Raw genomic sequence first — 532,500 nt, forward strand, 5'->3', positions numbered from 1 at the left:
TTTTCAGGAGAACCTTAAACAGCGACGTTTTTGAGCGACGCACGTCAGCTGGAAGTAGACTTTTTGCACACTTGGGCCTTTATTTTGAAAAAAATTTTGGGCAACTCGTCTCTTTAAAAGTAAAAACACTTAGCAGTACAAATTTGGTGGTGCCAAGGCATATTAAAAAGAAAAAGGCTTACTTCTGGTTGACGAGCGTCGCTCAAAAATTTCCCTGCTTAAACTCCCTATTGACTTCGAATGTGAGGCCTGTGAATGGAACTCCGATTATGGTAATCACCGGAATGAGATTATAATTGTTTTTGATTGGTATGAAAGACACAGGGGTGTGCGCTTGAATAAAAATTAAGGGAAATATTTTTGACGTTCATCCCTAACAAGGTTTGACAACCTAGGAGCGTAGCTAGGACTTTCAAAGGGGGGGAGGAGTCACACTGTGTCACACCCAGGATATTTACCAGATTGGCATGTCGACACCCAGGTAATGGTGTTTTAATAAAAGTGTCATTTTTTTCGGATGAGCATCGCGCGTGTTGGGGGGGACAACCCTACAAGATAGCTGCATAGATTAAATAATCTCCCCTGGTCTGAATTACTCTGTTTTAGTTACAAACAAAAACATAGTTCACTGCAGATGGTCGGTCCTGCAAATGGGGTAAGTAACTACCTAGCACTGGGAAAGATTTATTGCGCATTGATTCTTCAGATTCGCGCGTTTCGGCCACCTGAATTACGGGGACATAAAACAATTATCTCACAAAGGTGAGGGGGGGGGGGGTGGGTCACGGGCACCCCAGGACCAACCCACAGCTACGCCTCAGCAACCTGGTGTAAAAAAGAGTACAAAACGACATATTGAGTTAGGAGAATTCCCCCTGCCGTGGTTTCATGAAGACAAGATTTTTAAAAAAAGCCCATTTTCTCTAAAATAATGTGTTTGCGCATACTCGTTTTCCTTATCGTTATTTTTTGGAAAATATTGAAGGACTTAACTCTTCTGAAAAAAAAAAACAAAATGGATGTTCAAAAAAGCGAAATTAAGATCGACTTAAAAATGTTTTCTCAGGAGGCTACGCTAGTCATAACTCTTGACTTTTCGCGAGACCTCCCCAGTGGTGGAGGCGGGTGAGGGGGCTGCTTATTCGCAGGCTATACTCATTTGAACAAGTACAGACCTTTAGACGAGTCCGACTACGAGTACGAGATTTTCTCAGTACTAAGTGCGCGCGCGAGAACCAGCGTTATTTTTGCGGGAAAACGTGGAAGCCGTCGTCATTCCACTACGACTTTTAGCTAGAATGTCGAAGTAGCGGAAATAAGTTATCAAATGTTAAAAGTTTTATCATTTTTCGATCGGGAGAGGGTGTAAACCTCCTTCATTAAAAAACGGTGCTAACTTTTCTAGTACAAAATGGAAAAATGAAGCTTTCCCGGGAGTCTATAATTTAAGAATACGCGGAAAAACTTTAAGTCAAATCTCGTACCCGTAGTCGTTCTCTTCCTTGAATCTAGAAGTCTCTACTTTTTTTTTTCGGTCAACACAACACTAACTGCCAGATTGCCAAAACGTTTATTAATTCTGTACCAGCAAAAAGTACAGTTACCTTCCTCGCCTATGAATTTGCTCCAGCTGGGATTACATGTAGAAAATTCGGTTATAGTTTTATTGTTTCTTGCCAACAAATTCACTGTAAGTAAACTTAAGAAAGAATAGGGATATTGATATCATAAACGATAATCTACATCTACGATTTTTCTGACAAACTATTGGATCTAGTTGCAAGATTTCAAAATAGGGACAAATGCCCGCCTCAAACGTCGTTTTCCTTTCTTGATATTCAAGTTCATGCGAAAAATATTTAACTTATCTAACTAGTCAGTAAAGGAGTGCAGCTGAACTGGTGCACTATGGATAACGTCGCGCTTAAAAAAAAGGACGCTGCAAAATCTAACTCGAACGCTGATTGGTCCGTTCTGGCCGTTAGAAAAATTGACGCTAATTGGCTTGTAAAGGAAGAGACTCCTTTACTATTTTAAATCTCTATTAAATGCTGGATTTTGTTTTAGATTATTTCTGAATTTGTTTGAAAAGTTGCATCAAAGTTATCCAACGTTATAGTACTGGCAGTACATAAAGTAAGCAAAATAGCAAATGAATAATGAATACGAACTTCACGCTATACCCGAAGCAGACAAATCCCTCGGCTTTCAGGCCACTGTTTATAATAAAGCCAGCATTCAACTCTCTGAGGCTATGTGTAGTAAGGGTTAGATTTCACTTGATAGCATATTGGTACTCAGCCCTGCCCCTAAATAATTCGGCACTTAAACGTTTCTTATAACTGTTGCATGCACTTGTTCTAATGATCAATAAGGTAAATGTCTATGCTAGTAAAGGGTAAGCAAATTGTTCTTTCTTGTAGCTGCTTTAGGGATCTAGCTTTGCTGGCATTCAGCACGGTTACGTTCCTTTCCACGGTCTGTTGAACGTCGCTCTCGGTCCCGATAACTGGGCCTCTCGGATTCTCTGTCATTGGAGCTTTCATTTGCTCTGTCTTTGTCTCGAGTACTGTAGCGGTCCCGATCAGATCCATAGCGGTCAGACTCTCTCCTTCCACGCCTTGTCCCTTGTTCCTCTTCCACTGGAGTGCTGCTTCGGAACACAGAGTCATAATCACGCTCGGACTCCACAGGCCTACTCTCTACGACATCTATTTTTTCACCAACGTGATCTTTATGTTCACTGCTCCTCTTTCCTCGGCCACGCGAGATCTCTCTTCCTAGTTTTTCTCCCAGCTCAGAGTGCTCAAGGTCACTTGATCCCGATACATCACCGTTTGGTAGGCTGCTTTCGCTTGAAGAGCGGTTTGATCCAGGTCTGTTCATTAGTCCGTCTTGGTAACTCAACATCATTTTGTATTCCCGCGGTCTTGAACCCTTCCGATCCAGAATTAGGGTGGTGGAGGCCTGGTCACTAGGTACTGAGGTCGCCAGCTGGTCCCGCAGTTGCTGCATCTGTTTTTCATTCTTTTTAATGAGGTCATCTTTGTCTTTAATCTTGTTCTTCAGAATTTCTATCTCGGCCTCTAGCTCAGCTGTTTTTACCTTGTTGTAGTTCATCTCTTCTAGCAACTTATTATCCAGCCTGTTCTTATCGTCTCGTAATGATTTGATCTCCTTCTGTAGTTCGTCATTCTTCTTCTGAAAGTCAGCAAGGGTGGATTTGGCGGCATCATATTCTTCTTTCAAACGTTCTAGCTGCATTTGAGCGTCCATCTTATCCTTTTGAAGGTCTTCAATTTTCGCATCTTTTTCCTCGATTTCTTTTTTGTATAATTCGCTGTGACCTCCATAAAGTGCCGTAATCTGCACGGCTAACTGCTTGTTATTATCTTCAAACCTATTATTGTACTCATCCAGTTGCTCCTTCAAGTCAAGAATCTCTTTCTTGGCGTCGTCCAGGTTTTTCTGAAGTTTCTTGTTCCTCTCACTCAAGGCATTGTTCTCTCTAATTAGTTGTTTCTCTTTCTCTGGATCCATTCCTCCCTTTCCGCTTCCCACCATATCTTCCAGTTCTTGAATCTCTTTTTCAAGGTCCTCAATTTTTTTGTTTTCAATCTTGACTTCATTTTCCAGTTGTGTTACCCTGGCGTGTAAATCTTTGTTTTCATTGCGCAGATCTCTGTTCTTTTCCAGCAAGTCGTCATTTTCGTCTTTCAGTGATGATAGCTGGCTCTCTTCTCTTTGAATTTTTCTTTCTTGCTCAGCGACCTTTTCTGCCAATTCTCTTATCTTCCTTTCTCTCTCATTTTGAAAGTCTCGAGATGGTCTTCTCTTCGTAATACCAACATCACTGGCTCTCTTCAGTTCTCTTTCCAGATCTGCTTTCTCCTTGTTAAGTTTCTGCAACCTTTGCTCTAGATCCTTGTTTTCGTCTTTAAGTTCGTCGTTCTCTGTCTGAAGTTTGTCCTTTTGGTCCTGGAGGTTGTCCATCTCGTCACGTAGGTGATCATTGTTTTGGTTTGCGATCTGAATTTCATGATGAAGGTGGTCCCGCTCTGCGTCCAGCTTCTCAATTTCTGCCTCTTCTTCTTTGAGTCTTTGTCTAGCCTTTGACAAGTCATCTTGAAGCCTGCTATTAGTGTTCTGGAAGTCTTCAAGCTCCTTATTCAACATTCCGACCTGTTCCTTCGCGGCATCTATCTCTATTTTCAGCGAATCGTTGTCTCTCTTTACTCCATCCACGTCATCATCGAAACTCATCGGGAGAGCACTCTCTACCTCAGATACTGTCTGCACAGGAATGATGTCAATCTGTCTACTGAGGCTGTCTTTTAGATCAGTATTCTCGTTTTGAGCATTTAACAACTCGTTACGGATCTTCTCGTAATCGTCTGTGGCTAGCTTGTGTCCAATCTCTAGTTCATGCAGTTTGACCTCTAGCTGTTGCAGTTCGAGCTTGAGTTCCTTGTTCTCCGTCGTTAATTTTCGATTTTCAGCCTTCACGTTGTGCAACTCATCCCTTAGCTCTTCAATGTCCTTCTCAAACTCATCCTTGTCTTCTTTCAAAGTGTTAACCTGGTGGACGAGATCCTTAATCTCTTCTAGGAGCTTGCCCTGAGATCCTTGTTGATCATGGTTTCCTTTTTTGAGCTGTCGCAACTCCTCCTTGAGTTTATCGTTCATGTTGGTCACTTCGCTCACCATCGTCCTTTCCTGCTCCTCTCTTGTTCTGAGAATATCCATATCGTGTTCGAGGGTCAAAACTTTGCTTTTTAACCTTTGGAGTTCTTTCAGAGCTTCAGCTTTTTCGTCGAGGGCATCCTGGAGTGCCTTCGAGTCTCCCCCAATGTCAATGTTGACTGAGTGCAGAGGAGCAGCATCAGTGTAATCCTCTTCCTCTAGCTCGGAAATTCTCTTATTAAGATCAGCAATTTCATCCTTTAAGTCGTCTATTTCGTTTGCCTGTGCTGTCTTGGTTTTCTCGAGCCTTTTGATCTCACTGTTGGCCCTCTGAAGTTCCTTATTCAGTTGGGCGTAATTTTCCTTACGCCACTCAAGCCATTTGTCTTTGTCTTCCTTGTGTCTATCTCGAGAAGCTTGGAGCTTGTTTTTCAGCTCAGATTCGCTGTTTTTCAACCGATTAACCTCGTCATTCAGGACATCTTTTTCTCTCTTCTGCTCGTTTAACTCGGTTTCTAGTCTTGCCAACTTGGTGCGATAAGCTGACATGTCGCTCTTTGCTTTCTCCTTCTCGCGAAGCGCGTCCTGGCAACTTGCCTCCAGTTCTTGATATTTCTTCCTGCTCACTACATCCTGGAGTTGTTTAGGAACGTCCACCGAGTTTAGCTGATTTTGCAGAGCCTCGAATTTCTTTTTCATTAGCGACAGGTCGTTTTCCGCTTTATTCTTTTCATATTTCAGTTTCTCGTGCTCGACCTTTAATTCAGAGATCTTCTTCTCCAAGTTGACGTAGTCTTTCTTTAATTTTTCTTTCTCGTCTTCCAATTTTCGGATTTTATCTTCTAAACGCTGAATCTCGTTATCTTTAGAGACTAGAACTCTCCGAAGGTCTTCAGCATCTCTTTGAGCTTTCTGGCTTTTCTTCTTAATGTCTTTGATTGTGGCCTGCAGATTGATAACCTCGTCTTTCAGACGATCTCGCTCTTCTCGCAATGAATCGGACGGTCCAGCTACTTGTGAAATTTTCACATCTTTATCCCGAAGTTCGAGCTCTAGTTTCATCTTTTCGTTACAGACGGTCTGATATTTTTGTCGATATTCCGAGAGTTTATTTCTTAGATCATTTAGATGATCCTCACTGACCCCAGATCCTGTGTTAACCAAAGTGTTTTTGGCTTTTGATTCCTTTCTCAGTTGCTCACATATTCTTTCAAGTTCGGCATTATTGAATTCGAGAATCTTCTTTTCGTCATTGGCAGCCTTAAGACTCTCTTTAGCCTCCTTGAGTTTCTTGTTAATAGCTTCTTTTTCATCCTTTGCAGACTTTAGCATTCCACCTAGATTTCTTTGAAGGTCTTCCAGCTCTTGATCACGCATTACAATGTCGCCGTGCATTCTCTCCAGTTCCATTTTGTACTCCTCTAGGTCGTCTTCTGTAGATTCCAGCTTGATTTTCATTTCTTCGAGATTTTCTTGCAGTTTAGTAACATTCGTTTGAGTGGAACGAAGATCCTCTTGCAACTTGTTGTTCTCTCTGTCCTTAGTGTTAACATCTTCTCTCAGCTCCTCAATGACTTGCTTTAGGCTATCAGAATCGTTATGGCCACCCTCTATAATGGCATAGAGTTCGTTGATTTTTCTTTGTTTTTCAATAATGTCGTCGTTTTTATCAAGCAATTCACGTTGCTTTTCATCAAGGTCTCGCTTTAACGACTTCACTTTGGCCAATGCAGCAGCTTGCTGTGCCTCTGCAGTACCTAAATCGTCTTGGGCAGCTTGCAAATCATTCTTCAGATGCTTTAGCTCATTTTCTAAGGACTGACACTTATCGTTCACCTGATTTAGTTCCTCTATTGTTTCAGGCAACGACTTTTCTAACTCTTTATTGCGGTCCTCTGTCTCTCTAAGTTTTGTTTCAAGACGATCGTTCTTACCCTCCGCATCTCCCAGCTTGTTTCTGTAGTCGTTAAGCTGGTCGCTCAAAACTGCCTTTTTCATTTTCTTTCTCTTCAGCTTCTCTTTGAGGCCAAGGTTCTCATCTTCAAGGTTGCTGAGTGCGTCTGGATCGGCGCCAAAATCGAACCCTGGTGCTGCTGCATACTGCGTGTCAACGGTTGCCACATTCATAGGTGAAATCTCAATAACGTCGTGCTTCTCTGCGAGTTTCACCTTAAGGTCTGCAATTTCGTCCTCATACTTGTTCTTTGTTTCTTTCAATTCATCTATGTCCTTTTCATCGCGCTGGAGTTCGAGGTTTAATACTTCGATTTTATCCTCTAGATCCTCAATCTTTTTCCTCCTGCTTTCGTTTTCGTTCTTCAGCTGTCTTATCTCGTCTTCTAACTCATCGTTTTCCTTTTCTATATCTTTTCTCCTCGCCTGTGATTCAGCTAACTGAGCCTCGATGTCTTCCAGATTTCTGTTCGCTGAATTGAGCTCTTCTAAAGCTCGATCTCGCTCTCCCTGCATCCGAGTGAGATTTCGTTTTAAGTCAACAAGAGTTGTACGTTTGAGCTCGCTTAACTCTTCTTGCAACCTTGCCTTTTCTTCCTTCAACGTGTCGCAGTTTTCTTGAGTTGATTTCAAATCTGACATTAGGAAATCACACCTCTTCTCCAGATCGGTCTTCTTGTCTTGCAGTCTTTGAAAAGTAGCGTTACGAGCGTCCCTTTCTTTGTCATAAGAATCACATGTCACTCTAAGTCGTACGTGGTCCTCGTCAAGAGTAAGCAACTGTTCTTGTTTGTCCTCCAGATATCGGTGGGCCTGCTCAAGCTGACTCTCTAATGACTTAATTTCATTATCGTCCTCAACGCACTTGCATTCTAAACGTGTTATCTGCGTTCGAGCTTGCCCTAACTCCATTTTTGCGTCCTCTTTCTCTCGATTGGATCTCTCCAGCATCTTTTTGAGTTCTTCTAGCTTTCTTTGTGCTGTATTGTAGCTGTGCTGAACATCTATTTCTCTCTCTTTAGCATCCTTGGCATTTTTCTCTGCTCGTGGAAGACGGTCTTCGTGCAGCCGCAGCTGTTCCCTAAGTTGCTCCTCGCGAGACTCGCTCTTCTTAAGGAGTGTTTCTAATTCATGGACTCTCTCGTCAGGATCGCTACGGAGTCTTTCCTCTCTGAAGCTAACAGGTGGTGCTGACTGCACCACGGACACATTCGCCACAGATTGCATGTTGTTTCCCATCTCCTTAAGTTGGGTTTCGAGCTCTTTGATGCGATTTCTGTTAATTTCGTTTGCACTCTTTAGCGCCTCAATATCTTTTCTGCAGGTAGTGATATTGTCTTTCTGACTGCTGATCGTACGCTTGTCCTCGCTTAGCTTTGCATCTTTCTCTTTCATATCCGACTCCAGACGACTGATAGTGCGATCTTTTTCTTTGAGCTTGTTACGGGTCTGCTCCAGCTCTGGTTTGAGCTTTCTCACCTTTGTCTCCAGTTCATCAACTTGGCTTTGCAAATCTTTTTTTTGCTTAGTAAGCGTCTTGTTATTAGTCTCAGCAACGTTCAACTTGTAAGACAAAGAATCCACATCTTGTTGAAGCAACTCCTTTGCTTCGATTTCTTCTCGCAGTTCCTTTTGAAGATCTTCCATCTTGCGTTTCAGAGCCTTAAAACGAGAGTCCAAGGCTTTGTTTTCAGCTTCTAATGTCTCGTTTTTGGCTACTGCAGCCCTCAGTTGCGGCCTTAAGTTTTCTAACTCCTCTTCCAATTCTTTACACTTTTGACCCAATGTTACCATAGTATCTTCGTGCCTCTTCACAGTCTTTCCAAGAGTTGAGTTCACTTTTATCTGCTCTGAGAGGTTCAGATTTTTGTCGGTGACGTGTTTTTTACTCTGCGTTAGTCTTTCACTGAAATCGCTCAGACTTTCCTTAAGCCTATCCCTCTCAAGTTTTAGGGCGTCAACCTCTTTCTGTAACTTCTCGACTTTGGGTCTTAGATCTTCTAGTTCATCTTTCAGTTCATTGTTAGCATCCGTAAGTTCATCCTCCTCCTTCTCAAGATCCTCCATTCTCTTCTTCATTTCACGCTCTTTTTTTTCCAAGCCAGCGCAAGTAGTTTTGTAGGAATCGAGTTCCCTTTGAAGGCGTGCGATATCATCTTCTCTATTTTTTAGATCGCTTAAGAGATGATCTTCAGCGACCTTTTGCCTTTTGTTTTCATTTTCGAGTTCATATATCCTCTGACGGAGCGGTGTTAGATGGCTTTCAAAGTCAATTGGGGGCAAGCTGATCGAAACTGAATTTTCGTCCTGCTTATTCTTATCATTGCCTCGTTTTGGTTCCATGTGTTTGAGCTTTTCAAGAACACCTGCTAGTTCCACCTCGGCATTGTCCCTTTCTTTAGTTACCTTCTCTAGCTGAGCGTCAAGTATGTTTACTTCTTTCTCTGTGTCCTCAAGCTTCTTCTTCAGGTGTTTTATATCGTCATCCTTGTAATCGCATTCTGCTCTTGCTGCCGACAGGTCTGACTGACTGTTGTCGTAGTTTGATTTCAGGTCTGCCAATTTATCGCAGAGCTCATCAATCCTACTGTTTTTCTCCGCCAGTTCTTTTTTGTATTCTTCTGCTTCCTCCTGGGCTTCTGCCAGCTTCTTTCTAAGATTTTCAACCATCTTTCGTTGTTTGCTCGTCTTATCCGACCAATCTTGAACTTGACTCTCGAACACTGTCTTATCCTTGACGGTCAAATCAAAGTCATCTTCTAGTCGTGTTAGCTTTTGCTTGAGGTCTTCATTTTCTTTAAGAAGATCGCCTTTCTCTTGGTCCGACTGCTCAAGCTTTCTCTCTAGCTCAGAAATCTTTCGACTCACGACGTCAAGATCCTTCTGCACACTTTCTTTCTCTTTTTCACTGACTTTATAATCGCTATCAAGATCACCATACTTCTTCTTGTATTCCATGGTGATCTCTTCCATAAGTTCCATGTTACTTCTCAGCTCCTCCAGCTTCGCCTCAAGTTTGTCAATAGTCTCCTCGTTTTGGTCTCTCTCATTCTGTAAGTGCTTGATTTTTTCCTTGAGTTCCTCTATCGTCCTGTCTCTCTTATCTATCTCCTTTTTACCCTGCTCCATCATCCTTTCGGCTTTGGCCAGATGGCTCTTGAGATCATTGTAGTCGTTCCAAAGCCGTCCATAATTTTCCTTCTCGTTATCAAGCACAGCTGAAATCTTAATCTTCTCCTGATTCTCGTCTTCATACTTTTTTTCCCACTTTTTTACTTCTTGAGAAGCTTTATCCAGTTTAACCTTAAGGTCGTGGATTTCTCCTGTGTAAAAACAACAATTTATTTCCATTCATTCATTCATTTGTTCAACAATAACACAATTTTTAGTTCATTCAATCTCGCTGGTGTGTTATTACTTAACCAATTCAGGTTCCTGACAAATTGACACCACTTTTATATTTACTATGCCTAAACCTATTATTTCTGATGATTTTTATGCCATTTCCTGAAGATCCAAGTGAAACAATAAAACTTATGAATCATATAATCAAGTTACTTTCACAGTTCCCGCAGCAATAAGTTTTCGGCTGAAATTGGAGCCCGAAATCGCCGAGACATTAGGTCTATGGGAAATGATCAATGCTCTATAATGTCGCCTTTGCAAATACCCAGTTAGAAGTTGCTTAACAATCGATTTACACGGTTGCCTTGCTGTCTTTAAAGAGAGGTGCCGTATTTGATCACTTGCTGATAGTTTTTTAGTCCATTTAATATATTTTTAGGTCGCGGGTCACTATTTGAGAAGTCTTAAATCAAAATCTTTCGCGCCAAATTTTGTAACACTCTAGTCATTTTGATTGTACATCTGCAAAGCTCTGGACACGTTTAGACATAATTTTTAGAAGAGCCATTTTAACTTGCTGGCGGTGTTATGCTCTCCAAATGTTTTATTGCCCCTTTCTCTACGAGGTTGAATTATTTCCCCCAGAAATAGAGCTTTTTTTGTGCAAAATTGTTGGTCACCCACTTTACCAGCAGCTCAAGGAATTTTGTACGCAACAATGTTTCTTTGTTTCACACCCGGGGAGGTACTGAACAAAGTTTTATACGGAAAGACTCCGCCCTGATGTACAGCCCCTTTCCCTCTAACAAAAAAAAGAACCCCTTTCGTATACCTTCTATTTCAGCAATAGAAAACGTTTTCTGTGTTTGCATAGCCCTGATATAAACACGAGAGGGGTTGGGAGAATTCGAGAAAGTTATGCGAGCCCGAGACGAAGTCGAGAGCTTGCATAACTGTCGAGAATTTTCACCATCCCTCGGGTATTATATCAGGCTATGCAAGTACGGGAAAAAAGTTTTCTATTGCTTTTATAAAATAACTTTCCCAAAAAAAAACGCAAACGGTACAGCAAACACGCCTCTCGGCCAATCAGAGCGCGCGTACTATTTTAGTTATTTTATGATTATGCAATAGAAAACATTTTCCTGTGTTTGCATAGCCTGATTTAAACACTCGAGGGGGTGGGAGAATTCGAGACAGTTATGCAAACCCTCGACTTCGTCTCGGGTTTGCCTAACTCTGGAGAATTCTCCCATGCCCTAAAGTGTTTATATCAGGCTATGCAAACACAGGAAAAGAGTTTTCTATTGTTTTTATAAAATAACTTTCCCGAGGAAAAAACGCAAAACTCTTTGTTATGACACTGATCAAAAGAAAATTCTTGCCAGTCGCAAAGTCTTCAGAGTCTTGTACACGAAGTCTTGCACGCTTAATTAGTCTTTTTCTCGTTAAAAATGTCAGCTTAAGCGAAAAAAGAGTAGACACATCTTGTTTGCAACAATTTTCCAAGTTTCAGCCGACGAGGAAATGGGTAAATAAAGTAAACTTGTCGATTTTTTATCTCAAAAAGTTTTTTAAATTCGTACACTCCTCTCGGCCAATCAGAACGCGCGTACTATCTTAGTTATTTTATAATGACGACTAGTTTAGAACTTTGCATCCCTTTCAACTGCTCTAAACGCACTGCCTTTTAAACATAAATCAAACACAAAACCAGAACGTTTTCCCGACTTTTTAAGGCCGTAAAATTCAGCTGTTAGCCCTTTTGGGCCTTTTTACGGACCAAGATGACAGATTTCGCGACCCTTTCATGTACTTCAACGCCTGAAAATGGTACCCCGTTCTGGCGGAGCCTCCCCGTATAGGTAATTATAGGGAGTACCCCCCCCCCTGGTTTTTCAGTCAGGTTGGAATTATGTTGCATTTGCAAAGTGAAAGCCTCCTGTACTTTCTCCTGTACTTTCTGCAAAAAGCTGCCGCAACTGAATTGTTGCGCAGCAAGCTGAGCGCGTACGGGTAAAATGAGCAACCAAAACCGTGACATTGCCCATATAAGTGCACTTTAATGAATAAGACCCTGTATGAAACAATCAGAGTTAACTTGTACGATAGGCGCTATGTGAACCGCCAATACTTACCGTTCAGTTCTTCCACTTTATTGTTCAGTTCTCCCACTTTAATCCTCAGCTTCTCGCTCTCATCATCTACAAAAAAATCAAACCCGCCGGGCGGACCAGATTCCACAACCGGGGCACTCTCCACAACATCGATGTTATACGTTTTTAGCTCTGGTTCAGCCAACCGTCTGTTCAACTCGTTCTCCAACTCTTTAATCCTGTCTTGCGCCGAAAGCAAATCAGAATCCAGCTTATTATTCTTGTCTCTCAGCGTTTTCTCTGAGTCTTTCAGAGAAGATATCTGATCTTCAGCCTTGTCTCGGGCAACTTCAGCAGCTCTGATGTCGCGTTCTGCCTTAGCTATGCCCTCCAGTAATTCTTTCTTTTCCTTTCGCAACTTCTCAATGCACACTTCGTCAACATGGTGTTGGTCTTCAGCTTTGTTGAGCTCAACTGAAAGCTCGCCGCTCTTTTGCTGTACCACCTCCAGATTTGCTTCGGTTTTGTTAAGCTTCTGTCTTAGATCTGGCACAACCTAAATAACGAAACAAAAGCGTAAAAATTATCATGAGATGAATTCAATGCTGACATGCTCGGAGCCATAAGAAAAGATGGCTCTTGGGGAGGGAGGGAGAAAGTGGGGCCAATTCAGGACAGGTGTGTGATACGATTCTTACACTGAGATTCAAGTTACCCGTCGAAGCTGTCTAATTCTCAGTAGGAAGTCCAAGGTGTATGAGACTTTCTAGAGAGAATTTCTAGCGACGGTTTACAAAATGTTTCCTAAGAAGCATCAATCTATAAATTTCTGTTCTTTCTGGCCGACAAAGTATCCCTCTAGAATTCTTCTGAGGCACCCACACTAGCAGCAAAACAAAAGTTTAAAAGTTTGTTCATGTGATTTTTAGGTGAGGAGTAGCGTTTCAAGAATTGCGTTGCATAACAAAGAGTTTGTTGTTCTCCTTTAGTGCGAGAAGGTGTGTTACTGAACATGCTGATTAAAAGTCTCGGAAATTAGCGACTCTGTGGATACGGCAGCTTGGCCGAGTGGTGAGCGCGTACGACAGTCATCGTCCGGGTTCGAGTCCCGCTCGAGCCACTTGCTGGCTTTGTTTTCGGTCGGCCTTTGCGTTTCGGGTCACGTGGTCCCAGCGAGTTTTCGTCTCGGATACGTCACCGAAATGCCGTGACCGAGAAGGCCTGGGAAGACGCCGTACAGGGACTAGGTAAGGTCGTCACCAAGTATGAATCCCAGATCACGCGTTGTAAATACAGTAGCTAACTAATTGCCACCTGCTAGTTTTGGGTTGTAGGTCGGTTATTTAAAGGACGTTGTGGATTATTTTAACAGGAGAAATGCTTTTCTAGTCTACGTTATATGCTTTCATGAAACAGTTCACGATAAATGTTGTTGACATGGAAGCGTTCAGCAAACTGAAAATGACTTAAAACATGGTTTTGTTAAACACTGCCTAAACTCCTTTTAAATAACTGGCCCACAGTATTTATTCACAACTGCACATTGTAAACCTCATTTCCAAGGTCCATGAAGACAATTACAATCTGCACTTTTCATAAATCTGTTTTTGTTGTAGGAATTACAGTAATACTTTTATTTGTAATTACAGTTTGGTATAGTTTTTTCTTGTGATATCAAAGACAATTGGGAATCTCGAACTAAACCTCCCTGGTTAAAATCTTTATCATAATGTACCTGAAACCCAGATTTGATTTTGCTTGGCTAACCAGATTCTTATATTTTTGGTTATTAACGTAAAGTGCCAAATTTCTGCTAGAAGGTTTCTGTTAGCGGATGTTTACTGTAGTCAAAGAAATTCCCTCCAAGTTTTAGGCGAAGTCAGTGCAATTTTGATCAAATCATTGTCACTAGGTATTCATATGAATTAAAATACCTATCTAGTTATTTAAACAGAGACGCAGTACTCAACAAAAGATCAATATAATGCCGAAAGAGTTCAAACTGGAATCTATCGGAGTTAATGGAGAATATATGTAATTTCTAAGTCGATTAGGTAATGATTCTTAACCTCAAGGACAAAGGTTCGAAAACGGCTTTGCTTTTTAAAGTTCAAGCTAACAGACTGAGTCACAAAGGTTGAATTGCCTTCCATTTAACGTTAGGCAAAGAAACCGAGTGAAACATGAAGTTCTAAACAAAAAAACTCACTTATCTGGGTGTCTGCTCTTACCTCTCTCTCTTCAGTGAGACGTTTATAAAAATTTAAGACGAAATATTGATGAAAATTGTAGAAAAACTCGGCAAGGCGAGGTTCGAACGAAAACGTGCTTATTCCATTGCAATTTGATTGCATTGCGACCAGTTTCAAGGGATGACTGATGATAAAACAATAAAGCTATGGTTGTTTTTTTGTTTTATGTTAACAATAAGCGCTTAAAACGCGGTGTCTGATGAATGCGTATATTACCGAGGAGGGTTATACCAAAGGAATTAGGTGTATTAAGAAAACATTTGCGTACGCCGAATATAAATGATAATATTTTTTAATGCAACCGGTTTCCTACAATGTTGAAAAAAGGTTTGAAATTTCTAGGACGCGTTTTATTAGGCAGGCGGAAACCCAGGCAGGCTAAACAAGTCCAGTTGTAAGCAGAAGCCATTGTTATTCACAATTGTGCAGCCAGATTAGTCTAACTAATTCGGCGGAGCACGAAGTTAAGGATTTGCTCAGCTCAGGAATGTTCCAAAGTTGTATACGGATGTCCCGAAGTTGCTTCGGAATTAGTTTGTTCTTTCAGGGAAAGAAATAATTATGAATAAGTATTACTTCTGGAAGAAATAAAAAATAAATAATAATTATTTCTGGCTTGCCCAGGATTTGAACCGTCTTGTGTGTGACCCGTCGTATCAGACTCTAAATTGAGGGATTAGTCGATTGTGCCACTGCGACGCAAGGTAATTTTTTTCGACGAATTTGCGAACACGAAGATAGAAACATATCTGTTTTCTCTTTTACCCACCCCAAGCCACTTGCGTTAGTTGTAAATGAATCCCCCTCGGTTTTTCATTTTCATTCGCGCGCTCAACGAGTTCTGTTAAGAGGAAATAGAGGGTTGGTCAAGGCTATTCCCTTCCTTCTTCACACTAAAACAACGCAAGCTTAAGGTGTGAAGATGCGTCCTTACCTTGTTCTGAAGATCATTGATGATGTTTTCCAGCTTCTCGCATTGCTTGGTCTTTGACTGAAGTTCCTCCTTCCGCGCGTCTGATTTCTTTTCCGTATCAACCAGCACCCTCTGCAAATCTCCGACCTAGAGATTGAAACAAGATTAATAACGGTAATTGAAATGAATGGGGTGCAATTTAATGTAAAATCGTATGCGTTATTTCAAATTTTAAATCACAAGTATGATTTCAGACCAAAATTGCACGACACGAAGTTCAATTACCACTTTATTTTAGCTATTTCGAAATCGCAGAATTTAGTCAGTACCAATATTTTATCGTTCAAGTAGCCAATTTGTTGAAAAGTCGAAACAAAAAGGCTTTTGCATCGCATTTTGTATTCGAAACTGAAACGATGCGATAGAGAGCAAAAATGGAACATGATTTACACGGTTTAGAACAGATATGATTTATAGGAAAAAAATAGTATGATTCGTGAATAAATCACACTGCTAAGAGCCAATCAGATTGCGAGGATCACCAATGATTTCAAAACGGATAAAATAAAGTATTTTAATCTGACTTATAAGGGCTGGTTTATGACTACGAAGCTCCCCTGCAAATACAGCTCGACTGAATAACCTTTATTTTAAGAGGGTGACACCAATTACTATGAAAAGTATTCTTCATAGTAGCCCTTTCATCGTGAAGACGTTACCCGAAGCTCCCACCTCCCACCCCACCCCACCCCACCCCCCCAAGGGCAGCGACTAGAAGCGATAAGAGAGTCATAAGAGGCGGCTGTACTTGACAGCTAGTACACACTTTCTCTTCCGCAGCGGCCTCTTTTAGTTGTTAGGGGGTTGGGGAGCGGGAACAAATAAGTCGCTCAGGGGAGGATAGTTAGGGGGAAGAATAGCCTCCCACGCAGACGTTCTTAGGGGTTCGTCACGCGCTCCTGCCCTGAACGCGTGACGAACCCCTAAGAACGTCTGCTTGGGAGGCTAGGGGAAGAGAAGAAGAGCCTCTTCTCTCTTTCGATCGAGAGTTCCCAACATTATATTAAACGTCAGTAAATTTTGAAGATCCAATTTCAGCACCACGGTAACAATTTAGTCCTGATGGCTAAACGTAGGATTAGATTGTGGAGCCACTTAGATGGCTAAAAAAGCCGTATAAATAACTTTTCTATCCTCACCCTGTGACCAGTAGCCTGCGAGCAAGCTCTCCATTTGGGGGAGTTGCGAGAACGCACGCGAGAGAAGCACGCGAAAGGAGACGAGAGTGCCAGGGGCTTCGCTCTCCATCAATGGAAAGCTTTCTAGCAAGCTATGTGACCAGCAGAGAATAATAGCCTTCTTTCTTGCAGTGACTTATTTCAGCTTGTGGGTTCATATCTCGTCTTAAAATTATTTGTATTGCTATTGTTGATAGTTAACAGTACAATGTATGCCCGGAGGTACTCAGCAAAGCTTTATACGGGGAGACTTCGCCCCGAGATCCACCCCTTTACCCTTTTATATACCATTTTGGGCCGAAAATGCAGTCCTTTCCCATACCTTTTTTTGACAAATAAGACCCCTTTCACATACCTAGTTTAGAACTTAGTATCCCTTTAAACTGCTGTAACTGCAATGTCTTTAAAAATGTCAATAAACCAAAAAACCAGAACATTGTTTCAACTTTTTCACAGCCGTGAATGCACCTATTAGCTCTTTTGGTTTTTTTTTTAAAGACTGAAATGACAGATTTTCTTAACCTTTCGTATACTTCAGCTGGTAAAATCCCTACCCTTTCATATACCCGAAGCCTGAAAAAAGTACCCTTTTCCGGTAAAGCCTCCCTCTATAGATCATTATAGGGACCTCGGGGTATGAAGTCTTACCGAAATAATTTCGCTTGCATTAAATGAGAATTTCTTCACAAATCTGAGGCGGGGTGGGGGGGGGGGGGGGGGGGAAGGTACCCTCTTCGGGCGGAGCCTCCCGTATAGGCCATTATGATGACCACCCTCCCGGGAATTTATGCATACCTTGCTGCTCTTTTCTCGAAGCTCTTTGCGTAGTTTTTCGTTTTGAGCATTAAGATCATCCTTCTGCTTCACCAGACCAGTCTTTTCTCTGTTAAACTTCTCCTCGTTTAACTCCATGTGCCTCTTAACTTTCACATTTTCTTTCTGCGTATCCTGGTACTTTCCTTCCACAATTTCGTAGTTAACTTTCATTTGTTGGTAATCATCAAGCAACCTTTGATATTCCTCCGAAAGTTCTTGGTTTTTCTCCGTAACCAGAGCGATGCTTCCTGGCTCATCCTGCATAACTGTTGAGGTGCGGGGATCGTCTTTTAGGGGGGGAGCCCTTTGAGAGCTTCTTCGCGGCCAAGACATGGCGATGGCCCTTCTTTACTTTCGAATTAAAGCACACCTATGTCGATTAAAACGAAATGAAACGTTATTGTTGAATACACTAAAGTAGAAATTGGCTTAAACAAGATCAAAGTAAAATTCGAGAATCAATCCTTTTCTGCCGTATTTACTTGGCTTCAAGTATAATTTTAAGATTTCAGATGAATTGTCTCTAGGCATGATGAAGCATTAAGCAGGTTTAGGAACATAGATTAAGGGCCTGTTTACATGGAGGTGGGGGACCCTAGGTAGGTGAGGTAACCCGCTTGGGTGGGGTAACCCGCATGTCCATATAATCTCTCATTTTAATTTGATCACGTTTACATGATAGATGGGGTGACCCGCCAAGGCGGGTAGCCCGGTCTACCAGACCGGGTTACGCTCTCAGCCGGGGTCAAATTTTGCCATGTAAACGTTTCAAGGTGGGGTAACCCGCCTGGCCGGGGTACATCAAATTCGCGCAAAATTCACTTTGGCGGTGGCTTTGCATCATTATGAAAGTTAACAATAGAAAGCCATTGCACTGACGGGTTGCAGCAAGAGCAACAAGTGAGTGAAGAAGTGCATTAATCGCCAAAACACGTGGTTTGCCAGCATTTTTCTTGTTTACGTGCCTAGCGACCATTCAATAATCTTGAGAAAGTGCACCCCGGGATGGCGGGGTTGTAAGATTGCATGTAAAGGAGGGTTATTTTTTTACCTCACCTAAGCAGGTTACCTCACCTACTTGGGGTCCCCCACCTCCATGTAAACAGGCCCTAAATTATCGTGATTTTCTAACATAACTATTCACAGTTCAATAAGGTGACGTGTTTTGAGCTATTCTTTTGTTCTTAACGCTCCGTGAATATTTTATCAGACAGATTCAGCAAAGGCTACGCACTGCCGCTCAAAGCAAGATACAATTGTCTTCGAATACATCTCCTTTTTATGCATAAGTCGACGAAAGGTTTCGCAGTATTCGTTTTCTTCAATCAAGAGAAATATCTTGCCTCTTTTTTCCAGGCAAAGATTAATCGAGAATTCATTCCATCAGCGTAATTCATAAGTTAACGTTTCAGTAATTAATGCAAAAATGCCCTGAATCTGCTATGCTAATCCTTTAAAGTTGACTTGTTTATAAAATAATAGACATTCGCCCACAGCCATCCAAGTTTTTTTTTGTGCTTAATTGCTCAGGCCATCGCCAAATGTTTCATAAAGTTTTGCAGACTCTGTGTAGAAAATTTTAAACATGGTGATCTCATAAAGTATGCCATGCTCGAAAGATTCTTGTTCTAGAAGAAATCATATTTCATGGTATTGTTAGCCAGAGTTCCAGAGAGTTTAAAACATTTGCGGAACTCTTTTTAATTTCCCCTTCGAATAATGAGGTGTTGCCATCTTGAGAAAGACACGGTGATCTTTTCGAAACGTCAAGAACAGTTTCACCTAGCTACAAGGTAAATTCATTTTTGCATTATGGATCCGGAGACTTATAACTTTCATGGACAAGATGAAAGCACAAGAGAGAATACATGTACTGATTATTCTAACTCGGTCGAGTAAATTAAATTCATTTTTTTCTTTTTGTATTTTAATGAATTTAACAAAACAAAAATTCATTAAATTCATTTTTGCTTTATGGATCAGCTGACATTCCTTTATGCACTAGATGAATGCACAAGAGAGAATACTGATTATTTTAACTTGGTCGAATATATTAAGAAAATAAAGCGAGCCGATTTTCATGTCGAAAACACTCCTGGTTGTTTGCCAAGTTTCGTGATCGTTTTCAGCGAAGCAAAACGGTCCCTTGATTTGGTCTAACCTTAATTGCGCTGAATTAATCTATGGGGGTTATCTATGTCCTTCTAGAGAAAAAAGTTTTGAGTTTTCTTTGTTTGTTCCTCGTTTTTGTTCTTTCCTAGTTCAAATGCCGCTTTGTATCCTCCTTGATTAGGAAAGTGGTCGCTCCTTTTTCGAGTTGTTCTTTTGCGCCACGTTAACATATGCAAATATGCTATTTAAAGTGGGCTTATTACGATAATTGGTTTTGCCATTAATTGTTTTTCACTTTAAGAAACATCTTCCAGGATTAAAAGCAAAAAACATCTGAATCTTGTCGTAATGCGAAATATTGCTTTGACATGTTTTTAATCTGTTACCGTTTTTATACAATTAATTTTCTCTTGTAGCGTGAAAGGTTTCCATACCGATAACAATAGACAATGACTCACACACCCTCTGCTTAACCAACGCTCGAATAAATTTGTATAGTTCAGGTAGTTCCAAGGTTCGCTTCAATTTCTATGGGCCAGTATGGTTTACGTGAGAATTTTTTTCCTTCCAAATTTCTGGTGATAGAATTCTTTTCCTTGATATACAAAGCCATTTTATCTCAGGTATTTCCTGCACGATATTTTTTTTCTGAAATCAACCTTACGCCCCCTTTCAAAAGTCAAATGTTTAGCCCCTAATTATGGTTGTCCCATACAAAATGATCAAAAAGCGACTAAACACCGCTTTACTAACTGACTTTATTAGCTTTGATTTACTGATAAAGTGGCAACAAAGCATACATTTTAAATTGTCTTTCCCACCGACTTCTTTAATAGCTTGAAACTTTGAAATTCATTATACATGTCATCAGAAGCGCATTCTTCAATAACTTTTGTACTATACTCGTGAACTTCAACCTAAATTTTTTCAAAACCAACATTTCGCTTCTCGAGAACATCCAGTGCAAAGCTTTGATAGGGTTCGAGTATTAATGGAGGTTTTCCGGAACGTTCACCCAAAATATTACAAATGTTACTACAAGGTATACAGGTATTCTTGCATATTCAAATGGATAAAAGTTTTTCGACTCTCTACGGGGTTGGGCAATAATAACTATTAGAACCACTCAACAATTCTGTTTACTCAGCGAATTCTTGACTTTTCGCGAGAGCTTTTGTAAATATTAGCCAAGCCTAGTAGTTTAGATGTGCTTTTCGCTGATATCGACCTTTATTTGTTCAAATAAACCAAATCAGCTCAAATGTAAACAAACTTAAAATACACTCAAAGTCAAATATCGCTAGATAAACACGTATCGTATCAGTCTTGACATGAAATCGATCGGTCGATATTATTGGCAACTTTTGCGGTTTGTACTTTCAGTTCAAATTATTTGCGGGAATTATGTGACAAAACGACATTCTGTTCAACTTGTCATGTTATCAGTTATCAGGAAAATTGGCTTTAGATTCCATTAACTCTTCAATGTCACTTCCAAAATTACAGACATTAGACATGGCATCAATTCCAAAACACAAAGTTTCGTTTTCTTCGGGAGCATTAGTAGAGCACTAGTATATCATTACCCACAAATTCCGAGCTAATAAATAAAATTTGGCGCAAGCTGTAAGATCATTAACCACCGCCCTCTTATATCGGTTTATTTGCTACAAAATTTTAAAAGGCTTCCAGAGAAACTGATGGAACATTTTAAAACACTTACCCAAAAGCGATAGTTTTCACCCAACGTGCAACCAATAGTCGTGCAATCTCGGGATTGAAATCTGTTCACTTGAAAATCGGGTAGAGTCGAGCTGCTGTCAAGCCTGTTAACGCACTCAACACAAGCTGCAAACTCGGAAACGGTCGAAAGAGTGTCGCAATGAATATGCCATCGCGTTTCGCAACAGAGATTTCGGACAAAGCAGTTCTAGGATCACAAAAGGGGTTCCAGAAAGATTTCGTTTAAAACCCAATCAAACTCATTGTGTCACACACAGCCTTTAGGGAGACCAAATATGTCGAGAATTTTCCTACCCTCAGAGTTTTTGTTAAGAGTGAGAAGAAGCTCAATTAATATTAAATGCCAGATCCTCAATAAACCAACTTAAATCTCTAGCGAAAAAAAAAAGTTGATTCTAGCCAAGACAAGAAGAAAGAAACACAGCAGCAGTTCGAAACTAAGTACAAGTTGATTAAACGCGAACAAACTTTTCAGTACTCGGCTATTTAATGTTTGTCCTGTTGTTATGCAAATCAAAACGAGATTACTCTGTTATCGGCAGTGATTGTTAAAAATTTCAACACCCCTCTCTGAAATAATAACGGGATAACAAAATCGTTTTAATTTTCAAGTCCACTGAAAATAGTCGAAACATACGTCCCTGGGAATATTCAATGCTGTGTGTACTATGCAGAAAACCTCAACTATCTTCCAATTGTTGCTCTAGTTGTACCGTATGTTGGCTATTTGCTTTTATTTGTAGCACACTGTCTCATCTACCTTCGAGACTCTTCTCGATTTTTGGTAACAAGAGCGTTTAGTATCTTCACCCATGTTTGGAGGACATCTGATCAACGAGTTTTCGTTTAAGAAAACAGTATCAAATAAGTTGCGTTCACTGAATCAATATTTTTCCTCTTTGGAAATCACTAGACCAATCATAAATACGCAAGTGTTTAAAAGCCTAAACCTATCCCTTGGGTCTTATATTGTTCGCTCTTTATTCTACTGCGTATCACAAAATAAATAATAACCCACTTTTTGAGCTCAATCGCTTTTTGTCTTATAAGCATCATTAGAAGGCATGCGAATCAAGCTTGTCCGGAATTTTATGGGCTCACTTAGTTCTTTGTCGATAATTCGGCGGATGTTCTAATTTTACTCACACTGGGAAAAAGACATAACAACGAAGTTTTCTGACATTCTCGTAACAGCGAGTACAATAAAGCGGTCTTCAAACATCCCTTGTCATCGGAAAAATAATTTTAAACATCCTGATGCTTAGAGGTTTGAAACAGCTCCCATGTGAGAATTATGATCATAAAAAAACGAAAGCGCATCCGTTAAGAAATTAGCTTGCCTTGCAGGCGGTAACCCTTTAAACCCTAAGATCAAAATTTGAATTCTCATTTGTTGCCTCTATTCATTTCCTACAGAAGTAGTGTGGAGAGGTTGATAAAATATCAAGCAAATTCATCTTGTGTGATCATGATCGTAATTCTTATGACCACTCTGTTTTACAAAGCATTGATATTATAAGGAGAAATTTGATGATGATCACTCTTAAGCCTTAAAGGGTTAACGAGAGGAGTGGCAAAAAACCGCAAAGAGCAAAAGGGGTCCCCCACTCCCTCTTCCCTTCGAGTTACCTTAAGCTCGTCACGACTTGTTCAGCGGAAGGGGAAACTGACTGCGATGAACGTCTCTGCATTTCTTCATCCTGTAGTCCAAATATATGAAATTCGTATATTAATCATTTCAAAACAATCTTTAATAAATCAGATGAAATTAAGGAAAACAGTTATTCAATGTAAAAATATTGGCTCCATCATACATCCCAACAAAAAGGGTGCTTTAAATTTAAAATTTAGAAATTCTCAGAGAAAAATCAAATTATACATAAATTTTCCGGAAATCCGTTTAGAAGAGTACCCATCCCTTCCGATTTAAAACAGTAAGTCGGAGAATTGTGTACAATTTGCTCATTTCCCGCGATTTTAGTCATCTACAGTAAGCGTAAACCCTCTTCCGGTTGTATAAACCCTCACATTATTCAGCGGTCATCCCAACCGGTTCTTTGGAACACATGGTAAACAGCCAATCACTCACGAGACTGAGGGATGGGGCGTTGGTCATCCAAGCCTTAGGACACGTAAAACCCAGAAAAACAATGTTGAGAAAGATTAAGGGAACTTGCTCTCCAAAATGATTGTTATGGTGCTGCCTATGGAGTTTCAAGACCCGTCACGTACTAAGAGTAACAGTCACATACATACTATCTTTTTTATCTCTGGAGTCAAAGTAAGACGTGTTACGTTCTTAATCGCCTCACTCAGATACACAAAAATGCTATATAATAGAAATCGTGACAAACAACTCATTGATTGTTGAATGCTTGGAGGTCCTGGGGTTGAATTCTTAGGCAATGCAACCGCAAGAAAACATTCACAAAATGTTTAACTGGAAAGAGAATTACGTCCTACCGCAAAAAAGCTGGTTGTATAAGCTGCTTTCCCTTTTCTCTTCTCAACTGCATTCTTTACTTTCCCTCTTGATCTTCCACAATGGAGGTAAGCTCCCTGCACCTGAAGTCATCTGGCGACGCGTTCTAATTGGCGGATTCATCGTGATATCATTGTTTACATTTTTGCTCATTAGCATATGAGTTTACTCATAGAGCACGTATCCGTAATGTATACAGATTAGGTAGAAAAATTGAAAAAGGTGGTTAGAGTGATTTTACTTGAACCGTAAACAGATACTAGCAAATAGCTGGTGCCAAATAGCAAGAGTTAAACAAAAGAATACAATGGATTTAGTGCATAATTGTGTAGTATTCTACTACCTATTTCACGGGTCAAGTAAAATCACAATATAATTTGAGCAGTTTGTGCAAGATTCAGCTCTTTGCAATCAATAAGCTTATGAAAGAAAATAGCAGCAATCAAAAAATGCGAACAAACTGGGTGGCAAAAACGGTAATGAGCTCATACATTCCTTGTAAAATTTGGGGTTTTTCAAAGAAGAATTTCTCCGAAAGTATTCGGTACATCGGGTTCAAATTTTCAGAGATAACTGAAATTGTTATGCTCTTTCAATATTAAGAGATTTTATTTTGTTAGCTTCATTAGATATGAAAAGCATATGCTAATTACGCAAGAATTTAAACAAGAATTCGCCCACATGTATATTTAATTCTTACAGACCCCCCCCCCCCCCCCCCCCCAATTTTCTTACATACGACTTACATATGAGTCAGAATATGGACTGCGTGAGCAGGAGAACGAAGAACGAAGGCAAGAGACATGACGTATTACACAGTAGGTCTTTCACTGCCTATAAAACATCCACACCAGCAGTTATAGTGGATGTTTTCTGGGGTCCTATGTAATACAGTTGAAACTTTCCTTGCGACCACTCTCGTAAGCGACCAGTTCTAGTTACGACCACTTTTTCGAATATCTGAGGTGGTCGCTTACGAGAGGTTCGACTGTATCTGTTGATCTCAATATTAACATAACATGAGGTATTTTGCCGGCACGGAACATATCATATCAATCAAACCACGGGCAAAGCAAAGCGTAATCACCCAAAGAATGTTAAATAACACTCCATTCCCTCTTGGAGTGTTCTATTGTAAACTTAGCTTTTATGTTCCCTACTGCTTAAATTCCCCCGCCCTATTACTACCCCTGCAAGTGCAGTTAAGTGGTAAGAAAAGGAAAACTGTCGATGCAAAGACTCAACAGAGAAATCTTTTTCATATTTTATTGGCAAACATTCTATTTTTCTTTCAAAATGTTTCCTCAAAATATCACTAGAAACCCTCCTTATTTAACATGTCATACGCTTTCAGAAAGGTCAAAATTAGAAACATTTCTCGGTGAGCTATTAGAGAAAATTAGGCAAGCCTTAACTTCCTACCGGCGAGCTTGTTCACAGTTCATACCACTTATGTGTTAGTACCCCACGTGATCGTAGATCATCTTGAAACGGGTGTCGTTGGAGTCAAGCTTAGTGCTCTTTCTACACAAATGCTGAGACGAAAATTGGTAAAAAAAAAAAGGCGCTTGAGATTCCGTTTACACTTCGACGGGTCCGGACAAAATGTTTTACCTGTGGAACACTTTTACAATAGACCTTTTCACCGATACGGTGGCCATATTGAATTTATTAGATTTAAGGAGTATTAAGAGATGCTCAGCGGGCATGAACACGATGCGATATACGCTCAGTATTTACGCGCCCTTTTCGGGCCAATTTTCCTTTAAGATTTCCTAGAAGAAGGATTGTAATAGGAAATGATCGCCTTTTTCCCGAGAAATATACAGTGAAGTTCTCTTTTTGCCCGAAAAGCGCGCGTAAATACTGAGTAAGTGCCCCCTGGGCATCCCATAATACTCCTTAACTCTAGTAAATTCAATATGGCCGCCGTATCGGTAAAAAGGTCTATTCTGTTTCAGATTGCAGTACTGTTCAAAGCATTGCACGGTTCCGAGGGTCCCGTGTGAACCAAAAAGCAGATCCAAGGAAGTTTTCGTCCGTTCAAATATTTGCCCGGACCCGTGTAAAGGGGGTCTGAAATGTTCAACTGGTCGAAAGCAGTTTAAAAACCTGTCAGTCTCGTGTCTACATCTACTACCTCTAAGGTTTTGGAGGTGTCTAAAGCGCATGCTCGCGAAAAAGGTTCCTCTTGGAGCGTAAACAAACTAACAAAGCGACCGCCGGCGACACGAACGTCTTTGTAAGTGCTGAACGCCATGCAAGAAGGAAACTGCTGCTCGCAGGGTATATGGTAACCACCTTAAAATAGAGCCATATAAACAACTTAATGTAGTTAGCACAACATAAAGGGCGAGAATAAATACCTAACAGAGGACAAAATAACATGACGTTTGAATAAAAATGGCTTATTCCTACCTTTTGGCCATTTATACACCTTCTTAAAAATATTAACTTAAGTCAAAAAAACCGAAATACATTATCCATTAATACTAGATTTACATTTGAAGAAATTTTTCTGGATTCGAAACGAATCCGCAACACTTCGGTTCTTAATTTATTATACGGTTTACACGCGGATTTGTGAATCAGGAACAAAATTTCCTAGTTTGGACGCGTGTCCAGAGATTTAAAATCCGGAATCTAAATAGAGAGCTTTAGATTTGAGGACGAGAAAGAGTAAAAGAGTACGGGTACGAGATTTAACTTCATTTTACTTTTTTTACCAAAAAAGTTAGTACGGTTATTTATACTGAAGGAGGTTAAACCCTCCCCGATGGCAAAATGATAAAACTTCTTACATTTGATAACTTGTTCCCGCCACTACATTTCGCTAAAACTCGTAGTAGAATGACGACGACTATCACGTTTTCCCGCCAAAATAACGTTGGTTCACGCGCGTGCAGTACTTCGTATTGAGAAAATCTCGTACTCGTAGTCGTCCTCGTCTCAAGATCTAAAGCCCCCAAATAACTACCTAACGTACGAGTGTAAACGCTCGCGAATCCGAACACCCTAAAGGCATCAAATTCAGCAACACTTACGAATTCGGAAAAATCTCCCCTCGTTTAAACGTAGTTTTAAACCAACTATTAACTTAAAAAAAATTGTATCTTCTGCACATTTCATCGTTCACTCTAGAACCAAGTGGCTTCTCTAAAACGCTTACGTCACATATTTACACATTTAAAGCCATAAATTTAAGTTAAAAACAATACCTTTTTGCACTACTATGACCACAGAATTTAACAGAACTAATTCCTAGACAATTGTTTTTGTATCATGTTGGAATTGACAGTCCTAAACTCTTCTTCTTTTTATTATCCCAATAAATGTAATTTAAATGTTTGACTACTTTTCAAAATCTGTCCCCCAAATAATTTAAAATTCTACCTAGCATCGTCGCGCGCACCCTATTCAAGTAAAAAAGAATTGACATTAAAACTTGTCTCGTTCACGAAAACGGTAATTGTCTACACCAGATCCTTATTTGATGTTATGGCAGCAGTATTTAGAAATTCCTTCTCTAGTTGTCAAAATATTTCCTATGATATCCTTTGATTATCCCCCTACAAATTTACCGTTTCATTTTTCTCAAAACGTACACAACTTAATCAAGACCCGGACAAACGATATAACTTTGTTCTCAACACAGCCTCGTTCCCTGTCTTCCTCGGCGATTTCGGATGTGACGTTATCCGTCCAGCTTGTCGGAAGAATTTGGTTAGCGCGAATTGGCCTGGGGACGAGGTTGCTCTTAACAGAGAGGCTTTCACTCAAGTACCGAAAAAGCGCAAAAACCAAGATATCATGCTGGTATGGTCAGTCGTAAAAGACTAGTAAATACAATACACCAACTAGAGAAATCAGTAAAAACTTCAAATTGGTACCCGCTTTTAAGATGACGGCATTCGCTAATCTATGCAAATTCTACTAAACTTTTATTGTGTTTTGAGTCAAGCTGCATAGCTTTTCCGGGCCATTGGTAGCTACAAAGTATAATTTAAGGGAAGCGGCCATACACAAGTGTACTCGAGCAGGGCCAGCTTTGATTCGGTGTTAGAAATAATAAATAGGGTAAACAAGGCACCTCAAATCTGATGAGCCCCAAAGACAAAGATTTTCATCGGAAAGATTGAGATGAGAGTGAAACATTATTGTTAGACACCCAACAGGGTGCCCTGTTTATACAGCCCTCTCTTCTAGCTTCACGCCGCTAGGGCGTTTCTGTCACACGAAACGTTTCTAGCGGCGACAAGCGAGGAGAAACAGCTGTGTTCCAAAGTTACCACCACAGGGACATTACAAACTTCTAATTAATTTCTGCTGGTAATGAGAAGGGCTACACAAAGGTGATAGCATCTCTTTATGATAGTGAGATATGGGTGTACAAAGAAACTTGGGAGTTTAAGTAGAGACGTTTTTGAGCGACGCACGTCGACCGAAAGTGGAATTTTTGTACTCTTTAGCCGTGATTTTTGGGCAAATCGTCACTATAAGGGTAAAGACTCTTAGCAATACAAATTTGGAAGCGTCAAGACAATTTAAAATAGAAAACGGCTCACTTCCGTTTGACGCGCGTCGCCCAAAAACGTCGCCGCTTAAATTCCATAGTAACCAGGGAGAGAAGGGTCCTGTGTTTTACAGTGGGACATTTACAATAGTTGGTATTGGTCAACACAATACCATCACATGACCATGTGATCAACTTTCTGTAAACACGAAAACTTCGTTCTTACGTCTTGTGGGCCTCAAGTTTTAGTTTGTTCATGACAGAAAATTCATTTGTAGCCCCTAATGCATAAGTGTAAAGATTTCAAAATTTGCAAGGATTTGTATGGAAAACCACATATACTTGCGTGGCAAGTGTTGCTCATGTGCATTTGCTACTTTTTAAATATATGGCTGAAAATGTCCTAATTTTAATATTTTCTTTCAGTTGCTGCTAAAAACATTTTTCCTTCACGAACTGTTTTCGTGTTTACAAAAAGTTGATCACGTGACCAACTAGTGCAAAAGTCCTATCGTTTTGACTACTTCCTAGATGCATTTCAAGTCAACCTCAACTTACAATCCCGTGATCAGTTTAGTTTTCTGGAAAACTGCCCACTTACCTCTCCCCGAACTCAACTTTAACATTTGCGTCTCACTTGGGGCAAAATGTTAGGCTAGGGGAGGGGTAGGTGAGCAGTTTCCTAGAAATCAAAATTGATCCCAGTCCCTCTTATAGTGTGAGTGTGATGCCTCCTTTACCTCAAGTTCCACACAATTGCAGTCAAATTATGTACGACAATGGTTGCCCAATTAACTACTCTTACAGCGTCGACGTTTTGCTGGAATCCTTCGAACGACTGCTGCCACTGCCTCCTCGTTTGAACTCAACACGCTGTTCTTTAATCTCTTGTACCTTTTTCGTGCGCGTGACAGTTTCATTTGTTCTCCCCTGAGAGGAACTATCGCCTCCCTCCCCGCTTGTAGTGTAGTGGGTCTTGAACGTCTGGAATCTTGAAGAAGTGGTCTGCAGTGGTTTCACTTCAGCAGTGACCTGCATCGGTTCAAATTCTAACTTCTCCTCCGCCTCCACTCTCACACGAATTGGACCAGAAGATCCTTCGACCTGCGAAATGACATTTTGACTTTTTTCTTCTAACTTCTCGGGGGATGCCTCGATTCCGTTTATAGGGGAAACGACTCGAAATTCTAAAGAACCCTGGGGGTTCTCCGAGCCGGAAGAGGGGGCGTACAAGGCACTGGTCTGCAATTGGGTGATTTTAGTCATGACAGTACTGCTGCTGAATGTTGACGTATGACTTCTAGTGTCTGTAACATTTAACGTTGTGGGCGTCATGGATTGGTATGCGGGGTCGAACGAGACGTTTAGCTTAGGACTGGAACTGGATTCCAAGTGTTTTATTTTAAAAGGGCTGCTGGGTGGAGTGTTATCAGTGGCCCCGTTATTACTTACGACTGTGATGGCTGGCTTGTCTGAATCTTCATCAACCTGGTAACGCTGGATTGGAGTCACGCCTGTCTGAATTCTGGTTATCTTTGTAGTGCTGGTGGTGGTGCTACCCGTGCTTGAACTGCTAGCCGTACTCGTCTGATTTGCACGCGTTTCGAAAGGACTTTTCACTTTAACCATTCTTTTCGGGTTCATTTGATAGCTAGACACCTCCAATGGTACCGCCTTCTCTTTAACGTCAACCATGAATTCGGTGTGACCGAACGTTGAAGATTGTGCGGACTCTGTGGTCGCCGACTGCTGGGGTACAACGACTTCCCTGGTAACTGTAACACCTTTTGGTGGCATAATGTAAGAAGTGGTATAATGCGCATCAACCTCTTGCTCTGGTCTCATCATTCCCTTCAGCCGGAAAATCTCCTGGTTCAACTCTTCGATTTCTTTGATGTAGCCATTACATTCCAATATTTTAGACTCCAGCTCACGTTTCAAATAAGTCACGTCAGTCTCAAATGACGATCTCACATTCTTTATTTGCACCTCCCTGTCCTTTCTTTCGTCTTCCAAGAATCCCTCAAGCTTCAGTACTCGGCTGTTTCTGTGGTTAAGCTCGATGTCTAATTCCGCTAGTTTCTGATTCAGTACCTGAATCTCGCTTATGTAGCCATCGCATTCCACTTGCTTGTTGCTGAGCTCTCGCTTGAGCCTTTCCAAATCCTGCTCATTAGAACTGTTTAGGATCCGCAGTCGTTCAATCAAAGTTTCTTTCTCGATGATCTCCGTTTTGTACACTTCTATTCTGCTCTCGATCTCTGTAATCTTCTCAAGCAGCACTGTTGTCTCACTCTCCGTCATACTCTTCTCTGTTCTTGCCTCGTTCATCTGCTTCGTCAACACTTCGAACTTGGTGCGAATCGTGGAGAGCTGGGATTCGAGATCATAATTCTCTTGATTAAGCTTCTCAATCTCCCGGATATAACCTTCACATTCCACCTCCTTTGTATCCAGCTCTCGCCTCAACTTATCGATTTCGCCATCGTTGTTTGAGATCTGCACACGAAGCTTTTCAATGACCGTTTCTTTCTCTATTATCTCTGTCTTGTACTCTTCGATGCGAGTTTGAATCTCGATAATTTGTTCGTGCATTAAGCTCGCCTCGCTTTCACCTTTACTTTTCAGTTCATCGGTTTGCGCTACCGCTATATCTTTGTCTGTCCTAAGTTCCGTTATTTGAATCTCTAGTCTGTTGATAGTATTGCGAAGCGTATTAATCTCCATTTCTTGGTCTGCCTTCTCGTGCTTAAGCCTTTCAATGTCCTGCTTATACCTCTCACATTCGTTTTTCTTGGAGGAAAAATCTCTCTTCAGACGGTCGACCTCTTGCTCAAAGGAAGTTGTTTGGAATCGCAACTTTTCTATTATAGTCTCTTTTTCAATAATTTCTTTCTTGTAGCTTTCGACTCTCGTCTGTATTTCTACAATCTGTTCACTCATGACCTGAGCATCAGTCTCCCCTTTCGCAGTGGATTCCACGAGTTGCCTCTCGAGGCCTTCTTTACCGACTCGTTCTTTCCGCACGTCGCCTTCAAGAAAAATAACTTTTTCCCGAAGCGACATTATTTCAACAGTCAATTCTGATTTGTCTTTGGTAATCTGCTCGATTTTTTCCAAAGACATCTTGAACTCTCCGTCCTTTGAAAGAAGATCTCTTCTTGTGACTTCAAGCTCATACTTCAAGTGCTCAATTTCGTCTTCCTTAACGCTGATATCTCTCTTAGCGTTTTCAAGCTTCGTTTGCAGTTCAGACACGAATTTCGCATAACCAGATGACTCTTCGTCTCCGCGGTTCCTAGTGTCCACCAGCTGTGCTTGAAGTTGAGCCTTTTCGGATTTCTCGGTATCGATCAGCACATTTAACTTGGTAACTTTGCTTCTTAGTGCTAGGAGTTCCACCTCCATGTCAGACTTTTCCTTTCTGGTGTCCTCTAAATCTTTGATGTAATCCTCACAGTCATTCTCTTTGCCTTCTAACTCCGTCTTAGTGATGTGGAGATCATGCTCCGCCTGAGAAACACGTTCTTTAAGCTCTCGAATGATGGTTTCTTTTTCAATGATCTCTCGTTTACAAACTTCGATCTGGTTAGTGGCGTCTTTTATCTGCTTCTTAAGGTCATTGCTTTGATTGGTACTTTTGCCAACAACTTCATTAATGTTCTGCCTTAGCTCTTCCTTGTCCTTCTCGTGCTCCTCGACAAGAATCTCAAAGTTTCGTAATTGTCCACGAAGCGTGTTGATCTCAATTTCCATGTCAGCCTTTTGTTGGTTGCTCTCCTCGAGGTCCTTTACGTAATCATCGCATTCTATCTGTTTACTCTGGAGATCTCGCCGTGCTCTATGTATGTCGTCTTCTAGATCAGCCTGTCTGTTCTGCATTTCTTTGATCACGCGTTCTTTTTCGATTATTTCTTTGCGGTACGTTTCTATCTCCACTCTTAATTCGTTAACACGGCCAGCAAAATCCCTCGATTGGCTGTCTCCCATGTTTTTATAATCTTCGAGCTGGGCTCTTAGGTTATCTTTTATCTTCTTTTCTTCCTCAATCTGTATCTGCAATTTCTTTACTTTAGTCTTGAGGGAAGTAATCTCGTTTTCTAAATCGGACCTGCCCTGGTTTGACAGCTTGCTCGAGTCCTTGACAGAATCAATTTGGCTTTCAAGTTCAGCCACATGTTGCTGAAGTACCATATTTCGTTCCTGAATATGTTCATATTCCAGCTCCAACTTGGAGATCCTCGTCTGATATTCAACAACTTCCCGTTTTAGGGTATCAACTTTATTTTCGAGCGTTTGGTTTGAACTTTCTAGCCCCAGGTTCTTTTCTTTTTCGGTCTCCAAGTCATGTTCGAGCGAAGAAACCTTTTTCAACGCGGCCAGAAGTTCCAACTGAAGCTCGCCTTCACGTTCCTGTAGCTTTTTATAATCAGCCTCCATAGTGGAAAATATCTGTTCAGATGAGACTTCGGCTTTTTCCTTCTGACTCTCGAGTACAAGGTCATGGAGCTTTCGTTGCATAGATTCAACTTCTTTAACCAACAAGTCTTTCTCTTGGCCCCAATCTGTAGCTTCTTCTTGAAGATCTTCAAGGCGCCGCCTAGCAGCTTGTAGCTCTAAAGTAACTTTCTTGTGCTCGGCCGTTAAGATCTGTAGTTCCTGTGTCTTCTCAGATAGGTTTTTCTGCAGCTCAAGCACCTTGTCCTGGAGTTTGCGTCTTTCTTGCTTGACTTCCTCTAGAGAATGTTCCAACCCGGTGGCTTTTTCTCGCAAAGCATTGTTTTCTCGCTTGAGGGTATCTCTTTCCACCTTGATGCTTTCAAACTCAGCACTCAGTTCTTCAGAGAACATGTCCGGAACCGCTGCCTCTACAGTGGAAACGCTCTGGACGGCGATAGTCTCTTCTCGGGAAATTTTTAGCTCATCATAGAGTCTCTGGACTGAAGCGAGTTCCATTTTAAGCCTCTCGTTTTCGTCGTTCAGCAACCGAACAGTACCCTCCAGCTCAGTGTACTGTATATGCAGCTTCTGAAGCTCAAACTTTGTGTCTCGTTGTTCCATCAGCACTTTGTCGAGTTCAGTTCGAACGCGGTCGAGTTCTTCCTTCATTTCGGTCTTCTCGCCTTCTAAAGAATCGTTCTCTTCCTGTAGCCTCTCAATTATTGCCTTCTTCTCAACAAGTTCTCGGATTTGTTCTTCATAGAACTTTTGCTGGTCTATTAGTTTCTTTTGCACAACAGTGATCTCCTGCCTCAAGTTATCATTCCTGGATCTAATCTGATCCAGCGATCCCTTGAGCTGTGCGTTAGCTTTCATCTGATTCTGCAATTCCTCTTCCAGGGAAACGACTTTGCTCTGAGAAGTCTGCAAGGTCCTTTGCAGCTCGATCTTGGCGTTGTTAGCAGACTTATAAGCTGACTCCCAGTCAGCCATCTTTTTTAGCGCCTCCATCAGTTCCTTCTGTTGCGCGCTCAGTTGATCTTGACTCGTCTGTAGCATTGTCTCCGTCTGAGCGGTCTTCTGTTGACTGGCGAGTAAATCCTCCTGTAGACCCTTAAGCTTGTCTTCATAGGACGTCTTGTAGGCTTCTAGCCGGAATACCTTGTTCTTGGTTGATTGAAGCTCTTGTTCTAGGCTAACAACCTTCTTTCGCAGAGTTTTGTAATCGCCCTCGTCAACTACATCTCGTCCGTGAAGCTCCGAGAGGCTGTTCTCTAGGTCAGATATCCTTTGGACCTTCAACATAACATCGTGTTCTAACGCCTGGATAATTCGGCTGGAATCTCCATGCTCCAACTCAAGTTTGGATATTCTCCTCTTCCCATCCAGGTATCTCCTCTCTGTGTCCTCCTTCTCGTTCAGAATCTTCTGGTACGATTCTTCCAAGTCTTTCAGTCTCTTGAGTGTACTTGCATCGGTTGGTTTCTTCTCTCGCTTATCCGCTTGCACTGTTTGTATATCGACGTACTTCTTGTTTATAACAGTTATGTCACTTTGCAGGCGATCTCGGTCAGCCTGGAGAGCATTGAGACGTGCTCTCAATTCAGTATTTTCCCGCTTGAGATCTGTTATCTCTTTCTTCAAACGGACCTTCTCCTCCTCTAGAGTTTCATTCCTCGCTTGAAAATAAGTAAGCTTGCGGTTAATTGAAAGGATCTCGTTCTGTAGCTTGTCTACCTCTCTCTTGGCATTCGCAAAGTTGGACTTATACTCGTTTAAGGACGTTAAGAGTGTAGCTTTCTCTTGTCTCAATTTGTTCTTCTCGTTCTCGGCGAGGTCAAGGCTGTGTTTAAGAGCGTCAATTTTGGACTCAAGTTCTTGCACCTTTAATGTTAGTGCTGCTAGATCGTGCTGGGCTTTATCGTAGTCTTCTCTGTATAAAGCTACCTTTCGCTTAAGACTCGTCACCTCTTCCTCAAGGGTTTTGTTGTTGGCATGATACCATTCTATCTGCTGGTTCTTTTCTTCAATGGTCTTGTCGACGTTTTCCACAATGGCCCGAAGCTCAGAGATCTGTCTGAGAACAATGGCGTTTTCATCTCGCTGCTTGTCCATAACGCCTCTTGCTTTCTCCAGCTCACCAAGGAGGGTGTTCTTTTCAACGTTAAGGCGATGAATATCGCCCTCTAACACACTTATTCTCTTCTGGTCTTTAATTAGCTCACGATTAAGGTCTTCGTTTTCGTGGTCAAGCGCCTTCACTTTCATCTCTAGCTCTGTAGACTGCTTTCGCAAAGAGAAGTTTTCCTTCTCCAAGTCATCCTTTCTTTTTTGAGCTTTATCCAGCGTGGCTTTCGTGGAAGACACCTCGTGTCTTAAAGCGTGCACTTCTTTTTGAAGAGAGTCTCTCTCTGCTTTGATGCTGTCCTTAGGTGTAGCATCTGCCTCATCACCACCACGGACCATCCACTCTTGAAGTTGGCGTTCTGCGTTGAGGAGCTGTGTCTCATTTTGTGACACAACGTTAACTTGTTCCTGTAGCTGCACTTCCATGGCTGCCTTCTCTTTGCTGGCAACATCAAGGTCTTTCTGAAGGCGGGTGATCTGAGTTGTTTTTTCTTCCATCACCTTGGTTACAGTGAGTAGCTCCCTAACTGCACGATCTCGGTCATCTAAGAGAGCCGTGATTTCGTCCTTCAACGCCGACACATCTTGTTCCAAGACCATGATCCTTTCATTCTGAATTTCATTCGTTGATTCCAGTTTGGACACCTGTGTGTGGTAGCTCTTGATTTTATCCAGAAGGTCCCTTTCCTTGTCTTGGTAGGCTCTGATCTCGGTCTCCGCGTCAGTAAGCTTTCCTTGCAGGACAGCTATTTGCTCTGTAAGTCTTCGTACGTCTCCCTTGCTTCCTTCATAAGTGTCTTCCATCAATGCTGTTTTTTCTGAAATCAACTTGTAACTCTTTTCAACATCTTCCTTGTCACGCAACATAACATCGTGATAATTCTTTAACTCACGAAGTTCTTTTTGTAGCTCGTCAATCTCATCTTCTAAGGTCTTCTTAATTTGTCTCAAGTCATCAATAACCTTGTTCTTACCATTCAAGTCATTTTCTAGGAAATCAGCCTTGCTTTGGAGATCAGTGATGGACTTTTTCTGAATCATGCTTTCTTCGCGACTCTGGTCAAGTGACGACCGAAGCTCAGCGATCTTGTTTCTGTTAGTTTCGTCGGTTCTAGTAAGCTGCACCAGTTGCTCTCCTATGGAAGACACCTTTTTTACTTGGTTATCAAGCTCGTTTTGGAGGCGATCTTTCTCCAACGCCACTTTTCTCATCTGACCCTGAAGTTCATTGAGCACTCTGTTAAGCTCGATATTTTCCCCCTGTAGGCTCCCGACCTCATCTTTCAGCCTCTCGACATCCTCCTCTGCGGTTTTGAGGGCATCCTTCAAAGAATCAACCTGATCTTCGAGGTAGGTTCTCGCTGATTCCAACTGACGTATAAGATTGTCTTTCTCGTTTAACCTGTCTTGAGTTGTCTCTGTGATTATCTTCAGTTCGACCAGCTGCTGTTCTTGCTTTAGGTAGTCGTCTCTACTCACACCTGAAGTCCGCTGTAGCGCTCCTCCAAGCTGCTTCTTCAGCGAATCGATCTCCTTATCATCGTATTCGGATTTCAGCTCCAACTCTGAGATTCTGGTGTTTGCGTTGACGAGTTCTTCCCTCAGATCGCTTTTTTCTTTATCGATTCTCACTCGCGTTTTCTGCAGCTCTTGCAATTTCCTCTGGAGCTGCGTGCCCTCAGATTCTAGTTCAAAGATTCGCTTTTGTGACTTCTTAAGATCCGTCTCCATCTGCACAATTTTCGTGGTGCGGACCTCAACCTCACTTCTTAAGTCGGCTTCGCGGCCCTGAGTAGACTTGTACAAATTTTCAATTTCAAAAATCTTGTCATCGTACTCCTTCCGGTCTTTTTCACTTAATTCACCTTGCCTGCCCAGCGTTGTCACAGTAATCTCGAGCTTGGATATGTTGATGTTTGCTTGCTGAAGTTGGCCTTGCAAATCTTTAACCCGCTCTTGGCTGGAAACACGAGTGCTCTCGAGGTCTTTCTTTAAACTTATCAACTCATCTTCGAGATTCTTCTTCGCGTTATTTAAAGTATCTGCCAATTTAATTTTGTCTCGAATCTCTTTAACCTGGTTGTTTATGGTGCGATCTTTCTCCACTAAACTGTTCTTAGTGTTCATAAGATCTTCTTTCACTTTGCGGCAGTCCTCGCGGAAAGCAAGACCTTCCGTTTTGTAGAGATCTCTTTCCTTGGCAACACTTGTAAGCTGAGTCTCAGCGATGGTAATTTTGTGATCTCTCGAACTTATATCACGCAGTAGCTCTTGACGATTCTGCTTCAGATTTCTTATTTCTTGATCCATGTCCTCAATTCTCACTTGTAAGACAGCAATTCTCTTCTGCAGGTCTTCCTTGTCGGCCGTAAGCACGTCGCAGGTCACATTGTTTTTGTTCAACTGCCGTTTTGTTTTGTCTAACTCATCTTGAAGCTGTCTAAGCTTGCTATTCAACTCGTCGATCGTTTTATCTTTTCTGCCTATGATGGTATTCAACGTCTCGCCAAACTTCTCGTGTTGAGCCGATTTGTTCTCTATTTGAATGAAGCGTTCCTTACTCTCTAGAAGCTTCTTGTTGGCAGCGTCGAGTTGATCCCGTAATTGGGTTACCTGTCTACGACAAGTCTCGAGCTGTGTTTCTTGCTTTGATGCCTTATTTTGAAGAGCATAAAGCTCTTTCTCAGCTTGGTCTTTGTCATCTCGGGCAGCATCAAGGTCTGTCTCGACTTCCCTTAACTTGCTTTCAGTCGCCAGTAGTTTCTGATACTCCTTAGATTTCTCCTCATTAATCTGTTCAATTTCAATATTTAGCGTGAGCATCTTTTCTTCGGCTACGTCCATGTCGTTTTCCAGCTTGTCAAGTTCTCTTTGTCTTCCATCTAGCTGGTTTTCTAACTCTTTCACTTTCTCGGTAAGCTCGCGTATCTTTTTTTCCAGGTCCACATTTCTCGCACGCTCCTCATCCAACAGAGCTCCAGCATCTTTTCCTTGCTCTTCGAAATCCACGTATGTTGACTCGAGATCGGACACCTTCATTTGAACAACTTCAAAATCGGTCTGCAGAAGTTCTTTGCTTTGTGTTGCAGTACTGTATAACGACGAGAGACGCGCGATCTCCTCATTACTTGCATCTAATACTTTCTTAAGCCTTTTATTTTCTTCTTCAAGGACGCCTATTTCCGTTTTTAAGCGGCTTATTTCAGCAAGACTGGTATCCTTGTCAGAAGTTAACGCGGCTAGTTCACGTCTAAGTCGCTCGATTAAGTCGTCCCTCTCAGCTATCTCTTTTTTGTAAGCTTCAGCCAGTTTGTTTAGATCAGTTAATCTGCCTTTAAGTGATTCAATATCTTCTGCATTCTTATCCTTAGTTGATCGAAGCTCTTGCACTTCTACGTCTAAAACAGAATTCTGCCTCGTCACTTTGCTTAGTTCGTCCTCAAGTTTTGCAATCTTGTTCTTCAACATTGAAAGCTGCTGTTCCAAGTCATTTCGCTGCTGCTCCACAATGTTGAAATTGGATTGTAAATTTGACATATCTTTATACACAGTCTGAAGATCTTCGTTTATCCTATCTTTCTCATCCACTGCGACCTTGTAGTTAGTCTCTGAGTCGCCCAATCTCCTCTGGAGCTCCATCTGTTCAGAACGAAGTTCTTCGGCTTCATTCTCCAGCATCTGGATCCTTCGCTCTAGTTTTTGTTCTTCCTCAAGGTAGCCATCGACCTTTGCCTCGAGAGATGACACTTTAGACTTAAATTCTATAATCATCTTGTCTTTTTTCTCTAGATCTCCGTTGAGTCGTTCTATTACCCTTCTGCTTTCAGACAGCTCTTGCTGTACCACCATTAATTCTTTCTTTAGCTGGGTGCACTTGTTCTTCTCCGAGTCAAGCTCCGATTTGTACCTGTCTCTCGCTTTGGTGACGCTTTCCAGTTGAACCTCTAATTTTGATACTTTATTACGCTCTATGGTGACGGCGCGTTCCAGTTCTCCCTTCTCCTCTTGTGCAACCCGCAGGGAATCAGAAGTGTTCAGAATCTTTGAATTGAGATTTTCGATAACCTTCCGAAGCTCGTCTCTTTCTCTTATTACAATGTTATATCGTCCTTGAAGATCTGTCACTGACATGGCCGACTCGTCAAGTCTGGACTGGAGATCTTCCATTCTACTCATTAACTGCCCATCAGCTTGGTCAGTGCTTCTTTCCTTTTGAACTTCCAGCTCTGTCTCCAACTCACTAACCCTCTTTTGGAGCTTCACCTCGACTGACTCCCACTCCTTCACGCGTTCTTGAAGTTTGCCTTGCGACGCCTGGAGGTTCGAGTACTTTCCCTTCACCAAGACTAGTTCCTTTTCAGTGGTCTCCTTCTCGTCATGAAGGGTCTTCACCGTGACTTCATACTCTTGAATGGTTTTCTCGTGCATTGTGATCATCTCTTTTAGCTTCAGCAATTCCCGGTATTGTACATCCACCGTTGTTTGAGACTTATTCAACTCAGATTTAGCAGTTTCTAAGCTCTCTTCCAGCGTGGAGTTTTGGGTTTGAAGATTTTCTATTCTGTGCGCCTTTAAGATGGACTCCTCCTTGTACTTGTTTGCATCATTCTGATTCTGCAAGACCTCGCGATGCAGTCGGGAAATGGTGTCTTTAGCCTTCTTGAGCTCCTCGCGGAGGTCGTCCAGCTGATGTTTGAAAGAATCTCTCTGCTTTACAGCATTCTGCACCTGCACCTCATACCTGCTTACGGTCAAGTTTCCTGTTTTCCCCGCCATCTCAGATTGCCTTCGGTACCTATCACAGTCGTCCTGAAGTCGAGCAAGCTTAGCTTGTAACGTGGCGAGTTCGCTTTGAAGCACATCTCGTTCATCCACCGCATTTTTGCATTCTATTTCCAGCTGAGAGACAGTCTCGTGTAGGAATGACGCTTCCATGTCGTCGGGTGAAGACTCTAGAACTTGCACCTGGGAAACCTGACTGGTCATCTGCTCCCGCAACACGATTAGCTCCTTCTCGAGGACCATCTTCTCAGTTCGTATCTTGTCCACGGAGTTAGTCTTGCTGTTGAGCTCTCGCCGAAGAGACTCCAGTTCCCATTCTCGTTCACGAAGTCGGCGCTGGGTGGACGACAGTTCCTCCTGCTGTTTGTTGAACTTGGATTTGAAATCAGAGAGCTGTTCCTGAAGTTGCTGATTTTGTCGAGTCAAATTATCCACCCTGGATTTCCACCTCTCTGTCTGATAACAACAAAATTAAAGGGTAAATCAGCATCAGGAAGAGGATAGCTTTACACTAAAAACAGCGCTGTGTAACAATGCTCATGGCCAAGACATAAAGGGTTCTATAATTTTGTCAAAACATCCTAGAAAAATAGCAACAGTGTTACTTGCTTGAAAGATTACTCCGCCTTACGTTTAGCACTTGCTGTCCATGGGGTCACTTTACCGATTTAAGAAGATTCTTTTCTTTCCCCTCTACGTTCTTTCATTATGTTATTAAACATAGTTGCCATAAATTGGTAGCAAAAACACTTATCAAAGGAAATAAACAACAGCAACAAACTAGCGAGGATCAGTTACTGTTTAGTGTGCCTTAGAACTGACCAACCCCACTGAAATATTAAAATGAACTTGTCAAGCTCAATATGAGTGTGAACGTGCCGTGTTTTGGGTTTAACATACATTATATTTTTTGAGAACGGTGAGAGTATTTACTGGCAGTGGCCAAGGACAGAGCGTTTGCCTTTGTTTTGGACAGTGGAATCTCATTTGAAAAGTGCGGCGGAAAATGGAGGCAGTGATATGAAGAAGGTTAGGAAAAGTTTGAGGTATCAAAATTATATCTTCGATTGAAACTTAGTGAATAAAACATGAAAAGCGACCACTCTTTAACAATATCAGCCATCGCGTTTGGATTCGCTTAAACCGCCATCTTAGAGGCTATTCGAGCTCGAAGGCTCACGAGAGTTGGCATGAATTCATATACTTGGTATTGCAATGCTTTGTGGGAAGGTAGCCGTCCCTCCTCTGAAGAAGTTCCAAGAAGAACAACATCACCCACAGCTCTCCCGCATAAGGTTAAAAGCGCATATTTTCGATTAAACGCCAGAGAAAACGCCGCAAATATAAAGTTTTGTTCAAACTTATATTTAATAACTTTATGATTTAATGAACTTTTGGAGTGATGTACGGCTATGAAAAACCGATGAAACCGTGCGCGGGTTTAACGGCTTTGAAATAAACGCCAGTTTCTATTTAGTTAACACATGAAACATAATTTTACTTCACTTATTAAGTTTCGCCATTAAAATCAATTAACTAGGAAAATATGTCAAAAAAGAGACATTAAATAATAGACAAGAAAGTAGCTACAACTAAATCCCGGTTGCAATTAGCCCCTCACAAGGTAAAGAAGTAACGGAGACGAAATCATCAAAAATATAAAAATAGAGATACTGGAGCTCACACAGAAGGCCGCGTACCACCCGACTGTGCTAATCCATGTTTCTCCAGCAAGGAAAGCACAGTCGGCCAATTTTAGTTGGACATTGTCCGATGTCCGACTATTTTTAGCAGAATTAAGAGCATTGCAAAGATGAAATGTGACGCCCCGGTGATTTTCAGCATAAAATATAGAGGAAGTGTTGATGGTGTATGAGTTTCACTGGTTCTTAACTTATTGCATATCAGGTTATGACTCAGCTGATAAGGACGCCGGAGAGTCCGCCACACAAGACGCAGAAAACAGCGAGTATGGGGTGTTTGAGTACGCTCCCATTTCCGCATTTTAACAAAGAGAGCTACTCTGTTCTAGTAACTTCAATGCACGTTCCAGAATGTAAATGATTTGATGGACGGAAAATGTTATTGTACGTTATGTGTTTGGATGTCCTTAAGTTTAAACGTTTAAGCCCCAAGAGTGACCATCATCAATTTTCCCCTAACAATATCAATACACAATCAGGAGAAAATGTTGTGAGAATTATTAAAATGATCACCTAAGGGAAAATGCTTTGATCTTTTATCAAATTCTCTCAACTTATTCTTTATGGAAATGCATGGAGACCAGTTTGTAGAATTTGTATGTGGATATCGGGGCTTAAAGGGTTAATGAGGCATAAGAGGACTTCAAGGTCTTTCAACAAACTGCGAATTTCGCCAGTTTCTTGGAAAAGGCAACGAAATGGAAGTCGTTCGTGTTACTTAACCATATCATCATCTAGTCATATGCGAATTAATTTCAGACACGATTGATTTCTGTGATCATTCATGCCTTTATGGTTAAAGCCCCTCCACGCCCCTCGTCACGAACTAAAATAAGATCTTATTGTTAAGGCAAAACAAAGATTGCTGTAATTGCCTATGTAGCCAGAAACGTCTTGTAATCAAATTCTACATGTACGTGAAAACATATTTGCCTAGTAGAATCTAAATTATTTAAATACTAATTACTGTTAATCCTTTAACCTGTGAAAACCCTCCCTTTAAACACAACGTAGTTGTTTATGGCAACGCTCTATTGGTTAGCTATCATGAGGCGTGAACAAGCCGAACGCTAAGGCTCAAATCTTCCCACGAGAACAAAGCAGCTCTGGTTAATAAATTGTGACCAGAAAATAGAAAAACTGGTGTAGTTTTTGTTGAGCACGAAGAACGTTGACCGTGCAACATTGTTCTGCACAGAACTACCCCATTACGCAACTTTCCTTAACTTTTGAAAGTTGTTTCAACTGGAATATACTGGGCGTTTGCGATAAGCGGAAATATTCTGCCCCCCTGCCGTCTGGATCGGAAGGCGTTTAAAACCAGAAACAGCTGGAATCGACGTCGCTTTAAATTGCAACCACGGGGCCAAAAGTTTGCGTCACGGTGTCTAAGTCGGGGAATTAAAGGAGCTGTGACACGAAATTTTTCAAAATTCAAACAGTCGGAATTGCCACCAAACTAAGTGAAACGCAAAACTAACTATGCTCAAACCGTTACAAAGAGGAATATATAAGATAGAAAATACACAAGGGGGGGAGGGATGGGTAAACTGGAAAAAGATTGAAACGGACTGCAACTGTGGTTTTTGAAAACTTGTTAGCCTAACAGTTTTTTAAAATTTGTCTTTGTTGCTTGTAGCGTTTGCTTTAATGCTATGGAGCCACATTTGTGTAACAGGTATTCACGAGTAATTTTTCAAGTTCCTTAACGAATGAAGACGCTTTATTGGCATTATATCAACAAAACGAATTAGCCAGCCGTGAAACAGTCCTTTAACTAGTAATAGATTATTTATGTAGAATTCGCGAAAGATGTATATACCGAGTCATTTTTTACCATGAAATACGTATTGGGACATCCATGCACAGAAACGTACTTCTGAAGCCATTTTGTACGATTACCCACGCTAAGGGACAATATGCGACCTCGTTTTTATATCCCCGTCGCAATTACCCGATGTTGTAAAAAGGTAGAGAAATGGACAGTTTTCACATTATGTCTTACTTCTCTGGGGCCGCTCTAAATGCGGAAATTCAAGTCATTTATACCTAAAAAAAACTTCTACTGTCCAGATTTGTTTTCCTCTTTATATATATTTTTGTGTAGCCATGGCGAGTAAAAAACACAAATAAAATAGGGAGATCACCGTTCTCGTTTCCTCGCAAAACGTCAACAAAAAAAGACAATTTCGGCTTCAAAGGATCATTTTGCGCGAGGTGACTGGAGCGAGTTTCAAGACAAACATCTTTTCAACGGGGTTGAATTATCAAAATCGCTATGAAAGCATTAGGACTACAAAAGGGGCCTTAATTACCTCGTTTTAGGCAACCGGTGAAAATCACCGCCACCTTTGAAGACGCAATAATATGCGCACTAGGTAATGTGTAGTTCAAAGAAAGGGAATTATCTAAAACATCTCTCTGAAATCTTCATGTCTAGGATATTTTAAGGACAAACTGATAAACAATTAGGCTCTCTGTTGGGGGAATATGATGCAAAAAATGGTCAGGATGCACGATTTGAGGTGGGGGGGGGGGGGGGGAAGAAAAGTAGAGTCCCTTTCCTCTCCATACCACCCTCCCAAGAAATCTTAAGAGAAGTTACGGTACACCATCTTTGCGTTTAAGCGGCACACAAAACGTTACATTTAATCAATAACCAAGAGTCGTCTTAATGCTGGTGTGTACAAGTGCGAAAAGTGAGACACGTCTTCCTTATCTTCATACAAGGGAGCTTTAGCAACAACGACGGCGACGGATACGAAAACGTCAGTAAAAATTTTGTTCGCGCTACTTCAACCTTAAGGTGGCTGAACACAGTTTTGCGGGCAGTCAGCGGTAGCACGTGTTTTAAATTAGACAAACAACCATGGCGGCGAAAAAAGCATTGGTACACAGACGACGATTTCTCAAAATCTACTCTATAAAATTTTGTGATATTTGGCAAAATTTTTACTTTTATCGTATTTTAAATGATGAGAACTTTAAAATGGAAGTTGAACAGATGAATTTTGTAACACATTTAATAATTATGGTAGAATTATATTATTGATTATCTAAAAACCCCTCTGTTAAAATTTGGTCAAATAAGTTTCAAATGGTAATGATTAATTATAGTAAGCTGTGTGCGAGTTTATGGGAAAATCTAATCAGAGAATTTTATGTAAACTGAGTAACGGTGAAATTTTAAGGTTGTATTTAATCGTTCACATTGCCATGGAAACTACGAAAACGTCAAATTTTTTCCTATCAGTCAAACTCTTTCATCAGTATATTTTTCACTTGCCAAGTTTTAGCTTGTGAGCTGCAACCTTTCTCCTGCCACAATCTCGCAAATGACCTACACTCAGAAACTGCCAAAACTGTGTTCAGCCACCTTAATCGCGCTTATTCCATCTCGTTCAATTCGTCAAGTGATGGCGAATTTTTCTGGAGTTGAATTGCAAAGGACTGTACATGTATCAAATTTCAGGAAAAGAAAAAAGAGGGTCGTTGTCGTGTGTTCACGTTCCCCACAATAGGTGAAATTAGGCAGTGTCTCGTCGTAGTCGTGCAACGACGGCAAAGAAATGTACAAAAAAGCGTGATGCACGTGCAAAGTTGTTGTTTTACCAATCTAAACCTTTTGCTTTTTTGCCGTTCTCGTTGCGTCACCGTAGCTCCCTATAAATGGCACTATTGCTTCTTTTAACCACAGGTACCCCAAGCTCACGACTGAGAATCGTTGAATCGCCGTTGCGTAACAGAAATATTATAAGAGTTTGTATGGAGATTTAAGCGATCGTTATTTAGGGGTCAAAATAGTAATAACAATTAATCAGAATTTCTTACCTTGTCTCCTTGTCTAAGTTTATGCTGTTTCAGTTAGCACTTTTGGCCGTTTCAGGGCGATTGTTTATACAACGAACAACGGTAGAACTAAAACTCGCTGGAATCGTCCTGAAACAGCCAAAAGTGCTAAGAAAACACCATAGATTTAGACAAAGAGACCAGGTAAGAAATTCTGATTAATTATTATTACTATTTTGACCCCTAAATAACGATCGCTTAAATCTCCATATAAACTCTTGTAAAGTTTCTGTTACGCAACAGCGATTCAACGATCCTCGCTTGTGAGCTTGGGGTACCTGTGTTTTAACATATGTTATGTAACCATGATACAATCACTTAGCTTGTGGGGTCGTTATATCAGTCCGGATATTTCATCTGAGATCTGATCTGACCTGATTATCCGTCGAGCATCCCCGTCGCATTCACATGGGAGTCGCCAAGCCCCGCAAGCCCACCCAAAGAAAAACCGCCTATTAACCTTGGATAATATTTCAACAAAGTTACAACACGATCGTATGACGCTTCGATTGGTCACGTTCACATTCTGCGGTAAACAAGGGCGATTCGTAGCATTCGTGCAACTAAATTTTCAAACTGGACTCAAGGTCAAACATAAATCCTCTGCGCTGTTTGCTAAAGTCTGCTGAGACTACGATTGATATTAAAGTAGTTGAAAATGTTAATGGAAAAACCTAACAATAGAAGGAAAACGCCCAACTTAGTACTTAGACACTACGTTTCCAATTGACACTGATATCGACTAATCAGCCAAAAATAACCGAGTAAGCGGCTAGGCAATCCTAGACAGTTAACCGACATGTTACTTGGCCACAGACAATAGGTATAACGGGAACCAAAAGTATGCCAAAATATCAAATTTAAATCAACCTTATTTACATCTGGGTAAATAGAATATACGTTTTAAAACTGGTCACGATGAGAAAAAAACTCGGTTGCAAATTTAAGTAACTGTCTTTCATGAATCTGGACAAAGTTCAAATATTCATCTTCCTTCCTCCACAGGTACCCCAAGCTCACGAGTGAGTTGCGTAACAAAAATCTTGTCTGCTTGTCTTGTTTGTGGTATGTTCTTAACATTTCTGGCCATTCCAGCGCGATTTTAGCGAGTTTTAGTCCTACCGTAACAGAACTCAACTCGCTAAAATCGCAGAACGCGGAACGGCCAGAAATGCTAAGAACATACCACAAACAAGACAAGCAGACAAGGTAGGAAGTTTTGATGCATTTTTATTTCTATTTTAACTCGCTAAATAACGATCGACAAATTTTCCATACAAACTCTTATAATATTTCTGTTACGTAACTCATTTGTGAGCTTGGGGTACCTGTGCTTCGTCTTTTTTACTCTTTGCTGTTCGAAAAAGACTTGGGGTTTCAGATTTGGTTATTTGAGAGTCTCATCTGGTCCATTTCCATTAATTTCGGCACGAGTAAAGTTCGCCGACGTTTATAACGGGCGTTAATTAATCCCCAGTAATCTACTTCTCGTGAAGAGATTTGATACTTTGTTTCTCATGACCCTTCCTGTTGTAACTTTGTTCTCTAAACTTGCCTAAACCAACCACGTTGTTACAAACTGCATCTGACTTCATTGTGTGTTTGAAAATCAGGCTTTTCTAGCGGGGAGGGGAAGGGAGACGAAAAGAGAGGTTGGTTACGTGAGATACTATATTTTTAAAGGCCTTCTCAGCGTTACCTCCAGTAATCTACTTTTACGTGTCGTTTTGATTTTTGTTATGCAAGGGCGTAATACAGTTGCTCGCCGCGTGCAAAAGTTAAGTATTTGAAACAACAGGTTGTCATTTTTCTTTGTCAGTTGACGTTGAAGTTATAAGCACTGAATACGCTGAAACACGTATTCGACAAAGGCTCACTAAAAAGACGCTCTTCGCAACTAGAGTATAGTAGAAGTGAAGGATGGCTTAGCCGAACCCAAATTTAACTGGGTAAAACGGCGCACTAGTGCTACACACGAACCAAACTTAATTAATTTGGCATATGTTAAATATGTTGAATACAGTTAGATCTGTATTACGTGGTCACCGTTGGGGAATTGCCAACTGACCGTTTAATACAGCTTGACCTTTTAATACAGCTTCGATAAGAAAAAACCTAAGAGTTTATCAAGAAAATAAAGAGGGTGACAGAGTGAAATATCCATCGCACGAAATATTGTTCTCAAAGTGTTTCTACCTCTTCTTGTGCCAAAAGAAAGGAAAAGACAAGTAACTAATACAGGTTCGAAATTCAGCCAAATCAGGTCATTGCAAAATGCCCGTTAAATTAAAAGAAACATAAAAATGACCGCGTAAAACATTAAAGGAAGGTTAAAATAACACAACAGATACAACAGATGCCACGGATGGGCAAAACTGAAGAAGATTGAAACGGATTGAAATTAGGGTTTTTGAAAACTGTTCAGCCTAACAGTTTTTCAAAGTTTTTCTCTGCTGTTTGCAGCTTCAAAGATAATGCTTAGGGGGCATATCTGTTTGTGTCTAATCTCTGATTCTGTCATTTACATGTAATTTCTTTGCCTACTTTAAGTTCCATTGTGATTGAGGGCGAGTAATTGGCAAAATAAAACAAAATGAACTGGACTGCAGTGACACAGCCCCTTTAACAAAGGTTTGACTGTACATCGATTGACCCGGGGCCAAACTATTTCAAACATCCTTACCCGTGTTTTCACCTACAGGGAAGTAAGATAACACGAATAACGGGCGGATCAAACAGGAAATCAAGGTCTTTTTCAAGGACCATTTTGTTTTTCAAGGTCTCTCCCTTCGACAACTATTTAAATCAAAAACACACTTTACAGGCAAAGTTTCCAACGAAAAGGGCTGCCAATAACATTAAACACAGCGCCATGAAATTTTATTACTATCCACGACAAAACATGTGCCATGCTCAAGGGTACAAAAGATATACCTGTACATACTTAAGGCCGCCGGTCACTTTTCTTGTCGAATGGCGCGCAAACTATTTCAATATGCTGCCTTTTTCCGACATGATGAAGAAAAACAGGAAACTCAAATTTGTGCCTTGGTCCGTCAACAACATTTTGGTACATCCAAAATTTCATCCGCCTGGAAACTGAAACGAGCCCGAGGGTATACAGTAGAAAGTTAAGAACAAACCGATTTCGAGGAACTTTTATGATTGAATTGGTCGATTACATTGATTTTTCGTGCTCGTCACCCACGGATAATAAAAAAATTGTCTTCAGCGTTTTCCCGTCATTGTGCTCGAAAGAATGTGGTGGAATAAGTGGGAGATGAAAAAAGTTTCAAGTGTCACAAATCATGGTTTGGTCTTCTGAGCCTAGCGTAAACCAAACACTAGACTTGAGATCTATAAAGCATTTCAGGATCGCTTGACAAAAAGGAAGAAAAAACAAACTCAAATTAAAAAAAAAAAAATACAAACTGCATTAAACTAACGCAATGAATAATCAGCGTTGAACGCAAAAACCTGTCATTTCCAAGAATCTTATTAAAATGGAAATATCTATGATACTAGAATTATTAATATTAAAGAGCGATTCGACGTGTTGACTGGTTTAACACAGAAGATTACAGACTGGAATACCTTTGCAGGAATGACGTTTAATTGGAAATGGATGATGATATTTTAATCACTGATCATTCCACTGAGTTGATGGTATTGTAATCATTACATTATATTACAGTCATACCTCCTTAAGAATGACACTAAAGGAAGATTCAAGTCTCTGTATTACAGACAAACTACCTTATAAATATGGGAAACCAAAGGGAAAGAGTGAAGTGTCTGCATTACAGTTATACTACCTTAATACGGTCACTAAAGGAACAAAGTCAAGAAGCAAGCAGTGTAATCGAAATTAAGGCCTGGTGAACTTCCATATTAGGAAGGTCAGATAGTCGTTCAAAGCCAAGTAACCGCATTACCATCACAGACGTTTCTGTATTATAGAGGTGGGAATTGTATGAAGTTGATATCCCAGGGTCAAGACAACTGTCCGTACGTAGAAAGCCCAGACTGGAAACACAAATAATCAAACTGACCAAACTGAAACTCGCAAGCTACGCATCTACAACATATCATCTTACAAGGAAAGATGGAATTTTTGAATTTCATTACAGTAAATATCATCTTTCAGAAAAATAACGGTTCCTACAGATGACTGAACGTCTAACAATAGACAAAATAGACACTGTCCGAGAACTTTGCTTAATCCTTCAAAATCACTCAAATTGATCTAATCTGAGCCGGCTTGAATGAACCACAGGTAGGATACCGTTTGTTTTGCATTGTTCTATAAACATTTTTCGCGATCACTGTTCTAAAGCTTATGATAAATCTCATATGTTAAAAAATTACATCACAAACGTTACAGAAACAGGTTGTGGGACTCCGTGACAGGGGAGTATTTTTTCAGGGGCACCCAACGGCAATTTTCGGGAAAATATCTGTTCGGAAGACGATTTGAGATCTAGAATTTTCGGAGCATTTGTTGTAAAATTTCTTGCTTACCTCCCTCTCCTAGGATTTTCGAACATCTACAAAATGGTATAATTACCCATTTTTAACGGATTTTGACCCTAAAAAAGGCCACCTAGAATTTTCGGGAGCCTTTTCCTGGCTGAAGTTTTCGAGAAGGTAAGTTTTTATCCCTATAATCTTCGGATCACTAGACTTTCAGCTAGGAAATCCGAACAGATGAAAAGTTTTTAGGGGATAAAAATATGCCTATATCTACCGTTTGAATACTAAAATACGTTCAACAATGCTATGTTAAGTGGTTTTGAACTATATCCTCGTTGGGTGCCCCTGTTTTTTACTTTGAAAATGTCACATTTTCGAATTTCGTGAACAGTGTCAAAAGATAGAGCCTGTTCGAAATAAATAGCACCACAGGAAAGTGCTCCTCAGTCTCGTTTTATTTGAACGTTCGGCGCGTTAGGATTCCATTCACTGCTCAAACGTTAGAGCCACACTTTACAGCATAATAAACAGTACCATTAGAAAATACTGCATCAGAAGCATTCATTTGACAGGTCAGGCGTAAGGCTGTGATCCATTAGATTTAAATGGTAGAACCACCTTGTACAGCAGACAGTAATATGCATGTCGAATTCAGCATTGTACAAAATACTGTTCAAGTCGTTTCAAAAGAAAAAAAGCACAACAGAGACGTATTGTTCTACACGGTCACGCTGCAGGACGCTAGACATAAAGCCTTCATCAACAAAGTTATCTGGATAAAAAACGAAACTCTAGTTATTTTGTTTTTCTCAGTAAGCCTTTTTGCCTTGTCGTGAGAGACCTCTGCTAGCAGGGACGTCCATAAAGAGCTTAGCTCTTATTCCTTTTATTTCAAAGATAAAATCTTTCTGTGTAACGGCAACGAACTAGATTGTTCTCTCATTACTGTATCAACAAACTATGAAATGTTTAACGATGAAAGTGGTCCAATGGAGTTGAATAAGTGACCCCTACATTCGAGTGATTTCCTAGCCTAAATTGCCAGGGCTTATTGCCAATGGAAAACTTGATCTATTTGGTCCGGAAACTGTCCCATCAAACGGGCGTTCGAAATAGTATACTTCAATTCAAAGGTCACCACGTATCTGCCACCACCAGACGACAGGAAAAAAATTATCTTTTCAATTTTTGTTTTGCAAATGAGGAAAGTAAACTCATCCAACAGCGCTCTCGAAGCTGCTTTTTTTTCAGTATAATTGTTGCTGATTTTGCTAGGAGCATGCCATGAAAATATGAAAGTATGATGTAAAGGCGTACTATTAATCCACGTTTTAATCCCTCTATTAAGCCTTAGCAAAGTATTGTACAGCCGACGAAGCAAAGTAACGCTCATTGGCTTAGCTTACACTTCATGATTTCATACACAGACTCAAAAGCTGTAATCACCTTGTGAAATATGACAAACAATACCACACGGCACAGAAAAAAAGTAATGCTTAGAAGATTTTTTCAGGAGAATGATGCGATGTTACTTCGAGGATTATATCCATAGGCTTAAAAGTTAGAAAACATATTATGAACAGCACCAAAGTAGAGCAGTGCTCAGTAACTTTCATTTGAGTGGTCACACCATTTGATTTCTTTCGTAGACTCCACTGTTCATACCACCCTTAACAGCCTAATTAACAGTATTTTAGGAAAGTACTGGACAGTGGCGTTCATTTGTCAATGAGTGGTTACACCATAGGATTTCACGCGCAAAATAGCAGTTTAAAATCAGATAAACTGAGGACCAGTAAAGTACAGCTCAGCAGCTTTCATGATTTGAATGGTGGTCACGCCGACTCAAAAGTTATACAAGTTACTACAAGAAGTACAAGTCAAACAATTGTAACGAGAGTAGTTACACGCTAGAGTTTTATCCAAAAATGAGACTTTTTCATTTACTTTCCAGAAGTCATTTTAATGTAACATGTACTTCTCTCAACCTTAATTGCGGAGAAAAAGGCGAAAAAGCACTGCTCAAACTGATATTAGCGTCCATTTGAATAGCTCTTTGATGAAAGAGATTGCTCCAAAGATCCTCTATAATGGTCTTTGTTGCAATCAAAGTATCTGTTCTTTCATGTTTGCTCGTAATAGAAAACGTCAGAGATTTTCACTCGGAGAGACCAATACTACATCTAAATAGGGCGCATTAGTTTATCTAATTCAATTAACATCTAATTGTGTTAAGACACTTCATATTGGCGTTATCACAAAACTTCTATGAGATAAGAACCACGCAAACGAGAAAGTAAAAGAAAATCTTGGAAAAAAGATGCATTAGACTTTTAAAATAATTCCGGCATACATCATGAAGCTTGTTCCTATGAGAATTATTATTCAAGAAACAATTAAAATCCCCTAAGACAATAATTAGAGGCTAGTTTTTAATATCTCAGTTAAAGGAGGCTATTAATATAGGGATAATGGCAACATTAATCCCCTCATCACGAACTTTCACACGAGAAAACGTAGACAATTGAATTGCAGAATGACACGTTGATAATTTGGTTTTTAGTTTTTGGCGTTATTTAGGTCAACTTAAGCAACAAGATTATGGAGACAAGGCTTAAAAACATACTACCCAGAAAAATTTAACGTTATCTTTTAAATGTCACCCACAAAAGTGGAATCCTGTTTTAATTGACCCCTGCTACAGTGAGTTAGGGAGTCTCGTAACATGGTTCGAACTTTTGAGTCTGTAAACAAAATCCTATGGTGTTACCATTCAAATGAACCTCTTTTGCAGTACTTTCACATGGTACTTTTTGTTTTTCATTATTTTGCAAAATGAATTTTAAAATTTTGTGTCTAATTTAGACTTTGGCCTCTTTTTCTGGAAGTAAAGGGGTTGAAAACGACCAGCGTTTGGCCATAAAATCCTGGTCGTAATGACCAAATGGTCTGTATACGGTATTCTGGTTGGTCGCGAGGAGGAGTTTCATTGTAAGTATCTAGATTGCAGGGCGCCCAGTGTTTTATCAAGAACATTAAAAGTTTCATTTTAAAATATACTTTGTGTTGTACGCAGCATTGGAAACTATTAAAATAACATGTTAAAACAACCCAGCACTGAGATAGCCGTGACCGTTCTGTTTAACTTGTGGTCGTGTAGAGAAGTTCAAATGCTGTAAGTTCACGATATTTCGACTAACATTCTTTATTTTCGACACCAGTAAAAAGTTAATTTCTTTAACTAATTGCTGGTTAATCATAGATTTAATTGCTACATGGGAACATGTGTTTCTCGAAGGAAATAAACAGAGCAACTTGGAGAAAAAACTAACTACTTCCGGATATTCATATTCTGGATTTGAGACAGATTAAAAAGTAACCATACTTCTCGGGTCCGAGGTAGGAAATTTGCTGCACCAGTAACGTAGTTGCCTTGCGTGATCGGGGTTATAAAATATTACCAAAGATTTAATGAAATCAATCATGTATTTGGGAAAAGTACAGTAAAATAGCGGAAGATCGAGAATTATCGTAACATGATAGTAAAGACTGAGGAATTTTTAAGAGGATGAAAATCACCGTTGCATCTAAATTTGTAAACAAGCACAATCTGCCCCTAAAGGGCATCTTCAAAATGTTTTGAGTAATCATATAAAAAAATTTACCTCGTATCGCCGCTCTTGTTTCGAAGCCTCCACTTGCAAAAGGAGTCTCTTGTAAGCTGCCTCGAGCGCGGTGAAGGTGTCCTTTGCTTCGTCATAATGTCTCAACGCAAGATCGTCGTTGTCGAAGAATCCTTTGGAGATTTTCGACACCCGAGTGTAAGAGTAGACATCATCTCCAAACCTTGTTGTACTTGTTGCTTCAGTTGTAGCGCTTTTATAAGTCTCTGTTCGCTCGTCAACGCCTGAAGCCGTTGAGGCACTCTCTCCTTTCTTCATGGAACTCATTGCTGACCAGTAGACAAGATGGAACAGGAAGTTACCTATGGACTCAGACTACGAAGGTGGCATCCCCTGACCAAGCCTGCAAATGAAATGGAACTAGTACTTTAACTTCACTCTCTCACTTAATTTATGTCAACAAGCACATTCCAAAACACGTAAAATTTATGCAAATATAATCGCTGTCGCTAGTCACTGACAACCGCTTGAGGGGATTCATATATTATTATGCAAATTTGCAAGGCTCTTGAATCGCTCCACTGCTTTTGCGAAAGGGTCGCAGTATCCGCAGTAGGAAGGTGATCTTAAGTATGGTCAAGTGTCGCAAACAAGTTAGCAGTGATAAGTTTCTGCTAAGTAAAAATATCACAACTCAACTCTATGCTGGTAAATAAATGGAGCAATGACCAAATTAATGAAAAAGATGATACTTTAGAGACCAAAAGGACGCCAGAAGAATCGATGAACGTTGTTTAGAGACGCAGATTTTTTCGAGGCCAATATCCTTTTGTTGTTAGAGATGTGACCTTACTAAGTCACGGAACAAGCTGTTACGTCGCCTGTCACCTTCGGTTTTGATTCTAAAAGATTCTCTTAGGAAACTAAAAGAACATTTCCCAGTCCTACAAAAATAGTACCCACCTATGATTTTTATTCATCTTGAAATAGCATGTTAGTTTCCAGAGCCAAGCTAGCACTGGTGTTGTCGCATCACAGAGGGAGTGAACGATAAATAATAGTGGTCTCATGAACCCAGAAATGCAAATTTCTCTTTGCAAAATCTTAAGAAATAAATTGTACTTTGAAAGTTAACAGCGCGGGACTTCGTCCACACATGCAGATTTTAGACTGACAAATAAAAAGGTTATCTAAGTTGGACCACATTAAAGTAGAGGAACTCATAGCCAAAGTTTACCTTTGTCTGAACAGATACGTCAATTCACATGACAGAATCATGTGAGTCCATTTGCGCGTTCACTAGCATGGTCACACTGGATGATTTCTCCACAGCTCCAAAAATAAAACGGGAGGTTGTATGCATGTACAGATGAAGACGGTCACTAATTTTCATTTTGTTGATTGTAATTTATGTTGAAAATTACTGCTGAATACAACTCAACTAGTAAAACCGATTTCAAGCAGCAAAACATAACGAGTATTTCGAGAAAAAAGAGAAAATGATTACAAATGCAGATAAGACGTTGATCACAGTACATCGAATTTGTTTTCCGTGACAGGCTTATCAGGAAGTAATCAGAAAAAGATCATTGTTCTACTTTAAGAATCTCTTTAATAGCTTGTTTGCCGACTACTTTTTCGGAGGTTTCTTTCACTCAAAAGGTTTCTGGTCAGAACAAAAACACAGGAATTTATCATCAATGTCCCTTTAAACCTTACGAAACGTCAAGATATGTTGACGACAGATACTGATCGTCGTAAAAATCAGCACTTTAACCGTCAAACAGAGCTCGTCGATTTACAACCGGGGTTCGTTGCAGCGAAGGACCGAATGCAAGAAGCCAACGGTAGATACTTCCAGTAAAGGTTTTTAATTAATACCCTTAATAAAAATATATTAATAATAATAGTAAAGCAACTCAAAAGAGCAGTCGTTCACTTATCATCAAAGCAAAACCTAAGACACACCCTATTTTCTTTGTCCATTAGAAACAGGAAACTTCACGCCCTATCTTTTTTTTTTTTTTTTTAAACAATACGTTTTAATGTTTAGCGCCCGTTTTGGGTGTTTTATCAACCTTCAAGGATCATTTAGCATTTAATAAGCGTTTGTAATTTAGTGTCTTGTTTAGTATTTTTAGACCAAAACTCAAACGTTGCCGGCGGCTTCTCGAGAATGGTTGGCGTCGTTAATTCTAATGAGGACAGGAAAAAATTAAAATAAACAAAGAACGAAAACAGACCCAAATTTCTCGAAGTTAGCTGTTTTTATTTCTCACTTTCTCCACTCTCCGCATCAGAACTCCACTTTCAAGAGAAACGAATTTATCAAATTCGATTTGCAAATTATACAGTGCCACGACGTTCCGATGCAGTAGGATTATATCACTAAAAAGAACAATTTAATTCATTGAAAAGGAATAATTGGAGGGGAGTGACATTGCCAATCATACGGCTAAATTTAAATTAAAAGTACGCGAGCAAAAATTGTTAAATTTCCGGCGGTCAATATTTGCAGAAGCGAACTTGATAAAAACACGGGAACACGAAAGAAAAGATGACGTAATGATTGTTACTAAAGCTTTCACGTTTAAAGATTTCATGACTCTAATATTGTTAAGGAATGTCTGTCACTCTTTGAGCCTAGAAGTGTGGCTCTAACTTCTGTAGCTGCAAAATTTGCAGAATTTGTAATCTCTAGCTCTGTGCAAATAACAACTGCCCTTTCTCGCTAAGAATCAGTAATGCTGGGGTAATTTTGTGGAAGCTCTAACTTGGAAGCATAACTATTACAGCTCTGTGTAAATAAAGACTGTATTTTCTCGTCAAAAATCAGTCGCGACTATTTTCATGAAACCTGTGCAGCCGTACTTTTCTTTGCTAATTTCGTTTTAGTATTTTAAAACAGGAAATTGGCAATTCTCTTTAATCCTTACTTTTAGCACTCTTTGTGTGTGGTAAAGGATGTTTAAAGGGTTGGTCGTTATATGATGTTGTATCTGTATAAAATCTAAATACCTGGGCAATTCAGTTTTAACAAAACGACCAAAAGGTATATTTTTGTCTGCCCTTTAGGTTCTAACACTGTATGTAGAAAAAACGATCCCATATCAATTTTTATGTTGCTAATCAATACTAACTCAAAAAAGGTCTGATTAACAAAAACAGAGAAATATACCCATAATGAAATTATATTGAATTAAAACGGCACTTGTTGTCCTCCGCACGGTCTTACTGAAGACTTGCTCAGATGACAAAATGTTCGTATCCTTTCCCCCCAAAATTGCGATAGTTAAAAGGAAAGTATGCGGTCGAGCACTTGAAACACTTGTTACCACCTTTAGTACAAAGTTCTCTAGATAACGGTTTCGTGACAACGATAGGGGGTCATCTCAAAGTGCGAAGTAAATATTATTCTTCGAACTTTTTCAATCAACGCTTATTTTAATCCAATATTTTTGGAAATAAATATTTCAAAAGAGGTTTTTGAAACCCAGGGGTGTAAACGAAGGCGGAAACAGAAATAGAGTAATATTACTCGGATTTCGGTGATTAAAATCAGATACCTACGGGTAGTTACTGTATACAAAAAATAAGGCACTATGGAGGTCGTCCAAAAGCTTTCTACTTTCGTGTCGGAATGGAACTTAAATAAGATTTGATGACGTCAATTTAGGGTGGCAACTAAAAACAGTACCACAGTACAAAAGCGAGCAATCGATACAGCAAAAAAGGGTTCTAATTGAAATAAATCTTTTGATAAGTCAATAGGATTAAAAGTATAGCACATTTAAAAGATAAAGAATGGAGAACATATCCACAGTGACGACATTAACGCTTATGTACGTAGTTAAAAAGGCACAAATCAATAAATTAATTCGTAACTTATGACAAGCTTACTCTTGTGAATCTTACGATCGTCCTTGATCATGCATAGATCTCATGATCATCTTATCTAACGCGTGTATTGATGAGTGACAACCGGAAAGCGTTGTTTTCATAACCCTAAGTTTAAGTTAGGGTCGAAAAAGTCTAGGAAATTTGGACGTGTGGTTGTTTTTGAAAGCTGAAGTATACGCCCTTTTCCAGAGGCCATAATTACCGGAAATAAGTCTGAAATATCGTTTACATCGCAACAAGGCGCTAAAGGGAGCTAAATGTATTCCACTCCGGATTGAAAGAATATAAACAGAGATTAGCAGAACGCTAACGAAAACAAAGGTACAGATCAATTTGCTACGAGAATTTTTTCTCAGGCATTTAAACCTGCATCGAGAACTTTCCCACGGCCATAGCTAGATCGGAGACGTATTTGCATTGCAATTCAACGTGGTAAACAATGCATCTTTAATACCTCCAGTGTTAAAGGGGTCAGTTGGATAACACACATTAATTTAATTCTTCCGTAGTACAATTGTTCCCAGTAGAATTTTCCCAGGCATACTGCATAAACTGAACATGGGAACTAATCTAGAGGAGCGAGATGCCCTGACAGTCGGTCGAACGCTTTAAAAAGAATTGCTTTGTTGTCCTGTTAGAAGACCATATAAGCTTATTGTTAGCAATTTTTACGCTTGAAAAGTTTTGAAACTTCAACGAAACCAGACAAACGAGGATCACACAAGCTGTCGGATACCACTTTTTGATCGTAAACGGCCGTTTATAGTTTGTTAAAAAGGGGCAACTGCTTGGGTTTGAACTTATTTTAAGTGAAAAACGAATTTATCCGTAGCACGTACCTTAAACCATGAGCTTTCCGCTTGATGTAACCAAAACAAGTCTGGTTTGCCCAATATTCGTGCTGAGCTCATTAATACGGAATTTTTTTTCTCATGTCATGACTCTTGATCCCCTTTGTGCTTATAAACAATTCCAATACAGTCTTACTAACCAGTAATATTCCATTAGCGTCGCTTAGGTACTAAATATAATAGGAAACTTCTGGGTCATTGACTTATTCGCGTGTCACAAGCTGGGCGGGGACAAGAAGTTTTTATGGTATGCAAATGAGCCTCTGGAGTACAAAACCCCAAACAAACGCTAACTCACTTGCAGTCGCGGAGAGCAAGACTAGTCAAGCGGTACCGTGGGAACCCTTGTAGAAAACATACGACAGCTCAGACACCTTCACGTCAATTAAGGACGCTGCGACACTAAAGGAACTGTTGAATCTATTACAGGGCACTAGCTGCAGTCATGTCGGAGATGGAGCAGACGCGCTTGGAAGTAAAAGCTGGTGGTGGAAGGTCACCCTCGCCTTCAGTTCGACGCACAGTCACCTACAAAGCGTCGGAACTTTCACTAGCTTCCAAAGCAGGCGACATCACGATTCAGCACATTTCCGAAGCCAAAGGTTACCTCAATGAATTTGAGCAGATGTATCGGAAACACAGAGCGGAGATAGATGGCCTCAAGAGAGACCATGCAAGCGAGGTAAGTGCAGTATGTTGTGCTAAGATAGCATTGTATGTGTTTATAAATACCGATAGTCAGCTGGGCTGGAGGCGCGTACAACTGCTTCTTTGCGCCGAGCAAAATCGTCCAGACCGACTTGAGTCCACCAACAAGTTTTGGTTACAGTTAAAATCTAGCGAGTAAAAAAGGATCAACTTACTGAGACAATAGATACACCTTGCTTCTTGATTCGGGTTATGAAGTAATGATGTTTAGGTGTGAATTTTAAATAACAGCCTGAATGCATATTAATTTTCGATGACACACCCTGAAATGTTCTTTAATAAACACAGCGCTTCTGAATCTAATTCGTGCTTTATAGTTAAGGAGGCTGCAATGAAAAACGGCTGAGAGAAAGTACTCCGGATTGCAAAGGATTCGTTGCTAAAACACGGACGGTAACTGTGAGCGACGCCTTGATTAAGAGAGAGTAACGACTTAAATAAATGCTTGATGATTAAGCGTAATTGTTCATTCTAACTGACTCAAGTCTTGTGGGGTCACGAAAGTTGTTGGATTAAGCTCTAAAAAGTTCTGATTTTGCATCCCTCATGTTTTTAGTTGATCATCTGTCAACAGGACAACTCCGTCATATCATATATGAAATTTAGGATTATTTTCTAGTCACGCTTAACTGAACTAACCAAAATTTGCTTTTTAAGCAAAAACAATTGAACTGAAAATTTCATGAAGGAAAACAACTGTCATTATCGAGAGTTTGAGTGTTCCTGCACTTTGCACACTAGGCGAGGTTTACAGTGTTATATTGTTATCCTGAGACGCCACGCGTTTGTTTTAGATTTGTTCACCATCTTCACTCAGTCCGGAAATGTCAGAATCTCCTTCATTAACTCCCAAGCGAATTTCAATACACAAAGATTATGTCAGTTGTATTTCTTTTACTAAAAGAACTAATTAACAGCTCCCTCGGTGATTAATAACCAGCTAATTACGCTTTAGAAATCTATCGGCTGGTGAAACAGAATATAGGTTTTTTTTGTAAGTGGCCCGGGATAAAACGGGTCCGAATAAGTAACGAATGTTTAACAAAATCCGGTTGATATTGAGGTTGACCTATTCTACTTGAAAAAAATAGCTGTAGACGGAGAGAACTGGATTGTATTTCTATCGATCGGAAGGTTAAGAAAATCACTAACTCAAAAGACAAAACAGACCCGCGCATTCTGTTAGCTATTAAAGGATATAATAAAAACACGTCTTCCACGCCTGTCCGAGTTACCCCGATATGGTCTGTTGATATTTTACATTGCTGACTTATCGATCAAAAAAAAAAAAAAACCAAGCTATCACGTCTCACCGAAGGTTTGAATAATATTAAGACTTCGGCAAGAAGAATAGAATATTCCCGAAGCGTATCACAATTTTATGCGCTGAAAAATTAAAACCGCTCCAGTCTTCATAAGATAGGAATTGGTGAGTTTAGGGTTTATAGTGCATTATTCTTTCTTTTACAACCTCCAGTAGAAAAAAACGAAAGTAAAATAATGCCAATGATAAACATTCGCGTTCAGTCAGACGAAACGAAGAAACGAAGTGCATCATGGGATACTATTCGATCGTCGTCTGGCGTTCAGTAATAAAAATTGATCAAGAGGTTTTTGGATTTGCGAAAAAAATGACAACCCTTATTTATTCTTTTATGAGCAAAGCGGTTCAAAATTTCCTCGTAGCCCGCTATATACCTTATTAGTAATTTCGCGATTTGGGCGACAGAGTATTTGGCGGGGTTTTTGCGAATTTAACACGCAAATATGATAAAAGGGCATTAAATTTTGCGATTTAAGCATTCTCAGCTTCATTTTATTTTGAAAGGAGTCTGAAAAGTTTCAAATTTCAAGTGCAACTGGAAAAGTAATGTGTGAAAGCTTTACAAATGAATGTTATTTTAATGTTGAATTAAGGGGGAAAAAAACCACTGCAAAAACCGTGTACGATCAATCTTGCTCAACGTCGGATCCAAAAAGATCGTGATCAGTCAAAATAGATCAAATGAAAACGTTACAATCAAGAAGACTTTTGCAGGGACTGATCAAACAACGTGAAATAGAGTTTGGTTGCGATTTTTCGACTGGCCAATACCAGTCTTCATCAGGTTTATTGAGATATCACGAATAAAATAATGACCGCAAATTACATAATATGACGTGGTAAAAAAAAAGATAAAAGACAAGATAACAAAAAAATAAAAGATATGCTATATATAGTTACAGTTCATCACGTTTATTGATGCCCAAAGGCTCAATTGTCTTAGCTTTATGGATAAGGTGGGCTTCACGTCCTGAAGATACAAAAACCGGAGCTTACCAGTATAACCAGTTAGCACGTTATATTTTCGATACATATCCTGTGTATGTTGTTGCTATTTTAAGTCAATTTTGTTTTTTCGGTGATTTGAATTTTCTATTTAAGTAGTTTCAAATATTTACTTAAATTTCGCAAGGATTTATTTCCGCAATTTTTTGGCTGCCGCGAAAAACGCGAAATTAAAGATTAATGAAATAGTCCATTTCCGATGCCAAGCTGGAAGAACGAGCGTCTGTTTTTCTTTGTATTTTTGTCTAAGGCGATTATCGATATACTACCATCAAGAATGTATCAAAAAAAAAAAAAATCTGATGGTGATTATAATGTCAAGAGGCTTACTAGAAGGCTCACAAGAATAAAGAGCGAGGATGCACGCAATATAATCAGAAATGTAGGAAGGATGGGAGATTTTAAAACAAGAGAGATTTTCGAGGATTGTTAAGGCAAGAAAAAGGCCATAAGGAATTGGCAACGAAGAACAAACACTGGGAACGGGAAATGAAATATGGCAACAAACTAGCTTTTGCTGAAGCAGTAGCCCTATTTCCCATTCTAATTTTTGCCCTGTTCCCCTTTTTTCGTTTTAGGAACATCCTTTTTGAATTTCCTTTTTTTTTTTTAAATTTACGCTCTGCAAATACGTGCTTGCTCGAGGACACAATCAAGAACGCTGTTCGGGCGTGAATAGAAGTACAAAGTTTAAGTACAAAAGAGTCCTAGACAAGAGCACTACGCATAAATGATAACGCAGCAAAGGAAATATACGTCAAAACCAGTATACCATTCTTTAGCAAGGCGAGATAGCAATATTCTCAATATACTCAATCCAGGGGCGGTTAGCCGCGACGGGATGTTTACGTAGGAGCGTAATTGTTGGAAAGTTTACAACAGCCTGAGAAAATACTGATGACGTGAAACTACCCAGGTCTCAGTATGATGCTTCTGATTGGTTGTAGCGCGAAAGAATTGCTTAAACCAATCAGATCACTATCTAGATCTGGGTAGCGAAGAGTCATCAGTAAGGAATTTCTGCGCGCGCTCCTCAGACGTCATTTTATTGTTTTGATCACTCTAAGTGGTGCCTTCTTTTAGAACAAAAAATCAAAAACCTCGTCAAGTCAGCGTAAATGTATTAATATATATCTAACCCAACCTAACGAAATTTGCAGTCATTAGAGTGAAAAGGCGTCAAAAGGCAGGTTTCTTAAGCCCGAGAAGCTCCAAAATCACAGTAACGAAGAAGAAAGAAAGGAGGAGAAGCGAAATAAGCGACGGTTACACTCTTAGTTTTTATAATAGCTACTTTGGAGACGCAAAAGGTCCATTTGGCGATAACGTTTTCAAAAATCCGGCTAGATATAGATCGTTTTCACTGTCACGCAACAAAAAATAAATTGGAAACCGTCCACTGGAAGAAGCCAAGAGAAGGACATGTTATAAAAGACTAATATATAAACAATTTGTCCAAGTCTCAGGTCTTTGTGACCGACAGTTTCTGAGTTATTTGCCGAAACGTTTCACGCACCTTTGTAGAGCTTTCTATGGAGACGTCATATTGGTGTACACCGTTTTGGTGCAGCAATATGGCCGCCGGCAACAAAAACATCTGGCATTCACTTTTTCTATAAAAGCTCTTTCTTTTCATTCAAGAACTAGCATACGTGCGCATAAACATATCTTCAAATACTTGAAATGGTTATACTGCTGAAAATCAAGAAGAGAGACTTTTTTTTCAACGAGACAGCATTCCTATTTTGGTGTCACATACTGTGAAAACTCGGAAGTTCAAGTTGCTGTATTTTCGAAATGAATGATGCTACGGGAATGGAAACTTGTACAAAGATTTACTTTTTGTTTATCTTCAACCTACTGTACATAAGAATTCGTAAAACCTCGCTATTTTGACTTATGATGACGTCACTGTAAAAATCATCTATGGTTAAGCAGTGTTTGCAAAACTGTGATCACGTGGTGCTATCTGCAATTCGCGCTTCCTTGAACACGATTCCCTATCGCTCTATTAACCTTTTAGGCCCTAAAAGTAAAAACGCTTACTTGAGCAGTTTTGTAAATCATTTTTACGAGGGTTTCCCTTCCGCCGCTCACGAACGGAAGGCCTGAGCATACAAAAAAAATAGAGGCGATCTGACAAAAGCCATGCTTATCACGCTCAACTGAACCCAAACAGTTTTTGCAAGACCACCCGGGCTTAGAAAAAACCTCGATCCCACTCCTTAGCCTATTATGTAAGTTAGTGGTAAACAAACCAATAGCTAATATGCGACACATTCAATAAGAAATGGGAATTATAACTCAAATTTCATTATCTTCTAAAAGTGGTAAATGAAATCAAAATGACCAAAGCAATTTGTAGTCGCGTTAAGTATATGCTCGTGCGTCAAGTGGGCATCAAACAACATAAATACTGGCTCCATGCACTTGTTAACGCACTATCAACCACCTGACTCGTTATTCTTCCGTTGCCTTAAAAGGTTCAACAACTCAGATTGGAAATCGAGAATTTGAAAAGACAGAGAAGGCAGACAGAGGAGCAGCTACAGGAGAGCAAGAGCGACAGAAACAGGCTCAATGAAGAACTAGTCTCCATCAGAAAAAAACTTCTCATACGCGAGACGGAGCTGGAAGCGCTTCAACGTGAGCTGTCCTCCAAGAACAACATGATTTTGTCTCTCAAGGCCGACAAAGTGGCGCTGCAGCGGGAGCTGGACACATTGAAGTCTGAGATGGTTGTCAGTCAGTCAATCACTGTTCAGGAGTCGGCTCCCATGGAAGAAGAATTCTTCAGCTCGCAAATCTCTGAGTACGAAGCCACGTTAAAAAGCTCCGCAGATGAAAAAGAAGGGCTCCAAGAGGAGATTCTTAACTTACAAACGAAGTTAGCCCGATTACAGGCTGATTATGATAGAGCGTTAAGGGACTTGGATGCCACGAAAAAAGAGTGCGATCTCAGGGTTAAAAAGTTTGAAGTGCAGCTACAGAATTCCCAGAAGCAACGCGAGGATCTTAAGAGGCAGCTAGAGAGGTTACGAGACGATCTGAAGAAAAGCAAGGAAGCGTTATCAAGCGCGCAAAACGAGGCGGTCAACAACAAGCGTGCAGCTGATAGACTCCGGGATGAGGCAGAGGGAAAGAACAGGCAGATCCGAAACTTAGAGCAGAAAAACGGCGCACTGGAAGATCAGCTTGAACAGCTAAAACAGGATCTCTCCCAGAGCGAGATGCGCGCAGAAGTGGAAGCGAAGCACGTAAAAGACCTGGAGAATGAGCTCCGTTCCTCGGAAAGGCGGACAGCTGAGCAGGAAGCAGTTATTGACAGCCTCAGATCCACTAATGAAGATCTCCAACGCGAGCTCGCAATTACCAACAGCAAGGTGGCCACTCTTGAAAGTCAGAATTCTAAGCAAACAAGTCGGGTAAGAGAGTTGGAGAATGAACTGGTGCGCTGCCGGGCGCATATACACGAGTTGGAAAGCGAGTTTGAGAGTGTCAATACCAAGTACGTGCAGCTTCAGTCCTCTCATGATTCTAACTTGAGTGAAGTTGACGGTCTACGCTCCAGAGTAGGGGGACACCAGGGTAAGATCAACGAGTTAGAATCCCGTCACTCTATCACTTCCAAAGAGAGAGATGACCTAAAGCTGCGTCTCGCGCCTATGGAGAAAAGGATTTCGGAACTGCGACTAGCTTTGGAAAAGAGCGAGAATTCACGTGACGAACTGGAGCGTGAGATAGACACCCTGAAAGCTAGAAACTCAAATTTGGAAGCGCAGCTTATTGCAGCCAACAAAGCAAAGGCTCAGTTAAGAGCAGATTTGGATGCTGAAAAGGACAAGACCTCTCAGCTAAGGAAAGAAATCGCTTCACTACAGACTCAGCTAGCGGAGGCACAGCGTAACCTTGACAAAGCCAAGAACGATAATGCAAGAAAACAAAAAGTTATCGATGACTTGAGGGATACGATCCGCCGCCTTGAAGGCAACATTCACGAGAAAGACCAGGACGTCCAACAACTCAACATTCAGAACAACATGCTTGAAGATGAAAAGAACGAACTCAACGACGAGGTGATGGACGCTAACAAGAAACTAGCGGAACTGGAGGAGGATATTAAACAGGCCCAAGAAGAGAAGGATAACGCTGAGAGAGATTTAATAGACGCACAGAAGAATAACTCTGAGCTTGAAACCGCACTTGAAGCTGCCGAGAAAGAAAAAGGAGACTTGGAAGAACAACTGAATAACCTGAAGCAGAGTCTGGCGCGGATCGAGGCAGAGCTTCGAAGCGAACTGAGTAAGAACTTAGTTCTGGCAGAAGATGCTAAAAAACACGAGGATGTTGTTCAAAAGCTTACCGATGACATTGACCAGCTCAAACGGCAACTCACTGAGGCACAACGACAAATTGATAACTATCGCAGAGAAGCAGACACCAAAGATGCGACAATCGCGGCACTCAAAACTCAGATTGGAGATCTTGAAAAAGAAAATGACGATATTAGAGCAGAGCTATCGAAGACAAAAGCGCAATTAGCCGCTGTCGAGGAAGAAAGAAGAAAACTACAGATGGATCTGAACACGAAAAATGAAGAAATTCATCGACTGACTGGAGAAATCGACATTACAGTCAAAAGGAACGAAGAGCTTCAGAGTGAATGCATAGTAGTTGCTGACAAAGTTAACACAGTGGAAAGCAGTTATCAGGATTTTATGAGTCTGGCCGGAGACAAAGATAGTCAACTGGAAGCGGAACAAGAAAAGAACGCGCAACTGGAGAAAGAAATTGCAAACCTCAAGATAAAGATCAAAATGCTGGAAGAAAGAGACCGAACCAAAGAAGTTGATAAACTGAAGGCCGAACTCGAAGCTGCCAACGAGGAGATTACCAATTTGCAGGATCGGATTCCAAAACTAGAAGGTGAAAAAGCTGACCTCGAACGCGAAATTGCCGTTGCACAAAGTGACCTCGCGCAAAAGGAGAACGACCTAGAAGCTGCACAAAAAGATAAGGAGAAGGCAGAAGATGACCTATACAATGTTCAAGGAAAGATTGACAGTCTAGAAAGCCAACTTGCCGCTGCTCGCAAACAGAGTGCTCAACTTAAAGAGAACTTGAAAGACGCGAACAATAAGAACGTGAAAGCAAAGGCTGAAATCAACGATCTTCAAGCGAAAGTCAACCAGCAGGAAAAGGTAAACGAGGGACTCAAAAACATCATAGCGAAGAAAGACAAAGCCAATGCCGAGCTTAATGAAAAAATTAAGAAGTTACAAAACGAGCTAGCTGATGCGAAGCGTGACATCATTTCTGCCAATGCAACAGCTGATGGTCTTAAATCGGACAAAAAAGGATTGGAGCGCAAACTGGAAGACCAAAAAAAAAGAGTTCAGCTGCTGGAAAACGAGATAAAAGATCTGAAGAAACAAAGAAATGCTTTGGAGTCTGATCTGAGCAACAAGGTGCACAAGCTGGCGATCATGGAGTCCGAGATGAACACTCTTAAGAAAGAAAGGGACAACCTGAGAGAGGAGGTCAAGAACCTGAATGACAGGTTAAAAAAAGTCAAGGAAGAAAATCTAACGCTGCAAACGGAGTTACGTCGGCTGGAAAAAGAGCTAGAGGCCCGTGTTAAAGAGGTTCGGGACAAAGATTCCATTATTGAGAGGCTAAGAACTGCGAAGGCTGCTGTCGATGAGGAACTTTTGAACTTGAAGAAAGAACTGATGACTGTAAGAAATTCACTTGAAGCATCCCAGAATAAGATCAAATCTTTAGAGAACAGCCTCAAGCAAACCAACCTCAACATGAGTAAACTCGAAGTAACCATTCAGAACTTGAACAAGGAGCGAGAGGAACGAGAAAGAGCAAGTTCAAGCCATGACACTCAGTACATTGAAATTGAAACCCTTTACAAAGCCAGCCAGGACCGAGAAAACAGATACAAGCAAGAATTACAAACTTTAAAGGCCCGCTTGGAAAAGATGGAGGCTGATTATCGCAAAGTTCAACAAGAAAACGTTGATCTTCGAGCCAAAATAAATGCCTTAAACAAGAAGGTTCGAGACCTACAGTCTGCTTACGATCGAAGTGACAAGGAAAAACAGGCGATTAGAAGCGATCTCGAAGCTGCAAACAATGAGTTGGCTGAGCTTGAAGTAGCATGCGACAATGAGACCAAAGAGAAGGACTCCTTCAAGAAGCAACTGGATGATGCTCTAGAGAAGTTAGAGAAGGCAAGGAAACAAAACATGGACCTTGAACAAGCCATTGTAGAAAACAAGATACAACTTGAAGAAGCCGAAAAAGAAGCAGCAGAGAAGGACAACGAGATTAAGAGCTTGAAAGCCGGCAAAGAATTTTTAGAGGGTCAAATCGATGCTGCAAAGTCCCGCTTAGAAAACGCACAACAGGAGAACGACAACCTTAAGGCCGAAGATGTCCGCAAGCAAAACGAGATCCTGGATCTACACAACAAGATAAACGAGCTGGAAGCGCGGATTGTTAAACTTACTGGCGAGAGAGACAGAGCACTTGACGAGACCAAAGTCAGTGCTGAGAAAATCGCTAAATTGGAGGCGCAAATCAGAGACTTGACAACGGAGAAGAACACACTCTTGGAGAGGATCGAAGAATTGAAAAAGGAAATCAATACCCTTCGGGAAGAAAGAATGAACGTTGACAAGCAGCTTACAGAACTTCAAGGCAAAATTACCTTCTTGAACAGGGAGATTGAAAACCGAGACAAGATCATTGCTGACTTAAAAGCCAAAGAAGAAGTTCAAGATAAGGAACTCGATAACTTGAGGAAAAACTTGAGACGCCTGGAGAATGATTACGAAACAGCCCTTCAAAAGATTAAGGAGCTGGAAAAGGCATATCAATCTTCCAACGAGAGAGTAAGTCTGATCGAAACGAAGAGTGACAGCAACCGTGACAGAGCTAAGCGTCTTGACGAAGAGAATATATCCCTAAAACGAAGAATCGCGGAACTTGACATCTCCCATAAGATGAGCGAAGAGAAGGGCCAAGAGCTACAAAGCCAACTCCAGCATGCACAAGAACAAATTCTTAACCTGGAGTCTGCACCACCCATGGAACCTTCTATTCAGGTAGAATTAGAGAGCTTTGTTGAATCTGCGGGAGATGGCATTGAAGCTGAACTTCTTAAAAGAGATTTGGAAGACCTGAAAGAAAAGAACGTTCAGCTTGAAAAACAGCTCCGACTGGCGAATGATGCAAAGGCTCAGCTACAAGCTCAAGTAGATGACCGCGACAAGAAACTGAAGGAGAACGATGAAAGCATCTTAGACTTACAGAGACGCATCCAAGAGCTCACCATTCGCCTTCAGAAAGCAGGAGACCAGACTGATGGCCAAGGAATTGTTGCTTCTTTACGTGCGCAGAAAGACGCCTTAGAACGTGATAACCAGATGCTGAGGAAGGAGTTGGAGGCTACCAAGAGCACTTTGGCTGAAGTGCAGAAACGTCGTGCAGAAGCTGAAAGCCAACTTTACCAGATCAAGAGAAAGCTGAACGACAGTGAGCTGAAGCTTAACATGGCAAACACACAGAACGAAAACCTTCACCAAGAGCTTCTCAGGGCACAAGAGAAGAACCATAATCTGGAGGCTGAGAGAGATCGTGCATTACATGAGCAGGCCAATCTGCGTGGGGAGTTGGCCGAGATTCAAGATCGTTTGCAGAGGACAAAAAGCGAACTAGAATCTTCCAAAATGCAAGTGCGCGACCTTCAAGGAGAGATTCAAACTTTGAAACGAGAATTGGACGACAGTCAGAGTAAGATAAATTGGCACGTAAACAACGAACGTCAGCTGAAAGAGGAGATCACCTCGCTGAAGAGAAAGTTGGAAAACATGAGAGATGCCAATGATAAACTCAGAGAGACAGTGGATAACTTAAGTGCGCAGATACAAGAAAAAGAGGCCAAAATTGCCGACCTAGAACACCATATGACTTTGCTCCGCGACGAGAATGAGAAGCTGCGAAAGGATTTGGCCACAGCCAATGCTAACGCGGCGGACTTCAAAAAGAAGTATCTGAATGCCTTGAGCGATATCGAAAGATTGCAGAACGAACTCAACATGAAGATTAAGAAGATACGCAGCCTGGAAAATCGTATCAAGACCTTGGAAGCAGACAAAAATCGCCTCAGACAGGACATCACCCTTCTCAAGAAGACCATCTCCGAGCAGAAAGTGCAACTCGAAGCCAGTCGTCAGGCTAAGGAAGTCCGTAGTGATATTATTGTGCAAAATGTTGGCCCTAGTCTTCAGTCTGCTCCCGATACGTTCCTGTTTAAAGATGATACAATTCCTTCGAAGAAATACAACGACCTTGAATCGTCGTACAAAAGGATTCTTAGAGAGAAGGAGGATGGAGATAAAGATGCCACAGCGTTGCGCAGCAAGGTAGCCAAGTTAGAAAGCGAACTCGCAGATTTGAACAGGGCCAAGAATGCTCTAGAAGGAGACTCCATGTGGAAAACAAAGAGAATTGAACAACTGGAGAAGGAAATTAACGATTTACAGTCCAGGGACATGGTTGATTCCGACGAAGCCCTTGGGTGGAAGAACAGAATCACCCAGATGCAGCAGGACTTGGACACCGCTAAGAGCAAGATATACCGTCTGGAGGCTAAGAACGAAACCTACGAAGTAAAGGTAAAGGACTACAGCGAAGATTTGATCAAGGCGAGGGAGAGAATGGCTCAGCTTGAAACAAAAAAAGATGAGGACCAAGAAAAGATTGAAGAACAGCGAAAGGAGCTTATGGAGGCTTATAAAAAGGCGACAGACTTCGAAGCAGCCACAAAGTCCTGTCACAATACAAAGAGTGAATTAAACGGCGTGATACAGACCTTACGTGACAAGATTGATGCCCTAGAAAATGAGCTCCAGAAGGAAGCTAAACAGCACGCTCATGTGCAAGGTACCCTTGACCAAGTCAAGATTAAGAACGAAGACCTGAAACTGGAAATCACCAAGCTACAGAAGAAACTGCGAGAATTGCAACAGCAGTACGACTCACAGGTACATGAGATTTTAACTAAATCTTTCATGTGAGAAGTAAATCCGAATGTTGCATATGGAGAAGGTTAAAATTGAAAGATATACTCTGTAACCCTTAAATCTTGGGTACAGTTTTTCTCTTCAGCTGTTAAAAGCTGTCAGGCTAAGTGTAATCACGTTTTTTCCTCCTATACCATTGAGTGAACAAAGCGGAAAATCCTCTGGTGCCCTTGTAGTAATTCTCGGTTTATATAAATTCTCACATGCAGACGTTACGGAATTGTAAGTCATGAACTGTTAAGTTGCTGAGATCTAGGCTAAACGGGAATAGAAATTTACCTATATAAAAACACGTGTTATACATGTCGAAAATCAGATGTTTCTTCGTGAAAAATAACTCTTCCAAAGTTTTTATTGAAAAGGGCACATAACCAAAACTTAACCGCTTGGTTGAAATTGCTGCACGAACTTTTGGGACAACCAGTAAAAGAGTGTGGCCCTATAGGCCACACTCTACTTTCGTGCCTTCATTTTTTTCTGGAATTTAACCTAGCTTCCAGGAATTTGAATACTGCTGATAACTATCTTAATATTCAGAAATTGCTTTCGATTCCAGGTGCACGAGTGGTCAGAGAGGAAATATACCATTGATGGTCTGGAACAAGAGAACGCTGACCTAGCAGCTCAGCTGGAAAAACTCAGACGCGAACTGGCAAACCTCAGAAACGACTTCGACAATATTGGAACAGAGAAGCGCGACTTGCAGACTGAGTTGAACCAGATGAGACCCAGAGCAGATGACCTCGAGAACCGACTTCAGAGGGCACTGGAAGACAAAACCAGGCTTCAAATGGAATTAGACGACGCCAAACGGGCTTTGGACGAGTCTCGACGTGACTCTGTAACAGTGATTCGTCAAGTCTCAGGTGGCGGTTTGGAGGCTGGTGTCGACATGTTCCCTGACATGAAAGACGACCTTGACGCTACTAAAAGTGAACGTGACCGACTTAATAGCGATATTGCCTCGTGGCAGAGCAAGTACAACACGTTACAGAACAACTACGGCAACCTGGACGCCGATAAGAAGCGTTTAGAAGACAAACTGGATAATATGCAGAAGACAATCAGCAACTTAGAACACAACAATCAGACCCTGACGTCAGACAAAAACAGGCTCAACGTAGAGCTCGAAGCAGCAAAACGAAAGATCAACGACCTCCTGTCCGAGCTGGATGCTGCCAAACGCGAAAAGGATTCCCTCAAACTGGAGTACGAGATACTGCAGAAGAAGATCACAAAGATCGAGGCCGAGTACGAAATCCACATCAGCACCAGGCACGAGTATGATGACTCTGGGGCGTACGCCAAATTGCAAGAAGCCTACAAACGCAGCCAGGAGCGAGAGAATGAGGTGCAAGCAGAGCTGCTGACATGTTACAAGGTTATCGGAGAGCTTAAACATCAACTGCATGGGTCGCATGAGACCATTGAAAGGTTGACCATCAACTACAACACTGAGACAATCAGAAGCGCAACACTACGCGAAGAAGTTGTCAGCTACCAGAGAAGAGTTTCTGAACTAGAGGAAAAGTATGAGATCAACAGGGGAGCAAACGAAGATTTAGAGAACGAGTTGACTGTCTTGCAAGAACGTATGACGGAGCTAAGTCAAGAGAACTCATCTATTGTGAAGTCCAAGGCTCTGATCGTCGTTGAAGTCACCAACCAGCGCAATAAGATCGTCCGTCTCGAGCAACAACTTGAAGATGCTGAGCGCGAGAAGGAAAGCTTGAGGTTTCAACTCTCTGCTCTGCACAGCAAGGGAGAATCTGAATCCCAAGAGATCAGCAAGCATATTTCTCAGCTTTCAGAACAAAGTGTCACCTTCCGCCGTGAAAAGGAAGACTTGGAGAGGAGACTGAGCAAGAAGGAAAGCGAGGCCGTGGAAAGTGCCAGTGAAATTACTCTTCTAAGATCGGAAATCGATGACTACCGAAGAGCCAGGAGTTTGGAAGATCAGCAACGCTCTGGTGAAATTCAGTCACTGAAGCTAAGCATGAGCGAGCTGCAGCGGGAAAATGAAGCTCTCAAGTCAGAAGGGTATTCGAAAGCTACGAAGAACGAAATTGAGTCATTCTTTACCCTTGGTGGAGGTGATGAAGACCTTGGACCCTCTGCAGAATCTACCCGATTTGACTTGGACGTAGACGATGACTTTGAGGGTGGCGGAACAACTGTGACGACCCGCACAGTTAAAGTTAAGAGCAGCAAGTCCAGGAAAGTCAAATCTTGAATGACTAGATAAGGACTTCTTTTAGAGTAGCACCCTTTTATATTCCAGAATTTTTTTACCAATTCAAAACGTTACCATAGCTTGTAGACAATTGGTGACCTTTCGGCAAGTTTTTTATTTAGCTTAGCTTTAAGCGTGAATGGGAAAACGTTATCACGTCTTTGATTTTGTAGAGTGAGAAAGAATCAGTCTTTGTAGTCTCTGAGATGTATTTGAGATTTGAGAGACACTTCGTCCTAACACAGACCTGCATCGTCGGTCAATAGAATGACTACAAGAATATAGTACTCTAAAGAACGGGCATTTAGGACTCACCTCAAAACATTTTGGAAATTTTGTTCTCAAAGGAAAAAACGTTTATCAAAGTAGTGGCTGGATTTCACTGTTAAGGTGTTCATGAGAGAATTTTGCTAAGCTTAAACTCTCGCAACACAATTAAATGTTTTTAGTAGTTGGAAGGTTAAAGCAAAAACAGGAACAGCTGTCATAACTTAATGTAATCCTGAGTACTGTTCTCATTTAAAAATATCAGGGAGCTTTAGCAACGACGAAGGCGAGGGCAACGAGAACAGCAAAAAGGCAATAGGTTTAGCTAAGCAAAACAACAACTCTGCACATACATCACGCTTTTTTGTACATTTCTTTGCCGTCCTTGCACGACTACGGCGTGAAACTTCCTAATTTCACTTTTCTGGAGCATGTGAACACAAGACAACATTTTACTTTTCTTTTTCTGAAGTCAGATACAGTCTTTAACAACCGAACTCCAAAAAATGCGCCAAAATTTGACCAACTAAAACGAAATGGACTAAGAACGTCTAAGGGTGCTTTCCATTTGTCAGAACTGTGCGGCCAAACTATTCCCGTCGTAGTGAGAATTTCACTTTAAATCATAACTATCCAGTCAGATCAATCAAGTATTAAATATTACGCACGGAGGAGATAGTTTTTCTGCAAAAACTTTTGGAAAAAGCCAATTTCATCGTCAAAATGACTGGTCCGGCAATGGTCCGGCCGGCCAGTTCTGACTTGAAAGCATCCTAAGTGTGCAAAAGCGCGTACTCACTTTGTATGTGACGTTTTTACAGCCGTCGCCGTCGTGGTTGCTTAAGGTCCTTAATATTAAGGACAGTAGAGAGCTTTAGATTCGAGGACGAGGACGACTACTGAGTATTGCTCATGCGTGAGCCAGCGTCATTTTGGCGGGAAAACGTGAAAGCCGTCGTCGTCATAAAACGGGTCATAGCGAGAATGTCGTAGTGGCGGGAACAAGTTATTAAATGTAAGAAGTTTTATCATTTTGCTATCGAGAGAGGACTGAACCTCCTTCAGTATAAATAACCATACTAACTTTTTCGGTGAAAAAAAAGTAAAATGAAGCTTTCCGGGGTGTATATTTTTGGAGAACACGCCAAAAAAAATTAAAGTTAAATCTCGTACTCTTTCTCGTCCTCAAATCTAAAGTTCTCTAATTTTGATGCCTGAACTGCATTACACTCAGTCAATTTGAACAACGGATTTAAAGAATTAAATCTGTGCTCACAGTTACTGGTTGTGAACCTTTACCTGTGTTAATTAGATGATTATTTTGAACAATTTCGTTCCCGTGTGCAGTTATGTATGTTTTAATTGCTCATAAATGTTTGCTTTATAAGGAAAGCAGTATGCATAATTTGCGTATAGTTCTTTTATTATGTATAACGCTTTTACTCCCGGGAGACGCTCAGGGGTAACGTGGGTAGAGGTGTACCGCCGAGGCCTCCGAAGCCTAGTGACCCTGTTATTGGGCTGCCCGTGAAGGCAACGCCCAATCAAGAATTACCTTCCATCTATATCGGAAAAAAGACAAAATGGCGGACGAAACTCCCACAAGGCTTTGCGTGTCCCAGTCTCCCTTCAATGGGGCCGAATTTTGCAGGGAGGGGACGAGTCATTTCAGGTCATCTGGAAGTCGATTTCAAAGAAAACAAAATTATTGCGCGGAGTTATTGGCCGTAGAGTATATCTACGCTAAATGATTATCTAAATACAGTGTTTGGAAGAAGTAGTTAGCCTGTGCGGGAGCTGCAAAAACAATGTCCTCCCACGGGCCCCACAGGAAAAGATTCAACTTGATGCAATCCTCTCCCTGCGTGTGAAAAGTCTTTCCTTGCACTACATGAAAGGAATATGCTACTTGTAGGTCGCCCCGTCAAATAAAAACATATTCACTATCCGACAGAAAAACTGAAAGTTAGGGAAAGTTCATTTAATATGACAAGGGGGGGGATGAAGATATTGAGGGGGGGCTCCGAAAATTTTTAGACACCCGAAGGGGGGGCTCTGAAAAAATTGTTGCGCTAGGAGGGGGGGCTCCGAAAATTTGTATACTTCAAAACCAACACATGACATCATCATACAGATCGGATGGTTTTCAACTCAACAATTTAATGACCTGTGCAACTCAGCTATATCACGTGGTTTACAGATATAACAAATGTAGTCTCAGTAATTATTACACTCTTGTTCATCCCAAAAATGCTTTAGAAAATTTCAAAAATTAGAAATGCTCAAACTTTTTATAATAAAACCACATTGATTCAACAAGATTTCAAAATCTGCTAACGGGAACTATAAAAACGATGACTCTGTAACAAGAAATGTTAAGAAATGAAGGAGGAGGGGGGGGGGGGGGGCTCTGAAATTTTTTCGACTACCAAGGAGGGGGCTCCTAAAAAATTGAACCGCTAGCGAGGTTGGCTCCTACAATTTCAAGCTTCGAGTTTCAATTTCTTCATCCCCCCCCCCCCCTTGTCATATTAAATGAACTTTCCCTTAAGAAAAAGGAAAATTACTGTTAAAAAAGGATTTACGACAACAAAATTGACCCTTTTTGACATTTTATAAGCGTGGAAATACGATAATTTTTGGAACTTCCCGTTAGAACAGGTTAGTCATGTTAGTACTGCCATGCCTTATTCTTCTTGGGAGGTAAATAAGGTGCATTATGGTCTATGCGAACGTGGTAAATACACAAAAAGGCCCTGTAGTTATGAAGGAGATGTAAAAAAAAAACGCATAGGGAGCACTAATCATAACAACTATTCCGATCATTTTACGTTTCTGGGAAACTGCCCACCTACCCCTCCCCTAAGCCAGCATTTGGCCCTAAGTGAGAAGTAAGTGTTAATGTTAGCTTAGGGGAGGGGTAGGTGGGCAGTTTCCCAGAAACGTAAAATGATCCAACTATTCTAGTGATTTTTGCAGGCATAGCATTAAAATATGAATAAGTTGACACATTTTTTTTCACGTTTCAATCCATGTTCATCCTTGCCATCCGTAGCAACATACCACAGAAAACGGTTTCATTGCCTAAATATAGTCTTCAATAACAAAACTGGACCATTCGTTTTGGAATTCAACTGATGAGAAGAAACGTTTTAGCATCGAAAGAAAGACAGCAAAAAGCTTGACATTTTAGCCACTTTACGGGCTCAACACCTCAAAAACTCCTGGAGGGGCCCGGGGGGCCCGCCCCCTTATTTTAGACCAAACTGAGGCCCGAAGGGCCAAAAAATATTTGGTGACTTGATGTAGGTAATCTTCACATTTGTAATTGTCTACCGTTTTGAATAACCGGTAGGTTCTCATTTTGTTGCTTTGGTTAGCATCTTTTCTGGTGTCGTTATTTATTTCACTTAGCCATCTTTGTAGTTCGATATCCTTAAGTCGTCGCCTGATCATGTTTACGATTCCTATGTCCCTATAGTGTGCTTTCATCCAGAGTTCTCCTAATCCTATCTGTTCCAATAAGCTTTTGATTTTTTTGCTCCAGAGAGCTTTATTTTCATTCCATTTAATGTCATTGTATGCTATTTAAGATAATTTGTTATCATTTTTGGTTAAGGTTAACCAGAACTTAAAGTTCCTACATTGTCGAGGCTTCAATTCTCATTGGGAACCTTCCTGTCTCAGCCCTGCATGCATTGTTATTGCAGTATTTATTATCTCCCAGCAACCACTTTAGGAATTTATTTTGAACCAGTTCTTCTGGATCCTTTTCTAATTGTCCACTGCAATCAATCCCTCACACTTCACTCGTATAAACGAGTATGGGAGATATCAGTGCATCAAACAACTTCATCGTTAATTTTACATTTTCTCTGAAGTGGTTTCCCATCTCTTTTCGTAATTTATAGAGTGCTTTAAGTGCAACTTTCTTCAGCTCTTGAGGGAGATTAAAGTTTCCAAAAGGAATCATTATGAGTCCAAGATATCTGTAGGATTTGACGTTTTCCAGTTCATCAGCGCCGTATCTGAACAAGTAGTTGTTTAAAGACTTACCACAGTTATTAAAAATCATAATTTTTGTCTTGTCTAAATTTACACTTAAAACGGTATTTTCAGAGAAAGATTCCAGCTTATTAAAGATTATTTGAAGGCTTTTTGCTGATCTAGAGAAGATCACTACATCGTCCGCATATAAGAGACAATTTACAGCGGAGCTCAACGCGCGGCGCTTCGAGCCCCATATCTAAGGAAATGTGGTAATCTACCCATCCGAGAAAATTTGGCAATCACGTGACCGTACACCGACCGACCGCCCGCACGACCATCCATCCGCACCACAGGCATACCAATGTAAAATAACTCAATCAACAGGTATGGCAACCCAAATGCAACTCAAGGTTTTATTTGGAAGGAAATCACATGGCCGCCCGGACTTTTAGAAAGAAAAAACAACAACAAAGTCGTGTCTTTTTCGACGTTATTTTTTACGTTTACACTAACGTGGATAACAGAGAAAGAGCTAGAGCGAGTTCTTGAAAACAAAGGATACGAATTTCGTAAGAAGAAAAACATGGAAAGTCAAAGCGACGGTGAGAAAATGAGAAATGCTAACGGCCAGCAAGGCGAAAATGAGCGGCAGTGAAAAATAAAGTCGAACATGAACACAGGAAACAAAATATTGGATAAGCATATACGAAAATTCCTCCATAAAAATAGTGTGTAACTAGGAAGTTTGACGTTTTAAGACCCTGTTTACATGGAGTGGGGGACCCCGGTCTAGTGGGGTAAGTTTCTTTTGTTTTGTGTCCCCCAGCGCGTGAAAACAAAAGAAACTTACCCCACTAGACCGGGGTCCCCCACCCCATGTAAACAGGCCCTTTAGTCGTACAAAACAGCGTTGTAGTCGTGCAAAACAGCGGCAAGGGAAAGACAAAAAAGCGTGCTGCACGTGCAAATTTATTTTTTGCTAATTAGAAGAAAAAGTTTGCTGCACGTGCAATTTGTTTTTTTGCTAATTAGATCTATTAGTCTTGATGCCATTTTCATTGTCGTCCCAGTTTAGCATTACACGATTTAATTTTTTTTGTTTACACGTATTATTAACCAGAGCTTCGCGAACGGGACTTATGACTCCTAAGAACGAGATGTCACGTCATTTCATCCATGATATAAAATAGAATAATTTTCGTTTTAAATGTTCCTTATGTATTAACATTTCTGTATCTTTACAGACAACGTTCTAAAACTGAAATTGGACAAAATACAAATAAGGGTCAACACTAAGCTACTCAGTAAGCAGCACTTTCCTAAGGTCTTGAAATTTAGCTTAACCCCATGGTACTATACCTTTGGACACATCGCTTGTCGATGATGATGCAATCCCTATGTGTGACTTGATTCAAATGAAAGCAAGCGAGCCGACCGATTGCACTACAATTATACAACACAATTGACTTTATTTAAAAGGCATTACACGTACAGCTTTGTTTTTAAATAATGCAGTCCCTATATATTCGACTTCCTTGATTGGAAAGAAAGCTAGTGAGCAGATGCCAAGTAATTTATGAGGAGACACCCCCACTTTTGGTGACATTTTTGAAGTCCGCGTGACTGATTATTTTATCGCAAGAGGAATATTTGAAAAATATTTTCGGCACCAGCAGTTGCTATGGAAGATGATGGAGTAGTTTTATCTGAAAAAAGTCAGGAATATGATTTTAGCCCTTTTTCTCTTGCCAACGATAAACCTGACGTTAAATAATCGTGCTCAACTCCTTTTTTACACCCTTTTTTTAAACTTATTGCATTGGATTTCATCTCCTTGGTGATATAGGGACGAAATTGAGGTACGAAAAAATTCTAAGGTATGAAAAAACGAAATATTACTCAGTGCGCCACTCATGACCCAAATTGATAACCTATGGCCAATAAAACAAGAGCTACGAGGGGGTACTTCCTACGCTTCTGTTAATGATGCTGCACAAAATGGTCTTCAATTCTGACTCCCTGTGTGACCATTCCAGGGGTTTCAATAAAAATTGAAGTAGCCAGCAGGTTTGAAAAAAGTAACCGACTGTATCGAAAGGAGGCTTACTCTCCATCTTCTAGAGGGGTCTGGGGGCGTGCGTCCCTTGAAAATTCCGAAATTTCAATGCCCTAAAATGCGATTTCCAGCGTTCTGGGCACTAAAGTGAGTACAAAAGATAATATATTTTTTATCAATTTGGACAAGTAATGCACTTTATGTCCCAAATTTTTCTTAAATATTTTAAATCTGAAGCAAAAATACTGTCTAGGTCCAGCAAATTGAATTTTAATACAAGTTTTGACAGAATCTTTTTTTAATTTGGTCCTTTCAGCTTCCAATTTAGGGGGCAAAAGTAGCCGACTTCTCTGATCCAAGTGGCCGAAATGTTTAGTCGGTCGTCGGTGCCTGTTGAAACCCCTGCCATTCAAATAAACGCTTCTGAGAAGTAAGTCCCTGTGATATTGTTTATGTGTTGGAAATAACTTTGGAGACTGTTGATGGAATCCCACAATGTGATCATCTGAGCAGTACTTTCCTGTGTCACGGATGACAGGTGTATGCAAATATGACATTCGGCAGCATAAAAACACCAAAACGTTGATAACTATCCGCAGTCGAGTCAAGATTAACCAATCGAGCAGTACCTTGGATCTCTTAGTGCAAATATACACCCGAGCCGAGACAAGAACACTTCAAAGAGGGAAACCTACGATACAGAACCGTTGAGTCTGTTGTGGGATACCAAACGCGACAATGACGGACACGAACGAGACGCTGCTGCAAGTGAATGGTGGCGGCGGCGGTGGCAGGAGGTCACCTTCACCTATGCGGATTGTTCGACGCTCAAGCTACAAAACGTCCGATCTTTCACAAGCTTCAAAGCCAGGCGACATCACGATCCAGCGTATTTCCGAGGCGAAGGGCTACCTCAATGATTTCGAGCAGTTGTATCGGAAACACAGAGCAGAGATTGATGGCCTCAAGAGGGAACATGCAAGCGAGGTGGGTCAAGCGAGCTGGCGCCCTTTTTGCGTGTTTTTTTCTCGATTCTTAGAGTAAATGGAGGCACGCAAAATAGTAAAGAATATATTAAGACTTAAAAAGGTTGTTTGAGTAAAAATAGCAATACAGCGGTGTCTTACGACTAAGTTCAGCTTCGAAGACTTAAAGAAGCGCTAGTACGCGAAACAGCGCGAATTTCTCGGTACATGACGCTAGCTTAGCAAAGACGCAATCGATGAAGTGCAGAAGAGTATTTAAACAAGATCAAGACAAATTTATTCTACAAGGTGTGAACTAATTAAAAATGGGTTTTTTGGGGGCGATTTTTCGTGAATATCACGGTCGGCCCTTGAAAGCATAAGAAATACATAGCCCTATACAAAAGCTCTGTCAAAGAGGTTTAACTTAAATGGTAACATCATAGGAATTCTTCAACAGCTTCAGTTTTAACAGGGCATGAAATCAACCCTTCTGTCCGAAAGCCTTACTTGGCGGATAATTCCAAAAGGTCAGTCACCTGATTTGTATTTAATAAGAAATGAAACTTATGCTGGCGGATGACATGCATTAAAAACATCTAGTCTACCTCAAAGTGAACTACTAAGAGGACACTAAACCCTTTAAGTCCCAAGGGTGATCAATATATATTTTCTCCTAACAATATTATTAAATAATAAAGAGAAAACGTTAGGAGAATTAATGAAATAATCACCTGAGAGAGAATGCTCTGATCTTTTATCAAATTCTCTCAATTATTCTCTAAGGAAGTGTATAAAGGTCTGTTTGGAGAATTGGTATGTGGATATAAGGGCTAAAAGGACATTAGATAGCAAAACAAAACGTATGGAAATCAAAGATGGCATCTGGTGACTTCTCTTTTTTTCTCGAGCATATCGAGCCAATTTTCGGACACAAGCTTGGCTTCAAGCAATTCACAAGGTCTTCAAGTGAGCTGGGTTGAAGAATTCTAGTCCCCAGTTTGGCGACTCACTCTCAAAGTCTGATTGACAACGCCAAAAATTTAGGCGCCCGGAAATTTCATGCGCTGATATTGCATTCTTTCCTTAACTTCCTTACTTAGGCAAAGACACTCTTTATTTTCGATGTCTTAGTAGAGTAACATTTAGCAAAGCCAAGCGATGAAGGAATTTCCATCGACACTAACACCTCGTCTGAATTGTCGCGTAACACTACTGTACATACATTCCTTTTTAATAAATATTCTCCATGTATAATCTAATGGCTTTACTGGAGTGCAATTGAAATGCGAAGACCATCTAATTATTCGAAGGTTCTCAGTTTAGTCCCTCAGTGCTGCTGGAGAGACACGAGGCGCGAGACATGCCCAGGGAAGACTCCCATAAGAAAGAGGCGGGTATGCTCGTCGGAAATTTATAATTTTTTAATATTTCTTCGTGTGCCACCCTAAAAGAGACCTTTACGGCTAAATATAATGGAACACCCTAAGTGAGACAAAGATCCGAAACTTACACCCTAAGCGGGACCACGAGCATCCCAAGGGAGTCGTCCCGGGGAGCTATGCTGCTGTATGTCCCTAACGCCATTATGCCCTCTTCAAACCACGAAAACCTATACATTTTAAGTCCAAATAAAAGAGGTTCAACAAACTATTCTTTGCCTTGTTTAAACGTTATTCGATCCTAAGGCCTCGTCCACACGTATCCGGACATTTTTGAAAACTGAGATTTTTTTCTCCGTTTTCAAAACAGTAAGTGTCCACATGTAGCGAATTCAAATGGTTTTTGCCCATCAACACGAAAACGCTAAATCGATACAAATACGATAGCGTAACTTACCGGGCGTGGGCTGTATGGTCTATGACATCATCGTAGTCGAAAACCTCTATTTTCGTCCGTGCACACAGAAACGATATTCCAACGTTTTCAACAATCTCCACGCCATGGACGGTTGTCAAAAAACTGCGTTTTTGACGCCCAAAAATTCCGTTTACGCGTGGACGGAAGGCTAATAACGCAGAAAAATCTCCGTTTTCAAAAATATCCGGAGCCTAAATCTGCCCTCACACACAATTTTCGTTAGCTAATTGGCTATTTGGGTTCGTCTATCAAAAAACGTAGCTGTTACCTCATGTTTATATTACTTCAACGCAATAATCTTTAGACGCTCCAATTACTCAGATACTGAAGGCTCTATGGCAAGCAAGGTCGAAATTTAGTTACAATTAAACCAGCCACTAAGTCCGAACACTTTGACAGGGTTGAACCTCACAGTGGTGCAACCTCAATCATATTACTTGCACGCAACACTGGAATCATTATGCAGAGGGAAAGCTTCAGTGTTTAGTTTTTAAAACGCTTAGGATCAGAAAGAAAAGGACCGACACACGCACTTAACCCGCCTTCTCGCGCGCGAGACGTTTCTTTGCATCATTTTTACGAGTGCTTTTCAACACTTTCTTTTCTGTATGTATAAGCGCAACATATGTAAATCATTTTCTTCGCATTTTATTTTTGATGATGAAGGAATAACATCCTGGAAACATCATGTTAAATTCTTATCGGTAATGTCTCTTTTAAATGCCTGGCTGTTAAAATGTCCAAACAATTGCCTTACATGACTTAAACTCCCACGCTCTCAATAGGAGCTCACGCTAGTGACCAAAAGGTCAAAGCATCGATTTTTGTTGACAGACTCTTTAATTCCAATCGCCTGCGTCACCTTAAATACAAATGTAAGGAAATTTTCACTTCGTTTTCAAGGGCCCAATATCTTTAATTCCCTTAGCTCTGAAATTCAGAATGCCTCTAGCACTGCTAAGCACACTTTTGCTCTCCTACTGCTTGTGTGTAGTTTTTCGCTTTTTTTTTTCTCGTTTATTCTCGCATTATTTTTTCTTTTTACACTTTTCTATTTTTATCCTATTTAATGATTATTTTCTATTTTCCCAACAAATTGTGCGTACTTTGATTTAAATTGCCGATGTTAGTATTGTAATTATTAATCAGATAACATAATTTCAAAAGGTGGTCATATACACAAGCCTTATTGGCTTCCTTGGGCTCCCTTGCCTCATCTTTTTTACAATTTTATATGCATATTTTGTGTGTATGGCAAAATGATAATAAAACAATAAAACAATACAGTATTTTCACACCCCACGGTAACCACAAGGAAAACGTCGATCTTCGAAGGAGTTTCTGTTAAAATAGAAAGATGGTTTTCAGCTCAGGTTTTCTATATTTTCCCACTTTGTTTTGTTTTTGTTTTGATTGTTTTTCACTCCCTAATGTCTCGTTTATCGATATTTATTTATCGACACTAAGACGCCCATTAAATCTCCATCCAATATTCTGTACAGAAATATTTGGCATTTCTGCCAGAAATAAAAACATATAATTAGAAAGTATACATTGCTTATCACTTCTAATAGTTACTTATAATTAAGACAGAGACACTGCGCGTAGGCAGAAGTTGATATCTAATTTCTCTGGATTATTCACTTTATTTTCATTTAAAAAGGCAACAACAAAGAGAATATACTGGTAAATACGCACTATAAACTTGGCACGTTAAGTGGCGAATAATTGAAACATTTACCCGCTAATATAGGCGTTCACATTCTACTCAGAGCCTTCATACACAACTGATCTGCGAGACACTGAAAAATCACGATATTTTGCGATAACGGAGTTCAATAATTGTTTTATCATTAGATCACCGAGTTTTTTTTTTTTAATGAATATCCTTGGGAAGCGAAGAGATCTGCCACTTTCACGCAAGAGCGATCGCAATAAGGAGAAAAACACGGTTTCCTTTACGCATGAGTAGAATATTATTTGCAGCCAAACACAGTTGGAAAGCATTGCGCATGAGCAGACCATTATTTGTAGGCAGTTATTTGCAGGTCACGTGGTGGGCTCTCGGCTAATGAAAAGAAGGAAAAGTTTGCTTCGAAGGATAATTATTATTATTATTATTACTTGGGGGGAGGGGGCCTTTAAAATAAACAGTGACCATTCAGCTGAAACAGGAGCCCATCCTAGTCTTAAAAATAAGTTTCACTTTCTATTTTTTCTCTCGTTCTAGTAAGAAGGCCATCCTATCATAATTTAGTGCAAATGACAGTAGCACTACAATATCAGGGTTTGTTCCCGAGTGCAGCATTGCTGGATTTACGCGTTTTGAAACTAATGTCGCACAAAATTCATGTAAATGCGGCAAATGAGGTGTGGAAATAATCTGAAACAAAGGATTCAATTCTGAATCACAATAATAAATAACAATTATTCACCGAAGTGGAGGTGGCTAGTCCTGGATATTTACCGAACTGCGAAGCAGTTCGGTAAATATCCACGACTAGCCACCGACACTGAGGTGAATAATTGTTTTAGTATATACTAAAACAGTGAGATAATTGAGCACAAAAATGACGATTTTTAACTCAAATACTGTTGCCAACGATTACAATTTTGGCGCGTAATGACCGGGCGGCCGCGGCTGTCGCTTTTTCTTGCCGAGAATTAAAACTTTTGAAGGCATTTGTTTAGCTCTTGCGGGGAAATTTCTTCAAAGGAGTTGTGAATTCTTTCTGTATTTAAAATCATTCTATAAAAAAAGATTTTGAAATTTAGTTTTAAGCTTATTTATGAACAACTCAACTAAATAAACTAAGCAAGACTTAAACTTAATTTGCATTTGTAAACAAAAAACTTTTTCACCGGTTTTATCGATAAATTCGTGTCAAAAAGACAAAGCTTTACCTGTTAAAATTTCCAATCCGAACTTCGTCACCTTCTTCGTGTATTTCGGAAACAGCTTGCTTGATTAGTTGTGAAATTTCTTTGTTTGTTTACGGCAGCAAACCGGGAAGGCATTTTACTCGCAACTTACACGAGTTTGGCGTCGCTCGCTCGGAGGAACTGGAGGTGAATCAGTGAATAGTGCAGGATATTTACTGATTGAGTAGCCAATCAGAGCGCGCGAAAAACACTATCCACTGTTTAAGTATATACTAAAGTCGATTACATAGGCGAGAAAGCAAGGTTACGGTGCGATCATGAACAGGAGGGAAATTTACCAGTTACTTGCGTTTAAAATTACGTATACACCAGAAGCAGTTAACCAAAGGATCAAAAACTACAAAAAGAGATAAACCATGCCTTATTTCAATGCGCTATAAATGACATTAATATAGACCATGAACCAATTACTATTTCACTTCACATGTCAGCCTCAACTTACAGGAACTTACAGAAAAGCCACAACAAAACGGTGGAAAAAAGAGAGTGTCCAAAGAAGAAAAAAAATTAAACATGATCAAATTTTTTGGGCCCTTTGTGTTGAAATACAGGCCCATTACAATATAGAGCTTTTGATTCTAAGACGAGTACGACTACGAGTATAAGATTTTCTCAATTACTAAGTAGTGCGCGCGCGTGAACCAGCGTTATTTTGGCGGGAAAACGTGATAGTCGTCTTCATTCTACTACGAGTTTTAGCGAGAATGTCGCGTTAGCGGACAAAAGTTTTAAAGTGCTACAGGTTTTATTATTTTGCGGCTGGGAGATGGCTTAAACCTCTTTCAATCAAGATAACAGTGCTAATTTTTTGAGTGAAAAAGATGTACAATGAAGCTTTCCGGGGTGTCTATTCTTTGAGAATACGCGTATTGGCCATTATAGGGAGTACCCCCCACCCCCGGGGTATTCGCCATTGTAGGGAGTATCTCCCCCAACCCCCGGGGTATTCGCAGGATCGTGATAACCCTGAAGGCGCAATAGTGTAGTTTTTGCAGCCTATTGACCAATTCCTTAGTAACACCGTCCCACACAGGGCCTTAGAATTCGAAATGTAACGCGATAATAGCTCGATGAAATCGGCCTCAGCCTCTTCAGTGCTATACCAGAGAAAATGGTCTTCGCAATTTCGCTTACAAGTTTGGACAGTGTTTTGAACCCTATACAAGTTACCCGCCCGGTGAATGGAGGTCTACGACAAGTCACCGATAATAAACACTACAGAACCGCAAGCATCCGTTGAGCATTATAGTCCGCTTGGTAAAAATTTGCAGTGACGGATAATCATCAAGTTTTTGTTGCATATAAAAGCATTTTAAGATGGATATTAGTGAATCGGATATACAAGGGACGAACTGAACGATTTACCGCTTATCCGTTTAATTATCCTTTAAGCCCCAATATCCACATACAAATTCTCCAGAATGATCTCCATACATTCTCTTAAAGAATTAGTTGGGAGAATTCGATAAGATCAGAGCATTTTCTCTGAGGTGATCATTTTATAAATTCTCATAACCTTTTCTCTTGATGAAGTGTGGATATTGTTCGGAGAAAATTGATGTCGGTCGCTTTTGAGACTTTAGGGAATAGAAACGACTTTCAACCGACTCATGTCTTCCGTATTCACTGTCTTATAGGTTCAAAAACTTAGTCTGGAAATCGAGACCTTGAAACGGCAGAAAAGGCAGACAGAGGAGCAACTACAGAAGAGCAAGAGCGATAGAAACGTTCTGAGTGAAGAGCTTGCCTCCATCCGAAAAACACTTTTCATGCGCGAGGCGGAACTGGAAGCGATTAAAAGTGAGTTGTCAACAAAAAACAACACCATCGTGTCACTTAAGGCTGACAAGGAAGCACTGCAGCGGGAGCTAGAGACAGTTAATACTGAAATGGTTGTCAGTGAGTCGATCACCGTTGAGGAGTCGGCTCCAGTGGAGGCAGAATTCTTCAGCACACAGGTCTCGGAGTACGAAGCCACCTTAAAAAGTTCAGTGGAAGAAAAAGAGGGACTGCAAGAAGAGGTTCTTGACTTACAGTCTAAGCTGGCCAAATTACAGGCTGATTACGATAGAGCGTTCAGGGACTTGGATGCCACGAAAAAAGAGTGCGATCTCAGGGTGAAGAAGTTTGAAATGCAGCTACAGAATTCCCAGAAGCAACGCGAGGATCTTAAGAGGCAGCTAGAGAGGCTACGAGACGATCTGAAGAAAAGCAAGGAAGCGTTATCAAGCGCGCAAAAGGAGGCTGTCAACAACAAGCGTGCAGCTGATAAGCTCCGGGATGAAACAGAGGGGAAGAACAGGCAGATCCGAAACTTAGAGCAGAAAAACCAGGTACTGGAAGAACAACTGGACCAACTGAAACAGCAACTGTCCCAGACTGAGGTGCGTTTAAAGGTAGAAGCCAAACACGTTAAAGATTTCGAAAACGAGCTTCGTTCCTCTGAAAGGCGAGTAGCTGAACAGGAAGCGACGATCGAGAACTTAAGATCCAGCAACGAAGATCTCCAACGTGAGCTTGCCATTGCCAACAGTAGGGTCGCAACCCTAGAGAATCAAAATGGTAAAATAACAACTCGAATAAGGGAGTTGGAGAACGAACTGGAGCGCTGCCAGGTGCGTATGAAAGAAGTGGAAAGCGAGTACAAGAGTGTCAACAGCAAATACGTACAGCTTCAATCGACACATGATTCTAACTTGAGTGAGGTAGACGGGCTACGCTCCAGAGTAGGGGGACACCAGACTAAGATAGAAGAGCTGGAATCTCACCATTCCATCACTACCAAAGAGAGAGATGACCTCAAGTTACGTGTAACTCCACTGGAGAAAAAGATCGCAGAGTTACAATTAGCTGTGGAAAAGAGCGACAGTTCGCGTGAAGAAGTGGAGCGAGAGAAGGACTCCCTCAAAGCTAAGAACTCAAGTTTGGAGGCGAAGCTTTCCACAGCTAACAAAGCAAAGGGGCAGCTAAGGGCAGACTTGGATGCTGAAAAGGACAAGACCTCGCAGATAAGGAAAGAGATCGTATCGCTACAGACTCAAATAACAGAGACACAGCGTACTCTTGACAAAGGCAAGAACGAGAACGCAAGAAAACAAAAAGTCATCGACGACTTGAAAGAGACGATCCGCCGCCTTGAAGGTACCATTCACGAAAAAGACCAGGAAGTGCAAGAACTCAACATTCAGAACAACATGCTTACAGATGAAAAGGAAGAACTAAACGATGAAGTAATGTATGTCAAGAGGAAACTAGCTGAACTGGAGGAGGATATAAGTCACCTACAAGAAGAGAAGGATAACAATGAACGAGATTTACTAGATACACAGAAGAAAAACTCTGAGCTTGAGAACACACTGGAAGGCGTTGAGAAAGAAAAGGGGGATCTCGAAGTTCAACTGTATAACTTGAAACAGAATCTTCTGCGCGTGGAGGCAGAACTTCGTGACGCCTTAAGTAACAAGGCAGTGCTAGACGAAGATGCTACGAAAAACGAGGATATTGTTAAAAGGCTTAACGAGGACATAAACCGATTAAAAGGGCAACTCACTGAGGCACAGCGACAAATTGATACCTACCGCAGAGAAGCAGACATCAAAGATGCGACAATCGCGGCACTCAAAGCTCAACTTGGAGACCTTGAACAAGAGAATGATAATCTCAGAGCAGAGCTTTCGAAGACAAAAGCACTATTAGCAGCTATAGAGGAAGAAAGCAGGAAACTTCAAATAGAGCTCAACACAAAGAATGAGGAGATCTATCGATTAACTGAAGAAATTGACATTACGCTAAAAAAGAACGAAGAGCTTCAGAATGAATGCATTGTGGTTGCTGACAGAGTGAGCACTGTCGAGACCAGTTATCAAGAATTTAAGAGTTTCTCGGTAGGCAATGATATTCAACAGGAAAACGAGCGACAAAGCACGGCGCAACTGCAAAGAGAGATCAGAAACCTCACAGCTAAGATAAAAAAACTAGAGGAAAAAGACCAAAGCAAAGAAGTCGATCATCTGAAGGCGCAACTCGAAGCTGCCAACGAAGAGATTGCCACCTTGCAGGATCGCCTTGCACAAATGGAAAGAGAGAAAACTGACCTCGAGCGAGATATCGCGGTTGTCAAAACTGATCTTGCGCAGAAGGAAAACGACTTGGAAGCTGCACTAAAAGATAAAGAAAAAGCGGAGGATGACATACACAGTATTCAAGCGAAGATTGACAATTTAGAAAGCAAACTAGTCGCTGCACGCTTTCAGATTGCTCAACTGAAAAACAACTTGAAGGAAGCTAACCATAAGAACGTGAGGGCAAAAGAGACAATCAACGATCATCAAGTGAAAGTAAGCCAGCAGGAAAAAGTGAGCGAGGGACTGAAAAACGCAAATGTGAAGAAAGACAAAGTAATCGCCGAACTAAATGAAAGGCTAAAGAAGTTACAAAACGAATTGGCCGATGTGAAGCGCGAAGTTATAGCTACCAATGCAATTGTTGAGAATCTTAGATCAGACAAAAAGAACTTGGAACGTAAATTGGGAGATGAAGAAAAACGAATTCGGCTACTGGAAAACGAGATAAAAGACTTGAAGACACAAAGAAATACTTTGGAGACCGAACTAAGCAACAAGACGCATAAGCTGGCGATCACGGAATCCCAGACAAACAGTCTTAAAAAGGAACGAGACAACTTGAGAGAGGAGGTGAAGAATCTGAACGACCGACTGAAGATAATCAAGGAAGAGAATCTAACTTTACAGACAGAATTTCATCGTTTGGAAAAAGAGCTCGAGCTCCGTGCGAAAGAGGTTTTGGAGAGGGATTCAACGATTAAAAGGCTGAAAGCCGCGAAGACCTCTGCTGACGATGAACTCCTAGGAGTAAAGAAGGAATTAATGACAACCAGAAATGCTCTTGATGTCTCGCAGGACAAGATCAAATCGTTGGAGACGAACATCAAGCAAACAAATATCAACATGAATAAACTGGAAGTGACCATTCAGAACGTGAACAGAGAGCGCGAGGAAAACGTTAGCAGCAGTTCCAGTCAAGACACTCAGTACATCGAGATTGAAACCCTTTACAAAGCCAGCCAGGACCGTGAGAACCGCTACAAGCAAGAGATACAAATCCTTAAAACGCGATCAGAGAAAATTGACGCTGATTATCGTAAAGCTCAACAAGACAATGTAGATCTTCGAGCCAAAATCAATGCCTTGAACAAGAAAGTCAGAGACCTACAGACAGCCTTAGATCGAAGTAACAAGGAAAAACAGGCGACAAAAAGCGATCTCGAAACTGCAAACAACGAGTTGGTCACTATTGAAGTGGCATACGACAATGAGACCAAAGAGAAGGACTCCTTTAAGAAGCAACTGGATGATGCTCTAGAGAAGTTAGAAAAGGCAAGGAAACAGATTATGGACCTTGAGCATGCCATTGTGGAAATCAAGATACAACTTGAAGAAGCGGAAAAGGAGGCAGCAGAGAAAGACAACGAGATTCGAAATTTGAAAGCCGGCAAAGACTTTTTAGAGAACCAACTTGATGCTGCGAAGTCCCGCTTGGAAGATGCACAACAAGAAAACGACAAACTTCAAGCTGAAGATGTCCGCAAACAGAATGAGATTCTAGAGTTACACAACAAGATAAATGAGTTGGAAGCTCGCATCGTTAAACTGACGGGTGAGAAAGAAAGAGCACTTGACGAGACCCAAGTCAAAGCTGAGAAAATCGCTACTTTGGAAGCGCAAATAAGAGATTTGACAAACGAGAAAAACACGCTCTTAGAGAAGATTGAGGAATTGAAAAAGGAGGTCAATGCTCTCCGAGAGGAAAGAATAAACGTTGACAGGCAGCTCGCAGAATTCCAGAGCAAGATTAGCTTCTTGAACAAAGAAATTGAAAACCGGGATAAAATCATCACTGACTTGAAAAGCAAAGAAGAAATCCAAGATACGGAAATCGACAATCTGAGGAACAACTTGAGAAGATGGGAGAATGACCATGAATCCGCCTTACAAAAGATCCAGGAGCTTGAAAAGGTGTACCGCTCGTCCAGTGAAAAGATAACTCTGATCGAGACCAATAGCGACAGCAACAGTGACAGAGCAAGGCGACTGGACGAAGAGAACATAGCCTTGAAACGAAGAATTGCGGAACTTGACATTTCCAATAAGGTTAGCGAGGAAAAAGGCAAAGAGCTCCAGGACCAACTTCTCCGCGCCCAAGAACAGATTCTCAACCTTGAGTCCTCGTCATCGATGGAATATTCTTTTCAGGTACAAACGGACACCGTCTTAGAATCCGCAGGAGACGAATTTGAGGTTGAAATCATGAAGAGGGATTTGGAGGATCTCAAAGATAAGAATACTACCCTCGAGAAGCAGCTTCGACAGCTGAACTCTACAAAGACACAGCTACAATCTCAAGTGGATGAACGAGACAAGAAACTGAAGGAAAACGACGACATAACCTTAGACTTACAAAGGCGCATTCAAGAACTCACCATCCGCCTTGAGAAAACAGGAGACCAGACCGACGCCCCAGGAACTATTGCTTCCCTACGCGCACAAAAGGACGCTTTGGAACGCGATAACCAGATACTGATGAAGGAGTTGGAAGCTACCAAGGCCACTTTATCCGACGTAAAGCAGCGTCGTAAGGACGCTGAAAGCCAACTTTATCAGATCAAGCGAAAGCTCAATGACAGTGAGCTGAAGCTCAACATGGCAAATACACAGAACGAGAACCTTCACCAAGAGCTGCTTAGGGCGCAAGAGAAGAACCACGCTTTGGAGACTGAGAAAGATCGTGCATTACAAGACCACGCCAACCTGCGCGGGGAGTTGGCGGAGACTCAAGATCGTTTGCAAAGGACAAAACACGAGCTAGAATCACTCAAAATGAAAGTGCGCGACCTTCAAGGAGAGATTCAAACTTTAAGGAGCGAACTGGACGACAGTCACAGCAAGATTGATTGGTATGTGAACAATGAACGCCAGCTTAAGGAAAACATCACCTCATTGAACAAGAAGATTGACAACATGAGAGATGCCAATGACAAGCTTTCAGAGACAATAGACAACTTAAACGCGAAGATACAGGAAAAAGAAGCCAAAATTGGCGATCTTGAACACCGCATGACCCTGCTCCGCGACGAGAATGAGAAGCTGAGAAGGGATTTGGCCACAGCTAATGCCAACGCCGCCGACTTTAAAAAGAAGTATCTGAATGCCTTGAGCGATACCGAGAAGTTGCAGACCGAGCTGAACATGAAGATACAGAGGATACGCAACCTGGAAATTCGTATCAAGACCTCGGACACAGACAAGAACCGCCTAAAGCAGGACATCAGTACACTAAAGAAAAACCTCTCAGAGCAGAAAATTCAACTTGAAGGCAGTCGCCAGGCGAAGGATCGTATCACTACTAGCATGATTGTGCAGAATGTCTCCACCAGCCTTCAGTCGGCCCCAGAAACGTTCCCGTTCCAGGTCAAGGATGAGACAGCCGTTTCGAAAAAATACAACGACCTTGAATTATCGTACAAGAAGATAATCAGAGAGAAAGAGGATGGCGATAAAGACGCCGTGGCACTACGAAACAAAGTGGGCAAGTTGGAAAGTGAACTCGCAGACTTGAACAGGACCAAGAATGCCCTTGAGGGAGACTCAATGTGGAAGAACAAAAGAATCGAGCAGCTGGAGAAGGAAGTTTACGACTTACAGTCCAGGGACATGGTTGATTCTGATGAAGCCCTTGGCTGGAAGAACACCATCACTCAGATGCAACAGGACTTGGACAGCGCTAAGAACAAAATGTTCCGTCTGGAAGCTAGGAACGAAACGTACGAACAAAAGATCAAGGACTACAGCGAAGATTTGATCAAGGCGAGAGAGAGGGTGGCCCAGCTTGAAGCTAGAGCAGATGAGGACCAGATTAAGATTGAAGACAAGCGAAGGGAGCTGATGGAGGCGTACAAAAAGGCGGCAGACTTCGAGGCGGCAATGAAATCCAGTAATAATACCAAAGGTGAGTTGAATGGGCTGATACAGACCTTGCGTGACAAGATCAAAACTTTAGAAGACAGACTTCAAAAGGAAGCCAAACAGAACGCTCAAGTGCGAGGCACACTTGATCAAGTGAAGTTAAAGAACGAAGATTTGAAACTGGAAATCGCCAAGCTGCAGAAGAAGCTAAGGGAATCTCAACAGCAGTACGAGTCACAGGTACCTTAGATATTCATTTAATCGTTAACCTCCGAGAATATTCGAGAATCGTCGTCTTTTCGCGGGAAATCAGAACTGGCAAATTATCTTTAAGTTGCTTCAAGCGACCGGGTCCTTAACTAAAAAGCGTGCATCTGATCACGTTTTAATTTACTATACGGGCGTAAGCAATGCGGAGGTGAGAGTACAGAAAAAGCCTGTTGCAACCCGTATAAGTCTGCATGCGTTTTCTCTCACAAAGTTTTTTTACGAGTTTTTGTTGTAGTTGTTTTCGTCCATTTTCTAATCTTACTGTTGTAAGCAAGTTCTTTCCTTAGAAAATAAATTTCCGGGCAAGAATTGCACAACGAACAAAGAACCTCATACAAACCGTCTAGACGAAAAATCTTCCGCTCATTTTTTTTTACTTTACTGGTATTTTCCGAAACACCCGATCAAATCTACGCATGCAAATTCTTCTTTCCAATGATGTTGCGTCATTCGCCACGATTTTTGCTACAGCCAAGCGAGGAATAAGCGCTAAACAGATTGTCAGAGGCAATCACATGTTGCGGCCATATTTTAGCCGCAAAACAACGGGCGTTGTGCGGGTTTCTTATCAGGCTCAATTTTACTGCATCCAGAGAACTCCTACAAGTCGGCCTGATCTTATCCTGTACATTTGGTTTATCGTTTGGTGCCAGAACGTTTTGGTATATGATAGTTTTTAGCTTGAGAATTCGACAGATAGTCACAGTGAGGATGGCATTGCTAGTTTCATGTCTTTTTTAATTATTTAAAACTTCTAATCATTCCAGGTGCGAGGGTGGTCAGAGGCAAAATACACTATCGAAGGTTTGGAAAAAGAGAACGACGATCTAATGGCTCAGCTAGAAAAACTCAGGCGCGAAATTGCAATCCTCAGAAATGACCAGGACAACGCGACAAGGGAGAGAACCGATTTGCAGAGCGAGTCGAAACAGCTGCAAACCAGAGTAGAAGACCTTGAGAATCAACTTCAGAAGGCTGTGGAAGAGAAGAGTAGGTTCCAAAAAGAATTAAACGAGACGAAGAACGAGGAGACGCTTCTATCATTCCGTCGCGAGTCCGAAACAGTTGTTAGTGAAGTCTCGGCTGGTAGCTTGGAGGCTGGAGTGGAAATGTTCCCTGAAATGCAAGAGGACCTTGACGTGGCCAAAAGGGAACGCGACCAACTCAACACCGATGTCCTCTCTTGGCAGAACAAATTTAACACGTTACAGAACAGTTATGATAACCTAGAAGCCGGCAAGAACCGCCTTGAGGACAAACTGGATAGCATGCAGAAGACGATCAGCAGCTTAGAGCAGAAATCACAAACACTAACATCCGACAAAAAGAAGCTGAATGCAGAGATTGATGGAGCCAAACGAAAGATTAATGACCTTCTGTCCGAGCTGGATGCTGCGAAACGAGAAAAGGATTCTCTCAGGCAAGAGTATGAGTTGTTGCAGAAGCAGATTTCAAAAATGGAGGCTGAGTACGAAATCCATATCACCACGAGCGATGAATTTGATGACTCCGCTGCATACACCAAATTGCAAGACGCCTACAAACGCAGCCAGGAACGACAGAGTGAAATGCAAGAGGAACTTCTGAGCTGTTACAAGGTGATGGGAGAGCTAAAGAATCAGGTTCAGAGATCACAAGAGACCATTGAAAGGTTAACAATCAACTACAACACTGAGACGGTCAGAAGCGCGAGTCTACGCGACGAAGTGGTCATGTACCAAAGAAGACTTTCTGAACTAGAGGAGAAGAACGAAGTTAGCAAGGGTGCAAATAAGGATTTAGAGAATGAAATGGAGGTGGTACAACAGAGAATTTCGGAGCTCAGTCGAGAGAATTCATCGATTCAGGAGTCAAAGGCTCTGATCTCCGTTGAAGTCGCCAACCAGCGCAAAAAGATCCTCCGCCTTGAGCAGCAACTTGACGATGCCGAACGAGAGAAGGAGAGCTTAAGGCTTCAACTTTCTGCGTTGAGTAGTAAGAGAGGATCGGGATCCCAAGACGTCAGCCGATCAAGTTCCGCTCAGTTTTCAGAACAAAGCCTCAGCCTCCTTCGTGACAAGCAAGTCGAGACTGGGGACAGCACCGAGGAAGGCCTTCAAAGAGAGGACGCTTATAAATCATTCACTCGACGCACTTTTCAAAGTGAGACACGGATACAATCTGACGAGCTTTCTACATCCACGAAGAAGGAAATCGAGTCGTTCTTTGACCTTGGCGGGAGTGACAAAGATCTTGGGCCCTCGGCAGAAGCAACCACACTTGACCTGGACTTGGACGGTGAAGTTGACGGAGGCGGAACAACCAAGACAACCCGCATAGTGACGGTGAAGAGCACCAAGTCCAAGAAGTCCATATTTTAACTGATTAGAACAGAACTTTGAAGAGGAATTTCCTCTTTGGTAGCACAAATTGAAAACTCGATACAGCAGCTCAAAAAAACTCTAATATATTTAAAAAGGCCTCACTCCCTTGTACATTTTGTTGCCCCAGTAACGATGCGACCATACCCACGAGATTTCCTGCTTTGTTTTGATGGAAAAAATAACGCAAGCGAGCATGATATTCCCACTGAATTTGGAACTAAGAGCATACTCCCTTGAGTATTGTAACGTAATACACACTGCGGCAACAAAGCATGCCACCGGATAAGGTCTTTTTCGTAGTGCTGAAAATTATACGTAAATGTAGAACTTTAATAATTTAGATGAGATGGTACAGCACCAAAAGACGATAATGAGACGGTGAGGGAAACTCCCAGTCTAGCCCTTGGGATATGATGATAAGACCAATTAAAAACTGAAGTTCATCGAAAGTTGGTTTCCGAAGAGATCCGCAAATGTTTTTTCAGCGTTGTCAAGAGAGAAAAACGGGACTTTATTCACTGTTGGTATGTAGCTATTACAATATTCTGCATTGTTTGCTATGACGCAGTCGCGCGTGGAGTTTATAACTTTTCACACAATCGATTAAAAGGTGCGGATGTCTCAGGAATTGGACTTGCATTTAATTACAGCCTCTAAGAATAACTTAAGTAAAATTCACATATCAAGATTTCCCCTCTGTCTCATTATTCTCATGAGTCGTTTAATTTACCTATTTGCTACATCCTATGTTTAGCTTTTATCCAAGTTCTTTAAGTCTGAGTCAAGGCATAAAGCAAGTTAGAACAAAGCAAATCAGCCCGCCTCGAAACAAAATGTAGCCATAACGTGAAATATTAGAGAACTTTAGATTCTAAGACGAGTACGACAACAAGTACGAGATTTTCTCAGTACTAAGTAGGGCTTGGGCGTGAACCAGCGTCATTTTGGCGGGAAAACGTGGTAGCCATCGTCACTCTGCCACGAATTTTAGCGAGAGTGTCGAAGTGGGGAAAACAAGTTATCAAATGTTAGAAGTTTTATCATTTTGCAATCGGGAGAGGGTGTCACTTCCTTCACTAAAGGTAACAGCGCTAACTTTTCTGGTGAAAAGGTCTCTATTTAACTACTGGAACAAAATTTCCGTAATCTGTTAGAACAAAAACTGGTGTAATGGTATAATGTACCCATGCATTACAGCTCTTATTTCATAAAGACCTTAGCTTTGCTTTGCTTTTGTTATGTAATTAGTATAGTGTGCCCTTTGTTTTTGATTCATTTATTACAATAGTATCTCGCTGTGCTATTTGGATCACTGTCGCCGCTACTGAATAAAATATTTCGCTGGTCAGAACGAGACATGGATTTACAATAATAATAATGGAAACAAGTTACATTGCGGCTTAGCAATAAAGTTGTAGTATTGTGCTTTAAATTGAAAGTGCTTTCTTGAAATAAATTTTGCTGATAAAATGTTACTTCAAGTCAAGGAATGTAAAGAACTTTACAAATAGAATTAATGGTGGAAAAAATCCCGGTTGGATCAACATTTTCGCAACCCTGTACAATCAACTACAATGCAAACTGTGTCCTGGCTTTTAAGCGTCTCCAGATATATTCCCTCCCACTTCCCGATAATACGCCCATCTCAGTACAAACCTAAAAGTATACTAAGCTTCAGCTACCCCCCTCCCTCCCTTTCCCCCCCCCCCCCCCCACCCTTCTCCCTCTCAACAGATATCACGAGCCTTCTTTTTCTTTCTTTTCGGAATACCGGAAATAACAAGTACGTTGTGGCAACCTCGTTCCCAGGGATCTCTCTTACCCCTTCCTATGGAGCGATAGAGACATCAGGCTTCCGGTTCCGGTTCCGGCCCTTTGCAGCTAGCCATTCAAGTGGTACAAAACCGCCATGCTGGAGAGAAAAAGTCGCACTGGGACAAGACAAACAAAGGAAATTACTATTTAGAATTATGTATGCCTTTGTTTGTCTTGTCCCAGTGCGACGTTTGCTCGCCAGCACGGCGGGCCTGTACCACGTGAATGGCTAGCTGCAAAGGGTACCAGCTCAGGCTTCACTTTCAAACTGCTTTTAAACCCATTCCGATATAAGCGCCACAATGCCTCAGTTTACAAACCCACCCAGCAAAACGCCCCCACGAAGGTGTAAAGGCCCAATCCTTATAATGGGAAAATTTGCGCCAGGTTTCACCTGAGTACAATTCCAGGCGGTCAGAGCTCATGGTAAAAAAAGTTTTGAAAAATATGTTGATATCATGGAATAGATACGACAAAAAGCTTATTCTTGGATTCTCTAATTCTCTACATTTTATCTTAGTTTGCCACAAAAGCTGGCAGTTTCCCAGAAAAAGAAATTGGTCTGACAAGTCTGTAAAATTTTTTATTAATAGTCGTTACTTTACTCGAACGAAGGCAACAGAAAGACTGCCGGAAATTATCCCTTTTTACTAATTTTTTAAGGAACATTTTTAATCAGTATTTTGCTCGAATTTTTCCCATAAAGAGTGCAATTTGTCAGACCATCTGTCACAGAAATATTGCTTACTATCAAGTTAGCTCCACGATGTATTTTACCGTAGATTGGAATAGTTATGAAACCTGTCAGAATCCTTTGCTACATGTTTTTTTGGACCTGAGGGTGCAGAGCGTTCAATAGCATTCCTAGCATTTTGATGTTATTGACCCATAAAAACGTTCCATTAATTCATTCCGTCGCAATTTGCCAACAGAAAAAAAAGGATTGTGCACCTTCGGGGAACTTCCAACATAAACTGCAGCACTGTGGTTTTTATATTTGATGTTTGTTGCCTTTCATAACCAGTCTGCTCTAATAACTATGATTTTACTAGTATTTAGACTTGCCTACAAGTCGAGCTCAAATTTTTTCACGAGCGCGAAGCGCGAGCGGTAGATTTTTTATGTTTTCTGCGGCAAAAGCGAGAGAGATCGAGAGCTTTACGGGAACCGGAAATGAGAAGCGAAGGACTTTGAGAAAGTCTAACTAGTACTAAGCTCTCTCTCTGTCCTGCTTTTTCTCGTTATCAGGCCCTAACACTTTTTCTCTTGGTGTTGCGAGCGGGTGTGAACAACAAATTATGTAATACCAACGCTTTTAAAGACACTCAATGACAGCCCACACCACATCACGAAAGCGAAGCAAAAATGGTTTCCGCAACATCAAAAAGTACACTCGAAAATAGCCCGCTTAAGCTAAATTAACAATCAAAAATTATCTCTTCGTAGCCTGACAGCCTAACAGTGTCTGAAAGACTAATAATGCAGACCTTCAGCTTCTACATACGGACTAAAGCACTAAATATTGACTTGTTTTGAACTGGAATATACAATACAGAACTACATTCAATAGCCAGCGAATTACAGTAACGAACACATTATAGCTTTGTTTTTCGGCTCCGCGCAAGCAGCAAGAAAAGCTTCATAAGCATTAATCACCGAAAGGAAATTTCACCACAACTGTACAAAAGACGCGATACATCTAATTACATCTTACTGAATAGCCTTAATGTCACAATTAACACTTCTCATTGAACTAAAAAAACTGAACGAACACAAAAAAACTGGAGACAACGGTTCTATCGTTTCCTTGCATGTGCTACAAGAAAAGTGTTTTACGTTTCTTACCGTCCAATGAAAGCAAGCAATATTACTTACCGAAAGCCTTCTAAAGGTAGTCAAAAGCCAACTTAATTCTCTGGGGAAACCGTGTTTGTCAGACAATCTTAAGTTGAATTTAGAGGGATAATTAACATGCCCAAAGCTCTTCCTTTACGTAATTAAAAGACAAAAACACACAGCTTTTATCGGCTAAGTTTAGTATGTGTTAATAAGTCAAATCTTCAAACAGCTAATAACTTTAAGCCGCTCGTTTCCTGCCTAGAAGTTGGCAAAATCTAGGCTATCAAACGTTAAAGACGCACAAGACTTGATACAGGTTTAGTTTAAAGTACAGCACTGAACGGACAGTTAGTTACAAAGACGAAAACCAAATTGTGTAAAAGCAGTTTATCGGATATTAAGCCGGCCAAACAAAAAATCGAGCGCCAAGAACCGATTGTTTCTTTCGAAAGGAAGACAGAAAGAGAACAATATAACTTGGTCAATTCACTTACAGAATGGAAAATAGGCCAAACAAAAAGTCGGCCACAGTGCGATTTGCAAACACGGTCCGTCAAATTGAAGAATCACTTCAAGAGCTAAAAGAAGATGAAACGAGGGATCAAGAGCAGGTGGAAGATGTGAGAGGAGACGAAGGAAACAGCGACGACGGCTGGGACACAGATTTAGAAATTTCAAGCAAAGCAGTAAGAAAAACTCGCAGAAGTGCAGATATCACCGGGAAATCGTCGTATCTGCGCACGTGTCGTGCTCTAGGAGTCTCACCAGCGACAGCCGTGCTCGAAGCAATCCACACTCCGGAAATTATGTTAGCCCACCACGGTCTAGGGCCACAAGGGGGACGGGCTCTTGCCAAGGCCCTCATAAAGAGCACGACAGTGGAAAAGCTTGACTTGCAAGAAAACAGCCTCGGAGAGGAAGGAGTGGAATGGTTCGCCAAGATGTTGCTTGAAAATTGTTATATCAAGTTCTTAAATCTCGCGGGTAATATGATGACTTCGGGCGGAGCGCGCGCCATGGGCAAAGTGATATCGGAAAATAGATACCTTCAGTGGTTAAATCTATCGTTCAATAACCTAGTGGACAAGGACGCAAAGCCGCTTTCCAAAGGCTTGGAAAACACAACGAGTCTAAAATATCTCAATATGAGTCAAAACTCCTTTTGCGAAAGCGGTGGTGAGTTTCTGGGTCCTGCACTGGCGGAAAACAATAGCATAACTGAGCTTAATCTGAGCTGGAACCATCTCCGATTGAAAGGCGCCATCGCTATCTGTAAAGGTATGAGACACAACAGCGCTATAGAGATCCTGGATCTTTCTTGGAATGGATTTGCGGACGAGGGGGCCGAAGCCATGGGAGAAGCACTTAAAAAGAACGACACACTTCTGGAGCTTGATCTAAGCTACAACAGAATCACGGAAAAAGGAGCTTTGGCCTTGGCGAAAGGTCTCCAGATAAATCAAACGTTACGCGCGCTAAAAATCGGCTCAAATCCTTTGGGAAACAGCGGCTGTTTTGCACTGATGAAAGCGATCAAAACAAACTCCAACTCTGCTTTAGGGGAGCTGCACTTGGATAATATCACCGTGAAGAAGAACTTTTTAGGTATGGCCTTTTTTCTGTTCATATTGCGTTCAGAGGCATCCAACGACTTTTATTCTGCTAAACTACTGGTCGAAGGAACAAATATTGCCTAGAAATGTCTAAAGCTCAAACAAGGCTACAGATGTCTGGATAACAGTTCCATCAGATTCTAAGATATCCGGAGGTTGTGTTTTTCACATTTTATTACCAAGAAACGGCGATTATTGTTTAAAAAAGGGCCTCGTAAAAATATCAGTGTAGAGAAAAAAGTCTCCTAGAATTTTCTAATGAAAGTACGGGTACTCCATTTCTTCGAAATTTCGACCGGACCCATCAAGGTAGCAAACAATTTTCCTTGGAGGGATTAAGGGTTCGGAGGGTAGGGGGTATTTCAATGACCAGGGGGGGAGGGACAAATCACACTTTATCCCCTTCCGGTTACTCCTACCACACAAGATAGGTTTAAACGTGCGAGAGAAATGCTTTATAGCAAATTTATTCCGAATAACCTTGCCTGTAATTTGAAAAACCCTGTTCACAGGTCTACTGGAGGACTACATGAAAGAAAAACTCGATTTTCAAATTAACTACGGTGCCAATCCACAAATAAACCGAAACAGAAGAGGAACCATGGCAAGTACGTTTGGCAACTTCGACAAAGATTCCGGCAGAAGGGTGAAGCACGAGCTACTGACGGCCCTGAAGAATTTCTTGCTGGAGAAAAGACTCAGGGCCGTAGATCTGTTCAATTGTTTGGATAAAGACAAAACACAGAGCGTAAGTCCAGATGAGATGTTTGTCGGATTGAAGAAGTTGAATGTACCACTCAGTGATCCGCAGCTTAAGAGGCTGATTCGAATTCTAGATAGAGATGGTGATGGAGAAATTGACTACGGAGAATTTGCCGCGGTCAACGAGATATAATAAGCCATGTTGCAACACTCAAGTTTGGGAAAACTCTGCACCCTCTCACGATATGTGCTATGGTGTTCTGTAAAGCTAAGGTAAAAATTGTAACGCGCAAGTTTGAGAAAACTTCGCGCCCTCTCGTAGGATAACACCCTCCTCGATCTCCACGATTGCTCGGATCATGATTCATACGAAAGACGAATCCAATAATTGTTAGTTAGCCACATACCCATCACCACATTTATATTACAGATACAACTGACTCATCGACATCCCAAATCCCACCGGTGGGAAAATGATGGTCACAGAGATATATACGTCCGAAATAAATATCGCATAAACACTTGCATTGCGAATACTGATGCGAGATCTTTTTTTTTTGCTCAAAAAGCCCAATTTGAGTCGTAATTTTTCTTTCTCAGCCGTGACCCTTTAAGCCTTAATATCCACTCACAAATTATCCAAACTGGTTTCTATACATTTCTATGAAGAATTCGTTGAGAGAACTACTTTGTCAATTCTCACAACCTTTTTATTTATTGTGCATTGTTATTGTTAGGAGAAAGATGATGTCGGTCACTCTTTCTTCAGCCCTTGTTTCAGAATTCCAGTTTAGCAAGATTAGAGTCTTTTGCATACGATTTTTTTTTTCGAACTACACCAAGCATGGCTTAGTCACAGTGTAATTTTAATGTAAACTAGCAGTGATGGAACTATTTCTCCTCCATCGGAACATATGCATGAGCCGCATCACCATCAAATATAACTATTAGTATTAAGCATACCTGGATCATGGCCCAGGAAGGCGTGGCCGTTTAAGAGAGCTTCTACGATCGCCAAGTTGCTTGATTGACGTTTAAGACAGGTATTACAATTTCTTATGACGAACTCACAGTTTTACGGTTACAGGAAGTTCATCCGATAATTTGTATTCATTATAAGAGCCGGTAATGTCCTTTCAGAATCGCATTCACTGTATGGACGGGATGAAGCTCTTAATTCTTCGGGCAATGAAAAGATATTTGTCGTTCAATAAAACAAACGGATTGTAACCCAGTCGTGACGTTTTTTTTCCTGATTTTCCCATACTGGAGAATATTCAGAAACGATATGGACAAGTATGAGGCGCAAAAACCGCTTTTACAAACTAAAGTAAGACGCGAAAGTCGTGAGTACAGGTCTGCTCCTGTCAAGTCCACATAAATAACACATTTTTTAAGTTAAATGTCAGTGTGTGTGACGATTTTAGTTTGGAACAACTAAAAACGCGCCACATTCGTTTCAACCTTGAACGAACATTATTTTGTATTAACAGAAGCATTTAAGAATTACTCACAATTTAAGAGGTCCAAACCGCCACGTGTGAACCCGAAGAAGCTAAAAGAAGAACGAAAAGAAAAAACGAGAATTAATGAACAGCTATGGTGAAAAGGACAGTCTTTTAGGTTAGAAACATTTGGGGAATCTCATCTCGAAACCAGCAGACCTTCTGGTGGGAAACTGTAATTGAAGATATTGGCCTGGTAGCAATAATTCGCCGTTTTTTTTTAAAGAACAAATACATGTGTAGGAAAGTAGCCAAGTTCCGGTAAGTCAAACATTTTATTTCCCAAGGGGGTATGTCACGCTTTTTCCTATCTTTTTAGAAAGCTGAAACGTGTCTTGAGCGTCAATTGAATTCAATAAAATAATAGTCCAGTATTGTTATCTAAGACTATATTTAGGATTGAAACTGTTGCTATAGCCTGTGTACAGAGCCCCTCTCCCCTCAATAAAAATCGGAGACGGGCCCTTCTACGGTTTTTACTGAGGGGAGGGGAGGTCTGTACACAGGCTACTGTCGCCACCGATGGCAAGGACGAACATGGTTTGAAACGTGAAAAAATTGAGCCAACGTTTTCAAGTTTTGATGTTATGCCTGCAAAAATCATCAAAAAAATATTATGATTGGAGCGCTCCCTGATAAAATTTGTTTCATACCTTCTTATTTTAACTCTAAAGAGGCATTTTGGGTAAAGTCGAACCAAGTAATGACTTCAGATTGATCTAAACCAGCAATCACCACGTGACTTGGCCCCTTTTAGTGAAACAACTTCCTTGTAGTTCAAGTACCAAGATATGACCCATCCGCTGTCAGAAATTTTTAACAAAATACTCTTTTTGTAAGATGCGGATCAATTTATTCTTTATTCAAAGCGAATAGTCACTGTTTCAAAATACTTGACCATGAAACTTGCCAATTTTATGACATTTCTTTAAACAGAGTTACTGACTTGTTAGCAGTGCTGGTGAAGCAGTGCCAATATAGTAAGCCGGAATCTATTAGCAATTCTAACTATCTGAGCACCATTATGTCGCGATTGAGCAAGCTTTCCTTCTGGTGTGGGCGGAATATTCTTATTTTTTCTTCCGATTTTAGACTGAAAATATTCTTGTGTTATTCTTAAATTATAGCTTATGACATTTCCGTTTTAGAATTATTGGAGTATCAATTACTGTTAGTGCTTGTTTCTTCAAACATAAATGACAAAACAGCCAAGACAAAAGCGACCTGAGGTTTCCCGATATTTCGGACGGACAAGAGCCGTCCTTCTTTAACGGTTTTCCGAAAATATCGGGAAACCTCAAGTCGCTTTGTCTTTGCTGTTTTGTTAGTAATGTTTATATTTTTGTCTTGAATAAAACACCTAGATATCGTCATTTTATGTAAAAATTTTCCAGGTTCTTTTGTTTCGTTGGTTAGTTTAGAGAAAGGAATAACTTTGTACGGTTAAGCTAAAGAACATATATTGTATTTACGGATTTTCAGCACAAAAAATCATATCATTTACAGCTTCGGGTTCATTCTTGAAATATTCTCTAAATTTCGCAAATTTCAGCCTCAATATCCTTACCTCATACTACTGACAGTGTAAACCACCCCCAAGTTAAAAAAAAAAACACGAAAAAGACAGGATGTTAAGCTTATTAGACTTGTTGTTTTATATCTTTATTTTCCTTCTGAATTTTCAAAATTCAAACGTGAATACATCATGAATGCACACTGTTAGTATCTTTTGCTCTTGTCATGCAACCTGGTTCCCAGGGTCTCTCTTCCAGGTGACAGGGAAAAGAGAGAGAAAGAGAGACACACTGGAAACCAGGTTGCTTTTTTGCCTAGTCCCTAGGCCTCATTATTGTGCGCGGCCGATGCGTTTCTGGTCACGTGGTCCGAGCACGTTTTTTTTCTTGACCGTTCGTCTCAGATACATCACCAAAATGCATTTACCGAGAAGGCCTGGGAAGATGCCATACAGGGACTAGGGCAAGTTGCTGTTAATGTCTTTGTTCTTTAACTTTTACATCCAATGCTGATCAACATCAATTTTCTCTTGAAAGTATCAATAAATTATCAAGGGAAACGGTTTGAAGAAAATGGTTCGATCTTTTCAAATTCTCTCAACTGATTAGGGTAATGTATGAGGCATGGAGATCAGTCTGGAGATTTTGTAGGATCGATATATTGGCTTAATGGGTAACACTGGCAGATCTAGGGAGACCCCCCTTATTTTTTGCCAAAGAATGAGTCCTGCAGGGCCAAGAGATCCTTTTTTAGAGGGGGGGAGAGGAGGGGACACCCCTCTTATCACAAGATCTGGTAGCACCCTTCCACTTTCTTCAAGATCTGAATTCGCTATTGTAAATACAGCTATTTCAATGTGCGTTGTAGGATTACAAACAGGCAATTTTTAAAAATGCCATGAACCAAAGTTCTCCTGTCATAAAACAGCAAAGGTAGTCATTTGTGACCCTTTTATACTATCCATGAAATGTTTGGCATGTTTCAAAGGATTCAAAGCTACTTGCATGACCTTGCAGTCTAGTCGCATAAGTTTGAGGCCTTAAAATCCAGGAAAGTTCCATAGCTGAATACTAAAAAGAAGCCAGATTAAGCTGTTGCTTGAGTCAGAAGGGTTAGGATCTCCATGCCTTACGTCTTCATTCAGATTTTATGATATATTTTTTGTTTACAACGTTATTCAAACTAGTTGCTTCTTCTTTCTAGAAAAAAGTAGCCGGCCTCTATGAGCAAAGTAGCCGACGCGTTCCGTCGGCTATCGGTACTTATTAAAACCCCTGGGAGAGGTGGCTGTTAGTGGAGGTTCAACGGTAATTTCTGATATTCTAAGTAAAAGGAAGCATCAAAAATTGGATTTACTGAGTGGTTTTGTAAACTTGCTAACTAAAATGCCAAATAACACTTGTTAGGCTTACATGTATGAATTAAAAACTATTAAATTATTGTAAAGTTCCCCTGAATGTATACAGCCGAACCTCCCATAAGTGACCACCCAAAATGCAAAGACTAAGTGGTCACGTACGGAGGTGGTCATTTACAAGAATCAAACCACAGGAAGCCTTTTCCGAGAAGAGGTCCAGACATGGAAGACAATTTAATGCATGCAATGCCTAAGTTACGACATGTGTAGTTCCATGTTGTCACTAAAGTTCTTTGCATATTCTAAGTAGCACAGTGCACATAGCGAACGTAGACATCAGAGAATGCATCAAGTGGCCGCTTAAAAGAGGTTAATAAACAATGGAAAATCATTAACTGTCAGGCCCAAAAGGTGGTTGCAGTCACTTACAGGAGGTGGTCATTTACTAGAAGTTCAAACTCTAAGGCTGTTACTGGGAAATCTTGGTGTTTTGGGTTAGCGGTCGTTTATGGGAGGTGGTCACTTACGAGGGGTGGTTGCACATGGAGGTTCGACTGTAAATCTAAATAAAGTTCGCAGGGACCATAATCCCTCTAAGGCCAAGTTTATACGTCATACATTTGCCAAACTCAATTATATTGGGTTTAACAGAAGTACAACAGAAGCACAACATCAATTCATACCTTGTGACTGAGTTGAACGTAATATTGTGAACGTATTATCAAGACAATGGCTCTGAAACTAGTTTTCAAAATGAATAAATTTAGATTAACATGGCATAAGCACAACGTTTGAATCACTACCACGCCAGAGTCAGGGGAACAAAAGCAGAAATTCAATACGGATAATATGTCACTACCCAGATCTGAGAACTGATTTTGATTGGATAAGGGAAATTTTCAACCAATGGTCACCACTCAGATCTGAGTATTGACCAATATCATTATGGAATTTCTCTGCTCATAATCCTCAGACATCATAGTTGTGACAGCTGTTTTCTATAATCACTGGCATAATCCAAAATCAGATCTTGGAGGTCACTTTAACGCAAATATATGCCCGCAATCTGGTAGAAAAGTTCAAACGGCTGTTCAAAATGAAAAATTTTACATTGAATATAGATCAGTCAATCTGGTAGAAAAGTTCGAATGGGTATTTGACATTGAATGTGATGGACAAAAAATCTATTGAAATAATAATATAATATTGTTGAAAGTCGGACAACAAGAACAACAAGAACTTCTTGACTAGCATTGTGGATAAAACACATACTATCAAAACCTGGACAGGAATGAAACAATAAAACACTTACTAGTGTCACAAATATCTGCTATGATCCTTGGTATCTTTTTTAGAAGCTAATTATGAAACAATGTATGTTAAGGTTTGCTTAGAATACAATAGCTTTTACCGGTTTGTTTGCGCAAAGGGATCAACTGTTTTATGTCAACTGGTCACGAATGCCAGGTAATTGGATAGGGCAAGGGAAACGATTTCTGTCGCCACTCGCGCCCCGTTTCATTCTCTGCCCCCATTACTGTAGTGAACGGGAGAGGAAAGAAGACTGCAAACCTTGAGTGACAAGCGTGACAATAGTTTTGTTTGAAAAAACGTTCCGCCAAACTTCAACTCCTTTCTTTCTTTCACAGATGTTTTTTTTAAACGACCAGAAAATATTAATGCTGGGGAAGATTACGACAAAACGCGCAAATAATGGCCCTGTCGCGTTTGTCACACTCAAACGTTTTGCTGTCCTCTTCTTTCTGCCGTCCTATTGCGAAAACTCACTCAAGCGCCTGCAGTGAAGGCTTCACAAGCCATTAAATTCGATTTCCCCCGTGAAATTCAAAGTTGAAACATTAAGCTTAAATCCGAGATCGAGAACGAAGTAAACTATGTATTCTTACCCTTTCCGACACTTGCGAAGCAAGCAAGTACGCTGTCGCCCTTCCCCCGATTTCAGCGCGGTGACATCTTGAAAGTTACTTCCACGGCAAGTATTTAAAAAAGGCTGATAAAATTTTCTTCATTACACTCCCCAATAGTTGTTATAGGTCATTTTTCCCTTCTTCATCTTGTTTCTGACGCCGTGAAACGAGTAATTTATATCTTCCGAAGGAAATTCAACACGATTTGAATTCCCGCCTGGCGGAGCGAAAGGCCTGGCAACTGTAAGCGGCCACCCCCCCCGCCCCACCTCCACCCACACTACCCCGGTCATTTCCCGTCATAAGACCTCCTAGGAGAACGAACACCCTCTAGTACTGCGTATATGTAAGTGCTACAGCTAGTTTTCTTGATTGTTACAAAAGTATGGTTTGACTCCAATACAGCCTCGTCCATAGCAAAGTCATTTTGAAAAAAAAAGAATAAAAAATATAAAGAAGGAACTTGCCTTTTTGACTCCCAAGGGATCATTTCCATAGCGACGAATGTTCCGCTGTAAAGTAAGGAACGACTGCGTTCCGAAAAGGCAGAAATATCAGAGTGGTCGATTTTCTTACTGATATTTGTGATTTAAGAGCAATTATTTAACTTTGGAGAAACTCGAGGTAAGCAAGGCTTGCTTTAATGCTACAGACAGTGAACAAGGTAACCAAGACCTAGTTCATTGTTCATTTCTTTATTACCCTTTCAATCAATTAATCATGGCAGGAACACACAACAAATAGTTTAGATGTTTAGTGTACATGAGCATCCTTTTTTCAAACCATGGATTAATTTTTAAGACCAGTACATGATGTATTCAGCTTTTGATCGTTAACGCTAAGGTAGTTAAATCCTTGCCTTTCAATTTATGGGATCAATTCTATCCTCCCGCGACACTGAGGGATTAATACATTTTTGTGTTTGACACAAAGGCCTTCGATCGCGAGCAAAAATCGTTGCACAAAGAAAACGCCTCACGTTGAGATAAACATTCTCAGCAGTCACGCAGAAGTGGAAAGAGAAAATACTGAAATGATCTAAGTTATTTCATATGTGTGTAGGAATCGATCGGATGTAGTATAAATGCGAAGTAGTCTAGCTAGTGAATTGGTTACTAAGGAACATCGAAATGCATTTTTAATATGAGCTTGAATACTTTTGTTAAATAAGAATTTTAGTGCATCTCTATAAATTTAGCCCTAGTCTAGTTAGCCGAGTGGATAACCTTTAAAAAGCCAGGATTATCGACGGAAGGCATAACACCTGGCACGCAGAATGATCTTGTCGCCCTCAAATTTGCCGCACGTGCCTGGAAGTACTGGAAAGAATTTAATAATTAACTCTTTTCAAATTTGGGTAAGAAATATAAAATGAAACTTAATGTTTTTTAATTATAGGCCAGTTTTTTCGATAATATTAAGATATATTATTTTTTGTAAATTATCATTTGGATAAAATTTATTGCATGGTTTGATAGACATTTTTTTGAAGAGAACAAATATGTCAGCCAAGCTTTGGCAGATGTCATAGCCTTTATTTCACTAAGCCAACAAATTTTGCAAGAAGATAAACATGGATCCCATAAATAAATTTGTCCAAGCTCCATTTGCACTCCCATTACATCAAAGCAATATATTTTTTTTATTACAGTATTACATGTATGTTAACATATGTTACATATGTTAACATTAGATCACCTTTTTTCGGGACAGGGCTTTGTAACAGTGTATAATGCACGCAAGAGCTACAGTGAAGAAAGTTGACAAGACTTTAAAGACCTTAAGTTCCGCAACACTCTCAGTCAATTCTCTGTCGGCCACCGAAATTAAATGTGAAGACAGTGACGATGAATCTGATGGATGGGAAACTGACTTGGAATGCGATGATCAGGTAGTAATGCCATTCTTAAGGCTTAAGATTTTAAAATTTTTAAGATAGTGTAGATTGAAAAGAAGTATTAATTTGCCATCATGTAACACCTTCTAAGATACAGCAGTACCCTTGGTGTTTTTGAAATTCCAGATAATTTGAGCCAAACTAACTTCTCTTCATCAGTCAAACACTGTAATTTTATGCTGATTTTTTAAACCTCCCTATAATTTGAACCAATTTGCTTTTCCCACTTTGTTTTTAAAAACTGGGATTTCACTGTAATGAAATACACTAGTGTATCAAAAGTACATGCAGAGGCATTGCCAGCATATAAACCTGTAGGCCCAGGCCTACAAATTTTTGGTTTGATCACTCTACTGCTTGTAATAAATTATGTGTTGTTGGGGTGAGGTAAAAAGCTTAAGAGGTCAAAATGTTGGTGAGGTCAGTGCAGGCCTACAACTAGTCAAAAAGCTGGGTATGCCCTAACCTGAGAACAGGCTCAATTTTCGTTTCACTTTGTAAATAACATTTCGGCGGATAGGGCAAAACGACAGCGGTAACCATTAGAGAGATTGTATGAGAACCGCTAAAATTGGGCCTGATCTCAGGTTAGCTATGCCCCTGAGTACATGTATCTTGGGGCTTTATTCCATGCACCACTAGACGTCTGTCTTCACATTTAGTTTATGTCTACTTCACCCTGGGGGTGTACTCCCTTACATGGCATATATGGGGAATGCAATGTGCCACTGGACAGGCTATGGTTTTTACCCTTTGTCCTTAACAAGGTACATTTATATCATTTGGCACAAGTCTTTCCTAAACAGGGTATATAATTTCATGCAAGTATGTCCCAATGTAAACAGGATATTGCCTGCATGATTGATTTGACTTGCTTGAGGAAATATGTATACAGATTAACCTTCTATAATTTAAAATATTGCTAACTATTAAAGAAAAGTAAACTAAATTAAAGCCTGTTTTACATGAATGCCGCGTCGAAATTAGTTAAGAATATGTGTATACTATAAGTATGAAAGCTATGACTACATGTATAATGTGAATTACTTAGCTCTATAGTAATTGCCAAGAAAATGGCATGCATTTTGTTCTTTGTACTAAACAGGGGTAAGAAAATTAAGGTTGTTCTCCTTAACAGGGTATCTATTTTAGAATTTTTTTGTCCTAAACATGGTCGGGGTTCAAACCCTCAGCGGCTCACCTATACCCAAATATCGGTCAAGTACCCTCATGGAGACTGCACCTTTCATAGAAGTGGGTCATCTCATCACATAGGTTTCTGTTGCACTCTTTGCGGCAGTTTGAACAGATTTTCATATCAGGCTGGAGTGTTATTCATGTAGACATGATAATCTATCCAGTCTATAGTGTGGAGCCTAAATCTCCAATTTTTTGCAGGACTTTTTACAGTTGAAGCCTCAGTATGACCCCACTGGTCGGGCACTTTACAGGCGAGCATGCCAGAAACTTGGAATTGTTCCTGCGTCTTACTTTGTGCGTCACATGACTGAGCCTACTGTTGCCATGTCTCATCATGGGCTTGGCCCACTCGGAATCAGGGCTATGGCTTTAGCTCTTTTATACAACACTAAAGTGACAAGCCTTGATGTAAGGGACAATGGTATTGGAGATGAGGGAGGAGAAATCATAGCAAAGCTCTTGAGAGAAAACTACTTCATTGTGGAATTAGACATATCTGAAAACCAGCTTGGAAGAAGTTCTATTGTGGAGATCGCAGAAACACTCAAGGAAAACAACACGCTGATAAAGCTTGGACTTGCTGGGAATTCTCTGGATGACAAAGATGCTGATATACTTTGTGGATCTCTGCTTGTAAATAATACACTGACTCAGTTAGATTTGAGCTGCAACAAATTCTCAAACAAAGGTTGCGAGTACTTTGCAAAATTACTTGACGAGAACATCAGTCTATCAGAGCTTGATTTAAGCTGGAATCACATTCAAGCTCAAGGAGGAAAAATGCTGGCTAAAGGACTTAGAGGAAATGTAAAGCTCAAGTCTTTAAATTTGGCATGGAATGGTTTAGCAACAGATGGAGCCAAAGCACTTGCTGGAGCTTTAATAGAGAATGGAACCCTACAAGAGTTGGATTTAAGTAGCAATAGAATTTCAGATGCAGCTGCTTTTAGTATTGCAAGAAGCCTGGAAAACAATTCTTCTCTTGAAGTTCTAAAGCTAGCAAAGAACCATCTTCAAAATAATGGTGCTTGTGCTATTTTAAACTCAATCACCAAAAATGGAGATAGTAGACTAAACAAAATCAACCTTTCAGGTGTCATTGTTAAAGACGAATTTCACTTAATCGCAGAAGAACTGCAAAATCTGAGGCAGATTAGTATAATAACAGAGGAGACAACTGAAACAAAAGCTAAGAAGGAGGAACCTGATCCCGGTACTCTTCTGCGTAACTACATAGCAAAAGAGCATGTTCTTGTCGTCGATTTGTTCCGCAAGTTAGATCGTGATGGAAGCATGCAAGTGAGTGTGAAAGAATTTGCAGAAGGATTACGCAAATCAGATGTTGGGCTGACTCAATATGAGGTAGACAGAATGATTGACGTGTTGGACGTTGATAAAGATGGTGAAATAGATTACAGTGAGTTTGTGTACATTCAGTCTGAGTGGAAAAGTGAAGAGAAAGGAAAGAGAAAATTATCCTCAATGTAGCTACTTGTACTTTATTGGGCACGCTATGTCTCCAACTGTAAGTGAGAATTAACATAATCCGAGTTTTACCATGCGCTTACGGTGTGTAAGCACTACGTTTGCAAAAATTGCTTTGTTGTATTTGTGACAGAGATCAGCTTCTATTTCTTAACACACTTAATTCCTTTTTTAACCCGGTAAAGTTTAATTTGAATTTTTTAACAGGTCACTTCCAGTTAACTTGCTAAATACAGTTGCAGCTACAGCCATTGTCGAAAATAAGTGTATGCCCGTATAGGCTTAAACTATTAAAAGCAACATTCTATTTACGCTTTGTTTATGAGGATTCACCAATGCTTATGATTAAATAAAGTTGAAGGGATATGGCTTTTTCTGTACAGCTAGCAATAACATTGATTAATTTTTATCTAGAATAATATATAGTGCTATCAAAACATAATTTATGACAGCTGACTTTAATTTTGAAATGAACATAATTGCTTTACAAATAAATACTATTCCTAACTCAGTAATGCCGTCTTGTTTCCAACTATTTTCAGTGTAAATACTAATGTTGAAGTAATTTGAATTGTCATGTACAAATCAGACTATCAAGTTAGCCTGAATGGCCAGTACCCTGAATTTCAGCCAATTGCTTCGAGTCGTTTTCTCTCAGCAACGTCGTTACTCAGGGAGTAATAACGACTCAAAGTAATCGGATGAAATTCGGGCTACTAGCTAGGAGAGGGAAAGGGAAAAGTCATGCACACTGGCATGCCAAAATTCCCTCCCTGCCTCAACTATTAACTTGGGAGTGATACTGACTGAGGTTTTTGATGAGAAAACGCCAAGGAAATGAGCCACACCATGTCCAAGGGCATTCTCTAAAAATCCAGCCTTTGCCCTGCCAACTCAGATTTGTTCACTCTTAAATGATCTTAACAAGTTAGACATGGCATTTCATTAACAGCAATGATGATCAGAAAATGTCACCGGAAAAAAGGAATTTATTGAACTTCTTCCCTGTTTCACAACATCGATTTTCTTTTTTATTTACAACAGTTTTGTCTTATTATTATCATTATTATTACTTTAGATACAAGTAAGAAAACAGATCCTTAGTTCAAGAAAACAAATAATTATCAGTAAAACAGAACCAGAAACTTGCGATGGGGCTGTTCAAACCTTGACAACTTTCTGATTCAACATCTACAGTAAAATCCTGGTAACTTGAACTCTGAAGGGAAACGAAAAACAGTTCGAAATAGCAGGGGATTCGAGTTATCAGGGTACTTTTCAGTGAAATTTTGACCAAGAGAAACAAAAGTTAGTTGCAGTTAGTGGAGAAATTGAGTATCCGAGTTCGAGTTATTGAGGTTCTACTGTATTATAAGTTCTAATAATCCATGTTGAAAGAAGGGGATATTTTTTCCAGCCTTCAAAAGGCTAGATGGCAGTATATTTAAGGAATCAGAGAAAACAATATTTTTTCCTGAAAAACTAGTGAATATCACTAAATTCTACATATGTTTGCCATCTAAAAACAGGCAACCATTAAAGTAGCCTCCTATGAAGATGTTCTTAGGGCTTTGTCGTGAAGAAATAGCCCTGAGTGACCCATAATTTGTCATCTCATGCCAAAATCCTTTTTTTTTCCACATGAAATCAATCACAGCACTGCGAGGGAAAAAATTTAACTGTCTAGCAGAAGTCACTTGGAGCAATCTTTTAAGTAAAATTCCTATGATAATTCCTGTTGTTATGACATGTAAGGATTCTTCTGCATTATCCAGTTGACAGTTTCTTCTAGTAGTGACAACTTGTAATGACTGAAACAAAAAGAAATAAGTTCATTCCAGAAGGACACAAGGAAGGAATCAAAACAACAATAGAGCAGCTTTTATGTGCCATTTTGCACATTTCCCCAGGGTGCAAAGAAAGTCAGTTTTACAGCTAACCATTCAGGCAAGCTGTAGCTAGCGTGTAATTACCCAAAAGTCATTTCACTGGACCAAAAAAATTTTTGGATCACCAGGTTTAAATACACTTCTTCTGTAATTTGAACTCCCCAAGAAACTTCACTTGCCCATCAGGCAAGTTAATAAGATATTTCACTAGCACAAAAGCAAAATCCAATAGCCCTGTGCCATTGGACACTACTTTCTTTGCACACTGATTTTTTCCTTCCCCTTCCCCCCCCCACCCCACCCCTCCCAACCACCACCACCACCACCACCACCAAAAAAATATATGAAAGGCATGACATTTGTTTTCAATTTTTCCTGGGTATTACAGAGTTAAAGACAATGCTTGTGTGAAATTTTAGTACGGCAAACAAGGTGTATTATGGGAAATGCAAAGATGGAAAATGTCGATCATGGAAAGAAGGCAGCAAATGATCCTTGAGGCCATCACTTGAATTTCTTTAAAATGATCAGTAAGCAATCTATTTATGGAAATAAATGAGTCGAGTTGAGACTTTTTATAATAGTCTTCACCTTATTTTGCTTTCTTTACAATTGACCTGGGATGAGATCACAACAAGTTTTAAATTAGGTTGCAAATACCTGGCCACATTTCTGAAGGTCTTCAGCTTTTCAGAAAAGTCATCAAGAGACAATGTGTATGTAAAGTTACCAGCACAACTACAGTATCTTGCCATGTTAGTTGCCTTTACCTGTATAAATAATCATTTAAAAAATGGGTCATTACCACTGATATTTATCATGTGTAAATGAAGTAAAATAATTATTTATTTAACACAGTTAACAACTAGGAGCACGGGCGTGGTCAGCAGTCGGTCGTTTGGCTGAGGTGCTGTCAACCTTGCTTGCGTCACCTCCATGTGCTCAGTGCAACGTTTTCCTGGCAGCCACTCTCTTCATTTAGCCTTTGGATCATCCTTTTACCCCCACCCCTTCCCCCTTTATTCTTCCACTGATAAATCAGGTGACAGGTGCCTGGTTCCATTGGCATGGGGTCTCATGGATGGAGGGCACTGGTTTCCCAGCCATTCGGGTGTAACTCTCTCTAGGGGCTGGCTTTGCCAAAAGTGGAAGCCCCTGGTCATCCCAGGCACCCACCTCTACTAAGTGACGCAGTTGTTAATGCACACTTTTTCAACTAAACTTTTTCCAATATTAAAGAAGGGATTGTATGTAAAGAATCCTTTCTTTCATGTGCAGTTAACAATCATATACTGTACTAGATCATGACCCCTTACAGCTCACATCATTTAAGCTTGACCAGAGCCCACTCTTAAGCTTTCTTGATTTGAGGTTTACCAACAGAGAAAGATAAATTATACCAAAAATGTAACATGTCAACACAAACATTTAAGGTCCAGAATTGTCAATATACCTGGCTAAAAGAAAGCTTTGTTACAGGTAATAAACAACCAGCCACTAAAGATGGTACAAACACATCAACATACCCCACGACATTTGGTACATTTTAGATCCTGGAGAACAAATGCCATTGACAGCTTTTGCACCATGTCAATCAACTGAATCTCTATGAAGTCCATGTCATATTCACTGCCACACTCTAAATTTGCACATCTACAACAAGCCCTGTAGAAACAAGAGACATTGTTATGCAAAGTATGATTTATTCCCATCACTACATGGCAAATCAATTGGAGAAGCTTCAATTTGCAACTACAATCAACTGTCTCCTAACCCTTTGCTCCAAAATCCAAACACAAATTATCCACTGATCTCCATACATTTCGTTAAAGAACTGGTTGAGAGAATTTTGTCTTCAGGGGTGAAGACAATCTTATTGAGTTCTTAGGGGGTAAGAAGATAATGACCTTGGTTGGAGAGGGCGAGTTGCCGAGTGGTGCAGATATTAAATACAATATACAGCCATACATTAAATACATATCATATTTCCATGTACATACGGTTTGTTTCCTTCTGCTGGTGTTATAAAAGGATCTCTACACAAGTCCAGGTCACGGCAAGAGTTACAAGAGAGGCAAATAACCTGTTGGGGGAAATTTCCAACAAATGATAAATATCATGAAAGGAAATAAACGGAAATGTAAAGAATCAACCATAAGAGGACACAGAAAAAAATCTGAGCCCCAGATGGGATTCTAACCCACGACCCTCCCTCTTTTTCAAAGAGCTGGAATTGAAGTGTATAAATTCTGTCGAGTGCATAATTTTTTACTGTACCAGTGTAGTGCATCCGCAAATTTAAAATATATGCACCGTGATTTATTCTCATAAACTTACTACAGTTTGACAAGCTGTTTTCACAAGGCTATAATATTATTATGGCCAGAGAAGCAGAAAGTTTGAAGGGTAGATGCACTCCAGTTGTAGGTTATCAAATTCAAGGAGCACTCAAGTAATAACAACTGAGTTTTCATGGAGGGTTCACAGCACGTTTTGCGAACGAGTTTTTCCAAAAATTTTAAATTTTAGAATTTCTGCCCAGTCTTTGAGCTACTTTGATGTAATACCATGTTATTCAAGGAGTTCAAGGAGTTTTCAATCAAGCAATCTTAGCTGAATTTCTTCTTTTCAAGAGTTTTTCAGGTGTCCCAGAAATCGAAAATTGAGTGTGAGCATTCAGATGTCAAACACTGAGGAATTCTTTCCTGCAATAATTTATGCAACGCAAGTGGCCTTAACTTACTAGTCTGTGGATAATATACTCACAAAGGGCGAAAACTCAAAAGAAAAAAGAAACAAACTTCATTTTAAACCATTATTGTTCTTAAAAATTTGAAAAACGACAGTTTGACAATGATGGCTTACCTCTGGTAGAATTAGTGAGGAGCAAGGATCTCTGAATGTGGCTTCTGCTGAAAATTCTCCAACACCTAGTAGTCGCAGCAAATCTCGCCTAATTATAAAGAGATGTGTAAAGACCCATACTAAGAAATAAATGACTTAAAAGGTAATAAGCACTTTTAAAACAGGCCAAAATTTTTATTGCCACCTTCAGTTTTTTGTCTGCATGTGGGTTTTCCTATGATTTTAATTCAGGCAAAATATTATTGATTTTTACCTTAACTTGGTGACTTGGTTCTGAGTGTTGGAATCTAAAGACAACACCTGTTCATAGGATTGATAAAATAAATAAATAACCTTATATCAAGTAATTACCTACATTATTTATTATTAATTAATCTCATTTCACTTAACATTGGACAATCTAATGACCATTGCTTTTAGAAACATTTTAAGTGAGAGTTGGCCCCTAATCTCAACATCATGCATAGCTGTTATGATAAAGACAGTCCAAAAACCCAATACACATGGCTGGTGGGAAGCAAAATGAGGTGTTTGCAAGCACGTCATGGTTGATTTTGACTTAGGTATTTTAGCCACCCATAGAAACAGACCAAAGAACCTTTGGTTAATTAAATATGAAGGGGCTGCATGGAATATTAAGCCCTAAGTGACTCTTGATATACTAACTAATTCTCCCTTTTATTCCCAAGGAATACATATGAAAAATGGAGGGGGATTTAGCAGTTTATTAGATATCACCTTGGGCTTTATTCCAAATGCACCTTTAAAAAAATTAAGTCACCTTTGACACTAACTGAAAACTTCTTTAATGACTCAACTTAACAGTTACAATTAATAAATTTGTACCTTACAAATGAACTTGACAAATTCCAAGGCAGGATTGTTTAGTGGCAGATGGGAACCTGGTAGGAGTGGGAATTCCGCACTTGGATCTGTATTTGAAGATCTGTCACCAGACAAAGTGTGCTGTATTTTCTGAGTTACACTACAAATGATAAATAGAGAAAAGAAATTTCTCAGTTGTGGGACAACAGCTTTGCATGTTACAATGCATCACTCACTACAGATGAAGTTTCTGAGTGACTCTCCTTGTATAAATATTACCTATTACTATTCAAAATATTTCGCCATTTCTGATTGGCTCAAATGACACGCATAATTCATCATAACCAGCTACTGTTGACCAAATTTCGAAGAATTTTGCCAGATTGAAATGATGACGTAAAAACTGCAGCAAAACTTCTACGATGGAGTTCAAAAAACACATTTGTTAGCCTAGTTGTTCATACTCACATTTTTAGGAAAAAATAACCTACAGCACTTTTCAATTTAAGAGGAAAATTCTCTCTGGTTTTTCATACAAATGACGCACTCATTGTGAACAGAAAACACTTACGAGAAAAGCGTCTGCGTGAGCTCTCCAGAGATTCTCTCTTGTGCAAAGGTAACAAGACTAGGTGTGGCTGATGTTTCTGCAACCCTCTGTTAGGTAGAGAAGATGCGGATAAAAACTTTTAAAACACCTTTACCAACTCTGTAAGTTCCATGCTAGTGCTAATTACTATGGGATGCGCTTAATGAAACATATAACTTAAGACAAAAATACGATTTATCACAAAATCAAATACGAAAAAGATTTGAAAAAGTGACGCAGAGTATGTAAGTCTTTTTGACGAACTATTGTGTTGAATACATGCAGTGTCAAAGGTAAAACTTTAACTTGTATATTTTATTTTTAATTACAGCAGTTAAAGGCCTCACTCAAACAATGCTTTACATTCAAACATGCTACCAAAGGACAATATGCACGGATTAACAGTGTCAAATGTTTGAGCTTTCTCCTCAAACAAAATAATGATTAATTTTAAAAGCAGCTAGAAATTAAGGATGCAATAATGAGGGTTCTTTATCTGATTTTTAAACACTTAGTAAATATTAATTTTCTTTGTATTTTCTCTAAGCACTTTTGATGAGTTTGAGAACAAAGATAAGTATGTCTAAAATACAGACTATAAGAATCTCTAATAATGGTTCTTATTCGAGAGTAGGTCATTTTCATTCAAACAGTTTGTAACAATCCCCAGAAACTGCTCCCTCTACATAAAAAAATGCCGTATGTTAACTGAATACAGGCACTTTAGATTCTTAGCAAACAAAATGACTGCTTGGAAAGCGGCTATACCTGGGACTGTGAGCTTGTTCTTTTTTTCACTGGAGTATTGCCAGGCTCGACACGTCTCCTCTCCTCCAAAGAATGGTTATATATAGCATGAATGTGACTCGCAATAATAATCTGCAAGAAATACACAAAAGATAAAATATCTGTTCTGGTTCGCAGGACAAAGGAAAAAAGGGACAAACACATACAAATGGCATATGAAAAAACACACGGGCTTGATGAAATACAGGCAGTTTATCTCTCTGCCTTCTACTCCTCAACCCCTCCCACCTGCTATGCAGGCTAAGAAAACACTGGTAAACAGAATAGACCACTGTTAGCTGGATGAGGAAAACTAATAATTGATACCAAAATATGAATGATAAATAAATTTTTCTGTATTTTTTCTGACTGGATTGTTGGACTCATTCATGACAAAATTAATAGACTTAAAAATCAGCTGCTTAGTGAAAATGCTGCATCATCAATACATAGCAAAGATAATGCTCATTTTATGATACAGGCTTCTGTACTAATGTTAATTACTGAGAGGAAGGTGCAAATTTGGAAACCCCCTCCCCCCCCCAAAAAAAAGTCAATGAATTATAATCCCAAAAAGTTGACTTTGACAGACCAAACAAACCTGTGAGCAAAGAAATTGTGTAAAATGTAGGATGACCTTTCAAAGGAAAAAAAACGTCAAAGCAACAGGTGTGTTTTAAGTTTAGCAATGGGGGGTGGGGGGGAAGGTGTATACCACAGAGAGCTTTTAAAATGAAAGAGGTACCTGGAAATAGCTTTGACAAGAAGCAGCAGTGGGAAGGTACTTCTTCATGTTCCAGTTCATTTCCACATTAGGCTGATAGGAAGAATAAACATACATTAGCCAGGAGGCACTATGAGAGAAGAATTATTCTCATCTAGGAGGCAGTGTGGCCGAGCAGTTAGGGTGCTGGAGGCCCCGAGTTCTAATGCCGCCCTGACCGCTAGCCGGATTTGTTCTCGGTAGTCCCGAGTTCAATTTCTTGGCCACCCTTGTAAATTGCCAAGTGGCTTCACCTCCTACCAGTTGGGATTCTTAACCTAATGTTATGTTCCATGTGAACTATTGGTTCATTATCCCTGAAAAAGCCTCCACAAGGGGAGAGGATAATTAAGTAATGATCCGGGTAAGAAGGGAAGCAATTTCTTTTGTTATGGCACAATACGCTTTCCTCATGTAGGATGCTTTCATTTTCACAAAGAGAATGCACAAACCTACAAAAAGGCAGTTTACAAAATAAAATGTATTTAAACTTCATTTTTAAAGGGCGTTTTTTGTGTTAAAAGATTTCGACCAATCATAAGAGTTGAAAACAACTGCAAAGAAAAGTTTACAATTTTACATCTTCCTCACATTGGATTTTTGTGTTACTTAGACCCAGACAAGATTTTTTTATGAGGAAGTTGGTTAGAAAACAAGGGATTAAACATGCTGCTTCGCAAAGATATTGTAAAAGGTTATATTTAAACCAATCAGAAGCGTAGTAGAGACAATAGTAAAGTTAGCACCTTTTTGCATTCCCACGAGTTGACTATGTTTGGTTCTTTCCTTCTTTTTTAGAACATTACTTAAGTATTTATCTTACCTCATCTTATGTAATATTCATACCCGTGAGAAGCAGGGTACCTTTTTTTATTCGATAAAATGCCACAGCCTTTATTCTTGATTTTTAGCATTTTCGATGCAGTGTTTATACAAGGGCAGCACTAATTTCTAAATCACATTTCTTAAATTTCTGACAAAAAATTTGTTGTCAACAAAATGATCTTTTAAGTTCCAGTGTCTTTAATTTTTTGCTGAGAGAGAATTGTGATTTTCTGGACGGTGTAGATTACAAAGTTGGATTGAGTTTTCTCTTATACTTCATCCTTTAAAAATGCTGCAGTAGTCTGGTTGGTTGTGGCGTTTTTTTTGGTAATTTTGCTTCCATCTGTGGCATTTATTCTAAGTAAGTATGGTAGATGTATACAGTGCTGTGTATTTTTTCTTCCTTCACCTCATCATCAGGTGTAGCCATTATTTCATCACTGTCATCTGCTGTTCCTTCCATCACCTCCTCATCTTCAGCCTCCTTGGGAAGTTTGCCTCGCACACCACCATGATTTGCCTGCATGGTAAAGCAAAATAATATTATTTCTAATTTTAAGACCTGTTTTTTGGTAGATAGAAAACAGAGAGGTTGATGAGAGAGCCTTGACTGTCTTTTACGAAAGATAGTATAACTCTGAATTTTCTTATGGCAAGTACCTGGTCCATCCACATAAGATACTCCCAGCATGACTCAGGTTTAAGCTCAATGCTATGGAACAAGTCCTTCCTGCGTATACTGTTGAGAATGAAATCCACATATGCCTTGGCATCTGAGACACTGAAATTAAGAAAAATTATCTCTATAAGAATGAGAATCATTTTGCAAGTGTGGGGCAAAGAGCAAATCTGTGTCTTGGCTGACACCCAATACTTTTCAGCATTTCTTTTGACAAAAGCATAAGTTACATCTTTAACTGCAAAGATCTTCTTTGCATTTATTTCTTCATTCCACAGTTCCAATATATGAAAGTAATACAGTCAACTCTCTCTAAGATGGACAACTTCGGGACCAGCCCTGATGGTCCATCTTAGAGAGGTGTCTGGCTTGTAGAGAGTCGAGGTAACCTGACACCAGTAATTTTAAAGCTGAACAATAAATACACGTCTGTTTATCTGGTACAAAACAGCTCAAACTGGAACACATTGTTACAGAAAAGTGGAATTATTTTGTCAATGTGCAATCAAACATTCATTACAAGGGAGGGGGGTAATGGAGTGAGGGACATGGCCCCACCCTAGGAGAAGCTAGTATCTTTGAAACACAATTCATTTTAAGACGTCACACAAATCGGCTGTTGTTATCTTTAGACAACAATTTAAAATGTTTGATCCCAATAATTTTACTCTGTCTTCAATGTTCTTTTTTCCAAACTGCAAGGCCCATAAAAAGAGAAGCTGTGTATCCTCTAGTACTTTAGACTCTAGCCACTTCCTGAGTTAAAAATAGGAAAATAAATTATAAGATAAAATTATTACCTTCTTTTCTTGGTGCAAATAATGATTTTGCTAAGGTTTGCAAACACAATGGTAGAACCAAGACGTTTGAATTCTGCCACAAGCTGGATAGTGAAAAAAAAATACTTTGGTTAGAAATGCCCTTGCCGTCCAACACAAGAATTCTAGAAGGAAGAATATGAAATTCCTGGGGTAAGTGCTGACAGATTTAAATTCTTAAAGTTACCAAAAAATAATATTGTGTTCTTGGCTAAGTAAAAAATAAAATAGCACTGGATTAATTCAATTAATTCAAAGTCTACCTGCATGAACAGTTTTTTCATCATTCTCTGCACCATTCTACAAAGAGCTGGATCGTATAACAGTGAAGTAGGAGAAGACAGCCACCTGAGCCAAAACAGACAATCTTGTTTGCTCAAACAAATATCAAAATAATTGACATGGCCTAGATGGCATTCTGCAAATTATCAACTTAAAATTTTCCTATATATGTGTCCGTAACACCTGAATTAACAAGGGTCCAGAATTTTCTACAGCGCTGCTTTAAACGCCAATACATATATTATCAAATTAACATACCAGTATATGATTTCTTAGAAGAGGCAGATCATGCACTATTCAAACATATCTCCAGCATGCCTGGCCACCCTTTGTGTTCTTCCCTCCCCAACACAAAAGAAAGTTCTGTGTGCCTCAGAGATCCAAGCAGCAATCTCAATTGGGTTAATACCCCATACTTTTAAAATAGTTTTATCAATACAAAGAAGCAATTTAATGTAAAAAGGGTTTTTAATGGTAAAATTAATATTTTATACGGAATTTAAAGCTTTTCTACTCGTTCAGCTTTTTAATTGCTTTTAACTGTAAGTTTTTAGCGTATGTATTTTTCCTTAAAACACAAAAAATACCTTAGAGATTTAAAAAAAGAATCCAGAAGGAAGAGATAAATGTATGGGCAACGAAAAAAGAAAAAAAGGCAAAGTAAAAGGAAATCAGTAGCTTTGATCTGCAGTCCAACGTTTAGTAAGGAACCGCCAGTTCCTTCAACATTGGCATAGATTACAACATAAAAAAAACCCGTTGAATGCCTAATGTAATTATATTCTATGGAGTCTTTAACAGACCCTCTAATGCATAACTCTAAGAGACAACTGATTAAGCTGCTACTAACATTATTACCTGTAAAAATGCATTAATTGTGCATCAGCATTCAGGTTCCCATAAGCTGATACTTCATGCAGCCAGCTATAAACCATACCCTTGAGGATTCTGTTGCAAAAGATAAAGATAAAACAGAAAGATATTATTAATTTTACACAGCACTAAAACTATATAATTTTTCAAAGATAATTTCTCCAAAACTATTCAGTATATCTGACTCAAATTTTCACAGATACCTGAATTAGCCTTCCTCAGGGCCAGTGCTACACTTTTTCAGTGTAGTTCTGGCCTTGAGAATGGCTAATTTTCTTAGCCGCAATATTGGCCTCAAATAAATCAGCCCTTTGCCGTATTGCCAGCCTTGTATTCAGGTTTGTTTTATTTCCCACTTCAAGTGACGTCTGGCATTAGCATCTCTACATTAAGAGATTTGGCAAGAAAGAACCAGTCGGTTTTATTTACGCTTTGAGTGAACCTCTGCATTCAAAGGTTTTTTTTTTCTGGGACTGCTACTGGGGAAAAGGCAAACAAGTTGGCCATTAGAGACCTTACGAAACTACGACAGCGACTGGCAACGGGCAACGAGCAACTAGAACCTCAAAAAAAACAATAGGTTTAATGAGCAAAACAACAACTTTGCATGTGCATCACGATTTTTTTCTCAATTTCTTTGCCATCCCTGCACAAGTATGACAACAAATGGCCAAATTTTAAGTTTACTTTTAAACGGGAGTGGCAAGGCGATAAATTCTACCATCTCTCTCTGAACTCGGGCACGGGTCCCCTCTCTTCACTTCCAACCTAAATTCCCTTCTCTTAAGTAACAGGGCGACTTGGGATGACTGCAAAATAGTTTCAAAGGATGTGACGTCTATTTTTCAGTGACATTTTCATGAACATCACCATTGTCAGATTGTAAGGTCTCTAATAGCGGAATGGTGTGTACTTTGCAACAGCTAACAACTTGACCCATTTTAAAGTGGAGAATTGCAAAACAGGCATTCAATAAAACGGCAAACATTTACCTAAAAGCACTGGAGCATAGAGCTGCTTCATCATATGTTGTCAGGTTGGAAGCCGCACTTGGTCCTCCTTGAACCAACTCTTCTAATGATGCCTGGAAAATAAATGAGTTACTGAAAAGGTTGTTCCGCTGCCCAGGCAAAGACATACGTCTAAAAAAGATCCTCTTCCAAACCTCACAGCAAAAAAACAAGTTTAAAACAAAACAAGTATTTCATTTAAATTGCTCAATCGCTTCATCAGAGAGCACAAATTTTGTTACATATCCCAGGATTATAAATGGCCAGGGTGCTTGAAAACGGCAGAAGTTTCAAGAGAATTGTGTTCTTTGAACCAGGTGAAAAGCGATCTGGCGGTCTCACAATAATTGTATTAATTACAATTATTGTAGTAGTTGTCAGGGTATTGTTCATATTGTATATAGTAAATGATGCCACAGTTAAAGAGCCTGTGAAAGATGTGAACAAGACGATAATAGGTCTTAGACTTACAACCTTATTTAGGGACTTGTCAGAAATTAGCAGGGGGGAGGGGGTGGAAACAGACGGAGGGTCACAACTTTTTGAGACTGCAGAAAAAGGAGGGGTCATGAAAAATGGGCCGTTGAAAGGGGGAGGGTCATGCAATATGTGTTCGTGATCATGTAGAGGTTCACCAACAGGAGAAAAAAGAAGTTCTTTATTTTGTAAAAAAACCTGGGAGAAATAGGAGAGTCGAGTGATCAGCTGTCAGAATCAGAGTGGGACTCTTAATGCTGTCATCTAAAATATATGTATATGGCATTACAAAGAACTGATTAGAAATACATTTTGAGCTTTCAAAATACTGACTCACCCAAGTGTATTGAAAGAACTAGATGTTATCATTTATACAAGAGGGGGAGGGTCATGATATTTTAGGCCAAGGTCAAGGAGAGGGTTAGCAAATTTCACTCCCATTGCAGGGATGGGCCACCACATTTCCGAACCCAAATTTAAAATTCCCACCCCCCCCCCCCCCTCCCCCCTGCTAATTTCTAACAAGTCTCTTATGACCTCCCAAGAATGTCATTCTGCGGCAAATTAAATATTTTTAAAGTAACTTGACACTATAATCTAAATGCTATTCTCACCTGCGGTAGACTATCAAAGCTGACACCAGTCACAGAACCTCCCTCAAAGTCATTGATGTGGGCAGACTGAAATGAAAAATAGGTTCCTTATTTTACAAAAACAATTAGCAGGAATATAGATGAATGGTTAAATGAAGTGCTTTAAACATGTATTAAAAGTGGCAAAGCTTAGATTTGTGCATATACCTGTAAGACAGTGTTAACGGCGAAGCAATCAATTGAGAGCTCCATACACACAGTAGGATAACAGCCTGGGTTGTTCACTTCAATGTTGCCACCATCTTCTGTTGCTATACTAAGCCTGTGGAGAGATATAATGTGAGGTCATACAACTTCTAACAGAGTAGTTTTCAAGTACAAGCTACCAGCTAATATTCATAAAGCAATGATTTTGAGTGGGGAGTCATTATTCTAAAAGAGCTTTATATTAAGTCAAGTGGGAATTTTGAAGGTGATGACTTAAAGGGAACAACACTTTGTAGGGAGAAAATTCAAAATGTTGCTACAAATTCTTTGAAGATCTCTCAAAAGGTAATACAGCCCTACAGAAACTTTAAAAATCATATAATAATATTCTACAGAGTACAGTAGTGAAACAGCCTCCTAATTTTGCAGCTTAAACCATCTGAAATGTAAGGATGATTGCTAAAGTATCCAAAATAACAAGATAATTTCTCCTTCTAAATTACCAAGTATTTTCAGTAAAACAAAGAAAGAATTTGACATAATTTGATGATTCGGCATTAGGCTTTTATTTTAGAATTTAGAAGGGTACATTTTTAAGAAAAAACCACAAAACTCTTTGACAAGCACTTTTTTGCATGTCATTAATAAATTAACTTACTGCCTCACTAAATTGAAGGTGGTTGTCTCGGGTATCCAGTGGCCTCCACTGTGGCCAGCCAGCATGGCCGCTATAATGTGCACCAACACAGCCGCTATAATGAAAACCACTAGAGAAACTACCATGTTCCATGTGAGCCTGCATTTGTGAGTTTGGCCGCTGATTGGCCGAGACTGCTGAGCTTGTGATGATTAACTTTGTTAAATTTTTCATTTAACTAAATAAAAATATCTTTCATGATATTTGGGTCCGGTTGGCATCACTAGCATTGTAGAGATAACACAGAGCTGTAACTAGCGGGGAAGGCAAGGGGGGCAGCTACGGCCCTGCAACAAACCTGTTATCATCATCTTCTTTGCCACCCAGATCAGGTCTATCAGTTGGTGACATCCACAGCAGGTGATTATGTTTCTGCAGGTGACGAGCATAGAAAAGGTCGCTGGCAAAAAGGGTGGGATCTGATGAAACATTTCCCACTGGAACATGAAAGTACTGGGCCATTTCAAGTTGTGTCTGCAAAAATAATTTTAAAAGAGAGAGTTAAAAGAATTTCCGGGAATATAATAGCCATATAAAAACAGTATGTGAGTATAACAAGAAACCTTTACACCTGACAGAATTTTTTTTGATTAAAATAAGAGCCAAATATGAATCATAGTAAGCCCTCCACCTAACCACTCTATAGATACTGTAAGTATGGCACTCTTTACACTAATCACACTATACACACTGTAAATATGAAACATTAGTTTGAAGTTGATAAACAATAATATTATTACTCCACAGTTTGTTTATACAGTCAATTCTCACCTTGCAGAGAGATTACTATTAGAGACAACCCTATGATATTGACAGCAACTTAAGTCTATTCCATTATAGGGACCGTCACTATTAAAGAGACTAAGGAGACTGCTCTTGAGGATGACGCAAAATCATACGAGTTGACTAATCATTTTATGGGTACCAACTAAAATGCACATTTCTTTAATATTTCACCTAGCAGAGCCTACTGGGAAAGAAAGCACTCAAATGCAGGACTGTCATCAAGAGGTGAGGGCTGAGGATTTTCCCCAGCTACTATGAAGGTGGCCCCTGGCTACTTTCATAGAAAAATAGAAAGAAAAAACAGAAAGAAAAGAACTCCCTAGCTGTTTGATTCCCCGCCTACTCGTTGTATTTCCCTGGCAACTTGAAATCTTAGTGACAACCCTGAAATGACTTTTTCAAGCATGCATGACTAACCTGGTAAAACAGATCCACCTCAAGATAATGAAGGATCATTCTTCTTGCCGCATGACGCTGCCAGTTAAGAACGTTATGCTGGGCAGTACTGCAATATAAATCACAAGCTAAATTAGTCTTGCCAGGTTCTGAATCCCACTTAAGCTAAGAATTTTTTCACTACTTTTTGTAGCCGCAATGAAACACACAACTGAAATGATCATTTCTTCATTTGTTTTGGGAATAATGTCTGATCTACAAACTGCTTGGTTTACATTAAAGTAAATAGGCAAATCTTGACTCAACCAATATTAGCAATGTCACCTTCAAGCTGAGGGATGCTACAATAACGGATACTATGAACATCCTTAGTGTTGTTCTCGATAAAACAGTGACCTATATAGACCATATTACAGAACATATTTGGAAGGCTTTAGTATTACCGTTTTATAGTTTTATTGTTTGTAAAAAGTAAAGATCAATGGGGGCTTTTATGCATGAATATATTTAATGCATTTTCTATAAGCTCCTTCTTTAGTTTTACATAGGTAAATACACCATAATTGTAGTGTGCTGAGTTACAATAACATTGAAAAGCTACGGTTCAAATTCACACCCTTCTGAACTATATACTTCTGCATCGAATAAAAAGTGTAGATAGGCAACATTATCTTACCTGTCATTGTATGGGAGATGCACAAGGGGAAAGTCTTTGAGACAAGGAATTGATGATGTCAAGTGACTCTGATCTACAAAAAGTATATATCAGTCTGTTAACCCTAACCAATAATATTAAATTCATACATCTTGGACTAAAGGTGATGATACACAGTACAATAATTCACAACAATACCCCACAGAGACTGCACTAAGATCATTGTTGGTCCACGTTTTTCTTCTTTGTAATTCAGTAGGAACCTTTGAATTGCTCTGTAAGCCTAGAAAGAAATGACAATAAATTATTAGGCATCAAGTTGCCCAAATATTATGTTAATTCTACGAACCATCACTCTCCAAAATAAATTATAACACAGCTAAAATATTTGCCAAATAAATTTCAACAGCTTCAGCATGCTTCATATTCCCATCGTGCACACAGCTTAGCAATACTCTGAGGTGCATCCACAACTCAAGAACACTCAAATGAAAAAAAAAGGGAAAGAAAAACAGATCAAATAGACGATCTATAACTTCACTGGTACCAGCACCAAAATTATTTCAAGCCCTGTACAAACTTATGCATGACCAGATGTTAATATATCATAACTGAGACTGGAAGCATATTACAATAATAATTCTGTACCTGTCTTGGATCGGTCTCAACTCTGACATCAAATGTAAGACTCTCTGGAGGAAGAAAGCTCTCAACATCTTCTTCCCTTTCCAACCTATAAAGTAGAAATAAAACTGCACTCACAATATTAGAAACTAAAATGTCTTTTAAGGTTCCATCCTTTAAATCAAAGCAGGAATATTTTGAGGCAATAATATTCGATCACCCTGTGCTAAACTAAGACCTGGAGTATGACTGAGGCAGATGACATTTATAGATAACTGATGGGATGGGTGTCTTGGAAGAAAGCAAGGATCTGGGTAGTGCTTCTGATTGGATGAAGGAAATTTTCAACCAATCCGAAGTACTACCCAGATCTGGGTTGACACGTCATCAGTATGAAATTTCTGCACTCATTTCTTAGACGTCATTTTGCCCGAAATCAAGAGCATTGCAAAATGTCTGCTGTTTCCATAGGCTATCATGTACAATGAATGGACAAAGTTTAGTTGTTTCCTGCAGAGCTATCACACTGGCACCAGAAAGCAAGAGAAAGAGAGTGAGACAAACTGTAGAGATAACTAAAGGAGTTTGGCCCTAGGGCCTCCACTATTGTCCAGGGTAGAAAAGGAGTATAAATTCTTCATACCGTGCAGTTCTTTCAGCTTGGTAAAGAGATGAAAGATTTGGCATCTGGTTATTCCTTACAACATCAATGACAAACACTGAAGCCTAAAATAACAAATTAATAAGTTACAAATAATGAAATGAAACCTGGAGTCTGGGCCAGAGTGGACTGCAAGCAGGCTCAATAAATTATTGTTTTAGGTATTGTGCAAGTATTCACGTGACACCCCAAAACAAATTGGCTGCTTTGAGTTCTTTCTTTTATCGTATCGTTAGGTCTTCTTATTGGAGAACTGACCATGAGTAAACGTTTAACCATACCTTCTGAAGAGCAGGGACAAAGATGGCCAATACAACACGATTATCACTAAAAAATGAAGAGACCATAATGATATGTTAAACAAATAACCAACTGATCAAACAATATTAAATCATATAATAAGGAAATGTTGGAGGAAGGAAATGACGCCAAGGATAATATTCTTACGAGGAACTGTGGTAGAGGTATATCCTTTTCAGATTTGCATTTTCCAAGTATGGGCACTCTGCAAGGGTCTTGAAGTCAAGTTGGTCAAGCTCAAAGCTATCTAAATCCTAGAGGATGAGAATTAAGAGTGAGTGAGTCACGACTCAAGTAAAATAATTTGAACACCTTAGATTTGCTGCCAATAACTGCTTTGTTAAATACACAATGTTGCAAATGGTGACAAATTTAAACCAAAAAAAATGTTTACCATTTCGAATCAGTGTTTAACCCTGATTACTATGGTCAATGCTTTCCACTTATCACTATTGTCAGTGCTTAACCGTAATCACTTAAACCCTGACATGAAATACTCCATTTTAATTGTTGCTATGTTGAATTCTTGGAAATGGACTAGTGCAAAAAAAAATTACAGATAAATTATATTTTTAAAAAAATCACCAGGAACTCCTCTTAAATTTAAAATAAAATACTAGCAAGTTTTCTGGAATTCCTGTTGGCTTTAATAGTTGCCTCAGGGTCCGCTTCTTGTCAACTATCTACCACAAAAAACTTTGAATTCTGAGCCTTCTACTGTTATTGTAAATTAGACATGTATTTGACTTGAAGAAACACAGGCCAATTACAGAAATAATAAAAATAAAAATAATAAACAGTTTTCAATTTCTTTGTTGTCAAAACTTCTACTCTGAAGAAATTCAATACAGCACCTACCCTGCCACTGAAAAGCCTTGCAAACATCTTGTTCACTTTGCAAACACAGCCTAGTTTAATTAATGCTCTCATCGATAAGGGAACCTATCAATGGAAATAAATTGGTCTATAAATCCATTTGTTAACTCATAGTGGTGTGACAATCATCGATTATATACTACTTATTAACCGAGAGTGAGGTCATTACAGGGAAATCGCAGACTTGGGCCTTGATGTATTGACCAAGCGATAGCAAAGTCAATACATCAAGGGCTATGTTTGAGATTTCCCTGTAATGATCGGAAGGACGAGGTTAATAACTTATTTATTATATGGCCTTTTCATTATGGGCCTGAGCCTGCAATCAATTAAAACCAACAACTGCTCCATGGATAACTTGAGCCCACAATACAGTCAGGTGACACTGGTTGGTGGATACCCATTCTGACAGCTGTCAATTGACCATAACATGTATGTCTATAAGGATGTCCACTATCAAGTTAAACACAGATTGAATATTCCTTGGACAACATGACCGGTCATTGCAGGAAAACAGCCAATCAGAGCACCCATACTATTGTAGCCATATAATAAATAAGAAAAAACATATCCTGGACATATGAGAATGTTGAAACTCTCAATTATTGTAATGTGCTCAAAATGCGGCTTCTATCCATTATTAAGACAATTATTGGCATCAGGGCCGTACATAGTTCTCTCTATTGGTTTATAAGGGCTTTGTTTTGTTTATATTTGATCGTGCATACTGTATGCATTGGGGAAACTTGCCTTAAGTTTGTACCTGACCTTTGACCTGCACACAGTTAAAAAAAATTAAAATAATGGAATACTTGGAAAGAGATTTTTCTGGTAATGGATGGTCGATCTATTGGATCAATCTGATTACTTCTGATGATCGATTATGAAATCTCAACCAATAATTCCCAACACTTTTAAGTGTTAAATGGCAAGAAGAGAGTAATGAGTACCTAAAATTGTTACTAACAGTAAAACTTTAAAAGGCAAGTATTACATTGAGTCGGATTTTTTAGAGTGGGAGATTTTCAAGTGAAGCGAGCTGTTTTCCTACCTGTGATTCGTAGATTCCTTCTATGTCAGGAGATGAGAGATCTGTAGCTAGCTCACTAGATAAAAAGTAAACCTTAAGTTATTACACTCTCGCACTACCAAAATCAAGACCAAAAGATCGCAATTCTTTGTTTAAATGCAAAACTTAAGACTCATAAGAAGCTGCTTACAGGGTATGAAGAAAGTCAGTTTTACAGCTTGCCATTGGAGCAAGCTGTACTACATGAACAAGCTCAAGAGGTATTTTAACTAGCCCGAAAAAAAAAAAATTTGGATGAGCAGGATTGATAACAGTCATCCTGTGATTTGAATTCCCCTAAAGCTTCACTTTGCCATTTGCCAAGTTAAGAACAGAATTCACTAGCCCCAGGCATGCATGCTGTGCTTAGGTGCCCCAATTATTGTTCAAAAGGTGGATAACACCATCCAGTGGATAACGCAATTGGTTTCCCTAATACTTATCCATTGGATAGTGATTTATCCAGTGGATAGCACTATCCAACTTTTGACCAACTGGGGCCAGGTTGTTTTGGATTAGTTGGATGTCTATGTTAAAACTTAATTGCATTAACTGTTTAATCTTAAACAGGCAGTGTCTTCTTGACTACTGATGCTTGGTTGTGAGAACTGAAGTCAAGCAAAAAGTGTTCAACATCTTTACAGTGACATCATTTTTCATTTACAGAAAAAAAAAATAGCTGTAAGCCAAGCCCAGACCTTAAATGATCACGGAATATCTTCTCAGGAACTGTATACTCATACAGATTTAGTATTGGATGAGAGCGTGGAAGTGTTCTGGAAACCTTTCTCCATGCTGCAAAGAAATACAATCAGGAAAAAATCATCCTTTGGCTAATATAACATACTATGCTCTGAATCAATGATCATTATTTTCCTTATTTTTACTGTCTATGTAGTCACTGGTTTTTCAGAATTCATTCACTTGATCATTCACCTATCCTTAAAACATTATGGTAAAGTAAAGCAATTTCACATTGTTTTTTCTTATTATTATTGAACATAGGCATAGAATACTAAATCAGTCAGAGCAAACAAAGAATCACGAGCAGTAGAGACTAAAATATATGCAATAAATGTAACAAGTTCTTACTGAAAAAGGGAGTCTGCACGTCACACAGTCAGGTTGTTGGATCTCTTCGCACACTTTGACTGGCATTCCATGATCATTTTATTTATATTGGTAGAAAATTTGGATACTTAGCCCCTTTAAACCACTCTTACTTGTTCCAGCTCCTTCCTTTGGGGTGTGACAGTTAACATAAAAAATCCTGGGTATGTTAACTTTCAGTGCATGGAGATCTGATCCTACTATTGCCCACACCTTGAATGTACCTGGGTCATCTGTCTCTACGAGCTGAAAAATGACATAAAAATGGTTTATCCCTCCCTAAACAAACAGTTTGATATTTCAGTCGTCTTTTTACAGTACAAGCAAAATAACTCAAGTGGCTATTCCATATTGCACACATCTAAATACATTTCATGTGAAAGCTAAGACCTTACTAAATTGAATAACAGCTTATCCTTATAAAGTAAAGCAGAACTCAGATTTTGCTTGCCCAGTGCATCCTGGTCCAAGTTGTGATTGAATTTTAAGTCTAGAAAAGTGGTGTTTAAAGATAAATACTGTTTATGACATAATTTTTGGGGCAGTAGCACAGGAAAGTACACGCATGTGAAGCAAATGTGATACAAGACATCTTCCCATAGGCTGCACCCACCACAGGGCTCTACTCTGACAGAGCACAATGGCAACAAGTTCCTTTTGCCCTTGGGTCATAGGGAAATTGGTGCACTGGACACCATGGATTTTGTAAGTTCAGGGCATCAGTTGCACTAGTCATGCAATGTCTAATATCAAACTGATAGTTAAACTTGTTCAGCCCTGCACGGTTGATAGTCTCATTATTGTATCTGTACGTATACTATATTCAAGACAAATACAATAATTACTTTATCTTTCAAGTAAGAGCACTTCACACTGATTCCTACCTGTATTATCCGCCATGGAGTATCCACAATAGATCTAGCTTGTTGTCTGATAAAAGATGACATTCCAGTCGATGGACCACGCCCAACTGCCAGCATACTCATACCCATTGTTTCTGCCTCCTTTCTCAGACGCTTCCTCTCAGCTCGTTGCTTGGATTGAAATTCCCACTTTCTTTTTTGAAATTCAAGCCACTTCTCTTTGTCATCCTGTCAAAAAAAATAGTGACTGAGATGATTCACTCTGGAAAGATGATCAAAATGAATTAAAAGTTCCTTTGTTTATTTTTTTCTTGAATCAAATAGTTAAATTCTTTTGTGAAGCATAGTTTATCGAAAGAAAGCAACTCCACAGCATGGCCAATACTTTACATATGTGCTCTGCAGTCATATAACTGCAGCAATGGCAGTAATGGACAGCTGATTCATCCTTGTAACAACTCTTCAGCATGGAATGTCCCCGTGCCAAACATTACTGTTTAATATTGATCAAGTGCACTATAGATGTCCAAAGATGACAGTATTCATAGCAAGAAATAACAAGTTCAAGTTAATGAACTATACCTTGTTTGGCCCCCACTTTGGCGGTTCTCCCAGCACCTCTTTCCAGCTTTTTGATAGCTCTGACATCTGTCCATCACTCTGCTGTGATGGGTTACCCTTGGACAGACTTTTTTCTAGTGACATTTGTCCACGCTTTCGCTTGGTTGCCACAGGCCTACCAGCAGATGAAGGTTGTTTTCCAGCTATATCTTCAATATCCAGTGACTGTCTAGGAGGCAGGTTTTCATTTCCTTGATTGTTGTGATCATCATGATTTGCATCCTGTGGCTGTTTGAATCCAGTAAAATAATACCCAACATTAGAAACATATTGTGAATAGTTATTAGCCTCCTCTGGAAAATCACATTAAGACGGAATTCCCCAGGAAATTGAGTAATTTTAATATTCAGTGGACAAAAACCTTGTACCAGAATAATTTAAAGCATATTGCATTCTTTTATACATTTTTCAAGGGCTAAAGATGTAATTAATTATCTGTAATAACAGCAAAGAAAATTTTGAGTTGGAGCCCGAAAAAATGAAGGTCAAATTTCAGACAATTACACCTTACACATTAAATTTTCAGAATTTTACCTGTGTTTTCACAATTCTAGAGAAATTTGATATTCGTTTTCTTGGACTTCCACGAGAAATTTTCTTAGGTGTTATGACAGATGACTAATTACATCTTGAGCCTTTGAAAAACGTAAAAAAGAATACAATATTCTTTCAATTATTCTGGTACAAGGCTTTTATCCACTGAAAATTAAAATTACTCAATTTCCTGATGGATTCCATCTTAACCCTTTAAGTCCCAATAGTGATCAACATCAATTTTCTCCTAACAATATCCATAGATTGTCAAGTGCAACATCTATGAGAATCAATCAAATGATCACAAAGAGAAAAATCTCTGATTTTTTACCAATTTCTCCCAACTAATTCTGTAAGGAAATGTATAGAGATCAGTTTGGAGAATTTGTTTGTGGATATTGGGGCTTAAAGGGTTAAGCTTTCCCTAGTCATTAGAAACTTCAACACCTCATATCCACCTATAAATTCTTCAGACTGATCTCCATACATTTCCTTAAAGAATTAGTTGAGCAGGGTTGTCAAAAAAAGCTGGCTGCCGGCAAAAATCGCCACCTAATTGGTTAGTATCGGCCGGCTACTCTGCTTGGCATTTCTTTTCGGATGGCGTTTTTTACATAAAATATCCCTGGACTGGTCGCTTACTTTGACAACTCAGTCGTCTACTTCAAAACTTTCTGGCCATCCTGGTTGAGAGAGTTTGATTAACGATCAAAGCATTTTCTCTGGAGTGATCATTTGATGATGTATTGATATTGTTGAGAGAAAATTCATTTGATGTTAGTCGCTCTTGGGACTTACAGGGTTAAATATGCAAAGGATTTTATTGTTGTTGTAGCTTGATAAGCTTTTACATCAGCCTTACGCTAGCCCGCGAATAAAGCCATTTCTCCTAGCTCCTTGCTGCCAGGGACGTTTCGCCAGGAGGAACATTTGCGACTCAGCGACAGAAATTCCATACTCATGACGTAAATCAATGTTTACCTAATAAATCTGGTAGTCATGGGGTTCCAAATGTAAATTTGTGTAATTTTATGTTTCTCCTAGTAGATTATGATAAAGTTTTGTGATCTTTTGGGAACAAGCTCCAGCAAAACTCGGATGCTTTTTCTATAGAAGAATATAATCTAGGAATATTGACTGTTTTGTAATAGATTCATCACATTTACATTTGACCTTTGTGGCCCTTGGTCTTTTGTCTGTCATTCGTAAAAAATAGGTAAAACAATATAACTACTACGTCAACCAATAAGAGCTCCTGACCAGATTCCAGACAGATTTTACGTCATCAGTATGGAATTTCTGTCACTGAGGTGCAGACGTTTCTCCTGGCAAAACATCCTTAGCCGCGAGGAGCAAGGAGAAAAGGCTGTATTCGCAGGCTTCCCTTATGCTCACTGCTTTTTTTTTGGCATTTTCAGACTACACCTCCCAAGGTTCCTCTAAAAGATTTACTCACTGACCTTCTTCTTGGGAAGTGGTGCAAACATGGCATTGATCTTCTGCTGTTTGAACACATCATTTCGCTCCAATAATCTCTTATGTAACCAGTCAGGATGGGAGCAGCGTGGCACAGGATTACTCACCTATTGAACCAAGACAATTTACTTACTTAATTATATCGTTAAGGGATTAAATGATGGATCACCAAATACGATACTAAGAGTAAAAACAGCTCAAGAACTCTATCTTGAAAACCAGAATCTTACAGTGAAAAAAATACAGGACAGTGATACCATGTCTTACAACCAATCACTTTTATTAAATCTCAATATTACAACCTTACTGGTAACTTTTTCACCCAAGAAACCTCTTGGCTTTGTAACGTTTCTAATTGGTTGCCAATTCCAAAAATTTAGCTGTCAGGTTTTTTTAACTACAAAATGAAAATGAATTTATTGTAGCAGATAGTATGTATTTGAAACACCCAGTCTCTATCAAAGAGACGCTATGTGAGACTATACAACATACCTCCTTATTAAAGTCAAGGATCACATCTATAGGGCCAGATTTTCTTTTCTTGTGCAATATGTCACACAAACGAGGATGTTTGGAAACCCAATTTTGCTTCAAATTTATCTTGACATTTTTTCAAAAATCAAATGGTCTTCAAGTTGTGATGAAGAATCTTGTTGTGAACTTGGAAACTCATTTTTTTGGATATGGTTACCAGTGCAAAAACTTAACAACCTTTGGTGCTTTATTAGGCGAAATTTCCTGCCCCTGGATCCTACTAGGAAGCTCGTGGCCTTAATGGCCATTCGGGACTTCTACCCTAAACGATAAATCCTAGTTAGAACCCTGATTCATACCCCTTGCAGTGCTGCAGGAATGGTGATGATCTTCTGAATACAACTGTTCAGTCTTTCAATGTAGTACTGCCAATCCAAGATATCTCTTATATCAAAAGTACTCAGGGATGCATCCTTGAGCCATCGTCGTAAATAATGCCTCTTAACACTGTCTTCTGTCTGGAAAATTGCCAATGGAATTGCTCTCTCAGTGACTGGTGATCCTTCCGGTTTGCGAGAAATGATAAACCGACAGCTGAGGCCCTTGTCTTTGACCATTTGATCGCCAAGAAATTCAGCCAACCTCTTTGCAGTGCTGATTGACGTTGACTTCTGTCCTCCATATTCCTCCAGCTTTCTAGACATGCTTCTGTTCTCACAGATCAATTCAAAAAGTTCACTGTCGGGCATGTTTGTTGCCTGACACAGGAAAAGAAAGGTTAATCTACTGAGTGAATACAATAAACTCTCTTTACCAGACCCTGGGACTAAGAAACTACCTTGGAGAGGGGGATGTACAGGTGTCGACTTCAAAGAGAGTCAAAGAAGACTACTGATATACTGTTGCAACCATGTAAATCTATGTGAGTGTTCATTTCAAGGAGGTGTCAGACTTACAGAGGAGTTTGTTACGAGAGTTGAATGTAATAAGCAATTTGGAACTTGTGTAGTACATCCTTGCTTGAGTCCAGCCACATTTTTGTTTTGTGAGACTAAAATAGTTGACTCAGCCAGATGTCCTTCCAAGAAAAAAAGGTTCTTGGGTGCATTGAGGACACTATAACCTGCGCAATGGCAACAACTCGTAGAGGAAGCTCTTCACTGCAGTGCAGAGTTCTCTAACCTTGCTATAAAGCACATCCAACCAGTAATTTGCTACTCTAGCAACTGCTGCATAAACTTCTTCCAGGGTGGAACCATGAAGAAAGGCTTCAAACACTGATGACTGAAAAATCTTCACTAACTGGAGCTCACCACGGCGCTTGACTTCAAAACCCTTTAACTCAGCAAGAGATCCATCTTCATTGAACACAGCATACCTAAAGGACAAAAACTACATCTTTACCATTACTGTCATTCATTGTCATCCCCCTTCCAATCATAAGATTTAACTATCAAAAAAAGTTTCGAATTTCTTTATGCAGAATCCAAAGAACGAAAGAGTAATATACAAAATTTCTGCAAAAGAAGTTTCATTCAAATGGTAATACCAGAGGAATTTTTCCAAAGGTTCAAAAGTTAGAATGAAAAATCATCTTGCCATGACTTGGCCAAAAAGTAAAAGGTTAAACAACAAGCAAAAAGCATGTGACAGTTGGAGACATCATTTTATGGTGTGACTCATAAAACAAAAAGAACTTCCATCAGATCCATAGAGTTACTGAACTACACTTGGAGATATTCTACAGTTATACTGTGATATGTAGGAGGTTGACTTTCTTCTTCTCTTATGAAACGCCTCTGATTGAAACTCTCCACAACAGATGGGATGAGAAACATTTGGAAAATGTAATATGCTCTTGTGTTCAACCACTTCCTGCAGCAAACCTCAGTAAAATTCAACTTTATGAGAAGGATAAATTACTATGATTTACCATAATTTATACACAGGCTCTAAATAATATCAAAAACTACCAGAGTTCATACCTTTTCTTCAATTTCTTTCCTTCTTCCTTTGAAGCCGGAAGAATCATTGCCTTGTAAGGGCCATCAACCTACACAGAATTTTCACCGCAATTATTGACATCTTACTCATCATTCAGTTTTGTCAAAACAGCCGGCAAAACTTGGACTGTCAATGGTGACCATCTACCCTCAATTAATAATGCACATCATACACTCACAAAAAAAAACTATCAGTATAAAAAAAAGCTACTGAAGCCAAGGTAATTATAGAAAATAGTACCTCAAAAAATATGGAATTCTCACTCCTAATTTCATATGTCAGATTTTCTGAGTCTGTAAGTTCATGGTACTGATCATTTGTGTAGCTGTTCTGTAAAGGGAAAAAAAGGTTACAGATCTTCACAACATTATCTAACAGTCTATTATATTCTACAAGGCCCAAAGTTTAGATACTGATCATTTATTATCAAGCAAGTTTTTCCATATTTTGGGGAAGTAGGGGCAGCCACTTGCCTCCTACCAAAGGGATGTAGGTTTGTAGTCCAGAAGAGATGAATGTGTGGGTTGAGTTTGTTGTTGGTTTTCTCTCTTATGCCAAGCAATTTTGTTCCAAGATACTCTGCTTTTCCCCTCTCCTGAAAACCAAACTTGTCACTTCCAAGTATCAATTTAATCTGGTGCACACAAAGCTACGCAAAGAATTGAAGATTGGTGCATGGAAAAAATTGCTAGGTGACTTGTGATAACAATAAAGATTCTCCTTCAAAATTCCCTTGACAAACCTTAACCATGATGTTCAACATTGCTCCAGGATATGAGATTGCCACTTTACTTTTCTTGAGATTGGTTGTCGTGATCTGTGAATGAAAGTAAATTCAAATACATTTAACTAATTCTTACATTTAACAACTGAATTGCCAGTAGGAGGTTGGATGCCTGGGGTATCCAGGAGCTTCCCCTTTTGGCAGCCAGCCCCTAGATTGAATAACGCCCCCATGGCTGCCACAATAGAACAACCCAGCCATGAGATCCCACAAATAAAGGACGTGAAACAGGCTGGCACCCATCACATTGAAAAGTATCAGTGAAGAAAGAATAGGGAGAGAGGCTTGGGCGGAAAATCAGCTGAAAGAAAAATCTTATGACAGGATAATTCTGGACAAAGGAAACTCCACATGCCATTGATCATGAATTACATGAAAGATGTAGTGCACTACTGGTAAATGCATTGTAACAGACCGTGGACTACTAGCACTGTAGGCCTTCTTAGTTGTTAACTCCTTTAAATTGCATTTAAATGCATTTTTGCAGTTTTTTTCCAAGCCCCACATCATTCTTAGATGTACCTGGAAATTCTCGGGGAAGCTTGCTGGCAGAACGCACCAGATACCATCAGTGTCTAATTCCAAAGGACGTCTGTGATAGAAAACGAGCATTCAACATCAGTCAGTAGAAAGGAACAGTTGAACGTATACCTAGCAGGTGAATCTTCATTTGCTATGGCTGCTTTAAAGCTTAACGACACAGGGTTTTCAACAAGAGCCGGTGGCCAGCGAAATTCGCCTGCTATTTCAGGTGAACTCACTGCCTACTTTTCTTTGGAAATTTCCCCAGCTTATATAAAGTATTCATGTGCTGTCACTGAATAAAAAAGCCAAAATTTTATGATGTCTGTGTTCTGTTCAATCACACTTATTTTTGCGACAGAATGCTGGACATGCATTCTAAGAGGCCCAGGTTTCAAAATTTTTCCAGAAACTCACGCCTTTGCCACGATTTTTTTCCGTCTCCAAATACTCCAAAGCTTTTGGCATCTACTTAAAATCTTATTGAAACCCTGTGACAGCCCTGATCTTAACAGCTTGAAATTAAGAGGAAGGAGGACAGAGAGAAGTTTCAAAGCAATAATTGAAAAAAAGGCCTATGAAAAGGTTTCAGCCAATATTATGTGATTTCTGATCAATCAAGCTAGTTGTTTAACGATGCAGACTTATTCTAGTATTGTTGTTAAAATAGAAGGACTACATGTTAATTCCAGTAAACTGTAATAAAGAGGTTTGGTACATAAAGGCCAGGTCATTTTCAATTTAGGACACATTTTTAGTTGGGACTCATAGGTTCTGCACCGGAACTTTTCACAAGATGAGTCCTAGGACACACTATAACTATTTCCAACAAAATCACTGTTATATCTTATTATAATAACTTCCTTATTCTTCTATGATGTTACATGAATTATTGACAGAAAGTTTGTAACACAAACAACTCGCCCAATCTGCTCGACTATTTCCCTGGCTTGTCTGATTATGTTTGCTCCTGTGTGACAGACGATACCAGCCATTTCCATAGAATACCATCGTGCACTGAAAACAAGGACTTCAAGAAGTAAGATTCACTGTCCAAAATATTAATTTGTTCTTATAAATCAAAAAAGGCAAGTATAAAAGAATTAAGTGAAAAAATATATAACTTAGAAGCTGTAGTGAACTACTGAGAATTATCAACAGCCACAAAAGAGAAACATTCGAGATGACTTAAATCCATTTTTGAAAACTAATACGTCTTAACACAGAGAAAACGCCTCCCTAATTGAAGCGAAATAGGGCTCTGTTCACAAACGTCAAATAAAGATGACAGTTGTATCGTCAAATTGAGAATTCAAAACCCTTAATAATATTATGGATGAGAACAAAGGAGCCAGTCCTAAAAAACTAATCTGTTACAGCGTGCATATAGCTAAATAGAATGTTATACTGATTGCTAGTGATTAGTGAGTTACCTGCAACATCACTTACCCTTTCCTCATGACGTAACCATAGAATGAGTTCAAAATACACTTATGTGCAAGCTGAAGAGAGTCATACAAGACCTCCTTGCTTTTACAGCTAGAATAAAATGATGAGAAATATCTTAATTACAGTTCATCTACCAAGACTAATAGCCCAATCAAACATCACAAATGGCTTACATAATGGCCTTATTTTCTATTACATTACTGATAATTTTGTACAGTACACATTTAAACTATTTGATTTGTCTTATTGTGAGAATAGGTTACCAGCTTATGTGGCTGATTTTCACTACCCTGTCTCTAATACAGACAGCCAGAGCTCATGGATGTGGCCAGCTAAGAGAAGTTTCACTGTATTCACTATTGCAGGAATAATACGGCTCACTAATACAACAGTTCTTGCTTCATTTAGGCTTACCTCTTAATTTCCTCAGCATCACCACTCTGCATGGCTGCTCCAAGTTTACGTTTCCACACCTTTATTAGGAAAACAAGAAAAAATCAGCTGTGTTGTAATATTATTACAATAAATCAGTTGTTAAAGCAAACTGTCTCAGTGGTTAGCAATAGACTAAACCTCTGGCTAGATTGACCATCTCTACAAAAGACAATTTTCTTCTTAATTAACTTCTTCTCCCTTACAAGCCATGAACTAGATAATGGAATGGGCACAATCATTACTTGATTATGTGCTTGCGGTCCAAAATTTTAAAGTGTGTTTTTGACTGCCCTAGCCTTCAGTCCAGTGTAGTCTGTGTTCAAGGGCTGGAGCATGGCAAAGACTAGTTCAGGAACCATTTACAGAGATTTCAACTTTGGGAGCTGAAAGCAGAACACTACATTTTTTTTCTCACATAGCATTGGGGTTAAGGGTGTCAATATAAGATAGTTTAAACAAAGTAGAATAATGCATAACCTTAAGTAATCCTTTGAATTCATATCTCCTATCACGGAATGCTCGTACAGTGTCAACATAGAAGGAATTCTCTCTTTGACAAATCATGGTGTTACGAATTTCTTGCCTGCTCATGCGCACTTTCTTGTAAGCTTTGTGGCAATAGTCTGTTGAATCACAAGCAGTAAACATATCATGATATGAAAGTTCTCTGGTCTTCTAAAGTGTTCTGTACTAGCAATTATGTTTCTTTTCTAATTTTAGATAGTTTGGAGAAAAAAAAACTACAATTCAGGGTTGTCACTAAGATTTCAAGTTTCCAGGTACATACAACCAGTAGGCAGGAAAGCAACCAACAGGGATTTTTGGGGGTTCTATTTTTCTTCCATTTTTGTAATGCAAGTAGCTGGGGGTCACCTTCATGGTAGCCAGGGGAATCCCCCAACCACAGCCCTGAGATTTCAACTGCACATAAAGACTTACAGGGCAGTGTAAAATGCAGACTTAAGTTATTACTATTATTATTATCATTATTATATAGTAAATGCTTAACCTTGAAGCCTTTTCTTCTCCATTTGAGCTTGTTCAACAAGAGATAATGAATGAAATGACCGATGGGGGTCCCCTGGGTTCACACCAGAAATCTTTTCAACCTCTAACTGCTGTTTGATGGTTTGGTATTCATTGCGGCTTGCTGGCACTAAGAAAAAAAAAAACAGCACAATCCAAATCCATGTCTTTAATGTATAATTATATGAAGGAAAAGGAAAACTGGAAGAGAGAACTAAGTGCAAAGGAAAGAAACATTTAAGGAAAGGGTAAGTTTATACCATCGGAACCCTGAAACCTTTATCATTGCCAGATCGTATTACCAAGGATTAAATTTAATTTTCCAATGCTTTTCTGGAATATAGGCACCAAAAATCACTGCCTTAACCTAGTACACTAACTATATTAATTTTTAAAGCCCCAGATTTCTGAGTGGCTGAAGAAAGAAAGTGCTGATGAACAAAAACATTTAACTAATATCATCCTCCTTAAACAATCAATATTCTGTGAGTAGCCATCAACAACTAGGAGGCAATTTTTGCAGGGAGCTTCCAGAGAACAGGCTTGAAAACCTGAACCATTACAGCAACTTGTACTGATATTATTATGTGACAGTGCCCTGGACGGGAAGAAAAAAAGACGGTAAAAAAATGGCACCTGAAGAACTTACTAAATTCCCCCCTCCATGTCCAGTTCATGACTCTCTGACATTTTGCTCCTGGTTTGTTGAAGTCACACGCAGCACAGGTCACTTCATCTACCATTGCAGACGGCTGAAATAAACCACTAGGCAATCAGTGATGGACAACTATAAGCCCATTCCTTCAACCCTTTAAACCCTAAGATCAAAATTTGAATTCTCATTAGTTGCCCCTATTCATCTCCTACAGAAGTAGTGCGGAGAAGTTGATAAAATATCAAGCAAATTCATCTTGTGTGATCACGTCCATAATTCTCATGACCATTCTGTTGTGCAAAGCATTGATATTACAAGGAGAAATTTGATGCTGATCACTCTTAGGGCTTAAAGGGTTAACATTACCACTCAATAGATCCTTCCACCATTTTTTCAACTTTTTATTGGGATCAGTTTGCAAAAATCCATCAACTCAGCTAAAAAGAACACCTTAAAAAAAAAGAGGATGCTAAGGTTGTACCCTAAGGAAAATTGAAAGGATGCCAGTGCTCTGAACCTGTAAAATCTAGGGTGCCCAGCATGATTTATATGAAAAAAAACTAAGATTTACTAGTCCCCTGAGAACAAAGGGGGACTAGAAAGGGGTCCCTGGGCTCTGCTAGAGCATAGCCTAGAAGTTTGTTCCCCCAACCCCCACCATACAACAAACGTCTGTAAAATTTTGCAATCTTGTGGAGCAATTTTTAATGCACATCACCTTTGAACTTAGTAATTGTTCCAACTTTAAGTTACACTTTCTGGCAAAGTCAATGGATATGCACATGGGCCTATAACACTTGATACTTTTTTTTTGTAGACTTTGTACAATGAGGCATTTGATACGCAAAGAAAATAATGAGCACTAATAGTGTTGGCCTATCTGTTTGTTTATATATCTCAACAGAGCAAATTACCTGAAGTCTGTTGGTGAGGATGATATTGGGGTACATGGCACCGACATCAAGATGGTAAATCAAAGGGTTCTCCAGCCTTGCAGGTGTATCACGCAAACTACCAAGTTTCTCTTTAATTTCAGCACACACCTAACAAGTGACAGAAGAATAATTGTAGTGAAAGGTTTCTTCTATATCAGGCAAGAAAGAGGAGCCAAATTTTCAATTTGCACACCCTCATAGTACACCTCGTTTGTCCTCCAAAAATTTTGAATGAGCATTGTGTTCAATTTCCCTTAGGATGCACCGTAATACCCGCAGGGGGGGGGGGGGGGGGGGGGGCAAACAGGGTGCATGTATATTATGGGAGATGTGCAAACAGCCAAATAGTAAAAACGTTTAGTCTACTAAAGGTTACTCCATATAGCTAAGAGGAAAAGAGAGTTCCCCCCCAAAAAAACAACTTTCATTTGCATTAGTTGTCCCCGGCTCATAACAAATTCAACTTTCTAAAAATCAATTTACAGTCGACTCCCGGTAACTCGAACACTCTATAACTCGAACCTTCCACTAACTCAAAGCAATTTTCAATTCCCTTCAAATCATTTTCAACATAATTTTATCCTCAATAACTTGAACTCCTGATAACTCAAACTTTTTCCTGTTTTCCTTGAAGGTTCGAATTATTGGGAGTCAACTGCATTTCCCTTCCACCTTCATCTTACACAGTATTTCATTTTTCAATTTCATCTCAAGAAACTTTGAAAACCCTGACAAAATTTAACGCATTTACTAGTTACCTTTACTAGGTATAATGGAAGAATCAATACCACTCCCTTTCTTGGCTTTAGTGAAGCACTAAATCAAATCCCCCAACTCCCCCCCCCCCCCCCACTCTCCTTCCCCACGCCTTCACTGAGGCAAAATACCTTCCCTCGGAACCAATCCTGACAAATCCACTGTCTCAAGGCTTTTAGCTTCCACGTCCTTCTTCCAGCCCTGATCTACTACCTTAGAGAACATGAGAGTAAAGAAACCTCTGTTTGTTTTTAAGGGGTAAATTCATTACCTCATCAAAATTTGTAACAGTGTCAAAGGGAATATGCTCTTCTTCTACGATCGCATGTCGCATGGTACTTTCAACACTGTTGATCAGTTTTTGAAATGCATCAGGAACCTTCAACAAAAACCATGTAATTAATTTATTTTAATTATTATTTTGATAAAAAGAGTGGTAATGCTCTTAAAAAATATTTTATCACTCTATTATTACTAACACATACAAAACTAATTCACTAATTCGTTCTACGTATCAAGGGGGGAGGTACTTTTGGAATGTTTGAATAGGGATGTGCCAGTGGGACCTCGGAACCCACAGCCTACGCTGTAAATGACCTAATAAACACCACTTCCAAATAAATGCCTCTTATCTTATAAACGCCGCCCCCCCCCCCCCCACGCTGTTAAATTAGACGCCCCTCTCTAATAACTGCCCCCCGTCTAATAGACACCCCCTATGAGAATTACTCCAAAATACTAGGAATTAGCAAAAAGGAACAAAGGGATTCGATTAATTCAGTTTCTTGCTTGATTAACGAGGCTTTTTGTACTTCATCTTGTATAATGGCAAGTTCAAAGTAAGGATAGACTAACGATGGCAACACAATAACCCTTTAACCCCAGACTAAACTGCTTGAAAACCTTAACTGCGGCACATACCTATGTATCCTATTTAATGAGGAAGTAACCCCTCCCCAAGATTCACCACACTATTTATCCCACAGGCACACGGACTTTGAACCTAAGTAATTTAACACTTATTGAGACCAGAATTTACCTGTGCCATAACATAATCACAATAGGGGTACTAAGAATGTTGTACTTACCAATCTGAATCGACAAGGAATGTCACTTCTGAAGACGCCAGATTCCAGTGCTTCGACATGGCCTCCAACATACGTCTCTGAGTCAAGGACATGACCATCATTGGTCAGTTTGTTGAAAACCTACAAAAACGTGTGATATATACTATTGGTTCAGGCTAGAAAAGCTAAGATTTCGACAAAATTTGTACATAGGTAAAGGCACATATGAGCCAAGGGCCAAAGGGCCGGAGTTTATCACAGTTTCCTTAGTACAAAGCATGCCTAGGAGTATTGCTACTCCCCCCTGGACAGGATGCTAGTCCACCACAGGGTTACCCCCAGCAGTATGTCGCCGGTACCCATTTGTACCCCTGGGTGAAGAGAGACAATGTCGAGTAAAGTTCCTTGTCTAAGGAAACAACGCGATGGCGAGGCTTCAACCCTGGACCTCCAGATCCGGAGTTTGAGGTAAAAACTGTTCAGCCACACACGCCTCCACAAAAGGTTTGTACATATTGCAGATGAAATCTGTTCTTGGGTTAAACTACAATTTTGTTTGTACCCCATGAATAATCAGGGCTAGGAAACAAACTAAGGATACTGCAAATCAATCTATGTTAAATACCAGTTTAACCTGAGAACAAATTTTAACAATGAAATGAATCATCAGGAAGTAATTGAAATACAGTATTAAATAACAATAATAATAATAGATAAAAAACAATAAAGGTTGTTATGAGCATGTTTACACGTCAAATACTACACAACAGGTACAAAAAAACTTAAACATAAACAAGTTTGCAAACATGCAAAATAAATAATGAATAAATAAGATTAATATAACTGAAATATGTATGTACCTGTTCTTGTTTGTTTGGGTATATAATGTTTGCATGAAAGGCCTGTACCATTAGTAGAGCTTCACATAGTGTCCCTGAACCTTTTCTAAGAACCTGCAATAAGTCGTAATTCCCCACTTTCAGTGCGATGATTTCTGGGATGGTTTGGGTGGACAAGCATTACTTATGATTGGTCAATGGTTGCCTGGAATACCATCGACCAATCATAACTAACACTTGTCCACCCAAACAATCCTAGAAATCACTGCGCCCAATGCTTGTACCCATTCTCCTTGGAGTTTCTGAAGTGGGGAAGAGAGAGCTTTAGATTTCGGGACAAGGACAACTGTAAGGAAGACATTTAATTTTAAGTTTTCTAGCCCATACTCTAAAAACAGACACCTGGGAAGCATCAGTGCGATTTTTTCACCACAAAAGTTAGTTCGCTTATTTCTCTTCAAGGAGGTAAAGCCCTCTACCGATCGCTAAAAATTCCTAACATTTGATAACTTGTTTTCCCCACTATGACATACAGGTGATGGCGTCAAGCAAAAGACCTTTTTTCATCAACATTACATCTCTTACATAACTGTAAATACAATGATCAGACTGTTTATGATGATTTAATAAAAAAGTTAATGTTCCCAGTAAACTGACAATCAGAGAGAAACTAATTTGGCCATTAACATGTCCTCTTTTATCTGTACTGCGTTTTAAGCTGAGACATAAACCTCACGGGTGGTTACGAGCAGCTCAGGGGAGAATGGGTTAAAGTCATCTAGACGTATTTAACGTCGGAGGAGACGTTAAAGTAGACTGGTGTAAAAGTGGGCTAATTAACACTGTAAAAAACAGAGTTTTCTGTAAAAAAATACACAACTCTATAAACTCTTCCAGTCCTCTCAGAACAAGTTAGGCATGAATGCATTTCAGTTTAAGGTGTCCTGTTTTTATACTCGACGCATTTAATATCTGAGACATTTAAGTCATCTGTTGATGTCGTCAGACGTTAAATGCATATGTCTTTTTTACCATTTTTATACTAGAAATTAAAGTCGTCTTAACATCTCTAGCATAAAAATGGCCATATACACATGAAAATTATTATTGGTGACATACCTCATCTGGTTCCATGGGGATAATGGTGCAGAGTGCAAAGATAAACGGATGGACATACTTCATATACAAGTAATAAGTAGCTACAGCATCAGATACTGAGTAATTGGCTAGTTCCTGGAATAATGCAAAAAACATAAAATACATCAGTCTGAAGAGGATATGATTTCATTGAAGGCCTTGTGAGGAGTAATATTTGACATGATCTTAAAATTTTTCGCATGGGACTTTCTTAATACCGAGCAATGACTCAATACTGACAACCCATGTAATGTGGACACCTTCCAATAAATGTCACGCCATTAACACAGAGAGCAGCTTAATCCCCTGCAAAAATAAATTACAGACATGTATGACCAAAAAAACCCTGCCATTACGGACTCCTATGTCCATAAACCCCCATCCTGTGGACCTTGGTGTATCCACAAGGTCTGGAGCTAACTGTATGGTACCACAGTCATATGTACGTGTGACGTAGTGACAATCTCCCCCAACTGAAGGCTTTCTAGTCATACCACCTAGGCAAAAGGGAGAGAGATCTGTGCTCACCTGGGGTTCTTCACTTGCCATGCGACACATTTCTTCAGGGTCTAACTCGATGGGATCATAGCGAAGTTTTGCCTGGGAAACAACAGACTGAGATAAGCTAACTATACACAATTTAGCTGAGATACATGTAATACCATGTATCATCCTTTAACAACTGCATCGCTAGCCGAGGTGGGTGCCCAGATGTCCAAGGGCTTCCATTTTTGGTATGCCAGCCCATCATTACGCCCCTAACCACAATGATGGCAGCTATGGGGACAAGAATGGTCACATGTAACAATTATTATTGAGATCATAACATTCTCAACACGATGTTTACCGGTAAATTCCCAATCAACACAATACTACAGACAGGGTTGTCACTAAGATTTCAAGTTGCCGCGTAAATTTAACAAGTAGACGGGGAAACAAACAGCTAAGGATTTCTTTTGGTCCTTTTTTTCTTATATTTTCCAATGAAAGTAGCAGCGGATCACATTCATAGTAGCCAGGGGAAAATGACAGCCCAGACAAAATAGCGACAGATGCCTACTTTAGTGGTAGCCTTCAGGTTTTGACTTCCAACAGGGAGGTAGCTGTCTCTTTTCACCCATCTAAGGAAACAATATGACAGAAAACTGTTAAAAAGCAGGTATTGGCAATAAGCACCTCACAAAAATATTGATGAAACAAAATAATAATAATAATATAGAAAAGTGACCTGAAAGCATCCATGTGTATAGCAGGCCTGCTTTTGTACTCTCCTTGTGCATCAGCAACGAACCCTAAAAGTTGAATAATAATCATTTAGTTTACTTGTAGTGGTGTAATGATTAATCGAATTCTCAATTAATCGCGATTATGATCACGATTGATTATGATCACGTTCGATTCACGATTGTTTGCTTCCACGTTTCGATTTTGGTTCGATTTTTGCACACCTTTTCCAGGATGCCCTTAGTGAGTTATTATATTGTAAAATCGGAATCCAGAACGCTTTAAATTGTGCCATTATGATTGACGAGCAAAGGCAATAGCATTTTGTGCGCCATTTTGTGTTGCATGGTAAAAATGCTGTCCCTCAACCACCCCTTAAGAATTTCCAAATAAGGCAAACTATGTGTGACACGCTCTTTGTCAGGTTCTCAAACATGGAGACGAACCAAGCGATTGTGAATCCTCCTGTCCCAGCTACTATTATCAAATTGAGGGTTTAGGGTTGCATGTTGTTTACATTACGCGTTATGTTATAAGAATTAAGAAACACTTACATAATCGAATCGAAATCGAAAGGCAATAATCAAAATCAAATCGAACCGCAAGGAACATGAATCGTTACACCCCTATTTACTTGGGAGTCATACATGTAAGGAATGGCAGATATCATTCACCACTTTAGAAATGAGAAGGAAACTTGTCTGAATAAACTTTCACAAAGATTTCTAGGATCATTACTGGGGACATGCCAGTCAGCAATTGGCCAATTTTTTCCCTTGTCCCCAGTAACCATCCCAGAAGTCTAAAGTGGCAAATGAATAAATGAAAAGACAAGATTCCAGGGCTTACAACAGTGTCCAGCCTTTTGTTTTATTTAAACTTTGATGGGCAAATAAAAAAACTACTGAGAAAGATGTTTTTTCAGTCAGTGACACAGGCAGCTGGGACTGTTTTTTTTTTATCAGTAGAAGCCACCAACAATCACACTATTACTTATCATACAAAATGGTCAACAATCAATATGCTGTACAAGTTACATTTCTGAATAATTTTTCAGGACAAGTTAAGCTTTTCTTGTCACACAAAGGGAAAAGTTAGTCACCAGAGGCCACCAGGAAGTGCTAGAGCACAGCTCTGCTGGATGATTTTGTACCTACCAATTTCCTCGTACATGCTAACACCATGATGAGCAGCACGAGCTTCAACAAATGGCCTGACAAGCAACAAGCAAAACAGTAACTGAAAATTTGTGTCAAATGTGTTAAGTTCAAATATCCACTGACGAAAATTTTCCATGCATAAATCAAGTACATAGTGAAAAATTAAAATGCAAAATTTGGATTTTCTAATTTCTATAAAAAGTTATTAAAATGTTGTCATATCTACTGCTAAAAACTGGACAACTAGCATGGGACTATGTACAAGATTAGGAGATGAAAGCTGACACCCTTGTAGAATTCTTCATTCTCGGCTGTTCCTACAGATTAGTTTCATCAATAAATCATGTTGAAAGAAACCCTTGACTAAACATGTATGAAGGAGATAGTTTGTAGAGAAGCTGTGTTGCTGTGTTGATGGAGGAATTGACAAACCGTACACTGTACACACAGTACCTACCAATCAAAGGAGTCTCCGTTATATGTCACAAAGATATTTGGTTTGACTTCAAGTATATGCTCAAAGAATCGCTGTAGGAGGCTTGCCTTAGAGAAGAATAAAAGAGTTATTTTTTCTCTGTCAGGGTGCAAAGAAAATCATTTTTACAACTTGCCATTCAGGCAAGCTGAAGCTAACATTTACTAGCCCAGACGTCATTTCAACTAGCCTTAAAAACTAGCAGAATTTATTTCACAGTTCTTCTGTTATTCGAATTCCTCAAAAGACGTCACTTGCCCATCAGGAAAAGTTAAAAACAGAATTCACTAGCCCAATGGCAAAATCCATAAGCCACAGGCTATCAGACACTACTTTCTGTGCATGCTGTCTGTGAAGTTCTATTGCAAAAGAAAGACAAGTAGGAAGTGAAACTGGAACATTATTAGGGCCTGGGAGGGTGGAGTGGGGTCAAACGAGGGAACAGCCTGATATCCCCACAGTGCAATTTGCATGGAATGCTTATGTCTAAAAAAACCATCCCCAACCAACCAATCAAAAAATGTATATATTCTGCTAACATACGACTGCAAACTTTTACCTCATCTGGTTCATTAATTACTGTAAATTGTCCTTCATATTCAGGTTTGGGAGTGTACTCAAAATCTTCAATGTCTTCTGATACTATCTCTCTGTTAATAATCAAAAAGCCCTGCAAAAAATGTTAATTTCTTATGTTGAATGTTAGCCACCATTTATTACTCCAACTTTTGTTGGCACACGCAGATCGATCTTGATCAGTTAATACAAATAAAAAATATCACTCAACACAATAATTAGTATTTCACTCTAAAATGCCACTAAATCTATGTTCATTCACACTGCCCTGTGTGGATTGCTTTTCCTGAACTTAAATTATTAAGACATACATCTTTAGAGAAATGGTTTAACAGTATGTGCATGATCATAACTGTTCCAACTGCATCTCTTGACTTTGCACTATGTAAGCTATCTGTGGTGTACCACAAGGAGCTTGGCGGGGCAAGGAGACTCAGGATGCTTAGCATAACTGTAAGGAGAAAGTCCAGGAGCTACTAACTGGAAAAACAGCCAGCTACTGAACTAAGACAACCCGACAAAGATATGGTGTTTGTCATCACATTTAAGAAAGAAGAGTCTTACCTGGCCATCAATCATGTAAGAAATCATCATAATGGAGTCTGTGCTAGAATCAGGAAACTTCAGTGGCAACTTTGTCGTCTCAATATCAAATGCCAGTACCACAGGATCCTTGAGAGGAAAATCCAGATAAACATTGTTAGTTTATATTCATACATATGAAACAGTACTTCAAAAACTCATTGATAATTCATAAAGAAAAAACAAAATAAATTGATGCTTAATTAGTGTCTTTATATCTGACAAAGACACGGCTAAACTTTACGTCCAATTTTTTAGACCAAAAGAACCCCAAATCTAAATATTAGTGCAAGAATGAGTTGATCTATATCTGAGATTTTGAAGCCGATCAAAAAAGTCACAGTCGTGTATTATCAGGTGTAAAAACTCTTGGCTTCACCTAGCGTCCTGATAATACGCTCCTGCTCATTTTTTAAACAGTACTTTGTAAGCAAAGCCATGCAAAACCCAGAGGATAACCATACCATAAGTCGACAGAAAATATAACAACACAAATTTCAAAATGGACGTCAGTTTATTCCTCTACACGGAAGACAAAACTTACTGGCCTGTCCAAGAGATCATCTCTTAGTGCGAGCTCGGCATGAATTCCACCACGCACTTTCACATTATACCAGTGACCCTTGAACAGGAGAGAAATTAACATTTTAATATTAGCTTTATTTTTTACTACTTTTGCTTTAAGTCATAAGACAAAAACTGCAAATTTAACTCACCACAAAAATTTTGAGGTCAATTGCTACCCTCACATGGTACGGCACATCATACTCCCTAAAAACAAAAACAATTATTACAACTTTAATAATTTATTCTTTGTTACCCTGTGACGTTAATGGGTCACCAAACATACTGCTATTTATTATATAAACACCAATGAAATACCAGGTGAGCTTTTGCGCAAAAACTTGATATCTTCACATGTGAAAATATCACCGTTGTTATGGCTACATGATAAATCATGCCTTTCACACAAAAAACTGTTAAAGTGAAATGGTTTGGTATTTCATTGGTGTTTATAATGGAACATTACATGGCAGCTTGGAGATACAAAATTTCTCTTCTTGTGTTGAAAAAATATTTCACTCGTTTGCTGCGCTCACTCATGAAATATTTTTCAACACTCGAAGAGAAATTTCATATCTCCGCGCGGCCATGTAATATCCTCCATATGTTACAGGTCAAAATTTAATTCAGGTAAATTTTTTAACCTAGGTTGATTCTCAATTTCCTTCATGAATAATAATATTAGGGCTAGGAGACCAAGGAAACTGGTAACCAGCCTACAACGGGCGACAAAATCAGTTGAGATACTTCGCCAAAATGGGGCTTTTGGATGTTTTACTGACTTCAAAAGGGGAAAATAAAGCTTTTCCTCCCCCATCCCGTCCATGCAATGTTGTGCCGCTGTTCAAGCTACCGATGGAAAACAACAAACAACCCAACTTTGAATGGAGGGGAGGGGGGAGGGGTGTGAACTCTTTTGTTCTCTGAAGTTACCCTATTTGAGTGCAATGTCTCAACAATTTTGTCGCCGATTTTAGGTTGAAAATTACTTGAGTAAGTAAGGTGATTTTTTAAATTTTTGTCATACTCAGAAATCCTGGTTACCTGATGTCAATAACATTAGACATCTGATCAGCATTTCTTCTGTTAGCGGCAGTCATTTCTTCCTCGTTCATATCAGTGCCCATTACAATGTTGTACGCTGCATTGGTCTTGGCCTGTTCCTTGTTCTTTCTTACAGCTGGCATGATTTCCCTTGAGAAAAGACAACAGTAAAGAAATTTGCAACCTTTTTACTTTTATTGATTCATTTCTACATTTGCTTATGCAAAGAAAGATATTCCACTAGGCACAGTCCAGGTCACTGTGCAAAAAAACAAAAAACAACAGGATCAAAAGTGTCTCCTAGCTTGCACTAATCCCTTAAAAACATTTAATTTGACATTTCTATGTTATTGTAAATTAATGTCGTGATTCCTATGCTGTATTAAATTTAAGCCCGAAGAAAAGACAACTCTCCAGGTTGAAGTAAAAGTGATCAGTATGCTGTTAAAATTCCTAATGTGACAAAAGTGTCCCTGAGCCCAAACTACTCCCCCCAGTGGAGTATACTGCACTGGATTGGGCTGGTAAGGCCAAAAACTTCCCACAAACATAATTATTGTCATGCTTTGTCAAGCAAGGTCTTCCATCTTCTTCTGTCTCCCATCCCGTTACATTGCATAAGTTTACTGTTCTTGATAGAAAAAACCGCATTGACCTGACAGCGAGATTCTACGTTATGGACAATAACACGAATTACATTTCAAACATACCTCTTGACTTTCATCAAGTCATTCACAGTCAAAAATGACAGCTTTATATAGTCTCTCTTTAGTCCCACAAGGTGATTGTTCTAAAAATTAAAGAAAAAAGTATACCACATTAAACAACAAAGAAAAATTTGGTTCCATAAAAATATTATTAACTTTTCCATCCATTTGAAATGTTTCTCCATTTCTCAAATTTCCTGTCTACTTTTTTTTCATAATGCATCTATGCTGACCAAAATTGTTTCGAAGAATTCCATCAATTCCTAGAATCCAATAATACTAGACATCCAACAATTAACAACTTATAGAGCATTTTCAGATGAAATCATAGCAGCCATATTGTTGTACCAAGTCAATCCTGTGGGAGTTTCTCTTTTCTCTTGTAAATACATTATTTTGTTCAAATAAATTTGCGCTTTATATGTGGCTAAATGTAATTTAGGCAAGGTTAAACACGAGACAATGCTGGCCAGTGGTCTCCACCACTAATCGTATATAGGCAGTGTGGGGGTTTAGCAGGGCCTAAGTTATTTTACAGCACTTTCGCAGGAGTCAATCATTTTGCTCACGTTGCTTGTGCATGCAGTAGTTATAGTTGTTTTTTCCCCCAACCCTTCCTCCTCTCTGGATACTGTTTTGGTAAGTATCTGCGCCCCTTTCCACTGAGGTTCTCAGTGTGACGGTGCCTGGTGGGTGCCGCTCTCAGGGTTGTCATGGTTACCTTCTAAGATCGCTTGCTGCCCCCTTCCGCTTCTTCAGGCACCTTCCCCACACCCAACTATTGTTAATGAGTTTCAAGGACAGATGAGTTTTGTATGATATGAGGAACTCTGCAGATGTTACAGGGTGCTAACCTCCAAGGATAAAATTGAATCACCAAACCTAAATACTTACCAAGTCTAGATCTTCTTTAGCTACAGTTTCAATGCTTGCTATCAATCCACCAAACTTTCTGTTCAAAAAAGTTGCAACTTCACGATCGGTGTCCTGTAACATGATAAAACAGCTCCCGGTGTTAGGAATCATATTATGAAATACTATATACGACCTATGACTCTGCTGAGCTTGTAGGTCATGTTTGGCTTCTCAACACTTTGACCTCAATAGTGCCAATTGGTTCTCCAACAATCTGCACATGAGCTCCAGCTGATACTTGCAAACAATGGGAAAGGAATTAACCGCTTGTTTCAGCAGGCATTCATGGGACAGGAACGTGTGACAAACCCCTTAGAACACGCCCTGTTTTATCTTGTATCCAAATTACTTGTAAGTGCCTGCTATGCACATTAGTATAGCTTTGAAAACAGTTACCCATGTACCCCTACCCTTTCCCACTGTGGCTAGACACAGACAGGTGCATAACACTAGTACTTCCATGTGATTATAAAAGACCGGAGAGAAGCTTACCTTCTTTGCAAGGATGTAAAAATAAGGCTTGTAAGGTAAGGCCACCTAAAGGACAAAAAATTAAAAAGAGAACACATATTGAAATGGAGTCCATGGAAACTACTCTATTAACGATCATATTTTCCCAAACTGATCCTGATTTTATTAATCTAATTAATCTGAAATCTCTCCATGCAGATCTCTCTGTGTAACTTAACGAGGAAAAAAATTTGGCCAGCAATGGAACTCTGATTATTACTGTTAACCCTGACTTTTAGCAGTGCTCTTAACTCCTTTCACGTGGGTTATATTTGCCACGCAAAATAAAAAAGGCTCTGGTCCTAGTTGCTGGAAAGGTTTTCTTGGACGATTTCTACCAGATAATTATTTTATTGACACTTGGCCAAACCTAAATCTGCTGCAAAGTTCTCTGTCAGTGAATCGGTGGAGACCAATTTCTTGCTGTTGGAACTTTCTTTCGCATATTTGTGAACCAATAAAGGGTACGGTAAGTCCGCCATTTTGTTTGTTTGACAAACTTGTTACCTGATTAACATTTTAATTGACCTCACAAGGTGGGTTAAATTGAACACGCAGCTTATTCCTAGATTCCGATTAATCATGCTTCCAGGAACCAAATCTAATCGTAGGATAAAATTTATCATGTGATTAGCAGTGTTTAATCCTGGGTTAGCACTGATGGGTTTTCCACGAACTGGCGCCTGATCTCATGTGCAATTTGTTGTTATCATACCCTAAAGCGCCCTCCATCATCCTGAATAAAGTAAAGGTCAACAGCACTGATCAACTTCTTGTCATCATCAATAATTTCTGTCTGAAAATAGAAAAATATACCTTGGTAAGTCTGCAGTAACTTTTTGTAGATATCCTCTTTGGTCTTTTAACACTCCTAGCATATTTATGCTGTTTTAGGAGTATTGTTATTTTAGTAAAATCCAACTAATGGTCAACTATCAATGCTGCATTCTGATTGGTTGAGCTACTACTAGGCTATCTGTTATAGCCCACTAGTAGCGAAAAGCGCCGGCAATGTGGCGGGAAACGAATGATTAAAGTCTATATTTAACTAGCTAAAGTTTGTTTGCCTTGATATTTTTGACCAACTTGTTGGATTTTACTAAAACAATTATTCCTCTCGCCCTCATGGCCTCTGAGTCAATAGCCCATTCGGCCTTCGGTATCATGGGCTATTGACTCGGAGCCCATTCCGGCTCGAGGAATAATTGTTAAAAAGATTTAAGTTTAATGATGATCAAGATCAATCTTCTCATTACAACAGAAAGAAACATACGGGTCCATGAACTCCATAGTGATGTACGTTTTTTCGTACATTTGTACGAAAAAGTAGACAGTTAACTTACTGGGTAAACTGGGTACTTACAAAAGTAGACAGTTAACTTACTGGGTGCATATTCATCAGCCATCCTAGCCTCTCCACTGACTCCTTGTAGCGATCAAAGCCGTACTTAACGTCAAGAACGTCATTAGATTGAATCCTATTCAATCTAGCCTCCGTTGACGCGCCTTCATCAGGCCTACGAGAAAGTTACTAGAAATTAAGTAACAGATAAACAAAAATTTTCAATTTAATTGTTCTTGATCCTTTCATTTTTTCTATTTTGAGAAGTCGAGCGTCTTGTTTTCAAAGGTTTGCACAATACACAAAGTTGACCATCGCAGAACAAATCCAAGATGGCGCCTGTTACCTGGATCGCGAGCGTGAATCGCTATCATCGCCTTGCTCCCCGTCTCCTTTCTTCCTCTTGCCACTATTTAGAAGAACCATGCTTTTAAGGATTTTAACAGCAACCCAAGTTTTTTTTCAGTCAGCCATCGAAAGAAAAGGAAATGTCTGTTTACGACTCAAAACGTGAATACAATCGCGAACACTACCACATTTTAATTTTTTGGCGGGAAACCAGTCTAGATACTGAAACGCATGACTTTAGCTCGAAATCCGCTTTTCTATTGCAGATTTGTCACGTATTCTGTAGTCACGCAATCTCGATGACAAAACTGTGTTGTTTGTCGAAGAGCTGTATATGTTTTATTCAACAAATACCCCAATTAACTTGATAAATACACACAGATTACTTTGTTCTGCAACGTAGAAGATGAGTCGTCCAAAAGGCCATACCCCTGGAATGGACCCGAACGCACACAGATTTTTCGATGGATTTCCATGTTCTGAAGCTATGGAGGCCTCTTACAAGTGCTTGACTGACAATAATTTCGACCACAGCAAGTGCGAAGACTATTTCAGTGCTTACAAGGAGTGCAAAAAACGGTGGTTACAGGCAAAGAGGAAGCACAACAAACTTGAGCTGTTCGGATCGACAGAATAGTAATCAATAATGACCACATGGCCATCTGTTATGAAAGAAAATGTCACGCGACATGATATACGGCCTGTGTTTGCTATACACTCTAAAATCAACTACCAGCCTGTCTTGACTTCTCATATTTCTTTCACGTAATATGAAGTCTTACAAGTACACCGTATGGAACAAACTACATGACATTTTTGAGTCAGTGAATGACCTGTAAATTCTTGTGTTCCCTTTTTTGATCTTATCTTTCTACTTTTGTGGACATTGTGTTACATTTTTGGAAGAAATTTCGACTTCCACGATCTACTTCCGCTTCCGGTCACGCTTCCGGTCACGCCCACACCTTCCTGTTGTAATTGGTCCCTTTGGATCGGAATACAGTTAGCTTTCTCTTTACAGACACCTCTCCAAAATGGTTACCTGCGGTTTGGTCCTGCCGTTATTCAGCTTTTTTCATTTACCCTCTAAACCGGCCAGGGGCGCTGCAAGGGGGGGTGGGGGGGGGGGGGGCGGCATGGGGTGCCCTTGTACCTCCACCCCCTCTGGTGAGAGGCATTCCAATGTTCCCTCATTGACCACCCTGAAAACAAAAGCTAACGGGCCAAGCAAAATCGTGGCAGATACCCCAGATTATGAACCTGCTAGCTTGGGGTGCCTGTGATAGCAAAATCGACGGGCGAGCCGATCAACCAACCGATCAACAGGAGGGCGGAATGGCGTGGAGAAGAGTGGAAGGGTGTGGTGGCTATTTCACTTACCACTTCAGTAGCCTAATAATGTTTCTTTCCACGGGTTAAAAAGATTTATAAGATACTCCTCACAAAATATTGTTTTGCTTTATTTCTTGACTTAAGAAAAACACAAATGATTAAATTTAGAAAAATCATCAAATTGTCATCCACAATGTACATTTGAAATCGTCGAAGTTGGTCTTCACAAATCTTTAGCCTGGTTTTCACTAGGGACCATCTTTTTAGCAACGTAAGCACACATACAAGTGCCAAGAGAACACTTTTAAATCCCTAGTTCTCTTCTGTTTATAAAACTTTCTTTTTTCAAAACTTTGGAGTTTAAATTATCATCGATCCTCCATTTTGTTCTGTTTTGTTCCAAAATGGTAGCATGAATGAAGCTGGAACGAGCGATTTAAGGCTCAGCTTCGTTCCAGTTGTGCTTGCAATGCAATATGCTTCCGTCACTAGTGCAAAACCAGGCTTGAGGAATCACAGAAAATTTCGACGACATTTTCTTGACACAACTTTAAGAGCCAATGTCGGAAAATATCGAGAATCTCAAATCAGTTCCAAAAATTCCAATTTTGGCTGATACCACCCAAACATCCCTTTAGGGGAACTCTTTCAAGAAATGATATTAAGAAATTCCCAAGCGCTTTACATTTTGAGAATTTTAGAAAAGTTCGAAAATTCGCAAAAAATACATTTTTTAATTCAGAAAATGGGTGCAAATTTCAACAGATTTCAACGAAACAGTACAAGCGCGCCAAAGCTCCTATTGACTTGATATTACTCATGCATTTAGCAGACATCCACAGCTTTAAGACCGCATAAAAAGGTCTTGTAAAATTACTATTTTAATATAGTTTCTGGCTTTTATTGTGTGCGCTCTGATTGTGTGTTGCTTTGGCCGTAAAAATAACGCCCAACTTCAACCGTCAAAAGTCGATCCTGGTATGTCACAAATTGAAAAAACTACTATACCAAACGAAAAACCTGTTATTCTTTTAACTACACTTGAAGTTTTAGCTCTGCGAATTTAAACGCTTGCGAGAAATAAAATTTTAACTTGTGCCCCCCAAGTCGCCTGTCCGCGACAAGAACGGGAATGTAAACAAAGGAAAACATATGCAAATCGAGGAGAAAATCACATGGAAGTTATAGCTAGCACATCAAAGCGCAAAAAATTGATGAAAATTCTGTTATCTAATCAATTATTGGTACCTGGGAAGCTACAAAAGCGTAATTGTTCGTCGAATAATCTAAAACAAGGAAAAAAATAAAAAAGAGTGATGGGCCAAAAAAATAATGCAATTGCTCACAAATTTTGATCGGGTGAATTCCCGGTACTGAAGTATCAGGTCTATCAATCATTTCTGTCAACTTCAAAACCCCATTGCAAACTATGTCAGAAAAAAAAAGTTACTTAGATAAAAATGAACTATGAAACCCAAGTCAAAACTATTGTAAATCCGGACCTCTCAACAAAATGGAATTAAAGCGGCTATCAAGACCGCAAACAAACACTAAGCGGACCGTAATAATTGTTTCCCAAATAAAAGAGATTGTTCGTGCTCAAAGCTAAAAGGCATTAAGATGCAAGTATTTCAAAGCAAACATTTACAATAATGGTGAACACACCTTCCTGCAGGGTCCTCAACAGACATCCACCTCTAAGCTTTGAGATTACGAAACACGAATATTGGTTTTCGACGTTCGTCCAGGATTTGTAGAAACTACTGTAATACCCTCCACCCAGTCACAGTGTTAGCAAGTGTTCATATCTTTCTCGTGATGTAAGGCTCTTAAGGTTACCTGAATAAAATGACTTAAAACTAGCGACTAACTGAAAATTGTAATCTGTAGTGTACGTCCGTAAAAAGATTTCGGCGCCAAATGTTGGTTCTCCTAACTTGGTGTGAAGTTACGTGTATGATGATTTGAATAAATTACTCTGCAGCCGCTCACGCAATCTTTCCCGTGTACACGTAATCACCTAATTCTGTACAGTATGTCGAAATCTAAAAAAAACTGCATTGCATAATCGACACATGGTATAACCTACAGCGTTTATAACGAAAGTGTGTGGAAAGAAAAAAATGTTGTGTACTTTTTCGACTCTTGTTGATGGAAATCTTAAATGCGGTGTTAGCCAGGAATATCCTGGTCAATACGAATGTATACCTCTTGGTAAATGCGAACGAGACATCACGAGACATCTGGAAATGTATGGCCTCAGTGAAGATCCATCGTTGGAAAGTGAAAGGAAACTGCTACTAGCTCGTGCAGGTCAGTAAATGACACGTGGTTGAATTTTTACTTTGTTTTGATGTTCTGTCAGCACCTAATATAATTCTAATTCCGAAGGTTTTTTCTAATCAGGAATTTTTTCGCCGGATGTGTCTCATGACCTTATAACTATATGTCCCCGTCATCGGGCGGAATATGGTATAAGATGGAGAACAGGGAAAACTATGTGTTCGGTTCCAAGCCCAATGATCGCACATAAGTCAGCAAAAGTGAAAGGAACACGCAGAATAAGCAGTCAACTATCTTCACTTATTTTGAAGGAAACAGGCCAGCTAATTGTTGTTGGATCGCGTAAGTGATTTTTACGTTTTGTCTTGTAATTTTACTGAAATTCTTATGAGCGATTGAACGCTTTGACTCTGTTAGTAACAAACAGCGGTTGGGTAAGGAAGTGATGGAATCCAGGGGTGGTTTATTCTCCAGCTGGAAGTTCGGATTTGTTTTTGATCCTCGGCCGCATGACCTTCAACTTCCTGCGCTTGAGCTTTTCCACATTGCATTTGAGTTCTTTATGGAAAACTGATACCAAGTTCAGGAGCCCATAAGAAGAATCCCATCTCCATTAAGCCACCCCTCAGGGGGGTAAGTCCCCCATCTCTATTAAGCCACCCCTAGGGGCCTTAATCGAGGATTTTCTAACATACTATTATTTCACATTAGCTATTTGCTCGACTTGCTTTGGACATCTGACGAGGGAAGAGGAAAAACATCTAATGGGCGCTGGAGCAATAGAGAAGGGATCAGAAGGACCTAAGGAAGCTAAAGCTGAAGAGGAGAAGTTAGAAGGACCTATGGAAAGTGGGGATGAAGTAAAGAATTTAGAAGGACTCTTGGAAACTGGTGATACAAGGCTGGTATGTTGATAAGCCCATAAAATAGGTTATTTACTCAAAATATTTCTCCGTTATTGATTGGCTCAAACCCCTGCCCCCCGCCCCCACCCCCCCCCCCCCCCCGCAACCTCCCCGCTTATTCTTTGTAAACAGCAAACATTGACGACGATTGTGATATCTGGAAAAAGATGTCAATATCACAGGAAAGACGCCAGAAAAAGAAAGGTCAATTGAGAATTACTGGGGTCGAGTCGAGGTTGCCACTAAGCGTAAGCCAGTTCCTGTAATAGATGAATCACCAAAAGAAATGATTTTAGGCAGACCGAGAAAGGTGAATTCGGCCGAGGCTGAAAGGCTGAACTTCAGCCCAATCAAATTTAAAGAAACTGGAAGCTGTAAATAAAGTGCTATCAAACGAGCAAACTGTTCACCTGCGTCTTCGATGAGTTTTTTTTTTTCTCAAACTGTATTATCCTCTTATCCTTACAAAATCGAAAAATGCGGCAAACCGGTTTAAACTGTAATGGGAATTAAAAGGATTCTCTAATTTGTTATTTATTTTAAATGTGTAGGAAACTGAGGAGTCGACATCTGCAGACAGTGATGTCTCTAGTGCTGTCCTTGGTGCATTAAGCAAGTTAGAAATTGCTGATGAGACCTTTTTAAGCCCTGAAACCAGGAGCACAGCGTCTACTCAAAGCGATGAAATTGTTCCCTCTCAAGCAACAGCCGCAGAAATGCAGCGTAGCCTTCTGAATGAGTTCTTGGTGGCTTGGAATATACCGCCGCTTCAAAGAAAATGGTTGGACTTTAGCAGTTGCAGTGAATCCACTAAACAAAGGTATACAAGAAGATCAAGCGACATCGTAGCTGCAGTGCTAAAAACCATTTCTCCCGAAGATGCTGGCCTTATTTGGAGAGCCATGACATCAACAGCTTCCATGAACAAGTTGCTTGGTATTGAAGATATCCCACAAGCAGATCAGCGTTACCTAGAAGCCCTAACAGAAGCGTATAATAACGCCGATAGCTGGGATACCCGCCGACAAATCCTTTCTGTAATGACTGGTGTTGCTGGTTTTAAAATTTTAGCCACCTTCATTCCAGGGCTAACAAGGTACCGGTACTCTATGGCAAATCTGCACCGCCTTCAGTTTGGTCGTGGCGCACCTGTACCTCCTCGGGTCAACAAGAATAAAAGTAGATCTAAAACAGTTAGATCATTTTCTGTGCTTTATCACAAGCCCACATTTAGTACAAGATCTTCCGTTCGGACAGAAACAGTTGACTCTTTCGACGGGTGAAGTCCTTAAAGTCCCCAACGTGATAAGAACCATGATACCTCAACGAATCGTGCGTCAATATACTCAGTACTGTGAAGAGACTGGCTTTAAGCCGTTTAGTCAAAGCACGATGTTGCGCATTTTGTCTCAATGCAGTGCGTCAGTAAGAAAGTCTCTTCAGGGACTCGATTACTATGCCGCGGATGGTACACGAGCATTTGATGACCTGATATCACTGGTGCGTCAAATAAATGAAGTAGAAAGTGACATGGATTGGGAAAGACGAATGATCGAGTCCCTCAAAGCTGCTAAGCTTTATCTAAAAGGAGACTACAAGGTATGTTTTAAGCAAACAGAAAAATTTGATGGTTAATGCATTAATAAATTTGGAGTATTGATAAGTATAGGTACATTTCGCCTCAGTTCCCGCCTAATCGTTAGTTACCTATAAGATACTAGGAGACATCACTGTTTACAAACATTGTAATTTGTAACGAGTGAAACAAAATAGTCTTTTGTTACAAGAACCAAAGCGCTTCTACCCTGGGAGAGACTTTTCTTGCCTGGTTTCCGGTTTCTGTAAAGCCTTAACAGTGAGCCGCATTTTTCTCAAGACTTCGGCCGTCGGCCGACGCCGAGGATTCCCGCAGGCCCTACGCGCGCGGAAAAAAACCCTGGTACCCAGGGCAATGCACTTCTTGTTGGCAAATTAATTATATCAATAGGTAAGGTAAGCTTGAGTATCGCTATATCCCCTTCCCATGTAGGAAAAAGTTTGTGTGAAAAGCGTATAACTTGGGTAGCCAGCACATACAGGCGCAAAAAATGTGAACCGCTGTTGTGGAGTGTAGGTGATCGCCCGAAATAAGTTGATTAAATGAGGCTTATTGCTTTTGCAATGAATTGATTTGTTTGCAGGTGCATTTGGAGAAGGAAGCTAGCATACCAGATCACTGTGTAGCGTTTTCATTGAGCGATGCTAGCGATCCAGACTACCAGGTGCAGTGCCAACACAATCACGAAGATATCTGTGAGCAGTGTGAAGCGCTAAACGAAACTTTAAGGGAAATTGACAGTCGCATTAACTGTTGCCATTTTTCATCTGATGACGAGCGTGAAGAAGCGATTTACATTATGCAGTCATCGAAGCTTGCCATCCGTTCATGGCAGTGCCACATATTACGATCATTTAATCAAGACCAAGCCCGACTGGACTTTCTTGACCTTCTTGACAATGAGACAGTACTGATTGTCAACGACTGGGCAATGAAGTTTCTCCCACAGAGGTACCGAGAATCGCAGTCTGACTGGTTCGGAAAGCGTGGCATATCTTGGCACATTTCCGTGGTCTATAGAAGATCTGACAGTCAGTTACAGTGGCAAGGATATGTTCACATCATCCAGTCATGCAGTCAGGACAGTACCTCGGTGATATCAATCATGCAGGATGTGCTTCGCTCTGTCAAATCTGAGTATCCAAACGTAACGAAGGCCTATTTTCGGCAGGATAACGCTGGATGCTATCATTCGTCCGCAACGATCCTTGCGTGCCCTGTAGTTTCGAGTTCTACAGGAGTCCAGATCAGACGCATTGATTTCAGTGATCCACAAGGCGGTAAGGGAGCTGCAGATCGCCTTGCGGCCACATGTAAGGCTCACGTGCGCATTTTCATCAATGAAGGCCATGATGTCACGAATGCCACTCAATTAAAAGACGCTCTTGTCTCACATGGAGGAATTGATGGCGTCCGCGTAGCGTGTCTGGATGCAATCACAACGGCATCACCAATCAGCGAACCAGCGAAGATCCACAATGTCAGTAAACTCAACAACTTTGAGTTTACAGAAGGTGGTATCAAAGCATGGAGGGCATATGACATTGGCAGAGGAAAAGAAATCAAAGCCGATACCTCGACAACAGGTAACGCACAGTCTTAAAGTTTTGGTTTTTGTTGTTTGTATTTGGGACCCTCGACTATTTTAAAATTTTCATTAAAAAAAACTTAAGGATAGCTAAGAAACCCCTACGTAACCGGGGAGATCAACTCAAAAGCAATAAGAGCAATGGAAAAAATAATACCGATATAGCAATACATACAAAGCTCCTAAAACTGAAACACAATAAAATAATATCTATCTCTACACTGAATTTATTCGTTTACCCAGTGTCGTTTTGACACTTATAAATTTCCCTATTTACAGAATCCGAAAACAGGTGGCTAGAATCTACATTTTCTCCGGGAAAATTCAAGTCTTTCGGCCATAAAGAGAAAAAGCATGTTGACGACGACGAGTGTCCCAAAACAAGAAAGAGTTCCAGTGACGTACAGGAGAGTCAGACCAACCATGGTTTATACACTTGCCCCGAGAGTGGATGTACAAGGGTTTTCCAAAGACATTCGGCATTAACGAAACATCTGTCCTCTGAGAAATGCATACGGTCCTTGGAAAAACACACTCTTATGGATCTTGCTAAGCTTGGCTATCAGCAGGTTTTAGAAGAGGGTGTCGGTGTCGTGCCAACCTTAAGAACCACCAGCGTTGCAAACAAACAATCCAGAGAACGTTTAACAGAGGGATGGGCGTTGCGACCAGCTAAGAAGGCGTACCGTTTTAGTGAAAAGCAGAAGGCCTACCTCACTGCTAAATTCAACATTGGTCAGTCCACTGGACGGAAAGTCGACGCAAGTCTTGTAGCACGTGATATGAGACGTGCCCATGGTTCGAATGGCGAGCGGCTTTTTAAATCAACCGAATTTCTGACCTCTCAGCAGATATCTTCATATTTCTCTCGCCTTTCCGCGACAACTCGCCAACAGACCCTCACCCATGAAGCCGACCTTACCGCCATTGAAGATGAAATAAATTTTTCTACGGCCAGAGACCAAGTGATGGCTACTGTCACACTCCAACATCCCATTGTTTTTGACCAGTACAACATCTGTGCCATGGCAGAAGAAGACACATTAAAGAGCTTGAAGGTTTCGTTGCTTCAGGTGATTTGTCAAGGCCTCAATCTTGACATTCCCGATCAACCAATTCGCCGTAAAGCTCCATACCTGAAGTTGCTCAAAGAAGCCATCAGTAATTGTGGATGCCAAAGCCAAGGCTGAAATTGTGTACTGAATAGGTGACGCTAGTCCGGGGGGGGAGGGGTACTCCTGAAAATTCTTGGTGGGGGTGTGCCGCCCGTTTCTCCTAATTCTGACCCTACTCCAGACCAAAAAATGTCATTTTCCACACCCGTTTTCAGACCCGACCACTAAAATCCATACTCGTTTTCAGACCTGGCCTTTAGGTAAAAATTATGTTATCATTACTTAGATTAAAGCGTAAACAAAAAAAATTAAATCCATCTCGAATTCGCATAATTATCTTTCTTTCTTTCTCATCTGGAATTGAAACGACAAAAACTTTCATACACTCCCGTAGTTCCTTCGAAAACCATACCCGATTCCGTACCAAAATGGGCAAAGTGTGTACCCGTTTTCAGACCAAAAAGGCCCAAAAACCCTACCCTTTGGGGCGGCACATACCTATATGGCTTGTATAAGGGAGAACCCCCCCTCCCGGGACTAAGTCCTGTCCCCATTTTTTACTTGGCACCAATCTGTATCGGTCGTTTTTTAAGTGATATTTTACGAAAGTAAAGAAAAATAAGTGGAGATCTTAGACTCGGTTTGGGCCGCTGCTATTGTTAAACTTTTCGGAATTTTGACGGGTCGATGTGGTAGTCAAAAAGTAGAGAGGTAAGGGAGAGAGATTAGGATAGGAAAGGTACCGTGGGGTTTGACCGTGGGTTCCGATTTTCTTTCTTTCTAATAGAAACACTCTCAATAACAGGTCAAAAAGTTTCTAAGTGTCTTAAAAATGGCAGCGACCGTTTACGAAAGGGACAACTGCTTCGCCGCTCCCTCCTCTCTGAGAACAGACTTTTGGAGGAGGAGCGCGGGCTCATTTCCTAAGCAACTGCTGGTAATCGAGCCTACGAAAATCTCAAATACTTTAGTTGTAAGAGACGGACCATTACAAAAGTTATGAGGGGGGGGGGGGGGGGGGTTGGGGGTGGAGTATTCTAGAGCCGTATGTCGAAGAATACTTTTTCGTTGACATTTCCCTTGCTTGAACTTTGTTAGGCCAATGCAAGAGTATTTTTAAGGCTACTCGGCGTGCATGAAGTATTTTTTCAGAATTTTTCCTTGCACGAATATATATAGAATTTATATAACCTCAAAAAACAGGAAAAAACGACTCTTGCCGATATTTTATCTATATTAAAAGACTTCGTCAGGGCAATTAAATATATTTTTGTAATTCTTTCCCACTCCAGAACTTTTTTAATGATCTGTCCCTTTCCCTATAAAAATAGAGCAGTGCGTGGCAGAGATTTACCACACACCCGAAGAGGTACTCTACATGGGCCCTCTTTAACTGGTGTCAAACACTTTTTAGGATTAATACCCTTAAGGGTCATTGAAAGATATCACCAAAGCTCTCATGACTCTTGCGTGGTTTCTTCTTCTTTCTTTCCTTTCCCTAACTCTAGGGATGTCGGAAGAAGAATTACCCTGGAAAGGGGCTTGACAGCTCCGGCATGGGTACGATTGGCACCCCTATTCAGGGAAGAACCTCCACCTAGACCTCCACCTCCGACCGACCCACCTTCACGAGAGGGAGGGCGACGGGAAACGAAACATTTTATGGGGATGGCCTAATAAAGTAGAAGTTAGTTACGATTTGGATCTGTCATACAGCGGGAAATTCTGAATACAAGATGATGTTTTTGTTAATGAAAATTTAAACGGAGATGGCTTGTGTGCTCCAGGAGATTCTGTTAGTTTTGATTGCACAGTCCTTCTTTATTCATTGACAATTGTGCGATGTTTTGCAGGTGACTACCTTAAGAGAAATAACTAAATAATATGTTTTGTATTTCATTTTCACAAACCGTGTACAGCAAGCAAAACACGTGACTTGAAAAATGTGACAGGTAACACAACACCAAAAAAACGAGATGAATTGACTTCTTCGTTTTCTGTGTTTATGGGAGGTTTATTAACTCACTATCTATAGTTCTAGTAAACAAATAAGTTAGTCTTTTTTTATGAAATGTATAAACAAGACGGAGGGTTTTACTCTTCTCCTGTGGAACTTGGAACATGTAACACGACATAAGATCAGTAAGTAAACATTCCTGGTATTTACATAATTAAAACTTTGCGATGCGGGAAATCTAATTCTCAAGTTAGCATTATACTTTTTAAAGATTATTGTAATATATGTTTTATTTCGTTGAATCTTGTTTCGGTTTTTTGGACTTAACATTGAGTACGATAGCCAAGGGACGGACATTTAAAATGGAACTGTCGATGGCCTCTGTCATTTTATTTCTTATCTCTTTTAATTTTAAGGGTCACTTGTAAAAATAAACTTACAATGGTTCATTTCTATCATACCTCAAAATATCAGTCTACTTTTACTGACATTGTTTGCTTGCTCTATGGTGCATTTTGAAAGCTTCTGTAGAAGCTTTTTTATCTCCGGAACCATACACACGAGTTCCGATGCATCCGAGGCGATTTCATGACCCTAGCCCTCCGGCCCTTTTTATAGCTTTTTTATTATTATTGGACGGATAATTTCGTTTTATTAGTCTCTCAGATAGAAATACCTGTTAAGGTAACAGAATTCCATCAATTTTTTGCGCTTTGAGGGGTAAGTTATAACTTCCGTATGATTTTCTCCTCGATTTGCATATGTTTTCCTTTGTTTACATTCCCGTTCTTGTCGCGGACAGGCGACTTGAGGGGCACAAGTTGAAATTTTATTACTCGCACGCGTTTAAATTCGCAGAGCTAAAACTTCAGGTGTAATTAAAAGAATAACAGGTTTTTCGTTTGGAATAGTAGTTTTTTCAATTTGTGACATACCAGGATCGACTTTTGACGGTTGAAGTTGGGCGTTATTTTGACTGCCCAAACAACACGAAATCAGAGCGCACACAATAAAAGCCAGAAACTATATTAAAATAGTTATTTTGCAAAACCTTTTTACGGGGTCTTGAAGCTGTGGATGTCTGCTAAATACATGAGTAATATCAAGTCAATAGGAGCTTTGGCGCGCTTGTACTGTTTCGTTGAAATATGTTGAAATTTGCACCCGTTTCCCGAATTAAAAGATGTATTTTTTGCGAATTTTCGAACTTTTCTAAAATTCTCAGAATGTAAAGCGCTTGGGGATTTCTTAATATCGTTTCTTGAAATAGTTCCCCTAAAGGGATGTTTGGGTGGTATCAGCCAAAATTAGAATTTTTGGAACTGATTTGAGATTCTCGATATTTTCCGACATTGGCTCTTAAGGTGAAGGAAAACAAAACTTAGCGGCATCGAATGAAATTTGGTGAATGTAATTGATCGCTGTGTCTATTTGTCTATTTTCACCTTTTGTTTTAACCAAGACCGTATTTTTCCCATTTGTTCATTGAGCGTAATTCTTCTTTCCAAAATTTTCTGTTTTCTTCCGATTCTCTTCGAACTTTATCCATCTTTGCTAAGTATTCCTCCATAGTGTATCCGTCATCTCCTCCATTGGATTCTTCACCTGTAAAACAAACAAAATTCTAAATTATCCTTAAAAGTTTTTCCTTGGTAGTGTCAATGGAAAATAAGGCAATTCTTTCTCCTCGAAGAAAAATAAAAGCCAAGTTCGAATTCTTCGAAAGTGCCCAGGATCAAGAAATTTTGAATGCCTCATCTAGCTACGAGATGCTCTCCATAAAAGAACACAAAAACATCCAGGCCAATATCATCGGTGCTAAGCTCTTTCTTTGAAAAAAAGATTTTTGACACTTTAATGGTTTTAATTAAGTGTTATTTATTTATTTATTTATTTCTTAAATTTGGTACTTATTTGTTACCAGCCGTTATGTTTTGACTCGATACTCAGGTCTGTTGAGTCAACGTCGACGAATCGTCGTCTTCTTGTTTATTGTTTTACGGTATTTTAAGAGACATTTAAACGCAGTATTTTACAAGCAAAACAAAAAATTATCACATTTTCTCCCAATTAAAACAACCAAGGAAAACCTATCGAGGAAAGCTGCTAGTCCTCCAATTACAAGAATAACGAATCTGGACAGATTTGATCATGAAGTTGAATTTATGAACCCCAAATCTATTTAGCTCTATTTCAAGGGGAATCTTTACAAGAACCAAGACATAACTAGATTTCTGACTAATTCTGACGTTTAATATTGTTTTTAGTGACAAATACTAAGTTATGACAAAGTAAGCTAAAAAAGCAGATACCCTCTGAGAGAAGTTACCAAGTTCGAGTTTCGCACAAGCGATAGTCCAGCGACAGGAGTTAATGTTTCCAAGCGCGGTAACTACTTTTAAGCCTGTGTTTGATTTTGGTTGTCCTTCAATGACCTCAAGCAACTTGGCGGGAGAAAAGGATATTAAAAAACGTTTCTTCGAGTTCAACGGTGCACGTTTTCACACTTTTATGGCATTTAATGGCTAGCTGACTACTAAGTAACGAAGGCTAAACTAAAATAAATGTCGTAAATTTGACACTTACGATGTCACAATTCACTAGCGAATCACCTGTCGATCAAAAGATTAGTATTAATAACTGCTTTGTTAAACACGTTTGGTTAATTAAGTTTCCGAGGAAACTAGTCAACAGTTTGAAACAAAAGAGGATATCCTTTCTTGTTTGAATTGAATGATAAATTTGTATTCGGCTTTGTTTAGCAATCAAGGTTTCAAACAGTCAAGGAGATCTATCTATCCTACATGTAAGCTGTCAGTTTTAAATCAGCTGCAACGCGTCCGTGTTTAATCTTCGCGCCGAGTTCCTGCCAGCTAAGCTGAAGGAAAACACGCCGTGGACAAAAGATTCCTTAAAAACGAGGATTTACTATTAAATTACTACGTAGCCTGCGAGTAAGTTTTCCCTGGACACAAGAACCAATGCGCTTCTGGTTGGAAAATTAATTAAGGGATGCTTCACGTATTCGGCAAACAACAGAGGTCAGATTCAATTCAAGTTGAGAAATTCTCAAGAAAAAGGGCAGATAAAAACAGCTCAAAAAATTGTTGTGGATAAGAAATTGCGTGAAACCAATTATTTATGTGAAGAAATAATGAAGAGTAAACGACATGTAAAGGAGGAACTTGGTCACGTGCTGCAAATTTATGTTTGCCGTTTGGCGTAAACGTGATGCTTATCATCTCTAATATCAATAAGTGTCGTCAGCGTGAGTATCGGTTTTAAAAGGGTCGCTGAGGAAATCAAGCCCTCTTACAGGTATGCCATTTGGTGCATGCGCATTAAGGAGAAGAAAATCGCACCATTGCAGGTCACTTATGAAATATTGATCATCACACATTTTTAACTGATGCGTGAAATAGGGAAGTCTGATCGGACCGTTCAGGAGGAAAAATTCAACAATCATGGGTAATACCCTCATCAGGCTGTTTAAACGCTTGTTTGGCAAGGAAGAAGTGCGTATATTGATGGTAGGTTTAGATGCAGCAGGAAAAACAACCATCTTGTATCAGCTGAAACTAGATGAGCCAATTACAACGATCCCGACAATAGGGTTTAATGTGGAGACTGTGGAATACAAAAACATCAGTTTTACGGTCTGGGATATCGGCGGACAGGATAAGATCCGCGTTTTGTGGCGTCTTTACTATCAAGAAACTCAGGGACTTATTTTCGTTGTGGATAGCAGCGATAGGAATCGCGTGGATGAGGCGAAAAATGAACTGTTTAAACTGCTGGCCGAAGACGAATTACAAGAAGCTGTCCTTTTGATCTTTGCAAATAAACAGGATCTACCCAATGCAATGTCTACCGCGGAACTGAGCGAGAAGTTAGGGCTGCATACCCTGAAAGGGAGAAGATGGTATATACAGGCCACGTGCGCGCTGAAAGGGAAGGGGCTTTACGAGGGATTGGAGTGGCTTTCGCAACAGATTCGAGAACAACAAATCAAATTTAAATGATTGCGATCTGGACAAGACTATACAGATCAGTTGTTCGATTAATCAAAGCTTCGATCCATGGGAAATGGATAAGCCACTTACTCCTAAGTTGACTGACCGATTTCAGTCAGTGATAAAGAAAAAATGGAAGAAAAAGGCGCTTCTCTGGGAATAGGAATAAGTTAATGGAAAGAAAAATAAACAAAGCGCAAGTTCTTAATCATAAACTCATGCTTGCCAACTGGCCCAAAGCAATGACGTTTCACTGATTCCCGTTGCCCTGCTCAAATTGGAGATTTTTTTGGGCAAGTACTTTCAATATCCAATTAAAACTCCAATATATATTCCAAAATAGCATAATAAAAGTCGTCATTCAAGTGTGTTATAGATAATAATCTCCAATATTCAGCGTGACTGAAGAAACCTCTAAGAGGATCAAACATAACCACTGATAAATATGATCTTTTACAACGATCGTCGTAAAGAATAAAAACCGAAGTTGACACTACCTAAGACTGAAATAAAACATGACTAAAACCGACAAAAATGCGATGGACGCAATAAACAAAATATTAGTCTAGGAAACTTAATTCTTATGAAATGCAGGTTGTCTCTTTGTTACTGAAGGCGATGTTGGTTTACGACAAATGTTCTTAGCAACTACTTCACGTTACTAGAGGTTTCAAAATGTTCTCTGTGCAATTGCATAAGGGAAGAGTCTGATTTCATAAAAGGTCTTTGCCATAATAAGCGGATGATTGGAGGTTGAGCCTAAAGGAAACCTAATAATTCGGAAATAATTGTAATTTATTTTTCAAAACTGAACTATTTCTAATTTATTTGACAAGTAAAAGTGACAAAGGACCCTTATATCACGTGACGTGCGCGTGTATCTAAGCAGTTCATCATTCATTACAATTTGTCTCTGTACAACTGACAAGTTTTTGCATTATCTGCTTGGTGTCAGAATCCCCTGAAGAGAGCTTAAAACGCTTACGATTCTTTATTTCTGTTCCGGACTGTGTTTTATCAGAATCCCTTACAGAGATTGGTCAGCAGGCCTTTTGAGCTTAAAGCGCTTGACACCAGAAGCTTAAGATTTGTTATTTGTGTTGCGGACTGTGTTTATCTGGACTAAACCTACCTCCTCTAAACGTGATATAAAGGGTTTTTCAAACAGTTGAAAATAAAATTAAAACGTTTCGAGACATAAACTATATCAGTGAATTTTGTCGTTACTGACTTTATTTGATCATGTGATTGTTTTGTCGAATAGCGCTTTTACAAAATTTAAGTTTGATTCACTCCGTCGGTAGCGCGTGCTGCTCTCAGGCGCGACTCCCCCCAAAACGGAAGAGCTTGCTCGCAGGCCACTCAGCAAGGCGCTGATCGCCGGGCTCAGTACTCAATAAAAAAGACGAAAATAACTCAGAAAACTACAAGTACTAGTTGAGCTTATTTTCCACTTTGTGTGGCTTTGAAGTGCTTTTCAATGGTCTTTGTAAAGATTTTCTAAGTGTAGTAGTATTGTGTAAGGCTCCGCCTTTTCGCAGAGACGTCTTCCGAGTAACCATTATCTAAGATCCGCGGCGAACTGGATACTAGTTAAAGAGAGAAGCTTGAGGAAGCTCCTGCCTTTTACCTCTTCCCATGGTCCTGTGCACGTTCAGCTAATGGCCCAGACTGATAGCAGGGAGCTAAAGAAACGACGACGGCAACGAGATCGGCAAAGAAAGCAATAGGTTTAATAAGAAAAAAGAAAACTTTGCATTTCACTACCACGACGTGAAACTGTTCTATTTCACGTTTTGTTAACGACGTGAACTCAAGTCGAGGATTTTCTTACTTTCTTTTTAAAACCTTGGATACAGTTCTTCAGGAATTCAACTCTAGAAAAATTCACCCATATATCTGGCAAATTGAACGACATGGATCGAAAGCGATGAATTTTGAAACAGTGTGAATGACTCACGTAAGTTTTCGCCACCGTCTTCGTTATCGTCGTTGTATAAGCTCCTTATTGTTCCCACTTTCGTTTTCAGGCTCCCTCTCCTTAGCTTTTCTAGTAGCCTACGTGTAGCCGCACCCTCTCCTCGACAAAGGAAAAACGGAGAGACGGAGGGTGCGGCTAAACCTAGGCTACTTTTCTAGTCCCTGACCATAAAGGCTAGTTTTGTCTGGTCGAAATAATGGGCCGGTAAATTAGCCATCCATAGCTGTTCGATCAGCCTTGCCTTCAATTTTAGGTAATATTCTATATTCGGCTAATCCTGATCACCTACGCCAAGATCCGGCTTTGCCTCGCTACTGTCTGTCCAAGTGATCCTTGCAAGAATTTGTCCCTCTCCTTCCCCTCCCTAACAAAATCTAGTGGCGGATCCAGGGGAGGGGCCCGGGAGAACCCCCGTTATTTCTAGACTAAACTGAGGCCCGGAGGGCCGAAAAAATTTTTTTTTTGGAGACTGCCCCCCCCCCCCCCTTATCTCAGGATCTGGATGACCACCCCCCTTACCTGAAGGTCTTGATCCGCCACTGAAATCGCCCCCAACGCAGGCTAACAACGCATTATCAGAGACGTTAATAGTCAGTTCATACCTTGCTGATGGTCGCCGTCAACTTGTTCTGTCCCCTTTGCTTCTTCCACTTCCCGGATGCATTCAGCTTTATCTGGTTCCGACTCGCACAAGTTTCTGTTTTCCTCTTTGAGAAATAAAAAGTTAAGCTAAGTAGAATTACTCCTCATGTTTACAGAACTAAGAGAAAGATAGCAAGAAATGACTGGCTAACAGTTGCCTCCTCCGCAGACAATTCCTTTTGTAACAGTTATGACCGTATGGAGTCTGAGAACAAGAAACGAGAGGAAAGAGGAGGAGTTGGAGGAGGAGCAATCTCATACCCAGAGTCGTCGGGCTTTTCGGTCAGCCGGGCAACGCCAGCTTTGGGTAGGTATTTCATACATGATTCCCATAGAATCTATATCTCGGTACACTATAGGAATCATATCTGAAGTACCTACCAAGCTTTGATTGTCGGAGGAGTCACTCGGACCACTCGGTTCTCTCCCCATTTTCCCCTCCGTTCTCTTAAACAGGACGGACAGTGATGCTTGCGAAGGAGGCTAATCTAAAAGCATTTTAATGTAAAAACTAAGCTTATGGTTGCTAGATGACCCTCTTACAATCTTACCTACTGAAAATGGTGATCGCTCCGATCACAATGACAATTCAACGCCAAATTGCAAAATCTACTAAATATAGTTTCACAGAGAAGACAAAACAGGTTACTGAGTCTACAAGCAACAGTCGATAAAAGAGCAACAGACACAAAAAATAGACCAATTCATGAGCTTACAATTACTGTAGAAAGATTCATATACTGTCTGTTACGGTAAATGTGATAGATCCGTATTTCTAGCGTTTTCAAACAGAAGATGAATGTCACAATGCAAGCGTTTTGCTCAGTGTCGCTCACTGCAGTCACCAGCGATTTAATATACGAATGATGCGAGAGGAATTATGCACTTGATGTACAAATTCAAATTCGTACTTCATGGCCGTGTAAATGTTACCAAAAATCGTACCGAATGTGCTGGTTCTTTAACGTCTAACTTACCGTTTAGAGCTGGCTTTCCGAGGGCCTCGATACAACACAAAAGTAAAGTAACAGAAGCGAGCGCAAAAATATAATTTGTTTCTTTTCTCGCCATTGTTGTACAAGGGTGGATTGACTACTGCCGGAAAAGGAAACTTCGAGGTAGACTTGAACTTTATAAAGCAACGTGTTCCTGGGCTCTTAGCAACTACCAACCGTTGAGAAGAATGTTTCAACTGAAAGAAAACTAATTTTTCATTCGTTTATTTGTTTAAAAATATTTTTTTAGACTGCGAACAGTCTCTCATTTTTTTTTTTGTTCCCAGCAAATCGAGAGCACGCGGCCTTAAGTTTCTCTGTCAAACTAAACTTAAAGGCTTGAGAATGTTATTTCTACCTAGTGTAGAAAAAGTGGATCAATTTAGGTTGGTCTGAAAGGGGTTTAGCGTTTAGTGTTATTTGCTGCCAAATTGGCCAATTTTTTAATGTTTACTATTTCCAAAGAAAATACCGTTAAGTATTTGGAGCCGGTTCTTCGGATATCTTCGGCAATGGTCGGACCACTTCGTTTGTTTCGGAAATCTTCGACAGTCTTCAAGAATCTTCGGGAGCCTTCGGAAATCTTCTGAAATAATGCGGAATTGTCGTAAAATGGTCAAAAACGCCTTGATATACTAAACAAAATAATATTGGCCTTTTTGGAGCTGTTACAGTTTCAAATTATGACTGCATTTTAGTGTTAAAATGCCTAAAATTTAACTGCTTCATGTTACAAAGCCCAAAAATGAAGTGTTTAGTGTTATCAAGGTACTCCCACTCAGACACTCTTCTTAAGTTTGGAGAGTTAAAATGTCAGGGCCGAGTTGTTCAAAGCTGGGTTAAGATAACCCAGGGTTAGTGCAAGATTTGAATTCAGATTTGAAAGCTTAAAAAGCATTTCAGTTTTAATCCTTTTTATCTCCACGTTGATGATTGGAAGCTCTAAAAATAACAGAGAAATTATCCAAGAAAATGCTTTTGAACCGAGAACAAGAAACCCAGGTTAAATTTAACACCGGGTTAAGCGCTAATTGGCCTTCGAGCAACTGGGCCCAGAACTTCTTTTAAAAGGTTATTACTTTTCTAAAGGAGTTGTGTCACGAAATTTATCAAACTTCAAGCAGTGAGAGCTGCCACCAAATTAGAGTGAAACATAAAAATATCGGCTCAAAACATTAAACGAAGGTATAAATAACACAGCAAATACAAAATAAGTTGAGGATGGGCAAAGTTAGAGACGATTAAAGACATTAAAAAGGATTGCAATTTCGATTTTGAAAACCTGTAACCGTAACAGTTTTTCACAATTCAATTTTGGTGTTTGTAACGTTTGATATAATGCTCTTGGAGAGACATTTGTTTAAAATGAAGCTGTGATTTTGCAGTTTCAGGTAAATTGCTCGCTATATCGCAAATGAAGACGCGTCACAGGTAGCCCAAGCTCACTATGAGAGCTCTGAACAACATTATCCTACTTAGCTAATTAATTATTCATACAGCAAGAAAATTATAAGACGTTGTATGGAGAAATATTCTTTGCTCACTGAATTAGCAAAATGTACATTGAATACCGCTTTGAAGCTTACCTTTAGCATCTTCTTGTTTTTCTTTGTATTCTGACTGCATTTCAGACCTCCTAGGCACTGTTTAAGGCCTTTTTTGGAGCGACAGTTTTTCACCCAGATGACAGTAGAGAGAAGAGAAGAGAAGGTTGGCAAACCTCTCTTGACCGGCTCCGCTCTCGGCGGCGATAAATTCCGTGACATTTGCGACATGGAGACAATTCCGCCAGAAACAGATGTCCTGATAAATAACGCACATTTTCCATCATTCACATCGCCAACATCTAAATCGGTTCTAAATGTGAGAAGTGAAAAATCAGTTACTGTGCCCAGTAGGCTAAATGCTCCAATTGTCCTTTGACGGTTGAACAATTTGACCCTACCAGCCCGCGTCGGTTTGAATTGTCGACGTGACGGTTGGAGTCCGTTGCAGGTCTGCTCTCGACTCGCCTCACCTCAGCCGTGTATTGCCCACTTCGTTGGCGATTTAGGACCTTCGAAATGGGAATTTTGGCGATGTGAATGATGGAAAATGTGCGTTATTTATCAGGACATCTGTTTCTGGCGGAATTGTCTCCATGTCGCAAATGTCACGGAATTTATCGCCTCCGAGAGCGGAGCCAGTCAAGAGAGGTTTGCCAACCTTCTCTTCTCTTCTCTCTACTGTCATCTGGGTGAAAAACTGTCGCTCCAAAAAAGGCCTTAAACAGTGCCTAGGAGGTCTGAAATGCACTCAGAATACAAAGAAAAACAAGAAGATGCTAAAGGTAAGCTTCAAAGCGATATTCAATGTACATTTTGCTAATTTAGTGAGCAAAGAATATTTCTCCATACAACGTCTTATAATTTTCTTGCTGTATGAATAATTAATTAGCTAAGTAGGATAATGTTGTTCAGGGCTCTCATAGTAAGCTTGGGCTACCTGTGGACGCGTTAGAGCGATTTTCGCATGACACGGAAATGAAAACAAGCGAACAAAACAGACACAACAAACGAACGGAAATAGAGCAATTTGACTGGTTTGCAATCTCGACCAAGAGCTCTTCTGGAAATTCAAAAGCACATTCCCAAACCCGTAAGTACTGGGGTCGAGAATGATTGGTTTGTCGAACGGATACAAACGCGCGTAGCTTTACACTCGGGTGAAAAAACTTCATGCCCGAAGGACTTTCTAGAAATCAATCGATACTTCGCTTTGACGTCATACTGCAACACGATTGGCCAATCGAAAAATGCCTTCTCCATATTGGGGTGTTCTTTGGCAGGGAAACAAAGAGTCCATGTTTTGATCTTTTCACGATCCATTGACTGATAAAACAAAATAAGGAACATACGAAAATCGCTCTGCTGGCATGAACCAGACAGCCTGACTCGTCCCCAGTCGTCTTTATTTGGAACGCACGGGGAGAACAGTAGCCTCCCACTCAGACGCACAGAACCCTGGGGAGGAGGTTGACTCAGACGTTCTTAGGGGTTCGTCACGCGTTCCTGCCGCAGGTGGGGCAGGAACGCGTGATGCGTGACGAAACCCTAAGAACGTCTGCGTGGGAGGCTAGGAGAACAGAAGTCTGACCAAAGGGAGCGCGAGGGGTGATGGGAAGAGGGCACCGAGAGGAGACACTCCACTCTACCGTGATGAAAACGTACCCAAAAGTTAAATCATTTGCTATGTTTCTTTAACCTGCGATCAGTTTTTTTTTAATAAGAGAGGGAGAGAAAAAGAAACTTACCCAAGAAAGATATATATACATACACATTTTATTGTTACCTACTTTATTGTTACCTCTCCAAAGGGGCTTTTCAGGAACAATGAAAAGAATTACATTATTTATAATAACTAATTACAACACTCAACTTAATACTAATTACAATGCTAGCTAATTACTAATTACGATACTTTTTTAAAAATTTGAACAGATTGGCTTAATTTAAGAAAAGGTTCTTAAATTAGGGAAGGCATGACCACAGACTACGGTTTTGCAGACATGGGCCACCGAACGTGCACTATAGGCTGCGTGCAAACGGGCGCAACAACTCCCAACATTGTTGCGCCAACAATGTTGGGAGTTGTTGTGTGTGTGTTGGCAGTGGTGTGCAAACGGATGCAACAACTCCCAACAAGTTTGGGAGCTGCAGTGCATCGTGGGAAGAATACAACTCATAAGTCTTTGCAACCCATGCGTAATGAGCGTGCGTGGCCCCAACAATGTTGGAAGAGCTGTGCAAACGGATCCAACATTGTTGCGCTACGCTTCGGCGATCACGGAACAGAAGAAATGTTGGGAGTTGTTGGCTGAAAAGTTTGACCGGTTTCAAACTTTGCGCAACAACACGCAACAACATCCAACAACATACAACAGGGTGTGCAAACGGACGCAACATGTAACATCCAACAATGTTGCGTCCGTTTGCAAGGGGCTATAGAAAACAAGAACGCTGTTAAAAAAGCGTTTAAGTCTCGCTTGCCTGGAGATTAGATAAGAAACGAGGAGGAGATTAATTCTAAACCAAACAGGATTTCCCCGCTAAAAGTTTTCCACTTCGTACATTATTTGACAGTCGAGTTTTCTTCAGGATATTTACTTCTTATATCGTATTCGACGATGATAAAGTACGCGTGTATAAGAACACGAAAATAAATTCCACGAGGGAAAAGAAAAATCCTGAGGAAACCACTTTGACTTTCTCGGCGCGAAGTCCAACATTTCAGCTGTATTTAGTCTTTTATGCACCTGCAAACAGTCTGCCGCCACTACAAAAATATTACAAGCTCTGTAATAGCTCTACATTTTTAATAGACTATTTTCCCTGAGGAAAAATGGGGACTACTCGTGCTCTACATATTTAATGTTGCCATTAATATGGGAAGCACACGCAGCAGTCGTCATTCCGCAAAGTAAATGAAACAAATTTTACGTTTATGATTAGTTAACAGTACTAGTAGTTGGAGTTCTTCAAATTCTTAAAAGTTTCCGGCGGTTTTGGTCCAACACATGTACAAACTACATAGTGACTGCAAAAATTGTCTACTGTGATTTGTTTTTTAAAAAAGGAAGAATATCCTGAATATCCTGAATATTAAGTGTAACGAAGCCACAGAATATATAAATTAGATACAGAAAATACCACCTGGTTGTATTTGTTTTAAAACCTGCTCAATCACTGTTACACTGACGAATAGGATGAGTCATCCAAAATTTAAAGAAAAACAAATTGAATTATGATATATTCAAATATTAAAAGACATGAAAGAAATTGTCGAAGCTATTTCTTTCCTTTCACAAAGAAAAAAAAAGAACATTTTGTGCCAGGTCAACAACAGCAAGAATGAAAAAGGGCAAGTCATTTGGGGGACACAAAAGTAGCTACATTCTGCAGTTACGTTAATTTTATGCTGATGTAAATAAAAAAAAAGTTAATTGTCAGATAATTTTGTAGAGAGTGGTGAATACATAACAAGCCGTAATAGGCCACACTTGTAGAATCAACATATGGCAAGCTGAAGGGTCTTCCGCTTTTCGGATCAATGAGTATTTATGTCGTCGGGTTATTTGTCGTTGTTCTTGGCTATTTTCCGGAACATTGACTTCTTTACAGGGCTATATTCTCCACATTTTTATTGACCACACTGCTGTATTTATTTTAGAAAGTGGTGCATATTGAATGGCTGTAGACATTGCGTGACAAGGAATACATGCGCAATTCCACGATGCTCTCTCGTTTCACGTCGATCAATCCTGTCATCTCCTCATCATGGGAATTTATAGGGGAAACGAACAGGAATCGAAAAAAGAGACGTACAGAGCAGAATGGTTTGTAGAAGGTGTCACACGGGAATTTTACTGTTAGCGCCTTTATACGTTTGTCTTGTCTTCATTGGATTCTTTACGTTTATTTTTTCGCGAACACGACGTCCAGATATAAACAAACAAATTAATCAAGATCTCGACCCGAACAAGCCAGTGACTGAACCTCTCCAAAATGCGACTTTTAATTCAACGATAATTCCTGGTGTGTTAAATTTGCACGTCTGGAAAGATCTGTGTGGCTTGGATATCGATCGTCTTCGCGAAACGCCGCTCTTTCCTCTTCATCCGCATCAAAGATTGTTTCTAAGAAGGTTTCAAATCACCCAGAACGTAGACAATTATGGCCAGAGAATTTTTGGTTTTATTCGACCGAAAGTTTCGGGACTTTATACCTTTGCAATTTCCTCGGATGATACTTCTGAATTATGGCTTAGTTTCGACGAAAAACCATCCAATCTCCGTCTTATAGCGAGCGTGTTTTCTTCGACGTCCAGCGCCTGGACAGATGATGGGGTCTTTTCAAAATATCCAAGTCAGCAATCGAGAAACATTCGTTTGATCGCGGGCGAGAAATATTTCGTGGAAGCATTACATAAACAAGATAAGGGCAATGGTCACCTAAAAGTGTTTTGGCGACGACCAGGCTCGCTGAGACTTGAATCAATCACAAGCGAGTATTTGCAATCATATTTTGATGATCGAAATTTGAACAGAAGTGGTTTCGTGGCACCTGAAAGTCTTGAGGCGCGTCGGTCGACACCAAGCCACGCGAAACAACGAGAATATAAAGGACTGGATTTGATTGCTCAGTTCAACTACATATCTCTGCCGATAATTGACACTTTGAGCGGAATTTTATCTTCGTGTGCTTACGAGCCGAGCTACATTATTAAAAGAAACTTAAGTCGATACGAAGGAGTGTATTTAGTTCATGATTCTGCTGTTTTCCCGGACGATAACACTAATCTTCGCGAAGCGTTTGTTCCCCGATCGAAGAGGAACAAAGAAGTGGCTAATGAAACCGTAAACCACGTTGTAGAAAAATTTATGACAAGCTTACAAAATTTTTACAGGTAAGATTGAAAATGTTAACATTGTTCAATATTACTCGTACTGTTTAACAAGTAATTTATCAAGAAACAATAGCTTGTGTGCCGACCTTGACATTGTTTATTGATTAATATTATGTTAAACTAACGATATATTTGATAAATTAAAAATGTACATTTTTTAACACGCTGCATTGTTCTAAAATTAATCATTTTTTTTCTGTGTTTCACTGCATCATTAGCCCCATGCAGTTGATAACATAAACTAACTAAACAGCGTGATTATACTACCAAAAATGTTTCGGCTGTTGAAAAGGCCATTTGCACTAAGGGGCATGTGACATCGTTTTTATGAAAATGAAAGTTACATGATTTTGCCTTCGAAAAATGATTAGTGGGTCATATCTTAAACAAAATAATAGTCATTTGGTTTTTCAAACCCGCACAATTTTCTTAAAATAAATGGTCACGTGACCAAAATGTGATTTTTAAAATTATGAATTACCTCTCTCTGAACACAAATTTTGCACTTAAACTTCAAGGAAAATGTTGAAAAGATGATGTGATAACGTTTACAGCACATCCGAGCATAACTATGAAACGTTGAACAAGATATAAGCAAGAAGTAGTTTTGGCCGCCATGTCGGAGGGCAAAAGCATGCCCTCCAACATGGCGGCCAATACAAATCATACTACTTTGCTGAAAAATCAAAGTGCCATAAAATATCTCCCTTAAGTGCGTTTCCTCTCAAATTTCGGCTGTAAGATAATTTTTGTGTGCTCTAACAATTTTTGGCGTCAGCAAGATTCCAACTCATTGTTTAAAGGAAGCATTGGTCACGTGACCTCTTAGTGCAAGTGGCCTAATGCTTCAGACGCGGCTGTGATTGCAGGCTGAGTTACAAAAGATTAAAACAATGATCAGTAAAAGAAAAGAAAACCAGAAGAAAACAACACTTGGAAAAAATAGCGACATCCAAAAAGCTTACGATCAGTTCATGACCCAAAGCTTGATTTCTCAAACTCCCTAACAATAATTTAAACTAAACCTGACCTTCTTTTTGCCTAGTCAAACTACACAGGTTTATTCCTATGTTTTCAAACAACCTAATAATTCAAATGAAACCAATAAAGATTTCAAACCAGGGGCGGATCCAGGATTTTTTTTAGGAGGGGGTGCACTAGTCTCTTGCTGTACTTCAACACCAATAAACCACATAGTTTTTTTTTTTTTTTTGCAAAATACTAGTTATATTAGAAAACTGCAGGTCATCTCAGGGGGGGGGGGGTGCACACCCCCTGCACCCTCCCCCTAGATCCACCCCTGCAAACAAACCTAATATTGATCTTAAACATTGGTGACACTGACATGTGGAACACGCAGACTACAACAATATTACGTCCATATAAAAGTGACAGGAATGCTCGTCGTCTCGCTTTGGGGTATAGATTGCAGATTTTGGTCTCACTTATAGTGTTTGGGATGGAACGTCACTATATTTGCCCATTCAGGTATCGCTTAGTAGTGTGCATAAAGAAATTTACAAAAAATGCCCTGACACTGACCTCACAGAAATCTCCCTTAGGGGGTCAGTATAAGCTTAAGCCACACCAACATTGGTCTCCCTTAGGGATTAAATTTGAATTTTTTGACGAGTACCCCTGTCACTTTTGTATGGGAGTCCCCCCAGGCCCAATGCCCCCCCCCCTTCCAGGAGGTTTTTTTTGCTTAAAGGATAAATCTTGGTATTATGGAAATTATTTCTAGTTAGTAAGTGCATGTTAGATATCATCTTTAATATCTACATACTTTGTATCTGACTAGGCTGTTTGTTTTTACAGTGAATACTATTTACAGAAAATCTTAAATATTGAGCAGAACTCTGATTCCAAGAAGGGGGACCGTTTTCTCATTGAGCTTCAGTTAGGGGTAACTGGATCAAACCAAAGTTTTCGTGCTTCAGAGTATGTATACCAACCAAAAGGGCAGACTGAGCTTTGCTTTCCAGAAGGAATGAAATGGCAGAGAAATGCGACTGTGTACTTTATACTCCCTGTCAAGAATCAGGGGAAATGGGTCCATCACTTTGCATCTCAACTTGCCAACATGTCCCTGACGACTGGAGACTTCAACTTCCACGTCATCATTATTGATTTTGAAAGTGAAGACATCAACATTGAGAAAGTTTTTAGTGCATGGCCACTACAAGACAGATATACTTTGATTAAGATGACAGGACCCTTCTACAAAACGTTGGCTTTACAGGAAGGTGTTAAAGCTGTTCCAAATGATTTGGATATAGTATTTCTTTTTGATCTCCACATTGATGTTCCAATAGGATTACTGGACTGTGTAAGGAAGGTGAGTTCTGAAGATGCTTATTAAGGTTAAAGGTTTGTTTAAAAGTGCACTTAACTTATCCAGCTACTTTAAGCCCCGTGCAAACGGACGCAACATTGTTGGCCAACAACTCCCAACATTGTTGGATGTTACATGTTGCGTCCGTTTGAACACCCCGTTGCATGTTGTTGGATGTCGCTACGTGTTGTTGCGCAAAGTTTGAAACCGGTCAAACTTTTCAGCCAACAACTCCCAACATTTCTTTTGTTCCGTGATCGCCGAAGCATGGCGCAACAATGTTGGATCCATTTGCACAGCTCTTCCAACATTGTTGGGGCCACGCACGCTCATTACACATGGTTTCCAAAGACTTATGGGTTGTATCCTTCCCACGATGCACTGCAGGTCCCAACATTGTTGGAAGTTGTTGCATCCGTTTGCACACCACTGCCAACAAGCACGCAACAACTTCCAACATTGTTGGCGCAACAATGTTGGAATAATACAGAATACAGGAACTCCACTCAACTAATAAGAAAATAATCCAATTAGAACATAACTGGATTAAAAAGCCCAACTGGCAGGTGGCAACCAGTTGGCTATTTACAAGCATGGCAGAGGATTTGAACTTGGGATAACCGAGAACAAATCCACACGTTTAAGCCAGTACAGTGTAAGTGTGACATTTCACATCTGCTAACATGAAGGAGTGGACATATGTGTCCCTATGAACTAAAAGCAATTTCTTGGATGTATAGATGACCAAATTTTCATACCCTTGGTTCCCTGCTGTATGCACTGCACTTTCGGAGAGCTCCGCTATTGATAAGCAGAGATGCTAACCTCTGGAGGTCTAAAATCTGGGGACTCTCTCTTTTTTGCATTAATCCACCCCCCCTACCCCCCCCCCCTCCTTCCATGTGTTGTAAACCATGCCTGGTTGTGTCTCAGGACATGATACAGACAGTCTTATGCACCTATCAATGTAAACCCCGTGGGGGGGGGAGTGCGGGCAAGGGGTGGGGATTTGACAAATTTTGAAATTTTTTGATCAAATTCCCCAGGGTGGGAAACGAAAGGTCAATCAAAAGTGTCAAAAAAAGCCCCCACCCCAGGGGAAAAAATCTAAATAAACAATACTGTAATACCATAAAAAACGAATAAAAGAACATTCCAAAAGTATGTTCTTACTACTTTTATTTATTAAAGGTCAACGTAAGCTCCCTCAAATTACTCGCTGTAATTGAGTATTTTGTCTCTCCACTAGCATCTCTTATTTTGAACAACAAAATCCCTCCAGGAAGATTGACCGTGCTATTATAATATTAATGAAATGTTCAATGCTTTATAACATCTGCTCAACATGTCGGAACAGTTCGGATCAGGTGACCCGCAAAAAATCCTCTGACTTTCATGGTGGAATTTGATTTCAATCGAGTTTTACAATTAGATGGGAACTTGAAGATAAAAACTTTCACAAAATAGACATTATCTGTTTGGATGACAGTTTAAAGTATCGGATTATGGCGATTAAAACAAATGAAAGCTTCACACCTTTCTCCAACAGCGTGACTTTCAGAAAGCCTCGAGGGACAGACTTGGTAACCGCTTCTGAATTGATACCAGGCTTCTGTCGGTCAAAGTCAAATGTCCCGACCCCGGGGTCGCTTCACACGATCAAAAGCCCGACAAAGGGGATAGTCTCAGGCATCAAATCCCCTCCCCTTGCCCGCACTCCCCCCTCACGGGATTTACATTGATAGGTGCATTACATAAGTTACAGACCATCAAAATTCAGTTTTATGATTATAATGATAAAATAATCAGTGTCAGTGATGAAAATCAATGCATATAAAAAAATGGCGTAGAAACTGTACTAGAAATCAAAACAATATGGGGGGAAATGGGATAATTTCCAAACTAAAGCAAAAAAAAAAAAACTCAAAAGCCTAATTTTCACTTCTTTTTTCAAAAAACACAAAAACGCAATATTAGTATTCATATCTCTATATCACTGAACCACCAAAAATCTAATAATTATAAAAACCTGCTATTCTACAGCATTTCTGTTTTCTGGAACAGAGTACCGATTTATTTTATATGTTTGGCATAGACTAGGAGTTGAAAAGCCTCATAACAAGACAATTAAAATTGTTGTCTTTTCAGTACACTGTTGAGGGCAAGGTGGCGTATGCTCCCGCAGTTGCCAGATTAGAGTGTGGTTTTTTTCCAAATGATCCACATGGTTTTTGGCAAGAAAATGGATATGGACTTTTAAGTGTTTTCAAAGTTGACTGGGACAGATTTGGTGGTAAGTATGAGAGTTGTCACTCGGGGGAGGAAACTCCCAGTTATGGGCAGTACCAGTGGGGTATGTGCCACTCAACAAGGTATGCTTTCTTTTCGTGTCTGAATCTAGAGCGGGATATCAAAATCACCCTTTATCTCTGGAAGAGGTGTGTTTTGTTAGCACATTTTGACTTTGAAATCAATGAGGTTGATTTTTCCCCTTTATTACATCCACTTTGGAATCACTGGCGATCCATGCAATCTGATTGGCTCTGTGTGATTTATTCATGAATCACACCATTTTTTGCGCTAAATCGCATCTTTTTCTCAGCCAAAAAAAAAGAAACACTAAAACAGCACAACAAAACAGATTTCAAATCTTGTTGAAAGTAACAAATCAAATTTCTGGTGAAATGGATGTAATAGAGTACTAAAGTGATGACATCATACAAATGAAATTTTTGAAATTATGGGATTTGTCAGGATATTCTGAAAGAACAATGTCCAAGAGGCCTACTTGCCAAAAATGAGCATTTCGGGGCAAATTGTCTCTAAGATCGTAGCCCAGCTATGCTTAGAAAACTCCATACAAACCCTTCTAAATTTTTTTTGGGTCAACCCCAAATCTCTGATTATTGTCCATCAAGATTAGGTGTGAAAATATGCACCCTTGTTGTCTTATCACTGCCATTCATTAACAAAAAGTACAAACAATGCAATACAATCATTACTAGGTTGACCAATCAGGCCTCCTTATCTAGATTCCAGACAAATCTACATTGTCAGTATGGAATTTTGAGGGATGAATCGCAGATGTCTCTCCTACAAAACGTCCATGGTGGCAAGGAGCAAAGAGAGATGGCTGTATACTTCACAGGCTAGTTGCATGTAAACATGATTCTATATCTCTCAATACTCTATTTTTCCTTCTTCCTTTATAGGAATGAATGTAAAAGATTTCACTACAAAATGGGGCGGTGAGGACTGGGATTTGCTTGATCGGGTGCTCTCATCTGGACTGGAGATTGAACGACTCAAACAACCTGGCCTGTTTCATTATTACCATTCTCATGCAGGGATGTGGCAAACATAGTTTGGAATTGCAGTCAGTGAATACAAAGTTATATTACAGGCTCTCATTGGTTACTTTGAGGTCACATGACATCTAACAATAAAACTGTTTCTTGCCAACATCTCTGAGCAGGGAACATTGCAAAATCTATGACATCACAGGGTAACAGTGCACTGTTACCTGCGAATGTTAACTGACAACCACCATTGCAGCCAGGTTTCATGAATTTCCAGCTTTATACTGTAACAATTCACTTAAAGACCAGTCCCTTGGAAAACAGTTGCTTTTGTTTCCCTCAGGACCAGTCACTAAGTGTTTATTATTAATATTTGTTGATTGATTGTTCAATAGTTATTGTGTGATAATAGTCCATTTTCGAGTTTGCTATGACCGCTAAATTAAAGAAGTGAAGACGCATTTTTTACAGCCTTAGCCTCCATCTGAAGTAATATATTCACAAATTCTAACGAGAAAAAGACCTGTTTATTACTCTGTCTATTGTGTATAATCAAATTTCAAACACTTACTTGCCAGAATTTCTGAATATTTTATTTTACATCGAGGCTAACCCTGTATGAATGTGTCGTTAATGTTTGTATTCAGTGGTAATTTTTAATTTGAAACTGGACTATTAACTGGCAGATTATCAATTAGTCAAAACAGCCTTATCCTAACATTATAGCATATGAAGGTTTTCATGGCACAGTGGTCATCATTTTACAGGGTTCAAATGTATTATGAAGATGATATATCTCAGGAAGTGTCCTATTTCCTCTTGGTTCTAATAGCACCCAAACTCTCAAATAGGAAAAATCATTATACATTTTTATTATATAATCTTGCGTTGGCCTTCCATGATATTATTAGCAGTGTTAAGTTAAAAAAAAATGCTGATGACAGATATTTAAGCAGTTTTTATTTCAAATTTGGTAGCATCTTTCTATTTTCTGGTTTTGTCTGAAATTTTAAGCTAAAGAGATGTTCATTGTTTTGCCTGTATCAAAAGTGCATATATTAAAAAAATAATAATAATTCATGGTCAATTTTCTAGCTTTTCAAGTAAAAAAGCTTATATAACATTCAATTAAGTGATCAGTCAAAAAATTATTGTCGGGTTTCGTCTGGAGTGAATCTAAACCTAGAACCTCATGCATGACATGCCTTAAGATTGACTCTGCATTAAAATTTTTTGCTTGCTTAATTGATTTGCAGAGTTTTTTCACCATATCACTATTTTATTTATTCTATATGATTTAATTTGTATCTTTAGTCTTTATTTTATTGAATCATAATTATATATATCTATTTTTCAAGAATTATGAATTATAAGATACCTGAAAATAAATTATAGTATATAAAGACAGCTTAAAAAGTATATGTTATGAATTATAATATAGAAATCATCTAATGTTATATTCTAGAAAAAAAAGTACAGTTGACTCTCGATTACTTGAACCCTCACTAGCTCAAACCATAATTATCAATTTCCTCTGGATTTCCTTCATACATTTACTGTAATTTTACCCTTGGAAACTTGAACCCTCAATAATTCAAATAATTCAGACCATTAATTCAAACCAGGTTTTAAGCGCATGACAAGTCAAAAAACGGCAGTAAACTGGAGTCCAAAACATTGAATTTCTATCAAAACAACCTTGTATTCTTTGTCTTTAAGTGTCTTTAATTTTTTGTTAGTCCAATAATATTATTCAAATCACAATGTTTAGCACTGTAGTGATTAATCAAGCTTTGTTGCCTAATTTATTTGTTAAAATATCAATATATCTCTTGTGGCCCTAATTGAAGTGGAGTGTGCATGCTCCTTGCATTCCTCCCCCATCCCATTTCCTTTATTCTCATTATTTTCTTTGAACTCCCAATAACTCAAACTGTTTTCGATTTCCCTTGAAGGGTCCAGCTATCGAGAATCAACTGTACCTACAGATTATAAAATATATTAAACTGAAAATGGTGGGAGTGTTTCATAATGTAGTCATTATTATTGTAAATGATATTATATAAGGCAAGTAAATGCTAAATATATTTGCTTTAAATGACCGCTAGCATAACAAAACATAGCAGAATTCTTTTACTTATTTTACCATAAGTATAACTTTAGGTGTTACTGTCGGTTCTCTTGATAGAGTTACTATTTGGGCTGCAAGTCTGTGCTCTCAGTAGCAAGAGTCAGTCAAACATCTGTAATTTATTTTTGCCCGGGATTTAACTACTCACTAATTAGTAGTTCTCTTGGACTTCTCATTGGTAGTAGAATATATCTAAATTATTTAGATCTGTGTTATGATTTTAGTTTTTTAAAATATACATATTTTTGTTTCTATAAGCTGAAATTTTTGTCCAGCAGCCCATTCTTTCAAATAGGCCACTTGCATTAAGATGTCACATGACAAATGCTTTCTTTAAACAAATTATTAGTTGAAGCCTGGCTGATGCAAAAAATTGACAGAGCAAATAAAAATTATCTTACACCCCAAACTTGAGAGGAAGCACATTTAAGGGAGATATTTTGTGGCACTTTGATTTCTTCAACAAAATAGTATGCCCTTCAACTTGGCGGCCAAAACTACTGTTTGCTTTACCTTGTTAAACATTTGATAGTTACACTCAGATGTGCTGTAAATGTAACCACATCATCTTTTCAATATTCTCCTTGATAGTTTAAGTGCACAGTTTGTGTTCAGAAAGAGGTAATTCATAATATTAAAAAAATCACATTTTGATCATGTGACCAGCTATGAACTAACTCATTTTAAGAAAATGGTACTGGTTTCAAAAACTAAATCACAATAATTATTTTGTTTAAAACAAGACCCACTTTAAATCGTTTTTCGAAGGTAAATCATATAACTTTCATTTTCAAAAAAACAACGTCGCATGACCTCTTAGTGCAAATGGCCTATGTGAGGTAACATGACATACAAAAAAAACTGTTTCCCACCAGGAACAAGACCCACTTTAAATCGTTTTTCGAAGGTAAATCATATAACTTTCATTTTCAAAAAAACAACGTCACATGACCTCTTAGTGCAAATGGCCTATGTGAGGTAACATGACATACAAAAAAAACTGTTTCCCACCAGGAGCCGATAATTTGGAGCAAGCAACTCCCTAATTTTGCAGTGGTGGATCCAGGAGAAGAGGGGGGGCAGTCATCTAGACCCTGAGAGAAGAGGGGTCCAGGCTCAAAAAAAATTTTTTTGGGCCCTTCGGGCCTCAATTTGGTCTAAAAATAGGGGGGGGGGGGCCACCCAGGTCCCTCCCTTGGATCCACCCTTGTTTTGTGCCAAAGTCATTCTTAAAATATACTGGTTGGTGAAAATGTCACGACAAGAGTACATTGAAGTTGCTTTCTCTGGGTTACTGTCACCTTACGGTCTGTTATTCCCAACAAAACCTTTTTTTATGTTAATTGGTAAAATGGCCGATCTAACCCACAAAATGTTGAGTTTTAGTTTAGATGTTTTCCACAGGGTCCGTCACAAAGTGTCATATTCTGTGATAATTTATAATTTAATATCTATTCTTAAGTGGTTATAAGCTTAAATTTAGTTATTTTATCGTGATATGTGACAAAGAATGACATGAAATAAATTAAAGTGCTGTTATGTGACTGTAAAAGTGTCCCAAATAATTTTATGGTCAATTGACTATTACCAATAGTGTGTCTATATTTGTTGGCTGGCTACAATAGGGTCCATCATTGGTCATCATTGTTTATGGACGGTTTGGGGTCTTAAAGCAATTTTTTAAAAGCCACTTTTCTTTTACTAACACTGAAATTAAGAGATGAAAAGGAAAAATTCTGAATTTAGCTGCACTTTCTAGGCCACTATTTCAACATTTTCAGCCGCATCGGTTGCTGGCATCGGTCACTAAGTGGTGTTGTTGGTGCAAGAAGGGCACGTCAAAATTATGCACTTTGACTCAAGTGGATTTCTTGCTTTAATATAGAGTTCCATTTGAGAAAATTGAGACACAAAACGAGAGCGGTGCAACTGTCCTTGATACCAGTCTCTATTGACTTACACTGAGACTTACAGCGTTTCAAGAGATGGCAGTCTGCAGAGTTTGACTTAGTTGCGTGGTTGTTTTTTAAATTATATGTAACGTTGATAGTATTAGCCTGTGAAAACATCCGTTTTTCCTCGCTCTTCGCCGCTGTGGACGTTTCGCACGGAGGAACGTCTGCGTCTCAGCGGCAGAAATTCCATACTGATGACGCAAATCAATGTTTACCTAATAAATCTGGTAGTCGTGGGGTTCCAAATATAAATTTGTCCAATTTTTCGCGTCTTCTGGTCGATTTTGGTAAAGTGTTATGTCCATCTGCCAACAAGCTCCAGTAAAACCTCAAACGCTTCTTCTAGAGAAGACTATATTCCACACATATTGACTGTTTTCTTGTTAGAGATTCTTCGCGTTTACATTTGACCTTTGTGGCCTTTTGTTTTTTGTCTGTCATTCGTAAACAATAGCTAAAACAAAGTAACTACTCCGTCAACCAATCAGCTCTTCTGACCGGATTCCGGACAGATTTTACGTCGCTGTACGTCGTCAGTATGGAATTTCTGTCGCTGAGTTGCAGACGTTCCTCCGCGCGAAACGTCCCCAGCGGCGAAGAGCGAGGAGAAACGGATGTTTTCGCAGGCTATGATATAGCATAGCTTAAAATATCAGTACTTATCGGTTGAACGCTACGTAATCCACACTTGAATCCATTCAGTCAACCGGTCATATTTCTGTTCTCGCATCTTCCACGTCAGCTGTCCACGTGCACCGTTACGTTGTTCTGCTCAAGAAGTTCTTCCTCAATTTCAGACAATCTGAATAAAAGAAAGAAAATGTTCGAAACATGTAAGCATACTTTCACTCCTGTGGCCTATTTTACAAAGAGTTGTTCTGGCACTGGAAGCAAGAAAAATGTTACCCGCTTTGAGCAAGAACATGTTCAGAATTCAGTGCAAAAAAGTTCTTGAAAACCGACGTAAAAACGAGAGGGAACTGGGGCCAAGGCGAGAGTTTCCTTTCGATCCAGTCCCCACTCGTTTTTCCCTTCGTCAATCCAGTGGGTCCAGAGTATACAAAGTATGCATAAGTGAACACCATTGCTTTATCCAGTGGGTGGAGACTAATCCGTTGGACAGCGTTAACCACCTTTTGACCAAGGCCAGTCCCTTAAGTTTGCTAACGGACACGCACTTCCGTGAGTGATATAAACGACGACAGGCGTTGATTCTTTTGTTCTAACAAGAGTACGCTGAGTGGATTCGCTGGGAGACGTACAGATGCGTTATACACCGTATTCCAAAATAGTGGCAAATTTAGCTAATCTTCAGTCTATAATGATAATAATTCCCCACTTCAGAACTAAAATACCGTAGAACCTCCGCTAACTCGAACTCCCCGCTGAATAGAACAGAACTAAGTCCGATTTCCCTTGGATTTCACGCCACTTTTCTGTCATTTTACCCGGTTAACTCGAACTCGGATATCTCCAATTCCCCGCTAATTCGAACTAAAGTCCCTTTCCCTTGATAAAAAATTCACTGAAATTTACCCCGACTCAAATTCTGGTTCTCGCAGCTCCACTAGTATGCCATCCTATCAGCTCTTCCTTTTGTATTAGGGTAAAACACTAAAACTAACACTCGTCAACACTACAGAAATCTGATTTTGATTGGTGCAGCGAACGGATCACGTTTTATCATCAAAATGCCTAATCATGTTACCGTTTCTTATGAAGTTAGTTAAATTTTCGTTGTGCTATAAACTGAAGTGCTGAAAAATTAGTAACTCTCAATTTTTGACATGGCAAATTGAATTTTTCAATCGACCCCAATAACTCGAACCCACGCTAACTCGAACTATTTTTCGTTTCCCTTCAGAGTTCGAGTTATTGGGGTTCTACTGTACAAAGGGATTGGGTACAAACTTTCTGCGCAAGGATTTCTGAGAACATTTGGAGTTACGAGGCATTGAAGTTCTCGATGCCTCGTTTCAATGTGTAAGTTCTTTTTAATTTGCATAGCAATTGATTTGCAACATTGCTAAAAGAGGTTTTCTACTGAGACTCGTTGAAAACTTTTTTTTTATTATTTTTTTTTATTGCAAGTAAAACACACACAGAAAAGGAAAAAAAATACACAGAATAAATAAAGTAATAAAAAGAAAAAACAACAACAACAACAACAAAAAAAAACAACCAAACAAATAGCGAATTTACACACTTACATGGCAATATACTTACAAATATTAAAATACGTTACAGCAGTGCTAATTCCATATACTACTGTACTTAGTATGATCTATAATTAATTTGTACAATTTTTTTTTTTTTGGCTTTCTTTGTGGTGAAGGTAATATAAATATTCCTGGTAGGTGCATATATTACTAATTTATGTTTTTGGAGTTAGGAGACAAGACCCAGCGAGGAAAAGAAAGGTTTCCATTTTTTTGTATTGCGCGGTGTCTTATTTTCTAATTGGTATATATGTCTCAGATAAAATAAGAAATTGTTGTGATCTGGGAAACATTCTTTTGATCTGCATATCCAGATAAAGTTCTTAGCTATAAGACAACAGAAGTTTATATGGAGCTTAAAGGAAGAGCTGTCTGGCTGTTGTAATTCCGCTGGACTTACAACCCACTCTCAGCCAAAAAATAAAACAGCGCTTGTTCTGCAGGTTACTTTAAAATCCAGAATCCCGAAAAATCTACTGTAGACCCTCCCGAATTACATCATTAATCATCCCCGCCACCACAGGAACCACCTCCCGATCCTGGGCTGCCAAATGACGTCTGAGAATCACTTCCATGCAAGGCAGCAGGCTGATGACTGAAGACGGGTCCCATTGTGTACTGATTCTGTGATGATATGGCTCCTCTGTACTGTCTATTATTCCGACACAGGAGTAAAGGTAAGAGGACTATGATTACAAGGCCTGCAACGCCACACGCCGCGGGTATTATAATACGACTGTAATTAATCCTTTTCTCGCTCCTTGATCAAAACTATCAGTTCCAGACCTAAAACGACTTTCGGTTGTGTAAGTTTCCGTGCCCCACCAAGAATCGTCGGTTGATATTCCACCGGTGTTCCAGGGGTCTCTTGTACCTGATGTAGCAGTGAACCATGGATTCGGAGTGGGAGTGTTCCAAGGTCTTCGAGTGTACGTGGTTGACGGGTTTGGTACATTGCCACATGCGATCCCTCGCCTTTTCCATAATGTGTAGTACCTGCGATCGACACAGACAGAAAACCTGACAGAGGGGTAGTCGAAAGTACTGCAAAATGACACACCCAGATCACCGGGTCGTTTCCCATGATAGACAACGCTTGGGGTGGGGGTAGGGCACTGTTTGTTAACGGAACATTTCACCCCCGTGTAACCAGGGGGGCAAAGACAAAGCGTATCGTTTCTAGAGGTGTAAACGCAAGTGGCATTGCCATGACACGGCTTTGATGGGCAAGAGTTCGACATCGCTGTCACGCCCCTACATAGCACCCTAAGTTTGGCCATATCACGCCACCCACTATAATGAATCGACCAAGTCTTACTGATGAATTCAGGTCGAAGAGCTGGATCCTTTACTCTCATGTACGCTTTGTGTTGTGAATTTCTCGGCAGATATGCTGCTGTCACCACCCAGTAGCCGTCAACATACTGCAGATACCAAGACTGTTTACTGTGCTCGTAGACAGGGCGAAGATTGCGGAACAAACCAGGTTTCCGAAAAAAATAATGCTGAGCGGGATCGTTCAAAGTGTTTCCCCTGTCATCGTTAAAGCTTTCGTTTAAGTAAACTCTGTCAGAGTTGCATTCTCTGAAATCTTCATCGACACACACTGCCTTGATCATGGGCGAAGAGCTGCTTGATTGGACTCGGCGCCATCTGAAGTCCCGTCTGTCGTAGTAAAGCCAATCTCGAACTAATCCCTCAAACACATCGTTTCTGTTCAAACTTCCTGAGGCAGGCCAAGCTGTCGGGTTACTAAAGCCAAAAACCTCAGCAGCAACGCCAAACGAGTGATTTAAAGAGACTCCAAATACGTACCTATTCAAGCCGTAATATCCGTACTTTTTGTTGCTGTAATAAAAAATCAGGTTGTCCCGCTCTCGTCTATAAACGGGAAAGTTGTTGTGGTCGTAATTTTGTTTGACGTACACCCCCTCGATCATTTTATAGGGCATGGTCTTCTCGTCGATGTTTTGAAAAAATATTCTCGGACAGAATGTCCTGGAACTTGACAATGTAACCATTGTGCAAAGCAAAACTGATAGCAGGAGAATTGTTCGAAGCATGCCAAAAGCTTTGCTGTGGGGTATCATAACAGAGCTGCTAGAAGTGTCTCTCGAGTTGAACCGATAAAGTGATGTCGAAATGCATGCTGTAACTTTCTTTGATGCTTTTACACAGTGCTGTTTCAACATTATGTTTCAACGGATTTTTCGTCACACGAAGCATGAGGCTTATCCTGCAGATCATGAAGATGAAGAGTTCCCAGAACTCGGGAAGTCAGAGAGGTTGGAGGCGAAAGAGGGTGTCTTCATTTGCAAATTGAACTTAATCGATTCTTTCAGACTCGGTTTACCATAAAAATGGAATACTAAATAGTAATTTTGGGGGAAAAAATTATTCGGATAGGGCTTTCCCTCTATTTAAGAGTCATTGCAGTTTGGTATCGGGGTTTCTTAGATTTCACCCTTCCTGTCACCACACTGATTATGACGTCATTTCCGTTCTTTTGAGAAACACCTGAAGTCACGTCGTTTTTGCATGTCGTTAATAACGTTTAGTCTTGCCACAAGTGGACTTCACGACTGTTTTAAATCAGACGAAAATGTCTATGGGAAGTCTAAAAGTCTTTCTTTTTCGAGTCAGTACAAGAAACTACTAATAAGGGTCAGAAAGCATTCGATCATTCTGTTACAGATCAAGAACTACCAATGTTATGAGTTATGTTTAAAAATAATTCCCACCTTAAACTCTGTCCTACAATAGCTCCGTCCTGGCTGGGGGAGGATCGGAAGAGATTTCTGAGAGTGTTCAGAAATTAAGCTTGGCTGAAATCCTTATTAACCTCGTACTGTTTCGTGACTTAGTCAAGTGCGTGACACGCTCACGAGGACTGCACACTAGCTCGGCGAGGTTACCAAGTTTGCCGAGGGAGGTCTGGAAAGAGAGTTGGCCAAAAAAATACAAAATAAAAACATTTGAACGAAGAAAATCTTCTCAATTATGAGCGATTTAAAGCCAATAGTTCTTGGTATGGTCCATGGATTGAAAGATTCTCTGATTGGGATGACAGCACTCCTTAGACTTAAAAGTATTCTAGAAGGAAATCACGCGGAGAATCAATACAATACTAATGTTCAGCCTCACCGAAGAACCAGGCACGGAGCCAAAACAGTGGAGAAGAAAAAGGATCTAAAGTAAGCTAAACTTGTTGTTCAGATTGTCGTTAACATAGGCTGAAAGAGAAACGCTAGAGGCTGATGTGGAAATGATAATTATAAAAAAATGTTGCTTGTCTTCTTTGGGAACCAAACAATCGGATGGAAATCGGAATTCATGCAAATTTAAGTTTTCTTCTACAAACAGTGTCACATTATGACAGTCTTCAAGAGAGCCGTGATAATCCATTTAATTCAAATTGCTGGTTTTGTTTGCAATCCTTTGTTACTGTACCTTGAATTTCCAACGAACGTTTTTCATATATAAGCTTGCATCTGTGCAAATAACAACAAAAATAGGTGAGAAAATTATATCACAGTTTCATGTACATGTTATTTGATTCATTAACTACTGTAGATGCTTTGCTAAACAGAGCACTTTAGTTAGTATTCAAAGTAGAAGACATCCTGACAGAACATTGGCACATGTCAAACTTATAATAGGCCTTTTGCATTATAGTTGTAGTTGATCAGGGGATGAACTTTCCATAAACACGAAAACAGTTCGCTTTTGAAAAATTTTGTTAGCAAGAGTTGAAAGAGCCTATTAAAAATAGGTAACTTGTAAATTTTGAGCCATATATCTCGAAAGTAGCGATTGCAACAGCTGCTGAAATTTGAAGGATTTGTATGAAAAAAACAACTTTTTCACCTGCGCTTGAGTGGTTTTCCATACTACTCCTTGTAAATTCTGAAATTTTTAAGCTGTCATTAAATCTTTCCCTTACGCATTTAAGGGCTCAAAGTACCTGTTATGAATTAAAATGATATTTGAGCTCCGTAATGCTAAAGGAAATGTTTCAAGAAATTCACAAGTATTTGTATGGAAAACCATTCAAGCGTGACTGGGTAGTGAAAGTTGTTTTTCTCATACGAACCCTTCCAACATTTGGCGCCGCTGCAATCACTACTTTTGAGATACACGGCTGAACATTTTACTGGTTACCTAATAATTATTTTTAATATGCTCTTTCAGCTCGTGCTAACAAAATTTTTCAAAAGTGAACTGTTTTCATGTTTACCGAAAGTTGATCACTTGATCACTTAATGCAAAAAGGCCTATCATGTAAGCATGATGCGCTGCATCAAATCACTGTCTGCAGTTGAGCTACATTTTTTTTTAACATTTTTTTTTACATGTGATAGCCAGTGTCTAAATTAACATTATTCTATTTCTTTGAAGACCAGTGAATATTTAATAAATTGCATTAAAAGTTTAATACTATATAAAAAGGCTATTAGCAACAACAATAATAATGAAAAAACCCTGTCACCCATGATAATAGACAGGGTTACATGTTGCTATCTTTTTACCAAATCTCTGCGAAACATCTTCCAGAATTTAAGCACCACAAAATATTAGCTGGCTCAAGCTTTAATAACATTTCTGACAGGAGTTTTTATTAACCAGCCATGTTTAAGCATTGGTGCAAATGATTCAACTTAGAGATCATGTCAAATGATTTTTTTCATGTTCTTTTTTTGCTATCTTTTTAGTTCAGTTGGTGTGAAGGAAATATTTAGTAAAATGTTACAGTGCTGTCTTTTGAATGGGGGAATATTTTGGGTAAGTGCTTGGTGACTTTAAATTTTATGTATCCAAAATGTACACTAGAATAAAGGGTGCATTTGGTCATAAAACAGTAGGGATCTGACATCATGAATGACCGGTCATTCAAGGATTTGACCAGAGAAGACCCATTTTTGATTCAACATTATCTGTTGACCAGCCATTTAATAAGGTTTTCTTCTGGTTATGAATCATGCGTCCTTGTTCAAGGAAGTTAATACTGGCTGACTTCATTACAAACAAAATCTGTTATCTGTACTATGTTCTCAGTTTGTATTTTTTTAATTTTTTTTACCTAAGAGGTACGATTTTTTGTCTAAAGAGAAAGTATAGCCAAAATATTATTCCGTGAGAATATATTTCAAATTTCAAACCAAAACTGGCTTCCCTTTGCCAGTTAAACACTGGATTTTTAACCCAGTTTTTCAAACCTCTTGAGAATATAACCAATTTTTTCTCTAGAGAGGTTTGAAAAAAAAAATGTGATTTCCATGTTGTCTACTAGTGGTTTGTCAGAAGTTATGTTTATACTGGTGCTTTCTCCTAGATGAGCATTTTCCTTTTTGAAGGCTTCATTATTCCTGGACTACAGAACCTCACTCATTTCATATTCAGTAAGTAATAATTAGCGTTTCTTGAAGGCTCTGTTCTCCATCAATGAGGATGCATAGTTACGGAGATGATAAAAGATTTTTTTCTGGTTTTCTTTTATCCAGGCATTCATATGATGGTTTATTATACAGGGGCACCCAGCAACTGTTTTATCTGTTCGGAGAAGCAAATATTGCCAAAATTTTTCTTTTAGTTGAGGATGGCTAAAACTTTCTAGATGACCATTCCATCCATGTACAATTTTTTTCGAAGCTTATATAATAAATTCCCTATGATTTTCTGAAGAGTTAATTTTTCACATTTCACTGCCCAGGTTAGGCTATTTTTTGTAGAAAAGGAAACCTAAATTTTTGGATTCAAAAAGGTGACAGAGAGAGGAATCAGAAAAATTCTTTCTTTCTTAATAGTTAAATTGCATCTTAAGTGTTTGGGAAAATAATACTGATGTCCTTGTAATTTCGAAAAGACTCAAGTCCCCCTAGGATGACCGAACAGGTACAAATTTTGTAGTGCCTCTTAGAATGCATTTCCAGAGAGATCTAAAAGTACTCTGGATAGCCTAAAAAGTGTTTGTAATGTATCTAGGAAGAAATTGTGGTTGGGTGCCCTTACTTATGCACAGCAATCAACATTGGAGAAGGGACAGGGGTGTAATCACACAGGGGCTGGTTGTACAATGTAGCTTATTAGCCTTCAAAACCTTTCTTTCAAAGTAAAGTACATTCCAAGGTCTCTGCTTTATAGAGTGCTTGTAAACTACAACCCTGGTCAAAACTCTTGGGACACAAATGCAATAGCTCACCAAAATGAGGTATTTTCCATCCCCCCCCCCCTTCCCCTCTGGTGCAGTGTTGATGTGTCAACTCAACCAACACTACTTGGGGGAGAGGGGAACAGTAGAAATAGGTTCTTATAACAACATTCCCAAGCTTTTTTAAGAGTTAGAATACGAGTTAGTTTGTAGTAAATTAATGTAGCCTGGCCTGCCTCGAATAGCCTCGCTAACTGCAGGCCAGTCCCAATGTATCTTTTGTTATATATTTTCCAAATTTAAATAAAGATGAAGTTGAAGTTGAGTCCATTTAGCAGAGTGTGTCTTCGTGCGTCATTTCCTCAAGTGTCCCAAGATATTTTGACCTGGGTTGTAGCTGGATAAGCCAAGTACACTCTCTACTCTTTAACTAATTTAAAACCTTTTTTATTATATTACAATCTTTTGTTGTTCCTTTTTGCCGTAGATATAGTTAGTGGCAGTACTCAGCATCAGGGTTTATGGCTATGGAAGTGGATGGGACCTTTTCTGTCATACTTGTTCAGTGCTTTGTGGGTGTTACCTCTGTATTGGCTGAGCAAACCCCTCAACTCATTATGGTATCAGGTATGAAAGAAAAATACATTTAAGTTGGCTTGGTAAACTAGAAAGTTAGTTTTACCATAGTTAGTAGGGGAGACTGGTTAGGAAAGCCAGCAAACATCAAATTGAAAACAATGGTGCTGTAGGTTATGTTGGAAGCTCCCTGACCGTGCACAATGTTTTGTTTTTTGTTCACAAACTGTGACTGAATAAATTAATGAGTTGTTTCTATTGGTCGGTAAGTTCAAAATGATAGGAATGCTATTGAACATCGGGCACGGTCAGGTCCAAAAAAGCTAACAAAAACATATAACAAAAGAGTCTAACGGGTTTCATAACAGTTCCACTTTAATAACTCTGGTTTTACTCAAGGTAATTCTTGGTGCTCTTTTGATATTAGTAATGGTTTATTTTTATATGGCTGCTTCCACAAGCAGGTAAGATGAAGCAAATGCTGTGTTCTGATTGGCTACCCAGTAGAGCAAGATGAGCCTATCTTGTTCAGTATTTTCTCCATTGGTCTTGCAAGAAAAAAGTCTCTTGCTCTTATAATGAATCTGCTGTCACTGAATGAAAAAGCCAAAATTAAGTGATGTTTGTGTTCTGTTAAAAAACTCTAATTTTTGCTCCAGAACGCTGAAAAAGCATTCTAAGAGGCCCAGATTTCAAAATTTTCCCCAGGGGGATGTTGCCAAACCAGTCATCTTCACCTGCTCCAAAGTTTTTGCCACCTACTAAAAACCCATTTGAAAACCCTGCACCATTTTTACAGCTCTCATTACTAATTTATGGTTCCACAAAAGTGTAAACAAGGACTCCATTTTTCCCAGGGTAGAAATGGTGTTTATTACATGCCTGAAATGGTAGCATATTGATTCGCTTTAAACTACCTTTGTATATGATTATACAACTTTTCCTAAATCTGGCCACTCTTTGTGCAAAGATGCGGGTAAACTGGCAAATGGATCTAACTTAAGTTACCGATTTTTTGCCAGGAAATTGCTGACTCAGCATACCGCAACACAAGGGGAAGACCACTTGGATTTTTAGCAACTGTTGGAAAAGAAAGGTTGAAATAAACATAGTCTAACAGTTACTTTATAACCCAACAAGGTTGAATAATGAAATCATACCTTAATGTTATTCCCAAATTTTTTATTTGGCACACATTTAAAAGGAATAATAGGGACGCCTTGTGCTAGAGACATTGAAGTCGTGCTAAGACAGCTTTAGTAATGTTGAGTGTGCATAAAAACAGGGAAAAAAAAGACAGACGAATTTAACGTCTGACGACATAAGCGTCCAGACGCACTTAACAGACAGCTTTAACGTCTCAGACAATAAATGTGTCTAGTATAAAAATGGGACGCCGTAATCTGGGACGCATTTTTGCTCAATTCGCCCAAAGGTCACTGGGAAGAGTCAGAGTTGTTTTTCTTAATGTTATCGTCAACTTTTGTGCGTCCTGTTTTTACACCGGTCGACTTAAACGTTAAACATTAAATACGACTAGACGACTTTAACGTCCGAGTCTAAGGTAAAAACGGCCGTTGGGACTAGCCTGAATTTCGTCCAACTACTTGTTGTCATAAGCTCCCATCTCTCTTAGGTGTTTGCTACTCAAGAATATGGCTGAAACTCAAGCTATGATCAAATAGTGTTATTTGCTTGTCAGTTCTCGTAGCGCGCAAGCAAGCTCTCCTTTTGAGGGATGTCGTGGGAATTCGTGCACCAGGTGCATGCTAATGGGGATAAAAGAGCAAGAGGCTGTTTACTTGTACATTCTCTTGCAGCTTGCCGTGCTGTTACTCGAAGTGGATAACTTGCTCACAGGCTAGGATTCTCTGACCACCTCCTGTCTGAAATTTGTTTGTAGTTCTTGCAAGTTTTAAAAACTGTGGCACAGTTGACCAACTATTTTGCTGGGGTCAACGTTTAATTCAATTTTCATACACTGTCGTCTCTAGGGATTGAAAATTTAAAGATTTTTCAGTCCAATGGAACAATAGAGGGCTTTTTGAAAGAAGTCACAGCATATAACTTTTCGTCAAGAAGTTAATCTATTTTTGTTTTTGTTTTTTTCCTCTTTCAGTGTGTCATCCCACATCAGTAAAACAGTGGCAGATTTCTTCTTTAGTTTTTTACTGCAAATGTTTTTTCTTGTTCAGGTATTTTAAGTGAAGTGCACTTATTCTGTGTTACAGACTTAACTTTTTTAGGGGGAGGGGGAAGGGGGGGTCAACCTCTCCGTTGCCCTCAAAAATGACCCCTGATACTGTTATATCGGCGTTGGTAAAATTTAAACGGCTTTGAACTTGGTTTTGTCAACCACCGTCAAAACTCTGCTACTCTGCTTCAAAATAACGTTACCGGTCCTTTATATTCGCAGTAGTGAATTTTACTTTTGCAGTGGCTCTAACCTGTAGACTTGGCAGGAGTGTTCATGTCCCAACCGAGGCCTGCGTGTAATAGCCCGCAAGGTCGAGATAATTTTTTCCGAGAGCGGGTCCCTCACATCTCAGAACGTTAAAGAGCGAGACCCGACTAAACTGAATGACTGGATTGCTCGTTGCTTAAGACACCCTCAGATGTAGTTCGTAAATGCAGAACTTTTCTCTCCATCAAACAGCTAACGTGTCAAGCAAAGACAACTTGACGACGGCGCGCGCTAATCCACGCCTGCTTTCTCTATTGACGATACATTGTCTTTGCTAAATCTGCTCTTGCTTTTAAGTTCACCTTCTTCTACAAACCGTGGAGGGACGTGAGGTTCTTGATTTTCCCTTATATCATGTGACTGGTTGGTCCGGCAAGTATAAAATTTAAATAAAGAAAAAATGTGAAAAGTAAAACCTGGAAATACGTCAGAAGTTCAATGGGACTCAAAGCATTGACCTACCGTAAACTGCCGCTTAAAAGTCCTTATCTCAATATAGGCCCTTATCTACCTGCAAACCAAAAAATACATCCGATTATAAGACCCGCGGATATAAGCTCCCCTCTGACTTGTATTTAAATGAATTCCATTTATTATGACGTTTTGAAGCTTCATTAAAAACCGGTGAATGCTAAACGTACTTTCATCCGCACTGCTATGGCTTGTTTGGAAGCGCTTCAGTTTTCTCGTCCGGCTATAAGCCTCCTCGGATATAACCCTCTCTGTTTATAAGCCCTCCTAAATCCCTTACGAAGATGTATAAGCCAACTGCGGGCTTGTAAGCGACAGTTTACAGTAAGCATTACCGGTGCGTTGCCAATTGAGCAATGATAGTACTAGTGAAGTCGGTTTAATAATCGGCAGCATTTTCTTTTTCTGACAGGCTATGGTAGCAAGCTTTCTTCCTATCTTGGGACCTGTAATAAGTCTTGGTCACATGTGTCTTCTCTATTCTCTATACACATTTGAATACAAGTGGGTTAATATGGGTGAGTAAAGAAAAGTACGTGAAAGGCTCATTAACTCAGAGCGATTTTCGCGCGAAATAAGAGACCTTTAAATTTGAGGACGTAATTTCGCTTAGAGTTTTTTCGCGTATTCTCAAAGAATATAAACCCCGGTGAGCTTCACTGTACTTTTTTTCACCAGAAAAGTTAACACCGTTAATTTTATTGAAAGAGGTTAAGCCCCCTCCCGATAGCAGAATGGTAAAACTTCTAACATTTGATAACTTGTTTTATAATAAAGTTGTGATATAACACACACTCCAATTGGTTGAAAAGGCGTGCTTTATGAGAGTATAAAACTGTGACGCCAGTATCTGCATGGGTGCGCAATTTAACGGATTCTCTAGTGTAAAATAGTCAGGGAGCTCCGATTTTGAACAGTAACCATTCTGTGCCATTCACCAATCACTACTACTCACTACATTGAAATAAGAACTGATCACATTTTTGTTGCCATAGGTTGGACAGCTTCTAAACGACTTTCTTACATGGAATCAAACTGGCCTTATTTTGTTGGGTTTGGTCTTCCACTCGCTGTTTTGACGTCGTTACCTCCTTCATTTATAATCAGGTCAGTATAAAAAATTGTTGGGTTGAAATCTCTCCTCTCTCTACCGTGTCACCTCCTAAACGCCCACTATTTGTGTAGGGGAGAACTTGCGAATATGTCGACCACCCCTCAGTACTGGTGCTTAGTATAGGTGATTTTAAGGTCATTCTTTTGAAACAGACCCTGCAATGAGATTTTTGTCAATTTTTACCGATTGGTTGTTTTTGTTATGGAAACTTAATTTCTGAAATGAAATTGGGGGGTCCTCATACTTGTTTGGGATTAGAAGCAACATGTATTTACGCAATGATCCCTTAAAATAGCAATGAATATAATCATATTTTCGAGCTTGAGCCATCGGCAAAAGCCGCCATGTTTGATGTGCGCGCGCTAATCTTGCCTTATATTTAAGTTGAGCCAGGACTTTTAAAAAGCGCAGCTTTCGTTAAAATAGTTATGGTTTACTCAAACAAAAAAATCGTGTAACGCTAGACTAAATGGTGACGGCAACGAGAACAGCCAAAAAAAAATTTGCACGTGCTGCACACTTTTTTATATTGCGATGTTTTGCAAAACAACAACGTGAATCTTCCTAGTTACAAGTTTTATGGAGGAGATCTCGTAGGTGCTCCTGTACGCTTTTTCGTTTTTCCACTGTCGCTCATGTTCACTTTGGTGGCCGCTAGCATTACTCATTTTCTCACCGCCGCTATTAAATGTTTTTCTTCCAAAGAAATTTGTCTCCATTGTAGCTCTTTCTCTGTTTTCCATGTCAGTGAAAACATTAAAATTTAGCGATAGTCGTAGAGAAGACTCGGCTTTACCGCCAAAACGCGCGGGTGGTTGAAATGCGATGTTTCACTCTAGCTTACATGAGGGATGGATGAACGTACGGACGATTTTGTCAGAACCAAAATTTCTTGGATACATAGATAAACAAATTTTCTTACTCGTGGTGCTCCGCTGCGCGCGCGATAGCTCCGGTAAAATTATACGCAGTAAGGGTGCGCAATGGAGACCTAAGGAATATACTTAAATCATCCTCGTTCTCCGGGTTTTCCCGTCGTAGTGCTAGAATGACATAGTTGACAAGAGGAAAAACCCTGGAACAAGAGAAAGATCCTTTAGTCGCTCTCGGGTGGTCGCTAAACCAACCAAATAGATGAATCTTTGCTGGCATCAGACAAGAAACATATACGGCCATTGGGGCTATAGTCAAGTTACAGATGTATTGACTTAAGATATTAAAGAGCTGGTTTAACCAAACTCTATGATCTACCCGCTCTACGCATTTGTTGGTTTCAAAAGAGGATAAAAAATGAGCCGTAAATTCTCTGTTTCTTTTTGTTTGCAGTGGATGTGTGTTTGCTATACTCTTCCCCCTCTTTATCATCAGCGGAAATGAAGCGAAAGTAGAAGAAACAAAGTAAGTCTCTTAGTGCTTTTATTAGCCAGAAGCACAGGGGTGGAGAGTGGGGTCTTTCCGCTCCACTCCATGCCTCCATCCACCCCTCCCCTGCTTAGTGCCGGTGCCAACAGTAACTGCATTAGAAAGATTTGATTTAGTTTTAGATGGTAACTGTCTTCTGTCTGTCCCGTGATTTAGCTATCGTGAAAACTTCAACTATAGTGGTGTAGCCATAGTGAAAACGCAAACTATGTGTCTGCTTATTGAGACTGAGAACCGTTGGGCTTTGAGCAAGCTTTTTAAGGGAAGTCGCGAGAAGTCACGCGAGAGCCTCTCGCGAAGGGGACGCGAGTGCGAGGGGTGGAGGGCTTCGCCGCTCGCTCGCGCGTTCGCTCGCCACTCTTAATAGAGAGCTTTCTCGGAGGCCAGTAACCGTTACAGACACAGAAGGGTTTTTTTAATTTGATATTTCGGCATTTGTTGTACTGCAAGCACTCATAAACAGACTCCTGATATTTTCTCAAACATCTTCGTCACGGCCTACTGTTTTCTTTTTTCTTTGCAGTCAGATTCCTTTGAGGATATTTTCCTTCGTTATCTGGTTAACCAACAAAGTATTCACGAGGCGACCTGTCACAAATAGAGCCCAGGACTCTCGCGCCGAATCCATGGAGGGCACGTGATCACTATATCATCCAAGCGGAGAGCGATTTATCAACTTCGTTCCCAGGGTCTTCTCTCTTCCCTCGAGAGGACCCTGGGAACAAGGCTGGAGATTAGGTCATTACTGAAGGATGTCAGTATTTAAAACTAGAATTCAGTTGTTGGAAGATTAACAGATGCGCCCATACTGGGGAAACAGGCGCTCCTGTGGGGAAATAAATATTTTACAACTGGCGTTGTTGGGGATGATATAATAGTTTGCATTTTCAAAATGTTTAGAATCGAAGGAGATTTTTTATTATTTTCTTAAAGAACTTTGGCATCACATCTTTGTCGTCTATGAAGTTGTTTCATCTGTAAATAGTGTGGTCCTTTATTACAAGTTAAATTTCTAACAAAAAATGATTGTTGTTGGTTTTAATAAAATAAGTTTTAAAGAGACACTTTCCTACTAATATGCAATTCTTTCGCTCTTAAGCCTTGAGCCATATAAAAAAATAATATTAGTAATCTTGAATAAGGAAAATACATTAGCGTCAGAAAAGATTGAGCTTCGCACGAATAAAGTCAAATTCTCTACTCCAGAAACTATAACGGGAATACCTTGTTGCGAAGATAAGTCGAACACTTGAACTCCGTGTGTAAAAACCGTATCATTATTCCATAAAATATACATTCAACGTTTCGAAGAGATCCAGATCCAAATCAACCGTGTCAAGTCCAATTTACAACGAAGTTCAAGTAGGTCCAAATGAATTCAATACTGTATATCCTACGCACGAGTTAGGTTTTCTAAAACCAAATTATAAGCTTATGATATGTTCAGTGCGTAAACTTCCGAAATACAAGAAAACGTACCGACTGTTTTAAGTTCCACAAGCAGAGGCTTCCTGAATGACATCAGGTTTCAAAAAACACTTTGTTATATGGCAGGCACCAAATACGTGCGCAGCGTTAGTGATATACTGCTAACTTCCGGTTATAAGTCCCTCTAGTTTTAGGCCCATCTACCTGTGAACAAAAAAATGCACCCGGCTACAAGCCCACCGGATATAAGCCCAGCCCCCGTCTAGCTTGTATTGAAATGAATTAGATTTTTACGACGTTTTGAAGCTTAAGAAACGAGTAAATTCAAAAAGTATTTTGATCTACTATGTAACTTGTTTTGAAAACCTTTTTTCAGTTCCGTTATAAGCCCCCAGGATATAAGCCCCCTCCCCTTTCATAAGTCCTCCTAAAGCCCCTTACGAAGTTATATAAGCCCAGGGGCTTATAAGCGGAAGTTTACGGTAGGCACAAGCTTTCGGCGCAACGATTTCTGGGATTGTTTGTGTGGACAAGCGTTATTACTATAGTTAATGGCAGAAGCATATAACCCCGATTCGGGGTTATATGCTTCTGTTAATGGTTAACCAATGTCTTGCACCCTATTAGAACATGTTACTTTGTCTCGTGTCCACGTACGCTTAGATGCAACCGACGGTATATTCCTCAGATTAAGTTACAAAAAGGCAAATAATACCTTCCTGAATAGTGTTAGAAAGAACCACGTTGAAGCCCAAGTTAAATTTTCGTTAAAAGTTACGGAAATGGCTAGGGTCACTGTTGAAAGACAGTTGCTAGTGTACCAAGGCGGGGGGAGGGGGGAGGGCCTGAGCAGACTAAATAACGGGTCAAAAATTTTCCAAGTGTCTAAAAAATGGCAGCGACCGTCCACGAAAGGAAGAACTGTCTCGCCGGTTGGGGCGTTTCGCGACATGAAAATGACGGGGATGTTCGTAGACCCGCTTACGGGTAGAAATCGCAGATTTTGGTCTCACTTATGATGCTTGAGACAGAGCGCCAATATTTTTATCCTTAAAAGTATCGCTTAGGGTTGGGCATAAACAGGAGCCGATTAAGTAATCGGCTCCTGGCATAAAGAAATATCTTCATTTAAAAAGCAAATGTCGTCATACTGTGTTAAAGCAACGTCTGCCGTCTTAGCCAGCGTAGCAGGCGCTAGGAATTAAGAACGAGCACGCGAGGGAGGCACGCGCGCGAGGAAGACACCCGTGCCTCCCTCGCGCGTTTGGGCCACGCCCTAATTGCGGCTTATACTCAGTGTAATAACCTATGAACCTCACAAGTGACGTAAAACAATTAACACAAAGCAGCCAGTGAGAAGTCAACACAATAGAGCCAATGAGAATAATAGCTAGAAAACCAAAAAAAAACTTCACAGGATGACCCCCAAATTAGTCTTCATTTGGACTTTAATTCTCATTTTCCGACAAGCATTTCTCGTGTCTTCCACATGGCATTCCCCTGGGAAAACATGTTCCCTTTAAATATAAGTTAACATGTTTGATTCGTCTATCCCTGAGGTACTTTCAGGCAGAAACGGTGTATCTCAAGGTTCCTTCACTATTAAGGTAAAATTTACCCGTTTTAAGGGTCCTTACATGTGATTAAGCAAGAAAGAAACAAAAATAATTCACCGCAAGAAACGACCACTTACCTTGTACAAAGTAAACCACAAACAATTTGCAGTTCCGTAGAATGCCAAGCAATGTCGCCGACAAATGTATTTGACATTGACTCTCTCCAACAATTTCCTCTTGTACGGTTCTGTAGAAAATTCTTTATGGATAGCGGCAATTTGGAGGCAAGAAGATGCTTCAACAGTGAACATCTGTGGTACAATTTGTGCGCATGACCATTGGTCATTAACCTTTGTTATTTTGACAGGTCTTTGAGATGTAAATGAAACCCGCTTTTGAAGTACATATCAACCAATAGGTGGTTTTCATGCAATCTCGGGAGACACAAATAACAATGGTGTAATGAACAAATGCTGGTGGACAAACAAAGCGAGCTAATGAGCGATCTTTTGTTTACCGTCCACCAGCATGGCGGCGATGACGTAACGTGAAAACCACCTATAACAGCAGAATGCAATACTTCGGAGACGTTTTGGATGCTCGCGTTTTATCAAGTGTGAGAGTTCTTGCGCTTGGCGCTGGAATTTTTGAACAGGAAAAAATACTGTTGTTCGTTTTTTCAACCTTACAGTTTCTTTTTGGGTCGCACCAAAATTATCATATCAGTGGTGAGCATTCGGAAGTCAGCCAAGCGCGGTCATTGCACGCGTGCTGAACAAGAATACTGTATAATGACAGACTAGAAACAATGTAGAAAACTCCCAAAGCACAAACTCAGCCAAAACGCTAAAAAATCTTCAATGTTTACTCAAGTTTGGGCTTATGGAAGATAATGTCACAGTTTTTCAATGACCATGAAAATCAGAATCCGGGTAGTTAGTTAATCAATTGTGGCCCTGAAAAAATTTAAAGGAAAAAAAACTACGAATTTTTAAGAAAATGCTTTTTTCGTGAGAAGGACTCTTAGACGTTGACAAACGTCAACAAATAGCTAAAACTATAATTCTATATGTTTGCATTGCTCGAAATCGCGCGCATTTACAAGATGCTAAAGCTTTTTGCTGACTTGCAAGAACCCATCTGTTATAAAGATCCCCAAAATAAAGGGATAAATCTCATAGTTCATTAGATATAATCGTGTTAAGTTTGCTTCTCATTTTCGCATAAATTATGACCTAAATTTGGAAACCGCTGAATTTCTCGCAATGCGTCTTTGCGGTTTTGGTGAAACTCTGTTCAGCGCAAGTCACTAATGCGCACTATGTGTAGCCGAGAGATTTTTCACGAAAAAATGCCGGCAACAGCAGAATTTCGACTCAGACCCCAAAGAGGCGTGGCACTATTACCACGTGACATTTACTCCGATAGCCAAAAATTTTATGCTATATTGTAGAATGATTTATATGTTATCCATGCTGTATGTTAGACTTACGATCAAAGTAAAGGTGGGGATACCAGAGAGCTTCAAATATGATGGTACCCTCAAAAAATAACTGGGTCGAGTCACCTTAAGTGTGTTCGCGATTGCGAAGCTGCACAGTCCACTCTATCAAATATGGACAGCTGGACGCGTTATAACAAAATCTAATATAACACCTCTAAATGCAAAGTCCTAACAGTCACTGATGACGTGTCACTACCCAGATGTGGGTAGTGTTTCTGACTGGTTGAAACAAATTTCCCACGCGGCACGACCAATCAGAAGCACTACCCTGGGTAGTGACACGTCATTAGTATGGAATTTCTGCGCTCGTTTCTCAGACGTTATTTCGCGGGGAAACTGTTGGTGGCGTCGCCAAATATGCGCTCCCTATTTTTGGAGCGTGCGCGGTAACGTGGAGTGAAATTACGTCAAGTCGTTTACGAAGTTTGATTGGTCAGTTATCTTCTTCTCTTTTCTTCTCGTTCCAAATATGGCGCTTGCAAAAATTAATATTCAATAGCATCGGGCAAAGAGTTTCACGTTTCATGAGTTTCTCATTTAAACATTTGAATTAAAAGGATTTAATTTCTCGTGTAATTAACACTGCTTAATCCAATGTCAACATCACGAGAATAAAGGAAACGATAAAGATCAAATTTCCTGATTTGTAAACAGATTCTCTTCAACAGTCTCAAATTAAATGTATAGAAAAAAAAATACGGAGAAAATCGACTTTGATAATATAAGGTTAAGGTTCTCTTTGACGTGCCATCACACAATGTTCAAAAGGAAAATTTTAATATCGACTGTATGTAACCAGTAACATAACTAAAAGTGTACAAAAATTTAAAAAATTGGAGGTGAAAAAATAGACCATTATTTTCTGTACAATTGGAACACGTGGAATTTTGGTTCGTTGAATTTGATTTTTCACATTACATTTCGTTACACACTTAAGAATAAAAATCAGCGAAAAGGTTTTGCATAACGTTTCGATGACGATTATCAAGTGACAAATTAAAACTAAACCTGACTTAATACTTTAGAGCGGTTTTCATTTGAGTGTCGAAAAGTAATTGGTTTTGCACTTTCTACACGATGCGATTGGCTTAAAAGATTCGCGCCACCTTTTCATCCAATCAGAAGTAAAACCAAAGCCAATTGTGACGCGCTCGCATGCATTTTCCCGCGCTTTGCGTCAGCCACATGTAATTACTTCGAGTTTTGATTGGTTCAATGTATTGTCTGTGTCCTATGTGATTGGCCAGAGTAATTACTTTGGTTTTGGTTTTACGACACTCAAACGAAAACCACTCTAAGTTGAAGTGAAAAAACCAAACAAAAGTAATACAGTGGAAACCCGTCAGTACGGTCACCAATGGGCCAAAAAAATTGGCGTTATTAACGGGTGACCGTATCAACGACGGTTTTTTTTACAAGCAAATGTATGGCGGTTTTGCTAGGCGGCCAAAAAAAGTGGCCGTAATAACGAGGTGACCGTATAACCGAGGTGGCCGTAAGGAGGGGTTTCACTGCATATACCTGTAAATGAAAAGTTATTTTAACACTTACATTCCCAGAATAAATATTAGTCTTGTGAGGAAGTACTAACTTTTGAGCGTCTGTGGATGAAATCCTTTGGTGTTACCATTCAAATCAAACCTCTTCAGCAGTACTTTCACATGGTACTATTTATTTAGTATGTAGTTCTAACTTTTGAGTCTGTGAATGAAATCCTATGGTGTTACCATTCAAATGAAACCTCTTCAGCAGTACTTTCACATGCTATTTATTTAGTATGTAGTTCTTAATTTTGAATCTGTGAATGAATCCTGTGGTGTCACCATTAAGTGAAATCTCTTTGCCAGTACTTTCACAAGGTGCCATCTGTTTTTGTTAGCATGTTAAAAAATGACATTTACAAATTTTGACTTTGGTTACTTCTGGGACTGAGAAGGTTAAACAAATAATTTTGCAAGGACGGAGTCTGATAAGCGAAGCTAAATCATGTAATCAGCTGACTTCGATTAATAATAATAATAATAGCTGGCCTATTACGGAAAGTTTTGTCTATTTAGGGACTCAAATGTGAGGACTCCTTTGGGAACTTTAGGAACTTTAACCGTTTAAGCCCTAAAAGTGATCAGCGTCAAATTTCTCCTTGTAATATCACCGCTTTATAAAACACAGTGGTCATGAGAATTGATGACCCGATCACACAAGATGAATCTAATTGATACTTCAACAAATTCTGCCCACTACTTCTACTGTAAACATATAGGGACAACAAATGAGAATTTGAATTTTGATATTAGGGTTTAAAGGGTTAAGCCTGAGATTCCACAAAACAACATTAATAATAATAATAATAATAATAATAATAATAAATTTTAACAACGAGAGTCTTTCACCAGGGTGATTTTCAGAAGGGTCCTGGATTTCGCTGATTTTTATTCTTAAATTTTGGTGAAAAAATCTTCTAGTTTACTAACAAACGTTGTCCAAAACTGGACCGTGTCTACCTTAATGTTCTTCATTCCGTTTATAATTGATTCGACAATCAACTTACTAGTTTTGGTTGCGTGACGATCAACATCACACACCTGCATTGCGTGACATGAAGAATAAAATATTACATAAGGGGCTTAGCGTGACTGATAACGTATATTTACATATGGGCTAACTAGTGAATGTAACTGTCCGTCTGGTGCTGGTTTTACGTCCATTACTAACGTGATGGTTAACAAATCCAATCGACTGTTGATTCGTAACCCAAGTCAATGCTGAGCCAAACATAAGCTGAAGCTCTGTGCACTCGTTAGCGGGCAGCTGAAATACCACTGTCGTGACTGACGCTCGGCCGTCGACAGCTGGCTCCTGACTAACAGGGGCCAAGACAGGTCGCTCTTTGGTGTCCCTGAAACGAATCTCCTTGCTGCCAGCGGCGTCGCGCTTGATGCGCCAGCAACTGGGCTGCGGTTTATCCTTTTGGTGAAGAAGGGAATAGGTTGCGAAAGGCCGGCTTCTCATCGATTCCAACTGCATTTCACGATGCTCGATGACTCTTCTACGAGTGTGATATTGTTTGATTTTCCATCCGAACACGCTGACTGACACCACGAGAAAAAACGCAGAGAAGAAGACGGAGAAGAACACGAACAAGTCGATCTGAGACAAGTCCTGTCTGAAGTACACCAGGCCTTTTGTGCCGGGCTTACTTCGGCCCACAAACACCATATAGAACCTAGTGAGAAGAGAGTACGCTTCTTTAGCAAAGAAAACAAACACGCATAGAGATTACATTGAAGCAAATACACTGATTAAAGGGTTGATTAACGGTACCCTTAAAACCACACACTCGGTTCCAGGGATTTTTCAATTTCGCCCCGATGGGACGAGTAGGTGAGAATCCTGGAACGAAGTTGAAAAATCGTTCCCTAGAATGCATTAGCGAGGACTGTTTACCCCCTTTCTCACTGCTCCCAACCGCGGTCTATGCCATAATTATCCAATACAATTATGAAATTGCAGCGAATTGTAATAAAGAGTTTTACATTTGACTTCGAGAATGAGTAGGAGTACGAGATTAAACATAAAGATTTCGCGCGTGTTCTCAAAAAATCACGGCGAAACTCCCTTAAACAGCTTTTTCGAGAAAGGTTGTCGAAAAAAATGTGCACGCGACAATCCCTAAAGGTAATATGGGATATGATCAATACGCTTTTCCTGACACTGTTGCTGTTGAATCGTCTATTATTGCTTTCCTTTAGCCACTCCGAAACATACGTCTATGGCCTTTGGTGCCATTCTTTCAATTTCTTTCAAAGAACAGTGAATTTAAAACCACCCATAATACCTTTCGGGAATGACGCGTGCACTTTATCCGACAACCTTTCTCGAAATAGCTATATAAGCCATATAATATGGGCATGTGCCGCCACAAAGGGTGTGGTTTTCGCCCCGTTTTAGTCTAAAAACGGGTATAAACTTTTATCATTTTGGTCTGGAATAGGATAGGGTTTTTTGAGGTAACTACGGGAGTGTATGATCGTATTTGTAGATTCAATCCTAAGAGAATAAGAAAGAAAGAGTGATATGCGAATTGAAAACGGATTTTAAGAAATCTTTCGTTGGAGTTCTAATCTACATAATGACATAATTTCCTCCTATGTAATCATATACGTCGCAATTTGTGAGCTTCTCCAGGTCTGAAAACGGATAAGGATTTTGCAGGCCAGGTCTGAAAAAAGGTGTGGAAAATGACATTTTTTGGTCTGAACTAGGGTCAGGATTTGGGGACCCTAACCCTAACCGGGCGGCACACCCCCAGCGAGAATTCCCCGGAGTAGTTCCCCCCCCCCCCCCCCCCGGGAGGAAATCACATAGTGTGCTAGCTAACCTGTCGTCTTTAAGAAAATGCTGACTGTGCGGAAAAGTCAGTACCAGACGCTTGCGGACCTGGCGTACAATAAGCGCTTGGTGTCCTTCATTATAGGTGATGAATGTGTTAAGGCGCTTGTCTGATGCGGTTACTGTGTCAACTTCTTCATCTTGACCGCTGGTGTCGTCTACGCTTCTTCTTTTTCTTTTGCTAATAGAAAAAGTGACAGACTGGGAAATTAATTCCAAACCTTTTACATTATCGCAAACTGGCTATGTGGAATAATCTAAGGCACGTGACTCCTACTTGAAAAACCTCACAATAAAATCGAGATCAAAAAACGGAATTGACAGAGTTATCGATCATCATCGAGATCACCATCACCATCATCTTCAATGACAGTGGGGTATTACGCGAGACGGGCGGACACTAGACGCGAGAAACAAGAGCGTCTGCCTGATGCCTCGCTTCTCACTGCTTACCACACCATCAACTTTGAAGATAAGTCAATAAACTAGCGGTTACAAGTTGTAAAATGTCATCTGAGAAGCGATAAACTGACATACACATTTTGCCAATTACGAACCCTTTTTTGGGTCAATTAATATTTGTGGGATAATGGACTACAAAAGAGTCCTCCAATCAACAGTTCTTGTGATTTGGGTCTTTATTGATCAATTTACAGTCATACGATCTTTGCGCGCGCTTCAACGTGCGAAACTTAGCGCAATTCGTGTTACGATTTGAAATTAGGGACTTTAGGATCCAACGACGCGGACGACAACGAGAACGTCAAAAAAACAATAGGTTTTATCAGCAAAACCACAATTTCGCACGTGCATCACACTTTTTTATACATCGCTTTCCCGTTTTTGCACGACTTCGACGTGAAAATGCCTAATTTCGTGTTTTATAGAGGACGTAAACAAGCAACGACGAAATTGTATTTCTTTTTTTGAGCTTTGCTATGGTCCCTTTAAATTCAGCTTCAGGAGGGTTCGCCTACAATTGACAAAGTAAGTGGGTAGGAATAATCGCTATAAAGACCGAAAGAACGCAAATTCACTTTTAAAGCGACGTTCTTGTCGCCGTCTCGTCGTTGGATCATGGATAATCTATGGTTGGATCTTAAAGTCCCTATTAACTTATGATGACACCGCTGGACATACTTACTAAACATCATCCAAACCAACATAAATGCAGATTGTAACGGTGAAATAGCGACACGACTCCCAGAGAGTCACAGGAGACCCAAACAATTGTGTTCTGCTCGCCTGGGGGCTCGTAGTAGTAAGAGACTTTTTACACTCTTTTTTTCCATCATTTACGTTGACTGATTGAGAGAAACTAAGTTGCACACTTAACAGGGGCACCAAACGTCAATTTTCAGAAAGTATGTGTTCGGAAGACGATTGGAGATCTAGAATTTTCGGAACATTTATTGTAAAATTCCCTGCTTGCCTGCCTCTCCTAGGATTTTCGAACATCTAAACAATGGTATAATTGCCCATTTTAACGGATTTTTACCCTAAAAAGGTGACCTAGAATTTAAGGGAGCCTTTTCCGGGCTGAAATTTTCGAAAAGGCAAAAGGTCCTATAATTTTCGGATGACTAGACTTTCAGCTAGGAAATCCGAACAGATGACAAAATTTTTAGGAGATAAAAATATGCCTATATCTACCTTTTAAATACTAAAATACGTTCAACAATGCTGTTTTTAAGTGGTTTTGAACCATATTCTTATTGGGTGCCCCTGTACACTTAAGAGAAATATCTATTTATCAAACCTAAACTTACCCGGCAAAGGGTCTAATTAACACTTCATGATGCCCACTGGTTTGGTTGTATTTCACAGTAAAAACATCGTTTTCACTTGTCACATACACGTCCACTTCACCCGTGAACACGTCAACTGTTAAGCGAATATCCACATTGGTAAATCTTGGGTATATGCCATAGAAGATGCTTTGTCCATATGGCAGTGCTTGAATGTTGCGATCGTCGCCAGTTTGCTGACCAATGACAAACTCTTGCATTACATTGATTTTTCTGTAGCACTGTTGGCTGTTCACTGGACTTCCCATGAAGTTTTCCTTACATTTTGAACACTATTGACATTAAAACCTTTGTATTAGCTTGATAACTAACTTAACGTGTCACAGTATATCGCGTTAACTAAATGTAATTTTATTAAAAACCGGCGTGACAAACTCTTGCACGTTGTGTTACCTAAATGCATCGAAAACCAGCGTGACAGTTGTGCCTAACACTGCGTGACAACTCTTGCATGAACTTGCAGGAATTCCGATGAACTTTTTCGTAAATATTTTGAGCACTATTGAAATTTTAAGATAAACTGAAAAACCTTTAATTAGATTGATAACTGATCTAGCGTGTCACAGTATGGTCTCTTGGATGCTCGTATAGAAAAACGGCGTGACAGAAGCTGTATGCTGTTTTAAGCAATTTTTTTGAGGGCAAGTCGGCGGGCGAACGTAAGGAAAAGCCAAACTCTTACCTAGTCGCTATTTATGTATTTTTTTGCAGTGAGGGAAGATTGGGGTTGAGTTGAGGTGTGCGGGGAATCATGGGAAGGGAAGAGGAGAAAACAGCGATCATATTGTTCCTTCCCATGACACTATGCGCGCCTCGGATCATTATACGTTTCTGGGAAATTGCCCACCTACCCCTCCCTTAAGCTAACATTTTGCCCTACGTGAGAAGTAAGTGTTAAGGTTGGCTTAGGGGAGGGGTAGGTGGGCAATTTCTTGTACTCCTCTCACCCCAAATACACATAACTAGCCACAGGGTATGAGTCTGTGGTAAAGCTCATACAGTTTTGCCGCTCATATGTTACCTAGTATGCAGCGTTCTATGCAAGCAACCCTCTAGTGAAACGGACACACGTACCTGCCGTTTGTAGCAGTCTTTAAAGCTAGGAGAACAATCTTCCTCAGTGTTGTTTCCGCACTTGCAGGTACCCTCTTTCTTGTCACACGTATCAGCGTGTCCATTACACAAGCAACTAAAGTGAAACAAGGATTGTTAGAAGGAACATTGGCGCTCAACAACACCTTGATCATAACCTGCGATCAGGCGGTCCTTCTACCTTTTTTGTTTGGAAGGCTAAAAAAAAAAAAGGCCTGATCGCAGGTTACCTCGATCATTGTTTGATAATAGTAATAGTTATTAATAGTAAGCAATGGCAGAGATATCAAATTACATAATTGGGTATTTTAAAGGTAGAGATAGTATGCGGTTATAAGGTTATTTTTTAAAAAAATTCAGAGGGAATAATAGCTGTCTTTGCTAAACCTGTCTTTTATTTTCTTGAAGACAACAGGAAAACTTGCCTACCTGGTGCATGAATGCTCATGTTCGAAGAAGCCGTAAACACAAGAGCCGCACCTAAATCCATTACTGTTATTCTTGCATAAGCATTCCTCCTCCCGTTCAATCTTGAAAGGACCTTGTTTTAACCACTTTTTGACCTGTGTACATATGAACCACGTCAAACTGGCACCACCATTTTGAACCGCGAATAAAGATAACCAAGCAGTTTCGCTTAAAATCCCTTACTGGCGAGAGTGGGTCTGTGTGGTATCAAATTGCACTACGGGACTTTAGGCGATAAACACTGACCCAGTCCCCACCCAACTTTGCAAGAGCCAATAAACGAGGCAAAGGCGTCCCAAGATAGTCCCTACAATTCGACACAACACCGACCCAGTCTCTCTCACGGTCAACCGCAAATGCTTGTAACTGGCGCTACGCTAATAACGTAAATTGCCGCTTTTAGCCCCCCCGCCACCCGCGCTGCAGTTTAGGCCCATCTATCCGTAAACAAATATGCTCCCCGGATATAAGCCCAGCTTCCTCTCTAGCTTGTATTGATATTGATATGAATTTGATTTATTATGACGTTTTGAAGCTTAATTTAAGACCAGTACTTGCAAAACTTATTTTGATCAGCACTGGTAAAGCTTAATTCGAAGCGCTTTTTCTATGCCGGTTAAAAGCCTCCTCGGATATAAGCCCTCTTAAAACCCCTTACGAAGATGTATAAACGGCAGTTAATGAAGCAGCCTATAGAAGTATTGCAATCGTTCGTTTTTACGGACCACTTTATTTTTAGAAACATTTTAGGGCGCTTTTTCCCGCGAAAATAGAATCTCCACCATGTCTATGAGCGCATTCGAAGTATAAGATATCAAAAAGGGAAACTAAACGTTATTAAAAGGCAAAAAATATCTCAGTATGAGTTTTTTAGGTCTGTCGGTTTTGCTGACTGGTTTGTGGCATTTAAAAATATTCAAAATTCGCGCCAAAACCGTTCTAAAAATAAACTGGTCCGTGAAAACGCCGTGACACGAGCGCATGGAAGTTGCTCGCTCCTGCTCATGGGCTCCTGTTTAAAAAGTTCTGCGTACCTCAGCAGGTTCAAAGGACAAGTTTCTTGTCTGACCATACTCAAGTTGAGATACGTTCATACAGACGTCTGCTCTGTGACTGCACTCATTATAACAAGACACACAGCTGCCGTTGTCTCTGGCATCACCAACGTACAATGGTTCACAGAACTCGCAGCTTCTCCCCTGCATAAATAAAATTATTGCAGTTGAACAAATTTATCTTTTTGTTATGCTTTATTCGGTAAAGAGAAAGGTCTTTACATCCACTCCCTCGAATAACAAAACTGACGAGTGTGTGACATGATATGATATAAGAAGTGGACCCAACCAGAAATAACAGAATAGTTGCGTGACAGAACATAGCCCGTTGCGGTTCGTGACCTAAAAGTAAAGTGTTGCGTGACGGCGCTTACCACAGTGTGATTACGGCAGTCGTGACATACATCCAGATGAGTTTCATTGGCACACTGACCATGCTCATTACACAGACACTTGACAGAACAGTTAGCCGATGTCCAACCAAAGTTACAGACGCACACCTCGGGCCTTACGCATCGCCCATGGTCACATCCCTTGGAGCAGACTGGCACACATGTACTGAAAGAAAACGAAAAATGTCGTGTAAAGTTAGTTCAAAATGTCAGGCGTCTTCACCCACTAAACCCCAGTGTCAGTCTCCTCTCTCCTGGCTTCTAACTCCAATATCAAAATACAAATTCTCCAAACTGATCTCCATACATTTCCTTAAAAAATTAGTTGGAAGAATTTGGTAACAGATCAAAGCATTTTTCCTTGGTGATCATTTTATTAATTTTCCTAACCTTTTCTCTTGATGATGTGTATATATTGTAAGGAGAAAATTGATGTTGGTCACCCTTGGAACTTAATTATGTGCAATACGACTAAAAGGACATCCCTCCTACTACGAGTAGTCCTCATTTTTCCTCAGGGATAGCAGAGCGAGCGAGACGCGAGCAAGCGTGGAAATCAAGAGCACTAGAGTGGCGCACGGGGACGAGGTAGTGGTACTACCTTATAGAGTACAATTGGACTTGTTCACACTCAATGCTCGGACAAGATGCCCGAGTAAGGTACTCCCTGAGCACTAATGTGATCACACCATTTTTTAAATACCCAAACGAATTCGGGCACGGTGCCTATTCCCGAGTAAAAGGTCAAGAAGTTGTCACTCAGGCACTAAAATGAGCACCTGACCGGATGCCTGTTTGGGCAGGTTTTCTGTTAGTACTGTAGCGATCCACTGCTTGCATACACATCACTCGATGCTACGCTCAAGTTTCAAAATGGTGTTTAAAAGAGCAAAATGGAGAAAATGTACAGACACTTACATATCGGGTACCCCGTGTGTGAACACAACACTACTGCATTTACGGCCGGTACCTATGTACTATCGCTCGGACACAAAGTGTGAACATTAACTATGTTTGCTGTGGATTTCACTTACCCTGGGTCGGCAGTGTCGTCATATCCCTGTTTACAGACACACCTGTAGGCCTCTGGTGTGTCTACACACAGTTGTGTTATCGGATCACAATTGCTCCGTCCATTCTCACACTCGTTTTCCAGTGGACACAAAGTGGAAGCCCAGACATGAGTCACATTAGAGGACACACTGTTTGCAGTACATGTGTTGTTGAGGGGACCTTCGAGAGAAATCAATGCAAAAACACGCTTGAGTTTATAATTTAATCAACAGAGCTTCTGTTGTACGTGCCTTTGTAAGGGCCCTTATCAATGGCCACAACTGACCGGACAGACAAGTTCGGTTGTTTAACCCTTTAAGCCCTAAGGGTGATCAACATCAAATTTCGCCTTGTAATATCAATGCTTTGTAAAACAGCGTGATCATGAGAATTACGGACATGATCACACAAGAGGAATTTCCTTGATATTTTATCAACTTCTCCCCACTACGTCTGTAGGAAACGAATAGAGGAAACAAAGGAGAACTCAAATTTTGATCTTAGGGTTTAAAAGGTTAAGGAACTCTGTCTCACGACGCTTACCAAAATTCTTGCCTAGTCCCTGGCCCTCATTATTGTACGCGGCCTATGCATTTCGGATCACGTGGTCCGGGAAAGTTTCGGATCCGTTCCTCGGATACGTCACTGAAATGCATTGACCGAGAAGGCCTGGGAAGACGCCGTACAGCGACTAGGCAACCAAAATTCAAAGAGCGGGAACTGCCACCAAATACACCTTTTTACCAATACGGCGGCCATATTGAATTAATTCGATTTAAGGAGTATTATAGGATGCCCAGGGGGCATGAGCACATTTCGTTTGTATTTTCGGGCGCTTTTCGGGACATTTTTTCTTAAAGTTTTCTTAGAATAAGATTGTATTGGGAAAAAAAACCCTTGTGCCGTGTTTGGATGTAATAATGATCGTCTTTTTCTAGTTTAGTATTATTAGTCGGGAAAAAGGCGATTATGATATATACTATAATACTCCTTAAATCGAATTAATTCAATATGCCCGCCGTATCGGTAAAAAGGTCTATTGAGTGAAACAAATAATAACTCGAAGAATTAAAAGAAGCTATAAAAAGAAATACAAAAGGAACCAAGGATGCACAAACTTGAAGAAGATTAAAACAGATTGCAATAAAGGTTTTTTAAAACTTGTTGGCCAAGCAGTTTTTCGAAGTCCGGTTTACTTTTGTTGTTTGTACGGTTTGAACTAACACTTGAAAGACATATTTGTTTGACACAAAGCCGTGGTTTTGTCGTTCACAAGAATTTTCTCAAATGTCATAGGGAATAAGGAGGCGTCATTTTAAACAAAATAAACCATCCAGCCGTGATACGGCCACTTTAAGAAAATTCCACTATTAACCCTTTCACTGCCAAATGTGGCCAAAGGCAAATTTCGACCAAATATCCAAATTTCATTTTCTAAAATTTTGACAAACAAATAGCATCATGTGAAAGTACAGGCAAAGAGCTTACATTTGAATGGTCACATCAGAGAATTTCGTCCACAGACTCAAAAGTTAGGGTCACCTCACAAAACTCCATCAAGCACTCTGGCAGTGAAAGGGTTAATCAGTATAGTCGAGCCAGATCACCCATTCCTATAAACAGTAGTTACGCACAGAATAGGCTTTTTCGAGTTCCATAAACCCTCGCTTTCAAAATGAGGCGAAGTGCAAAACCTTTCTTGTGAAAATGAGTTTTATTTGCATGAGAATGAAAAATCATCTCTATATCGAAGGCTGAGCACTTACCCTCGTTTTGATACAGAGGCCCGAGGGAACTCGGAAATGGCCAATTGATAGGTTCTTGGCGTAAACTCTCGAATAAAGCCTATTTCATTGTCAAAATAACCGACCTGGCAAGCAAGTTGAAAGTTGCTTGATAAGGGGATAAAGGGACGGTTAAATTTTTCTGGCACACGCCATCTGATTGTAAAAAGAGTTTCAACAAAGAGGTTCTCCTGACCTTGTATTCCTCCTTCAAAACACTTTCCTATTCCCGCGGTTCCCTGTTCAGCGCACCAGCCGCAATTATAACTATTCAGACAGTAAGAACACTGCTGATGAGCATCACAGCTGCCCATGCAATCAGATGTTGATCCCCGAATAACCCGCCCGCATTGTCCTGCCAGACAGATGATCGGCAGGTAAGATAGGGAGAAACACTGGCCGAGAGTTTCACTCCACGCGCATTCTTTCCAGCCACCATCTCCACCTGAAATACATAAAAACAAAAGAGGACACTTAAGCTTAAGTAGAGCGCGGAATTATTCGCGCAAGGAAAGTTTCGGAAGAGGAGTGCGGCGAATGTGAAGGAGACGCTTTGGCGCTCTCTTCTCACGGCAAACCCGAGAGAAAAACGCTTCGTCGCCAAAAATCTCACACGCGCAAAAACAATTCCGCCAGCTACGAAGGCTGGAGACACTTAAGTACTCATTCATGAACGGGTTTTGTAATGACGGCAAGTGGCAAGACTAAAATGATGAAGAGAGACAATTAAGTCGACAAGGTTTTTCACGATTAACAAGGGCAATGCTAAGATAAGCATCTCCAACGATGACTGAGGCCCGATCTCCCTACTGTATGCGAGCTAGCTTGCAGCAGTTTTGTTAACACGCATAGGTTTTCTCTCCAATATTTAGTTATCTTGTTGTCCTTATATTATATTTTTCACTTTTGCTGTCAAGTCTATTATGTGAGCATGGGCAATTTACCTTATTAGCTAAGTTTGTCGTTATTCGATCACATTTTATTATTTTAGATATATTTTTTATTATAGATGTTTTGCTTTTCGTTTAACGATCGCAACCTGCCTGATTAGCTTGCTAAAGGCAATTATTTTGATTAAAGATTAAACAGTTCTTCGCTCATAGCCATAGCCTGAGAAAAGAGCCAACGCTTCGTGACGTCCCCGTGAAATGGATGACGTCTCAGGAACGAACGCAGACGCAGAAATTTCATGACATGTTACTACCCAAATCTGGGTAATGCTTCTGATTGGTTGCAGCAAATTTCCCCGAGGCACGACCAATCAGAAGCACTGACCAGAGCTGGGTAGTGGCGCGTCATCAGGATCGAATTCCTTCGATTGTTCCGCAGGGGCGTCGCGAAATGTCGACAGTTTTTTCAGGCGAGCGTGAGCGACAGAAACCAGACCATTAGAAGCGAGGCAAGTTGTGCAGCTTGTGTGAACTGAACACGACCGCGGACAATTGCGTGGTGAAGTCGTAACTCTCATTACGTTCAGATATTTTTCATCTATCTGGCTTGTGTAACAGTTCCAGCTGTAAGGATCGTTTGTACTGAGTGACAGGCCTAATTGTCTCTCGTGTAGCCATTTTAACTGAGTAGTCCACATACACGGGCCTCGATCAAGGCATTTGGTACAAGACGATGCCTCGCATTTGTTGAAAGAGCAGAGGTCTACTTGCTGTTGCTTTTCTTGAGTCTGTGCGCAGGGATGTGCCTCGTGGCAGGTTTCGGTTGGTTTGATGCATTTTCCACCCGTTGAGCAATGAGAACACCACGAACAACTCGGCTTGGTGTTGGGGTGAGGGTAGGAAGCCAGGCAAGTGCTGCAGGAGTAGAATGTACCACAAAGACGCGTGGAAGGTGCAGAACAGTTTGTGCCATAGTGGAAAATAACCTACGACAGAAAAAAGAAACCTTAATTTCATTGAGCGATTTCGAATTTGAAGTGTTTACGCAAAAACCGAATCAAAACAACTGGAAAGAAAGAGCTGTTAACATTTTCGTATAGGTAATCACATGATTTCGAGGGCATGACTTCCATGTGGCTGTCACCGTTTTTGTTCTTTTTTTGTTTGTTTTTTTTTTACTTCAGCGTAGTATGTTTTAAGTAGCAAGTTTAGTTTCTCTGGCTCATTTTCCTCGATTTTGTTGACAGTATTTTTCTCTTAGCACCACATTTTCAATACACTTAGCCAGAAAGACGTACTTTTTCCTTTGTTCGGGTTTTTGGAATACTTTTTAACTGTTCTAATGTTGTTTTGCATGCAAAATCAAATCCCTAATTGCTGAAAACCAAGGCCACTTTCTTAAATTTTGTTGTTAAAACAGCTCTAATCTCATTGGTTCTTGTTGGTTTCTTTTGTATTTTCAGCCAATCAGAAACCATTTGTAATTTGCACTAGCGTTACAGGAGAACTGCACTCCTTTCTCAGCCAATCAGAATTGGCAATTTTTTCGTGTATATTATTAGTCTCTGAAAGTGATCAAAACACTTCAACTTTACTTTTAAAAGAAGTTGAAACATATAAAGTCGTGTCAAGTGAAAATACTGCTCTGTAGGTTTCAGTTGAAGGGCACAGCACAGGATTTACCTCCAGCCTCGTAAGTTAAAAGCGCTACGTTCAATATAATAAAATTGATAGTACAAGAGCAAAGTACTGCATGCCACAGAATTTCGCCCATAGAGCTGAAAAGTTCGAACTACAAGTAAAATCAATAGTACCAAGTGAAAGTACTGCTGAAGAGGTTTCATTTGAATGGTCACATCATAGAATTTCGTCCATAGACTCAAAATTTAGAAATACGGACTAAATACATGTTAGTAAAATCCAACTAGTGGTCTGTTATCAATGCTGCGTTCTGATTGGTTGAGCTTCTAGTGGGCTATAACATATAGCCTAGTAGTAGCGAAAAGCACCGGCTTTGAAAACCAAAACAATGGCGGCTGAATCGCGTTTGCTAGGTAAAGTTGTTTTGTCGCGATATTTTTTACCAACTAGTTGGATTTTACTAAAACAATTATTCCTCTCGCCCTCATGGCCTCTGAGTCAATAGCCTATTCAGCCTTTGGCCTAATGGACTATTTACTCAGAGCTCACTCGGGCTCGAGGAATAATTGTTAAGTACCATGCGAAAGTACATCTGAAGACGTTTTATTTACGAGGTCACAACACAGTTTTATTATCCAGTCCCGTTAAAACTACATTATCCTCATCTTTATTTTAAATACCTGAGTTACATTAGGTTCAGCGTGACAGACTGCAGGCACTGGTGAAGTCACCGAGTAACAAGCGCTCTGATTGGTCGCAACAGTAAGATTCCCCTCTTGCGTGACATTGTGGACTTCACACCAGCTACAGATATCGACAGCGTTACACTTCTCTTTAGAAGTCAAAGCTTGACACAGGTCTGAAGGAAGGGTAAGACGAAACAAAGTTCCATGCGCTTCACCGTTAAATCCTCCAAAAATGAAGATCCTGTCTGCAACTTTGGCCGCTGCGGCAGACACAAGGGCCTCTGGCTTACTTCCAAGCAAACTATTGTCTACCGGGAACAAACAAAAACACAGCTTAAAAACCATGGTCCTAACCAAAATTGAAAATGCCACAATGAAGATAAACACCCCAGTTTTTACATGTCTAATAAAAACGGTTGGACGTGAAACGTTTTCCTTTGGAAAAAGAGCTTTTAACATAAAACTTGTGATTTTTCAGTCCGTGAAACAGACGGCTCGCAAGAAAAAATCCGTGTGTTCCAGAAAGTATTAGTTCTCCACATAGGACGAGAATACAAAGTGGAAAAGCTCAAGTACAAGAAGTTTTAGGTCATGCAGTTAGGATCAGAAACAAATCCGATCTTACAGTTGGTAAATAACCATCCATGATTAGTCCACACGAAGTTTTACAGTCGTGATTTATTTTAATATACAGTCTATCATTTATTAGTAAAGAATAGTTAGGGGAGGGGAGGGGGGCTTATTAACTTTCTTCCCCTGAAAAGGGAGCGCTTATTAGAGGGAGGGGGCTTGTTTGAGAGGGGGGCTTAATAGAGGATTTACGGTATGTGCCAATGCGCACTGATAGAAATGTAATGGTGAATTTTACAATTAGTCCCAAAATTTGCTCGTGTGGACCGAGTCGAACGAAGGTGAGGTTTCGATCAAGTTTTCAAATAAATTCACACATGTTTCGTGACAGTACCGATTTTCATTTGGACGACATGTGCCCAGAGCTGGCTTTTAGACTGAAGCGGTTCAATTAAATAAGATATTTTGTTTACCTGGAAGAAGATACCAGTAGTTGCACTTAATGTTGTACAACAACAGTTCAGATGAAAACAGCTGATCGGTTGTGTTACTTCGACCGCCATAGACAATCATAACGTCATCCAGGACAGCCGCCGAGTGGAAGTATTTTGGTCGAGGCTGAGAAAATAAAAAGTAAAACGTCAGACAAAGCCTTAAACACCACAAGGCTCTGGTGGCTCAGTGGGTAGAGCATCTAGAAGGTGCAGGGACGTGTATCACTACTCTCTTTAAAAAAATCTGAAATTTATCTCGTTGATAGCCTTCCTGTTGCTTAAGTTTCATGTTTTCTGTACACTCTGCACTCAAGGAAATAATTAATAATCTAGCTTAAGGACGACTATTAATATAAGCTCCCAGCGTTTTTAGGCTTCCTCGTCACATTAACTTATACTTTAATTGACACTTTTTTTAACATTTTATTGTTTTGTTATGTGAGTGACTCAAAAACAAACAAATAAATAAATAGATACTGCTGTTCCAGCTAAGTAAGAATGCTTTGTGATTGAATGGCATGGTTATCTTTGTTTCCGAGCGGTTTTTCAAACATAAGGGTCTCAAAACATTTTAAGGCTTGGATTTCCTTGGACTTTCTTGATTTGGTCCTCACCAAATTTGTCATTCGCCCCAAATGGTAAACACTGAAATAGTAAACTCCTCAGTTACTCAGCCAGGTGACTTGGAAGAAAAAAAGAGGGGCCCCGAGCCCTCCTGGCGTGTGGTGGATAATCCTCATGGAGCAAGCAAAATAATCACAAGCAAACTCTCCCCACATAGGGCGTTGCCTCCAAGACTTCACCCTTGCTCCTCTTTGAGTATCTCGACAAGACTTAAACATCCAGGGAAGGCACTCAATGGAAGCTTAGGTGGGGGTGTGTCGTCGAGGCCTTCAAACCCTGAGCGTGTTTAAGACAAAAATCCGTTAATTCACTACCATGTTTAAGACAAGCGATCTCTTTTTTGACCCTAAAAATGTTTAACCTGTTTACGGCTCATGATCCTAAAAAACATATTTTCAGCAGCACATACCCGTTTTGGCCAAATAGAGAACAGGCTCCCGGGCTGAAACGTATAAACTACAAAACATATCTTTATGTCTCTGGGAGTTAAGGCGCAACGAAAAAAAAAGCAAAAACTTACTTCATTACGAGGTAACGGCTGTAAAATACTCCATTTTCTGGAATTAAGGTCTAAAGAATATAAAGCATCTGAAGGCATCACGGAGTCGATCCTGAACCGATATCCGCCAAACACTAACATCACTGATTTGGTAGCATAATACACAGTTGTGTGTCCATACAAACCTGTAACATTGAAAGTAAAATAAAATTAAAAACTGCAAAACTGGTGTTATGAGGTTTGGCTACATAACGTACGATTTCTCGCAACTAGGTCGTAAAATTTTGCTGACGCAGATTGCAAGAGAAACTGCCCCTCAAAATTAAACACCTTCGCCCACCTTGGTTTGTTTGCGCGCCAGACCAAAACCGCCGTGCTATGCAGGCTAGTAGATCAAGGAGCATGGCCAAGCAGTTAGAGCGCTAACCTCGGTTGTTCAAACATTGGACAGCGGTATCCACCGAATAAATCAGGTAGGTTCTTCATGTATGGAGACATATATTGTACCGACTTTACCTATTTCACTTCACTCTCCAGCGGAGAATTATTAGGAAAACCAATTGCGTTATCCACTGGATAAATATTTATCCGGTGGAAAGCGTTTTCCACCTTTTGAACAACTGGACTCTGTAATCCAGTGCTTATCCACTGATTATCCGGTGGATATCACTATCCAGTATTTAAACAACTAAGGCCTGAATCAAATGCACAGCAATTCAAAGTCAAAGCAATCGACTGCTCCGATCCATCGAGCCACTTATCCTAAAAAAGGAATTGCAAGTAGACTGCAAGCAGCATCTCTTTTCTTCAGATTAAGAGAGGGGAGTGTCCGAGCGCGCGAGAGTAGAGCGACAAAGCCGCAAGAAGCGAGAAACGAGGGTGGCAGCCAGTCACGCGCGTGGTCATGTTCGTGTCTCGCGCATTTCGCTCGACAGACTAACAAAAAAGACTGTTGTTAGTCTAAAGTTCAAGGTATTTTCCGGGGGGGCACTCCCATATGAAAGGGGGTGGGGATGCTCGTCGGAAATTTTGAATTAAAGCCCTAAGGGAGACCAATCTGGGCGTGGCCCAACCTTTTTTTGACCTCTAAAAGACACCATTTTTAAACACTGACAAATAACAAATACAGCGACTTTTAATGATGGCAAAGACATAATCATCGAATACTTTTACCCTCACCACCAAATATAAAGGCGTTTTGCCCAGAGCTCCCTAAGTGAGACCAAAATCGGAAATTTACACTCCTAAGCGAGACGACGAGTATTCCCGCCCCTTTCATAAGGGAGTCCCCTCCAGGCGGTGTTTTACCCTTTGGATAGGGTCCAGTTGTCTGCACTTGACTCCATTGCTTGGTCAAGACATTGTACTTGTACGTTTTATCGTTAAATCCCGACACTTTGTCATATCCACCGATCAAAACCATTTCATCTTCCGCCAGAGTGGCAGTGTGGCCTGCGACTTTTGGAGTTTGGCTGGTCATCTGGCAAAAAAAGATCACAGTAAAAGTGAAAAACATGTCTTGCAAACACTCGCACGAAACTGGGTGTGTCACACTAAGTCAACTCCTGCCAGGCGAAAACAAAAGAAACAGGGCAAGTTCGCATTCAAATTCGACAATCAAAAACCGTTCTTTGATCCATCGATCGTAGGGGAAGCGCCAAGTTAACTGTGGTTTTCTTTCGATGTGGCATGAATTAATAGGTAGATTTCAGGGAAAAAGCACAGCAAACTTTTAATACGATGTGCAAGTTCTTCTCAAACAAGGGAGCGTTTGCCTATCGCAATCAAAGCACTTCATAATTTCCCTTGATCATTTAATAACTTCTCCATGAAGAAATTTTGTTTACCTCGTTAGTCCATCGAAGCGTTGTCACATTAAACTGCCAAAGAGATTGATCAGCACCATTTTTAGTTTGTCCTCCATAAATCAACATAGAGTCCTGTAAAACAAATGAACATTAACAGAGTTAGATAAAATCATAACAAGCTTTAAGTTGTTATACTACCATCCTGCATAACTTTGCTAATCACTGTGCACCAACTTCTACAGCAACGGTTGATTTTATTATTCAGTGAAAATATTTCTTCATCTCTGTTGGTCTTAAATCTCGTGGATAATTCTTCAAAATGCAATAACGCTGACCATATTTAGAAAATTTAAGTCAATCGTTCCGCAAAAGAAAACTTATTGAACAAATGACTTCACTAGCCAAATAATCGCGTTAGTCAGAACGCACCCCTACCTGGTGGTCCTGTGGCACTAAGGCAGAAAGTTTCGAGCTATCACGGGCGACTGCAAATTAGCCGCCCCTATTAATTTAATCAGGGGTACCTCAGCCGGGAAACTGGACTCCTTTGGACTCGATTTCGTTTCCGTAATTTTTCTGAAGGTGACGAAGGCGGATCCGTAATCAATCATTACCTCTAGTTATAAGCTACTGGGCGAATGACGTCATGCAATGGCAGTAACAACCCTTGAAAAAACTGCCTCGAGGATTTCAAATGCTTAGCAAAGACGAAATTTACAATTACTGGCTAAAACAATAACAGTGTTGTTATAGGGACTCACTATTAGATTCTAAAACAAGGACGACCACGAGTAGGAGATTTTCCCAAAACTAAGTCGTGCTCACGAGAGAACCAGCGTCATTTGCCGAGAAAACGCTATAACCGTCGTCATTCTACTAACGACGCTTTTTAGGGCAACACAGCATTACAACATTGTTGCGACATTGTTTCGAACGGTTGCAACATTGTTCCATCATTTCCACGCAATATTGCTCTGAAAATCGACGTTGCGAATGGTCTCGTGTAACATCACCTTTACAGCAAGGAGCCCAAGTCTGACCTCCTTTAATTAACTCACATTCTTTCATGCAGACATTAACCAATCAGAAGTCAAGGACAGTTTTCAGCTGACTTCTGATTGGATTAAATCTGCACGAAAGAATGTTAATAAATCAAAAGCGGTTACACTTTTAGGCTCTTTGCTGTAAATCACTATTTTTGGAGAATAGGGCCATTTATACGAGGAAAAATAAGACGCGTCTTAAATAAGACGCGAACTGTACCATTTATACGAGCATGTCTTATCTAATAAGACGCGTCTTAGCTAAGCCGCGTCTTATTTTAGACGAAATGTGCCGTTTATACGGAAAGTTCGCGTCTTATTTAAGACGCGTCTTATGTAAGACGCGTCTTATTTTTCCTCGTATAAATGGCCCTAATGTGAAGGTACAGCAAACAGCAGTCTTTTAGTTACTCACCCCATGAAACACAGCGGAATGAAGGTATCTGGCAGACGGGACATCACTTGGTAACTGATTAACTTCTATAACAGACCATGTATTAGAGGTGACATTAAAGCTCAGAATATCATCTAAAAGTCCATACGAGGTCGAATATCCTGCAAACACCAACAAATATCCAGGGCCATGTACCATGGAGTGTCCCAACCGAGAAACGTGACTGACGGTGATATTAGGGCGTGGTAAATCGGCGAGTACTTTTTCCCAAAGACCTGCCCCTATTGTAAGGGTTCGACTGCAGTCAGGGCCGATGAAGCCACTGGTACAAACACAGTGGCCAAGTGTCTACAAATTAAAGTTAAACATACGGTCAATAACCTTCATACTAGTGGTCGGTGGATAAGCCTATTGGGTCTTTGTAGCTTGTGAGAGGCTTTCAGATAGTAGGGAGGTCGCGAACAAAGACTAAGCGAAAATAAGTCGCGCGTGATCTGAGGAAAGGAGTGGCATTTCTCTCCCCAATCTTGTCAAGGTCTCAAGCAATTCAATCTTTTTTAAAGGAAACACAAAACACAAGATGAAACAAATGTTGGAAATGGCATGAACATAATTAAATACAAAACTATTCAGTTACTATGGTACATTTACTTCGTTCTAAAGTTGAAACACAAATAATTGGACACTCACAAGATTACAATTCCCTTGCCCTTGTGACACACTGCAGTTCTTCGGACAAACCAGCTGGTCACAGTTGGCTCCTGTCCACCCCTCTAAACAAACACATCGCTCTCCATCTGATGTCACAACGCACTTCCGGTTATCTCCACAGAGACCAGGACATTTCGTGACCTCAAACTTAGCGCTGAACTTCTGGGACAAAGCGCCTGTGCTTAAATCAGCTGTCATCACCACAACCATGTTCCCTAACAACGCTGTTACAGGCTTCAGTTTAGTCGCGTTCCAGCCACAGAAGGAACCAAGCCTACGAAATGACTGGAATGATTCTAACGGAGACGGGCCCAACGAAAATGGAGGTAAACCATCATACACATCTACATGATCGGTCAGGCAGTTTATTCGGATTTCTTTAAATGTGAGACTGATATGCCCCCTGTTACCAACCGGGGGCGAGGACGGGCCGTAAATGACACCATGACTGGCGTTACTCAGTGATGATATTACCCAGAGGCAACTGGCCTTACTCCTGACCGAGACTCCGCTCCCCTCTTCAGTTGAGATATAACCTTGAGTAATATTCGTAAGGATGCTTCGAGTTTTGCATTCATGGAAACAGATTCCACCATTCCTAAGGGTAAAATGTTTATATAGATTTGAGCAAATACGACAAAGCAAAGAAATTTGGCTCACAAAAGGCTGAAAAAGTAAAAAGCAAATTTGAAATCCTATTTTCTAACCAAGTTACAGTGCGGACATTTTAACAGGGGCACTTAGAAGATTGTCCATTCACAACGTTTTCTGTAAACAAAAGATTCTCAAGTTTTTTTGCAAACGGGCCAATGAAATTAAAGGTTCAACTACGCAACTGTTCACAACTTCAAAACCGTTTGAGCTTATCTGACCTCCCAAGAAACAACCCTCAAATTTATGAACGTCATTGGTACGTTTGCCAAAAAAAAAAAAAGGAAAATCTTTAAATTCAGAAAACGTTGTGATTGGACAATCTTCTTTCAAGTCTCCCGGTTTGAGTGTCTGCACTGTAACACCCACCTAATACAGGATAATAAACAGCATGATAGAAAAACTCCTCGGCAGGTTATTTAACAATTATTCCTCGCGCCCGAATGGGCTCTGAGTCAATAGCTATTGACTCAGAGGCCATGAGGGCGAGAGGAATAATTGTTTTAGTAATATCCAACTAGTTGGTAAAAAATATCGAAACAAAACAACTTAAGCTAGTTAAAGCTAGACTTAAATCCTTTTTTTTGCCGCCAAAAAGCCAGGGCTTTCGCTACTAGTGGGCTATAACATATAGCCTAGTAGCAGCTCAACCAATCAGAACTCAGCATTGATTAAAGACCACTAGTTGGCTTTTACTAAAATTCAATAGTCATACATAGTTTCACCCATAGACCCTAAAGTAAGAATCGCGTTATGTACAGCATAATAAACAGTACCACAGGAAAGTACTGTTCAGTAGCTCTTGTTTTTAAAGTGGCAAATGGCTACAATCTATTAATGACAATACAAGTCATAGAAACTGACTGATACATTCTACTTACTCAGGATTTCCCAAGAGGCCGGGCATGCACACGCTACAGTTGTGTCCCAAAGTGAAATCTGTACAGAAACACTTTCCTGTCTCCATATCACATACATTCTGCTTGGGATCGCCATGACCATTACAATGACATGATTTACACCCCAAAGAAGTTGTTGCATTACCATATGAGCCGGGGATACAAAATTCACAGTGGTCACCCTGAGTATTCTCTGCAATAAACCAAAAAGAAGCACATCAAACATGCAGATCTTTGCACAGGTCATTTTGTTGTTGATGCGGCTAAATATCATTTAGCCAAAGTTAAACTCGAGCGAGTTGGCCGGCAGTCTTTGCCCACTCAAGTACGTTACCTACGGCGCGGCCCTCGGGGAATTGCAGGGCTCCTTGTGTGCTCTTTTGCTAGTGTTGCGTTGCGTTGTAGCTTTACTTGCTGATCGTGGCGGATCAATTTTTGCCTTCTTGCGAATCATTGTGGATTCTTGCTCCCTCTCCTCCCTCCCTCCCCGGTGGTTTCGTAAGTATTCTCTTGGGTAAGTATTCAATCTGAATTTATTCAGTGTGACGGTGCCGGTTAGTGGCCGCTTTTGGGTGGTTCCCGCTTCCAGGGTTGCCATGGATACCTCCTCTCTGCCTATTGCATTTGCCCCCCCCCTCCACTAACCTTTAAGGCAACTGCTCCCAAGCTCATCGTTAGTGATGAGTTTAATTGTTGTTGTTTACATTTTACCCTGCGACCAGAGCCATCTTTTGTCTTCTTCGCAGAAGAGAAAAGAAGACTAAGCCTTAACCTCGTCAAGCCTTTGAGGCCGCAGCAACCCAAAATTCTGGTCTAGTCAATCTTGTTTTCTCTCGTCAAACTGGGTTTTGTGTGCGAGCATCCGTTTATCGATAAACAATGTTCATAACAGAGCCTGCTGTACCAAGCGCACGGATATTAGGCCTGGGTTCAAAGCTGTATTCTAGCAACATGAAGCAACATGTCGCACAAGTTCAACAAAGATCTTACATGATGCTCGATTATGCCAAATCCAGTCAGCGAAAGCAAGGCTTTCCTAGCAGGATGTTTACATTTTTGCTCGTATAGGAGTTTACCCAAGGAAAGGCGTCACCGTGTAAAAAGATTAAGTCAAAAGTTGAAAAAGCTGGTTAACTTTGGGTAATTTTCAGCTCTTTGCCTGGAATATCAAAGGAAATCGTACCAACCATTGAAAAGTGCATAAATGCTGGATGGCATAAACGTTGATGAGCTCATACATTCTTCGAGAAATTTTGCGTTTTTAAGAGCGAATTTTTCTGGTGGCCATTGCATAGGCTTAACTGTAATAAGTCGGATAAATTTAGGATTCTGGGAAACTGCCCACCTACCCCTCCCCTAAGCTAACATTAACAATTGTCACTTAGGGCAAAATGTTGGCTTAGGGGAGGGGTAGGTGGGCAGTTTCTCAGAAACCTATATTGATCCAATAAGCCTTTGTGATCAACATCAATTCTCTCCTAATAATATCAGTAAATAATCAAAAGAAAAGGTTAGGAGAATTAAGAAAATGATCACCTAATTGAAAATGGTTTGATCTTTTATTAAATTCTGTCAAGGAAATGACTGTATGGAGGCTAGTCAGGAGAATCTGTATGTGGATATTGAGACTTCAAGGAACTGTACCTTGACACTTGTCACAAATGCCAATGCCCTGTGAACAGTCACTATGTCCGTTACAGCCGCAATCAGTTGAACAATTTTCACCCAGCCAGCCGAGATGACATTTACACTTGTAGTCTACATCACAATCTCCATGTTCACCACAGTCGTGAAAGCAGCTGAATAATATAAAATACACAAGCTACCGGTAAGTTCATTTTCAGTTTGAAAATTCCTACCTTAATAACTTAAGAGACAACTTGAAGCTATCAAAATAATCTGCAGATCAGAAGCTGGGGTGGTCATAAAAAAACTGAAACAAGAGTGATAGCATGAATATTTCCTAAGCCCACAATTTGGTCTAGGCAGAGCAAAGTGCTGATGACAATTTCTTACGTTTTATTGCAAGCTGTGGTACCATCTCCAGTGAAACCTCTCTTACAGATGCATTGAAAGGAACCATGCGAGTTGTTGCAAGTGGCATTTTCATGACATTGAGCAATGCCCAGTTTGCACTCATCTACATCTGGACACTCAGAATATGACCATATAGTGCTGAAATAAATATGATTGCTAAATAAATATAACTCTTCAAGCTACAATAACTACATCCCCCCAGGTGGGGAGGCTTATTTATCTCAAGCCCATTTAAGGGAGGCTCAATAGAGACGGGGGGCTTATTTGAGAGGAGGGGCTTATTTAATTTAGAAAAGATGATGGTATTAGTTCTCCATAAAGAACTAGAATACAAAGTGGAAAAGCTCAAGTACAAGAAGGTTGAAGGTCATGCAGCCGATGATCAGAATCAAATCCGAACTTCCAGTTGGTAAATAAACCATCCCGGGACAGTCCACACGAAGTTTTACAGTCGTGATAGATTAACATAGTCTATCATTTAATTAATAAAAAATAACTAGGGGAGGGGAGGGGGGGCTTAATGAGAAGGGGGGCTTATTTGAGAGGGGGGAGAAGGGTTCATACCTTCCATTTGTTGGAAAAATATTTGGGCACTGTCCGCCGTATGGGGCGACAAAGTCACCTGAAAAACATCTGAATAAAAAAATACATTAATAAGAAATGAATGGATCAATCAATCGATCAATCAATTAAACTATGACAGAATATGGAGACATAGACCACTGGTTTTTTCAGCTTAAAGGCTTTCATATTTTTCTGCAGAAAATATTCAAATTAAATACTACCTTTAGGATTACATATTTTTCTTCCAGGAAACAATTTGATAGATATGTAAACAATGACTTGCACACACGTTAAATACACCACTTAATGAGTTATCCTGTTACTTCAAAATAATATTGATTTACACTGAAATAAAGGTTAAAAATGTTAAAGAATAAAGATTTGAAAGCTGATGATTAGCTAAAGAGTAGAAAGGGGACATAGATCTGTACGGGTTGTTACTGGCAGTTCAGGTGAGAATGGGTTAAATTAACTGAGTGCAAAGGTACTATCTTTGCCCTGCAAACAGTTCAACACTGCAGGACACTGTCAGATGACCAGGTAGAAATAGCAGTTCCATGTGAAACTGTCTACGAGAATAGTACAATTGAATCTCCAATACCTTTGGCCTAAGTGGCTGCTTAATAGAGGTTGGCTGCTCAATCGACGTTCATCATAAATTAGCATAATCTTAAGCAAAAAAATCCCTTTATTTTGAAAGAAACAGGCAATGGGAGCCGAATCAGTCATCACCTTCTATCTTGGACTGTATTTTCCTTCATCATTTTAAAATACGGCCAAACTAAGTGTATTAACACTTGTTTGTCACTTATTAGAGGTGACAACAACAGAAGAACTCTCGTTTGGATGGCAAAAAGGCCTCTTAATGAAGGTTCAACTGTACTTGCATTCTACATCATTAAGTTGATACTTTAAGACAAACAAGAACGCTCTTAGTAGCGTTGAGTCTCGCTTGCTTGGAGATGAGTTTTGTTGTCAAAGGCCCTGGTGCGGTTATACTTCTTTTTCGTTTGGAAAACAAAACGAGTGTTTTATTTCATAATGCATATATACTCAAAAAGTAAAAATTGCAAGGAGAGACAGGCCGCACATCTTAGCCTCAAACTGGTGTGAAACCTTTGAAAACCTTCTACATATTGATATTGCTCCATTGAGGATTCTACACTAGAAAAATTAAACGATGATTTGTATCGGTATCAGGGGCCCATGACTCTGTCAGTATAAATATACATAGCTTCTTTGTACTGGACCAAGATACGACTCGGCACAGAATATGTTCATCAAAGGAAAAAAGTGTAAGTTGAACAGTACCTTATACAACGCACAGTTAATTCAGTTCTCGTCAAAACAATCACTGACTCAGACAGACTCGGATTAGTTTAATTGAATTTAGCCTTCAGTACAGCAAACGGGTTATGTTCTGTGAAATTTATCTACAGTCTGCGACCCACATCATCACTGATCCACGATTTATTTATTTTATTTTCAAGTTCTTTTTAACCAATCCTTGATCCCTGATTTCTCGATCCTCGATCCTGATTTTCCAGTACACCTTGAAGTTTTGCTCACTAGGATTATTCTTTTGTTTTCGACCACTGAAGTGATCAGTTGTTCCAAAATAATCAACGCTTTCAACCCATAGAATTCTGGGACCAACCCGTTCCGGAAAAGCTCGATATGGGATTTTTAGTAACTATGGACATGAAGTGCTGCAAGTAGAGTGTGCGGTTAGTCAAGTTCAAAGCTACCCGTATAAACACATCCGTGACACGTTAGGGTGGATTTCCACTGATGCATTTTTGGCTCCGCACGTTAACACACGTAAATTTTAATCACGTAAATCAAATAGAGGTAAGACATAAAGTGTTGCATAATTACACGAAAATCAAAGGCCTCCATTCGAGGAAAATTACGTCACTGCCAAACTTACATGCGTCATTTCAGTCATCGCCGAAATAAACTGCATTCTCATCACGAGACTCATTTCCATACAATGAAAGTGGTCACGATTCTTATCCTCAGTTTCCACGGTCTTCGCTAAGAACGCGGGGCCTACAAACTAGGTCCGACGAAAAAAAAAACGACTGCATTTTAAGAGTCTCGCTCTGCTCAAGCAAGCGAGACTAAAAATGATTAGTTTCACAAATTAAAGTACTATACCTTCCAATGCGTGGATCGTCATCATTTCCGCACCAACCACACCTGTTACCTCTTAGGCAACTCTGACAATTTGTGTGCTGACTGCAGTTGGAACATTGACCTCCATGGTAACTAAAAACAAAAACATTGTGCTATAAACAATGGTAATAGGACTGACTGGAGTCCAATTTGGTCTGTAATAGTTTAATCGTGAGTATGATTACAGACAGAATTGAACGACACGTAGTTCTGTTACCAATTAACCATAACTATAACAAAATTTGTGATATTTTGGGCTTTTCTAAATTAAAACACAAGAAATTCTGAGAGTTTTCTTGTTAGCAGTGAAAAAAGCCATTTAAGTGGGCACATGCTATGGCGCGTACTGTCCATTATTGCTTAGACATGACACATACTGTCCTACTGCATTCTTCTATTAGTGCTGAAATCAGGACAGTTGATAGCCATTCAGATTTGAAAATTTTGTTATACCGATAGTTATGATTAATATAAAAAAATGACCAAAAAAGATGCTTAAAGAAAGATAGTAGATGTACCTAGAATAAACTGTCACAAAGACAACATATATTTCACTCAGAGATAAAAATGTTAGACCAGCATTACGTGGATGAAAGGAAGAGTTTTATGCAATCTCTAGCTTGATGGGAGAGTGTGTTGATTTAAGGAGTGTTTGCAGGATTTAAAGTTTAAATTTTGAAATATATTGCTTTTAGTATCAGTATATAAATGGAAGCTCTGCTTTTAGCCCTGGGTAAATCTATATATTATGTTAGAACAGGAGTTACAAAAAGGCCTTATTCTATACACCCCTTATTTATATTTATTATCAACTGACTCTGAAAGTAGGGAAAGAGTACCAGGGGGTAGGGTACTTCCATATGACAAGGACAAAAATATTGATGTAAAAAAATAGAATCCAAGGGACATTTGAAGATGAAGGGGGTGGGGGGGGGGGGTATTGTTCTACAATAATTATTATAGTCAGAACTACTTACAAGTCTTTAAACCACGAGCACAAAGAAGGGCACTACTAATGTGTATACCTTGTTCTTTAAGCCATTAACCAAAAAAAGAGTGCTTCACATCGAGTTTTACACTAAAACTGTGGAATGATCTGACCATAAAATGGAATGCTCTGACTTGGAACGATCTGACTATGGAACAAAGTGACTACAAGACAAGAAGGTATTATGAAAGGGGTACCTTTTCTGTCAAAAATAATACATAACCTTTTAAGCCCCAATATCCATATACAAATTCTCCAAACTGATCTCTATATATTTCCTTAAAGAATGTGTTGAGAAGTTGATAAAAGATCAAAGCATTCTCTCTTAGATGATCATTTTATTAACTCTCATAACCTAATCTCTTGACAATCTGTGGATATTGTTAGGAGAAAATTGATGTTGGTCACCATTGGAACTTAAAGGGATAAAAGGGTAAGGGGTCAGATCTTAGGGCGGAGCCTCCTCACATATATCTTTGTCAAGTGCCCCCAGGAACTGAAGTGAGTTCAGCCTTTTCTACAGCAATAGGATTAATGTTAATAGGATAATAATTAATGTCACCTGTCAATCCAGTGGGAGCACTGTCCATAGGGATAAAGAGATGTGTATGTTCCAAATACAAAACAGCTTTGGGTCTTGTCGCACCAGGTACATCCTACTCTGTCACTAAGACAACTTTCACATGTTTTGCGGCTGTAACATGTATGTATAGTAAAGCATTAAGATATTATAATAATAACTTTGATATTTTTTGAATAATCGATTTTAAGATTTTATATTTTTAAATTTTTTTTTACTTGTAAACATATTTTACTTTTTTTGTAATAATTAATTAATTGGTTATATTAATGCATGAGGGCCCCACTGAAAACCGCCTTGGCGAGTTGGGCTCCCTCTATAAATATTATTATTATTATTATTATTATTATTATTATTATTATTATTATTATTATTATTATTAAATATTATTATTATTATAGTAAAATCCAACTAGTGGTCTATTATCAATGTTGCATTCTGATTGGTTGAGCTACTACTAGGCTATATGTTATAGCCCACTAGTAGCGAAAAGCGCAGGCTTTTTGGTGGCAAAAAAGGATTAAAGTCTAGCTATAACTAGCTAAAAGTTTTTTATTCTCAATATTTTTGACAAACTAGTTGGATTTTACTTATAGCCTCTGAGTCAATGGCCAATTCGGCCAAAGCTATTGACTCAGAGCCCATTCGGGCTAAAGGAACAATTGCTAAATATCTGTCATGCAAGTCTGCAGGTTAAAGGGTTAAGGATAACAAGTTAACCATTTTTAAAACCCCAATATCCACATTCAAATTCTCTGGACTGATCTCCCAACAATTCCCTAAATTAGCTGAGAGAATTCAATAAAAGATCAAAGCGTTTTCCCTTTGGTTAAAAAATCGACTTGTCCCCATTTGCATTTGGATTGCAAGCGGAGAATAGAACACTAACAGAGTATGTAACTGAAGGGAATGTTAGGGGTGATAGGAAGGAGAAAAAATGCTTTCCTGCGACCACGTTTCTTGTTAATTCAAAAAGTACAAGTGGCAAATTGTTATTGCTCTAAATAATTAAAATTTGTAACTGTTCATCAGCAGGATCTTGCCTGATGTGCCTGTCATGATGGCCACCAAAAGGTCGCTTGAGAAGTGAATTCACGTTTTATCAATCTCTATCATGATAATTCTTACTCGCTTACTTTGTCAAACTCTTCTGGAGCTTAATTCTCAAGAACCAATATCCAAGTTCAGAAAGAGAAAGAAAAATTTTTTCATCACATCCTCCACAAAACATGAGATTAGGAAGTTTTATGTCGTAGTCGTGCAGTGACAGCAAAGAAATGTACAAAAAGCGTATTGCACGTGCAAAGTTATTGTTTTGCCTATTCAACCGATTGCTTTTTTTACATTTCCCATTGTCATTGCCATCCTCATTGCTTAAACATCCTATTAATAGGAGACTGAGAGACAACTGGTTGCAAGTCAGTAACCTATCCTTAGAAAGCAAAACTGTATTAAAGAAGTTCATTACCTTAAGCAAGGACTGCTACAATCTTCATGAACAGTTGTCAACTTTTGCCCCCGTTGATAACAACCAAGTGTCAGACCTTTACCGGCACCCCAAACACAATTGCTGTCCTGGACATTTAACAAAAAAACAAGCTTTTATTACATGTATTTTCGGGAACTTCTTACAAGGTTAAGTCCGGTTTTTCTGGACAAAATGTTCTTAAATGAAATGTGTGTTCCATTTGTTTAAACCCTTTGATAGTCCTTGATACTAGTACTACACTTGAACCTCTCCACAATGGCCGCAGTAGAGAGGTTTAAACAAGAGTCAATGTACGGACTGTCTGCTGAGACAAAAAAGTGGGTGTTGTAGACAGCTGGCCATTGTGGAGAGGTGGCCGTTAGTGGAAGTTTGATTGTAGTTTCGCAAAGCTGTTTTTCAGTGAAAGGAACTGATTTGTGTGCATGGTAAATGTGATTCCAGAATGAAATTAACCAGTCCTGAGTTTTCCTCTCCTTTTGCCCAAACTGTGAACCGAATGGTTCAAAAAGCCTCAGGTGTGACAATAAAACTTGGTATTATAACAAGTACCTGATTACATGATGAACAGTCCACATAGTCTGAACACACTGTACATTCTGTTTGATTTAGAGTGCGATGCTTTGGATTTCCACTACTGTCAAAACAAGAGCCAGTATTGCGTGACATACAGGCTGTCACACACCATCCACAATTTGCATTTGTCATGCATGCAAGGCAACTCTTGTGCCCAGAGCAGTCTGAACTACTGTAAGGCTGGAGGAATTGTGCTGATAAAATCTATAAGAAATAACTATGGTGAGAAACCAAACTTACTGAGTTAACTAGCCATAGGTAAAATGAACCCTTGCAGGGCTCAGAAAAAAAATTAAATTCAAGATTGTCCTTTGGGCAAGCCGCTTTCACAATTTTGCTTGCCCAGGGCCACCTCTTGCTCATTTTAGTTTAGGTTTCTCGGGAAACTGCCCACCTACCCCTCCCCTAAGCTAACATTAACACATACTTCTCACTTAGGGCAAAATGTTGGCTTAGGGGAGGGGAAGGTAGGCGGTTTCTCAGAAACCTAACCTGATCCAATGATTTTGTTAGAGGATGATTTGCCTGGACCCTTCCTTGCCCGTTAGGCAAATGAGCTAAGTTACTTGCCTGGCAAGAAAATCTACTTTTCCTGGACTACTGGAGGGAACTTTTTTTCTGAGTTGTGCTTTGATAATTTGTAAGGGAAGTGTTTCAAGTGGTAAGAAGGTTAGGTTATACACAAAAACACTTGGGATTTTTTGCATGTAACTCTGTCAGTTTTCAAAATGGGATACCTGTGCATAGATGTATCCTTTTCGAACTCACTGCTTAAACGCTTAAAATGAAAGCTAAATGGAATTTAGAAACAAAAAATATGCATTGCTCCATAAGGATGAAAACAACCAAAGCTGTCATTAAAGGGTAAACAGACATATGCTCACCTCATGTGTACTAATACCACTACCCAAACTTGTTCGGTTCCAACTGAGTGTGAAATGAGAATTGCCACCATCTTGGGGTGAAGTTTTGTTTATAATGACCTTGATAAAGTAGCGTTTGTCTTCAGCTTGTGATGGAAAGAGTATCTGGTTGCTGCTACGCTGAAGTTGTTCAGAGAGACAATCTCCAAAAACAGTGTGTTTACAACTGCCTACCAACTCCTGATAGAAAAAGAAAAATTACACATTTCTTAATGTTTTGGATGCAGTTAAAATGCAATTTAAATGAGTTAACAACAAGTCTTATCTTGCTGGCCAGCAATGTTGCAAGATGTACATGCCCATGCCCATGCCCATGCCCATGTGCTCTTGGAGTTGTGTGAGTTGTACCATGTTTAAGTGAGATTAAGTGTTCTGGCCTTTTATTAGTATTCAGCCTTGGCATTGTACGGACTCAGTTTATAGCCATTCGCCCCTCCCTTCCCTAGTCATTCCAAAGACTTGCTCAGTGTGACAGGTGCCTGTTTTCTTCCCTAGCATGTGGGGCTCTTGGCTGGGATGCCAGGATTTGCCAGCCATTGGAGTGGTCTCCTACTCCTTAAATACAAAGTTCCCTGGGGGAGCATACTATTTGTTATGCCTGTAAGTAGCACAGCAATAATATATGGCTGTACAAAATTCTATTGAGAACCCTTGTACATTCATGATTTGAGTCACTGAGCCCTACATGTATGGTACTATAAAATTGTCATACACTTACCTGGTTAGCTTCTGTGTCATCTGTACTAAGCCACACTTCAACTTTACCAGACGCAAAATTAACGATTGAAAAAATCACTCCATAATCCCTCCAAGGAGATGACAGGTATTTATAGGGGTATATATATCCAATAAGCTGAACTGTGGAAGGACGCAACACCCAGACTTCTGTCTTCAAAGCAATCATAACGTTATCAGGAACAGAACTGAGTGGATACATTTGATTTTCCACAACTGTAATCCCTGGAGGGTGGTCACTGCTCTGGCACTGGTTAAATGATGTCAGAAATTGTCCATAGTCACCCCACCAGCCTCTCAAAGATTCTCTGTTGTTATTGTTTACTGTTTGACAGGCACCCGTGGGGGACCCGCTCGGGTAGCAGCTACTATCCTGCACACACCAGCCACAGGTTGTACTTCCAAATGATAAACAAGCACCACACTGCTTGAATACAGCACAAAGGCCTGGACAAGACCCAGTTTTGAGACTCACACCACAACTACCTGACTGAGCCCGACTGAAACACTTAGAATCTGTACTACACCATCCACAATCAGGGTCATCTTTACAACTCTTTTCCGCAGTGTAACTTCCGCATTGACCTCCTGTAGAATTTTTGTCAGCGATTATGGCGGTTGGCAGCTTATATCCCAAGACATCACCCAGTGGCTGTCCACTAAACCCTCCCACAACCAACAGGACGCTTCCATTTCGTGGCACAACTTGGTGGGAAAATCTGCCACGCAGTTGAGTGGATGATGAAGATGGAGAGAGAGCTTGAAATATATCTGAAGAAATCCACTTCTGGCATTTTAAGTGGTAAAAGAAAAGGCTGTTATTATAGCACGTTTGATGTATATTTCCACCTAAAGTTTGGAAAAACAAACAATGTTCAGCTATCAACTACAGTAAACTTCCAATATGAGCCCCCCCCCCCCCCCCCCCCATTCATAGACCTATCCAGTGCCGGATCCACATCTTGAGATGGGGCAGGGGGGGGGGGGTGGGCAGGCCCCCCGGGCCCCTCCCTTGGATCTGCCACTGCTATCTACCTGTAAACAAAAAAAATACATTCCCTGAATATAAGCCCTCCCCTCCGTACTTTACTTGCTGCATTGAAATGAATTTGACTTTTTCTGACATTTTGAAGTTTAAAAAAGTGATGAAATTCAAAAAGTATTTTGATTAGCACTGCTACGTAGCTTGTTTAGAAGGCCTCAAAAAACCCTCTAAAATTAATATAAAATCCACTACTCTTATGGGGCTTTTCAGGGATAATAAAAAAAATTCAAATTAAGAATAACAAGGTGAAGAATCCCAGCTGCTAGGAGGCGAACAAGTTGACGTTTTACAAGCATAACTGAGGATTTGAACTCAGGACTATGAGAAAAAATTCAGCTAATGGTCAGGTCAGCACTTTAACTTGGGGCCTGTCGATCAGGGTTTGTACCCTTTTTTAAACAAAAAGTTCAAAGACTTTTCAAGGACTTTCAAGGACACATTTCCCATTTTTCAAGGACTCCATTTAGTTCAAAAAAGAGCCTTGAGTCTGTCATTTTTAGTTCTTCCACAAAATGAGCAATTTTATCCTGAAGGTCTTTCTCAGTTTGCTCCTTTTCATTTACAGTTCTCTTTAAATTAGAAAGTTAGCACCAAAATTCAAGGACTTTCAAAGACTCAGGATTGTCAGAAAGTTTTGAAGTAGATGGCTGAGTTGTCAAAGTACGCGGCCAGTCCAGGGATATTTTATTTACAAAAACGCCACTCGTAAAGAAATGCCAAGCAGAGTAGCCAGCCGATACTAGCCAAGTAGGCAGCAATTTTCGCCGGCAGCTGGCTACTTTTGACAACCCTGAGGATTTTCATGGCATGTGCAAGCCATGTGTGGATAACAAGTCCAGCAATCTGACTACTTGGCTGGCTACTCCCACATGCTAGGCTACAGTGGTCTCCCCCATGGCTAGTCTTCTACGCAGCCATTTTTATCTCACCAGAGGAGTATTGAGTGACAAGACAATAACAGCTGCATAGGTGACTTCCTCTAAGCAAGAAAATTCTCTCACCATATATGATCATATAGTCTCCAACCAACACTGCAGAGTGAAATGCACGGCCTCGTGGAACACTGCCACTATCTGGGGTAACAGCCAATTCAGACCACACTTGAAGATCAACATGAAATGCAAGGAGTTTGTTTGAGCGATCACTGACTCTGGCTCCTTTAGGAACAAATCCTCCAAAGACAATAATAGATCTCATGTCTGCATAATAAACTGCTGAGTGGCCAATCATGCGCAGATGATCTTCATTTCCTGATTTGTATGAGATCTTTTCCCAACCAGTTTGACTAGACAGTGAATATGAGTACATGGCCGAGGAGAAATGGTCGGTAGTTGTACGGCCTGTTGGTTTGAAAACATGAACTGGGTTTGTTGTTTCATCAAACACATGAGTCAGATTGTTCTGAGTACCCCCCCAAAATCCCCGCTTAACCCTTTAAACCCTAAGATCAAAAACTGAATTCTCATTTGTTCCCCTATTCATTTCCCACAGAAGTAGTGGGGAGAAGTTGATGAAATATCAATTAAATTCATCTTGTGTGATCATCTCCGTAATTCTCATGACCACTGTGTTATACAAAGAATTGAAATTACAAGGAGAAATTTGATGCTGAGTACTCTTAGGGCTTAAAGGGTTAATGAAGCCACCCATAAAAACAGTTGACGTAGTCCTTGAGCAATGGTCTATCTTTCATGGGGGGAGGGACTGTTATGGGCCTGTGTAGCGCTGTTGTGGTGACCGTGCCAAGAACTGGCAAATATAAGTAAATAAATAAATACATAAGTTTTCACAACTTTCAAACCACCAAAAATGAACATTTTGAATGAGACTATTAGCTCATTACAGAATACATGGATAAATAAATGATTATTGATTGATTGATGGCAGCTCCTTCATGACTAGGAATTGAACATTATCATGGTACCCAACCGACTAAAGGCTGGTTTTCACTAGCGACTTAGTCGGAGTCTGAGTCGTAACAGCGCTTATGACTCGGTGAAAATCACAAATCTGAGCCATAAGCAGAGTCATAAGCGAGATGAAATCAGAGTCAGAAGAACAAGAACATTTCCATTTCCTCCGACTCCGCTTGTGACACTGTCACTTATGACTTTGTGAAAATCAGATTGTTGGAGTCCGAAGCTGAAATGGAAGGATAAACCAATCAGAATGCACGTTCCCATGCTTTGTGATTCGTTTAGTTCTTCTGCTTCTGCGGGCAACTCCAACAACCTAGTTTTCACTTGATCCTAAACTATGAAGTCGTAAGCAGAAGCAGAATGCTGTTTTCACTACAACGTAAAGTTTTATGCTTATGATTCCGACTCCGTCGCTAGTGAAAACCAGCCTTAAGCCAATAAGTCTGCAGTTCATTAATTACGATCATAGTAAAAAGGGTGGAATGGTTTACTGTTATGAAGCCTGTTAGACCCCTTTGTTGTAGACTTGATGGTGCACAACTATCAAAAGCATTCCTATTGCTTTGATCTTATTGACCAATAAAAACATCACATTAATTTATTCCATCACCACTTGAGCACCATCAGGGAGCTCCAAACATAAACTGCAGCATCGCTCTGTTTGCCACAATTTCTTAACCAGTCTCCTCTACTAACTATATCATAATACACAAGAGACTAAGATATCTGATTGGTGTCACCCTCGCTCATTAAACAGAGCCAATTTAACTTCTTGTTTCTTTTCTTTTTCTTTCTTGTTTTTTGCTGTATAGTGTGACCAGTGCCAGAATTTTATGAATAGAGCTTACCACCAAAAATGTATAATACATCGTCCACCAGAGTGGCTGTATGTTCAGCAACAGGAGGAGGTTTAAATGAATCATTCACTGCCAACTCTGTCCATTTACTGACAGATATGTTGTAAAGCCACAGTTCGTTGGTGACACTTCTGTCTTGTAATTCTCCACCAAAAAGCACCATGCTGTCATGATACAGGCTTGCAGACTGAGAAAAACGACCCGCCTACCAAAAAAATGCATACATGTCAGGTCTCAAACTGTCAATAACGCTATCTGAGATGATAGTATTTTTTAAAAGTTATGCAAATAGGTGTAGGGAGTTTTTTTCAAGAGGAGAAGGAGATAGATATGAAAATCCTTTGCTCTTGAAAAACATCTCAGGCTGCCCCCCCCCCCCCCCCCCCATCCAGCCCATATGGATTCACATAAGTACGGCTTTTTTGCCTCCTCTCCAGATGAGAAAGAATCCCAATAAAAAAAATCATGCACAGCACTCCCCAGATAAAAGTCTATAATAATTTTATTCTCCTTTAATTTAAACACCTTTGTTCAGCTGCTTATTTGAAAATTAATGAAACCCCTGACAGTTACAAAAGTAGCATTTTTTTTGCTTTCAATTTTTGAAGTGTTTTTGACGAGTTTCAACTCCAGTGTTAATATATCTATATATATATTGTTATAACTGTAAATGATGGTTATGTAGACACTGGAAGTGATTCTTTGATGTGAATGATGATTGAAAGAAAGCAAATTCACTTTTTAAAGATCCTTAATATTTGGACTCACTGGTTTAGGAGACTCAGGATGGACCTCACTCCAAAGACTTGTTGTAAAATTGAACTGCAGCAAGTCAGCATACACCTCATTTAAAGAAAAGCCTAGTAAAGATAAAATAACATAATGTTCCCTTATAATAAACTCATCACTAATTGGTGACCTTGGCCTGGCCCTGAAAGATCATTTAGCACTAATCCAGAATTAATGTTTTGTTACAGTTTTTGTATTTACTCTCCTATGCACTGCTTACAGTCACATTTTGTGTTATCATTACTGTATCTCAGAGTAAAGGCACAACAGTATTTTGTAAGCTTGAGTTACATGTTCTTAGACAAGAAAACTGTGCTTAAAATTTGGCTGAAATCTTGGGTTAAACTTGAGGAACTGGGCCCTTACCAAGAAACCAGGGGGGGGGGGGCACTCAAGGAAAGTTTCGGTAGAGGTGTTCTGCCAAAGTTTTCAAGCCATGACCCTGTTTAAGACAAGAAACCTGAATCCTTTACATGCACAAGTAGACTGCTTTAATATTGCCACAATACATTCAAGATGCTAAATGGTGAAAACCCTGTTCAAGAGTCAAGACCCTGAAAACCACACCCTGCTCTGGGGCACATACCCATCTAGGCCAAATAAAGGAGTGCCCCCCCCCCCCCCCCAACACACACACACCCTCTGGGGGCTGAGTCCAACTTAGGGGTCATGTGCTTACTGGACAAAACCACTTGACACGTTGCTTTGCTGTTAAAATGTTTAAGTTTCAATTTTTTTAAAATTACAAAATGTACAAACCTCCAAAGGCAAGTAGAATATCGCTCTTCTCAAAGTATATGACTGAATGACCAATCCTAGGGCTGAAAACTGAAGATGTCGATGAAACCGTGAACCATTTGTTAGAGTCCGCATTAGTAAGAGTGGGAAGAGAACATGATTCACCAATGTATCCACTATTACATTCACAGTGACCCTGGGTCTGTTAATAACAAAGCAAATAAATAAGTGGAAGATACTTAATAAATAGATAGCAAGTTTCCATGGTCGTCATGCTTATACACCATAGCAATGATGTCAAAATGTTCAAAACTCAAGTGGAATAGTGTGTGGTGTCACAGCAAAGTTGTAAACATTGTTTTTGACATCATTTCTGTGGTCTACAAAAGAAAAGATTAAAAGAAAATTGTCATCTATGTTTGTTTTACAACACAATTTCCACTGAAGTCTCTTAGAAATTGTGAGCGAGACAGAGAAAAATTGTGCCATCAATGCAACATTTCTGTAGTCTATACCTCTCAAAAACCAAGATACAGCTTGACGTATCAGCGTGACTTATCAGCTCACAGTTATTGTGAAATTAACATTATTAGTACGAGTAATAGCATGATTTGTAGTGATATTTGGCATAAATACCACGAGTGATATTTCGAAATTGTTATACGTAATTTCACGAGCCGTTACAGGGTGCAAAGAAAGTCAGTTTTACAGCCTGCCATTCGGGCAAGCTGTAGCTAGCATGTACTAGCCCACAAGTCATTTCAACTAGCCCCAAAACCCTTTTTGATTAGCAGGATTGATTACAATCCCTTTGTAATTTGAATTTCCCTCAAAAACAGCACTTGCCCGTCGGGCAAGTTAAGAACAAAAATCACTAGCCTGATAGCAAATTCCACTAGCCCCGGGCTATCGGACATGACTTTCTTTGCACGTTGCGTTAGGTGAGTGAAATTTGAGACAATTTTGAAATATCACGAGTGGTATTTATGCCAAATATCACATACAAATCATGCTATTATTTGCTTATACTACTACCCGCAAAAGCTTTGTAATTTTCACATGTAGGTATTTCAAATTAAGCTGAAATACCACTGCTCTAAGCCAATCAGATTGCAGACATTTCTCATGTAGTAGTATAACCCTTGTAAAAATTTATCAGCGATCGCGCCGCGATCGCGCCGCGATGACCGCGATCGCGGCGCGATTGTGCATATCGCGGCGCGATTTAGATTAATCGCGCCCGCGATAGCGACGCGGTGATCGCGATCGCGGCAAGGTTATAGCGATCGCGGCGCGGTGATCGCGACACGATGATCGCGATCGCGACGCGGTGATCGCGATCGTGACGCGGTGATCGCGATCGCTGGGCGATGATTTTGATCGCGGCGCGATATCAGCGATCGCCATGCAATTGAAGTAAATCGCGGTTGCAATAGCGACGCGATGATCGCGATCGCGGCGTAGTGATCGCAATCGCGGCGTGGTGATCGCGATCGCGGCAAAGTTATAGCAATTTCAACGCGATGATCGTGATCGCGGGAAGATGATCGCGATCGCGGTGCAATTTTGAAAAATCGTATCTGCGATCCCAAGGCCCGAATTGCGATGCTGGCGATGAAATCGCGATTGCGGCGAAGTTATAACGATCTCAGCCCGATGATCGTGATCGCAGGAAGAAGATTACTATCGCGGTGCGATTCAGAAAAATATTATCCGCGATCTCAGGGTCACAATGGTGAAGATAGAGCGATCGTGGCGAAGTTATAGCGATCTCAGCGGAATGATCGTGATCGCAGGAAGATGATTGCGATCGCGAAGACAGACAGTTTTTATTTTAGCTCGATGATATTAAACGCTATGCAGCTTATGGGGTCGTGCGATTTTGAAAAATAGTATCCGCGATCGCAGCGAGATTTAGTAAAGTCAAATCCGTGATTTTTTTATGTCAGGACTACGATCCCGGTTTGGTAATCGCGATCGCAGGGGGCATTGTACTTACTGCGAAGCGGTGATGGCGATCGCGGTGCGATTTAGTTAAGTTGTAATCGGCGATCTTCGAGTGCCATATTGCTCTCGATCGTGGTTCAGTAATCGCGATCGCCAGGTGGTGATCACGATCAATTCTAATTAAGTTCTCGTCCGCAATCTCAGTGCCATTATCGCGAAGGAGATAACCGAGGATCACAGTTATCGTCGCGATTTCTGTTATAAGTCAGTCGTATGGTTATTATTCTTTTTGAGCTCTCACGTCTTTTACGCCCCGTTTAGTCTGGTTTTTAGCTCGTCTTGTTATTCCTTATCGCTCGTGACTCGTTAGTTGTTTTTTTATAACTGGTTATATTTAATTTGGTGTTATCAGGGACCGCCTTTCCCGTTTGTTATGGGCCGTAATTCGCACTGCGTTTGCCTTTGCACCCTTTTTTACCACACGTTAGTTGATTCACACAGTGCATTGACTCTAAGGTTTCATAATGAAAGAACTTAATATTTTCGTTATTGCTTTGGAAAACTAATCGAGGCTAGTATGCATCCTTTGGCTTACTAACAGGCTTTCTAACTTTCCAGATGGCTTTCAAACTACCGGGTATTTAGCCTGTGCGAAAACGTACTCGTGAGTCTCGAATGTTTCTAAGTGTCGAAACGGCGTCGACTCTCAGGCTCTATGCCCAAGAAACCACAACCGCTCTACTGCTAAGCCATTCCTGTTTTCCTAATCCCTTGGTAATTCTAATCGAAGATATAATACTTTCAAACGATTATATTTAGAAAAAAGGATTTTGAAGAAAATCAAAAAAACATTCTTGCTGCCGTGCAGCTTAGACCCTTCCCGGCTGCCGGGCATATTATTTTATTTTTGTAGTCCATTATGTTGTTCTTCAAAACTTGCGATTGTGAAAATTATTAGGGCAGGCAAAATAGTAATAATATTATGATAAAACACTGGAAAGTTAAGTAACTAAAAGACTACAGAAATATATCAATATCGGGAGGTCGAACATTCGGAAAAACTATATATAAGCTTATAATAACAGTCATTTTCAGTTTGTTAGAACTTTATCGGTTTCTAGAGAAGGCACGGTTTTCCTTGTGTTTTTGACCAGAGTTACATTAGCAAAAAGCTAGGAAACCTTTTCTCGCTCACCTCTAATTGAGTCATTTTAAGCCCAAGGATGAATTTCTGTTACGCTCCAGGCCTTAAGCTGCTGTATATAAGGTTGTAATCAACATGATTTTTACTTAATGGTCCTTAATAACAGAAATGAATCCTGCATGTACGTGACGGTTTAATCCAGAGTAATGGGGTGTGATCCATTCAACCAAAATTCCAACCGGTCCGACCGGGAAAATTGGTCCACCTCAAAAGGTGGACCCGTTTTTTCGAAACTTTTCCGGTTGGACCAAACCGATCCATTGAGTTTTGGACCGAAATATTCCGGAATTGGTTGAATGGATCGCGCCCTTGGGGACTGGATTCCAAAATCCGATTTCCCGCCACTGCGACGCGGGTGGCCAAGATTCAAGGCTGACGCGTACCTTGAAAAAAAAAATTGCTCTCCATTTCACTTGTCATGCAATTGGCAATGGCCGTTTATTGCTGTTTAAACACTGGAAAATTTTTATTAATGATTCTTTTGACATGTTCAAAGTTCAAACAAAGAAACGTATTTAAAAAGGTAAGTCTACTCACTTCTTATTATCACTCAGTTTAATTTTAAACTAATTAAGGTCAAGCTTGATATTCATTCCATGTTGTCGATTTTATACTTTCCGGCACTTTTCATAGTTTATAACACAATTAAGTTTAGCATTTTATTAGGCTTCTCAAACAAACAAAAGCTAAAAAAATTCGAACTACCTTTTAATAGTTTGAGAAAGCAAAACTTCTGATTTTGGAGCCTTTGTTTTTTTAGCTCATTTTTTTTATATCCTTCGAGGGGTGTAAGTCTTAAGCTACTTGAGCTAGACAACTCAGTGATTTGTCTTGATTTGAATATATCAATACTCTGATTTCGGGGATAACTCTCTTGGTTAACTGGTTAAATTTCTCAACAGGAAAACCGCTCTGGACGTATTGTGGGGCATAAACATGGCAATATACCAAGAGCCATGATGGCCTCTTGAATATTCTGCAGCAACAATTAATCTGGCAAAGACAACAGTTGTGAGTACTCAGTTTGTACATTATGTAAATTTCAAAGTTAACGTTTAGGCTGAAGACAAAACATGTGGGACGTCACATTAAATTGGCTTAATACTGTAAAGAAGTATGGAGAATTTCAGTGAGAATATTTAAGCACGGTAAATGAACATGAAACATATCATTAGCGTGAGGAAAAAAGAAAAATATTTTTATCCCTAATAGGATGAACCTATCTGAAGACATGGACAAGTGGATCAAAAGAAAAGAAACCAATGCATATAGGCGGTTTCATTATCTCAATACTTCAGGATATAAACGTTTTACTCTGCTCACACTTAGCTAAAAATAAAAAACACGATTCAGTGAACTCTCACATAAGATCTTTCTTTTGAAAATTCATTCCCTATTTAGACCCGTTTAAGTTGAAAATTTAGCTTTATCTTGACATGATTTATACTACCCTGCTTGCAGACTGAGTAGCTTCGATCTTTCCTAGATAAGTTCGGATAAGTTTCGGCCCGTTTTAAGTTGTGATGTACGTAATTTTCGGGAAGAAAATAAGGTTAAACTACAAACGAAACTTTCCGATTTTTTATTGATCTGTTTGCCTTCTTAAGCTCGATTGTCGTAGGTGAATTTTGTTCTGTTATTTTTGCTTTTTTTATGGCGCCTTAATTTACTTGGATGTAATTTTAGTACAGGTATATGCAATTAAGTGTTAAGAAGGCTAATTTTTGGTGTACACGGCGTACAAGAAATGTTCTTTCGACTTGCAAAAAAAAAAAAATTCGGTCGACTGGTTGAATTTTAAAACCAAAGTTTAGATAATATTCGAAAGTAAATTTTGCGTACTATGTCCTTGGTCCGGCCAAACTAGCCAAATAGTGATTGAAAAGGGAAAGCCTGTTTGAAAATTTCCCAGTAACACTGCACTTTATTTATTAAGCAGTGATATAGAAGGCCATAAAATGAAACTTATTTTTCATTTGGGAGCTGTAGCATTTAGCAAAGTCAAAAAACTTGGCAAGCAATGGGCCTAACAAGGAAAACATTACTCTGCACCTCCTGCACGTGCATTATGACGCACGCTTTTCGGTCGCGGCATGACTTAGACAACATTTTCTGATGGGAAGTTTTTCTTGAGGACGTAAACAAGCGACGACAAATATTTTTTTTTGCCTCTAAACTTTGATTGAATTCATTTAAAATGGTGGCAATAGACCTTTTCACGGTTTAGTTTCTTCGAGAGACCAAACATTAGCTCTTTACACAGAAATCTCAGTTTGGTTTCGAATTTTAAGTGAGCAGCCTATAAAAAATATACAGGAATTTAGATCAGATGGTGCTTGGAAGGTTTCTTTTTACGCACTTTTGATGTCGGCTTCCAATTAAAGTGGCCAAAGTGGCCGGAACCACTGGCCGGACCAGGGGCCTTCAAACGGAGCTGTCATTTTCTATGATGCACGATTTTCGGCAAAGCTCAGAAGCTCTCCGTTTGTCACAAGGTAGTAAAATGTTACTGCAACTTTCAGGACAAATTTCAGCTCACTGCTCTTCTTGTGAGATAAGAAATACTCATTAATGTCTTTTTCGTCCGGACCGTGATCGCAACGAGAAATCCGGCCAAAAACCATCTGCGATCGATGACAGCGATCACGGCGCGATCGCTCCAATCGCGCCGCGAACTTCGGCCAAAAACGCTAAGCGATCGACAACAGCGATCGCTGAGCGATCACTGCCATCTCGCCGCGAACTTCGGCCAAAAACGCTAAGCGATTAATGACAGCGATCGCGGCGCGATCGCTCTCATCGCGCCGCGAATCCGGCCAAAAACGCTAAGCGATTGATGACCGCGATTGCCTCAGCGATCGCTCTCATCGCGCCGCGAAATCCGGCCAAAAACGCTAAGCGATTGATGACAGCGATCACTGAGCGATCGCTCTTATCGCGCCGCGAAATCCGGCCAAAAACACTAAGCGATCGAAGACAGCGATCGCTCTTATCGCGCCGCGAAATCCGGCCAAAAACGCTAAGCGATTGATGACAGCGATCGCGCCGCGATCGCTCTCATCGCGCCGCGAATAACACAGCGATCGCGCCGCGAAATCCGGCCAAAAACGCTACGCGATTTTGACAGCGATCGCTAATAAATTTTTACAAGGGAATACACTTAATTCTTTCTTAAAAGGACAACTCTAGAAAATGGCCTGCTGATAGATTTCAAACCCCATCAGAAGGCCTGTTATAGCACTGTTGGTAAACCCTACTTCACTCACTAATATGTTCTGTTCACCACTACATTGCCAATGGCTGAAATGGTGTACAACTGTACTACATGCCAGTTGGGTAAAATTAAACCATTAAGACATAAAAGAAACCCTGTAATTATCACACGAGAAATCAGTGACTAAAATAATTTTTAACAACTGAAATAGTCTGAAATGTACAACAATAAATGAACTTTTTAACTTACAAAATTACACTGGCCACGTCCTTGGTTTATAGAACAAAGGGAGGGGCAGCCATCCAAATCACAAGCTTTACCACGATGTGATTTATCACACTGACAGAAGCCATCTACACAAATACCATTCCCAGAACAACTTTGGGTGCAATTCTCTATAGTGTAGTTAGCAACAAATCCCTTTAGAGAATAATTAGTGTCACTATAAAGATTGATAAGCATCTGCGAAAGAAGGGGAAAAAATGATAAGTTAAACAATGATTTCGACTTTTCATACAATGTACTGTAAAAACTATGGTAGAAATAAGAATTATTTTAACTTAAAATATTTCCCTTCCCTTCATTTATTTTTTTCTTTTAACTTGGCTGCCTGGATTAGCAATTGCTATTTTGCAGGCCAGTCTATTGTGAAAACCATTTTTAATAAATAAAGTTGAAGTTGAAGTTGATCAACTCCAGGGCCCAGTTGTTCCAAGACTTATTAGCACAGACGCAGGGTTAAATTTTAATCCGGGTTTCTTTTTCTTTCATAAACAGTTTCTCGGATAATTTTCTCTAGTTTTTGGGAGCATCCAATCACCAAATCGTAGAAAAAAAATATTCAAATAATTTGAATATTTTATTATAAGCTTTCACATCTGAATTCAAATTTTGCACTTACCCTGGGTTTTTTAACTCAGCTTTGAACAACCCGGCCCTGAGGGTGTTTCTTGGCGTTGTGGAAACCATTGTTTTTTTTTGGGTGGGCATTGTTCAACTTCTTTTCATCCAATCTTTTGTTTTACATCATCTAATGATCACCCAGGAGGAGTGAGGTGCTTTAGAAATTTTGGGTGGGGATGCGCTGTGGAGACCCTGGGACCCTTAGCCTAGACCACACCCAGTTTAGGTCTACTTGCCAAAAATTAGCATTCCAGGGAAAATTGTCTTTGAGATATTAGCCCAGTTATGCTCTGATGACTCCACACAAATCCTTCTAAATTTTACTCAGTTCATAATATTAGGAACCGAGTCAAATTTAGAAGGACTTGAATGGAGTCATCGGAGCAAAACATGACTAGTATCTCTGAGATAATTTGCCCCACAATGCTAGTTTTTGGTAAGTAGGCCTTTCAGATGTTGTTCTTTCAATTAAGTATCCCAACAAATCCCATAATTTCAAAAATTTAATTTTCATGATGTCATCACTTTAAACTTAACACTTGTTTGTTTTAAAACTCTATACTAGACTGAACATTCAAAATCCCTCTCTTTTCTAAATGTGGAGCTACCATATTAATTCATCTATCGCCACTTTTTTTGCTATTAAAATGAGTTGCAGGTAACACAAGAATGATGTGTATGCTCTTTTACTTTCCTTTCAATTTAATCGTTTAAGCAAAGCACCAACATGCAGGATGTATGTACAAATTCTCCAAACTGATCTCAAGGCATTTCCTTAAAGAATGAGTTGAGAGAATTTGATAAAAGATCAAGGCATTTTCTCTTTGGTGATTATTTTATTAGTTCTCACAACCTAATCTCTTGACAATGTATGGATATCATTAGGAGAAAATTGATGATGGTCACTATTATTGGGACTTAAAGGGCGTACAAGGGTTGAATCAGATATACTTGGCAGTGTTGAAGGAATCTTACCTGTCCTGAATGAGCAACAACTGTTCCTGGCAAAGTATTTCCACTGAAAGCTCCAATCAGAGGAGAAAGGTACGAGCCGCCATCATAAATAAACAAGTAATCAAAAGAACATTCTGTTCCAAATTCAATGAAAGTTATTGTTATAGAAACATTGGGGTATGAACCTGCAAAGAAAATAAAAGACAGGGTTATAAAAAGTGCAACAAATAAAAACTATACAAGTAATGCCTGATCTAGTTATATCAGTTCCCGATGCAAACAAACCTATAAATTTCAAAGCTTTTGTTTCAAGTTGGCCATTGTGTGGAGATACAGCAGGGCTGTATGATCACCAAATTGACTACCACCACTGCTCTATAAAGTCCCCTTCTCTATAACTTGCCCATTTTAGGGGAAGAAAGTTATTTTACCCCTCTCTCTAATGGCCACCAATCTATAAAATTTTTAACCTTACAATCACGTAAATAATTCCACAATCTAGTACCAATTTTTCAACAATCTAGTTCTTCTTCGTAACAGCACTATGTCTCACTTTATGGTTCCTTATAACTATGAATGGTTCCGTGACTGGGCAAGATGTGGCCAATCCTGCATACTGACTGGTTATCCGAACAGGCAGATAGGCCCATCTCACCCGCTCACAATGTCCTAGTTTTTCCCACTGGAACAGATTTTGTTTGACAATGTTTGTTTGATTCTCAACATATACAAGCAGGCATTTTGCAATGCTATTCTCCTGTTCAACAACAACAAAACACAAACACGCATCAAGACTGTGCCCATTGGCAAAGAAAAATTCAAGGGAGCCTATCAGTGATTTTGTTACCCCTGAGTCCTGCGTCCCTGACACATAAAAATCGCCAAAGACGCAAAATAATTTGTGCATATGTCCAGTAGGACACACAGATTGATTGATCGATCGGAAGATGTTTTTAGTAGAATATCCTGTTTGTGTGATTTCTGTGGTTGTTCTTGTGGCTGTTGTTAAACGAGGCTTACGCCTTTCAGTCTTTGATCTGCTTTACAATAAAAGGACTACTGGTATATTTCTATTTCAATAAACTGTAATACAGAGTTTTGAAGTTTATCTTCAGATTAACTGTGGTTAAAAAAGGCCCAGGGACTGACTGGTTTTCTGAACTGGGACTCATAATTTTCCACAACATCAGTCCCAGGACTCACCTTAACTATTTGTAACAAAATCACTGGCCTATAAGTGCTCTTAAATTCGGAAATCCAGGGTGCCCAAGATATGCTTTTTTATGAAAAAGCTTTGTCAGAACTGACTGGCCTGGCCGTTCCTGTGGTAATGTGAATTTAACTTGTCATCAAAATTATCCAGCTAGATCAGTCATTTCCTAAATAGTACGCACAAAGGAAATCCTTTTTCATCAAAAACTCTTGGAAAAAGCCTATTTCATTTTCATTTGACCAGTCTGGCCATGGTCTGGCCAGCCAGTTCTCACTTTTGGAGGGTGCTTTTAGTCACTCAAGAGAAAAAGTAAGTTACCAGTGGCTCCCCAGGGCAATGGTAGAGCACAGCCTTGATGTAAACAACATCAATGATTTAAATTTCTTTACTCATTGCACATTGATCTTTTCACTCTTAGAACATTAAAACTTGTGGCTTGACCCAGCCACTTAACAATTCTAGGAAATTGGCCATGTACAGCTTTCCCTAGTTATGATACTCTTTATGACAATAAATTTTAGTTGAAATAAATGTTGCTTTATAACTAGAACATCTGCACGCAACACTTCATCTTTCCCTCAGGAACCACGAATTGAGTTTTCTATTTAACTTGTTCAAAGCTTTCATGACACTCAACAATAGCTTTCAAAGCCAACTCTAATGATTTTTCATTGTTGATGATTTAAAAACTGGTAAATAATAACCTTCACTCTAATAAAAACTGGATCATGCAATATTCAAAGGGCACTTAGTAACTGATCCCCAAAATACCATAATTTAAATGTCTTTTTCAACTCACCGGTAATTTCAGTCTCAGACAAAATCTACTCGGTCTGTACACAGATTGAATCCAGTTTGTTACCAGATCAGTCAATATTTGTGTACAAAGCCATGGAGATACTGATTGCCCAATATTTATTTCCCCAATAATGTGTTTATGTTCAATTACTTCCCTAGAACTCAAAAATACTAAATTTAAGCTGAAGAAGACATCTTACATAATGTACCTATAGCCCCCAAAATAAACACCTGAATTGTGTTCCACACCATAGAAAACTGTTTGCAGCTGAGATAGACAGAATGATTCCATCACCCGTACAATCACTACAAATCGACAGCTTAGTGAAACGTTAATTAATTAGGCGATAACGTTCGTTTACTTTAATAATGAACTATCGATAGAACAGTTACAACTGGACATTGCTTCCCAATGTAGATGTATGAAGAAAGAAAACTTTTTTTTTACGGGTTCACTCGAAGATTATCCAAGCGGGAACAAACTCCAGTTGCAATTGTAAGTGTAAGCGATTCTTTATGTGACACAAGCTTAGCAATGCAGAACACGACAGAGCACGCTATGAATTACTCACCATTTATCAGCCATTCACACGTTGTGTTGTCTGGATAATTACTGGGTCCATCAGAAATAGTTCCCTGTAAATCAGTTAAAACAGTCCTTCCACCGCATCTAGCTTCAGAAACTGTTAGACAAGTTAATGAGAATAAAACCAAACCGAACCACTTGTATACAACCGCCATATTTCTATCAGGTGGTCTTGCTATCAAATAACCAAATCTCGCGCACAAAGTATACAACGTTGCTAGCGAGTCCACAATGAGAAAACAGATACATATATTGCTTTTTCTAACTAAGGTAATCCGCTAACACAACAGTGGTAAAGACAGTCTGCAAACTAATTCTTCCAAAAAATTCCCGTCTTCCCAAGCGGATCAGAAGTCTCTCGGATTCCTGCTTCACGTTCAGCATATTTTCATTTCCAGTACGTGATCGAGTGCGTGAACCTTGGCCAACTTGGATCATCTTTTTACCAACATGATTTCCAGATTGAAAATCAAGGAAATAACCATTCACTACTCGCAAGATATCCACTACTCCATGTAAACACGAAAGCGGGTTCCAATCCTTGCTACAGTTATCACGTGATCAAACGACAACTGCCGCCCGTCTAGGGAGGGATTGGAGGGTTCGGGATGATGCAGCAAAAAATGCTATTCCACGCATCACCTTTCTATAACTAGAAAAACATTTCTTCCTTATGTGAACTGAGCTTATCACTAAACAAATGTCAAATTTATTGTGCTCTGGAAAATTCCAGCCAGCTAGCGTTTAAGAAAGCATATTTTAGCACCGGATAATGGGTCAGTTTGGGGTTATAGATTAGGTAAATAAACAACAGTAATAAGAAATACATTTGTTTTGTTGTTTACCACTTCGCATTTTTCATAATTTCAGTTTCAAATCCATCAAAATAAATAAAAAGGCCATTTCAGAGTTCCCCCGGGCCTCTGTATCAAAACGATGTTAAGCGCGCGGCCTTTTCATTGTCGTGTAAACTATACACTCATTTTCACAAGAAAGGTTGTGCACTTGGCCTCATTTTGGAAGTAGGGGTTTTTGGAAGTGGGAAGTGGCCTATGATGATAAATGATATAAGCTTGTAATTTTTGTCAGGATGCAGCTGTGCGCTTAAATTGAGCTCACATAAATTGACATTTAAACTGCAAAGGACCGCAAACGAAGCGCAAAACGTAGGATCTATTTAAAAGACCTGACCAGCAAAATCATACACTGAGTAGACACACTGAATTCTGCAAAGCTGATCGTAATACGTGAAAGTTAACTTTGAAAAAAAATCAACATGACACCGAAAGAACCAAAAATAGAGCGTGGTCGTAGCCGTAGACAGCTGTTTCGCCCACATAAAGTTTGTTTTGCATCTTATGACGGGGTTTCTTATTCCTCTTTGAGCCTTAGTACTATCTTTCTTATTGAACTTTTCCCTTTATTGTTGTTTTCTGTCAGCAGAGTTTAAGCTTCACCTATACTAGCCTGATTCTCAGACGTCCGAGGTCGTTCGCGGTCCCTTTCGCTTCCCTAGGGAAGCGAAAGGGACCGCGAACGACCTCGGACGTCTGAGAATCAGGCTACACCTATACGGCAAACAGCAAAAGTCAGATTCAAGCTAAGAATTTCTAATACAGAAAATGAACAGATAAAAGCGGCTCAAAATAATTCTTACAGATGAAAAATTCCGTGAAACACCAATTTATGTTTAGAAATAATTAACAGTAAACGAAAAGTTAAGGGAAAGCTTGGTCACGTGGTACAAATTCGAGTTTGCCGTTTGGCGTAAAGGTGGTGCTTTAACCTCTCTAATATCATATGCATAGCCATATGCGAAACTTGGAGCAAAAAATGACCGCTAGTAACATCCTGTGATCACAAACAATAAGATTCCATTAGAACTGAAGGCTATCCATTTTAAGTGAGCCTAGACGCACGAAATTATGGTACTAATGAGAGATATATTTAGTAAAACGGCTCATTAAAGGAGCTGTGTCATGAAATTCAGCCAAATTAGGAAATTACAAAATGTCCGTTAAATTAAGAGAAACATAAAATTAACCGCTTAAAACTTTAAAGGAAGGTTAACATAACATAACAGAAACAACAAATGTCACGGATGGGCAAAACTGAAGAAGATTGAAACGGATTGAAATTAGGATTTTTGAAAACTGTTCAGCCTAACAGTTTTTCAAAGTTGATCCCTGCTGCTTGCAACTTCAAAAATAATGCTCAGGACACATATTTGTTTTTTCTCGGGTCTCTGATTTTGTCATTTACATGTAATTTCTTTGCTTCATTTAAGTTCCATAGCGATTGAGGGCGAGTAATTGGCAAAATTAAACAAAATGAACTGGACTGCCGTGACACAGCCCCTTTAAGTCTCTGACAGAAAATACTTTGCGCGTGCGCACAAAATTGGAACACGTGCTACTAACGTCACAATGAAAAAAAATATATAAAAAGGGAAACTTTTCTTTGGGTTGACTTACGTTCATCTCAAAAATGGGGATCTGTCAATCCGTTATTTGTTCAGAAAAAAATGATGCTGTTGAGATTCACAAAAGACAAAACGCGTTGAGAATGAAGGAAGCTGCTGAAAGCGCCCCAAATGTGTCCAATAGTGTGGAATTGATTGACATTGAATCAAGGGAGAAGTCGCCATCAGAAGTATCTTCTTCCTCAACTTTATCAGAAAACGATAGAAATATCGCTCTGCCGCAAGAAGAGCTCGATGCTTTAAAAATATGCGGGACACCATGGCCGCCGGGTAGAGACAACGATGTGGTGGAGCCCAAAGTTTGTCAGATAAAATTTTCTTTTGCTCCAACTGAGGAGCGTCAATTGGAGGAAGACAACAAGAAAGTTGGGAGCAAATCACCACCAAAGGAATCAAGTCCACCGGAACCTTCGCCTGTGCGTCACTTCGGCTATTCAGGGCCACCGCCCCGCCCCCAGCCGTGGAAAGAAGTGTACTTGACCATGATCAAACCCAAAGAAAAACAAGCTGATGAAAGCATGAGGGCGAAAGGGCTAAGGAACCGCGACAGGAAGAAGATTAATAGACAAGACCAGATCCGCGCCTTAAGAAAACAACTCGCCCTGAAGATCAGTTCAATCAAGAGAAGGTCGAGTTATATTCGGCGCCACAATACTCCTGAGGAACAAGGCAAGATGGGCGTGGCCGACTGTGGCATGGATGATAGCGATGAGAGTAGCTTCGAGAGTGCAAGTCCTGCAAGCACTACATCATCTTCTACTGCGTCAGATAGTTCTTCTATAACATCTGATGACAGCTTTGAATTTGAAGAATCATGCATTAGTCACTACAACAGAGGGGATGATGAATCTTCTGTGAAAAACGCTCACCGAAAAATGCTGCCTAATGCCAACATTGACCATACTCAAAAGGGTGTCGGAAAGTCATGGAGAATGTTGGCACAAAAGCACAACAAGGTCTTTCCAATGTAAGGCCTGTCTAAACTGCGATTCATTACGAGAGATTTTGGATGCGATTTTGTGACTTTTTCTTAGCGATTTTTTTTTAATGTTTATGCAATGGTTAACGTAACACGCTCCTTGTGTAAACTAGCCTGCGAGCAAGCTCTCCAAGGATGGCGAGCGAAACCATCCGCAAAAGAACGCGCGAGCGAGAGCGAAGCACTCGCGTCTCCTTTCCTGTGTGACTTTCGCGTGAACTCTTGCGACTCTCCCAAATGGAGAGCTTGCTCGCAGGCTAGTTGTAAACTAATGTTCGTCGAGAGATGTTTTTGGAAACTCTTGCGAAGAAACTCGCTGATAAATCACCTCAAAGGTAGAAATCGGACATGAGCAAGGCAACACGCGTTTCGCAGAACTACGTATTGCGTAACCGAGTGTTATCTGCGAAAATAGTCGGTTTGTCGCGCACAAGCAAACAATGGCGACACTAGCAATCACAAGGTATCTTAGCAACTGAAAATATCTTGTGCAGAGTGCATTTACGAACAAAAAAGTTCGGTTAGAAAATAACAAGGGACAGAAAAAGACCAAAGATAACGAAAATCACATAGCACTAAAAATTTATTCTGCTCATATCCATAATTTATTACACCGAAACGTTATATAATTTTCTATAATTGGTCATAAATTATGCGAGTTCAAGAATAAAGAAATCCCTACGATCACCATAGAAACATTTTTGGGGAAGGGCGGGGGAATTCATCGAGAAACGCGGGAAATTAGATAACATTGTAAATAGGAAAGAGAGATTGTAAATAAGCTAAATAACATAATACTTTACATCACGAGCTTTGTACATTGTTTTATAAATAAATGCAATTGATTTTGATGATAAAAGAAATATGACAATTCAGTTGAGGTATTTTCTGCAGTGTTTAGATTTGCAAAGACAAGGCAGCTTCTCGTCTTCAATTGGAAATTTGTAGTCATATGTCAGTTCTTCCCCTCTGGATATACTGAAATGACAATTAGAAAAGACAGTGGTTAGCAAACATAATCGTGAATGAAATAACATCACGGTTGTTATTTCAATATTTGGATTCTATTTTTACTCAGAACGGCACCAAAGGAGGCACGTTTTGGTTTTAACCCTTGAAGTCTTAAGAGTGATCAACATCAATTTTCTCCTAAAGATATCAACACCAGAAACTCATAAGCGGTTGAAACGTGTAACTCTCATATGTTTGCTTTGTCCGATACTCGTGATTATTCAGTTTCAAAAGTAGTATATTTGGAACGAGAAGCAAATATAGCTGACCAATCAAACTTCGTAAACGACGTGACGTAATTTTACTTCACGTTCCCCCTCCCCCAAAAAAAAATGGCCGACAAACAGGGGGAAAACTTCCGGAAGTGGAGTAAGCTCTGAAAGGTTGAAACCAGGAAGCTGACCATTGAACGCGAGTTACACGTTTCAACCAGTTATGAGTTTCTGTTAATACATAATCAAGAGAAAAAAAGTTACGCGAATTAATAAAATGCTTCGACTTCTTTCACAAATGGTCTAAACTACAATCGACAAAAGTGTTGGGAAGGCTTGCCTGTGTAGAGAACCCCCCTCCCTCAAAAAAATCGGGAGGGGGGGGGGGGTCTGTACACAGGCTATGGGAAGGCCTGCTTTTTTTAACCTCTTTTTTCCCTTCCTATCTCCGCCCCTGGCACAGTGTTGAGCGAGACGTTAATGTTTGTGCGCGTAACTGTTCTGTTATATCCCAACACTGACTAGCGGGAACGGGGGATATTTAGCAAAACAGAAAACTCTCTTTCTGGAGGATTACTGCGCTTTTCAAAAACAAGCGGAGGCTGAAGTTCAAAGCCGCCTTCACAATTGCGTTTTTCGCTGCCGCTAATCATAATTACGATCGCAATCAGCGAACCTCGAAACACAGAAACACACAAAACATATCGAAATCCACCAATCAAAAATAAAAAAAAAGCGCTACACATCGTCAAATAGTCCCGTACGCAATACAAGACTTAAGAAAAAGGAAGAACGATACCTTCTTGAGGCGAAGATAATGATTTTCTTCTGGCCATCCACGTTAATAACGCGAGAATAGCAGTTGGACTGAAAAAGAGGAAAAAGAGTTAATCTTTCTGAAACATAAAATGTCTCAAACTGGTAAAATATTGCGCTTGGTCTTTTCATCTTATCGTCCGAATCGCGGCAACTATATGGAAAACCATCCCATATATAGACATTAGCTCTATCCAGGCGATTTGACGTTTTCATTGGCCATTTTAAAGTTTGGCGAGAGACTGGGTCGGAGTCGTGTCGAATTGCGCTGTGGTACTGTTTTGAGGGACGCATTCTGATCCAGTCTCTAGCGCAACCTTGTGATAGCCAATGAAAGAAGAGATCACGTCCCCTAATAGTCCATAGTGAGATAGCGTTGCACACAGTTTCTATTTATAGAACTAAATCTCCGACAGAGCGACTTGTTCACTTTTGTTTGTATTTAGTCACTAAAAATGTCATGTTTATCTGACATTTGTCATTAAAATGACTGTATTAAATGATTGTATTACAGTATTTATATAACGTTTTATACCGGGCCAAACGTAACTAATTTGAATAGAGAAACTGGTTAGTTACCTCGCAGGAATGGTTGATAAAGCGGGCAGCGTTTCCGCACATGGTGGCATCGACAACGTAAGTACCATCAACACGGAACATATAACAGCCAATACCCTGAAAAATAAAACAAATTAGTGGTGATGGATCGACAGGCAGTTGGATCTTTGATCCTAACTAATACATAGCGACTAACTGAAAAACTGCCAATTCTCTGGAGTTAACTTCTAGTATTACAAGAAGTTTCTAGATCTAATAAAAGGCTCTACCCAAGAGCTTCCCAAATAGGCTTCAGTTTCCGAGAATAAACAAGTCATCGAGCGGAAAAACCTCCCACAGTCAATCAGGGTAGCCACACCCGCAAAGTGCGCCAAAAGCAAGTTTAAGTCTGTTGTTTGCCTGCTCGATTATAGACTCACGCTTTAAGAAGCCTGCGCAGAAGGCGCACGAAAAATCAATATGAAGCACAAGCAAAAGCTGTGGCAAAGAGCAAGGGGGATGCGTGCCAGAAGAAAAATCTACCTCTCACCTCGAGCGTGTCGTCCTCTCTCGCACGCATACCTTGCCGCGTGCCCATATTTTTTTGTTCGCCTGTTACGCAGGCTCATCTTAAAAATACTCGCTTTTTTGAACGCGCACCTCGAGAAAGTAATCCTCACAAACAATGTGATAAATTCATTACCATTGCCAGCATAACGCGAAAGATTCTGCCACAAGTTGTTAAAGATCATACCTTGCTCTCGTAGTATTTCTCCCGTTTGTCCGTAAGAACGGACCGCACCAACATTCCAGAATACTCGATCACCATCTCGCCCGCAGCGATGTTACGAGTACAATATAAACCACGGCCGTGGATGGGAGATCTGGATTGAAAGAAAATTAAAATCAGATAGAAACGAATAAGAGAGCACATTTACTCTGCCACCACAGTTAATTAATCAGTGACAGGTTTGAACCCTGGAGTCATCTCACAAATAGGTAGCCGATATGATCGTCTAGGTGAGCGTAGTCCTAAGTGGGGCTGTTGTTGACAGCGACTTACGTTTCGACAACGACTGCAGTAATCCGCATCTTCAGAGTCAAAGTGATGTTGTGTCACGTCAGTTGATGGCATCAAACTCTAGTTATTGATCCGATTGGTCGATTGGTAATAAAACCAAATTTGGGGGCAAATTGTAATAACCAAACTGAAAATCGACCTCATCTATCAGTAACAGTTTTCATATCCTTTACTACAGCTTGCAGCTGTACAACATTTGTTTGCCCGTATCTGTTTTCTGCTTTCTTCGTCTGCCGCTTTGGTTTGCTACACAAAGGCTAGAGCCTCGCTTACAAATAAGTTTTTTTTCAGGAATCGGGGATTTCTTTATTATTTAACTAGAGGCATCCGTGGAAGTTGAGGAATTAAACGGCCGGTTCTATTGAAGAGCAAGCTCTCCATTTAGGGGAGCCGCGAGAAGTCACACGAGAGCAGCACGCAAAAGCACACGCGAATGAGAGGGGCACTCGCACGTTCTCTGGCGGCTCTCTCGCTCGCCATAAATGGACAGATTTCTCGCAGCTTATAGCACGGTAAAACACACACCTGTAGACAGCAACGGCATCCTTGTTGAATTGACACTGTTTAAGGTGGCGGTACCTCATGGCCATTGGAAGGTCAAGGCAGGTTGGACGTCTGCAAAGTAAGTTGTTCGATCATTATACGTTTCGGGGAAACTGCCCACCTACCCCTCCCCTAAGCCAACCTTTTGAAGTGAGAAGTAAGAGTTGATGTTGGCTAAGGGGAGGTGTGGTTGGCAAGTTTCCCAGAAACGTATAATGATCCAATTGTTCAAACCAAAATGACTTTAGTCGCAAATCCTAATTGGAGCCACAAATGACAAAGTTAACATTTCGCTTAAACTTTTATTGAAATATCTAGGTGTAAATCTGTATTTTGGAGTAAATTGTAGCCACCGTCATGTTCATCTGTATTTCTTCTTTTGAGTACAAATGATAGACGCCCAGATTTCAATAACAACAACTGCCACTCCAACAGAGGGTGGTCTGCCTGTGATAATACAAAGTGGCGCTTTGTTGGCGCATGCGCTCTTGTTCGCTTAAGAGCAGTAGCGACAGACATTTCCCTTCTCCCTAACTCCCTTAAAGGTGTGGATGTCTATCTTTGATTAATAAAATATAACACTAGCACAGAACAGCAAGCAATTTTTCTTTCTTGAAAGGACATGTTCTTCCAAGACACCACTTTGGTTGGGTAGAGCCAAGTGTGGTTGGACTAAAAAAGGGACGCAAACAGCATCTTAAACGAAAATTAACTTCGTAGACGCGGAATTCGCACATCGACTGATTACTGCCATCTCTGCGGTAATCTCTGCTCGAAGAATTCCGCTGCCCAAAATAGTGTAAGCGTCTTTAACGTTCTGTGGTTTATTCAGAGCATACATACTTAACAGTAAGCGGCCCATCTCGAGTCTGTTCTGCATTCTCTTGCTCCTCTGAACCTTCTTCCAACTGAGGAGGTACACGATGAACTGACGCCAAGAAGGCAAACATGTCGTACTTTTTGGATCTAAAAGGAACACAAGTGGAAAGGATTGGAATGAGTAATAAGGACTATGGATAGAGTTTAATAACGATTCTGAATCTGACGTGTAAAAAATTCGAATGAAAGCTACTGAGTAGTACTTCCCAAGGTGTTGATTACTATGCTATACAAGGTGGGTCTAACTTTAGGGATCACTATACGTTTGACACATCTCATCAAGAAAATTCTTATCATACTGAGAAACTGCCCACCTACCCCTCCCCTAAACCAACATTTTGCCCTAAGTGAGAAGTGAAACGTATAATGATTGAGTCTGTGGACCCAATCTTAGAGTGAGGCCATTGAAATGAAATCTACTGAGCAGTACTTTCCTGTGGTATGGATCGATTATGCTGTGGATCTAAGTTTTGAGTCTGTGGATGAAATTTAAAGTGTGAGCATTTAAATGAAAGCCTCATAGAATTTCTTTTCGGTAGTATCGTTTATCAAGCTGTACAAGGTGGTCCTAAGTTTGAGCCCGGCCGCGTGGAGTCTTTACAGGGCAGCCTGTAATTTCATACAGGGCCTCACTGAATATCACTCTTTGTGAAGTGAGCTCCCTGTATAAAGATTGTTATTATTATTATTATTATCTCGCAGTATAAAACTTTGGAATGCTGTCCAGGTTATGAGTAGTATAGGGCGCATAACGTAACCTACACCACTTGAGAAGCTACACTTAGAAGTAAAAAAAGGTCGGTGCGAAACCTAATACGATCCTAATAAACAAAACGATATGAATCTCTTTACTTAAAAAGCCAATTTAGAATATTATTAAATTCTTATACTCTGTAAAACCTACGCAAAGACATGATGATATAATTATCTCTACTAGAAGCCTGTTTAAAAAATTATTCATTATTATTATTATTATTATTATTATTATTATTATTATTATTATTATTATTATTATTATTATTATACGGTGCTGTTTGTCATCCTATAGGAGATGTTTCTAACTTCAAGTCTGTGAACGAACTTCTTAGCACTTTCACGAGATGGTGATGTAGCGTTGTAATAGTGCTATAAGGAGTTCACTTATTTTGCTAACCTGTTAAACACCTCAGCTCTAGCACAACCATGCGGATTTTCTTTTAAGACCTGCGAAAAAGAAAAATTTAATATTATTTTAGTGTTAAATTGACTCAGAATCGACGAGAAAGACTTTTAGCCTCACCTGCTCAGCAGTTCCTTCTAAACTGCTTATGTCAAACGGTGGGTTATACTTGAAAGAGTACTGCTTGACTTGATGGGCCCCTGGTAACTGTTCCAACATGGACACGATCGATTCCTTTAAAACAGAAAAACAAGTCATCAAAATTGTTACTGACGGCAAACCGTTGAATAACAATAGTTATAATACTACATGAGAAATTTCTGCTATTTGATAGGCTTAGAGTAAGTAACTAATTAAAAAAACAAAACAAAAAACACATATGCTATGCTACAGTATCTTGCAATGGGTGTCCGACCGTCCTCTTGCCAAATATTCGAAATGGTCCCATTTTATGTTATGAAGGGATTTAAAACCCTCCCTAAATGAAAATGTCAGCAAGGAAAAACGTTACCTTTTGTAGCTTGCATGCTTTTTCTTTTACATGCAAATTTTCCTACCATGTCATCTTTTGTTTCTTTAATTAGTTACTGACAATATTTCACGTCATCTTCCCTCCTCCTTTCTTTTCCCATCGCGCTGCTAATCTATGGAATTTCCTCCCAACTATGATTGAAGCACAACCGCCTCGAGATTTTTTAGGAAATCTGTGCGAAACCTCGGTCTCCAGCGCACTAATTAATTCTTTTTTCAGTTTTGTGTATCTACAATTTTTGTAATTATTTATCATGTTTTGATATTTTATTGCATGCACGGCTTTATGGAAACCAGCGTCTTGTACTTGAAGAAACGTCGTGTTGAAATAAAGTGTCAGTCTTTCTGTCTGTCGGTCAGTATCGTCATCATCATCATCATCATCATCATCATCATCATCATCATCATCATCATCATCATCATCATCATCATCAACACCATCATCATCATCATCATCATCATCATTAATGACGTCATCCAAGACACTTACCTGGCGTACTCCAAACATTGCTTTTCCATTCACACCTGCAAAGTAACAATTCATAACCTGTCAGCAGCGAATACAAGGAATTATTTAAAAATGCGGAGCTGTGTTGGCGAAGCTGCGAAACACAACAGTTTGGTTTTATCAACTTAGTTTGCAGATCCTTTGAAGAAGAAACACTGAATTGCCCAGATATAGAAAGGTGGTACAGGTTAGATATTAAAGCAATCTTCAAAGAAAAGATATTATCACTTCCAAAAGATATATGTTGGTTTACTAAAATAAGCAATGCACGTTTTTTTCCGCTTACGACATGCCGGACACTTAATAAGAAAAACAAACCCTAACCGCTTCCCTAACAACAACAAAACAATACTAAGAACCTGCAAAGGGAACCAGCTTCAAACGTCGATCAATCCTTGCTTCCTGGACCATATCGAAAACCTGCTTCCAAGCGGCTGAGATTAAACACAATAGAAAAAAGTCAGAGTGTCATTGCGTACTAGAGAATAATTAAGGAAGAACGAAAAACTACTACTGTAGTATAGACCAGTTTTGAACAGCAAAACTAAGATAAATTAACTGACCAGTCACAACACGAACTAACAATAAAATGGACCAATCACATCTCGGAGCAATTATACGTAGCGGCTTCAAAGCGCGGGGAAAGAAAAACGCGTGTCAGCAGGTTATGGTAACACGACTGTTCTACCTTTTACTTCTGTTAAGAAACAGCTACAATATTATTTCAACCAATCTTAGAGCGTGGAGACCCGACGAAAAAAAGGGCAAAAACGCTTGTGAGCAAGTCACTATGATGTGAATGGTTTTTGCTTTTACTTCTAAATATCTTTTCTATTACAACATAACGCAACCGTGCTCTGATTGGCTAGACTTAAGGGCTATGTCAGAGCCTTTCTTTTGGCCTACGCGAGAAACGAGTAAAACCATCGCTGAGCATGCGCTTCATGCTGCGATACAATTTCGAATCCACACCATTCTCGTCCCCAGAGTCCGTCGTTTCATGGTCACGTGGTCTTGAAACACAAATTAAGCCGAGTGGCTCTGGGAACGAGAATGATCCACGCCTAGAAGCCGTGCGCTTGATTCAGTGGGCAGTTATGACCATCCGCTTGTCAATAAACAGATGCTCGCACTCGAAAAACCAGTTTGACCAAAAAAAGTAAGATTGACTGGTCCAGACGTTCGGGCTGCGGCGACTTCAAAGGCTTAACGCAGACTCCTTTTCTTCTCCTGGAACAAGGAGAAGACTGAAGGAGACTCGCAGGGCAGGGGAGGGGGGTAAGAAGGCTTCTACATCTTACCTTCACATGTATCAGCCTCTATCCTGAACCCTTCATCATTTGTGATAACGAAGTTGACGTAGAGTTCCTCCACGCTTGATACACTTGCACGGTCTCTTAGATTCGTTAACCAAGCATTAGAAGACTTATCTTTAACAGGCGAATTAGAAATTTCCGCATCAGCTGTTTTTGCGACAACTTCGTGATCGCAATTTAATTGTCTTACAGTCTGCGGAATACTCTCGTCGAGGCTAGAAGTTCTCTTAGCTACAGGAGGGCTTTTTCTAGTTCTATGAGCTGTTGGTGTCGATGTCGGGGTAGATTTTTGAGGAGGTTTCTGTGGTAGGCGGGCATATGCATTGCTTAAAATCCTTGGTATATGCTTGCTTTGCTGAGCTAAGTGCTGAAGCAGTTTACTCGGTGAGTTCGCCGGAGAAATTTGTAAAGCTGGCGGTTTTTGAGGAGCAGGAAGAATTCTTCGAAGTTTAGCTAAATGCGAATTTGCGTTTGAAGCGACCAAGCTTGCATCATTAAAGAGTACTCCAGGAAAAGTAGTGTGATTAATTAGCGACGGCCCAGGATGAGGAGCTATTTTTTTCAGTTTCTTTCCATAAGAACTGTTCAACAAATCATTGGATTTGTTGCTGACGCGAGGCTGAACTATGTCTTTAACATCTCCGTGCGATGATGGTAAGTGTTTAGTTGCCTTTTCCTTCTTTTTTATCTCTTCATGGGAAATAACTTTGTGTAAGTCTTGTAGGTCTTTTAACTCCCTTTCTTTTTCTGAGTGTGATTTCTTCGCAAATGTTTTCACTTTCTTCTCTTCAACTGTGCAATAATAACGGCACCGTTTGGTCGGATCCTTCACACTCCAGTATAGACGACTTACTCTGACAAACAACAACATCAACAAAGATAAGTAACAGCATACCTCATTCTTATTCACAGTACAGCAAAGTGGCTTCATAGCTCAGTTGGTAGAGCATCGCACCGGTAATCGCGAGGCCACGGGTTCAAACCCCGTTGAAGTCCTGAATTTTTTTCAGGCTTCTTTACGCAATTGCATAAATTGCGTTCACTGCGACGATCTTTTCTTCATTTTCAGTACCGTAAAACCCACATATAAAGACTACGCCTGAGCTATGGCCGAGCAGTTCCTTATTTTCCCCAGGGAACGCAAGGTGGGCGGAACACGCGAACGGCGTGAAAATCGCCACCTACGAGGAAGAAATGTCACATGCGTGTCACCTTCCTCGCGGGTAACAATTTTCACGCACACTCACATATTTCGCTTACTTAAGTATCCGTGAGCGAATTAACCACTCTTACATTGCCCATAACACATCTCAACCCACCACCCCCCCACCCATACACACACACAAAAAACGTCTTTTTGCATAAGCATTGGCTTCAATACCCAGAACTGGAACTGAGGAAAAATTGGTATGCTTTTTTTTGGCGGGGAGAGGTGAGCGGGAGAAGAAGGGAAAAGGTGTGAAAATAGCTAATGAGGGACTACTTGTTGTCCGACCTTCAAGAAGCTAGCGAAATAGAACCTGTAACCTAAACTTCTTACATTTAATTCCCAAATATATGAGAACCTACTGAGCCCCCAAAAAACGAGTCCCGTAGTCGGGGGGTGGGGGAAGTCTACAGACGGGTGTCTGTTCCCTTAGAATATAGCCTATAGTGCTTTCATTTTCAGGTACAATGGCGTTTTTCGCAAATTACGAAGGAACAACACCCGCGTGAGTTGTTTACTAACTCGCTCCCATAAGAAAATGAGCTCATTCTCTCTCGTTAGTTCCATAAAAGCGATGGAAAGTGTGTTTTCAAAGCCAATGAAAAAAAAGGTTTATTTACTATGAGTTTCGTAGCTCCAACATTTAAACTAAGAGACATTACCCGCTAAAAGCAACAAAAGCCACATGACCTGACTTTCATCGAGGTTTGCTAGCTCTTCGTAGTTCGGAGCACGATCATGCTCAACGCACTTTTGAAATGACTCCGGGGTTCAAACCTTCCAACATTTTAATTTAAATTTAGATATTCATGGTCATATTTATTAAAATATACAAACCTGTAATTAATGGGATATAACGCCTGTTTCGTGTCTGAATATTCGCTCAGTTTGCCCATGTTTTCCATAGTGAGGGAGCCTTTAGAGAAGAAATAAAGACAAAAACCTTCAGATTCTTGAAAACTCGTAATTTATTACAAGAATTTTAAGTAACCAAAGTGGCAAATGTAACCTTTCCTATAATTAGCACGCACGTTACCTTGCACAAGGTTAATAGAGCTTGGCTGGAAGCCTCTTGAAAATTTCTTAGTTGCTCGGATTTTGCTCATGTCCACGCAAACACGGCGCTCCACACAGAAATCATCATTTTCCATCAACAACTACAAAGAGAGGAAAGAGATATTTTAAATCGCAAGGCCCTCCAGGGTGCAAAGAAAGTCAGTTTTACAGCCTTCCATCCAGGAAAGCTGTAGCTAGCATGTACTCGCCCACAAGTCATTTCAACTAGCCCCAACACCCTTTTTGATTAGCAGGATTGATTACAATCCTTCTGTTATTTGAATTTCCCCCAAAAAACAGCACTTGCCTGTCAGGTAAGTTAAGAAGAAAAATCACTAGCCCAATAGCAAAATCCACTTTCTTTGCATGCTGCCCTCATAAGAAACAAAGTTCGCTATTTAGGTGTTTAGTCATACCTCGCAACTCAACTCGTTCCTCGCCCATGGCAGTAAAAAATATATATATATTTGCTTGGGGCGATTAACACACAGATTTTCCGCCGTTTTAAGGTACACGATCTGATCACGTGCGAGTCTAGAGATCCCTAGGGACCTGGTTAGTGAGTTTTATTCTCCCTAGGATTTAGGCTATGTTCATACTATACTGGATGCCTTAAAATTGGTGCAGCCACAAACAGCTATCAGGCATAGTGTCAACAGCAAGGCACAGAACCTAAATACGTTGTTCACACACAGGACATCGTGCCGGGGCGGTTGGCCAAGAGAGTTTGGTTAACTAAATCCCAGTCCTCACTCCTGAATATTTACTTCCGTCTTTGTGGACTCTCGTTCCTCAGCCTGTGTACAGACCCCTGCTCTCCTCTCCGATTTTTCCTTAGGGGAGGGAGGGGGGGGGGGGTCTGTACACAGGCTACTCGTTCCTATACTTATCCTCTTCCATTACGGTCCGAATACCTGTTCACAGTGCACCAAAGTGAGGCTTAAGGCAAAGAACCTATTCGATATCTGACACCCTACTTTTCGAGATCGGCGCGACGCAGCTTCGTTACAGAGATCGCGCTGAAATCACTGTTGTTACGTCTGAACAGAAGCCCTTAGACTTGCTACAAGTCGACCTCCTTAGACTTGCTCAAGTCGAGTTTCAATACATGACTGAGGTCGCGTTGCGACCGAGCGAGCGACGAAGTCTTGAGGTCGACTTTTTCGCCTAAATGGATTTGAACCATATTATAAATTTACGCGGGAAAAGAATGATTGACATATGCTGTGTCGGGAGCGGCATATGCTGTCCTATTAGTCAGTTGTCATGACGTCACCGGTAGAATTTTCGACCGGTGAATTTTGCGCCAAAAAGGTGTGAAAAGTCCTTCAAAATGTCATAACCAACGAGGAAGAAAAGGGACTTTTAGAAAGTCTAAGAAGACCTATCCGGAATGGTTTTCGTGCTGGCGTAGGAGATATTCAGTAACGTGTGAGCATAGCCTTAGAATCAAAACCTTCATTCAGAAATCAAGAAATCAGTGAATATCATCCATTCCACAAGAACCAACCTCTTTCTTTATCCTAAAGGAATGCTGGGCGCAGTAAACTTTCTTGTCATCTTGAAACTGAGCTTCCGCTTTTCTTGCACACATGAAGTGATAATTCATAGGACATCTAGGCTCACAACACCCCACAGTAGCTCCTACCTCTCCACAGTATTCGCATTTCTAAAAACAGAACAAATCAGTTAGCAAATGTCGCCACTTGCATGGGCCCAAACACAGGAACAACAGTACTTGTAATATTGGCGCAATACATACACTGTAACATGAACGTCCGGACACATAGAACAACACTGCTTTCAATATTGGGTGTAATACGTTTCACTCGACGTGGTTATGTTGTAGGTAAAATCTGTTCTCAGGTTTAACCACAATTTCCTTTGTCTCCTATGAATAACTAAGGCTAGGAAACAGGAAGTTTTAAATAAAACTAAGTTGAATACTGATTTAACCTGAAATCGATTTTAGCTACACGATGCAACACTTAGTGTAACAATAAGGCCCGGACACAACAATATTGCTTTATTGCGAGCAACATATTCCACTTACACGCGGCAATATTTTACACAGCATTTCGCACACTGCTTGCAATATTGGGCGCATTACGTTTGACTTGACGTGGCTACACAATAGGGCCATCTATACGAGGAAAAATACGACGCGTCTTACATAAGACGCGTCTTAAATAAGACGCAAACTATACCATTTATACGAGCATTTCTTACCTAATAAGACGCGTCTTAGCTAAGCCGCGTCTTATTTTAGACGAAATGTACCGTTTATACGGAAACTTCGCGTCTTATTTAAGACGCGTCTTATATAAGACGCGTCTTATTTTTCCTCGTTTAAATGGCCCTATTGCAACACTTGCATCGCCTCAAATCAAGGAATGGCGGGAACCACTTGATTTCCTACCGGAATTTCCGGATTTCCCATGTAAATGGTACAAGTGTAAATACCCCTGGAATACGTTACGACACCACAACAGCTTGGTCCCAAGATAAACAGAAACAGTCAGAAGCATTCTCACCATTTGTTTGCCTCTAGACAAAGCCGCTTGAACATTCTGCAATCGGCCCTCATCATCTTCAAACACTTCTGCAGACCAAAGGCCACAATTCACGTGCACCCACTCATCCAAACCACAGCAAATGAGGCGGCCAGGACCGGAGGGTTCAGCATCTCTTGCAAGACCACACAGAAGACAACGTCTGGTGTCCTCCTGAAAATTACGAACGAAGCTTAGGTAAAAGGATAGTGTTTAATGTCTTACTAATCTAGGTCATTAAGAAGTCATCCTCTCACGTGTAGGCCAATGTTTCATCCCGCGTGGGGTGAAAGTGAAACCTTGATTTTTACAACCATAAAATGCATTTGTTAGCCCTTTTGAACCTTTTTACAGACAGAAATGACAGATTTCCCTTCCTTTTCATATACTTCAACTAGTGAAATCCCTACCCTTTCATATACTTGAGGCCTGAAAAATGTACCCCTTTCGGGCGGGGTCTTCCCGTATAAGCCATTATAGGGGGTACTCCTCCCCCCGTTTGTTCTCTGGATAAATTGCTATCGGATAAAGCTTTTAGTTTATACGAAGGTTTATCCACTGGATAGTGATTTTTCTGGTAGATATTTAACAATTATTCCTTGAGCCCGAATGGGCTGTGAGTGAATATCCCATAAGGCCGAAGGCCAAATGGGCTATTGACTCAGAGGCCATGAGGGCAAGAGGAAAAATTGTTTTAGTAAAATCCAACTAGTTGGTCAAAAATATCCAGACAAAACAACTTTAGCTAGTTAAAGCAAAACTTTAATCCTTGTTTGCCCCCCAAAAGCCGGCGCTTTTCCCCACCAGTGGGCTATAACATATAGCCTAATAGTAGCTCAACCAATCAGAACGTAGCATTGATAATAGACCACTAGTTTGATTTTACCAAATGTCATTAGTGTTACCAGAAACTCATAAGGGGTTGAAACGTGTAACTCGCGTTCAAGTTTCTTTTGTACATTTTTTTGCCGTCACTGCACGATTACAACGTGAGAGTGCCTAATTTATCGTTTGGGAGAGCGACAACACAAGACAACGACTTTGTTTTTCTTTCCTGTACTTCGATACAGTCTTTAGAATCCACCTCCAGAAACATTTGCTAACATTTGTCGAATTGAACGAGATGGAACAGGCGCGATAAAGTTTTCACGAAGTCACTTTTTAAGCGACATTTTTGTAGCCGTCTACCTCGTTGTTGCAAGCTCCCTATTTTTTGAACTGTGACGGGCGCGTGGACTAAAATTACGTCACGTCTTTTACGAAGTTGGATTGGTCAGTTATCTTTTCTTCTCGTTCCAAATATAGCACTTGCGAAAACAAATGAGATTTACACGTTTCAACCCCTTGTGAGTTTCTGTATTTACCAAATCAACTTCCATAACATAGAATATCCCTGGCTATTCACTGTTTTTGGCTAGGGTCGAATCAAATGGTGTCTCCTAACATGATGGAAGAAACTGTCTGACTGTTAAGCCTGGGTGCAAAATTGGACGTAGTATCTGCTTTACCTCAATTAATGACTGCCTCTTTTCTTCACTGTTGCCGTCTAATTCCATTGGTTCTTCGTCCTTAACTGTTTTTTCTGCAATATTCTCATTGTCAATCTCCATCTTTTCTTCATTATCTGTAAATCGAAAGTACGGACAGTCTCTGAGCAAGTTTACTAGTGAAAAATTCACCTTTTAACAAAACCAAGCAACCAATTTACCACCCTCCCCAAAGTCTTCAAGCACCCATCATTTTCATACGGATATTCCCTCCCCTCCCCACCCCTCTCCCCACCCCCCACACACACACACACACCGGGGCCTAGTTTATGAAAAGTTGATTAGCACTAATCCAGGATTAAAATTTTGTTCAATTTTTGAATTTACCTTCCTACATATTTCTGGGAGAAACATTTTATGCTGGCATTACTGTATCTCAAATCTCAATATTAAGTATGTAAGCTCGAGGTACCTGCTCAAAGACAAGAAAACCTTGCTTAAAATTTGGCTTAATCCTGGGTTACACTAAACCATCCTTTGAGGAACTGGGCCCAGGCTGCTAATACAACTCAGTGTACCAGAAAGATGCGTACATGTGTAAAACAATCCTACCTTTTGTTTCAGGGCAGTTGGATGCGGACTCAGGAGGGGGAGACTGGATTGTTATTGAAGGTTTAGGATCTGATTTTCTTTCGGAATCCTCCACACAGGCGTAAGCATGATCCCAGCTATCAAAGCAAATACTGGGTCCAATGAATCCACTGCACAAGGTAAAATAGATGTGAATGAGAATCAAGGCAGTGAGGAGGCAGTTCACATTAGTGATAACTAAAATTTGCATGATTATTTTGTCACATTCCACAGGTCAGGAGTACAGGTCACTGCTCTATCGATGGATTACCAAGCCATGCAAATTCCCCTCATTTTAATAGAGCATTTTGTTAAGGGTTTAGGGCTACGAGAAACTTTTAATGTTATTTGTTTATCTGTATCATGATGACCTATACTCTGACCTGTGGAAAAGTGAGCTGCATTTTACACCAGCCGCTTCTTTTCTCTACTTCTTTTTACACCACACTGAGATAATGAAATTGCTGGGAGTCATATTTTCATTTCTCTTTGCAGTGTTTGATCTTGTGATGAAACACTGTCTCAAGTTAGATATAGGGGTATCTATTACTAAAAATGTAATTCCAGCTCTTGAGTCTCCAGAAAATTATGTGAGGCAAACTAAGCACTTACACAATTTTGATATTTTTATGCATCATCATGTGCTGGTGTTGTAGTTAATACTTTGTTTTCATTTTGAATTTGACTACATTTGAGGTCTAAGATCATAACTTTTTTAAGCTTACTTGGGAGGAAGCACTGGTTGATTCTCACTGGTCTCCTTATTATCCTTCAGTGTATGCCAAGGAAACATCAACGCCAGTTCCTGAGTTTTAAAATATAGAACAAAATAATAATGGTCGTAAATACATACATTGACAAGAACGATAAAAATAAACCAAAATTTCAAGCATCCACAACAAAACAATAGGGAACATTACAGAAAAACAATTTGCACCCTTGAATGATTTTGGAGTAATGCTTTTTTGTTTAGTTAATGTTTGTTTTCTCTTTGAGCTTTTCAGTTAACATCATAGTAATCTATGTCCAAAATAATCACCTTGCAAAATGATGCAAAAAGAGAAGACCATTGTTTTGTTAGTTCAAGATCAGCCTCTACAAGTCGATACACTTTGTCTAAAATTCCCCTCAAGTCATGGCAAAAGCTTTCCTGTAAGAGCAAACACAGTTGGGTTTATAAGATGTCAGTAAATTTTGTGAATATGCATCCTTGTCTCTCCAAAAGAATTACTGGTTACACTAACTTGGATTATGATGAAGTGAAACAGGAGTTTCAACATGAGAGTGAGTGCTGGCGTTTGAACTGGAAGAAGATACTAACAGTAAGAGCAACATGTGTGAAGAAGAAGGTAATGGGAAATGAGATTGCAAAAGCAATATAGCCAATAAAGAGCAGAGAAAGATTTAAAATTATTTTAGTTGTAAGCAAATTGCCTGGGAAGGTTAAGCATTCAAAAGTAGATGCATTCCTTGACTGTGTCAACTGCATGGTTAATAATGGATCTTTGACCCAATTTCTCTTCAACTCAGCAAAAAAACTAATTAACTAAAGTGTCTACAGGTCAGTCTCTCTAAATTCCTGCAACCTTTTTAGGCCAAAGGCATATTTTAAAATCAAGATCTAAAGAATCATCGTTAGAAATTAATTCAAGATTTCCCTGTACATGAAGAACATACATACCACAGTAATGTACTTTTTCTCTTTCACTTTTGCTGAAATACTGTCCAGATCTTTAGGATGTCCATTGTCCACTTGTAGCTGGAAGATGAAACATGAGTAGGCAAAGCACATTTCTTTTAGCAATGAAAGGCTCTGTAGGTAATGTTCTGAGACAATTATTTACAATAATAATTAGCGAGGCAATAACAATTATTATATCGTTTGGCATACCTGTTCAAAGTGAGACTGGAAAAGACTATAGGCCTCGCAAGATTTTATTTCTTCCAAAATCTAAGAAAAAGAAAGAAAATTAACAAATTAATTCAATCAAGGACAATGTGTACAACATCATCATCATCATCATCATCACTTTAAGCCCATTCAGTCAGGCTGCTCTGAACAGTGTTGTTATTCCAAGCATTCCACTCAAACATGGTCAAGATGGACCCTGTCGATTCCCGAATCCCTTGAGATCATATCTGGGAGTGTCATTTCCATTGGGTAATGTAACAAAACTTGACCTCCCTAAGTGTTGCTCCTTAACATGGTGAGAGATTTGTGTGCCTTGATGACCCTGGAACTGGCCCACCAGGTTGTGGGTTGAGCGATGGGTTAACGTCCTGTCCCCACATAAAAATTTATTATTACTGAAAACAAACAAAGGAGAGGTGTGGACGCCTTATGCATTATGGAGTGTGAAGAGGTGAGGAGGGTAAGGTCATGTAATAAAACTTGACTTCCAGTTGTTGGAAATAGATGGCATTGTGCCTTAGATAAGAAAGAAATCGATTGACTTTTAAATGGTAATTCTACTGCTGATTTTCAAATTAACGTTAGGGTGTTTCATCTTGTCCAGTTGTTTATTTTGCTATCAAATTGCTTGTGTTAGTTGCTGTATGTGTGTTTTATTGATGTTTGTTTTTCTTTTTATTCTTTTGCTTTTTTTATGTGCGTGTGTTCAATCATGACGTACATTTGCAGGGTTGTATATAAGAGCTGGTAGCCAGCGAAGTTCGCCGGCTTCTCTACAAGGCTTCGCTGGCTACTTTCATTACTTGTATAACTGGCTGACTTCAAACAAACTTTCTCTGAATATTAAAAAGTAATATTAAAAATATTGTTTACAAAAAAAAACTTGACTTTACCCGTTCATAACCAGCTTCCATCTCCTCCATGAGCTCTTTGTACCAGTTCAGCGTCTCCTGTTCTGAACAGCACTGCCTACAGATAAACTGTACTTCTTCTGGCAAGTCTGACAAACACTCGTACTGATCCAAGGTGATGCCTTGACACTCGGCATGCACCCAGTGATCACACTGAACACAGTGCACCATTTTAGATTCAAAGTCGTCATCAGAATAGCACTTGTCGCAAAGGGGGCAGAAGTTACCCTGTTGTCTTTGGAGGCCACAGTCTTGGCAATGTGTAAACTCCAGCATCCACAAGGCCTCAGGTTTCTAAAAGAAAATGTTGTCAGTGTCACTAAATTTGACTATACATGTATAAGGCTGTGTTTCTTCATAGAAAATCTAAGACTTAATTTAAAAAAAAGGGTTAGATAGGGTTCCTGCTATTCTGGTTGGAAATGGGCTGTTGTTTGACGTGATGCTTTTTTTCCTATATTTTTCCTTCCTTCACCTGATCTGGCTACACTTACATGTAATAGTGGTTAATCTCCCATAAGGTATTGGTTATATAGAATGATGATGATGTGAATGGTGGGATTATAGATCTCAATGAAGATAGGACCACCACATTGTTGTTGCAATTAACTTACAATAACCTGAGATCAGGCCCAATTTTAGCGGTTCTCATACAAGTCATTCTCCCCAACGGCTACTGCTAATATCGTTTCGCCGTGCCAGCCGGAATGTTATCACAAAGCGAAACAAAAATTGAGCCTCATCTCAGGTTAACTTGCAATTGTTTAAAAAGCAATTAAAACTGCAAAGGTCATATCTTCAATATTACATTTAAATTGGTAATGCAAACAATTTTCAAACTGATGGTTTAAATAAATGGCAATAAGCACACCAGCAGACTTCCAGCACAAGGGAAATTTCATTTCTCTCTCAGCAGAACACAACACTTATTATCTAATCCACAAAATAATTTAGTGGCAGTAAGCAGCTTACCTCTCCAGCAGTCCTCTTTCCACAATTCTTACACTGAACACAACGACCACATACCTAGTAAGAAACAAGACAAGATTTACAACAATGAAATTATTTAACACATTCTGCCTGAAATGCATAACAAGGTTAACTATCTGTATCATAAAGGTTACTTAAACCATCTACATTATAAGATCGCCAATCAGTGACAAAATTTAAGACACTTTGTCCTCAAAGACATTTCTTACATTACTATATATATACTTAAAAACAGAAAAGTGAAGGTTTCCCTACCACATCTACACATTACACGTTCCTATTTTGAACGAGTTTTTTAGCTCTTTGACGTAACGTGCACCTTACAGAGGCATATCCATCTTCAAGAGGTGTACACATGATAGGTATTTGCTGTAATGTTGGTGACTTAAGTTTGAATTTTACAACAAAAAGAACCACTTACCCACACATCATCTTCTCCTTCTGGTTCTGTGGGGTAATGAGGACCAATACATTCCACATGATAACCCCGCTGGCAGCGATCACACATCAGAAGCTGAGAATTAAGCAGTCAGAGAATGTTTGTTGAAATGATTGAATCATTTAATAACAATATCTAAAGGAACTCTCAGAGATTTTCATTCTCGTGGGAGCTCGTGGGCATCCTGACAGGATTTGCTATCCTTGCAGAAGAAGTTGACAGTTAGAAATGCAGAGTATGTATTTCAGGTAGTTTCCCAATGGCTGTTTTTTTCACTAGCAACAGAGTCATAATCGATGGAATCACATTTGCAAGAAACAGATTAAAGTTTCCACTCTTTTCTGACTCCACTGATAACTCTACTGTAGCTAACAATCTATTAACGACAGGATTGACAGAGTCAAAATATGAAGAGAAAGACTAAACCTTATTACATTATTTTGCTCATTTCCAAAACCTTGACCTTGTGATTAGCTAAGTTCTTCTGATTGTGACTATCAAAAGTCTAGTCTAGTAAAGCCACTTTATATTTCAGGAAAAACAAACAAAAAAAGAAAAATAGAACATGAGTGGAGGACAAAAGAAACTGTCCTATTACTTTACCTTGTCCTGATATCCACAAACAGAACAGCTGCTGCAGTTATCGCAGCACCATGTGCTCTCATCTATTGGAGTCTCGTCAAGACAAAACCCATGAAAAGGTTCAGCACAAACTCTGCAGTAATACATCTACAACAAGAAAAAACAAGAATGTGACTCTCCTAGACTGGCTGAAATGTAAATGACAGAAAAAAAAAGCTGACTTTTACGCAAAATAATCAGTCCACAGTGACATAAGACTTTAGTGGCTTTTATTTGAACAGTCATACTAGAGTATTTTCATTTACAAGTTCACAAGTTAAAATAACCTTGTGCAACATAGTTAAAAATACAGTGGGGATGTTTTGATGGAAATGTTAATAGTATGGATTTTAAAAGTTCACCAGGGCTAAGTTGTTCATAGGCAGATTAGTGCTTAAATGGCATTAAATTTGAATCTGGGTTTCTTTTCCTGTCATTTTAAAGCTTTTTTCTCAGATAATTTTCCCTATTCTTTTTAGAACATCCAATCACCAAATTATAGACCAAAAGAATTCAACTGAATTTGCTTATTAAGAAAATTTCACACTAACCCTGGGTTATCTTAAGCCAGCTTCAAACAATCTGGCCCAGGTTCATAACTTATCATTATCTCTTCATGAATGCATATAATTCTAAAAATCTCTTACACAGATTAACAGAGCATTTTTCTCACACCTTTTCTGTGCCCTTGCTGCCACAAAGAAAACAGAGTTCCTTTATTGCACTAGGGACACCAGCAGTAAAACAAATTCCAAATCCTTCCTTCCAGATCTCCTCCTCAGTACTGTTATCCTAATAAATGATAAAAATATACTGTTATTCTTTTACCATCCTAGATTTCATATACCTAGATCCCCAGGCCCTTTCAACTTGACTGTTCACTTCTTCACTCTACAAAATGTCACCTTTGCAGTTTGCCTTTGCCATAGGGTCTCATTTGGTATAGGTCATGTTTAAGCAAACCTATCTTGTACTTCTTCAAAGGTGATTCTGCATCAAAGTATTGCAAAGTGCCAGTCAAAAAATATGGCTTACACTTTCCCAAAGGTACCCTGCCATGTACAAGACTGTCACAAGCTCCCAGTTAGAGTTTTTCACAATCCTATAGGTTTGTTCAATCAATTGTACTCTTAACATGTATGTTATTTTGAGTGCCCAAGGCTGTGCTCTAAAAAAATTGAAATCCAGGGTGTCTAGCATTATGGTTCTATGAAAAAAGAACTAAGATTTTCTTCTGGCCCAGGAGCAAAAGTTAGGCACCAAGAGTTGCTGGGTTCCACCAGAGCACAGCCTTAGTGTCACAAACCTGCTAAATCTGAAGCCAAGTGCTCCGATTCCGCCATAAACAAAGAATTAATTTTAAAGTTTTTACAAGATCACAATCCCAGGTGTGTGTTATTATTATCCCTGGTATCCCCTGCACACCTCAGCAGACAATGAACTAATGGATCTGTTTAAGCATCTTTAATGAGCAAACCGAGACTCAGGAAAGAGAAGCCCCCAGGAATGGAGGGAAGAAAGAAAACAACCACTTGAACACCTGCAGGAGACAAGTGATCACACTACAACATAATGTCAGTCAACACTCAAGTGGTGAAAAGGTGTGGGGTTCTGGGGCTAATCGGATTATTCCCTTGGAAATTTGATGATTACTATCATTAACTTACACTCCAAGGCAGCTTAACAAGGTTCTTATCATCCAGCACTGCCTGCCTCTTGCCAGCAGCTGGTGGTTTGACTTGAACACTTGACTTTTTCTTGGATTGCAGAACCTGACTCTGTTCTTTCCTGAAAATCTTTTTCATGGGAATGCCTTCTTTTTTAGGTGCCACCTTTGGTTTTGCTGATGATCAAAAAGCCCAGTTAGTTGTCAGCTGAAAGGCCCATGTTCACCCAAGCGGCTTTTCGCGTATGTGTTTTCCTTTTCAAACACTCCTTTTGTCAAAATCAGTGTTTTGATGGGCAGAGTGTTCGCTTTTGACTCTGCACACACTCAAGATAGCAATTTTCAACTACGCGAAATCATTTTCTGGAATACAGGACTCGCAAAGCCGTTCAGTTGAATGTGAGCCTTAAAGCTCCAGTATCTAAATACAGATTCTCCAGACCGATATCCATACATTTCCTTCAAGAATAAGCTGAAAGAATCTAACAAAAGTTCAAAGCATTTAATTGCCTTTGGTGGTTATTTTATTTATTCTCATAACATTCCCCTTGACGATGTATTGACGCTGTTCAAAGAAAATAGGTGTTGGTCAATCTTGGGAATTAAAGGGTTTTGAACACGATGCGTTGTTATGAATTCAAAACATTATTGCTGCAAGCGACAATTAGGGTTTACATATATGTCATATTTGGTGTATTTTACACCAAAAAATATATCACACAGTTACACCAAGAATGTTGAGCAGTATTTGAATTTCTAACAACCAATAACATTCTCAAAACTGTGAGAATCCCAGGACGATTCTCAATAGAAGCCAGCAACCGGCAGACTTCTAACAGTTGTAAACCGTGAGCCTGATCAATCTCAACAAAAAGTTACACGTAGCTGAACATTTCTTTCATTAAGTAAAGTTAAGAATGAGAAATTTTTACACTGAATGAATCCGGCCTGTTACAGGTTTAGTAAATGGAAGTAAGAAGCAGGTTCCAGAAGTTCAAGATAAGGGAACTTTAGTAATTTATGTAGTAGATCTTATGTTCCATAAACAAGTAATTTTGGGTGAGCCCAAAAATACCTTTCTCTGACTTCTTGGGAACAGCACTGCCCAAAGGTTTTGGGGGCTGAGGATCAAGACACTTGCGTTCACTGAAATTTAAAATAAAGATCGTGAGTAATTCATTGGTTCTCCAGTAAAACTATTTTACATATCTTAACAATCATCATTACACCACAAACTACTTACACACAAGATTGCTTGCATATTCCTGGTCCTCCAAACTTTGGTTTGTCCCTGCAGTAAAACATTTAGGTGAAATATAATCTATAATTCTCATTCTGCATCACATAATACCCCTTTCTTTAAAAATACAGGGCTGTCATTAACTTCTGGGGGGCGGGGATTTCCCCTGGTCACTATGAAGGTGTCGGTCCGGGGTTGTCAGAAAGTTTTGAAGAAGACAGCTGAGTTGTCAAAGCAAGCGGCCAGCCGAGGGATATTTTATTTAAAAACGCAATCCATAAAGAAATGCCAAGCAGAGTAGCTGGCCGGTACTAACCAAGTAGGCAGTGATTTCTGCCGGCAGCTGGCTACTTTTGACAACCTGTGTCCCCTGACGACTTTCATAAAAAATAGAAGAAAATAGAATCAAAGGAATCCCTAGCTGTTAATTCCCCACCACTTGATATATCTACCTGTCAATTTCAAATCTTATTGACAGCCTTCAAAATTATTCAGTTTTCAAAACATTTTGTCATGGTTTCAGAATATTTTCTCTGCCTAGTTGACCCATACTAAGGACATTTTTATGTTGTACGAGAAAATGAAATTCAGGTTAAAATGGTTTTAGCCTAGTTTGACTTTCAGTTTCTTTTGTTTCCTAACCCATCATTTATGATCAGGAAAAGTACTTACTTGCACCAACGGCAGACACCACAATCCTCCTCTATTTTACAACCCTCGCAGACTCCGCAACGTACTCTCCTACGCCCACTGACCACAGCACATTTTTCCGTTGGCTTCTTTCTCACGCCCATTTTCTTAATAATTTTCACAACCTTTGTCTTGGTTTCACCACTCTTTGTTCGTACTTTCTTCACAACTTTGATTACTCTTTTCACCACCCTTTCTGTTTGTTCTTCGGGTGATTTCTCCATTTCTTTTTTGATTTCTGAAAGAGGTTTGCTACTTTCTTCATCTTCACTAGAGCTGGGAATTTCATTGTCATTTTTGATTACGTGGAGTCTTGAGGCAGCTGCCTTCTTCCCACTTGTTTTTCTTTTCTTCACTACCACCGGCCCTTTACGAGGCTGGCACTCATTATCAGAGTCCTTATGAACTCTCTTCTCTTCCTGACTCGACCGTCGAGATGATGTACGGCTACTCATTCCACCGTCAGAATCTACACAAGCATTTTCATTCCCACCCTGTTGTCTAATTTCTCCCAAGTTATCCTCATTCACTACTGAATTATCTTCAATCAACTCATTCTCTACTTTTTCTTGCATCTCTTGTAGTCGTTTTGATTTAAACACATATTTGTTTGTAGAATTGGGTGTACTTCTTTTAGACACATTACTACCTAAAGATGAAACCTCCGAAATGGATGATGTATCACTAACTTGGTCTTCAGGATCTTCTTTTTCATGTTCTTGTTTGATACAAGAAACATCCAGTGTTCTTTTCCTAATTTTAATTCTCTCTGATCTCTTTGTAGATGTTAAGTCTCCGTTACTGTTAATTTGTTTCCCCTCTTTTCTAAATCTTGAGCTAGATAGCTCGTCCCCTGAGTTTGAAGTTCTACTATTCGCTCCTCCCTGTTTTCTATGACCAGGAAACTTTGCCTGTTGATAATGGTTTCTTTCAGTAAGTGCATTTTTAATCCTCTTTGCGTTCTTAATGCGTGTTTTCCTGGTAACAGTCTGATTCTCATCAGCAGAGGAATTGCTGGCTGTTTTGTCCTTGAAGTCAAACTTTGCATTCTGACATTAAAAAAACAAAATAATCACAGCTGTATAAAAAATAGCCTGCATTGCAGATCAAACTTAACCTCAGTCAGTAACGTCTGTGAAGCAGTGCTGATATCCATGTTCTGGGTCCCCAACGATTACTCAAATCCTGGTACACAGGTGGGGACCCTGAACAAGATTTTGGTGCTGTTTTGCAGACAGACTTAATAACAGTTTAGTTTCATCATTGGGGAAGGCTATGCTACATAAATAACAAGAAAGAACAATGCACATAGCTGCTGTGGTTTAAACTGAAATTCAAGTTAACCGTTTCAGAATAGTTCGATTCTCAGTTGGCCCAAAAAATTCATAACCTGTACCGAACCTGGTTAGCAGCACTGACTGGTTGACAAAGAAATAACATATATTATACTCTTTCAGCTATTGTTCAAAAATGTACCAGGCACAGAATCTACCAAGAAATACTTATTTTCTAGGGATATGAGAAGTATTTTTTACATCATCAGTTCAGAATTTCTGAGGCCCAAATACAGAAATCTTCCTCATAAAATTTTCCCAGCAATGCGGAACAATGCAAGATAGCTTTATATAATACAGGTAAAATTTAATTTCAAGTTAATTTTGATTTAACCTAGGCTGATTCTCAATTTCCTTCCTAGCCCTAGAAGACAAAGGAAACTGAGAGTCAACCCAGGTTAAAAAAATTTAACCTGAAATCAAATTTGATCCATAACATATATGTGGGCTAAAAAGGGACAATATATAGATAGAAGTATACTGTAAATTTAACAGCACAAAAAAGACATCTTCATACCTTTCCCCCATCACTCGCACCAAGAGGCCTGATGTCAAATCCTGTGGGAGATTCTATCGGAATGCAAAATGTGGTACTCAGACACTGACATTTAACATTTTATGAAGCATAATAATAGCAACATTAATAATGATGATGATGATGATGATTATCATTATTATCAGAAACTCATAATATATAATAACTAGTGATCAACCCATGTACACATGACAAACATCTGAAGTGTCAACTGTTACTAGTAATAATAATAATGATGATGATAATAATAATAGTTTATTTTGTTGTAGGCATAATTCACCCTCAGGTCAAACCAGAATTTTCTCTATTTTTGTTTCTTATGAATAATTAGGGCTACATAAAAAAGGACATACTAGTTTAACCTGAGAAAAATTTTTACCTACAACCAACCCACCACAAAAGGCTCTTCGTAAGATGGCAGCAAAGGTTTGTAGTCCTACACTCATGTACAAGTATCAATATTACTTTTGTATTATTTTTCAAAAATAACTTTGAAGAGGAATATTTAAAAACTATGAAGCAGCATTGTAAGTGGAGAGCGAGTTGTTTTGTTAGTAATGTAAACAATGCAGTTTTAAGAAAAACAATGTGGTGAACTCAATTCACCAATTTTTTTTTAACAAAACTGTACTGTGATGAAAATACTTTAAAATGTTAATATTTTGCAACAAATTACGTTGCCATTAAACATTTATTAGTTGGCTATAGGTAATATTGAAAAAAAACAAAACAATAAAAAAAACATAAAAATCAAATTAGTATAAATAAAAACTTCATTAAAATATTATCAACAAGAGCTGCACAGAGAAATACAAAGAGAAAATCAGAAAATCAAATATTTGTGGCAACCTCAAAGTTGAAGTGCATAATTTTTAGTCACTCATCTTGTAATATTTAATGATGTTTGATTTATATACGAATATCATTATTTTCTTACTTGCCATGCAAACCAGATAAAACAACCCATACGAACATGTAATGCTCAAATAATCCATAGAAGTTTATTCATTAATGATTTTCTTTCCCAACATGCATCCCAAAATATTAAATTTCCCTGACTCAACATTACCTTCAACAACCTTGCTGAAATGACACTTTAGGATTTGTTTAAAAAAATAGTTATTCCACATATTTTACAAGCCCTTTTCTGTATGCACATGATGATGAGGAATTAATTGCATGTCAAAAAAATAATCCCGGTCTGATGCTTCTCTTTCTTTCATCACTGCAAATTCGCTTAACAGTTTACTGACATTGAACTGAATCAAAGAAAGTTAGGGGTTTCGCGTCAAGTAAACTTCCAGTCTTCCTTACAAGTGGCTTCTAAATTAATACAACCTGTTCACAACTGTTGACAGAACTAGTTATTCATGATAAACAATATAAATACCTGGATTAGGAACGTAGACGCTTTGATCGGCTGGTAGTTCCATTCTCTCCAACTTCACCTCTGCCAGTCGTAGCGATTTCTCAGGAGGACATTCGCCATCCTCGAGGGGCCTCTTTTGTCCTCGATTGATCTCGTTGGCAGCTTCAGATCTCGCTTCTTCTCTCTTTGCTTTGAATTTGGGTGACGTTACGTCGTCGTAATCCAATTTTTTACTCTTTACAACTCGCCCAAACCGCGATCGCACTTGGTCGCTATGTTTGTTTACCGATGAATTCTGCTTGCGAATCCTCTGTCCCTCCTTAGCCTTTGCCAACAACTGTTTCGCCAGTGGAACGGCTGCTTTCTTTTTTACACTCGCGAAGGGAAATAAATTCCTTTCGTATATTTTCATGCTTTTGGAAAGAACTACTTGAGGAGGTTTTGGGACTCGAGGTACAAAATTTGCTTTCACCTGAGTTGTTGATTTCACATTCGGTGACAAGCAAGTATTGTCGAATACAACCTCACGAACCACAGGACGCGCGAAGCGTCTCTCGTACGACTCTCTCTTCTTGTACTGTTTTGCGTATATGTTTTGGCTAGGCGATGTGGTCGTCTGCTTTTTCTCCGTCTCCTTTATATTGTTGTTATGATGAGAAGATTCTGGGGGCAATTTTGATGAATGGCCTGCTGAATGACGCGAATGAGTGTCTCGAACGCCATGATTATATCTCCTATAACTGACTCTCTCGCTGCCATCCAAATATCGCCTGACAGAAAAAGAGCGATATGCTTTGAGACCTAAATCCTCTGCTCGAAAGCCGTAAAATTCTTCTTCCTAGATAAAAAAGAAATCAACACTTGAGCCTAAAATCACTGACCACTGACAGAACTGAAAGGGTTTGATAAACAAAACACTGAAATGTGCATGGCAAACAGAGACATCGAATCACCTCTTCATCGGAATCTCCAAAAATTTCGCGGTATCTTCGAAGACTAATTAAAACTGGCTTGATAACCGATCTCTTCTGTTTTTTAATCAACGTGTCCTTCCTCGTACGTCCAGACATATCCAAAGACTTTTCTTTCTCCGGTGAACGGCTCTTGTTAGATCCTGGGAACTTCATTCGCGCCATATTGCCTCCAAATGCGCATGACTGATAGGAAGCCACACGTGCTTTGACGACCGCACAAGATCATGGGACAAAATGGAATAAACAAGGTTTTTGCAAACTTCTGCTTTATTTGATCGTTGCTACCGCTTTTAATGCGCTTGCTAGTCAAGTTTAGTCTATATTTCGTACAGCCTAAGACGTCTTGTAGGCGCTAAACATTTCGGAGAGCGCGAAATTTTCTGCACAACGATTGAGCGACCAGGCCTTGTGGGTATTCCCCAATGCGCTGATTTGTTTCCGGCGCATAGCATTCGCCAGAGCGTACATTTCAGCTTTTTGAATATAATGTATAAATGTGCTAGGGTTTGAGTTTATTAGCTATTATTGAAGACTTAATGATATTTTGTTGAGATGACGCGAAAATAAGTGGTCTCCCGCTAACTCGGTCCTAAACATATGCGTCGCCGAGCGCGCCATGATCAAAGCGATCGTTCCCAAAGACTCCCAAGAACAAGCTGGTGCTAAAGACGAAAATGCAATTAATTTATTCTGTTAGTTTTTTTGGCGGCATATGCCCCACTTTGTTTTCAGTACTTCTAATCCAAATCACCCTTTCAATTCATTTGATGCCACACTCTCCGATTATTTGTTCATTACAGGACTTTGAGACAATTAGGCGCGGGGTTTTCCCTATCAGATCTTGTTACTCCGCTTTCAAGGGACGAAGAAGTGTTTTCGATTTTACCGGTATATTTGTAGAGGCATAATCTTCTTCCTGTCTGCCCTCTGTTTTATTTTCTTGGAATCGTTACTTGCTAAAAAAATTATCATTTCTAAAAACACCTGGACCCGACCGTAAACCACGCGCACCGCGGACAAGGCTAGAACTCACGCCACACATAAACGTGTCCGATTTTAAAAGTACCCGGTAATGATTTCCTTCTATCCCTTCTTTTCTTTTTGTGATCGTTAACCTTAATTCCAATCTACAATCGACTGGCTGGCTCTAAGCACTTCCAAGAGATTCAATTTGCATGTACAAGAAATCAGTTCACTCATTTCACCAGCGAAAAGCAAACTTCATGATGGAAAGATTCCAGATAATACTTTTCAGGTTACACAATCTCCGAAAGGAGAACAAAACGTTATATGTATGGGCCACACACAGGGTGGCAAGCCTTTGGGGAGTCCCACGACATTTGTTGATCATCCTTGAATATGGGGCTGGACGCAGGATACGCCGAACGCGAGAGCTTATTTGAAAGGCATTCGTATAGGAAAATATGCGTTCAAAATTTGGATTAGCTTTAGAATCGAAATTTATTTGTTTAATCACTGAGAATTTTCAAGAAATGACAGGGGTCTTTTACTAAGATGAGAACGCTGTTGCTGATTTCCGTGCTCGAAGATCTTTCGATCCTTCTTGGCTGTTCTCAGGGTTCGGATAGAAGAGAAGAACTTAGGGTAAACTAAAAAATTGACTTGTAAGCACAAATTAGCGCTTTCTTTATCTTTACTTTGACGATCATGTTTGCTAAAAACGGACACCTAGAAGCTTTTTTTTTCTTCAGTTTTTGTTAGAAAAAACCTTTCCCTGGGCACGTTTTTTCCGCGATCTCGTCCGATTACCCCCGACAGCTGGTTACTACGGAGTCTTGCTCCCGCGTTCCCGCGAAAGCGGGCCAAATTAAACTATGATCCCGCAAGTTAAGCGCTGTCTGCCGTGTCCTCCCTATGATATTGTTAACGGTTGCTAATAACTCTCCTGGCTCGCGAACCAATTTGCTTGCGAAGAGACTTCATGTTGAACAGAGATTGCTCAGTGATTGCTTCCAATTCAAATTTGCACCATGAAGTTTGTATTGTAAAATGCTCAAAATCTTATACGTCACGTATCTACTGCTTATGACACGCCTATTAAACAATGATCGATTTCAATGGATCTCCGAGCACTTTGCTCCATTTTGGCGAAAATCAGGGGAAAATCGACTTGGAAATCGCGTGGGTATAGTTCACGACGATGTATGCGGCAGCTATACTTCTGGCGATTTTTCTTCCGTCGAATACAGCCATATAAATAGACTTCTACGTGTAAACTGACTCGTCTAAATTGTCGTTAAAGTTTTAGTTACCATACCAGAAATTCGAAAAGTTAGCTGATCGAGTTGTGAGTTCTGGCTGGATTTTTGTGTTAATCTGCGAGGGCCTGGGGACATTGTCTGACCTGTCGTGATTTTTCAAACGATTGTCCTACTTCATGTAGAATGCACGAAAGATCCCTCAAGGGGATTAAAACTCGACAGACCTTTTTCGCTTTTATGTTTAGTTCTGTCCGGGGTCCTGTCATCGCAGACCATGTGATGTTACCTCAAAGAACTGTTTTTTTTTTCAGATTTCGTGCTATCCACGTACATATGCGTGCATAACTAATGAAAATCCCTTGAGAACATCACGTGACCTGAATTCGAAAAATAAAAAGGTCTAAAGAGAGACTAAACGAACAAACATTCCTCAATAACGAGAAAAATAAGAGTGCATGATTCATTTGCAACATACGCGTGTAGCTGTCGCATTTGCCTGGTGGAATTTTTCATTGTTTTTAATCCTAAAAACAGTAAAAAGGGGGAGGAATCTGCGTATACTGGAGATCTTAAAGATCTGTTAACTTGTTTGGCCTCTAAACCCCATTATCAATATGAAAATCCCATTTCTCATTTGTTTCCTTTATTCAGTTCCTACAAAAGTAGCGGGGAGGATTTGTAAAATTATGAATTAAATTTCATCATGTGTGATCATGTAATTAATTCTCATCACCTCTTTGTTTATAAACCATTGATATAACAAAGAGAAATTTGATGCTAATCACTCTTAAGGTCTACAGAGTTAGGGAAACGTTTACGGAAAAGCCGCGGTTTAATGGCGATGACACAGTTAAAAGTTAAATTTTTAATCTAATTCACAGATTATATACACGTTTTTCTCTTTTAAAGATCTTTTCAAGGTCTGTGCGATCAGCAGATGGACTGAAATTAGGCAAGCAGTCCGTTAAGGAGAACTTCATCGGTGTTGTTGGCTGACCGACATTGGCCCATTAGTTTACTAGGGAATCGGCCTCTTCCTGGAAAAAACCTCTAAGCAATGGCTCGAAATTCTCGTCACTTCGTGCGATTTGTCGCTCCAGGGCGGCACGGAAGTCTTCCTTGGCCCCCTTGTTTACCCCTCGGGTTACGGCCCTACTGTAAAAAGACAGATATGAAACAAACACATCATCATAAGTCAGGTCATATCTTAAACAAAACAATAGTTATTTGGTTTTTCAAACCCGCACCATTTTCTTAAAATGAGTAAGTTCGTAGCTGTTCACGTGACCAAAACGTGATTTTTACAAATTATGAATTACCTCTTTCTGAACGCAAATTTTACACTTAAACTTCAAGGAAAATGTTGAAAAGATGACGTGGTAACGTTTACAGCACATCTGAGCGTAACTATCAAAAGTTTAACAAGATATAAGGAAAAAATAGTTTTGGCCGCCATGTTGGAGGGCAAGAGTATACCCTCCAACATGGCGGCCAACACAAATCATACTATTTTGTTGAAAAATCAAAGTGCCATAAAATATCTCCCTTAAATGCGTTTCCTCTCAAATTTCCGGTGTAAGATAATTTTTATCTGCTTTTTCAACTTTTGGCATCAGCAAGATTCCAACTCATTGTTCAAAGGAAGCATTGGTCACGTGACCTCTTAGTGCAAGTGGCCTATTAGAGAGCTTTAGATTCTAGCTGATTCTGAGACGAGGACGACCACGAGTACGAGATTTTTTCAAGACTGAGTAGTGCTCACGCGTGAGCCACCGTCATTTTGGCGGGAAAACGTGATAGCTGTCGTTAATAGCCGTCGTCATTCTGATCTACAATGAGCAGATGAGTTTTAGCGAGTGGCGGAAACAAGTTATCAAATGTAAAAAGTTTCGGGAGAGGGCTTAACCTCCTTCAGTATAAATAACCGTACTAACGTTTTTGGTGAAAAAGAGTAAAGTGAAGCTTTCAGGGGTGTCTTCAAGCCCTCCTCAACACTAAAGCTATCCGCTATTGTCGCGTAGCCGTAAACTGCCGCTAATACGCCCCCTACTTAGGCCTCCTACTTAGTGAGAGGCCCATGCGCCTGTAAACAACAACAACAACAAAAACCGTCCGATTATAAAACCCGGATATAATCCCCCCCCAAATCTATTGGAAGAAATTCAATTTATTACGACATTTTGAAATATAAATAAACTCCAACAAATGCAAAACGTATTTTGATTAGCACTGCTATAGCTGGTTTGCAAGCGCATTTTCTTGTCCGGCAATAGACCTCTTTAGCTTGTACGTTTTGTTTTCCCAATACAGGACATGTGATAATACTCTAGGCAACTGTTTCTTTCAAATTTCGTCATATTCACGTGCATAAGTACGCATAATTTATGAAAAGACAAAGGGTCAAGTTCCCCCGGGACCTCTAAGTACGCATAAGTACGCATAATTTATGAAGAGACAAAGGGTCAAGTTCCCCCGGGACCTGTAAGTACGCATAAGTACGCATAATTTATGAAGAGACAAAGGGTCAAGTTCCCCCGGGACCTCTAAGTACGCATAAGTACGCATAATTTATGAAGAGACAAAGGGTCAAGTTCCCCCGGGACCTCTAAGTACGCATAAGTACGCATAATTTATGAAGAGACAAAGGGTCAAGTTCCCCCGGGACCTGTAAGTACGCATAAGTACGCATAATTTATGAAGAGACAAAGGGTCAAGTTCCCCCGGGACCTCTAAGTACGCATAAGTACGCATAATTTATGAAGAGACAAAGGGTCAAGTTCCCCCGGGACCTCTAAGTACGCATAAGTACGCATAATTTATGAAAAGACAAAGGGTCAAGTTCCCCCGGGACCTCTAAGTACGCATAAGTACGCATAATTTATGAAGAGACAAAGGGTCAAGTTCCCCCGGGACCTGTAAGTACGCATAAGTACGCATAATTTATGAAGAGACAAAGGGTCAAGTTCCCCCGGGACCTGTAAGTACGCATAAGTACGCATAATTTATGAAGAGACAAAGGGTCAAGTTCCCCCGGGACCTCTATTGCGAAAACAAAACATATAAGCTAAAGAGGTCTATAAGCCTCCTTGAATATAGGCCCCTCCGATGATAAGCCCTCCTAAACCCTTTATGAAGGCGCATTAGCCCAAGGTTTATATGAGACAGTTGACCGTATGCGAAGAAAAACGGTGATCAGCAGTAAAATCTCAACAGTTTTTACGAAAAAAGTATCAGTTTGATGTGTCACAGTAGCAGCGTGCTGACCTTGAGCCAGACGTGGCAATAGGAACAAGATCAAGATTATAGCTGTCGTCAGTGTAAAGATGAGCAAACTCTTCTAAAATATCGATATCTGGCAACAGTTAAAATGAACAACTCAATACGTTTATCATCACAACCACCACCACCACCACTACTACCGTCATCATCATCATCATCAGCAGCAGCATTATCACCATCATTATTATTGAGCTCACGCAACGACGACGGGGACGTCAGCGAGAACGGCAAAACAGCAATAGGTTTAGATTGGCAGAACAACAACCCTGCACGTGCATCACGCTTTTTTGTACATTTCTTTCCCGTCACTGCACCACTAGGACGTGAAATGCCTAATTTCACGTCTTGTGGAGGACGTGAACACAAAACAACGACCTTGTTTTTCTTTTCCTGAACTTCGTTACACTCGTTTAGAATTCAACTCCAGAAAAAATTGCCAGAATTTGACGAATCGAACGAAATGGAATAAGTGCAATGAAGTTTGAAGCAGCGCGACTTTACTTTGTAAGTGACGTTTTCGTAACCGTCGCCTTCATTGTTGCTTAAGCTCCCTATTAGGGACGAGAAGGCAACGAGAACGTCGCTTAAAAAGTGAATTTGCTTTCTTTCAGTCTTAGTCGCAATTATTCCTACCCTCTTACTTTGTCAAATGTAGGCGAACCCTCCTGGGATTGAATTCCTAGGGGCCATATCCAAGTTCAAAAAGAGAAATAAAATTTCGTCGTTGCCTGTTTACGTCCCCCTTAAAACGCGAAATAAGGCATTTTCACGTCGAAGTCGTGCAAAAACAGGAAATAAATGTAGCGTGATGCACGTGCAAAATTGTTGTTTTGCTTATTAAACCTTTTGTGTTTTTGACGTTCTCGTTGTCGTCCGCGTCGTTGGATCTTAAAGTCCCTAATATCATTCACCATTAACATCATCATCATCATCATCATCAATACCATCCTTACTATTATCACTCTTCTCTCTTACAGCTAAGTTAACAGTATATTAACTTGAAACGAAAGACACGTGTTGGTTGACGTAACAGTTTTGAGCCTAATTTCCAACCTCCTCCTCCACAATCAGCAAGGAGTTATTTGAGTAAATATGCAATGAAAGTTCAGATGAGTAATTAGTAATTACGCTGGTTTCGTTATACTCTGAGTCATGGTTTTGAATTAACATGTTAGACTTGTGTGGGCTAAAAGCTCTGATTTACAACGGAAATCCACTTTGTCTTTAGAGTCACTTTCTGTCACAACCTACTCAGTGAAACCATCTTAAAAGGAACACCAAAAGGACAGAACCAAGTATCCGCATGGAGTACAGTCGTTTTGCTGCATAATGAAGTCGATTCGCTGCATAGTTGTAAAGTCGTTTCGCTACATCATGAAGTAAATTCACTTTCTGGTAAAATTTAAGCCTCTACATAACTTGACTCCCTGTTGATGACATGCAGCGAAACGACTTGTAGCGAAACGACCGTAAACCATCCGCATTACAGAGGTGTTCGTATTATAGAAGTTGAGATTGTCTGAAGTTTTGCATGTTAGGGGACCAAGAGAGCTATCCGTAAAAGAGGAGTTTTTTGTATTAAGTAGAGGTACAACAGTAATGTACTTCACGGCAAGGGTTTTTGCGATTCGTGTAAAAGAATACCACACGTCATTTTTTAATAGGCCACTTCCGAGTTCCAAAAATCCTCACTTTCAAAATGAGGCCAAGCGCACAAACTTTCTTGTGAAAATGAGTTTTATTTGCACGACAATGAAGAATCATTTCCATATCAAAAGCTGAGAACTCCCCCTCGTTTTGATACAGAGGCTCGGGGGAACTCGGAACGGCCTATTCATATTTTAGCCCTTTGCAGAGTTTAAAGGAAACAAAACAACCAACAAGAAAGTACTGCAAAAGGATACTGCTTACATAGTTGAAAAACACTCTGTATTTCAGCCCGCCGTGATCACGGATTTTGTCGAGGAGTTCATAAAAAGTTGCTTCCTCTCTCGGCCAACCATACTGCAGAAGAACGATCACGTGACCTATGAGGGTGTCATTACGTCCTTCAGTTGCCAGTCTTTGCTGAAGAAGAAAGTAGAAAAGAAAAGTTGGTGTCGTTTTTTATGCTGTAGGCAACTGTTGGTAGCTGTTGTGTTGAAGGTTGGGTTTTGTTCAGAGGTTAAGAATGGTTTTAACTGGTTCCTATATAACCGCCTCGATCGTTAATAAAATATAAATGATCGAAAGGAACTCATCGTCATAAACGTAACGCTAAATTCGTTAAATTCGGATTTATAGGGTAGCAAGTTGGTACTATCTTCGAACCAAGTTGCTAACTTGAAAATGTGGCATAAGAACTACTCCTGGAAGCTTTATATTCAGTGGAACACGGTTTCCAAATGATAGCAAGGATGGCTCAAAATGGTACGGAACGATCGTTGAAAAAGTGTTTTCAAATCATCGCTGCTATCACAGGGTTCTTTTTTCAGCGATCTTACGACAAAAGACGAGACGGGGTGTTTTATAACATATCAAACACCGAGAGGAGAGATGAAAATGCGACGCGTAGCCGAAAATTTTTCACGAACTACAAGGTGTTTAATTTTGTAATGAGACACTTTTTTAAGTGTTTGATGTAACTAACTTCTCAATTAAAACGAACTTCAAGGATAACTTGGTAACACAAAAACGAATAATCTTCAATTAGACCACACATGTCAAGGTTCATAGTATCATTTGTTTCTCTAGTGTTGTTGTTATTTGCACTTGAATTTGTAATTAATTTTTGGGAATGTCATTAAGTGATTTCATGACTACACCATCAGTAACACAAAGACCTTGGCTTAGTCCCCTTCTGATTCTTATCAGGGAGCTTTAGCAATTGAGCGACGCACGTTAACCGGAAACAAGGGTTCTGCCTTTTAAAATACCTTGACGCTATCGAATTTGTATTGCTAAGGTTCTTTATTCTTACAGAGACAATTTGGCCATAAATGACCACCGCGGTCAAACGTCTAAATCGTTATTTTTGTTTTTTATTGCTGGGATTTCATTTACCAGTTAGAAAAAAATGGGCAAAGATGTATAAATCAGTTAGTCAACATAACTATCTTTCCATTTTCTCAAAATTTTGAGCTTTTTTCGCTGAAAACGCTTCGCGCTAAAAGAGAATCATGTTTGAAAATGGCGCCGATAATAACGTCAGCATCGGTTTCCAATCACTTAGAACTTTTTTAGTAAACTTTTAAAAAGTTTAGTAAACTAACAGGATGTTGGTAATACCCTAACCTTTCGATAGTGAAAGTAGCAACCTTAACTTTGAAGTATTTCGCTTAACTTTTGCAAATTTCACTCGTTTGACCGCTGTGAACCATAAATGTAGGCAAAACCACTGCCAAGATTGAAAAAGTCCACTTCCGGTTAGTCTGCTACACAGCCGTTCATAGTGTCGTCACGCAACGCTCCTCCAGATGGCTGTGTAGCAGACTAGCTTCCGGTGACGTGCGTCTCTCAAAACCGTCTTTGTTTTAGTTCCCCATTGTCACAATTGTTCGTTTAAAGTGACTTGATCACCTTGAGGGAAGAAAGAAGCAAACGCACACAAAAGGACAGAACTTCCGCTTCGCTGCACTGAATCAGCCGTAAAGTTCTACCTGGAAGTAAAGGCACAAGATTAAAAATCATGTGACGTACGATTCTCCGTTGCTCATTGGTTTAAATCCTCTGGAAAATTCTTCATGACCAGCTATTACCAAATTTGGAAAATTTTCGTCGATATCAATACAATCGACCTCAATTGTACTGATAATCAATAGAAAAAGGACATAAAGCGCGGTGGCTCAGCTGTTTTTACCAGTGCAGAGCTGGAGAAAATACAACCTCTTTCCCAGGGTTCTCTCTCTTGCTTCGAGGAAGAAAAAAGAGAGAACCCGGGAACGAGGTTGGAGAAAATGGCCGAAAGTTTCAAACGCTATAAAAAGACGAAAAAGCTGAGCTACTGCGACAAAAACAGCAAAAATAGAGAAAAATACCACTGACAGATGAAACCTGCTATATAAAGAATATCTGCTAAAATGAGCATCGCTTCATTTCCTTAAACTAGCGTTGAAACAGGCAATATTTTTAAGACGGGAACTTTAAGAAGAAGTAAGCATGTTCTGGGGTTAAACTATGTTTTATCATACGACCGGTACGACCCCGCGCACAATTTCGTTGGAAAACCATACGATATGAAAAATCCCGTATGAGGGCCGTAGGTGTCAAGTGATAGGGCCGCAAAAACACGTACGGCCCTGCTATTAAAGCGTACTGATCTATGCGCGTTCACGCCGTGAGAAAAAATCAAAAACACAACGGTCATATGATAAAATGCTTATTGACTGAGTTAGGTAGCGCCGGGCGGGAAATTATTTGGCTCGAGGTTAAGACGTATGGACCAAGCGCAACGAGGTCCGTGCGTCCTGACCGCTGCGCCCGGTCCGTACGTCCTAGGCTCGAGCCAAATATTTTCCCGTCCGGCGCTACCTAACTCAGTCAATGATATAGAATATACATAGAATATATGACAAAAAAACATTACTTGATTCGGATGTCGCATGAGGTCAAAAATTATGAATATCTGAGGGGTGTTATCCCTCCCCAGGGGCTCTTCTCGCCGTTCTTTACTTTTCTTCGTGCCATATCAGTTTCCGCCCGTTTAGACTTTCCCTCGCCCCCACTATCTGTCCCTGGGTCTCCGAGGATGTATCCCTCCTCGATCAGCATAATTCGTCATATCAAAGGAAAGCCGAATCCGATAATTGCTAATTAATTCAACGGAACAAAGGCTTGTAGATTCTATGGTTTCAGTTCTAATATTTAAATATTGTTATTTCCACCCTATTTTTTTGCTAAAAAACCCTATATCTTAATGCTATGCTTCTTTTGTGGAACAAATCCTAAATTACCAGAAGTAGAAGATGTGGCGGTTGCCGAGTCGTTTCCAGTTACGTCAAGTTTTCCTTGATGAACTGACGTCGATCTTTTTAGTGCCATGTTTTCTGTGGTCGAGTTTCTTGACGAAAAAAACTGAAGACCATAGAGAGCTTCTTCACATGCTCTCTGTGGAAAAAAATAAGAAGAAAAATCAAGAAATCAACAACACACAAACTTGAAAGCACCGTCGAACCTCTACTGAGCGGCGGTCTAGTAAGTTAGTCCAGTTCTGGCCTCTCTCTCTCTCTGTCACGCAACGTCAGGAGAGGGCGTTGCGTGACAGAGAGAGAGGGGCCAGAACTGGACTAGCTAGTAAGTAAGCTAGCTACCTACTGCCCAAGCCCGTGTTCACGGACACTTGCAGTTTTTACCGGTTGCTTCTTCTTTATTATTCTGTTTTTGGTAATTTTGCGAACTACTTTATGCATTCAAGTCGCCACTTTCCATCAATTGCACCCTTTCTAGGGTTTAGTACCTTCCCGTAATCAGTCACTCAAAAACACAATCGAAAGAAGTCGACAACAACTTGTGTTTGCCGACGTGATTTTTTATTACCTTATGATCATCAAGTTGAAAATAACAACAGGATAACTGAATGGCGCCTCTTATCAATAACTGAAAGATAAAAGATACGAGGAGTTTGACCAAGGGCTCAGAAAATGGGAGTGGCCCAATATCCGAGGGAAATTAAAGTCCTGGAAAATAGGTAGTCTCCCATCCACTCATTTTTGTCTCGTCACGCAACGCTCCTCCCCAAGAAGGGACGGGTTCTTTGGGGAGGAACGTTGCGTGACGAGGCCAAAACGTCTGCGCGCGAGACTAGGAAATAGATCGAAGTTGGATAAATAGGCCTCTGATAAAATGTCACGCAAAATGAACATCAAAATAAAGAAAACAGGTTATTAAATTTTAGTTTGTGTTAAAACTTACCTCTTGGTTGGATGAAGTATCTTGCTCCGAAGAAAGCCTTTGTTCTTGAAGAAACTCCACCGCCTTTTTGTATTTTCCCTAACAAAAAAATAAGGTCCGTTCGCCGTCAATTTTCAAACACATCTGCCTTGTGCTCAGTCGTTTCTTGGCTTTTACGAAGGGATTATGGGATTATGGGAAGGGTGAAGGATACAGTCAGCCTTTGCGTTTTTAAAGCTTTCCCATGATCCTCCTCACATCACATTGAACATTCCCATGAACCCTTGCGAAAGAAATTTGTTATATCGTAAGAGAATTTCCTTTGCTAACATGAACTTTATGGCTCATAATCAACAAAAATGAACGAGATTAACTAAAATGCTCCGACCTAGTGATTTTATTAAACGATCACTACCCTTCTAACACAAAACTGCTTTGTTACCTTATAAATAAGTCGGTCAACTTGAAACGTTCTCATCCAGTTCCACTGCCCAACCTCCCACTCATCCAATAGACGAGCAAAATCTGACCAAAAGAGACTCTCACGTTGGTGCGTATATAAGTACTTAAAACAACAACAACAACTGAGCAAAACTAAAACAATTCTACTTAACAATAAGTCGAGTTCGATTTTCTTCTACTTTGACGGCGATGGCAACAAAAAGGGTAAAAACGGAGGTTTAGCAAAAAAAAAAGCTCTGTACACGCAGCACACTTTCTTCGTACATTTCTTTGCCCTTGCTGCACAACGGGAGACTAATAATCAAGTTTTGTGTAGGACGTCAACACAAGACAGAGAATTACAGAAAAATCCGCCAACATTTTATACATTCTATGAGATGGAATAAGAACGATGAAATTTTAAATGGCGCGAATTCACTGTCACCGAGACGCGAAGGCTCTTCTGTAGCCTCCTTCGCAAACGTTCTTAGGGGTTCGTAACGCGTTCCCGCCCCACTAACTAGTGGGAAAGGAACGCGTGACGAACCCCTAAGAACGTTTGCGGGGGAGGCTAAAGAGGAGGGCGCAACGCGAGTCACGCGTGCCTCCCGTTGCGCGTGACTCGTGCTACGCGCTGTTTTCGTGCTTGCCTTCGCTTGCCTGAAACGCAAAAAATAACATCTATTCTGCAGTCTACTAAGTCCCTCTTGCTTTAAGTATGTCTTACTAAGTCCCCGGCGGGATTTCAGCCCATAACATTCCACTGTGAAAAAGACTGAAAAAAATGCGCAAATATAAAGTGAAAAAAGAATTCAAAACTAACCGTTTTTATAATCAACATGGGTGTTCAGAAGATGCCACGCCTCCACGGATACATGAAAGTCATCTGAAAGGCTTTGACTCACGGAACCACAATCTGACGCAAGGATTCAGAAATACGTATAAGAACAGCGTCGTCAATATAGTGGTCTGTTGTACAAAGTTAGGACCCACGGCCACCACTTTACAGAAATACTGATGGTGTCTCTATGTACCCCCTGTCCCCCCATAAAAAGATGGTGACATATCTTGTACAGGGAAACAGTCAGTTTTGCCCCCTTCGAGCTCACTCCATTAGAGTTCGACCCGTGATTTCGATCATGATTAGGGTTAAGCACTGACCCAAAATATTACGCTTTTATTCACTGTTAGGTTTGCTACTATATGAAAGTTAGGTCACGGAGCAAATTCAAACGAGGAGATCTTGAATGGGGTGGGGGGTGGGGGGAGAACACTTGGTTTTTACTACTTCCCTAGGGATGTTTTTTAGCTAAACCCCAAGGGGTACACTTGAGTATGGCAGTAGGATCTAATTATTATTATTTTCTTAATATAAAAGGGAGGCGGGGTTCTAAAATTCTGGTCTAATGAGACATTTTAGGTTGCAAAAAAAAAACGGCATTAATATCTTTGAAAGCTGCATCAGAGTAAAATCCCGATGATAGAGAGATTAAGATTCACGTTTACGCCAAACGGCAAAAGTGAATTTGTACCACGTGACCAAATTTTCCCTGCAATTGTCGTTTGCTGTTTATTACTTCCACTCAAATATAAGTAGTTTCATGGCAGTTTTTTGTATAAGAGTTGTTCTGGACAGTTTTTATCTGCTTTTTTTCTATTCTGAGAAATTCTGAACTTAAATCTGATGTTTGCCGTTTGCCTTAAACGTGACTCATCTCTAATAATGTGGAAACCGGAATATACAATTCGCTCATTTTTGCATTGACTTTTACAAACACTTAGGGTCGGTTATTTAAACGAAGTCTAATTTAGACCACGGTTTAAGAAATCTTTGGACCTCCAGATCTCGTCCACGCTATATGCTTTCATGAAACTGTTCACGATAAATGGTGTTTACATAAAAGCGATTGGCAAACTGAAAATAGCTTAGAACTCGGTTTTGTTAAACACGGGCTAAACCCGTTTAAAAAGTAACCCTTACAGTTTCTCATATTACTGCCAAATTCCTGCTTTTTCCCGACCTCAAGAAAGTTTTATATTGCCCTTATATTTTTCTCACCATTGCACTTCTAAGCTGTCCGTTATTGCTTTTAAAAGTCAAACTAAACATCACTACATTGCAGGCCGCTGGACTCACTTTTGTCTATTATTATGTGTGATGACTGCTTATTTTTGCCATCCTCTGTGCCAGGGGAACCATGACTAACCTGCTAAAGAAGCTTATATGTTATTACAGCAAATCTGTTCAACATATTGCACACAAAGCAAAGTTTGTACAACCATAGTCAATCAATTCACATTCTGTGATGGGCACATTTATACAACCTACTTGATTTGCACTTTTGCACCCTATTCAAACCATCAAGAGATATAACATTATTTATAATATTATATATTATTTATCTTAGTAACTTTGTTCTCATGGTCTAGTATAATGAAAGTTGTAGTACTTTTGGGTTTTTTTGTCTTTCCGTTTATGACCAACCAGATTGGGAATAATCCTCTAACAGTCTTCAAACTGGTTTTAAGGGTGTGTGAAAGTGACTCCTGATGTAATATCAATGAACAAGGGCGGATTTAGTGGTGGGCTGAGGGGGCACCCCTTTTTATTTGAAATTTGTTATTAGTAGAATTCTCAGAAAAATCACAAGTATCTATATAGCTGGTAAGTGGGCAACTGTCCTGGCCTACCCTTTCTGAATTTTCTGGATCCACCTCTGTAATTCTCTCCCTTTGGCCAAGAAAATAGAAAGGAAATTTGGAAGGAGAACATTACTGATCAGTTTATCAGAAGTTGCTGGTCTTTTTTTTCTATCCCAACTTTTACTTGATTATATTATGCAATACAGAACATTTGAAACAAACATGAACTTTTACCTAGATCATATATTTTATTATGTACTGGTACGGTATCATACTTACAGATGCCAGTTTTCGCTTCTTCTTCTTTGGTGCTGGACTATAAAGGTGCAAAACACACAGTTATTATAAAACACGCACATGTACTTGCTTATTTAAAACACTCTGGCATTTACATGATCTTTCAGGGTTTTGCTATCACAAGTTATTGATAGCACCTCTAATCTATAAATCCTGATTTTCCCTGGGGGAAGGGTGGTACTCAACAAAATTTAAATGCAAGGAGGCTCCGCCTTGAGGTCCAACAACTTACTCTTTTATATTCCGTTTTTGACAGAAAAGGTACCCCTTTCGTATACCTTTTATTGACAAATAGTACCCCTTTCACATACTAGTTTAGAACACTCCATCCCTTAACTGCTGCAAGTGCACCACCTTTTGAATATAAATAAATCATACTAAAGAAGAAAGTTTTCTTGTCTTCTTCACAGCCATAAAATGCATCTGCTAGCCCTGTTAGGTCCTCTCACAAACCACAACGACAGATTCCCCTACCCTTTTATATACCTGAAGCCTGAGAAAGGTACCCCTCCCAGACGGAGCCTCCCTGTATAGGCCATTATAGGGAGTGCTCTCCCAGGCGATTTTAACACTCCTACCTACTGGCTCCTGCTGAGTTCATGGAATTTGGATTGCTGCCCTCAATACTGTCCTCAACCAAGACCAAAGGATGAACTAAACCAGAGGAGGCTGTCAAACACAACAACAACAACAAAACAAATTAATGCCACTGTTCCATTGAGAATATGGAACTGACTCACAAAATTCGTTTCACTGCCAAATGTGGCCAAAGGCAAAATGCCACAAACAAATAGCAAAAACAAATAGCACCATGTGAAAGTACAGGTACAGAAATTTTGTTTGAATGGCCACTCTACAAGATTTTGTCCTCAGACTCAAAAGTAAGAGCCACCTTAGAAAACTGCATTATTCACTCTGGCAGTAGAAAGGGATAAAGAAAAGATAGAGAAACTGAAGAAAGGACCACTACACACATTTGGCATTAACTACAGGGACACCTTTCGGCAATTGGCATGACTGTTGACTTCCATTGTGTAACACCTCACCTCCCAGCTGGTACTATGAGTTGAAGCCAGGGCTGTCATTAAGAGGCGGGGGCTCGGTATTTCCCTTGGCTACTATGAATGTGGCCCCCCGGATACTTTCATAAAAAATAGAACCAAAAGAAATCACTAGCTGTTTGATTCCCTGCCTACTTGTTGTATTTACCCGGCAACTTGAAATCTTAGTGACATTCCTGTGATGCCTAGGTCAACAACACAACACAACAATGTGCTACAGTGGCAGCACACCCAGACCAGCAAGAAGCCCTTTCTGGTAGATCTGCCAGTCATGGCATTTATCACATTATAACAAAATTTACTCTATCAAGCAAATGAACCATCGCTACATTGGTCTTTACTCACAAACTGAATCAAGCCTGTTGACCACACGACAGTATTCCCAAACAGTTTGCAGGAACAAGATGGTGGCAGCATACATGAGTCCAGTTTTTTCCACAGTGTCATCACCAACCTCCTCTTCTGAACTGTGTTTTGCCATTTTCTTTAATTTCTGATGCAGCTCAGAGATACTTGTCCAGTGATCATTGCTACTTCTGCAACATCAATCAAAAACCAAGTAAATAAGTAATTAAAAGTTGCTGTGGATACATGTATCTGGTGCTGATCTACACCTGTTTCCAGTAATATTATTGAAAAATGGATTAGGTTTTTTGACTGTAGAAAGAAAATCAGGCCCTTTTGGAAATTAAAAATTTTTTTGCTATGGTTTTAAATTTCACAGGGAAGTCAATTTCTTTTCTCCATTCCACAATATTGCATCATAAGGTCAAAATTCTCATCTTTCCACCTCAAGTAACAATAATGGTCAAAAAGCGTAAATCAATTCACTCCTGAATCTCAGCTCACTGGAGGCACACAGATTCCAAGCTTAGGACCATTCTTCTGGACTTAATAGGGCTGTACACAAAAAGGGTCTATTGCAAGACGAATATCCCCAGCATTCTTATGCTGTCCCTCCCTAAAACCCCCTTTGCAGCTAGCCATTCACGTCATACAAAACCGCCGTGCCGGAGAGCAAAAGTCGCTCTGGGACAAGACAAACAAAAGACATACATAATTAGAAATTGTAATTTTCTTTGTTTGTCTTGTCCTAGTGCGACTTTTGCTCTCCAGCACAGTGGTTTTGTGCCACGTGAATGGCTATCTGCAAAGGGCCTATTCCTATACATCCTTGATCAAGCAACTTGCCACAGTTATTTCACTTCCACACTACCTGTACTTTTGCGTATCAAGCCTTTCTTGAATGCTACAGATCTCAATCCAACCGCACTTTTTGGCTGTCAAGTAAAACAATTCATGAAGGGCTATCCACGGACCTTTGCCATCCAGTACTTCTGCAATAATGCTAGTGTCTACAAGGCTGTTATACTGAGTATCAGAGTGTTCATATACTGAATTATGGACAGTGGCACATGAGACATAGAACTGAATGGATAACTCTAGCCACTTGTACACCTGGGTTAGTGAGATGCCAGAAGGAATATCCTGAATGAGGAAAGAAAGGACAATAATATTATTGTAATTAACTGTTAGTATCGAATTAATGGATGGCACCTCAGTATCAGTGGATTTTGCTTTAGGGTAAGTGAATTCTGTTCTTAACTTGCTGATGGGCAAGTGAAGTTTTTGGAGAATTCAAATTACAGAAGAACGGAAATCGATGCTCAACAAAAATTTTACTGGCTAGTTGACTTTTGGGGAAGTACATGCTAACTAATGCTGACAAAGACTGTTTCATCATTACATTCATGGAAGCATTGGCTGATGTTCCATACTTCACGTAAGACTATGTATAAAGTCCTGAGCTACATCCACAACTTGGTCTGGGGACTGGGTCGATTTGTGTGTATAGGAGGTATAGTGAGGTGGGTGGTATTGGGAGAGGGTGACTGCAAAAGAGACAGTCACCAGATTTCAGATCTCCCAGAGGTTGGCATCTCTGCTAAACTCTATTCCTTGTTCTTGTTCCTTGTGTTGTTTCAAAGTAACAACTTTATTTATGAGAATAATCATATCAACAAAGATTGATCAAAAAGTCACCCTGTAGGAAATCACAAACCTCTTCATCTTGGCTACTGCTACTACTCACATGAGTAGCATGAACTGTCATGTTTTCACTGGCCAGTAAATGAGGCAGTACATCACAAACTGAAATGGGAAAAATAATAATTAAATAATTATTAAAGTAATTAATTAATTACATAAATAATAATTATTAATAGCTATTGTCAATGTACATCTACCGGTACATGTTTATTGATACTAAAAAGTGAAAGTACAAAGGAGACATGGCCATGGCCAAATGTTAACACCTCAAACTTTGTATTCTTTAGGTCTGAGTTCAAGGCTAATTGCCATCGCAAAGTTTCCTTAGAGAAGAAGCTTTGCTCTACTTGTTGTCTCTCTTCACCCAGGTATACAAGGGGAACTGGCGACATACTACCCAAGGAATCCTGAGATGGAATAGCATCTCATCCAGGGAGGGAGGGTGGTGATATTCTTAGTATTCTCCTTCTTCCTTCCTAGTCCTTTTAGCTTCAAGTGACACTCAATCTTCCAGAGTAGGGAAAATTTTTGGAATCACACACTTCAGACAAAACGTATATACTCAAAGTAAGGACAGACCTGGGATTTTGACAAGGGGCAGGGTCGGGGGAGGGTCATGAAAGATACTAATGTTGTATCTTAAATGAAGAAGTAACAGCTGGGGCAAAAAGAAGGTACAAGGACATGCAGGGAATCCCCCAGATCCACCCTTGCAGACTCCTCCAAACATGGACACATTTGCCTGTCAATGTAGAATATCCAGTCCAATTTAAATTTGATTTGTACCTAACAACTTCCTGTATGGGTTAACTGCAGTATCAGGATACTCAGACTTTTCAGCATTAATTAACATCTCAATCAAAGTCACCTTGGTTAAAAAGAAATGAAAACTGATCAGTCTTAATATACAGAATTTGCTCAAAATTTCATATGCCACTATTGTCTCTGTATTTAAAACGAGCCAATAAAAGACAAAAAACTACTGTTACATAATCATGTAACATTGAACTATACCCCATTTCTTGGGATCACGTCAGGGAACCTTCTCATCAGAAGTAGCATCATTCGACATTTTTCAATGCAATCTTTGCATCTCCCTGGAAAAACATAAAGTAAGGCTTAACAAAAACAACAAAACTTTATTTCAAGAATTTAACTTAAGTAATTAGGTTTATGAAGTAATTAGGTAATTAGGTTTATGAATAATGCAAATGGACCTTCAAATTTGATGATAACTGAGCCACTGCAAAACCATTTTTTGTACTGATTCATTCCTGCCAGAAAAGATGGGAGGTTTACCTTAACAACTTGCAAAACCCCCCTGGTTAAGAAATGGACTCATTATAATCATTATTGATCATTTAATCTCAAACCAGGATCTCCCACGTCACAAGCGGTAGAAGGGACATGGATCTGCACAGGCAGTCAGGGGCAGTTCAGGGGTAAATGGGTTAAAAGTGATTTAAGTTTTCTTGAGCTAGTTAGACTAGATTTAATTAATTTAATTTAATATTAGAAAGAGTGCATAAACCCACCTGCAGCTTGGAGAAGAATTTCTCTTTGTGCATGCTGTGGAAGGCAGCTGAACATGTCTAAAAAATAATGGTCATTTTGAATGAACAAAATTTGGGTGTTCATGAGTTGTATATTTACATGTAAATGAAGTTCAAAGAAAAGAAAAGAAGTCTTAAGTCCTTTTTCAAATTACTGGTCCATTATATTGCTGGTGACAAAGTTTGAGAGTTAGCTGAAGAGATTTTTGCAAACTAAGCTGTATGGAATTACTTTTCCGATCTGCCAGAAAAAAAATTCTGGATTTTTTCCACTTTAATTAAAGTATTAAAAATACATGTAATGTAAACTTTGACAATGCAGAGGAAGAAATCCAAAACTAAGGTGCATGGACATCTACCTGTCAGAAATTTGCTGTGTTGATTTGTTACTTCACCCTCAAGAGCATCTGTAAAACTTGCGACTTCTTTCCAAAGCAAGTCACTGTCAGGAAACTGCTCAAACCTAATTTACAGTAATTAGAAAATTGATTAGAAAAATTCTGGTACTTATATTGCTAGTATTTCTTACCACTTTGATTGTGCAATTCTCTAGCAATGGGGTTTCACTGCCACTGAATCACAGGTGCAATTTCATTTTGCTGGGCGCAGGAGTGTCCCCCCAAATACCTACAATAGTTGAGTTTCATACAGATGTTGAAACCTTAGTCACATTACATCTTCACCGATGTAGACTGCAAAACAGTCAGTTTTTTTCTCAAAATCAGTAATTAAATTGGTAGTCTCACACACCCTATGGGCATGTGTGGCGGCGAGAGAAAATTAGCATCTCTTCCCAGTCTTGCTCTCTCCATTTTCAGCCTTATTCCAGACCTTTTGTTTGCTCATGGGTACTTGAATACACACAAATATGGACTGTTTTGCAGTGTATCACCAATATTGATTTACAGATAAATTTGCTCATTTGCAAGCGTCTCAACACTTGGTAAGAAGAGAAGGAGCAGACACAGAGGAAGCTTAAATCATTTGGTCCAAAAAATGTGACGTGAAAAACCCTCAGCTTTAGATCCGTGCCATAGGAAGTGCCACTGCCCCCACCCCTACCCCCACCCCCAGTGAAATAGAGACCCAGACTTACATGTGGTAGAAGAGCTTAGCAGACTCCTGTACTCTCTCAGCATTTCTCTCAATACTGTATGCTTCATACTAAAAATAATATTAATATTCAAAGAAAGTGGTCAAGAAAATGGTTAAACATTGAATCATGATAAAATTGGGTTGCTTTTAATATCCAGATCCCACGTCCCCCCCCCCCCCCCCCACCTCCTTGAGGACTTTTGTTTTCATCTTGCCCCTGGAAATTTAATAAAATTGCATTTAGCACTGAGGACTTCCATGAAATATGGGTGGGTTTACCTCATGAAGAATATGGGTTTACCCCTGAAAAATTTGCATGGGTCTACCCTGAGGAATTTTGCGAGAATTTATAAAGATCCACCCCAAAAAAATTCCATATTTTTTTAGTTTACCCCTAAAGAAATCCTCAATTTTTATGACTTACCCCTGAAGAATTCTATTGGTCCTCAACGGGGGGAATACGGATATTAATGCAATAGCTATTTCTTTAAAGGAAACTTGGATTGCAAGAGACCTCACCTGAATACCAAAATCTTTCGGATACAAGGTCTTTGCAGTGATTAACCAAGCTTTTGCCTCGTAAGGATTATTTTCTCGTAAACTTTGCCTTGCTCTTTCAACTAACCACGTAGTTGAAGAGTCCATTTCTGTCATGCAAACATCTTCGGCGGCCATTTTGAATGGGCGACTTTTCACTTTACCTTACACAATAGCTTGGACTATTCATTTTGCTGAAAATATCGCAGGCGCATAAAACCCTTCTCATACTTTGCGGCCACCCCGCAACGTTCCTTCTCTTCCACCAAGGACACGAGGTAAAATGGCGGACGATTTTGGCGACTTAGTAAAAAGCTACTAATGTCTCTTTCTAAGTGAGTGCCTAAGAAATAACAATATCAGAAAAATAAACTTTCTCCTTTCCTTTTTCAGATCATGCAGATCTTTGTGAAAACTCTTACGGGTAAAACCATTACCCTCGAGGTTGAACCTAGTGATTCCATCGAAAATGTAAAAACTAAAATTCAGGATAAGGAAGGTAAACTATTGTCTTGTTACAACTTAAAATTGCAGAAAAAAACATTTGTTCGTTTTTTTCCCCTAGACTGATAGGGATTTACATTTCATGTGTAAGTTAAGCTATTTCTTGAGCTAATTGAGATGACTTTCTCAAAACGTGGAAATTTTTGTTCCTGATCGAATTGAGTTACTGGGATTTTATATAGCCACATTAACACAAATCAAAGCATTACTTTGCCGTGGTGCCATTAATTGTTATGAACAAGGTGGTTTTAACATAAATCTGTATTTATGTTGAAATCCCAAAGTTTAGTTCAAAATGTCAGACTTGGGTTTGTTGAAGACTGAGATCCTCAAATAAGACACTATTAGCACTTCTGCTTCATTGTCTTAAATAATGTAATAATGATGAAACCATTGGCTTTTCAGGAATTCCCCCAGATCAACAGCGTCTTATATTTGCTGGCAAGCAGCTGGAAGATGGCAGAACACTTTCTGATTACAACATCCAGAAGGGTATGTCTGCCTATTCAGTGACCAGTCATTTTGTGGTAAAAATGTCTTATGTCGTTTTGCTTAAGAAGTGAAACGAGCACTACGCATGTGTCCACCTTTTTTTCTCAGCCCTGATACAAAAAAGTGTGATTTGCACGGATATACACTCAGTCTTCAGTCACTGATCAGGCGCAGAGGAGGAGCGAATAGTATCCCATGATGCATTTTTCTAGATGCATTACGCAATATCGCAGTCATGGCAGATTCCATCGTGAAATAAGGTCGTTTTCTCGTCGCCTTTTTTCTCATTTGTGTTCCAGTAAAAGTAAGAAAATTGCATTACTTTGTTATTTGACATGACTTCTCCGATTTGCAATGGCTTAAGAGCGACATTACAACATAGAAACATTTATTTTCATTGTTTCACTTAGTCTTCTTATCACAAAGTGTTCAGTGACCCACAACAAGGTCATGAATATTTACGATTTTTTGGATTATATGTTGAAGTCTTCCAAATGTGGACCTCACGCCGGCAAATTGAGGTCCTGAATATTGTACAGGCTAAGAAGTACCCAGAAGTACCCACATTTTGAAGACTTTTTTATCGAGCAAAGATGGCGGAAATTTCGTATCTTTTATCACATTTCAACGCCATGTGTGATAATATATGTGTGGTATGTGTAAAGCCTGCTGAAGGCTACATCTGTTGGGCGCTTTCAAGAGCACTTTATGCCGAAGCAATCACTTTGTATTTTCATAGTGGTTATTTTTAAAAGGAATTTGACTATAATTATTTTAATTAGAACAGGGAGCGGTAAATATTACCGTGTGTTTCAGTGTGATAGGAACCCAGACAAAGGTGCCACGCAGCATGTAAGCGGCACAACGAGGTACAACGCTAAACAAGCCTGCTCAGAAATTGAAAAAAATATATATCAGAAACTTTAATTATTCAAAAGAACAGATCAGTATTCTGGTCAGGAAATTTCCTTGAAGATTGCGTGAGTCAGTACCGGGTAGATTCAGAGGATTGTTTGTCGCATCGATAGGTTAAATTTTATTTGTAACTGCAGTTGTAAATTGAGCTCCTTTGAGCGCGATGCTGAAATAAATCCTCCTTTGGCAATTACCTTCACAGCGTAGCGGCTGTTTTGTTGGAGCCACTTTTTAGATCAGTCATGGTTTCGTTTCTCCTGGTGAACCTTTCAGTTGCCAAGTCTCATACTTTGTGTTTGTAGTTGCGACCGAGCGCACAAGTAGTTCTCGACAGACCAGTGAAACAAATGTAACCCTTCAAAGTAACGTTGAAATTCTTCTTTAAAGCACAATGAATATCTGCTAACTCAATATTCTCAAAAGCAGAAGCTGCTGAACCGAAACATGTTTGGAAACCATACACATCGAGCACTACATGATGTTCATTACGCGCGTGCTGAAGAGTAGTGATCATGATATGTCACGTACGCAGTGATAATATAACATGAAACAAGGTGCATCATGGGATACTATTCGCTCCTCCTCTGGATCAGGCGAAAGTATTTAGGGAACTGACCCAACAGCAAAGTAACTTACAGTATGTTGTAAGACGTAGGCAAACAGGATCGATGTTGGTGAAACAACTGTTACTGGTAACCTCCTATTCATATCTGTTTGCCTATGTTCGTTTACCAGTCAATTCTTCCTGAAAAACACCTCTGTAAGGTCATACCACCCTTTGAGTAGTGTTGGGAATCAGCTGAGATTTCATTATCAATCATTGGCAACAATCAGGTTGACCTAACTGATTGATTATCAATTATAATTGGAAAATCTCTCCATAAGAATTCCATTTATTTTCCAGCAGTATGGCAGTCAAAGTAACACAGTCTTTTGATATTTTTTGACTGTATACCACTTTTATTAATTACCCTCATTTTGTGCCCTGTATTTGAACACAACAAAAACATAAAAAAGGATCATCAGATTACAGCTGCATAATTATTCCATGATAATTAATTTGACATCATCCATATTCAATTAGGGTATCACATTTCTTAAGGTTTTCAATCAGTGTTCAATTAGAATGATTATAATATTATTGCTGATGGACACAGCAACAATGAAGAATGTCTTAAGGTGGTGTTAAAGTAGTAGTACTTTTCTGTCAACAGAGTCAACTCTTCACCTTGTGTTGAGGCTGCGTGGTGGAGTTATTGAACCCAGTTTGCGTATTTTGGCTCAAAAGTACAACTGTGACAAGATGATCTGCCGAAAGTATGTGTTTGAGTTTAATGTTACTTAGAAACTTGTAAAACCGTGAACACCAAAATTACATCTGCAATGTTGTATTTCAAAGAGTCTTGATTAGTAACAATAAAACTAGCCTGTAAGGGGCAAGAGTAATCGGTCTGTGGTTGGTGCAGTTCTTTGGTGGTCATCTACATGGGCCGTGCCCGATCATGAAATTTTTCAAGTGTTCACTCAGTTTTCTGCGTTTGACAGTGAAATGGCTCTTTTGTCGTTTTTCACATAAATGGCAAAAAATTACTTAACAATAGAATATTAGCCACTTCACTAAAAATTTTTGTTACACTTTTACCAGGTGTTATGCCCGTCTTCACCCTCGTGCAGTCAACTGTCGCAAGAAGAAGTGTGGACACTGCAATAACTTGAGGCCCAAGAAGAAGCTTAAAGGCTAACTCTTCCATCCAGTTTCTCTGCCATGGAATTGTGATGATGTTCATTAATACTTGGCAATAAATAAATACTTATAAAACTTGATAATTTGACTGAGGACTTTATCTTTGCACATTTTTCCAACCCTTTGTCATTTACCATAAAACTCCTTGCCATAACACAATCCTTTGCAAATCTCTGGCAATTCAAACCATAAAGGGAACAGACCACTGATCTACCTGTGGAGGCATCTGTGTATCATGAGAAGGAGAGTAAAACCCTTCCATGGTTTTTTCAGCTATGACTGGCACCAGTTAGCAAAGATTCATCTACACCGCAGTCATTGAAGTTGCCAAGTGTAAAAGTGATTTGTTAAGAACTAACAGAGATAGAGCTCAGCAAAGGTGCAAATTCTACAGACATTTGTAATCGAGGGGGTGGGGACAAGTTCATGCTTTCCCACCATACAATTGTCTGTAAAATTTTGCAGCTTTGTCAGCATGCAAAGAAAGTACTGTCCGATAGCCTGGGGCTATCGGGCTAGTGAATTCTGTTTTTAACTTGCCCAACGGGCAAGTGATGTTTTTTGAGGAAATCAAATGACAGAAGAACTGAGAAATCAATTCTGCTCGTCAAAAAGCTTTTGGGGCTAGTTGAAATGACGTCTGGGCTAGTAAATGCTAGCTTCAGCTTGCCCGAATGGCAAGCTCTAAAAATGATTTTCTTTGTACCCTGCTTGTGGAGTCATTTGTTTGCTGGCTTTAGACATGTCACATTAAAACTTGGTAAGACTGCAAATTTTGAGATGCTCGTTCCGGCAGTGTGGATGGCCATTTGTTAACTGGTCTTTATCAAAACTTGAAAAAACCCATAGGGGTCACATGTTATTATCGATAAAACGACTGATTCTTGCTGGGACATGCAACATGTATAGCTGTGTCTTGCTACTGGACGATTTTATTATTGGTATATGTGAAAGTGTTTCTCAAACATTGAAGTCTAGTCACAATCCTGTGGTGTTACCATCTAAATGGAACCTAAATTCAAAGCTTAACTTTACATGGTGACGTTGTTGCAGATTTTTGGCGAAAAGTTAATTTCCATGGGGTGAATGAGTTTCCCTATCCTGGAAAACACAAGGGAAGCTTGATTATTGTGATGGAGTATTCACAAGAAACAGTTCAAACAGACAATGAAGACAGGCACTGATTCTTGGTCTTGATAAGACAAATCTGCAGAATAAGGCCTTAAGTGCCAAATCATTGAATATCCAAACTTCCCTTTTAGTTACAAGCATAATTTAAGGCAAACTGGGTTGAGCAGTTTTAAGCAGAAGTCACAGGGCTGTCACTAAGATTTCAAGTTGCTGGGTAATTATAACAAGTGGGTGGGGAATCCAACGGCTAAAGAATTCTTTTGCTTCTATTTTTCTTCCATTTTCCTATAGAAGTAGCCTGGGACAATGTACATAGTAACTGGGGAAAATCCCCAGCCCCCAGCCAAGAGCCCCCAGCCCCCAGCCCTTAATGACACTCCTCAGTCACTGAGAACCTTATTCCTGAGGGGCGACTATTTTCCACACCGAGGAGGGGATAAGTCCCTCTTGCTATTTAACTAATACATTTTGTGATTAGCCTCGTCGCTGTCGCAGTTGCAACCCATCTCGGCCTCATGGGCTATGACTCAGAGCCAATTCGGGCTTGAGGAATAATTGTTAAATATTTCCGCAGGAAACATTGCGAAAATGTAGAAACCAGTCCCTCTCATATGGAAACTTCGTCAAAAAACCGCCTACGTTCCGTCTAGATATAAATTTAGAGACGGATAATCCGTCTAAGATGAATTATCCGTCTGTTAGCACGTCTTCGAGACGTGCTAACAGACGAATCAGCGTCAGACGAATTTTGCTTCATAATTCGTCTCAGCACCGAATTTATACTAAAGGCAAATTATCCGTCTGAGACGGATAATGCGTCTAGACGAATAATTCGTCACCAGTATAAATTCGGCCAATGCAACGAACTCTACGATTGCCTGAGAATCAAGCCTTCCTCAGGGGTTTTATAGGGGAGAGCATATTTTAAAGGACGAAGCACTGAACTCTCCTTTTTGCCTTCTCCCACTTCCCCTTAAAAACTGTCTGATATGCCCAAGCATGGTCATTAACACTGAAATTCAAACAAGAATGCTCTTAGTAGCGTGAAGTCTCGCTTGCCTGAAGCTAAGTTTTCGTTGTCAAGGGTGACAGTGCTGCCATGCATACTTCTTTTTCGTTTGGAATACAAAACGAGTGTTATATGTCATAACATAAATACTCAAAACGTGAAGATTGCAAGGAGAGACAGGCCGCTCATCTTAGCTTCAAACCGGTGTGAAACCTTCGAAAACCTTCTACATATTGATATTACTCCAGTGAGAACTCTTTCAGGGATTTTACACTCAAATAATTGAACGATGATTTTTATCAGTATCAGGAACCCATGACTCTGTCAGTATAAATATATATAGCTTCTTTGTAACTGACCAAAATAGTACGGCTCGGTACAGTATATGTTCAGCACAGGAAAAACGTGTAAGTTTAGCAGAACGTTATACAACGGACAGTTAATTTAGTTCGTGCGTTGTTGCCCACTTTAAAAGATATCAAAATCCTGTGAAAGTAATTTTCATAGCTGCTTAGTATCTAGTTATTTCCATAGCTGCTTAGTATCTGCTTTTAATATCTCCGTACAGTCTCAGAGTACAATGTGTAGAGCTTTACACAGCAGGCATTTTATCACAGTATCACTGAAATAAGGTGTTTCATTTTCCAGGAAAATTTTACTTTCTCGTCAAAACAATGACGCTGTCAGACAGTACATCAGCGAACTGGTTTATGTTATGTGAAATTTATGTACAATTTCTGGCCCACATTACCCTGGGTACCAGAGGTTTTACTCGCGTGCGGCGGGAATTTTCGGTGTCGGCCTTCGACTAGTCTGCTACACAGCCGTTTTTAGTGTCGTCACGCAACGCTCCTCTCCATTAGTGGGGAGGAGCGTTACGTGACGACACTTAAAACAGCTGTGTAGCAGACTACCCGAGGGCCGACACATCTTCGGCCGTAGGCCAAAGCCACGAGCGGCGAAGCGGGTTACTATAAAGACTTGACAGAAACCGGAAACCGCGCTAGAAAAGTCTCTGCCACCCAGGGTAGGCCTACATCGCTACGATCCACGATTTATTTATTTATTTATTTTATTTCCAAGTTTTTTTGAACCGATCCTCGATCCCCGATTCTCCATCACCGACCTTCGATTCTCGATCCTCGATCCCGATTTTCCAGTAAACTTCGAAGTTTCACTCATTAAGATTATTCTTTGTTTTTTCGACCGCTGAAGTAATCGCTTGTTCCGAAGTAATCAACGCTTTTAAGCGATAGAATTCGTGGACCGACCCGTTCCGGAAAAGCTCGATATGGGATTTCTATGTGCTGCAAGCGGGGTTACAAGTAGAGTGCGTGATAGTCAAGTACAAAGCTACCCGTCCGTGACAGATACTTCACTTTAGGGTGCATTTCCACTGACGCGTTTTTGGCCCCGCACATTCAAGCACGTAAATTTTAATCACGTAAATAAAATAGAGGCAAGATATTAAGTGTTGAAATTAAAGGTGAAGTTAAGCGAGTTTCTACTTTTACGCTTACGTGCATTGCGGCTCTATTTTATTTCCTAACGTAAATTTCACGCACTTACGCACGTAAAAATTACGCGGCAGTGGAAATCAACCCTTAGACAAGTAGTTGAAGTTGCTTCCAGTGGTAAATACCTGATATCTCAAGTATTTATAAAATGCAACAGGACTTCACATCTTAACAACTGCGAAAATTTATCTATTAAATACATACAACAAACTGAATCTATTCAACTGTAGAGTTCCAGTAATTGCGACAATATTCTGAGAAACGTAACACCTCAATACACTACAAAACAGGATTTTCCCGGTATAATATTTTCTCATCGTACTGTCGGGGGCATTTACTTTTTAATACGCGTGCATGTCGCGCATGATTACAAATCAAGGACCTCGATTCGGGGAAAACTGCATCATTACCAACTTACATGCGTCATTTCAGTCATCGCCGAAAATAAACCGCATGCTCATCACGAGACTCATTTAAATACAATGATAGTCGTCACGATTTTTATCCTCAGTTAGGAACAAGTGGCCTACGAACTAGGTCCCACGCACAAAAAAGAAAAAAGAGAAATGCCTGCATTTTCAGAGTCTCGCTCCGCTAAAGCAAGCTCGATTAACAAATTTCAAGGTTCTGGTTTTTTTATCAACTTGACCTGTATAAACTTAGTGTGTATTTTTCAGTGGCCACGTTTGAGGTTATTGCATTGTTATATTGTTGTCCATTTCACTCTTCATTTACCACCTCTTGGGTTGAACGTTTTCACATTTTTTATCTATTTCTAGGGATTTTTTCGTCTATTGTTTCCGTTATAATTGTGTCAATAACACAATACTTAAATATGATTGGTTCTTAACAGCCGATATTTTTGAGCTTAACTTTGCTATTGTAACTTTAAAACTGTCCGATTTGACCTGTCCGATTACCAGGAGCTTGTAATCAGACAGGTCAAAACGGACAGTAAAAGAACCGATGAAAATCAAGTGGCAAATGCCACTAGCCAATGAAATTCAACTACATTGCACATGATAACCAATCAAAATCAATGAAAAAATAGTGTTCAGGTAAGCCGTCCAGCTTCAACTGGAAAAGAAAAATGGATTAAACTAACTGGTCCAGTGACTTTTATTTACATTAATAATATTCCAGGACTGAGATTCTCATAAAATGTTATAGACACTATTTATTGGTAATAGGACTTCATGTCGTACAATTCCAGGGTGATTCGGCTCGTAATTTCAAATCGGCCTCGCACTGGAATTACTTGCCTGATTACTCCCTGAACTGTACTCCACTCAGTCCTATTACCATTACCTATTATTTCTTTAATAGGCTACTATTGGTTTGGTTTTCCCTTTGCATGGAGCTTCAAGACAATCAAGACCAAGGGATGCTCCCAAAAAAGAAACCAATAATCTGCAATCATCGTAGCTTGGTAGACAGTACTTTGATTTATTTTTGTACTAAACAACTTCCTGACTTACATCCTCTAAGTCATACAATTTTCAAGAAAAAAATATTATTATTATTTCTTCACAGACAAAACAAAACATTATGACAAAACTCAACACCAAAAAGAACCTTGGGTAGTTTGTGAGGAATTTCAACCAAAACACTTTGAAGTTAACCTACCGGTATTATTGAATGTGGCCTTGAATAACAATGCAAAGATACAACAATCACTTCACCTTATTAAAGTTAAGAGTAGTAAACCAAAAAAGGGAAAGAACACCGTATATCTAAAATACATGGGACCCAATCATGCCTTTACTAGTATTCTACTAGTAGTTTTAGCATGTTTAGCTGTCAAAAATCTTAAATAAAGATTCTATAGAGTTAATTGTCCTAGAGATTTTAAAGGCATGTCCTACTTTCATAATTGTCATGTTTTTCATGTGCCATTGTCCAATTTAATTTAATTTTTGCTTCTGTAAAATGTGCATTTTCTAATAGATGGAATTCCATGGTGTTAATCTGTCAGTGTTCAAGAATTAATAGTATTTTAATCATTATTATTACTGCTTATTGCAAGCCAATATCTTAAAAATATTTTAAACAGCTTAACCAACATGGTTCTTACTGAATTATTTGTCCTGAAGTACTTGACATTATTCATTAGCTCTCAAAAGAAAACAATATTGTTGACTGCCCAACATAGTTGTATTACTACGGTCAAGCTAGGTCAAGCGTACCACAAATTTATTATTCGAAAGTTAAATCCGCTGGTAGTTGTAGATTTCAGACTCATCTCTGCATTCTTGCATGTGTAATGAACCGATAATGCATACGTAAGGTAGTTATGAAATTTCTACCAGCTCAGTTTTCCTAAATTTGATATAAATGACTTCAAAGCAATTTCCCATTCAAAGATTTTTAACCTGACCAAATACAGACAAGTTCTCATAAAACATTCACTACCCATTACGCATGCAGGAATGCCGAATTGAATTTGACACTAATTATGGGAATGACTCACAGATTCATTTATTAAATCAGTTCATTAATAAAATCTTGGGAGGTATGCTTGACCTGCCTCGACTGTAATCCTGTTTCTTCATTGCTTTTCTTCAACGGCCCTGAGAGCTAATGATCCACTGCAATAAGCTGTCTGATGATTGAAAGTGAAAATATTCATAACTTCCTGGCCCCTTGAGAAAATTCACGAAGTATCTTTCTGGCCATAGCAAAGTTGTTCTCAGCCACAATAAGAGCCCTGGTGATTTCCTCGCGCGAATAACCTTGGGCTTGAAGGATGGTAAAATCCTCTTCATAAAACTGCATTGCATCATTGTTCGAGTTGTCATCCGGAAGTCTGGGAAGTCTTCGGTGCCTGGCATCCTCGTTGGCTTCTAACTTACTTGGGTCAAAATTCTCAGCAGTATATGTAGGGTTACTGAAGCTTTTGGCTTCTGCACCAGACCAGCTATTCCGTGAGACAAGTGAAGGACGAAAAGTGTTTGGGGGGTTAAATACAGCTGCAGAATTCCTGTTTTTTCCCCATTTATTAGCAGCGGTTTTTGCATTTGAATAGGTAGGATCATCAAGTACGTCATCTGTTGACCTTGCTTTAATAAAGGTCCTAGAAGACGATGGGCGTTTACCTTTATCATTGGTTCCGCGTGCCTCCCAAGTGTCAAAGCTTTGTGAACGCGGCGGAGGAAGCGCCACAACTAAAGGACCCTTTAAAAAGTCATTTTCAAACTCCTTGTCTTTGGACTCACCACACTGTGCAAATGGATCGTCAGCAAAAGGGTCAGCCACAGGTTCCAAGCTGCCAGCGCTATTAGACAAGCCATTCTGCTTAAAGGGTGTGTTATCTCCTTTGTCTGACAAAATTGGGGGCGGAAAATCATAGCAGGCTGCTTCATCATTGGTACAAATTTCAGCAAACATGTTTCCATTTGCGGTGCTTCTTTCAACACCACTAGCACCCAAGTCATTGTCAGGAGCAGGATAGGCTAGCTGTGCATAATTTGTTCTATTCTGATGGGAAATTTGATTATGTGAATCACTAGGCACATTTGAAGTATCAATATCTGCGTATCCAATCGTATCCCTTCGGTTGTCCCCTCTTTCACGATTGACATCTCTGTTTTTATCCTTTTTTTCCACACTCCCCCTGCTTTTATAACTCCTCTCTGGTATAGCAGGAGGGCTGTCATTCTCATTGTCAATTGGTGGTGGTGGAGGTCTTCCTTTACGAATCTGTGCAGGTGAGTTTTGGGGTGAGTTACAAGGAGATGCCTGGGGTGACGAATGAGGTGAAACATTTGGAGATGCCAGCGGCGAACTTCTTGGAGAATTCCTAGGAGAGGTTCTTGGTGAGTTCCATGGAGAACTGTGTGGAGAGGACCTTGAAGAGCTTCTCGGAGAACTAAATGGCGAAGCGTGTGTTACTATAAGAGTGGGCGAAGTTGGTGACTGTACATTGAGCAGTTGGTTTCGTCTTTGAGGTAGGGGTGGAGGAGCATCCTCCGAATGTCTGTTCAGGTCATTACTTTCTTGATGAGACTGCAGTGTTATCCACTGACTTGGATCCTGAGAAGAAAAACAAAATACAGTATTATCATGGGTAATAACCAAATTGACAAACCATCTAAGCATGTACACGTGACAAAAAAACATGTTCTAATTGAGTGAAAACATGACATGTTTTGCCGCTAAATCGTTGAAGTTTGGGGTGGCATTAGATGAAAGTTTATGTGTAAAGTAGGCAGCTGTTTGTCGACTTGATTTGTTTTCGCTCAACAAAATATTCATCGCAAAACGTTTAGAAGAATTTCTGGAGTTGTAAGACTCCAGAGAATAATAATTATTCTTAAAAGCAAGTGTGCTGTTTCTGAGCGAGAAATATTACTGAAAATTGAGAAAAATAAAAGATGAGAGGAACGCCCTGATCAAAAACATGCAAACAATGTAACTTTTGCCTCAACAGTTTGCTTTAACGGCTCTCAAACTTCAACTGTTTGGCGGCAAAAAACGTCATGTCTGGCACCCTATTAGAACATGTTTTTTTTGTCTGGTGTCCACGCTTAGATGCAATTGATGGTAAATTTAAAAACATGAATTAATTCAATTTAGTGCTTAGTTCAGGGTTATTGTTGATTATAAAATTGCTGGGGTTGGAAAACCTTTTATTAAAGGGAACACCATAAACAATATTGTGGTAGATGTAGTAAGATGATAACATTGCTTTTCACAGACGGCCAATAACATCATGAAATAATAGACTAATCAAATCAATAACCAGCATTTAATACCATCAACTAGCATGATACAACTCACACTGACTCTGAAGATGACTACCAGACAGGCGTTGAAACATTAGTCACCTTCAACAACAGTCCTATTCAGGATTACACTGAACCCAGTGATCATACCATACATACTTATGACAAGGTAATTAACACTGCAATCAAGTCAATCATCAATCAATACTTTCTTATCAAAGTATTCTTTGTTCACTGTTCTGGAAATGGAGACTTTTGTTACACTATCCTGACCTCCATTATTTCCTCCTCATCAAATTCAACCTGATTCTCTTGGATCTCAGCTGGCATACTTGTACTTGATGGCTGTTCACGATGGGGAACAAAAGGGTCAACAACAATGGTTTGCATGTCTTTGATCTCAGAACGGCAAAACGGACATCCCTCCCCGCCAGTCTCTTGCCACTGCTCCAAGCAGAGGTGGCACATCAAGTGACCACAGGGCTCCAGACGCACATCTTTGTTGTTTTCAGCGCAGATTTTGCAGAGTTGAAATGTGGAGCCCATCTCGCAGTACAGCTCATACTGCTCCTCGGTGACAGTGATATGTTCATCGGGCGGGGTTATCAAGTGGTGGCTAACATCAGGGTTGTCTGGTAAACCATCAGGATACAGATAACTAGAAAAATGCAGTTTATTTGAGCGTCAATCAAAAATAATATTTAGCACAAAAGTACTAACTGAGGGCAGGGCACACTATATTTCCATCTCCTACAGGGGATGGGACCACCATTTTACATCACTGGTCATCCTAGCTACGCGAAGGCAGTGCCTTCATTTCTCAGTTATTTTAAGACCCTGAGTAGTGGATCAGCCCTAGGAATTGAACCCACAACTTCCTGCTCTGCAGGTCAAGCATTCTACCAACTGAGCTAATCCTGTCTGGGTTAAACAACGTAAATATTATTTTAGATATATGAAATGAAACACCCCTAAAAGTACTTCCTGTTCTTCTTCATTTTCAAAAATGAAATTTTTTAAAATCGATTTAAGCCACGTGCGGAAGTAAAAGGGATTAGAGGAAGGAGACTTACTATCCTTCTCTGGCACCGTCTATGAGCGCCTGGCACAGTGACTTGTTCTGAGGAATAGTCTGTAGAATACTGTGTTCCGGCGTCACATATCCTATGGCCCACTGGCCAAGTCTTGTACAACTTAATCTGAAGATATAGCTGCAATAAACCATATTTCATGTTGAACATCAGAAAAGCTACAAAGGTGGAAAAGTTAAAAAGGTGGAAAATGCTATCCACTGGATAAACCCCTATCCGGTGGATAACGTAATGGGTTTTCCTAATACCTATCCTCAGCTGGACAGTAATTTATCTGGTGAATAGCACCATCCAGCATTTGAACAACTAGGGCCAGAGGGTTAACCCAAGGCTGTGCTCTAAGGAAAATTGAAGGGAGCACAGTGCTCTGAAACTGTAAAATCTAGGGTGCCCAGCATATGATTTGTATGAAAAATCTGAGATTTTCTAGTCGCCCGAGGGCAAAAGTTAGGCGCCAGGGGCGACCGGGCTCTGCTAGAGCACAGCCCTGTTAACCCCTCAACACATTTTCAAAAGATGCTTTTCAAGATATTTGGAAGGACTGTTATTAACTCCCACATCCTTTCAGCTTTTGTATGAAATAAAGAAATACCAATATGCAGATCTTAGAGGATGTTATGCACCTTGGCAAACACCCTTGTTGGTCTGCATAATTCTTCATATCACGCACAGCCACATGCAGTTATTTTGCTGTCATTAATGTCTGATAAGTTCTTATTTTTTCACTTCCACTTTTTTCCTCTTCCTCCTCTTCATCTTTACACTCTTTTTTCCACCTACATTTATGTAAAGTGTTTATCCATTACCTATGACCACAAAGTAAACATTACTGTCTGAAAAACTGGTACCATTGAGTTGTTATTAATGTCATTAATTGTCATTGATAGCTCAAAGGAAGTCTTAAATATGCAAATTTTATCTCTTCGTCTGAAAAGTTAAGTAACTGGGTAATTTAAGTCCACCTGCTCTGACATCAACTAAAAAATTTATTAAAACGTCTGCTATCCATTGCATGTACCTACATATGTTGCAGTTAATTTTTTATTTCAGGTATTTTTTATTTTTCCTTTGTTTCATATTCATTAGCAAACATTACCAGACCCAAAAAACAATATAAAAATAAGAATTAACTACAATATATTTATTAAGTATAAACTTGATACTGTTATATCAAATATATCACAAATCAACAACCAACCTTCCAGGCTTGTCTAGATGTTTACAAAGGCGAGCCTTCACTTCATCATACGTCATGAATGCACAATAACCAGGATGTGTTACAGCCAGAAGATTCCAGTTCTGAAGAAGATGTGACCATGGTTGAAATAATCTTGTGAAGACATCATACTCGAAAATGGATATGTGGTCATTACAGGTCAAATCTATTGTTGATTTCAAGGCCATTGCCTCCAAACCAGAGCTTATATGATGTACAGTTTGGAGAGTCTGACGGAACTGCTTCCATGATACAGTTGTTTTACTAAAGGGTAGAAGAAATAAATTTATTATTAAGAGTGACCAACATCAATCTTCTCCTTACAATTTCCTTTGCTGGGAAACAAAGGAAATTGAGAATCAACTTCGGTAAAAAAAATTAAATCTGAATATAACTTTGATCTGTAACATACACACCCTTCTCCCTCTTTCACTTTTCCTTTCAAATACGTTTGACCTGTAAAAAAAGCTTCTACTTGCAAAACATGTTTCACTAAAGAAAAAATCTTGAATATCTGATTTGCAACTTATCTATGACACAACAGTCGGTGCTTTCCAATTCGAAAGTGCAAGTTCCACAGCATGGAGGCAAACAATCATTTTTGGTTCCAGGACCTTCTCATAAAATTGTTTTAAGGTCAAGACTGAATTCAACGAATCACACACTGACATGCACTTAATTATCATTTAAATAACCAATAAATAGCACTGAGTTGGATTTTTCAAAGAAGATCATATTCATAAGCAGCCAACTCCAGTTAAGCCAGCTTGAAAATGGTTGCTTTATAACATTATTTTGAGCCTGAATTTACTTGACTATACACACACAGCTTCTTTCACATGGTAAGGATTGATGATGCTATTAATTTTATGTTGCTTGCTATTTTGAACAAAAGATGTTCAGATGGAACTTCCAAATATAATATGCCTTTTAGAATTAATTTGCAGTGAAACAATTTTTGTTACTATTAAATGTATTTGCATATATGACAAGTAATATATATGTGGTGACCAATAACATATTAAACAACGAAGATAATAGCTTATGTTTACAACGTCAAACTGTAAAACACATTATCCATACTGTGAACACCTTCCTTGGAAATTATAACCTCAAAAGTGAATGCTCTTTTTAAATTCATGCATCATTAAAATAAGGCAGACTTGGGGTCAAATAAATGCTCATTTTATGTGCAAGGCTTGGCAACTGCAGCATATAAGAGGTTTTAAAATTAAGCTTCAATAGTGTACGAAAAACTACAGTTACAAGTGGTGGGGAAGATTTTATATCACCTGCATTTAATACAAAAGGAAAATTGCCCTGCCGATTGTGTTTCATTTCAATGGAAATATTTTCAAACAAAAGACTTGTTAAGCTTACTTAACCTGACTTTTCACGTCAAGCGAGCCACGCAATTTAGAAAATTAATCCTTTATCGTTTTCCGTTTTGACAAGGTCTAAATGCGTTGAAGACTAAAGCGCAATTGAACGAATAAAAAAGCTTCAAACTGATAAGGCCGGGCCAGGACCACCTGCGAAAAAACCTCAATAATTCTGAAACGAGGAGTTTTTATGAGTTACACACTGAAACACGGCAAATCCATCCAGTGATCTATTCTTGAAGAACAATAACAATATCATCAACAAAAAATTAACATAAATTTCCTTACCCAACACCGAACGACTTTCTCCAGAATTCAGCTGCATCATATTTTGTAATCCTGAAGCCATCGCCTATATAAGTTCCTTGAGGAAATATTGCTTTGACTTCAGCAAGCATGTGGCTGAAGACCAAGCTTAGTTTTGTTAAGCTTCGTCTGTAAGTCGAATCCTCATCGTACATTTTCTCCTTGCCTTCCTTAAAAAGCTTGATGGCGAGCTTCGACTGCTTAATAAGGTTCTCGATGTATATCCTAAAATACTCACAATCGTTCAAGATGTGCATACGATCCTCGTACTTCGAAATAATTAACTTCAAATGTTGATAAGTATCGGGGAGTATGTCTAGAATGTAAGGGGGGCTGTTCTTCAACGACAGCCGTTGATTTTGGCATAGCTTCACCACTTTGTCCATCAGTTTCCATGTTTTCTCGATGGTCTTTCTGTCGATTTGCAAACGTGGTGTTACGGCGTGTGTTAGGGCATCGTGCAAACGAGAAAGAAATCGCGAACTTCGACTGCTTGGAGGTACTCCGGCCATTTTGATCCATTCGCTCGACTGCAATTTCCGTGTTCGACGACGACTCTTACCACGTGATGTTAGTAAACAGCCAATCATTGTGCGCGATAGTTCTGGATGTGCGATAATTCTACGAATCTAACGTTTTGCTGGAATAATTTCTAGACATCGAGGCTTCTTGCCTATTTATAAATCTGGCAGATGGTCACCAATAATCTTCAGTACCTCAAAAACTTTAATAGCGGCAGATGATCTGTTGCGCTTCTCAGTTTATCTGCGCGTCCACCCTCGCCGTTTCTCACGACTATTCGATCAATGTGTTGGGTTCACACAATAAAATGTTGTCTTGAAAATTGATCTGTTTCCGGAGGCGGGCTGTATTAGATTCACTTTTTAGTTTCGCAGTGACGTAGTCGTCTGAATAGCTCTGAAAAATAAAACGGTACGATAACTGAATAAATCGAAACAACACTTAATACCCTTGTACCCTAAAATAGGGAACTTTAAATATTAACAGGAAAAAACGCGTGAATGTAATCAAAAAGCTTAAAAAAACATTGCGGTCGTTGTTTTTTTTTGAAATAAGATTAGGATTAGCACCTTTCAAAGTTGTTTTTCAGTCGATGGCCTTCATGGAGAGCTTACGAGCACTAGATTCTCCTTGAAATTTCTTTCGGCAGTACATTTTTGAGGATGGTAAAATATGATGCAAATTTCCTGTCGCTACTCAGTTCTATATCGCCGCGGGGAACTCGCCACTGACTCGCCCACGTGAGAACTTCAAAAGTTGTACCACAACCGCAATTTCAAAGTTCTATTAACCTAAAATTTTCTAATTTTTCTCAGACATAAGAACCGGAAAGAAGCCATTGTTACAAAGACTTACCTCTGATAAAGCCACTTTTGTCTTCCTTTGGTGAAGCAAACGATAAAAGAACCTCTCATACCCTCAAGGTACGAGGAAAATGATTTACTTGCTCCAGTTCGACGAAATAGTTTTCACTTACTTTCACTCACGCTATGATGGAATTGAAAGAAAATCTATGAGAACAGCATAGACGCTAGTTTTCAGAAAAATAAAACATTCGATCGGCAGATTCCTTTAGGAGTGCCGGACAAATATTCATCGCGTTCTTTCTAAAGCACGAAGAGCTGGTGTTTGCAAAGTCAAATTAGGGTGTGTTGCCGTGTAAAGCTATCTATCCGGACACGCCTCGCGTGTCTATGCACGCGATCCACGTACATGTCACGCGTAGGAAAGCGAGCTCGAATAAAAGAACGTCACGTTAAAAAAGCGTGGAAACAGTTCGGTGCTTTGCTCAGTGATATTCTGAAAACAACAACCACTCACTTACATTGAGATCACCAGTTATAATAGCCTTGAAAAAAAGCCGCTTTCCATAAGATCCTTTTTACCGATAACATTTTGTGCTCTTAAATAGCTTAAGTGCTCTATTCTATAATTTGCCTTCTTAAATGCAAAAATCTCAAATTAAGGTGCATCGAAATGAAAAGTGACTGGCATCAAAAATAAATAGTATTGGCTCTGTTTTCTATACCGATCCTTTTACAGTAACCGACGATAGGTGACGTGGATTATATAAGTGATTACATCGATTACCTCGAGACAAAGAGAACACTTGTCCGATGTATAGTACAATTACAAAGCGTTGTCCAGCTTTATAAAGTTTGCTGATCAATTGTCAAGAAAATGTCAAAACTTAAAACGACATACGTAAATTTTATGCGAACAGGCATAGGCTGGCGGTGGGGCTCTTGTAGATAAAAATAGCTTTAAAGTTTACCCAAAATATAACCGAAAGTCAAATATACACGCCCAAAGAGGAAACAGTCGTCATAATAGTTCTTTGACAATACTTTATTTTCGTTCCAAGGATGACTATGTAATGAACGATGGCAATATAAGGGGGACAAAATGAAACCGATATACCTTCGTTTCGTTTTCAGTGATAAAACCAATCCTAAGGATCGCAAAAGGCAAAGCAAAATAAATTTCCATGACAAGAAGAACTGTTTTCTACTTCCCAACCCCAAAATTGAGTGTTAAAAACTATTTTTGAGAGGGAATGAATGAGTCTTGGAATATGAAAGCCCTGTACATGGAAGAGACGCATAAAAACACGCCACCAGACCTTCCACTTTTTTATGTCAACATAGTAATTTTAGCGCGACTCAACTTTTTCGGAGAAAATACGTCAGCTTAGTTAAGCTCTTTTTATACTTTTATTTTTGTTTGTATTCTATGGAAAATCTACAAACATACTAAATAAAGATTAATTACGTACCAAATAAATTAAGAGATTCAATATCAGTCATTGTTCTCTTCAGAGTCAAACTAATTCCGTCAAATATCACAAGCTATTTTAACAATCAATAATAAATACGTTCACTGTGAAAATATACAATAGCCCCCAAATGCTCTTGAAATTTACATCATACATATGTACAGCACAAAATCGCCGCGACTTCAGTAAATAGAAACTTATTTCTTAAATAGAAAAAACTGCTAGATAACTTTCCGTCGCGGCACCATATTTCACCGGCAGATTCAAAAACAGTCAAAAAGTTAAAACCACATACAACATACTCAATATCGCCGGAAAGTACAGCTGTCTAGCTTTTGCATGACCGTTTTCTTTAACCACTGCGATGCGTAAAAGAAAGTTACAGAAAAAAAAGCCGGCTTGCAAAGCCGCAACTGTAGATTGCATTAGACTAATTGATGGTTGGGGGCGGAACTTTGAAAAACTTTTGAGCTAAATAGTTTTGTTTTTGAAAGAAAAACCTTGATTGCAATCCGTTCTAATCTTCATCAATTATTGCCCATCCCTTCCTCCTTTAGCATTTGCCTTGTTATTTTATAAGTCATCCCTCTATGTTATGGCTATTTTTTGACTTCCTCAGGCCGGTCAGTTCCGACTATCTGAATTTGGCAATGATTCACGAAACAGCTCCTAAGGAAATAAGTTCGTTGTCTCTAAGGCTACCTTAGTAAACTTGCCGAAGGATTTTAAGGTTCAAGATTTCGCGTTTTTGAAAGAATGATCGTGTTTGACAGCCGGGGTTGACAGTGAATAGTTTGTTTGTTTGTACTGGCGCACTCGACAAAGTCTATGAAAGCTCTCCTTTTGATTCCACAACAAGAACGTAAAATATGAATAATAAGTTCTTTGACGCGATTTTTTAAAATACCAGAGGAAAAAGACAAAGCCTGCTAGTCTCCGGTATGAAAGAGATCCAAAGACCACAAGAATAGATCTATCTTCGTCATTGAGGTGAACGAACCATAAATAAGTTGTTACAAAGTATAGGAAGTACAATATAGAACGCCAAAATAATTTACTCCGACGCATATGCACGTAACTTCGAAAGAAAGAGCCCGCGAGAAAATACAAGTGTCACTGTAAGCAAGAGAATTACCGACGAGGGTTTTGAAAGTTGTGTTGAGCTGTTTGTGTTATAAGACTCAGATATAAAGTTCCGTTTTTGAAGCATAATATCAATCGGCAGACCCCAAACAGACCGTCCACTAAGCAGCCAGCTGCTATAAAAGTTTTCAATACACGCCTCTAATGGAGTAGGCGTAGAAATTAATCACTCGTAAATCCAGACAAGCTGTAAAACGTGGAACAATAATTTAAGGCGAGGCGGGTAATGTAATCTAAAGACCGCGCGCGAGCAGGCTCTCCATTTGGAGGCTCGCGGGAGGTTACTCGAGAGCCGCACGCGAAAGGAAACAAATTGAGAGCTTGCTCGCATGGGCGAGATAGGGTCACTGCTAGTAAACTAACCGTCTTAAAACCCTTTACCCGTGAACGATGATCAGTGACTAATTTCTCATTTTTTAAATCGGGTATTGATCAGGATAAGATGTTGTGAGAATCAAGTAAACGATCAACCAAATTTTGCATAACTTAACTTCTCCGCATGTCTGCTGTCAAAAATGTATGGCGATAAGAAAGGAGAACTTGTCCTTCGACTTTCGGGTTAAACGGGTCATCACTTACACTAAGCATCCTAAATCGAATTAATTTTCAGTATTATTGAGGAAACTACAAAATTCCACCACTCAATAAAAAATAAAATACCACAGGAAACTTATAAATTAACTTCTCCCAAAATAAACGTTACGAGGAGGCAATTAGACAATGCGGCTTCGCTACTCTTTCCATTCACTCATTTGGTTAAGAAGGGGGAAATTCACTGGCATCCCGCCCCTTAAAAAGCTATTTTAATTACGCGGAGGTTATAGCAGTCAGTGCTAAAATAACACGACTGAAGGCTGAACTCTGGAAAAAGCAATAGGGAAACCGCGCTAACATTCTGCTCGGTAACTGAGATAATAGGATTTACAACTTTCGGAAATGTCCTTAAGTCGCTATCAAAATGAAAGCGCGTAGGTGAAGTAATCTGGAGAAGATATCTTTAGCGGCTTCGTCGGTCAAGTAAATGTCGGAAAATTTTCCAACGCCTAATTTCACCCAGTAACAATTGTACTTCCGATGTTCCGGTGCCATTCATTTCCTATCGTTGCCCGTCAGTTCAGAAAGATTCCCTGGATTCTGCAACATTCTTTGGGTCGTGGAGGAAATCAAAGAAGATTTCATGTTATCCGCGCTTTTCGGTTGGGAATTAACATCTCGAAAAAGCATTCTATCATTCGCTCGGCCTGTGAAAAAAAAAAAAGAACGCATAGGTTAGAGCCATCATATTTAACTTGTTCTAATCAAAGGCGCAGTATTTTTTGGCATATCTCGCGATTCAAATAAGGGTGCGTTTAATTGGTTGCATTCCACAGTAAATATGGACATGTAAAAAGTTGTTGCCAATTCCTTTCATCAAAGCCATTAGAATGCTACAACAGGATTTTTTTACTAGAGAGAGTAATTTCAGTTTCTGGTTCAGAAATAGGGTGCTCCGTATATGTGAGAATACGACCACACTAAAGGCGGAAGACGTAGAAAGACGCATCCTGATCCACGAAATTAAAGCTATTAAAGCAAAGTCTAAGTTAGAAAAAAGGCATTATTTAAAGCAGCCATTCAGAAGGATGCTGAAAGGGAAGGACAGCTCGAAAACGTAAGGTGGAAACTTTACACGCAATCAATGATCTACGAAAATTAAATTCATTGAAGCCAAGTCTGACAGTAAGTTATGGGTTAAAATACCTAACGTAGTGTAAGTAACCTAAGACGCCCATTTAGAAGGTTGCTAAGCTCGGCAAAACTTATCGGGTGAAGCAAGACAAGATTTTGCTGTCTATAATATTGGCTAGCAGGCTAAAAAAGGTATTCATGTTAAAACCTTGATCTATTTTCCACAACAAATTTTCCAAGATTTCAGAGATGAAAGGCCTTTTTGTAGGCCTTTTTTGTGGAGAACTTTTAAATTTTGTCGAAAAACAAAAACAGCCTCAAATGGTTATACCCTATAGAGAAGGAGAAATAAAAAGGAAACTTTGCGGAATTTTTCAACGCAAAAAGGTGCCTTTCGTAGCAATTTCAAATGTTTTCAATAGCGCAGCTGTGTTTCAGATGAAATTTTTCTATTTCGGTCTGGCAAATACGAAATTTTATCCGTTTGAGTATACAAAAACAATAATAGCTAAAGAACGAATGGAATTTTACTTGAGTAGTAATTCATAGAACAATTCATAGAACGTAACGCCTTAAAAAGGCAAGAAGCCAACAAATGCCCCTAAAAAGTTTCACAGCTGCTGAAAATCAAACAACGGGGACTTAGGTTGTATAATGAGCGACACACCCACTGATACCGCTGTATTTTAGAGTAGTTGAAACTTTCCTAACGGATACCTCTGTGATATGGACACCTTTTTATAATGTTCCCTGTTTTAACGGGTGGGGGGCGGGAAGTCCAAACCTCTTATCTGTCTGTTTAACCCTTCCTCTTTTGACATTGGCCAAAATGAGAAAAAACATCACAACTTAAATTTGTTTTGTAACATCCTGAGAAGCTCTTCGAAAAATAGCACTATACCGAAGTTCTACCGAAAAGGTTTCATTTAAAATGGTACTGAGCACCATAGAATTTCGTTCACAAATTCAAACGTTACATTAACGAATCTCACCAGCATCATACAATATAAGGGCGGAAGGATTTTAGAGGATTTGGTGAAAGCTGTATAGTGAAACTTTAAATACCTCCAACTATAAGGTATTAACGGAAGTCCGAGATTAATACGCAACCAACCGCCAAGGACGTGAGTGTATATTCTGAGAGACTGTTCGGAATATACATCTCAACGAACGTCGAACTGACAATCAAAAGAATTATTCCCGCCCACTGATCAAGAAACTACTTCCGACGTCTCCTAGTTTAGTTAATTATTTTTCGTGGTTTTAGCTTTCTGTGTAACTGTATTTTTTTTAATTATTATTGTAACATTGACTCTGAAAAGCCCTGTGGGGACGAGCCAATAAAATACTTATGTATGTATGTAACTTTGAACATTCTCGTTATTCTTATAAGTAAAAAGATTTAGATGCCCTCCTCAGTCTTGGGTCCGCAGTGATGTATCATGCTCTGCTCATGGTAACCATCTGGTATCTCAGTCCTTTCACCAGCCTCGCCGACTAGCCCTTTCCTTTGTACCATTCTGGTATTCTTCAGTTAGTCCCTCATACCAATTTGTAACATCAGTTGCTCATAACAAATGAAAACAAACACAACGGGCATTCGCACTTCTCTCGCAAAAAGGGAAGAAACTCTGACAGCAAATGAGAACAAGCACTAATGGAAGTTGGTCACCTGCAACTTTTAAGATTACCTCTTTAAGCGTCCTCCCTGCTAACATGTAATTTCCGGACTTTTTCAATTTTGGAGAGCTGCAATTATAATTTAAATAGTGCGTGTTTTAGTAAAAGTGTTAAGTTTATTAAGTCTCTGTTTACTTCTTTTCTTTTGTTTGTTATTGTTGATGTTGTTGTTGCAGTTGCGCGGTTACTTTTATTAAACGAGGAACTTCTAATATTTGATAACTTAGTTCCGAAACCCGTAGTAGAATGTCGACGGCTACCACTTTTCCCGCCAAAATGACGCTTCACGCGTGCGCACTACTTAATAAACCATGAACCAATCCTTCCATCGATTTTGAACGCACAAACACTTCTCATTTTTAAGAACTCCTGGGTGCTTATACTAGGTTAAGAAATTAATATAATATTTTAAATCACAGTTACCCTGCGTTAGTATCTTCCTCCATCTTTTTATTATAAACCCGACGAATTATATGCACTCACCTGTCACACAGTGTATCATAACATGTGACAGCACCGTCACGCAACACAGCCATGACAATACAAGGCGTCTTGGAAAGTTGAGCAGCCTAATTTACAAAAAAATAGAGACATTGATAATGATATCTTCGTAATTAGAGCAAAGTTTAAAACGCCATGCTTTGAAAAAAAAAAAGGAGAGAAATTAAGTGCAAGAGTAGCAACGCAAATTACCGCAGATAACCTGAGCCTCCCCGCAGACGTCCTTTGGGGTTCGTTCGTCACGCATTCATTTCCCCCCCAATGAATGCGCACTGGTTTTCTGCAGAAAGACCTGAGGCCTTACTTCTGACCACGTTTTGAGTGCCACTATCATCTTCAGAGCTAGAGCGATTTTCGTATGACCTTCAAATGAAAACGCGCGAACAAAACAGAAACAACAAGCGAACGGAAATAAAGCGATTTGATTGGTTTATCGAACGGATACAAACACACGTTAAGCGAACGCTCGGCTGAAAATCTTCATGCCCGAAGAACTTTCTAGAAATCGCTTTGACGTCATACTGTAACACGATTGGTCAATCGAACAATGCCTTCTCCATATTAGGGTTTTCTTGGGTGTGAAAACGAAGAGTCCATGTTTTGTTCTTTTCATCCATTGGCTCATAAAACAAATAACAAACACTTACCGAAACCATTTTTCAAGAACATACGAAAATCTCTCTATCGCCTAACAGAGAGCTAACTTAGCATTTTAAAATAAAAATATACATTTATATATACTGGAGTGATGAACAACTAATAATAAAAATAATAATAACAGTTATTTCTATAGCGCCATAATCAATATGGGTATTGACGTGTCTTACAATTAGTAGTACTGCACTACAACGATGCTGACCTGCAGAATTCATATTGTCTGTGGCAGGAAGTAACAGCGAATGCTTCAGGTTAACGAGGAAAGTAACTTCCGAGATGGCAAATATGCGTGCACACAAGAGTAACCTCAATATTAACAGGCGGTATAGTTTGTCAAGTCATTGAGCAGCGATACAAGGTCTTTAAACGGGTTGGGTGATGGTATTTTCAATGCTTTGCCTACTTATATTTTTTTATCTGCGAGCTTTAAACTACAAATGGTTTTAAAAGAGAAACTCCTTTTATAAGAGAGCTGATTAAAGTAAAGGCGTTTTTGAGTGCAGCACGTCTACCGGAAGTGATGCATTTTAAGTTTTTTTTAAATATCCCTTGACACTAACAAATTTGTATTACTAAGTGTCTTTACTCTTACAGAGACGATTTGCCTGACGGAATTTTCGGGCAAAACCATGAATGGCAAAAGTCCACTTCCGGTTGATCGACGTGCGTCGCTCAAAAACGTACTTGCTTATGCTCCCTATTGACAAAATCATTGCCTCATAACACTGATAACAAACATATATGAATGACGGAGCCTTTTGAGTCACCCAAGGATACAAACTGAGAAAAAAAGTTGGTTCACTGTTTTTAAAGTTTCTCTGTAAATAATCAGTTTTTAAGTTCTTAAGTTTACCTATCCTTGCTACTTTTTGGCTTTTCTGTCCTTCTTCGTGTGATTTCTTACGGTTTCAAGTACCTATTTTGATGTTTAGGTTGCATGCCAAGGGCTCCCCTCCACTTTTGACCAGAGGCTCCTTCTTTCCCTTCCCCTCCCCCAGAGTCTGCGCACGTACGGCCGTACCGTCACGAGTCTATCACGTGATTACCGAACGAAAAAGGCTGTCCATGGTCTATAGAGCGTTTTCATCCAAATAACCAGCATCTATGCAAATTTTTTGGAACAAAAGAAAGCGTTTGCATAAGTAAAGAGTTCAACTCCCACAGGACTGGTTTAGGACACCAACATGGCCGTCGTTTCATTGTTTTGGGACACCAATATGGCCGCCGTGACGTCATATGAAAACACCCTATAAAAAACTGTACTGATCCAAAACAGCTATTATATGTGATTGATCCGTTATGGACTGAAATTGCCTAAAAAGTGCCAATAGTGATGAATTTGTTAACGTTTTCCCAAATAATTTTCTCACAGGTTCCTTGACAAAAACAACTTCTAAAAATCCAGTGCTTTGATTGAAGATTATGTTTAGTGACTTGACTTCTGCGATCACACAACATTCACCTGTCATTAAATGGAAGGTGAATTAGTGTGACTGAGAAATCAAACCCGTCCGTCACCGACAGCTCACTAATTCTTAACTACAATGATTTGCAAGTAGTAAAGCCTTGTTTTACATCTACAATGCAAGTACAAGTGGAGCAAAAACCCAGGCACAGACAATTGCTAGTCATGTTATTAGGAAAAAAGCACCGATTACTGTATTTAGCAAGTTACTGCGACGCACGTGTTACTTGTGCCTATGCTTACGATGTTAGGCAATAACATCGTCAATCACAGTTGTGAAATTGTTGTGCATTGAATTAAAGTGCTAGATCTTTTCGGCATTCCTATGAAGAAAGGCATCAGCTAGAGGCTTGGGCTGACCAAACACAGTGATTTGTATGAAACTGTCCATCAATAATCGTGTTATGTCTCTGAAACGAAATGCTGCAATTCCAACCTCGTCCCCTGGGCGCTTTTCCAAAGCCAGGGAAAAGCGCCCTGGGGTCGATGTTGCTGCAATTCGCCACATTAGAAACGAGAAGGAAACTGGGACGAGTTAACTTTCGCAAAGACTTCTGGGACTGTTACTAGGGACAGGGAAAAATTGGCCAAAAGCTGAGCGGCGCGTCATCAGTAACGATCCCAGAAACCATTGCGGGACACGTTTCGGCTAGAGTCCCCTTTTCTTTTCTCAAGTCGAATGGGAAATGCTTTGGTTATTCTAAAATTTAAAGTTAAAAATTACATTAGGCTGATTTAGCAACAGAACGGGAACATAAGTTGACGACAGGAAAGCGCGCGAAAAGGATTGAACGCGATTTGCGGTGCCCAATTGGAGGCTCTGCAATTGGTCAAGCCAGTCGTTTGATTATATTTGCGCGCGCCGTGGTCACTGCCGTCGCGTTACCTTTGCTAAATCTGCCTATTAGCGGTATGCCTACAACCTAGATTACTTAAACACCAAGACACTTCACTGAGATGAACACAAGAGGCTACGCCCTTACAAGGTGATGAGCTTTCCAACCAGCAGGCAAACAACCGCTGTACAACTTGGCACAGTCTGCGGCCTCGGCCACTCCAAGAAGCAGCAATCGTAGCCCAATGAAATGAAAGCCAGCGGTAAGTAGCGCTTCTATGATCTCTCCATAGTTGATACTAGCTACCCGCCGACTGCTATGCTGAGCTCGGCAATCGAGCATTTGCGGCAGTAATAATAAACAGTTGATCTCGAGCAAGGAACTTGGTAGTAAAGTCATTCCTGGGCCAGTATCGACTTTGGCTTGTTCTTCAGCGGTTAGCTTCACCAGCTCTCTCTTGGCTGTGACGCTGAAAATATCGTCCAGTGCGAGGCATGGGATCTAGAAGCAGAAATTAAAACCGTTGAACATGCATGAAATTTAAAAGTAATCCTAGTTTATTTGGGGTTTTATTCTGCGAACTATACTGATATGGGAATTTTTGTTTGCATAATCCGTGACAATATATTTGGCTTCCTGTAACTATTTTCGTCTTCTACTGAATACACGACAGCTGACACGATTTGTTGATGTGCAATCTGTCTGGCCAACGTTAACATAAAAAGGTACTTGGAAAGTACTTACAGTAAACTGATCAATAAAAAACAGCTACTAGACGGCGATTGCGATTAACTGAAGCGAACTGACTGACCGACAAAATAAAATCTCTGCTATATGCGGTATGGCTTTCACTGCTCCAATCTCGTTCCCAGAGGCCGCGATCCTCCGCTGGACAAAAGTAACAGAGGCTCTGGAGACAAGATTGCCATTGCTCCAGTGTGATATAACTCTGCGCATGCGCAGGTACTGGCCACAGCGCGGAAATCACGGAGTTGCTGCTTTCTAACCTTTTTGTTGAATTTTTTTTTCGTTTTTTCTGTTTTCTTTTCTTTCTTTTTTTTTTCGTTTTTTCTTACTGACATACCTCTTCTGCTTTGAGGTCGATGGAAGGTGGACAGCAAACGCCTTCAGCAAACAGAAGCTTCACATCTCTGATAGCTTCCTCGTATGTAGCAGATCCTGGGATAAAGTGACCGTGTAAGAAATTATGAGTATGGAAAAACCTTCAAATATGATGAGTAGACTGGTAAACAAGTGCATTCAAGATTCGGAAACTCCTATTTTAGTTTCGTTTTGTTGTTGTTGCTGTTGTTTTTTGTTTTAGAGGTTATGGCTGAGGTCGAGCGAATCAAATACTAGGTGAAAGACTGGCTATCATTTCAGCTATAACAAAGATTGCCGGATAAAGGTACAATCTTAAGAATATGTTAAAAGGTATGGAGGTTGTCATGTCTAGTCACTAGAAATTACAGATTCTTCCCCTTATTCCCAAAGAAACAAAGTCCCGCTGGATCATTCTCCCCCCACCAACTGGACAACATTGACCAAGGTGGGGTGAGGGAACGGGTCGTTACGGGACAAAAACCGCGGGATGGACGCACTGCGGGTAAGATAGTGTAAAAACACTTTTTGTCCAAGATTGTAGCTTTGAATATTACTGAAGAGAGAATTAAGACTCTATGCGTGACAAAGGGTGACAAAAAGAAATAATAAAGAGCTTAAGCTAAGGCGTTTTTGAGCGATGCACATCAACTGGAAGTGAGGTCTTTTTCATTTTAAAGCCCCTTGACAATACCAAATTTATATTTCTGAGTGCCTTGACTATTATAGAGATGATTTGTCCAAACATTTGGGCAAAACCACCGTTCAAAAATGAAAAAAAGACCACTTCCGGTTGACGTCTTTGCTTAAGCTCACTATTAAATCGTTTAGCCAAGAAAAATCAGCGTAAAATTTTCCCCATTTTCTTTCACGTACCGTAAAAGGCATTTCGAACAGAATCCTCTCCAAATGAACCTCGCAGAAAGAACTGAGACTGTCGCTTGGCCAGACGAGCATCACTGGGTCCCAGTACCTCTTGAAGACGCCCCACAGCATTTTCACGCTGTAGACAGAGCGCGAAGACGGGACCGGAAGTCATGTGACTAACATGACGCTGAAGGTCTTCCTTCTGCAATGTCACACCATGTAATTCAGTAAAAAGGGCGAGGGAATGATAGGATACATTATTATTCATTCAAAATATTTCTCCGTTTCTGATTGGCTCACATCCTACTGCTCAGTCTTCATAATCACTTGACCAAATTTGGAAGACGTTTGCGATATTCGGAAAGTGACGTCACTAGTACAGAATAATCGCCACAAAAAGGAAGGGCAACCGAGAAGCTCTGGGGACGAGGTTGCATTGTTTTGGTGGAGCAGTAAATGTTCCACCAAACGGAAACATAAACTCTGGTGATCTATGGTGAGATCCATATGGCCAAAATTTCCTATCTTTTGCAACTATCGAAAAAATAGGCCAAAATCTAACTACAAAATGTGATAAAGCTCGCTGATTTCTTCCCATCTATCTCATTCAACGTTGATTTTCAAGAAGCTGAAGCCCAAATACTCTTGTGGAACCAACATTGGGGAAGGGGGGGGGGTTGTAGGGTGCAGTACGTGAACTCGCATGTTAGGGTTCGCACGCGATCCACCCATATCTGACTTCGCCTGGTCTTTGCGGTTATTTAAGCGGTAAATAATTTACGTTCGTTTGAGCGAAGCGAATTAGAACGTAATGTGACTGACAGTGTAGTTCAGTGGAGCTTTCACTCCATGCCTAAACGCATGACAACTAGAACATGTTGCATCTTTACGCAGTTTTCCTTTTCTTGTAACTAAGTTTTCAATGTTACAAAGGTCAACTAAACCGCTTAAGGAACAATAAACTATCTCCATAACGTTTATAAAATTGCTTTTCAGAAAAATTGCCCACTCCTGGTGATGTTTCGTATAGAAATAAGAGGAAAATTTGCCCATTCTTACCTGATTAGCCATCAAAGTGGATGCGTCTACAGACGACAGGATCATCATTTTCATGCCAGCTACGGAGAATCCCTCCTGACCAAGGCGTTTGAGCACTTTGCCAAGATGCTTAGACGCGATGCCTGGCTTCAGAATACATACTGTGGGTATAACGCGGGGTTTTTCCAGCAAGCTCTGGAGAACTGGCATATCCTCATATCTTAGCGTCTCCACACTGCCCAGAGAGGCCTTCAATGGTAACTTGCTGAGAGCCATTCTCCTGTTTCTCTGTTTCCTGGAACCGTCAGCGTCATTCAGGGACTCACTGCTACCACTAGAACCACTTCTAACTACTCTCCGGGGTGGGGGCAGGAGGTGAAGGTTCCTACGCGCTGATTGGTCGGAGAACAATTCCCTGTCAAAGAAAACGACTGACAGCTGCCGGCAAGCCAGTTCAGGCGTGCAGGACATGAGCATTTCTTGGGAAACGATGTCTTTAGAAAGTTTTGCCTTGGTCAGATCTGAATGCGATTCTACAAAGCGCTGCAGCCGCACAAAAGCGTCGACTCCTCTCAGAGCTAAGACCAACGCAGGGCCCGATGTCAGGCTTTGGAGGCTTCTTTTCCACAACGCGTCACCAATCTTACATGGGGTAAACTCTTTAGCCTGATGAATGGATAGCGAAGAGAGAAGCTTGAGCCCTAAAAGTTCAAATCCACAACTGGAAGACAACTTTTCTTTCGTTGCCTCTAGCCCTTCTCTTTCTAGAAGAAGCTCACTAAGAACCTCTCCAGCAGAGATGGTAGCTTTCTCCTTCAACAGCGTTACAACGCAGACTTGCTCTAGTTCAGGATTTGAGTGAAAAGCATGCCTCAGAAGATCCACAGGGTAGGCAGCTGGGTCCGGACAATGCGAAAAATCACCGCCAAGGTGTTTGAACATGGAGTCAGTATAAGGCACGCAGAGAAAACTCGACTGAGGCAATCCGATGGAGTCTGCAAGTGGTTTGAGAACTGATATGGCATGATGAATTGCGTTTTCACGTCTGAGTAAGAGAATTGTAGATGCCACTGGGGACGGTGTCTTTAAGACGCCATTCGATTGCTTTTCACGTCTGGGACAAAACGCGGATAAAACTTCAGGCGCAAGACCCAATCCGCCAAAGTGATTAGGATTTAATCGCAAGCGTTTGATACCTTGAGGACTAAAGCCTTTTTCAAAGCACATGCAGAGCACCTTTCCTAGATACCTAAAGGGAACAGCTGGTGAAAGGACGAAGAAAATGCCTGTGTCAATGACTGAGGTCAAAAAGTGCGGTGGCGGTCTGCAAGTGGTGTAAAGGGAACTCGTAAGAAGTTCCTGGGCTTTGGCAGCATTCCGTCCCTTTCCACTAGGCGAAACTTTATTTTTCTTATCATCCACCTCCAAAGGATCATTAGACCCGATGTTTACAACACCACTTTCCGGGACCCGACCTCCAAACCATCGTGCTAGAGAGGTCCCCGCACTCTGCGAATTTCTTGGGCACCAAAATAAGTGGTCTGCCTTTGCTCCGTTGCTGTACAGGGCTCGTAATGAGTTGGGGTCCGTTCGTTGTGCGAGTTTAGCATCCACAGGACCTACCTCGTCCTGCCACCTTGAGATGGCCTGGGGACCACGAAGTGCAATCACCAAGACGGAAATCTCGGCTGGCGTTTGTTCAGGTAGCAATGAGAGCGGAAGTGGAGACTCATTCGCTGTAAAAAAAAGGAGCCCTTAATTAACTTATTGACTGTGCTCTGTTGTGTAGTAAAGTACACAGGAAGCGTGTTATATCTGAAGTTTACTAAAATTTCTCTTATCCTCTGTTCGCTAATCTATTTAATTGCTTACTTACAGTATGACTGTGTTAGACTTGTTCAGGCAAAAATCAATTCAAGGTCATAAGAAACTCCCTGTTACAAACAAAGGTCAACGAAAAAAGGGTCGTTCCAGAGGCTGATCAACTGCAAACAAGGGATCGCTTCCATGGAATATCTACCGTATATTTAAATCTAACGTTTATTTCTAATTTATTTGAAACTGGCTTTCCTTTGCTTTAGCAACAACGACGGCGACGGCAAAAGGAACGTCAAATACGCAATAATTTCCTTCAACATTTGCTGAATGGAAAGCAGTCTAACTCGGTTTAATCGAGAAAATATGGTGCACACAAAGACAAAGTCTACCGTCGATTTATACCTGATTTTTCCTTGGGATATTCTCTGTGGTAAGCCAGCCTTAGACCAGAAATATCCAAAGCCTTGCTGCGTGCGCGCATCAGCACATCAACCAAACAGAACGGCGAATGAAACACCGAATGCTGTAGCAGCATCACCGTGTTCTGAATCTCAGGTCCCTGGCAAATTTTACTTCCGGTTTTCTCTTCAGTCGGGTAATCGTCCAACTCCATTGTCTGCCAGAAGAATCCGGGCTTAGCTCCAAACACACGGTGCATGGCTTCGGGGTCGGAGTTCACAGTTAGCAGGGTGGATAAATTCCTCTTGCTTGTCATTATCTCTGTGAGGTATTCGGGAATAGGCGTGAATTCAGAAAAGCAAGCAAAGACAGTGTGTAGTGAATTGGTAGAGAGAAACTTGCTAACAGCCAGTCTAAAAGAATTGTTTGCTTTGGATTTCTTTTGGTTTTCCCCTATCTCAGCACGACTGCAAATCCCAATATCAATCTTGAGCTGTCCTTCATGCCAGCTTTGCTGAAAGCCTACGACATAGAAGGGTGCACCACACACCTCAGCATAATCTGTAGTGTTCACACTGGGAGTTACTAAACAGGCCAGAAAGGCCACAAGGTGTGAGAAGCAGTGTGTATCCGGAGTAGTCGCTCCTCTTGTTCCCTGGCGGATGACAGACAGCTCTCCGCAGCTTGATAGTTTGGTGCTTAACAGCAGATAAGAAGTATTTGCGTCATAATCTGGTAAACTGATAACATCACTCTCGTATGAGGCTTCCTGAGAACAGAGAATGGCGGCGCAAATATTACTGATTGAAAGGGATCTTAACCCTTTAAGTGCCAATAGTGATCAACATCAATTTTCTCCTACCAATCCCCATACATTGCCAAGAGGTAAGGTTATGAGAATTAACAAAGATTACGAAAGAGAAAATGCCTCGATCTTATATTAAATTCTCTCAACTAATTCTTAAAGGAAATGTATGGAGACCAGTTTGGAGAATTTGTATGTTGATATTGGGACTTAAAGGGTTGAAGGATTCAACCACACTGATTCAATGAAGGTTGCTTTTGGCATTAGGAATTGCGCACTGTGAAGCTATTGTTTGGTGGTCTCTTACATGTACATTGTAAGCAGGTCATTGCAGTGAATTCTATCTGCCCAGTGCTTAAAGCCCAATGGCCAATGACCTATTGCCAAAGCAACGTTTTATTGAATTATAAGTATCATGATTAGTAGTGCGTTAGAGACAGATGACAGTATTTGGTTTGTTCTCATTAGGGTACATCTCAGACATCTTCATCTGAAAATTCCCCTTGAAGTCCCCTCTTAAGCCATGCATGTCAGGGTTGCCCAAGCACTTATGTCACCCGGCGGGGGGGGGGGGGGGGCACTCCCTTATATAAGCCATACAGGTATGTGCCGCCCCAAAGGGTATGGTTTTTGCGATGTTTCCGACTGAAAACGGATATAGATTAGCCCATTTTGGTCTGGAAATGGGTATGGTTTTCAAGGAAACTACGGGAGTTTATAAACGTATTTATCGGTTCAATTCCAAATGAATCAGAAAGAAAGAGTAATATGTGAATTCGGAATGGATTTTAATGAATCCTTTTTGATCGAGCTCTAGTCTAAGAATGATGACTTAATTTCTACCTATACTAGGTATGAAAACGGGTATGGATTTAAGGTGACTCGACCCAGTTTTTTTGGGGGGGGTACCATCCTACTTTGAAGCTCTCTGGTATCCCCACCTTTACTTTTATCGTAAGTCTAACACATAGAATGGATAACATATAGATCAATCTACAATATAACATAAAAGTTTTGGCGATCGGAGTAAATGTCACGTGGTTATAACGCCACGCCCCTTTGAGGTCTGAGTCGAAAATCTGCTGTTGCGGGCATTTTTTCGTGAAAATCTCTCGGCTACACATAGTGCGCATTAGTGCCTTACGCTGAACAGAGTTTCACCAAAATCGCAAAGACCCAATTCGAGAAATTCAGCGGTTTCCAAATTTAGGTCATAATTTATGCGAAAATGATAAGCAAACTTACACGGATTATATCTAATAAACTATGAGATTCATCTCTTTATTTTGGACATCGTTTTAACAGATGGGTCCTTGCAAGTCAGCAAAACGCTTTAGGGCCTTGTAAATGCGCGCGATTTCAAGCAAAGCAAACATATAGAAATTATAGTTTTCGCTATTTGTTGACGTTTGTCAGCGTTTAAGAGTCCTTCTCACGAAAAAAGCATTTTCTTAAAAATTCGTAGTTTTTTTTCCTTCAAATTTTTTCAGGGCCACAATTGATTAACTAACTACCCGGACTCTGAATTTCATGGTCATTGAAAAACTGTGACATTATCTTCTATAAGCCCAAACTTGAGTAAACGTTGAAGATTTTTAGCGTTTTGACTGAGTTTGTGCTTTGGGAGTTGTCTATTGTTTCTAGTCTGTCATTATACAGCATTCTTGTTCAGCACGCGTGCAAAGACCGCGCTTGGCTGACTTCCGAATGCTCACCGAGATATAATAATTTTGGTACAGTGAGACAGGCCATCGCTTGATACATAGAGGTTTAAGTCACAATTTTTAATCAATTCTCGTGCTTCTTGTGCCTTTGCAAAAAAATCAAGAAGTGCTACACACTAAATCTACTTACTAGTAAAAAAATATCATTTTTTCATAGGTTTAATGCAAGCCAATAATTAAACCAAGTCGTGACGGGAATATCTCGGTGAGCATTCGGAAGTCAGCCAAGCGTGGTCATTGCACGCGTGCTGAACAAGAATGCTGTATAATGACAGACTAGAAACAACAGACAACTCCCAAAGCACAAACTCAGCCAAAACGCTAAAAATCTTCAATGTTTACTCAAGTTTGGGCTTATAGAAGATAATGTCACAGTTTTTCAATGACCATGAAATTCAGAGTCCGGGTAGTTAGTTAATCAATTGTGGCCCTGAAAAAATTTGAAGGAAAAAAAACTACGAATTTTTAAGAAAATGCTTTTTTCGTGAGAAGGACTCTTAAACGCTGACAAACGTCAACAAATAGCGAAAACTATAATTTCTATATGTTTGCTTTGCTTGAAATCGCGCGCATTTACAAGGCCCTAAAGCGTTTTGCTGACTTGCAAGGACCCATCTGTTAAAACGATGCCCAAAATAAAGAGATGAATCTCATAGTTTATTAGATATAATCCGTGTAAGTTTGCTTATCATTTTCGCATAAATTATGACCTAAATTTGGAAACCGCTGAATTTCTCGAATTGGGTCTTTGCGATTTTGGTGAAACTCTGTTCAGCGTAAGGCACTAATGCGCACTATGTGTAGCCGAGAGATTTTCACGAAAAAATGCCCGCAACAGCAGATTTTCGACTCAGACCTCAAAGGGGCGTGGCGTTATAACCACGTGACATTTACTCCGATCGCCAAAACTTTTATGTTATATTGTAGATTGATCTATATGTTATCCATTCTATGTGTTAGACTTACGATAAAAGTAAAGGTGGGGATACCAGAGAGCTTCAAAGTAGGATGGTACCCCCCCAAAAAAACTGGGTCGAGTCACCTTAAGACGCTGGGTCTGGAAACAGGTGTGGAAAATAACATTTCTTAAGTCTGAATTAGGGTCAGGATTTTGGAGAACTACCCCCCCGGGTTATGTCAAAAGTGACTTCCTCCTAACCAAGTCATCAGGGACCTTACGAAACTACGATGGCGCCGGTAACGGGAACGCTTAAAACTCAGTATCTTTATGAAGCAAAACAACAACTCGTGGACTCGTGCACGTGGATCAAAGTTTTTTGTAAAATAATTTCTATTCCGTCCCAGCACAACTAGGGCGTGACAAGCAAAAAATGGCGGTGAAATAAATTAGATTCTCATCAGTCATTTACATTACCTCATGGAAGAGAACAGGTGTTGAAGGAGCAGCTGGGTGGTGCCCATGGGAAGATCTCTGAGGTTTTAAGTTCTGGAGACTCCTTAGAAGTCTCTGCCTTTTCGACTTCTCCTCTTCTGGTAGTACTTGTTTATGTGTAACACTGGCCTTCTTTAACTCCTGAGTCCTTGGTGAGCTCAGATCCTTCCTGACAATGTCATTGATAGTTCTCAAATCATTTCTCTGACTCGGACTAACCTTGCTATCAACAGTTGACTTATTTTCGCTCTTTGTGAAAGGTGAAGGAGTCTGTTCCTCGACATGAACAAGATCATTCTTTGGCGCTTTCTTGTCTAGAATTGTATTGTCTACATGCAGTTTGTCATTTTTAAGATCTGACTTATCTACCCACGCCTGCTTTGTGCCATGAACTACTTCACCTTTCGACACTTCACGAGTCTTTGGCAAATTTTCTGACTTCTGTGATGTTCCAAGCTCCGGCACCTTCTTTTCATTTTCAACAGCCACATGTACAGTCCTTTTGTCAGAAATTGGCTGCACATTTTTAATATGACATCTTTCAAATATCTCCTTGTTGGCTGGTTTCCTTTGGTCAACCACATTTTGATGCTGAACTGCGGAATTTTTAGTGTGGTTCTCTTTCTGCCTTGCACAGGACAAAGAAGCCTCTTTCGCCTTTCGCCTCTGATCCTGCCAATGTTGAAGGTCTTCTTCCTCATCAGAGCTGCTTGACAAACTGAAAATTAAATAAAAGTCAAGGTTATGTTATAAGTTGAAACTACCTTAATAGTGCAGCTTATTTCAAAGACATAGCTCTAACTAAACCCAAACAATGCTTAATAGCAAACAAGACTTAACAAAAATGGATACAACCAATGACCACTCTTTTTGATTAAACAACCTGCTGAACAAATAAAAAATGACATCCCTAGGGCAGCAAATGGAGTTGCTTGAGAAAACACAATCTTGAAATTTCCAGGGAACAAATTGGATCCTTCTACTCTGAAAAATTAAAACTGGAAAAATAATTTATGTTACTTACTCGGTGGAATTATTGCTGATACCTAGTATCCTGCATATTGAAGATGGTAATGTCTGGTGACTCTTCATGAAAAAAGATTAATAAACAGTTATTCATTTATGAGAGAAAATATATGGTCAGATCACAGATGGCCTGTTTTTAGGTGAAACCTAATGTTCACACACATTTTTACCACGACTGTAAATCATGTACAGAAAGATCCAACTTCAGCTAAATCATATACAGAAAGATCCAACTTCAGCTAGATCTTATTCTTAGCTGTAGCTTGCGTACTGAAGAAGACTGTGCTAGGCAGCTGAAAGCTTCAATCCTTGGTATATTATTTTCATCTAGACTTGTAAAATTCATGAATTATTCATTAATAAAAGTTACAACCAATCAATAGGTACACTGTATTATGACTCCTCTATATTGGGCTATTCTGTCATAATATACAATAACAAAATTACAATGGGGCAAAAAAAAAAATTTACATCTGTTACAACAAGAAATATCTACATGAGTTTATATACAGTCATAAAAATTTGATTCAATCTAAGAAGAGTTTGCAAGAAAGTGGGTGAAGGCTTTCCTTGTAAAACTTGAAAGTCTTTTAAAACTTTTAAGTCATGATCACCACCTGTGAAGAAGTATCCTCCTCAAGGCTTCTTAAGTCCAGGAACACAGTGTCATTAGATCTGCTTTGAGTGGAAGGATCTAACGATGCTGTGACTCCTACAGAGGCCACAGATGGACTACTCATCACACTGACATCATGTGTCTTGTGGACAGCACTTTCCAAACTGCGTGGTGATAGGTGACCAGTGGGACTATTGGGTTCAGGAGCAGCGTCATTCTGTTGCTTTCTACTGAGTCTTATAAGCTCTTCCATTAAGCTGTTGCCACTGCCTTCGGAATCACTGTCGTCACTGTCACTGAGAGTGGGTGGAAATACTGGTGAGACAGTAACCTCATTAGTACGCTGGAGAAAATCACCAAGGTTCAAGTGCTTTATCAGATCAAATCTAAGCTCCACTTTATCAGGGTTATTGACATCTTGAGTAAGTGTCTCAGGAGATATGCCTTTGGATTTAGAGGTTTCAGAAAACAGGTCAGTATCAGCTGGAACTGTCATTTTTTCTAGAGTTGATGGCAGCGTAGCAGGTGAAGAGTCAATCAATTCAATGCTATCCTAAAGTAGACAGTTAATGAATAAACTGTTAGAAAACTTAAATAAATGGCTAACAATAGAGAGTTTAAGAATCAAGTATACGGCATACGGCAAACAGCAAACGTCAGATTCAAGTTGAGAATTTCTCAAAATAGAAAATGAGCTGATAAAAACAGCTCAAAACAATAATTGTTGTTGAAATAATGAACATTAAATGACAAGAAGGGCGTTATTATGCCCAACTCTTTCCTTGAGAACAATGACAACTTTACGCACTCATGAGCAGTGATTATGAGCAGCAGACAGGCAGATTCAGATCTACAAGCCAGTGGGATACCAGACCAACTTATCCAATACCTATTATCAAAGGGAGGTCTGACCTCAAATTAAAATAATTTTTCTTGCCCCTCCAGGATTCAGTTTGGCCTAAAAATATTGATGGCTTGGGCAACTTGGGAACCTCCCATGACAGCCTTATAACCATGTATAATGTTTTTTTGCAGAGAATGTACTGAACTCAAAGGCCCATGCACATACTTTTTTTGTGCCAGTAACCCCAAACTTACAAGGAGGGCATGGAGTATCATCATTGAATGTTATATATCACAGTTAAATTCATACCTGGGTTGATACTCAATTTTGCTCGTCTCGCCTCATGAATTAGGGCTGGGAGACAAAGGAAATTGAGAGTCAACCTAGGTTAAAAAATTTTATGTGAAAACATTTAATTTTGACCTGTAACATACACAGGGTAAGATTGTAGGGAGGAGAGCATCCAAAGAAGCAGATTTTTAAGGGACATTACATATTTGCAACCACCATGACCTAACTGGTTTGTAAAAACAGGTCATTATTACCAATATGTTGCACACCTTTCAAAAGATTTTACCACACAGTTTGGTGAGAAACTAAAAAAATTTTAACCTCCCCTTTATCCTATGGTCATAAAACCTTATCACCTCCAACTCTTAATTACATCCCCCAATTTTCAAAAAAGAAAATAAAGGAAAAGAAACCTGTTCACTATCTGAGAGTGATGAGCTGCTCCGTCCATCAGGGCTGACAAGGGACAAACCACTGTCTGAAGCATTGGCAAAAGGAGAAGAGACTTGCTCACTGTTTTTAAGGCTAGTTTGTGCCAAAATATCTGGGGACAGTGGCCATGCTTTTCTTGTATACAAGACTGGTTCTTCACTCTCATTGCTCTCCTGCAAAGCAATTTTATTGTGAAGTTAAATTGGATCCTAAAAACTTTTTAAAGATCTAGACACACCTTCTTAAAACAGACACCTAGAGTTGATCCCTACCTTTCTTTAGTCATTTGATTTTCTAAGAGGCAATTACCTCTCATAAGTTTGACACCTCTCGAAAATGGACATCTAGTATTGATTCTTGCCATTCTTAAACTTTTCTCAGGGTAAGAGAAAACTTTACGAATCATCTTCCCTTTGGACAAGCTATTAGTGAAGTTTACTGGCCTGGAGAAGTCCTGCAGGCCTGTGAACCCCTTGTTCCCTTACATTTACTTTATTTTGCTTGCCTATAGGACAAGTTGTAATTACTTGTATTGGAACATGCTAGCTCCCAGTGGGTTGCTCCTCCAGCCCCAAGCTATTTAGTCTCCTTCATGTCACTTTAGGGTCATCACTTAACGCTCCTCCCTCCTCTTTTGGGAAGGACTATTGTGTGATGACCCTGAAATCAAGTGCTACTTCTATTTGAAATGACTCTCAATTTGACTCTCAATGCTGTGCACCTCTTTAAGCCTGATACCCAGTGGTCAGGGTTGTCATTAGTAACGCGCAACCACCTTTTTTTGCCGGCTACTGTAGTAAAATCAGCTGGCTACTCTCAGTTTGAAAACGAGTCAAACATAATTTCCATGCAGTTGAATACATTATTTTGCCTGCAGCAATTTCATATTATTTCACTCAAATATGTAGTCAATACAATGGAGTCGAAACATGCATCCATAATAAATGTATGGCGCTGTACGGAAATCTTACCAAGTAGGTTCTTTTGACGTGATTAAACCTTAGTTGTCTGATATCGACTGTTACTTAAACCTTGAGAGTAAGTGTACATGTTGCCTAAGCAACAAAGATTGTCACAAGCTATCAGGCGGTTCAATTTTTAACGTAATTTCAAGGAAAGCAACTTTAGTACAATTTTGCATCTTGTTATTTCCTTACCTCTGAAGAATCTTCTAAGTCCAAGGTAGGAATACTAGCTTGAATATCAGCGAAAATGTCATCAAACACAGGCTTCAATTTACACGCACCGGCGGCAGTTTCAAAACCTCCAGGAACCCCAACTTCCTCCTCCAAACTTTCATCGCTGCTGGAGACAACCTCCTCTCTCTTCCACATAACTTGTTCAGAATTAAGGAACTTTAAAGAAACTACCTCTGGCTGGCTTGCATTTGCGCAAAACAACAATAAACTAAAGAAAACGAAATGAAAGTGTTTATAGCTTGGACAAAGTCTGACGCCATCTTGTCAAACGCAAACTCTCGCCAGGCCTCTTCCATCACCCGGTATTCAAGATGGCGATTTTCAGTGTGTACATCTTGAATCGAGCCGGGGGACTTATTTATCATTACGACCACGTTACGCCAAAAAGCGAAGTGGAACAAGCATTTAGCTATCCTTTAGACATTGTGCTACGTGAAGATGATAAAATAACAGTGATTTTTGGTGAAAGAGATAATATAAAAGGTAAGTTTAAATTCAATGATCATGAGACATCTTATTTCCACTCAGTTTATAAAGCTTGTACAATGTAATTATATTAAAAGCAATAAATTTCCTTTAAATTAGTTGGACATGCCTTGTTGGCGATTAATGGCGAGACCGTCACAGGAAGGCGTCTGTCTGATGGGAGAGAAGCTATGGAAGTTATCAGAGATCCGGCGAACTACCCTCTTAACTTGAAGTTCGGTCGGCCAAAGCTCACAACCAACGAGCGCATTATGTTAGCAAGCATGTTTCATCCGTAAGTCAATCATGCTTAATACTAAATTTAATGTTATGGTCCACCGACAAAGAAATAACACAACACACAAGGCTTCGAAGATGATGTGAACTGTGGAAATACAAATGTAAATGGAGATATGATCGTTGCAGTGGTAAGTGGAAATATGGGGAATTGCAAATTAACCTGAGAAGAATTTTGGGACTTCAGTGGGATTTAAACCCATGGCCTCTGCGTTAACGCTGCAGTGCTCTACCAGCTGAGCTATGAAGACCCATACATTGGGAGCAGGCCAATTTGTTGAGTTCATCTTAACCCGTGAGAGGAATGAAAAATTGAATGAAGATGAACTGAACTGCTTTGGTGGGAGAAATTGGGCAGGGAAAATGCCCGAATAAAACCCACCAACTGGATAACCCATCGGATGAGGGGTTTTGGCACATGGCTCCTAGGGGGTGCCTCATGCCTACACTTAAAGGGGAGCACGATTCACACATCCATGTGGCTGGAATTACTTGTATGTCCTTGGTCAAGTAAACCAAGTCCAGCAGTATTCCCATCTCTCCCCACCCCCTGACAGGGCTTTAGCACAAGTCTGAAGGGGTGCTGCAAACAGCGATTCCCCACCCAACCCCCCAAAAAATGCCAAGTAGAACAAGAAGTTCCTTGTGCTAAGCCCAGTCCCGAAAGACCCTCTCTCCAGTTAGATGCAAAGGGGGGGTGCTTACTCCAGGTGGCTTGTTTTTGGTAAGATCAATGGTAAGTGACCCAGAGGTAACCCCTGCTGACCCCGTTGAGGAATGGAATAGAGTGAGGCATTGGTGGAGAAAGGGCAAGCCAGGTAGTGAGTACCTCAGGGATTAGAGCAAGCTAACTGGGTGCATTTTATGTCAATTACACCCTGATTAAGCCTTGCATAATCTTATCACTATTATATGTAACTTGATTTGTTTGCAGGCTGTATGCAATCTCTGCTAAACTGTCTCCAGAACAAAGATCTTCTGGAATTGAAGTATTAGAAGCAGATTCCTTTAAACTTCATTGCTACCAAACACATACTGGTAGGTTTTAAATATATTTAAAGATGTTCCTGTATAGTTTGTGAACGGATCAAGAAGATATCAGGGTCAGATAAAATAAGGGAAAGGTCAATATAAATAGCTAATGGCCAAAATTCCTCTCTGTCATTTCCTGACAAAAAGAACTTATATACCATACTACTAAGAATGTAATAATTCTTAAAGAGTATCAGTTGTTATTATTTTAAAAGCATGAGTGTATGCAAGAAAGCTTAGGAATTTTGATGAAGAAGTTATTCACTAGCCTGATAGATTTGTTACAGTTGAATTTTAATTTCAGGTGGTCTTTGTATAGGTAATAGCATGATTTGTAGTGATATTTGGCATAAATACCACGAGTGATATTTCGAAATTGTTGTACGTAATTTCACGAGCCGTTAGGCGAGTGAAATTTGAGTCAATTTTGAAATATCACTAGTGGTATTTATGCCAAATATCACGTACAAATCATGCTATTATTTGTTTATGCTACTACCCGCAAAGGTTTTGTAATTTTCACATGTAGGTATTTCAAATTAAGCTGAAATACCACTGCTCTTAGCCAATCAAATTGAAGAAATTTCTCACGTAGTAGTATAAAAAGGATAAGCACAAAAATGTTCTAACTAGATGAAATTGTTCCAGCTCATGTATGAGTTAAATAAAATCCCCTCTGATGTAAACAGTTCATCTTCTTGGTAAAATTTTTAATATATTAATAAATTCCATATCAGCCATATCTGCATATGAGTTTAAATTTACTCTCTTTGTGCTTCTTGAATTTCAACAGGATTAAAGTTCATTGTGCTAACAGACCCAAAACAACTTGGAATGGATATATTCTTAAAAAAGATTTATGAGCTTTATTCAGATTTTGCCCTGAAGAATCCATTTTACTCACTGGACATGCCCATAAGGTAACAACAAAACAGTATGTATGATTTTACAAAACTTTATTTAACCAGAAATTGCTTGAGCGTAGATGAGGAATAACTTTCAGAGAGAATTATTTTGCCTTAAAACCCAGTTAGTGATGTCAGAATACTACTTACATATAACTATTATAAACTAAGAGTACATTTAACCCTTCAAGCCCTAAGAGTGATCAGCATCAAATTTCTCCTCGCAATATCAATGCTTTGTAAAACAGAGTGGTCATGGGAATTAGAGACATGATCACACAAGATGAATTTGCTTGATATTTTATCAACTTCTCCCCTCCACTACTTCTGTAGGAAATGAGAAGGAGCGACAAATAAGATATCAATTTTTGATCTTAGGGATTAAAGGGTCAATGTATTAAGCATTGTTATTTATTGAGGACACTGCTTGTACATCTCCTACCGGAGATATTTGTTTACATGGTCATCCAAGCCACTTGAAGGTCTAGCCATTTGCAGGGCAAATGGATGGACCTTGATTTATAAAAAGGGTCTATGCTAAATAGCAAAGTTATTGTTTTAAGCTTGAGAACAGATGCTTAACTTGTATTTTTGGTTTGCAACCACGTGGCAAGGCAGCCATGTTGGTAGACAAAGCAATACAAATTTTTGTTTGCAGAATTTGTATGAAAAAGGGGTTTAATTCCCAGCGGAGGGAAACACTGTTATTCTTGTCAATTGACATGGCCGCTGTGACGTCAACAGTGAACCAGCAATAGTGCTGATTTAACTAGGCTTCTCTCTCTTTAGGTGTGAACTGTTTGACACAAACTTACAGAGAGCGTTGGATCAGGCTGAGAGGTCAAGCAATCCCTCTTTAGCTTAAAGAAGGCAGCTACATTATGTGTGGAGGAACATGAACTTGAAACCCCAAGAAATAATAATAAAAGCGACAATGATAATAGCAAAGGTCACAATGGAGAAAAAGCTTTTGTCAATCAATTCAAGATTTAATATGGAGTTTGGCATAACAAGCAGAGACACACTGCATACAAAAGATACCACATACAAGTAATAATGCCAGGTTTTGGTTGAAGATCAGTCACATTTTTAGCATGCTTTCCAACAAAAGATGCAAGAAGGCGGTATTGTTAAGCTACGTAAATACAAAAGAAGAAAAGTTTACCTTACAACTATGTATTGTTATCAAAAGTATCCAATCTTAAAATTGATCTTTTTCGCCTACTCAATGATGGTTTGCTTAGCTAGAACACAAAATGCTATCTGAATTTACTCCTAGAGTTTTTTGACAATTATAATTTTAATATTATTTTAAGTACATTCGTTTAGATAGAAAAGCAAAGTGGTAACTATGGTCAAATTCTTTTGTATGCATGTAATAATAATTAGGAAATATTAATGTATATGTAAAAGAACACTTCATGTACATAATAACTTGTAATAAAGTCACATTACAATGGAGGAACATTGTTAAACTTCTTTGTGGATTGTTCATCAGAAAAATTACTTTTCATTTTACTGTGACCAATGATTTAAGTGTAAGGTACAAAACAGAATGCTTATTGCGCTTGAAACTTGTTTAATTTTTACTTTTGTGTCAGTGGGTAAAATCCTAAAATGAAACAAATCAAAAAAAGCTTCTAAGCTGTATGCCAAAGGAATACTGTTGCCAGTGCCACAGAGGGAAATAAACTTCTGGTTAAGTCTGTCTGCAAAACAGCACTGAAATCTGTGTACAAGGAGTTGAGTATGTGCCACAATTGACCTGGTAAAAAGCCATTGTCATTTTGCCAATCAGGTTGCAGGGAAATTCAAAACACATTTTCATAAATTGCTGAGCCATTGAAAGCCCAGAACAAGGATATTGGCACTTCTTCACAGACATAACTAACAAGGGTTGTATTACCTCTGTGACACAATAAAATCCTGAAGTCTCATCCCAAAGTGAAAACTTCGGAATAGTGATTTTTCATGGTGCTGACTGTGCTGTAGTTTACAGAGTTGACTGTGCTATAGTTTAAGAATTCCTAAAATGGTCAACTCTGTTCCTTAGTAGTCTCAGGGGCAGCCTTGGAAGCAGTGTTGACCGGGGCAGGCTTCTTTAAGTTTAACAGTTGAACAGGAACATTAAGGGGGTTTAAAGAGAACAACTGGGATTTGGGACGGCTGGAACTACTGCCTGCATCAGAACTGCCTTGTCCAGTGGTTCCTGCAGCTGTTGCCATGATTTCTTTGGACTTATTAACTACAAATTGAACTTGACTGCTTATATCATGACCCGCAAGCCGTCTTTCTAGGTCATTTAATAAATCCAGAATGACTGATGCATCTGAAGCAAGAAATAAGAGAAACAGATGAGGATTATGTGAAAGAAAAATGCTCTTTATTTGAGTGTCAAAGTATTAAGCACAAAGTTACTAATTGGGGACACTGTTTTTACATCTCCAACTGGAGATGGGAATGGGACCACTATTTTACCTGGTCATCTGAGCCACCCAAAGGTCCAGCCTCTTGCAGTGCAAAGGGAGTCCCTTCATTTCTCAATTATGTTAAGACCCTGAGTATTGGTCTGGCCCCCGGGAATCAAACCTGCAACCTTCTACTCTGCAGTCTAGCACTCTACCAACTGAGCTAACACTGTCACAGTAAATTCATAACACTTAATTATAAATTATGGTAAAGACATAAATTATGATATCAGACACAAGGAGTGTTACCCATCCAGGCAACTACACTAGGCCCATAGGTAGGATTTTAGTTAGGCAGGTACTTAGGAGCCTTAAAAGTACAAACCAGTTAGAGGGGGTAGGGGGTGGGCTCCAGGAATATCTCAAGTTGCACATGGCATTAAGGTGGCCATATTGGTGTAGCAAATCAATAAAATGGGGGTCAATTTGGTGTACTATGGCTTGGGTCTTATTTCTCATGTAAAACTTCTTTTTGTTCCAAGAAATTTGCATGACAGCTTACTACATGTGTGAAAATGATCTATAGTCCACTGTCAGATAAAAGATATCACTGGTAAAACATGGAACTCTTAGAGCACCTTTCAAAGACTTTGGCTGCGAACCTTGGGCTTACACTACTGAGGAAGTTAATAGATTGCAATCTTTAGGAAAGTAAAACATTGCTACCACTTGATCTTGGCCAGGTAGAGAATAGCTAAGTAAGTGACGAGTTCGGAACCAACAGGGGGACCACAGAAGGAAGAAAAAGGGGGAAAAGAAAAAGGGGGAAGTGATGAATGTGCACCTGTTGCATCCCTCTCCCTACAAGCTGGCAAACACTGAGAGACATTAAGTTATTATAATGCATGATACCACTTACCAAGTGGGGTAAGGTCAGGTGGTGGCTGTTCTCTCATGACTCTACTAAGCAGTGTGTATATCTGACTGTAGTCCGGTGCTGGGTTGCCTGTTGATCAACCACTTGATTATTTTGAATAAGGAAGTGGTTATTACTTTAAGTGTGAAGATATTTTTTATCAGCAATGGTGATGTTGTCAACCACCGCGGTACACATTGTCCTTCTCAGTAAATCAACACTATCGCGTGACGAAGGCCTGCAGTACGCGGCTGAAACACTGCGATCAATATATCTAATAACGTCTTATTTCGGTCCAAAAGTCACTGCTCATTATACACACAGGAATGCTGATTTGAATTATTTAATACCATGCAGCAGCAACAATTCAACTTACAGATTCGATTTTCAAAATAACCAATTCACTAAGGAGTATGCTTGACCTGGCTTGACTGTATTATTATTATATTATAATCACTGGTACATCTGACATCAAAACTAAGAAATATTTGTATAATTTGGTTTTCTTACCGGGTTCTGATTGAACTGGTTCCATGGCAGCAATTGTCATAATCTATACAGTGAGCAGGAAGTAGTAACAATTTTTAACAAAGCCTGCAAACAGTACAATTCACTTCCCCCCCACTGAGCATTTTCACAAATACACCTCAGCTCAAGTTGGTGTGACTACATGTGTGCAGGGACACAATATTCATTTATGGGAAATTACTTGGCGTAAACAACATTATTAAAGAGTTTTCAGGGTATTATTTCTGGTGCCTGTTTTACTGATAAGGGTTGAAAATACAGCTGATCATGGTCTGGTATAGGTAAACAAGGGTTTCAGGATTCCAGTGGCACCCACCCACCCTAAAATTCATGATCTAAGTACCCCCTGGGGAAGTAGCAAGCAGTCCTGAGCAGATAACATTCAGAAAGAGTAGGCTAGCAGAAGACTTGTCATCTATATAGACTGTGAAAGATGTGATAATCAGCATGTTGCAAGCATGGAAATAATTTGCTTTTTGGTTTAATAACACTGACAGCATCTGTGTCCAAAAATTAAGCTTGATCCAGACAGATAGATTTTAATAAGACTTCTTAAAACAGGTCCAATAGACCTTTCTCAAGGGACGGCCATTTTGTCTCAAGAGATTTAAAAAGCTTTGTTTATGCACGGCTAGCCTCAAAGAGAGAACTAGGCTAGCCGTGCATGAACAAAGCACTTTCAATCTCCTGAGACAAAATAGCTGCCGAGTGACAATGTCTATGGCGCCATAGCATCTGCCATTGGTGAGAACTAGATGAAAGGGAATAAAAGGAAAATTGTATTATTGTCCATTATAAAAAAGATAAAGATTAAGGGGTGGCAAATGGTACCTTGAAAAACTTGGGTCTCGGAAAATTTTGGCAGGATCACGAAATCTCGGAAACGTTTTTGATAAGCCTCAAAGTCTCGTTTTTGCATGGTTTGTTTTTAATTTTTTTGAGTCTCAAAACTTTTTACCAAAGAGTCACGGGCTCAGATTTCTAACTAGCATCTCAGCGTCTCAGCGAGTCTCAGATTTTACCATTCGCCACCCCTAGATGAGTTGAAGTTAGACCACAGGCCACCCAACCTTTCAAAGCTGAAACATCCCTGTTTGAAGTGTGATGTTAGAGGAATCACTGGTTTGGGTAACTTTGGGTTTCAATGTGTTTATTTTACTATGGGAAGACAAAGGTCCTTGTGTTAATTCCAAAAGCATGTTCCTGGGATATTTTTAAAATCATTTTTATTTTGCTTTGTTCCAGTTTTGAACTGAAAGTAACAATGTTACTGGAATAATAAAATTGCTGAATAAATAAAATGCTATGAACTTACAACATTCAAGTAAATCTAAATTAATAATTACTTTAAAGGGGAACAATATTCTACACACAAACCACTGAGAAGACAGCTGCTACGGAGCAAACAAAACCATAACATCAGCAACAGTGACAACATCGCTTAATAATATAAAGTGAATTGATAGGAAGGCAAAAATAATAAGTTTTTAAGAGTGTAATGCATATTGGTCATTAAACTTACAGTTCTTTTCCAGTGTTGTCATTACCCTTATTGTTCTGTGAGCTCCCTAACAAATGCAAGAGGTGGCCTTTTCAAGGTCCCGCGTACACATACCCATAGGCAGAAACAGTGTTTAACACATACCTGCCTCCATGAGTGGGCAGGACCAAGCACATCCTTTTTCTGATTATTGGATTCTTCATATTGTTCCCCCATAAAGTTATTTTGTCATAATTTATAATAAATCCTTTATTGGCCAAGCATGTTCAGCCAAGATGCCTGGGTATTAGCCTAGTTTTTGTTGTTGTTTTGTTTTTTCGTGTTTGTATAGACCTCAACAGGAATCAAATAAACGCGACAAAAAAGAAGTCAGCTTATATCATCCCACCTTGGCCTCATCACATGCTTGGTCAGTCACACATATATCTTAAGCCCGTCTTTGATAAACTGCAGATTCCAAGCTATACTCTCTTCTCAAAAAGTTCCTAGCGTGAAGTATAATCAAATACTAGGGCTATAATAATTTTAAAATTCTTTTTTTCAAACGAGTAGTTATATTTACTGAGCTTAGTATGACTCTAGTACATTGCAGCACTTCAGGTGACTGCTACAGATGTACACACAACACATTTAAACAATTTTCTTTGCAAAATAAATTCTATTCAGGTCATATAGGACTTATTTGAGCATTTCTGTATCAATAATATATTATAAAAGTATAAGAAGAAGATTGACCTTTAGGTCTTCCTTTTACATTACATACACCACTACTGACAAATCTCTGTATTGATACCCCCTCTTACAAGTACAAAGGTTGGGTCACCACTACTGGAATTGAATCTGGATAAATTTAGGTTTCCGAGAAACTTCCCACCTACCCCTCCCCTTAGCCAACATTTTGCCCTGAGTAAGAGGTAAGTGTTAATGTTAGCTTAGGGGAGGGGTAGGTGGGCAGTTTCCCAGAAACCAGAATTGATCCATGAGTCCTTTGCTAGCTACAATGGGCAACAGAATTGTTGAGACACTCCCTCAACATCTCCCACCCATAGTTGGAGAGTTTTTTTTCCCACAGGTAGCTTGAACAGCAGCACAACGTCCATGGAGAGGGTGGGGCAGGAAAGCTTCATTTTACCCCTTCTGAAATTGGCAAAATGTCAGAAAGGCCCTTTGGGGCAATTTTGTTGCTGATTGTAGCTTGTATTATTTTATATTCAGAACATGTTTACTCCCCTGAAAGACTGTCCACAAAATGTTCTACAAAAATCACATTTTCTGCCAAAAGAAGGATGTTCATAGCAAATATTATTTGCCTTGGGCATAACTAAGACATCTTCTACATTACCACATAAAACCAAATAAAAATTATTAAATAAGAAAGATAAATCAAATTGCCAAAAACTAAAAACAGAAATGAAGCTATCTAGTGCCAGATTTATGTCACAATAAAACAAAATTTCTGAGAAACCTGTTACCTGTTACACTATGTACAACATTGTGTTGGAAGAGCTTTTGTTACTGTTTAGCTGCCTCTCTCACCATTACATTTAAATGCCTTTCAAACATTTTCATCTAAATTTTCTGCATATTTACAAACCAATGTTTAATTGTTTAGCAACCCCATATTGTGCGTGACAAATACGATGTTGGACGAAAATGTTTGATTGCTTAATTGGAGCCAAAACTACTCTCTCTAACCTGTCAAGATTTCCTAGGCCAAGTTAAAGCGAGATTGTTTGCCAATGACTTCAAAATCTGTGGATGAAATACTGTGGTGTTACCATTGAAATGGAACCTCTTCAGCAGTACTTTCACATGGTACTCTTTATTTAGTATGTAGCTCTAACTTTTAAGCCTGTGGATGAAATCTTATGGTGTTACCATTCAAATGAAACCTCTTCTGCAGTACTTTCACATGGTGCTATTTACTTAGTATGTAGTTCTAACTTTTGAGTCTGAAGATGAAATCCTATAGTGTTACCATTCAAATGAAACCTCTTATTTAGTATGTAGTTCTAACTTTTGAGTCTGTGGATGAAATCCTATGGTGTTACCATTCAAATCAAACCTCTTTAGCAGTACTTTCACATGGTACTATTTATTTAGTATGCAGCTCTAACTTTTGAGTCTGTGGATGAAACCCTATGGTATTACCATTCAAATCAAACCTCTTCAGCAGTACTTTCACATGGTACTATCTATTTAGTATGTAGTTCTAACTTTTGACTCTGTGGATGAAATCCTATGGTGTTACCATTCAAATCAAACCTCTTCAGCAGTACTTTCACACAGAATCATTTATTTAGTATGTAGTTCTAACTTTTTGATCTGTGGACGAAATCCTATGTTGTTACCATTCAAACGAAACCTCTTAGGCAAAACTTTTGCACAGTGCTGTTTAATTCCTAGGATTTTACAAAACATGAATTTTTTGCAAACTTTTTACTTTGACCACCATAAGGAGTGAACAGTTTAAGGAGGCCCTGTAAAGGTTAATTCCAACATGCAACATGGGCTTGAAACATTGACAATGATACAAAGATAGACTAAAACTGTGACAGTAGTGAAGACAAGCACATAGAGTCAAATACTTAAGTAAAATTAACAACAGGGACATGGATTATTCCTCCTTACTAAATGAAAGCTGTGGCTTTCAATAACACACCAACTCCAAAGTTCAAAAGCCAAGCAACATTTGTGTTCTTCGCTGCCATCAATCATCTTAGTGGACGTCTCAGAAAACAGAAGTCTACTTCAATGGATTGAAAAGATCATGGTTTTTGAAATGTGATTGTTGGATTTCAGTCCATTTCGTGTTTTCTCTGTTTTATAATTCATTGCCTGTGACTGTACATGTAATTATTATGATTGATGGCAGAGGAAAATGCAAATATTGTGAAGCTGGCATTTAAACTTCAGACTTCCTGTAGTATTGAAAAGCACAGTAAAGAGAGTTGACCATACATAGCATTAGTTTGTTGAAAAACCCAGGTCACTCTGGAGAAACTTGGCTGGGATGGACTAACGTCCACTGGTTTTCAGCAGTCTTTGCTCTGTTATATCGCAGAGTTTTACACCTGGTAGCAATACTTGTGACACATTTACGCCACACAACATTTTGTTGTTCTGGATCAAGGGTCTTTAAAAATCTTTCTGTGACCTCCACTGTGGAATTAAAAAATTAAAAAATATATTAAAGCAATGAGCCACAAGCCACAAGCCTCAAGTAAAGGAGTTGGAGTTGAGGATGCTTGTCTTTAAAAGAGAAGCTTCCAAGAGAAAACTAACAATACCTGTAACCATCATTTTTGTTGAAACACTACACACTACACAATGTACTTGTCTTGGTACATGTATGCCCTCGTCAAAGTCTGATAGCTGGCCAGGGCTAGTTAATTTTTTTTTGGCGAAAGTCAAAATTGCAGAAGAACTGCAATCAATCCTACTCTTCAATTTTTTTTTTTTTTTTTTGGGTGGGGGGGGGGGGGCGTTGGTTGAAAGGGGGGCTAGTAAGTTGGTTGAGAAGATGTTTTATGAAAATCCTCAGTTTTCGTCTAGTGTTTCGATGAAATTTAACAACCACTGAAGGATCATTGACAATAGACAGTTTACAAATTATTTGACCAAAATAAACAAACTAACAGATTGTCAAACAGTTCTTTCTATTTAATTGCTGTAATCTGAACTTTTTTTCCAGTGATAGAAATCATAATAGGGACCTTAACATCAGATGACGGTGACAGCAACAAGAATGTCATAAAAACAATAGTTTTAACTAGCAAAACAACAACTTTGCACGTGCATCACAGTTTTTTGTCCATTTCTTGCCAATTTTACATGACTACGACATGAAAAAACCCAATTCCACGTTTTATAGAGGACGTAAACAAGCAACAACAAAATTTTCTTTCTCTTTTTTAACTTGGATAAGGTTCTTAGGAATTCAACTCCAGGAGAGTTTGCGTACATTCAACAAAGTAAGAAAGATGGAATAATCGCGATGAAGATTGAAAATGAAAAACTGCGATTTCACTTTTTAAGTGACATTTTACCTGCTGTCATCATCCTTGCATCTCATTAAGGTCCCTTATCTGACAGAAACCAGGCTTAACCCTCTAAAACGCGTATATACTCTTTCTCAGACAACAACTATATATGAAATCAAGCGAGTCTGCCTAAATACTATTTTAGTATGCTCTTTTAACATACTTTGTATTGCTTTGATCATTATTGGATCCAGCTGCATCGTGCCACGTTTTCCTCCAGTCACTGTTGATGCCTCCAGCACATCATCTCCAAAAACCAACTCTGCCAGACGCACAGCAAAGTGTGTTGGTTGGCTTGACTTAGTGACAGCATCTAAATATTTCTGACGGGGTATGACTACATTTGGGTTTCCTCCAACTAATACGTGAAAGTCTGTAAGACAAGGATTTCAGATACTGTTAATACAATAAGAGTAAACTTACTATACATAATGTCAACCCAAGTTTAATTGTCAATAAACAACATCCAATAAACATTCTGCAGCACCAAAAAATACCAATGAATAATCTAATATTACTCAATAGCGGAGGAGTGTCTAGAATAAAGTGTCAAGTGATTTCTGATAAACTGCTTGATTGTGCTGTCAGTGTATCTCCAATTTGCCTTGTCCATGCTTGTGAAACAAATATAGACTTTGGTATTACATCACACATCATCCATGCAACACTTTAAGGTGGCTGAGCGCAGTTTTGCGGGCGGTTATTGTAATGACAAACTGTCACCATAGCAAAGTCCTTCTGGACTCTTGTTTCTTTTTAGCTCCTGTGTTGAGCCTGAAGATAACAATGAGAACTTGCTCACTGGCTACCCTTCCTGTTTGCCCTGCTTTTTCCTCCATGGTCCCAATATTTATCATTGTAACTAATGCTACTAGAAAACTGATTAATTGACCACCAAAGCATTGCTCATGCAGCGTGCAAAGAAAGTAATGTCCGGTAGCCCAGGGCTAGTGGATTTTTCTATTGGGCTGGTGCATTCTGTGGATTACTCGCCCAACAGGCAAGTGAAGTTTTTAGGGAAAATCAAATTACAGAACTGTAATCAATTCTGCTGGTCAGCAATTATTCTTTGGAGGTTAGATGAAATGACGCTTGGGCTAGTACATGCTAGCTAAAACTTGCCCGAATGGCAAGCTGTAAAACTGACTTTCTTTGTACCCTGTGATGATCAAAAGTTTAAATAATCTGCATTAGAGTTTGAGAGCATCAAAGCTCAAAAGTTGGGGCACAATCAAAAAGAAGTAAGTGAAGGAAAGGAAAAGGAATGGAGTACTAGCCACTAAACCGTCCCCTACCCCTCTCAACTTCATTGGCTCTTGCTCTAACTTCCATACTAAGCTCTCAAGGGACCCTTGCTATAATAGTAAGCATTTGAGCTAAACAACATGACACATGTACTTACAATCAGCAGTCATTCTTATGCCAGACACCGTGACGCTTTCTTTTGAGGCATTAGGACTACTGGGAAAACTTTGCACCATGTAATTTCCAGAAGAATTGCCAGCCAGAGGTGAACCTTTTTCTTTAGATTCATCATTATTTTCTCCCTCCCGACCACTAACACTCTGCTGTGTGTCTATCCTTGTGCGTTCTTCTCCTGAGACACTCACACTGTTCCCGCTACCCGCTGTCGCATGCCTTGTCGTCACAACAACTGAACTCTGCCTCTGAGCTGTTGATTTGACTTGCGGCTCAACCGAAGTCTGTAAGTTTGAAGGCAAGTGTACAACTGTGATATCTGGGTCAATACCAGGTGGTATAGACCGTTCACCCTCAGTTCCATCATGTTTCTCCATAGAGGAATCAGCAACAGATTCAGGTCTCACGGTGGAGTCTTTCATCGGTGTTATGCAACCAGCATCATTGTAATCACCTTCCTCAGTGCCATTCTTTGTGGGCGTCTTTTCGTCATCTGAGGGTATTCTGATTAGAGGCGGTGTACACCTTGCAGCTGACTGATCAAAACTACCCATGTCACAGTCATCGTCCTCCTCGTCTAACTCCCCTTGGGAGTCATCATTCTCATCATGTTCACTAAGCTGTATTCCTCCACCAACTGCCATGGATGGTAGGCTTACGTCAACATTATTTGCTGATGCTCTCGTTTGTGACCTGTCTTTACGTGGATTCCGTGCTCTCTTGCATCGCTGAGCTATACTGGTCACACAACTTTTCCATAACGCTATCTGCCCTTCATTTGACATGTCTGATGCAAACTGCCGCAAGACTTCCACTGCAGGAGAATTCAGAGAACAGTATTTCAAAAGGTACTATTTTACAGTAATACAAACTACCAATCATAGAGCTGTGCTTTCAGATTTTCAAGAAATCTCACGAATTAGCAAGAAACCCATCACCACAGAGCATCCATCCCTTACTACACATGTTAGACTCAGCCTGTTTTAAGCTTCTTCTAGAGCAAAATTTGTGTTGTTAAAAAATATTTGCACAATCAAATACGGCAATTCAACTTCTAACTAAAAACCTTTAAGCATCTGCTGTCATTATGGCAAAAAAATTTTATCCACTTTGTACAAAAAGTTTCAATAACAAAAATCTGAGAAGTATCCATCTGACAGACAAGTAAAAAAAAAAACAGTTTTCATTTCTCCATCAAATGAAGAAAAAAGGATTTTAAAATCACCGAGCATTACTCACAGTCATCATCATCAACATCATCATCATCATCATTATTATTATTATTAATGGTAAATCCAACACACAAAGAAACACCCTTTTTTAGCATCGCCTTATTTATCTTGCCCATTACACACAATAAATTAAAATTAAAATACCTTTGATTGCATCCAATATGACTGGATGTAGGGCTGCTTTGCCTCCAATTCCATAGGGTGTGGATTTGATCAAGACGTCAATGCCGAACAGCTTCTCTGCAAGGCGCAGAGCAAAGTATTTTGGGCGTCCTTTAGACTTATCCAGCATGTCTTCCAGGTCATATTGGGTGAGTACCACATAGGGATTGTAACCAATTGACACTATAAAAAATACAGGACTTTGTTAGTCTCTTCACAAACACTGTGCAGTCAAATCACTCCAAACAGACATGGTTCTAATTAAGTGTCTGTAATGTCTGTGTTGGTTTTGGTATCTCATTGAAATTAGGTATTTGGCAGAATGTTTGTATAGCACTACAATGGAACCCTCAACTGGTAACTCAAACTCAGATAACACAAATTCCCTGCTTACTTGATTTAAATTGCATTTCCCTGAACAAAATTTACCCTGATGACTTGAATTCTGGTACTTGCAACTCACCATGATGCTATCGCATCGAGTAATCTTATAAGTCATAATGGCTTAACAGAGTAAGAATGCTACATTTTCTGATGAGATAAATTCAATTTGCACTGTACTGTATACTGAGGTGCTGAAAATTCAGGAGACTATTGATTATTAACATGGCAAATTCATATTCAATTGGCCGCGGTAACTTTTTCCTTTCCCTTCAGAGTTCGAGTTAACCCTTTAAGTCCCAATAGTGATCAACATCAATTTTCTCCAAACAATATCCATATGTTGCCAAGAGGAATGGTTATGAGAGTTAATAAAATGATCACTTAAGAGAAAATGCTTTGATCTGTTATTAAACTCTCTCAACTAATTCTTTAAGGAAATGTATGAAGATCATTATGGAGAATTTATATGTGGACATTGGGGCTTAAAGGGTTAATGGGTTTGACTGTATATATTTCTTGGGACTTTACAAAAGAGAAATTTGAACTATTTCTTTGGTCACCTTTTAGGAATGAAAATCGTGACTATGCAATGGATAAACAAACTTTTTTACCCTACCAAGTTGTAAAGAGTCCCCTTTAGAAGGATCAAGGTTCTTGTGGTAATCTGTGACTATAGCAGAAAGGCAAGACTGCCACTGATCTTGATGCTCGGAGTTAGGATGATCTGTGATGTAGTTACTGATCAACATGGCTACAATAATAAAAAAACAGCTTAAATACACATGTAACTAATGACAAATGAATATAATATATTATTGTTTCTTAATCCTACCGCTGTAGGATTAGCTCAATTGTTAGAGCAATTGACTGCAGAGCAGGAGGTCACAGATTCGATACCGGGGGCGGGACCAATAATCACGTCCTTAAAATAACTGAGAAATGAAGACACTGCCTTCACTCTGCAAATAATGGCTAGACCTTCGCATGGCTCGAATGACCACGTAAAATGGCAGTCCCGTCTATAGAAGGAGACGAAAAAATAGTGTTGCCAATTAGTACTTTCATGCTCAATACAATGGCACTCACAGTAAAGTGCTTTTTTTTAAAATAATAATGATAAGTTTTCATTTCTTGTCCTGTGGTTCATCAATAATTTTTGGTCTGTAACTTAATTTACAAAACAAAGTTTAAACAGAAATAATCTTTCCTTCACATTCGAAACATCTCATTACTTTAAGTTTTAGGACTATAAACTGTAAATGACACATCCTTGTTTTTTCCCATAAAAATTACATTTGTTTATGGCAAAAAATTCTCATTTGGGCCAGAAAAAGCAACAAAAAATTCCTTCTGTAATATTAAGAATGGACTTCAAACTTAACAGAGATGTATTTTTTAAACCTGGTTTTCCTGTTTTTATGTCTTATCATATGAAACAAAAATTTAATTCCCAGTGTGTGTGACAAGAATCTTGCACATTTCATCATATTTCATTTTGGGTGTCCCAAAATGAAATATATCATTGAAGAGCTTTGTATATCGTAAAAATATAACAACTTTTTTTTTTTTTTTTTTTTTTTTAAAAAATATATATATATATATAACAACTAAATGTACTAACAATAACAGCCTGTAACTCTAGACTACACTGTCACTGAATTCACCTGCATTCAATAACTCTTTTGGTGAGGCTGCATCCATTCTTTGTTTATCACAGGCTTCAATTGCTGTAAAAACAAAAATGTTTGTTATCTACCAGAACTTGCTTCCACAAGAGTGCTCTCATTTACAATAATATTATTAATTTATAATTCAACACCAGACATGCCGTCTTGCTGTTCCTGTTCCTGTTCTCCACTAGTTATATTTGGGCAGGGACAGCAAAGAAATTTACAGAAAGGCTTGATTTGATGCACGGACAGAGTTGTTGTTTTTATGAAACCTATTCTGTTTTGGACATTTCCTTTGCTGTTGCCATCATAGTTTGTAAGGTCGCCATTAGAGGTAAGGGGATATGGATTTCCCCTGGTTTTTACAAGCATAACCCCCAGTTACTTTGATAAAAAAAAAAAAAAGAAAAAAGAAAAGAGGAACCAAAACGGCCACTTAGCTGTGCATTTTCCCACCTACTCATTAAATATACCCAGCAATTTGAAATCTTAATGGCAGGACAGAGTCTTGTAACAAAGAGCAGTGACACAGGAAACCCATGGACCAGGACAGCCTTACATGTATAAAACACCGACAGCAGAGATTAAGATGTGCATGTCCTTTATAAAGGCACGTTTGTGATATACAACCCCCACCCCTTCCCTCCTAGACCAAAACAGAATGATTTGTCACTCTAAACAAATTAAAAAATATGTTTCTGAATTGTTAAAAAATGCAGTCACCATCAGATCAAGAAGAATGATAAAACATTTTAATCAAAATGACTGATGTCATCCAACTTGCAATTAGAATCGTAATCAGAAACCTACATGTAGTCTTGCAACTACAGTGACTTTGTTACAAATAATAGTTATGGTGAGTCCTGGGACTCATCTTGTGAAAAATAATGACTCCCAGTGCAGAGCCAATGAGTTCCAGTCCTAAATTGATCATGCTTGGGCCTTTAAGTAACCAGACAGTTAATCTGGAGACAGTCTCCAAAAGTCTTTATTACAGTTTACTGAAATTAAAATATAGTCCTTCTATTTAAAGTGCAAAAAAGACTGACATACATATGCATTATTAAACAACAGCCAAAATAACACTCACAGAAATCACAAAAACAGGATATTCAGACTATGAAAACATCTTCGGATTTATCAATCTTTGCATTCTATGGGACGCATACCATGAACAACTTTGGGGATTTTTATGCATCAAGGATGCAGGATGCAGAGGTAACAAAATCACTGAACTAAGGCCAAAAAATAATGAATCAATATGTACTTACTTGCCCTTCTTATAACTGACTCTGCGGCAGACAATGCATCAAGATCTTTTGCTTTCCCACTTGGATTCCTTAAAGTTGTTTCACCAGTTTGTGCATGGGGCAGCGATAGTGGTATACCATACGCCTTGCTGGTAGATGGCTTTACATTTGTGGTATGCGAAAGAGTGATATATCCAGGCGGAGTGCTTGTTTGAGCTGATGTGGGTGTTATACTCTGTACTGGCTGCCTTGGCAAATGCCTGGTTTGTGAACTCGGTAGTGAGATGACAGGGATGGAGATGTTAGGTGCAGGGGAAACATGTTGGGGTAAATGGCTTGACACCACCTGTGAATTGTTTCCAGGGACGAACCTTGCCGCAGGACTTCTCACAACTGTGCTCAAAACTGGTGAGGCTGACAAAGTGTTATGAAGGTCAATGTATGACGGGGGCAATGATGACACAGTGGTTTGGACTGAAGCGAAAGTATCTCTACTAGGTGTCACATATGTCCGTTGCGGTGCTGTAACATTCAATTGCTCGGACATTGGACCTCTTTGCTGTGATGAAGCCATTGAAACCACTGTAGTTTGATCTGAATTAGCAATGGCAGTTACAGCAATGCTAGGAGAAAGATTAATGACTGATGCAACAGAACTGGTTCTATTTGACAATGAATGACATTCTACGACCACTGGTAGACAAGGTTCTTGTCTTAAAGACTTTTCTTCACACCTTTCAGGTAGACGTTCTTTAGGAGGAATGGTGGTAGTCACTTTGGTTGGAGACTCAGAGGGAACATTTATTGATGATCCACAATTACTTGTAGACACTGATGAATCAGCTGTTATGGGTGCACTAGCTGAACACAATGTTATTTCAGGCAAGGGCGTGCTGCTTTGTATTTCTTGTGATTGAGGCAAAGGATCTTTGTGACTGTCTATAATTAAATTTGCAGTACACGACTCACTGCTGCTTTTCCTAGATGATACGCTCTGCGAAATAGTAGATGAAGTTTGTACTGAAGTCCTGCTTAAAGAAACTGTAGAAATCGTGTCATTCTTCTCATTAATTGTACTGCTCTCTTTATCAGAAACAGCCATTGAACTTTCTTGTCTTTTATCTTGTTTACCATCTCTACAAGAACTGCACGAACCCAGAACAGGCTGGTGTATAAGGTTTGCATGAGGAGTTGTTTGGATAATTACAGGTCCTCCACAACACCCATGAGGAGCATTATTACTAAGACTATCAAGTTTGCTGGTGATCTTTATAAGCATATCCATAAGAGATGACTGAGTTGATGAACCATCAGATCGAAGATCCTCAAGCGTGGACTCCAAAACGGAAATTTTCTGCATCATTTCCTTCTGATTATTGAGCAGATCCTCCTGAGAAAACATAATAATGAAACAAAATAATCATGCTTCAAAAAAAGTTGCTAAGACACAATCTTAGGTAATTGAGTTAGGCTTGAGTCAATGCATGTAGTTGTTCTTGTTGGTAGCAGATGATGCAAGGGACAAGAGGACCTCTCGGCAACTACCTTTTCCTGTATGTTTTGAACTGTTAATTGTGGGCGAACCTCATCCTTGAAGCTTGATTACCAGTGCTTTTCAGGAAAGAGAGCTGCAAAAAAACTAGTCTACTAGTACTCTAGTCCCTCTTACCTTCCCATCGATGATTTCACTTGGTTGCAGGTTGGTGTAACTTTTACTGACTTATCAGTGCCAAGGAGCCTTGGTGAGGCCATCTGTGTATGGAGGGGTGGGGTATGGAGGTCCTGCACATTGCTTGCCATAAGTACCTCCCAGCTAACATAGTGGATTTTGAATGAAAACACCGTCCCCTTCCCCAATCAAACTTCAATTTTAACCAATTTGTCTAACTCCAGATAGTTCAACCAATCATTTCCTTTGCACCCTTCAGGTTAAAAAATTAGCACATGAAAAAATAACAGATTCCCATTTTTGGATATTTTAGGGCATTTAAAGAATACCCATGATAAAAATCCCAAATTTGGCAAAGTGAGACAAGTCCCAACCAGGGAATTCCCAACCAAGTTCCCTGTTTGGGACTTGTCTCACTCTTCGAAATTTGGGATTTTTGCGGGTATTCTTTAAATACCCTAAAATATCCAAAAATGGGAATCTGTTATTTTTTCCTGTGTAGGATCCCACTATGTGACTATTTAACTTTGTTCCCTTACCATAAGAGAGTTAGTCCTTTGAAACTGTTCCTCTGTAACAATGTTTGGTGATAATGTATTTTTGTGATGATCAGAGTTGCTCGTGAGTTCAGGAACTTGCTGTTGTTCTTCCTCTTTCCCGTCACCATTACAGTGCAGTTCCTCATGTGTACTTGTAGGAGCATTTTCACTTCCAGAATCTAAGTCTTGGCATTCTTCTTCCCTTGAAGTTTGTGTCTGCTATGAGAGGCACGAGGGATGCCACTCCAGATTGAATATTACTTTGATTTCATAGTTCGTACAACTTTTGTTACAGAAAAATCAAGGAAAACCCGAGACCTTTGTTAATACAAAATTTTAATATTCAGGCTGTACATTTCACATGAAATTAGTGCAAAATTTTGGTCATTTTAGCTCTGGCACTTCAAAACATTGTACGAACCATGTAATCACCAAGGTTTGACAAAGGGTTCAAACACTGTATGGTTATTCTTTATCAGTAAATTTTACACAACATTAAATTAATCTAAGTTAAGCTAAGTACCAGTTAAAACCATAGTCTGCACTTTGTCTGACATTTCAGTAATATACAGGGGCCATATTATATCAAGAATAACGGTCTACAGTACACTATTAATTTTGTAATGAATCTGAATTAACCAGTTACATGAACCATAAATTTTACTGAGCAAGGGTCATGATTGACATTAATTATACTTTACAATAATTATTAATTTAATAACATTATTATTAATCTTCCAGAACATGCTTTTGGAATTTAGAACAGCTAATTAATCCAGGACTGAAAATATCTGAATAAAGAGCATACATTTACCAGGAATTACATTTACTAGTAGTTGAGACAGTCACGTCCAGGGTGGGGCAAACTTTGACAACACTAGCCCTTTTGATGGCAGTCTCACCAATGAGTACCCTACCAATTAGTGTATACCCAAATTTTATTTCCTTAAAAAATGGTTGGGGTGCATTTGAAAAATTCTGAAACGACCATAGAAATAACCAGAAACTCAATCTGGTAGAGACATTTACATTCACAAATAATATTCTAAAACAAGAACTAGCAGGAACAACTACACCATTAGCTCCCATTAGCACTGAGCTCAAGACAACTCTGGTGATGGTCATTTTAGATCTTCACACCCCACAATTTTTATCCCCTAAAAAATACAATAAGCAATTTCATAAGGGAGTCTTACAGAAGGAAGTTAAAAATATTACATGTATATTTAATCAAAACAGAATAACACATCTCTGATTGGGGGGAGAAACAAAACACATTCAAATCCACCTAGTTTATAGTTTTTCAAAACACAAACATGGTGTTGTATAATTTATCGTACTCTTACCTGTGGTATGCATGTGCCATCTACATCATTGTCCCCTCTTAATCTCTTCGTAGCATTTATCCACCCCTAAAGAACAAAAGAGTCAGATAATAGGATGTTACACAGAGGTAAGAAGATGTGAATTTTACATTTTCAGAGTAAGAAAGAAAAGTTTTCCTTGAAGAGAAAATGTCTATATTATTATTATTGACTTGATGATGAAGACACTGAAACACACTCTAATTTTATCCATGTTATGTTTGCTTGTTCATCCACAACTAAACAGACAAGCACTACAAGTTATGAAATTATGTCTAAATACCTCTAAAGGTCCAGTATCTTTTGGTGCAATTGGCCGTTTGCTTGAAGCTAAAAAGAACAGATTGGTTTTGATAAATATATTGTCAAGTTTCAAAGAAAGTACTATCCAGTCCTGAAGCCTTCTGCCAATACTTTGGCTCTTGAACATACTTTTAGTAATGTTACAGTCTTTAAGGCAACAACTTTCTTATTGGGCACATACAAATAACAATTTTATCATTGGCCATGATTGAATCATTGAATATTAAATATTTGACTCTTCTGGCCAAAATTGTATAGTACATAAACAACCAAAAAAATGGGCCAAAATTGATGCCATTTGTCATTCATCAAAGTCAATTGCATGAGCATTTTCACAATTGTTGCACTTGCACAGCATGAAATCGCTACAGTCAACTTCTGCTAACTCGAACCCTCACTAACTCGAACCTTGCACTAATTAACTCGAACCGAAATTGATTTCCCCTGGATTTCCTTTATACACTTACTATAATTTTACCCTCAGTAACTCAAACCTCCCACTAACTCAAAGTAATTTTTGTTTCACTTCAGGTCATTTCTATAAAAAGTTACCCTCCATAACTCAAACGATGCTTTAAGTAGTAACCTGCAAGTTGAAAAAAAGTGTGCAGCTGTCCGAATCAATGAAATTATTTTAACAACCATGAATCGGCATGTTACTTGCTTTCATTCCCCATCTCATTCCCTTATTTCTGGCTATTTGCTTCGAATTCCCGATAAATCGAACTCCTGTTAACTCAAACTTTTTTATTTCACTAGAAGCTTTGAGTTATCGGGAGTTGAAGTTTGTATAAGAAACACATGCCTCTACTGATTGCATTGCACTGTCTGATCTTCAGCAACCTAACTGTTGTAAGACTGTTCCTGAATTCAGATTTTGCTTTTTTTTATTTTGATTTTTAACATACATGATGTCCTTCTTGCAGTTGCTGTTTGCTTCTCTGCCTTGAGTTTTTCAGCAAACTCTTTCACCTGCAAAAAAAAATAATGACAATATTATTAATAATATATTAACACTTTAGGTTTGTCAACAGCGAGAGATTCAATTTTTTTTAATATAATGGCCGACGCCACAAGTGAGAGAACTCTGATTGGAGTGAACTCTGATTGGCTACCTTCATCGGCATGACAGGTCTATCTTGCCCACTTTGGATTTCCAGCTTTGTTCTTTGTTTGTTTGATCCTATGACCAAACTTGTTCAGATGGCTAACTACTGACCTTGTTTTTGTTTCATTCCAAAAAACTGCAGCAAAAACCTTTCCCAGTATCCAATCAAACCGACTGAACAAGCCTCATCAATAACACTATGTATTCAGTATAACAATACGATACGATACAATACGATACAATACTTTATTTAACGTGGAAATTACGCTTAGCTATCAGCTAGTTTACAGGTAATCCACGGCCCTAATTATATTCCTAAAATTTAAAATTAAAAAAACAACAACAACAACAACAAAAATTATATTACAAAAATTTAAAATTAAAAACTAAAAATATACAATAATTCATATAAAATAATATGACATACATATAGAGCAGTGTTTGACATGTACAAGTGCTCAGTAGTCCGAAAGGACTACAATTAATGTGATTATTTATGATGACAGTCCACTGGGAGATCGGTCCAAGAATGCACATGGCCTATAGCTCTTATGCTCCTTGTGGTTCCCTTTTTCCTGTTTTGGATTTCTGTGTGGTGGGCAGCATTAAAGGGGGCAGACTAAGGGTTGCTAAGCATTGTACAGCAAACATGGCACAAACCTTGTAGCTGACAAAATCTCCACATTTTTAAATGGATTAATATAAAACTACAATCAAGCACTTACCTGGTTCATTGTCTTTGAGTTCACTTGCCTTGTAATCCAGCGCCAATTGTTTTTACCATCATCCCTAACAAAATTTTGTCGATGCAAATAATCTTAAAATGCAACTAGCCTTTTTTTTTTGCAAAACAAAATGTTTTTCCTTATGACATGTATGAAAAAGTTATTGTGGTTGATAAAAACCCCTTGAACTTTGGTCTCTCAACTGAGCCTCCTTCTCCTCTTAACACTTTAAGTCCCAAGATTGACCAACATCAATCTTCTCCTAACAACATCAATACATTATCAAGAGATAAGGTTATGAGAATTAACAAAATAATCACCTCAGGGAAAATGCTTTGATCTTTTATCAAATTCTCTCAACTATTTCTTTAAGGAAATGTATGGATATTAGTCTGCAGAATTTGCAGCTGGATATCAGGACATAAAGAAAACATTCAGCAGGCATATATTGTCAAGGCTGTGCTAAAAACATTGAAGGGAGACCTTTGTTCTGAGCCTGTGAAATCCAGGGTGCCCAGCTCATGTTTTTTTTATTTTTAAATCTAGCTTCTTCTGGTTGTCCAGAAGCAAAAGCTATGTGCCAGGGGTCACAGGGTGCTACAAGAGCACCGCCTTGATTGTATCACTTCAGAATGGAATTTTATGGACCCCTACACCTCTTTGGAAATTGGCTGTACTGTTACAACCATAGACAACACAGGTACTGGGCATGTTTTCAGCTCTAGAGGAGAATATAAAGGCAAGACTTAATATAAAAGCAAATAATACCTTTTTAACGCGTCCAGGAGTCTTTTCTTCTCCTCTTCACTCCATTCATCTGACTCTTGATCAGTAGCATTTTCTGATGATTTTTTTGCGCTTGATGCACTCTGTAAATAAGAATAATATTTTTACATTTTGTGCAGAGAATGTTAGAGATATTCAACGGGAGGGCTGTCACTTAGACTTCAAGTTACAAGGTTTATGCAATTAGTAAACAGGGAATTGAACTGCTAGGAAGTTCTTTTGGTTCAATTTTCCTTTTGTTTCGTACAAAAGAAGCCAGGGATCATCCTCATAATAGCCCAGGGAAATTCCCGGTACCAGATGTTTACAGACAGCCCTGACCAGTGCCTTCAAGATTACACCTTGTGACCATGGAATTTTCCAGGGTTTATCCATAATTTCAAGAAGAAAAAATGGCTTAACTACTGCCTTACAACATTGCAAGAACAGCAAGAATGCAATTCAGTGAATGACATCTGCCATTTGAAGAATATCTGTGAGACTAAATGTCCTTTTATATCCTGAACTTGTCAAGAAACAGGAAAATGAAGAAACAAATAATACAACAATTATTGCACTCGGCTTAGGCCTCAGTGGATAACATCCTCCAAGGCATGCATAATATTCTTCAGATCATACCTAGCCTTATTCAATAAATGCTTTAATAATAGTTAAGAATAATGACAGTTAAAATTAAAGATTTACAGTGAAACAGTAAATCGCAGTTAGAATAGTATAATATCTTTGTCTCATTGTAGTACAATGGTACAGACAGGTACCAAGGTCAAAATGTTGCAACACTGTCAGGTACATTTTTTAACATTTGTTCTGTATGGCTAGATTCAATAAATACCTCTATTCATATCTCGTTGTACACACCATGTGTTCCTGTGACACTATCGTATGCCATCGTCCGTTAGCTTAGCTTTAGACATATGTCTAGCTATAAAAAGGTTATTTTAGGCAAAATCCTTTATTCGCTTAGCTTCCTTGCTTACTGAACAGTTTACTTGTAGATTTTGTACTTTTTTCCCCTCCCTCCCTCCCTCCCTTTGAAGGCATTGTTGTTGTAACACAAATAAAATGCGGTTAACCTCTTGTATCTGCTATCAGTTAAGTCTCCCAGCAACTTGACCCCAAGCTTCATGTTTTTGCACTATTTCAATAATATTGGGTTTAGCTTTAGCTCTGTTATATGCCAATGTTTAATCGTTTGGCTTAAGCGAATTATGAACTGCCTACACTCGTTCCATTAGGTTGCACAATGCTGAGCCGTAGGTTTTCAGCTTTTAGTGCCTTGAAGAGTAAGGTTTTTAGATTGCATGAGGTTTTGATCCAGCACGGTACACTCCGCTGGGGAGATAGGTTGGGCTCTACTCACGCTTTTGTCACACGGGAAAGTCGGATGTCACACCAATAGCAGAGCAGTGTCCCCCCTTTAACACCAACATGGAGTGTTTTCTTTCTTTGCGTTTTAATTTAATATAGTATTGGAATTGCGTGGTCAATTAACGTTAACACAGGAGTGGTGACATCAAGGAAAATTTTGAACAAAGTGAAAACATCAAGGGAAAATTTTTATCTCAAAACAACAAACAAATTTATGTTAATTTTGTTTTTTAGTTTAGAATGTTTTCAATAAGCTTACAAAGGATATATTTTATTGCAATACCTTTTGTTAAGGAATAGTAAGCTTATATTATAAAAGCTAGATGTCAAAATTACCAATAAAAACCAAAAAAAGTAACTCCTTCCGATTTCTTATTATATTTTTAGAGGGCATTTGGTGGTCATACCTCTGGGAAACAATTATGCAAAATTCTGCATAAATTTCTGTTAATTATTTCCCTAACGGCTGCAGATCGATAATTGATTCCGATCACGCGATCGTTTCAAAATAGCTCGCAAAATTCATCAGTTCTTATCTTAACCTAAAGAAAATGTGTCCGTTGGAGTGATGGCGAAAAGAGCTATCTAAAAATGACCTGTTTAGTCAGTGTTTTGCCGAATATCTTTCCGTTTGGCTAAACGCCAAGGGAGAACTTCCCAAAAACAAAACGCTTAACGAAAACGTTTTAACACGCTCGAAACGCGTCAATGACTTTACCTTTCTTCTTCGTGACATGTTGGCCACCGTTTTAGAACCCCAATGCTTGAATATTCAACGAAATAACAACGCAAACGGCGCCTCCGAAGTATCAAAATCAAACAACACAACGCATCGCCTTCGCACGAAAACACGTCACGTCGCGCCAGCCGCGGCGCTCCAACGGTTGCGTGCGCACCTTTCATGAAAATACCGCTGACAAAGGGATGACATATGAAAGGTCGGCGAGGGTCGGCGAGAGAAGCACGATAAGCACGGTGAAAGCAAGAAAAACAAAGTCTTCATAGAAAATTGACAATAATTTGCCTTTTGTTGTTAACTGGTGTTTTCAATGACATCACGAGTTTAAAAAGAACCCTGAGTTGTAGGGGAATTGCACGAAGGAGAAGGCCATGAACCTTGAACTGCTTCGTAAGTACAAATACAGTTTGCAGTTTTGTATGTCGTTTATGAAATGGCTGTCCTTTGTTTGCAATGGAGTTTGTTGGCTACTAAATAGCAGAATGGTTGTCTTGTGAATTTATAGTTAAATCTTATTGTTCGTGTAAATATACCAGTAAGTCGAGTTATCAAGTTAAGTCCGTTGTGTATTGGCGGGAATCTTTAAATTGGGTTCACACCTACACAATGCTGAGGAATTGGGATAACAAACACATAAGCAGGGTTTTCAAAAGTAGCCGGCTGCCGTTGAAAATCGCCGCCTACTTGGTTAGTAGCGGCCGGCTACTCTGCTTGGCATTTCTTTACAGATGGTGTTTATTAAATAAAATATCCTTGGACTGGCCACTTACTTTGACAACTCAGCCGTCAACTTCAAAACCTTCTGACAACTCTGCATAAGACTTCAGCTTAAGTCCACAAATGAACTTAATTCTGTTAAAATAATTGTTTTTAACTGCTCATTATTAACTGCAGAATTTACAGTCTAACCTCCCATTAGCAACCACCCACAATGCAAGTATTTTACGGTATCCCTTCACCACGCCACCAGGTTGAAGGTTCACGTGACAATAGTATCCAACTTCCGAAAGAAAGGCTGTTGGATTTTAAACAAATCACACCTCTCAAACGATGCCAATAAGCCATGTTCAGGTATTAAAAAGTTGCAATTATTCACACAAAATAAGACTAAAGATGAGAAGTTTGACACGAGTTGTCAATTAAAATTGATAAACCAATAGTTGGGCTTGAGGGAGAAGTAACAATTCCAGGCAAGTAAACAGTGTCAATTATTGCATAGTTATTAGGGAGCTTAAGCAACAACAACAGCAACAACTATGAAAAAGTCACTTGAAAAGTGAATTTGTACTTCCTCAAACCATTCGCGTTTCAAAAGAAAAAGTGAAAAGTGCTTTGTGCCTCTCTTTCTAATATATTACTGCTTACTTTCTTTTTCAATAATTTTCTGGAGCATCCTAGCAAATAGGATAAGCATTTACTAATGCTTCTCATTTCTTACATTTTGATTTTGGTATCTTTCCACATTTCAGAGTCTTTTGGACAGAGCTATCCCGAGGTGAGATTAGCACTTTCCTGTATGTTATTACAATAATGGTGTATTAATGGTGATGATGATGCAGGTTTAATACATGTTTTGTAACAAGCTATCTGTAAAAGGATCAAAATCAAGGTTTTATGTTATGTCTTACCATCTTTTGAAACCATTAAGGTATCTTTGTCATGTGATTGAGCTGCTTTATTATGGGTGAGAGAGATGGTCATTTGACAGAATTTGCTGATAGATTGATTTTGTCACAAGGGGAAGTCGAACGTCATGCCGATAGCGGAGCGGTGTTCCCCCCTTTAACGCCAATATGGAGTGTTGTCTTTCTTTACGTTTGAATTTAATATAGTACTGTATAGGAATCGCGTAGTCTTTTTACCTAAACACAGGAGCGGCAACATTAACTAATTTTGTCATCAATTGTACATGGGTGAGAGAGATGGTCATTTGACAGAATTTGCTGATCAATTTCTGGCAGATTGTATTAACCACAGTCCACTATAAGAATTTAGCAAAGTAAAATTTGAGGTGTTGCCCTAAAACTTTGTTCAACATATTTTGTAGACAGCTATAATCTCAGGTTAAAATGTTTTAACCTACATGTACAATTGACGAAAAAATTAGTTGAGACACTTCGCCCTAAAGGGGCTTTCTGATGTTTCACTGACTTCAAAAGGGGAAAATAAAGCTTTTCCTGCCCCATCCCCTCTATGCAATGTTTTGCCACTGTTCCAGCAACCTATATAAAACAACAAACACCCAAACTTTGAATGGAGGGGAGGGGAAGGGGTGTGGATTCTTTTGTTCTCTGAACTTACCCTATTTGAATACGATGTCTCAACAATTTTGTTGCCCATTGTAGCTTGATTCTCAATTTCTTTGTCTTCTACAGCTAGGAAACGAAGGGAATTGAGAATCAACATAGGTTACAGTACAGTTTCCACACTGTGGTTAGCCAGTGAGTTGTCTGACTTGTTTGATACTCGAGCAATTCCCCAAAGCAAGTCATCGCTTACAGACTAGACCATGCTCTGTAGGATGAACTAATCACAGTCAAGGATTTAGGATTCTGGAAAGCTAAGAAACTTCAAGTCAAGTTCAACTTAAGTTCCATGTACCTGTTTAATACACTATTGCTTTCCATTTTATATGGAGTCACACTTAAATCAATGCACACTTATTCACAAGAGACTTAAAGGGAACATTTTATAATTATATGAGTGAACTTTTAGTTACAAGTTCATGCAAATAAGGAATACAAGTTACTGCATATTAAATTTCCTTTGTCCTTGATTTATAATCATGCCACAGAGGGTGGTCATACGTTTACAGTTCATTCTATTTAGGACTGAAACTCTATTCCTAGATCTCTGAGAGCTTTAGACACCTTTTCCCAACTTAAAAGAAGTCTTTTCAAACAATTATTATTTTTAAATACTCAGAAAAAGGACTTACACGTGTAAGTTTTTAGCATATCTTATTTCTGCATCTTAACGTTCAATATATACTTCAATCCATCTCTACATCACTGTTAATACATTTTTATGACTTAAGTTTTTGATAGGCAGAATTAGTGTAAGTATGAATTTATAATTTTTATTTCCATTTCAAATAATTCTATTTTCCAGAGTGCCACTGGGTTATCAAATTGTAAAAAAATTAAAATTGCTTTTTTACCCACAAAGCACTTAACAGTGTATATGAATTCTTTTAAACGTGTCCATGCGTTCCAGATCTAATTGGAACATAAGATTACAACTTTCTTTTTCTTTTCCTGAACTTTGATACAGTTCTTTAAAATTCAACTCCAAAAAAATTTGCAAGCATTTGATGAATTAAACAAGATGTAATAAGCATTATTAAGTTTGAGGCACTTTTTCAGTGACATTTTCGTACCCATCGCCGTCGTTGTTGCTTAAACTTCCTAATATTTTATTTCAGGAATATGACGGTAGCTTGGATTCAGTAAGTGTTGCCGTCACAGCGTCATTCAATCGAAGAGGTTCTCTTTTAGCTGTGGGTTGCAATGATGGTCGAATTGTCATCTGGGATTTTCTAACCAGGGGAATTGCCAAAATAATCAGTGCTCATGTGCATCCAGTAACATCTTTAAGGTAAACATACAGCGTTTATGTTACAGGTTAAACTGGCAGGCTGATTGGCTATTTCCTTTGTCTCCTAAGCCTAATTATCTACGAGTTAGGGCTAGGAGACAAAGTAAATAGAGAATCAACCTGGATTAAAGAATTTTAATTCAAATTTCATTCTAACCTGTAACATAGATATCATGATGGAGTGTATGTGTTTGTCAGAAATTTTTTTGTTGGTTTGACAACTCTACCATGCTGTATGTAAGATGGGTGCCTAGTCTTTGGGCCTCCAGACAGTGACTGCTTCTTCCATGGCTTTCAATCCCCACAGCCCAGCCATGAGCCCCCACACAAGTCCTCTGCTGAACAGTCACTCAGTGGAAAAGGGAAAGTGTCTGAGAAGAGAGGAAAATGCTGGATGGATGAATGCTCTGCGGAAAAAAATAACACAACTACAGGACTTCAATGTGCTGAAATAATGTATAGGGTGTACATTTACGTTATTGCTTTTAAGGGACTTAAATTCTATAAAGTGGATTCACTTGATTGGCCAGGAACAAACAAACAACATGAATTGAAGTGTTGATCCTGTTGTAATTTATATTCTCTTGTTTATGGTTTTTAGCTGGAGTCGAAATGGTCGTAAGCTGTTAAGTGGTTCTAATGACTGGAATGTGTCAGTGTGGGATGTCCTTTCTGGAGAGTGTGATCAGAAATATCGTTTTCAGTCACATGTCACCAAAGTACAGTTCCATCCAAGAAACAAGTATGAAATTTATTTACAATATTTAAGTCCAGACTGAAAGTTTCGGACAAAAAAAAACAACAACACAATTTGAGTCAGATGGATTAGTAACCACATTAACATGATAAAAATGTCCTTGTTCAGAGTGATTAAATGAAGAGAGTCTCCGTTAGGACTTTTTTCCTTTAACATGCCTTTGCCGGAGCTAGGAATATGAAAGTGGCAAGCGGATTTTGCCTCATGTCTCATGCCTCCCTGTAATAATAAATAGTGTTGGGAAATGGCTGAGATTTCGTAATTGATCAGGCGTTTGACCCAATCAGTCGATCATCGATTATAATGGATATAATATCTGTTTATAAGAATTCTACTTAGGATTGCTACTGCACCACCATGTTTTAAAACATGACAAAATCATATAAAATGTACCAGAAAAGGGAGGTCAATGTGTTCGACCCTGCTTGCCATGGAGTTCCAGTAACCAAGCAGAACTGGGAGGGTTGTGAAGTTAGATTCTCACCTGGAGCTCAGAGTTTTTCTGTACTTATAGGTGTTCAAATTCTCTCTCTTCTTTAGTCATGAGATCATTAAAAGACAGCACACAAGTCTTAAATATGTTTATTTGCCAACCAAAAAAAATATATTTTTCCCACAATAATTGATTGAACATTTCCAATAATCAATTATCGTATTGCTTAAAGAGTTTTTTTTTTTTTTTTTTTTTTTTAATCGGACTATTGATGTGTTTCCTTACTTCATATATATCTTTTTATTTCATTATTATTATTACTATTTTCTTTGTTTTTTTAGCAGTTAAAAGAAACTTTTGAATTTTAGAGGTTGACAGTTTTTTTTTTTTTTTATTGAAATGAAATGTTTTTTAATTCGAAAAAATTTTTCTTAGTTTTAATTAACTTATTTTTAAGCTAAATTAAGTGCTTTTTAAATAGACAGAAATTGTAAATAGTGTTTTTGAATGAATAGTTTTTTCTTTTTTTTAAGCGAATTAATTGTAAATAGGATTTTAATAGTTTTTTAATAAAATTGCTTAAAGAGTTTGATTGATGATTGATTATATATGTGATGGTCGCCGCACCTTTAATGCATACACTCCAAATGTGAAACTTTACCTTCTCAATTTGACAAGTGTTTATTGTTACTGATCTGTTATTGTTGCAGTAAAGTGATCCTTGTCTGTCCTGGAAAACATGCACCAGTGCTTGTGAAACTGGATGGACAACATCATTCATTGCCAAATGGTGGAGAGGTAACTGAAGACGAGCAGTTTTAAAAGAAAGGTGTTGCCTATAGTGTTTTATGAAAACACAACAAACTCCAATTGTTACTGCTGCATGACAGCTACAGCCACAAGAACATTAGGGCCCAGTTGTTCCAAGGCCAGTTAACTCTAACCTGGGGTTAAATTTTAATCCTGGTTTCTTTTCCTTTCCTTGCAACGTATTTTCTTGGATGATTTTCTTTATTCTTTCCAGAACATCCAGCCTTCAATCTGTTGATGAAAAGAACTAAACTGAATATTCTTTTTGTTCTTTCATATCTAAATGCAAATTTTACACTAACCCTGGATTTACCTAACACAGCTTTTCAAGACCACCCCGGCCCAGGAAAACAGAAGGTTTAAATAGGCAAATGAACAACTCTGAACATGGAACACACTTTTTGGTACATTTCTTTGCTGTCCCTGCTTGATGATGAAATGGAATTTGTTATTTTTGTGGGTTTTTATAGAATTAAAACTTAAGACAATAATTTTTTTTTGCTTGCATACAGAACTCAACTCCTTAAAAAATCTCTGAATTTAGAATAGTTAGATGACATGGAATAATAACTATAAAGTTTAAAAGGGCAAATTCATTTTTGTGTGTCCACCGCCCTAGGCTACTGTATCAGGTACCAATTTGGCGGCCATTTCATTAGAATAACAATGTACATTTTTTGTTTAGTCTGAACAGAATATTGTGGCATCATTTGACAGAAAGGGGGAGTACATCTACACAGGGAATTCTAAAGGAAAGGTGAGGAGAAATTTTGATTTACCATAATGCTGTAATTGTTGTGAGAAAGAAATTTGAAGTCTGCTTATTCAAATAAACTCAATATCAAATAAACTCAATATTCTTTCTCTCTCCTTAGGTTTTGGTAATTGATGCTGAAACACATCAAGTAAGTTTTATTGCAACATGCAAACTAAGCACTGTCCAATAGCCGGGGTTAGTGGATTTTAATGCTATCAGGCTAGTGAATTCAGTCCTTAACTTGCCCAACAGGCAAATGAAGTTTTTCAGGGGATTCAAATTACAGAAGAATTGTGAGCAATCCTGCTGATCAAATTTCTTTCCGACTAGTTGAAATGACTTTTAGTTCATGCTAGTTATGGCTTACCAGAATGGTAAGCTGTAAAACTGACCATTGCACCTTGTGCCTTGTGTTATTCAGCTATAACAAACAAAAAACAATCAGAAATTTTCACTGGCTTGATTGTATTCCTGTTCTAGGTAGTGACAGAGTTTAGAATACAAACAGGAACAAGTGCTAACACAGCTGTCAAGGCAATAGAATTTGCCAGAAGAGGAAGGTGTGATTAACTTGTAGTAAAGCTGAACCCCCCGTAAGTGACCAACCAAAATCTGAAGATTTAGTGGTTGCTTATAGGAGGTGGTCCCTTATAACAGTTGAACAACAGGTCATTGTTTCTAAGAGCTTCTGCACTTTAATTTCTTGGGATGATTTCAAAGTTATGATGTGTGTGTTTCAATGCCATCCCTTTAAGTTCATTGTATGGTCTGAGTAGTTTGGTAAATGCAGCAAACATAGAAATCAGAACATACATCAAGCAGTCACTTACAAGAGGTTAAAGAAAATAGAAATTGTTAAAACTTTCACCACAAAAGGTGATTGTGGTATCTTATGAGAAGTGATTGTTTATGAGAGTTTCCAACTATGTTAGCGTTCTCCTTATTAAGTAACACTTCTTACCACCTGCAACTGCTTGAAGGTTTACCAAAATGAAATAGGTAGTTTTAAGAAATACGCAAGTTGTAATCCAATCCGATTCTTAAAATGTTAAATAATGATTTTAAAAATATATATGGAAAAGCACTAAATTATCCACCGCTTTTTTTTTCCTGAGACACACATTTTGTAAAGAGAACATTGAAGACAGAGTGAAATTATGGGAACTAAATGTTTTAAATTGTTGTCTTAACATGACAATGGCTGATTTGCGTAAAATAGGTCTTTAAAGGAGGGAATGATGTTTCAGAGAACTTAGCTCTTAAATTTCCCAGCAAAAGCAGGGCCATGTCCCTCACTCCACACGCACTCCTGCACCTCACTCCTCACTCACTCCTGCACCTCTGGCACATATTTTTGTCTTATCCGCCATGATGGTCCCTTACCTGCTGAGCTAAAATTTAGGGAGAAGACAGTCTGGGGAGAACACTTACTATATGGGAAAAGTTTTGATGTTCAGGACAGGTGGTCCCTTATGAGATGCTGTCTGACTTACGAGAGGTGGTGGAAGGAAAAGTAAAACTTAATCAGCCAAAACTAAATTTTCAGTACACTTTGGTTGTTTGGCAACTGTTAAGGTAGAAAGAAACCTTTAAGTTTTTGTTGTTGCTCTTGGTCAGTGGTAAAAGTACATAAAAAAGTCTTAACTCAAAAGTGGCAAACCTAGGGAGGGTGCAAATTTAAGGGAAATTAGCACGCAAACATTGCTTCCACTTGGGATTCAAACATCTAATTCCTCTTTGTATCGTTACTTTAGCGCATTTCTCATAAACTCACAAGACAGAATAATCCGGGTATTTGACAGTCAGATTGTGCTGTCCTGTCAAGGAACTGTGGGCGCTGAACCTGAACCAATACAGAAACTTCAAGATCTTGTAAACAGGTGAAGACAACAAGTTATTCTGTTTGTAATCTGTGTTGGAGGAACCTTAAACATCCCAACCCACATAATGTTCTGACATTCAAAGGAATAGAACTAAAATGTCTAAAGCAGGTTTTTTTATTTGTGTATTTATTATATATTTGGAAATTTAGAATTTACAGTAGAGCATATTACCTCAATAACCCCAGTATCAACATTCACCTCATCAACTCTCTCTTACATGTAACAGACACGGGTGTAAGGGTACTGCTGAGGTTAGAGTGCTTAGCTGCCTTTGGCGGGCCAAGTTTAAGTCCTGGATGTAACATCATAAGTGGGTTGAATTTGCCCCTGCTTCAAGAAGGATTTTTCTGGTTCTCTGGCCTACATTTATGAACAGAACTTATATGAAATTCAACACATTTTTGCTTGAGTTATTACCTCCTGCATTCGTCCTGTATTAACCTCAGTCCACAGTGCTTATTATAATATTAATTTTTGCCTTACAGAACGTTGTGGAAGAAATGTTGTTTTTCTGGAGATGGAGAATACATCTGTGCAGGTAATCGTGATTCTGCTAATTTTGATCTTTGAATCACCACGCAAGATGCTAAATGGACGTTGCTCATTCTAGCAGCATGTTTAGGGGCATGTTACATGCATGTAGGTCAGGGCTTTCATTAACTTTTTTAGCAGCTGTACCAAGTGAAGATTTACAAAACTATAAAGCTTCCCACTTGATATCCCGTAAAATCATGTGAGCTCAGCCATAACAGGTGGTGTCCCAGCCCAACATACCGTCCCCCAACGGCACTTTTTCCCTTGAAATATCTACACTGTAAATCTTCCCTGTTGTTAAGAACGCAGTCTTAAGAACAGCTTATCAACTGTAGTGCTTTGTTTTACCAGGATCATCTCGAACTCATGCTCTTTACATATGGGAGAAAGGTGTAGGCAATCTTGTCAAGATTCTTCATGGAACAAAGGGCGAACTGTTGCTTGATGTAGTGGTAAGCTTTTGAGTAATATATCAAGCATGAGATCGGGCTAGACACAGTGTTTCATCACCAGATGAAACACTGAGAAGAGAGTTGAAAATACGATGTGCAGCAGAGTATTTTTGACGAACTTCAAGGTGTTTCATCTGTTGATGAAACACTGTGTTGAATGCTTGATAATACCTCTTAAACAAAATGATTTTGGAAGGAGAAATTAAGGATGCAAAATTTGGCAATTTTTCTTCTGATTTCCTATCACTCATGAAACATTGATTTCATGCTGGTCATGACAATAAAATGGCCTGTATAATTTAGACAGTCAGTCTGAAGCTAGCCCACATAGCTGGCAGGATTTGTTGCAAATGACTGCTAACAAAGACTGCACAAAAACACCTTTAAAATGAATTTGTTTGTAAAGCTGCAAGAAGAATGGGGTAAAATCCTTCTGGACTTCTAACTCTCTAGTCATGGAAGCATGCACTCCTGCATTATGACCCCACCAGCTACACAGGCTAGCCTGAAACAAAAGGAAAGCAATCTTTCTCACTCAACACTTCATGTGCGTTTGAGAGAAAGAGGGGGTGTTATAGAACATTATTCTGGCATCACTTAATTGATATCTTTCGAAAACATTTTCCTGCGAATAAATTGCTATCCAGAGGACAAACAGTAACCAAACTGATCCAGTCTTCCTTACATTTACTTCTATTTCCTACAGTTCTGCAAGAACCTAAGTAATAACAAATATTATTTCATCCACTAGAAAGAGATTGATCCAGTGGATATTTCACCTAAAAGAAAGTCAAGTTACTGTGCTAATGTATGGGCTACTTTTGTTTTTATATAGTTATGTACCCACTCACTTTTTTATCTTACCAGTGGCATCCAATCCGTCCAATAATAGCCTCGATTTCAAGTGGTGTTGTCTCAATTTGGGCTCAAAATCATGTGGTAAGGATCATGAGAAGATCATTAGATTCTGCATAGGTCATTTCTGAGTTGCACCAAGCCTCTGTTTCAAAACGAGGCTGATTTTGAAGCTATTGATATAGAAATGATTTTTTAATTCTCATGCAAATGGTACCTATTATCACAAGAAAGGTCTTGCACTTAAGTAGCCTCGTTTTGAAAGTGAATGTTTTTGGAACTCGGTAATGGCCTATTTTATTGCAGTGGACAATTGAAGCTGCCTGCGAACAGCAGACGCATTTCGGAGGGAGAGAAGGGACAACCGGAAATGCGTCTGCTGTTCGCAGGCTATGTACTGGATAGCAAAAAACTAACTGGATTCAACAATTCAATTCAATTCTTTATTTCACACTATATAAGATATTTACATAAGTGTACGTAGGTAGGAAAATAAAGTAACTGATAAATAATAATTAACTAAAAGACATTTAGTTCATTTGTATACAGTGTCCAAGGTAGCAAGAGCTTTCTTGCTGGCCACCGTCATGTTGAAATGATTGGTAGCAGTAAAGAGAGGAATAAAATCTCAGATAATATCGGTGATAAAACATATAAACAAGGTCAGATTTGGTTGGTTAGAAAACAGGACTTCCTTATGATATGGCAGACACTTGAGACCAGGCGGTACAGTCTCCCAGATTTTTGGAGCGGAGAATTTAAAGGACGTCTTACCTAAGTTGGTGGATACTTTTGGCCTAAAATAGTTCAGACTACAAACTGATATTTGTACAAGATTTGATGTTTATCTATGAACTAGGCAAAAATTCTTCCTTCCAAATTTTCCGTAAGTCATTGACATTCAGATAACCTTTCGCATCCATCACTTTGAATTAACTCGGAAATTAAGTGGTTATGGTAGGTTCAATTCACTTTCATGTTTACCACCAATTCGCCATGCTGCCGCATATGCAAAACATATGGAACAACAGAAACAAAGAGCTGCAACTGGTGACCTACATGGTCTCGAATTGGAAGTGAAAATTGTAAAGGGACTGCGTCAGCACAATTTAATCCATTTGTTTAGTTTTGCCACCTACCGGCTATGAAAATTTTACTATAAAGGGTTAGCGAAGAAATTGCTACTTAAATGGCAAAATCACAGCTTCAGGATGTCTCCTGAAGCTTAAATTTCGAAGTTACACGCACTAAACCTTGACTGCAATCCATTTTATGTCGTCACTTGTTTCCATCCGCCAATTTTAACCTTCTCTAATTTTGTCCATCAGTGTCTTATTTTGTATTTATCTATTTTAAAGCTTCCTTTACTTTTTAAGACATGAATTTGTATTTCACCTAATTTATTGGCTAGTTCCCAAATGGCTGAATTTTCCTATATGGTGTTTAAATAAGGTGTCATGTGACCATGGTGACCACTTGACTTGCGACTTCATATATCATACTCAGTCCAATCAATGACCAGAATTTTTTTTGGAAATTACTGCGGAAATTACATCCTTGCATCCTAAATGCAGATTTAAAATAGACCATATCCGAGTTCCGAAAACTCACACTTTCAAAACGAGGCTATTGAAGTGCAAAACCTTTTTCGTGAAAATTAGTTTTATTTGCATGAGAATAAAAAATCATCTTCGTATCAATGGCTTCTCACTTAACCTCGCTTTGAAACGGAGGCTTTGGGTTACTCGGAAATGGTTCATTGTGAGAGATGTTAACTTTATTTGATTTTCCTTTCGAACAGGAAAACTGGAGCGCATTTGCACCAGATTTCAAAGAGCTGGATGAAAATGTAGAATATGAAGAAAAAGAAAATGAATTTGATATCGTAAGTATAGCACCGTCTATTGCGCTCAATAACCTTTGTACCAAGTCAAGCTTACGTAACTGAGCCCGGAAGATAAAGTGTATGGACACGCGAGAACGCAAAAAGCGCGCGAGGGACTGAAGAGAGAGAGAAGAGCCTATCAATAGTCTACGTTCGAAATATCAAAATTCTAACGTGATTCCCAGGCTTTAGGGACAAAATTGCAATTTTTTCACGACTCCATTGTCTCTTAATTCTCAGAAGAGACTTGAACACAAAGAAAACCCAACCAAATAAAGAAATATGACCAGAAAGCCTGGGGGTCATGTTAGAATGTTAATATATTGAACGTGGGGTATTCGCCACGTTAGAAACCGAAAGGAAACTGGGACGAGTTAACTTTCGCTTAGACTCCTGGGATCGTTACTGTGAATACGCCGGTCAGCTATTGGCCAGTTCGCCACTTGCACATCTCCAATAATGCACCTTATTGCCCCCCCCCCCCCCCCCCCCCAAAAAAAAAAAAATTGTATAAGCCGCATTCTTTTCAATTTCTCTTGGGACGGCTGGAATACCCAGGAGAAATGAAAAACAAACGTTATGCAAAATTTTTGGGGGTGGGGGGGCAAATAAGGTGCATTATGAGAGATGTGCAGGTGGCGAATAGCTTAAGATCCAACGACGCGACAGTAACGACAACGTCGCCTGAAAACTGAATTTGCGTTCTTTCAGTCTTTATCGCGATGATTCGTACTTACTTTTTCAAATGTACGCGAACCCTTCTGAATTTGAATTCCAAGGGACGATGTTCAAGTTCAGAAAGCAAAATAAAACAGCTGAATAAATTTTCGTCGTTGTTTGTTTACGTTCTCCATAAAACTTGCACGCCGTACTTGTGCAAAAACGGCAAAGAAATGTACAAAAAGCGTGATGCACGTGCAAAGTTGTTGTTTTTCCTATTAAACCTGTTTCTTTTTACAGGTTCTCGTTGCCGTCGCGTCATTGAATCTTAAAGTCCCTAATATTTTTTCCCGTCCCCAGTAACAGTCCCAGAAGTCTTTGCGAAAGTTAACTTGGCCCAGATTCCCTCTCGTTTCTAAAGTCTCGTAATTTTCCCGCCATTTTCGTTGTCGACCGACCCGGCAAGGGCCCATCTCAGTGTATGTTGCATGTTAGTTGAGAAGGCCTGTTGTTGTTTTTTTTGGCTTTTTGTTTTGTTAAAAAGGAAGATGAAGATGAAGAAGCAGAGGTACCTTCTGAAACAGAGGCAGGAGAAGAAGGTGAAGTTGATGTGTGCACGGTGGAACGAATTCCCGCTCTGTGTAGCAGGTGCGAACTTTGAAACAAATGTAAATGCTCCATATATAAGAACGGCATTAGTGGTTAGCTCACTTTGGATTAGAAACATCAGGGAGCTTTAGCATCGACGACAGCGACGGCAGCGAAAACGTCACTTGTAAAACGAATCCGCGTTTTTTCAAACTTTGTCGCGACTATTCCAATTCGCTGAAAATGTCAAATGAAGGCGAATTTCCCTAGAGTTGATTTCTTTGGGGACCGTTCTCAACTTTAAAAAGAAAAAGAAAAAATCGTCGGCGCTTGTTTACGTTCTGCATAAAACGTGAAATTAGGCATTTTCACGTCGTAGTCGTGCAGTGACGACAACGAAATGTAGAGAAAAGCGTGATGCACGTGCAAAGTTGTTGTTTTGCTTACGAAGCCTTTTGTTTTTTGCCGTCGTCGTTGCTAAAGCTCCGTATTTTAATAGATTGTGAGACGAGGGCAACTACCAGGACGAAATTTTCTCAATACTAAGTACTGCGCGTGCGTGAACTCGCGTCATTTGGGCGGGAAAAGTGGGAGCCGTCGTCATTATACTACGGGTTTTAGCGAGAATGTCGTAGTAGCCGAAACAAGTTGGCAAATGTTGGAACTTTTATCATTTTGTGATTGGAGAAGGGTTTAACCTCTTTAAGTGTTAAATTTTCTGTTGAAGAAAAAGGACCACGAGCTTCATCTTCATCTTCATCTTCATCTTCATCTTCTCTAACCCAACTTTAACACTAACTTCTCACTTTGGGAAAATGTTGGGTAAGGGGAGGGGTCGGTGGGGCAGTTTCGGAGAATCTATCTAATACTGATCCTATCCACCCTGACTGTGAATTGTGATGTTACAGCGATGAAGAGAATGACGAAGACATGGATTCAATATACTACCTTCCTGTTGCACCAGAAATTGATGATCCTGAAGAGACTGGCTGGACTCAGGAGGTATGTGGCAAAAAAACGACACTAGTGCGAGCTCCCTAGAACCACTTCCACGTACAAATTCTCCATACATTTCCATGTAAAATAAGTTGAGAGAATTTGTCATAACAGGAAGCTTAAGCAACAACGACGGCGACGGCTACGAAAACGTCACTCAAAAAGTGAAGTCGCACTGCTTCAAACTTGATCGCGCTTATCCCATCGCGTTCAGTTCGTCAAATGTTGGCAATTTTTTTGGAGTTGAATTCTAAAAGACTGTATCGAAGTTCAGGGAAAGAAAAATAAAGTTGTTGTCTTGTGTTCATGTTTTCCACAAAACGTGAAATTAGGCATTTTCAGGTCGTAGTCGTACAGTCTGTGGATGAAATCCTATGGTGTTACCATTCAAATGAAACCTCTTCATCAGTACTGTCACGTGGTACTGTTTATTTAGTTTGTAGTTCTAAAGTTTGAGTCTGTGGATGAAATCCTATGGTGTTACCATTCGAATGGAACCTTTTCAGTAGTTCTTTCGCATGGTACTATTTATTAAGTATCTAGTTCTAACTTTTGAGTCTGTAGATAAAATCCCACAGTGTTACCATTCAAATGAAACCTTTTTGGCAAAACTTTGCATAGTACTATTCATTTCTTAACATTTTACAAAAAGAAATTTGACGGTCTTTATTCAGATTCTTATTAGGCCAGTCTATACAGTGCACTTAATACACTTTGCAGTGAACGACACTTGAGTTTTGAACAATTTGGCATCGTTTACTTTTGTGATCTGTAGGGACGAGGGTCCCTAGAGCTTTTTCAAAGTACGCCCCTCCCATTTTCTGAAGGAAATGCCCCGGAGACAAGGGCGAGCTCCATTACGTCATTTCCAAGTTCAACCGGGCCTCTGTATCAAAACGAGGTTAAGTGCTCAGCCTTTGATATAAAAATGATTTTTAATTCTAATGCAAATAAAACTCATTTTCACAAGAAAGGTTTTGAACTTGGCCTCATTTTGAAAATGAGAATTTTTAGGACTCAGAAGTGGCTTATTAACTAATCGACCACAATTTTCGGATACCCATGCTTCTGTCTGGTGTGAACCTTTACCTCTTTCAGTGTGGTAGGATTGTTAGTTTGAGGCTTTTAATTATCTTTGGTATTTCGCGGGAATTTTTGTTCGCGGTCTTTAATTTGGAGGGGATTTTTTTTACAATGGCGAAAAACTCGAAATCGAGTACCTGTAACATAGTTGTTTGTCGGTTGTAATGTAATCAAGTTTGCTTTATTTTTTTTTTTTTTTTGTCAGACCGATCCACATACCCATGATTCCGAGCGTAAGAGAGTCTCTTCGCAGGTGACTGGGAATGAGTCGCAGAAAAAGAAGGTCAAAGTGATTGACATTAGCCAACAACAAAACGGAGAATCTGGTAAGAGAATCGCTACACACGAGGAGGAAACGCTGCCTTTCAGATACTGAAAATTGAGTTGCAAAAAAAAAAGCAAGGTGTGGCCGAGTTGTTTCAGAGACTGACTCCGAACTGTCTGAGTATCATATGAAATACTCGATCGAATGTTTGAAACGACAGTACTTCTCAGATAAAGAAAGCAGTAATTCCAATTGTTTTATAACAAGTAAGATCCGATATCCAAACTCCCCTCATGTGCTTTTTATTTCCTTTTGTTTTTTGTTTACCGTAAATTCCTCACCCCAATCCGCCCCCCGCCGGCGGCTTATTTGTTTCAAACCTGTTTGAGGGAGGGGGGGCTTAATAGAGACGACGGGCTTATTTAATTAAGAAAAGACGACGGTATGAGTTCTCCATACAGAACTAGAATATAAACTGGAAAAGCTCAAGTACAAGAAGTTTTAGGTGATGCAACAGAGGATCAAAAACAAATCCGAACTTCCAGATGGTGAATAAACCATCCCGGATCAGTCCACGCGAAGTTTTACAGTCGTGATTGATTAATACAGTCTATCATTTATTAATTAACAATTAATGAATGAGTCTGAGTATCGTATGAAGAATTATGGAGAGCGAGGAGGGTGTTATCCGTCGAGGCCGTAGGCCGAGAGGGATAACACCTTCGAGATCTCCATAATTCTTCATATGGTACGAAAGCTGAATTCAATAATTGTTTTATTATTCATTCAAAACAATTCCTAGTTTAAAAACATGGCTAAGACATGCTTATCTCCATCGATCCATCGATGTTAAGTTCATCATGGATAGTGCACGTTTAGGGTTGTTTAGCTCCGCAAATATTCTCCAAATAGCAGATGTCGCCCTTCGAGTTGTCTTCTTGCTGTTCTTGCCATGTTTTAGCTATTATTTCGCCTAGTTCTTACTCTTTAACGAGTGAAATGTCTACCATTTTTGTTTTCAAAACCAAAACAACTCAACCTCATCCCCAGGTTTTCTCGGTTAACAGTGCATTAACCTGCAAGAAAGCAGCACTTTTGACGTCATCGGTTCATTAAACGCAAAATTCTTCCAAATTTGGTCATCGGAATCAGAATCGGGAAAATATTTTGAATGAAGATTTATTTGAGGAGGGAAGGGGTGGGGCTTATAAAGGAGGGGGCTTATTAACTTTCTTCCCCTGAAAAGGAGGGCTTATTTGAGAGGGGTGGGGATAAACAGAGGTTTTACGGTATTTTCTTTTTACCATGAACTATTCAATTGTGTTTGAGAAGCGTCGGCAAGGTCTGTTCAAAACTCGGAACCTTTCTTTAGGAACCAACCAAATTCAATTAATGATGCCATCATATGGGACGAGCTTCCTCACACTGCCGTTTTCTTTCAGAAAATCTAACCAACACTACACAAATGCATGTTGTTCGATAAAATATTGAAAGCCATTTTTTAAGGCAGCCAGTCTTATCTTTTAAAAGGTTTTTCTCTCTGAGTGTTAAGTTTTTTTTTTACATAACAGTATGAGTAAACTGGTGAAAGACAGTTTGTGGAGAGCTGGGTTATAAAGGGAGAATTTTGTGATTAAAATTGCGTGTTTGATAATGCAAGGGACTGTTCAGGTTAGTTGCCCAACGAGCCTTATCTTTCTCCTGTTTGTTTTATCGTAGGATTGCACAAGAATGTACCTTCTCACACGGAAGTAACGCCAGCCATAAACCCAGAAAGCGCTACAACAAAAACAAACGAGCTGGAGCAACCATTGCATTTAGATACGGACTCCGTCTTCGAATAACGCTTTAAAAAAAAACACTTTGGTGTTATTCTATGTTGATCACTGGGTTTAGATCCAAACATGCCCAATCAAATCAAAGAAACTTCAAAAACCAATCAGATCTCGATGCAAAGCAATGAGAGCTTCCACTCTGCGTGGAAAAAAGAGTTGACTAGGATTGTACGGTTGGTTGATCTCTCATCTGATTGGCTGAATAAACAGCACGCTCACTCCGGCCTTTTCAACAATTTTGACAACGAAGCAAAAGGTGTCATGGGTTCGTGTTTGATAAAGGTTTATTTAGTATGTGTGTGTGTTTGTCCTCCGTGTCGTCGAGTGATTCGATGCTATTTTTCTAAGATGTATGTATTAAGTTATTTCAGTTATTTTATTGTATGTTACAGCACAGTGTGTGTCTCATAATGTACAAAATAAACCCATTTATTTCCAGTAAGATAGATTGTAATCAAAGGTTAGTTTTACCGACATGAGCTTCGGTGTGACCTTTTATGTTTCTTCAAACTAGCTGCAAAAGTCAGCGGATATGCTTGTCGGAGAATAACTCGAATTTCCCTTTGGTTTGCGAGGAAAGTTGGACAGACCTAGGCCATCTCAGCGTTCGCCCTATTTCAAAGGTAATGTCACACGCCCGAGATGCAAGGATAGCCAATCTCGTCACCAGAGCCCTCGTGGTCATGCGCAATAGAGAATAGCTCTAGGGTCGAGAATGCAAGGAAAGCGAAACGCGGCCGGCTCTTTGCGCATGCATCAAACTTGAAAGTACAACCGGCGTTCTCGTAGACAGTGTTCAGTCTCCATTTCGCTCCCGCACATCTCTCTCCTTTTCAGAGAGGTAGGAAAGGGACTGCAGTTCAGACGACAGCGGCGCTGATGAGCTCATAGCAGGGCGCACAAAGGCTTATCTGCCTTGGCTTATAGTCTCCGTACTAAATACGCTGCCTCGACTTCAATACTCCGAACTGCTCACAATTTGCTCCCGATTTCTTTCGTAGCTCAGTCGGATAGAATGCTGGTATAACTAATTCAGCGATTGGGACTTCAATCCAAGCCAGGGTCAAAAATATTTTCTTCGATTCCTGGTTTATCTCACTTTCCTTTCTTGAATCATTGATGGCGTTTCTCACTTTTTAGTTCTCAAAAAACATAATTTAGAGTGCTACACTGGTTGCACACTTTAGTAACATTCAACTAGTGGTCTGTTATCAATGCTGCGTTCTGATTGGTTGAGCTACTACTAGGCTATACGTCATAGCCCACTAGTAGCGAAAAGCGCCTGCTTTGAAAACCATAACAATGCCGGCTGAATAGCGTTTTGCTAGCTGAAGTTGTTTTGTCGGCCGTCGGCCTCGCAGGGCGCAAATTGACGCAGAGCCCATTCGAGCTCGAGGAATAATTGTTAATGATACGCTATATATCGGTAAAAATGAACCAAATGTGATTTTCAAAGTGATGTGCCTTAGTAAACTGCCATGCTTTGTACCCAGCTTAACACAAGTATGAATGGTATCAGCTGGTACTGGTACCAACTACCGATAGTGGGCGGTTTTCATGGTTGTCCAAAAACCGTCAGTCTGCTGGCTTTTACTGATACACACTGTTCATGGCCCGAGTAGGGGATGGGGTGACCCCCTTTTGCGTTTTAAGCACTTGCCTTATCTCCTACAAAAGTGTAGCTACGGCCCTATTATAGGCAACCTTAGATGGCTTAAGGTTGGGGAAAAGTAATTTGCAGTTTACCGGGAGAAACGATGGTCCTTGAGATATTCAATGTCTCAAGCGGCGTAGCTTGCATAGCAAGCGATTCCGTGTGGTTTCGGTGCCAAGAAAGACTGAGGAACGGGAATTTTAATTTTGGCCGAGCGAAAAATGGAACGAGAGCCAAAGAAATAAAAGACGGGGAGGGGGTGGGGCATTTGCACACTTTTTCAACCCACCGTGGGACATTAGCGGCTTCATCTCTTAAAAGGCGAGACCAGTTTTCATTTTTGTTTTCCAATTTTTCGCAGTAGCACGTCTTCGTCGTTTGTTATCAACTTGAGTTGAAAGATATTCTCCGCTCCTTTTTGCTCCGACTTTCTTTGTTCCGATAAAGTCTTGGAATCAATGTACTAAAACGCACCGTGTTTTTGAGAATGACCGACTTCCGGGACAAACACTTTCACTTTTAAACCGGTGAACTCCATATTTGGCCGTTTCCGGAAGTGAAGTCACATGTCTTCGAGGTTAAATCCCGCATTCACTATCATTCTCTTGCACTTTCGGCGAAAGCCAGCGAAAGACGGAAGCTCCAAGGAACGTTAGGACTGCACTGACGAAGAAGAAATCTCTTCAAAGATGGGGAGCGGCGACTCAAAAATTGTAAGTAAAATTTTGTACGAGGTCTTTGTAACTTATTATGTATTTTAGTACTTCCTTTTTTTAAAAAAATTGGTCGCGTAAATTAAATGAATTTCCCCTCGATTCAAGGGGAAGAATCAAGCGTCCTTTGGATTATTTTCTTGTGACTTTTATGTATGCTTATATCTTTTTTTTCTCAAATTTTAAGAACCTTACCAGTAACCAAACTACTAATAATTTCGTATAAGCAGCAGTAGATCGTGTTTTCTGCCGAGGCATTTCTTGTCACACCACATAGATCGACTTAAAACCGCAGGCTACACTGACTGTTCCTCGGTCCAAATAATCGTTAAATGTAGAATTTTGTACTGAAAATTAAGATACGCGTGATAGCTAGAAAATTACCTCCACACTGCGTTTTGTGTGAATTGCATACGGGCGTTTACGGGCGCTTCAAACTGTTATGTACTCCTTCCGATTAGAAGCGTTAAAAACGTCAAAATTTACAAATCGCTAAAAGACCAAGATACGAATAAGAGGACATTATGAGCACTTCTAAAAAGAAGCAAAAGAGGCGAATTTAGGGCATACAAATGGAGAGAAAATACGATTTTCTCCCGTACAGATCATGTAAATTTCTGGGAAATATACTTCCGCTTGCGATGTAACGAATTCCAGGAATTAGACAACTCTTTCATTTCATTATCTTTTTTTCTTTTTCTTTGTCGCAAATACTACCACCTTCTAAAAAATAATGAAAACTAATTCCAAACAAATTGATTAGCACATTTCTAGTATTTTTCTTCTTTTTGTCAGCAAAGGACATGTGATGTAGCTTTTTTTCGACAGGCTATTTGTTAACAGTCACGCGATACGTTACTTTTCAATTAAAATGGTCACGCGATGCTTTGACGAAAGTATTTTCGGATGAAAACGAATATTATGTGTTGTGGTTTAAATTTTACTTTATTTTCTTTTACTAACATTATCATACATTACCATAACCAAAACACAAAAGAAAATATAATTTAAACCAAGGATAAAATTATAGCAACATATGTATAAAGAGTTCCATGAAACTGTTATATGTCAGGAGTACTTTCTAACTATTACAACTTCGCGGAAAAGAGAGCATTAAGTTTTTCTATATAAAACAGTGGCGATGGTATTCAAAAGTTCCTTGTGTCGGTTAGCTGGTAGGCGTTAGGCCCAATGAGTAATTTTTCCGACGGACATGTATCTGGGAATTAGCTACTTTCACATCGCCCATAATACACCTTCCCCCACTCCCAACCCCCCCCCCCCCTGCTCCCTCTCCTACTCCTTATCTGTCTGTGGACATGCCAAATCGCCCGCGTAAACGGCAGTTTGGCGAGGCGGGGGGAGAAAGATGATTAAAACGATGTGCGCGAGAGACTCAAAGACCTGATTTCCGGACACTGTACACTGTTGACAGCCTTCTGTATATCGCGTAGTTTTATTATTCGATAAATGGGCGATCTGGTTGCGCGTGTCAAAGCGGAGCGAGATGGGGTGGGATCAGTGAGAGGAAAGAGAACTTCAACTGTCTATGATTTTTTTTTTCTCTTGCCCACTCGCTGTAACCATAGTCCCTCGCGTGTCGCGCTCTTTTCGCACGAAATTGGCCTCTTCTGTTTCCAGATTGCGTTAAGTAAATAGAGAAGCTGTGAAGAGTCTATACACTGTCTATAAAAGAGATAGACTTGTTTGCTTAATGGAACTGCACGTCTCATCTGTATATTCGATCGATTCTGAAACCGACGATTAAAAGTTTTTCGCGTGTTGGTTAACCCAGCCAAAGCAATAAGTTAGTATTTATCTGTTTGTTTATTTACCTATTTGTTTGTTTGTAATTGGGACAATAGAATTATGAAACAGTGGACAGAACAGATCCAAATGCGGCACGGCAAGGCCGACAACAAGCCGAAGAGGAAAATCAAGAAAGGATGAGAAGACTCCAGGCTGAGATGCAAAGAGATCACGAACAGGCGATACGGGAAGCACAAGAAAGGGCCAGGTGTGAAGACGAGGAGCAGCGAAACCGATTAGAGCGTCAACGTCTTGAGAGAGAAGAAAGGGAGCGACAGCGAAAGGAGGAGGAATCATTTTGTCAGCTTAAAGATGCTCTGATGAATTATGACTTGCAGGAATCCCCGAGGATTAAAAAGGAAAGCTTCCGTGATCTGGATATAGGAGATATGGATGGAGTGCGTATAGCTTTAATCGGACCGACGGGTTCGGGAAAAACATCCTTCATTGGTAAGAGTTTTCCTGTATTTTTAAAAATAAAAAATGAAGAATTGTTCCTTAACACACTTTTCGAACTATTTTGAAGTCAAAGCCTTCAGACTCGTTAGGCGTAGAGTATGGAATAGAGGAGAAGTCGTTACGTCACGTTGCCATGGTAGCAAAATTTAATCCGAAAGGACCGTATCTATTGAAGTTTAGAAAAAAAAGGAAACGAAAATTTTTGTGTTGTGTTCACCTACTCCATGAAGCGGGCGCGTGAAATTAGGAAGTTCCATGTCGCAGTCCATATCGCCGTTGCTTAAGCTATCCAAACATTTAGCTGCCACAAGAGCCGATTACTTAAGGTGGCTCCGTAATGAATACAAGAGCATTTAGCTGAGACAAATTTTCCGTCATAACTTTTTCGATTTTAACGCGATGGCTGCGAAACTTTGCAAAGAACAACAGATATCATTCGGCAATAATACGAAATATTCCGATTTCATTGATGGTAAATATATCTTGAGAAATTTGCGCTTAAAAGGACCCTAATGTTCAAAGAAAATCGCGTCCAGTAAAAAATTTTGCTGATATTTTTTACTGAAATTTCTGGTATCGGCTTTAATTGATATAATAAATATGCCGGAGGAATTTTAGAAAAATCGTTGGAGCAGAAGTCCGTAACTAAAAGTCGCTCAAAATTCAGCTGTGAAATTGTTTTGGAATTTCAAAAATAAATTACTATCAGGAAGAAGGAGACACCAGTTTCAATTTTCGGGACAAGTAAATTCAGTGTTTGCTAATTCTGAAAACAGAAGCCGATTGCCTATCGTGCTATTCTTTAAAAGGTACTTTTCAGTTTTAGAAGCACTATAAACTGCTCCAAACTTTGCTCTTTGCTTTTAGTTACGGAATTCTGCTCCAACGATGTTTCTAAAATTCCTCTGGCATATTTATTATATCAATTGAAGCCGATACCAGAAATTTCAGTAAAAAACATCAGCAAATTTTTTTACTAGACGCGATTTTCTTTGAACAGTAGGGTCCTTTTAAGCGCTAATTTCTCAAGAAATATTTACCATCAATGAAATCGGAATATTTCGTATTATTGCCGAAGGACATCTCTTGTTCTTTGCAAAGTTTCGCAGCCATCGCGTTAAAATCGAAAAAGTTATGACGGAAAATTTGTCACAGCAAAATGCTCTGATATTAATTATAACGGAGCCACCTTAAAGTAATCGGCTCCTGGCTGCCACGGTAACGTGACGTAAGCTCGTTCCCACTCCGCAGACGTCATTTCTCGCGTTGGTGGCGTCACGAAACGTCGGCTGTTTTCTCAAACTGAAAAAATAAAAAACACTTTTGAAAAGTCTTTTGTTCAAGCACGGTAACTTTTAGCAAGACCATACGATTTTACCTTTTTCCTTCTCTGGTCGAGTTTTTTTTATCATTATCGTTCCCCATGCTTTCGTTGTTTTTCATTTAGAGTTCGTCACTTTTCTAAGACACGGCATTCCGTTACAATACTACTACAGGCGTTGAAAGGGGTAGGGAATAGGGAGGAAGGGAAAAAGGGAGGGGGATTCCATTCCATTCCCTTTTCCCCTCTTTCGCACTTTTCTCCCTCCCCCTCCCCTCCCCTTTTTGCGCCTGCCACGCAGGCTAACATACTACATGTAAAGCAATCGGAAATTCCTCTTACCGGACTCGGCTATTTTTGATTTGCAACCACATGACAAGGCGGCCATGTTTGGGGTCAATACAACATAATTTTTTTCCCAAAGAATTTACATGAAAATAGAGTTAAATTCCCAGAGGAGAGAAATGCTTTTGTTCTTGATCACCAACATGGCCGCCGTGACGTCACGTGTAAACCAGCAAATCCTCGTGAAGTATTCCCATTTCTCGTTCAACTGTTCAACGACTACATGGCCTGTGCCTCTTTATTAGAAATTCGTACGAGAAGGAAACTAGGGGGTGTAAAGTCTTCTACAAGGGACAGGGAAACAATTGACCAATAGCTGACCGGTGGGGTACTACTTGGTGTAAGACTGGCCAAAATGTCCCGAGCCACTGCCTCATGTGAGTCTTACACCAAGTACTACCCGACCGGCGCGTCCCCAGTAACGATCCCAGAAACAATTGCGGGACACATTTCGGCTCCAGTCCCCTTCTCGTATCTATAAAAGAGGCGAATCACATCACCCTCAATAGACCTTGTCACGGTTTTTGGAAGCCATCTTGACAGGTGGACAACCGCGTCAGAAATTACAGTGTTTGCATGAGAATCTAATATCGAATAATTTCCGCAAAACGGCTGTTCTCAAAAAAATATATGAATTGTAAACTAACGCTTCACTGCTAACGATTCTACTGAAAAAATCTGAGGGCGTTACATGCAGCTACATGCGCTAAAACCACTTTTTAAAATTTTCTGTACATTTGTCTGTAAGAAATTTCTTCCTGCCAACTAAAATTTGCCGGGAAAAATTGCAGACAATTATATGAAAAATCTAAGCAAGCGTCTGGAGAAATTTAAGCACAGTGACGGCCCCCAAAATTTGTTATGAAAATCCTTTACTGTGTAGCTTTAGTTTACAATTGATTTTTTTTTTCAGAACAGCCGTTTTACGGAAATTACTCGACATCAGATTCTCGTACAAACACTGTAATTTCTCACGCGGTTGCCTACTCATCAAGATGACTTCCAAAACCGTGATAAGACATATTAAATCATATTGATTCTGTTAATTCAGGTACTCTACAGCGATCTCTCAGTGGAGACAGCCACATGCAGACCGCCTTTGAACAAGGCGAGGGAAAAGAAGGCACTATCATTCTTGAGGACTACAAATTGCATCCACAAATGAGTCTCTTGGATACAAGGGGATTTTTTGACAGCGATGAAAAGCTCATGGAGGAATGCCTCAACATTATGTCGGGAAGGTAATTAGAGTTCTACCCCTGGGGGGTGGGGTGTTTGTTCTACTTCTACCCCTAGGGGGGCGAGGTGGTTGTCCTACAGACCCCGTTCTTATCGAGAGTGACGTATGTTACCTGAGTGAAACGTACGACTCAGTCACCCCAAATAGATTCGTACCTATGACCCTTCACACCATACCAGATAGCTTTTGCGCCGGCGCAGAAACCACACCGGATAGGGCTTCTGTTCACATATAATAAGAACGGTGATTTTGGCGTGATTTCTGTAAGCCAAGCTGGTGCCGCACAAATCTCTAAAGTGGAGAGTCACACTTTTTCTATTGAACGAGTGAATTTGATAGTCGCTCCGGGCGTTTGTATACGTAAGTTCCAACCTCGTTCGCAGGGTTCTCTCCTAGCCGTCCCTACGGAGCGAGAGAGAGAACCTGGGAACGAGATTGTGTAAGTTCATGTAAGTGAATCCAAGACAGTCTTGGATTCTGGATTGCATGCATGGATTCCGGATTCCAGGTACTGGATTCCAGTCTTTGTCAGTGGAACTTGGACTCTGGATTAGCTCCAATCGTTAGAAGGATTCCGGATCCCTTGAGTTGTATTCCGGATTCCAAAGCCCAGGATTTCGGATCTCACAAGCAAAAATTTCCTGAATTCCGAAAACCGAATTCTCTAACATGAGGCGACATTTACCATAAATAAATTTTTACATTTTTCTCAATTTAAGAATTCGTCCAGGTGAAGAGATCGAGCGAGGCTATGACGGAAGTAAAGACAAGGGTAACGTTGGTAATACTCAGAAAGGAAGAAAAGCTCCGCATCTCTCCAGATATGCCCATGCAGTGATCTTCGTAGTGAAGGCAAATGATCCGCGGTTGAAGGACGGCAAGTACAAAAACGCTCTGCAGAAAATGCGAGAGCATTTCAGGGAAGACGGTAAGACTAAATTTTTTTGCAATCGTTAACTTTGTTCACTAACACACGGTCCACAATGACCTACATATGCGCGGTAGTGGTTCGGCTTTTTGTTTTCTTCGCAAAGCGACCGAAATCAACCGTCTTTTCTCTAGGACCCTCCAACTCGATAAAAAATTCAGTGGTTAGAGCGTCCGAGCTAACACTCGGAGGGTCGTGAGTTCGATTCTCACCTGGAGCTCGGAGAATTTTTCTGAACTTTCTGGTGTTTGAATTCTCCTTCTTCTTTAATTGGATGAACAAGAATTGTCATTTCGAACGAAAACGAAGAATTTAGTGGTGTGACAGGTGCATTTCGAACCTCTTTTATGGTTGGTGGACTTTGATCCCTAGCATTTTAAGTGTTAACCCTGCGAATGCAGCCTTCTCTCCTCGCTCCTCGCTGCTAGGGACGTCTCGTGTTTCTCTCGCGTGGAGCGTGGAGGCGGCTCTACCAGTTCGCAGGCTACAATTGTGCCTTTAGAAGCTTTTTTCTCAGCACCGCCGATTGTTTGCTGTGTTCGCTGAGGGTGGAGATTTGCGCTTCTCTATTAATGTTCTGAAGGTCAAGTGTTATGTGGGTAGCTTGCCTTGCCTTCGAACAGCTCCAGATAACCGTCGAAATAAATTTGGACACCTTACACCACCCCCCCCCCCCTCCCCAAAAGAGAAGATGTTAAATATTCTGAACTAACCCGCACTTAACTCTGTGGTTAAGTCCGTCTGCGAAACAGCGCCGAAATCCTTGTTCTGGGCTCCCACCTGTGTACCAGAATTTGAGTTCGCTCTATGATTGGCCTGTTAAAAAAGCTATTGTCGATTTGCCAATCTTTGTCGAAAGGAAATCCGACACGCACTTCCGGTAATTCGATGAATCTGTGGGAGGCCCCGAACAAGGATCTCGGCGCTGCTTCGCCGATGTTACAAAACCCGGGGTTAAATTACGTCTGTGACGCAGGCTTTTGTGAACTCTATCTTATATTGTTGGCATTCAGCCGGCTGGACATTCCCTTGAACGCTTGATCAAGCGTTTTTGAACCCAACGCTGTCCTGCTTGAATGTTGAATGTGCTTTCACATTTTTATTCTATAGGGTATGCCCCGGTGACAGTCATCACTTATCTCGACATGCTGAGAGACGAGGAAGACAAAAGCAACGCTTTTGACATGGCTTCGTGGGCGATTGGTAGTTCCAGCGAAAGAACCTTCTTCATTTCGAATTACACGCATACTAGCAGCCTCACGTCCTTGACAGTGGAGCGAACGGCTCTCGACATCTTGGACTTTGCCTTACTTTCTGCTGAAAGGTTCATACGGATCAAAAAGCAGCGAGAGAAAAATCAGAGGGAAAGGGAAATTGCAGCTGGAGGTAATTTCTTGGGCGGTGACTCAAGACGGCACTTTTTTCTTCCGTTTGTTTTCACTACAGTCTTTTTGTAAAGGAACAACTCAGCAATGTCATAACAAAGCTCTTTGAAATATTTTCCAGTCGGCTCTCTCATTAAGAAAGCACATCTTTAACCGCATGTTTAAATCAAATGTCGCTCAACAAATAACATACACTTGATGGCAGGCCAGAGGGAAACAGTTTGATTTGTTTCTAAGGAAGAAAAAATTGTACAAATATATGAAGTAAATATCCGCAAGCGGTCAACTTTCGTGTGGGAAACAGCGTATTTACCTTCCAACGTAATAGATTTTGCATTGCCCCCTCAAAAACTTTCGCGGGAAAAACTATTCTATTTTTAGATATCATGTGACCTCGACGTATCCAATAAGAGGTCGCCCTGTTAGGGAGGAGTCTCTTCTCTTGGCCAAGTACAGTCGTTAATATATAATCTCCAAATATAAGTTTCTCTAATACCCTTTGCTGTATATTTGATCTTCCTCATATTCCTTGTGTGGAGCCCATAACAATTTCCTAATTACTCAAGAGTTTTGTGTGCAATAGAGCTTTTTCACTCATAGGCCAGCATCTGTGCTAATTTATTGGCAGAAAAGGAAGCGTTTACATAAGAGAAGATTTCAACTTCCAGAAGATCTTCTTGGTAACCAATATGGCCGCCGTGACGTCATGTCAAAATGCTCAATAACAAAAGAGGCTAAGATGAATCTTGAAATTTTTCTTATAGATTTTTTGTAAAACTTTGCAACAGACAACACAACAACGTAGCATAGAGTATTTCCAGAGAAAATGCGAATAAGCACTGCAATTCAATTAAGAGCTAAACACGTTGTGACGTGATATTCATTCCGATCGCGAAAAAAATTATATATTCATAGTATAGTTCAGTCTATGTGTAATCCATGTGTTTTAATGTATTTACATTAAAGACCGATCTGCTTACGTACAAGAGGTCCAAGGGTGAAGGGTTTGCATACGAACATACTAGGTCGAGCCACCTTAACGTGCTTTTTTTTTATTAGGAGCCAGTAGTGGGGCGGAGACAGTAGAACAGTTTTTTGCCCGTCTGAGAAAGAAGTACAACTGGACTGACCAGGGCAAAGTGAAAGATGTGGTGTCGGAACTACGTAAGAATGAGATCAATACCGTCAAGGTTCTGAAGGATTTATGGGAAGAAGTCAAGGGCGAAATTCCGCTGTCCATTGGCATGAAGAAATGTTTGGAAGTTGAAATCCAGAAAGTTTGATAAGCTAAAGGTGTAACAGGAAACCCATTCAATTTTGTTTACGATATGACGTTAGATAGTAATAACAAGGAAAGAATCAGTGCAACAAGTACTGCTCAGATTTAGTAAAAAACGTTTTTCTGAACCAAAATTTAACAGTCTGAACCATTTTTGCTGACTTTATGTTTGCGGAAATTAGGAAAGCGATTTGTAAGGGTGCCAGTAGTTTACTGATATTCAATAATCAACGGCTCATTTACTTAAAGCAATGGGTATTATGGTTATCGTGTAATAGAACTGTTTAAACTTGCAAAATAAACACTCATTTAAGGTCTCTTTCAGGTTAATAATGTAAATCAACTTAACGAAGCAACTGATCCCGGCCTCGGTTCGATGCCGAGGGCCATTCAGTAAATATTCGCCGCCGTTTACCTTCCTCGCCAGAAAGTCATTGTTTCTTCGAGTCTAATTTCAGGACGAGACAAGTTAGGATATGAATCAGTATATAACGCGAGAGTTTACTCGGGTCATGTAGCAGCTGCTCGGAAGATACGTCACCAATGGCGCGTTTCCCTGACCCCAAACAATACTAAAACAATTGGAAGAATGAAATGTTATTGTTTCCTGCGACCAATTAGGAGAGACCTTATGAGCAGCTCCTACTCTACTCGGGTCGATTGAGGTGGTGTTACTACGCAATACTTGATTGGGTGAATGGAATCCTCGTTCTTTATCATAGCATGCGGCTCCGGCGCACTGGCGTAGTTTTTTGCAGGGGAGGCTGGGCAGCAGTGCGCAAAGCATCATGGGACGAACGGTCAAAATTTGCAACAAACCATCGAGTTGACCACTTCTCGACCATCCGTAAATTTTTGCCTTAATTGTCATTTCTTTGTGCCGTAGTGGTAGAGTTATCTTTCAAAACGTCTCATGGCTCTTAAGCGTGTGCGCAACCTATGCATGCTACAAGGTTCCTTGGAAAGGATACTTAGTGCTTAAAAATAAAGAAATCAATAAGACTTCACGTAATGTTGAAAACTGAGCTGAGCTCCATAACCAAACTAATGTCACGAGAAGTGCGTCGAAATAACTCCTTCTCGATCCAGTCCTTCGTTCTGACGACACTGTTCAGTTAATGCCGAAACAGTCTAACAACTATTTGACAAATCGATAGTTGTTTGATGCTTTCCTCGCTTTAAGTTAAAGGCCAAAACGAGCTTAAGCCGAGTCCGTAGCTATGCATCCTAGCTTTATAGCTATTATGCTCATTATGAGGTCAAAGACCTCCATGACAGTCAAAAGACTAGCACCAATGCAGAGTCCAAGCAAACCTCCGGCCTCACCTGGTGAGTAAAAAACAGGTAGGTTTTTATTTACGTTTTTGTGTTACCGTAGAATTGCGAAAATAACGGCCCCTGGTACTTTCGAATTTAGCAGGCAAAAGGAGCCGCTACTTTAGGGTAATCGTTACTTTCAGCCGAATGGTTAAAAATGTTAGTAATTCACAGTCGTTTCAGAAACGTAAGGTCCCTAATATACGGGAGGCGACGACAAATGTAGCCTGTTCCGGGATTTCAGATACTGGGACTGCCCAAAGAAAAGTTAGCAGTTCCCCCTATTTATACCTTATTAATATTCATTAGACTTCGCGCATAGTCTATAAGCATGTGTTAATTATTCACAGTGGTCAGTTTGACTAACTTTAGGTGGAGTCGCCCCCACCCACCCGCCCCTTCTGCTTACTTTATTAGCACCTGCGTGTCTTCCCCATCGAGCTTGCTCGTCTGGGGTGACTTCCCATAACTAAATGCTAATAAGTATGCAAGAAGGATATTGAACTATTCCCGGCCTGTTATCCGCTTTTTCCCCTTTACTCTCAGCCCCTTTTTGTGCCGCTCTCCACAACGCCTGGACAAGGTTGCGACAAATGTGGGTTGAGATTATTGTTCCTTCTCTCCCTTTTTCTCCGGGTGATCCGGTGATCCGGATTCCTGCTCTCCATAAAAAATTCCAAAAATTCCAGCTAGATATTGCGCGTGGAACTGGGTCGATGTTGTGTTAGGATGCACCATGGGACTGTTTTGGGGAGGCAAACGCTTTCTTCATGGCTTTTACGGGGGGAGGTGACCGGGGTTGCTAAAGGGCTTTCTCTTTCACTTGCCATCTTTACCCTCTCTTACCCCCTATTCAACACTTCTCTGAAAAACCCCTTCTTTACGCCTCTGTACGCGTACCTGCGGATGTCGATTTCGACGCGCGATTTTCATCAAATCGTCAGTTTTTCAGTCGAAATCGTCGCATTTCAAGAATTGTTTTGCGTGGTAACGCTACTAGCGGAGCTCAGCGCAACCACAATGACGACGGAAACGAGAAAATAAGCGAAACAAAAACTCTTAACGTGCAGCGCACTTTTTGGCGGGTTTCGTTGCCGTCATTGCACGACTCATGTTGTCAAAGTGGATTGAAATGACTTTGCGATCGTCGCTTTACTATCTAATGGGGTTTGTGTACTTACCCAAGAGACTTTCTGTTCCATACGCCGGTTGCTGTGTCAGTACTTTGACTTGCAAGTCTTGAAAATACACGTTTAATTCCAAGACGTTGGAGCTGTAACGATGAAGAAACATGGCTTCATTTTAAAGGTATGCAAAAAAAATTTTAACATACAGCAAAAGATTGCTCAACGAGAGAGTTTCTCTAATTAATCATAGACAATCAGTCGTTTTCATCTGTTCGAAGGTTTTTAAATCTCGACCTTATTTTAATAAAGATAAATAGAAAGATAAATAAAACTAAAAAATACGGGTCAAATACGAGAAAAGATAACTATTTAGGAGAAATTAGGCCGGCAGTGCACAGTTTGCTAAAATTCTAGAGGAAAGCCAGTTGAATCGTTTTATAAAAACGATAACGTTAACATGTACTCCAGGGTTTTACCCAGATCTCCCACAGCCTAGGAGAAAGGGGATCTGATTTTGAAACTTAAGACAGAGTCGAAGTAACGATCTCGGTAGGAGACCTCTACTTCAGATTAGTTCCTTTGCTTTAAGGTACCCTATTAAGAGACCACAAAACCAAAAAGGGTTTCTATTAACGGATATAGCATTAAAACAGGACACACTAACCCTCCACAGGAGGTTTGTGTTGCAAACCGAGATATCGTGCAAATAAACTTCACCATTTCTTTTGTTATTTTTTCTCTCAGTATTTTTTTCGTTAAGATCAGTTTCATGTTTTTTCTTCTTGGTATTCAACATTTTTAATGATCCAGTCTTCGCAAGATCTGACAAGCCCCACTACTTTTCGTTGTTTTTCTTTTGCCTTGGCTGGTGTAGGATTATCAGCGGGTTAAAGATCTTCGGAAGTAAAGACCATGGAGACAACCCATCTAGAGGATCGACGGCCATATTTGATTGCAATCACGTAAGTAAGTTTACAAGAAAATTAACTCAGAAATTATCTAAGAGTCTAAACGCGCTGCGTCACTCATTGTGAGCTTCTGCACGAGTTCAACTCGACCGTTTTTGTAAATAGGTAGCAAAGGCGTTTTGAGCGACGCACGTCAAGCGGAAGTGAGTTTCTTTCCCTTTTAATTTGCCATAACGCTTCCAAATTTGGATTGCTGAGTGCCTTTAGTCTCATGAAGACGATTTGAGCAAAATCATTGCCCAAGAATGAAAACACTGCACTTCCGCTAAACGTGCGTCCCTCCAAAACGTCTTTGCTTAGGCTCACTAATAACCATTTGCTCGCTGCTTCGGTTCTTGGGGGAGTGGGGGTCCCGAAATCACCCCCCTGTCTTGTACCTGATAAATTCACGGAATTTCAGTCTTTCTTCTTTGGAAACATTTCCAACATGTTTGTTCGTCGCTTCAATGATGTATTTCTCACTCGGGAATGTTGCGAAAGACAGAACTGGGTTAAAACTGATTGTTTCACAGGGAACTGGACAGGTACATCTTTCACCGGTTTCTTTGTAAAAATTGTCTAAAAAGAGAAAAGGAGTTTAAAAATTATCATAAGCAGTAATGAATCATGGAGTATTTTTTCCTTTGGATGGGCAAGAATTGACGGGAGTGTCTTGAAATATTAAAAAGCCTGCAGGTTTCGGCCACACTTTGTCGAGAGTTTTTACACTTTACTCCTGGCCCCTTTGACCGCAGAGCCCGAAAGTGAGTACCACGTTTCTTGCAGCCCAGATCACCGCGCCCAGAACGGCTGGGGGCCTGGGTTTCTGGGGACCAGAATTCATTCGAGTGGGCAGCTACCAAGGACATCAAGATGACAACGTCAACAAGGTATTTGGGTGTTTCTGAGGAACGCAAAATTGACCTTACCGTTTTCACGGAAAATACAAGTCGCAGTTTGTTTTAAACCGCATTCTTCAACGTCTCCCACAGCTAAAAGCCAAAAAGATATATATCAAAATAAATAAAACGTTAGCTCTGTTCCAGTAATCTTTTGTCCAAATTGGCCTTATGAAAGAGCAGAAATTTCACTTGTAGATATGATTGGTGATGACTGAAAATTTCGCTCTTATCCTGTGGGAATTTTTCTCAAGCCTTCGTGGTCAACCAGTTTCGGTTAAGTATCCGAGACGATCGGCATTGCTCGAGCCTCGCAACGAGTTGTTCGTCTGGAAACCGGGAAAATCTCTTCCCACAATGGTGTACCATTTTTTCTCTTCCAAGAAAGAGTCTTTTTCCATTTAAAAAACTCCCCATGATGACTGTCAAACTTTAAACGTTGTTGAAAAAAATTAAAGATTGACATACAAACTTTATGTGGCACTTACCAAGAAGTCTAGGGTCCCTACAGCCGCATTTGTCAACCAGATATTTGCTTTTGCAGATCAACGTACAGGTAGAAGTCGTGTACTTATTATAGCCTGGAATACTGAATATCGGAGTTTCACTACAATTGCTCTCGTAAGGCCATTTGAGACTCAATGTCTGAAACAAAACAAAATGTAAACAAAGGCAGAGTAAAAAGAAAAAAATGAATAATAAACTTTAACTTCGGACTTGAAACTACAATTTGCCGGTTTAATATGGCTCTAACTCTCTTTCTAACTCAAACGTGCTATTCGGATCATTTAGTCATGTTCCTTAGCCTGAAACCTTTTGTTTGTTGTAATATTGTCATTGGATTATTTCTAGGTCAGCAAAGCTCAAGTAAACGCTCTCAAAAGCGTCTTGTAAAATAACTATGGCAATACGTTCTGACGCTCCAGTATAGTAAACTCTTCTTATTTTTGTTAGTAGACCTTTTTACCTTGTATGTTTTGTTTTCCCATTTCAGATCATGGGATTTTATCCCAGAGAATTGTTTCTTTGAAATGTTACCCTATTCGTAATTAACAATCATTCCACGAGTGCGCGTTGGCTATGATCAACTCATATCCAACAAGCGCGAGTGGAATGATTGTTTTATTAAAAACGCCCAGAAAATATCGCGAATTCTTGCCGACTTTATTTGCAAAAACGACCGATTTTCAGCTTGTTTTAATTTTGAGCAGACGCGTCAGTTACTATATCTGGAGAGCACGGTATGATGGCTCATATACTATGATGGCTAAGCCAATTAGAGCTCTAGAATTACATTGACCAATGATTCAATTTTTCATAAAGTATATTACAATAAATCCTCTATTAAGCCCCCCTCTCAAATAGTCCCCCTCCCTCTAATAAGCTCCCCTTTTCAGGGGAAGAAAGTTAATAAGCCCCCCTCTCTATTAAGCCCCCCCCTCCCCTCCCCTATTTATTCTTCACTAATAAATGATAGCCTGCATCAATCAACTACGACTGTAAAACTTCGTGTGGACTGATTCAGGATGGTTCACTTACCAACTGGAATATCGGATTTGATTCTGATCCTCAGCTGCATGACCTAAAACTTCTTGTACTTGGAGAACTGATACCATTGTCGTTTTTAAATTAAATAAGCCCCCCCTCTCAAATAAGCCCCCGTCTCTATTACACACCCCCCCCCCCCCCTCAAATGGGCTTGAAATAAATAAGCCCTCCGGGGGGCTTAATAGAGGATTTAGGGTAGTGCACAACTAGTTCGCCAACGAGAAGAGAACTGGAAACGAGTTAACTTTTGCAAAGAAATCTGGGACTGTTACTAGATGGCTAATAATTGAAGGTTAGCATTAGGTAACATCGGCTGAAGTCAGATTGTTTCTTTCAGTAAAATTACATGAAGAACAACTTAAGTCCAACTTTACTGTGTAATATAATATGAAATATTAAAACTCCGCTGTAACGCTTTGAACCCTGGTCACTTGCTTTATAGCCTACATCCATATACACTACACCATCGAGGACTAGCTGCCAAATCCAGTAATTTTTAAAATATACATGTTCTTATATATGCCGTACCCCATTGCAATATTTGAAAGCTAACCGTTTTCAGTTCAGTGATTAACCCTAATCACTGGAGATCAGTGCTTAACTCTCTACTGTGTTCTCTCCATAACTGGAGCTCTGCAGTTTTGGTTTTTTCAGCTATTCTAGCCTCATTCTACATTCCAGTCTCGTTCCATTCTGGAAATAATGCGTTGTGTAAAATTCATAAGGTGTCCAATCTGGCTTCACTCGATGTTATCTAATGCTAACCAATAATTGATCGGGGCGTCCCCAATAACAATTCCAGAAACAATTGCGCGATGATTTCGAGAACATCACGTGGTCTGAATTGGGATTTAAAGAATCTTCAAACTAAAAAGGTCTATTCCTTACCTTTTCTTTCTTGATGGCTGCAAACGTACTCGCACCAGGTCCCACTGCAAAACCAAGTTGATCGACTATGGGCGGGGTCTCGTGGTGATGAATAAGAACCTTAAGACCAGCTTGTCTTGCGTGCAGACTAAAATAATCATCATGTCCTATGTTTAACATGACGCGCAGACCAGAATCAGCGCCAGCCTTGTTTACCTTTAAGATTTGACTTCCGTCTTGACCTGATGATGAAGAAAAAGACTGGTGACTAGTCTAAACTCGCGCCGCGGTTTTCCAGTAGCCAGCGCAAAAAAATGTCGGTAGTACGCATTTAGACTGCTCACCGCTATGTTTCAGGCTTCCAGTCCAGAAAACCACCCTACTCAAGACGCTAAATAGAGAAATCCTTTACTCTTTGTTCACCCTATTAGTCTTCGGAAAATTATATCCTCTTGAGAGGCACATACCCTACTTCTTCGGCCAAAAAAGGGATTGCCCGTTTAAGAAGTTCCAGTCTACCTTGCGAGACTCTTGGAAGAGTTTTAAGGTTTAAAACCGTTGCAGAACAACCAGGCCTCCCCTCTCATTTTCCAAAGACGTTGGCTGTTCAATTAGGATGTACATATTCTTCTTTCACATTTTTTTTAGTTTTAGGAGATAAATCCCGCTTACAAATTATTCTTTGTCATAACCTGATTGCTACGGGGTCTATAATTTTATTTGTATGTTAAAGCGAAGCGTCGTTTTGCCAATTTTTGGCAAAAAATTTAAAAGAGAATCCTTCCGACAAAGCACAGGTTTTTATCTAGTTTTCGTCCTCGCAGTGTGATTGATAAACCTGCTTTAAACTTTTAAGAGGACGATTGCTGTAGAAAATGAATCTTTCCACATGAAGTATTATATGCTTTGTGATCGAGGGAGATTCAAATCGCACCGGCAAGTCAACATTGAAGCTTTTAAACCGGCCCTAATACGTTTTTGTCTTGAATCCTGCTGTGATGTTAACTAGAACTAGAACTAGTGTATCGCAGGTGGTCTGAGATTATATGTTTCAAGGATAATTTATTATTAAATTTGTCTGACGGTGTTACAGACTAATATTCGCCAATATTAATGGTAATATTGGCGTTTTGGGCTTCTCCATTCCCGAAACCCTAGTGATATGGGCATACCCTTCCTATATTACCCTAGAGATTTGGGTTAGGGTTAGGGTTAGGGTTAGGGTTAGAGTTAAAGGGTACAGTATGTTGCCCAGTATCCGGACGGTACCAGTATCCGGACACTTGAAATAAAAACTCAATTTTTGAGGCGCCCTTTTCAGTTCTCGGTAAACGAAGTATTTCGAATGAAAGCTGAACATTTCAGCTTAAGATGAAAGTTTTGGCGATTTGAAAGCTTGCGAAACAGTCGCAGAAGACGCCGTTCAGTTCAGGTGAATAAACTTTTCATGGCTAATGTTTACGCCGTTTACTGCGCAGTAAAGTTAATGCTGCTCAGAAAAGGGAGGGTAGTGTGTGATATTTTCAAAGAAACTGTTTTATTTTTAAAGTGAAGATACTTAAGGAAGTCAGGTTTTCAGAAAGTTTATTAACTCTTCTTGAAATTCGATTTGTTTGGAATAACGGAAGCCAGAAACATTCACTAAGTTTTGATATCATGTGCCCAGTATCCGGACAGTTTTTTCTTTGCTGTACAGAATCGATGAATTAGCTGTGTACATTCTCCGGATAAGATTTATTTCATATCAGTAACTATAATTAAAGCTTAGGATATATGATATAGTCGTAAAATGTAACTCTACTCAACTCCGTATGAAAATTTTCTTCACTTATTCAGAGGCGACATGATTTCGTGTGCGCCGCTTGTTTCGCGTGACTGCATTTTCTATATATAACTGAAAGCGTCTGAGTTGAACCTGGAATTCTCATACTTTCCCCAGTTGGGACTGCTAGAATGGGGTTGCAATGGTCTAAAAAATGTCACAAAGGGATTGAGAGATGTGAAAGAAGGAAGAATTAGTGCTAGAAAAGAAGGCTTATTGTGGGGACTGAGCATGAAGAAATCAACACTGCAGGTCAGACTAAATAGGAGAGTGACCTTTGACCGTCGGGTTGAGGTCCTTTCCCCAAGCTTTTCTTTAAATAAAAAATGAAAAAGGAAAGTCGTTTGCAGATTAGCTAATTGAGCTTGCAAACTGCGGCTTCGGCATGTCCACGGATGCCTTCTTTAAATCAGTGGAAAAGTTCCTAGACAAAGAAGTGAGAAATTATACCATTTTTAAAACAGCCGCTCGCGTTCCCCACCATACCCCAGTCATTTGTTATGTCTTATTTCACGATGCTAGGTTATATTTTCGGAATCGATGCCAGACTACTTTGCAAGTGCAAGAGAAGCTTATAAGTCGCTTGCCTGTCGAAATTTATGTACAATTACGTTATTATTGTTGTGTCCGGATACTGGGCCAGCTGTCCGGATACTGGGCAACATAGGAGCTCTGCAAAAATATTAATTTCGCGATGGACACAAAGGCAAAAAAGTTAAACTGTCTTTCGTCGTATTAAGGACTAGATAGATCTTCTCTGGGCCAAATTTCAGAGCTCTTGCGATTAACAAAGGAAAGTTATTGCAATTTTAAACTGAAGTGTCCGGATACTGGGCAACATACTGTATGCCAATATAATGGGGATGCACAAAACGCGGGATTGCCCATATGATTGTGAGAGCGGCGTTTTGTAGAGAGGACTCGGCTGGGTTGTTCAAAGCTGGATTATTAAATAACCGACAAGGGTTAGTGCGAAATTTAAATTCAGATATGAAAGCTTAAAAAGCAAACTTACTTTAACTCTTTTTGTCTGTTATTTTTTTATTGGATGCTGTATTATAGAAAAATAGTGAAAATTATGCTAAAAAATGCTTTTGAAAAAAAGAAAAAGAAACCCTATGAACAACTTGGCCTTGGACTCGACTTACAATATGCGGACTAAAATTAAACTATAAAAACTTAGCCTACGAAAACAGCCGTTTTTCCTCGTTCCTCGCAAAGTTTCTCGCCACATCCCCTGCGGCGAGGAGGGAGGAAAAACGGTTGTTTTTGCAGGCTAAAAAAACTAGGTAAAAATTAATCCGGTAACGCTCAAATGAGCGGCCCCTTTCAAATATGCGCTCTTCTTTAAAATAAATTAGATCGACCTTATGGTGAAAATATTAAATAAGCACCCCCTCCCCTTCGAAAAAGAACCGCCTATATACACCTGTCCTTAACCTCCTCGCTGAATATGTATGGAGTCCGTCAACAAAGCATCGTGGGGGGTGTTTGGGGAGGGAGGAGAAGGGGCTCTTAACTGAGCAAAAAACGCGCAGAGGAACAAATTTAACTCCTTTCTCAAAAGCTCTTTCAAACCAAGATACCGGCTATAGAGCGAACCTCTGAAGCCATGGTACTGACAATAGTGCTGTTATCACTAACTTTTTAATAAAGTCAACAAAACAAAACAACTATTTTCACAACTGTAAGGTGAATACAAGCACCAAACAGTATCGTGTGGGTAAAAAAACCGCGTTAATTTAAAGAGTGGAAACGCGATATTTGTTTCCCTTAAAAGATTGTGTTGGATAAGTTTTCATTAGAACCGAGAAAGCAAATTTCTTTAATTTTGTCTTTAAGAGGATAAACTGATATTTTGGCGCAACGTAAGCCTAGCTAGATTTTCGGAAACAGTAACAATCTTTTTTGTGAATCAGATTCCTTTCTTTAAAATATATGCTGCCTATACATTCATGTGTAAACAACAATTATTTAAATACGACCTGCGTTTTCAAAACCAAACATACTGACCTGAATTAAATGTGTGGCAAAGCCCCATAGAGGTCAAAACAGGTGTAAAATTGCGAAAGCTACACATTTCACCAATCCAGTAGCATTCCATAACCACATCCTTAATTTGATGTCCTGCCATGGAATAAGTAGCCGAAGTGCTGACATTTTCAAAGCGTTTCCAATCGATTTCGCCTGTCTTTTCTTCCCACCAGGGAAGTTTGTTACTTAACACGTACTTGCCAACATTTCCTAAATTCTCCTGATCGACGAATGACTGTCTCAGCATGTTGAAGTTGCAGATTGTTATGGCTGGAAATTCAAGGGTTGACTCGAATTCCACGGTTACTTTTGAGTTCACTGGGTAGCTAAGATATTTCCTGACAAGCCACGTCCATTGATAAGACACGTACCCAATTCCCGTTAAAAGAAATATACACCATAAGACTCGTCGCAGAACCGTTCTGCTGGAGACAATATGTGACAGACCATGTAGAGTTGCGTTATTCGCGTATTTGTTCCACTTTGTCCTTATAGCTGCAAACTTGGACGGCTTTGTGCAGTTCTCTGGATCCACTTTATCCATGTTGGCACAGCTTAGAGCCGGTAATTTCATTGTTAGAAACAACCGCCTATTAGCTTTATAGCACTAAATAATTCATCTCAAAACGTTATAAATCAAGTTCAGTAACCAATCGTAGCGCAGATTCAACCGTCTTATTTTTATTACTTTACAGCCCTTTTACAATATACTGATAAAAGATTTAAACAAATCATCAGAATTATTTTAATAATAAAGTTCTTTTAGAGAGGAAATCTGAATTTTAAAACCCTTTATTTCATATATGGTAGACTAAACTATTGCCCTTGCGGTACTTATCTACTGGTTACCGTCTTTTTTCATTGTCACAGTTTAACTCCAGCGTTGTCATGTACTGCTTCTTCAACTGCCTTGTGACCGTGCTTATCACAAAATGTTAACATCTAATTCATATTATATACAACCTTCCTCTTTTTAAGATATTTTCAATGTCTCTCGCCAAGAATTCCTTTTGTAAACAGCCAAATTCATTTTGGGGAAAAGATACTCAGTCTTGAAAAACGAACAGGTGTTTCCTATAAAATACCACGACACCCCAAAGCTTATACAATAGCTTTGCACGGTCCATTTACATAATTGGAGTTTTTTTTTTATTTCACTTTATTCCATTGTTGAAAAGTTAGCGCATGTTGTTGTTATAGGTTCATACCTCCAACAATTTAAAGTCAGTTACATAGTGTCGCGCCGCGATGGGACTTTTAATGTCAATATTGAAGAACCGTTTCGGTTAATAAATCAAACTTTTTGCTGGTTTAGTTTTTCACTGCACAGTGCCGAAGAGATGGCTGGGACATTCTTCTTGGACAGTGAAAAATAAAATGCCTTAAAAATGTAAAGGTTCTTATTTTATGCCGGTAACTCATAACAGTACTGGCCTACTGTGCGCTCATTTACCCACCCCCCACCCCTCTCCCCTCCGCCTTTCTCTATTAGTTCTCCGTTTTGCGGGTATTCAGATACTAAAAGCTATACAGAAAGGAAAGAAGTCCGAAACAAGGATTTAAGAAAACTTCGGTCTCAAATGTTATCATCAGAATTTTTTAGCAAACACAAAGTTTCGACGCCACCTTCGGAACTTACCGGCCTCCTCGATGCGCCCGCAGTACTTCCCACCCGTAGCCCAGATGTGAAATTGACTTCCAGGGCATAAATTATCAGGGCTCAGCCTCGTTTCCAGGATTTTTCCCTCCCATTTTCCTTGGAAAAGCCCTGGGACGAGGTTGGCAACGTCGGAAAACTTACAGCTCTTCAAAAGATGTTGAGATGCTATAACAGAATCAACGACTGCCGAACTGCGATTCTGTCAAATTTTATTTTACATATTTATCCATACGTCTTATCATAAAATATGATATCCACATCCCTATGTTTCTCTTTTTTTTCACGAAAATCTTCAATTGTATTCTAGTTTTGAGCTCGCTGTCAGACCGCTGAATAGAAAAAGCACGATATAGCCTGCGTTCACGGTTTCTCTGCCCTCACCCGCCTTTATAGATGGTTTTCAGTCACGTGATGAGACGGCCATGTTGGTGCACAAAACAATAGCAAATTATGGCTCGTATTTTGCATAATAATAGAGTCAAATTCCCAAAAGACTTTTTCTCTATTGTTCTGTGCACCAACATGGCCGCGATGACGTCAAGTGAAAACCACCTATTAATTAGTTTGTGCGCCCAACCAAAACCGCCATCTTACGCAGGCTAAGCACGACAGCGCAAGGGGCGCCCGGGGAGGGGGTAAAAGGGAACCTCCTCGCGCGCGCAAAGTTCCCCTTCCCCTCCCCCCTTGGGCTAACTTCACCACGGCAATCAATGATAAACAGCATTAAGCAACGTTCCTTGTCTAAGGAAACAACACTGCAGTATGATAAAGGCTCGAACACGACGAGTTTCACCACGCATCCGCGAGTAAAACAGTAAAAACCAGCATACAGTGGGCACGCTTTATTTAGTGAACAAGGACGTCAGTAAGTCCCACACTTTTCTCCTCAAAGACCTCAAATATTTTAAGTAGTTAGTTTGCTTAACATAGGCTCCACTATAGATAATTTTCATTAAAAATATACAGTTAAAACTGAAACTAGTGAGTAGCTTTATGACATTTCTGTGCTATTTGCAACAATAACACTAATATATTTTCATATATATCTTGAATACCCATTTTAAGCACATTTCTGTCGTATTACGTACGATATGAATGGCTTTTAAAATATCCAAGACAATAATTTATGTCACATTGAATGACTGTTGCAAGTGCGCTTATTCAAACGAGCCAACAATTCATTGGCTAGCTGTAATTAATACTAGACCTTTAGGTCTACGTGCGTAATTGAAAGCATTCAAGTGATAGAGCGATTTTTGTATGACCTTAAAATATGTTTTCGGTTTGTGTTTCTTATTTGTTTTATCAGTCAACAGATGAAAAGATCAGAAAATGGGCTCCCCCGGGCCCCTTCCCTGGATCCGCCACTGGGATATGAGAGGAATACAGAAGCATTTCAGGGGAATCCCAAGGTGCTTTCATGGCGAAGCCCTTGAAGATTAACTAGGCCAGGATAAAGAGCACAAAAAATACGCCACAGGATCCAATGATGGTAATTATATAAGACGTCTAGCTTCTAGATCTCGGGCATACTCTAAGTGGCTTAATATATCCCCCAGGGGCCCTCAGAACACCATGGAAACTGTCCTCAGGTTGACCTAAGGATTTCCCAATATTTTCTTGTCAACAGGATAGTGATCCTAGAAGTTCCATAAAAATCTCTTGACTGTTTTTTCATGAGTTCCCTGGAATTCTTGAGAATTTGCATTTCTTCTTGTTGTTCCCCAGGAACCCCCTAGAGGTGTCTTGTGTGTTCCCTAAGGAATTCCCTGAGTATCATCAGGATATTACATTAGTAATTACAAAATGTTACTACACAAGAAAAGCTGAAATGTATCACTTTTGAAAATGACTGAAGTTAAGAGTTAACACCAGGGTACTTGACAAACTTAAGAACCACCTCATAGATACGTTTACAGAATTTCTTGTATCCCTTTCTTGTCAAATGCAGATAATCGAACATTTCCTCATGGCTGATTGAACCATCACTTCTCACAAAACCTGGGTCAGCATCAAGATATAGTGAGTTAGGGATGGATTCGACAACTTCCTTGATGGCATGGTTTACTTGAAAGTGTTTTTCACGAAGACGATTGGGCTGCCTACCTCGGGGTAAGAGACCCTATGAACAAAAAAAAAAATAGAGGATATTACACGGTAGCGCAAAGATATGAATTTTATTTTCAAGTGGCAAAACAGTATTTTACGAACGAGCGCAGCGAGTGAGTAAAATATTGTTTTTGCCACGAGAAAATAAAATTCATTTCTTCAAGCCGCCGTGTAATGTTCTTTTCATTATATAGACAAAAAGACATCAATAAAATAATAGATGGAAATGACCAAAATTACATCATCGATAAACTCACGTGTGAAATTATGGAAAAAAAAAACAAGCAGGTCACGGATGTAGTTTTTATGAATTTTACAAGTGGTATATTTTCCAGTAAAACACTCGTGTCTATATAACAACATGAATTAAATCTATGAAACAGAGAAAATTAAATTTTCTCTGTTTCATCTATTGAAGTCATTTAAACCCTACGTGTTAGCACTAAAAGCCAGAGCTACTCACACACCATAATGAAAATACCACAACATTCATTAAGTAATGCTTTGACTTGTTCTGTTTGATTATGATAGTCAGACAAATGATATTTCTTCACGGAAATGTTAAGTTAATGCCAGGTTATTCATGACAGTGGTGAGGTATTAGCTTAATATGGGGGGCATGACTAACAAATATATTTTTTACCTTATTCAAATCAATTCATTCCTTTCAAAATATCTGGAAAGTGATTCATACCTAAAAAATTGTGGGTATATAAATATGCCACACCCTAGAGATCTCCTGAATCAATTATGCTAGGTTTTTTGATTGCATAAAGTTTTAGATCTGAGAATCTATGTTTTCCACATTGTTGACTGTAAACAAGGCTTATTAACTGAACTTTAGGTTAAGAAGTAAAGTGGTTTGAGTTAGGATAGTCAATAAGGTTATGGTGACTGTGAATTTACAGTTAATGAAGATGGTATCCCTGTACATTTATCTCACCAAGACAATGATCTTAGCGGCGGGTAACTTGCTTGAGATACTCCAAACAATTGCCTCAATTCCCTCTACAAGTTGGTCAGCAGAACTGTGGTGATTATTTGTTCCAGCCAATAACACCACAACCTTAAATTGAAAGATGATAGAAATAAACTTTCAATACGTATTTCACATAATTTTTTTTAGGGCCTGTTTACATGGAGGTAGGGAACCCCAGGTAGGTGAGGTAACCTGCTTAGGTAGGGTAACTCCCCTCTCCTTATAATCTCTCATTTTAATTTGATCATGTTTACATGATAGGTGGGGTGACCAGCCACATGTTACCTCACCTGTCTGCGGTCCTCCACCTCCATGAAAAAAGGCCCTTAGTTAGAAATTTTACACGCTTTCAATCCTTAATGCCTGAAAAAGTGAACACACTCTTAACACACAGCTGGAAAAATGACGAGCAGTCAGCAACCTTACCTAATAAGAACACACAACTTTTAAAATAATTAATAATAATAATAATAATAATAATATTTCAAAAAATATCCATAACCTGATTGAAACTTATGTCCTAAATCCACTTCCAAGCCACTGATTGAATGTCACATTTTACTCTCTACTGGAGTCCCGGGGGGGGGGGGGGGGGCACTTGGGTATTTTTTGGGTGGGTATGTGCCACCCGGGACTCCAAATTGGCACCCAGTTCTGGAAAAAATTTCCCCTAAAATTGATACCCCGTTCTAGAAATGGGCCAATTTTTTATACCCCGTTCTAGAATTCGCCCTAAAACTGATACCCCGTTCTAGAAATGGGCCAATTTTTTATACTCCGTTCTAAGGTGCAACAAGCATACAACGGTTTGCTTGTTAACGCATTGAACCGTATGTTTAAAAGCAATCTGTCCTTGAATAATTTCAAACGTCTGCTTACAAAAGTGGAGCTTTCGTGGATTCGAAATGTTATACCCCGTTCTAAAAAACGCCTTTGAAATGGATACCCCGTTCTAAATCAGGAGCTTCAAAGGCACGACCCCTTTGGGCGGCACATACCTGTATAGGTAATGTATGGGAGTACCCCCCCCCCCCCGGGACTGGAGTATAGTAGCACAAATTAATAATTAATTTGTGCTACTATAATTATTACAAATGAAATAAGAAAAAAACAAGGCAAATTATATTCTCACCTTGGGTTTGACCTCATCTAGTTCACCATGTTCTATTCTCCAGAGTATGTGTTCAGTACAATCACCTCCAATTCCAAAATTCAAGGAATTTAATGGTGCAAAATTGCTGTCCCATACCTGAAAAGAGTAACACCATCAAAAATTACGATAGAGGTCCTTGTTTACCAATTTTACATCAATAAATTATTTAAGTAATTTGAATTTATTTCATAGTGATAGACATGCCTAGGATATTCGGAGAACCAATCAGATTGTGCAGATCGAGTGTCTCACTTAAATTTATAATGTATAATTGAAAAAGAAAATGTTAGTGTTCAATTTTAATATTTATTTCCATTAAAAAATAATGGCCAAGCGATCCCTTACCTCAGTTTCAAACATATTCCGTATAAGTGAGTCGCCAATAAATAAAACATCACAAGGGTAAGCCTTGCCCTCATGCAAAAATCTTTCATGCTATTTAATAGGAGGCGAAAAACATTAATGAGTTAACCATTACTACAAATTTTAACAATTGTGATGCTTAACTATTCTTAAATCATAAAATAATTTTTTGATTTATTGTAATGTAATATCTTATTATATCTCTCAGTTAGTATGCATTGCTGTGATTGACCTGATTCTGCAGTATGGCCCTCTTATGAAATTTGTAAGTTTCCTTTCCAACTTACGAAATTTGAAGTTTCGTTTCCCTTTCATTCTTTAGCCTCAGAGGAAAAAAAAACCTCCTTTTCCATTCTGTACAGTAAGTATAGATCCTTGTGTCGAATAGGGTCTGGGTGGTACTCAGGAGTCAAAGTGATGGGTCAAAAACAAAAAAAAAACACAAAAGCCCCCAGGGCTTTCAGCAAAAGACAAAAAGTCCCTGGTCAAAACATTTATTCCCATTAAATGTTCAATGTTTGGTTGTACTAGGCATAACTACATTGCTGGTATACTCACACAGTACCAATCTTCAGATTGTTTTGAATACCCCAAAAATTAATACTTAAATAAGGCACCCAATAATGCTTTCCAAATATTCCTACCAAAAAAAAGCATAATGCAAACTTTGAAACCCCCAAGATATCTTCCAGTCATGCCTGTCACTATACCTCTGGAGTATCCCTTGGAGAACAGGTACAAAGTCACAGGAACACCGCAGCAGACTCCCCAAGGTAAATTGAAGGGGGTACTGCAGGGTGGAACAGCCCACCCCCAGGTATACTCACCATACTCATCCATCGGCCATCACCCTGGACATCTTTTACAGGTGTCGGTATGGTGGCAGGATTTGCCATGTCTAGACTGTACACAAATTCTGCAGAAGAATGACAGAAAATTTTCTTTCATTATTCCTTAAACATTGGTCAGAAAACCATGACAGGTGCTTATATACCTTGTGCTTATCAACAAGGAATTGTTCATGATGCACCACTATTATCAGGGAATGGGGGGGGGGGAGGGGTCCAATCACCTCATACCCTTTCCTCTCTTGCCTTCCGTACCCACCCCGCCCTGTATTCTCCCAGGTTCACACCTCCTGCCCTCCCCCTCTATCATTTAAGGAATGATTAACAGTCAGGTTTACATCGACACACAAAAAAAAATATATATATATATCTCCTTCATCAATTCCCACAACGAGGATTCTGGTTAATGGCTAAGCAGCCTCGTCAGTCTTTTCTTGACTACAAACCTTTCTTACATTCAACTGTTGGGTATCTCTTTGAGATACAGTTAAAGACTCTTTAAAAATCCAAAATAGCATAATTTCCCTTTCCTTTGTTATGTCTTCACTTGTGAAATCTATTTATCCAGCTCTTGCCTGAAAAAGGTATAGGTACAGTGAAACCTCTCCTTTGAGAGACCACTTACTCTATTGAAGGGAAGCCTCCATTCACGGGACACTAAATTCGGTACTTGTTACCTCTATTGAAGGAACAAGGCTATTCAGGGAAAAGGGACACTTTTTCTGGGTTGTGAAACCTTCAATAAGGGACAAAAGTAGTTGACACACTTGTCTAAAATTGGTGCTACTTTTATCAACAATTTCATCTATTTATTATTTCATTCTCTTTAAATACCGTAAATCCACCCCCCCCCCCCCCATCACCCTCAAGAAAGACTTGAGGGTCTTAATACAACATTGATTTTGGAGGGAGGGGGTAAGGGTACACAGGGGGAGGGGATAGGTATGTCCACAGTTCAAAAAGGGTGCATTTTAAAGAAGTGTCTCAACACTTTTGTCCCTCATTGTGGGTTCAACCCCTATTCAGGGGACACCTTAGCACTCAAAAAGTGACTGACGACAAAAATCACTGTTGATAAGTTTAACTGTCACAAGTCACAATGGCAACAGCTTCCAAAACATGAACTGTCTGTCTCACTTAAAATTGGTGTACCGCACTTGTGGGAATTCAACACACAATATTGCAGAGATAAGTTAATCATAATTTTTTATACATATCCAGCTGCATGAAATAATGACCCCGGCAGATTCCGAGGCAGAATAAAAGAAAAATATTTTATTTTGTTGGTTAATAATTAACAAACCCCAGCCTATTCAGGGGACACTTCTCATGGTCCTGAGGGTGTCCCCTGAATAGAGGTTCCTGTAATCCCCTTCTAGGCATTAATTTACTAACCAGTGCAACCTACCAACCCCCACCCACCCCCCCCCCCCCTCTTCACAGGAAAGACTATTAACTGATGCTCTTAAAAAAAAATTATTGCAGGCATTACAGTGATAGTTTCATTACAGAAAAAGGCAAATAATGATTACTGTTTCCCTTCTTCAAATAAATACAATAACTAATGCAGGGTATCTAATGAACATCTTCCTATTAAGATAACGGGTCAGAGCAGGTGGCCTATAAATTTGACAGACTGTTATGAATAATGGTATAACATTATCCATCACTCTGAAAGTGTTCATAGGTTTATGGCACAAAATTTGTCGCTTTGCAGTTTATTGGCTTAGCAATCTGACAACAAAAAAAGTCAAAATTAAGATCTGTCCTGATTGCAATGTCTTTCAGGAATGACTTATCCAAAATTCATGTGTAATTATCAAGTCAAGGGAAGCCATCTCAGGGAAATCTCACCAAAATTTGCATATTGAGAGACGTAGTTTTTAAAATAAATAAACCCAATATTTTTCACAGCTGAAAATAAAAGAAAGCTTAAAATTGAGGGGGAAAGGCAGTTAAGGCCTTTAATTTTGGCCAGTTTATTTAAAAGCAGATAGGTATTTAATGAATTATGTTGTAGGCTAAAAGCTGTTCTCAAGTAAAAGCAGTAATTCCACCTGCTGGTTACCACGGTAAGAAATGGACTCCAGCAAAAAGCTATAAAGTGTAAAATAATATATACCTGATGAGAATAACGGATTTTACCGACAACAGGTATACACCTGGAAATGTTCATTACTGCAATATCATCTTTAAAATGCATTGTTTTTACTTCAAAAACAAATCACCATACCACAGTTTCAAAAATGAAAAAATCCTAGTTTTTCATTTTTCTACTTACTTAGACGTAACAGACTGAAAACTTGACCCACGTCGTGAGATTGGCTTTAAAAATTTTGCAGCTTTTCATATTGATGAAAACTTCGAAGCCAGCGAGAAACACTTTTAAGGGTAATTTATGAAGATCTGTTAGTATGCAAAACAGACTATTTTGAAGTTAAACAATTAGCTGAAATAACATAAACAAAAAGGCGTATTAAATATTCAGCCCTCTGTAAAATTTAGGAGCGAAAAATATCTATTGAAGGCGCCATGGATGTGTTTTCAGCCGAGGTTTGCAGATGCTTGTCAGATGTTCATGTTCCTCTACAAAAAAATCAATCATTTAAAAACGGGTACGCCACTTGGAAGACTCTAAGTTGTTTGCGTCGCAAAAAGAATTTAAAAAAGAAAACAGTTCATCTAACTGGATACGTGTCTTACCAAAAACTCACGCGAGGTTTTCCATACTGTGCGATCTGTAGATGGTCCCTCCGTAGAAATAGACTGCTCCAAAATTAAACTTGCGGTAACTTAAATATGTTGAAGATTCTAATCATTAAGGTAATTTAAGCCGCAGGGATATTCAAAATAATCTAGAAAATTCAACACCGTAGCTTATCTAACCTAAGTGTGTTTTTCTCGAAATAAATGAGTTGTATACTGGACAGCTGATGGTCACGTGACTCGTCTGAGTCCAATACTTCCGGTCTAAATCATTTCCGGTATGAAATTGGACCGCGAAAAATAATCTCTTTGCTGCATTAAAATGCTGATATAAATAGATCAAACTTTGATAAAAGAAATTTTACTAAAAGCCTTTATATAAAAACAGCCACTTCCTTCTGATAAGTTGGAAAAGACTGCTCGGCACATAATTTTTTTTCCATAATTTTTTTCAGACCACGGTGGTTAAAATAAAGTAATATTTCCTTCTTTTATTATTTTAGGTTATTTAGATTCTGTACCAACATCCATGAGCTTTGGTTCAAATCGCCCGTCTTATTCTACAAAGCCAACTAGCATTCACCAAATTTGGAAGATGCTTGTGATATCCTGTAAAATGACATCGATAATACAAGCTATCACCTGAAAAAGGGATGACCACTGAGAAGTCCTGGGGATGAGGTTGGGTTGACTCAGTTGTTTTAGCAGAGCTGGAGAAAATTATTGGCAGAAAGTTTCAGACATTTTGCCAAGAAGAAATAGCCAACCTTCTGCCTAAAAAACATAGCAATGACAGAAATTAAAACTCAATGGATGACACACCTGCCAGATCAAACACCACTCAAGGTAAGCATGTTTTAAAGTATGAATTATATTTGGCCTTTGTACGTACGATCTGAGCCATGCAGTTATCGGAAGCCTCAGTGGATAATACCCTGCTCAATCTGCATAATTCTTCAGATGGGTCATGTAGCAGCTACTTGGAAGAGAAGTCACCAATGGTGCGTTTCCCCGACCCCAAAATATACAGGGGCGTAGCTAAGGGGGTCTTGGGGTGACCGTGACCCCCCTTGGTAGGCCTTCTTTTCAGCAAACAACCTACAATATTCAGCTGGCGAAAACGCCATTATAATATCTTGGCCGTAAAAGATGCCATTGTTGAAAAGCCCACTTTTTAAAAATTTGTTTTTTTGAAAAGTATTTTCGTCAACGGCTCTTGTCTTTAGTTAATATGGGCCTTCATGCCGCGATAATACGACTGAGCCCGCTGATACACGAGGGAGAGCAGCGGTATAAACTATCTATAGTCGGCGATCCCCGGATGGTGTCCCTGCTGTGATCCCCCCTTTGAAAAATCCTGGCTACGCCCCTGAAATACTGAGTCAATTGGAAGAATGACATGTTATTGTTTCCTGCAACCAATCAGGAGAGACCTTATGAGCAGCTCCTACACTACTCCTTCAGATTGTTCTCAGGACTCATTAACAACAACAACAACAACTTTATTTCTACTGTAGACTGAAAGTTGTTGGACACCCAATCATTAATACATACAGTAGTTGGACACCCAATCATTAATACATACAGTAGTTGGACACCCAATCATTAATACATACAGTGGTTGGACACCCAATCATTAATACATACAGTAGTTGGACACCTAATCATTAATACATACAGTAGTTGGACACCCAATCATTAATACATACAGTAGTTGGACACCTAATCATTAATACATACAGTAGTTGGACACCCAATCATTAATACATACAGTAGTTGGACACCCAATCATTAATACATACAGTAGTTGGACACCCATCCATTAATTGCTAATAACGTGTTTAGACCCTGCTGTCATGATGTATCTGAATTCCGCCACTTTTTATCTGGGAGGGTAAGGTATGATGATACATGAACTGAAGTGGCAGCAAAGTGCTCCTTCATATGATGGCATTCAATCTCACCTCCCTCATGTTGTTCCTCCATAACTCAGCCATTGGCCAGGTGAGGGAAGAAAATTAGCACCATTTTTTTATTTGTTAGAAAACTTTTTTCACTCACTGCCTAATTCTTCAACCATACTTAACCTCATCGCAATAATCATTGTTTATTATTTTTCTGCTGCTCAACGAATTTGTAAGAATAAGTAATTGTTCAGTGACACTACTTTCAAGGAAGCCTCTCAGTCTGTTTAATATTGTTATTATCATTTTGCGGAGGAAGAAAGGCACCAGAGGGGAGGGGACAGAGATATATATCCATAATCCATCAATAATTGGGTGTAAACATTTTAGTGCCTAACCAATTCATGACTCTTGGACTAGGGCAAAACAGAATTAATTACATCATTGTAAGGCAAGGAAGGATTATGGCATGTGAATATCTGGGAAAAAAGAAAAAATAACCAGTGGGAAGTCACTTTCATTCTTTCTCTTCATCCAATAAACTTGTCTCTCAACATTGATCGCAAACATGCTTTCAATCATTTGCAAAAAGTCATATCAGGGTTGAGGCACCCATCACAATCCGAGGACAGCCAGCTGTATTGCAAGGAAGAATGTTAGGTCCATCGTCACTGCCTTGTGCATTTCTTTTAGCATTGTACAAGCTCTACACAGCCTTTATCAATGAGCTCCCAAATGTTATCTATGAGATCCTGTCCTTTAACCTCAAACCAGCTATAACTGTCATTTAAAATGCCATCCTCCAATGGTATGAATATTTCTACAAGGAGTGTAAGACAAAGCCCATCCACATCTCCTGAAGGCTTTCCAGTGTGTTCCACACTGAGGTAGCCATGTGTTTTGTATGTAATTCCACTGTTAATGTCTCTCATTAACTCTTCAACCGCAGAAGTGACATTCATGCTATCAAATTTATTGACAATCCTGTACGGAAAATGGGGATTAGATTTATCCCCAAATTTGTTATTCATCAGAACACAAAACAAGGATTTCTTGCAATCTTTTGGCTGCGTTTTAACTACCACCAATCTGAAAATTATATTTTTGTGGGGTTTTTTAACTGGCAGAGATCTACAAATGGGGTTTCCTTGCTTGGTTTCGTACCATTTCATCCCGGCATCTATCAAAGGACGAACGTCCCCCGCTCTGAGAACAAGGGAGGAAAAAATGTCATTTGGTGTAAACCAGCCAGCTTCCATGGACTCCGAGTCCTGCTCCTCTAAGCTTTTAAGCTTTCCTCCTGTGATATTTCCGACAAAAGTGAAGCGAAACCAATATGTCTCCTGAGAGTCGATGCAAATGATCGAAATTGGCTGGAAGTTGAGACCAGTTTCTTCTCGCACTTCTCTTATGACACCCTCTTTAAGAGATTCATTTTTCTCAACTCTGCCAGCTGGCAGATACCATGTTCCTCGACAAGACCTTTTGGCTTCTCTCATCATCAAAACCCGACCTTCTTGTACAACAACAGCGGATACAATGTAGCAGATAGTTTGCCCAAGCAACGCTTTGCGGAGGAGAGCTCCATCTTTTTCATCGGTGTAGGTGGAAGTAGACAGACAGACCTCACATTTTCCCAAAATTTCATTGTCAAGGGCAGTTACCAAATTATCCATGTTGCGTTCCTCAAGAGTGCAATACGCGGTACATTGAGTGTTTTAATGTATACGTTAAAAGGTTTAATTAATATGTATGCACGGAATTTCCGTAACAGATAGCTTGTACCAGATAAGCTTTTTTTAATTGAGCATTTTGTATCGAGTAGTTCATTGTCGAGACTCATTGGAAGCATTACAATTACCATATATGACGTACTTATCGCCAGCAATTGCCCCGCTGACTAAAAGAATCGAAAATCTATGCGGAGCAAGTTTAATTTGGAACCTCACACCTTCCAGATTAAAGTAGAACTTCATAGATTCATAGTACCGATGAAACAAGTCAACGACAACACACCGTTTTGGTCTGAAAAAGGTTACCCTTTTTGTTGGCGTTTTAATCTAAGTAAGGCTTAATGCCTATGTAAAGTCATGGTCTAGAGGGTACAGATTTAAAATGGGTGTGGCCATGGAAAAGGACATTTTTTGGTCTGAAGTAGGGTAGTTGGATGATGCAACTTTTACGAGCACAATCTATCACAGAATTTGGAGAACCCAGTGGCACACCCCTCCAAGAATTCCCAGGAGTAGCTTTCCTCAGTTAATAGCTACTAATAAGGATCAGTCACCTCAAGCTTGATATGCGCTTAGTCAAAGTGCCTGAGTGAAGAACTCAGACTGAACTAAAACTGCTGGCACAGGTCAACGGAACAGGACTTCATTGTGAGACAGAGTGCTAACCCGGGGGACGACTCCCCTATGAAAGGGGCAGGGATGCTCGTTGGAAATTCCTAAGGAGACCAATCTGGGCGTGGCCTTTTTTTGACCCCTAAAAGAGACCATTTTAAAACACAGACAAATGTATAGTTATTTTTATAATTTTCATTACGTGCAACCCTAAAAAAGACCTTTATGGCTAAATATAATGGTGTTTTGCCCAAAACACCCCAAATGAGACCCAAAATCCGAAATGTACACCCCTAAGTGAGACAATGAGCATCCCCGCCCCTTCTTATGGGAGCCCCCTCCGGGGGTACTATCTTCCGGTACTTGAGATCATTTGAGGAACATAACTCAGAAAAGGGCAATGAATTCCACTCTATTGGAATTTAACTTTTATTGCAGATTCAACCTCATTACATCTCTGAAAGTACTAAACAATGCCTTGATGTTTAAAACCCAATTTCCTGTTACCTGCCAAGAGAGAATAAATCCTTTTTTCAAAAAAAGGATTTTCCTCTCTTGGACCTGCAAAATACAGAAATTGGGTGATTCAATTTCTGTTATACCAGAGATAGAAAAAGCAAGAAAACAAATTAGTTTTAGGGTGATAAACATATTAAAAGGAGATTGTATGATGATTTAAAGTTATAAGGTTCTGTGAGGAAAAAATCATGCTAGACCGTAAGGCAGTCTAAAACTAAAACCTGGCAGACCTGTCACATTTTCTTTTAAGCTGTTTCAATTTCGGGTACTTTTTGGTACTTTTTGGATCCCGTGGTTTCAGCATGAGACAGGTCTCCTGACTCCAATCTGCAAAGGCAATCCCCTTAAGCCTCTCAAAAAGTGCCTTTGAAAATGTATACAAGCCCCCGGCCTTATTTTTGAAATTTTATGGTATTATTACAAAAACCTCTCTCAATAATTACTGTACATAATTTGTCTTTAATGCATTGTTTACATACCTATTTAATATATACAAAAAATACCGGCAATAAATTAAATTAAAGCTACTAAAATCTTCAGGATGTACTTGAAGATCGTAAATAAAGTAACATCTTTGTTACCTAATTTAGTATGATATGGTATAATATTAGCACTTTGACATCCATAATAGAGTCATAATGTTGTTGTCACTTAAATTTACACAATCAAATAAGCAGCACAGTATCACTAAACCACTCTCCTTTCCGAGATTGAAAACCATGAATTTTACAAGCCACTACAAGCATCTCTATCTGCAGATCATCTGGAATTCTTCAGATGACATTGTTTAATGGTGCTATTGATTGTCCTTCATGACATTTACAGCTGGTTTGTATAACATGGACGGCATTGTCAAAATTGTTTCAGGATTTTGGGTTTTTCTTCGATGTCAATCAAACCGTTTCCATAACACCTAATCCTTACTTGTCAAAGAAAGTGCGGCAACAACAAGCAGAAGCTGCAAAATTAACTGTTAGCGGGAATGTACCGATTTGTTTTCTCCCATATCTGTGTTTCCACTGGATTTGAAGCTCTATAGGAACAATTTCACCTTGGGAATCTAAACCTGCCATGTTTCCGTAAGAAGGCAAAAAATGTGAGAGCTAAAACGTGAAAAGTTTACATCACACAAAAGAACGTCATAGCACAAATCCACCTGACACACTATACAAAACAGATCGAAATCCGCCAATCCGAATCACAAACCATGACTTTTTGAAACTCTTGAAGTAAACTTCTGTTTCCTAAGAGGTCGGCTAGAAAGTGCCGAGCCTTCAGATTTTGATTGACGTCACAGAAAAACCCAAAGTCCAAACACAGATCGAAATCCACCAATCACAAATCACAAACCATGACTTTTTGAATCCATTGAAGTAAACTTCTGTTTCCTAAGAGGTCCGCTAGAAAGTGCCGAGCCTTCAGATTTTGATTGGCGTCACAGAAAAACCCAAAGTCCAAAGACGTTTTTGACATTGCAGGTCGCATGTTATCCGAAACAGCCGTAAAGCAAATATTTTTGCAAGCCACAACAAGCTTCTCTGCATATCCACTGGAACTAGGCCTGACATGACATGGCTAAATATGATGCCATTTAAGATGAAGATAAAGACAGTGAAGAATAATTATTTATGCTTCTCCGTTGATTTTGTTATCATCCATGCATCATTGGTTCATATCAACAGAATCTGCCTGTTAGAATGTGTATGTTTTCCTGGAGGTAAGGGCTGGTGAATATACCGGCTCCATCCAGTGAAGAACCAGGAAAACAAAGGCAACCACGGCAAAGATGCAGAGGAACACAAACAGGACAGTCTTAGGAATAATCAGTTCATCAACTTCAATCTGTTGAACAAAATATAATAATAATAATAATAATAATAATAATCTTGATCAATAACGATTTCTTAAAACATAAGCAAGCGAATATTAACGTTAAAAGCCGACGTTTCAGTATCATCATGACACCATTCTCAAGGCAAAATGAATAATAATAATAATAATAATAATAATAATAATAATAACAATCTTTATAAAGGGAGCTCACTTCACAAAGAGAGATATTCAGTGAGGCCCTGTAAAATATGAAGTAACATTTTAGCAAAATGCATCCAATTTATTCATACAGTAGATCCTAGTCCTCTCATTAACCCTTTTTAAAAGTCCCAAGGGTGACCAAAATCAACTTTCTCTTAACAATATCAGTAAACAATTGAGACGAAAGGGTTGTGAGAATAAATTAAATCATCAGTAAAAGAAAAATGCTTTGATCGCTAATGAAATTCTCTCAACAGTTATGTATGGAGATTAGAGAATTTAATAATTTATTGGTATGTGGATATTGAGGCTTAAAGGGTTAATGAAATATCTGAAGGTCTTAAACTACTGACCTTTTCTCAGGTTGGTCATGGACAACCCCACAGAAATGCCACACAAGGTGTTAGTCTGTACAAGTCTATTCATTTTTAAAGGGAGTGGTTCACGGTTCAGCGCATGCTCATTAATCGAGATGTTATTTTTCTGCCGGGGGACATGCTGTATCGTCTATGCAAGCAATATGATCATGTCTTAATGTTGTTAAAGAACCAATCTGCACACTCCGCTGGCAGTCACTTGAACAACTTATGTCCAAATAGCTGTAAATTCATCAACCATGGAACAAAACCTTCAGGTCAACAATAAATTCAACATTGGTCGTATTGGCATAATCCACTAATTTTTTCTCCGATTTTAGTACTGTTCCATCCTACTTCAGGTTACTGTGAAACACACTTCTACTTTGAAATACACTCTTAGATGGCTGAGATACATGTGAGTGAGATTATAAACCGATAGAATAAATAATAAATTGGAAAAAAAAAATTTAATTAATGAGCATGCGCTGAACCATAAACCTGCCCCTTTGATAAAAACACCACCATTCCAATGCACACCTTTTTAACTGTGGATCCTGCCAATTCCTCTTCCTTAGTTTTTCTTGGCCAGAAGATCAAAGCCAATGTGAGAATAACAACAAGCAAAAATATTCCTACAACAGCATTTCTAAATGAAGAAGAGAGAATAACTATGTTTTACTTTGATTTATTTTTATCAAGGGTGTGACAAAATTATTATTTTTCACTTACCTTTTACAAACAAATTTATACTGTGAAGGAGATGAACAATAACTCTATACGAGTGTAACAATAGGGTCTTTTCAAAGAAGTTGGGGGAGGGGTAAACTTTTCGAAGTAAACAGAAACATATGAATGCACCAGACAGGGTAAGCCACCCAGGGAATGCTCTCTTCTTGCTGGGTGTACCCTTTTAGACGGGCAATCATATTAAAAGTCCATCCTTGTAAGCTAAAGTGAAGACTACAAAAATCAGGTAGTGTAAAATCACCATCCTGGAGAATTGTTTGTGTGCATTAGATCATATTTAAATGCTATTTTGTGCCTTATATTTTTTTATAATAAATTATTATTCTTGAAGAAATTCATCAGGCTAGTAAAGTTAATATCTATTAAAATGTTCTCAAAACATGGCCAAGAAAAGTCTTAATGATGTTGCCAGGCTTCTGACACCTTTGCAGATTTTCAACTTTTGATAAAGAAGAATGACAGTCATCGAAGCTGTCAGCATCAATAACACTTTTCTTGGCTATGTTTTGAGAACATTTAAATAGATAATAAAGAAAATTATCATAATTATAATCATCATCATCATCATCATCTACCACTGATATCTCCTGCACAGAGTGACAGACCAGTAATCAAAGTAAACTGTGCTGTAACATTCTCTGAAAAGTATCCCTTTCTCGAGATGTTCTTTCCTTTAAAAGTCTAGGGAAAGATTTCAGAGCATTCCACAAAAGTGTTTATGAGTGTTTGTCTGCCAGTCAGCTCAGGTACTCTCCCTTCATGCCTATACGGACGATATGAAAGAATCATAGACCCATTTGAGACAGCCAGTCATATTGAAAAACAGAATATAAAAGGTTTGATCTAAGCTTAAATTTTAGAAAACGTTAGCCGAAAATATATAGCGTACAGAGAAATGCATATACATTCAAGTAACCATATACTGATATACACATGATCGTAACACTATCTGGCACGCAATAAAAACACAGGTATGTAAAGCAGTAAAAATACCTTTTTCTTCTCTATTGTTAGCCTGTAATATCAAAACTGATAGGTAGCGTTTACTATAAGAGGCCCTGCCAGGGTAAATTCCGACAAGCGACATCACCCAAAAAGTAGCGACCGAGCCTAAAATGAAATAATTACGACAAGCGACAACCTCCCTCAGCCAAATTGCGACAGTGACGGCAAAGCTGAGAATATGCGACAAAGAACTGTGGTTTGGCTAATTTATCACCAGTCTGAATGCCCAGAAGAAGTAATTTTCATCAATTTTCCTTGCGCTTCAGAGATTGTCTCTCGTCAGGGAGTTTCAGTGGACCCTCCTGAGCGCGTCGCATTGGCCCGTCACATAGTCTTCATTTACGCAACCCCGCACAACTCCTGGGAGACCTTGGAACTAGGTTGTCCGTCAAACAGCTTAATTCTACGCATGCTTTACATCTCTTGTAATCACTACTTTCATATAGACCATAGTGCACCTTGTTTTCCCCCTCAGAATTTTGCATAACCATTTTTTCCAATTTCTCCTAGGTATTACAGTCGTCCCAAGAGAAATCCAAGACAATGGTTATGCAAAGTTTTGGGGGGTAAACAAGGTGCATTATGGTCTATCTGAAAATGATGAATACTATGCTTGTTCCAGAACTTCTCACATCTTTGTCAACCTCTGTCAGACGGTGACGACGGTGGAGAGACCAGGTACCAGGTAACTTAACCACTGACCTTCCAACCGCTCTCACAGAGTAGACCACCGCTAACCGGCCTTCATGTACGATTTATGAGGGCAATTAGTCTTAAAATGTTGAACATGGATCACTTAGGATGTGTTAACAGTGTTCCTTTAAGTGAATCCAAAAACGGATTTCTGATCCGAGATATGCCGGATTTCGCGGTCGAATGGAACGTGAAATACGAAATTGGATTTGTGACCTGGGTAACCTTTCGCAAGCGCGTGCAATATGCATGACAGCCTGAGCCTCTCAAGAAATGACATGTTTTCTACTGTTTGACAAATTATGCAATTCGTGGTCGGCAGTTCGAATAACGACGATGGAACATAAACAGATCAAGAAAGGAGCGCGTTAAAGTTGAAAATTATCTAAAGGTAGTCGGCTCAGTTTGATCCAGTTTCGTAGCTCGGTTTTTTATGTAACACTATGGAGTGCCTATCGCGTCCACAAGTGAGTTTGTACAAAGATGGCAGTTATTTTTCCCTTTTACTTATTTGTGTTTTTAAGCAATCTTTAGCGACAAATGGTCAACACATGGATATTTTACTGTGCCACTATGAACAATCTTCTAGTGTTTTCAGATGTTTTACGGCAAATGGCAGCAATTAGGAAACTCTACGGGAATACTTCAACTGGAAGTAAAGCTGGATCATCTGACTAATTTCGTATCCACTGTGTATGGAACAGCGTAGATCACTAATCCGTTAATCTGGATTCGGATTCTTCGGATTTCAAATCCAATGTGAATCCTTTTTCAAAGGATTCACCAGATCAAAAAACCGAATTTGGGTTTGCCGAAAGGAACGCGAAATCTGTTTTAAGATCGAAAATCCGTTTTTGGATTCACCGAAAGGAACACACCCTTAATTGTGAATGGCGATGTATAGGTGTTCTATACGTGAAAGGTTAACTGAGAAATTGCACAACTGTAACGGTTTCTTTAATTTACAACGCATCGCTATCCCCCTTTTCTAAAATTCCGACAAAGACAAAGAATTTTCGTTCAATTTCCGACAGCGACGTGAAGCATTAATAAATACTGACACGAGACGTTTTAAAATTCAGACGAGCAACATGGGAGCCCCCCCTGGCAGGGCCTCCTATAAGGTAGTAAGTTTAGAAAGTTTTCACTTAAACTTAAACTTACTTCAAAGGTCCTTCGGTCCTTGACAACGCTACACAGCCTACAATGCCTAGAGTCCAAAATATTAGCAGTAGTAGAACACCAACACCCATTCCCGCCACCAAAGCCATGTTTGTGAGTTACGATCAAACGTTCTTCGAATTTAACAGAATACACTTCGAAGCACTACTCGGCGCCATGTTGCAAATTGCTAATTCTGTCATGTAGGGATACATCTGGTGTGACCTTGGAAACGACTTGAGCGGAGACATGTTTTCAAGAAAATCAAAAAGCATTGTTTTTCTGCTTTGAAGATTTCAACCGATCATTAGCGTGGCAAACAATAGCTAAAAAAAGCTTACTGTTTGCCTAGTTCCCCATTGAATTTCTGCGCCATCTCGTCCCAGAGCCTTCAAAATCCAGCGGAACCGTGCGGGATCGCAGCCTCTGTGAACGAAATTGTATCTCTGTGTTTCTCTCCATTTCCAGTAGAAAGCTCACTCCCAGACTATGAATTTCCCAGTTTTCAAACATTTGCATCTTTTGTTTGTTGATAAAACGATTTTGTCAAAATTTCCTTATCTTGAACAAGTGCCCGTGATTTGAAATGCAACAGGTAACGCAAGTTTCATTTCAAAGCTATAAAGATGAAATTTGTAAGAGACTCTTGATTGATTATTTCAGAAATAGTTAATTAAGAATTTAAAAAAACGTCTTTCAATTGGGTAAACGGGTTGCGACATGGTTCATCGCAAGGTTAATATAGATTGCAAAAACCTGAACTTTCGACAAAATCTACAAGGCTTTTTTTTTCAAGAGGCGAAAACGTGACACAGCCGACAACGACTGAACATGGATGATGATGATGATGATGATGATACCTTTATTAAAGTGTCAAAACTGTACTAGCGGTGTATAACCACTAAGTAACCAAAAATATTCGCCCGTAAAATAAAGTCTAGAAGAACGTTACAGATCGCATGATCGGGCTTTTGGTTCGAAACTGCTCGTTTCTGCGTGCAAAGCTGCACTCACAGCAATCTACCATGGCAAATTTTCCTTTATTTCAAACAACAGAGGGCGAATGGACATCAGGCAAATTCTGGGATATCTTGGGAGTGAAAATTCCACTTCTTTTTACGCAAGATCCAGCCTCGCTAGCCGACTTTATCTGCCATTTTGAGACACGACCAGAAGATGTTTTTGTGGTTGCGTATCCCAAGTCAGGTTCGTGAATCATTGCTGTGATGATTTTTTTTTTCAAAGGTACCGCTGTTACGTGTTTGTTTCGGACGTTCGTGCATAAACATTCATTGGATAAAACTGCATTCTATTTTGCTTGTTTTCTACCTAATAACAACAACAACAACAAGACGTCCAACAACAACAAGCTTTATTTACATTTCGCTTTAGAATAAATAGAGGGATTCGCGGGGAGATACGAAATTTCCCTTCGAGTGCGCGAACGGGTGAAATATTTTTTCAAAACGAGAAGAGAAATTTCGTATCTCCAAGCGGCCATGTAATGTTCTATTTATTATTTAAACACCAATGAGCCACCAACACCATTTCACTTTAACTGTTTTTTGATGTGAAAGGCGCGATTTTAATATTATGAGAGCAACGGTGATATTTTCACATGTGAAGATATCAAGTTTTCGCGCGAAAGCTCACCTGGTATTTCATTGGTGTTTATATAATAATAATAGTTACAGAAGGTAGTTTTAGTCTAATGGTCAGTTACATGCAGTGTAATAAAAGGAAAACTAAAAATACATTACAGGTAAGGAAATACCTAGCATTTAAATAAACCGTTAGGTTTCCAAGTCAGATAGATATAAAGTGCAAAACGCGCGAACACATAAGTGCTGATGTCTACATAGGGCAAAAATTTTGCCAATAATGGCGGAGGAGTAAAGAAAGGCATGATAGTCAGCCTCCTGGCTTTGTCGATCAAATCCCCGTTGGCTTTTCAGTTTCTCGCGTGCGAGCATGAAAAGGCTCTGACCTAGGGTATGTTGGCCTTAGTGACCTTAGTATAGGCCAACAATCATGAATTCGTATTAACCTTTTCATTTCTTGGAGATAACTTGCCACTTTATGGTGTTACCATTCAAATGAAACCTCTTCAGCAGTACTTTCACACGGTACCATTTATTTAGTATGTAGTTCTAACTTTTGAGTCTGTGGATGAAATCCTATGGTGTTACCATTCAAATGAAACCTCTTCATCAGTACTCTCACATGGTACTATTAATTTAGTATGTAGTTCTAACTTTTGAGTCTGTGGATGAAATCCTATGGTGTTACCATTCAAATGAAACCTCTTCAGCAGTACTTTCACACGGTACCATTTATTTAGTATGTAGTTCTAACTTTTGAGTCTGTGGATGAAATCCTATGGTGTTACCATTCAAATGAAACCTCTTCAGCAGTACTTTCACACGGTACCATTTATTTAGTATGTAGTTCTAACTTTTGAGTCTGTGGATGAAATCCTATGGTGTTACCATTCAAATGAAACCTCTTCAGCAGTACTTTCACATGGCACTTTTTATTTGGTATGTAATTCTAACTTTTGAGTCTGTGGACAAAACCATTCAAATGAAACCTCTTTAGCATTATTTTCACACCGTCCTATGTGAATCCTATGATGTTACCATGCATTCAAATGAAACACCTCTGGAAGAACTTTTTCATAGTACCATTTTTTTTCTGGGCTGGGATTATACGAATTAAGAAACGTGCTGGAGAACTTTCAATTTTTTGTGAACTGTCCTTTAGCCACTATTAGTGGTCGTCGGGATCGGTTTCCTGTACTGGTGAACCTCTCATTTTCTGTGATCATGTACGGTTTGTTCACGTCTGAAAGAACTAATTCACGTCTTTTTGTCGTCGTTGTTGTTGTTCAATTAAAGGCCATTTTACGCATCAGTAAGAGAGGATGACCTTTATCCTCTCTTGCTTTACGTCAAGTTGATATTAGGGAGCTTAGAGGTGATTTTACACAAGACGACGATTCGCAACGACGATTTTAACGTCAACAAAGCGTTGCAACATTATCGCAACATTTTTTCGAATAGTTACAACATTGTTCCAACCGTGTGCAACACTGTGTTACACTAAAAGTCGTCGTTGCGAATCGTCCCGTGTATTAAACATCACCTTAAGCAACAATGACGGCGACGGCTGCGAAAACATCACTTAAAAAGGTTAAATATGTCAAATGTTGGCAATTTTTTGTGGAGTTGAATTCCAAAAGACTGTATCAAAGTTCAGGAAAAGAAAAAGAAAGTCGTGTTGTGTTCACGTCGTCCACAAAACGTGAATGTAAGCATTTTCACGTCACAGACTAGTCTTGCACTGACGGTAAATAAATGTACAAAAAAGCGTGATGCACGTGAAGAGTGTTGTCTTGCCTTTTAACCTGTTGCTTGCCGTTCTCGTTGCTGTCGTCATCGTTGCTTAAGCTCCCTAATATGGGCGTAATCTCTGTTCTCCCTTAGAGCTCCGTGTGCGCCCAACACTCCAACTCACTTAAGGTGACACGCCATTCACTATCAATCCGCGAATCACTGACTTACTTCAATCAAGAGACTCTCTAAAATGACTGTTATTTTCTCACTTTTCTAGGGACGAGTTGGGTGCAGGAGATCGTCTGGCAAATATACAATGAAGGTGCAATCAGCAGCGAAAAGCAATTTTTTTCGATTCCCTTTCCTTGAAGGTTGTGCCTGTAACGCCAATCAACAGCTAGTGATTGATTTTAAAGCTCTGCCAAGCCCTCGTATGATTAAATCCCACCTTCCTTACCAAACTACCCCTAAAAGTGCGAATGAAGATGATCAATGTAAATATATCTACGTTGCTCGCAACCCCAAGGATGTAGCAGTGTCATTTTTTCATTTTGTGGAGCACTGGAAAAAAGTTGGCATTAGTTCCTACAACAGACCATGGGAGTTTTTCAGTAAGCTATTTATTGAGGGAAAAGGTAAGCTCTTCTTTTTCATAAAAAGTCAGCTCTCACAACCATAAGAAGAAATAACCAAACAAAACCTAAAGTTATTTGGAGTGAGAGACGCCAGACGTTTAAGAGAAGTGATAATATTACGGGGGCACCCGATGCCTTTCTTCTGTAAAAAAAAGTCAATAATAACTTTCAAGACGATCAAATTTCTCTTAAGGCTTCCGAACACTGAGAGAAGGAGGCTTCTAAATAATAATAATAATAATAATAATAATAATAATAATAAAAAACCATAGAGACACGTCTGAAATATTTGGAAATTGGCTGTTTGGTACCCCTAATGTTAAGGAATATATGTTTTCTTTCTGACGCAGACAGCAGACATTAATGCAGGTCATTAATATTCGGCCAACATTGCAGACAAATGTTTTAATTCCTAAATAGTTATATACCAATGGTAAATTACTTGTACAACGCAGGCTACTAAAATGTTACTATAAAAATAGTTTGATTCAAGTACTTTTTAGTCTACTATAAAAGAAAAATAACTAATGTCGAATGATAGCCTCTACCGGCCAAGCGCAATACATGTAGTTAAAGTAATAACGCAACATCCTCATGAATAGAAATTTAGAATATACTCTTTACAACTTGTATCCTATTATGACTTTGTTGTGTGTAGCTGGTTTCAACTTTTGGAATGATCATGTTCTTGACTGGTGGAAACACAGAGACGATCCTAATGTCTTGTTTGTCAAATATGAAGATTTACACAAGGTGATATTGCAGTTCTAGTTACAACTGTTACAATACGGTAGCGGAAAAAAGGGCCCGTTTACATGGAGGTGAGGGACCCCAGATAGGTGAGGTAACATGTGGCGGGTCAGCCCACCTATCATGTAAACGTGATCAAATTAAATTGAGAGATTATATGGACAGGCGGGTTACCTCACCAATCTGGGGTCCCCCACCACCATGTAAACAGACCCTAAGCTAGGCCCCCTTCGCCCATTTACTTTTAGACCAGCACTAAGAAGCGCATGGATGCGTCGCGGATAAAGTTTATTTTCGAGAGCGTAACCCCTTGCTTCAAGGTCTGGGCCCAGTTGTCCGAAGTCTGATTAGTGCTAACCCGGGGTTTAATTTCAATTAGTGGTGTAACGATTTAATCGCGATTATGACCGTTCGGTTCGATTCACCATTCTTTGCTTCCACATTTCGATTTTGATTTGATTTTTGCATACCTTTCCAGGGTGCCCTCAGTGAGTTATTGTATTGTAAAATCAGAATCCAGAACTCTTTAAAATGTGCGTTTTCGATTGACGAGGAAAATATGATTGCAGTTCGAACGCCATTTTTAGTGTCGCCTGGAAAAATGCTGTCCTTTGACTACCCCTTGAGAATTTCCAAGTAAGGCAAACCAGGTGCGAAACGCCCTTCGTCAGGTTCTCAATCATGGTGACGAACTACCAAGCAGCTGTGAATCCCCCTGTCCCTATTACTGTTCTCAAATTGAGGGTTTAGGGTTGCATCAGTGTTGTTTACATTACGCATTATGTTATAAGAATTAAGAAACATTTACATGATCAAATCGAAATAATCGAAATCGAATGGCAATAATCAAAATCGAATGGAATCGCAAGGAATATGAATCGTTACACCCCAAATTTTAATCCAGGTTTTTTCTTCTGTCCAATAGCATTTCCTTGGATAATTTTTTCTATTCTTTTTAGTGTATCCAGTCATCAAATTGTGGACGAAAAGAAATAAACTGAATTTGCTTTTTTAGCTTTTATATCTGAATTCAAATATCGCACCAACCCTGGGTTATCTTAAACCATCATTGAACAACCGGCCCTAGATGAGAGCCCCTTCCCAGTTCCCCTCTTACCTCGTGAGGGCCCTTTACGAATTGTTAGGAGAATTTATGTCACTATAACCTTAGAGCCCTTAGCCTGTGCCCGGAGGTAGTGTTCAGTTAGATTCTGTAACTCTTACTTTAGACTCTCTACCCTATCCCAGACCCAGACATAGTTTATACAAACCCGAAACTGACACTCTTCATGATTATCCCTGATTTATCTCCAATAAATTATACCCCAAATCCGGACCAGAACTGGCCTCTTATTCCTCTACCTTATCCCACACTGAACTGCATGGAAACCCGGTACATATCCATCAAAACCATGTACGACTACAGTCCCAACTTACGAAGTAGATAACAAAAAGGCTGGTTTTTCATTTCATGAAATGATTACCCAGTCTAGAAACAGGCCAGTTTTTCAACGCCCTTTGTTGTGCTTTCCAGACAACACAGGTTATGGTTATTTTTTTTGTAGATCAAAAAACCGTGTACGAACAATCTTGCTCAATATATTGGAGAAACTAAACGTCGCCTCAAAGACCGTTTCAATGAACACAGACGACCTATACTCAACTCTACTGGTAATTACATCCATACTGCACTTTCAGAACACTTCCTTACCAGCAATCATTCCGACAATCATGTGCTCTTGATTCCTATTGAAAAACTTAAAAATGGGCGTGATTCTTTCAGGAAAGCACGTGAAGCCCACCTTATCCATAAAGCTAAGACAATTGAGCCTCTGGGCATCAATAAACGTGATGAACTGTAACTATATATAGTATATCTTTTATTTTTTTGTTATCTTGTCTCTTTTAAAAGTAGCCACACCATACCACGTCATATTATGTAATTTCCGGTCATTATTTTATTTCATATATATTTCTGTAAATTCGTGATATCTCAATAAACCTGATGAAGACTGGTATTGGCCAGTCGAAATATGGCAACTTAACTCTATTTCACGTTGTTTGATCAGTCCCTGCAAAAGTCTTCTTGACTGTAACTTTGACAATACATTATGCATCTTAGGATTTGCCCTCCTATGTTCGAAGGATAGCGGAGTTCTTGAACCACCCACTCTCTGATGAAATCATCAACCGTATTGCGGAGCAATGTACTTTCCAAGGAATGAAGAAAAATGAGATCAGTTACAAGATAATGGACGAAGAGCAGAGTTCGCCATTGTTGCGTAAGGGCGTGGTCGGTGGATGGAAGAATTACTTTACTCCAGAGCTGAATGAGAGATTTGAGAAGGAAGTGTTGGAGAAACTGAAAGGAACTGGTTTAGAGTTTGATTTTGAGATATAGAGGAGGAAAGACATTGGATTTCGGATTCTGTACGCTCTGCAGTATCTACAAAAATAGCCGAAAACGAGAAGGAGCCATATACGTGCGTGTCAGTTCGGTTTTTAATGATTAAATGATAATATGATATTCTCTTGTAATGTGTTGTTTTTGCGATCCAAATAATAATTAAGGCTTTGTTGTTGTTCTCGTTGTTAAAAAAAGTCTTCAGTTTTCGAAACACTTCATAATTTCCATTGTTAATTTAAGCTTTTCTATGAGCGATCACTGGACACATGGTCTGATCTCTATGTTCTCTGTCTCCTCTGCATGTACTACGCTGCTCGCGCACAGAGTATACGAAGAACTTTTAGTGAAAACATGGCACCGTACGTATCCTAATCTGGTTTGAGTAAGTGGATATTTCAACCCTGTGGATCTGAACTTCGCGCGCGGTTTTGGAATTCACATGGGGCCAAAATCTTGTGCCACTTGACATGTGTTCTGTCTCATCTCTATGTTCCCTGTAATGCTCGATTGGGTCCGGTCTTGTTCCTTCGGAGCAGAGAGGAGAGGAGCGCAGGGTCATTTCCTGAACAGCGGTTGGTGGTCATCACGCAACGTCACGTCACGCAACGGATCCTCACGCACCGCGCCCACCCGCTGTTGGGGAGGAGCGTTGCGCGACGAGACAAAAACGGCTGCGTAGACCTGCGTAAGAGACCAGATTTTCGGTGCTTACTAAGAACTTTTACATGAAAACACGGCACTGCACGTATCTTGACTTAGACATTGCGTGCAGTAAAGTCTGCATTATTAGTAACTGAACCCTGTGGTTTTGCTCTTGTAAGAGACCATCACATTAGTTGGCATCTCTTTTTGTTAGTTGCTATTTGTGCAAAATTTGAAACGCACTTTTCTGTTCAAACGTATGGTCAACAAATTGTTGCCAGAGTTGAACATACTGTCTATGAAAAGTTAAGGGTGTTTTTACTTTAACATGGATTGCAAATACATGACTTCTCGGAAAATTCTATAAGGGTATTTTTGTTTTAAAGCCGAGTCCGATGGAACGAGGATGGAAACATTGACCTCAGTAAATATTCGCTTCTAGGAAATAAATATAATAAGATCGTGCATACATATGCGTTATGCGATGTCAAGGTGGCTGGTTATCGGCCAAGTTCTATTTTGCGGTTTTTGGACGAAGACAAGGTCGAGGTCAAATGATACGCAAAAAAACAAGCCCAATGTCCGGCCATCTTGACCGAAGCTTTTTTCTTGCGGGACCAAAGCGGGAAATCCCGAAGGGTCTTGATAGATCCATCTTGCCCGCTGGGGTTAGTCGGGTAGCCAATCCGAACACAGAATGGGCTTCACCTTGGCCGCAAGCAGAACCCCAACCATATAATAATGAACGTTACAGATCGCATGCAGGCTTTCTGTTTGAAAACAGATAAAGCTGTTCGATTGTTTGTGCAAAGCTGATCAAGATTGAAACGCTGAATTTATCATGGCAGGTTTTCCAGTGATTCAAATAACAGAAGGAGAATGGACATCAGTGAAATACTGGGACGTTTTGGGCGTAAAAATTCCATCGTTTTTCACAAAAGATCCAGAGGTGCTAGCCGACTATATTTCCCGTTTCGAAACCCGACCAGATGACGTGTTCGTCGTTTCATATCCCAAGTCAGGTTCGTGCTCTCAAGGTGCTATTTACAATAATTTAAACACAATTATTGGGTAGTACTCAAATAATGCCATTTCTTAGTCGTAGACGTAGTTAATTAGGCGCCCCAAACCCCCATTATTAAGCATCTATGTCCACGTCACGGTCTCCATCAACGGTGAAGTTGTCCCAAACGATGATGATGATGATGATGTGACGCGACTTAGCAGGACGATGTGGACGGGCACAATCGTCGAAATGGAACAAGTAAAATCTATTCCGACGATGAAACGATCGCAAATTAGGGACCTTACGATCCCACAAAACGTCACTGAAAAACGGACTTACCAGTTCACGTCTTTTCAAACTTTTTAGCTACCGTGAAAATGACTAAATAATCAGCATGTCACGAGCGTGGGACAAAGAACAAAATCTGAGTCCCCGACGGGATTCGAACCGATGACCTCCCAAACACAGGGCGAGCTGCGGAGAACTCATGGAGAGCAAGTCCATGTACTAGGTTAATATTTTTCTTTGTCCCAAGCTCTTGAAATGCGGATTAATTCATTTTCAAATTTGTTTCACCGAGTTTAAAATGCATCCTCTCTTATTCTTTTTAGCTATTGCTTTAAAGTTGCGCAATGAAGCTTTAACCGAAGAGAGGGGTTAAGTCCGGGCTCATATGAATGCAAAAAATTTCTCGCAGTTTGACTTTCACGTTCCATAGAGAACTTCGAATTTGGTCATTTCGCGTCGTAGGTCCGTAATCTCAAGAGATGAAGATCACGACAACCGGGGCTATCACAAAACAGCGTTCGTCATAGCTATAAAGAATTTCATGTAATTGGGTAAAATATTGAATGTGCACAGTCACTTTTTGAACGTTCATGTTTAAGAGAACTGAAACGATATGTTGCTTCAATTTTGCATCGCTCGTTGTCTTTAGGAACAACTTGGGTGCAGGAAATTGTCTGGCAAATTTACAATCAGGGAGCAATCAGCACCGAAAGACAAATGTTCCGATTCCCATACTTTGAAGGCGCTGCCTGCAGTGCTGTCAGAGAGATGTTGGTTGACTTTAAAACTCTGCCAAGCCCTCGTCTGATGAAGACCCACCTTCCTTACCCCACTACCCCTAAAATTGCAAAAAAAGATGCTCAGTGTAAATATATTTACGTTGCTCGTAACCCGAAGGATGTGGCGGTGTCTTACTTTCATTTCATGGAGGACTGGAGAAAGCTTGGCATTTTTGATTTCAGTGGACCATGGGAATTCGCTTGCAAGTTGTTCATTGAGGGCAATGGTAAGTCTTCATTTTGTGAATGGAGAAGTGTACCACAGCACATTCGCTACTTGCGGGACGCATTTCGGCTTTGGCCCCCTTCTCGTTTCTATAGCGACGAATGACAAACGGTTCCGTATCCTTTTGGACATTACACACGGAAATAAAATGATCGTGTTATCTGTACCAATCTACGCTAGATACAGATTAAGTGGAATATTCCGACAGAAGACTCGATTACACCAGCCTCGTCGTTCAAAGTTTTATTTACGTCTTTCGTGTTACTATAAAATATAGATTAGCCCAAGCGTCACTAGCCTGCGGGGCAGGTGTTCGAAAGGGAAGGGGAAGGGAATTAGGGCGCGAGACCACGCGCGAGGGAGGAGTGATTCCTGTCTCCCTCGCGCGCCAAAATTCCCCCTTCCCCTTCCCCTTTTAACGCCTGCTGAGCAAACAGACGATATTTCGCGACGCTGCCATTGGTTTCCTCGCAAAATGACGTGTGAGGAACGAGCGAAAAAAAATTCCATACTGATGACGTATCACTACCCAGATATGGGTCGTGCTTCTGATTGGTTGTGCTGCGAGGGAATTTGCTTCAACCAATCAGAAGCACTACCCAGATCTGGGTAGTCACGTCATCAAAGTGGAATTTCTGCGCTCGTTCCTCAGATGTCAATAGGACGCAGACGCTTATTATATTGCATCTTACTCAGTAATATTTTGTTGTCTGTAGTCGCTTGGAACGCTTGGAACGACCATGTTCTTGATTGGTGGAAACATAAAGACGATCCCAATGTCTTGTTTCTGAAATACGAAGATTTGCACAAGGTAATTTTGCAGTTTCCTTCTAATTAGTAGCATAAAAACTTTTATTTCAGTGGCAATAGTTGGAGTGATACATACTTGGGAAGTCATGATCCCAGGATAGGAGTAAGAGGAGGGGGAGGGAGGGGGTGGGGCCACTCGGGTATGTTAATGTTGGTTATTACGGACCTTATTTGGGGAGTTCAGTCTAGTATAGGGTAGCAAAATTCACTTTAACTATATCTGGTATAGACTAAGGGTTCCTGGGTCCCAGCGGCACATCCCCACCCAAAAAGTCCTGAAGTACTCCCCCCCGGATAACGGATAGCATCCGTGAGGGCACGAAAAGCCACCAGGTGTAGTTGTATGAAGAGCAACGGCATAGCAATGGACAAGTCGTACTAAATCCCAGTCTTCACTCTTAAATATTCACTTTCGTCTTAGTTGACTCCAGTCCTCGCAGTTCACACTGCACCAAAGTGTGGCACAGAAACTGCTGTCCGATATGAGACACTTCTTTTTTCGATCAGAGCGCCGGCGCAACTTCGCTCCGTTACAGAAATCGCGCTTGCAAAACACAGTTCTTAAGAATGAACATAGGCCCATCTGGTATAGTTTTCGTGTCGGCAAAAGAGCAATAGTGTAAATATCAGGGGCACCCAACGACAATTTTCGGAAAATTATCTGTTCGGAAGACGATTTGAGATCTAGAATTTTCGGATCATTTTCTGTAAAATTTCTTGCTTGCCTGGCTCTCCTAGGATTTTCGAACATCAAAAAAGTGGTATAATTGCCCATTTTTAACGGATTTTCACCCTAAAAAGGTCACCTTTGGGTCGCCTTTTTTCTGGCTGAAATTCTCGATGAAGGTAAATTTTGATCCCTATAATTTTCGGATCACTACACTTTCAGCTAGGAAATCCGAACAGATGAAAAATTTTTAGGGATGAAAATAAGCCTTTATCTACCGTTTCAATACTAAAGTACGTTCAACAACGGCTATGTTTATGTGGTTTTGAACTATATTCTCGTTGGGTGCCCCTGAAATATAGCCCCAGATTATTGGGAGAGTTAGTTACCCCGAGATAAACATCCTACATACCAATTGTGAAAACAATCATCCTTATATCTTTCTCAATTCAATTACATACTTTGAAACAAAAATTCTGACTTATCTTCTTTGAGGTCCGTACCGGAGTTAAGGACCGGGTGTTTTTTTCGCTCGGAGGATTTATATTTGACCCGTAACTTGAGCTTGAACTTGAGTGTTTTTAGTCTTTTTGGAGTTAATTTAACTGTGAAAGTGGAGTAAAAATTTAAGGTACAGGATAACTCCTTTTTGGGGGTTATTTTAACTTCTCAATATCTGGGGTCACTTTTGCTCCTGAAAAAGAGTTCTTTAAACTCCTTTTTGGAGTTAAAATAACTCCCCAAAAAATAACTCCACCGTAAGGAGTTAAATTAGCCCCACTAGAGGAGTTATTATAACTCCTTGAAAATTACTGTGTGGTAGTTAACACAGTTTTAAAAAAAATATAAAAAAGAACAAGCTACAAAACAAGATGGTAATCAGCGTATTTTTCAATTTCAAATTGCGATACAACAATGTTAACCTCTTGCACTTTACTTTTTTATTACATCAATAAATTAGCACTTGTATTTGCACAGCAATGCCAAGCTCCTAATTCTCCAAACAGGATTCTTGCACAGCTTTGCAGCTGCATTTCATTAATATGATTTTAAAAAATAAGAACCCGTTTTTCATTTTCTAGGCTAAACAGGTTCTTGTTTATACGGGGTAGAAATGGCAAATGTTAGGCTAACAGGTTCTTAGTTCAGTTTCTTACTCGCGGGATTTTACTGTAGTCAACTTGTTCGCCTCCTACCTGTTGTGATTCCTAACTTTGTTATGCTTCCTTTGAAGTATTTGTTTCATCATCCCTGAAAAGCCCCATGTATATAAGGGGAGAGGATAATTAGTTGTTCAAATTTCAATTTCAATTTCAATTCCTCCTAGGATTCACCGCTCCATGTACGAATGATTGCTAATTTTTTGAATAAACAACTGTCCGATGAACTCATCAATCGTATTGCAGAGCAATGTACATTCAAGAACATGAAGAAAAATGAGATCAGTTATAAGATTCGGAACGAAGACAGTTCCTTGCTTCTTCGGAAGGGAGTGGTCGGTGGATGGAAGAATTACTTCACTCCAGAATTGAATGAGAGATTTGAAAAGGAAGTGTTGGAAAAACTGAAAGGAACTGGATTAGAGTTTGACTTTGAGATATAGAAGACAGCGTTTGAGTAGTCGATCGATAAATTTCTAGTTGTGTATTCGAGTATTGAAATTCACTAGTGTCTAAAATGCGTTTATACAGAGGGAACTCTTTAACGTTTCTTTGGACAGATAACGTGCTAAATTGCATACTGCTCACATTTTCAGTGACAAGGAGAGTTAGTTAATTTAGGCCAGTAAAGGGCACTCTGTGTGTGTCAAGTCGTGCCTCAGCTTAGTTTATAGTACAAGTCTGTAGCTGCTGATAAAAAATATACTTAACACTCTCAAAATACGTTATTGCATCCGCAAAATGTAATTACTGCACTTTCCGCTTTATAAAATGTCAGGATATTTTGTCTTGAAGTTATTATGATCTTTGCCCATCTTTCCTCCTGAAGATTCATGACTCGTCACGTAACCGATTTTTCTGCCAAAAGAACTGAAGAAATCCTCATTTCCCAACAATAATACTCTATTACCTCCTTACCTTACATAGTTAGGCACAAGGATGTCTTATTTAATCATTTAAGCTAAATTTTTCTAGAAGAAAGTGGCGGAAAATTTGCTACCCACGTTTTGCGAAGAAAAAAAAGCCGAACTTCTGCCTAAAAACATAGCAAGACCAACAGTAACACAATTCAAGGGATGACAACTGTTACTTGAAGATATGCTTGTGACTATATTGTAAGACGAGAACATCGGTCGAGGAAAGCATGTTTTTAAGCGTAATATTTTTGATGAACAATAAAAAATGGTTTGAGAATATGTGCAGTCATGACTAACCAATCATGATCATCGTCATGGTCACATGAACATCAACATAACATCATCATCATCATCACTACTAGCACCAACACCACCATCAACGTCATCATCGTCATCATCATCATCATCATGTTCTTCTACTTCTTCTTCTTCTTTATCATCAACATCATCAACATTATCATCATTATCAACATTTTGTCATCAAGTCTCATTAGCATCTGTCGGTCAGTTTGCTGTCAGGGTCTTAAAACGAATCATCGGCCTTTCATAGATCTAGTAGCGCCTGCTTTGCAGCCACCGGCCCACGCACTCATCTAAACCATTTATACAGACGATTTTGGGCGTTTGCGACGCAGGCACGGCATGGCCTAGTCATATCGACAAACTATCCAAAAAGATTCCCTCTGGCATTGGCGCCATAAAGCGAGTTAGACCTTTTGTGTCGCCAGAAATACTACATTACATCTACAATGCCTTGGTACAACCCCATTTCGATTACTGTAGTATTGTCTGGGGTAATTGCGGCAAAACGCTCTCTGAAAGAGTACAAAAACTGCAGAATCGTGCTGCTCGCAGTTTGACTTCCTCCTCCTATGATGCTGACGCTCGCTACTTGTTATAACAACTTGGTTGAAAAGACCTGATCACCCAGCGTCAAATTCAAGTTGCTTTAATTGTATTCAAAGCTCTTAATGATCTGGCTCCTGACAATTTATCCTCTATGTTTACTGAGCGCAGTACGTCAGGCTATGTCTTAAGGGACTATACGAACAAATTAAATGTCCCTTTACCAAGAACCAACTACCTAAAAAGGAGCTTTAGCTATAGAGATGCAACTCTCTGGAACAGTCTGCCCCGCAATCTTAGGAAAGAGAAATCTCTAAATCGTTTTAAGCAATTGTTAAAATTTCATTTTAGTTAATTAAGTTAGATACACGGCATTCATGGAAAACAGGTATAGTTTAGTGTAATTTTGAGTAGTATTTTTAAGAGACTCTTTATATACGTATTTATTATTATTAAATATTGTTATGTAGTTATGCTTTATATGTAACAAAAAAGCTGCTGAATTTTTTAACGTGTTAAAATAAAGATTTGAGATTTGAGGAAATTTATCGATTAGTCCTGAGCAGTATTAAAAGCAGCGCGCAGTGTTTGTTTTACATTTTTTAAAGTAAATCTGTATTTCTTTGTTAAAGAAGCGAAAATTTGTAAAAGCTGTTCCGATCCAAACTATTTTAAACTCTCATAGATGAAGCTCAGTAGAACAAGTTGGTCACGTTGTATAATTTCTAATGAGCGAGATCTGGGACCTAGAATCAAGCTAAATCAGAAATTTACACCCCTAAGCGAGACTGACGAGGATCCCCGCTGCTTTCATATGGGAGTTCCCTTCCCCCCCCCCATTGGGGTTAGTTGTTTACATCTAAGTATCTTCAGCATGATTTCTGTAAAAAGGCTGGTTGTTGTAATGTTACCAACAACGATTGCAAAGCAGACTTAACAAATTTCACATATTTGGCTAAACAAAATATCAAGTCATTTTGTGTTAAAACTAAGATCTGGAGGCCTGTTTATGTTGAGGGCGAAGGTCTGATATGCTTGTTGTGCAAAAAACATGACACGTCTAATCCTCAAAACAAGTTGAAAGTTTTTAACAAGGAGCCCTGTAAAAGATTTCGCCTAGGAGAGTTTGAAGATCAATGCCGTACGTCACAACATATGAACGCAGTTTCAGCGGAGATGCTACAGAGGGATTCCTTGTTTCAGAGAATCCTTGACGAACGCGAAATAGTCGCAGAAGATGTGCTGTTGAAGGTATTCAGCTGCGTATTGGATCATGAAAAAGAGCTACCTAACCACAAGATCAATTCACACAGTGCAAGCCCCCGAGCGTACATGTATTCCCGGTTTGGCGGGGTTTGACTTTTGTTTACTTCCTCATCGCCTTGCCGTAAGGATCAGTTTGCCATTTCATATTTTTCTACAAGTTTAATTGTACTGATCATGGTCTACAACTGAGAGATCCGACACCACTCATTGGTTTGCTGCTGTGGACTTCAGATATTTTTATATTTAACAACAATAACCCGGCAACTAGAAATCTTAGAAAAAATCTCTTTTCTGTTTCCTTTTTTTTTCTATTTTAGTTAAAATAAGACCAGAAAAAATGTTTAATGATGTGTTGAGTATAAAAGAAGCCTTTCTAGAGTACAAAGATGTCAGTTTTTCAAAGTCCAGAAAGTCGGTTCCTATGAAGTCCTTTGAAGGTATGCGAGCGGGAGCAGATATAAATGCAAACTTTGCATTTAAGTTTGTCTACAGATAGACGACAAACTTTCGCAATTAATTATCTCAGTGAAAAGTAAAATAAGTAAAAAGATACTGTGCATATATATATACTGATCAGGGGCACCCAACGACAATTTTCGGAAGAATATCTGTTCGGAAGACTATTTTAGATCTAGAATTTTCGAAACATTTGTTGCAAAATTTCTTGCTTGCCTGCCTCTCCTAGGATTTTCGAACATCTAAAAAATGGTATAATTGCCTATTTTTAACGGATTTTTACCCTAAAAAGGTCACCTAGAATTTTCGGGAGCCTTTTTTCAGGCTGAAATTTTCAAAAAGGTAAGTTTTAACTAGACTTTCAGCTAGGAAATCCGAACAGATGAAAAATTTTTAGGGGATAAAAATATGCCTATATCTACCGTTTAAATACTAAAATACGTTTAACAATGCTATGTTTAATTGGTTTTGAACTTTATTCTCGTTAGGTGCCCCTGACTATCTCGCAGTTAATCATTTGTCATTAACTGCGAAATTTCTCTCTGTTTATAGTAAGAAACACAAAAATAGTTAAGTGCGAGATTTGAGTCTTTAACTATAAACAGACAGAAATTTCGCCGTTAAGGAAAATAGTTAAGTGCGAGATTTGTATCAGTGTAATAAATATGTATTTAGAGTAAAACTTCGCGATTAACTAATTGCAAAATTTTGCTTCGTATATGTGAGTGAGTAAAAAACTCGCAATTTATTAATTAATTGCGAAGTAGTTTCACTCTGCATATATACAGAGTCGTTTATTTGCGAATTTTTGTGTCTGTAGAGATTCTTAAATGCAAAATTTGCATTTATCAAATCACCGCTCTAAAGAATGTGTAACTAAACGTTTGTGGTACATTTTACCGGTATTCTTTTGGGCACAATTAAACAACATCCACTATTTTCTGACTTATGGAAAAGGAAGGAAAAATACGTCTAAACTTGATGCAACTGTGAACCTCTTTTCAGCAGTTGCAGGCAATATTACTGTAAAAAAAAACGTAAGTTAAATTTGGAAAATTAAAACCTGATTTTGTGTTTTGCAACCAGCGTGTTCTATTGACTTTAAGATTCAACGACGCGACGGCAAACAATAGGTTTTATTAAGCAAAACAACAAATTTGCACGTGCCTCGCACTTTTTTGTACATTTTTTCCCGTTTTTGCACGACTACGCGGTGAAAATTCCTAATTTCGCGTTTTATGGAGGACGTAAACAAGCAACGACGAAATTTTATTTCTCTTTCTGAGCCTGGATATGGTCCCTTGAAATTCAGCTTCGGCAGGATTCGCCTACATTTGACAAAGTAAGTGGATAGGAATAATCGCTATAAAGACTGAAAGAACGCAAATTCACTTTTTGAGCGATGTTTTCCTTGCTGTTCGGTCGTTGGATCTTAAACTCCCTTATCGTGTCCTCTTCATCAAAAATAATTAAAACTGAAATAGAATGGCTTTCCTTTCCATCTTTACCGAATATATACTGGAAATAATTCACTAATAATTGTTTTCCCTCCTTTCTGTTGTGCTATTGAACAATACCTAGTGAAGAAACAAGCTTCATATTAATGTCGAGGAAACAGGGAATCTAACTACGAAAAAATAATTCTTAAACTCTAATTAATTAAACTTCACAACAAATGGTCTGACTAGACGGGTTTACACAGCTCCATTTATTTCACAGTCTTGTCGATAACGAGGTATACTTTTACAACAAGAAATCATTGGCTATTAAATTGCATTGCCAAAAAGCATTCACTGAGTGCGCCTGAGAAGAGGGCACCAGAGGCCTGCCGAACAGAATCGGCAGTCCTCGACTGAATCACCAAACCTTTTTACGTTTTTCTTTTACGAATACAACTGATTTTTAGGACCCAATTCAGAGGCATCGGAGCCTTTTACAAACGTAAGGGGCCGGCGGGGGAGGTGGGGAGCTCATCGTACACCAAGCCAAGCGTATTCCACTCAAATTTCCCCGAATGTCGTTTGCATAGTGTGTGAAACAAAAAGCTGTTTGCTTGCTTGTAACCTTAACAGTGTTCGGATCGTTCATTATCAAATTTTTGATGTGCATAAGTAGGCCGTTGTTCAGATGTCGATCTTGCCTCATGTTCATGGTTCCTTCAAGCTATTTCTTGAGTCGTTGAAGGGCGGAAATTGTATCCTACGAAGTCTCCAATGGCATTTACAGTTCATAGCAAATTTAATCTTATAAAATGCTGAGCACCTCTCTAAGGCCCGTTTTTGTAACAAGAGTTTTTGGAAAGCTGGGCTACGCGAGATTTTGAGGAATAACTTTTACAAAATGATAGCCATATTTTTCATAGCTGAACTGAACGAGCCTGAGTGGATGGGGATGTTGTGTATGAATCAACGAAATTTCCAAACCATTTTTTGGCCCAACACGCATGCGTCTGTGAAGAACCGTACCATGAGTGTTTTAAACCATAAGTGAGCGAAATGAGTTTTCGATCCAAATATATAGGTCAATTTTCTTAGACAAAAGTTAGGTTGATTTTGCTGGTGGGGTTATAGGGCGGTGAGAGATGGCCAACTCTCTGAAGCCTGTTTGACTAACCCGTGCGGTAGATTGACTTACCGGGGGGGGACTGTCTAGCTTGCTGACGGGCCCCGATCTCCGGCCCAGCAAGTGCAGGGAGGTGCTCGAACTATTAACTCGGTCCCAGAGGTTAAATGGGAACCCTCGCGCCGGAGGTTAAACGGCTAACTCTCTCCCAGAGGTTAAACGGGAAAAATGGCCGCCAGAACACCTCCCTGACAGGGTTTTTGCTTTTTTTTTGTGACGTGTCACGCTGTCACGCAATATGTATATTTTTAACCCGGGGGGACTGCCATATGAAAGGGTCGGGGGTGCTCGTCGGAAATTTTGAATTAAACCTGTTAGGGAGACCAACCTGGGCGTGGGTCATCCTTTTATTGATCCCTAAAAGAGACAAATTTCAACATAGTTGGCTTAAAAAAAAGTTCGATGTCATTTTGTGTTACAACTGAGATGTGGTGGCCCGTTTATGTTGAAGGCGAGGGTCTGTTCTGCTTGTTGTACACGTCTAATCCTCAAAACAAGTCGAAAGTTTTTAACAAGGAGCCCTGTAAACGATTTCGCCCAGAGGAGTTTGAAGGATCGCTGCCGTACGTCACAACATATGAACGCAGTTTCAGCAGAGATGCTACGGAGAGTTTCCGTGTTTCAAAGAACCCTTGACGAATCGCGAAATAGTCACAGAAGATGTGCTGTTGAAGGTGTTAGCCCTTCTTGGCTATAAAAATGTCAGTTTTTCAAAGTCCCAAAAATGGGCCTTTTCGAATGGGGTTAACTCACGATTTTGGTAAAAAAACTCGATTTTCTTCTTTTTTTCTATTTTACTTAAAATAAGACCAGAAATAATGTTTAATGATGTGTTAAATGTAAAAGAAGCCTCTCTAGAAAATAAAGATTTTTTTTAAAGGGGTAAACCGATGATTTTGGTTACAAAAAAATTCAAATTTTTTCTTTACATGTTTTTGGTGAAAATAAGACTAAAAACGGAATCATCGGCTTTTCATCGATTAGCCCTGAGCAGTATTTAAAACAGCGCATAGTGTTTGTTTTACATTTTTCGAAATAAATCTGTATTTGCAAGAGACAGGTTGGTCACGTGGTATAATTTCTAAATCTCTCTAAAGAGTGAGACCTGGGACCTAGAAGCAACCAAGATGGCGCCTAAAACAATGTGAACTTTACAGTGATTTCACCATTTGTACTGAACTTCAACATCGTGGCTGAAACGGTTCACCATCTGGTGGCTTATTAGTCGTTGTTTAGCTCCTTTACGTGAAAAGAAATGTGCTACTTCAACAACAGGAAACAAGCTTTGACGCAAAGCAGCACAACAAGTCTGTCAGCCCGGAGGTTAAATTAAAGGTAAGGCTCTTCTGAGATCGTAGAAATGACCAAGACTAAGATTCTTTTATTAATGTATGAATTTAAATTTTCCAACGGCTACATACAAGGAGGATAGATGACGTCATAACGTTTGTGCAAAAATACTCGTTCACTCCAATCATCAGGAAATTGCGATGAAAAAAAATATGTCGTTGGCATTGTAACATTTGACCTGATTGGTTTTCTTCGCGCCAATCATGTTAAGTTATTTCTTACTTTACAACAGCATACTAGAGTTTATGAGGAAGCCTTCGATGTTAACAGTTAAATAGCTCAAACAATGCAAAATATTTGAAAGTTTACTGTCAAAAATGCGAGCCTACAGGAAGTGGCAAACTCTGGAGACCGGCAGATACGGTCCAAAATCTGGAGTCGCTTGTATTATCCAGGAGAGTTGACACCCAGGGGGGGTACTCGGGATTTCAAGTGACGGGGATGATCGAAGGATTTTTTTGGGTTTGAAATTTTCGATTCCAGGATTATTTTGGGTACGAAAATTTGGCAAGTATTTTTTTGGGTAGCCTGATTTGAGTAGGGATTTTTTGGGGGTATTAAAAAGAATCAGTAGTGCCCTGGCTGCGTAGTTCTGCGAGTAAAGTACAAACAAACGTGTTTTGCTGTTGTTTAATAGTTAACTATGGTGTCGCTTTACATCGCACGTGTTACAGCTATTTCAAAAAACGTTGTCGGAAGAAAAGCAAAAAGTTTAAGCCAAGACCGAAAGGTAATATGGGATTTTTTATAATGACCTGCTACAGGTCCTATAGGAGTTTTGCGGCCACTCAAGTATGTCCCTGAGAACAGTATGGAAAGTCTTTCTGTAAGTGAGAGTATTTCTAAACGTTGGACAACTCTTAAAACAGAGGTGGTTGGAGGGCCTTCAAACAGTAGGGAGCTTAAGCAAATACAATGGCGACAAAAGAGACCGGGAACAACAATGGGTTTAAATTAGCAAAACAACAACTTAATTTGCACGTCCATCACGCTTTCTTTGTCCGTGGCCGTTGTTGCCCGACTATGGCTTAAAATGTCTCATATTTTATAGAGGAAGTGAACAGCAGACCACAATTTTCTTTTCTTTCTTTTTTTAAACTTAAACTAGTCCTTTAGAATTCATTTCCAGAGGAATCGCCATCATTTAAAAAATTGAACGAGGTGGAATAAAGGCGATGTGGTTGTCCATACATTCTCACATGCCGGTGTAGTGCAAAATATTATCTGCAGTAGACTTTAGCTAGCTTTAATTAATGCTCGAGTAGGAACCATTATTCGGAAAAAGGTTTGTTTATAATATTTTTTTGCCCACTTGGTTACTACGTTGTGCCAAGAGCCAGGACTATTATGGCTCTTGGTTGTGCAAATTGACAAAATATAAAATTTTAATGTCATTTTTCCTTGCTAATTAGCTTAACAAAATTGCTTTCAAAGATGGGAATAAGCAAGAAGGCACTTCGACTGAAACGTACTTTTACCTTGTGCTTTTTTTAAAAACTGAAATGATAAATATGGTTCATTATAAATGACGAATAAAATCAGCGACTAGTTTAGTGGACTGATTGTTTGCCAGCGAAAGACGGATTTCAAACAACCCACGTTACCTTGCGGTCTTGGCTTGAAGACTTTTTCCTTTTCTCCCGACAACGTTTTTTGAAATAGCTGTATACAATCGTCTGCATTGTCCCGTAATGCCCGGCTGTGTACAAGACTTCAACCAGGATTTGGTTCAGGGATTTTTGGGGGTTTTGCTGGAAGCCCCAGGGATTTCATTGGGTCTTGACTTTTGGCTCCATTCGATCATGCCCGTCACTTGAAATCCCGAGTACCCCCCCTGGGAGTTGACAGCCAGCTCACGTACATGCATACATTTCCTGACTCAAACTCCATTAAGAAGGATGGGGTTCGTATGCACCTTGAAAATCCTTGAAAGTCCTTGGAATTTTAAATAGAAATTCAAGGCCTTCAAAGTCTTTGAAAATTGCAGTCGGTACTGGAAAGTCCTCAAATTTCAACTTTTAAAACAGTTTAAGGAGAACTGCAAAGGTAAGGGAGCAAACACAAAGACCTTCGGGATAAAATTCCCCGATGTAGAAAAACTAAAAATAGACATAGATCATGTTTTTTTCTCAAAGAATTTACATGACTGTAGTGATGTGAGCTGCAAACCAGTGATTTATGTACCAGTCAATTCCAAAACTGCCCATTCGCAATTCACACATTTCCCATTATTGAGCTATTTTGAAAAAATAGCTCATATGTCAGTGGTGTGAGCGTATGTATCTTTGTGGCTTTGCATCTTTGTATGTTCGAATGTTTGTTGCAGGAGCCAATAAGGTTGAAGGTACTATGAGTTGATGCTTAGGAACCAATGAGATCTTGGCATCTATTTAAACATGCTATTGCTAAAGGTCAAACAAGGGCACTTTGGGACCGCCATCTTGATTCTTCAGAATTTTTTCCTCTTTTATAACGGCTGCATCACTGTGTACAGTGATGCAGCTGTTTAAGGGGTCATATTTTAGTGTGGATGCTGCTTCAAGACATTTCTGACCAAATTCAGCTATTGCGAATGGTGAAACGCACGTATTTATGAGTTCTGTTTCACCTGCTTCACCTGCTGGTAGAGTATAAAAGATGATATATTTTCAAAGCTCTTCCAATGAAACAAAAATTGACATTTAGATATGTTCACACACTTTAATTCGAAAGTATGAGGCCCATAAATTGTGGGTTTAGATGTTTGAAAGGCAGCTTATGTTTTTGGTAGTTGTACTGAGTATTGTTAATCCTGTAAACAAGGTTTATTCTCTCGCTTACAAAGTTCAACAAACTTTTTTGTTCTGGCAATTAAAACATGAATAAGTGAACAGCATGATACATCCTTCCTGCTTATAGCTATTGAAACGTATTTTATGTAGTAAAGATGCGTAACTTAAGCCTGGTTTCCATATGATCACTACGATCGCTGTGATCACTGAGAAAAAAAAGTACAGTGATCGCAGTGATCACAGCGATCATAAGGAAACCACTTTCCAGCAATTGTAGCAATCGCAGCAACAAGGATCACTGAGATAGAATTTTTTCTATCTCAGCGATCGTTGTTGCTGCAATCGCTGGAAAGTGGTTTCCATATGATCGCTGCGATCACTGAACTTTTTTTTTTTTCTGTGATTCCTCCAATCACAGCTTTGGTTTTATCGGTGCTCTACGTGTGAATGACAGAATAATCAAAATTGTTGCGTGAAAACATGCAATTAACTAGAGTAGTGTTGTCGTAGTCGAGTCCTATTCAAAATTTAGGAGATAAGCAGGAGCAGCAAGCAAGTCAAGCAAATTGCGATGCAAAACATGGATGTGCTCATAAAGTTGCCGGGTATAGTTTCGGGTAATCACTCATCGATAATTTATAAGATTGCTTTTTGAATCAGTACCCTTGAGAGTTTAGTCTTCACAGAACACAATGAGCACATCCGGCACATTAAATTCTTTATTACATATCAGTACATATGCACGTTAAAATATTAATGAAGAACCAACCGATCCTGGTAAAAGTCTAGGCCTATCAAACCTTTTTTTCACTTGGAACTTTCTTGACAGCTTAAAACAAACTTTTTTGCAAATTAACGTTTTCGATGCTTGAAAACACAGAGCCCATCTAAATTCAGCGACGATTGATTGATTTGTCGAAAACTGAGAAGCGTGCTCGCTTCCTAGCGCCCTGCGGCTCACATATTGTCAAATCTCTTATACATGATTGGCTTGTTCGTTAGACCACAAACACAAAGGGAAAGGAATGTAGTTCGGTTTTCAGCAGCCGTTTGTGGGGAGGAGCATTGCGTGACGACACTAAAAACGGCTGAGTAGCAGACTAGGCTTTGTGTAGAAACAGTTGCATTTAGGGAATAAAATTGGAAGAAGCTAGTTGACACTAATAATTTTATTGATTGGAATAACATGACATAAGTAGAAGTATATTTTGGCAGTTTCAATTGATAATTTTCTTGGAAGTTAATAAATGTTAGGTTATCAACCTTGACGTTGCATGAAGCATAATTTAATTGCAGATCTTGTAAAGCCCAGGTGATTTCTTAAAATCATTTGAGAAAATAGTCTAGCATTAACAATTTGCATTTTTTTACGTACGAATTCTAAAAGGGCCAAAGTCCAACATCTTCACATGCAAATTGAGTGCATGAGTTATTATTATAATTCTGTTTACTCAATTACTGTGTGATAACTTGAATTATCCCTCACATACGAACTGAGGAAAGGTGCAAAGTCTAACAGTTTCACGTGCAAACCGTGTGATTCTACATCTCATGCTGGCTTTTCACAGTAATTATAGTAACTTGAACGTATGAAGACATCTTTAGTTTTGTAGCTAGTGCCTAAGCAAAGGCTCTTTTTGTACTAGAAGCAAAAACTCATAACACTCTTAGAATTAAGTGGTCAGAGTTAAATACTGTTTCATTAAAGTAGAATCACAGGTGATAACCTCATGAATAATAATGATGCAACCATGTACCACAATGATGGAAATCTTAGCTATTCGGTATTCGACAACCTTAATTATTTTAAGAAACTATGAAGAAACCTTGAAACCTTCGAGTCTTCCCTCTAAGCAATGTTTGGTGAGTTGATATTCATAGTACTTTAACGTTTTGTTTATTTTGCACCAGATGTCTGAAGGAAAGACAAAGAAAAGTGAATTCATCAGATCAAATCAGCTATGCGCTGTGGTTCTCGTTTTCATTAATGTACAGCAAATATACCCAATTTCGCACAAAACATAGCCTTAATTTAGGATTAAGACAGTAGATTACCGATACTGTTACACTGAAGCATTCAAAATAAGTCATGCACGTAAAACGTGTCTATGTTACACCTTGTTTGTGCACATATTTCTTCATCAAAATTTGAAATCAAATATTTTGTGTGGTGGACGTGGTATATATATGCTCATGATTTTCTGAACTCTCCACCTCAACTAAATGCAGAGCTTGCTCGCAGGCTAACAAAGATTATTTTACCACTACAACAATGAAGCCATGTCATAATTTTGGGGCTGACATTCTGGGGAGAAGTGTATTACAACAGAGAGAGTGTCCAGATTTTAGATCTCCAGAGGTTAGCATCTCTGTAAATGTGGACTTTCTGGAATGAACAATTTTATTCAATTGAACAAACCTCCGTAAGACAGCTCCCTGAGACTTAAGATATTTTGGTTGTGCATTTACATTTAAATAAATGGCTTGACCCATGGGAAAATTTTTGACTAGTAGCTGGTGGGTGAGGCAGTTTGAAGTGCTCATTGGTGGGGCATGAACTGCCAACATAACAGGGAAATTTGACCAAAATTTTTCAAAAAAGTGAGGTACTCGGGCTTGCACAGAGGCCGTCTTAATCATTAATTGCACAGCAGCCATTCCATCAGTTATGTTGGCTCTTAATAGGTCATCATTGTTACCTGGCAGTCTTGGCAAGACCTGAACACTGTCTTCAAGCACAGTTAGCAGTATGCTTTTATAACTCTTTCTAAGTGTACCATCTGCATGGGCTAGCGCACAAGGAACAGGAGAAAGCTCATAACTAACAGGGCTTTTATTAAGAATAATTATTGCAGTAGCAGGAGAATAGTGTAAAGTAACAGGAGAATATGTTGAAAGAGTGAAGCCCTTTCCCAGAAAGAGCTTGAAAATGAGCCTGGAAATCTTGTGTTTTAAACCCTGCTGAGATAGCTTTTCCAGTTGTCTGATAGCAAAGTTTATTTCTTGCAGCTGCCGAGCTAAAAACACTGCATGCCTCTGCATGGTTTCAAAACATTTTTTCTTCGAAATTATACACCTTTTTACCTTGTATGTTTGTTTTTGCGATACAGACCACGTGATGTTCTTCAGGGAATTTGCCTTTTGTCTTTACATGTATTATGCATACATAGACAGTGAGGTGGATGCACGTGCTTGAGACGTGATTTGAAAAAAAAAAAGTTCTCTGTTCTCTGTTCTCTGAAATGGGAAAACAAAACTTACAAGCTAAAAATGTCTCTTCACAGTCATATTGTTAAATTATTATCAACTTCTAACCCTGTTACACACTCCTAGAGTTGTGATGTGTGGCTAGTTAAAGCACAAGATGTTAGAAACTTTTCCTGCCTCTTTTGGCGACATGTGCTTTTTTTTAGAACCACACAGAACACATTTAAACAAATATTCGCTCTCAGCGCAAAAATTGGTGTGTCCGGTTTAATAGACAATTTGTCGAGTGTCAATGAATATTTCTTCTTTGTTCCCTCTGCAGTTACAATATATAATGTGCTGTTTTAGAAGTTGTCGTTATAGTAGAAAAATCTCAAATTTGCATTATTTGCTTCATAGTAATTTGATACTCAGCGTTATATACCGCACACATCGCCAAATTTATTCCATAGCAGTTCACAAAGAAATCGTTCTTTTTATTCATAAAGGTACTTGATTCCTGTCGCTTAAACATTTCCTGTTGTAACTTTGCCACTATGATTTGTTCATCATGCTATTTATTTTGTTTCACATTTTGTTTCAGTAGTATCTATTTGTTTAATAAGTTTTCATGTGCAAATAAAAAAGCATCCAGCATACAGTCAACTCTCCAAACTTCAGCAAACAGTTCAATATTTTACACGTCCCCTGTCGACTCCCCTGTCAGCTTTGTTGGGCTTAAAACTGCTAGCTTGTAAATGAAGCCTTTTCTTTTTAATGTAAAGCAAGTGGCTAAGCGTTAAAATTACTCACTTGTGGGAATAATTTCTTTTTACATAACTATCCATGTCAGATTTGTGTTAAGCCATACCTCATTGAAATTTAGCTGGAGAATTTTGCGTAGTAGACAGAGAATTCTCTGATCTCCGATGCTCAATGAAACTGCTGAGTAAGGACGTCTCTTAAATCGAATTTCGTTCAATTCAACGCAATCAAAGGACGATTGAAAAGACTTCTACAGTTGACTCCTGATAATTTGAACCTTCAAGGGAAAGAGAAAATAGTTCAAGTTACCGGGAGTTCGAGTTATTGAGGGTAAAATTGTATAGAAAGCGAAGGGAAATGTAAATTGCCCTTAAGTTAGCTTTCCCAATTTTAATTACAAGTCGTCTACTGATAGAGGTTGGATGCAAATTCCTGCACCTTGTTTTACATCCGTTTTTAGCCTCTGCACTGCCTGGAAGAGAATTTTCATCTTAGTGGCCTCTGTATCTTAAACCTCTTCTGGGTGGCAGCAAAAGTATTCCTCAGCATCCGAATTCGAGAAACTAGCCGGGGTGTTGATGAGACCTTGCACAGAAATGCTGCTTGAGTAAATTAGTTCTGATTTAGATAGATCTTGCTACTTATAAAAGACAACTGAATCGGAAAAGTGATTAATCAATCTTTTTTGTTTCTTTTTACCGTTCAAGTAAGTAGTAATTTCGTACACCTTGCCAGCTATCAGTTCACTATCGATTTCTGTTCATTGAACAACTCCTCACTTAGATCCAATCAGCGCTCCTGACCTGTTTCCAGACACATTTTATGTCATCATTATGGAAATTTTTGTTGCCGAGTCGCAGGAGTTCCTCCTTGTGAAACTTCTCCATGCATCGGCAAGGAGTGAGGGAAAATGGCTGTTTTCACAGGCTATGCAGAGCAAAACTCCAGTCAAATGCCTGGGGTGTGCCTTGGGGGAGATGAGCAGTTTTGGAATTGACTAGTATATTATCTCTCAAATAAGCCCCCCACTCTCTGATATAGGAAGCCTTCCTTTTCAGGGAGGGAAGTTATTAAGCCCCGTGCTCTTTTAAGCTTCCCTTCCCCCTGTATTCTTTTATGATAGACTGTATTAATTAATTAGTAACCAAACCAACAACTTTCCACATGCGTCAGCCTGTTTACTTTTCTTTGCCATCGTTGGACTACTTCATGTATGATGTGAAAATGCTTAATTTTACATTTTTATGAACTTGGATATCATATAGCATATCTCATCTATTTGTAGTAAGGTCGACAAACAATTGTCAGTTGTAAAACATTTAAGCACCTTATCGGCAATCATATCAAGCGGAGGTTATACATGCCTTTATTTTACCTGCTTTTAATTACTGTAGTTATGTTTGGCACTTTTGTAGCAAGCATAGTAAAGACAACTTGGAACAACTCAATAAGCAGGCTTTAAGGACGGTTAAACCTCTTGACAATAGCCATCTCTCAGATGTCATGTAATTTGAATACCTCTCAGCTGATCGTGACATGTGTGCCCGCTCTCGATCAGCTATCAGCCAAGATATCGGCTAACATGTCGATCGACACTCGGCCGACTGATGTAGACTGACATATCAACTGATACTCGGCTGACATGTCGACTGATATATTTTGACTGATATGTCAACAGAGTATCGGCTGATAGTGTCAACCAATACTATGGGTGCCCAAATTAAGAAAGATCTCACCTCTCTACAAGAGTCGCTTTCGTCTGTCCCCAGGGTGGCCATTGTTGAGAGGTTTAATTGTATTTAAAAATATCTTCGAAGTCTGAAATTATCATGTACACTTATATGTAGCTTTGCTCAATCTTCAATTTCTTATTAAATTCTTTTTCAGACAGAAAGAGAATAGCAAAGATTTGTCTTGAACAGGGTTGGGGCAGATCTAGAGATGTTCAAAAATGGCTCCATCAATAGAGGAGTAGCTGGAGTGAAGGACATCATGGCCACAGGAAAGAGATCACAAATTGCCAGCTGGTTGGTTTGTGAACCTTCATTCATACTTTTAGTGGTTACCTACTGAATTTTAGAAAAAGATTTAGTTCTGGAAATGTTTGCTGACACAGGCCAGGAAGTCATTGAATGTGGCAGGGTTTTCGCTGAAATTTTGTGTTGCTAGGTATATGAAATTCGTAGCCATTTCTCCTCACTCCTCGCCACTAGCAACGTTTTGCGAGGAGGAACGTCTGCGACTCAGTGACAGAAATTCCACACTCATGTCAGACATAAGTCAATGTTTACATATTAAAAATCTGATACAGTCCTTTGGTTCCAAATACAAATTTGTTCAATTTTACATTTCTTCTGGTCGATTTGGAAAAGTGTTGTGTTCATCTGCCAATGAGCTCCAGCAAAACTCAAACGCTTCTTCTAGAGAAGAATATATTCCACAAATATTGACTGTTTTGTCATAGATACATCATGTTTATGTTTGACGTGTCTGTCATTTGTAAAAAAATAGCTGAAATCACATAAAATATAACTACTCCATTGTCCAATCAGTGCTTATGACCGGACAGATTTTACATTATCATTATGGAATTTTTTGTCGCTGAGTCACAGAAGTTCCTCCTTGCGAAATGTCCCCCAACGGCGATGAGCAAGGAGAAGTGTATGTGTTCACAGGCTAGCGGGGAATTGAACAGTTAAAAGGTCTCTTTGGTTTTATTTTACTTTTGTTTGCTATGAATATAGTCATGGGTTATCAGGAAAAAGCTCACACCTGTTTCTAGGTTGGTCCAGTCACATGCCCCCCCCCCCCCCCCAAAATATATGAAATCTGGATCTCTTAGAATACATTTTCAGCATTCTGGAGCAAAAATTAGAGTCTTTGAACCGAACACAGACATCATTAAATTTTGGCTTTTTTATCCAGCGACAGCACATGAATAATTTTTACTTATTTATTTGTTCTTGCCAATAGCTTTGAACCATTGGTTGTTTCATTGTCTGTTTTACAAATGTAAATCACGTTATTTGTAAATACTGGAGTAATTTTCAAAGGAGAGTAGATGTCATGTTCACATGAAATAGCTGGCGAATTTCACTGGCTCTTATTGAAAACCTTGGGTTATGCCCTTAGAAGCCGGGGAAAATCCCAGGCCTCTGGCCTTTATTGAAAGCCCTAATGTGAGGTACAGCTGGTGTGGGGTTTTCTCCCTAAGGTTTGATTTCCACTGTCACTTAATTTTTACGTAAATAAAATAGAGGCATAAAAGTTAGGTTCGCAAATAAAATAGAGGTCTTGAAATGTCACATGTAAGCGTAGAAATAGAACCTCACTAAACTTCACGTTAAATCTCAACACTTTATTTCTTTCTTCTATCTTTTTTATTTACATGATAAAAAATTATGTGCCTTAAGGTGGGTAGCCAAAAAGGCAGCAGTGAAAATCAACCTTAAGAGCAGGTTGTTCTACCGGAAGGCTTTTCAGCCCACTGTTGCTCCACAACCCTTATTCAGGTGAAATGCTTTTAATGTCAAAATTAATGTTGCAATTTGTTTCAAACAGGGTGGGACAGATCCTCAGATGCATGTTCATGAGTGGCTCCAACAATGGAGGCAGCTGTGAAAACTAAAGGACATCATTGCCACAGGAAAGAGATCACAAGTTCATAGGTTGGTTTGTGACCTTCATTGGTGTTACTACTAGCATGGCAAAGTAGAGTGTAACTTAATCATGTGGTAAATTGGCTGTCATTTTGATTAGGGATTAGTCCCAGTTAAATTGGGCATTTTTCCTGATCATGTGTACTTTTTTAGATCCTCAAGTTTACTAGTCCGGGGCTGTCAAAACATTTTTATTAAGTAGCAGGCTGATAATGAATAGTAGGCGGCTTTGGAACTCGTAACAAAGGCACAAGTTCTTGAGGGCTGTGGCAACTAGGTACATTTTGATATTTAGACCCTCGGAAATGGCATTTCCAGGGGTTTTCAAGAGCTATTTTCCACCTCAGACACCATGTTGTTAGGTCATAATACATGCAGGACTGGGAACAGTGCCGTCGAAATGTCCCAGGTGTTTCACAACATCGCACAGTTTGAACGTTTCACTGATCTAAACCTGTTTAAATTTGCGTTCAATGTCATTCAAAACTGGGAAATGGATGCTTTACAATTTTATTCAGTGGTGCTCATATTTTGTTAGCAGTTATGGTAGAAGGAGATGAAAGTAGCAGGCCAAAGATGGCTAACGAGCCGGCAGTTTTGGCCAGTTACCGGCCCTTATTGACAGTCATTGAATGAAGTTATTAGTATTATCTATATTATTATTATTATTACACTTTTTGCCCTTCATTACCAGGAAATAAATTTTCATTGGCATCAAAATATCAGTCAATATAATGAATGTGAAATCATTGCAGAAAAATAAACAATAATTTAATTATTTGTGTGATCAGTAAAGGATTTTACATTATGCAAGAATTAACATTCACTAATGCAAATATAGTTTCAACTTGCATTGGTGAAAATAACAATCTTTTAGAAGAATAGTCAAACATTTGTGGTGTCTTAGAGACTTCAAGACTTTATTATAAATTTTCTAAAGAATATTTTTACAAGTGTCCTGGCTCTGCAAATAGCTATCTTAATGTTCTTTAACCAGAAATCAAGTTCATAAGCAGAAAAGATACAGTGTTTTTTAACAATCATGTTTTTGCTCATTTATCCTCTAATGGTTTTGCAATTCAAACATCATGGTATATGGGTATGCATAAACCTAAACCACGGAGCACATTATTTTTCTGGCTATTTTTATTTATCCTCCTCACTCACTCCCTGATTTTGAACATGTATTGACTAAGCACTGTGCACATTGTGTGTTTGTGCAAGCACAGCAGCAAATTACACGTGTACACTGTACAAGCCTAACAAAATGACTGCTATATCTGCCACTTCTGCAATATGAGTTTTTAGGTATATTGTAAAATTCACACAAATTAAAACAAACCTTCAAATTCAATGAAAGATTGGCAAGATAATGCTCATAAAAATAATAGTTGTTATTGATTTTCTGTCCTCATAAATGAACATATTTCACCCAAGGAAAATGAAACTTCATTCCCACTAAAGAATGTTGTTTTTGAACGCTAGTCCCACAGAAATTGGCCTTAATGATTGTTCTTCTTGATGTAAAAATCTTTAATGATTATGCCAAAAACTTAAATGTTTGCTTCCTTGACTAAATCAAAATGAATAATATTTTAACGTTAATAAAAATTTATTTGCCGGTAATGAAGGGCAAAAGGTGTATTGTTACTTAATTCTTCTTCTTATTATTATTATCATAAATTATTTTATCATTATGGCTACAATCTGTTACAAAAAAGGCCTGAGGCACCAACTTATTTATTTGGCGAAAATTGTTTATCAGACATAATTCAAGCTACTCTTGCCCATTAGATTGCAAGATAACACAGCTAACGCTAACACAATGCTAACACATTTGTGAAAGTTGACGTACGAATAGAGGAAAACTACCGGCGGACTACAGCGTGCAAAGAAAATCATTTTTACAGCTTGCCCGAAGGGCAAGCTGAAGCTAGCAGTTACTAGCCCAAACGTCATTTCCGCTAAACCCAAAAGCTTTTTGACGAGCAGAATTGATTTCACAGTTCTTCTGTTATTCGAATTCCTAAAAAAAACATCACTTGCCCGGTGGGCAAGTTAAAAACAGAATTAACTAGCCCGATAACAAAATCCACTAGCCCCGGGCTGTCGAACACTACTTTCTTTGCACGCTGGGACTATCTCCCATCTGCAACGGTATTCTTGCCTAAAGCTTCAGTTTTAAGAAACTGAATAATCAGAAACATATGGCGAATACAGTTTGCAATACAAGAAGAACAACTTTATTCTGAATGCGGGGAAAGATAAAAGAATTTATATTTATGAAACTTACTTTGTATTTGTCCCTCTCTTTTCAAAACCTATCTTAACAAGGCAAAGTATATTATCTAGGAAAAACTCTCAAGAGTTTTTAGCCTCGCAGGTTTCCGTTTGGAGGAGAAACAAGGCCACCAACTCCAGTACCTCTAACTGTCCATTTTTCAGCTGCTCTGAAAGCCCTTGTACTTGGTAATTTATTCAAGAATTTTAGACTTGACATCACATTCGCACGGGAAGCTTACTACTAAGGGATGAAGATGAAGAAAATATGACAATCGTCTTATTCTTTTAATTATAATTGAAGGCCAAATGCCTCCGTGCGAATGTGATGGCAAATCTTTCAAACTTGAATAAATTACCTAATACAAGGGTTTTTGTTGCAGCTGAAAATGGATGGTTGAAATACTGGAGTTGGTGGCTTTATTTCTCCTCAAGACGGGAACCTTCAGTGCTAAAAAATGGTAGGAGATTTCCGTAGTTGTTATATGGTGCTTTGTTGAGATTTTTTGCGAAAAAAGAAGGGAAAATACACAGTAACTTTGATAAACAGAAGTTATTTAATCTTGGATAAAGATCAGCATAAAGTTTTCTTCTTGTATTGCGAACTGTATTCGCCATAGGTTTCTGATTACTCAGTTTGTTGCAACTGAAGCTTTAGGCAAGAATACCCTTGCAGATAGGACAGAGTCCGTCGGCAGTTTTCCTCTGTTTGTGTGTCAGGTTTCACAAATGTGTTAGTGTTGCATTTTAAGGTTAAATTTGACCAACTATTTGTGCAGTGAGTTCTACGGTCACGATTGACTTCAAACTTGCAGATATAAAACTAAAGAGCTCTAAGGCTTATTTGCCAAAGTTAGAGAAAAGTCTGTCTTAAGGTTTTGAATTATTATTGACATTTTTTGTAAAAATGTGGTTTTAAACATATGGTGATATCTCAAACGTTTTCATCCTATTTCATCCATTTTCTTAAAGTATTAAGGATGCCAAAAATCATAGAAATCGGTTAAATCATTCCTGCCGAAAACCTGATTAAAAAAACATAACCAACGCGCAAGTAAATAGCCTCGAGCCACCTTAAATCAAAATTACCCTGAAAACAAATGACATAAAACATGTACTTTTTGCAATACTAACAAAAAATCTGTGCTTTGTATAGTCAAAGCCTGCTTTACAGACATCCAGTTAATACAGACACCTCATTATCATGGACAGTTTGCTTTGTCCCTGGGGAAAGAAACCCCTACATTTACTCCATATTCAATCCACTTAATATGTTCACCTCTTAATATGGACCTTTTTTAATGCCCCCCTCATTAACGGGGTTTGACTGTAATGGTTCTTAGAAAATATATGAACTGATAAACAGAATAATGTTATTATTATATTGTAACAGAAACTCATAAGGGGTTTTCAACCCCTTACGGGTTTCTGATTGTAATGATTATGATAGTAACTTGACTTAGATGCTTATGTATGCTCATGTTTTTCTTATCCAGATCAGATGCATTACACTGTACGCCACAAACACACAGGATCAAGTCTTCAACATTTAGGCTTTTGAGGTTATCTAAAGTACCATATAGATTGCTTTGTAATCCAGCTCTTGAGAGAACCAGATAAACAAAATGTGGCTTGCTTGTTCAATATTAAGACAATAATAACCAGGACACAAAATTAAAAATGCAATGAAATGCACTTGGTAAAATCCTTATTTTTCAGTCTAGGTAGGCTTGTTTTCTAACTAGATGGTCAGCAAACATTATTTCAAGGCCTATTTTGTTTAAAAAGAAGCATAGGAAAAAATTCTAATTTTTGACCAGAATCATGGGTTAACCCCTTTGAAAAAATCTCCATAGGGCTGTTTTGCACTCCGTTGACAGCTGTAATTAGTTTTGAGTCACGGTATTTTTTTTGATTGTTTTTATTAGCGATAAAACCGGACACGCAAGATTATTATTCTTTCTTAGAATTTAGCCAATCAGTTTTCAGCTCGCTCGTGGGACTAGCGTGATTAGAAAAATTGAAGGGTCTGTGAGAAAGAATCCTGTTATTGAAAACAGTGTCTTATACCTTTTCTTCAAATAAGATAGGAAAATAGCCGTGTCATCACGGGATAACGTCTTACAGAATTTTGACTACGCATATACACATCTAGCTAGTTGTCGCGAGATTGGAAATTGTGACATTAAAGTAGTTCAAAAACAACTGGTAGATCCCGTTGACATTATTTTCCTGGTGAGTCTTCAACCCGAGTAGTACCCAAAACCGAGGTACGAAACAGTCAAAATTCTACGACGCACGAGGACATACACCAAAGGTCAACAAGTCATCGAGAAGATCATCTTGGCGACAGGAAAACGAGGACGACCGACAGCAAAAGGAGCGACCGACTGTCTTTGGAAACCTTCGCCATAAGGACAAGACTTCTTAAACAAAGGTACAAATTATCTGATTCTTCGGTTTTTTGGTTAGATATCGTGATCGCGTGAGGACCGCACGCCAAATTCTCTGCATGAAAACGAGGCTAAGGGCGTGAACGTTGAAAGAACGACAACAATTTTTTAGATCGCAACACGATGCCTCCAAAGATCGATTTAAAGACCCTCTCTGGGAAAAGAGATAACGCTATCCATGTACTCAATGAATTATTCGTGGAATTTGAAACTCTCTATTCGGTGAAACCCGAACTAAACTTATTGGCAGCTGTTTTTAATGAGATTGAATCAAAGTACAGGGCTGTCAAGAAACAGATGGAGATCATTGCTGATAGACTAGTTGAAGAAGGAGTCACGTCAGAAGACGAAAGAATAACCGAAAATCTAAATTCAGGAGACGAAATTAAACCGCGATATTTAGAAACTTTGCGAAAATATGCGAGTTATCAAAAAGAATTTAGTACATTCCAATCAGCATCGCAAAACACCTCTGAAAGCACTGCAATCCTCGAAGCAGTCGCTGACGCAGTAAAAACAATGGCAGAAAATATGGCATCAAAACCGCACGCAAGTGGTTTAGAAAGGCTACCGGCCCCATCGTGGGATGGGTCACGCAAGGCGTACTTAACCTGGAAAAAGGAATTTCAGCATTGGATGAAAAAACATGGCCAGGATAAGGATGAACAACTTCAGAGGTTTCGTAAAGCCATGCCCAAGGGTTCTTGGTGGACAGAACAGTTGAAGACTTGCAAAAACATCGATAGAGCATGGGAGATTTTAGACATAGAATTTGCAGATAAAAGGAAGTTAATGGACGAGCTGCTGGCGGAAATTGATAACTACGGCACTGTAAAAGGCGACTCGAAGAGTCTGGGACGTTTCGCCACCTCAGTACTAGTGTTTGTGAGTGACATGGAGGACAATGGCTGTCCTGTTCAGGAAGTAAGTGAAGCGCCATTCTTTATGTCGAAACTTTTGTCGAAGCTTGAACCAAAGGACAACGCGGACTTTGGGAGAGAGATGCAACGACAAAAGAAAGAAGAAAACGTGGCAAATTTAGTCGATTGGCTCCACCAAGAGGCAGCCTTTCGATCCAGGGGAAAGAAAGAAATTGAGGGGAGCATCAGCTATAAAGAGCGCGGAGGCAGAAGGACCGATCATCACGCCAATGACGCTAGCAGTAGAAAAGATGATGAATCTTGTCCCCTCGGCTGCAAGTCTAAGCATCTGCTCGCTTCCTGTCCGGTATACCAAGGGTTAACAGTCAACGAAAAGTGGGAAGTCGTTAAGGAGAATAAAAGATGTCGAAAATGCTTAAGAGTGTCTCATCACACGAATGACTGTACGAAGGCCGACGGAACTACTTGTGACAAGTGCAAGAAAAATCATCACCGTTCTCTTCATAACGAGAAGAAGGTGGACCCATCAAAGTCAAACTTGGATCCTGACGCACCTGCCTTTAACAAAAGAAGTCCAGATCAGGCCGAGTCTAAAAACAACAGTGTCCAAGGAAGAGACAACGAGGGCGCTAACGATGTCAAGAACGTACCTGGAGTTTGTCCAGTTCAGAAAATCAGAGTCAGAGATAGCGAAGGAAACTTCAAAACCTTAATTGCCATGTTGGACACCGGTTCAAATACAAGTCTTTTATCTAAGAGGGCTGCAAAGCTACTAGGTCTGTCTGGTCCTCAGACACACCTTACTATGAACTTAGCCGGAGGACAACAAAGGGGAGAGGTGTCTGAAGTCTTGGAGATTGTGATTGAATCACCCGTCGATGAAGACATCCGAAAGAACCTCCGAGTACATACCGTTCGTAAGCCTTGTAGCAGTGCTAAGACCGTGTCAAGAAAAACTGTTGAAGCTTATCCTCACCTCAAGACGATCGCAGATAAGTTATATCTGTCTGGTGGTACGGTCGATCTTCTGATTGGAACTGACTTCGCCGATGCCTTTGTTGACATCCATACAAACAGCGGTAATCCAGGAGAACCAGTGGCGAAAAGGAATTGTTTTGGCTGGTATATCTTGGGACAACTGGACTCGGATGCTGAAGCTATACCACGTGTTCACTCAGTGGACATTGGAACTGTGAGCGCCGCAGAAGACATAAGGAAACTTGTTTATCAAGATTTCTTAGGAGTCAGACCGACGGAACTTTGTACCTGCAGTGAAAATGCTCTGCGCGAGAACAAGTTCGTAAAAGCTCTCTCAGCCTCGACCACGTTGGTGAGCGGAAGAGTGCAAGTCAGGATGCCTTGGAAGGAAACCGGGCCTCCGAAACAAAGTAATTATGACATTGCCTTGAAAAGAATGTATTCAGCTGAGAAATCGTTCAAAAAGAAAGATTGCCTTGCGATCGTGGATGAAGAGGTCCAAAAGCTAGTAGATCAAAGCTTCGTCATCAAAATACCACCTGAAAACGTGGATCACAGTCAGCAAGAATGGTACATGCCACTACAAGCGGTGTTCACTCCAGAAAAGAGCACAAAAGTCAGACTTGTGTTTGATTCATCATCCAAAGGGCACAACGGTCTCTCCCTTAATGATCACCTAGAGAAGGGACCAAATTACATCAGCAGCCTACCCAATGTTCTATCAGCATGGCGCTGGGATGAGTTTGCGTATGCCGGAGATATTCGCAAGATGTTTAACCAAGTGTTGGTGCATCCGGATGATCAAGTTTTTCATCGATTCCTGTGGAGAAAGAATCAGAGTGATCCTCCCACTGTATACCAGTGGCTCAGACTAAATTTCGGGGACAAGCCAGCTCCAGATATCGCTTCGAATGCCATCAACATCCTGGCGAAAGCTTCCCAACTGGAGTTCCCTGAGGCGGCGAAGGAACTTCAGGAGCGAATGTACGTTGATGATATCGGTGGATCCAGACCAACCGCTGCTGAAGCCAAGCATGTCGCAACTACAATTGACGAAGTGCTTGGAAAGGGTCAGTTCCAGATAAAGGCGTGGCATTCAAACAGCCAGGAAGTCGACCAAACCAGCGGTGAACGATATACAGATTTGCTTGGTCACAAGTGGGATAAGCAAGAAGACACATTCGCCCTAAAGAAAGACTCAGTTGTGAGAAAGAAAGAAGATTTCACAAAGAGATCGTGCCTCGCCCTATTGGCTCAAGTATGGGACCCTATTGGACTCGTCGCGCCTGTGACGATTAAGTACCGAATTGACCTCCAAGAACTGTGGAGTACCGGATATGGTTGGGACGACATCCTCCCAGAAGCAATCCAACAAGAATGGAAGGAAAACGAAGAAGCAATAAACCAACTTCTATCTTTCAAATTTGACCGGAAGCTAAAACCAGATCATGCAATAGGTCCACCTCAAGTACATGGTTTTGCGGACGGAGGAGAACTGGGGTATGGAGCCGCCATTTTTCTCCGTTGGAAGCTGCAGGATGGAAGTCATCAATGCGTTCCAGTTATTGTCAAGCCCTTTGTCGCCCCGCTGAAACGGAAAACTATTCCCCGACTTGAACTCTTGGGGTGTCTAGCTCTTACGCGAATTTACAACACATGCCAGGAGGCGCTGGCCTTTGTTAATTTTCACGAATGCGATAAGACTTTCTGGACAGACTCTCGAACAGTCTTAACGTGGATCAAGACCCCACCTCGAGAATTCAGACCGTTTGTATCAGTTAGGGTGGCAGAAATCCAAGAAACAGTGGGATCAGAACAATTCCGCTACATCAAATCCAAGTACAACCCTGCAGATGCCCTTACCAGGGGAATTGCTCCGGGTGACCTCGAAAGTTGGATCTCGGGGCCGTCGTTTCTAAAGTTGCCAGAGACGGAATGGCCAAAATTTGAGGACGAGGACCAGAACCCTCACCAGGATCGAAAAGAGACTTTAAAAGAAATGAAGGCTGCAACGAAATGGCACGACAACAGTAGAGAGTTTCATGCTGCCTCAGTTCACAAAGAGAAAGAGGACAACCCTATCTTTTGCTACTTATTGCAAAGCTGCTCGACGTTCACAAAAATTCGCAGAGTCCTTGCTTACGTTCATCGTTTTGTTGACATTACAAGACGTAGGGCTGTACCCAACAGCTCCCTAACAGTCCAGGATCTAAAGCGTTCAGAATTGCAACTCTTGAAATGGAGTCAGCTCCACCTAGATGTGTCACAACTTGACGAAAAGCTGATCGCCACAACAGACGAGGAAGGGCTAATCAGAGCTCGTGGCCGCCTTGAAAATGCCAGGATCCTACCAAAGGACATAAGGAACCCCGTTGTGCTGCCCAGAGATCATACACTAGCAATCCTCCTTTTACGACACTTGCACCAGAAACGCGGACATTGCGGTTACAAGAGTCTCATGCACGAAGCAAGGCGAACGCTTTGGATTATTGGGCTCAGAAAAATGGCTAAGTCCGTGGTCAGCAAGTGTGTCGACTGTCGGAAACTGCGCAAGAAACCCCTACAACAGCTTATGGGTCAACTGCCAAGTTTGCGGGTAGCAGCCGGATTTCCTCCATTCTCGAACACCGCTATGGACATGTTCGGGCCACTGCAGATCAGACTGAACCGAAGAACACTTCAAGAAGCCCAGATAATAATTTTCACATGTGCAACAATGCGAGCGGTTCACCTGGAACTCGTAACTGACAAGTCAACCGAAGCCTTCCTAATGGCCTTTCGTCGATTCGCATGTTTGTGCGGACACCCAAACGTCTGCTGGTCAGACCGAGGCTCCAACTTTGTAGGGGCACAGGAATACCTGAGAGAGGTAATGCAGAATTGGGACATCCCCAAGATACAAAGCATCCTTTCAGAAGAATTTGTCTGTGATTTTGAATGGCAGTGGAACGTCCCACATGCGAGTCACCAAAATGGGGTTGTCGAATCACTGATTAAGTCCGCCAGGCAAGCCCTCAACAGTGTATGTAAGAATCAAGCGTTCACTGAAGAACAGTGGAGAACGTTCCTGGCTGAAGTTACCTACATGATCAACAGTCGGCCCCTCTACCCAAGTTCCGAAGACGTCTGGGAGGAACCACCTATTACCCCGAACGACATCCTAATTGGTCGTCACAGCTGTCCTCCTCAGCCCGAGCAAGAAACCAGAGTTAATCCGAGGCATTTAATAAGGAGTGTCCAAAACAGAGTTGCCGAATATTGGACTTGCTGGATGAAGTACTTTGCTCCATCGTTGCTGCCGCGGAACAAGTGGTTTCGTAAAAGAGAGAACGTCAAAATCGGCGATTTGGTCCTCGAGCTCAACCCACATCGGAAGAGACTACAGTGGGAGATGGCGCTGATTGTAGACACCTACCCAGGGGAGGACGGATTAGTCAGGAAGGTGCGCATCAGAACCCAGAATGGCGAGTACGATCGCCCCATACACAAATTATGCGTTATTGCTACAAAGCAAGAGCTTTGTGGAGAAGAACAATAATAGAAACATTTATTACTCCAGAACACTGAACTGATAAAATATAGCTGAGTTTAACTTCGTGCTAATTTGATCGTTGCTCAATTAGGTCCCCAATTTCCGCACTGGGGCCGAGTGTTTTGCACTCCGTTGACAGCTGTAATTAGTTTTGAGTCACGGTATTTTTTTTGATTGTTTTTATTAGCGATAAAACCGGACACGCAAGATTATTATTCTTTCTTAGAATTTAGCCAATCAGTTTTCAGCTCGCTCGTGGGACTAGCATGATTAGAAAAATTGAAGGGTCTGTGAGAAAGAATCCTGTTATTGAAAACAGTGTCTTATACCTTTTCTTCAAATAAGATAGGAAAATAGCCGTGTCATCACGGGATAACGCCTTACAGAATTTTGACTACGCATATACACATCTAGCTAGTTGTCGCGAGATTGGAAATTGTGACATTAAAGTAGTTCAAAAACAACTGGTAGATCCCGTTGACATTATTTTCCTGGTGAGTCTTCAACCCAAGTAGTACCCAAAACCGAGGTACGAAACAAGGGCGACTTGGTAAAAACCTTATTTTTGAGTCTAGGTAGGCTTGTTTTCTAACCGGATGGTCAGCAAACATAATTTCAAGGCCTATTTTCTTTAAAAGCAAGCAAAGGAAAAAATTCTAATTTTTGACCAGAATCATGGGCTAACCCCTTTGAAAAAATCTCTAGAGGGCGACTTGGTAAAAACCTTATTTTTCTGTCTAGGTAGGCTTGTTTTCTAACCGGATGGTCAGGAAACATTATTGCAAGGCCTATTTTGTTTAAAAGCAAGAAAAGGAAAAAATTCTAATTTTTGACCAGACTCATGGGTTAACCCCTTTGAAAAAATCTCCATAGGGCGACTTGGTAAAAACCTTATTTTTGAGTCTAGGTAGGCTTGTTTCCTGACCAGATGGTCAGCAAACATTATTTCAAGGCCTATTTTGTTGAAAAGGAAGCATAGGAAAAAATTCTAATTTTTGACCAGAATCATGGGTTAACCCCTTTGAAAAAATCTCCATAGGGCGACTTGGTAAAAACCTTATTTTTGAGTGTAGGTAGGCTTGTTTTCTAACTGGATGGTCAGCAAACATTATTTCAAGGCCTATTTTGTTTAAAAGCATGCAAAGGAAAAAATTCTAATTTTTGACCAGAATCATGGGTTAACCCCTTTGAAAAAATCTTGATAGGGCGACTTGGTGAAAACCTTATTCTTCAGTCTAGGTAGGCTTGTTTTCTAACCGGATGGTCAGCAAACATTATTTCAAGGCCTATTTTGTTTAAAAGCAAGCAAAGGAAAAAATTCTAATTTTTGACCATACTCATGGGTTAACCCCTTTGAAAAAATCTCCATAGGGCGACTGGGTAAAAACCTTATTTTTCAGTCTAGGTAGGCTTGTTTTCTAACCGGATGGTCAGCAAACATTATTTCAAGGCGTATTTTGTTTAAAAGCAAGGAAAGGAAAAAGTTCTAATTTTTGACCAGAATCATAGGTTAACGCCTTTGAAAAAATCTCCATAGGGCGACTTGGTAAAATCCTTATTTTTGAGTCTAGGTAGGCTTGTTTCCTGACCAGATGGTCAGCAAACATTATTTCAAGGCCAATTTTGTTGAAAAGGAAGCATAGGAAAAAATTCTAATTTTTGACCAGAATAATGGGTTAACCCCTTTGAAAAAATCTCCATACGGCGACTTGGTAAAAACCTTATTTTTGAGTGTAGGTAGGCTTGTTTTCTAACTGGATGGTCAGCAAACATTATTTCAAGGCCTATTTTGTTTAAAAGCAAGCAAAGGAAAAAATTCTAATTTTTGACCAGAATCATGGGTTAACCCCTTTGAAAAAATCTTGATAGGGCGACTTGGTGAAAACCTTATTCTTCAGTCTAGGTAGGCTTGTTTTCTAACCGGATGGTCAGCAAACATTATTTCAAATCCTTATTTTTGAGTCTAGGTAGGCTTGTTTTCTAACTGGATGGTCAGCAAACATTATTTCAAGGCCTATTTTGTTTAAAAGCAAGCAAAGGAAAAAATTCTAATTTTTGACCAGAATCATGGGTTAACCCCTTTGAAAAAATCTCCATAGGGCGACTTGGTAAAAACCTTATTTTTGAGTCTAGGTAGGCTTGTTTTCTAACCAGATGGTCAGCAAACATTATTTCAAGGTGTATTTTGTTTAAAAGCAAGCAAAGGAAAAATTTCTAATTTTTGACCAGAATCATGGGTTAATCCCTTGGAAAAAATCTCCATAGTGTCACTTGGTAAAAACCTTATTTTTGAGTCTAGGTAGGCTTCTTTTCTAACCGGATGGTCAGCAAACATTATTTGAAGACCTATTTTTTTTAAAAGGAAGTAAAGGAAAAAAATCCAATTTTTGACCAAAATCATGGGTTAACCCCTTTGAAAAAATCTCTATAGGCTGACTTGGTAATATCCTTATTTTTAAGTCTAGGTAGCTTGTTTTCTAACCGGATGGTCGGAAAACATTATTTCAAGGCCTATTTTGTTTAAAAGGAAGCATAGGAAAAATTTCTAATTTTTGACCAGAATCATGGGTTAACCCCTTGGAAAAAATCTCCATAGGGCGACTTGGTAAAAACCTTATTTTTGGGTCTAGGTAGGCTTGTTTTCTAACCGGATGGTCAGGAAACATTATTTCAAGGCCTATTTTGTTGAAAAGCAAGCAAAGGAAAAAATTCTAATTTTTGACCAGAATCATGGGTTAACCCCTTTGAAAAAATCTCCATAGGGCGACTTGGTAAAAACCTTATTTTTGAGTCTAGGTAGGCTTGTTTTCTAACCGGATGGTCAGCAAACATTATTTCAAGGTGTATTTTGTTTAAAAGCAAGCAAAGGAAAAATTTCTAATTTTTGAGCAGAATCATGGGTTAACCCGTTGGAAAAAATCTCCATAGGGCGACTTGGTAAAAACCTTATTTTTGGGTGTAGGTAGGCTTGTTTTCTAACCGGATGGTCAGGAAACATTATTTCAAGGCCTATTTTGTTGAAAAGCAAGCAAAGGAAAAAGTTCTAATTTTTGACCAGAATCATGGGTTAACCCCTTTGAAAAAATCTGTAGAGGGCGACTTGGTAAAAACCTTATTTTTGAGTCTAGGTAGGCTTGTTTTCTAACAGGATGGTCAGCAAACATTATTTCAAGGCCTATTTTGTTTAAAAGCAAGCAAAGGAAAAAATTCTAATTTTTGACCAGAATCATGGGTTAATCCCTTGGAAAAAATCTCCATAGTGTCACTTGGTAAAAACCTTATTTTTGAGTCTAGGTAGGCTTCTTTTCTAACCGGATGGTCAGCAAACATTATTTGAAGACCTATTTTTTTTAAAAGGAAGTAAAGGAAAAAAATCCAATTTTTGACCAAAATCATGGGTTAACCCCTTTGAAAAAATCTCTATAGGCTGACTTGGTAATATCCTTATTTTTAAGTCTAGGTAGCTTGTTTTCTAACCGGATGGTCGGAAAACATTATTTCAAGGCCTATTTTGTTTAAAAGGAAGCATAGGAAAAATTTCTAATTTTTGACCAGAATCATGGGTTAACCCCTTGGAAAAAATCTCCATAGGGCGACTTGGTAAAAACCTTATTTTTGGGTCTAGGTAGGCTTGTTTTCTAACCGGATGGTCAGGAAACATTATTTCAAGGCCTATTTTGTTGAAAAGCAAGCAAAGGAAAAAATTCTAATTTTTGACCAGAATCATGGGTTAACCCCTTTGAAAAAATCTCCATAGGGCGACTTGGTAAAAACCTTATTTTTGAGTCTAGGTAGGCTTGTTTTCTAACCGGATGGTCAGCAAACATTATTTCAAGGTGTATTTTGTTTAAAAGCAAGCAAAGGAAAAATTTCTAATTTTTGACCAGAATCATGGGTTAACCCGTTGGAAAAAATCTCCATAGGGCGACTTGGTAAAAACCTTATTTTTGGGTGTAGGTAGGCTTGTTTTCTAACCGGATGGTCAGGAAACATTATTTCAAGGCCTATTTTGTTGAAAAGCAAGCAAAGGAAAAAGTTCTAATTTTTGACCAGAATCATGGGTTAACCCCTTTGAAAAAATCTGTAGAGGGCGACTTGGTAAAAACCTTATTTTTGAGTCTAGGTAGGCTTGTTTTCTAACAGGATGGTCAGCAAACATTATTTCAAGGCCTATTTTGTTTAAAAGCAAGCAAAGGAAAAAATTCTAATTTTTGACCAGAATCATGGGTTAATCCCTTGGAAAAAATCTCCATAGTGTCACTTGGTAAAAACCTTATTTTTGAGTCTAGGTAGGCTTCTTTTCTAACCGGATGGTCAGCAAACATTATTTGAAGACCTATTTTTTTTAAAAGGAAGTAAAGGAAAAAAATCCAATTTTTGACCAAAATCATGGGTTAACCCCTTGGAAAAAATCTCCATAGGGCGACTTGGTAAAAACCTTATTTTTGGGTCTAGGTAGGCTTGTTTTCTAACCGGATGGTCAGGAAACATTATTTCAAGGCCTATTTTGTTGAAAAGCAAGCAAAGGAAAAAATTCTAATTTTTGACCAGAATCATGGGTTAACCCCTTTGAAAAAATCTCCATAGGGCGACTTGGTAAAAACCTTATTTTTGAGTCTAGGTAGGCTTGTTTTCTAACCGGATGGTCAGCAAACATTATTTCAAGGTGTATTTTGTTTAAAAGCAAGCAAAGGAAAAATTTCTAATTTTTGACCAGAATCATGGGTTAACCCCTTTGAAAAAATCTCCATAGGGCGACTTGGTAAAAACCTTATTTTTGGGTCTAGGTAGGCTTGTTTTCTAAGCGGATGGTCAGGAAACATTATTTCAAGGCCTATTTTGTTAAAAAGCAAGCAAAGGAAAAAGTTCTAATTTTTGACCAGAATCATGGGTTAACCCCTTTGAAAAAATCTGTAGAGGGCGACTTGGTAAAAACCTTATTTTTTAGTCTAGGTAGGCTTGTTTTCTAACAGGATGGTCAGCAAACATTATTTCAAGGCCTATTTTGTTTAAAAGCAAGCAAAGGAAAAAATTCTAATTTTTGACCAGAATCATGGGTTAACCCCTTGGAAAAAATCTCCATAGTGTCACTTGGTAAAAACCTTATTTTTGAGTCTAGGAAGGCTTCTTTTCTAACCGGATGGTCAGCAAACATTATTTGAAGACCTATTTTTTTTAAAAGGAAGTAAAGGAAAAAAATCCAATTTTTGACCAAAATCATGGGTTAACCCCTTTGAAAAAATCTCTATAGGCTGACTTGGTAATATCCTTATTTTTAAGTCTAGGTAGCTTGTTTTCTAACCGGATGGTCGGAAAACATTATTTCAAGGCCTATTTTGTTTAAAAGGAAGCATAGGAAAAATTTCTAATTTTTGACCAGAATCATGGGTTAACCCCTTGGAAAAAATCTCCATAGGGCGACTTGGTAAAAACCTTATTTTTGGGTCTAGGTAGGCTTGTTTTCTAACCGGATGGTCAGGAAACATTATTTCAAGGCCTATTTTGTTGAAAAGCAAGCAAAGGAAAAAGTTCTAATTTTTCACCAGAATCATGGGTTAACCCCTTTGAAAAAATCTGTAGAGGGCGACTTGGTAAAAACCTTATTTTTGAGTCTAGGTAGGCTTGTTTTTTAACAGGATGGTCAGCAAACATTATTTCAAGGCCTATTTTGTTTAAAAGGAAGGAAAGAAAAAAATTCTAATTTTTGACCAGAATCATGGGTTAACCCCTTTGAAAAAATCTCCATAGGGCGACTTGGTAAAAACCTTATTTTTCAGTCTAGGTAGGCTTGTTTTCTAACCGGATGGTCAGCAAACATTATTTCAAGGCGTATTTTGTTTAAAAGCAAGTAAAGGAAAAAATTCTAATTTTTGACCAGAATCATGGGTTAACCCCTTTGAAAAAATCTCTAGAGGGCAACTTGGTAAAATCCTTGTTTTTTAATCTAGGTAGGCTTGTTTTCTAACCGGATGGTCAGCAAACATTATTTCAAGGCCTATTTTGTTTAAAAGGAAGCAAAGGAAAAAATTCTACTTTTTGACCAGAATCATGGGTTAACCCCTTTGAAAAAATCTCCATAGGGCGACTTGGTAAAATGCAACTTCAACTTTAACTTCAACTTCAACTTTATTCATTCACTTTCAATTTACAATTACACGATAGCTTCCACCCCCGTATAGGAGAGCCTAATCAAGGCGGGGGAAAAGACACAAATTTAAAGAAAGAAAAGAAAAAAAGAACTATTTTACAAACAGTACCAGCTGTCGCAAAATAAAAACTATAGTATGTATTAAGCTAATTTAATTACAATATCATTTACACAGAGAATATAAATTTAGTTGTGTTCCTGAGCTAGTTAAATTTAAGTTGATGCATGATTTCAGTGATTTCAAGATAGTCATCAGATTTAGATAAAATTTCAAAGAGCTTATTCCTTATCTTTTTCCGAAAGGTAGATTTTGGTAAGTTTCTCATATCTGAGGGTAAAGAATTCCAGATTTTTGGTCCAACTCTTAGAAAAGAACTACGCATTTTTTCAAGCCTTGAGTGTTCGATATAGAAATCATCATTGAGAGAAGATCGGGTAGGATATGAGTGCACCTCAGAAATCCTAGTAAAGGCTCTCTTGATATTTTCAGGTGCAGAATTGTTAGCAACGTCCCACATAATACTACAAAGACAATCAAAGTAAATAAAAGATAGGGAAAGACTTTCGAATTTAAGAAAAATGGTAAAGCATGATGCTTATAATCTGTAAAGCAAGCAAAGGAAAAAATTCTAATTTTTGACCAGAATCATGGGTTAACCCCTTTGAAAAAATCTCCATGGGGCGACTTGGTAAAAACCTTATTTTTGAGTCTAGGTAAGCTTGTTTTCTAACAGGATGGTCAGCAAACATTATTTCAAGGCCTATTTTGTTTAAAAAGAAGCATAGGAAAAAATTCTAATTTTTGACCAGAATCATGGGTTAACCCCTTTGAAAAAATCTCCATAGGGCGACTTGGTAAAAACCTTATTTTTAAGTCTAGGTAGGCTTGTTTTCTAACCGGATGGTCAGCAAACATTATTTCAAGGCCTATTTTGTTTAAAAGCAAGCAAAGGAAAAAATTCTAATTTTTGACCAGAATCATGGGTTAACCCCTTTGAAAAAATCTCCATAGTGTGACTTGGTAAAAACCTTATTTTTGAGTCTAGGTAGGCTTCTTTTCTAACCGGATGGTCAGCAAACATTATTTCAAGGCCTATTTTGTTTAAAAGGAAGCATAGGAAAAAATTCTAATTTTTGACCAGAATCATGGGTTAACCCCTTTGAAAAAATCTCTAGAGGGAGACTTGGTAAAAACCTTATTTTTGAGTCTAGGTAGGCTTCTTTTCTAACCGGATGGTCAGCAAACATTATTTCAAGGCGTATTTTTTTTAAAAGGAAGTTAAGGGAAAAAATCCAATTTTTGACCAAAATCATGGGTTAACCCCTTTGAAAAAATCTCCATAGGCTGACTTGGTAATATCCTTATTTTTGAGTCTAGGTAGGCTTGTTTTCTAACCGGATGGCCGGCAAACATTATTTCAAGGCCTATTTTGTTTAAAAAGAAGCATAGGAAAAAATTCTAATTTTTGACCAGAATCATGGGTTAACCCCTTTGAAAAAATCTCTAGAGGGCGACTTGGTAAAAACCTTATTTTTGAGTCTAGGTAGGCTTGTTTTCTAACCGGATGGTCAGGAAACATTATTTCAAGGCCTATTTTGTTTAAAAGCCAGCAAAGGAAAAAATTCTAATTTTTTACCAGAATTATGGGTTAACCCCTTTGAAAAAATCTCCATAGTGTGACTTGCTAAAAACCTTATTTTTGAGTCTAGATAGGCTTCTTTTCTAACCGGATGGTCAGCAAACATTATTTCAAGGCCTATTTTGTTTAAAAAGAAGCATAGGAAAAAATTCTAATTTTTGACCAGAATGATGGGTTAACCCCTTTGAAAAAATCTCCATAGTGTGACTTGGTAAAAACCTTTTTTTTGAGTCTAGGTAGGCTTCTTTTCTAACCGGATGGTCAGCAAACATTATTTCAAGGCCTATTTTGTTTAAAAGGAAGCATAGGAAAAAATTCTAATTTTTGACCAGAATCATGGGTTAACCCCTTTGAAAAAATCTCTAGAGGGCGACTTGGTAAAAACCTTATTTTTGAGTCTAGGTAGGCTTCTTTTCTAACCGGATGGTCAGCAAACATTATTTCAAGGCGTATTTTTTTTAAAAGGAAGTAAAGGGAAAAAATCCAATTTTTGACCAAAATCATGGGTTAACCCCTTTGAAAAAATCTCCATAGGCTGACTTGGTAATATCCTTATTTTTGAGTCTAGGTAGGCTTGTTTTCTAATTGGATGGTCGGCAAACATTATTTCAAGGCCTATTTTGTTTAAAAGCAAGCAAAGGAAAAAATTCTAATTTTTGACCAGAATCATGGGTTAACCCCTTGGAAAAAATCTCCATAGTGTGACTTGGTAAAAACCTTATTTTTGAGGCTAGGTAGGCTTCTTTTCTAACCGGATGGTCAGCAAACATTATTTCAAGGCCTATTTTTTTTAAAAGGAAGTAAAGGAAAAAAATCCAATTTTTGACCAAAATCATGGGTTAACCCCTTTAAAAAAATCTCCATAGGCTGACTTGGTAATATCCTTATTTTTTAGTCTAGGTAGGCTTGTTTTCTAACCGGATGGTCAGGAAACATTATTTCAAGGCCTATTTTGTTTAAAAGGAAGTAAACGAAAAAAATCCAATTTTTGTCCAAAATCATGGGTTAACCCCTTTTGAAAAAGCTCCATAGGCTGACTTGGTAATATCCTTATTTTTTAGTCTAGGTAGGCTTGTTTTCTAACCGGATGGTCAGCAAACATTATTTTAAGGCCCATTTTGTTTAAAAGGAAGCAAAGGAAAAAGTTCTAATTTTTGACCAGAATCATGGGTTAACCCCTTTGAAAAAATCTCTAGAGGGCGACTTGGTAAAAACCTTATTTTTCAGTCTAGGTAGGCTTGTTTTCTAACTGGATGGTCAGCAAACATTATTTCAAGGCCTATTTTGTTTAAAAGGAAGCATAGGAAAAAATTCTAATTTTTGACCAGAATCATGGGTTAACCCCTTTGAAAAAATCTCTAGAGGGCGACTTGGTAAAAACCTTCTTTTTGAGTCTAGGTAGGCTTGTTTTCTAACCGGATGGTCAGCAAACATTATTTCAAGGCCTGTTTTGTTTAAAAGCAAGGAAAGGAAAAAATTCTAATTTTTGACCAGAATGATGGGTTAACCCCTTCAAAAAAATCTCCATAGTGTGACTTGGTAAAAACCTTATTTTTGAGTCTAGGTAGGCTTCTTTTCTAACCAGATGGTCAGCAAACATTATTTCAAGGCCTATTTTGTTTAAAAGGAAGCATAGGAAAAAATTCTAATTTTTGACCAGAATCATGGGTTAACCCCTTTGAAAAAATCTCTAGAGGGCAACTTGGTAAAAACCTTATTTTTGAGTCTAGGTAGCTTGTTTTCTAACCGGATGGTCAAGAAACATTATTTCAAGGCGTATTTTTTTTAAAAGGAAGCATAGGAAAACATTCTAATTTTTGACCAGAATCATGGGTTAACCCCTTTGAAAAAATCTCTAGAGGGTGACGTGGTAAAAACCTTATTTTTCAGTCTAGGTAGGCTTGTTTTCTAACCGGATGGTCAGCAAACATTATTTCAAGGCCTATTTTGTTTAAAAGGAAGCATAGGAAAAAATTCTAATTTTTGACCAGAATCATGGGTTAACCCCTTTGAAAAAATCTCTAGAGGGAGACTTGGTAAAAACGTTATTTTTGAGTCTAGGTAGGCTTGTTTTCTAACAGGATGGTCAGCAAACATTATTTCAAGGCCTATTTTGTTTAAAAGCAAGCAAAGGAAAAAATTCTAATTTTTGACCAGAATCATGGGTTAACCCTTTTGAAAAAATCTCCATAGTGTGACTTGGTAAAAACCTTATTTTTGAGTCTAGGTAGGCTTCTTTTCTAACCGGATGGTCAGCAAACATTATTTCAAGGCGTATTTTTTTTAAAAGGAAGTTAAGGGAAAAAATCCAATTTTTGACCAAAATCATGGGTTAACCCCTTTGAAAAAATCTCCATAGGCTGACTTGGTAATATCCTTATTTTTGAGTCTAGGTAGGCTTGTTTTCTAACCGGATGGCCGGCAAACATTATTTCAAGGCCTATTTTGTTTAAAAAGAAGCATAGGAAAAAATTCTAATTTTTGACCAGAATCATGGGTTAACCCCTTTGAAAAAATCTCTAGAGGGCGACTTGGTAAAAACCTTATTTTTGAGTCTAGGTAGGCTTGTTTTCTAACCGGATGGTCAGGAAACATTATTTCAAGGCCTATTTTGTTTAAAAGGAAGTAAAGGAAAAAAATCCAATTTTTGACGAAAATCATGGGTTAACCCCTTTGAAAAAATCTCCATAGGCTGACTTGGTAATATCCTTATTTTTTAGTCTAGGTAGGCTTGTTTTCTAACCGGATGGTCAGGAAACATTATTTCAAGGCCTATTTTGTTTAAAAGGAAGTAAACGAAAAAAATCCAATTTTTGTCCAAAATCATGGGTTAACCCCTTTGAAAAAATCTCTAGAGGGCGACTTGGTAAAAACCTTATTTTTCAGTCTAGGTAGGCTTGTTTTCTAACTGGATGGTCAGCAAACATTATTTTAAGGCCCATTTTGTTTAAAAGGAAGGAAAGGAAAAGGTTCTAATTTTTGACCAGAATCATGGGTTAACCCCTTTGAAAAATCTCTAGAGGGCGACTTGGTAAAAACCTTATTTTTCTGTTAAGGTAGGCTTGTTTTCTAACTGGATGGTCAGCAATCCTTATTTCAAGGCCTATTTTGTTTAAAAGGAAGCATAGGAAAAAATTCTAATTTTTGACCAGAATCATGGGTTAACCCCTTTGAAAAAATCTCTAGAGGGCGACTTGGTAAAAACCTTATTTTTGAGTCTAGGTAGGCTTGTTTTCTAACCGGATGGTCAGCAAACATTATTTCAAGGCCTATTTTGTTTAAAAGCAAGGAAAGGAAAAAATTCTAATTTTTGACCAGAATGATGGGTTAACCCCTTTGAAAAAATCTCCATAGTGTGACTTGTTAAAAACCTTATTTTTGAGTCTAGGTAGGCTTCTTTTCTAACCGGATGGTCAGCAAACATTATTTCAAGGCCTATTTTGTTTAAAAGGAAGCATAGGAAAAAATTCTAATTTTTGACCAGAATCATGGGTTAACCCCTTTGAAAAAATCTCTAGAGGGAGACTTGGTAAAAACCTTATTTTTGAGTCTAGGTAGGCGTGTTTTCTAACAGGATGGTCAGCAAACATTATTTCAAGGCCTATTTTGTTTAAAAGCAAGCAAAGGAAAAAATTCTATTTTTGACCAGAATCATGGGTTAACCCCTTTGAAAAAATCTCCATAGTGTGACTTGGTAAAAACCTTATTTTTGAGTCTAGGTAGGCTTCTTTTCTAACCGGATGGTCAGCAAACATTATTTCAAGGCGTATTTTTTTTAAAAGGAAGTTAAGGGAAAAAATCCAATTTTTGACCAAAATCATGGGTTAACCCCTTTGAAAAAATCTCCATATGCTGACTTGGTAATATCCTTATTTTTGAGTCTAGGTAGGCTTGTTTTCTAACCGGATGGCCGGCAAACATTATTTCAAGGCCTATTTTGTTTAAAAAAAAGCATAGGAAAAAATTCTAATTTTTGACCAGAATCATGGGTTAACCCCTTTGAAAAAATCTCTAGAGGGCGACTTGGTAAAAACCTTATTTTTGAGTCTAGGTAGGCTTGTTTTCTAACCGGATGGTCAGCAAACATTATTTCAAGGCCTATTTTGTTTAAAAGCAAGCAAAGGAAAAAATTCTAATTTTTGACCAGAATCATGGGTTAACCCCTTTGAAAAAATCTCCATAGTGTGACTTGGTAAAAACCTTATTTTTGAGTCTAGGTAGGCTTCTTTTCTAACTGGATGGTCAGCAAACATTATTTCAAGGCCTATTTTTTTTAAAAGGAAGTAAAGGGAAAAAATCCAATTTTTGACCAAAATCATGGGTTAACCCCTTTGAAAAAATCTCCATAGGCTGACTTGGTAATATCCTTATTTTTGAGTCTAGGTAGACTTGTTTTCTAACCGGATGGTCGGCAAACATTATTTCAAGGCCTATTTTGTTTAAAAGCAAGCAAAGGAAAAAATTCTAATTTTTGACCAGAATCATGGGTTAACCCCTTGGAAAAAATCTCCATAGTGTGACTTGGTAAAAACCTTATTTTTGAGGCTAGGTAGGCTTCTTTTCTAACCGGATGGTCAGCAAACATTATTTCAAGGCCTATTTTTTTAAAAGGAAGTAAAGGAAAAAAATCCAATTTTTGACCAAAATCATGGGTTAACCCCTTTAAAAAAATCTCCATAGGCTGACTTGGTAATATCCTTATTTTTTAGTCTAGGTAGGCTTGTTTTCTAACCGGATGGTCAGGAAACATTATTTCAAGGCCTATTTTGTTTAAAAGGAAGTAAACGAAAAAAATCCAATTTTTGTCCAAAATCATGGGTTAACCCCTTTTGAAAAAGCTCCATAGGCTGACTTGGTAATATCCTTATTTTTTAGTCTAGGTAGGCTTGTTTTCTAACCGGATGGTCAGCAAACATTATTTTAAGGCCCATTTTGTTTAAAAGGAAGCAAAGGAAAAAGTTCTAATTTTTGACCAGAATCATGGGTTAACCTCTTTGAAAAAATCTCTAGAGGGCGACTTGGTAAAAACCTTATTTTTCAGTCTAGGTAGGCTTGTTTTCTAACTGGATGGTCAGCAAACATTATTTCAAGGCCTATTTTGTTTAAAAGGAAGCATAGGAAAAAATTCTAATTTTTGACCAGAATCATGGGTTAACCCCTTTGAAAAAATCTCTAGAGGGCGACTTGGTAAAAACCTTATTTTTGAGTCTAGGTAGGCTTCTTTTCTAACCAGATGGTCAGGAAACATTATTTCAAGGCCTATTTTGTTTAAAAGAAAGTAAACGAAAAAAATCCAATTTTTGTCCAAAATCATGGGTTAACCCCTTTTTAAAAATCTTCATAGGCTGACTTGGTAAAAACCTTATTTTTGAGTCTAGGTAGCTTGTTTTCTAACCGGATGGTCAAGAAACATTATTTCAAGGCGTATTTTTTTTAAAAGGAAGCATAGGAAAAAATTCTAATTTTTGACCAGAATCATGGGTTAACCCCTTTGAAAAAATCTCTACAGGGTGACGTGGTAAAAACCTTATTTTTCAGTCTAGGTAGGCTTGTTTTCTAACCGGATGGTCAGCAAACATTATTTCAAGGCCTATTTTGTTTAAAAGCAAGCAATGGAAAAAATTCTCATTTTTGAGCAGAATCATGGGTTAACCGCTTTGAAAAAATCTCGATAGGGCGACTTGGTAAAATCCTTATGTTTTAGTCTAGGTAGGCTTGTTTTCTAACCGGATGGTCAGCAAACATTATTTCAAGGCCTATTTTGTTTTAAAGGAAGGAAAGGAAAAAATTCTAATTTTTGATCAGAATGATGGGTTAACCCCTTTGAAAAAATCTCCATAGTGTGACTTGGTAAAAACCTTATTTTTGAGTCTAGGTAGGCTTCTTTTCTAACCAGATGGTCAGCAAACATTATTTCAAGGCCTATTTTGTTTAAAAGGAAGCATAGGAAAAAATTCTAATTTTTGACCAGAATCAAGGGTTAACCCCTTTGAAAAAATCTCTAGAGGGCGACTTGGTAAAAACCTTATTTTTGAGTCTAGGTAGGCTTCTTTTCTAACCAGATGGTCAGCAAACATTATTTTAAGGCCCATTTTGTTTAAAAGGAATCAAAGGAAAAAGTTCTAATTTTTGACCAGAATCATGGGTTAACCCCTTTGAAAAAATCTCTAGAGGGCGACTTGGTAAAAACCTTATTTTTCAGTCTAGGTAGGCTTGTTTTCTAACCGGATGGTCAGCAAACATTATTTCAAGGCCTATTTTGTTTAAAAGGAAGCATAGGAAAAAATTCTAATTTTTGACCAGAATCATGGGTTAACCCCTTTGAAAAAATCTCTAGAGGGCGACTTGGTAAAAACCTTATTTTTGAGTCTAGGTAGGCTTGTTTTCTAACCGGATGGTCAGCAAACATTATTTCAAGGCCTATTTTGTTTAAAAGCAAGGAAAGGAAAAAATTCTAATTTTTGACCAGAATGATGGGTTAACCCCTTTGAAAAAATCTTCATAGTGTGACTTGGTAAAAACCTTATTTTTGAGTCTAGGTAGGCTTCTTTTCTAACCAGATGGTCAGCAAACATTATTTCAAGGCCTATTTTGTTTAAAAGGAAGCATAGGAAAAAATTCTAATTTTTGACCAGAATCAGGGGTTAACCCCTTTGAAAAAATCTCTAGAGGGCGACTTGGTAAAAACCTTATTTTTGAGTCTAGGTAGGCTTCTTTTCTAACCAGATGGTCAGCAAACATTATTTCAAGGCCTATTTTGTTTAAAAGGAAGCATAGGAAAAAATTCTAATTTTTGACCAGAATCATGGGTTAACCCCTTTGAAAAAATCTCTAGAGGGCAACTTGGTAAAAACCTTATTTTTGAGTCTAGGTAGCTTGTTTTCTAACTGGATGGTCAAGAAACATTATTTCAAGGCCTATTTTGTTTAAAAGGAAGCATAGGAAAAAATTCTAATTTTTGACCAGAATCATTGGTTAACCCCTTTGAAAAAATCTCTAGAGGGTGACTTGGTAAAAACCTTATTTTTCTGTCTAGGTAGGCTTGTTTTCTAACCGGATGGTCAGCAAACATTATTTCAAGGCCTATTTTGTTTAAAAGCAAGCAATGGAAAAAATTCTCATTTTTGACCAGAATCATGGGTTAACCCCTTTGAAAAAATCTCGATAGGGCGACTTGGTAAAATCCTTATGTTTTAGTCTACGTAGGCTTGTTTTCTAAATGAATGGTCAGCAAACATTAGTTTTAGGCCTATTTTGTTTAAAAGCAAGCAAAGAAAATAATTTCAATTTTTGACCAAAGTGATGGGTTAACCCCTTTAAAAAATATGTGTATACGGCGACTTGGTAAAATCCTCATTTTTCAGTGTAGGTAGGCTTGTTTTCTAACGGGATTGTCAGGAAACATTATTTGAAGTCCTATTTTTTTTTAAAAGCAAGGAAAGGAAAAAAATCCAATTTTTGACCAAAATCATTGGTTAACCCCTTTGAAAAAATCTCTAGAGGGCGACTTGGTAAAAACCTTATTTTTGAGTCTAGGTAGGCTTCTTTTCTAACCAGATGGTCAGGAAACATTATTTCAAGGCCTATTTTGTTTAAAAGAAAGTAAACGAAAAAAATCCAATTTTTGTCCAAAATCATGGGTTAACCCCTTTTTAAAAATCTTCATAGGCTGACTTGGTAAAAACCTTATTTTTGAGTCTAGGTAGCTTGTTTTCTAACCGGATGGTCAAGAAACATTATTTCAAGGCGTATTTTTTTTAAAAGGAAGCATAGGAAAAAATTCTAATTTTTGACCAGAATCATGGGTTAACCCCTTTGAAAAAATCTCTACAGGGTGACGTGGTAAAAACCTTATTTTTCAGTCTAGGTAGGCTTGTTTTCTAACCGGATGGTCAGCAAACATTATTTCAAGGCCTATTTTGTTTAAAAGCAAGCAATGGAAAAAATTCTCATTTTTGAGCAGAATCATGGGTTAACCGCTTTGAAAAAATCTCGATAGGGCGACTTGGTAAAATCCTTATGTTTTAGTCTAGGTAGGCTTGTTTTCTAACCGGATGGTCAGCAAACATTATTTCAAGGCCTATTTTGTTTTAAAGGAAGGAAAGGAAAAAATTCTAATTTTTGATCAGAATGATGGGTTAACCCCTTTGAAAAAATCTCCATAGTGTGACTTGGTAAAAACCTTATTTTTGAGTCTAGGTAGGCTTCTTTTCTAACCAGATGGTCAGCAAACATTATTTCAAGGCCTATTTTGTTTAAAAGGAAGCATAGGAAAAAATTCTAATTTTTGACCAGAATCAAGGGTTAACCCCTTTGAAAAAATCTCTAGAGGGCGACTTGGTAAAAACCTTATTTTTGAGTCTAGGTAGGCTTCTTTTCTAACCAGATGGTCAGCAAACATTATTTTAAGGCCCATTTTGTTTAAAAGGAATCAAAGGAAAAAGTTCTAATTTTTGACCAGAATCATGGGTTAACCCCTTTGAAAAAATCTCTAGAGGGCGACTTGGTAAAAACCTTATTTTTCAGTCTAGGTAGGCTTGTTTTCTAACCGGATGGTCAGCAAACATTATTTCAAGGCCTATTTTGTTTAAAAGGAAGCATAGGAAAAAATTCTAATTTTTGACCAGAATCATGGGTTAACCCCTTTGAAAAAATCTCTAGAGGGCGACTTGGTAAAAACCTTATTTTTGAGTCTAGGTAGGCTTGTTTTCTAACCGGATGGTCAGCAAACATTATTTCAAGGCCTATTTTGTTTAAAAGCAAGGAAAGGAAAAAATTCTAATTTTTGACCAGAATGATGGGTTAACCCCTTTGAAAAAATCTTCATAGTGTGACTTGGTAAAAACCTTATTTTTGAGTCTAGGTAGGCTTCTTTTCTAACCAGATGGTCAGCAAACATTATTTCAAGGCCTATTTTGTTTAAAAGGAAGCATAGGAAAAAATTCTAATTTTTGACCAGAATCAGGGGTTAACCCCTTTGAAAAAATCTCTAGAGGGCGACTTGGTAAAAACCTTATTTTTGAGTCTAGGTAGGCTTCTTTTCTAACCAGATGGTCAGCAAACATTATTTCAAGGCCTATTTTGTTTAAAAGGAAGCATAGGAAAAAATTCTAATTTTTGACCAGAATCATGGGTTAACCCCTTTGAAAAAATCTCTAGAGGGCAACTTGGTAAAAACCTTATTTTTGAGTCTAGGTAGCTTGTTTTCTAACTGGATGGTCAAGAAACATTATTTCAAGGCCTATTTTGTTTAAAAGGAAGCATAGGAAAAAATTCTAATTTTTGACCAGAATCATTGGTTAACCCCTTTGAAAAAATCTCTAGAGGGTGACTTGGTAAAAACCTTATTTTTCTGTCTAGGTAGGCTTGTTTTCTAACCGGATGGTCAGCAAACATTATTTCAAGGCCTATTTTGTTTAAAAGCAAGCAATGGAAAAAATTCTCATTTTTGACCAGAATCATGGGTTAACCCCTTTGAAAAAATCTCGATAGGGCGACTTGGTAAAATCCTTATGTTTTAGTCTACGTAGGCTTGTTTTCTAAATGAATGGTCAGCAAACATTAGTTTTAGGCCTATTTTGTTTAAAAGCAAGCAAAGAAAATAATTTCAATTTTTGACCAAAGTGATGGGTTAACCCCTTTAAAAAATATGTGTATACGGCGACTTGGTAAAATCCTCATTTTTCAGTGTAGGTAGGCTTGTTTTCTAACGGGATTGTCAGGAAACATTATTTGAAGTCCTATTTTTTTTTAAAAGCAAGGAAAGGAAAAAAATCCAATTTTTGACCAAAATCATTGGTTAACCCCTTTGAAAAAATCTCCATAGGCTGACTTGGTAATATCCTTATTTTTTAGTCTAGGTAGGCTTGTTTTCTAACCGGATGGTCAGGAAACATTATTTTCAAGACCTATATCGTTTAAAATGTAATGTTTTAGTATGTCTGAGCCTTTAAGGTGTATATGTGATTCACTCAAGTAGCTTAATTATAAAGTAAACATCACCGGTGTTGAAGGTAACAATACTTCATTGAGGAAATAAAACTTGTCTCTGTTGTCCATGTTTTTACACTAAAGAAAAAATAAAAAAAAGTTGTTTAGCCTTCTTTTGCTCCTGTTGGTTTCTTCCACTCTGCTTACATACTTTTAAATCCTGGTCCTTTCTATCTGATCCCTTCACTCAAGTTGGGAGCAGTTGAAAACTTAGAAAATTTAGCCGTTTGTTCCCAAGTGGGGTGGGCAGCGTGAAGGAAAGTGAGAGTTTGCTCCTCATGCCCTCAGTGTCTCATTCATTTATGTCACAATACCACACCGGCCAAAATAATTCTCAGTGAAAATATAATTTGTTTTAGGTGAAGAAGCGTATCTACAAAGTCAGTATATCGTGAAAATACCCAGAGACTCGGACAAGAAAAAAAGAGGGTGCTACAGAGTGAAACTCAGTCTTCAGTGGGTCTCCGTCAGAAACGAAGGCAGAGAATTGAACAAAGAATCGCGGTGGTCTGACTGACCTTCATTTCACAAACTTCACCAAAGAGCACAAGTCAATAATAATCTCCCTCTGCGAAGCAAATGATGCTGAATTTCTCTCGCCCTATTTTAATGTTCAGTGTTTAATGTTTGGGTCTCAATGGAATGAAATTTGCTGCTGAAAATAAGATTTTATTCTAGCACTGTTTATTATCATTTATCCTAAAATGCCGAAGTGCCGCGATTGAGTTTTGGTCTTAATGTTTAGTTTAAAATTCAATATCTAAACTTTGCCTCCCCTATTATGAATTTGGATGCCGTTATTTACAATCAGATTTCGCCTTCAAATGTCGCCAAAGGGATTAGATCTAAAGCGACTTTGTAAATAAATATTTCATTTAAGTTAAGTTGTGGATCCTTTTACTTCCAATGAAAATAACGGACAAATTTTCGTATTTCGAAACGAAAAAGGAAATTAGCGGAAATGTATTTTTTTTTATCCTATAAAGTAAAATTAAATTTTAGCTGGAAAAACTTGGCCGCGATGTTTATCCGCATAATAATGAAAAGTTGCCGCAATAATAATTTGGGCCAATTTCTCTAGAGATGTTTCAGTTGTCGAGACCGGAATGGATACTTTACATCAGGTTTCCCACAAAAGACTGGAACTAGCCGAACGCGTTATTTAAATAAAAAAATATATAAGAAGAATCTTCCAGTCAGTCTTTTATGGGAAAGCCGATCTTAATGTATCAATTGAAGTCACTGCCGAGAAATTAGCGGAAAATTTAAAGAAGACACTAAGCGAAAAAAGGTGTTTACCAGTATATATTTATGCCTACAACCGAACCTAGAGCATGAATGTCAAATTAACTTGAGTTATCACCCAAGCCAAGGAAATCTAATCTATGTCCCTTTTCAACAAAGAAATAGAGAAGACTTCCACAGCAGTCTGATTAATCAAGTTGGTTTAATCGTAATAATTTGATCCTAACTTAATACGGTTTAGTTATCTCGGTTTCCAATAGCCTGTTCACAGACCCTCTATTTTCTCCTCCGTCAAGCGCGCGTGATAAAAAATAAACCGCGGGGGATTTATTGACCGCCAGCGCAAAGGGGTAGGGGTGGGGGAAGAAGGAAATAGACGTTTTTATTTTTCTTTCTCGCGGTCCGCGCTCGCGTGCTCGCCTCGCTCTCGCGCACACCGATGTTTTCCAAAAGAACAAAAAGAAAAATAGAACAACGTCTGTGTACAGGCTAGGTTTCCAAAGGCTTAAATAATATCAAGGAGAAGTTAGTCTTTAACATCAACAGCCAAGTTTGTTTGACTGTTGTTTCCAGTTGACACAAAAACAACAGATGTTGATGTACCATAACCTTAGTTTTGATCATTTCAAGGTAATTCAGGCAGGAAATATGAGATTTGTATATGATTTTTATCCTATGCGATGATTTGAAAGGTTATTTATCATTAGGCCTAAGCAAGCTTGAGATAGATGTGAAATTTTTAGGGTTAGAAGAGAACTCCATTACCAGTTGCCCCCATTAGAGAGATTTTTTTATGACTATCAGCTCAATTTGATGTCATTTGTAAAAATCCACCCACGCCACACCGGTAAGATTCAGTGTCCAGTCCTCTGTCCTCGAATCCTCCATCGACACACCTACTCCGTGAGCCGGCACAATGTTAGCACCGGCGTTTTTTCATCCTACCGCAGGCAAGCGCCTTACTGTTTTTTTATTTGGAAAAAGGTGTGGGTAGTATTATGACAAAATGAATGAAGCCCCAAGAACATAAGAGGCAAACTCTCACCTTCCTCCACACTGTCCTGCCCACTTAGGAACAAACGGCCAAATCTTCCAAGTGCCCAACTGCCCCCAGCAAGAATTACAGAATCAGATAGATTCCCAGGGTTTCTCCATTGAAATATCTCAGAAGACATCAGAAACACACCTTCTCAGAGGCAGAGCTTCCACAGCCCAGCAGGGGCGAGGTTGGCTAGATTAAACATGACCTTTCCCAAGTGATGGGCTCCTAATCTTGTGAGTGTGCCACCTAGGATCTGAAATTAAATAAGAAGTTAAAATTTTAAATTAAAAATGCAAGCCCATTAGCACTTTAAAAACATAACAGCCCTATTTTACTTGGTGTTGCAATAAAATTCCGAAAAAGAGAAAGAGTTAGTAATAACCCTAATTTTTTACGAGTTTTTTTTTAACGGCACATTACCAGCTGCAACTAGCAACGTGCTAGTTCGCTAAGGAGCAAGAACCTAGAGTGAAAAAAAACAAACAAACAAAACAAACTAACTAACAACTGATATTTACGAAGGAACTTTTGTAACACCAAGAAATGTGGACGTGCATATTATTAAATAATAATCTGAGCATAATTAAAGAGAATGTGATAGTAAACAATAGTCTGCTCTCTTAAATACGCTCCTAGGATGTTTGAAAGCTATTCCAAAAGTGCTTTCTGTTCTCCAATGGAAAAACCGTGGCATCTCCAAATGTCGGCTGGTTTCTTTGGAAAACAAAACCACTACTCAATGGAATCTCATAGTGGAAGTGTTAAACTAAACTAACTGGTTGAATAAACAATTGCCGGGGAATAAAATTTGCAAATTGAAGACCGAAACTTAACATTCCTTGACCGAATAGTTGATTTATCCAATAAAACAAACACTACAAATAAATGTAATGCTGATTAATGACACTTCCCAATGGCCTCTGTTTGTGCAATGGTGGCACACACACTGGAATTATTACTAATAAAAAAGTAGAGTTTAACTTTAAGGTAATCAATGAATTAATTTCAGTTTGTCACATGACTGAAAAAGTGTCTAGATGCATATAAATGTAAAAGAATTTTGAACATTCCACCTATCCTTATTAAGAGAATGGTGAAAATTAATTTTCCCTGTTAAAAGGCAAATATTTCATTCTGTAAATTTCAGACTATTTTCTTGAACCCCTTACAATACTAAAAAGTAATTTCTGAAGGTTGCAATTTGTTTCCCAAAAACCCACAGTTATCATAAGGAAGTTCTTTCAGTCATACAGCAACTGGGTAGTTGAATTAATGTGAATTTTATGTGATATACAATATTTCAGTTCTATTCTCATGTTTAAGGAAATGTTGTGTGAATGGGGGTTGTGGGACAACAGCTGGGTGAAAAAACTCCCCGTACGTCCACTTGCTCCTAGGAGGAGAACCTCAGGCCAGCTGTACCCCACATCCAGGCCTCCCAGGCAGGGCCAAAAATTTTAAGTTAGTTTTTGACATCAGGATTTAGATGTTATTATTATTGCTATTATTTAAAGAGTGAGATAATATTAAACTATGATGTTTTAAAATAATAATTATACCATTTCTAGTCAATTAAATATCATGCAATACAAACCAGATATGACAAGGCTCTCCACAATCCACAGCCCAACTCTTGCACCAGGTGCACATGATGTCTCATATCACTTGCCCTCTAATCCATCCTCTCCATTCTCTTCTAAACAAGGTTCTTGTACTAGGTGATGTCATCCAGCCAGCTCTACCTGCCCAGTCTATTGCCTAGTCAGTTGTCTTGTTTGCCCTCTTGTCTATCTTCTCCATTATCCAGTTGCCTTGTACTAGGTGCATGTTATGTCATCCATCCAGTGTCCAACACTACTGCACACTCATAAATACAAACCTCCATTTGTCTACCATTCTTGTGATTGCTTCCTGTAAAGTAAGAAAGAGATTTTTACATGAATATTGACATTTACAAATACATCGTATAATTAAGAAGTATTATGATGCTTCCAAAGATAGATAAATGCTAAGTCATTGGCAAAAGCAAAGCAGTGAAAAATGGTATATCATCACAAATTCTGCAATACGATTGGCAAACATATTCGCTATCTGTTGCTTCATTGATAGTGAGAATTGTACTGGCATCTTGAAGAAAAATAAAAAATGGCAATTACATCAACAAATCATTTTCATGATATTTCTGTCGAGAAGGAAGTGGATAAAAAAAATAAATGTTGCTAAAAATCACAAACACTAAGTAAAAATGTGTAGTTCCAGAAAATATCCAGACCCCCACCACGGAGGGAATTTCACTTAGGACCCCCCCACCTCCCTAGATTTTCCATTTTTGCAGGGAACTGATGACCCCCCACCCCTTCGGAATTTCCACAAGTGTGACAAAGACCCCCCAACCCCTCTGGAAAAGTTCAAGAATGAGGCAACTTATGGTTAGTACCCAACGGTTTCCATCAGAAGATTGTATGCTTCTGTTTCCATTTATTTGAGTGATCTTGCAACATTAAAACACACTACACCACCACAAAGTAACCTGATCTGTAATTGTTGCTCATCTCTTACTTTAAATGAAAGAGAGAAAGTTAATAAGGCGGTTATATTTGTGAATTTACCTTAATCAGGGCAAGCTTACGATTTGCTATTCGTCTCATGGGCGTAATGTTGATAGAATTAACGCCATTTCGTGCGGGAATGCAGAACGAGTCAAACTTAGGACCACAAAATTAATGCAAAACAAAGAGGAGAATAAAAACTCTGAATTCTGAAATGATAACAATGAATACCCCCTGCATCTTGAAGGTACTTGAAGGGAAACCAAGTTCAATTTACTGTTTTTCGATCGACTGATGCGACGTGATGCGCGATCGACACCATTTCAGGGAGAATTCGATCATGAACATGCGACACGTTCAACCACAAAATTAAGGGAAAATGAAAAGGAGAATTAAAACTCAACATTCTAAAATGGTTACAATGCATAGCTTGTGCTTTGTGAAGAAAAATTGCCACTCTTCTGATCTATCAATCGACTGACGCAACGTGATGTGTTGCGTGATGTGTTGGACGCGTTGATGTTTTGAGGAAGACTGGTAACGAGTAATGGCGGCCGAATATACGAGCATGCGATAAAACGAGTTGTAGTCGGTCTAATTCCTTTGAAATTACATCCAAAACGCTTTTAGAAGAAATGAAACCTGGTTAAGATCAAAAGGAACAATCTTAAGTCATATATTACAAGTTATTTATGTCCTAAAAATGATCTACCAGGTCGGTAAGAAGCAATGTTCGAACTCAGGTCGAAAACGAAATGATATTGCCCCCCTGGAAAGTGATTTTATGGTCCAACCCCCCTCCCTTCGGGAATTTCCTGGGCCTCTGACCCCCCCACCCCCCTGGAATTTCCAATTCCCTCCGTGGTGGGGGTCTGGATATTTTCTGGAACTACACAATGATGGCCCTAAATACAGAAATATGAACACTTTTGATGGCAAAAAGACCAAATTTTAGTTCTTTCTTTGTGACAAACAGACAAATATATTAAATATTGTATGGCAAGCAACTGAGGATTAGGTTTTGTGAATCACCTGAATGAATGTGTGTTGAAGTGCATAACAATTAGATTTTTCTTTTTTCTACTGACATAATGAAAAACAAACAATTTTTTTGAATTCAAGACAATCGTAATGTGCAGTCTATAGTTGATAGGTGCAGGCCTTCTGGATCCCTGCTCAGTGTGGGACTTGATTTAAGATGTCTGCCCTTCAGAGAATGTAGCCCAACATTTAGAAATGATAGGGGGAGATGTACAGCACATTAAAATTGTCAGATAATTTCAGGGTTGTCACTTAGGCCCGGGATTTCCCCCGGCTACTTTAGTCGTTAAATTGAACCAAAACAAAGCAACAAAAAATACTTCATTAAAAAGGAAAATAAGCATTTGAAAAAGTAAACTAAGTAATATTATTACAGAACACCTTTGATACACACAAAAACTATCCATCAATTCAAACTAAATGCAAGTTTCATCTGCAGCACTCACGTGCTCAGCTAAGAAAAAGACATCTGACTTGGATTTGGTACTGGCACACATGCGCAAAAACTCTGTCAGTTTCAACCGTTGTGTCGGCTTTGTGTTGAACATGTCAAAAAAGCAATAAAGGAATCTGAACTCATTTTCGCCGTTAGCCAGCATTCAGTTTATCAAATTCAAGGTATGCATGTTGATCTCAATGTGTGTGCTAAGAAAACGTTTATCCAGATAGTTGACTTAACCACTGCATATTTTAAAATTCAAGATAAAAAGGCGCCCGTCAACAACGATTTAGAAAAATAATGTAAGTAATCAATATCACTTCCAAACACTAGAAACAAGATTCAAGAGCACAAAGCGACCCTGTTGTGAAATCCCTTCCCAGCTCACTGATGATGTTACCCATGATGCTGTTGATGCCTCATTCCCAGGAGAATCTGATGAGAGGCAGTCCAACTATTTGTAGTTTCAACTGCCTGCCATCACCATCGTGCCCATCTTTTTGTTGTAAGGAGTCTCCGCCGATGCCAAGCTTATGTCCAAGCAGTTGCTCTGTCAGCTGCATTCTGCAATGCCAACAACCTTGTTGTCAAGAGCAACATCCTCCTAATGTTTCAACACAGTCACCTGCTATCTGTCCATCGCAATGTGCAATTCGCTGTGACAACATGTGCCTGGCGCACTATTGTCCTGCCCCATCTGAACAATCTATGTTTGTAACGAAATCAACGCCAACAAGAAATGTTAAGCCAAACTTTTCGCCACCGCAAAGCTATGCATCACCTACACCATATGCCCCAGTTCTTGCTCATTGTACTGTTCACACAGTTGTCCCCAGTATTGTTGCATGGGGCAACAAAAATCTCCATACCTATTCAAAGCTTTGAAACAAAGATCACCGATTCGAAGGTCTCTTACGGTTCAAGAAGCCGAATATAAGTTGAAAGTTGTACTCTTTCAGGGCCGGTTTCTATCAAGTCCTTTGAAGCTATACAAGCCTTTGTACTTTTGAAACTGTTCTGTTACCTGCCCTAAAATATGCTCTGATGTTGGGAGAAAACAGATGTTTGTATATAAGCGGAAGAAAAAAAGCACAAATAACCAAACCGCGGAATACAACGAAAACGACGAAAACACAACAGCAAAAGATCTTCAACCAAGGGCCATTTCTGAACTTAAAATCGGTTGCTCCTTAAAAGATTGTGTAATTAAACGTTTGTGGTACATTTTACCGGTATTCTTTTGCGCATAATTAAACAATATCCACTATTTTCTGACTTCCGTAACTTTTTTGCTTTCTCTTTCCCATGGAAAAGGAACGAAAAATACGTCTAAAATTGTTGCCAGCAGCAGCTGCAGACAATGTTACCGTAAAAACAAAACGTAAGTCGAATTTGAAAAAAATATATTTTCATTTTGTGTTTTCCAAACAGCCCGTCTTATTAGCGGAGCTCTCGCGCGCGAAACACTCGTAGCAGAGAACCATGGCTGAGAAAATGTGGTAAACTACACATCCCAGAAAATTTGGTGATCACGTGATCGTAGACCGACCGACCGTCCCTCCCAATGCAAAATAACTCAAACAACACGTATGGCAACCCAAATGGAACTCGACGTTATTTTGTAAAGCAAAGACAACTGAGGAGTCAATGAAGACGAAAACGGAAAGCAGAAATTGTCTCTGCATCCGTCTTTTCTAAAGTATTAAGCTTAGATAAATTGTCACGTCGACAAATTTGGAATATAGAGCAAGAGAAAGACAGTTAAAAAGAGGAAGCAGGCGGCAGGCCAGCGAAGCTTAACGAGAGATCTAGAGCGAGAGTTAAAAATAAAGGACACATTTTTTTTGTTGGAAGAACATGAAAATTTTGTAGCGGCGGTGTCAAAATTAAAAATGCTAGCGGCCACCAATGCAAGGATGAGCGGCAGTGATAAAAAAGTGAACGAGAACACGTCTGACATTTCCTCCATAAAACGTGTAACTCCGAAGTTTCTGCAAGTTTTCACGTTGTAGTCGTGCAAAACATCGGCAAAGAAATGTACAAAAAAAGTGTGCTACACGTGCAATGTTGCTATTTTGCTAACTAAGGACTTATTGTTGTTTTTCACCATTAACTGGCGTTGCCTTCGCGGCTTAGCATTACACCATTTTATATTTTGTTTGAACAAACTATAAATGTTATCGAGAGCTTCGCTTTTAGCCCTGGCTAAATCTCTATATATTATGTTAATCATTTAATCACTCCTCAAAGCAGACTCGATTTTAATAGACACAAAAAAAGCGTCCTCGTACACCAAACCAAACGTATACCTCTGTTCAAATTTCCCAGAATGTCTTTTGCATAGTTGTGTGGAAAGAAAAACTGTTTGCTTCCTTGCAGCCTTAACAGTGTCCGGATCGTTCATTATCAAATTATTGACGTGCATAAGTAGGCCGTTGTTCAGACGTCGATCTTGCTTCATGTTCATGGTTCCTTCAAGGTATTACTTGAGTCGTCGAAGGGCGGAAAATGTATGTTGCGAAGTCTCCAATAAAAAGCACAGTTAATAGCAAATTCAATCTTATAAAATGCTGAGCACCTCTCTAAATAAGGCGCGTTTTTGTAACAAGAGTTTGTGGAAAGCTGGGCTACCCGATATTTTGAGGAAAAACAACTTTTACAAATGATAGCCATATTTTTCATGGTTGAACTGAACGGGCCTCAGTGAATGAGGATATTGTGTATGAATCAACGAAATTTCAAAACCATTTTTTTGGGCCTAACACGCATGCGTCTGTGAAGAACCGTACCATGGGTGTTTTAAACCATAAGTGAGCGAAATGAGTTTCCGATGCAAATATATAGGTAAATTTTCTAAGGCAAAAGTTAGGTTGATTTTGCTGGTGGGGTTATAGGGCGGTGAGAGATGGCCAACTCTCTGAAGCCTGCTTGACTAACCCGTGCGGTAGATTGACTTACCGGGGGGGGACTGTCTAGCTTGCTGACGGGCCCCGATCTCCGGCCCAGCAAGTGCAGGGAGGTGCTCGAACTATTAACTCGGTCCCAGAGGTTAAATGGGAACCCTCGCGCCGGAGGTTAAACGGCTAACTCTCTCCCAGAGGTTAAACGGGAAAAATGGCCGCCAGAACACCTCCCTGACAGGGTTTTTGCGTTTTTTTTGTGACGTGTCACGCTGTCACGCAATATGTTTATTTTTAACCCGGGGGGGGGGGGACTGCCATATGAAAGGGGCAGGGAATTTTAAATTTAAACCCCTTAAGAAGACCAACTTGGGCGTGGGCAAACCTTTTTTGGACCCCTAAAAGAGACCATTTTGTTACAATTTTCTTTAGGTATTGATGTTATAGAAAACTTTAATCACATGAATTGAGTAAATAAAACGAACTGACAAAATATATATCTTCGCGTGCAACCCTAAGAGAGACCTTTACGGGTAAATACAATGACGTTTTGCCCAGAACACCCTAAGTGAGACCGAAATCCGAAATTTACACCCCTAAGCGAGACGACGAGCATCCCCGCTGCTTTCATATGGGAGCCCCCCCCCCCCCCGGTTACTTGTTTTCATCTAAGTACCATCAGCGTGATTTCTGTAAAAAGGCTGGTGGTTGTGATGTTACCAACAATGAAGCAACAAAGATTGCAAAGCAGACTTACAAATTTCAACATAGTTGGCTAAACAAAACATCGATGTCATTTGTCTTACAACTGAGATGTGGTGGTCTGTTTATGTTGAAGGCGAGGGTCTGTTCTGCTTGTTGTGCGAAAAACATAACACGTCTAATCTTCAAAATAAGTCGAAAGTTTTAAACAAAGAGCCCTGTAAACGATTTCGCCCAGAAGAGTTTGAAGATCACTGCCGTACGTCACAACAAATGAACACAGTTTCAGCGGAGATGCTACAGAGGGTTTCCGTGTTTCAGAGAACCCTTGGCGAACGCGAAAGAGTCGCAGAAGATGTGCTGTTGAAGGTGTTCACAGCTGCGTATTGGATCATGAAAGAAGAGCTACCTAACAACAAGATCAAGTCACATGTAAGCCCCTGAGCTTACATGTATTCCCGTTTGGCCGCCACTAAAAAAAAACCCCTCCAACCAGCCTTTACGTAAAATAAAAACGTATTATTTTAGTGTCTCAGAATGTGGTAGTTTTCTTTAATAAAGACGTAATCATCATAAAACCGCTAGTAATAGCTCTGCTCTTGGTGGAGATTGCCCTTTTCTTGGCGCGAATGCCTTTTAGAAAATGTCTAAAACATCTTTTGGGGGTGGGGGGCTCCATGACCGCTTCCGACTTCCCTGGCTACAAACAACAATTACCTGGGAACTTGAAATCATAGTGACAACCCCAAAGCAAGGCTCTACAGACTATAAAAAGTCATTTTCTGTTATTTGAATTTTTGCAAAGGGGTTTTTATATGAAACTAGGGCATCTAAAAGAAAGTTATGCTGCCGCACATTCTGTTGACACTGCCATTAGTTATGAACCCTGAAGCGGATGGATCACAGCCTACAAAAAAATTCAACCATTTTTAAAGGACTTTTCAAGGACCACATTAGATTTTCAAGGACTACCTGCTAGGAGCATAACTTCGGCTTAGCCTCTTTTCCCTCCCACCCCCCGCCCCCATTTTATTTTCTGACTGGAACCTTTATTTGCTTTGTAATTTACATGCTGTACTTCTTATGGTCACTATATACTTAGCCAAAACAGAATGTATAATAGTATACAAGGCCGATCATTATTTTATTCCTCTGCATCTTGATGTATCTGTACAACACTAATCATTCATATTATGGTATTATACCAGACTAGGTCGCATTGTCTTTCTTTCCATTAAAAAAAGTCACAGGGAAGTGCAACCCCTGGCTGCACTTTAACCCACAGTAAGGCTTAGCCCTTGGAGACAGGTCCGCAAAAATATCCACTCTACTCTACCCAGGAGGGCCACCCCTCCTGGTTCCCCTTAGTTCCTAGTGACTGGTGGATATGGGCCTCACCCCAGAGACTGATCAGGACTCCTGTTCAGGGTGGCTACCCCTGGTATCACTCAATCTTGTCTCCTCCCCCCCCGAAGGGCTTCTCTCCTGGTCCCCTTACCCCTATAGTTAAGTGCTTCCCTGCCACCAGAATTTTGCCAATTACTTTTGTGTGTTTTCTGTGTGTATCTACATGCAGAACCTTTATGCGTAACCACTGCGAACTGGAAAGTTTATTAAGGCACAATTCAGTCAAAATATCTCTGAACGTTTTGAGATGTTCTGATTAACTCTAGAGCCTGATGACTTCAAGTATTTTTAAAAGAATGTGTTACTTTCCTTTGCCACCAAATTTGGAACACAGAATGTTAAGAATTTAAACCAATGATGTGGCTAGTTTCAACTCCCAACCATAAACACAACTATCACCGATTTTTTTTTAAATGTTTGAAAATGGGTAGGAACGGAGGAACAATAATTATTTAATATTGGGCTTTCTGGGACCAAAAAAAGCTTTTGAGAGTTGATAATGTTTAAGTAATGGTCTAGATAAACTAAGAATTAAAGAGCCAAACTCAATGAGCACGTCAGAATGTGAAAAAAGTGATAACTTTACAATTGTCTCTACTACACTTCTGATTGGTTTAAACATCAGATTTTACTAAAACAAACTCTCATCTGAGTCTAAGTAACACGGACAACCTGTGTGGGAAACATTTAAAATTGTAACGTTTTCTTGGCTAATGTTGTTTGCAGGACTTATGATGGGTTGAAATATTTTAACACAAAAAACACCCTTATTATAATGGACTTAAAAATATATTTTATTATTTTCGTAGACTACCTTTTTGTAGGTTAATGCATTCTACTGTATTTGTGAAAATGAAAACATTTCCATATGAGGAAAGCGTATTGCAACACAACGAAAGAAATTGCTTCCCTTCTTAGCCAGATCATTACTTAACAATACTTTTGGAGGCCATTTTCATCATATTTATCATGGTGATGGTGGTGGAGGGGGTGAGGGGCGTGGAGGGGGTAGGGTTGGATCATGGTATTTTGTGCACATTTATGGGAGATGAAATGAGGGGGCAGGAACAAAAATCACACCATTCAAGATTATAACTGAATGGGGTGGGGGTGAGTCAATGCAAAGGAAAACTAAATCTAAAATGACTCTAGCCCCCCCCCCCCACCTACACTATTTTAATAACATTATGAGCCCTCCTTTAATTGAATGAATGATTGATTGAATGATTGACTGACTGACTGTATGACTGTTGGATTGACTTCCTATGGCTTTGACTGACTAACAGGCTGATTACGTCTAACATAAAGTAATTTTCTCACTAATTTGACTGATAGAATCACTCTTTGTTTGATAGAATGAATGAATAACTGATAGTTTCAGGAACTTGATTTTTTTAAGTCAAGCCAGGTCAAGCATACTCCCCCCTCCCTAAGATTGCTATAATGAAAAATAATTTTCAAAATGAAGCCATTAGTCATTGCCACAGCCAGTATCAAAGTCAAATCCGCGTTCCCGCATGAATATAATTTACATTTAAATTTTATCATCTACAAGTCTAAAAATTTGTGCATCATGTCATAAAGGCTGTCTGCCTGAGGTATTCCACAACATGTTTCAATATGCTTGTAATATCCATTGCTACAACACGAGATATACAGCTAAGAAAAATCCTTATAAGATAAGCTTACAAACAAATGTAGGCAAACAATCAATCTCTTTTATGGCTAAGGACATTTGGAAGGACCTTCCAACTCATTTAAAAAACTCGAGCATGTCTGAATTTTCAAAGAAATTTATGTGCTGCCTACAACTGTATTGTCAGGACAACAAATGAAATAAATTGTTGTCTTGCTGATGAAGCAACATAGTTTAGGTACATGAGTTCTTCCTTCTTTCCTTCTAGTTCATTTAGCTTCCAAGCTTCTATTCTCATTACATTTAATTTATCTTCTATTGTAAGTAAATTTACTAGATTGGAATATCAACCATGTACATGGACAAAAGCATAGTAAAGATTATTCTTAATTATTATAATCAATTAATTATTTCTACTATTATTATTATTATTAATATAATTTTGGATTTTTCACGAACTTTAATACTCACCAAATTAATTGAGAATACGGTACTAATATTTTTTATTATTTTGCTTCTCTCTGGCATTTTATCAAGGGTGCATTTGATCAAGTAAATATGGTATGTCATACATATTACTGTCAAAAATTAAAAGAGTTGTTTACCTTGTCATCAGAGCTGCCTTTTCTGGCTGATCTTGTTTTCTGATTGTACAATGTATTACATTGTCTTGCAGTTTGCCTTACTGTTCCTCTTCATCAAGATTCCAAAAATATGTAACACAGTGCAGTCCATCACTGAAAGAAAATCACATTGACAAAAATTTAGTAAACACATTGCAACTTTCTAAAGATCAGAACTTGTATAAGACACCCCCAGCAGTGGAGTCTAACTTTTGGTTGAGGCATTGAGGGTCGAGGGTCTTATGTCAAGGGTCGAGAGTATTTAGATGAGGGTCGATTATATATTTCATTGGCAAAACAATTTGAGAAAAATACACTAAAAATAAAAAAACAGCTCTTCAAAAAAGGGGACCTTTATCTTGAAAATCTACAGCCCTGACTAGCTTGTCACACAATGCATGTTGTGAGAGTTTTATTAAGGCCGCTATACCAGCCCTACGGCCTTAGGACCTCGGGGTGGAGCCTTCCCATAAAAAAAATGTTTAGCACCCCTGGGCTCTAAAGGTACAGAACAGTACATCCTTAATTTATATTGTGGGCACATGTCACAGAACTTATCGACGAATCACCTAACTACAACAAGGGACCCACCCCATCCTAACCTAGTACTAGGGTGTAACTACAACAAGGGACCCACCCCATCCTAACCTAGTACTAGGGTGTAACTTCAACAAGGGACCCACCCCATCCTAACCTAGTACTAGGGTGTAACTTCAACAAGGGACCCATCCCATCCTAACCTAGTATTAGGGTGTAACTTCAACAAGGGACCCACCTCATCCTAACCTAGTACTAGAGTGTAACTTCAACAAGGGACCCACCTCATCCTAACCTAGTACTAGGGTGTAACTACAACATGGGACCCACCCCAACCTAACCTAGTACTAGGGTGTAACTTCAACAACGGACCCACCCCAACCTAACCTAGTACTAGGGTGTAACTTCAACAAGGGACCTATCCCATCCTAACCTAGTACTAGGGTGTAACTTCAACAAGGGACCCACCCCATCCTAACCTAGTACTAGGGTGTAACTTCAACAAGGGACCCACCCCATCCTAACCTAGTACTAGGGTGTAACTTCAACAAGGGACCCACCTCATCCTAACCTAGTACTAGGGTGTAACTACAACATGGGACCCACCCCAGCCTAACCTAGTACTAGGGTGTAACTTCAACAAGGGACCCATCCCATCCTAACCTAGTACTAGGGTGTAACTTCAACAAGGGACCCACCTCATCCTAACCTAATACTAGGGTGTAACTTCAACAAGGGACCCACCTCATCCTAACTTAGTACTAGGGTGTAACTTCAACAAGGGACCCACCTCATCCTAACCTAGTACTAGGGTGTAACTTCAACATGGGACCCATCCCATCCTAACCTAGTACTAGGGTGTAACTTCAACAAGGGACCCACCCCATCCTAACCTAGTACTAGGGAGTAACTTCAACAAGGGACCCATCCCATCCTAACCTAGTACTAGGGTGTAACTTCAACAAGGGACCCACCCCATCCTAACCTAGTACTAGGGTGTAACTACAACAAGGGGCCCACCTCATCCTAACCTAGTACTAGGGTGTAACTTCAACATGGGACCCACCCCATCCTAACCTAGTACTAGGGTGTACCTTCAACAAGGGACCCACCCCATCCTAACCTAGTACTAGGGTGTAAATTCAACAAGGGACCCACCCCATCCTAACCTAGTACTAGGGTGTAACTACAACAAGGGGCCCACCTCATCCTAACCTAGTACTAGGGTGTAACTACAACATGGGACCCACCCCAGCCTAACCTAGTACTAGGGTGTAACTTCAACAAGGGGCCCACCCCATCCTAACCTAGTACTTGGGTGTAACTTCAACAAGGGACCCATCCCATCCTAACCTAGTACTAGGGTGTAACTTCAACAAGGGACCCACCCCATCCTAACCTAGTACTAGGGTGTAACTTCAACATGGGACCCATCCCATCCTAACCTAGTACTAGGGTGTAACTTCAACAAGGGACCCACCCCATCCTTACCTAGTACTAGGGTGTAACTTCAACAAGGGACCCATCCCATCCTAACCTAGTACTAGGGTGTAACTACAACATGGGACCCACCCCATCCTAACCTAGTACTAGGGTGTAACTTCAACAAGGGACCCACCCCATCTTAACCTAGTACTAGGGTGTAACTACAACAAGGGACCCACCCCATCCTAACCTAGTACTAGGGTGTAACTACAACATGGGACCCACCCCAACCTAACCTAGTATTAGGGTGTAACTACAACATGGGACCCACCCCATCCTAACCTAGTACTAGAGTGTAACTACAACAAGGGACCCACCCCATCCTAACCTAGTACTAGGGTGTAACTTCAACATGGGACCCACCCCAACCTTACTTGCTGAGAGAAACGGATGGAAGCACTGATAAACTCACATGTGAGATTATGAAAAATATACCACTCGGGTCCCGGAGGTAGTTTTTTATGAATTTTATGTGTAGTATATTTTACAGTAAAACACTGGTGTCTGTATAATAAACAAATCTATTTCAGTGATCGGATTACCTCGAGAGACAGTCTCGTTGCCTTCTTCATAGCCTCCTCCACATCTTCCCCTTGGTAAGTCCTCTTTATCAATAAAAAAAAGTATAGTCGAAGGGTGAATTATTATTCTCCTAATGTATGATGCATTGAAATTGTCACCTGTTGTCCATAGGTGCTTGGGTCCGAAATGGCCATAAAAGAGAAGAAAAGAAAAGTCACATACACACTCTCTCTCTCTTACAAACACACACACAAACACCAAAAAGAAATTGACAGTGTATTATTTTTTACAGTCTTTCTTAGCTCAAATAGCACGACAGCTGTATAGTGTTGTATTAAAGCCAAAGAACCAGGAGCGCGGACAGTGGATGTGATCACATTGATAACTCATGCACCAATCAATTCCAGGTTGCTGTTATTTTAACAAAATTTGCCTTGATTTCATGAAAAAATTGCATCATTGAAACATCCAGTCTTATGAAATGAGATGACTTGTAAACTGTTCCTCTTAGTTATTTCACTGCTAAATCCGTCATGAGCGCAAACTATTGATCCCTGTTAGACAGCCGGAACCGAAAGTCCATGATTCGTGATTTTGCCTTTTAATTCACAGTGATTAGAAGTTGAGGGAGGGGTTGGTAATACCCAAAGTAAACTTTTTTTTTACAAGAGCAACCTGGAGCAAGAGCAACCTGAGCAGAACATACATTGGGTGGTAAGCTAGTCGGGGCTGTGGATAAAGATAAAGGTCTCTTTTCTGTCCAAAGCGCGTTTTTTTTTATATTTTTATTTGTAGATTGCTAATCCGTATGAAAAATAAAAATGACTTGAAAAAATGGACCTTCGACATGAAATAATCGACCCTCGACTAAATACCCTAGACCCTCAACATAAGACCCTTGGCCCTCGACGCCTCGACCAAAAGTTAGACTCCCGGCAGTAAAAAAGACAGGAAAACTTTCTTGTTTAACAATGTACTCATATTTTGAAAGACAGTCCATTTATTAAGGGATGCAGCCTTCTAAGCTGGATAAGTGAAAGGGTTAGATAATGACAATTCTAACTCAATCTCTCTTTCCAGGGTTTGAACAGATTTTTGGATCCAAAATTCAAGATTTTTGCCAGACTTTTTCCAAAACAATAACTTCTTTTTCCAGACTCACAGTTATCAAATAGGTGAGCAATGGAGACCTTAAAAAAAGAGCAGGAACAAAGCTTTATCAATGATGCCCTGCCAATGACAGGTGAGATTTAATATGATTTGACCAAAGGGAAAAAAATTTCACTTGTAAAGCACTTGTTGTAGCTTTAAAAAAATTTTTGGCCATTTTTCCATACTTTAGCTCTATTTTCCAGACTTTTTCCAGGTCTAGAAAATTGCTGGGCTAATTTCAAGACTTTTCAAGAATTCAAGACTCTGTGCAGACCCTGTCTTTCTTCCTTTAAAATCAGTCTGAAAAAGTATATTGTTAAAAGCTGTAAGTCTAGAAGATTTGAATGGTTCCATTATCATAGAAGTTTATTTGTCCTCCAATTACAATATTTGTCATTTGTAATATATATATAATTTTAGTATTATTTCACACTGATTGTTCTTACTCCTCCCGTCTCTTTAGGACTAAATTGTCATAGCTGTGCATGTGTAGCCATCATGAGTTGTAATTGTGGAAGCCTTATGTTATAAGCGCGGAGGTTTTTTTTAAGGCTTTCCTCGCCACTTTTGTTTTGTAGTTTTTTTGTCTTTCTTTCTTTGTACAATTTGTTTGGCAAAATAAATAAAATAAATAAAGCCTAGGTACCATTTATCAATAAATGGTATACAAAGGGGGTTTCTTTTCTGTCCAGAATGGACCATATATTAAAGGGTAAGGGGTTGGACCATGGGACAGAACTCCCCCAACCCCCCTCCCCCCACCCCCCTGACAGTAAACGCTGTCTGAAGCTGGTGAAACTGTATTTATCAAGGATTCAATGATATATACAAAGAAACTAAGCCCTACTTTAACTTATGGCCGACAGCTGATAAGTGTCTCGTAAACTTCCGCAAAGTGCCTTAAAGTATTGTCGATTGTCGGCCTTCTAGAGTTGCAGTTCCCTGTATATTTGCATGAGGAGAATTGGTCACGATTAACCAGCTGTAAACATTTAAAACATTTTTTTCACATAGGAAGTAAACATATCAGTCTTTCATCGCACCCAGTGGAAGTTATGTTGCTTGGAAACCTTAATGCAACTCTTCATCACAAATCAATGATGTCACTGCAATATTTTACCTTCCAAAGCCGACTTGTGACATGTTTCTGCATTGCTATGTGATCCATGCACATTAACTTCACAACCGATACAAAGGTCAGCAAAATAAGAATCTCTCTCCATGAGCTTATTTCAGTTATTTATCAACAGTGCAATGACCTGCACTAGTGACCTGTGACCTGTGCCATGTATTCTCATTTCTGTACACCTGGCCCTGGGTAGCTCTGTCCACGGGACAAAAATCTATCCAGTGGATCACGCAATTGGTTTCCCTAATTTATTTATTCAATTCAGTGATTTATCCGGTGGATAACACTATCCAACGTTTGAACAACCGGGCCTGTAAAATTTTTTGTTTCACCTTAATTTCCACCAGATCTCCTGGATTTACTTGATGATTTAAGGCATAAGCTTACTATCACCAATATTAATTGTTTATGAGACCATCGTTTATGCGAAATAGTCTTAATATTAAGCTAAAGCTTAACTTAAGCTAATTAAACATAAGTCATAAGCTTACCTCACAAGACCCAGGCCAGATTTTCACGACTTCTGCCTTGCAACGTGCGAGAATGTTTAAATCATGAATAAAGCCACGTGTTGCCGAGTAAGTAAACGAACTGCTGAAGCTCAAATCCGAGTTCCAGAAGTCTAATTTTGTTATTCTAGATCCAATTTACTACACACGTGTTCTGTCTGGTCAATAATCCGTCGCCATATTGGTTTCGTTTAGAACCCAGTCTCTCGATTGGCGCGTGCGTCTCGCGCGCGGGCTTTCGCAGAACTCGTTTCGTGTTTCTCGAGTACTCGTAAAACGCACTTAATGGCAGGAAAATAAACATTTTCATACCTATCACTTGTTCATGAACTTTCGCGATTAATGAGTTAGATAAATAGTAAATATAACTTCTAACAGTGACGAGTTCTTCAACTGCGTAACGAAACCAGCACATGAGGAATGTGAGCGCTGAAACCCTTATAAGCTTATGTGAATGCAAAATAATGGTTCTCGCGTGCCCAGGAATCGAAGCACGATCTTTAATGTGAAAGTAATCCACTACCCTTGCAAATGCGAGCCTTTAAGTAAAATAGGCGGGCTATCTCTCATTAGCATTGAATTGAAGCTATCCCAGGAGCTAGAGTCCGCGGTTCATTGGTCAGATGGCTATACCATGCTGTTTTATTGGTTTGTCGGTGTGGACTTGCTGAAATTTCATATTTTGATGATCCCTAATAAGGACGCCTCTGGGACGTCGAGACAGCTGTCTTCCAACGCCTAGCCTGAGTATCTGGCGTTTCTGTGGGAAAAGGGGAAAAAATCTCCTCTCCCGCCTAGCCCCTTAAGGCCTGATACTCAGGATAGTCAACGCCTGGGTGATATGGCTTTGCACATCCGTTAGGTACGTACTGGCCAGGCCGTGGGTTGGTACACGTGTGTCAGTTAGTTGCTGTTACGTTTGCTATAATCGGTGTAGGAGAACGCAACAAGATATCTTCTGACCTTTTCCAGTAATGGGGTGGTTCCATCGAAACACTTGCGCAATTGCGTGTGATACCCGCGTGCAATTTTGATGAGGGCGCCGCGTAAAGAATAAACAACAAAAAAAATGCTGTTAGAAATTACCTTCATGAGGGGTGAATAAATTCCATTTTCTGTCATTATTTTCTGGAGAACCTTAACCAGCGACGTGTTTGAGCGACGCACGTCAACCGGACGGAAGTGGACTTTTTGGACTCTTGAGCCTTGATTTTGAACAAATTTGGGGGCAAATCGTTCCTTTAAGAGTAAAAACACTTAACAGTACAAAGTTGGTGGTGCCAAGGCATATTAAAAAGAAAAAGGCTAATTACTGGCCGACGAGCGTCGCTCAAAAACGTCGCTGTTTAAACTCCCTATTGACTTCGAATGTGAGGACTGTGAATGGGACTTCGATTATGGTAATCACCGGAATGAGACTGTTATATTTTTTGATTTGTATGAAGGACACTGGGGCGGGATTTTTGAATAAAAATTAAGGGAAATATAGGTGACGTTCATCCCTAAGGGTTTGACAGAGTACAAAGCGACATATTGAGTAAAGAGAATTTCCCCTACCGTGGTTTCATGAGGACAAGATGTAAAAAGCCCAGTTTCTCTAATACGCTTTTCTCTATTATGTTTTCTCATCTCATTTTCCTTACTTTCTGAAAAATATTGAAGGGTTTTTCTAGCCTCTCCACCATTACTGCGGCCTGGCACCGGAGGCTGAGCCTGCAATACAAGGAACTAAAATCTGGAGATGGTGTAGATTTCGTGTAGATTAAGAAACATTCGGTTGACTTTAGTCTTTTTTCTCATAAAACAGGCATATATTGAGAAAGCATTTTATTTAATTAATAAGCAATAAGGGATGTGTATTTACAGACTGAAATAAAAAAAATCAAGTCGGTAATGGTAACAGCGATCTGGCCAAAAACAGGCAAACCAACCAATTAATTGCTCTAACTATCATAGTGACAATTAGCTAGAGACGGATTTATCTCCGGCACACAAACAGACCTCATTCATGATTTCACTATGATACCCGTCATCTTTGCACGTGCTTTAGGACTGATGGGCGTGAACCCCCTGAAATACCGCGTGACATTGCTGCTAGCTTTAGAGGTGGCCTCATCTCCAAAGCCAAACAAAAAAAAATTGGCAATACGAATAAAAACGGTCGACTCTGTTTATTCTCTCAAAACGATTATTAAATAGTCATGCAAAATACACTGTTCGAGTTTCGTCAAGTTTTACGTCATTATTGATTGCTGTGAGGACATCTACAGCGGCGGATACAAAGCGCATGTCACAGGTCAGTAAAGTATTATAACGATTTCCATCCAACAATCACAACGACTCTAAACGATCTAAGGAACCAATTAAAATTCACATGACATACAAACAGCGCGGAAAAACGAGTGTAAAAGCTGGCCAATCCCGTTTTGTCACCAAAGTAATGCGGGTTTTTCTGGCCAATCGCAGTGCTTCTTTGGGGCGTCAATTAAAAAAAAATAGAATATTATTCGTTTGACTGTCCAACCTCTTTCCTATTGTTTCCTCTCTTCTCTCCCCCACCCCCCAACTCAACCCCTCTCCCTACCGCCACCGGAGAAGAGAAACCTGGTAACGAGGTTGCTGGCTGCCGTGTGAAGACGAAACGAAATCAACATTCCTAACCAGTAACAGTTTTTGGATGCAATCTAATGAACCGTACCCCATGTTTCAGTGAAAAGAAATAAACTCAGAGAAAAGTAATACATTACCTGTCGGTTACTTATTCTAAATGCAAAGCTATATAACAGTTTTATAACGGTAACTTCTCAAACTCATTAATAATTCATAAAGAAAATTCAAAGGAAATTAATGTTTAATGAGTGTTTGGATATCAGATGAAAAACTGCTCATTTTTGCATCCTTAATTTCTCCTTCAAAAATGATTTTGTTTGAGAAGAAATATCAAACATTCGAAACAGTGTTTCATCACCAGATGAAACACCTCAAAGTTCGTCAAAAATACTCCGCTGCGCGTCGTATTTTCAACTCTCTTCTCGGTGTTTCATCTGGTGATGAAACACTGCATCTCATGTTTGATATATTACATGAAACTTGAATTCACTGCACCTTAAAACACTAAACAGCCTATAAGTAAGAAAAGAGTTTAGAAAATAACTGTGATGGGCCTAGGTATAATGTTTGATGATGCTCTAGTTTGAAATCAAGGCTTTCTATATTAAATAAATAACTTTTTAACATGGTCGAAAAATTTGTCTTTTCGCAAAGGGGTTGCCCATGATTTTGGATCAAAAATTTAAAATTTCTTCCAAATTTGTTTTTCTTTCAAAAATGGCTAGATATATTATTTGATAATATTCTAGATAGAAAATAAGGTGTTCTAGACTATAAAAATAACTTTTTAACAAAGTCGGAAAATCTGCATTTCCGCAAAGGGGTTAACCCATAATTTTGGTGTAAAATTTAAAATTTCTTCCAAGTTTTTTTCCCTTTAAAATGGACCTAGATATGTTTGATGATGGTCTAGATAGAAAACAAGGCTTTCTAGACTATAAAAATAACTTTTTAACATAGTCGAAAAATTTTGTATATTCGCAAAGTGGTTGACCCATGCTTTTGGTGAAAAAAATTGAAACTTCTTCCAAGTCTGTTTTTCTTTTAAACAAGGGTTTGATATATTATTTGATGATGTTCTAGATAGAAAACAATGTGTTCTAGACTATAAAGAATAGTTTTTTTAACATAGTTCGAAAATCTGCATTTTTGCAAAGGGGTTAACCCATGCTTTTGGTCAAAAATGTGAAAATTGTTCCAAGCTCGTTTTTCTTTAAAATAGGGTCGGCTATATTGTTTGATGTTCTAGATAGAAAACAAGGCTTTCTAGACAATAAAAATAACTTTTTAAGAAAGTCGAAAACTTTGCATATTCGCAGTGTAAAACCCATTATTTTGGTAAAAAAATTGAAATCTCTTCCAAGTTTGTTTTCCTTTATGAAAGGGTAAATATATTATTTGCTTATGGTCTACGTCAACGCCAATAAAATTAACTTTTCAACTTAGTCGTAAAAGTGGTATTTTTTGTAAATAGGTTAACCCAGCATACGTCTTTTTACGGATAAAAAGAAACAATGAGGAAATTTTTTATTTTTTCCCAAGAATCATATCTATCTCATTAGAAAAAATTCTAAGATGGCGTTATTCTAAGATCTAGGGGGCCTTAGGCTAAAGAAACAACAGAGAAGAAAACTGAGATTTCTTTACCTTGACTAAAACGTTAACCCCTTGGGAAAAGATGGCCACCAGACATAACAGAAATAATAGTGAATGGTCTAGTCGCCTTTACCCTGAGTCAAGTCTTAAAAAGTGACCCGCGTGAAAAGCTTCGCCGCTCGTGTCTTCGGCCGACGGCCGAAGACTTGTCGGCCTGCGGCCGACGAAGCTCCTAGTCACGCGCGAGAAAAAATCTCTGGTACCCAGGGTAAGTCGCCTTTGTCACAGCTCCAAATCGTGACATAATAGTTACTTTTACCATAATCAAAGGTAGAAAAATCTTGAGATTTAAAACGCCATGGGTGTTCCTGGAATTTGAAGGCATTTCATAACGAATTGAGCAACATTTAGTAGTGCGATCTTTACATATTACAGACGGTGATGTACAAAGAGTAGAAAAACATACGACGTGTGAAAAAGGGCACAACTACAGCTTCCTGGAATGAATCGCGTTGAAACGACCTCAAATCATAGTTAAATATGAAAACAACAGTGCTGCAGTTTATGTTGGAAGCTCCCTGATGGTGCACTGGTAGTGTTTTTCGTTGGCAAATTGCGACGGAATAAATTAATGGGACGTTGTTATTGGTCAACAAGTTCAAAATGTTAGGAATGCTATTGAACGCTCTGCACCGTCAGGTCCACAAAAACAAATAAAATAGGAGTGTGATGGGTTTCATAATGTTGGGGACGTTCTGCAGGTACCGTCATCACAACTTAACTTTAAGCAAGTTTCAAATCACAATATTAGTAAAATATTAAATACTAATAATCTGAGGTAGGCTTAAAACAGAATACAAGATTCCTTAAAAAGTAAGCCACCTGCAACAGTAAATAAAACATGGAGACATGAAAAGAAACCTTGTCAGCTCTATTGGGCCCCTTTTTTTACATTCTGCTGATATATAATGTTTTGACTCCAAAATAGTAATGACCAGAATCCCCATACAAACCCTTACAATTTAATGTTAGGTGGTTGGGCTACCTGTGGCTACAGGTCCAGTGGACGTCAAGTGTGGACCTGTGGAGATCCATAAAATTCCAGATTAACGAGAAGTAAGGCTTAGCTACTACGAAAAAAAAACAAATGGCACTTTAAATATATCATTTTATTGTGAATTGCTTCTTTTGGTACAACAAAATAGCAAGCATCTCATCTTTCGCTTTCTTTTAGTTTTACGCGTTAAATAACAAATATCCTTTTAGTAACAAAATGTATTGGAAATAATACCCAGGTCTGCTTCCTTGTCGCCTTCACGACCTGTTTACATGGAGGTGGGGGATCCCAGGAAGGTAAGGTAACCTGCTTAGAAGGGGTAACCTGCCAGTCCATGGGGTTGCAATATAAGAAATTATATGGACAGGCGGGTTACCCCACCTAAGCGTCTTACCTCACTCACCTGGAGTCTCCCAACTCCATGAAAACATGCCCTTCGTCTGACCCCCTCCCCCCCCCCCCCCCCCTTAAGGTCTTAAGGCTACTCACCGCAGGTTAAAAATACAAAGGTTTAGTGGTGAAATTTCCACAAAGTACGTTTGCGTCAGAATTTGGGAGGTCTCCACCTAAGCCGCTTGCTCCTAACGTGATTGATGGAGTCTTGCTAGGAAGTTCTTACTTTTGGGTGTTTGGTCAAAATCCTATGTTGTTACCATTCAATTGAAACTTCTTGTAGCAAGAACTTTCACATGGTGTTATTTATTTAGTACGTCATTCTAACTTTTGACTCTGTGGATGAAATCCTATGGTGTTACCATTCAAATGAAACCTCTTCAGCAGTACTTTCACATGGTACTATTTATTTAGTATGTAGTTTTAACTTTTGAGTCAGTGGATGAATTCCTATGGTGTTACCATTCAATTGAAATCCCTTTAGCAGTATTTTCACATGGTACTATTTATTTAGTATGTAGTTTTAACTTTTGAGTCAGTGGATGAAACCCTATAGTGTTACTATTCAAATAATACCTTTTCAGCAGTACGTTTACAAGGTACTATTTGTTTAGTACGATGTTCTAACTTGAGAGTCTGTGCACCAAACCCTATGGTGTGACCATTCAAATGGCACCTCTAAAACAGTACTTTCACATGCTGCTACTGATTTCTTTTAGTAGTTTTTAGTAATTTTGTTGACTTTTTCCATTGAACACGTTTTGGATTAAAATGGTTAAGAGAGGTGTCACTTCGCAGGGGTTCATCTCTACCTACAATACAAACCCTCGGGGTCATTGTTTTTATCTTCGCGAATTACATCAAGATGGTACAGCACTTCTAATTTCTTGTGTGTTGGATTTATAATGACACAGTTATGAGAATTAAAACATAGTCAGTGATTCAGCTATCCACGTCTGCGTCAAGGGGGCTATTTGGAGTGAAAAGCACGCTGGCCTTTTTGTTGATCAAATACACAAGTCCAAATGAAAATAAGGTAATGATCAATCCTGCAGCAAGGGTTGCACCCTGAAAACAAGAAAGGCAGTGAGAAAAGTGACAGATTAAAAAATTATTACAATAAATTTAACATGAGGAAATGCTAAAGGCAGAAATTATTCTTTCCTAAGCCACGTGCAAACGGACGCAACAACTTCCAACAATAAAGAGTTTACGCTTCACGTATACGGCAAATAGCAAACGTCAGATTCATGTTGAGAATTTCTTAAAATAGAAAATGAGCAGATGAAAACGGCCCAAAACAAGTCTTAGGGTTAAAACATTGCGTGAAACTTCTAATTTAGGAGAAGAAATAATGAACCGTAAACGACAAGTAAAGAGGAAACATGGTCACGTGGTACAGATTCGTGTTTGTTCTTTGCAAGAAGAAGTGCTAACAACAGAGTTTAAGAACGACCACATGTGCAACAGCATTAAAACAACTGAAAATAAAGGCACAGGTAAAGAAAAAGTTTTGATTAATGTGCCTGCAATTATGCCTGTGTTCAGGCCATATGTACCATGGAATACGATTCTCATGTTTACACTTGTGTTTGCGCCGCTAGTAAAGACCAGGCTCCTGTTGAATGTGAATAGCGCAATCCAGCGGATAAACTTTTATCCAGTGGATAATGCAATTGGTTTCCCTAATACTAATCTACTGGATAGTGATTTATCCAGCGAATAGCGCTATCCACTTTTTGAACAACTGGAGTATTCAGCGGATAAGTATTAGGGAAACCAATCACGTTATCCACTGGACGGATATCCAACGTTTGAACAACTTGGACCAGGCTTCAAGTCGTATTTCTTGTTGGTGTGCCCCAAGAGGGGAAGGGGTTCTATTTTCCTTTGGCCCGCCGAACACCAAGAAAACCCTTTGCTAGCAGGGAATTGTTGGTGTCAAATGCCCCTTCAACTCTGCATTACCTCAAGCTGAGGACTTCCCACAAGGAAGAGTCTAACTGTAAGATCGTCTCCCCAGCTGAGTAAACAAGAAAAAAATGATTTAAAAAAATTGTGAAACATAAACAACGGTGCAAAATTAATGATCACCAGTATACAAATTAACACTTGATCAGATAAATGTTTCTTGAATCGGTACAATTTTAGAACCATCTTAGACAGCAAAGGAGAGAGGAGTTCCACATCTGCCCTGATTTCTACAGCTTAAATTTAAGAAAAGACTGTATCAACTGAATGCAGATAAAGCAGTTGGGTCCCTTAGTACCCCTACTAGAACATGACAGGGCTGCCTGCAATATTTTGTTGGGGTTCAGTAACAAATAGCCAATTGGAATAATAAATAGATTTAGACCAAAAGTGAAGCACTCATGGGAACTTTTACGAAACGTCCCTTCTCTTTAGCCTGCAATCACTTGAGCACCATAACTGGTCACTGGAGAACTTTAAATGGAGGATATTACACGGTAGCGCGAAGATATGAATTTTATTTTCGAGTGGCAAAACAATATTTTATGAACGAGCGCAGCGAGTGAGTAAAATATTGTTTTTGCCACTCGAAAATAAACTTCATATCTTCAAGCCGCCGTGTAATGTTCTTTTTATTATATAGACAAAAAGACATCGATAAAATAATAGAGGGAAATGACCGAAATTACGTCATCGATAAACTCACGTGTGAGATTATGGAAAATAAACCACTCGGGTCCCGGATGTAGTTTTTATGAATTTTACGAGTGGTATATTTTGCAATAAAACACTCGTGTCTATATAATAAAAAAACATATCATCAAATAATAGGTTGTATGTCTCAGCCTGTGATACAGTCGTGTGACACTGGTCAGCAGATGACCAGTTTTTACAGCTATTAATTGATTAAAACATGTATGTCCAATAATTTGTATATGCCTTGGATTTTTACGCTAGTAAATAAGAAATTCTACATCTGCTATCATGAAGGGCGTACGTACATGCGAACGTACGGACAAACGTATGAACGATTTTGTCGGAACCAAAATTTATTGGATGCACTGATGACCAAATTTTCTTCAACTGGATGATAATATTAATATGTTGCTAATAGCCACTGTACAGAAAAACAAACAGATCCACAGGAAAGTACTACTATGTAGCTTTTAATTGAATGGTCACACTTCAGGATTTCATCCACAGTCTCAAAAGTCAGAACCAACTTGTACCGCATAATAAACAGTGCCACTGGCTTAGACAGCTTTCATTTGAATGGTCATGCCATAAGATTTCACTTTGAGGATAGGAAAATTCAGGAGATTGCAAAAAATGAGCGGTAAAGGTAAAAAATGAGTGGTACAGAGCAGTACTTAACCGTGATGCTGTTAAATATTCTGCACAAGACTTTTATCTTAGTTTGCACAATTATCTTAATTAGGCAGCATTTAAACCTTTAACATCAGTGCATACTCAAGGGAAAGGTTATGAAACCTGATTAAATGATCACAAAAGAGGATACGCCTTGATCATTTATCAAATTCTCCCAACTTATTCACTAAGACAGTGTATAGAGTTAAGTCTGGAGAATTTGTTTGTGGATGTTAAGACTTACGTGCTTTCAGCCCATGTAGAGTACTCAGTAGAGTCATATTTCTCTAAAACAAATGCTGGAGACACGGCTGGTGACAGATAAACTGCACCAGTCACACAAAGGCCTGAGCTCTTAAAATCTTTTCCTTGCATGGAAGCATTAACGATGCCCTAAAAAGGAGAGAGAAAGTGCTCAAGGCATTGGCAAATAAAACAATAACTATATCAGGAGAGCAAAAATTATCCAATCAAAACCCCTGAAGCGAAAAAGTATCCTTGTTTCTACATACTTTTTGAAATCATCTAATCACGGCAGAGGGGAGGGGGGGTGGGGAGGAGGGGGGTAGGGTATTTCTAAAGCAGGATAGCAGGGATGATGAGGAGGAGAAAAGACATAGAACAAGAGAGGATAAAGGATTGCTAAAAGACAAAAGCTTGCATCAGTTGCACAATCAAAAACGAAACCTAGATGCAGAAGCAATCTGAACTGTTGGAATTATCTGTGGGTCCGCAGAGGCGGCGGAGCGTTTTGAAACACAAATTTTCCAAAATGCCCTTTGCGTTGTTCGTTGCCACAAGCAGATCTCTTTGCAATCTTCACAGTGTCTAGTGTGTCTATAAGCAGTTGTTCAGGCGATCCTTCTTCATGGTGCTTCTTGGGTAGTTCTTGGGGGGGGGGGGGAGGGGGATTGTTTGGCAGAGCTCCCCCCCCCCCCCCCAAATTTTTGTGTCCTGCTTCCCCTTCTCCGCCGCCTATGTGGGAAGATAGACAATCTTGCACCTTGCGATCTGGAGAAAACAAGATACTGATTTAGAGTCTAACTATAACCCACCTCATCTACACTTCCAGAACATTTTCCACTCTTAAAAGGCGACCGGTCACCAGTGAAATACAGAAGAAGGTAATAAATTGCCGAAGTAAATGTGTTGCCAGTGCTATTAACACTGACATAGCGTGGAAATGGCTCCGTATCTGTAAGGGAAAACACAACAGTCAGTGATTTCTTTAAATCTGAACATGCTGTATTTATTTAGCAGTGAAGATAAACTTGTGGGTCTAATAGTTCACTAAATTAATGTCTTGTTGAAACTTTTCTCCGTTTTCGAGATCACTTTTCCTGCCTCCGTACAATTTTGTTAGGGGCTTTGCTTTCTCTTGGCAGGGAACTGGTATCTATTTTGCCTCACTTTGAGTGATGGCCTCCTTCAAGGATTTGATCATAGTCCACAACCTTAGTGGATTGTTTTTGCTGCATCAAAACACTCTTGACTGGATAGAACTAAAAATTACCCCTTAATGGCTTAGGTCAACTCTGTGCTGAGTCATTCATCAGTGCCTTAACCCATGCACAAAATGCTGTTGTAGAGTTCTCAATAACATATCAAACAAATTTCACCAGGAAGCAAAGCCTGCGTAGTAGGCATCGAAAGGGATAGGGGATAGGGAGGAAGGCATAAAAGAGGGGGATTGGGGAGAGATGGTAAGGAACGCCTGCTATAAGAAGCCCCTTTTGTTCATTGCTGCGGATGCAAATTCCTGATTGACTGAGCCATGATGAGTAACTTATTGGCGTGCATCCTGGTGTGTATTAGTGAGAGACAAACATGATGAAGGCATCAAGGAAATGTGTTCTACTGGCATAAGCTTTGGAAGATCAAAATTTCTCCAATCATTTAGCAACTTCCCTTCCCTTTTTCCTTCTTTCACGCTTTTCTCCCTCCCCAATCCCCCTCCTCTTTTTGCGCTTGATACGCAGGTTACAAGGAGAACTAACCATAGCAGTGTTGTGGTCATTTTTGCAGGCATAGTTTTCAAACTTGAAAAAGTTGCCCCAACTTTTTAAAGTTTTAATCGATGTCCATCCTTACCATCAGTAGCAACAGCCCCCAAGAAAACGTTTTAATGCCTAAATATGGCATTAACCCTTTCACTGCCACATGTGGCCAAAGGCAAATTTCGACCAAAGTTCCAAATCTCATTTTCTAAAATTCTGAGGAACAAATTCATTTGAAAGTACAGGCAGAGAGCTTTCATTTGAATGGTCACATCATAGGATTTCGTCCATAGACTCAAAAGTTAGAGTCACCCTACAAAACCCCCTCAAACACTCTGGCAGTGAAAGGGTTAAATAAGAATACCGTACCAATTTTTTTGGAATTCAATTGATGGGAAAAAAGATAACAAATAGTGTGACTTAGCCCCTTTAAAGAAGCTGTGTCACGAAATTCAGCCAAATTAGGAAATTACAAAATGCCCTCTAATTTAAGAGACACATGAAAAAAACCGCTTAAAACTTTAAAGGAAGTTTAAAATAACATAACAGAAACAACAGATGCCACGGATGGGCAAAACTGAAGAAGATTGAAACGGATTGAAATTAGGGTTTTTGAAAACTGTTCAGCCTAATACTTTTTCAAAGTTGATCCCTGCTGCTTGCAACTTCAAAAATAATGCTCAGCGGACATATTTGTTTGTCTCGGATCTCTGATTTTGTCATTTACATGTAATTTCTTTGCTTACTTTAAGTTCCATAGCGATTGAGGGTGAGTAATTGGCAAAATTAAACAAAATGAACTGGACTGCCATGACACAGCCCCTTTAATTTGCAGTCTTGTTGATATTTCTGACCATCTCATCAACCTCAAATTTCTTCCCAAATTTTACTTGATCTCAACAGCAGCAAATTGTGATTGCACAAGTGAAAAAAATAAACAATTATTATCAAACATAAGAACCATGTACTTACAGTCCTTCAAGGAATTCCATGACTTGCTGGAAAAGACCTCTCTGTAAAGAGGACAGTTGGCGCGAACGAAGAAGCAGTAAGCAAGATGACCAATCTGTGTGGACAAAAAAACATTTAACCTTGGTCACTGAAGTCAAGTAAACCTTCAATACCATGGGTGCTGACAGATCACAGAGAAATCCATGGAGAACAAAGAGAGCATAATGAAGAATTGGATATCAGATAGAATTCTGCAGCATTTCTCTACAACAATATCTGAGAATTGAGGAAGACCGTGTGTATTCAATATTCAGATACCTCAAAGTTACTCACTCAACAGAGAAGAGTCTAGTATATTGGATGAAACACTGTGGCCTTTATTCAAAGACCCTTCACACAACACTGACCTCCTCTAAATACACTCATGTTTATAATGTATGGATCTAAAATTCATTAATTATTCATTGACCATTTGGGTCAGGTGGATGAATCTTGATATATTACTTGAACCTCCATGTGCAACCACCTTTCAAAAGCAACCACCCATATAGAAAACCACAATTTTCTCAGTCAAATTACTTTAGATAGAGCCTCTTGTAAGCAACCATCTCTTGTAAGAGACTGCAATTGACCCCTCCAGAAAATACCATAACATACCATAATGCCCTTTGTTTGTCACCCCAAAAGTTTCATTGGGGCCATTTTAACTCCCAAAAGAAACCGAAGACAATTCTTATGGAAAATTTTGGGGTGACGAAAAAGAGTATTATGGTATGTTATGGTATTTTCTGGAGTGGCCAATTAATTTTGAGTAATCAGTTAAATAGTTTTTCCATTATTTTTCTTCCTATAAGCCACCACTTGATATAATAGTCTGATCTCCATGTTCACTGTATCTGACACCCTCCTCCAAGTACCTGAAGAACATTTAGTGGCACTATGGAGCAACACATTTTGTAACTTGGAAATTGTATGCAATAAAATTCTTCTCCAAAAGGTAGGTACATATTAACGGACATGGATATGGGCTGGGTTGTGCAAAGCTGGGTTAAGATGACCCAGGGATAGTGCGAAATTTGACCTCAGATATGAGAGCTAAAAAGTATAATTCTCTTTCCCTACAATTTGATGAGTGGATACCTTAAAAAGAATAGAGAAAATTGTCAGAGAGAGTGCTTTTGATAAAAAGAAAAAGAAACGCAGGTTGAAATTTAACCCCGGGTTAGCGCTTACTGGTGTTCAAACAACTTGGCCCTGGTTTATTCTTATAAGTGATCACCTCCTATAATCTGCCCCTGAATCTTTGCATGTTGTGTGGTCGCTTATGGTAAGTTCAGTTTTATTTTCAAGAAGCAGAGAATCTTGGTGAAACTGCATCTTAGTAAACTAACAAGACACTTACCACAGCTTCTGTATCATTGTCTGCATTAATTTCATATTCAGGAGGTTGACTATCATTTGCCAAAATATAAAGAGTTCTGGCTAATGTTGCAGCAATCTTTGCAAGTTTCTACAATGAAAGACATCCAAGTCAAGTCCTTTGGTTTCACCCACTAGTTGAAACTCTTACCATTAGTTACAACTGGTTGGCCATGGCCATGAACCCATTTGTAAAATAATTCTGTTCAAAAACTGAATCATTGGATATTGCAATTCTAGAGCTCTGATTGGCTTAGCCATCATGGTATATGAGCCATTATACCATGCTCTCCAAATATGGTAACTGTGCCCATTTGCTCAAACTTAGAAACTAGCTGAAAATCGGTTGTTTTTAAAGTCTGAGAGAATTCTTGATATTTTGTGCGTTTTTGATAAAACAATTATTTCACTTGCACTTGTTGGATATGAGATGATTATAGCCAAATCGGTGCTTAGCACCTTGTTGGCTATCTACCATCTCATATCCAATGCGCACTCTTGGAAAATTGTTAAATACTACCAACAGTAGTGTTGGTGTTTCAGTGACACCTCTCCGAAAAAGCTTATTTTGTTTTCAAGATTTTTGATTCTGTTTTCAGTTTCTGGCAAGCGGCTTTTAATTATAGCAAAGAAATTAATTCCTTGGATGGATTTGGCTGGTTAAAAATGTTTCATTCTATCTGGAGCACTTCTCAGATCTGGGTAGTGACGCGTCACTAGTACTCATTCAGAGCTGTCATTAAGGGCCGTAACCCATAGACCCGAGTACAGCTGAGCTCACCTTGATGTTACAGGGGATCAAAGTAGGAAGCTAAAGGTGGCACTATAAAATTTTGTATTATGTTACAGTTGAATTTTCATTTGCTACAGCTGCTTAAAAACTTAATGACAGAACTGTCATTCCTCAAACGTCATTTCACAGGGAAACCTGTCGTGACATCATAAGATGTCAGCTGTTTTCTCAGGCTAACAAAATCTCAGCTTCATAACTAAGAGCAGCCTCTCTTTTCCTTCAGATTTAGTAAGGGGAGTGCACCCGCACGAGAGTGTTGAGCAGCAAAGCCGCGAGACATGAGAAACGAGTGCCTTTCCCATCTCGCGCCTTCAGTCACGTGCGTGGTCATTTGAATGTCTCGGGTGTTTTGCTCGACGGACCAAGAAAAAAGAAAGACTGCTCGTAGTCTACTTCATAACATACTTGTAAGAAAAATATTTGTGTTAAGGGTTAACATAAAGCAGGCAAAGTTACAGAAGAGAGGCAAGGAACACCTCCACAAAACATTTTTGGTAGGTGTACTCTTACAGAACTGACCATTCAGAAAGGGTGGACTGTATTTTTAATATGAAAATTAAACACATACCTTTGTAAAGTCATTTAAAAGATAAACTGTATCATTCTCCTTTGAGAAATTGCCTCCTACTTGGTAGAGGTCATCAAAGTGACTATTGTAGAATCTGAAAATGCAAGATCAGTAGGTTAGTTTGAGAAGAAACTAGTGACCACGTTGACAGATTTGGACACAGGAGTCATTTCATGAGTAGGTCAAGCATGATCATCCAGGTGAATGTAGTCCTGAATAGGACTGTTGCTAACAGTGACTGACATTTTGACAACCTGTGCCATAGTCATCAAGCATACTGAATGCTTTGCAAACCATGATTGATTGGTGCATAGAACCTTTCAGATTACAGACATATGGGTGGAATCCTGAACTTTATGATTATTATAAATAAAAACATTATAGTGATGGCTTTATGAAGGTCAGAGAAGTTTAATTTGATGACGCTTATGTCCTTCTTTATCTGAATTCTTTGGTTTTTTGTTCTAGTTAAAGAGGTATTTTATTTTAACAGCACAACCCACTTAATTTGGACGCTTTCTCTGGTCCCTTCCGTAATAACAGGGTTTGACTGTTATTCTTCAAGGAAATTTATGGAGATCAGTCAGGAGAATATAATGTGTGTAGATAACAGCTGACATTTTGTGACGCTACCACTGGTTACCCAGAACAAGCGCAGACATTTAATCCCATGGGTGTACTCCAGATTATAAGTGACAGGGATGATCAAATAGGGACAAAACTCAAAACCCAAAAAA

General features: G+C 39.4%; 27 protein-coding genes, 1 long non-coding RNA gene and 2 pseudogenes across 33 annotated transcripts in view; 14 read left to right on the forward strand and 16 right to left on the reverse strand.

Moving 5' to 3' along the window:
• Positions 1 to 1,551: 1,551 nt before the first annotated feature.
• LOC140950958 (uncharacterized) lies at positions 1,552 to 17,661 on the reverse strand. Its single transcript, XM_073400172.1, has 4 exons — positions 17,276 to 17,661; positions 15,264 to 15,389; positions 12,120 to 12,633; positions 1,552 to 9,959 (listed from the first exon to the last, which is right to left on the reverse strand). Exons 1-4 carry the CDS (start codon positions 17,627 to 17,629, stop codon positions 2,437 to 2,439), a joined length of 8,517 nt encoding a protein of 2,838 aa, XP_073256273.1. The 5' UTR covers positions 17,630 to 17,661; the 3' UTR covers positions 1,552 to 2,436.
• A 7,224-nt stretch (positions 17,662 to 24,885) lies between these two features.
• On the reverse strand, positions 24,886 to 58,020 carry LOC140950957 (uncharacterized). Of its 2 annotated transcripts, XM_073400171.1 has the most exons (4): positions 57,883 to 58,020; positions 53,186 to 53,546; positions 29,599 to 39,951; positions 24,886 to 29,250 (listed from the first exon to the last, which is right to left on the reverse strand). In XM_073400171.1, exons 2-4 carry the CDS (start codon positions 53,468 to 53,470, stop codon positions 28,948 to 28,950), a joined length of 10,941 nt encoding a protein of 3,646 aa, XP_073256272.1. In that variant the 5' UTR covers positions 53,471 to 53,546; positions 57,883 to 58,020; the 3' UTR covers positions 24,886 to 28,947. The 2 variants fall into 2 exon arrangements, with proteins under 2 accessions (XP_073256272.1, XP_073256271.1); XM_073400170.1 differs by having other exon boundaries at positions 24,886 to 39,951.
• Positions 58,021 to 58,115: 95 nt separating this feature from the next.
• On the forward strand, positions 58,116 to 96,433 carry LOC140949725 (uncharacterized). The gene is made up of 6 exons (XM_073398863.1): positions 58,116 to 58,576; positions 63,415 to 69,990; positions 70,586 to 72,259; positions 79,287 to 79,562; positions 85,981 to 92,565; positions 93,363 to 96,433. The coding sequence occupies exons 1-6, from the start codon at positions 58,340 to 58,342 to the stop codon at positions 94,953 to 94,955; spliced, it is 16,941 nt and encodes a 5,646-aa protein (XP_073254964.1). The 5' UTR covers positions 58,116 to 58,339; the 3' UTR covers positions 94,956 to 96,433.
• Positions 96,434 to 99,109: 2,676 nt separating this feature from the next.
• Positions 99,110 to 101,120, forward strand: LOC140950959 (uncharacterized). The gene is made up of 2 exons (XM_073400173.1): positions 99,110 to 100,217; positions 100,738 to 101,120. Exons 1-2 carry the CDS (start codon positions 99,110 to 99,112, stop codon positions 101,118 to 101,120), a joined length of 1,491 nt encoding a protein of 496 aa, XP_073256274.1.
• Positions 101,121 to 108,945: 7,825 nt separating this feature from the next.
• LOC140950960 (uncharacterized) lies at positions 108,946 to 112,082 on the forward strand. Its single transcript, XM_073400174.1, has 2 exons — positions 108,946 to 109,118; positions 110,538 to 112,082. Exons 1-2 carry the CDS (start codon positions 108,965 to 108,967, stop codon positions 111,815 to 111,817), a joined length of 1,434 nt encoding a protein of 477 aa, XP_073256275.1. The 5' UTR covers positions 108,946 to 108,964; the 3' UTR covers positions 111,818 to 112,082.
• Positions 112,083 to 113,487: 1,405 nt separating this feature from the next.
• LOC140950248 (DNA polymerase epsilon catalytic subunit A-like) lies at positions 113,488 to 157,700 on the reverse strand. Its single transcript, XM_073399456.1, has 66 exons — positions 157,492 to 157,700; positions 157,188 to 157,320; positions 156,519 to 156,599; positions 155,786 to 155,830; positions 155,273 to 155,365; positions 154,382 to 154,461; positions 153,672 to 153,821; positions 152,780 to 152,834; positions 152,608 to 152,685; positions 152,046 to 152,153; positions 151,465 to 151,575; positions 150,888 to 150,973; positions 150,428 to 150,483; positions 149,275 to 149,338; positions 149,107 to 149,167; positions 148,575 to 148,646; positions 148,029 to 148,142; positions 146,931 to 147,023; positions 146,092 to 146,211; positions 145,275 to 145,382; positions 144,227 to 144,355; positions 143,307 to 143,409; positions 142,641 to 142,787; positions 142,109 to 142,254; positions 141,611 to 141,669; positions 141,197 to 141,286; positions 140,672 to 140,764; positions 139,748 to 139,817; positions 139,184 to 139,258; positions 138,682 to 138,771; positions 138,423 to 138,490; positions 137,620 to 137,815; positions 136,797 to 137,195; positions 135,948 to 136,070; positions 133,915 to 134,181; positions 133,354 to 133,560; positions 132,583 to 132,715; positions 132,058 to 132,154; positions 131,342 to 131,396; positions 130,273 to 130,356; positions 129,562 to 129,668; positions 129,396 to 129,441; positions 129,097 to 129,179; positions 128,478 to 128,562; positions 128,028 to 128,112; positions 127,851 to 127,923; positions 127,196 to 127,283; positions 126,291 to 126,466; positions 125,296 to 125,410; positions 125,110 to 125,175; positions 124,001 to 124,092; positions 122,994 to 123,083; positions 122,117 to 122,201; positions 121,836 to 121,918; positions 121,017 to 121,137; positions 120,766 to 120,876; positions 119,514 to 119,585; positions 118,751 to 118,861; positions 117,965 to 118,050; positions 117,415 to 117,553; positions 116,822 to 116,868; positions 116,569 to 116,656; positions 115,704 to 115,786; positions 115,230 to 115,368; positions 114,364 to 114,473; positions 113,488 to 113,625 (listed from the first exon to the last, which is right to left on the reverse strand). The coding sequence occupies exons 1-66, from the start codon at positions 157,569 to 157,571 to the stop codon at positions 113,556 to 113,558; spliced, it is 6,870 nt and encodes a 2,289-aa protein (XP_073255557.1). The 5' UTR covers positions 157,572 to 157,700; the 3' UTR covers positions 113,488 to 113,555.
• Positions 157,701 to 160,948: 3,248 nt separating this feature from the next.
• Positions 160,949 to 166,742, forward strand: LOC140949726 (uncharacterized). Its single transcript, XM_073398864.1, has 6 exons — positions 160,949 to 161,138; positions 161,820 to 162,013; positions 162,565 to 163,109; positions 163,237 to 163,612; positions 164,194 to 165,196; positions 165,478 to 166,742. The coding sequence occupies exons 1-6, from the start codon at positions 160,949 to 160,951 to the stop codon at positions 166,386 to 166,388; spliced, it is 3,219 nt and encodes a 1,072-aa protein (XP_073254965.1). The 3' UTR covers positions 166,389 to 166,742.
• Positions 166,743 to 169,635: 2,893 nt separating this feature from the next.
• On the reverse strand, positions 169,636 to 197,046 carry LOC140950537 (uncharacterized). 2 transcript variants are annotated; one of them, XR_012167196.1, is made up of 4 exons: positions 197,026 to 197,046; positions 174,867 to 174,971; positions 170,857 to 170,882; positions 169,636 to 169,875 (listed from the first exon to the last, which is right to left on the reverse strand). XR_012167196.1 is itself a non-coding variant. In XM_073399778.1 (4 exons), exons 1-4 carry the CDS (start codon positions 175,975 to 175,977, stop codon positions 169,825 to 169,827), a joined length of 276 nt encoding a protein of 91 aa, XP_073255879.1. In that variant the 5' UTR covers positions 175,978 to 176,170; the 3' UTR covers positions 169,636 to 169,824. The 2 variants fall into 2 exon arrangements, 1 of the variants encoding a protein (XP_073255879.1); XM_073399778.1 differs by lacking the exon at positions 197,026 to 197,046 and adding an exon at positions 175,884 to 176,170.
• LOC140951000 (ADP-ribosylation factor 1 pseudogene) lies at positions 171,616 to 173,392 on the forward strand (annotated as a pseudogene).
• Positions 181,211 to 191,747, forward strand: LOC140950254 (beta-1,4-N-acetylgalactosaminyltransferase 3-like). Its single transcript, XM_073399462.1, has 4 exons — positions 181,211 to 182,345; positions 184,164 to 184,683; positions 186,829 to 186,973; positions 187,893 to 191,747. The coding sequence occupies exons 1-4, from the start codon at positions 181,273 to 181,275 to the stop codon at positions 188,042 to 188,044; spliced, it is 1,890 nt and encodes a 629-aa protein (XP_073255563.1). The 5' UTR covers positions 181,211 to 181,272; the 3' UTR covers positions 188,045 to 191,747.
• An 83-nt stretch (positions 197,047 to 197,129) lies between the features above and the next one.
• Positions 197,130 to 207,560, forward strand: LOC140950536 (etoposide-induced protein 2.4 homolog). The gene is made up of 10 exons (XM_073399776.1): positions 197,130 to 197,478; positions 198,997 to 199,066; positions 199,617 to 199,683; positions 200,920 to 201,059; positions 202,031 to 202,104; positions 203,128 to 203,203; positions 204,356 to 204,461; positions 204,939 to 205,050; positions 206,384 to 206,455; positions 207,003 to 207,560. The coding sequence occupies exons 1-10, from the start codon at positions 197,285 to 197,287 to the stop codon at positions 207,118 to 207,120; spliced, it is 1,029 nt and encodes a 342-aa protein (XP_073255877.1). The 5' UTR covers positions 197,130 to 197,284; the 3' UTR covers positions 207,121 to 207,560.
• A 4,167-nt stretch (positions 207,561 to 211,727) lies between these two features.
• Positions 211,728 to 260,709, reverse strand: LOC140949727 (multiple epidermal growth factor-like domains protein 8). Its single transcript, XM_073398865.1, has 34 exons — positions 260,139 to 260,709; positions 257,577 to 257,740; positions 255,948 to 256,160; positions 249,355 to 249,535; positions 248,575 to 248,666; positions 247,798 to 248,011; positions 246,032 to 246,370; positions 243,969 to 244,834; positions 243,212 to 243,430; positions 242,304 to 242,531; positions 241,734 to 241,840; positions 240,248 to 240,379; positions 238,680 to 238,790; positions 236,520 to 236,588; positions 235,935 to 236,093; positions 235,563 to 235,717; positions 233,901 to 234,111; positions 232,348 to 232,966; positions 231,679 to 232,005; positions 230,260 to 230,352; positions 229,721 to 229,892; positions 228,434 to 228,597; positions 227,269 to 227,413; positions 226,220 to 226,533; positions 224,395 to 224,884; positions 223,205 to 223,453; positions 221,206 to 221,404; positions 220,154 to 220,337; positions 219,759 to 219,923; positions 218,686 to 218,819; positions 218,239 to 218,353; positions 217,126 to 217,436; positions 215,346 to 215,537; positions 211,728 to 214,190 (listed from the first exon to the last, which is right to left on the reverse strand). The coding sequence occupies exons 1-34, from the start codon at positions 260,305 to 260,307 to the stop codon at positions 213,626 to 213,628; spliced, it is 8,067 nt and encodes a 2,688-aa protein (XP_073254966.1). The 5' UTR covers positions 260,308 to 260,709; the 3' UTR covers positions 211,728 to 213,625.
• Positions 260,710 to 264,178: 3,469 nt separating this feature from the next.
• Positions 264,179 to 291,982, reverse strand: LOC140949849 (histone-lysine N-methyltransferase 2B-like). Its single transcript, XM_073398990.1, has 33 exons — positions 291,799 to 291,982; positions 290,867 to 291,683; positions 289,459 to 289,511; positions 287,590 to 288,656; positions 286,921 to 286,968; positions 286,753 to 286,823; positions 285,679 to 285,854; positions 284,687 to 284,803; positions 283,994 to 284,119; positions 283,373 to 283,465; positions 282,934 to 282,987; positions 281,944 to 282,255; positions 281,030 to 281,089; positions 280,820 to 280,897; positions 280,178 to 280,288; positions 279,864 to 279,943; positions 279,121 to 279,269; positions 278,530 to 278,645; positions 277,004 to 277,195; positions 275,980 to 276,138; positions 274,450 to 274,570; positions 274,251 to 274,329; positions 272,192 to 273,060; positions 271,250 to 271,324; positions 270,873 to 270,907; positions 269,972 to 270,085; positions 269,846 to 269,895; positions 268,657 to 268,779; positions 267,796 to 267,885; positions 266,944 to 267,073; positions 266,232 to 266,327; positions 265,636 to 265,703; positions 264,179 to 264,591 (listed from the first exon to the last, which is right to left on the reverse strand). The coding sequence occupies exons 1-33, from the start codon at positions 291,979 to 291,981 to the stop codon at positions 264,486 to 264,488; spliced, it is 6,018 nt and encodes a 2,005-aa protein (XP_073255091.1). The 5' UTR covers position 291,982; the 3' UTR covers positions 264,179 to 264,485.
• Positions 291,983 to 294,891: 2,909 nt separating this feature from the next.
• On the reverse strand, positions 294,892 to 313,010 carry LOC140950162 (integrator complex subunit 10-like). 2 transcript variants are annotated; one of them, XM_073399356.1, is made up of 21 exons: positions 312,847 to 313,010; positions 312,329 to 312,396; positions 311,592 to 311,695; positions 311,215 to 311,271; positions 310,694 to 310,776; positions 310,466 to 310,547; positions 309,693 to 309,781; positions 308,847 to 309,118; positions 307,976 to 308,166; positions 307,148 to 307,238; positions 306,552 to 306,588; positions 305,767 to 305,836; positions 304,453 to 304,545; positions 303,631 to 303,713; positions 303,210 to 303,287; positions 302,835 to 302,894; positions 302,252 to 302,405; positions 300,879 to 300,958; positions 299,225 to 299,387; positions 297,306 to 297,393; positions 294,892 to 295,196 (listed from the first exon to the last, which is right to left on the reverse strand). In XM_073399356.1, the coding sequence occupies exons 1-21, from the start codon at positions 313,000 to 313,002 to the stop codon at positions 295,052 to 295,054; spliced, it is 2,244 nt and encodes a 747-aa protein (XP_073255457.1). In that variant the 5' UTR covers positions 313,003 to 313,010; the 3' UTR covers positions 294,892 to 295,051. The 2 variants fall into 2 exon arrangements, with proteins under 2 accessions (XP_073255457.1, XP_073255456.1); XM_073399355.1 differs by having other exon boundaries at positions 305,767 to 305,839.
• Positions 313,011 to 313,092: 82 nt separating this feature from the next.
• On the forward strand, positions 313,093 to 316,602 carry LOC140950193 (ubiquitin-ribosomal protein eL40 fusion protein). Its single transcript, XM_073399393.1, has 5 exons — positions 313,093 to 313,142; positions 313,258 to 313,363; positions 313,774 to 313,860; positions 315,990 to 316,092; positions 316,421 to 316,602. Exons 2-5 carry the CDS (start codon positions 313,261 to 313,263, stop codon positions 316,515 to 316,517), a joined length of 390 nt encoding a protein of 129 aa, XP_073255494.1. The 5' UTR covers positions 313,093 to 313,142; positions 313,258 to 313,260; the 3' UTR covers positions 316,518 to 316,602.
• A 4,675-nt stretch (positions 316,603 to 321,277) lies between these two features.
• On the reverse strand, positions 321,278 to 329,614 carry LOC140949806 (E3 ubiquitin-protein ligase CBL-B-B-like). Of its 2 annotated transcripts, XM_073398937.1 has the most exons (5): positions 328,878 to 329,613; positions 327,190 to 327,471; positions 325,974 to 326,111; positions 325,174 to 325,558; positions 321,278 to 324,208 (listed from the first exon to the last, which is right to left on the reverse strand). In XM_073398937.1, exons 1-5 carry the CDS (start codon positions 329,483 to 329,485, stop codon positions 322,802 to 322,804), a joined length of 2,820 nt encoding a protein of 939 aa, XP_073255038.1. In that variant the 5' UTR covers positions 329,486 to 329,613; the 3' UTR covers positions 321,278 to 322,801. The 2 variants fall into 2 exon arrangements, with proteins under 2 accessions (XP_073255038.1, XP_073255039.1); XM_073398938.1 differs by lacking the exon at positions 325,974 to 326,111 and having other exon boundaries at positions 328,878 to 329,614.
• Positions 329,615 to 331,611: 1,997 nt separating this feature from the next.
• On the reverse strand, positions 331,612 to 353,457 carry LOC140949916 (dynein axonemal assembly factor 8-like). Its single transcript, XM_073399072.1, has 13 exons — positions 353,154 to 353,457; positions 351,978 to 352,169; positions 350,431 to 350,982; positions 349,812 to 349,873; positions 348,770 to 349,505; positions 344,869 to 345,634; positions 342,670 to 344,384; positions 341,620 to 341,812; positions 340,727 to 340,821; positions 339,790 to 340,143; positions 336,667 to 336,752; positions 336,195 to 336,252; positions 331,612 to 334,076 (listed from the first exon to the last, which is right to left on the reverse strand). The coding sequence occupies exons 1-13, from the start codon at positions 353,328 to 353,330 to the stop codon at positions 334,011 to 334,013; spliced, it is 5,052 nt and encodes a 1,683-aa protein (XP_073255173.1). The 5' UTR covers positions 353,331 to 353,457; the 3' UTR covers positions 331,612 to 334,010.
• Positions 353,458 to 353,501: 44 nt separating this feature from the next.
• On the forward strand, positions 353,502 to 357,333 carry LOC140949917 (trafficking protein particle complex subunit 4-like). The gene is made up of 5 exons (XM_073399073.1): positions 353,502 to 353,678; positions 353,781 to 353,955; positions 354,892 to 354,995; positions 355,783 to 355,909; positions 356,684 to 357,333. The coding sequence occupies exons 1-5, from the start codon at positions 353,507 to 353,509 to the stop codon at positions 356,757 to 356,759; spliced, it is 654 nt and encodes a 217-aa protein (XP_073255174.1). The 5' UTR covers positions 353,502 to 353,506; the 3' UTR covers positions 356,760 to 357,333.
• Positions 357,334 to 364,071: 6,738 nt separating this feature from the next.
• On the reverse strand, positions 364,072 to 380,145 carry LOC140949809 (uncharacterized). The gene is made up of 14 exons (XM_073398940.1): positions 379,988 to 380,145; positions 377,884 to 377,984; positions 377,116 to 377,179; positions 376,191 to 376,254; positions 375,263 to 375,309; positions 374,962 to 375,027; positions 373,616 to 373,834; positions 371,429 to 372,797; positions 370,152 to 370,214; positions 369,104 to 369,238; positions 368,086 to 368,286; positions 366,693 to 367,523; positions 365,454 to 365,663; positions 364,072 to 364,409 (listed from the first exon to the last, which is right to left on the reverse strand). Exons 1-14 carry the CDS (start codon positions 380,003 to 380,005, stop codon positions 364,237 to 364,239), a joined length of 3,561 nt encoding a protein of 1,186 aa, XP_073255041.1. The 5' UTR covers positions 380,006 to 380,145; the 3' UTR covers positions 364,072 to 364,236.
• Positions 380,146 to 380,208: 63 nt separating this feature from the next.
• On the forward strand, positions 380,209 to 397,536 carry LOC140949873 (retinoblastoma-binding protein 5 homolog). The gene is made up of 17 exons (XM_073399016.1): positions 380,209 to 380,398; positions 381,478 to 381,503; positions 383,433 to 383,605; positions 384,207 to 384,347; positions 385,506 to 385,593; positions 386,291 to 386,362; positions 386,481 to 386,510; positions 386,843 to 386,922; positions 388,117 to 388,242; positions 388,731 to 388,783; positions 389,131 to 389,231; positions 390,099 to 390,170; positions 391,888 to 391,971; positions 393,176 to 393,279; positions 394,128 to 394,221; positions 395,504 to 395,624; positions 397,283 to 397,536. The coding sequence occupies exons 1-17, from the start codon at positions 380,380 to 380,382 to the stop codon at positions 397,405 to 397,407; spliced, it is 1,509 nt and encodes a 502-aa protein (XP_073255117.1). The 5' UTR covers positions 380,209 to 380,379; the 3' UTR covers positions 397,408 to 397,536.
• Positions 397,537 to 399,629: 2,093 nt separating this feature from the next.
• Positions 399,630 to 408,848, forward strand: LOC140950507 (uncharacterized). Its single transcript, XM_073399745.1, has 6 exons — positions 399,630 to 399,765; positions 401,631 to 402,024; positions 404,751 to 404,940; positions 405,659 to 405,867; positions 406,978 to 407,253; positions 408,312 to 408,848. The coding sequence occupies exons 1-6, from the start codon at positions 399,742 to 399,744 to the stop codon at positions 408,533 to 408,535; spliced, it is 1,317 nt and encodes a 438-aa protein (XP_073255846.1). The 5' UTR covers positions 399,630 to 399,741; the 3' UTR covers positions 408,536 to 408,848.
• Positions 408,849 to 409,732: 884 nt separating this feature from the next.
• Positions 409,733 to 419,661, reverse strand: LOC140949728 (acid-sensing ion channel 1-like). The gene is made up of 7 exons (XM_073398866.1): positions 419,072 to 419,661; positions 415,258 to 415,478; positions 413,310 to 413,466; positions 412,852 to 412,914; positions 412,321 to 412,501; positions 411,030 to 411,121; positions 409,733 to 409,857 (listed from the first exon to the last, which is right to left on the reverse strand). The coding sequence occupies exons 1-7, from the start codon at positions 419,634 to 419,636 to the stop codon at positions 409,733 to 409,735; spliced, it is 1,404 nt and encodes a 467-aa protein (XP_073254967.1). The 5' UTR covers positions 419,637 to 419,661.
• A 1,918-nt stretch (positions 419,662 to 421,579) lies between these two features.
• On the reverse strand, positions 421,580 to 429,124 carry LOC140950719 (platelet-activating factor acetylhydrolase IB subunit alpha1-like). The gene is made up of 6 exons (XM_073399961.1): positions 428,908 to 429,124; positions 426,184 to 426,272; positions 425,339 to 425,428; positions 424,973 to 425,089; positions 423,805 to 423,927; positions 421,580 to 422,874 (listed from the first exon to the last, which is right to left on the reverse strand). Exons 2-6 carry the CDS (start codon positions 426,250 to 426,252, stop codon positions 422,611 to 422,613), a joined length of 663 nt encoding a protein of 220 aa, XP_073256062.1. The 5' UTR covers positions 426,253 to 426,272; positions 428,908 to 429,124; the 3' UTR covers positions 421,580 to 422,610.
• Positions 429,125 to 430,421: 1,297 nt separating this feature from the next.
• Positions 430,422 to 432,490, reverse strand: LOC140949729 (8-oxo-dGDP phosphatase NUDT18-like). Its single transcript, XM_073398868.1, has one exon. The coding sequence runs from the start codon at positions 432,488 to 432,490 to the stop codon at positions 431,504 to 431,506; it is 987 nt and encodes a 328-aa protein (XP_073254969.1). The 3' UTR covers positions 430,422 to 431,503.
• Positions 432,491 to 434,119: 1,629 nt separating this feature from the next.
• LOC140950568 (transmembrane protein 218-like) lies at positions 434,120 to 439,862 on the reverse strand. Its single transcript, XM_073399805.1, has 3 exons — positions 439,681 to 439,862; positions 436,609 to 436,717; positions 434,120 to 435,520 (listed from the first exon to the last, which is right to left on the reverse strand). Exons 1-3 carry the CDS (start codon positions 439,785 to 439,787, stop codon positions 435,371 to 435,373), a joined length of 366 nt encoding a protein of 121 aa, XP_073255906.1. The 5' UTR covers positions 439,788 to 439,862; the 3' UTR covers positions 434,120 to 435,370.
• Positions 439,863 to 440,702: 840 nt separating this feature from the next.
• Positions 440,703 to 446,798, forward strand: LOC140950567 (sulfotransferase 1E1-like; annotated as a pseudogene).
• Positions 446,799 to 448,227: 1,429 nt separating this feature from the next.
• On the forward strand, positions 448,228 to 453,515 carry LOC140950686 (sulfotransferase 1B1-like). The gene is made up of 4 exons (XM_073399931.1): positions 448,228 to 448,468; positions 449,390 to 449,746; positions 450,462 to 450,556; positions 452,550 to 453,515. Exons 1-4 carry the CDS (start codon positions 448,288 to 448,290, stop codon positions 452,823 to 452,825), a joined length of 909 nt encoding a protein of 302 aa, XP_073256032.1. The 5' UTR covers positions 448,228 to 448,287; the 3' UTR covers positions 452,826 to 453,515.
• A 21,561-nt stretch (positions 453,516 to 475,076) lies between these two features.
• Positions 475,077 to 480,350, forward strand: LOC140949730 (uncharacterized). The gene has a single exon (XM_073398869.1). It carries the CDS (start codon positions 475,077 to 475,079, stop codon positions 480,348 to 480,350), a length of 5,274 nt encoding a protein of 1,757 aa, XP_073254970.1.
• A 19,036-nt stretch (positions 480,351 to 499,386) lies between these two features.
• Positions 499,387 to 511,822, reverse strand: LOC140950923 (uncharacterized). The gene is made up of 3 exons (XR_012167217.1): positions 511,689 to 511,822; positions 502,004 to 502,320; positions 499,387 to 500,662 (listed from the first exon to the last, which is right to left on the reverse strand). It is a non-coding gene; the product is annotated as an uncharacterized lncRNA (long non-coding RNA).
• An 11,736-nt stretch (positions 511,823 to 523,558) lies between these two features.
• Positions 523,559 to 532,500, reverse strand: part of LOC140951188 (nicastrin-like) — a 27,907-nt gene continuing 18,965 nt past the window's right edge. For both annotated transcript variants that reach the window (XM_073400416.1, XM_073400415.1), the window contains exons 15-21: positions 531,764 to 531,857; positions 530,386 to 530,493; positions 529,005 to 529,098; positions 527,091 to 527,230; positions 526,280 to 526,428; positions 524,665 to 524,719; positions 523,559 to 523,764 (exon numbers count right to left, since the gene is read on the reverse strand). In XM_073400416.1, the coding sequence (XP_073256517.1) occupies positions 523,639 to 523,764; positions 524,665 to 524,719; positions 526,280 to 526,428; positions 527,091 to 527,230; positions 529,005 to 529,098; positions 530,386 to 530,493; positions 531,764 to 531,857 (766 nt within the window). In that variant the 3' untranslated portion in view covers positions 523,559 to 523,638. The remainder of the gene's footprint in view (positions 523,765 to 524,664; positions 524,720 to 526,279; positions 526,429 to 527,090; positions 527,231 to 529,004; positions 529,099 to 530,385; positions 530,494 to 531,763; positions 531,858 to 532,500) is intronic.

This window comes from Porites lutea, chromosome 10 (assembly GCF_958299795.1).
Source record: "Porites lutea chromosome 10, jaPorLute2.1, whole genome shotgun sequence".
NCBI lineage: Eukaryota > Metazoa > Cnidaria > Anthozoa > Scleractinia > Poritidae > Porites > Porites lutea.

Excerpts from the sequence above, each read along its gene's own strand:
- LOC140950958 (XM_073400172.1), bottom strand. The coding sequence starts at position 17,629 with ATGTCTTGGCCGCGAAGAAGCTCTCAAAGGGCTCCCCCCCTAAAAGAC. Across the intron at positions 15,390-17,275 it reads TTCGAGAAAAGAGCAGCAAG|GTCGGAGATTTGCAGAGGGT; the intron begins GTATGCATAAAT and ends TTCAATCTCTAG. Across the intron at positions 12,634-15,263 it reads TCAATGATCTTCAGAACAAG|GTTGTGCCAGATCTAAGACA; the intron begins GTAAGGACGCAT and ends TTCGTTATTTAG.
- LOC140950957 (XM_073400170.1), bottom strand. The coding sequence starts at position 53,470 with ATGAGTTCCATGAAGAAAGGAGAGAGTGCCTCAACGGCTTCAGGCGTT. Across the intron at positions 39,952-53,185 it reads AACAAGAGCGGCGATACGAG|ACAGAGAGGTGGAAATCCAG; the intron begins GTAAATTTTTTT and ends TGTTGTTATCAG.
- LOC140949725 (XM_073398863.1), top strand. The coding sequence starts at position 58,340 with ATGTCGGAGATGGAGCAGACGCGCTTGGAAGTAAAAGCTGGTGGTGGA. Across the intron at positions 69,991-70,585 it reads AACAGCAGTACGACTCACAG|GTGCACGAGTGGTCAGAGAG; the intron begins GTACATGAGATT and ends TTTCGATTCCAG. Across the intron at positions 92,566-93,362 it reads AACAGCAGTACGAGTCACAG|GTGCGAGGGTGGTCAGAGGC; the intron begins GTACCTTAGATA and ends TAATCATTCCAG.
- LOC140950959 (XM_073400173.1), top strand. The coding sequence starts at position 99,110 with ATGGAAAATAGGCCAAACAAAAAGTCGGCCACAGTGCGATTTGCAAAC. Across the intron at positions 100,218-100,737 it reads CGTGAAGAAGAACTTTTTAG|GTCTACTGGAGGACTACATG; the intron begins GTATGGCCTTTT and ends CCCTGTTCACAG.
- LOC140950960 (XM_073400174.1), top strand. The coding sequence starts at position 108,965 with ATGCACGCAAGAGCTACAGTGAAGAAAGTTGACAAGACTTTAAAGACC. Across the intron at positions 109,119-110,537 it reads AACTGACTTGGAATGCGATG|AGTTGAAGCCTCAGTATGAC; the intron begins ATCAGGTAGTAA and ends AGGACTTTTTAC.
- LOC140950248 (XM_073399456.1), bottom strand. The coding sequence starts at position 157,571 with ATGGTTCTTCTAAATAGTGGCAAGAGGAAGAAAGGAGACGGGGAGCAA. Across the intron at positions 149,168-149,274 it reads ATACACATGGATGCTTTCAG|ATGGGTGAAAAGAGACAGCT; the intron begins GTCACTTTTCTA and ends TTGTTTCCTTAG. Across the intron at positions 123,084-124,000 it reads CTATGCTCCAGTGCTTTTAG|AATCCTCAAGGGTATGGTTT; the intron begins GTAAATGTTTGC and ends CTTTTGCAACAG.
- LOC140949726 (XM_073398864.1), top strand. The coding sequence starts at position 160,949 with ATGTTGTGTACTTTTTCGACTCTTGTTGATGGAAATCTTAAATGCGGT. Across the intron at positions 161,139-161,819 it reads ACTGCTACTAGCTCGTGCAG|CTATTTGCTCGACTTGCTTT; the intron begins GTCAGTAAATGA and ends ATTTCACATTAG. Across the intron at positions 163,110-163,236 it reads TTCATTCCAGGGCTAACAAG|CCCACATTTAGTACAAGATC; the intron begins GTACCGGTACTC and ends CTTTATCACAAG.
- LOC140950537 (XM_073399778.1), bottom strand. The coding sequence starts at position 175,977 with ATGGCGAGAAAAGAAACAAATTATATTTTTGCGCTCGCTTCTGTTACT. Across the intron at positions 174,972-175,883 it reads CGGAAAGCCAGCTCTAAACG|AGGAAAACAGAAACTTGTGC; the intron begins GTAAGTTAGACG and ends TATTTCTCAAAG. Across the intron at positions 170,883-174,866 it reads TGACGGCGACCATCAGCAAG|GTGATTCGCTAGTGAATTGT; the intron begins GTATGAACTGAC and ends TTTGATCGACAG.
- LOC140950254 (XM_073399462.1), top strand. The coding sequence starts at position 181,273 with ATGGTTTGTAGAAGGTGTCACACGGGAATTTTACTGTTAGCGCCTTTA. Across the intron at positions 184,684-186,828 it reads TACTGGACTGTGTAAGGAAG|TACACTGTTGAGGGCAAGGT; the intron begins GTGAGTTCTGAA and ends TTGTCTTTTCAG. Across the intron at positions 186,974-187,892 it reads TGACTGGGACAGATTTGGTG|GAATGAATGTAAAAGATTTC; the intron begins GTAAGTATGAGA and ends CTTCCTTTATAG.
- LOC140950536 (XM_073399776.1), top strand. The coding sequence starts at position 197,285 with ATGAGCGATTTAAAGCCAATAGTTCTTGGTATGGTCCATGGATTGAAA. Across the intron at positions 197,479-198,996 it reads GAGAAGAAAAAGGATCTAAA|TTCAGTTGGTGTGAAGGAAA; the intron begins GTAAGCTAAACT and ends CTATCTTTTTAG. Across the intron at positions 201,060-202,030 it reads TCAACTCATTATGGTATCAG|GAAATTGCTGACTCAGCATA; the intron begins GTATGAAAGAAA and ends ATTTTTTGCCAG.
- LOC140949727 (XM_073398865.1), bottom strand. The coding sequence starts at position 260,307 with ATGGCGGTTGTATACAAGTGGTTCGGTTTGGTTTTATTCTCATTAACT. Across the intron at positions 236,094-236,519 it reads ATTTTTCCAACAAATGGAAG|CACTATATGGTCATATTCTG; the intron begins GTATGAACCCTT and ends TATTTATTTCAG. Across the intron at positions 228,598-229,720 it reads AACTGGACCCTATCCAAAGG|GTTTGTATGGACACACAACT; the intron begins GTAAAACACCGC and ends TCAATGTTACAG.
- LOC140949849 (XM_073398990.1), bottom strand. The coding sequence starts at position 291,981 with ATGGCGCGAATGAAGTTCCCAGGATCTAACAAGAGCCGTTCACCGGAG. Across the intron at positions 291,684-291,798 it reads TTGGAGATTCCGATGAAGAG|GAAGAAGAATTTTACGGCTT; the intron begins GTGATTCGATGT and ends TTTTTTATCTAG. Across the intron at positions 276,139-277,003 it reads TGTCTAGAGGCAAACAAATG|AAATGCGAATACTGTGGAGA; the intron begins GTGAGAATGCTT and ends TTCTGTTTTTAG.
- LOC140950162 (XM_073399355.1), bottom strand. The coding sequence starts at position 313,002 with ATGGCCGCCGAAGATGTTTGCATGACAGAAATGGACTCTTCAACTACG. Across the intron at positions 308,167-308,846 it reads CTTGATACGCAAAAGTACAG|AAGTAGCAATGATCACTGGA; the intron begins GTAGTGTGGAAG and ends TTGATGTTGCAG. Across the intron at positions 300,959-302,251 it reads CGCCACATCTTCTACTTCTG|GTAGAACTTTACGGCTGATT; the intron begins GTAATTTAGGAT and ends CTTTACTTCCAG.
- LOC140950193 (XM_073399393.1), top strand. The coding sequence starts at position 313,261 with ATGCAGATCTTTGTGAAAACTCTTACGGGTAAAACCATTACCCTCGAG. Across the intron at positions 313,364-313,773 it reads TAAAATTCAGGATAAGGAAG|GAATTCCCCCAGATCAACAG; the intron begins GTAAACTATTGT and ends TTGGCTTTTCAG. Across the intron at positions 313,861-315,989 it reads TGATTACAACATCCAGAAGG|AGTCAACTCTTCACCTTGTG; the intron begins GTATGTCTGCCT and ends TTCTGTCAACAG.
- LOC140949806 (XM_073398937.1), bottom strand. The coding sequence starts at position 329,485 with ATGATTGGCTGTTTACTAACATCACGTGGTAAGAGTCGTCGTCGAACA. Across the intron at positions 327,472-328,877 it reads AGAAAGTCGTTCGGTGTTGG|TAAAACAACTGTATCATGGA; the intron begins GTAAGGAAATTT and ends TCTACCCTTTAG. Across the intron at positions 325,559-325,973 it reads GACGGTGCCAGAGAAGGATA|TTATCTGTATCCTGATGGTT; the intron begins GTAAGTCTCCTT and ends GCATTTTTCTAG.
- LOC140949916 (XM_073399072.1), bottom strand. The coding sequence starts at position 353,330 with ATGTGGAAGAGAGAGGAGGTTGTCTCCAGCAGCGATGAAAGTTTGGAG. Across the intron at positions 341,813-342,669 it reads CCACTTTGATGGCTAATCAG|AAGGAAGACCTTCAGCGTCA; the intron begins GTAAGAATGGGC and ends GTGACATTGCAG. Across the intron at positions 340,144-340,726 it reads TCGACCTCAAAGCAGAAGAG|ATCCCATGCCTCGCACTGGA; the intron begins GTATGTCAGTAA and ends TTCTGCTTCTAG.
- LOC140949917 (XM_073399073.1), top strand. The coding sequence starts at position 353,507 with ATGGCGATTTTCAGTGTGTACATCTTGAATCGAGCCGGGGGACTTATT. Across the intron at positions 353,679-353,780 it reads TGAAAGAGATAATATAAAAG|TTGGACATGCCTTGTTGGCG; the intron begins GTAAGTTTAAAT and ends CCTTTAAATTAG. Across the intron at positions 353,956-354,891 it reads TTAGCAAGCATGTTTCATCC|GCTGTATGCAATCTCTGCTA; the intron begins GTAAGTCAATCA and ends ATTTGTTTGCAG.
- LOC140949809 (XM_073398940.1), bottom strand. Across the intron at positions 375,310-376,190 it reads AACTGCAAGAAGGACATCAT|CTTCAAGCAAACGGCCAATT; the intron begins GTATGTTAAAAA and ends TGTTCTTTTTAG. Across the intron at positions 370,215-371,428 it reads GTCAGTTATAAGAAGGGCAA|CAATTGAAGCCTGTGATAAA; the intron begins GTAAGTACATAT and ends TTGTTTTTACAG.
- LOC140949873 (XM_073399016.1), top strand. Across the intron at positions 381,504-383,432 it reads TTGGACAGAGCTATCCCGAG|GAATATGACGGTAGCTTGGA; the intron begins GTGAGATTAGCA and ends ATTTTATTTCAG. Across the intron at positions 394,222-395,503 it reads AGACTGGCTGGACTCAGGAG|ACCGATCCACATACCCATGA; the intron begins GTATGTGGCAAA and ends TTTTTTTGTCAG.
- LOC140950507 (XM_073399745.1), top strand. The coding sequence starts at position 399,742 with ATGGGGAGCGGCGACTCAAAAATT. Across the intron at positions 405,868-406,977 it reads AGAGCATTTCAGGGAAGACG|GGTATGCCCCGGTGACAGTC; the intron begins GTAAGACTAAAT and ends TTTATTCTATAG. Across the intron at positions 407,254-408,311 it reads AAGGGAAATTGCAGCTGGAG|GAGCCAGTAGTGGGGCGGAG; the intron begins GTAATTTCTTGG and ends TTTTTTTATTAG.
- LOC140949728 (XM_073398866.1), bottom strand. The coding sequence starts at position 419,636 with ATGGATAAAGTGGATCCAGAGAACTGCACAAAGCCGTCCAAGTTTGCA. Across the intron at positions 415,479-419,071 it reads TTGCCACACATTTAATTCAG|GTCAAGACGGAAGTCAAATC; the intron begins GTCAGTATGTTT and ends CTTCATCATCAG. Across the intron at positions 412,915-413,309 it reads TAGGGACCCTAGACTTCTTG|CTGTGGGAGACGTTGAAGAA; the intron begins GTAAGTGCCACA and ends TTTGGCTTTTAG.
- LOC140950719 (XM_073399961.1), bottom strand. The coding sequence starts at position 426,252 with ATGGCAAATCCTGCCACCATACCGACACCTGTAAAAGATGTCCAGGGT. Across the intron at positions 425,090-425,338 it reads GGAATATGTTTGAAACTGAG|GTATGGGACAGCAATTTTGC; the intron begins GTAAGGGATCGC and ends TACTCTTTTCAG. Across the intron at positions 423,928-424,972 it reads TAGATGAGGTCAAACCCAAG|GTTGTGGTGTTATTGGCTGG; the intron begins GTGAGAATATAA and ends TTTCAATTTAAG.
- LOC140949729 (XM_073398868.1), bottom strand. The coding sequence starts at position 432,490 with ATGGATAATTTGGTAACTGCCCTTGACAATGAAATTTTGGGAAAATGT.
- LOC140950568 (XM_073399805.1), bottom strand. The coding sequence starts at position 439,787 with ATGGCTTTGGTGGCGGGAATGGGTGTTGGTGTTCTACTACTGCTAATA. Across the intron at positions 436,718-439,680 it reads AGGACCGAAGGACCTTTGAA|AAATGCTGTTGTAGGAATAT; the intron begins GTAAGTTTAAGT and ends TTCTTCATTTAG. Across the intron at positions 435,521-436,608 it reads CAGGATCCACAGTTAAAAAG|ATTGAAGTTGATGAACTGAT; the intron begins GTGTGCATTGGA and ends TTTGTTCAACAG.
- LOC140950686 (XM_073399931.1), top strand. The coding sequence starts at position 448,288 with ATGGCAGGTTTTCCAGTGATTCAAATAACAGAAGGAGAATGGACATCA. Across the intron at positions 448,469-449,389 it reads CGTTTCATATCCCAAGTCAG|GAACAACTTGGGTGCAGGAA; the intron begins GTTCGTGCTCTC and ends CGTTGTCTTTAG. Across the intron at positions 450,557-452,549 it reads AATACGAAGATTTGCACAAG|GATTCACCGCTCCATGTACG; the intron begins GTAATTTTGCAG and ends AATTCCTCCTAG.
- LOC140949730 (XM_073398869.1), top strand. The coding sequence starts at position 475,077 with ATGCCTCCAAAGATCGATTTAAAGACCCTCTCTGGGAAAAGAGATAAC.